At 43.1% G+C, this 576716-nt stretch overlaps 2 protein-coding genes across 3 annotated transcripts; one reads left to right on the forward strand and one right to left on the reverse strand.

The window, feature by feature from the left end:
- The first annotated feature begins 23647 nt into the window (after window positions 1–23647).
- LOC126481680 (uncharacterized) lies at window positions 23648–212055 on the forward strand. 2 transcript variants are annotated; one of them, XM_050105613.1, is made up of 16 exons: window positions 23648–23690; window positions 77026–77199; window positions 120879–121015; window positions 127527–127666; window positions 133861–134101; window positions 137792–138009; window positions 140884–141054; window positions 145028–145183; window positions 151918–152139; window positions 165126–165323; window positions 169536–169672; window positions 175079–175246; window positions 188168–188382; window positions 188473–188642; window positions 195079–196694; window positions 207919–212055. In XM_050105613.1, exons 2-16 carry the CDS (start codon window positions 77155–77157, stop codon window positions 210067–210069), a joined length of 5985 nt encoding a protein of 1994 aa, XP_049961570.1. In that variant the 5' UTR covers window positions 23648–23690; window positions 77026–77154; the 3' UTR covers window positions 210070–212055. The 2 variants fall into 2 exon arrangements, with proteins under 2 accessions (XP_049961570.1, XP_049961571.1); XM_050105614.1 differs by lacking the exon at window positions 175079–175246.
- Window positions 212056–223468: 11413 nt separating this feature from the next.
- LOC126482061 (A disintegrin and metalloproteinase with thrombospondin motifs adt-2-like) lies at window positions 223469–401584 on the reverse strand. The gene is made up of 17 exons (XM_050106037.1): window positions 401492–401584; window positions 381511–381683; window positions 358188–358371; window positions 348843–349038; window positions 345492–345544; window positions 341365–341514; window positions 336068–336279; window positions 325398–325447; window positions 300657–300798; window positions 290382–290510; window positions 268476–268635; window positions 265832–265927; window positions 254169–254289; window positions 251682–251785; window positions 240106–240229; window positions 232439–232614; window positions 223469–223699 (listed from the first exon to the last, which is right to left on the reverse strand). The coding sequence occupies exons 1-17, from the start codon at window positions 401582–401584 to the stop codon at window positions 223469–223471; spliced, it is 2394 nt and encodes a 797-aa protein (XP_049961994.1).
- Between the last annotated feature and the right edge of the window lie 175132 nt (window positions 401585–576716).

Below are 576716 nucleotides of genomic sequence, written 5' to 3' on the forward strand. Positions count from 1 at the left end.
TTAAGCAAATGCGGATGAGTTCTGAGGGGCTGTATGGGTTTGATTCTTATGTAACATGTCTTCGAAATATTTGACAAGACAGGAAAATCCAGATTGTTCGAAATGTTTCATCATTATGATGCTATGTTTTACTCGGTCTTGTGTGGCTTGAGACCAATATGCTGAGAGGAAGGCATGATAAAATTCTCCTTCACTGTGACAATCGTGAATGATTGATTGCATTCTTACAGCTGGTTCATTCTCTAAGTAGCCACACATAAGTTCTAACCTGTGCTCCAATGACCAGTTGGGAGGAAAACAATGAGAGAATTGATGGAGCCATGCTTGTGGATGAATGTCGTTGCCAGAATTCTTAAATGTTTCGAATTTACATGCAGTAATGAACAGCTTATAGTCAAAATCATCATGTCAGCGAGTCGCATATCGGTCATTGTTACTTCGTTTCGGCGGTTGCATCTCAAAATTCGGTGCACCTTGCCAATTTCTTTCATAATTTCCGAAATGCCCTGTGTTATTATTTTGTGGCTTTTCCGTATTTCTAAGTCCCTCTTCCCGTATTGGAGCGCGAGTGTCTTCTGAAATATGTAATTCTTGTATTACTTATGCCAACTGATCTTGTACTTCCCGGATTTCTCTTTTGTACTGTGTATTGATTTGATTTTGATTTTGGTTGAATTTTCTAATTTGTTCATACTCTTCTGTGTCAGTGAAGGCTAGAGGTATTGTGCCATTCAGATCATCATCTACCTTTGTAGATAAGTTAGTGAGCTGATCCGAAAGTTGGGCTACTTTATCTGATAGTGAACTTATTTCCTCAGTGTGTTTTTCTGAACCAAGTTTCAGAGTGTCCATTTGTGTTGAAATCGTATCTACTGTGTCCTTTAAGTTTTCCTGAGTTTTTGCAAGTAGCGTAACCGAATTGGTAGATGCAACTGAGTCAATTTTAGCTTGCAAGGTGTCGTGATTTTCATGAACAATAGTTTGCAGTTCTTTTATGGCTGCTTCGTGATTCTGTAATGCATTTTACATGACTTGAAAAAATAGGTTGAAAATGCTCACAAATTTGTGTATTTACGTCATTACAGACTTTTTGACATTTCGACTCGATTTTAAGTAACTCAGCAGTTAAACCTTCACGTGTTTGCTCAAGCGTTTGTGCCAATGAGTCTAACTTTTGAATCTGTTGCTGTGTTTGTCTCTGATTTTGTTCCATTGTGTCAAACTTTTGAAGATTTTGTCCCATTTGTTTCTGATTTTGTACAAGCGTTGTGTGTAACTTTTGTAGCCTATGTCCCATTTGTTGCATTAACTGTAATAACAATGCACTGGTGTCTGAAACATGTTCCTCAGTGCTATTCGGCAGTGCATTTGAACCGGCAATATTCGCATTTGAAAAGCAGAAAATGTGTCTTGACTTATTTGAGAAAACGGTGAGAACGCAAAACCGGAATCTATAGTATTTGCAAGATCGTGTACTGTCATTTCGGATTCCTGAGGCGAGCTGTTGCCGATCGATCGATCGATAATGCTTCCCTGTTCACTATTGTTTCACTGTCTACATTATTTGCAGCCCGTTCCATATGCACAATTACCAAATTACTACTTTGAACATTAGTTAATTCATTACACGGTGGCGCTAACACACTGCTTTCGTCTTCACTGTCATTTCTTAGTTTACTTTGAAGCATAGTATTACGTTTTTCACATGCCATTATTGTCACAATATTTCACACGATAACACAGAAAAGCACAATTTGAAGTGAAAAATAAGAAAAAACATTAGCATAGCACTGAAAATAAAATCTAGTTAATTGCAAGCGCAGCTGCGAAATACTAGGTGCAAATCTGCATGCATGCCACAACTGTTTTACAGTACAACAATGAAAAACTACAACCAAAAAGAAGATTCTCTCTACAATTACGCGCTAGCAATAAACAATAGCTACACTAATTACACAAACTACAAGAAAAAATCAGAAGATTCCAGTGAGGTATCCTCGGCTAAGGGTCGACATATGAAACGTCCCCTTAGAAAAATTATACATGACTGTGCTTAAGCTGACACACAATGTTTTTAGCGCAACGCAATCTGACTTTTAATAATCCCTACAAAAGAATGGCCTTGACTAAATTAACCTATACGTTTCACAAATCACTTACCTCACAAAAATCTTCGTTACTCGAACTACTCAATACAGCGAGCGCCACTACTGCCAGCTAAATAAAAGATTCAAACTACTGAAGGTACTAACTACTGATAGGCATAGTTAGCAAATGAAAGATTTTAAGAGAGAACAAACAATGTATTTACCTTAATAGTGTTCAAAAGTTATTATATATATATATATATATATATATATATATATATATATATATATATATATATATATATCAGTCCATGATATCCAATGTTACAAATTTACTCTTTCTGATGGACACACATCCAGATCGTCCGCTCTCAAAATTCCGCCATCTCTCTCCCCACATCCACCACTGCTGGGGGCTCACCTCCAACTGCGCAATGCTACGCGCTGTTAACAGCCAACTGCCCAACACTACAATAGCGATTATTGCAACAATGCCGACCAGCCTCAGACTGTACACAACACAGTCAGTGATTTTCATACAGAGCGCTACGTGGCGTTACCAACATAAAAACCTAAACAGCCTACTTACACTAGGTTAAGTAGTTCTAAGTCTAGGGGACTGATGACCTAGATTGTAAGTTCCGTAGTGCTTAGAGCCATTTTAACCATTTAGTTATTTTTCGACATAATCACCATTTCTGTCGATGCATTTTTGTAGAAGCTGGGCAGTTTTTGTATGCCCGTGTCATACCAGCTCGCCGCCATGCGATTCAGAATGTTATGAACCTCTTCTTTCACCTCGTCGTTGGAGCTGAATCTCTGGGACCACAATTAACGCTGACTGGTACTGTGAGACTCTGAAAAAACTCAAATGGGCAATTCAGAACCGGAGAAGAGGAATGTTGAGCAAGGGCGTACACATTCTCCATGACAACGCTCGCCCACACATCGCTCGGCTAACCGTTGCCTTCCTGCAACAGTTTGACAGGAACATTATCACCCACCCACCCTATAGTCCTTACTTGGCGCCCAGTGACTATCACCTGTTCCGTAGGTTAACAGAACATTTGACCTGAAAGCGATTCAGCTCCGACGACGAGATGAAAGAAGAGGTTCATAACTTTTTGAACAGCATGTTGGCGAGATGGTATGACATGGGCATACAAAAACTGCCACAAAAATGCATCGACAGAAATGGTGATTATGTCGAAAAATAGCGAAATGTTCAAACTGTAAACTGTTCTAAACCATTGTAGAAATAAAGAGGTCTATGTACTTATAAAACAATAGGAGACCTTACTTTTGGGATTACCCTATTATTACAAGATGTAAGATAATGAAATATGGAAGCCTTTCGTTTGGGATGTATGTTTAATTCCAGTTGCCACTTACGGTATCATTAATTCATTCTATACGATATAACCTGGAACCACTTTCATTTGTTCCGAAATCCGATTCTCTTTTCGAATTTTAAGATTAATGTAGCTGAAGACAAATCAACGCAGTCAGAGAATTAAACCAAGCGAATTGCTTCCGAGGAAACCGTGGCCCATTGCTATTCTGAAAGTAAATGCTGAGAGTTTTTTCAATATTTTATTAAAGAAAGAATTCAGTGAATAATTCAGAGGTAATTTTTTGGCCCCAGTTACTACGTTTACCGTTGCAGCAAATGGATTAAATAGTACGCAGTGGTATTTTACGTGCCAACTGAGATTTGTAATAATTGCATCACAGTTAAAGACAGAAAGTAAAACTTAAAAGCGGTGACAGTAAAGCTCCATTCCATTTTCACCTGTTCGCAAAATTTAAAGAACACCTTCAAGGGTTTTACTTTGATAGTGTTGAAGCGATGCAAGTAGAGGTGAGGCTACAGCTCCGTCAACAGAGTAAAATATTGTATAATGACGGTATCAACAAACTGAGCTCTAATTGGCAGACGTGTGCTCGTCGCTAGGGTGGCTATGCTGAGAAATAAATATGGGGACGTGAGGAATAAAGATTTAGACGTTTTAAGAATATTCACACAAAAAATTCGGATGAATTAGTTTTCAGCACGCCCTCGTAATTTTCATGCAGGATACACAACACCGTCCATTGGCTTACTCCGTGCTAGCGGGCCACGTGCCGGGAGCTTTTGATGGGGTTAGTCTCAACATTGCATGGAACTTGTTGTTCCAGAACTGGTGTACGAACGTCAGACGGCTGTTCAGGTTGTTCATTTTTCAGAAAGGACCATTGCTACCACAAACGCCGAAAAAACGGATGCGAAGCTTTCGTGAATAGGGTGATACTGTCTAACAAGGAAACATCACCAATTTTACCTCAAATTTTACGAAGAAAAAAGCGCACTTACAAGGCATGAGCCCCAGAAATCGATCTCCAGCTAAAATTTAGGCAGTAATTCTGACAGTTCGCAGCTATAACCTTCTGAAATCACAGTTTTTAAACTTCCGCTCGCGCCTATAGTTTGTCACTCGCCCCGCCCCACTGTGGCAGCCGAATTCCTAAGCGCAAAGTTACAGTGAAGTGAGCAGGAGGTTTATGTAATACTGTTTTGACACTCTTTTTCGATTGTGTCAAAGTACGCTGTTTCTAACCTGTTGCTAGTGCCAGAGATCTCTATGCTTTGAGTATTTTTATGTCGGGATTCACAAATGCAGTGTAAATGAATGAAGCCAATTATTGTGTCATTAAAGAGCTAGTGCAGTGCTAATTAATTTATTAATTTTGATCTTGGGGCGTATATGTAACTGCAGAATATCAATACGACAATACTGTTAAAGTAACATTGAACATATACGTGCATGAGTTTGATACATTTCGTAGTCACATTACTTACTGTAAGCGGCAGTGAAATGAAGTGCGGCTGGTCCCGGCGGAGGTTCGAGTCCTCCCTCGGGCATGGGTGGGTGTGTTTGTCCTTAGGACAATTTAGGTAGGACAATTTAGGTAATGATACCGTAAGTGGCAACTGGAATTAAACTGATGACCTTAGCAGTTAAGTCCCATAAGATTTGGCACACATTTGAACATTTTGAGTGAAATGGAAACGAGACAGATGGAAAAAGTAGCTAAAGTGGTTATTATTCCAAAAAATAATTGCCGTAACTGTTGATACATTTATCCCAGCGCGAGACAAGAAGGTCAATACTTTCATGTAAGAATGTTTGCGATTGCCTACGGAACTATGATTGTACCCAGGCATGTACATCTTCGTACGAAGCAAATCGACGGCTACGAATGTCTTTCATCAGGGCTCCAAAAATACGGAAAAAACGTGGAGAGCGCGAGGTAGCCGCGTGGTCGGGGACGTCTTGTCACGGTCCGCGCGGCTCCCTCTGTCGGAGGTTCGAGTCCTCCCTCGGGCATGGGTGTGTCTGTTGTCCTTAGCGTAAGTTAGTTTAAGTTAGATTAAGTAGTGTGTAAGCTTAAGGACCGATGACCTCAGTAGTTTGGTCCCATAAGATCTTACCTTACATGTGGAGAGATCGAGACTGTATATAGGGTATGTAAGGGTTTTTCAGCGAAACTTCTGCAGGGTACTCAAAAGAACCTTAGAAAGGTGTGGACAACTTTAGCAATACGTGGCCGGACATTATCGTGCAACATTCCTGGGCGTTCGGACTATGCTACAGAAGTTTCACTGGGATGCCGTTACAGAATCTCCATACGGTCCAGATCTCTCCCCAAAGATTCCATATTTTTGGGACTCAGAAGAAAGACGTTAAGGGTTCGTCGATTTGCTTCGGACGAAGATGTGCACGCCTGGGCACAACCACGGTTCTTTAGGCGACCGCAAACATTTTTTCGTGAAGGCATCGACCGCCTTATCTTACACTCGATAAATGTATTACCAGTTATGGCGATTTTACTTTTGAAACAATATGCAACTTTAATTTCTTCCATCTGTCTCGTTTCCGTTTGACTGTCCCGCACAGTTCTCGCGTGGAAATACGCTGAGTTCTTGAACAGGATTTCGGGAGACGTAGGGCAGATGAGTCAACCTTACCTCTGCTCGTCCGTCGCCTTCAGCAGCCCGCAAATAGGAGGGCACTGGTCGTTACTCCGCTAAGCAGTATTTGGTTCTCAGACATTATGCGGGTGCAGTGGCGCGGGGCGAGTGACGAACAGCCTGTGAGTGTGAACGTTTCAAAGTTGTACTGTACTTCCCGAAGGTCTTAACTGCATGTTATCAGAATTACGGCCCAAATTTTAGCACCGGATCGATAGCTGGGGCTGACATCTTGCAAGTGTGGTTCTTTTATCTTTAACTATGAAATGAAGTTGGTGATGTATCCTTGTAAGAGTCTAAGTCGCTCTTTAAATCCGTGCGGACTCTAGACCCTTTAATTCTGACTGATTGTAGACGAACATCATTGCGGCTTGATCTTGGATTGATTAACAGGCCATTGTGCTTCCACGTAGGTAAAATCATGTGATCTGCCGCAGAGGAAATAAAGTTCTTCCTCAGTGTGGTCCACCTAATCAAATACGATTTAAATAGTGTACTAATGCCACGTCATTTATAATGCAACCGAGCAGCACTAATTGTTTTATTGCAGGCTCATCGTAATATTCTCCCCCCCCCTCTCTATACACTTCCTTTTTCCGTCCTCCATTTCTTCGTGAGGCAAGTCCTGCTCAGTTCCCTTTTTGAAGCCTTTATCAATTACATCTTCAGTTATTGTCTGATCTTTCTTAGTGAGACCTAGAAGTGAGCCTACCATACCTCTCTGAGTTGATTGAATTTTTCTTTTTTTTTTTTAAAAAAACCTTGTTTAAAAACCAAATTTCACAGCCACGTGTTAGTACACCAGGAGCACACTGTTCGAATGCAACATTTTTAAAGTATGTTAGCTTATTAGGTTTAAAAACGATGGCTTTTCTTGCATAAGCCCCTAACTTAGCTTGATTCGACAAGAAATTTCAGGTTTTAAGTCTCCTTGGACATCAGTGAACTGTCCCAGATAAAGCTATTCGTTGACATTTTCTCGACGGCTGTTCTACATTATTCGTCTTGTAGTTACCCAATTGCACAAAATATTTCTTTTATACCGATTTGTCTTAGAGCCCACTTTCTCGCAACTATCAGATAAATTCTCTATGGAGCATAGCAATTCTGTCATACTGTTGGCAAGAAATACTGTATCATCTACAGATACATGTTAGTGAGTCTTTTCCCATTTATTGTAATTGAGCTTTCGGAATTAGCTGTCTCAAGGACTGCTATAAACAGTTTCGGGGACAAAGGGTCAACCTACCCTCTTCCAACCCTCTTCCAACGGAAAATTTCCTCGTGTGTTTTTCTATGATAGAAACCATCTATGTGTCATAGATGTTACAAAATATGATCATATACCTTGTTTGCATACCTGTTGTGGTCGGTGGCCGTATAACTGCAATGTAAACTTTTCAAATACTATTAAAACTATGCACAGTGGCATTTCATATTCATTGGTCAGACTAATCACTTCACGCTATAACCACTACTGAATACAGTTTGTAGCATAGGTTGTATTTCTTCAAATCATCACTGGTTTCATTTTTGCGTAGAAGGACTATATTTGATTTGTTCCAGGAGGAATTTTCTCGGCCCCACTAACATCTGAGAGGTTTTTCGCGATCCAGAACACCAACACGTGCAAGAACCTACGTCACAAGAAGATGGGATGCAATGACATACTACAATAAACTCACATACAGATTAGGTCATTATTATTGAAAAAACAGGCCATAAACAATGCCTACAAAACGAATAATTCAATATAGAATAGCATCCTAAAACTAACAGTCTGGTGTGACAAAATCTAGGCTGAGATGATTAGTGGGACATGTAACACTCGATATGAAGGGCATATCAGGGCATATAAATACAGTACATACCATTCACTACTTTAAACAGGAGTATCATATATAGGTGAAGCACAATAGAAAAAGATGTGAACATGACAAAAAAGATCAATAAAAACAGACACCATCTCACTTAAATATATATACAAACCACCAACACACCATTAAACAGCTACTTAATGACCAGCTGAATATTGTAAACCCACAAAATAAAAAATAGAAATAGAAAGGTTAAAAAAATCTTTTCCTTTCCCACCCTTCATACTGTCTCTCACACCTTTCCCTCCATTTTACGTCTAAACCCCTACTTTTTCTTCATTTCTTACTATCCCATCCCTTATTTTGTATTCAGTGTTCAATGCCCTCGATCATTACTTTTTCGATTTGTTGACCTGGCCTTGCCTCACCTGCACTTCTTGTTTATTTCATTCCTAAGAGATTTTTATTTCTGTATTCCTATCTCTCGCTGAATATTTTCCTTTGTCGATGAATTGAGGTATGTCTCCTGTTACTCAAGGTTTCTTCGCATTTACCTTCCCTGTACCTATATTTGTCTGCCCAACATCTGTGACTGCTCTGTTTAGAGACGCCTGTTCCTCTTCAACTAAACTGCCTTCTGAATTTATCCTTCTCTCAGTATCCACGTCTTCAGCGAACTTCATACGGCTCTTATCATTCTTTCCATTTCACTTCAGTGACATCCACGATGTGAAGATTGAGCCATTTCATTTTCCTTTGCAGATTTCCTAGCTTTCCTGCTACATTCAAACTTCTGATATTCTCTGCTGCGCCTCGCAGAATGTTATTTCTTCGTTGGTTGTTCTATATTTTCGTGATGGTCACCTCCCCCTTGACAGTCCACTACCAGAGATCTGAGTGGGGGAGTAATCCGGAATCTTTAGCCAAGGGAGAGAACATCACAGACTTTCTCAAGTACAGGCCACATGTCCTATGGATAGACATTTAGATTCTTTAATACAATGGTTTCTATTCCCTTCCGCATCCTCGTGCCGTTTATCGTTGCTGATTTATCGCCTTTTGGAGGCAGTTTCCTACCCCAAGTGCAATAGAGTGCCATGAACCTTTGTCCGCTCCTCCACTCTCTTTAAGAAGGCCTTTGGCAAACCAGGGTGACGCCACATACAGGCTGTCTACGGCTTGCATTGCTTGTGATTTTTATCCGCAAGTTATGCAGTGGCTGGTTTCAAACCAGGAACCCAGGACGTTTTAATCAAGACGCCATCCTATACAACAGGTTCTTATATATTTCTCGTGCACATCAGATAAATATATAGTAGCTTAATTAACCAATATAATACATATATGAGAAGACAATATTTTTAGAGAAAGATAAAACGAAAAGTAGCTGTTTAAGTTGACACCAGTACCGACACAGATGCACAGGGACACGTTTAGCCAGACGTATACGATCAAACAGCTGTGTCACTACATTATACCATGTTTAAAATCAAGAAATGTGTAGTGCTGCAAAGCAATATGAGATTAGGTGAAAAATTGCAGTGTCAAATGAGGAAATACCTCAAAAATATGCAGGCAGACTACAATAATTGACGTGAACGAAAACTGGACATAAAATATAATAAATAGAATCAACATCTTATCGTATGAATTGTTTTTAGATCGAGGAAGCAATCCAAAATGTAAATGTAAACGAAATGTGTTTGGTGATAAAAGTACTCATTCTTTTTTAATTGCACAGACAGATTTAAAATACCTGCAGCACTGATCCGTTTCGCTTTAGCAACTTGTTACAATATAATACCGATTAAGTTATGATATGTTTAGGTACGTTAATAGTAGACGCATTTCAATATTTAACCTGGATGAAGAAAAAGCGAAGCATATGTACAAACGGGAAGTGCATGTAATACGAATATGAGAAAACAGAACATCGATGAACTATAATCCAAAACACCAAAGAATGAAGATCGGCCGAAGAAAAGATGGCCAGAGGAAAAGGCATTAAAACGTTTTGCAGTCGATGGCAGTATATCCTTAGTGTGGAAATCTTCTTAAATTGAATGACCAGATTTCGTGTGCATTCCTAATTTCTTTCATGTAATTACTGCTAAAAATTAAAAAATGCTGTGTGGTTGCTTTTTTCTGAATTTGTTTATTATCTGTCACGACGCATTTCGAGTTCAGCCTATCATCTAATGACCTGTTATAAACGAAGGTTACAGATGTTATGTAACAAATTTTACGAAGAACAAAGCTCTAAAAGTCAGTTCTAAACGAACAGTACTAAAGAACAAACAGCTTGTTCAAGTATAGATACAAAGCAATTTAGATACAGATACATGAGACTGTGATGTAAACGTCAAATAATGTCATTGCTAATATGCAGAATAACAGGCAGCACCATTAGTTCCGCAGTTCGACCCTAACTATTGATGTACCATATAAGCAATGGCCAGCGCCACTACGTGTGTTGGGAAGAAGGCTAGGTCACGCTAGCAGGCGTAATCGTGGCGATACACGTTTGAAGAGAGCCACACACATTCGTGGTCAATGTAAATAAAACATTTAAATTTTTAAGATGCAACTGCTGAAACATTTAAAAATTGCTTGACCCCACATGGGCAAAAATCCTATCTTGTTTATAAAAATTCAAGTGACAGATTACATAAAACCAGCGTATAAAAATATTTACAAGACTTCTTGATTGTATACGTATGTAAAAATTGTCAAAAAACTGCCAACTAAAATCTTTTACAGTGCAGACCGACTACGTAACATGGTATACACACACATTTTCTTTTTTATTACAAGGTAAAAGTTCTTGGGTCGTTGCTCATCCGATTAATTGCAAATACGTACAATATTAGACAGAGTTAAAACCCCACAAATTAAATTAATTTTATCGTGTACTTAATAAAACAGTAAAAGTTGTGACTGAAAGCGATTTTTAATTCATATCTCCCGTGTATCTTAAGAAATTAATTTACAATTTCAGTTTCACAACAGAACAAAGATTCATGGGTCGTCACTGACTACCTTTTGCAAGATACGTCTAACATTAGATGAAGTTAAAGTTTCAGACAGTGGGATAAGAAGGAAGAGGATACTATATAATTTCATTTTATTTCGATGGAAGAACAGTTCGACGAAAGACTAAAGGACCATGCTCGTCGTCTGCTCAGCATTCAAAAGGGTTGAGTTCGACGGATTATTCATGTAAATTTCAGTTTCTTCGAGAATATCCAAAATACTATTCTTCTTTTCACTGTGAAATATTGATAAAAAATTTTCAATTGAAGCAAAATGGTGATGCTGCTGTCTTAGGTGGTATCAAGGGCACTACCATTACTACACGCTCCCTGAAGCGTATTTTGAACTCCCTTCCCGTTTGGCAGTTGTAATAACATTCACAGGACCCACTTTTGATCCTGTGCACACCTGCATCTTTTTTGGAGCTTCACAACTATGTGACAGAATCTGCCATAGTTCACTATTATTTCTGGAACCGAAATTGAAATTTAATTTAATAAATTGAACTTAATAAATAAATTCAGAAGGAACAGCGATGGTTTTTAAGTACCACACGGTCTTTTTAAGTCCTTTAAAACGCGCTGTTGTCCAAAATTAAAGCAACAAACCGAAATTTTGCAAGGCTGTGTTTATTTTGCCACAAAACAGTATAATCAGGTGATAGTAAGGTAGAAACAATATAAAGAATAGAGAACGTTAACATCTGCAGCATGCGTAACGGTAGACAAAAATTGTTCTTCGTTTATTCCAACTTAACGTATTCACACATACATTTCGACAACTGGTTAATGCGCTCCATATGGGGTGTGACGACCTCTGGCAGCAATACAGGCCTGACAAACTGGGCATGCTCTGAATGATGTTATCACTCTCATGTTGAGGCGATGACTCCCATTCTTCCTGCAGCGTTGCTGGCATGTCTTGGAGAGTGGTTGATAGATGCTGACGTGATGGAACCCGTGTCTCTAGTGCATCCCAGAAGTACTCTATAGGATTCAAGTAAGGAGAGAGAGAGAGAGAGAGAGAGAGAGAGAGAGAGAGAGAGAGAGAGAGAGGGAGAGAGAAGGCCACGCCATGCGTGCGATATCTTCCGTTTCCAAGAAAACATCAACCAAGAGTGCTCTATGAGGCAGAGCATTTCCGTCCAGCAATACGAAGTCTGGGTCCACAGCGCCTCGCAACAGCCGCACATGAGGTCCCAAGATCTCGGCACGATAACTGACAGCAGTTAAACCTTGCCGATTTAACCGTACAATTTCATGAAGAGGTGTTTTAGTGGTCAACATAATCCCTGCGCACACCATTAGGGATCCTGCTCGGTATCGGTCTCTTTCCAAAATGCTTGGGTCACGCAGTCGTGCTCCCCAGATGCGAATCCATCGACAATCACTGTCGAGACCAAGTCGGGGATCATCTGTGAAAAGAAAACTGGCCCACTGTTCGACTGTCCCGGTGGCATGTTGACGGCCCCACTCTAGACATTCTCCTCTGTGAAGGCGCGTCAAAGGGACACATACAGAAGGTCTTCGATAATAGAGGCCACTCTGCCGAAGCCTTCTGTACAACGTTTGCCTCGATACTACACGACCAGTGGATGCTGCGAGGTCAGATGCTAGTTGCCGCGCATGCTTCGATGCTCTTCTTTTCTAGTTTTCCCACTGTACATGATTCACTACCATGCAATGCTGTGCTCTGAACGCACATTCTCAGAAATTCTTTCTGAATTCAAGGCCGGTGATTGATACAGTATAAATCTCCTGGTCAAGAGTGTCCTCTTTTCTAGTTTGCTTTTTATGTTCTTCTTGGGTCGTCCGCCACGCATTACTTTGCTTCCGGGGAAGCAGAATCCGTTCTCTTCGTCCCCAACTTTGATTTCAAGTTTATCGCTAATCACATTTCTGCTAGTCCTCATTTATTCTCAATCCTTGGTGCTCATTAGCTCTTCAGTCTTTTCAACAGGTCCGTCAGTTCTTGTTTCACTGAGGACAGCAATCGCATCAGCCAATCTTATCAGTGATACCCTTTCACCCTCAATTTAATCCCACTCCCGAACCTTTCTTCTATTGCTATCATGGCATCTTTTATGAGTAGACTGAGCAATGGTAGCGAAAGACTGAAACCCAGTCTTAAACATTTTCTAATCGCTGCACTTCGTTCTTGGTCTTTCATTCTTGTTTTTACCTCTTGTTTCTTGTGTATACTGCATATTACGTTTTCCCTTGTACCTTACCCCTATTTTCATGAGAATTTCGAACGTCTTGTATCACTTTACACTGCGAAAGATTTGTTTAGGTCTACAAATCACACGAAAGTCTCTCGATATTTCAGTAGTCTTGCTTCCTGTATCAAGCACAACGTCAAAACTGCCTCTCTGTTGCCCTTAGCTTTCCTAAAGTGAAACTGATCGCCTTCTAACAGATGCTCAACTTTCTTTTCCATTCTTCTGTCTATTATTCTTTGCCACCAACTTCGATGCATCAGCTGCTAACCCCGTTGTGCAACAATTCTCGCACTTTTCTGCCTTGCTGTCTTCGGTATTGCATTGACTATATTTTTCCGAAAGCCTGACGGAATATTCACAGGACAGTCGTTCGATTACCATTTCTCCAAATGATTTTAGAAATTCCGAAGGAAGTTATACATGGTTTCCACCTTATTTGATCATAAGTTTTCCAAAGCTCTATTAGACTCTCTACGTCTTCCAGTTCGACTCTCCTTTCCTGTTCTGTCATGTTAAGAGACAGTTCCTCCCCTTCGTAAATGCCTTCAATGGATTCCTTCAACCTGCGTTTAATAGTGAGATTCCCATTGTGTTCTTAATATTGACGCCCTTACTTTTAATTTCGCAGAAAATTGTTTCGACTTTTCTATATATTTAATCTGTCCTTGCGACGACCATTTCTTTCATGATTTTTCACATTTTTCCCGCAGCCACTTCGGACTCGCTTCCTTGCACTTTCTATTGGTTTTATTCCAAAGTGGCACATGTTGCTGTATTCCTGTACCACTCTGAAAATTCCTTTTACTTTCTTCTCTCGTCGCTCGAATGAATACGTCTATTACGGAAGGTTTCTTCGTAATCACATCTGTCTGTCCAAATTCTGTATCTGCCCTTTTCTGAGAAATGTAGTCCTCTTAAACAGAACTGCCTATTGTGGTATTCACAATCGCAGTACATACAGCCTTACAAAACTTCCGATGTACCTGATCATTCCTCAATATTTCAGTACCTCACACTCATTGATTCTTTCGGGCGATTATCTTAACCTTCAGTCTACTGTTCATCACTACCAAATACTGATTTGAGTTTACGTGTGCTCCTCGTTTCACCTTACAATCCAATAAGTTATTTCGGAATCTCTGTCTGACCCTGATGTAATCCAACTGAAATTTTCCAGTGTCTCCAGGTATTTTCCAAAGAATACCTCTTCTTCTTGTAAGTTTCGAACTATGTATTCGCTGTCACTAGCTCCAATTTATTGCAGACCCCAATTAGTCTTTCTTTTGTTTCATTCGTTCTTCCGAACCGATGTCCTAGCGCCTCTAGCGTGATACGCTACTGTGGTGCGGATATTTTAATGTGTATGAGTGCTATAGACATTTGCCTGGAAACAAAAAATTACGTAGCTTTATTTTTTGAGGTGATGATTAACGGTTAATGACTACCTCTCGTACAGCCTGCACAGGATGTTGTAAAGCTACGTTGGCCATTTGATAGCATCTTGTCTGATACAACATTTAGTGTACTTGTTAATATTTTTGGTTGTATAACTCTTCACATTTCAATTAAGAAATAATGTATGCCATATAGTGTGTGAATTTTTGACTCGAGTCAGCTTCATAAAACGTCTATATCTACATCCGTGCGCAAGAACCCCGTTTAACAAGTCCTCATTAAACCGGATTTCCGGTTTAACCGGATTCACTTTTTCTTTCTTTTCCCTTTTTTTAACACGAAATCGGGCGCTATACAGCTGTATATGTACATTGTACATGTATGTTGGCACCGCGCGAAGTATAGAGATCGCTGATCTCACGTTTCCATTTGCCATTCCTACAGTTAGTGTAGATCTATCCGTTACAGAGATAAGAAGGTGTACTGATATCGTTCTTTTGTTTCCGTGTTTTGAGTGTGAGTGAAATGGCTTCGAAGCGATAAAAAGTGGTTGTTCGACGGACAAATTGTTGGAAGCACTACTAAAAACAGGCAAAACAGAAGTGCGTTGCAGAATATGATGTGGGGACTGAAAGAAGAACCGAAAAGAAATTGAAGATTTCTCCTTCAAAATGATGACTGAAGACAATTTGCTGAACCGCGATACAATGAAGAAAGCATAGAATGAAACACTGCATGGAGCTTGGTTCAGCGAGAAAAGAGCGTATGGTGTTCCGACATCCGGTCCAGTCCTGCAGGAAAAAGCACCAAACGTAAAGAGCAAGGTAAGTCTGGCGATGCTCATTTCCTAGCCAGCTCGTCATGGCATAATCTAGCTTTCAGTGACGAATAAAAGTTGCCAGAGTAAACAGTGACTACAGAAGACTTCAAAAATGAATTTGAAGAAGTTATTTCGTCCAAAAATTTAGCTCCACATCAGATATATAATACAGATGAATCTCGAGTTTTCGTCGGATCTTACACAGTAAATAGACGTCAGTAGCCTACATTAAGTATAGAGCTTAAGTCCCAGAAAAGTGTTTCTTGTTAGTGCCAACGTACTGTGTATTGTAGTACATACTATTGTTTTTGAGTTTAGTAGAATTTTCCCGGATTATAGGGATTTTCGGCGATCGCGATCACATCCGGTCCCATCTAGTGTGGGTAAGCGAGATTCTTGTGTTCCACTGGTAGCACTACCTTTTTTGCCTCTTCTCTGTTCCGTTTTGAGTGGGCGTGGGAAGGACAACTGTCTATAAGCTTCCGTGTGAACTCTAATTTCTCAGATTTTTGTGGTAGCGATGATTTCACGAGATGTGTGTAGTAGGAAGTACTATATTGCCAGACTATTCTTCAAACATACTCTCTCAGACTTTCAAGTGTAACTCTCTCCATGATACGAAACGCCTCTGCTGTCACGTCTAACACTACAGTTTGTTGCCGAGCGAGGTGGCGCAGTGGTTAGACACTGGACTCGCATTCGGAAGGACGACGGTTCAATCCCGCGTCCGGCCATCCTGATTTAGGTTTTCCGTGATTTCCCTAAATCACTCCAGGCAAATGCCGGGATGGTTCCTCTGAAAGGGCACGGCCGACTTCCTTCCCCATCCTTCCCTAATCCGGTGAGACCGATGACCATGCTGTCTGGTCTCCTTCCCCAAACCAACCAACCAACCAACTACAGTTTGTTGAGCGTCTCTGTAACTCTCTCGCGCCGACTAAACGATCCCTTGACGAAATGTTCCGCTCTTCCATCTCTATTGTTAAACCTTCTTGGGAAGAGTCCCAGAATGACGAACTTAACTGAAGAATAGGTGGAACAACTGTTTTGCAAGCCAGTTCTTTTGTGGATGAATGAAATTGCCTTTAGCTTCTTCCAGTGAATTTCAGCCTGGAATCCGTTCTTCCTAAAGTTAACTTCATGCGATCATTCGTCTTGAGATCGCTCTGGACGGTTATTCCCACAGTCGTTTAATGAACAAAGTAAGAGCATATGGACTGTCAAACCAGTTGTGTGATTGGACTGAAGAGTTCCTAAATGACAGAACGCAGCATGTCATTCTGAATGGAGAGAAGTCTTCCGAAGTAAGAGTGATTTCAGATGTGCCGCAGAGGAGTGTCGTAGGATCGTTGCTGTTCACAATATATATAAATGACCTTTTGGATAACATCGGAAGTTCACTGACGCTTTTTGGGGCTGATGCTGTGGTATATCGAGAGGTTGTAACAATGGAAAATTGTACTGAAATGCAGGAGGATCTGCAACGAATTGACGCATGGTGCAGGGAGTGTCAATTGAATCTCAATGTAGACAAGCGTACTGTGCAGCGAATACATAGAAAGAAAGATCCTTTATCATTTAGCTACAATATAGCAGGTCAGCAACTGGAAACAGTCAATTCGATAAATTATCTGGGAGTAGGCATTAGGAGTGATATAAAATGGAATGATCATATAAAGTTGATCGTCCGTAAAGCAGAAGCCACACAGATTCATTGGAAGAATCCTAAGGAAATGCAGTCCGAAAACAAAGGAAGTAGGTTACAGTACGCTTGTTCGCCCACTGCTTGAATACTGCTCAGCAGTGTGGGATCCGTACCAGATAGGGTTGATAGAAGAGATAGAGAAGATCCAACGGAGAGCAGAGCGCTTCGTTACAGGATCACTTCGTAATCGCGAAAGCGTTACGGAGATGATAGATAAACTCCAGTGGAAGACACTGCAGGAGAGACGCTCAGTAGCTCAGTACGGGCTTTTGTTGAAGTTTCGAGAACATACCTTCACCGAGAAGTCAAGCGGTATATTGCTCCCTCCTAAGTATATCTCGCGAAGAGACCATGAGGATAAAATCAGAGAGATTAGAGCCCACAACCGACAATATTTCTTTCCACGAACAATACGAGACAGGAATTGAAGGGAGAGCCGATTGAGGTACTCAAAGTACCATCCGCCACGCATCGTCAGGTGGCTTGGGGAGTATAGATTTTACTGTTTCCAGTAAGTTTTGACGAACAGCTTTTCGAACACTAGAGGCTCTCTTCGCCTGTTTACGTATAGTATCTTACATTTACTTACGTTCGCCAATTCACCAACCATCGATCCTCTGTAGGTTTTTCTGAATTGTGCCACAGTCATCTGGGTTTACCGTATTCTTGTACACATCAGGATCGTCTGCAAAAAGCCTTATTGTTATCCGGGTACATCATATAAATATACATTGTAGCCATTACTAACACTCCTGGAATTAGCTACTTTTACATCTGTCGCTTTCGTCCTGTTAAGAATAACGTTTTGGGTTCCAACTCCTGGAAAGTCCTGAATCCAGTCACTAACGTCGTCCGATACTCCGTCAGCTCGTATTTTGCTCAGTAAAGGAAAGTGAGGAGGCGAATCGAATGCCCTCCGGAAGCCAAGAAATACATCAACAATACTGATGCCTTTATCTACGGTGCTCTGTGTTTCATGGACGGGCAGAAGGAGTTGTGTTTCGCAAATCTTTGTTTACGGAATTCATTTTGGCTTTTATAGAGGAGAGTTACGTTCGCCATTAATTTTATAATGCGTGAGCATAGATCATGTTTCACAATTCTACAACAAATTAACATCAGCGATATAAAGCTTTAAATAAACTGCTGGAAAAAGAACGAGGCACTCTCAAGGGCAAGTTCGAAACTGTCCAGTGAGGTAATCATTGAAGGAATACAACAGATTTAGACCAAATGAAACACACGTCACAGTAAAGTGTGCCCAAATTCACTTGAATACCCTGTGTACCCCTCCCCTCAGCCCGCTCTCAGCAACACAGGTGTATATTTTCGCATGAAAACGATCATAAAGGTGGCGAATAGCATCCTGCGATAGACAGTCTCAAGCATCTTGCGCCTTTTGTTGCAGTTCGCCAACGTTTCTTGCAAGTCAAGAAGAACAAATAACTTCTCGCTTTACCATGTTCCACACGTTCTAGTTGGCAAGAGACCTGGTGATCATGCAGGCCATGGTAGTTGTCGTACACCACGAAGATGTTGCCTCGCAGAAGCCGTATATAGACGTGAACTGTCCTGCCGATAAAGCACATCACTTTCCTGTCGAAAAAATGGCAGTAGCACGGGATTAACAACCTATCCAATATAGCGGTACCCTGCAGAAACACCACATGTGGCCGCTAGCTTTAACTGAAGGCCGCCATATACCGGTACTATGAAGCCTGGGATGGGACATGTGTGTAGTGAGCGAATCCAGTCTGGAACAGGCAGCTCACCAGGTGTATGCCGCACACCAGGATGTCTATCACTCATATAGAGACAGAACCTACCCTGTAGACAAAAGAGCGCCATTCCACTCACCAGTCAACACTATCACGACACCAGAGTACCCATACATGGTGGTATCGTGGTATCAGTGGTAGCTTGGCCGGAGGTACACATGGTCCTAAACCTGCTGCAAGCAGACGGTTCGTAGTGATTACTGTTGATACAGCAGGTGCATCATGTCCCCGACTTTCTTCCCTGGATGAGTTCGGTCGACCACCGTTGTTCGCACAATGCGTCGGTGTTGATGCGCGTTTGTACTACTCGAACATCCAGAATCCCGTGTACAGGTGCGAGAATGTTCACAGATCACTATTCAAAGAAGCGATACAGTGTTCCCACCATATGCAGCACTCTATCAGTACTCTCATCCAGCTACCCACAAGCCCAAAGTGGGATCCCATTCAAATGACTAAAGCAGTTCAACAGGATTGCGTAGTCGCCGGTTGGGCATGGTTGTGCCTGGAAGGAATGTTGCATACACTATTCACTTCTGAACTCAGCACAGCTACTGACAGAAGAGTGAAAAAAAAACTTTGGTACCCTTCGTTGTTCTTTCGACCTATGGTAAACTCTTCCTGCAAGAGGAGCAAGTTCTTTCGTAAAATCCCTGTAGAATCTGCCAAGTATCTCTTCCGGCGCAAATAGTGCGGAATTACTATTTAATTTAGGGGCGACTAGACACTTCAACAAGAACAACAAACAACAGGATTAGCGTTGCCACAACTTAACAAATAGCCTCTAGTCACCTAATGTTACATCAATGCCAATTTCCAACTGGCCATGGTTGATTGGCTAATGAAGATGTGTGCCTTCAATAATTACTTACACAACATTACTGATTTACGTAATTTTATAATAATAGTTCACTGAAAGACAAGTCTTAAAACACTTCATAGAAAGGCTGGTGAAATAACTGTTCCTTTGATTAATCGGGTAATAAATTCTCAACCAATAACAGTAGGAAACAACATCACTTCCAAACAAAAAGTTACAGAATCGCAATAGTAGAAAGATACCTTACAGACTTCAAAATTCATTTTCATTTAACACGCAGATTTAAAAACATATCCAAAACTCACAGTTATCATATTTGTCAAATCCCGGTGTTTATAACCCGCTGAAATACAGCGCAGAACTGACAATTTCAAATCTGTCCAATGAGTAATCCTGATAACAGAAAATTATGTTCACGAATAAGAAATATAATAACTTTATGGCAACGCCCATCCGGCATTGACCACACTTTTACACAAGCGTAAATTTCGTTGAAAAGTGACAGTTACTGCTCAGTGTCCACACAGTTAAGTAAACTAACACCGCAGAAGTCACTGAAGGTTAATACACATACCGTATTCTACTGCTTTCTTCTCCAATATCATGACATCCTTATTGTGGGCGAACATGCTACAGCACAGCGTGTTCAGGTTGGGCTCACGCTGTCTTGTTCATCTGCCGTGGCAAAACACCCACAAACGACATCGGCCACAGCTCGCCGTAAATTGCGTCCATACAACTGCAGAGCCCACGGCTTATTGTTCGACAGCAGCGTTGAATTCCGAAGCGTCTCGGTTTCACCATCAGTTCAGTACCACAGAGGGCTAAAATTATTAATGCACAATTCGGACCATCCGGGCCCCAACACTCTGCCGTTCTGTCCTTCTCGCTCGGTACCCTCCAACCCTCCTCTTCTCGTCGTCAGAGGGCCACTTGCCGCCATCTCGGCGCCTCAGTATCTGTGGCGAGGCCAATATCGACCTTAACACTCGCGGCCGGAAAACAATCGTGCCGAAAATCGGCACAAGATGCGTTTCGACCCTTAACCGATTTTAACTCATTTTTATTCGCGAGCATTTATCTCAACTTAGTATTTAGTCGTGCGTTGTGCACTGACGTGACAGAAGCCACGGGATAACGATATGCAGATATACAAATAGAGGCAGTATCGTGTACGCAAGGTATAAAAGGGCAGGTCATTTTGCGGAGATGTCACTTGTGTTCAGGTGATTCATGTGATAAGGTGTCCGACGTGATTATAGTCGCACGATGCGAATTAACAGGCTTTGAAGTGAAGAGTGGTAGTTGGAGCTAGGCGCATGGGACATTACATTTTGGAAATCGTTAGGAGATTAAGTATTTCGAGACCCACAGTGTCAAGAGTGTGCCGAGAATACCAGATTTCAGGCATTACCTCTCACCACAGACAACGCAGTGGCCGACAGCCTTCACTTAACTACCGAGAGCAGTGGCGTTTTCGTTGAGTTGTCAGTGTTAACAGACAAGCGACACAGCGTGAAATAACCACAGAAATCAATGTGGAACGTACGACGAACGTATCCGTTAGGACAGCGCGGCAAAATCTGGCATTAATGGGCTATGGCAGCAGACTACCGAAGCGAGAGCCTTTGCTAACAGCACGACATTGCCCGCAGCGCCCCTCCTGGCCCCTTGAGTATATCGATTGGGCCCTAGACGACTCGGAAACCATGGCCTAGTCAGATGAGTCCAAGCTTCAGTTACTTAGAGCTGATGGTAAGGTTCGAGTGTGGAGGAGACACGATGCAGCTATGGACATAAGTTGTCACGAAGCCACTGTGCAAGCTGGCGGTGGCTCCATACTGAGGTAAGCTGTGTTTACATATAATAAATGGTTCAAATGGCTCAGAGCACTATAGGACTTAACTTCTGAGGTCATCAGTCCCCTAGAACTTAGAACTACTTAAACCTCACTAACCTAAGGACATCACACACATCCATGCCCGAGGCAGGATTCCAACCTGCGACCGTGGCGGTCCCGCGGTTCCAGAGTGTAGCGCCTAGAACTGCTCGGCCACTCCGGCCGGCTACATGTAATAGACTGGGTCCTCTGGCCCAACTGAACCGATCATGATTGGCTATTTGGAGATCATTTGCAGCCATTCATGGACTGCATGTTCCCAAACAACAATGTCATGACACAGGGCCACAACTGGTCGCAACTGGTCTGAAGAACATTCTGGACAGTTCGAGCTAAAGATTTGCCCACCCATGTCGCCAGACAGGAATCCCACCGAACATCTAAGGGACACAATCGAGGGGTCAGATCGTGCGCAAAATCCTACATCGGCAACACTTTCGCAATTATGGACGACCATAGAGGCAACATGCTTCAGTATTTCTGCAGGGAACTTCCAGCGATTTGTTATCTCCATGCCACGTCGAGTTGCTGTACTACACCGGGCAAAAGGAGGTCCGACATGATATTAGGAGGTATCCCATGACTTTTGTCACCTCTGTATATAAGTGACAGTAGCACGTGTTTTACGATCCTCCACGGTGGAACGATATCTGTGTATGAGCGAGGTTTCTACGGCTGCCGCCGCCTCTCGCATCCCAATCTCCATAGTTCACGGTCATTCCAGTCTCCTTCATTAAGACCTCTCGCCGCCATTGCTTCGTTGACGTCGTCTTTCCAGCATCTCGCAGGTCTACCGCGCTTTCTTCTTTGATGTGGAGTCCATTGGCATACCCGTTTTGGCCATCTTGTGTCTGGCATACTCTGTAAGTGACCATACCAGAGTAGGTGCTTCCTTTCTTTGTAGTCTAGGATTGTGCTTTTCGCATTCATAACCTCTCTGATCCTATTATTTCTAATATGGTCAAGTCTGGAGTATCCACAACTTCGTCTCCAGAAATCCATCTCGACAGCCAGCAGGCGATCTTTCTGCCTCTGAGTTAGTTCCCACAACTCTGCACCATACGTTGTGATACTTTCAATAATTGTGTGGTAGATAGTATGTTTTGTTCTGCGCGTTATGTTTTTGTTCCATAGAATACCATTTAGTTGTTTTATGGCTCGCTTGCCCTGGTCTATTTTGTTGTTTACATCATCCATACTTCTACCATTGGACGACAGTGTCACTCCCAAGTACTTAAAATTATGACGTCCTTTCACAGTATCAGAACCGAGCCGTAAGTCGTTAACAGTATTTTCTCCCACTTTCAGATATTCTGTTTTAGATACGTTTATGACAAGACCCCATTTTTCATATTCTTCTTTTAATTTGCGGAGCATGTAATTTGCATCTTCCTCATCTCCAGCTACTAACACTTGGTCGTCAGCAAAAAATAGAGTGAACAAGATCTCGTCGTCTGTAGGGACACCCATTCCTCCGCATTTCCTTTTCCATGATTTTAGTGCCTCCTCTAGGTAGATCTTAAAGAGTGTAGGGGCAAGTGTGCATCACTAGCGTAGTCCCTTTGTCACCTCAAACTCTTGAGATAGTTGATTTCTCACTTTAACTATTGCCGTACAACCTTGGTAGAGGAGTCTGACAGCTTTCACGATATCTGAATAATGAATTTACTATTTTGGCTTTCTGTCCGTTATGAGTCACTGACAGATGATTTCGATTTGTTTACTGACTCTGCCTAAGACAAGCGGTTTTTGGGATTTTTCTTAGGATCGTTTGTCCAGATGCTTAAGAGAAGTTTTCCTGAAGCGCAACATACACATGCCGAGGTTCATGCGACACTTTTTTTTTTTTTTTACCATAAACGGAGACGTGTAGCAGAGGATGCAGTTGCTTCGCGCACCTGGGTTTCCGCAGTTGCGCGTCCTTGAGCCGTCCTGCGCTGGGCCGATGACCAGCCGCCGTCGTGCCGCGGGCTTCTCGGTCGGTCGCTGGCTGCGTTACGTAAGCGGCCACCCGCTGCAGGAGCGAGCGAGTCGGCCAGGGGTGCAGCCGGCACAGTGCGGCCGCCCTCCACAGCTGCCGGACGTCCGCCAGCAAAGCACAGGTACGGTACGCTACACGCACCAGTCGCGCGTTTCGCAGTTTTTCCTCTTTTCCCGAAAATATCAAATTAATTACATTACATGCAGAATGCCTAGATTGACGAGAAAGGCGCCGTGTGACGTAAAGCGACGAAATCTATAATTTCATAGTAGAATTGGGCAGGGATTACAACCAGCTGGGGTCGGAAACTAGCAGGCGAACATTCTTTGATCATCGGAGTCTCAGACAGAGCTGCGGTGACGATTTGGTTACGCAACAGAGACCACAGCAGCCTGTTTTCCATGGATGGCGCGTGGTGTTGTCTTTCGCGGGGATTGTGTTTCCGAACCACCGAAAGCACTTGCCAGATCAAACCGTTGTGACAGTTGCCACGTTTTCTACGTCAGATGCAGCTGCTGTTTAGGCACGTACGTCTATCACATTTAACGCCACTCACAGGTCAAAGGCACGGGGTGTTGACAAACGGTTACTAGTCATACTCCATCTACATCTACGTGTATACTCCTCCATTGGATGACGGAGGGTACACACACCATATTATACATTTTCTTTTCTATCCCCCTTGCATATTAAACGAGGGATTAATATCTGTCTGCATGTCTCTGGACGAGCCCCTAGCACCCTTATTTTACTCTCGCCATCAATATGCGACATATCCCATGGTGTCAGCATGATGTTCGCACAGTCTTTTGTTATAGTTTACTGCCGGCCGCGGTGGCCGAGCGGTTCTAGGCGATTCAGCCCGGAACCGAGCGACTGCTACGGTCGCAGGTTCGCATCCTGCCTCGGGCATGGATGTGTGTGATGTCCTTAGGTTAGTTAGGTTTAAGTAGTTCTAAGTTCCAGGGGACTCATGACCTCCGATGTTAAGTCCCATAGTGCTCAGAGCCATCTGTTATAGTTTACTAAGGGGTACGCTGACCTATTACGAAACTAAAAGCGTGTCTTTGAATTTTGTCGATGTCTGCTGCCTTCCTTACGTAATAAAGATTCCCGATCACGGAAATAATGCTCTTGAACGTCTTATTTGCAGTTTATTTTACGGCTGCTTTGGATTTTCCCGGAACTTTTCCGACAAATCTAAATCTTCCATTCGCCTTCGCTGATACCGATTTTACCTGTTCGTCCCATTTCACATCATTTCTTACTATTACCCACAAAACCTTATATAGTGTGACTTGCTCAATAAGTTCCACACTAATCTTTTAATGAGGTACCACTAAGTTTCTTCTCTTCATTATGGCTATTATAACAATAACCCCCACCTCCACTCCGGGGTCCTTTTAACAGCAGAACTCCCGTTATAGAACGGCATAAAATTTCTGATTACTTTACAATCGCGTTAATGTTTTGAAAATATCGCTTAGTACTCTCATTACCGAACACTTTATCAGTATATTCTAGCCAATTTGAGCTGCGTTTTAAGAAAAGCTCGTTTTTCATGCACCTCAATGTTTATGACGTCATATCTCCTGAAGTATGTGCCCTACAATGATATAATTTTGCAGGTACATTCAGTGATATGTGTATATACTGTCTGCAGAACGTGTGACGAATACAAACAATAACAAAGAAGCAGTAAGTTAATGTGACAACTGATATTTGTAATTAGAGTTCGGATCGACCACCAATGTTAACTAATGTTCTTGTTTTAAAACATCATGTTCTACACTGAAGTTTTAGTGCATGAACACCGTGCGGTTCTAGGCGCTACAGTCTGGAACTTCGCGACCGCTACGGTCGCAGGTTCGAATCCTGCCTCGGGCATGGATGTGTGTGATGTCCTTAGGTTAGTTAGGTTTAATTAGTTCTAAGTTCTAGGCGACTGATGACCTTAGCAGTTAAGTCGCATAGTGCTCACAGCCATTTGAACCATTTGAAGTGCATGAACAGCGAAAATGTATAAGCGATGAACTTTTTTTTCCTTTCACTATTTTGTGTTTTTTTTTTCATCTAGAGAACGTTTCGGAAAGGATTCAGATTATGTGTAAAGTAAGCTGGATGTGGCTAACTGCTCTCATCCTCAAAAAAATGGATGAATATAGTAGGGGTAATTTGCGCGCCAAGAGTTATGCTGCAAGACATATACATTGTTTCTAATTTTGATACTTGACTTTTTGTTTTAAACCCTTATACAAGAATACAACTATCGTGAGTAGATTATGGCTGCATTTTAAATTTTTAAATTCCGTCAATAACTCAGTATGAAATACTGAGAATCAAATTTTTGTTGCCCGTGGAAGCCGTTATATAGGCAACCTGCAACTATAATAGGTGGCCAGGTGACCCTTTTAGCCGTTTAGTAACATAGGTTTACCGACATTTAAGTGCAAATCTTGTCCAAGTCTTTCTACGGTTGTACACGGCAGCATAGTCAATTCACAGATTTATAGTGCTGCTGACCCCATCTGTCACATAGTTTAAGTACTTACTATCAGAAAAACTCGGCCTGCCGAAGTATTTCCTTACAGCTGTGCGTCCACTCCTGTCTCACGCAGCGTCTGGCCTTGGGCTGAATGTTTATGACGTCGTACCTACTGATCTGTGAGTCGTACAGTGATACAATTTTTCTGCTAGATTCAGTGCTGTAAATCCATACCGTCTGAAAAACGTGTCGCGAATACAGCTGGTAGTAAAAAAGGAATAAATTATAACGTCATACCTCATACGGTACTTTTACCGCATGAACAACGGAAAAGTAGCAAGCGATAAACTTTTGTTTTCATCAATTTGCAGTGGCTGTCAGCGAGAAAAAAATTCGCAATTGTTTGAAATTATGTGTTAAGATGTTGCAAGTCGCTAGACGCTCTCATTCTGAAGCACTACGAGAATAAGCCTGGGAATTCACGCTACTCTCACCCCTTGGACAGATAGGTGGTTTTCACCCGTCCAGCAATTGTTGCCTGACAGTGAGCTCCATCTGTACCTCGTTTGTTTCAAATCGGTCCAGTCGTTTAGGAGGATATGTAGAACTTACATAAACACACACATACTCGCATACACACACCCATTATTATAATACGTGCGGATATTAAGAACACCTGAATTCCTAGTGCACTTCTTTGAAGAACTAACGATGTTATTTTCGATTCCACGGAACACTTGCTGTGCAATATAACGTACTGGATTCTACCAGTCAACAACTCCTCGAGCCAGTCAAATGTGTGGGAAGGTACGCAGTTTGATTTCTAGTGAACAATTCTCTGCCAAAGGTTCGTTAGTTCTCGGAATGGCGAGATATGTGGTCAGTAGGGACAGTTCTTCCGTCAGTTGCTGACAGTTTTAGAATCGGAGCCTCGACGGTTCCTTCAAGTAGCTTCTTATTTGGCGTCACGAGGCCAAGTTCGGAATCATTTACAGCACCGACAGTGGAACAGGGATCCTTTGTATGGTACGAGGATACACTGACCATTCAGTTACGAAGGCAGACTTTGTCTCCCTGTTTCTACTGTCTATCGAAGGATTCGATGTTACCTACATCTATTCTCCGCAACCCTCCTTACGGTATGTGGCAGAGGGTATTTCTATACCATTATAATCCCCCTCCGCCTACTCCATTTCCGAACCATTACGAAGACGAACCTCTTACTCACTACGTTGTACAGTACTTTCCTCAAGGGCCTTAGGCAGCTGCTTAGGCTTAAAATATCGGGTCGAGTTTGTGATGCTTCCTTGTTGGGTCTATTTTGAGTGTTATTGACAAGGTGCAACTATCACGTTTTCGTGGTGTAATATAGCTACACTATTAACGTTTATGTCTGATAAAAGTCAATTTTACTGTTCACGTGAGCAATAATTCTTCTTTTTATATAATTCAGCTCGACTACAAAAGGAAGTGCTAGTGAAAGAATCTACGACGTGCGATATTTATTCTTGGGCAGTGAATTCCATAATTGTGCATTCAGATAGTGTCGTGATCTGTCTTCTGCACTTAAGGTCGTGTTCTCTAGAGTATGCGAATAGTGTGTTCTGTTTTAGGTGCAATATAGTGGTGAGCGCTGCTTGAATGAGTGGCTCCTTTCTTCTTGATGATTTGTGAGAAAACGATTACGTGAAAGAAGAGAGCCACAATAATTCGTTTTGAGTAGTAGATTTCTTTTACTTTGCTTGTCGGCATCAACCGTTAATATATTACAAAACTAGTAACGATTGTACAGCATTGATTAACCATGTTCAACACTTTGTCGAACAAAATTTGTTGAATTATTTTATTTGCAATATTCGCGTTTCTCTCACACCTTTTACATCCTATCAGAAAAGTTAATTTCATCAGTATTTTTTACACGCACTCAGACGTCATTCTCCGGCGCTCCTTAAGCTGCTACCGGCGTCCAACGTGGGACGCGGCTACCTGCATTGCAAGCTGCGCTTACATAAACCGCCCCCAATGACTGAGAGCAACAAAACGTGCACCTTTTGTGGGGTCGGGACAGGAGCGAAGTATGCTTCTGGAGAAATCCTTTTCCCTACGGTACTTTTATAATTAACAGCTACACCTGAAGGGCCACTGAGTGAGACAGCGACTTTAAATATTCTCTTTAACAATCCTCACATTAACAAAAATGGAAGAGTATCTGAGGTGTCCGAGGATATAGCCATCTTACATTGGCTTGTGCTAAGAAATGATGTGTACTATTCTGCAGACACACATACATGTTTGTGTGGCAGATTTGGTACTTGCACGCCAAAGATTCGATTTCTGTTTTATGGGGAACATCACAGGTGTGAATATGACAAAAATTGTTTTCTGCTACTTCTTCTTTATTCACTGAACTGATATATTTTCAGTCTACATCTACATCTACATTGATACTCCGCAAGCCACCCAACGGTGTGTGGCGGAGGGCACTTTACGTGCCACTGTCATTACCTCCCTTTCCTGTTCCAGTCGCGTATGGTTCGCGGGAAGAACGACTGTCTAAAAGCCTCCGTGCGCGCTCTAATCTCTCTAATTTTGCATTCGTGATCTCCTCGGGAGGTATAAGTAGGGGGAAGCAATATATTCGATACCTCATTCAGAAACGCACCCTCTCGAAACCTGGCGAGCAAGCTACACCGCGATGCAGAGCGCCTCTCTTGCAGAGTCTGCCACTTGAGTTTATTAAACATCTCCGTAACGCTATCATGGTTACCAAATAACCCGGTGACGAAACGCGCCGCTCTTCTTTGGATCTTCTCTATCTCCTCCGTCACGAGTTATTCCTTTAGGCATTTGTGAAACATAGACCATAGGAAAACTGGTATATGTTCATAAATTAATTAAATTTATTTTGCTTTATTTATGCACTTATTACATCTAATTATGCATCTGTAGTCAGTTAAAATTAAAATATGCTTAGCATTTGAGCACTACATAAAGGTAATAATTATAGCAATACTACTGCTACTAATAGTAATAATGGATGTTATTGTTGTTGTTGTGGTCTTCAGTCCGAAGACTGGTTTGGTTCAAAAAATGGTTCAAATGGCTCTGAGCACTATGGGACTTATAATCTGAGGTCATCAGTCCCCTAGAACTTAGAACAACTTAAACCTAACTAACCTAAGGGCATCACACACATCCATGCCCGAGGCAGGAATCGAACCTGTGACCGTAGCGGTCGCGCGGTTCCAGACTGAAGCGCCTAGAACCGCTCGGCCACACTGGCAGGCACTGGTTTGGTGCACCTTTCCATGCTACTCTATCCTGTGCAAGTCTCTTCATCTCCGAGTAACTGCTGAAACATGCATCTTTCTGAATTTGCTTACTTTGTTAATCTCTTGGTCTCCCTTTACGATTTTTACCCTCCACGCTTTCCTCCAGTACTAAATTGGTGATCCCTTGATGTCTCAGAATGTCTCCTACCAACCGATCCCTTCTTCTAGTCAGGTTCTGTTACAAATTTCTCTTCTCACCAATTTTATTTGGGTTCTCCTCATTAGTTAAGTAATCTACCCATCTAATCTTCAGCGCTTTTCTGTAGCACCACACTTCAAAAGCTTTTATTATCTTCTTGTCTAAAGTGTTTATCGTCCATGTTTCACTTCCATACGCGGATGGCTACATCTCACACAAATAGTTTCAGAAAATACTTCCTGACATTTAAATCTACATTCTATGTTATCAAATTTCTCTTCTTCAGAAACGCTTTTCTTGCGATTGTCAGTTTACGTCTTATATCCTCTCTATTTCAACCATCATCACTTCTTTTGCTGCCCAAATAGCAAAACTCATCTACTAGGCCTATTTTAAGTTTCACATTTCCTAATCTAACCCTCACTTTGTTTTTGTTGATGTTCATCTTATATTCTCCTACCAAGACAATGTCCATTTCGTTCTAATTCTCTTCCAATCTTTTACTTTCTCTGATCGGATTACAATGTCATTGGCAAACCTCAAACTTTTTATTTCTTCTCTCTGTACTTTAATTACTACTCAAAATTTTTCTTTTGTTTCCTTTACTGCTTGTACAACATACAGATTGAATAACATTGGGAATAGGCTACAACCCTATCTCACTACTTTCTCAACCACTGCTTCTCTTTCTTTATAACTGCCATCTGGTTTCTGTACAAATTGTAAATAGCCAGTCGCTCCCTGTATTTTATACTTGCCACGTTTAGAATTTGAAAGAGAGTATTACAGTCAATGTGCTCGAAAGCTTTCTCTAAGTCTACAAATTCTATAAGTGTAGATTAGCCTTTCCTTACTCTATTTTGTAAGAGAAATCGTGAGGTCAGTATTACCTCGCGTGTTGTTACATTTCTCCTGAATCTAAACTTACCTGAGGTCGGCTTCTACCAGTTTTTCTATTCTTCTGTGAGAAATTCGTGTTAATATTTGGGAACCACGACTTATTAAACTGATAATTAGGTAATTTTCACACCTTTCAGCAACTGCATTCTTTCAAATTGGAATTATCATATTCTTCTGAGAGTCTGAGGGGATTTCGCCTGTCTCATATGTGTTGCTCAACAGATGGTAGAGTTTTATCACGGCTGGCTCTCTCGAGGGTGTCAGTAGTTCTAACGGAATGTTATCGCAGTATCATACCTCCCATCTCAACTACGTCCATTTCCCTTTCTGTAATATTGCTTTCAAGTTCATCTCCCTTATATAGATCTACCATATGCTCCTTCCACCTTTCATCTTTTCCTTCTTTGCTTAGGACTGGTTTACCATCTAAGCTCTTGATATTTATACAGCTGCTTCTCTTTTCCCCAAAGACCTCTCTAACTCATCTGTAGGCGGTATCAATCTTTCTCCTAGCGAAATATGCTTCTAAATCCTTACATTTGTCCTCTAGACATTCCTGCTTAGTAATTTTGCACTTCCTGTCAATCTCATTTTTTAAACTTTTGTATTCCCTTTCGCCTGCTACATTTACTGCATTTTTAAATTTTCTCCTTTCATTCGTTGTGTTATCCAAGGGTTTATACTAGGCGTTGCCTTTTTACCTATTTGATCCTCTGCTGATTTCATTATTTCGTCTTTTAAAGCTAACCTATCGTCTTCTACGGTATTCCTTTCTCCTGTTCTTGTCAATCGTTGTATAATGCTCCCTCTGAAGCTCTCAACCGCCTCTGATGCTTTCAACTTATTCAGGACCCATCTCCTCAAATTCCTTCCGTTTCCCTGTTTCCTTAGTTTAATCTACAGGTCGTACCCAATAAATTGTGTTCAGAGGCTACATCTGCACTTGGAAAGGTCTCACAATTTAAAATTTTGTTCCTAAATCTCTGTATTACCATTATATAACCAATCTGAAAGATGCTGGACCTATCCGATCTGGTATTGTGTTTGTGAATGGTGATCAATATTTGACACACGAGGTACAGAGGAAAACAATGCCAAAGAAACTGGCGAAGAAAACATAGCGAATAAAAGTCATATCACACATCCGCTGCCATCCACCCTAACTGAGCGTAACGGAGAATGAGATGATTAAAAAATCGAAAGTTACACACATATCTTACACAATCATTCATAGCTTAACATATTCATCATGACAGGACGCGACAAGAGAACCTGAACAATAAATAAATAGCCAAACAGTATGGTCGCGACTTACTTAATCAAATTTTCTTTATAGACTGTTCAAATACCTTTATTTCTCCACACTCACTGCAAGCAGCATTCACAGTAATGGTATCACATACACCAGTGTTCATGTAACGTTACTACTTTAGTCTCTGGTTAAATAAAATGGAAACCATATCATAAACCTCACCATCCAAGCCTTTTCTTTACAAAGAAATTTTAATACTCTTCTTTCCTCCATTGTTCTACCTGTTGCCTCTGATTAACTGTGAACTCCCATTTAATTTTTGGTTTACTTTTTCTTGCATCATTTTTCATTTGATAGTAGGTTTCTCCCCTGAGGTTTTCACACTTCATTGTTTTCGATTTTATAAAGTCCTCAATTTCAAATATAAGTTCTCTGTTAGGACAGATATCTCCTTTACATCGTGGTTGTGAAAATGGAGCGCAAGTTCAGACGTTATTAAGGAGACAATACCTGATTACGGAAACCATGGGAAAATTAAGTCAGGATAACCATATAGGTGTTTAAAAACTGCTCCTCCAAAATACAAGTATAATGCATCACCAGTGAGTCATCTCCCTCACTAACAAGGTATAGCGTAGTGCATTTGTCGCACTTATTTAAAAAAAAAAAAAACATACGTGTTATTAACGACGTACGCTTAGGCAACATTGTGAAACATTATTGCACAGCAGTCTTTCGATTGTGGTACTGTATCTGGACTAGGAGTCTGTTTCTTATCCCTGTAATTCTTCACGTCATTTTATTTTCAGACCTTTTGTTCTTAAACATAATTCTTTGTAAATGATTTACGGCTTGTACTTAGAGTTTGCTTAAAATTTTACTGCAGTGTGGTCAGAAGGGATATGTGGTTTTTTGGACTAATCAGTTTATAGGATATGTACGCATAGTTTGTGTTAACATTAATGAACACACTATTTATCAGTTCTGTTCTTGCAACCAGACTTAAAAACTAGTTTTTCCTATACAAGCTAGAAGATTTTAAATAAAAATTCGCCCATTGAATAGAAGGAATTGGCCAGAAGAAATAATTTAATGTTACATCTAAAACCTGCTTTGCTACCTCTCAGATATCTTGTGTTACTTGACAAATAACCAAAAATTTTTGTTGCTGCATATTGAACATCTTTCTGAGTAACCAACAACTTTAATAATGGGCAGTGAACGTCATTTTCCTCTATTATTGTAGGTGTGGACATAGCTGTTTGTTTGGAATTGGGGTGAGTTCGTTATGACGAATTTCATTAGCGAATATATGTACTGTGATGGCGCATTTAAAATGTCTAACTTCTTGAAGACATCTGTGGTAGAACACCACACTGTATTCTTACTGTTCTCGTTTGTGGCAGAGTACTTTCTGATGATGAGTTACCCCAAAAAATTATCACATAAGACAATATTGAGTGGAAATATGTAAAGTATGTCAGGAGGCAGATTAATTTGTTTCCAAGACTAGCAATTACACACAGAGAAAAAGTAGCTGAACTTGATTGTTTTAGAAGCTCAGTAAAATGTTTCTTCCACTTCAAGTTTTCTTCAGTATGCACACCCAAAAATTTGGAGGATTCTACTCTATTTACTGACTCCTGTTCAAGTGCTGCATCAGTTGCTGGTATGACAATTTGTTGTACAGAACTGAATATAGAGCGTTTTCTCAAATTAAAGGCTAGTCCATTTTCAAAGAAGAACTTAATAATTCTTTGAGAAACATCGTTAACAATTTCTTCTGTTGCTTCCTCGCTAATGGGATTTGTTACAACACTAATATACTGTGCAAAAAGTCCCAATTCTGCTTGTTGAATGTTAAGTGGAAAATCATTCATTTATGTAAGGAATCGGAGTAGACGGAGAATTAAACTCTATGGGATTCGCTTTGTAATTTCTCCCCGGTCACTAAAATTTTCTACCTTTCCAACATTTTCTGAATTACTCAACAGAAGGCTTTGCATTCTGTCTTTTAAGCATGATTCGAAGCAGCTGTGTTTAAAGCCATCAGTTCAATAAAACTTAAGTTGTGCTAAGAGTGTAATCAGATCTACACAATTATATGTTTAGGAAATATCACAGAAAATATCAGCTGGCGATATTTTATCATTTAAGGCTTGTAATATCTACTAGATGAACATATAAATAGCATTACTAGGCAAGCAACCCTTCTGAAATCCTAACTATGACATAAAAAGTAAATTGTTTGTGAGAGTACTCTTGGGCACATTAACTTTTCGAATATTTTCGAGAAAAGATGTCTCTAAGGGAACTGGATAATTATTACTGCAGCCTGCTTGCCACCTTTCTTATAAAACGATTTAGCAAATGTATATCTTAATTTGTCTGGAAAAATTCTCTGTGCCAATGATGCATTACATATATCATTGAGGACATTACTTATTAAGTTGGAAAAACTTCTCAGAATTATATTTGAAATTCCATTAACAGCTCATGAGCTTTTGTTTTCTAGAATTTTTAGATTTTTATTTTTTAAGAATTATTTTAATTTCAGTTCAGGATGTTTGTGCTACTTCTACTTGATTAAAGTTTTGTGTGATGACATTTTTAATTTATTCTCCCGCTGCTTCAGTTGAACCATTAATCCTATTTTAGCTGTTACATTCAGAAAGTGATTGTCAAAAGTACTTGTAATTTTTGAATATCAGTCACAACATTGTCATTTAGTTTAATTGTTATGATATCCTCTACACTAGCTGCCTACCCTGTCTCCCAACAGATAATATCCCATATAGTTTTATTATCTGCATTATTTGTTTCTCTTAGGATGTACATACATTTGGAGATTTAAATAAATTTCTTTAGAACAGGATCTTTACTTTCAGACCTTTGCACAAATTTCCTTCTTTTCTTCCTCTAATACGAGATTTTAATTGCCTTAGTCAGTCATAGCTTACTTGTTTTTTTTTCTTTTTTTAATGGAGTTTCTGGATAATCTACTTTCAAATATTGACACAAAATCACTATGGAATAAACTCTTTCTATATATACTTCATCCCATACCAAATCTTTTAAGTCACATTTAAAATAATGCATCCCGTGAGCCTTACTGCTTTGTACGAACTTACCTCAGGGCTGTAAGGTGCTATAGTGTTCATTTCAGTTAATTGTGCATCATGATCAGACAGTCCGTTAACAATTTGGTACACATTAATTGTTTCCATCCTGTGCTCCGACTATAAACATGTTATCAGTCAGGATCTTGTTATCTTGCAACACAAGGGTTGGAAAATTAACGACTGAAATTAGATTGAGACACCCAAATAATGATTCTGGTTCATTTTTCCTGCCTCTATCTTTTAAGGATTCTATGCTGAAATCTGCCAAACTTCTTACTGCTTCCTCTTGTCTAACAGGTAGCTCAATAATGCATCTAAATTTCTCATAAATAGCTGGAAGTTTCCTAGAGGGGATCTGTAGCCTGTTACAGTTATCAGAGAATTGTTCTGCACTAAAGACTCAGAAGGGCTCTGATCTACACAAAAACTGTTTGTCCCAATATTTCTGACTAAGTCTGACTCTTATATGTGTTGCAACTTCTCTTTTTCCCATGTTAACGCTACACGAAAGTGATGCTAGTCTATAATCCCTAATATTTAGCTTCTCAATCCCTGTGGTTACTTGGTGTTGTAAGAAGCGCAAACATCTGTAACTTCAGAATTTTCGCATCTTTTAGACATTCAAGAAAGTCAGTCTCATTTTTCAGCCTCCTAACGTTGTGATGAAACAAATCAATTGTACTTCTCTGGAAAGTTTTACATACACTATTGTCCTGTCCTTTTCTAATTTCTTTCATGAATCTCTGTCTACAACTTGAGTCTGACCTAAAAAATTTGCCTCTCTAATTCCAATAATCACAAGGATTCGGTCTTGTATGGTTGTGACTCCGTTACAATTTCTACAAGATGCTGCTCTGTCCCAATGGAAACCGTGATTAATGTATCTTCACTTCCCAATTGCAGCAACAGGTACAGCACAGATATTCGATTTTTCCAGCCAAAAGCAATTCACTAAGCTATTTGTTTACGCGAGTGACAGCTGTGTTAACCCTGGGCTGATCATATCGCTGCGAAACCTCCATAAGCCCCACATGAGTATGTCCTGTTGCTGAGCCTATTTCCTCCAGGTCACCTTTAATACTATACTCTACGTTGTTAGTGTTTTCTGCCCCTCTTACTATAAGCACCTGATCCTCTTCGTCAAGATCTATGCACAGAGCATTTATGTTCTTTGTCACCTGGTTAAGCTTAGCATTAGTTTTCACAATGCTGTGATCTAGTATTCTACACCTAGCTTTTGCTGTAGCATTTGGCCTGCATCCCTCCCGTTACTAATGCCGACCATGAGGACTACTTTCTTCCTATTCGACTTTACAGTCATCTTTGCCTTGAAGGTGTTCCTATGAGCCTGCTCCACTTTAATTTGCTCAAAAACTGGTTAAGGCTCTCCGCCTACTTCAAGTAACAAGTCAAACTGATTGATAACTGGAACCTGAAATGTGATTTCTAAGGTTTTCTCCTTTTGCTTAACACGAACTTGTCCTTGGTTTACCTCCGTTAACGTTGCTGCCTGTCTAGTATACTTCCGCTCGCTGAAAGGAATTGCTGCCACGCGCTTTACTTCATGGCCAACTGGTCAAGCTTCATGTTGTATCCTATTTTGAATATTTAAACATCCTCGTTAATCTCTTGTGACTGTATGATAATCTATGAGCTAAACGTCTGTGCGTCTCACATGTTTTCCTCATATTGTTTTGCAAAATCTGCCTGGGTGCAAACGGCTACTCACCTATTCTGTGTTGGAACAGTTATGCTATGAAATATTCATTCGTACGAAATCAGCCAAGATAACACCTGACCAAGAGCAAAATAGGTTCCGTAATAAGAGAATTAAATAAATTGTTGATGCCGGTCATTGGTTGAAATGGCTCTGAGCACTATGGGACTTAACATCTATGGTCATCAGTCCCCTGGAAATTAGAACTACTTAAACCTAACTAACCTAAGGACATCACACAACACCCAGTCATCACGAGGCAGAGAAAATCCCTGACCCCGCCGGGAATCGAACCCGGGAACCCGGGCGTGGGAAGCGAGAACGCTACTGCACGACCACGAGCTGCGGACGATGCCGGTCATTATCGCGGTAGTTAGTGGTCTAAATCGTGTTGCAGCTCTTTAGATCCTGTTATACCTAATTTTATACATATTACGCACAAAGCAACGCCAGGAATTCAATGAAACAGTGAATGTCGTGAAGAAACTACACAATTATTACCAAAGAATCAGCACAGGTCTGTCCAGAAGTTCTGTGGTCCATTGACTGCGTGCTATTTCCATTATATGTGATATCGATGTAAAGTGCAATTTGTGTAGCCATGTGCCTAGTTTTCTCAGAAGCTGTATCATGTGTCAGTGTCAAATTTTATTTTTTATTTACGTTTATCTGACAGTACTGTACTACACCAACAGTGAATCCTGCAATCATAAACCTGTACCAAAACAGTAGATTTCAAACTAAACGACATCTCTCGCCCTAGTCAATAAAGCACATGATAAACACTACTACGCCTAATAAGATGCAATGTGACATGTGACGGGAGCTTGTTACTGAAACCATTAGCTGATTTTCGTGCCTGTAGCTAAATTTTCTAAGGCTTACCATGAAAACCAAGAGCGGTAGTGGCCGAAGTTTCCGAGTTAATTCTTGTGTGAAAAATTTACATTGCCTCCCGGATTTGAGTTGTTGTTGCGGAGAAGACATTATTTAACTTTCAGTCGGTGTTAACATCTCTTTCTTTATTAAAATAAGTAGCGCAGGGAAGTCCATAAAGCCCCCTTCTGAAACGTAGTATCTACTGGTCCACGAAGTATTTGCTGGTCCAAGGGAAATCGCCAACAGTGTCTGCGATTGTTACTTCGTAATAGTGATAGCTGCCGCAGAACTTCATACTGTGGGCTTTAGAATTTTGCCTCTTTCTTTCGTTGTATAACGAGTTAGTTTCCATGCAACACCGAAACTTAATTTCTCTTGGCTCGTTACTTGTAAAGATCTTTAGCCGACAATCTATGCTACTTCTCACTACTTCATATTTCAGCGGATTGATATAACGACACTGGAAGCACTTCAACAACATAATGTTCTCGGATGAGGCGTCAGTGTTGACGATAGTTTCAACATATAGCGATGCGCAAAGTGGTACCCCGTGCGAGATACCGCAATGTTTCCTCGTTAAAAGAGCGGAGCAGGCTTCGAAATCCAATATGATTTTCCAGAGGAAGGTATTCCGTGATTTCACAACTCTTGAATTTCAAAATGGGTCTTTCGATAAGCGCACAGCTCATCCTTTCCTTCAATCTTTTTGAGCTACAACCTCCGACCTCCGTTTATTCAGAGTACTGGATTTTTATCACAGAGTAGGTCAGATATCGCGGCCACCCGGTGACTTACCTTAAATCTGATTTCTTGATCAAGTATATTGTTATCTGCCTCTGTTGTTCAGAGATTTCGGAACTATGTAGAAATTTTGCGAGAAGTCTCATTGACATCGGTAAGAGGTGGATTCAGACTCGCGCCCAACGTTATGTTATTGAGATTTCACATTTCCTTTAAATTATTTTAGGTGAATGTTGGAATTGTTTGTTGAACAAGAACCCGGCCCACAATCATCAGGCGTAACCAGAAAGACTATTGCTCAAACAGGTACGGAATATCAAACGATTGAGCCTTGTTACTTCTTAGGAGTTATGGAAGTCATCAGATAGGTTCATACGACAGTGTGCAAAGCGATCAATACAATTTTCCTGAATACAGAGCCTGTTTTTTTATGTATTGGGAAAGTGTTATTTGTGGCGAGTTAAAACTGTGTGCCGTACAACGTTTCGGAAGACTGGTGTTTGGTTTCAAGTACTGGTCTAAAATAAAACTTAAAGTTGTCACGGAAATTACAATTAAAAACTTTAAGTTGTCACGGAAATTATTATTATATTCCGGTAAAAGTAAAAAAAAAATCATAGCCCCAACAGTACAGTTCTTTAAAATTCACAGCTTCTTCAGAAGTGTAACGAAAACGAGTGGTCGGATTCTAGAGAACTGAAGGGAATCTTAATAGATCGTATACCCCATACGATAAGGTAGCAGTGATGCCCAGGAATAATTGCAGGAATGAAAATAGTGTTCTCACGAGACTCTGTTGTGCAGATATAGGGTACTGTCATTCGAGTTGTACAAAGGAGCAGCCATACAGCTTTTATTGTAGATTTGGTGTGGATATACTGAGAATAAACTAGCAGAAAGTATGGCGCTTTCGAAAGCACACAGGCGTTCGCGAATGGAATCCAATACAGAGCGCCTGACACAGCGACAGAATGCCTTACACCATGCATTATGCAGATGCAGTATGTATACTAATGCAGAAATTATTGAAAGATTTTCCGTTTAAGGAGAGCCAGAAAAACAGACATAATAGCCAACTGTTAAAACGCCTAAGCAGCAGTATTTTGTTTGTAATTAGTCACTCAAAAAGAGAGCTGTATCATAACACAGGAGAAATTAGAACAGACGCTCAAGTCATTCGACAACTGAGTAATGTGTAATGCCAATATATGAAAACATAGAAGCCTGTTGCTAAAATCAGAATATTTTGCAACAGTTTATGAATTTGTGACGAGATAAAAATATCTCCGCGTAAGCAACTGTAATTTCGTAGAAATGAACATGCAGTAGTAGCCTTCAAGTCCTAGATGTGCTATGAAGAATCTGTTATAACGTCAGAAACTGTAGGAAAATTTTATAAACTGATAACCACACACCTTTCAGACAGTAAACTATGATTAATGTCATATTATACTGCTACTTATTGGGTACAAAAGAGTGTGAATATGGCAGCTCTATTTTCTGTTCTTTGAAACGTACATAAATTTTGCAGCAATTGTAGCTGATATTATAAGGGGCGTTCAAAAAGAAACGAGCCGGAGTCTGGAATGCGCAAACTGGTGACAGGAGGGTAATATCGTGGCGTGTGTAACGAGGTGTGGTTCCGACCAGAGCGTGGAATTTCACAGCCCGTCGCTAGAGGGCATGCGTGCACGTCACGTGACTATACAGAGCTAGCAGCAGCAGCATGCATCAATCGTCCAACGCTGCCAATCGCCTTGCAAACAGTGACATGGAGGCGTCAAAAGAAGAGCAAAGAGGTGTTGTTCGTTTTCTGACAGCGGAAGGAGCAGGAGGAATGGACATTCATCGACGAATGTCACAAGTGTACGGCAAACACTGCATGTCCCTTGCAAGGGTCAAGGCGCGGCACAAGCGCTTCAGGGAAGGACGGGTGTCGTTAGCCGGTGATGCACGGTCTGGAGCACCACACTGCATTACCGATGACATCGTCCAGCTGGTGGATGCACTCATTACCCAGGACCGCCGAGTGACAGTGAAAGCCATAGCCGCCGTGGTCGGATTGAGCGTCTGAAGTGGCCACACCATCATGAAGGAACGACTGCATATGCGCGAAGTGTGTGCCCAAAGGGTGCCCCACAGTCTTCAACCACACCAGGAAACATGTCGAATGGCCCACTGTCTTGCTCATCTGCAGTGCTGTGCTCAGGAAAGGAATGCGTTCCTGGCACGAGTGGTGGCTGGAGATGAGTCATGGTGTCATCACTTCGAACCAGAATTAAAACGACAAAGTCTCCAGTGGAAGCATCCAGGGACACCACCACCAAAAAAAGCCAAGGCCATCCACACGAGTGCAAGAAAGGTTATGGTTCAAATGGCTCTGAGCCCTATGGGACTTAACAACTGAGATCATCAGTCCACTAGAGCTTATAACTACTTAAACCTAACTAAGGTAAGGACATCACACACATCCATACCCGAGGCAGGATTCGAACCTGCGACCGTAGCAGTTGCGCGGTTCCGGACTGAAGCGCCTAGAACCGCTCGGCCACCGTGACCGGCTGAAAGGTTAAGCTGACATTATTCTTTGACCGAGACAGCCCCCTTCTATTCACTTGCTGCAGCACGGGACAACAGTGAATGCCCAGTGTTACTCGCAAACTTGAACCCCCTTCGCCAAGCAATCAAATCAAAATGACCAGGCAATCTCACCCGTGGGGTAATTGTGCTCCATGACAATGCAAAGCCTCATACAGTCAACACAATCGCGGATCTCCTGGAGAAATTCAAATGAGAGGTTCTCGGCCACCCTCCGCACAGTCCAACTCTCTCCCTGAGATTACGCCATTTTTGGTCCCCTTAAAAAGGCTCTGAGGGGGAAACGATTCACCTCAGACGACGCTGACCAGCTGTACTTGCGGAACTGGTTAACATCGCAGCCCCGGGAATTTTATGAGACAACCATTCACCGCCTTGTGTCACAGTATGACAAGTGTCTCAACCGGCAGGGTCAATCCTTCTAACACACAGGTACTGGTTTCTGTAATTATGCCTCCGGCTTGTTTCTTTGTGAAAGCCCTTATGCGTATGCTTGGTTCTCTTGACTCGACGTGCAGGAAAAAACGATACGTAAGTTGGTACATTCACTCAACTTAAGTTTTCATGCTACTGAGCGCCAATTCATATTCTTGTACTTAGTCACACGTATTTCTGAGGCGGAAATTACATACAGTGTAATTAAGAACTGAATGGAAAACTGACTGAGATGTCAATCGCCAACCTGGTGGATACAGGGCTGTTTTTGCGCAAGATAGAAATATAAAAGTGTTTGTGCCACATCTATAAATGCGAAAATCTGAATAACAACAAGCAGAGTAAAAAGGCAGACGCAGCACCCAGTTTTCTGTCGATGTTTTAACGACGTACTTACTGAAGATTTAAATATGTTGAGCGCTAACTGAATATGCGTGGAAGCAAGAAACGAGTATTAGCTTGAACAAAAATACAAAAAAGTGGCTGTTTGCTGTATTTCTCATAATAATATTATCTACAGCCATGTAGCTCAACAATCAGTAAAATGGATAAATTGTTGAAGGTGTCATTTTCTTCCTTATTTAAGGAGATGTTGTCTTTAGTAGGCCTATTCCAGATATTTTACGGAAATTTGCCGTTTACTGCTCTGATCTTTTTTTTTTAATAACTGAATGGACTAATACGCATGTTTATTCTACACTTATGTTCAACCAATTTGTCGATTACTTTCCTAGTCGCTTACAGCGACTGCAACATTCTAATGTAGATTTCAGATTTCATCTACCTCCAAGTCAGGAGATCGATAAGTAATGCAACAATTTTTTGTGAAAGCGGGTGAGTTTTATTCAGGATTCGAATAAACTATAATATTCCCCGCTCTTTTGACCACAAAACAGCATTTTTCAACATAATCTCCGTTCAGTCCGACATCCTTACGCCCACTTGCTGGGAAGGCCTTTGAAAAATACCACTCTACTGTCGCCGTCAGAGCCAACATCTTACTGTATCAACAACCTCCCCACCATCCAGATACTGCTTCCCGCGGAGGCCGTCCTTGTTTGAGCCAAACAGATGGAAGTCGTAGGGTGTGACATTTTCGCTGGAAGTTGGGTGAGGAGTAACAGTTCAATAGAGTTTCGTGAGCTCCTCTCTGGTGCGCAGACTTGTGTTGTCGCGAGAAAGGGGAAGTTCGATTGCATTTTTGTGACAACGAACAAGCACGTTCCAAAACTGCAAGTCACAGCTGTGTGCGTCAGGTTGGCACGCGGGAGATCGGACAGGTTTGCGCGACCTTGTTGTGATGACGACAGGCGCCTCGCCCAACGACTCACCGTGCTTTTGTTCGCTGCCACGCCTCTGCACACATTCTGCAAGGGCCTGTGAATCTCTGCGATGGTCTGGTTTTCTGTCAACAGAAACTCAATGACTGCTTGGAACGCACCTCCGTTAGAACGTCATTTTGAAGGCCGCATGTAGCGCCGCCAACTTTCGGAATTCCGTAAAGCTATAGGAGCCAAAACGGGAATATTCCACACTATCCCACAGCAGATTCCGCATTTTTCAACAAAAAATGGCCGAGAAAAAAATGTATTCCGTTACTTTTTGAAATCCACTCGTATATGACTACTCTCCAATGAAGTGCTTAACAGAGGGTTCATTGAACCACTTTCAGGCTGCTGTGTTTCTCTACCGTTCCATTCTCGATCAGCACGTGGGAAAAACCAACACCTAAGTCTTCCCGTGTGAACCGTTATTTCCCTTATTTTATCACAAAAGTTGGTGTTTGAAATTTCGTGAAGAGATCTCGCCGCAATGGAAGAGTCTTTATTTTAACGATTGCCACCCTACACGACGTATCATATCATAGATATTCTCTCCCCTATTCCACGACAATACACAACGGGCTCTTCCTCTTTGTACTTTTTCGATGTTCTTCGTCAGTCCTATCTGAAACGGATCCCATGCCGCGCAGCAATATTCCAGAACATGACGTACAAGCATACTTTAGACCAGGACTGACCAGCCTTTTACCTTGTGTGGTTCACAATGAAAGAAGAGGAGAAATTTTTGCCGCACGTAATATACTTAACAGTAACAATAACAACTGGCAAAAAAGGCAAGTATTGAGATAACACTTAAGTAATTTAGATTTCTAACTTATACAGATGTGTGGTAATCAGAACTACAATGGGAAAGGTTCTTTACCACAACTATACAGAAATAATACGGGCGTAGACCAATGAGAGAATAGCATAGCATGCCTGGAGTTTCAAGCAGAATTCATTTATTTATTTGCCGATCGTGTGGTAGATGCTCACTTTTGTGCTGCATTGATATTTGCTTCAGGCTGCATGCGGCCCGCGGCCCGCGGGTTGGACATCCCTGCTGCAGCCAGTCTCTTTAGTACGACACCTGTTCCATATTCGAAGTGTTCTGCCGATGAAAGATAGTATTTGATTCTTTATGAAAGACATCATATTTACGCCAGTGACTGTAACACTTTCTTTGTTTCACGATTGCAATTTTGTGGCTTTAATCCACAAAAATGTGCACTTGATAATGACCTAAGGCCGAAATTGCAATCGTGAAATAAAGGAAGTGTTACAGTCACTGGCGTAAATATGATGTCTTTTATAAAGTTCTGCAAGACTGTGAATCGCACGTATAAAAAGTTAAGTATTGCCGGCCGGTGTGGTCAAGCGGTTCTAGGCGCTTCAGTCTCTAACCGCGCGACAGCTACGGTCGCAGCTTCGAATTCTGTCTCGGGCATGGATGTGTGTGATGTCCTTCGGTTAGTTAGGTTTAAGTAGTTCTGAGTTCTAGGGGACTGATGACCTCCGATGTTAAGTCCCATAGTGCTCAGAGCCACTTGAACCAAAGTTAAGTATTTGATTCGTTTCCCCATAACAATTTCTACGAGATGGTTCCTTTTCAAGTTTGTAACGGATATCTTTTGGTACTCATATGTGGGACCTGACATTTTTATCGGTTACATTTCATTTCCAGTTTTCTCATCTTATGGATGTCTATAGTATAGTGCAATTAGCTTTGATCTTCTGATGACTTTATTACATCGTACACAATGTAAGAGTCTTCTTCAGCCGACCGGAGTGCCCAAGCGGTTCTAGGCGCTACAGTACGGAACCGCGCGGCCGCTACGGTCGCAGGTTCGAATCCTACCTCGGGCACGGATGTGTGTGATGTCCTTAGGTTAGTTTGGTTTAAGTAGTTCTAAGTTCTAGGGGACTTATGGCCTCAGCAGTTGCGTCCCATAGTGCTCAAAGCCATTTGAACTATTTAGTCTTCTTCAGATTTTCACCTAAGTCTTTTTTTAGCTTAGGTACAGCAGAACGTGTATAACACTTCCGTGGGAACGCCAGATATACCTCTATTTCACTCGATTGCTTTCAGTCCCTTTCTACGAATAGTGATCTTTCTGACAGGAATCATGAATCCAGTCGCACAACTGCAATGGTACTCCACAGGCATGCAGTCGAGTAGAAGCTGCTTGTGAGGAACGGTGTCAGAAGCCAAATCTCCATTGTGTTTCCCACAAACAGCAGAGACAAAAGCCTTGTTAAGTGCCCTAAGAATTGTGAGGCCGATGAGCTCTAGCCTCTAACCTGACCGTTACCACTTCACTACTACTTGCAGAATAGTACACATCTGTAGAGAAACCAGCACAAGGGCGGCCACTGCAGCGGTCGCGGCTCGGAGGCTGCCGGGGAGCAACGCTTACATAACGCATTCCACGGCTGCTGGTTCAGACCTATTGCTGGTCAGCGGTCACATAGCGCGCATCCTCAGTGTCCGTTAATCCACCTCCACGTTGTCCTGACGGAAAACACTTGCTTCAAAAAGTAAGAAGTATTCAAATTGTAATTAGTCATCCAAGCGTTATCTAGCAAGAACGATGATTTGAAAATGCCGGCAGGTGTGGCCGAGCGGTTCTAGGCGCTTCAGTCTGGAATCGCGCGACCGCTACGATCGCAGGTTTTAATCCTTCCCCGGGCATGGATGTGTGTGATGTCCTTAGGTTAGTTAGGCTTAAGTAGTTCTATGTTCTAGGGGACTGATGACCTCAGGTGTTAAGTCCCATACTGCTGAGAGCCATTTGAACCATTTTTTTGATGATCTGAATATATTCGGAAACTAAAACTGAAAATGCTCTATTCGTTTCCGAGACGACGGAGTGCTGTTGTTGGTTAAATTTAATACCACAAAGCAACTGGATTCAGTAAGTAGGCCTAAATAACGCTGACGCGTAAAATGAACAACAGACACCAGCCTCGGCATTAAGCAAGAGGTGTTTAACGCACTTGCAAGGATTTTCTTGTGTATAATTTCAAGCGTCCTGGGAGTCCACATTCCCGGGCAGGCTGAATCGGGCTTTATCGTAATGTGTGAAAAACTGTGGCTGCAGTTTCCCAATACCACTTCATGCAGAAATGTGTGTGCCGAGGTGAGCTGGATGATTTATGCATACACTACAGAGAAGGATAATGGTGCAAGTCCATCTTGCTGTTGATCTGGCACGATAATCTTTCAGTTCCCATTGATAAAGCTAATCACTATTGCAATTTTTTCGGCTTTCAGAGCTTTTCTGCTGTTCTGCCTGGTTTCAGATATTTTTCTATTGATATCCTTGCAATCATTTATCAAGAAGCACTGAAAACAATGTTCTTGATAGTTTTGTTTTGGCTGGCCTGTGTAGTGTTGAGCTTTCACTCCTGCTGTGTAAGCGTGTCGCTCTAAACATTGTCTGTTAGTGGTAAATTACTGGCTATTTCCTTGGGGTATTGCCAGGATTTTCAGGACGTCAGGGTCTGAAATGTATTTCTATCCGTCGGCATCACGAAAAATGTGATACTTTGTGTGTTATGTAGAAAAGGTATTGAAGGAAATTCGAAAAAAAGAAAAAATTGAAGCGTCTTGTCCTTTACTCAAAGTTCTTTCGTTACGATAGGATCCTACCGTGGCCAATAAAATAATGAAAAGACTAAATCCTTTGAAAATATTACATGAAGAACTTTCAGTACACGTGTGAACGCGGGAAAGGATTTCGGAACTGACCTCTGTCGGCATCCTCCACACGTCGTGTTATATAACAGAGAGTCTGCTCCAGCGTGGTTACGTAACGATCTTCGTTCGCTCTGGGATCGATAAAGTCTTGTTAACCTATTAAGACGTCTGCCACCAGCCAATATATTTCAACTAAATACAATGACTTATTTTTAACCTCACAAGTCCCTATTGTTGAAGTATTACAATAACTCATTGTCTGATGATGAATATATTTTACAACTGTTCCTGGATAGTAGTGTCTTGACGGTGTTTGAATATGGATTCCGTAATCTGACTTGAAGAGGAAATATAGCTATGTTCACTTCATTTCTAAAATGATTAAGGGCAAATGCAAATACAAAGGCAGACGAATAAATTATGAACTTCAGTTAAAAAGCACAACGAGTTAGGTCTCAAGATATTTAACAGTAAACAGCCATTCGCTTCTGATCTACATCCACATCAGCAGTCCACAAGCCGTCTGACGGTGTGGGGCAGAGGGTACTTCTGATGCCACAACTGATACGTCCTTCCCTGTTCCATTCGCGAATGGCGCGTGGGAAGAATGACGGCTGGTAAACCTCTGTGTTATCTCTAATGCTTCGCATTTTCTCGTTGTGGTCATTTCACGAAACGTATGTGAGAGGAAGTAAAATGTTGACCGACTCTTCCCGGAACGCACACTCTCAGAATTTCAGTAGTAGACTGCGTACAACGCCTCTCTTCTAGCATCTGCCACTGGAGTTAGTTGAGTATCTCCTTAATGACGTGACGCCGACTATACGACTCTGTCACGAAACGCATTGCTCTTCATTCGATCGCAGTCCTACCTGGTAATAGTCCCATATCGTTGAGCAATACTCAAGAATAGGTCTAACAAGAGTTTTGAAGCCGAGTCTTTCATGGATGACTTACATTTCCTTAACACTCTTCCTATGAATCTCAATCTAGAATTTACTTTTTTCTACTCTTTGTTTTGTGCAGTCGTTCCACTTAACGTCGCTTCTGATTGTTAGGCCTACTCCTAGACATTTTACGCTGAATACTATTTTCAGCAATTTTTCGTGAATGGTGTAGCTGTACAGTAGTGTATTTCTTCTTACATTCTTACAGGGTCTCTGTTTGCGGAATCCGTATTTATTTGTGTGCCGGCCAGGGTGGCCGAACGGTTCTAGGCGCTACAGTCTGGAACCGCGCGACCGCTACGGTCGCAGGTTCGAATCCTGCCTCGGACATGGATGTGTGTGATGTCCTTAGGTTAGTTAGGTTTACGTAGTTCTAAGTTCTAGGGGTCTGATGACCTCAGAAGTTAAGTCCCATAGTGCTCAGAGCCATTTGAACCATTTTCTTTATTTTTGTGGTGAACATTTTCCTTCTCCAAAAACTTCATAATACCTGCGCATAAAACATGTTCCATAATTCTACAACAAATGACGTCAGCATATAGGCCTATAATTATGTGCATCTGTCCTACGACCCGTTCAGCTTTCTGAAAAGGGAGATGACCTGGCCTCTTTTCCAGTCGCTACATACTCTTCGTTGCTCTAGCGCCCTACTGTAAACTGCTCGTAGTCGGGTAGCAAATTCTTGCAAATAATCTCTGTGGATTTTACAAGCATCTAATCCGGTCCTGATATCTTTTCACTACTGGCCGATTATAGCTGCTTTCTATTCCCCGATCGGTTATCTCAACATCTGCTATTTAGATGTTCAGACGATGACTGAAAGGAAGGACCGTATTACGATCTTCCGCGGTGACACAATCTCGAAAGACAGAACTCAGCATTTCGGCCTTCTCTCTGTTATCCTCCGTTATGGTGCCTGAGTGGCTGAATAGATGATTTCGAACCACTTACTGATTTTACGTAAGATCAAAATCTCTTAGGCTTTTTAATCAAATCGGTTGGCAAAATTTTACTTTCGAAGTCACTGAACATTTTTCTCATTCCGCTGGTTATACTTCTTTTCGCTTCGTTCAGCTTTAGTTTGTCAGCAACGTTTCGACTTCTCTTGAATCTGTGATCAAGCTCTGTCTGTTTACGCAACAGTTCTCCATCGCAGTTATTATATCGAGGTGGGTCTTTTCCATCGCTTAAGACCTTGCTTGAGACATACTTGTCTAAGTGATATTCAAGATGCTTTTGATTTTTTTTTTTTCCATTTCTGCTCTACGTCTTTATCCTTGGCACTGAAGCCGGCGTGAGTGGCCGAGCGGTTCTGGGCACTACGGTCTGGATCCGCGCGACCGCTACGGTCGCAGGTTCGAATCCTGCCTCGGACATGTATGTGTGTGATGTCCTTAGGTTAGTTAGGTTTAAGTAGTTCTAAGTTCTAGGGGACTGATGACCACAGCAGTTAAGTTCCATAGTGGTCAGAGCCATTTTTTGGCACTGAATATTTGATGTTGAATACTCAGTGGCTCGACAATTTGTACCCTGACGCTCTTGCTAAGCAAAAATATTATCCTACATATCTTAACAATTCTTATAGTACACGCAGTCGTAGCTGGTATCACCGCCTTATGGTCACTGATACCTTCACTACGTGAACTGCTTCGAAAAGTTCAGGTCCATTTATTGCTAGCAGGCCTAATACGTTATCTTCACGTGTTGATCTCTATCTGCTCGAAGTAATTTTAGGACAAGGCTTTCAGAATAATGTCACACGAATCCAAGTCTCTGGCACTAATATTGATCGCGTGACTTTCCCATTCTATTCCTGGCAAGTTGAAGTCATTCCCTATTACAAAAGCATGATCATGATCGGGAAACTTATTCACGAAATTCCGTAAGTTCTCTCTGAAGCGCTCTATCACTACAGCTCCTGATTAATCGCAACTGATGCCCAAAGCCAAAAGTCCACTACAACGTTTTACAATTTGAAAGAACTATAGCGATGTTAAAAGTAAGAAACGGAAATGAGAACGCGAATACTGAAAAATTTGTACGAGATAAGCATAGGTACAGTGTGTGATACAGTCACATATTTCAAGCCCAAATACAAGTACACTGCCTCGAAACGAGCGCCATTATTTTGAAGGTAAAACCTGAGTCGATAGGCCGCATAATATTCCTTTGAAAACGTCTTCAGTACTCGATGTATCGAATCTTGTGCTGGGATTTTCTTCAGGGTTCCACTGACGTCCCTAGATGGCTGAACATTGTTGGGAGACAGTGTCACATTCTCACGCCAGAATGCTGTTTGGAAGTTGAAAATGAATGTGACGCAACCTAACGACTCATATTTTACTGTCAATGACAACGGCAAAGAAAAGCCTGCAGGCTTACAACTACTTTTATACTACTTCATTCCACCCGACCGAGATGTCGTACTGTTTAAAATAATGGACTCGCTTTCGCGAGGATTGAGATTATGGACCCCACCGACAGTCCAGATTAAGACTGCCGTGATTAAGGAGCAATCCTGAATGATTCCTTTGAAAAGAACGATCTTATCCATTTTTGTCATATCCAAGCTTGTACTTTGTCGCTAATGACCTCGTCATCGCTGTGTTGTTATATTCACTCTTCCTCCTTCCCTTTTCGTTTCAATCACTTGCTGTGCATTTACATCTTTCTTCCTGTTGACAAAGGTAGTTTATTTAGCACTATTGCTTTTTTTAGTAGCAGCAACAATGTAGCGGTGATAAGGAGCACTTTTAAGTAGATATTTGGCGATGAGACCGAACGCTGAAACTTGCTCGGTCGCATTTGGACCACAAGCAGCACTCGAAGCCATTACACTCGCGCCGGGAGGGGGAACGTTTCTCTTGACCTTTGCGTGCTTAAGTTCTCCGCCTGCACAGTTCAAATGGTTCAAATGGCTCTGATCACTATGCGACTTAACTTCTGAGGTCATCAGTCGCCTAGAACTTAGAACCTAACTAACCTAAGGACATCACACTCATCCATGCCCGAGGCAGGATTCGAACCTGCGACCGGAGCGGTCGCTTGGTTCCAGACTGTAGCGCCTCGAACCGCACGGCCACTCCGGCCGGCCGCTTGCACAGTAGGTCGACCTAGTGGAATACTGGTTGGTTCAAATGGCTCTGAGCACTATGGGACTTAACTTCTGAGGTTATCAGTCCCCTAGAACTTAGAACTACTTAAACCTAACTAACCTAAGGACATCACACACATCCATGCCCGAGGCATGGATGTGTGTGATGGACCACCGTTTGCGCGGCGCAGTGCAGCGACTCGACGTGGCATGAACTCAACGAGTCGCCGGAAGCCTCCTGCAGAAATATTGAGCCATCCTGCATCTATAGCCATCCAAAATTGCAGGATTTTGTCCACGAATTGACCTGTCGATTATATCCCATAAATTTTCCATGGGATTCATGTCGGGCAATTTGTGTGGCCAAATCATTTGCTCGAATTGTTCAGAATTTTCTTCAGACCGATTGCGAATTGTTGTGGCCCGGTGACAATTCCATCATTGTTTGGGAGCGTAAAGTCCATGAATGGATACATATTGGCTAGCTACCACTAGTCTGCACAGTGTCTTTGTGGTATCGATAGCTGCAATGCCACAACGTAGGTACGTTCTGCTAAGTTGGCACTACGACAGACACCGACGACAGCGCCCTCTAGCCGGTGCTGTGGAGGTCTACGAGCTCCGCTACAGATTCTGCCCATTTTGATCAAGAGCACACGGCCGGACACTTCGCTTGCTATTGAGACTAAGTACTACTTAGACGGGTCTAAGGCTTCGCGCCTCAGTGCTAAGTTACGTATTCAGTTAATATTGTGATATAGTAAAACCGTTTCTAAGGGCAGTACCGAGAGATTTTCACCTTTTCCTGCACCTACTCATATCCTACATTCGGCCTACCCTTCAGTTTACAGGAGCAGTCCCACGGGCCGCCTTTAAGGCGGGATACAAAAGTCTTGTTGGCAACGTAGGTCTATGGCCTCTCCACACTTGAACCCTACCACCAACTCTTACCAAACGTAATCGGGACTCGTCTAATCAGGCCACGGTTTTCCCCAAGAGTCCAACCGATATGGTCACGAGCCCAGGAGAAGCGCTGCAGACCATAGTCCATTAACGCCAAATTTTGCCGCACTGTCCAAAAGAATACGTTAGTCGTACGCCCCTGTTGACTGCTGCGGTTATTTCACGCAGTGCTGCTTGTCTGTTAGCACTGACAATTCTATGCAAACTCCGCTGCTCTCGATCGTCGAGAGGAGGCCGTCCATGGCTGCGTTGTCCGTGGTGACAGGTAACGCTTGAAATTTGGTATTCACGGCACATTCTTGGCACTGTGGGTCTCTGAATATTGAATTCCCTAACGATTTCGGAATTGGAATGTCCCATGCCTCTACCTCCAACTACCATTCTGCGTTCAAAGTCTGTAACTTCCGTCGTGCGGCCATAATTACGCCGAAACCACTTCATATGAATCACCTGAGCACAAATGACAGCTCCGCCAATGCACTGCTCTTCTGTACCTTGTGTACGCGATACTATCGCCATTTGTACAAGTGTACATCGCTATTCCACGACTTTGTCACCCCAGTGAGAACCGGTACAAGGCTGTCTTGTGACCTTTCACCATTGACGTATGTCACGGTAGTGAATTGGTGTTTACATGTCGGTCTGTTTTATGGAATCAGTGCAGTAATATAGGGGACGTGGACAGATGTTACTCAATGGCAAAAATCGTTGTGTTTGGATTAGCCTTTAACCACTTCGTAAATGAAGTTGGCCGATTAGTTACTTTCCACGTGTCTACAAGGAATGGTATACCACTCCAAGAACACTCGCAGAAGTTTCCTGACCGACAGTTTACGGAAATGTGAGGTCTTGTCATTGACAATAGGTTTAATATCTGATAGCAGTTTCTTCGGTCGCTGAACACAGTTCCATCTCAACCAGTCGCCGGGTGAAGATTGCGAACCCAGCTGCTTGCAATGGATATTTGGAATCAGTTATCTCGCAAGATACCATTGACAAGAAAGGTGTGAAAAGATCACTCGTTCAATGGTCTAAACTAAACTAGACAATAACTGGGCATAGCCGTGTAATGAGGCCCAACAAGTGGTAATTTTGCCCATTTTCAAATGATAAGGCACCGAATGCCCCGACGGCCCAATGAAGTGTTTCGATCGCATTGTGCGTCGGGTGTACTTCGGGTTGGAGGTGGTCCTGTTTTGCTTTGAGGGATATTCTTCGTACCACGACTTGATCCAAATAATTATCGTGATCGCGTTTATTTCAACATTCTCGGTGAGCGTATGTTCCCCTTTCTTCTGCCCATTAATGAGTATTCTGTCGTTATTCCCAACTTCAAAGATGGCAACAGCCGTGTTCACGTGGCTACAGGTACGTAGTCTGGTTTCACGGACACTCACGTGTATCCATCGCACCTCCACGTACCATCTAAATCACGCTGCCTTAATACCACAGAAAATGTCAAAGGCTGTTTCGAACAGGGGCTGAACCTTAGTAATCAAAATCTCCGAAATTTGATAGCTGTGCGGGATATGATCATAAATGAGTGGCCTACTTGAAGAAACTTGTGGACTCTGAAGCCTTTATCAAGGTTAGTGGCTGTACTGCAAGGAACTGGCTTGGTGTTTCCTGCGGGGAACTAATTTTCCGTCCAGTGTGCTCAGATAGCAGGCCTTTTTGTAATGACTTTCTCAATAAGACAGAGCAAGCGCACAAAAAGCGAATGAGAAATGGGGCAGTGGACAATAGTTGAAAACAGTTCTGTCTGAGTGAGTGTAAAACTTCTGTTTTCAATTTTTTCGAAGTGTAGAGATTATATTTTCGTCATGGGTTTTATTGTCGAAGTGCCTTAGAGATTGTTCGCTTGGAATGATCATTCTTATTTTCGCTAGTCGGTGGATATAGTTCAGCTTTTCAGATTTGTATCTTTCGATGTTTCCTCAAGTCCTTAAATGGGAATAACTGGATGTTTCCTGTATCGAGGCACATCAGTTCCTTCCCCGTCCTCTTTCAACCGGACGCTTGTAATAACTTGGGCGTCAATAGCACATATTAACCTCTGGCCTCTCTAAATTGCTTGTGGAATGCTCTTTCAATGGACCACAAGAAGAACATTCCCGATACCTCGGATGTATTCAGTTGTCTTTCGAGCTTGTACAAAGAACCACAGGAAATCCATGTTACGCCGTTTTCTGACAGTTAAATATCGAACCGGACCGGAAACGATGTTAAATGACGTTACACGTTACCCCTGTACAGCTTGACTCATATACATGACAATGATGAAGAAGTGTAAGCATATACTACTTCGGCCCTAAAGAAACAGGACTGCTCGCATTACTAAGGACTCATTTAAACGGCGTTTTAGTGTTAAATTTGGAACTTAAGCTGTGTTCATAACCTGTTAAAAACTTTATGGAAGATGTTAAACTCGGTGGTAATCAACTAACAGTTTTTGAAGATACTCCCTCTCTCTCTCTCTCTCTCTCTCTCTCTCTCTCTCTCTCTCACCCCTCCAACTCCTTTTCGAAGGATTTCTCTGAAAGCGTTAGCCTCACAGTGCTTCAACTTTATTCCTGAGATGATTATACAGTATATGTGTTCTGTGAATAGTCATTACTTTGGAAGACTTCCGAGGTTACATCAAATCGCTTCCTTAGTCCGAGGGTCTTTCCCTTATGTGGACCATTAGTGAAGCCTTCCTGCCTACAGTAAGCTCACGTTGTCTATTTTAGTGGCTGGATTTACACAAACTCTTACTCCAGAAGTTTGCTACGCAGAAGATACAGGGGAACTGCTTCACAAAAATGTTCACCAAACGTCTTGCAGTAATGTATTTGGATGACATGTAACTTTTCAGGGCTCATTTTGATGTCCATATTCGTCTTAGTTTGTTAAATACGATGCAAAGTCAAAAACAGTTTTGCATCAGCTTTTATCAATCACCTCAATCAAATTGCTCATTTTTGCATGATTAAATTTCTCCATTACACCAAACGAACAATGGCTTGCGTGAAATGATGATCGTTCTTCGTTCGCTGAAACGTTGATGTCACGTATTTGCAAAGCTTTCTGCAGCAAATAAAATTCATATTCGTCTAGTGACGTTAGGAGTGTTATATTACATACAGGTGGGGCTTCACGTGACATCTGCATGTCGAATACATGCAATGAGGAAGTGATACAGAGCCGCTTAGCCATTGTTCCCATAACATATTTGAGAATCCGATGGAGGCCATGGGACAATTAGGTCGTAGCTACCTCTAATGATCAACACAAAAGTGGTCCAGAAAATTCATGTTCACCAAATGTAAAGGTATTTACAAAAAGAAACGATCTGTTGTTTGAATTAAAAATACACATAATTTTATAATCATGTAACAAAAATGTTCACATTGCAGAAAAATAAAAATGAAAACCCACTGATGATGGCACAGTGGTGCCGAAACATGTTTGGGTACTGTTTTGCATAACTAGCGGACCTCAAATCCAAAAAAAAAAAAAAAAAAATTGTAGCTAGTATCACTTGAATCCTCCTCACGCCATGTCGCTTCAGCTGTTTCTGCTGTGCCAGAACACTCAACTTTTTTCGAAATTGTGACATTCTAATGTTGAAACTCATGCTATATTGCAAGTCGGTTACATGCTTTTTAGGCGCCGTTTACCCAACTAGATATAACTAAATGCCTCCCAAATGTTTCCTCATTAGTTACAAATAAATAACTTGTAAAGTCATATGGCAATATTATTGGGAAGGCCGAAAGGTTCTCCTCCTTCAAGGCGAATGACACCTTTCCTTCAGAAGTGTCTATTGTGCATTAAATATATGAGTTAAGCGTCTTCGTTCAAGCGTGGTGATTTACACTGTTTCATCCTTGTCATTGCATAAGATCGTGTTGTCCATGTCTCCTTTGATTTTATGATCGGTACCATCAAAATACGAGAGCGTAATGGAAAGTAATTCCTCCGAATTTTTTATGTGATAACTGGGAAAGCTTTTTAAATCAGAGAAACTTTGTTAACGTTCTACAGTTTCATTCTTCATGCCTACATATTTATATTTCAACATAGCCATCTTGGCGACGAACACATTTCACTCAATGAGAGGCCATTACAGAATGTTTTACTTCATTGACGGAGCCACAATGTCACCTCTGCTTGCAATGCCTCATCACTATGAAAGTGAAGTCCTCAAAGGTGTACTTCAAGTATTTGAAACACATGAAAGTCGGTGGAGGTCAAGTCGCGACTTTATGGGGAATGATTGGAGGCAGTGAACCCAAGGCGTGGGATTCTGGCAGTTGTCAAAAATGATTCAAATGGTTCTGAGCACTATGGGACTTAATTTCTGAGGTCATCAGTCCCCTAGTACTTAGAACTACTTATACCTAACTAATCTAAGGACATCACACACATCCATTCCCGAGGCAGGATTCGAACCTACGACCGTAGCCGTCGCACGGTTCCAGACTGTAGCGCCTAGAACCGCTCGGCCACCCCGGCAGTTGTCGCGGCGTTCGTTGTGGTCTGGCACTATCATGCTGAAGGACGAATACGCTTGAACGAAGACGCTTAACTCATATATTTAATGCACAACAGACACTTCGTGCAGGGAATGTGTCATTTGCCGTGAAGGGGATAAACCATGCTGACTTCTCGCAAATAACTTTACTTCTTATTTATTTGTAACTAATGAAGAAACATTTGCTCTACCAGCTGAGCCACCGAAGCACGACCCCGTCCTCGCAGCTTTACTTCCGCCGCTACCTCGTCTCCTACCTTCCAAACTTCACAGAAGCTCTACTGCGAAGTTTGGAAGGTAGGAAACGAGGTACTGGCGAAAGCTAAGCTGTGAGGACGGGGCGTGAGTCGTGCTTGGGTAGCTCAGCTGGTGGAGGACTTGCCCGCGAAAGGCAAAAGTCCCGAGTTCGATTCTCGGCCCCGCACACAGTTTTATTCTGCCAGTTCCACCGGGATGGCCGAGTGGTTCTAGGCGCTACGTTCTGGAACCGCGCGACCGCTACGGTCGCAGGTTCAAATCCTGCCTCGGGCATGGATGTGTGTAATGTCGTTAGGTTAGTTAGGTTTAAGTAGTTCCAAGTTCTAAGGAACTGATGACCTCAGAAGTTAAGTCCCATAGTGCTCAGAGCCATTTGAACCATATTCTGCCAGGAAGTTTCATATCTGTGCACACTCCGCTGCAGAGTGAAAATTTTATTCTTCAACAATTAATAAACTTTTCGAAAACCATATAATTACATTTAGTTGGCTAAACGGCGCCTTAAAAGCATGTAGCCGAATTGCAATACAGCATTCGATTGTCATAATTTCGAAAAATGCTAACAGTGGAAGAACTCAGCGAATTCGTGATTTCAGTTTCCTGTGGTTATAAACTGGATTGCAGCACTTTGTTCCTCACGCACCGATATAGTTACGTTACACGCCGCCGTGTTTCACTCTACCATTCGGAGCCCTGTTGAGGCAGAGGGCTGCAAATATGTAGACATGAAGAAAGATGTGGAATGTTAATATCGTTTGTGTCATTTAAAAAGCCATATGAGCTTTCACATAAATTCGGAGGTATTATTTTTCAGAACGATCCCGTACTTCTAATGATACGACAAAATGGAGCAGGTTTTTCAAAAACTGCTCATTAGTTTGCGTTTCTGGTACTCATGTATTTTTAATAACAGTTTTCAGTGTGGCACACAAAATTCCATTTATATTAGAACTAGTTCCTTCACAAACATCTCTTTTTATTAACCAAAGCAGAAATGAAAATGAGTTCCCCACGTCGTCGTATCAAACATTACACAGATTCTTCTTCAGGGCAGTACTTCATTTTTCCATTTCCATGGACTCAATAACTTCATCGATACTATTTCATACTGTATTTCATCAATAGCCAGTACTCCCTCCGTCTTATGCCAGCCGTCGGACAGCGGATGGGCGTTGCGTTTAAATGTGTTCAGGCCAAAGTGACCACGAAACGGCCCCAAAGCAACAGTCGCCGCACAGCCCTGCCACAAGAACCGCAAAAATAAATAAAACCAAACGAGTTCCACTACACTTTCGTTCCGGGAATCGGAACAATTTGAACCCTACTCATTTATAAGTTAAGACCTCAAAGATAATTAAAAACAAAGGCAGTATCAATACTAACATTCCTTTCACATGTGTAACTGAATTAATTTATAAGCATTCACACAACATCCCTCCTGTTTCTAAAATTCACTTCAAATTCCATGGTAATTTGCGAGTTTCTTACTCTAATATACTGCTAGTATCACCAAATGATGATAACTGACGAAACATGAAAGCGAATGCACAAAATAAAATTTTCGAACATAATTCGTAGCAGGCTTCTCTGTCTGCCTTTCCTGTGTTGTTCAAAACATGTAAAAATAAAATTATTAGAAATTACATAAAAAAGGCAAACTAAAATGACTCCAATGTTTTTTTTTTCGATTCTCTTCTAGCTTACCTAGAAACGTTATGAAATATACCTGTGTGCTGGCGACAAACACATTTAGCCGATTTATAAACAACCCTGATAATCTGATTAGAAAAAAAGTAACAGGAAGTGATTGAACATGGTTCGTTGTCGACGTCAGTTATAACCTTTAACAGTGGGAGTCGTATGACAGTATGGATGTTTTGGGACAGATCTCACTTTCCCAAACTGAGAAATCCACGTCCTGAATGCTCCTCATTAGTGTGTTTATGAAAGGCGAATCTCAGCACAGCATTTTAATCTGCAAGTACACTGTTGGCTCGCGGAGTGGTTATTCCGGTTTCCCAGCCCTTCACAGGTCTTGCGGTTGCAGCCTGTTCTGCACATACGGTGTGATCACTTTTGTCTGTTTTCTAGCTCATTTGCAATGAATTCCTTTCTTTAAAATGAAAAAACGGTGTTTGAAACTACAAACTGGTATCCACATACTTCGGATAACACTTTCTATATGTAGCAATAACATTCCATTAAATTGGAAACATTTCCTTCGCAAAAATCACATTTTTCATCGGAAACAGAAATGAAAATCTATTACACATGCCTTCGTATGGAAGATTACCCAATTCTGCATAAAATTTCTCTGTAACAGAAATAATTGGTATGTGACTCGCCTGAAGATGGCTGTAAGGTTGTCAGCCGAAATATCGTGGAAAGAAGTCGATGAGATCCGGCTGCAATCCCGAAATCTTGTGTAATAGGTTTAAGTAGTTCTAAGTTTTAAGGGACTGATGATCTCAGATGATAAGTCCCATAGTGCTCAGAGCCATTTGAAGCCTGTTCGCGTGTAAGTGAGATGTATCACATGTCGCGAGAAGGTTTCGAAAGCTGTATGACTTCTGTACCATTGCTTAGGTCTCCTTCTGTGATGGGGGAGTGATCTTGTGTGTGTGTGTGTGTGTGTGTGTGTGTGTGTGTGTGTGTGTTTTGCAGTAACGCATTCTTTACTGCATTGAAAGAACTGATACAGGTCAGAAATAACAAACACACACACACACACACACACACACACACACACGAGATCAGGCCGCTATCACGTGCATAGATCTAAGGAACAGAATTCGTCAAACGAAACTTCCGCCACAGCTTTCAAAACTTTTTTGCGATACACACAAACAACAAGATGGCATACTGTTCTAAATTGCTGCCAAGGTAACAGAGTATGTTTACCTGTGTTTTAGAGCAACTACAAGTCGACCAACCAACGTGAGTACATGACAGATTGCGTTACAACCTAGTGCCCATAAAAATTGTATACACAAGGCTACCGCAATTTCTCATAAGCGTAACACTGACGTATGTAAGTTGACATTTTCGTATTTGTTAATATTAGCCACAGTCCAAAAACACTGTGTTCCCAGAATTTTCTTCTTCAAAAATGGTTCAAATGGCTCTGAGCACTATGGGACTCAACTGCTGTGGTCATCAGTCCCCTAGAACTTAGAACTACTTAAACCTAACTAACCTAAGGACAGCACACACACCCATGGCCGAGGCAGGATTCGAACCTGCGACCGTAACAGCAGCGCGGTTCCGGACTGGAGCGCCTAGAATCGCACGACCACCGCGGCCGGCTTTCTTCTTCACATCAAGATTATAATCGGACACTTGTAGAAGTCTTTTAGCCAGCAGTGCCTTCTTTGCCTGTGCTGCTTTGCTTTTTATGTCTTCCTCACTTCCTCCGTCATAACGCTACTTTGCTTCCGAGGTAGCAGAATTCCTTTAGTTAGTCCACTTTAAGGTGAGCAATTTTGTTGTTAAATTAATCACAATCTCGTTTCTGCTACTTCTCATTACTTTCGTCTTTCTGCAGTTTACTCCTAGTTAATATTCTGTGCTCAGCAACTTGTTCATTTCTTTCAGTATATCCGGTAAGTTCTCCTGGCTTTCACTGAGGCAAACGATATCTTTCCTTTAGGAACGTTATTCCAACAAATTATGTCGAAGAGCTTATGAGCAGTTTATAAGGCAGAAGAGATAGTACTGGAAGATCTGACCTTTGAATTGTGCCTGAATAGTTTATTTAGTAATAACGTTCCTTGCGACTGCTATAGAGTGAATAATGCGTTCTCTGTCCTCATCTTCTGTGGAAGGTGACGCAATTGTTTCCATTGGGAGATAGTGACAGCTTTCTTGGGACAATGGTCAGAGATCTAGATATTTCGATTTTTTCTGTCATATTCTGGGAAATTTACCAACAGAAGATATCACGTACACGTACACGTACCACAGTACTGTTTTATAGAATAAATTAGACAGTGACTACGCACAAGAATGGGCACCTCGTTAGAAATTAATATCTCATTGTCGTGTAGTCTGTTAGTGGTTGCTTCCTAAATAGTGTCGTACGACTGTGTCACAATCTCTGTTCAACAAATGGCACCATTTACATACGAGTTCAGAGCAACAAATAATAGTGCAAACACGGGATAGTATCATCCGACTATCGTCACGCAGATGAACAACAGAACACTTGAATGGAGCGGGCGCGTGAGAGTTACTACTTTGCTTCTCATGAAAAATACCATGGGCGGTAACACATAAGCGTTAGAGCGCGCGGTGGTGCTGTCGTCAGATATATTTCTTTGACACATGTTCTTTTTCGTTTGCCCAGTGTGAAAACTTCATCCATAGCTACAGTTAATAATTTTGGTGACACTAAATCGACCTAGCTCTACTCCTCTCTCGATTCTGAATGTCTCAATGACCAGGTGAGACTAACGGAAGCTGTACAATTATAGCATAGAACGGATCGATGCCTTGTTTCAGAAAGGCTCTTAGCACAGATAGTTTTGAAGCGGAGTCAAACATTTTTCAGCTCTGCGGATCGCTAGAAAATGCTAATTAATTCTCACTTCCATGTCCTACAAAGTCTTTCGTGATGCAGAAGGCCCATAGTGCAATAACCGCTTGCCACATGCAGCTAATAATATTAGTGAATATCATGTAGATTACGATCGAGGATGCTCAAATGGCTCAAAGGACTATTGGACTTAACATCTGAGGTCATCAGTGCCCTACACTTTGAACTACTTGAACCTAACTAACCTAAGGGCACCACACACTTCCATGCCCGAGGCAGGATTCGAACCTACGACCGTAGCAGCAGCGTGGTTCCGGACTGAAGCGCTTAGAACCGCTCGGCCACAGCGGCCGGCTAAGATCGAGGAGGCTGACAGATATATCCACAGTTTGTCTGAATATAAGGATTACATTTTCTTCTTGTTATTTTTATTCTTTTTCCTTCTTTCTTCCTAGGCTGAAGCCTGTTTCATTCAGAACTCTTCAGTTTATTTTGAGGTTGTCACCCATATTTCATATTTTCGTTGGGCGACCTATATTTCTTTTCCCAGCTAGTCACTTATTACCTGAGATTTTCACAATTTTCCGTTCATTCATCCTGTCTATGTGTTCGTTGCATTCATGCTTTCTGTTACGTACCCGCTCATTAACTGAATTCAGTGTACATTCTTTTATAATTCTTTCACTACTCTCCTCATCTCAGAGTGTCCTTTTGCAGTCTTCTGCAGAATTTTCATTTCCGTGCTTTCGAAAAGTCTTCTCGTCCCAGCTTGTATGTCATTTATTGTTTTGTATGTTCTTGGCTTTGCAGCTTTTCATAGACGTTTTTCCAAATTGTATCATTTACACACCCTGCCACTTCGTTTGCTTTTGTTACTTGTCCTTTAATCTTTTCGACATTCCCTCTACTGGACAATTCAGTACCAAGGTATTTAAATGTCATTGCTCGTTGAATAATTTTTCCATCTGCTTCCAGTTTGCATTACTTTGTTTCATATATGCGGCAGTACCTATTATTTTTTGAGTAGATGAGACTGTATGAATGTTTCTGGCTGCCACTTTAGATATATGTTAAAGTTGCTGCAGGTTATCCTCACTTTTTGCTAGCAGGACTGCAAAGTGATCATAAAAAAGGACTTATTTTTATGCCCCCCCCCCCAAAAAAAACAGACAACACAAATATCCCTCAGTGAAGATGCACACCAAGCTCGAACACTTACGGGAATCGGCGAGATGCCGCGAGTAAAGAGGCTAATGAGCAGGGGCACTAAATCAGTAGTTACGTTGGTATTAGTTGAGAATCTGGTTCTGACGATTACAGTGACCACTGTGTCCTGATGATCAAGTGATCAAAGAATGTGCCTAGCAAGCAGGAGATCCAGGTTCAAGTCCTGGTCTGTCACAAATTTTCATCTTGCCCCATTGATATTAATCAATGCCCACTGACAGCTAATGTCTGTAATTCCTCTGCGTCTCAATCTTCTTCACCACCTCCTCCACGTGTGTCTTAAAAAAGTAAAGGGCTCAGAGAGTCACCTTGTCTGATACCACAGTTAAATAGTATACAGTTAGTTAACCTGGAATTGATTTCCGTCTGGATGTACTTATTGGCACAAACATCTTCAGCTGATTTTTATTGAGTTTGAAGGAATGCCCAGATTGCCGAGCAGGTTTGCCACATCTGTTACATAAGGATTACATAACACTTCCAGTGTAACAGACCTGAAGATGACCTCTGCGAAGTCGATCGAATTTATATTGGGAATTATATATTGTTTCGCATTAGGCTTAACCATTCCTATACAATTACATCATCTCGTAGCACCTTTCTCATCTTCACACCTTTAACCTACACAGGTAAATGGAGACTTTACACTGCCTATGGAAAAATCAGATGGCATATAGACGTCGATAAATTATGTACAATTTTTCACGCAGATCATTGTTTACAGAGGAATCGCTACTTTCCTCTAGCTCAAGAAGAGTCGGAAAACCATAAAGGGATTAATTCACACTAAAATGATCTCGTTATAAAGATTCCATGTAGCTGCTTCGTTTCAGCAGTAAACGAAGTAAATGAAGTTTGTAAAAAAACTCGACGTCTCTGGCAATGCTACATGGAACACTGACCTTAATTATTGACTAAATCCTAATCCAAACCGTAATTCATTGAAGAGACACTTTCGTCTGCAAATAATCTGTACTTTCTGCAATATAAACAGACTGAAAAGTCTGTAACAGTGTTAGGGCGTGGCAGGGTAGATTGTACTGAGAAACAATTGTTAAGAAAAAAATTTGATACGTTTTGCGCGCAAATTCAAGCGGCCCGTCAGAGACGGTGTCGCCAAACGTGTCTTCGTTTGGTTTGCTAAAACCAAACAAGGGAGCGATACAAAAATTAGACACGGGACTGTACTGAGGATCAAACCCGACACAAAGGATGAGCAGGCTCATGCGCTATCGTCTACGCTGTGGGGACAACGGACCAATTGTATCTGGCACACCACTTGAATTCGCACGCACAACGGCCTGATTGGCTAACTTCAATAGTAATTAATTCAGAAATGGTGCAACATATCTCCTTTCTTTCTTCGCAACTATTTTTCAGCGCAGCCCATCTTGCAACACCTTTACAAGCTTTTCAGACTGTTCCTGACCACCCTCTATGTATATAGGCTAGTAGTGATCAAGATGTCCCAAAAGTGGTTTTAACTGTATCTCCCTTCAGACTGTCATATTATAGACATGAGAGCAGTACATCACTTTGATCCAGAAAACGCATCCATGCGGAAGTCCTCTCGCGGAGGAGTTACATAATGATCATTTTCAATTATTCACCGCGTCGCCCAGTGAGACTACCTGCTCGTCATGCATCCCAAGCACTATGCAGCACGGACAGTCCTTGACATATGGATCGGAGAGCTACACTAACCTTGTGCAATTCCTTCCTTAAGGGAGGATAGCGTTTTCCATTCACTCGACGTTGCCGTTCTGCGGTCATTGCCATATCATTTCTTCGGACATCCCACAACGCGATAATATGTGGGCTCGTAAGTAATCGCGGTACAGTGTAAGAAATGTTGTCATATTCTTCTACACATCGTTAGTGCAACTCACTGTATATTCTTCATGAGTTCTACCGGATACTTTTTTCCTTTGTAAATAATCTGATCACAGCTTAATTCTGGTATTTACAGGTTATTTATCTTGTATCCAAGTCCTCAACTGACTAAGAGTTCCTAGAAATTTCATTTTACTGCTGTAATTTTTTTTATCTGCTTCTTCCGAGTTATTCGCGTGTAGCTACCGTACAGTGCCACTGCTAACACTACTGTCTTGTAAAACCTTATTTTAGTTCCCGACATCTGAAAGTTTAGTCCTACACAGCGGCCCAAAAATGAAATCACTCGAGCGCTCCGTCCCTTCTCCCCTCTCCTCTCTCCTTCGAAAACTGACTTAAAATATCAGTTTGCCAGCACCTCTCTTCTTTTGTGCTACTTGTATATTCCGTGAAAAACGGAAGTCCCTGTTGTTTCGTCTGTCTTCCACATGCTCTTAAATTGTAGGAAGTTCAATAACAATGTGCGCTCGGGAGTAGAATGAAGGATCCTATTTTCATTCCAGTTCTGTATTTTAAGGGTCCATCAACCGAGAGCAGTCTATCGTTTCCCAGGATTTTATTCGAAACTAAGGAAGAAAAATAAGTGTTGAATGCCCTACCAACAACGATGATGTGAGTGACAAAGAGCAAGCTGGAATTAGACAAGGGCAGTATAGGAAATTGACCGTGGGCTTTTTAAAGGAGCCGTTCCGAAGTGCGCCTTAAGAGACTTTGGGAAACCGGGAAAAAAGTTTGGCAGAGATTTCAGTTCATCTCCTCTCCAATAGGGATCTACTATGTTAACAATTGTGCTACCTATCTTGAATTTTTTTTTTTTGTCAGTTAAGTTTATTGTGGAATCCATTTGACACTCGGGAAAATTAGAACTTTGCAACTGCTCGAGAAATCGTAATTTGTCTGCATCTTAATTTTTACAGCGTTATTTCGATAATGATTTTTTTTATTCGTACTAGCAACCCAGCCTTAGTGGTAGTGTACTGTTTTGAGATGAGCTCATAAATTACAGGGTGCCTCAAGTCCACTAACATCTGAAAATTCAACACTTCACGGAATAACGTAGATAGAGAGGTAATAACTGGCCCAAATCCTTGAAACGGTATGGGGTTTTATTGAAACCAAAACGAAAGGCACAAAATGGCCTACAGGTGTCGCTTCATATTATACAAAAGCAATAATTAGCATAACAACTGATGCTTAGCAAAGACGATATTCTTCATAAGAAATGCTCAACATATCGGCAGGCATTCATCAATAATACCTGTAGCAGAGGAACAATGTTGTGCACAGCACTGCACAGCATGGCGGTAGATATGGTGAGAAATTACCGTCGGATTTTGTCTTTTAGCATATCTAATGAGATCGGACGATCGCGGTAGACTTGCGACTTCAGTTAACCCCACAACCGATAATCACCCGAAGTGAGATCTGGGGACCTGTGAGGCCAAGCATGAGGGAAGCGGCAGCTCAGCACGCAATCCTCACCACACGATGTGCGCAAGATGCTTTTCACACGGGTAGCAACATGTGATGGACCACCACCGTCCATGAAAGGCGTACCAAGCAGCAGGTGTTTATCAACCAGACTAGGGATGAAGTGATTCTGTAACATATCGATGTCACGCTGACATTTTATACACGATTCTCATGCGGCATCACCGACGTGATGCTGTCCAGCGCCTTATTTTGGCCGGTTTTTGCAGTTGTTTTCGCTTTCAGTCAGACCCCATGTCATTTCAGGTACGTATCCCAAGTTTTAGCTCTCTACCTACATTATTCCGTGAAGTAGTGCACTTTCAAATGTTAACGGAATTTTGAGTCACCCTGTACTTTCCCGCTCTTCTCGAGAGAGACTGACCTGATCACATATGGGGTGCCCTCTGGCTGGCGCAATTCTGCCACCGCAAGGCAGAGGAAAAATATTTAACAAAGCAGAGAGAAGCAGAGATCATATCTTACGACTAGCCAGTCTGCCCTTGTCTTCTTGGATGATGCTGGCTGGAGAGAACGAACTCTGTGAAAATGTGGTTTGAGCGAATACCTCTGCTTGTAAAATGGCGATTCATTCTGCACCAACCGGACCCGTGTCACGGTTCGTTATTCTGGCTTTTTAGGGAGGATTAGGACCCCGGCCACAATTTGCGAAAAACTTGCGGTGGCCGTCCGGCTGGCACCCCACCATGGCAATACGTCGATTGTAAATTGTGACTACAGGGCCACACGTTCCACCCCGGCTCCTCGCGGTCTGCCTTTTGAAAAAGGATTGCCGTTCACTCAGGTACCATACGGGTGCGAGGGTCACTGGCTTTCGCTTCGTTCTTTACGTGGTTGTTCATGATCCTCAAGCATACATACAATGAATACGTGAGACTCACGCAGTGTGCGCACATGTGGCCATGTATTCACGGGCACTTCAATTTCCATACCAATATTTGTGTCAAACTTGGAAGTGTAAACCTATGTAATCAAAACTACATGCCTTCGCCGAAACATCACACCAAAATGTTTGACTACTTATGACTAATGCGTTACCCGCAGGTCCCACACGGTTTCTGAGCATGCCTCAAAAAGGTGCAACGAGTCAATAAAGCTTACACTTTTTTTGCAGTTGAGACCGTTTTTTCCTACTGAAGCCATATCACGGTTCCTGCACCTTGGTCATAGAGTGGGAAGGAACAGCCGATAAGGACCTTTCCGAATCGAAATCCTACAGATTAATACGCCTTTTATATTCTCTATCTAAAGTGCAGGGACGGCTCCTATGCAACTGCTTACAGGCGCATAGATAGCTCTGCGGCCTTAGCCCACATCAGCATGGATTCAGAACAGGTAAGTCAATCGATGACGCAAAAACAAAGTTTTTCAAACTATGCGACACATCCCACTTAAATATGCAATGGTTGTTACTGTGGTCTTCAGTCCAGAGACGGGTTTGATGCAGCTCTCCAAGCACCTCTATCCTGTGCAAGCCTCTTCGTCTCCGAGTAATTAGTGCAACCTACATCCTTCTGCATCTGCTTAGTGCATTGATCTCTTTGTCACATCTACGATTTTTTCTCTCCACGCTTCCCTCCAGTACTAAATTGGTGATCCCTTGATGCTTCAAACGAGTCCTACCAACCGAACCCTTCTTCTAGTCAAGTTGCTCCACAAAGTCTTCTCCCCAATTCTATTCAGTACCTCCTCAATAGTTGCGTGACCTACCCATCTAATCTTCAGCATTCTTCTGTAGCACCACCTTTCAAAATACTACATTCTCTTCTTATCTAAACTATTTATCGTCTATTTTTCACTTCCGTATACAGCCATACTCCATACAAATACATTCAGAAAGGACTTCCTGAAACTTAAATCTATACTCAATGTAACAAATTTCTCTTCTTCAGAAACGCTTTCCTTGCCATAGCCAGTCTACATTCTATATCCTCTCTACTTCGGCCATTATCAGTTATTTTGCTCACCAAACAGCAAAACTCATCTACTACTTGAAGTGTCTGATTTCCTAATCTAATTCCTTCAGCATCACCTGATTTAATGCAATAGCAATTTTAATTGACATTTCAGGCGCCTTTGGTAATCTTTGGTGTCCTGCATTGTTTGCGCGATTCCGTGAACATCAGGAAAGCCAGCCCTGCACAATAGTTTCTTCGAATATTGTAAAAGCAAGGTAGCAGATTGGCAGGCGGGCATCCGCAGAGTAATCAAAAAGATTACAAAGACATATCCCCCCCCCCCCCAATGCTCGAACTGCAGTCCGGCCTTCTGGGATATCACTTTTGAACTCCTTCTGCAGTAACAGATGTGGACGATCGCGATGACGGAATCGTAGACTATATTGGTATCAGCATACAGATCGGCATAAGAGGGCAAACCCAGTGGTATCCTGAACGCTATACAACAGTGGCTCAGTACCAACAAACTAACAATCGTGGTACACAAAGCAGCTTATATGTTAATGAAAGACACACTACAAAGACACCCAACGGTAAAAATAAACAACATAAACATCAAAAGATAAACAATCACATCATGTATGCGAGTATATGTTGAAGACATACATACGAGGGGCGTTTAATAAGTAATGTAATACTTTTTTTCTGAAAGCAGGTTGGTCTTATTCAGGATTCCAAATACACCACTGCCCACTCTTTTGGCTACAAAACCCTATTTTCCAGCCGGCCGGGATGGCCGAACGGCTCTAGGCGCTACAGTCTGGAACCGCGCGACCGCTACAGTCGCAGGTTCGAATCCTGCCTCGGGCATGGATGTGTGTGATGTCCTTAAGTTAGTTAGATTAAAGTACACTCCTGGAAATGGAAAAAAGAACACATTGACACCGGTGTGTCAGACCCACCATACTTGCTCCGGACACTGCGAGAGGGCTGTACAAGCAATGATCACACGCACGGCACAGCGGACACACCAGGAACCGCGGTGTTGGCCGTCGAATGGCGCTAGCTGTGCAGCATTTGTGCATCGCCGCCGTCAGTGTCAGCCAGTTTGCCGTGGCATACGGAGCTCCATCGCAGTCTTTAACACTGGTAGCATGCCGCGACAGCGTGGACGTGAACCGTATGTGCAGTTGACGGACTTTGAGCGAGGGCGTATAGTGGGCATGCGGGAGGCCGGGTGGACGTACCGCCGAATTGCTCAACACGTGGGGCGTGAGGTCTCCACAGTACATCGATGTTGTCGCCAGTGGTCGGCGGAAGGTGCACGTGCCCGTCGACCTGGGACCGGACCGCAGCGACGCACGGATGCACGCCAAGACCGTAGGATCCTACGCAGTGCCGTAGGGGACCGCACCGCCACTTCCCAGCAAATTAGGGACACTGTTGCTCCTGGGGTATCGGCGAGGACCATTCGCAACCGTCTCCATGAAGCTGGGCTACGGTCCCGCACACCGTTAGGCCGTCTTCCGCTCACGCCCCAACATCGTGCAGCCCGCCTCCAGTGGTGTCGCGACAGGCGTGAATGGAGGGACGAATGGAGACGTATCGTCTTCAGCGATGAGAGTCGCTTCTGCCTTGGTGCCAATGATGGTCGTATGCGTGTTTGGCGCCGTGCAGGTGAGCGCCACAATCAGGAGTGCATACGACCGAGGCACACAGGGCCAACACCCGGCATCATGGTGTGGGGAGCGATCTCCTACACTGGCCGTACACCACTGGTGATCGTCGAGGGGACACTGAATAGTGCACGGTACATCCAAACCGTCATCGAACCCATCGTTCTACCATTCCTAGACCGGCAAGGGAACTTGCTGTTCCAACAGGACAATGCACGTCCGCATGTATCCCGTGCCACCCAACGTGCTCTAGAAGGTGTAAGTCAACTACCCTGGCCAGCAAGATCTCCGGATCTGTCCCCCATTGAGCATGTTTGGGACTGGATGAAGCGTCGTCTCACGCGGTCTGTACGTCCAGCACGAACGCTGGTCCAACTGAGGCGCCAGGTGGAAATGGCATGGCAAGCCGTTCCACGGGACTACATCCAGCATCTCTACGATCGTCTCCATGGGAGAATAGCAGCCTGCATTGCTGCGAAAGGTGGATATACACTGTACTAGTGCCGATATTGTGCATGCTCTGTTGCCTGTGTCTATGTGCCTGTGGTTCTGTCAGTGTGATCATGTGATGTATCTGACCCCAGGAATGTGTCAATAAAGTTTCCCCTTCCTGGGACAATGAATTCACGGTGTTCTTATTTCAATTTCCAGGAGTGTAGTTCTAAGTTCTAGGGGACTGATGACCTTAGAAGTTAAGTCCCATAGTGCTCAGAGCCATTTTGAACCTATTTTTCAACATAATTGACGTTCAATGCGTCGGCCTTACACCATCCTACTGGGAGGGTCTGTAGGTCCACATTGTGCCACTCTACTGCTCTACGTCGGAATCAACGTCGTGCTGCATCAGTAACCTCCCCATCATCCATGTACAGCTTCCCGCAGAGTCCATCCTTATTGGGCCAAAGAGCTGGAAGTCGGAGGTGCGAGTTCCGGGCTGAAGGGTGGATGAGGAAGAACAGTCCATTGAAGCGCTGACTTGTCATGGAGAAGGTGTCCTATTGTGATCCGTCGATCACCTCGAACGAGAGTGTCTGCACGTTCCAACACGGCAGCAGTTATAAATGCGTGCGGTGGGCCGATACGCTGGACTCCGACAGGTTTGCGCGACCTTGTTCCAATTATAACAGGCGCCTCGCCCAACGACTCACCGTGCTTTTGTTCTCTACCAGGTCTCCGTAGACACTCTGCAAGCGCCTATGATTATCTGCGACACTCTGGTTTTCAGCCGAAAGGAACTCAGTGACAGCTCTCTGCTTGGAACGCAACTCCGTTAGACCCACCATTTGAAGGCTACGTATAGCGCAGCCACCTACTGGAACTTCATGAAACTATAGGAGCTGAAGCGGAAATATTCCACTATGTTTCACGACAAATTCTACATTTTTGAACCGAAACTGGCCGAGAAAAAACTATGTGTTGCATTACATATTGAACGGCCCTCGTAACTTCAACAGTAAATAAAACTGCCTGCAAATAATGCCGAAAAAAGTTTGTACAAATTAGCACGTTTAAATATGATGACAGACTACCCGTCACGTACATCAGAGTATACCAATGCGTGGCAAGTGCTTGGGCACATATAGACTCGTTCTCGCGATGAACACGATAACTGTGAGCCGCCGCGGATAGAGAACTGCTTTCATTAGGTTGCCACGGGCATCCAGAGCCACCTACGTAGAGGCACTGCACGTGGTGTTGGGCGTATTTCTAGCAGTCAAATATCGAGCTGCATCATCCTACTGGCTGAAGAAGGGAAGATCCGACAACGTCAGGGAAATTACGGGAGAAAATATAGAGCAGATACGGCAACTGAACCCCTGGCGGATGGACATCAGGTAACGAGAGTGGAACAGCGGTGATAAGGGTCGTCGGCCGTACACCTTTTCCCCTAACATCAGGGAATGGTTACGAATGAAAAATGCCTATCTCAGCCGTGGCATGCTTCACTTCCTATCTATGTGCGACCCTTATTTGACGCATATGCAACGCGTTCCGCTTGCTGACAGCGGCGACTGCCAATGTGGAAAATATGGTTCTTCGGAACATTTAGCTCTGTATTGTGAGTGGTAGGGCCACTTACACAGAAACATACAAGGCATTACCACAGAGACGCTGCAAAAAATTCTCAGTTGCGCATACAAATGGGAACTATGAAACAAACACACAGGTCAAACCCCAAAATTGAACGCACTACCTGTAAAGAAACGAGACCATATAACCATCGAGTTAGACGACAGTGAGGCGTGTGGGTTAGCTAATATGAAGACTTCAGTACAACGGATTCCGCTGACATTACTACCAACGACTAGACAAATGAACAACAACATGTACATGACACAGACATTACACTAAATGAGGAAGTAGTAATACACAGACAAATCAGAATAGAAACCTGTTTATCTATTAAGTAGGCCAGTTCGTCGCTAGTAGTTGTACCAGGTATCACGTAAAACAGCTGATTACATAAACGTAGAAAAATCGTAAAACCAATGATCTAGATAATTAACACACATGTAAGGATGAAAGAAGAATAACACACAAACACGACACTAAATGTAGAAATAACAACACACAGATAGAATAGAACAGAAACCTGTCAATGGATTAAGTAGGGTAGATCGACCGGTTATTGTATCAGGCGCCATGTTACACCTGCACTTAAATTATATTAACATAGAAAAATTGGAACAAAGTAGTCTAAGGAATTAGCACAGACCGCCTCCCTGAGCAGCACCAGTGAGGGGACAACTATCTCCAACACTAATATTTCCCATCTTCTTTTCTATCTCTGTTGTTAAAAATTAATGTTTCATAATTTTCCATGTCGAAATTTCAGAAAAATGGTTCAAATGGCTCTGAGCACTATGGGACTTAACACCTGAGGTCGTAAGTCCCCCAGAATTTTAGAACTACTTAAACCTAACTAACATCACACAAATCCATGCGTGAGGCAAGATTCGAACCTGTGACCATAGCAGTCGCGCGGTTCCGGACTGCAGCGCGTAGAACCGCTCGGCCGCGGTGGTCGGCATCGAAATCTCATGTATCATAATTTCAAGAAGTAATCACAGCTATATCGTAGGATAAGACAGAAGACCTCTACGCAGTCCGACCTCCACGTGGTCCTGCATGGGCAACGGAGTCTGCGGCCTCGGCTGTTTAGTCAAATTACGTTGCACTGTGGGCCGTCTTGGATACCGGCTAAGTGGACTGACAGGGAACCCTTTGAGTGTGAGGTCACTAGTTCAATCTTTAGTAAGGATCATTTGAAAGTGTTTTGTTAACAGTTATGACAAAAGAAATATTAACTGTTAATGACTCACGATGTGCATGAGGTGTGAGGCAGAAAATGAGTGCCCGGAGCTGCAAAGTTTATCCTTCTATGGGATGTATGTGTTACAATTCACAATACGTACGCAGTAGCGTTCAAGAAGTGTTCAAAACAAATTATTAAATTGCTCCATGAACTCTTTCGTGAACACTCGTCGACACTTTTGTAAAAGCCTCGTCGCTACTGCTGTTGTTACGGTAGGCCGACTTTGTGAGTTTCTGAAAAGGCAGTGCAGTACACCGCTAAGACAATTTCTGCCTGCCACTATTACACAGCCATGCCCCACGGTCAGGTAAAGGGATATGAGAACGAAGGTTCTACAACACTCCAACAAATCAGTAACAAATGAGTTGAAAAAGTTTACTTATCTTTGTGACTAGTTGAATAAGGAAGTCTGCAACACTGCTTGTAATATAACACAATAAAGGCCCTCAGTGGCTAAGTGCAAATAATCGTAGTAACCTTCACACTACATAACAAATTCAATTTACAACTACTGTCTGTTCACTTCTAAGAGTTCACTAAACGACATTCCAAGTCAGCCGTGGACGATGATCTCGAACCAAGTGGACTAGAGCTGCTCTTCTATCTTCCGAGTAGGCTTCTGGACGTTGTCTTCCGGTCATTGACCGAGGCGAAGTCGATATCTTCATCCTCAGCACCGCCCGTAGTGCTGGTGGAACTCACGCAAGTCACGAGTCTCTACGGCACTGGCATCAAGTCGCATCTTTGCGCCTGAGGTGCTTTTGCCCTGGCTGTGTCATGTTCGGACGACGCAGCAAACACAGAATAGAAAATGGTGCGCCACAGTGATCACAGAGACTCACTCTCAAGGTCGAAGTCGATCTCCTTGGGAGTTGCAAACGGTGCAGGACGTTCAGCTAGGAATCCACTCTTAAAGAATGCTTATAGAGCAATGCTAGTGTAACAAGGTGATGAGAACTGATTGAATGTAATGGCATGCCACCGAAAGCCAAATAGCCTGTTGTCTGACTTATCGTGAAAATGGCTATCCTTTAAGGCTACACATTGTGCGGTAATATGTTTTATAGGCACGGAAAAAACAAACATTCAGAGGCTGAATTTGTCCAGTGGTTCCAGGTAATATGAACTATAAGATCACACACTTTTCAGAAGGGATAATTCGCCATGAATGAGTATGATTGTTATACGAGGACCACGAAACAAGCAAAAGTAAGTTATTTTGACCAGCTACTGGCCAGAAGCAGAGCCCGTACCGTAACTGTAGTTCTTTTACGCCCACGTTTCTACTCTTGCTTGCTGAGACGTAAATATTCTCTGCTGGCCTTGTAAGATCACGCACACGAGAATCTAGGGGCAAAGCGCCTCAAACTTCTCGCAGCACAATAAATAACTCTCCAGCTCAGATTAACAGTCGACATAATTGAATACAAATGCGTTAAGACATGTATGTTGGTTGATCTTGATGCAACTCACTTGGTACCTCTAATTTCCAGAGTTCCTTTCATATTGGTCGCAGTTGGAAGACAATTCCATACTGAACAATGGGATAAGTTTGTTTACCTCACCTACAAATTTTCGGGCCGTTTCCGCAGTTTGCTGTGCTACGTCAAGTTAACGTTTTGTTTGAAATTTCGTTACTTTACGTCTTCCAGTACTGTAGCACTCTTTGAAGTTATACAACCATCCACTGCTTCCCTTAAAATCAATGTCTCTCGCAGTTTGATGTCCTTCACGCAGTAGATCACAATCAAGCACATCCTGCAAATTTTATCGAGCATCCTTGAAACGCGCAAACAGCAGATTTGTAACATGTGAGCCTTGTGCGTCCTGGAATAAAGATAGTTTTTCTTATGCACAACACTGTCATGTTGCTATGGACTTATTCGGGATATGTTAAGAATAGTTTTTTTTTACTATGCTGCGGATATTCTTCCTTGTACGTAATTGTGTTCAGCACCCGCTCCTTGGACAACGATTACCCTTTACTACGTTTCACTGAAGGCGGGATCCGTGGCTCCCTGTCCGACAAGGATGATTAATTGCATGGCTCGACACCTGTCTCAGTGTCATTTTCACTTGTTAAGCTCGTATCGTTGTGATCTTTCCGCAGAGTCTAGCTACACATCACAGATACCATTGACCCATTTTGCAGGAACGCTAATATTTCATCCCTCACTCTGCGAAATTCCTTGGGTTCCTTTCTCACGAAATATCACCTTCGGCAACTGTTATTGTAAGTCGTGTCAGAACTGACATTGTTGTCTTCAGTCCGAAGATTGGTTTGATACTGCTGTCCATGCTACTCTATCCTGTGCGATTCTTTCCATCTGGATAACTATTGCTACCTACATCCTTCTCACTCTGCTTACGTATCCATTTCTTCGTCTCCCTCTAAGATTTTTACTCCCTCCCCCTCCCACTTCCCTTCAATACTAAATTGCTGATCTCTTGATGTGTTAGAATGTGTCCTATCAACTGATCCCTTCATTTGGTCTAGTTGTGCCACAAATTTCTTATCTCCACAATGCTATTCAGTAACTCCTCAATAGTTATGTGAACTATCCATCTAATCTTCAACATTCTTCTGTAGAACTAACTTTAGAAAGATTCTATTCGTTTTTGTTCAAACTGTTTATCATCCATGTTTCATTTCCGTACGTGGCTACACTCCAGGCAAATACCTTCAGTAAAGACTTCCAAACACTTAAATCTATATTCGATGTTAACAAATTTCTCTTCTTCAGAAATGTTTTTCTTGCCATTGCCAATCTACATTTTATAGCCTCTCTACTGCGGCTATCATCAGCTATTTTTCTGCCCAAATAGCAAAACTCATCTACTATTTTTAGTGTCTCAGTTCCTAATCTAATTCACTCACCATCATCTGATTTAATTCGACTACATTCCATTATCCTCGTTTTGCTTTTGTTGATGTTCATCTTATCCTTTCAAGACACTGTCCATTCCGTTCTTCTTTTCCAACTCCTTTGCTGTCTCTAACAGAATTACGATGTCATTGGCAAACCTCAAAGTTTTTATTTCTGCTCCCTGAACTTTAATCCCTACTACAAATTTTTCTTTGGTTTCCTTTACTGCTTGTTCAATGTACAGACTAAATAACATAGGAAATAGGGTACAACCCTTTCTCATTCCCTTCCCAACCGCTGATTCCCTTTCACGCCCGTAGGCTCTTATAATTGCCTGCTGGTTTCTGTACAAGTTGTAAATAGTCTTTCACGCCCTCTATTTTACCCCTGCTGGCTTCTGAATTTCAAAGACAGTATTCCAGTCAACATTATGAAAACGCTACGAACATAGGTTTGCCTTTCCTTAACCTGCTGTCTAATATAAGTCGTAGGGTCAGTATTACCTCACCTGTTCTTACATTTCTCCAGAATCCAAACTGATCTTGCCGAGGTCGGCTTCTACCAGTTTCTCCATTCATTTGAAAATAATTCGTGTTAGTATTTTGCAAAAATGACTCATTAAACTGCTAGTTCGGTAATTTTCTCACCTGTCAGCAACTGCTTTCTTTGAAATTAGAATTATTACATTTTTATTGAAATCTGAGGTGTATTTCGCTGGCCGGGGTGGCCGAGCGGTTCTAGGCGCTACAGTCTGAAACCGCGCGACCACTACGGTCGTTGGTTCGAATCCTGCCTCGGGCATGGTTGTGTGTGATGTCCTTAGGTTAGTTAGGTTTAAGTAGTTCTAAGTTCTAGGGGAGTGATGGCCTCAGATGTTAAGTCCCATAGTGCTCAGAGCCATTTGAACCATTTGAGGTGTATTTCGTCTGTCCTACACATCTTGCACACTAGACGGAAGAGTTTTCTCATGGATGGCTCTCGCAAGGTTATCAGTACTTCTGAACAGCGTCTACTCCCGGGGCTTTGTTTCAACTTAGATGTTTCAGAGTACTGTCAAATTCTTCTCGCAGTATCTCATCTTCATCTAGGTTTACTTCCCATTCTGTAATATTGCCTTCAAGTTGGTCTCCGTTGTATACACACTCCACATACTGCTTTTACGTTTAAGCTTCCCCTTCTTTGCTTAGGACTGGTTTTCCATCTCAGCTCTTAATAGTTGCACAGCTCCTTCTCTTTTCCCCAAAAGCCCCTAATTTTCTTGTAGGCGATTTCTATCTTTGCCCTAGTGAAATATGCTTCTAAATCGTAACATTTACCCTCTAGTCGTTTTGCTTAGCTGTCAGTCAGATTTTTTAATGGTTTGTATGCCCTTTCGTTGCTTCATTCGGTGCATTTTTTTTAGTTACCACGTAAGTCCTTGTATTATATAAGTGAACTCGTTTTGCTCGGTTGAATGAACGGACAGTAAAGTATAACTTAGATGTAACTTACCCAAGTAGGATCATTGACTGAGAAAAATTATAAGAGATCTTGATGAACCATCATGGTCACTTAGTTCCTCCCTAACATAGACGGCGGTCCTTGCTTCTGGTACTGGTGTTTCGTTTACCCTAGTTGTTAAGTCGTACAAGAACTAGCAAGTGCAGCACTAGATCTGGTTTTGTTACTGATCACGTAACTCCCTGTTTATATAAGTGTTCTCGTTCTGCTCGACTGAATGAGCGGACAGCAAAAGGCAACTTATTTCAATCAGATGCAACTTGAATGAAGGATAACTGACTCAGGAAAGTTGTAATCGATCTTCATGAACCATCATACGATCAGGGGCATTTGGTTCCTACCTAACGTAGATGGCCGTTCCTGGTTCTAGTAATGGTGTTTCGTGTACCCTAATTGTTAAGCCGTGCAAGAACTGACAAGTACGGCACTAGACACGTGCGACCGCAGCTCCCGAGTGCTTGTCCCCAAGGGGCTGTTTGCGGGTGTGCTGGACGGGCTAGTGCGCCGCTGCTGTGTGGTTAATTTGCGGAACTCAAGACGAGGGCTTGGTCAGCGCGAGAGGCTAGGCGAAGCGAGGCCACGGCAGGCCATTGCGAGCACGTGAGCGCGCCCGCCAGGTCTTGTGACTGACTCCGTTTATATAACCAACAGGTTCTCCAGCGGCGCGCCCGCTCCGCCATCTTCTTTCTGCGCCAGAGCAGCGGCGAGGCGCCCCCAAGACAGTACAGCGAGCAACAGCAGAGCATCCTTCCAGCAGCTCTAGGAGCACCGGACGCCGCCATGGGACGCGGCTACGGCACCTACGAGAACTTCATGACCAAGAAGGTACTGTCCTCCTCTTCCGGTGGTGGATCCGGCACTGTGCACGCAGACGGTGGAGTGGGTGATGGTAGTTGTGCTGCCGCTGCAGACTTGCGTGTTCACCAGTGCGGAAGAAATCACTTCCCTCAGCATGTGTTTTGCGTAACGGATAGCTTAACATCTGTGGATCACGCACATCAGTTTACTCATATTGTGTCCACATCGCACTCAGTGGAGCCCGGAAGGAAATCGCATCAGTTCGGTTGCTGGTAATAGCTGTTTGTCTGGAGTCGTGAAGTCGTGGCTAATTCGCAACTCCAATTCCGTCTTTCGGAACGAAATGAAACATCTATAGACGTTCATCATCGCTGAACTATATAATATAGTTACTATAAAAAAATTGACTCTTGAACTCGCTCACTGAGGTTTCCGTACATACTTAAATATGTGTATAGACATTCCATCCATTCCGGGAACCGAGGAGTTCGACTATTTTTGTGTTGTCGACGTTGATACTGGCAAGGTATCGGTCCCAGGAATTCAAAGGCTTTCTAGAATGTTTTAATTTCGAGTCAGAAACCGGATAACAAATGACAAAAGAAATGAAACTTCCTGGCAGATTAAAACTGTGTGCCAGACCGAGACTCGAACTCGGGACCTTTGCATTTCGCGAGCAAGGTGGTAGAGCACTTGCCCGCGAAAGGCAAAGGTCCCGAGTTCGAGTCTCCGTCCGACACACAGTTTTAATCCGCCAGGAAGTTTCATATCAGTGCACGCTCCGCTGCAGAGTGAAAATCTCATTCTGGACAATATAATGTTTTTTCGTGTGATATAATTACAAACTAACAATTTTCTGATGATTTTTTCCCTTTTCTTACACCACGGAACCTTCCGTCTCGCGAGATTTAATGATTCTACGTCTAGTGGAAGTAGCCTATAGGTTTTAATGAGTGTTCGCGAGTGTAATATGTGGTATAAATGGCCGTATCTTTTGACTGCGTCAATTTAGAAGATTAACATTTTTACTCCACCGAAGGACAATAGACCTTAATGTGTGACTTAAATTTCAACTTGATACGACAATCCGTGCCTGAGAACAATGGGGTCTTAATGGACGGACAGATAGACATTCATAACAAGCAAGAAAAAGTTTTTTCAGTTTGCTGTATTTACAAATTAACAGTTTCCGTGTTTTTTTTTTTTTTCCTTTACGTTTACAGTGAAATCTTGCTTCTTGCCAAATTTTATGACTCTAGGTCAAAGGCAAGTACCCTGTAGGTTTTGATAGTTCTCGAGCATCAAAATGTGATATAAAGATGTCTGAATCTTTTGAATGCTTTGACTTAGAATCTTCACTTTTTTGTGTCGCTAAGGGACCGTCGCACATTGCACGTGACGTAACTGTCGACTTGTGAGGCTTGAGCAGTGGGACAGATAGACAGACTAACGTCCGGGTACAAAGTGATCCTATAAGGGTTCCATTTTTACCGAGATGCGGCATCCTAAAAAGAAAGATTTAGTGTTTAACGCCTCGTCGACGGAGCGCAGCTAGGAATGGGAGAAGGAAACATCACGAGATTTGCCTTAAAGTTATTTAGGGAAGTTACGGAAAAGCTTTAGCCCGAAGACACGAACATACTTTCAGACTGAAATGTTATGTGTTGCTTAGGTGGTTATTTAAGATCTTAGTCGGTTCCAGTAACGTGATTAGCCGATACAAATAACTGCCATGCAAGTAAAAAATGTCGATGAGGTGAGCATTGTGACTGCGAAAAATGTTGAAAGACATTTTCCAATGCGGTTATAAGTTGATTTCTATTTCTTGGTTACGTAACTTGTTCCAGATTAAGAAGCCATTTTCTAGTGTTTACCCAGAGCAAGCTACCATCCACATGAAAATGGCAGCGAAATCAGACGATGGTTTACGAATTATTCTGTCCGCAACGGTTTGACGTATAGTCGGTGCACTTCAAGGCGGCAAAATATGTTGCAAGAACGACAGAATATCGTCTCATATCTCCGCCATATTTATATCTGTTTCATATTGCCCTGGGCAAAAATTTGAAAGCGTATTTTTCACGAAAAGAAGTAAACATAATCCTGCGTCAGTCACAACGGTTTTACTTTATCCACTCCACGTTTATACGGTTACACCATCACCAGGTGAAACGCTTCGTTTGCGTAGCTATTTTAGTGCGATTTCTTTCACCAGTGTTTGAGGTGGCCGAGAGATTACATCGCGAATTATGTCGATAATAACTAACTGAATCTGCCACATCATTTCCGATTTGATGTAGCATATAGAGAAAAACTTTTATATCTTTACACTATTTTCTACGTCACGTCAGACATGTTGTGGCGGATTCATTTCCTTATTAAAAGCGTAAGTCATGACCTCTTAGTCACCTGACATGCTGCAGCAAGAAATCGCTGATACTTCCAACTGAGAACAGCCATGTAAAAGATGTCTTCCCCAGAACGATGATGATGTAACCATAGACATTCGTAGCATATGAAATAAAACCTTTATTAATGAGGAAGATTTTTTCACTTTATCTGTCGCAGTTCTCGCAACATAGTCCATAATGAATGTAACGGTATTTTAAGCCTAAATAAGTGGTTCAATTAAAGTCTTAATAAATTTACAGCCTAGGTGGAAAAATATCGCCTTTATTCAACAAATTTGTGGTTATGGTGTCCAGTATTAAAAAGATGTGTATAATACTGGTGACAATGAGTTAGCACAATTGCTGAATATTTTCCCGTCAACTGTTAATTTGGAAAAAGTTTGAAAAAACTCCATTCATTTCCGTCAAATCGCGACAGATGAATATTTTAATAAACGTCGTGAATTCCTGCTCTGTTCTGTGTGTGTGTGTGTGTGTGTGTGTGTGTGTGTGTGTGTGTGTGCGTGTGTGTGAGTGAGTGAGAGAGAGAGAGAGAGAGAGAGAGAGAGAGAGAAAGACAGAGAGAGAAAGAGAAAGAGAAAGAGGTGGGGGGAGGGGGACGGGGGGGGGGGGGGAGGCGGCGGAGAGGCTTCAATACATGAATATAGCTTATTAGCAATGGAATGTTCTACAATTTGCACACACGCAGCCAGATGTTATACACACACTGCTACTTATCTAGTTTCTTTGCTTCATCGGATGTGGTGTATGCGATAATAGTCAGCTTCATACAGCGGGTGTTTCGGGAGTACTAGAACCGGCATACGACACTAACAGACAACTTATTTCATCATCCCTTTGTTTATACTGATACTCGACAATTGTTTAATTTGAAACAGTCATTTCGAAGAAACAAGGCTAAGGTTGTACGTCCTGTAGACGACGATGTGTCGAGAAACGGAACACTAGCTTTGTTTTAGGTCGTGGAAGCAAGTGGGCCTTTTATGTGTCGATGGAAACATCCTGGCTTTGCCTTATGAGGTTTGGGGAAAAAACGCAAAACCTAAATCTGAAAAGTCAGACTGGGATTTGAGCCCCGCTCCTGCCGAGAGCAAGTCCAAGTGAATTAGTCACTACCCCACGTCGCTCGGTACAAACCTTTCGTTTATATAACAAGGTTTCTAATAAATATCTTACGTCTCTTACATGGCGCGAGAGAAACAGGAATAACTGCTCAATTTTCGAATATCTGTAAGAAAGTTTTTAATCGTCTTCCCTCTAACTTACTGTCTTTCGACAAGATTTATGGATATGACGCTATCCTTTCATTATTTGTATATGAAAATGAATATGATTTTTTTTGGCTTCTGTGTGCGTGTCGTTCGGTAAACTAAAAATTACAGTGAAAAATATATTTTCGAGCTCTTAGCTGTGAAGCCAAATGTCACGAAGCTTCCTCTAGAGAAACAGAGGAATATTTTTGTTTCGAAAAAGTTTCTCTTCCGGCATAATAGTAGCCAGTTTCAATACGAAATCATCAGTTTCGGCCGTCATCAAATGATAATACAGACGCCCTGGTACACTCACTTCACCGCGGAAAATACATTGTCAACGTCTTTTCGCCGGCCGTTGTGACCGAGCGGTTCGAGGCGCTTTAGTCTTGAATGCCGGCCGCGGTGGTCTCGCGGTTCTAGGCGCGCAGGCCGGAACCGCGCGACTGCTACGGTTGCAGGTTCGAATCCTGCCTCGGGCATGGATGTGTGTGATGTCCTTAGGTTAGTTAGGTTTAAGTAGTTCTAAGTTCTAGGGGACTGATGACCACAGCTGTTAAGTCCCATAGTGCTCAGAGCCATTTGAATCATTTGAATCAGTCTTGAACCGCACGACCGCTACGGTCACAGGTTCGAATCCTGCCTCGGGCATGGATGTGTGTGATGTCCTTAGGTTAGTTAGGTTTAAGTAGTTCTAAGGGACTGATGACCTCAGATGTTAAGTCCCATAGTGCTCGGAGCCATTTGAAACATTTTTAAAAGTATTTTCCAGTTTTGAACGTCTTTTCTACGGCATATGTTTTTGATCTGATGACGCCCGAAACCAGTTATTTCATATTGCAATAGGTGGTGGTTGTGCTGGAAAATAAATGACGTTCAAATCAGACAGTTGAGTAATCACTGGTTTCTCCAGTACGTGTGAAATTTCATTCTTTCCAAAAAATATTCATTTCAGCTATGCACTTTTATTTACTGCAGTACTGCTATTGCAAATTCTTTACATGGTTTACAATAACGAACTATATTGGAAAATAATAGAAATCTATTACTATTCACAGTGCTTGGGAAATACAAAACTTAGTTTACGAAATAGAAAATAAATTCCTTTAAGGGAACGCTAGTTAACATTGACACAATCGTAAAAGTACTGAACATTATATACCACACGACGTGATTTTTGCTTTGTATCAGTGTTCTACGAAACCCTCATAGATATGTTCATAAAATTGTACGGTACTGTCTCGTGTAACTGTAGCTGAGCACTGTGCATCACTGAGATTGATGGGTAGGCGGCTTATACAATTTTACGTGCACTTTGTCTGAATGGAAACGAGAATTCTCGCACAAAGGGAATTTGTTACGAGCAATAGAAGACCCAAATCGTGTATCGCAAAGGTTAGGAAAAGTGGAACAGACGCTGTAATGAATTTGAAATGCACTTGTGACATAATTGTTGATTTTATGCTCTTTTAATAACAAAAAGAACGATAATAGCTATTTGAAGGGTGTTTAAATTATACACACATTACTTCATGAGGGAAAGAAATGTCTGAATGTTTGCGTTGTGGCAGTCAGAAATGATATCCGTCACCTGTGACGAACTAACTAGACTAGCTCGCAGAGTACTGCAGTCGAGTGGCAAAAGAAAGTATGGTCGGATTTAAACATTGATCATTAGAATAAAATCTGGCAACATTGTTGAAGCACGCAAAACTTCGAAGCTTAATCTGAATCCGGATTTATTGTTACTAGCGACGGCGTCGAAGTTTATCTGTTAATTTAGTGTGAGTAGTACCTACGGACAATATTGGCAGTAGTATTAGAAACAACTGTTGACAGTGTTGGTAGATAAGTGTAGAACGGCTACGAAGAATAAAGAAAGTACTACTTGACAATGAACATTATTTATTCACGTTTCCGCTTATTTGTATTCTGTAGGTATCCCGATAGTCACCATCAGTGCAATTTACGTGTGGACATTATCCTCCACGATGAATTACTCATTCAACAAGATATTACGTAAGTTTTATTGACTTCAATTAATGTTACGCAATTATTCAGTATTATCAGTACCACAGCAATAATGTAAGTGTGGATATCAGGCTTGCCATGAATTTTTCTTACATCAGCTTATTACGTAAATTTAATTGACTTCAGTTATGTTGTGTAATTATTCGTTTTGCCTGCAGAGCTACTGAACTAGTTCTAATCCACGACCTTTATTATTTCCTGGTAACCTGGTAATTTGCGTAATATGTTCACTAAGCAAATACCCCTTTCACTAAGAAGTACCGCTCTCGTGAAGTACTTGAATATTTTTAACCCGAGTCACTCTGGTATGACTTAGACAAATTAGTAACGGATGACTATTACTTGGGCTCCTTCAGCGTTTCAGGTTTTCTGTAATGATCTGGCATTGGTACTCATTTTCGCAATCTGCCTTCTACCAACAACAATGTAGCATTGCTTTGATAGATGACAGGGAAAAACTGACTCGTAGTTAGTGTAATGAAAATAACACACATCATACAGCTATTTTAAGTCATATTTGATCAGGTAACATCCTAAATGAAGTTTTATTATACTAAAATTTCCTACTGATTTCGATTTAGAAATAGGGGAACGTTAGTTATTGGTAGACTCTGTAAGGCACTGGTCTTGTATTCTAAAGGACCCGAGCTCTGACCCATACTTAACCATACAGACGAGGATTTGCGTCGTTTGTCTTGATTCATCTGAGATTGTGCTCCGTCTTCACAGACCTCATTGCCAACAGGATGTTAAACTCTAACCTTTCTCTGCATACGAGGATATCCGATCAAGACTGCTTCATATAATACCGTATTTAAAACAAATAGACGAGGTCAGCCTGTACGCTTTTGTGCTGTACATGTCCCTTCACGTTTCCGCTCCACTGTCACATCGGAAACAGTGAACCTAGGGATTTAGGAGTGTGGAAATCTCGCGTACAAGTGACACCCAGTCACCTGACCACATTCGAAGCCCGCGAGTTCCGCAGAGCGCCCCATTCTGCTCTCTCATGATGTCTACTGAGGTCGCTGACATGGAGTACCTGGTAGTAGGTGGCAGTACAATGCACCTAATTTTTGGGGGAGTCCCGATACTTTTTATCACATGGTGTATATGACCAGTGGTGCACCACTGTTGCCTTGGCGCCACTTTTGGATAGCACCATTTTGCCGCGCACAGCGTGCTTTAACCACGGAAACCCACGAGTGGATTACAAACTTAGCCGTGAAACGTCCCCTTAGAAAAATTAGTGAATTACTGTGCTGATAAACCTCTTACGTTATTTTATTTTCAAACAGCTGAGCAAAACTGAACGTACTCAGACATTACTCTCTTTACTTATTCTGATCAACACTAAACTGACACACAACATTTTTAGCGCAACGCAATCTGACTTTCAATAATCCCTACAAGAGAATGGCCCTGACTAACAATAACCGATACCTTTCATGAATCACTTACCTCACAAAAATCTTCGTTACTCAAACTACTGCAAATACAGCGAGCGTCAATACAGCCAGCTAAATAAAAGAGTCTAACTACTGAAGTGACTAACTACTGATAGGCATAGTTAGCAAATGAAAGATTTTGATAAAAAACAAAGAATGTATTTACCTTAATAGTGTTCAAAAGTCATAATATATGTATCAGTTCATGACATCCAGTCTTACAAATTTACTGTCTCTAATGGACACACGTCCAGATCATCCGCTCCCAAAACTCCACCATCTCTCTCCCCACATCCACCACTGCTGGCGGCTCACCTCCAACTGCGCAACGCTACGCGCTGTTAACAGCCAACTGCCCAACACTACAATAGCAAATTCCAACAATGCAAACCAGCCACATACTGCACACAGCACAGTCAGTGATTCTCATATAGAGCGCTACATGGCGTTACCAACATAAAAACCTAAACAGCCTACTTACAGCCGTTTTGGAAATGTTTTTACCTGTCGCCCGAAAGCCGATGATCCTGCCGTTTTGGACGTCAGATAAATCGCTCCATTTCCACATTACGACAATGAATGCACTGTTTTCCGCGACCCCCCAACACCCTCCATATACTCTCCACTGCTAGCGTTGCTACCTACCGGATATGAGTGGTCATTGCCCTACGATGTCGAACATAGGTGGTGGTCACTTTACTGTGACTGGGCTGTGTATTACTCGAGGTTTTCTTAATGTGTAGCGTTTGTTTGCCCGAAATATGGAATTGCCGAGTAACTGAAAGCTTATAATAGGAAAACTTATAGACTACGTCACGTATACGTAACTGAGCAACGTCTCGCTCAAAACTTCACACTGTACTGCTGACAAATTAAAACAGCTGCTTCGTTGGAAAAGTGGATACTGGAAGTCTTCGCGTCGCCATCTTTGGCAGATTCTGTGGTCTGACCCGATTCCCCAGACGCGGTGTCAAATTCACTACTCTTCGACGCGTTTTCTCTTGCCAGAAAAACAAATACCGCGGGTATCTGATTTCCTCGTTTCTGCAAATTTGGCATGGAGATTTCTACATTTAGAAAGAACGTCGATCGCGAACAATAAGACTATTTAATTTCAGTGAGCAGGAAGGTCTACCACAACCTGTCATTTTTTCCTCTCCATCGAAGTAAAATCAGATGCTACATGTTTTCTACCTGCCCGTAAAAACAGACTCTAGCGTGGGACTATAAACAATGCTGTTGCTCGAATACTTGCAATGCGCTGGAATTTATATAAACGCGAATGACTATGAAAAACGATTAAAATATCTGATTTGTACTATACAAAGTACAATTACATCAACAAATTATGTGTATCAAAGGAAACTACTACACGGTAGAGTGTTCTAGGATTTTGGAATCAGTATATTTGAGAGCTTAAAATGGATGAAATAATAAAATATTGTGGCTCTTCTGAAACAAATAGCTATGTTTGCACTTTTTATAGGAAAGTATCACAGCAGATTTATTTACTTCAGACTTACTTGCTACATACTTTCATCACTAATAAGCTATACTACTTTTTCTCATAAACTGATTTTTCGCAAAAAATAAGCGGTTACTTGCACATAGTTCCTGGTATCAAGTAGACAAGGATTCAACAGTCTCGAACTAAATTTACTTCCTGGTAATATTTGTGACTGGAAATGAGATTCACTTTCAGCTAACTATGAGAGTCATAAACTTAAGACTAAAAGCCAAAATGAAACACTGAACTTCGTACTGCACATACAGGGTGGTCAGAAACAATCTGAGAAGCTTGTAAGGGAGTTGCTTGGTAGGTTGTGCTGAGAAATAACTGTTAAGAAAAAAAATCGATACGCTGCGCCGTTTCGAAGTTAATTAGCGCTGAAGTTAGCCAGTCAGAGCGTTGCGCGCTCAAATTCAAGCGGCCAACCGAAGAAATCGTTTGGCAACACCGTCTCTGGCGGGTCGCTTGAATTTGTGTGCGCAACGCTCTGACTGGTTAACTTCAGCGCTAATTAACCCCGAAACCGTGCAATGTAATGAATTTTTTTCTTCACAGCTATTTCTCACCACAAACTAACCTGCAACACCCTTAAAAACTTTACAGACTTTCTGACCATCCCGTATATTTAGCACAGATGCTTGCTTTCGAACCATAGACTTCGAAAGTACGTCCTTTTAAAGCAAGAGCAAAATGAGGGAGAGATCGGAATCCCATCATATATATTATTATTATTATTATTATTTTCGATTATTCCCATTTAAGAGAGCGTTTGAACTTGAATTCCTTTATGATTGTTTTTCTTCTGAGCCCAAATTTTCTTCATGTGTTCACTGTGTTGTTTCTTTCGCTCCGCTGTCCATTTGCATCCTGGTCTCTTCCGTGTTATGGTGTCAAATTTATGTTTTTTGATGGTGTTCCTGAATTCAGTTCTATTTTCTGCATCGTTTACTGTTATGTGTGCTTGTCTGAGGTCCACTTCAACTTCTTTTATCCATTTTGTTTTTCCCCTGCCTGAGTTGATGACTTTAAGAATTCGCTTTGAAATTCTGTTTTCATTCATCCTGTGGATATGTCCGTAGAACTGCATTCTTCTTTTCCTTATTGTATCCGTAATCTTGTCTGTGTATTTATATAATTCTGATGTTGGTCTCTTCTTCCAGATTCCTTGCTCTTGTAACGGGCCAAAAATTTTCCTGAGAATTTTCCTTTCTTGTTTCTCTATTTCTTTGATTTTAGTTTGCCCACCTATTTGTGTTGATTCAGATGCATACAGTGCCTCCGGAAGTACGAAAGTGTTGTAGTGCCTCAATTTTGCGTTAATGGATATGGACTTTTTGTTATAATAGTTCCACGTGAGTTTATATGCTTTCTGGAGTTTTTTTATTCTTTCCTCATTGGCCTTTAGGTTGATCCCTGATGGCTGGATGATTCCTCCCAGGTACTTAAAATGTGGTACTTGTACGATTTTCCCATGGGTTGTCACAATAGGCAATTTATCTTGTGGCACTCTTTCTATGTACTGGGTTTTCTCATATGAGATTTGCAGGCCAGTTCTTTGTGCAATTTCGTGTAACTTCTCTATGGCGTTAGTGGCTTCTCTTCTATTATTTGTGAGGATTGCAAGGTCACCCGCAATATATATATATATATATCCAAAATTACTGTTCAATGTTGTACATGAACGCAGCAGTAAATGACCAGTATTCTGTACGTGTGTGACGGACTCATGAAGTATTCTACTCGGTAAGTGTTTTCGTCAATATATTCCATGACTAAGTAGCTGACTAACAGATTGTGGCTGGCAGAACCCATTGGAAATGCGGTTTCAAATTGTAATGGACGTCAGCCTAAATAAAGAATTTCACGTCTCGAGACTGTACTCGTTTTTATAACAGCAGTTGATAATGAAACATCTTCCTTATTTTTCTCTAAACCATTCGACTAACTTAACATGTCGCCTTTTTCCTAGTCAATTCCCTAGTTTGCTGTTCATCCACGAATGTCTGATCTCGTTAAGAATCTGTACTGTGGACTGTTAATGTCAGTTTGGGAGCTGATTCTTAACGTTTTCCACTAAACATAATGTTGCCTGAAGTTTCTTTTTAAAGAGCAAAGTTTGTTCATTTTATCTTTTATGTCTTTTACACTACGGGTGCTCTCTTCTATATTTATCATTATTATCGTATTTGTTACATTTGCCAATTAATCAAATTCGTCGTTGAAGAGTAAATTAACGGCATACAACTGTTTATACAGTTTCTTTCGTTTTAGCAGAATAACCTTTGCTGACGTGAAAGTGTGTTTATTACGGTATACAGGATGAAAGACCATTGAAATCAGCTATTTTTCGCAGTATGAATTTTTAAACTTGGGCTATAATAATGTATTTCGCAAGAGTCATCTACCTTTTTCCTACGAACAACAGAGATGAAGGTATTTAAACTCTGTGGCTCTAGGCAGAAATCAAATCTGCGGGTGGAATGCACTTCCTTGACTCTTGTGCAGAAAGGAGTGCAGCATTCTGCTGCATCCATTTTCAATAAGCTACCACAAGAACTCAAAAATCTTAGCAGTAGCCCAAACACTTTTAAGTCCAAACTGAAGAGTTTCCTCATGACTCACTCCTCCTATTCTGTCGAGGAGCTCCTGGAAGAGCTGAAAAATTAAGCAAATTCCAGTGTTACATTGTTGATTTTCTTTATTTAAACTTACGACTTGTCGCCTGAATATGTTTCTTATAATTCATTTTATCTGTTTCTACTATCGTGTTATCATGTATTGACTCGCTCCATGACCATGGAGACTTCTCCTTAATTTGGTCCCACGGAACAATAAATAAATAAATAAAAAATAAATAAAAATTAATACATTGAAAACTCACACTCGGATGTACAAGCGTGCAAAAATTCATAAAACATTGCCTATCTTAAAATACATGTTTGATCAAACCGGTTTTTCTCTACTAGAACAGGTAACATAATTCATGACAGTTTATGTTCATCAGAAACGAACAACAATTACAGGTAAGCCCATAAGAAGCGTAACAGGGCTGATGAAGATCCCAGTTCACAAATTATTGATTAGACATGGTCGGCAGCACTCTCAGATAATTTACTAACGGTTTGTTGTCTACATGGATGTATCGTAGCGGGACGATAGTAAGGAAGTGCAGAGCGATTTAGTATTTCCATCCAGTATATCGAATATTAGTTCTCTATGAATGTATGTACTTACAAGTTAATTTCAAAAAGAAAAAGAATGAAACTTCCAGCACCCAGCTATAAGATTAGTGACAATATTCTCTTAACTATGTGCGAGTAATACTAAAAAGCGGTAAGAAACGAGCTGTAGCGAGTGGGAATCGAAGATTTATATTTGTTGGGAGAACTTTGGAAAAGTGGAGTGCCTCTGTATAGTGAATGACGTAGAAGACGCTAGTGCGACCGATTCTAGAGCACTATTTCAGTGTTTGGACTTTTTATCAAATAGGTATCAGTGGAGGAATCAAGGGGTGACGAGATACGCTGCTGGGATAAAAAGAGGTTGATATAGGCCTCACAAAAATATAGCACACGTGCTCAGGCAACGTAAACCGCATTCTGTGGTAGAAAGGCAATGTCCTTTGGGCATCATGTTGCATAATTTGCAGAACCGATGTTCGAGGAAGCAGGTATAACAGCACGTCGCGTATGTAGCACGTGAAGTCTACGGGTGTAAAATAAGAATGATCGGAGTACATATAGAGGAATATGAGGTGTCACAAATGAGGAAAAATATTCCGAGAAATACTTATTGCTGTACAGGAGTCAAGAAACGTTGTTATTTGTTTTTCTGTTTCACTTACTGTTTAGAACATAAATAAAATTTTAGCTTTTAACGAGGCGCTTAAGAATCTCAAGGTCAGGGAGTTATTCTTGTACAGATGCATTGCATGACAAGTCCTGATTTTATCACCAAGCATTGCAGAGATACGAAAGAAAAACTAATTTCATTGTAGACTACGAGCAATCGTAGAATTTATGAACTCCACGTAGCCGACCGTGTCACGGCGTACAGTCTCATGTCTCGTAAAGGTTGAAATGTTAAGGGGAAGAGCCCTGTAACTCGTACAAGTTGTGCAATATTTCCATTCTTTCCTCCTGCCTTACGTAGGCGCACAAGAACACTCTAACGTTCACTTCACATTTTTCGATTGTACAACATTTATTTATACCCCCATCTGGTGATGTGGAAACATGGGAAAAAATATTCAGTACTTTCGCTCAATGTGTATCACTGTCCAGGAAGCGCAAGGTTTTACAAAATGATTCATTCGATTTCACAAGACTATTCCGTAGTGTAGTTGAATGAAGACAGAAGTTCGGGATGAATTTCAGCCAAACAATCGAGAATAAAGTTTGCCGGTTGTAAGTTTCCGGGTTCATGTTGTTTGCGCTAGAGGACTCTTTGGTCTCAGTGACTCGTTACTCGCTACTTCATCACCCAACGTTCGTCGCGTCGAGACAGAGATAAAACAGCAGAAAAGGCGTTTTGCGTCCTTTTCAGCAAGTGGAATTCATTTATAATTACAAAACACGCCGATACACATATGAAGAATGCCTAATTCTTATGAGCGGACTTCGGTGGACCAAGTGTAAAACTTCGTTGAATGAGCTCCATATCCCAGACGAGCTCACGGGGGAAAACTGCGGACTTCCCCTTGCATAAACAAGCAGTATTCTGGAGCTGCCGGTGTCATCATTGAATGCTTCGAGCTGTAGGAGGTGCAGTAGCGTACTGTGAAAAAAAAAGAAAACTGTCGCATAGTTGCAAATGAATTGTACCTGATGAAACGGAGAGCGGAAAGCGCCTTTTGTTGCTGCATTATTGGCATCTCGACTTGATGGACATTGAGTAGTAATGAGCAAGAGAGCAAGCTAGCGAGGCAGCAACATCAGACGGACCCCTGCCGGTCACCAAAAATGTCGGCAACTTGCAAATTTTGTTTTCTATGCGTAGAGTAAATTTCGCCGTAAATTTCTATCTTCATTTATCTACCAGATTCACTCTTGTGAAATCGGATGACTCTTTAAAATACCCTGTATTTTTCCTCATTTGTGACTCACCAGCCGGCCGTTGTGACCGAGCGGTTCTAGGCGTTTCAGTCTGGAACTGCGCGACCGCTACGGTCGCAGGTTCGAATCCTGCCTCGGGCATGGATGTGTGTGATGTCCATAGGTTAGTTAGGTTTAAGTAGTGCTAAGTTTAGGGGACTAATGACCTCAGATGTTAAGTCCCATAGTGCTTAGAGCCATTTGAACCATTTTTGAACCAGTACTACCTACAGTAGGGGAACAGTTTGGAGAGGATGACTGTTTATATCAGCGTGACGATGTACTCTGTCATCTGTGATTGCAATGGTTTGTGGACAATCGCTTTCCTGCAATGAACTGCCCTGTTCAGAGTCCCAAACTGAATCGAATGGAACATCTCTGGGATGAGTTAGAACATCGTTTTCATTCCACACCCCAGCGCCCTACATCACTACCTTCTGTGGTTTGGGCTCTTTTGAAAAAATGAGCTGCTGTTCCTCCACAGGCATTCAGACACGTCATTGAAAGTGTCCCCAGCAGAGTTCAAGCCCAGGAGAGTGTGACAGGATGGCTATTATTTTCTATATACATAAATTATGTGGCATATAGGGTGAGCAGCAATGTGCAGAGTCTGCTGATGATGCTATGGTGTAGGCGAAGGAGTCCAATATAAGTGACTGTAGGATGATACAAGACGACTTAGATAAAATTTGTAGTTGGTGTGATGAATGGCAGTTGGCTCTAAATGTGAAGAAATGTAAGTTCATGCAGATGAGTAGGGAAAATGAACCCGTGATGTTCGGATACAGCGTTAGTAATGTCCCACTTGACACAGTCACGTCCGTATAGGGATCTGGGTGCAACGTTGCAAAGCGATATGAACTGGGACGAGCATGTGAAGATTGTGGTAGGGAAGGAGAATAGTCAGCTGCGGTTTATTGTGAGAATTTTACGGAAGTGTGGTTCATCTATACAGGAGACCGCATATTGGATGCTAGTGCAACCTATTTTCGTTTGGGATCCGTACCAGATGGGATTGAACGAAGACATAGAGGCATTTCAGAGGTGGGCTGCTGGAGTTATTACTGGTAGGTTCGAACAACATGCAGGTGTTACGAAGATGGCTCAAAAACTCAAATGGGAAACGCTGGAGAGAAGGCAACTCGCTCTGTCTGCGAGAGTAAGAGGATAGGAAACGACTAGTAGTGGTACAACATATCCTCCTGCACTCACCATACGGAGGCTTGCAGAGAGTGTATGTAGAATTAGATGAATGCACAGGGTAGGCATACCGCATCTTAATGTCCACTAAGAGGTGTCAGCATACTTTGGGTCACACTGTTCAGAGGCTCTGCTCACATGCACAATAACCGTGCAGTTTATGCTAGTAGTGGGGCAAAGTTCGTACAAGTCCATTTGGTTAGTGCAGGTTGCCTACATCAGGGGCAGGTATGCACTCAAGGACAAACTTATAGTTCTCCTTTGATTGACAAGTACTTAACCAATTGTTCTGTTAAGTGCTTTTCCATATCACCGCCATTTCCTGTCAATCAAAAGGAAATGGCGGTGATATGGAAAAGCACTTAACAGAACAATAGGTTAAGTATATGTCCATCAAAGGAGAACAGTAGGTTTGCCCCTGAGTGCATACCTGCCCCTGATGTACGCAACCTGCACTAACCAAATGGACTCGTACGAACTTTGCCCCTCTACTTACGCTTAAACTTTACTAGCTGGAAAATTTGAACGTCCCTCTCTAAAATTACGCCGCTTATCTGTGAGGTCTACATAATAGGGAAACTTTAAAAAAGTGCTGTGTGGGGAGTCAGAGTGTGCACTGAGTACAGCTGGCTCACGGCAGAGAGCTACCTACGGTGCAGCGGGTGCGGCGGTCCCAAGGCCGCATCTCTCCTGGCTCAGCCTTCGGCGTGGCGCTGCGGAAGTGGCGGCGGGAAAGGACAGGCGAGGCGACTCGCCGAAGCCCCGCTGTCGCATCTGCCAGCACGTGTGCTCGCACGTGGGATGGGGTGTTCCGCTGGCAACACCCAGTGCGAGACTGAGTTTTCCAACGCGGACTTAACGGGATTCGGAACGCCCTATCTAACCAATGTTAAATTTGCTTACTTTATGTACCTTTTCTCTCTGGAACAGTTAAACCTGAAACACTAAAATTTTGACAGCTGTTTTCAGCATGTATATTTAGTTCACTGAAATAGAATTAATGGTTCAAATGGCTCTGAGCACTATGCGCCTTAACTTCTGAGGTCATCAGTCGCCTATAACTTAGAACTAATTAAACCTAAGTAACCTAAGGATATCACACACATCCATGCCCGAGGCAGGATTCGAACCTGCGACTGGAGCGGTCGCTCGGTTCCAGACTGTAGCGCCTAGAACCGCACGGCCACTTCGGCCGGCTAGAATTAATGTTTCTTTATTGTTGGTATAATATTTATGAATTTTTTACTCTTAAGCCATTTTTAATTGAGTAACATTCCATATAAATCTCCGTAATCCGGAGAATAAGTCAGTTCTTGACATGATTCCAGTTCAGTGGCACATTTTAACTGTTTTATAACATTTCTGAAAGTTTGAACGTCAGTAGGTCACTGATTTCGGGGGTAAAGGTACATATAGCACTGAAAACGTCGAGTGCTAGAAAACACGATTAAAGTAATTCACTGCCGGCCGGAGTGGCCGAGCGGTTAAAGGCGCTACAGTCTGGAACCGCACGACCGCTACGGTCGCAGGTTCGAATCCTGCCTCGGGCATGGCTGTGTGTGATGTCCTTAGGTTAGTTAGGTTTAAGTAGTTCTAAGTTCTAGGGGACTTATGACCACAGCAGTTGAGTCCCATAGTGCTCAGAGCCATTTGAAACATTTTTTTTTAAAGTAATTCACTATGAAAATTCACAATTTTATTGTCAAACGAGTCCAGCACAGTAATCAGAGTCAGCTACTGGTTCTTATGTTTCACTTATTACTTTCCTTTTGCTTGTTGCATTGCTTTCTTTGTATTATATTCAGCTGCAATAAAAAAAAATGTTCAAATGTGTGTGAATTTCTAAGGGACCAAACTGCTTAGATCATCGGTCCCTAGACTTACACACTACTTAAAGTAACTTAAACTAACTTACGCTAAGAATAATACACACACACACACACACACACACACACACACACACACACACACACACACACACACACACCGATGCCCCAGGGAGGACTCGAACCTCCGGCTGGAGGGGCCGTATATTCATCTGCATAGAGAGTCTCGCTTACTGGCACATCGTCCAAAAGCTGGAGACCTTTGATGGCGTTAACATCACGTACAATTTCAAGCCCTGTCATGACCTTTAATCTTGCCAGATCACCATCGTTCAATGAAATAACAGCATTGCTTACTCACTGTTTCACTTTATATTCCAGCAAGTACATTCTTTTCATGCACACGAGTCCATACGAGGTTTGAACGACAATTTTTGTTCTCAGTACAATCTATAATACATTTACAGAGATGATCAGTATGCCCCAAGTCTCTATATATTGGCTTAGTTGTTTCTGTAAGAACCACTGGGATAGAATTTTTATGTTGATAAGGGACTTCATTAGACTGTTATTATGGAGGGATGTCTATACTGCGAGAGTGATAAGAAATTCCAACAGAATCACCTCAAGCAGAAGTGGATCAGTGAAACATCTGAATTGAAACCGTTGTAGAACGGAAACAGTACGTTTCCGGACACGGGTTCCTATTCAGAATATTATGTACTCACTCCCCTCCACAGGTCCTAGAACTTTTTAATAGGACTTTGATAGCCCAAAGAAGTAGCTTGCTTGACTGCTACCTAGATAGATTGAGTTTGGGCGATGTGTCGTGGAGCAAAAACACGCTTGCCCGGCCACACTCACTTTTCATGAGATACTTCTAAGTTGCTCACAGTATTACCCATCTTGGCGAATGGCTACAACCCAGAAGACTTACATGTACATACTATTCGACCACCGTACTCGGAAAAATCCAACACGCAAATATTTCTTTAACACTGAAAATAAGATCTCAGATGGGAGCATACAGGGACTGAAGCCAAGTTCGATAGCCAAAAAAAGTAGCGAGTTTCACTGATCCCTACACAGAATGAACTTCGGCGTTGTGTCGTGGAGCAAAAACACTACTTCAGTGAGCTCCCAACAACCCATGACCTTGACAGCCTCCGTAGCCTCGTCAGGAGGTTTCGATTATTATGCTCCTGTCACTTTTTGCCCCTTACACGAATTATCTGTGAACATACCATAGTAATCACAAAAACACTCACCAACACATTGCCCAGTGATCGTAGGACCTTCGTCTTTTTCGGCAGTGGTGAGAATTATTCCCATGCTTCCGTTTCTTGCTTTTATCCTTTATTTCGGAATCAAAGTGATACATCCAGTACTAATCCAAGGTGAGATTATCTAAATTGATCCAACGCAACATTTCCGCTGCTGCCTCACTTAGGCCGGCTGTCTGATTTGGTATGAGCAGTCGCGCATTGTCGAACACTGTTCACGAAAGGAACGAAGCGAAATGGTTGTTTGTGTCCCCGTATGCCTTTAATCTCTCTTGTCATATTCTCCTGATCCCTATGTGAGCTATGTAATGAAGACTAGAATTCTCTATGTTTACTCAAGAACTGTTCGTGAGAATAACACCATCGTTCTTTCAAAGGTTTAAATTTAAATACTGTCAGTAACATTAATTAGAAATATGTATCAGAATAGCTGCTGACAATAATTAATCTTTTTTTAACGATAGACTGTTTCGGGATTTATCGCTACTGTCAACTATGTCTAGAATTATGTAATGTCCATATTACGTCGTTAGAGAACTGACTTATAACTGTCAGTGTATTGATTACATGGTAAATGACAAACATATTAAGAATAATACTTACTTATGATTCTACTCCTACGATGTAAGAGTAGAGTACTGTCAGATCATAATTAGCGTCTTATTCTCAATATATTTACATCATTTACCATCTAATAAAAACACTGACTGTTATAACACAGCTCATTATCGACGTAATATGGACGTCACTTTATCCTAGACGTGCTTAACAATGGCGATAAATGCCAAAACATTCTGTCGTTAATAAAGAGTAATTATTATAAGCAGCTATGCTGGTGCATCTTTCTAATTCTCATGACATTGTCCGACATATATCATGCTGCTGGCCCTAAAGAACAAAAAATATTATCTCCATGGTCTTCTACTTTCGTATGGGCTGGACTGTGCTGTTAATTCTAGCAGTACATATGTGAACTCATTTAATATCGCCGTCGTTTTGAACACGTTTACATACCAGAATCTCTTTTCTTTCCCGGAGTTTTCCTAACAAATCTTAGTGCCCCATTTCCATTTGTAATTTTGTATCGTTCATCTAATTTTATACGACGCTGTAAATATGTTATTATGCAATGAAACCGCCTCCAGAAGCTTGGCTCCAGCAGTCATCAGAACCATCAAATAGTTATTTAAATATCCAAACTCTAATTTTCATCAACGAGCTATAGTATTCGTACTATCTGAGTTGTCTTGTATTTACCCACAACGGACAATGTGCAATCATTGCTGGCGCTAATGTTTCCAGGAATATTGAGTTTAGTTAAAAATGATACTGAGTATGGTACGTATGTGAAGTTGAAAGGTCAACACAGTCTAGCAGACTCAGGATGAAGTCAAATCAGGAGACATACAGTTGACTTTTAGAGAAAGAGATCACATTTTAGAGGTTAAATTGATAAATACGAAGGCGTGCTAAGAAGCTATACCCCCGAATTTTTTAGATGAAAACTCTTAAATCTTTTAACGTAAATCACAAATTTGATTAACATTCTGCATCTCTATTCTTCATGTCTACAGATTTATTTCTCAGTTAAGTCACTCCTCCAACGAGAGTTAATATTGTTGACACAGACGCTCTACAATGTTTGACTCTGTTGACGGAGCCACAACCTCCCATCTGCTTGCACCTCTTCATCACTATCAAATTGAAATCCTCGAAAGTGGTCTTTAAGTTTTGGAAACAGATGAAAATTGGGTGTGGCAAAGTCGGGACTGTATGAAGAAGGATCGGTGACAGTAAACACAAGGCGTCGAATTGTTGCAGATGTCACAGTATTCCTGTGTGATTTGGCATTGTCATTCTGAGAAAGAGGATGTTCCGTGTGCGGACGAACTGCTCTGCGGTTAGAAAATCGATTACAGTGACTGTTTGTCATCCACCGACAGTTACATTACACACTACAGTTCGGAGCCCTCTAGGGTTGCATCTTGCGTCAGCGACGCAGGAAAGTTGACCGAGTGCGTGACATGTAGTACCTCAACCGATATAAGAACAGAATTTAAAAAAAATTCGGAAGCACTACTTTCAAGTACGCCTTCGTAACAGACGAGTTGAAATGAAGTGTTCTTAGGTTCTTAAGACACGTAACTACTGAATAGTTGCAAGATTGAGCTTACTGTCTTATTTAACACGACGGGGTACTTTGGAGACATGGTTCAACTGTGTGTCAGATTGAACAAAGAATTGTAGTGCAATCCTGTGACAGATTGGGTCTAGACCGGGTCAGAGGTGGTAAGGTACTGGGCGAGGGAATAGTTTTAGTTCATCATACATAATCTACACTGCGCGAACTCCGCAAAGTGTAGATGACTTCCATCTTATCGCTCAGTTCATCTAATTTTACTCGCCGGTCGCTGACAAATAGGGAGAAAAATTCCAGGGAACCGGCTCTACTGTGTGTTGCGTAAGCGTGCGCTGACTGGCTAATTTTAAAAATGTCAGTGTCGCTACAAATGGCGCTATCAAAACAGGTAAAATATGATGTGTGTCAGACCTAAAGCATGAACTTGTCGTAGAGCTTATGTAACTTAGAACTGTCCTGCAAAAAAATTGCGAGATGTAGCATGTATAAACAGACTTGGCAACTAGTTCAACTGATTTAGCAACATGTTCCTACCAGGTTCACATTAACCTGATTTTTTTTTAACTATTCTCGTTTCCAGTCAATGAGACTTTTGTTCTCTACAGAAAATATCATATTTTCCTACGCATGTGAATTTGTAACCCATTTTTCACCTGAAATCAGTTTTACCTTCCAATTTTCAACTGTCATCTTCGTCATTACGAAGGTACGTAAGCCACCAATTCTGTATTACGAGTTGTTTGGTTTCTCTAACTTAACCTGTGGTGCAGTGCTATCGAGCCCAATTAAATGTAACTTTATAACAGCGTGTGACTGTGGTTAGAGACGTAGTAACGTTCTACAGATCTTGTATACAATTGAGTATTGTGTAGTTTTTATTGTTTTCTGTTCATCGACCGTATTTCAATCAAATTTGTTGCTGGCTTCTAAACCGATAATTGCATTGGTGCTACACCTGACATCTGCCCATTCATGTCTCAGAACTGTTTCTGTATTTTTCACCATCTACCCACCAACCTCTTTTTTTATTCTGTTGATGCAAAAATTTTCGAAGATTTCCATCCTTGTTTCTTTAGTTAACAATACCCTTTCGTTTAGTACTCCGTACGCCTCCTCAGATTTCTAGTTCTCTGGTTTCTCTGCCGTCTATGTTTCTCTCTCATAGAAAGTTTTGCTCCCTTTTGTCTTAGTTTCTTCCTTCTCAGTTTGGTAATAGCATATTTCTTTTAGTGACGCTTTCTTCATATACGATAGTTTGCTCCCAATGTCTTCTTTGCTTCACCCGTTTTCTAACTAGGTGGAAAATTCTGTCACTTCTCCTACATCTTCTTCGATTTATATGCTACGTTAATAAACGCCCTTGTTCTAGCATATCCTGATAGATTTGGCCTTATTTTCTTTCATGTTAAGTCTAGTTACGCTTCAAGTATCCTGGCAACTCCGTTCAATAACAGTCAGAAAGATTGCGTGATCTGTGTTCCTTTACTCTTTTGGAATTGTTCTGACTTTTTTTATTCGCTTCGCTTTTACTCCTACATGCAAGATAATCACTTAGGAAATCCGATAAGGTGCAGCTTCGCTTACTTTTATGGATTCTGTACGTGTTCGTCCCACAGTCCTCACTTGGTTTCTAGAGATGCGGTATAGTCTATTATACACTGCCTCATTACTATATTCTCATTCCACTTGCAAGTGCTGACACTTTAGTCCAATTTTTGTTATCTAAGTGTCCGGGCATTTTTATTCTTTCTTCGCTTATTAAGCACAAGCTCTCAGATCCCTCCTGGGCTTTTTCCCCTTACTCCTTATGTTCATGCAGTACCTCCTCAATTTAGTGTAATAACATAGAGAGCGGACTGCACTCACCTTCCGAAAAATTCCTATAGTAAATTAGTTCCATCCACATCACACTAAAATATTATCGACTCTCTGCACTGGTTATTTCTCCACGTATCGACTGTAAACAATTAGGATAATATAAACAGCGAGAAGAATTTTCAGAACCAATGATGATGATTTGGTAGAGAAGTAGTTATTTAGCAGCGATGATGATTTTGTGAAATATTTCTCCCGTTGTGTGCTAAATGTTATTTTGAGGACTTCAATCAACGAAATAAAAAAGTGGTATGCTAACTTCGGCGGAAATAATAGTTTCCAAAAAAACTTTTTCTTGTTCTTTTGTCCCATATTGGTGCAGGCTCGGTATGGCTATTTACGGATTTGGTACGGTTAATTTAATGGGTGGCCGGATCGCCTTCCTGTTGGCATCCTGTTACCCCCGGGATGGAATATGTATACTCCAACTGTCTGCATGTAGTATTTATTCGTGTGAAAGCGAGCGAAAGGTTTCCAAATATTTTCAAATCGTGTAAGTGAGGCGGGACTTGTGTACCAGCCTGGAATTCACCCAGTGGGATGTGGGAAACCGCCTAAAAGCCACATTCAGGTTGGGTGGAACACTGATCGTCGCCGTTAATCCGCTGGGCGCATTCAATTCGGGGCCAGCGGACCTCCCTGTCCGTGAAGCAGCGCTTTAATGCGCACGTCTATCCAGGCAGATAGTTTTCAGAAAATTGTTAGGACCACATAAAAGTTATGGCTGAGCTGTTATATTTAGTTGGGTGCTAGAAGTTTGTCCTCTAGATCTTGAAGAGCAAAATGCAACGGAAGGCACCGCTGCTGAATTGTTTGACGCACAATAGAAAGTGCCCTTTTATATTACCTCTTGATAGAGGTTAACCTGTCCGCTCCCCAATAAGCTATTAATCTGTAGCAGTTTCATTAAGAACAGAGTGCGATACGTTCTGGAACTACTGCAGAAAGATTTTTTATTTATTTATAAGGTCAGTGGAGCATTGACGTTGGCCTCATTATGCATAAAATCGAAACGAAACTTCTCCCATTCAGTATCTCATCAGTACATTTTGTCAATTTGTACTGTAAAGTAGCCAACGGCCTCACCGCAGTGGTAGCAGCTGTTCCCTCAGATCACCGAAGTTAAGTGCTGTCGGTCTTGGCTAGCACTTGGATGGGTCACTGGCTGATCCGCCGAGGGCTGTTTTTAAGCGGGGTGCACTCTGCCCTATTGAGGCAAATTGAGGAGTCACTTCACTGAGAAATAGCGGCTCCGGTTTCTTACACTGATAACCGCCGGGAGTGCGATGTGCTGACCACATGCTCCCCATATCCGCATCGTGTGACGCCTATGGACTGAGGATGACACGGTGTTCGAGCGGTACCGTTGGGCCTTAAAGGCATTAAGTATTGTAAGGTATCGTTTCTGAATCTGTAGAGCAAATAGGGCGTTCCTGGCTAAAAGAAGTTTACAAGTATCAAATAAGGAACTTAATGTGAGGAAGAAATTTCTGAGAATGTACGTTTGGTTGGTTGGTTGGTTGGTTGGTGGTCATTGGTCCCATCGGATTAAGGAAGGATGGTGAAGGAAACCGGCCGTTCCTTTTCAAAGGAACCATCCCGTCATTTGCCTGAAGTGATTTAGGGAAGTCACGGAAAACCTAAATCAGAATGGCTGGGCGCGGGTTTGAACCGTCGTCCTCCCGAATGCAGTGTGCCAACCACTGCGCCACCTCTCTCGGTAATGTGTGTTTGAAGCAAAGCATTATGTGGAAGTGAATCATCGACTATGGGAAAACAAAAAGATGAGAATCTAAGCGTCTGACATGTGATACGACAAGATGTTGAACAATAGGTGGACTGGTAAGATACGAAATAAGGTTCTCCGCACAATCGGCGAGGAGAGAAGCACGTGGAAAACGTAGGCCAGGACGGTACAACTTGTGTTAAGATATCAAGGAAAAACTTCCATGCAACCTGAGAGACCTGTAGATAACAAAAACTGTAGGGGAAGACAGAGATTAGAATACATCCAAGAAATTATGATTTGCGTCAAAAGCCAGTTTGCCACATCTTGGTTAAAGCTATTCACACAGCCACAGCTATGTTTGAAAATATTCGAGACTTCTTCAGACTCAAAATTCTGAAAGTCAGTCATGAACCTGCTCGGAGATATGTTTTCTAGGCGTCCATTAGCTCAGAATGATGGATTCTTTGTGTGGAAATCGTGATCCGTAGGTTCAGCGCAGTTGCATCTCACAAGTGGACAGTTATTATGAAATCAACAACGTCTGAATTGGCGGGCACATACTTTTAACAGTGGTTACAATTTTCTAAGATTTGACCCGTATAGGTATCTAGTCTCGGATGATCGATCTCATAGCTAGTTGGAAGAGATTAATTTTATTGGATTTTTTTAATGATTAGTAAAGCAGAATTCAGTTGGATTTGTCCTCTAACTAAAGTGCGAATTTTAGAAGTTCCGAATTTTAGAAGTATAGTCTTGATTGAGTGGTCGGATCTTGGAATCTGTAAACAGTTACTACAAAATCGTATCATGTGCAGAAGATTAATGACCACTTGACGTTGCCTTCCGGCTCAGATCGAGACTGTCGACCCTTTTAGAACCTTTTCACTAGTCAAGGATGTTGCTACTCTGACTGAGGTTCTATTCACCGACGATGTTGTATCTACGTGGTGAACGCTGGGGAACTAGTTTGAGCAGTCGGGCAATGGGAATATCTAAGCGTCCTGTGGGACCTCGGAGTCCTGAAATTATTTGAACTACCCTGTTCCACACGAATGAAAATGGGCGAACATAGAACGAGAGATGTTCCGTAGGAGTAGTGCGTAACGGCCATTGGTGGCAACACAGCTAACACTGGAGGAGAGATCCCGTCAACGCAAGTACTCTATCACGATCACCATGGGCTACGCAGCACCCGGATAAATACCTGAGTGACGTGGGCTCAACCCTAGGTCCGTACTCACTGAATGGTCGCCACTTCAATGTGCACCCTGAGCACCGATCCACATCTACGTCTACGTGTATACTTCGTAGCTACCTTAATTTCTCTGATTTTCTCGTCTGATCTTTTTGCTAGTCTTGTAAGTACGTCAGAGGAAGTAACACGTTGCCCTACTCTTCTTAGAACGTACGCTGTCAAAATTTCAACACTAAACCTCATTGTGTTGCTCAACGTTCCTCTTGCAGCATCTATCCCTGGAGTTTGTTGCATATCTCTGTAACTGTTTTGTGCGAATCATGTGTCGAGGCGATGCACTCTTCATTGGATCTTCTCTACCGCTTCTATTAATCCTAGATGGTAAGTATTCAGCACTGATGAATAACACACAAGAATGGATGAATTACATTGCCTTGAGATTTTTAGTACGGCATCTGTGTATCCTAGTGTTTGTTTTATGCGCTCATTCCAGATTAACTCGCTCCCGTTGGTTACCGTTAGGTAATTTATGGTAGTTATAGTTTCCAGTGATTTCTTGCCATTAGAGTAACAGAACAGTAGTGGAGCTATTCGGCTATTTGTGTGCAGTACGATATATTTATTTACATTCAGGACCAATTTGCCAGTTCCCATATCAGTCGTCGATACTCTGCAGGTCTTGCTGCATTTTGCTACAGACTTCAGGTACTGCAGCCTGGCTATAGACAACAAGAATCGTTCGTGAACACCCCCATGGAGCCTCTAGTGTTAACCACCGGATCATTAATATAGGATATTAGCGGCCCATTCATACTCTGAACAAGGAAATCCTGTACCCAGTCACAAATCTGGTCCGATATTCGCTAAGACCTTCCGGAAGGTAAGAAACACTGCATCAACCCGAGCGACTTTGCGGTGCTCTAGAACTCGTGGACGAACAAAGGAAGATGCATTTCAGAAGATCACTGTTTGTGGAATCTATGTTGGTTTTCACAGAGGAGATTTTCATCATAATGAGCGAGCATAAAATATTTTCCGTAAGTCTACGACGAACTGATGTCAGTGACAGGGAACTGTAATTATGCGCGTCTGCCCTAAGACCCTTCATGAAAATGGTAAAGACCTGCACCCAACCGCTAGGTATCCTTCGTTGCTCTAGTGATCTACGAACCTGTTGCTAAAATGAGAGAAAGTTCTTTCCCATGATATCTGTAGAAACTCACAGTTACCTTGTACCGAGCGAGGCGGTGCAGTGGTTACCACAATGGACTCTCATTCGAAGGGCGACGTTTCAAATCAGCTTTCGGCCAACGAGTTATAGGTTTTCCGTGATTTCCCTTATTGCTCCAGGCAAATGCCTGCATGGTTCCAAAGGACACGACACATTTCTTTTCCCACCTTTGAACCAGTCCAAGTTTGCGCTGCGCCTCGAATGACCTCGATGTCTACCTGACGCTAAACCTTGACAAGTATTCCACCCTGTCCAGTTGCCTTTCCACTACTGAGCAGTGGTTCTCATTACTTTAAGACGGATGAATGAGATCCACTTTCGACTGACAAAACACTCTTTTTGTCAACAGACTGTTCAGCTTCTAGATCGAGTTCAGGACCAGCCATGTCCGTCTGAATATGATAAAATTAAGACGAATGTAATTATGTCATGTAGCGATTTCTCTTTCGTTTTTTTATCTCCGCAGGTCACGTGGATAAGTGTGGTGAACGTTCCTACGACCTCGTACGACAAGGAGGGGTACACAGCAGTATTTTACGGAACTCCCCCATTAAAAGGCGATTTATACAAGTGCCTGTATGTTGCCGGTACTTTTCGTTCTCTTACTCTTACTGAGTACACAATGTTTAATTGTAGACGTAAATTTACATTCCGTATGCAATTTTTTCCGTAGTTGTTGGCTAGTGTAGAGACGAGATCTTTATGGAACACAAGGAAAGTTCAATGGATGTCCAGAAGCAAAATAAGAACCTTAATGAACAAATTCAAATAGAGAATATAAGCAAAATTCTGTGGGAAATTTATTCTAAATTACTGTAAGGAAGTTACAAATCGGAAAATGAAACTAGACTGTAAAGCACTGAACCAAATAGACTTGTCGTTGGTGGTTGTATGCACTACAATAAAAATTAAAAAGGCGAATGAAAAAAGTATTCCAACTTCAGTATATAAAAAGGAGGAACAAATATTAGATAATTGCCCGTGAATTTCCCTGCTGGTTTCCACCTTAAAACTGTTAAAATCAGTAATTTGAGACAGAATACAGAATAGAACCCAAATAGCAGAAGAACAGCAAGGATTCATGACATTTTTGGAAATTTGTGGTAATTTCCTATGGGGCGAAACTGCTGAGGTCATCGATTGCTAGGCTTACACGCTTCTTAATCTAACTCAAACTAACTTATGCTAAGGACAACACACACACACACACACACACACACACACATACACACACACACACACACACACACCCGTGCCCGAGTGAGGACTCGGACCTCCGACGGGGTGAGGCGCCCTAGACTGAGCGGCTACCCGCGCGGCTGATTCATGAAAAACAGGAGCACTATAGATGGTATTTTCGCTCTGAAATAGATCCTGGAGAAATCCAGAGTTTAATTACCTAGCCTACTTGCTGAAAGCCTTAGTCCGATAGGATTAGAAAGAAGGATATTCCAGAATGAGATTTTCACTCTGCAGCGGAGTGTGCACTGATATGAAACTTCCTGGCAGATTAAAACTGTGTGCCTGACCGAGACTCGAGTTCGGGACCTCCCGAGTTCGAATCTCGATCCGGCATACAGTTTTAATCTGCCAAGAAGTTTCAAGAAGGATATTATTCAAACCTTATTCGACAATAGTGCCAACGAGCTTAGTGGAAATCACAGAAGACATACTCAGGCAATAAAACATGGATCAAAAAACACGAAGGACTCACAGATGAAACTATAACAGATAAAGGAATTAGACAAGGAGACTCATTTAGCCACCTGCTGTTCAACTTAGTAACGGACCACACCACTGATGGCGTGTGAAAGGAACCGGAATATAAAATGGGAAATAAATTCATGAACATTATACGTTATGCTGATCATGCTGTATTGATAGCCAATAAAAAAATTCATTTACAAAGGTTACTTCAACAATTTAATAAAACAGGTAAGCAGTGCAACATGGAAATATCAAAATCACCTGTAAGATGTAAATTAGAAGTAGATGGTGTGCCAACAGAACATGTGATGAGCTTCAGTTATCTAGAGACTGTTATCTCTAACTATAATGACTTAACAATGGAAGTGAATGGATGAGATTTAATTATCTAGGGATTGTTATCTCCAACTATAAAGAATTAACAATGGAAGTGAAAAACCAAATGACAAAAGCAGTAAGGGTAGCCCCATTCCTGCAGAATACTATGTAGAGAAACAAATCTACGGCAAAATAAAAATGTACTAAACAATGGCGCGTCCTTTTATGACGTGTGCAGTAGAAACTAGAGCGGAAACGAAAAAGATAAAATAAAAGTTAACGGCAATGAAAACGGAGATACTAAGATCCAACGAGTAACCATGTCGCGCAAGAAAACAAACATAGCCGGCCGCTGTGACCGAGCGGTTCTAGGCTCTTCAGTCCGGAACCGCGCTGCTGCTACTGTCGCAGGTTCGAATCCTGCCTCGGGCATAGATGTGTGTGATGTTAGGTTTAAGTAGTTATAAGTTCTAGGGGACTGATGACCTCAGAAGTTAAGTCCCATAGCGCTCAGAGCCAAAACAAACATATCGGTAAGAAAACAATGAGGAACACAAGATATAAATAAATGGATGAAGCCAAGGAAACGAAATTGGCAGGATCATGTGGAAAGGATGGATTTCACAAGACTAGTTAAAATTTGTATGTAAGGACGACCGCAAAGGAGACGATTATACGGACGTCCACCCAAGAAATGAGACAGCACTTAGTCCAGTACATCGACAGAATGAGGCCGACAAACGGGGGAACTCTAGCCAGTAGGAGAAGAAAAAAAAATGGTTCAAATGGCTTAGAGATCTACTTAAACCTAACTAACCTAAGGACATCACTTACATCCATGCTCCTAGGCAGAATTCGAACCTGCGACCGCAGCAGCAGCGCGGTTCCGGATTGAAGAGCCTAGAACGGCTCGGCCAGAGCGGCCGGCGAAGAAGAAGAATTATGGATTGTACACGACGAGGACCGCCGAACCGCGCGATGACAGAGCAGTAACACGGCCAGTGATGAGGTCACCAGCCCGTCCTGCTCTCCACCTGTCCTGCAAAGTCACGCGTCCAGTACTGCCGATGTGTGCTGACAGCTGGCTTGCAACACACTCCGCACGGCTTGTGGTGCAAACATAATAAGCAAATAACAGCAGCTACTGATACCCTCTACAACCTAGTGAAAGGTAAATTACGAAGACACCGAAATACTAAATAGAGAGCCGATACACCACAACGATAATCATAGCTAGATATTTCGGTGTGAATATGGATGACCGACTGCCTTTTAAGCAGCACAAACGAATGGCAGCTGATTGTGTCGATAGACTCTCTCACAAACTTGCACCAATAAACTCGACAGAATGCATCTTGCCTCTAGCTTAAATTTCAATATAGTGTTGCTCGATTGTTGAGTACGTTCTTGACTGAAAGAACACCGACTAAGCCTCTCAGCCATAATCATTGCGGTGAGGAGCATACAAGCGAAAATGTTTATGGGACTGGCAGGGGCTACATGAGTGGAGTCGCTTTACGTTGTGCTGGGATTCTAGATTTCAATATTAAATACAGGGCTCCAACCTACTGTATAAGAGAGAAATTGGTCAGTTCCAAGTAGCACCCGCGCACTGAAGGTTCCGCAAAAAGTTAATTATGTGTATAGACACTTCATCCATTTGGAAATCAACCATTCTTCCCTGTTGTGAGCACTGATACAGGCAAGGTATAGATCTCAGAGCTTCCAAGATATTAAAAAAATGTTTTAATTTCAATAGTATAAATGTGAAAAAGTCATGCAGGAGGCAGGTGACCATTATTATAATAATTAGTAGTTCTCCATTCAGTGAGTGGGTCGCAGTGGGAAACTCAAACACCAGGCAAGGGTTGAGTTTATTACTCATATTAGGCATTTCGGAATTTACCCATCATCAGATATCCAGGAGAGATTACTGCACGTAGAAGCAGTGTTTCAAGTTGTATGTGAATGCGGAACTATTGATTGTTTTAATTTCAAGTTCGATGCTGGGTAACAAATGACAAAAGAAATATTTTCTGCGTGTGACATAATTACAAATTAACAATTTTCGGATTTTTTCCTTTGGTTGTTCTGTGAATCCTTCCTTTTTACCAAATGTCTTAATTCTAGGCCAACGCGAGGTACCCTATAGATTTTGATCAGTGACTTTGTGAGTATTAAAATATGTGACATAAATGGTCGTATCTTTTGATTGCATTGACTTAGAAGCTTCAATGTTTCACACCGCCAAGGGACCATAGGCCTCAGTAAGTGGCATACATTTCAACGTGATAAGTGTACCCCTTCTTGAGAAAATGGGTTTTTTAACAGTTGAGGAGTGTATAGAAGTTCTGTTTTCACAGAATGGGGTACGGAACGCTAAAAATGGGCAAGGTATTGGCCATAAGAGGAAGGAATATACAGCATAAACGCACTCTTTTTTGACATTAAGGACCGGTTAGAGATGGGGCATGTGAACCTCAGCTGCGGCGTGGCCCGTTTCATGATCAGATATTATCCTTATCCAACACATTTAAGACGCGTAAATCTCATCCAAAGGCAATAATGAATTCACAGTACTACATGGAAGACTATTCCGACACATGAGACATCCCGCAAAAACGCAAGTCGCCGCGCGGGATTAGCCGAGCGGTCTAGGGCGCTGCAGTCATGGACTGTGCGGCTGGTCCCGGCGGAGGTTCGAGTCCTCCCTCGGGCATGGGTGTGTGTGTGTTTGTCCTTAGGATAGTTTAGGTTAAGTAGTGTGTAAACTGAGGGACTGATGACCTTAGCAGTTAAGCCCCATAAGATTTCACACACATTTGAACAAAAACGTAAGTCAACGTATACAACGCTGTCAGGGATCAAGTGCAGCGGGTACATTTAAATAATCTGACGAACGCATTCTTTATATTAAGTATAGGGAGGTTAGACCTTACAGGCAACGAAACAGAATAGTGAAAACTGAATGATGAAGACGGCCAATCTCATGAAACCAGAGACACAGTCCGGCACACGCATATTGACAACACTGAGAATATAAATTTGGTTTAGATAAACGCAGAAATACATTAGATTTTAGAGTATTGCGTTACAGTTTCACAACAGCCAAGTAGTATTAGATCGCCAGCTTTAGATATAGGATGGTATACTAAAAGCAGCAGCCGAGCAGCAGTGCAGGGCTGGAAGGTTTTCCAAGACCTCTGTGATATTCCTGAACACAGGTCGGGTTGGGAAAACAAGACTTGGAAGGGTAGGCCCACAACTGTCATCATTTGTGATTTACAAATTCATATATTTTTTTTAATAAACATAATACCTTATCTAAGAGCATGAACAATATGTGCCAGTTCAAATATGCTCTGAAATTCACCACTTAAGATTAACCAATAATTAAAATCAGTGGCACCACAATGGAATTTGATAAAAAAAATTTTGATACTTTAAAAAAATACCAAACTATCTCAGCCCTTAAGGCTGTAACTTTACAGTTAATATTTAATGACAGTTAAATAAAAGATTTCTGCAAAACATATTCCCCAAGTCATCAACACACAATCTTGGCATTAAGGTAAACAGGCCTCAATAGCGTTAAACGATCTAAATCTGGACAAGTGGAACAATACAAAAAAATTCTTTAAAAATGAAAATATTTCCATGACACAAAGTACCTTTTGTTCAAACATTAATTACTGAAGCTCAGGACGTTAAAAATAACATTCAGATTAAGGGAAAATTTGTATATGAGTCATTGTCAGTTTATACAATAAGGCTCACTAGCAACCAGACTGAAATAGATATAACTGACTGAATTTATTGCCCACAATAAAATGAAAACATGAGATCTACATATAGAGGAAGGTGTTAAAACAATAACCTTTAGGTGGGAAAGAGAAAGGCTGCTAAAACTCAACTCAATCTGCAGACATCCGACGTAAACAGACTTGCGCACCACGGTGCGACGCCGCCCCAGATACCAGCTGATACCGCAGATACCGCAGTGTCACGCCGGTAGGCCTGCCGCTCGCTATAATCACACCAAGGCCCGAGCTTCAGGAATGCAATTAGCAAAAGCTGCTGACAAGAATACCATAGTCTAAACACAAATAAATGAAGCCAATATAACTTAAGTCTCTTCTAAAGTTACTCGCCAAAAGGCTCCTTCAAAAACTAATGCTAAGAAGCCACAAAAATCATTCCGCCAGCTACGAATTTTGAAATGCCGTTACACTTTTTAACATAACAAGAAGTTTAAAACAAAAAATATTACTACACTACTCGCCAATGTATCTCAGAGACCAAAGCTAACTCGAACCAGACGAAACGAAGTGATCAAATTAATGTCCATAAAACATATTTTAAATGTAAGGCCTTATCAATACGGCAAAGGGCCTTTAATGCAATCAGTGTCTTCAAGGATGGATAAGCTTTACATCTATAATTGATGGAGTTTAGCATAACGTTTTAGCGACCAACAAATACATTAAAGCATTAAGCGTGCTCAATACGATCTAAAACAGTTCAAACACATATTAACAATGGCCTCTAAAACTAAAAAATTTCCTTTTAACAAAAACACATAGCTCTATTAAATAATAATTGAGATGCAACAAATTTTAAAATTATCTCTGAATGCTAATTAATCTTCCAATTTTAGACCACAACTAGGCCCATTAAACTTCATAATTCCCAAAATCACGCAAGGTAAACTATACAACCATGCACTCTCAGTAAGCCGTATGATAACTGGTCCATCAAATTAAACTGCAACAAATCTCAGAGAGCCACGCAAGTTAGGAGACGAGTGAGCAGACAGGTAAATAATACCGACCGTTGCACAAGAACTACGGTCCAATCCAAACATTTAAAATTTCATTCAACGACGGACGGCCAAATCCGCAATTACGGCAGTCCAATACAATCGGAGACGACTCCCAACACCAATAACGGCGACGACCCCTCCACGTCACACAACGGCTCTCTCAGCGCGCAAGACCTGTTCCTCATAGAGCTGACAGCGTCGTAAGCCAGGACTCGGCTCTTATTAACCCCCGGCGGGCGCGCAGGGTTTGTTTTTCACGTCGCCATGGCAACGATAAGTCGGAAGACACTACTCTACGACCACTCTACCTATTGAGATACCAGTGAACCAAACAAATAAACGAACCAAAGATTCGACACGGTACGGCTCAATCTATCCTGCTCGGCTTAGATGCTGCCAACTTATATTTTCTATCTTCTCTCCTTTTCTTCTCAAAAAATCTGTCGTCTTTCTTTTTTTGCTTCTTAAAGAATAACTTTCGCTAGAACAGGTAAATGTTAACTGTATTTTATTAACTGATGTTAACGTTGCAGAGCATAACCACAGTAAAATTCATATGAGTCACTGATACGATCGTTAACTTCTTATATGCAAATACCTAATAAATGTACAACTGCGGATAGATATAACTGGCCTCTCTTTGCTTCTAGAAGTCAGGTCATATGTCAGTAGCAACTAATAAATAATAAATAAAAGTATAACGTCTTACGTCAGCTACATATCCACGTTGAAAGTTCCTGGAGGTTAAAACTGGGCGTCAGGCCGGGACTCGAAACAGAGACCTTTCTCGGTCAAGTGTAGTTATTTTAAAATATTCATGTCTCTGTTCCTAAGCTGCGTTTTTAAACCGTGAAAATGAAAGAATGATTTCAGGCATTGTGTCAGCGCATGATATATCTATCACATTGCACTGTGAAATATGCAGTTGGTCCATAGAGTAGACGGCAAATAATCTGTCAAGCATACCAATATGCTTGTCGATGACTATGAAATCCTTCATGATATTCATTGCTTAACTGCATCACTTCGTAATTAACGCGGTTAGTACCTTGGAAAATAATTATCACAGTTGCGTGGCGAACACTTTTAATCTCGAATACGAGTCACTTGGAATTGTTACATAATCTTCGGATCTTTATCATATTTCCGTGGAATCCAGCTGCCGGCTCTTTCAGTACAGTTTGCAACATTTACTTCTAGCCCTCTGTCTTTCCATTCCAGCTTCTCCTACAGCTACACTGCTCAAAAGAATTAGTGGAACACGTGTATCAATGTCCGGCATGTTAGCTCTATTTTGGTACAGAAGGTATCTGTGGTCTTATTGTATAGCCTGAGATCTTCGTTTTCAGTGTGTGTAACAACTACAACCATTTGCCATCTATCACCTATATTATACATTAAAGTATGAGGTGACCCAAAAGAAGGGAGTAACTACCGGTGTCCCAGTGTTTTTTAGTGAGGTACACAGACGGCAGCAGTCATTTTCTGAAGGTATATTCAACGAAGCTAAAGCGAGGCGACATCTTAATGCTGTGCAAGTTGCAAGAGGAGTATGTTTGATCCAAGAAGAATGGACTTTCCGTCGTTTGGAGGCAGATGCCAGTGTCCCTCCATCTGTCATTTGTAGATTGTGGACACACAAGAAGACAGATCACTACACAAGGTGAGTTGGATAACGTCAGCGACGAATTAAAACCGCACCTGAAGACCGATTTCTGGCCATCTCTCCTTTGCGGCGTCGTACAGTTATCGCTAGAGCACCACAAGACGATCTCAGGAGGACCACTGGAGCCACTGTGTCCGATCAAATAATAAGGAACACGTTAAGAGAAAGTCCTTACGACCCATATATCTTCTTCGAGTACCTCTCTTGACAGGACAACATCTCTTAACTCGCCTTCACTTGTGTCGTTTCCATGTCAATTGTCAATGTTGTCTCTCGCAAAACGTGTTATTCACAGACGAGTCCTTCTTTCCTCTGAAGGTGATGGCCATGTTCATTTGTGAAGACCCGTGTTGAGCGATACCTAACAAATGTTTTCCAGGAAGTCGACAGATTCGGCCAGTGTTCTGTGGTGATGTGGGGAGGCATCAGTGCTGAAAGCCGCACGGATATTGCCGTTGTCCATTATCACCTTACCGCCAGGCACTACATCGAACAAATCCTTTTGTAGCATGTGGTGGCTGATGCATACGGTGGTGGCCCTGAAGCCCTTCTCATGCACGATAACGCCCAAATGTTGATAGTCGCCTTGTTCCATCTCAGACTCTCCAAGAAACCTCAGGGCTCTCACAGAAGTATGAGAATGGATACCACTGGATGGCCTCTGAGATTTATATAGAGCATTCCACTTAGGTGTCAGGCGATGATAAGCGCTCAGGGAAGGCATACACGTTACTGAAGCTCTCGAAGTCCAATAAAAAGCATCCAGGATGACGGACTGAGCGATTGTTTCCCCTTTGTTTTCGATATCTTCCGGGAATTTCAGTTCTTATTATGTAAATGAACGAGGATGTATTGATGTTTCCTTATGTACTTAATTTGTGAAAGATAAAGGTATAATTGGCAGCTTATCGAATCCTCAGTTATTGTTCAGTGGAGCATAGGAGACGTCCAATATCACGTTTCACAAATTCTTTCGAGCAGTGTTCATAGGATTTTTCCTAAGGTAAGTGTGAATAGGTAAATTTACACCACACACACACACACACACACACACACACACACACACACACACACACACACGCGCGCGCGCGCGCGCGAGCGCGCCCGCACGTACATACACAGTGAATAATGAAGCTACTACGTGCTCAATACAACAACAAAACAGACCTAGTTCGGCACTCTTCAATCAATGGTGACACACTGTTAAGTGTAGACCAAAAAAGACTAATATGCCGGTCTCAGTTATTCTGTCTGCAGCTGCACTACTTTATCTAGCTCTTCCATAATCTGATTCAGCTTACATAGAAGGGCCCTGAAATACCATTGAAAACTGTAATTCTTGTTTGCACTTTATCAAGACTTGCGCCATCTGTAATACATTCAGCAAACTAGAACGCTGTAGTAAATTTCCAGTCCCCCAGCGATGCAATGCAAACTGGGCGCTGCGTCCGCTGGTTGATCACGTGACGTAGAACGGCTGTAAACAGGACAGGTTCCTGCTTTAGCCTGTAAAACTGGATCGTGTGGGCAGAAGCCTTGGTGCACGTCCTCGATATCACTCGCTCACCAACAAACGGTCACGTCCCCTTCTGATCTTCACACCACAAAAGGATAAGCAAGCTGGCCGGCCGCGGTGGTCTCGCGGTTCCAGGCGCGCAGTCCGGAACCGCGCGACTGCTACGGCCGCAGGTTCGCATCCTGCCTCGGGCATGGATGTGTGTGATATCCTTAGGTTAGTTAGGTTTAAGTAGTTCTAAGTTCTAGGGGACTGATGACCACAGCTGTTAAATCCCATAGTGCTCAGAGCCATTTGAACCATTTTTGATAAGCAAGCTTCTCTACGCTTACCAAAACAGTAGCTCAGGCTATTTTTTTTTTCTTTCTTTTCAAGGTTGCTGTCAAAACTGCCTTGGCATGGTTCCTTCACACACTTTTATTGAAAGTGTTGTCTCTCATAAAACACCCTGTGAGGGCAGAAACACGTACACAACGGTGTGTGTGTGTGTGTGTGTGTGTGTGTGTGTGTGTGCGTATGTGTGTGTGTGCGCGCGTGTGTGAAATCTTATGGGACTTAACTGCTACGGCCATCAGTCCCCAAGCTTACACACTACTTAACCTAAATTATCCAAAGGGTAAACACACACACCCATGCCCGAGGGAGGAATCGAACCTCCGCCGGGACCAGCCGCACAGTCCATGACTGCAGCGGCCCTGACCGCTCGGCTAATCACGCGCGGCAGCTGAACGTTTGACGCACCACACATCAAATTAAATTGATTTATGGACATCCACTACAAAATGCCATCCATTCTTAAATGTTCTACCACTTTAAGACCCCTGTAATGAAGAAGGGCTACACTTAAACTCTGTAGGGGCAGAAATATCTGATCACTTATGCCAAACAGCAGAATAGTTATTTCAGCTGGGCTATGACCAGTTCTTTTTCGATAGCTCTGTTACATTGCATTCAGCTCTCCCGTCTTACTTGGACCCAACGAATTATGATAAAACAAAAAATTTTAAGGACTCATTGGAACATTCTTAATATAGAGCGCTTACACTGAAATTAAGAATGTGCGTGCGCGCGCGCGCGCGCGCGTGTGTGTGTGTGTGTGTGTGTGTGTGTATGTGTGTGTGTGTGTGTGTGAAACTGATCGAGAACGACCTTTGAAACCGCAGCTTCTTCATACCGGTTTCCTAGCCTTGTTACCTTAAGGCGTGGCGCGAAAGTTGGCACAGGTACAACGTCTCCGGTAGGGCGTGTCCTAGATAAGCACAGCTCAACATATAGTGAGCGATTACAAGGGAACACACTACCGTAAATTGCAAACCCTAGCTTTATATTATTCATCATCGAACTCCGTAACTTTAAATATGTTTCAGGACGTTCTAAAAAGTAATGGCAGTTATCCAAGATTTCGATTTATGCCTTTATTTATGTACATGTCACAATAAGTAAGTTCACATTCGTTGATCAGTATTACAATATGGACAGCGACGCTTTCGTTTGAGTACAGGTTCATAAAAACAAAGTGTGTTCAAACTAAGATACAAAACACGCCAAGTTTAGCTATTTCATTAAGGATAACAACATATTTTTATTTACTCATCCACAGGAAGCAGCATTGTTTCGAGTTATATTCCGTACTACTGATATCCTTAATTGTATGCGCATGTAGTACATTAATTTCGTGTGTCTCAACGGCCTAGAGCAGGTATTTCAATTGGACGCCACTTCAGTGGCTACGGTGCGCCACAATAGTCCTACTGCGACCTGAAGTTTAACGTGAAATACGAACAACTTGTCGTTCCTGGTGAATGTTTATATCACTGAGAGATGAAGGCTCGATTAAAGCCTATTGATATATTTCGCGGTGCGACCAGGATTCGATCCCGCGGTCTTTGTGTTCCAGACCCCCACTTTACCACTATACAACCATACCCGACTCATATGAACGGTACAGTGTTTTTACTAACACTATATACTGAAACCGACCGAAAGCCACATGCCATTATTGTTTTTATAATTATTACAATTTTGGGCCGAGAAGATTAGATGATCGAACTAAACATTCAAATAAGAAAAATATTTAAATTATACCGACAAAAGAAATTCACCTTGGCCGCCGGGACAAAAATTTCCTTAATTACATTTTCAATACCTTTCTGTAGGTCGACCACAACAGGGAATGGCGCAGCCTCGTGCAGGTATGTAAATGTGGTGGATCTTGGAGTTCTGCACAGTCACCGAATATTTTCCCAGTGATTAGTTTCTGCTGCTTCAGATTCTCTTTGAAGTTCGTCACTCCATCCTTTTGTCTTACAGGGCAAATCGTGAACGACGAGAAGTTCTTCATCCACTGCCTTATACTGAGCTACTCAGAGAGATGATGCAGCGGTTAAGACATGGGCGTGGAGTTCGGGAGAACGGTTGTTCAGATCCCCTTTCGCGGGAATTTTCAACGCATATAATATTGTTCAGACAACAGCAGCTGTCGTTCGAAAGTTTAGGGCAAAACGTGTTTGTTAGAAGATGTGGAACGCCACTTTTAAAAACCGTTGCGGATGTAGCCTGTTGTGAAAACTGTGCATTTACTTAATACCGTAACAAAAACGCATCTACTTTGATTTTTATAATTGGCAGCAAGCCAACGTAAGTTTCAGATTTTCTGTTATGGCTTTACAGACTAGTTTTCCTGTCTCATTTCTATTCGTTGGCTCCTTCACCATCTACAACAACGTACATGCTGCGGAAGCCATAATACGGTGCATGACGGAGTGTATCTTCTATCATTGCTAATCATTACCTTCCCTGTTCCACTCACAAATGGAGCAAGGGAAAGCGTCTATGTTGTACTACCGTACGGACCCTGATTTCCCTTATCTTGATATCGCGGTCCTTACGCCAAATGTACGTTGATAACAGTAGGGTCGTTCTGCAGCATGTCGCAAATGCCAATTTCTAAACTATCTCAATACTGTGTCGCGGAAAGAAAGTCGTCTTCCCTACAGGGATTCCCAGTCGAATTCACAGGGCATCTCTGTAGTACTCACGAGTTGATGGGATCTACCGATAACAAATATAGCAGCGCGCCTCTGAATTGCTTCGATGCCTTCCATTAATTCGACCTGCTGGGGATCCTAAACACTCGAGCAGAACTCAAGAATAGGTGACACTAGACTTCCGTACGCGGTCTCCTTTATAAATGACCTGCGCTTTCCTACAATACCCACAATAAACCAAAGTCGACATTTCATCTTCCCTACATATAACCTTAAGTGCTCGTTCCATTTCATGTCGCTTTACAACGTTACGTCTAGATATTTTATCAATATTACAGAAACACTCTTCGTGTATTTGATATGACTGTAATTGCATTTTAAGTGATTTTTCGACTAGTTGAAATTTAGTGCTTGTTCTTGGTTGCATAAATTTCGACTAGTTGAAATTTAGTGTTTGTTCTTAGTTGCATAAATTTTGTCTGAGAAATTGGTATTAAAGCTAACAATCGACTAAAATCAGTCGTAGAAATTATTTATTGCGTGATTCTCTTTAGCATAGCACATACTCGTATATCAGCGTGTGTGTGTGTGTGTGTGTGTGTGTGTGTGTGTGTGTGTGTGTGTGTGTGTGTGTGTGTGTGTGTGTACGCTTGTATCGGTAAGGCGTAAGCAGGAGATGTGTAGACATAAAATTTTAACTATCACAAGTAATAATTTGAAGACGTCAGCTGAAAAAAAAGGCAAGAGACAAGGTGTTTGTTTTGAGAAATTTCACAGTAAATTTTCAATAAAATCTCTTGAATAAGATGTTTCAAATAAAAGCTATGTGATTTTTCGTTTATTCAGACAATTCGTTCTTTTCAAATGTGTATACAGTAAGAAGCATATTTTTAAAATGCTTAATTCTGTCTAAAATCTTGACCTTAAAAATTCGTCAGTGGATAGTTAACATTGTTTACCTGCAAATTGAGCGCATTTAACATGAGTTATTGACTTACCACTGTTTACCTGCTGGGAGAATTAACGAAACATCACTGCGAAAATTCTCAAAAATACAGATTTAAAAGATCTGAATTGTTTCAGTTTTTTATATTAAGATTGGCATTAAAAATCTTTGCACTGCTGAAGTATAACAACCTCAAAAGTTAATCTTTGATTCAGCACAACATAAACTTAATTTTAACAAGCACCTTACAACAGCTCGTAAACAATGTTAAAGATGGCCCTTAACTTTCCTGCCAATCACCCCGTCGTGTGAATTCATGTAATCAATGTTGACGGGTACAGTACTGTATAGTTGGTTAAATAAATGTTCATATTTAACTGATTAGTCATACCTTTCGAAACGCTTTCGCGTTCGACAATATGTTAGGATGCTTTTCTAAGCAGTAGCTATCAAGATCATCTTCTGATTCGTAAAAATCGTCCCTGAAAACCATTTTCCTGGAACCAGCACCACACGCGTTATCACTACCGGCAGCTATCGTTCCTGGAACTTACCACTGTTTACATTCACACAGGCCGGCCGCGGTGGTCTCGCGGTTCTAGGCGCGCAGTCCGGAACCGTGCGACTGCTACGGTCGCAGGTTCGAATCCTGCCTCGGGCATGGCTGTGTGTGATGTCCTTAGGTTAGTTAGGTTTAAGTAGTTCTAAGTTCTAGGGGACTGATGACCACAGCAGTTGAGTCCCATAGTGCTCAGAGCCATTTTTTTTACATTCACACATCTTGACAATGTTGTCGTTAGCGAGAATCCGAAATTAGAGACAGAGCTGTCCTTTCTCTGCTTATCGTGGAAGTACTAACTGATATCAATAAAGCACATCGCTTACCATGTTTTGCATGCACCAGGTTTGTTTCTTATCGAATGTCCCTTACTACTGTTGACAGACGATGTCTTAATTTGTTTATTTTCCGATAGACGTAAACAGTCCTTGTATACATTGCAATCCCCGCAGCAAAGCGCTAGAGGAGCCAAAAGAAAAATAGCGCAGCCCATCTGTTCTTAAACAATGGAATGCGTCAATTTATTCCAGTTCATCCAGTATCGTATTACAGTATCGTGCTGCGGGAATTGCAGTGTGTGTCAGGACTGCAGACATGTACATGCAAACAAACAAAAATATAGTTACTTAATTGTATTTTTAGTGGTTATAATACGGCAAGATTTGCCGCTATATATTTAATATTCTGTAAATTCTTTTCTATTTATCTTTATATTAGATCACTGTTTACGATGCACGAACGGATTATTAATCACTTCATTGACTGATACTGGCTAACACCATGTACTAACAATTTCTGTAGTACGGCACATTTGGGAGCAAGAGCCGAGCACTGACAGAAAGGGCGACGTAGGCTATGTGTTGCTCAGCAGCCACTCTCGGCTAAAGAGGGACCGGAAAGAGAGTTGTGTTCTGCAGCGGCAGACATTTACTGTCCTTAGAGAGAGCAGGGCGAGGACACGGCGGTTTGTAATGCTGAAAGCCGCAGAACCCCCGTAGCGCATACAGTGTGGGTGGCAGGTTGCACTCTGGTGCGACGAAGATAATTTCGGAATAACGTACCTGGTGAAAGAGCATTAGGGGTGGAACAAGGCGCCGGACGCTGTGGCCGAGCGGTTCTAGGCACTTCAGTCCAGTAGCGCGCTGTTGCTATGGTCGCAGGTTCGAATCCTGTCTCCTTTTAGTGCGAAGGAGTGCAAGGTATCACAAACAACGGCCGCGAGCTGATCTCCAAGGTATCTTCTCATGGGAAGTGAAAGGCTATGCTTCCCACCGAAAAGCAGAGATATGTATTTGATTGGCAGAGCACTAAGGATATAGGAGGGGAAATGGAAACTTCTAGAAAATTTTCTGAAAATACGATGACCTTCAGGTGATTTTCTGGCAGATTCATGACCCAAGTAGTCATAGATATTGGCCTCTGAAATTTAGAGACTGACTGCAAACGTAGAAGCTCCGTGTCCGGGAGGGAGCGGGTTTAGAGTGTCAAGAGGCTCTTCCCTGTGGGCATCGATCGAAGCCAATTCCCTCCGGCGATCGATCGAAGACACTTGCCTACGAGGATCGACCTAGAAACCTCACTGCTGAGAGACACAGTGGAGAATCTGGCGGTTAGATTTTGAGAAGTCTTGCCTGCGACGTAAGGGGTGCGTGAAGTCGTTTCTCTGTGAACAGAGTTGTTATTTTCTTTACTCAAGAGAGACTTCTTTGCCGGCCGCTGTAGCCGAGCGGTTCTAGGCGCTTCAGTCCAGAACCGCGCTGCTGCTACCGTCGCAGGTTCGAATCCTGCCTCGGGCATGGTTGTGTATGATGTCCTTAGGTTAGTTAGGTTTACTTATTTCTGAGTCTAGGGGACTGATAACCTCAGTGCTTAGAGCCATCTGAAAGATTTTGAGAGAATTCTTTACACGTCTGTACAGTCTGACGTACACTGATGTGCCTCTTTATAGAAGAATACTTGTGCCGAATTTCTGTTCCTAGCTAGTGAGCAAAGAGAAATCTTGACTCGTGTTCTGCCTTGTACTGAGGTAATTGCAGCCCTAATAGTTTGCATACGGCATATTGTGTCCAGCATGTAGGCAGTGAACTGCAGCTACGCCGCAAACTGCACAGCAGCCAACGCCCCAACGAGGAGATCAATAGTTCAGTATAACTCTGTCCATACTACAACAGGTGATATGTGCACTCAAGTCAGACGGATAGGGGAACACTCCAATAAACGTGTTGAGACCCGTTTGCTTGTACACTGAGTTTTTTTCTGAAAGTGCCAGTCAGGCTGTAGGTCTTCTTTTTCTCACTACTAATCGGTAACAGCCACCTTTGTGTCCGTCTAATAAGGGGGAGGAGGGGGTGGAAATGTCTAAAGAAAATCAAATATATGCTCTGCTGATCTCGAAGTTACGTTTAGGGTAGAATCCGACATAGTGCGCTTGATTTTACAATTTTTTTACATATTTTATGTTTTTGAGAACAAATGATTTACGAAACTTCCTGGCAGATTAAAACTGTGTGCCGGATCGAGACTCGAACTCGGGACCTTTGCCTTTCGCGTGAAAGTGCTCTACCAACTGAGCTACCCAAGCACGACTCACGACCCGTCCTCACAGCTTTAATTCCGCCAGTACCTCGTCTCCCATCTTCCAAACTTCACAGAAGTTCTTCTGCGAACCTTACAGAAGTAGCACTCCTGGTAGAAAGGATATTGCGGAGACATGGCTTAGCCACAGCCTGGGGGATGTTTCCAGAATGAGGTTTTCACTCTGCAGCAGAGTGTGCGCTGATATGAAACTCTGCACTCGCCCGCGAAAGGCAAAGGTCCCGAGTTCGAGCCTCGGTCCGGCACACAGTTTTAATCTGCCAGGAGGTTTCATATAATTTCTTGTATGTTGTATCTGCAGGTGCTTTCTACTTAAGCTGTGCTTTGCTTTAGCGTTTGTTGCAACAGTTTTTGGTGTTGTGTTGCAGGCCGAGGCCATGGCGAACGAGCGCACGCCTCTGCGTGGCGCCGAAGCCGGGCCGCAGTACGTCTTCATGACGAACCCCAACAGGCTGTACCGCACCAGGATACGGCAGTTCCAGTGCTGCATCTGCGCCGGACTCCTGTGAGTAGCGCCGCCTCGCACGTCAAGCAGTGACCGCCATTTTCAGGCACTGGCAACGCTACCATCAGACAGCAACGTCTTTTTCCTTAAGTCATCAGTATTCTGACTGGTTCGATATGGGCTGTCGCGAGTTCTTCTCTTGTGCCAACCTCTTCATCGCAGAGCAGTATTTGCTCCCTGCTTACTCATTTGTTAGATGTATTCAAACCTCTAGCTTGACTTTCAATAATTACCCACTACAAATCGCTCTAGTACAGTGGTAGGTATTCCATGATGTCTTAACCCATGTCCTAACATCCTGTCTCTTCTTTTTCAATATGTTCGTTGCTTCGCCAACTCTGTAGAGAATATCCTAATTCCTTCTCTTATCAGCCCCCCAAAATTTCAGTATCCTTCTATAGAGCCGCATCTTAAACACTTCTGTCTTATACACTACTGGCCATTAAAATTGCTACACCAACAAGAAATGCAGATGATAAACGGGTATTCATTGGACAAATATATTATACTAGAACTGACATCTGATTCCATTTTCACGCAATTTGGCTGCATAGATCCTGAGAAATCAGTACCCAGAACAACCCCCTCTGGCCGTAATAACGGCCTTGATACGCCTGGGCATTGAGTCAAACAGAGCTTGGATGGCGTGTACAGGTACAGCTGCCCATGTAGCTTCAACTCGATACCAGAGTTCATCAAGAGTAGTGACTGGCGTATTGTGACGAGCCAGTTGCTCGGCCACCATTGACCAGACGTTTTCAATTGGTGAGAGGTCTGGAGAATGTGCTGGCCAGGGCAGCAGTCGAACATTTTCTGTATCCAGAAAGGCCCGTACAGGACCTACAACATGCGTTCGTCCATTATCCTGGTGAAATGTGGGGTTTCGCAGGGATCGAATGAAGCCACGGGTCGTAACACATCTGAAATGTAACGTCCGCTGTTCAAAGTGCCGTCAATGCGAACAAGAGGTGACCGAGACGTGTAACCAATGGCACCCCGTACCACCACGCCGGGTGATACGCCCGTATGGCGATGACGAATACACGCTTACAATGTGCGTTCACCGCGATGTCGCCAAACACGGATGCGACCGTCATGACGCTGTAAACAGAACCTGGATTCATCCGAAAAAATTTACGTTTTGCCATTCGTGCACCAAAGTTCGTCGTTGAATACACCATCGCAGGCGCTCCTGTCTGTGATGCAGCGTCAAGGGTAACCGCAGCCATGGTCTCCGAGATGATAGTCCATGCTGCTGCAAACGTCGTCGAACTGTTTGTGCAGGTGGTTGTTGTCTTGTAAACGTCCCCATCTGTTGACTCAGGGATCGAGACGTGGCTGCACGATCCGTTACAGCCATGCGGATAAGATGCCTGTCATCTCGCCTGCTAGTGATACGAGGCCGTTGGGATCCAGCACTGCGTTCCGTATTACCGTCCTGAACCCACCGATTCCACATTCTGCTAAGTCATTGGATCTCGACCAACGCGAGCAGCAATGTCGCGATACGATAAACCGCCATCGCCATAGGCTACAATCCGACCTTTATGAAAGTCGTAAACGTGATGGTACGCATTTCTCCTCCTTACACGAGGCATCACAACAACGTTTCACCAGGCAACGCCGGTCAACTGCTGTTTGTGTAGGAGAAATCGGTTGGAAACTTTCCTCATGTCGGCACGTTGTAGGTGTCGCCACCGCGCGCCAACCTTGTGTGAATGCTCCGAAAAGCTAATCATTTGCATATCACAGCATCTTCTGCCTGCCGGTTAAATTTCGCGTCTGTAGCACGCCATCTTCGTGGTGTAGCAATTTTAATGGCCAGTAGTGTATTTTCCGGTTTTCCTACAGTTCATTATTCATTAGCATACAGTGCTGTGCTCCAAACTTGCATTCTGAGAAATGTCTTCCTCAGATTAAAGTCGATGTTTGATACTAGCAGATTTATCTTGGCCAAAAGTGCCTTCTTTTCCTGTTCTAATCTGCTTTTTATGTGTTCCTTTCTTCGTATGTCGTGTGTTATTTTGCTTTCAAGGTACCAATATTACTTAACTTTGTGGTCCCCAATTTAGAGGCAGTTTTACTGCTAATCTTACTTCTGCTGCTCGTGATTCCTTTTGTCTTTCCTCCGTTTACGCTCAGTCTATGTTGTGTACTCATAAGACTCTTCATTGTATTCAGTAAGTCCTAAAATTCTTCACTTTCACTGAGGATAGCAATGTCGTCAGCTAATGCTGTGATCGATATACTTTCACCCTGAATTTTAGTTCTACTCTTGAACCTTTATTTCCGTCACGGCTTGTTCGGTGTATAGACTGAACAGTAGGGGTGAAAGACTGCTTCCTCAAATGCTTCAAATCTCTCTGAGCACCATGGGACTTAACTTCTAAGGTCATCAGTCTCCTAGAACCTAGAAGTACTTAAACCTAACTAACGTAAGGTCATCACACACATCCATGCCCGAGGCAGGATTCGAACCTGTGACCGTAGTGGTCGCCCGGCTCCAGGCTGTAGCGCCTAGAACCGCTCGGCCACACCGGCCGGCCCCTGTCTTACTCTTTCTAGTCCAAGTACTTCGTTCTTTGCCTTGCATTCTTATGTTCTCTCTTAGTTCTTGAAAATATTGTCTTCCATGTCACCCACCTTTCACCATAGTTCCCTATTATTTCTTTTCTAAGTACTTCTAATAACTTGCACCATTTTACGTTATCAAAAGCTTTTTTCCAGGTCTACAAATTCTCTGGACATGTCTTGGACTTTCTTGTTTCCGTTATAAATAACAAAATCGAAAACCAAACTGATCACCATCTAACAGATCCTCAATTTCCTTTTCCGTTACTCTGTGTATCACACTTAGCAGATTGGATGCAAGAAGCATTAAGCTAATTGCGATATAGTTCTCGTACTCATCTGCAACATGTTACTGGTTGGAATAATGCACATTACCACGCAAAATCCGCCTGCTTCTGACCTTCAACAACTTTATTCAAGAAGAACAATTAAAAAGAATTGTATTCAAAGGAACACAAACATAAATAGAAAATGATGTCAACGTAAAACAAATAACTCTATAAGCGACGAAAAACGCATCGACGAATGTGTTGCTTGATTACATTACCAATTACAGACTGGACTGAGTAACAACGATGCTAAAAAGTAACTATGATTTCTGAGGCCAAACTGTGGCTTCCACAGATAACTGCGACACCTGAGGGCAATTACTACATCTGCTGTTAGTGGTCTGGAGGTAAGTATGATCTCAGGGACAAGCTATGTACGGTTTGAACTGATACCTCCGTGATCCATTATGATTTCTGCAGTTGCATATGGTTTCCAAGACTAAATTGGTCAGAAAGACTATTATCTACGGTGACAAATGTGCTCTTCGGGCGTGAATGTTGTTTCTGGGCTATCTGTAGCTTCGCGGGCATGTTGTGACGTCTATAGTTAACATGTGTTTCTAGAGATACACTTCTTTCGACCAGAAATAATCCGTGACAGTTAACGTAGGCTTGTTGTTGCTGACAGGACAACTAGTCTCAAAGTCAGTTTTACTTACATTTGTGTGGCACCTCCGCAGCGTTTCCTCAGATGCAGGCGACTGTAGTTTTGAGTCACTGTTGCTAGGCGATTTGTTGGAATTGTTTGCGGTTGAGTCTAGATATAGATATTCCATGGATTCTGCAGGTCTCTTTCTTGAAATTTATCGTAATAACGACTTCCGGCAGCACAGAGAAGACAAAAAAAGGAGCTACGATGAAAGTCCAGACACTTTAATTTATGTACAGATTACGTACTTCCTTTGAAAGCGTAAGGGAGATGGAAGTCTTATGATAGTAGTCTGCAGTGTGATAATCAGAGTGGCCGAAGAGTTCAGTGTACACGGTGAGCATAAAGTATTTTTCTGATTATATATATAAAAAAAATCATCTAAGATGCTATGCAAGATACAGCGATGCGGTTTGTTGCAAATCGTAGTTTAAATCGTAGAATTAGCTATGGGTACATTTCCACATATGCTGCGTTGTTTTCCGTAGAATGTCTAGGCGATACTTAAATTCTCTCCATGCCTTTGCCAACATCTCTTACACCACCACTTCTACAGCATCTCGTGTTTTTCCTGTAAGAGTTTGCACATCAGGAGCTGGTGAGCTGAACGCTTTATTCTTAACGTAACCCCCATAAAAAATCAAGAAGGCGTACGTCTGGTGAACATGTGGGACTTGACTGCCAACCGTCTTCTAACTATCCACCCGCCCGCAAAGATTTCATCAAAGTACTTACGTACAAATAAGCTTCAGCGTAGCGCTGCACCATCTTGTTGAAACTCTACTAATGGTTGTAATTCCTGTAACTGAGTGAGGATCAAATATCTGGGTGAGCTGTCGCCCATAATGGTAGGCTCATTGAAAAAAGTCCAGTGACTGAGTTGCACATTAAGCTACACCATGGATTCACTTTCGGGCTGTCCCTTAGCTGCTGCAACACGATATGTGTATTCTCCGACTCCCAGATCCGAACATTAGGCTGGAAAACACGACCACACCATAACACCACCGCCTCCGAATTTTACAGTTGCTACTACACACGCTGGTAGACGACGTTTACCGGGCATTCGCCATAACCACACCCTGCCGTCGGATCGCCACATTGTGTACCGTGATTCATCATTCTACACAATGTTTTTCCACTGTTCAATCGCCCAATATTTACGGTCCTTACACCAGACGAGGCGTCGTTTGGCATTTACCGGCGTGATGTGTGGGTTATGAGCAGCCGGTCGACCATGAAATCCAAGCTTTCTCACCTCCCGCCTAATTGTCATAGTACTTGGAGTGGATCCTGTTGCAATCTGGAATTCCTGTGTGATGGTCTGGATAGATGTCTGCGTGTAAGCACTCAACAGACGAAGTCGGCCTGTACGCTTTTGTGCTGTACGCGTCCCTTCACGTTTCCACTTCCCTGTCACATCGGAAACAGTGGACCTAGGGATATTTAGGAGTGTGGAATCTCGAGTACAGACGTATGACACAAGTGACACCCAATCACCTGACGACGTTCGAAGTCCGTGAGTTCAGCGGAGCGCCCTGTTGTGCTCTCTCACGATGTCTAACGACTACTGAGGTCCCTGATACGGAGTACCAGGCAATAGGTGGCAGCACTATGCACCTAATACGAAAAACGTATTTTTTGGGGGTGTCCGGATACGTTTGATCACATAGTGTATGACTTTACCGAGTGCCATAAATATTTTTAGTCTGTGATTAATCGCAGATTTTGTTACTCTTGTCACATTCAGCCATAAGTCTAGTCCTTCAGGCAGAACACCGTGTAAGCCTCTACATCTCTGGATAATAATTCCAATCTACACCCACCTGAACCTAGGCCTTCCTCTGCAATTTTTACCACTAATGCGTCCCTCCGTAACCAAATTGACTGTTCCTTGATGCCTTAGGATGTTTACTATCAACCTATCCCTGCTTTTAGTAGATTGTGGCATAAACTTTTTGTCACCTCCATCCGATTCATTACGTATTAAACTTATTCTTGGGTGTCCTTCTATACTATCACAATTCTAATGTTTCCTTTCACTTCCACATCCATACAAGGCTACATTCCAGACAAATTCTTTCGGATAAGAATTCCTAGCTTTTAAATGTATGCTTATATTTCGTTTTATGTTTCTTGATATTCCAGACAAATTATTTCAGAAAAGAATTCCTAGCTTTTAAATTTATGCTTATATTTCGTTATTATGTTTCTTGACATTCCAGACAAATTATTTCAGAAAAGAATTCCTAGCTTTTAAATGTATGCTTATATTTCGTTGTTATGTTTCTTGACACTACAACTGACGCAGTCATCTGTGGCGTGTCAGAATTATCTGTCACTGTTTAAGCTAATAGTTGTGACTGATCGTTGAAATAACTGTGACTTCCTTATCTGAATGGGAGGGGAATATCCGTAAGATTTTCACTGAAAATCACTTATGCAGAACTAATGACACTGCTATTTATTGGTTCAAAATGTGCATCACAGTTAACATTACAAGTAACTATTAAAGTCACTGTTATGTACTTTCTTTTCCATACAGCTAGCGTAACTGTAATGAATGAATCTATGCTGCTTCATTACTATTTGGCATGTTTATAGCAGGTTGAAGGCAAGAAACTAATTTCTGTGACATATTTGAAAACTGTTCATTGTCGTCGGATCCGTAACTGTCACTATTCCGAAATATTTTGTTTGCACATTATAAAACATGTTACAGTGACTCTGTATGTTTTTACTCACTGAATGTGCTTAAAAAACAACAATAACAAAGCGTTTTAGCCACTGAGACAGTTTTATTTACCAGGATTTCATAATTTAGTATTGTGTTTGTCTTTCAGATTTCTGCTTTTTCCCCTGTATAAGAAACAGATCCTTGCAACATATTCACTTTCCTATTCGATTTACCTGAAATAGAAAGTTGAAGTGTAAAGTTTCGGTGTTGCCTGTTATGCCATAGGGCGATCTTCGTGGCTGCGGCGGTGATCACGGTCTCGTACTCGGTGAACCACGACGTGATGGACGAGGTGAACAACACCGACACGACGGTTCTGCCCGTGAACGTCGCCAAGCTGCTGCAGCTGACGTGGCCTCTGAAAGGTGAGCAGCGTCCACAGGCCTTCAGCCAGACTGTGTCGCGTGGGCTGACGAGAGGCAACTTTCGTGGCCTTGAAGGAACTCACGCGGTTCCTCTCTCGGGGTTGTGTATGTGTGAGTAGAACGCTAGTGTGACTTCTACGAAAGAAGCAATTCGTTGGACGGATACCGTACTACGACTCATCAGCCTACTACGTATATTCACTTGACGTGTTATTAATGGTGATCCCTACTTGAAGGTCCTGCACCAGGAATGAAGTGAATGAGGGTTGACAGAGATGAAAGGAGTGATTATTATGATACGATAATGCGTGACGCTGTAAGTGGGAAACGTATTATTTTTGGACAGATTTAAATGTTGCAGAAGTCGTTGGATTTTCTGAGAACTGCCAGAGGAGAAGTGAAAGACATACAGTTTAGATTTTGTAGAATTTCAAGGGAAGGTCGTTGAAGATTTGTTATATGGTTGGAGTATACGTTTCTGCGAGTCTTTTTTCTTTTTGTTATCGTTCTTCAGATTAGTTTTGTGTGGCACGTTACGACCTCCTTTCCTACTCCAACCACTTCAAGTCATATTAGCACTTACACCAAACATTCTCAATTATTTGTTGGATATATCCGAATCTACGATTTTCCCTCAATTTTTGTCTTCTATGCCTCCATCTAATACCATAAAAGTTTTTCCCTGATGTCTTAACATACGTGCTATCATCCTGTCCCTTTTTCTTGTCTTTGTTTTCCACATATTTCTTTTCCCGCCGATACTTCAAAAACATCCTCGTTTCTTGTCCGTCTACTTAATTTTCAGCGCACTTCGTCAACAACACAAAAAGAGAGCTTCGTTGAATTCTTTTCCAGTTTTTCCACTTCCATCATTCACTTGAAACAATGTTGAGATCCAAACGTACATTCTCAGAAATTTCTTCCTCATTTTATCACCTACGTTTCATACTAATAGACTTCGTTACCTCGATTCGTCTGTGATGCGTAGTTTTGTTTCCAGTTAAGGAGAATTTGTTCACTTTATGTACAATGTGATGCCCTTTCTTGATCTGAGGTTTAGCTCTCATCTCACTTCTGATACTCCTCACTGCCCTCGTCTTTTTTTGGTTTACTCTCAGTCTATATTCTTTGCTCTTTAGACTGTTCATTCCGTTCGAAAGGTACTGGTAATTCTTCCGCACTTTCACTGAGGACAGAAATGTCAACAACGCATCTTATCACTGATATCCTTTCAACCCGAATTTTAGTTCCACTTGTAAACTTTTATTTTTTTTTTTCGTCTTGGAGTATACCTTTTGTCACCCAAGTTTTTCGCAGTTACTTTCTCTATTCCTGTATTTCTTTGTCCAGGTTCAGTGATTACCCATTTTTAGGAACATCAATTTTTCTTCATCTAAATTGTGTACTGTGGTATTCATTATCTCTGTGCTTACAAGCTCAGAGAACTTCAAACACTCATCATCATTCATTCCTCACTATTTCAGTATTCTATTTCTTCATTCTTCCGGTCGTTCTCTTTATCTTCAGCCCACTCTTCATTACTAAATTTTGATCAGATTCTGTATCTGCATCCCGGTATACCTTACACTTCGGTGCAGTGGATCCACGCTTTGTCGGCGGTGACGGTGTCTGCACGAAATGCATCTTTTTCTTGTTTAATGAGCCACAGACGCTATTCACACGGGACAACATGTCGCTATTTCAGTACGGGAGTGATATGCCAGGGCACCCATCTCGCAATCAGTTGTTTGAAACCTCTCTGCTTATACATGACTAATGTCTCTCCTCGTCCACCACACGACAACGAAGAATTAGTGTTTTATATAGTTACAGTCCGATGCGCTTGGTCCACAGAAGTAGCATCGGCCACATAATTAATATCATTTCGCAACATCAGGCGTCATTTGTAGACTAGGTGCTGTGCAGAAAACATTTTCTACTGGTTCCATATTTCTATTAGCCAAACGAAGCAACTTAACGCTCTTCAACCCTCCTGGTAACTAATGAGCATCCTGCACACTTACACACTTATAGTGACGTGTTTCCCAGCCTACAGACATCTGGACCCAGAATCCGCATTACAGTTTTGATGCGACTCAGACTTCGTATTTTCTGACGGGATTCATAAGGACCAGTGTTAGGGGCAAAACAATGTGGTTCTCGATTCCCTGATTAGAGCATATGTAATGTGTAGTGAGGCATGAGAAAATTTCAATTAAGTTGTGCAAAATCGTGTTTGCGAAAGATAAGCTTGCATGCAAGGTGGAATGTACAGTTGTCTGGAATTAAATGGGGTGATAATGACTATCCAGGATACAAGGTAGGGAACGTACATTCAAGATCCTAGAGATCAGCTAGAGTATGGAAAATTTTCCACTCCAATATAGTAATTTTAATCTGCAGGGAAACTGCAAATTATTCAAAAAAAAAAAAAGCGTAAAGGCCGTGATTTTACGAATAGTGAAAATATTACCGCCACGAACAAGAAAGTTTAAAAATTCGTTTTTAGGTTAGTGCCTTGTTAGATGTAATTCATTTGGAAAAATATACTTCCATGTTTTGTCTGTTCATAGTTTTTTAAGCGGAACAGTAGTTGTTTCTATCATGCACTGGATTCAATAACACCAGCTGAGTATACATCAGTTTAAATTACATTCCTATCACTTTTAGTTTGGGAGCTACAACCCTTCAAAGTTTCAGCGTCCATTGATAGTAAAAGGGCCAAATATCTCACGAAATAAGCATCAAATGAAAAAACTACAAAGAACGAAACTCGTCTAGCTTGAAGGAGAAAACCAGATGGCGCTATCGTTGGCCCGCTAGATGGCGCTGCCATAGGTCAAAAGGATATGAACTGCGTTTTTTTAATTAGGAACCCCCATTTTTATTACATATTCGTGAAGTACGTAGAGAAATATGAATGTTTTAGTTGGACCATTTTTTTCGCTTTGTGATACAAGGCGCTGTAATAGTCACAAACGTATAAGTACGTGGTATCACGTAACATACTGCCAGTGCGGACGCTATTTGCTTCGTGATACATTATCCGTGTTAAAATGGACCGTTCACCAATTGCGGAAAAGGTCGATATCGTGTTGATCTATGGCTATTGTGATCAAAATGCCCAACGGGCGTGTGCTATGTATGCTGTTCGGTATCCTGGACGACATCATCCAAGTGTCCGGCCGGCCGAAGTGGCCGTGCGGTTAAAGGCGCTGCAGTCTGGAACCGCAAGACCGCTACGGTCGCAGGTTCGAATCCTGCCTCGGGCATGGATGTTTGTGATGTCCTTAGGTTAGTTAGGTTTAACTAGTTCTAAGTTCTAGGGGACTAATGACCTCAGCAGTTGAGTCCCATAGTGCTCAGAGCCATTTGAACCAAGTGTCCGGACCGTTCGCCGGATAATTAGGTTATTTAAGGAAACAGGAAGTGTTCAGCCACATGTGAAACGTCCACCACGACCTGCAACAAATGATGATACCCAAGTACGTGTTTTAGCTGCCGTCGCGGCTAATCCGCATATCAGTAGCAGACAAATTGCTCTAGAATCGGGAATCTCAAAAACTTCGGTGTTGAGAATGCTACATCAACATCGATCGCACCCGTAACATATTCCTATGAACCAGAAATTGCATGGCGACGACTTTAAACGTCGTGTACAGTTCTGCCACTGGCCACAAGAGAAATTACGGGACGATGACAGATTTTTTTCACGCGTTCGATTTAGCGACGAAGCGTCATTCACCAACAGCGGTAACGTAAACCGGCATAATATGCATTATTTGGCAACGGAAAATCCACGATGGCTGCGACAAGTGGAACATCAGCGAACTTGGCGGGTTAATATATGGTGCGGCATTATGGGAGGAAGGATAATTGGCCCCCATTTTATCGATGGCAATCTAAATGGTGCAATGTATGTTGATTTCCTACGTAATGTTTGACCGATGTTACTACAAGATGTTTCACAGCATGACAGAATGGCGATGTACTTGCAACATGATGGACGTCCGGCACCCAGCTCGCCTGCGGTTGAAGCGGTATTGAATATCATATTTCATGACAGGTCGTTTGGTCGTCGAAGCACCATACCTCGGCCCGCCGCACATTCACCGGACCTGACGTCCCCGGATTTATTTCTGTGGGGAAAGTTGAAGGATATTTGCCATCGTGATCCACCGACAACGCCTGACAACATGCGTCAGCGCATTGTCAATGCATGTGCGAACATTACGGTAGGCGAACTACTCGCTGTTGAGAGGAATGTCGTTACACGTACTGCCAAATGCATTGAGGTTGACGGACATCATTTTGAGCATTTATTGCATTAATGTGGTATTTACAGGTAATCACGCTGTAACAGCATACGTTCTCAGAAATGATAAGTTCACAAAGGTACATGTATCACATTGGAACAACCGAAATAAAATGTTCAAACGTGCCTACGTTTTGTATTTTAATTTAAAAAACCTACCTGTTACCAACTGTTCGTCTAAAATTGTGAGCCATATGTTTGTGACTGTTACAGCGGCATCTATCACAAAGCGAAAAAAGTGGTCCAACTAAAACATTCATGTTCCTTTACGTACTATACGAATATGTAATAAAAATTGGGGTTCCAATTTTTAAAAAAAGCATCTAGCGGGCCAACCATAGCATCATCTGGTTTCCCCTTCAAGCGAGACAAGTTTCGTTCTTTGCAGTGTTTTCGTTTGACGCTTATTTCGTGAGATATTTGGCCCGGTCACGATCAATGGACCACCCTATATATATATATATATATATATATATATATATATATATATATATATATATATAAGAAGGTATATTGATGAGGACAGAACTGATCCTTGAGGTACTCATGAACACAGGACGTTGATACACACTACGTGAGCAAAGGTATCCGGACACCTAGCTGAAGATGACTTACAAGTTCGTGGCGCCCTCCATCGGTAATGCTGGAATTCCGTATGGTGTTGGCCCACCTTTAGCCTTGATGACAGCTTCCACTCTCGCAGGCATACATTCAATCATGTGCTGGAAGGTTTCTTGGGGAGTGGCAGCCCATTCTTCACGGAGTGCTGCATTGAGGGGAAGTATCAATCGGTGAGGCCTGGCACGAAGCCGGCGTTCTAAAATATCCCAAAGGTGTTCTATAAGATTCAGGTCAGGACTCTGTAACGCCACTCCATTGCAGGGATATTATTATCGTGTAACCACTCCGCCAAAGGCCGTACATTACGAACAGGTGCTCGATCGTGTTGAGAGATGCAATTGCCATCCCCGAATTGTTCTTCAACAGAGGGAAGCAAGAAAGTGGTTAAAACATCAATGTAGGCCTGTGGTGTGATAGTGCCACGCAAAACAACAAGAGGTGCAAGCACTCTCCATGAAACACACGGCCACACTATAAAACCACCGCATCCAAATTTTACTGTTGGCGCTACATACTCTGGCAGATGGCCTTCACCGACCATTCGCCATACCCACAGCCGGCCATCGGATCGCCACATTGTGTACTGTGATTCGTCACTCCACAAAACCTTTTTCCACTATTCAATCGTCCAGTGTTTACGCTCCTTACACCAAGCGAGGCGTCGTTTGGCATTTACCTGCGTGGTGTGTGGCTTATGGGTAGCCGCTCGACTATGAAATCCAAGTTTTCTCACCTCCCGCCTAACTGTCATAATATTTGCAGTGGATCGTGAAGCAGTTTGGAATTCCTGGGTGATGGTCTGGATATATGTCTGCCTATTACACATTACGACTCTCTTCAACTGTCGGCGGTCTCTGTCAGTCAGCAGACGATGTCAGGAGTGTGGAAATCTCGCGTAGAGCCGTTTGACAGAAGTGACACCCAATCACCTGACCACTTTGGAAGTCCGTGAGTTCCGCGTAGCGTCCCATTCTGCTAATGACTACTGAGGTCGCTGGTATGGAGTGTCTGTCAGTAGGTGGCAGTGCAGTGCACCTAACATAAAAAACGTATGTTTTAGGGGTGTCCGGATACTATTGATCACATAGTATATATACGGCTCTGGGGGTGTGTCTGGCTGTGCAAAGAAGGTATGTGGACGAGGTCAGAACTGATCCTTGAGGTATTCACGAAGACAGGACGTTGGAGCCAAATGTTTCAGGCTGTCCGAAGTTGTGCATCTCGGGCAGCATCAGAGCGCACTGCCGGGTGTTCACAGATAAAGGAGAGCCGAAGTGGAGCGGCCCGCCTGAGGACGCGTCTGAGGTGGAGGCGGCGGTGTCGGCGGGCCGCGGCGCGCTCAGCGAGAGGGACGCCGTGGAGGCGAAGGCGCCGCCGCTGGCCGTCACGGCCCCCGCCTACCGCGCCCAGCAGGCGCTGCACACCACCGCCAAGGCGCGGGAGCTGGGCAGGGCCGGGTACGTGCTCGACGTCGCCTCCAAGCGCATCGCCGCCGACAGGTAAGCCGCCTCACCTGTGCGCTTCCAAACAACCGGCACGGTAAGTTCCGTGATGGAAGATTTCTGTTCACATAGGGTGTATCATCATTAATGGCGTAAGGTCAGACACATGAAAACACACGGTACTAGAACCAAAAAGCTCTCAGTAAACATGGCTCAGCAAAAGAATCGTTTCTCAAATAACTGCGACTTTCTAGTTAACAGTCACCACTGACTTAATTCTGTGTAAACGTCGTCCCAGCTAGGAAAAGGTGACAGTATTGTAGAACATTAAGAAAAGTCATTACAGATACTCCAAGCGTGAGTACTTTGATAATTGAACACACAATCACAAGTCAGCATTGCTTCATTGTCAGACGTAAGGATGCCTACAGTTTACTGTTGCGTCTACTGACAAAACAATAGTCTAGGACCAAAGTCCGCCTCTCTAAGACATTGAATTCGTTGGATGAACACGACAACAGCAAAATGAGGTGTTCAAAGTGCACCCGGATGCTGACCTGTACCCTCCGAAGCGATTTATTTCCAATACTTTCAAACACGTCTTGATCATTTCGAAATCGCTGACAAACGTTGACAGGTCTCTGCTCAAATTTTTCAACCTTGTTAAAAGGAGTAGCGTACACTACACCTTAACGTGGCCCCAAACACAGAAATAAATGGGGTTCGAAGCACGTGATCTTGGAGACCAAACTACAAGTCCTCCTGGACCACTCCATCTTTGCCCATATCGGCGCGAAGGTGTCACCTCACCATAGCAACAAAATGCGCAGCTCCTACATCAGGCACGTAACACATCATCTGCCGTTGCGCTGAGGGAACATCCACAAACATTCGCACAAGATGATGACGCAGAAACCGAAAGCTGATTTCGTTCATTGAGTTTTTTTGGTAACATGTACGGCACAATAAGACGATAGCCAAGTAGCTCGAACTACAGATCCGATGAGAAATGTTCCCGATGTAGAGACTCATGCACAGCATATATATTGGAGCCTACAAGTGTGAGTACTTTGATAATTGGACACACCATCACAAATGAACCTTGCTTCATTGTCAGAGGTAAGGATGCCTACAGCTTGCTGTTGCGTCGGCATTAGTATAGGACCAAAGTCCGCCTCTCTAAGACACTGAAGTCATTGTATTTGGTATGAGAACAGTGCATTGTGATGAATTATTTTCGAAACACTAGCGTGACTCATTCCAGGAATTTGTGAGTCAATTCTCCCTGTGGAGATTACTCTGAGTGTTCGACTGTTTCCAGCACCATATATTCAGGCACAGGTGTAGTTCGTACAGGCCTACCCACTCCCACAGCATGTGAAAAGTTCCCAATTTCTCGGTGGCCTTGATGCACCATTGTAAACATTCGACTCTTTGGATGCCTCCGGTAGGGTATGCTTATTGGTACAACCGTGCAGCCTGCTTTTCATTACCGTTAGCTCTGCCATACATGAAATGCATCTCAGCATATTCCTCGTTACTGTAATCTTCCAAGTTACCATCGACACTCGTACAACTCAGCTGATGCTCCACAGCCAACTGACACGAATGGCGCTCTGAGTGCGTACTGTACTGTCAGATCCACTCTACACCTAGATGGCAAAAGTCATGGAATACCTCTTAATATCCTGTCGGACCTGCTTCTGCACTGCGAAGTGCAGAAACTCGACGTGGCATAGACTCAACAGGTCTTTAGAGGTCTCCTGCAGAAATTGAGTCACGCCGCCTCGATAACTGTCCATATTCCAAAAGTGTTGCCGGTGCAGGGTTTCCTGCACGAACTGATCTCTCGATTATGTCCCATAAATGTTCGATGGCATTCATGTGAGCGATCTGGATGGACAAATCATTCGTTCGTACTGTTCAGAGTGTTCTTCAAGCCAATCGCGAGCAATTATGGGTCGGTGACTTGCCACACTGTCATCCATAAAACATCTGTCGTTGTTTGTGAACATGATGTCCAAAGATGGTTGTAAATGGACTCCAAGTAGCCGAACATGCGTTTACGACATTAATTATAATATACCTTGAATTCCAAACTTTTGGGATGTTCAACGCAACTTACACTACTGGCCATTAAAATTGCTACACCACGAAGATGACGTGCTACAGACGCGAAATTTAACCGACAGGGAGAAGATGCTGTGATATGCAAATGATTAGCTTTTCAGAGCATCCACACAAGGTTGGCGCCGGTGACGACAGCTACAACGTGCTGACATGAGGAAAGTTTCCAAACGATTTCTCATACACAAACAGCAGTTGACTGGCGTTGCCTGGTGAAACGTTGTTGTGATGCCTCGTGTAAGGAGGAGAAATGCGTACCATCACGTTTACGGCTTTCATAAAGGTAGGGTTGTAGCCTATCGCGATTGCGGTTTATCGTATCACGACATTGCTGCTCGCGTTGGTCGAGATCCAATGACTGTTAGCAGAATATGGAATCGGTGGGTTCAGGAGGGTAATACCGAACGCCGTGCTGGATCCCAACGGTCTCGTATCACTAGCAGTCGAGATGACAGGGATCTTATCCGCATGGCTGTAACGGATCGTGCAGCCACGTCTCGATCCATGAGTCAACAGATGGGGACGTTTGAAGACAACAAACATCTGCACGAACTGTTCGACGACGTTTGCAGCAGCATGGACCATCAGCTCGGAGACCATGGTTTCGGTTACCCATGACGTTGCATCACAGACAGGAGTGCCTTCGATGGTGTACTCAACGTCGAACCTGGGTGCATGAATGGCAAAACGTCATTTTTTCGGATGAATCCAGGTTCTGTTTACAGCATCATGATGGTCTCACCCGTGTTTGGCGACATCGCGGTGAACGCACATTGGAAGCGTGTATTCGTCATCGCCATACTGCCGTATCACCCGGCGTGATGGTATTGTGTGCCATTGGTTTCACGTCTCGGTCACCTCTTGTTCGCATTGACGGCACTTTGAACAGTGACCATTACGTTTCACATGTGTTACGACCCGTGGCTCTACCCTTCATTCGATCCCTGCGAAACCCTACATTTCAGCAAGATAATGCATGACCGCATGTTGCAGGTCCTGTACGGGCCTTTCTAGATACAGAAAATGTTCGACTGCTGCCCTGGCCCGCACATTCTCCCATATCTCTCACCAACTGAAAACGTCTGGTCAATGGTGGCCGAGCAACTGGCTCGTCACAATACGCCAGTCACTACTCTTGGTGAACTGTGGTATCGAGTTGAAGCTGCATGGACAGCTGTACCTGTACACGCCATCCAATCTCTGTTTGACTCAATGCCCAGGCGTATCAAGGCCGTTATTACGGCCCGAGGTTGCTGTTCTGGGTACTGATTTCTCAGGATCTATGCACCCAAATTGCGTGAAAGTGTAATCACATGTCAGTTCTAGTATAATATATTTGTCCCATGAATACCCGTTTATCGTATGCATTTCTTCTTGGTGTAGCAATTTTAGTGGCCAGTAGTGTATTAGACGGTTTGTGACGTATAGTTTTAATGCGCAGTAAACATTAACACAAAACAATAACAATATGAAACAACGCTAAAGAAAAAAGCGTCCTGTTCTTGTAAGTTATTCGCAACAGCAACAAGTATCAACGAAGAATAATACGGACACGGTGAGCGTGTAGACTGGTGAGCCCAGCGGCAGAAGGTGACAGGCGGCCCGCGGCTCGTGTTCCAGGGGCGTGAAGGCCGGCTCGCTGATGGCCCGCGGGCCCATCGTGGCGGCCGACTTCCTGCCGCCCGAGGCGTGCGCCGACGGCCTCTCCGACAGCTACTCGTGCGTCGCGACGCCGTTCCGCAGCCTGGACGGTACCTGCAACAACCTGCAGCACCCGCAGTCCTGGGGCGTCGCCTACCGGCCCTTCCGCAGGATCCTGCCCCCGGACTACGGAGACGGTACGTCTGCGGCCAGCCAGCGGCTGAAGTCTCTAAATGTGTTTATAGAGTGGGGAACCTGTCTGATCAAACAAGAGGACCTGCTCTGCCCTCTTCCGTTTCCTTCATGCTTATAGGACTTAAAGTTCAGCACCCACACATCAATTTCAGTTCTCACAATAAAATAAAAATAATTCTTTTCGAAGATTAGATGATTTCCAAGAGCTGAGATATCATTATAACCGCAGGAAGCTGAGTGAGTTGGATTGTAATCACGTAATCGTAAAGTCTCTGGTTTGATTATCACTAGCACAGTGAAAATGCAGATTTTGGTGTTTTTAGGTTATTAAGACATTGATGCATCGATGGGAACTAAAATGGAATTCACCGTTGCCTTGTTGCTTCTAGAGAGCGGATTTAAATACGTAATTGTTTGTAATAGGAGACAACCCCAGGAGCTGTCACGTATAAGAAATAGATGAGAAGCGGGCTTGTAATCGAATAAATTGGTGATTTTTTCTTATAATTTTTTATTAACTATTCCACAAGTAATATTAAAAGGAACAGCTCAGAGTTTTAAGTTTCAAATAAAGACGAAATAACAAGAAACTCTCAACAGTTAACCAAAGAATAAATAATCTCCTTAAATTCTTCCTGCCACACATTTTTCCCACTATCTTTCCGAAAAATTATTTTGGAACATAGACCAATTAGCTTTCCAGTTTACATTTATTTTCTTTTAATTTTATTTATTGTTGTTATTTACGGGAATTTAGAATTCCTTCTTGGTGTAACGACAAGATGATGATTGAGGCTCTTGGTAGATCTAGGAGGGGGGATTGTATAGAGGTGTGGGTTGGAAAGAGTACTATAGTAAAGATGTAGAATGTGTATATATCGGAAAAACTAACGTCTTCAGGGTTTGGGGGTCGGGTAGGATTGCAGTTAGACAGGGAATAATGTGGATGGAAGGTATGGGATTGGAAGAATCAATGTCGGGGATGATTTCATAGTCTGAGAGAGAAGGCAATTAAAATTACACTAGGAAGGATGTGAAGTATTTGGGAATGGACGAAAATTGAGGTGTGTGCATCGAGGATTCTCACATAAGGGAATTACAATGGATTTCTGGGACCTGACTTTATGGAAACGTACCACAACCGGAAGTTGTCTGGGTGTTTAAGGAAGTATGAGAACTTGCTGAACGTGTGGGAGACCTTAGCTGGACGTGGAAAGATATCCATTAAGAAATGCAATTACTGTTCAACTGAGGAGGCCATCTTGCCCATTACCATAGTGTATAACGTGCAACAAAGGAAGAACAAACCTACTACACAAAATTGTTGACTATGACTTTCATTGAATAGTCAAACAGAAAATCGTAATTTTTAATTCATTGTACATTGGAAAAGGGACATTTTGTTATGGTTTAAACTTCCTGCTTGTTTCGACTTTTTATTTGATTAGTTTATGGCGTAATTTTTACGAGGGTAATCCCAAAAGTAAAGTTTCCTATTTTTTTATAAGTACATAGACCTTTTTATTTCTACAATGGTTTATACCAGTTTACAGCTTGAACATTACCTATTTTTCGACATAATCACCATCTCTGTCGATGCATTTTTGTGGACGCTGTGGCAGTTTTTGTATGCCCATGTCATATCAGCTCTCCGCCATGCTGTTCAGAAAGTTATGAACCTCTTCTTTCACCTCGTCGGCGGAGCTGAATGGCTGGGACCACAATTAACGCTGACAGGTACTGTGAGACTCTGAAAAAACTCAAACGGGCGATTCAGAACCGGAGAAGAGGAATGTTGAGCAAGGGCGTACACATTCTTCATAACAACGCTCGCCCACACATCGCTCGGCAAAGCGTGGCTCTCCTGCAACAGTTTCAGTGGAACATTATCACCCACCCACCCTATAGTCTTGACTTGGCGCCCAGTGACTATCACCTGTTCCCTAGGTTAACAAAACATTTAGCCGGAAAGCGATTCAGCTCCGACGACGAGGTGAAAGAAGAGGTTCACAACTTTCTGAACAACATAGCGGCGAGCTGGTATGACATGGGCATACAAAACCTGCCGCACCGTCTACAAAAATGCATCGACAGAAATGGTGATTATGTCGAAAAATAGCTAAATGTTCAAGCTGTAAACTGGTGTAAACCATTTAGAAATAAACAGGTCCATGCACTTATAAAAAAATAGGAGACCTTACTTTTGGGATTACCCTCGTTACACTGAATCACAGGATGTTATGTTGTGTCTGCTCTACGGTCAGAAGTCAAGGTTGCTGACGGATAAGCAAAACGGCATGTAACGATGCTGGCAGCAGCGAGTGCTACGAGTGAACAGGAATGTTTTATTTAAGAATATTAGACACTTCCTATGATGCACTTATTAGTACTAGTGAGTGCACATTACAGTACTGTCTTCATTCCTTCACTATACTTTTTGTACTATTGTGATTTCGAAAGCTGAAAGTCAAACACAGGATAAACCGAGATACTGTAGCAATACATCCCTCATGTACTGTGACGCCAGGACACCCCATCACAAACCTTGAGTAACGCCGGGTAATCACCAGACATTTGAATGTACTTAAACTCCGATTATTGTCTATCTTTTTGAAACAAATCTACTTGAAGAAAAATTTCGAATCAATGTTCTTAAAGAATAGTTCCTGGAAAACTAAAATGTTTCTCAAATCAAAAATTTTCTTGAAACAGTTACTGAGGTGTATTACATGCTCTATAAATCCCGTGTTTCAAGATTTCCTGTATTGTTACCGACCTCCGCAGCCATAATCTCACAATTTATCAAAAGAAGGAAAAAAGTATGTGTTAATAAACGTGAAGTACAAAAGCCACACTGCTTGTTGTTGTTCTTGCAGGTGTGTCTTCTCCGCGCCGAGCCTCTGACGGCAGCGAGCTGCCCTCTGCGCGCGAGGTGAGCCTTAGCGTGCACCGGCCGCTGTACAAGGACGACCCGCGCTTCACCGTCATGTTCGCCGTCTGGGGACAGTTCATGGACCACGACATCACGGCCACCGCCATCAGCCAAAGTAAGTGCTGCCGCTTAACTGCTCCTTCCACGGCTCTCTCGCTTTGATGTGGAGCGTGTCACTTACTTTAAACTTCAAGTGCACGTGTTCAGTGAAAAATCTGACAGCAAGCCAATTATTCTCATAATTATCTGTTGTATTGATCTTTTATCTTTTCCTTTTATTTGCGGTGTTTTATACTCTGTCTCTTCTCTCTCTCTCTCTCTCTCTCTCTCTCTCTCTCTCCCTGCCTCAACCTCTTTCTAATATACACAAACTCAAATATAAATGTGCACACACACACTCACACACACACGCGCGCACACACACACACACACACACACACACATACACATACACACACAAACGCGCGCGCGCGCGCGCGCGCGCACGCGCACACAAAGATATACATTGTGTTTCAAAACCTTTGCATCAAATGTCTAGGGGTGGTACATTACATTACTGGCCATTAAAATAGCTACACCACGAAGATGACATGCTACAGACGCGAAATTTAACCTACAGGAAGAAGATGCAGTCATATGCAAATGATTAGCATTTCAGAGCATTCACATAAGGGTGGCTCCGGTGGCGACACCTACAACGTGCTGACATGTGCAAAGTTTCCAAACGATTTCTCATACACAAACAGCAGTTGACCGGCGTTGCCTGGTGAAACGTTGTTGTCATGCGTCGTGTAAGGAGGAGAAATGCGTACCAAAACGTTTCCGACTTTGATAAAAGTCGGATTGCAGCCTATCGCGATTGCGGTTTATCGTATCACGACATTGCTGCTCGCGTAGGTCGAGATCCAATGACTGTTAGCAGAATATGGAATCGGTGGGTTCAAGAGGATAATATGGAATGCCGTGCTGAATCCCAACGGCCTCGTATCACTAGCTGTCGAGATGACAGGCATCTTATCCGCATGGCTGTAACGGATCGTGCAGCCACGTCTCGATCCATGAGTCAACAGATGGGGACGCTTGCAAGACAACCATCTGCACGAACAGTTCGACGGCGTTTGCAGCAGCATGGACTATCAGCTCGGAGACCATGGCTGCAGTTACCCTTGACGCTGCATCACAGACAGGAGCGCCTACGATGGTGTACTCAACGACGAACCTGGGTGCACGAGTGGCAAAACGTCATTTTTTCGGATGAATACAAGTTCTGTTTACAGCATCATGATGGTCGCATCCGTATTTGGCGACATCGAGGTGAATGCACATTGGAAGCGTGTATTCGTCATCGCCATACTGGCGTATCACCCGACGTGATGATATGGGGTGCCATTGGTTAGACGTCTCGTTCACCTCTTGTTCGCATTGACGGCACTTTGAACAGTGGACGTTACATTTCAGATGTGTTACGACCCGTGGCTCTACCCTTCATTCGATCCCTGCGAATCCCTACATTTCAGCAGGATAATGCACGACTGCATGTTGCAGGTCCTGTACGAGCCTTTCTGGATACAGAAAATGTTCGACTGCTGCCCTGGCCAGCAGCTTCTCCAGATCTCTCACCAATTGAAAACGTCTGTTCAAAGGGGGTCGAGCAACTGGCTCGTCACAATACGCCAGTCACTACTCTTGATGAACTGTGGTATCTTGTTGAAGCTGCCTGGGCAGCTGTACCTGTAACACGCCATCCAAGCTCTGTTTGACTCAATGCCCAGGCATATCAAGGCCGTTATTACGGCCCGAAGTGGTTGTTCTGGGTACTGATTTCTCAGGATCTATGCAGCCAAATTGCGGGAAAATGTTATCACATGTCGGTTCTAGTATAATATATTTATCCAATGAATACCCATTTATCATCTGCATTTCTTGTTGGTGTAGCAATTTTAATGGCCAGTGGTGTATATCAACATCTACATACATGGGCCACAAGGCATCGTACAGTGCGTGGCGAAATACCACTAATAGTGATTTCCTTTCCAGTTTGATAAAATGACTATTAGCCATTTCCTTTCCTGTTCTACTCGCAAATGGAGCTAGGGAAAAACGGCTATCTATATGCATCCGTACTAGCCTCAAATGCCGGCTCTCAAAATTTTTTCATCCCGCCTCTGAATTGCTTCTATTGACTGTCAAGCAGCACACCACTAATACTATTTTCGATAAATACAGGGTTTTTTACTACTCATTTCAATTAACTAATATTTTCCACATTTAGAGCAAGCTACTAATCATCGCACCAAATAGAAATTCTATCAAAGTCATCCTGTATCCTGCTACTGTCACTCAGCGATGAAACTAGCACGTACACTAGAGCGCCATTCAAAGGGTTCAAATGGCTCTAAGCTCTGTGGGACTTAACATCTGAGGTCGTCAGTCCCCTAGACTTAGAACTACTTAAACCTAACTAACCTAAGGACATCAAACACATCCATGCCCGAGGCAGGATTCGAACCTGCGACCGTAGCAGCAACGCGATTCCGGACTGAAGCGCCTAGAACCGCTTGGTCACATGGGCCGGCAGAGCGTCATTACCAAACAGTTGCAAATTTTCCGTCCGGCACACAGTTTCATTCTGCCAGTAAGTTTCATAATCCTGCCAGGAAGTTTCCGATCGTTCTAGTAGCAGATTGTTACTCACCCTATCTGTCAGATCGTTTACATACCTACAGAAGAGCGCTCACTTCCCTGGTCACTCCTGACGATACCCTTGTCTATGATGACCTCTGGTTCCAGTACAATGCCACTCACCCAATTGGGAAACTGTACTGTTCGCTCGGACTTTCGTTAACATTCAGGAGTGGGTCGCCGTGTCAAACACTTGCCAGAAATATGGAATCCGCCTATCCACGTTTCACAGGTTATTGTGTGAGAAAAGAGCAATCGGAGTTTCACACTGGCGATACTTTTTAAATCTGCTCGCATTTGTGCACAGAATTTCTTCTTTCTCGTGTAAATTTATTATATTCCAACCTAGAATATGTTCAAGGACTCTGCAGCAAATCAATTTTATGGATATTAGCCTGCAACTTTGCGCGTCCGTTCTTTCGCCCTTCTTACATACAGAAATCATCAGCGCTTTTTTCCAGTCATTTGAGGTTGTGGGCTGGGTGAGAGATTTGCGATAAATGCGAGGTAAATAAGAGGCCAATGCCGAACTGGAATTCCACTCGGACATGACGACTTACTTGTTTTCAACTCTTTCAATTGCTTCTCTACGCCAGGGATACCTATGCCTGTGTCCTACATACAGAAGTCTGTACAACGCTCAAAGGAAGGTATGTCTATACGATCCTCCTTCATCGAACCACTTTTTGGGTGGATTATTACAACAACAATTACTGTATGAAACTTCCTGGGAGATTAAAACTGTGTGCCGCACCGTGACTCGAAGTCGGGACCTTTGCCTTTCGCGGGCAAGTCTGGAAGGTAGGAGACGAGATACTGGCAGAAGTAAAGCAGTGAGGACGGGGCGTGAGTCGTGCTTGGGTAGCTCAGTCGGTAGAGCACTTGCCCGCGAAAGGCAAAGGTCCCGAGTTCGAGTCTCGGTCCGGCACACAGTTTTAATCTGCCAGGAAGTTTCATATCAGCGCACACTCCGCTGCAGAGTGACAATCTCATTCTATAAACATCCCCCAGGTTGTAGCTAAGCCATGTCTCTGCAGTATCCTTTCTTTCAGGAGTGCTAGCTCTGCAAGGTTCCCAAGAGAGCTTCTGTAAAGTTTGGAAGGTAGGAGACGAGGTACTGGCAGATGTAAAGCTGTGAGGACGGGGCGTAAGTCGTGCTTGGGTAGCTCAGTGTAGAGCACTTGCCGCGAAAGGCAAAGGTCCCGAGTTCGAGTCTCGGTCCGGCACACAGTTTTAATCTGCCAGGAAGTTACATATCAGCGCACACTCCGCTGCAGAGTGACAATCTCATTCAACAATTACTATACATTTGCCCTTTGAGTCTAGCTTACAGGTCCAATACAGCAGTGTAAAATAGTCATTAATGTAAAATAACGGCTGACAGCTGGCATGTGTTGTGTTTGCAGGCGCCAACGGTTCGGCGCTGTCTTGCTGCCACCCGGGTGAGCTCAGCCCAGAGTGCTTCCCGGTGCCCCTGGCGGCCGGGGACCCGCAGTTCGACCAGTTCAACGTCACCTGCATGGAGTTCGTCCGGTCCGCGCCGGCGCCCACCTGCTCCTTCGGTAAGTACGCGCCTCGCTTCTTCTCCCACTCGACGTGCGCTGTTTCTAAAAAGTTGATACGGTAACTCAACAGCAGCTTTACCTGCATTTTCGACTGTCAGGAAGCGATAGGCATGTACTATAAGATTTAGTACAAGATGGCCAACACAAAAATGGTTCAGAGAATTTTACACGCACCTGAAGGTAGGCGATCAGACTTGCATCATCCGCAAAAGGGGTAGCTGATGCAATTTGGTTTTCCTATCTTAATATGCATGTAGAATTCTCTGGACTGCTTTCTTTTTCCCTCAATGTATCACCCCTCAACCATACCCTGTGTCAGTTCATTACATCTCCGTGATTGGAATACCTGCGCATTCCTATGTCCCCTCAATCTTGACTGCTTGCCTCCATCACCACATCCCACCTTCCTTACATCTCTCCACACACACACACACACACACACACACACACACACACACACACAGTATGTCATCTCCGAGGATACTTTTCACCATCTTCCCCTCCCAAACCATGAAATCATTCCTGAGACTTCCCATTCAACTATAACGCATTCTAGCTCATACATTCCAAAATGAAGTCTTCATCCTAAGGGCCCGGGTTCGATTCCCGGCTGGGTCGGAGATTTTCTCCGCTCAGGGACTGGGTGTTGTGTTGTCCTAACCATCATCATTTCATCCCCATCGACGCGCAGGTCGCCGAAGTGGCGTCAAATCGAAAGACCTGCACCAGGCGAACGGTCTACCCGACGGGAGGCCCTAGCCACACGACATTTCCATTTCCAATACCAATAAAGTCTTCAGTAAAACCTGTCGCTGGATAACTGCAATCTTACCACTTGTATCCCATCTTTTGACTGTTCCCAGTATTGATTCCACTTCTCACATCACCTCCCTTCTAATCCCACTAGCAGCCAAGCCCCTTGTTTAGAACATGTTACCAAGAGGCCACAAGTGCCAAGACCACAAACAACCAAATTTCATCAACCATAATATAACTGTTTCTATGCCCATCAATGTATTTCTGCCTACCAGCACTTTTCTTATTCAACAGTTAGAAGGTTGCAACACGAGCAATGTAACCCCAGTCCGTAACTTCTACATTTACGATAACCAGTCATAAAGTTTTGATTACCACCTGGAGAAAAAAAAATTGGCAATTAAGTTTTTATTTATTTGTGAGTACATGTCTGCAGTCCAAGTGCAATTTAAATCCTCTAAACCACAGCACTATAACATGTCGCTAGAGGATTCAAAAAGAAACTGCATTGCCTATCTCCATTTCATCAATGGCTCCCCCAGCGGAAGGTTCAAATGGTTCAAATGGCTCTGAGCACTATGGAACTTAACAGCTATGGTCATCAGTCCCCTAGAACTTAGAACTTAAACCTAACTAACCAAAGGACATCACACAACACCCTGTCATCACGAGGCAGAGAAAATCCCTGACCTCGCCGGGAACCGAACCCGGGAACCCGGGCGCGGGAAGCGAGAACGCTACCGCACGACCACGAGCTGCGGACGGAAGCTTTTGGGACAATTGAATGGAATTATTTACAGGTTTCCAATGACATTAGCCGCGCTTGGGCATCGAAATGAATCAATTTTAACAGGTGAAAATTTGTATCGGTCTTGGACTCAAACCCAGATGTTCTGCTTAACGGGAGCAGTCTCCTTAACCGCCTTAACTGTCTGAACACGCTTCCCTTCTCTCCCAGATTCCAGCTTGTTGCACACTACTACAGTAACGTCACCTATCCATGAACCCCTCACTTGCCATCTCCGATTCCCGCAAGAAACCGAGCTTGGTGTGTATCCGCGCCGAAAAAGTGGGTCTTTGGTCGTCGCACTTTATGAGAACTATCAATAGTTCTTCAATGGAAGAGATATGTTTCCCAGTAGCGAAGATGAGCAAGTGGTCATATTTCCTCAGATATACATTTTAGAGCCCATGCTTACTGGACGATTTTCCTTGTTTTAGTCCATACCTCTGAAAATTGCCACCCTACGATCTTAGCAACAACAGTACCTGTCCACGTATTTCACTGTCAGAAGTATCACAACGGTTTTCGCTTATAACTTTCGATTTGTTCGTTCCCGATACAGGGATGTTTACCTGAAATTGATACATTTATCCTTTTCCGCGACCTAGAAAGTTTTTAAGATCATCACGGCATCACCCTGAATACACATTCATTTACAGGTGCCGGCGCCTATAGCTTCTATGCTCTGTAACGTCGTTGGATCACGTTTCCGTACATAAGTTCGTGCTCAAAATATTATGTACTAACTCCCCTCCACAAGTCCTAGAAGTTTGTAACGGGAAATCCCGAACACCCTGTGTATACTATCCCATTCATTCTCACAAGTGAATTGTGTGGCTTCGAACGTTCAGAAATTCTAGAAAATGTAGTTAGAATACAAATCACTTACACCAAACAGGATGGTATGAGTCAGTGGCATGCGAAATTGCGGTTCTTACCAAGAGAGACTTTTGAATGATCAGCTATTCAAGGTCTAAAACAGGAATTGTGGTAACAAAATATCGATACAATAGGAAGTGAAAACATTTTAATGTCGTCACTTACTACTCTGTTTTCCTCTACTTCAAATACTTGTGCTATCTGAACCACAAACTTTTTCTACAGACCTGATCGTGCTGCACGGTTATTTAGTATTCAAAGTGGAGGTACGGGATTTCAATGAAGTGGGCAAAGCTAAATAGAACAGAACGATATGCACATCTGACTAAAGCCTCTTTTTCACATTTAACATCACTCCCGCATTCAACCGGACCAGCAGGAAACGTCACACTAATTATATTTTCGAAGGATCATATCGATATGTCAGTGGCCTAATCTGCCTTTTGCAAAGGCTTTTCCATTCCCGAGCAGGAAGTTGATCGGACAACACAAAGTGAAGTCTGAAGATGATAAACGCTAGTGTAACTTTGCTTCTACTTTTTTATGTTGTTGTCGTAAGAAAATCAAGGATCCTCCTCATGCAGAGCTTATATTGCCTAAAGAAGTAAACATCAAGAGGTTGACAATATTTAGTTGTCACGACACTGAAATATGTGTGTTTAAGACCACGTTCTATAGATTTTTTGTTTCTTCACATTACCGTAGTTCCTCCCTTAGACCTTGTTCCTTAGACCAAAGTTCCTCCCTTATCACGCGAAAAGACGAGTAGCTTTGCATGCGAGTTGCTCATACCACTATGTTCAGGATGAGCAATGTTTTCGTGAAGTTCTGAGTATTCGACGTCACACACATCCCTTGTGAGCAGGGAGGATAGGTAATATTATAAAGGGAAAGCAAATGGAGCGAGACGGATGGGGAAGAAGTAAGCTAACTGTTTAATGTTTCAAAAGTAATCGCCATAACAGTTAATGCATTTACCGCACTGCGAGACAAGCCGGCCAATGCCTTCACGGAAAAAATTTTCGCTTACGAAACATGATCGTACCCAGGCATACAACTCTACGTCACAGCCACTATCCAGGCATAAACCTCTACATCACACCAAGAATGTCTCATTTCAGGGCTCCTAAATATGGGAATGGGCTGGGGAAAGATCGGAACTTAATGAAGGGTGTTTAAGGGCGTCCCAGCGAAATTTCTGTAGCGTAGTCGAAACAACCTTGACAACATAAGGACGGGAGTTATCTTGCAACAGAATCATGACGTCCGCCAGCATTCCTGGGCGTTTATACTTGATGGCACGCTTCAGTTTTTGCAAAAGTCCCCCAACTGCTGTACTTTAATTGCGGAGTTGTGTTCCAGAATGCCAACGAGCAGCAGATCCTTGCAGTCAAAGAAAAAGGTCATCATGACTTTCCCAAAGCTGGTGTATTTGTTGTTTCGACTGTGCTACAGAAGTAGCTAGGAAGCCCTTACACAACCTTTGTGCAGTCACATGCGATTTCCATGTTTTTGGAGGCCTGAAGAAAGACATTCGTCGCCGCCGATTTGTCTCGGACGAAGAGATGCACGCGTGGGTGCAATCTCGGTTTCGTAGGCAACCGCAAACATTTTCCCTTGAGGGCAATGATCGTCTTGTCTCGCAGTGGGATAAATGTATTAAACGTTACGCCAATTACTTTAAAAAAAAGGATACCAACAGCCGTAATTCTTCCTACAAATTGTTATTATTTAAGCAACCGGTTTCGACGTTTCTTCAGAACCGCCCCAATGCGAAAAGCGGTTGGACACATCCAAACTTTGGCGCACGTAGAGCAGGTACTATATGTTGAACTGGATACCATGGACTTCTATTTGTTCGACGTGTACACACCAAATGACAGCTTTTGTCGTGCTTTTGGAGTGTGCATGTCGTATAAATGGAAGTCCACGGAGACCTGTCCAGTATGTGGTACCTGTTCTATGTGCGCCAAAGTTTGAATGTCTCGGTTCGTTTTTGGAATAGGAGCCTGAAGATGACGCTAATGAAGTGGTGAAACTGGTTGCTTAAATAATAAAAAAGTTTTGGAACAATTACGGTTGTTGGTATCCTTTTTCTACTAGTTATTAGTTAGTCACAGTCCAGCATCCAAATCTATATCACGGAACAACAATTTTTTTTTTGCCTTCTCTGTCTTGTTTTCATTTAAGTGACCCTTATAGTTATCCGAGAAATTCCTTTAAAAGAAAAATACAAATGTATTAAATATGTGGTCTTACTCATAATGTCAGGTTATAGCTGCAAAAAAGAAATGGTTCAAATGACTCTGAGCACTATGGGACTTAACATCTATGGCCATCAGTCCCCTAGAACTTAGAACTACTTAAACCCAACTAACCTAAGGACATCACACAAACACCCAGCCATCACGAGGCAGAGAAAATCCCTGACCCCGCCGGGAATCGAACCCGGGAACCCGGGCGTGGGAAGCGAGAACGCTACCGCACGACCACGAGATGCGGGCTTATAGCTGCATATTTTTATAAATATTAGAAGGTTGGACTTTTGAGAATGGCTGCAGCCCTTGTATACTATTCTTAAAAGACATAGTTTTACACACACACACACACACACACACACTGGTCATACCGGACACTCGATAGTCCATTACCGCACCAACGTATTTTCGCCATCTGTCCCTGTCTTGGGCTACTTCCTTCCCTTCACCTTCAATACCTAGGCTCCTCAAATCAGCCTTCACATTGTCCTCCCATCTACGCCTCGGTCTCCCCACAGGACGTTTTCCCCCTAAGTGCCCTACGAGTACTCTGCGCGCTGCCCTGCCCTCATCCATTCGAGCTACGTGACCCGCCCATCGCAGCCTACGTGATGTAATAATACCGATTATGTCAGGGCTTGAACAGAGTTCGTGAACCTTTTCGTTATGCAGTTTTCGCCACTCTCCGCTAATGTCAACCCTTTTTGCTCCGAAAAATTTTGTTTTCAAATACTCGAAACGGCTTTTCATTTTGCACAGTGAGAGACCAGGTCTCACACCCATACATCATAACTGGTAGAATAATAGTTTTGTATATTCTAATCTTTAAATTCCTAAACAATATCCGTGATGAAAGTAATCTATTAAGTGAGAAGTAACACGCATTTGCCGCCCGTAATCTCTCCTTCAGTTCGGATTCACTCTCATTTCTCGAAGTGATGTCCACGCCTAGATACTTAAATGTGTTCATTTTTTTTCAAACTGCATGTCTCCAACTCTTAACATTTCCTGATCTACTGCTGTTGGCATTCTAGTAGTAACCAGGTATTTAGTTTTGTCTTCACTTATCCTTAGATCTACATCTTCACTAGCCTTGATTAACGCATTCGCATTTGCTGTTACAGATTCTTTCCTATCGCTAATGATGTTTAGATCATCTGCATACCCTAATATCTTAATATTTCCATTTAACTCCACACCTTCTGAATTATCTGCTCCCATTCGTACAATATATTCTAGGACTAAATTAAAAAGTAGCGGAGACAGGGCATCTCCCCGTTCTTTATTACAAATTCTTCTGACTCCAATTTCCCCACGCGTACTCTACCTTTTGTGTTTTTCAAACTCGCTTCTATAAGTCTAACATACTTCTTTGGTATTCCAAGTTCCAAAAGAATTCTGTACAATTTTGATTGCAATACTGAATCATATGCTTTTGTAAAATCTATGAAAAGATTATGAACTGGTTTATTGTATTCCCATTTCTTTCCCAAAATTTGACGCAGGGTGAATATTTGGTCTATAGTTGATCTGTTCCTCCGAAAGCCAGCTTGGTAATCCCCCGCAATTTCATCTGCATATGGTGTAAGCCTGCTTAGCAGAATATTCGAGAAAATTTTGGAACATACTGGTAATAGCGACATCCCTCTATAATTACTACAATCCATTTTGTCGCCCTTCTTAAAAATTGGGATCACAATCGACTCCTGCCACTCTTCAGGTATCATCTCTGAGTTCCATACTTTAGTTATCACTTTGTGAACTACTTCCACCAACTTCTGTCCTCCATTTTTAACTAATTCTGCAGTTATGCATTCTGATCCTGGTGCTTTATGGTTTTTCAAGTTCGATAATTACAGAGTAAATACACGATGAACCTGTCGAAATGTATGTTTTATGAAACTACAAATAATATCACATACTGTGTTCCCAGTTACTCCTGAGGATGCCTCTGCTGGGATCCTCGACTGCTCGTTCCTTATCCACGACAACCTCCAGGTCGTGGAACGCTTTTGTTCCAAGTCGTGACTTCCATCCGCCACTTGTTCCCACAGGTCCGCGAGAGCAGATGACGCAGGTGAGCGCCTACCTGGACGGCTCCGTGGTGTACGGCAACCAGGCGGATCTGGCCAACAGCCTGCGCTCGTTCGTCGGGGGCCAGATGAGGGTCTCCTTCAGCCCTGACGGCCGCGAGCTGCTGCCCATCTCCACGGACCCCAACGACGGCTGCAACAGGGAGGTGGCCAATGCCAAGGGCCAGTACTGCTTCGCAGCCGGTGAGTCTCGTTCTCAGGCACGGCGCTTACAGTCCACGCAGCTTCCGCAAGAAGGCAACCGAATTACGATAGCCGTTTTGCGCTGTTGATGGGGTTACGTGTTACTTCTGAATCGATTTTGCTAGCCAGCGTCGGAGTGTCAGCTGTTGCAATTTATTCAGCACAATGAAATGAGGTCTTCAGTGCTCTCTTAATATCTACGCATATTATGAATTAAAGCTCTCGACCGCATTTTTCAGTCTGTAATTTCAGGAACTGCTGTAGGGATGTACACACAGGTTTCACTAATGTACAGGGTGAAGAAAAATTCGCTCCCTCGGACTTCATTGCATACTAGCAATACAAAAATGTCTCTCACAAAATTTCGTCCTGCGCATATTTCCTGCAGTAAATGGACGTTAAGGACTGGCGATCTGGGAACACTGTACTCACATGTACGGTAACTACCTCTGTCAGCGGACAGCACGAGTGCTTTGTAGATGGTGCAGTGGATAGCATTTTTGGTTAGCATGCAGGAGGTCGAGAATTCGATTCTGGGTCTAGGCGTATTTGTTTTTATTTGCCTGTTTCATTCCGCCGTATAGTACTATGGTATAAACCTTTTCTTAAGCCACATGTACCTGACATTTTCGTAGTACATCTTTGGAAATTATTTGCAGAGCACATTGCTAGCCCGACTGGTGACGTAAGGCTATAACGAAGTGTAATGGACCTGAACGTGACAAGGATAATAGTTGGGGCTAATCGATGGGACTATTGGACTAGGATACACAGAAAACAGGTTTAGAAACTAGTAGACGCAGTGGTGTGAAACAATTCGCGTCCACGACCTACATAAGGCTGACCAGTGAAAATTATCGTAGTTCCATTTCTATGTTCATCGTATGCAAATGAAACTGTTTTGTAGAGGACACACTGTAATTGCTATGCGACGATTAAGACACCAGACTACATTTAGGAAGTGAAACCAAACATGCCTCGACTCATGATCGAACCCTTGACCTCCTGCGTGCTAGCTGAAAACGCTAGCCGCTGCATCAACTGCACAGAACCATAGGTATAAGATGACGCAGGTTGTTACAGTACATATGAGTACAATGTTACCAGATTGTCGATCTACAAAGTCCATTTACCGTCGGAAATATGCGCAGGACGAAATTTTGTGAGAGACATTTTCGTATTGCTAGCATATGAAGAATTGTGCTCTGAAGTCCGAGTGCGCGAATTTTTCTTCACGACGAAGGTTTGTATATATGATTTGTTGCTGCTACGCCATACAATTTATCTAGCCACAGATACTTAGTGTTAACCACGCGAAGCCGTGACAGTCTGCTAGTTTTTAATGATCAGAATGTACGACTTCCGTACGTACGTCAGAAAATTTCTGCTTCATTGTGTCTGGCTGTGTTCTTTGAAGATTATGAGTAAACTAAGGTTACCGGCGTAGGAAACCACACCGTGGTCCGGCTAGACTTGTGGTGAGGCTGCCACCTTTTGACCTCATGACTTGACAGCAACTTTTGATGACGGTTTACTTCCTCTAGCCTTTGGTAAGCCAATCTAACTATAAGGCAGCAGCTGTTTAATTTTTCCTCTGTGTTATTATTCCCTAGGAAGACTAACTTCGCCATATCTAGGTGCCTTTCCTGCCTCATGTCTGAGCCTTCCTAAAGGCCGTCTAATATGATTAACTGACGTGAAGCCGTAATACAACTGTTATTCAAGCAATATCGAGGATATTCAGCCCAGTTGTCAATCATGTGATTATCGCCACGACTTGCTTCGGGACAGCATTATCCCATTTTCGGGTGCTAAAAACAAGGAAACCAAATAAAACAATCCACTTTATACCGACAGACATATAAGGAATACAAACTTCCTGACCGAGCGAGGTGGCGCAGTGGTTAGACACTGGACTCGCATTCGGGAGGACGACGGTTCAATCCCGCGTCCGGCCATCCTGATTTAGGTTTTCCGTGATTTCCCTAAATCGCTCCAGGCAAATGTCGGGATGGTTCCTTTCAAAGGGCACGGCCGAATTCCTTCCCCGTCCTTCCCTAATCCGATGAGACCGATGACTTCGCCGTCTGGTCTCCTTCCCCGAAACAACCAACCAACCAACAGACTTCCTGAGTTATAACCTACCTTAAAAAATGTGCTTCGGTGTCTTAAATGAGAGGATGGAAGTGTCTGAAGGGAATTTCTGGGCACACTTTAGCGATATCCTCCTTAAGAAGCAACCATCAATATATTTTACCTAGTGACATAGGATTTTCATATGCTATTTACGTTTAGGTTGCAGCGTAGAGGTAGTTTTATATTAGAATAGGTTAGGACTAGACAGGCGTTTCTCAAAGATTTTATGACAGAAAGTAGTATCGTTAGTACTGAGCATTAGGCTTTAAATAAATGTCATCGTTGGTAGGTGATGGCAGCAGCTTTCAGTTTGCAACAGTACCTCGGGAACTGTGAATACACGCAGCTGGTTTTTAAGTTGTGGTAAACCTCAGTAGCATAAATTTTTTTAAAGGAAGGTTATAACACAAGATGTCTGTGTTCTTTGTATGTCTGTCGGTATTAGGTGGACTGTTTTATATGGTTTCCTTGTTTTTAGCGCTAAAAATGTGATGATATTATTCCAAATCATTTCGTGGCAATAATCAAACGAATGGCAACTGGGCTGAATATCCTCATCATTGGGTCTAATATGAAGCCTTCAGGGGCCTTGTTGTGGATTGCCCTTCCTCTAGTCCCATCCCTTCGACCTGTCTGGCTTTGGTGACCCAGCCAGGAGCTTAAGGCATCCACCTGCATAGCTCTCAGGCTGAAAAGTGACTCGCAAGAATCCTCACTATAGTCCTCTAGGAGGAATCAAGGGGAAAAAATGAAATTTCTAAGAATAATGAAGGGTTGGACAAGATTAGGTAGACTACTAAACGAAGAGATAAAACCGGAGCTTGGGATATATGCTCTAAATGAGTACTGTTTTTCCAGGTGTTTAGACGAATTGAGTATATGTCAGAGCGCCATAAGCGTCTAAATAAAATCAAGAACTTTAAGCAGAACTATAGCTTATGTTGTGGTTGGCAGGAGAGCCAACACCGTGTTACTAGAGGAGGCCGAAAGGCACGCGTTTTAGCTCACGCAGGCTGGCGTGAGGTCTGGAACAGGGCAAGGAAATTGGAATTTAGAAAAACGGACGTAGCTGGTGGAATACTTAACTTTAATCCATTAATGATGAACGTCGGTCTTGACGGTACATGATTCACAATATCAATACTAACTGAATATGGCGCCTTGCTAGGTCGTAGCAAATAACGTAGCTGAAGGCTATGCTAAACTATCGTCTCGGCAAATGAGAGCGTATTTTGTCAGTGAACCATCTCCAGCAAAGTCGGCTGTACAACTGGGGCTAGTGCTAGGAAGTCTCTCTAGACCTGCCGTGTGGCGGCGCTCGGTCTGCAATCACTGATAGTGGCGACACGCGGGTCCGACGTACACTAACGGACCGCGGCCGATTTAAAGACTACCACCTAGCAAGTGTGATGTCTGGCGGTGACACCACAGCTAAAGTCAAAGAAACCATGGTTACTGTAATAATTCGACTGGAGGTGCGATCGCACTGCAAGGTCCTGCGATCTTCTAATAGAAAAACAGTCCGTACAGGGTTAGCCTGTCGCTCCGACAGTGATAGTACAAATTCGCACTACATTTGAAGTTGGCACGACTTGGACGTAAGTGCAGCAATGTGATAATACAGCTGCATCAATTGACACGATCTTCGAATAGAATGAATCTCACATCAAAAGGCATCTTGTAGAGTTTTATCCGCCGTTACTGAAATTCGTTTACTCACGTAGATAAAAGTAGTGAAGTGTGTAAGACAAGGAACAACACTACCCACCAATAGTGGTCAATACTGATCTGCTATAACCGGCCTAGACGATTTGTTCACTAGATTCTTGTGATACGAGCAGTGAATGTTACACCGCATTACGCACGGTAGGGGTGTTGTTTGACGATAATTCAATATACGAGATCTACCAGAATTCGATGTACCAGTGTATTATGATTGATTGCTAATTCACTAACACTGCAGCCATTGAAACAAAGGATAGCAGGTGTTCATAATGAATTGACAAGACCAGTGGTAGAAAGTTGTTGAAGTATATCTATTTGACGTTTGAGCGCAGTGTTAGTGGATGGCACGGATTTGTATATCCAAAAATGTCACAGTACAACCCCCTGGTCTAGCCCCGACCCCCTTCCCTACACACTATCGATGGGACCCCTTAATGGTAGTTACACCATGATTCACCACCAGTCACTAGTGTCTGCAAAACATCTGGATCTTCATTCTTCATTTCAAATACTCACCGACACTTCAACTCCGCCTTCCTTCTGGCTTGTGTCAGATCCCATGGAACCCACTGTGTATACACCTTTCTCATTATTTTGTCCCCTTCCTTCAACAAATTTAATCGACAGAGATGGCTAGAACATCCACTAAAAATTCCAGATACGAGAATTCCAAAATAAGCCTTAAATTTCAGACCTATAGGTACAGGATCCGTAGGAAGACCCAGAAAAATGTGGCTAGATACTTAGTGGGCGGAACAGGCGTGTGACCTAAACCATGATGAAAGAAGAAGAAACAGAAGGAGAAGAAAAAGAAGGAGAAGAAGAGGAGAAAGAAAACGTTGTACAATAAAAGATATTTAAAAATCTCATTCATATCAATGAGTCTGTCAGAAACTGTTTTTATCAACATAGAACACGCGTGCTGTGGAGAAGATGTGAAACGGTAACCTCGGAACGACCAGAAAACTTCCTAACGAGTAAAGACATATTCTAAATCATGAACGTACAATTATTGGATACTCTGACATCATCCATTGATTGTTTATGAGAGTCTTTCTAACTAAAAGCTATATTGGATATAGCAATTTACAAATTAACTTGCTAAGCAGGATACTGGGATTTTACTAAGCAGTCTGATTTTGCTTATTCAATTAATATTCTTGTATCTTTACATTTCAAAAGATGCTTCTCGTCAATTCAACAAAGGAAATGAAAAATAATAATATTAAGTAGGCAATTTTTCCTTATGTTTTGCAGAATGATATTTATTTTGGCACGAATCGATTTTTACCTTCTACAATAATTGTCACATATAGAGTGTTTACAAAGGGGAAGTACTGTATTACATTTTGTGTCACAATAGAAATAATTACATTCAGCTAAAAATAAAAAATAAACTTCTTTATGTGGTTAGTGTTACATTTAACAACAGATAAAAGTATGGTTGAATGAAGAGATGTAATCTAACTAAAACTTTATTTACTAGAGGGCAAAAAGGAAGTAATTTAGTCATTTAATAGTAAACTAGCAATCTGTGACTGATTTCAAGTGTTTCCAACAGGATCATCCTCCTGATTTTCTTAGCAGTGTGTAAAGTTTCACAATGTTGTGAACACTCCACATGTCATCACTTGTGTATCTTCTGTGTAAGTAGCATCAGCGTAATTCGCAAGTCATTTTATCTGCGTTTGCGACATTCGATTGTCACCTGATGTTGGCCTAAGAAACCGAAAGTCGTTTCGCGACCAGAATAATATAATTTTGCAACATGATAATCCGACCACGCCTCACAAGTTGTAAAGCATTTGTATAGAGCCATAAGCCGATTTGGAAGCAGAAATCCGGCAGCTAGAAGCCCAGATTGCAAACGATGCTGGACAGTTTACATCGTCAGTAGGAAGCGAAACTGTAAAATCGGTTTATAGATAACCATGTTTTGGAGGTAATGTAAACTTAATGAGAGTACCGTGTACATAACTCAGTGGGAGCGTCATGCCTTCTGACTCTCTCTCTCTCTCTCTGTCTATCTCTCTCTCTCTCTCTCTCTCTCTCCCTCTTTCTCTCGTGAGATAGGCATCCGCAGAATACTGTCGCTCTCGATCGGTTGTATAATATTTGTTTTCATTTTTTTTCTTTTCCTCTGTCATCGATGCAAATAGCACGGTACAGTATCACTGAATGGTCACATCGTATCCCAAGGCACTCGAGACAGAGAAAAGCGGTAGAATGACCCTTTTGCCTGGTGCATCACATGGTACAATTGCAGTACTCGGCGGTACTGTGCGCCTCGCCTACCTCTCACCTATTTTGTTACCTGTAAAGCACTCTAACAGTTGACTAGCTACCAGAGTCCTGATAACATTGAGAACGTCTACATACACTCTCATGATACGTAATATCTTTTGTGTGAAGCTGCTGCAGCAGTTGATGCAATGGGCTGCAGTGAGTAGTAGATATTACGGCGGAACAATTAACACCAGAATCCAAGATTTTTTAAGATTGTTTGTTGGTTCTATACAAAGAGGTAGAATGAGAAACGTGAACACACGACGGCAGTTGTACTTCTGGAGCTTAGAGTGAATGATTACAGATTACTGGAACGAATTGTAGGTAAAATGAATGGGATCTCCGCTAGCAAAACTGGAACTGCAACGAACCATAAGCTCTGTTGCTTGACAGACGAAGAGATGCCAAACATATCTTTTCAAACACAGACGTTAGACAATAACAGAGGAGGTAGTTTATTCCCCGTGGGGGATAAAATTCGAGTGTATATCCTTTATACGGCTATTAGTCCAGTTAAATGCGGCTTCAAAGATGTAATCTACGTAAGAGTTGTATGTTTGCATTTTCGCTCTCGCATGTCATCCTACTGTAAAATTTCGGCCGCATAGTCGCCGGTTTGGGATACGTGACTTGTATTACATAGGGCGTTCCCAGCAGTTCAGTTTTCTTCACATATCCCCTTCCGCACAGAAGCGTGTGAACACGTCTGGTCCGAAGGACGAGTAGCGGATCACTTGCCGGTAGCAGGTCTTTCGTTACTGGAAGGTGTTCTCTGACAATCTCTTAATATCGCATCCATGTCTTCCTTGAAGATGTTAATTTTTTATTCTCTGCGAAGAGACGTATTTTTCTTTTTAATTCCTATATAATATTCCGGTAGCAGTGACGTAATACCTCTCTTGAAGATACTGAAACGTAGATCCCTTAAATTAAATCATTTATATTATACTAGTATTTTATGAAGACTGTAATTTTCCGACAGCGCTTCTAACTGAACGTACCCTGAATTCTGTTGCGGACGTCTTGTCTGATGTATACATTGTGACTCATACTACAGCAGCGCGTATCAGCTTTAGCTTATCTCAATAGTTTGGTTTCCAGACTGGTTCTTGAAGAAAAGTAAGTAAACTATTTGTTATTGACAGCATTACACTCAGGTTATTACAGACTTGCAGCGAATAGGAAATAAATGCCAGTAAAATACTGACAGTGGCGACTGATGCAGGAACAAATATTGTTTAAGGAGTAGAAATATCGTTTGGAACAAAAAGTCACACATTGACGCACTGTACCCACATGTTCAGTTCGGTAGCAAAAAGTCTATTGTAGAGACTGACAAACTACCTGAGCTGGTTACTGCAGTAAAAAAGATTTAAGAACGGTTCAAACGAAGTGTAGTAGTAAATGATGAGCTAAGAAAATCATGGGACTTCAGACTAATTCTAGAATTACTCACTAGATGGTACTCAAAGTTTTATATGAGTGCAAGATTTTTGCTGTTGCGTGCAGAAACTAATAATATCATTAACTGCCATGCTAGTACACGACCCATCAACAGCTGCGGATATTGTAAATGTGGCAGATGTTGTGGCGTTGTGCGAGATATAGAAGTGGCTACTCATGAATTTGCGTAGAAATGCAGTAGAGTTATGCCAATAACTAGTATGTTCAATCTCAAAATATCTGGCATGATACCACATTTGAGCTAATCGAAGTAGTAACATCATAACGTAAATTAAACTCTTACTACCAACGGAACATGTTACTATATTAGCTGTACCAACGTTACCCGATCCTACAGTCATTTTAAAGATTAGGAAAACAGAAAAACTAAATTTCATATATGGGGTTAACATTACAAAATAGGGTAAGAAAACTATCATTTGTGGATTAGAGCAGAAACTGAACTACCATCACAGTTCAGTTATTATGTGAAAGACTGCCTTCTAGACCGTAAACAAGTTCGGTTAGATGTACGAGATGATGTCATTGGCACTACCTATTCAAAGCTACAAAAAACTACATTTAGATATTTGAGCTGTATAGCCTCACCGTCAGCTTCCGAGAAAGTGTTTTGAAAATCAGGACGTAGTAAATGTAAACAATGCAACAGACTGAATGAGAAACGTTGTAAGGCAGCAAGATTTTGTCACCACACAAGCAATATTCTTTTAAATTTTTTATTCATTTTCGATCACAGTTTACAGTGCACTGTCGGATTATTGGTCATTCCATTGACTGATACTGACTACCACCATGTACTAATAATTTATGTAGTACTGCATGTCTGGGAGTTAATTACAGCTAAGCACTGACGGAAAGGGCGAAGTGGCCCATGCGTTCCTGAAATCCTGCTAGCAGATAGAGAGGGGCTAGGAAGAGACTTGTCGTCTACTACAGGGGCGGACATTTACAGCCCTGAGGGAGAGCAGAGAGTGGAAGCAGTGGTTTGCATTGCTGGAGGCCGCAGAACCCATGTAGGGTGGACAGAGTGGGTGGAAGGTTGCTCTCTGGTGGGAGGAAAAGAATTTCCGAATAGTATACCTGGAGGCTGAACAAAGCGAAAAACGAAAAGACGTCCTTGCAGCGTGAAGGGATGCGGAGGGGCGAAAACGATGGTCGAGAGTTGTCCCCTGACAAATCTTCTCATGGAAAGTGCCAGGACAAGCTTCCACCGACAAGCAGAGACGCGTTTTTGATTGGCGGAGTGCTAAGGATATAGGAGGGGTAATGGAAACTTTCTGAAAGGAGTATGAGATTCAGGTGATTGTCTGACAGGACCCGTGTAGTGGGAGGCAATGTTTTTGTGACGGCCACTGGGATTCGTCGCGTGAGCGAGAACGTAGACGCATCGTGTCTAGGAGGGAGCGGGGTATGTTGTGGATAGGGCACATCACTCAGTGGATTGAACAAGGACACTTCCTTGTCTGGATCGATCGAAGACAGTTTCCTCCAGGGATCGACCTAGAGACTCCACTGACGAGAACCACAGTGGAGAATCTGGGACTTAAATTTTGCAAACAGTTGCTTTCGACACAGGCAGCGTGTGAAGTTTTTCTCTGACACAGTTGTTATTCTTTTTACTCAAGTGACGACCATTCACTTCTGTGTGTAGTTTTCTTTACAGAAAAATACTTGAGTCGAATTTCTGTATGTGGCTAGTGAACAAACATTAATACTGATTCGTTTCTTTCTTTTACTAAGGTGATTTGAGCCCTAAGAGTTTGTGGACGGCATATCGCATACATTTTGTAGGCAGAAAATTACAGGTACACCACGTACATTAATTTCACGCCCCAACGAGCAGATCATCGGTGTAATAGAACTGCTGTCTGTACTTCATTAGGCGATATGTGCACTTCGGTTCGGCAGATAGGGAAACATTAACAGTTAATGTCTGCAGTTCCATTTGCTTGTCTACTGAGCTTCTTCTGAAAGTGCCAGTCAGGGTGTAGGTCTTCTGATTCTCACCGCTAATCTGTATCAGTCAACTTTGTGTCCGCCTAATAGCAGGGAGCGGAAGGGGGTGAGGGTGGTCGACTTTCTTTAGAACACATGTGTTGTCAATATGGAAATTACAGATAGGGTAGAATCCGATATGTTAATATAAATTTGCACGTGTTTTTTGGAAAACTAGTTTACGGGACCCATATTATGATTCATTCTAGTAGTATCCCGATAGGAATGCCTGGTTTGATGTGCTAAACTGAAGTAAAGTAACACTACAACACGATACTTCGTTTTATGGAAATCCCTAGGTGTAGGCTGTCAACGGCAGGATCATATTAATCATTTGTAGGGGTGAAACAGCAGAAACAACATTAGGCAAGGACACGTACACATACTGTATGTTACAAACTGCACGGGGGCTTGAAAAGGCTCTCAAAAATGTAATTGTAATAGTCTGCAGACAAAGAGCTGTGGGATATGAAATAATCACTTTTGTATTTATTATTTAATAAATATGATATTGGATATACATGTATGTTACTTTTTACGCTAGTCTATAATTTCTTGATTTAACATAGATCTTCTGGTGTCAAGTATTATCGACCATCGATGTTTAGACGTCGATAATGAATCGGTATCGATGATTTGTCAATATCGCGCATCCCCAGTTGGGCCTAGATTCAGATTATCCTTTTGTTGTTGTGGAAAAAATATATCTTTTTACATTTTTTGCACAGTGTAACCTCAGTTTGAAAGTTGATTAACTTTTTCAGATTACCTGGGCGACAGCGGAAAAATACCAGTTTTATTTGCCAACATAATATATTTAATATTAACAACAACCGCTGAGCAAAAACAAAAAAAGGAAAAAAATGAGGGACGGCCAGTGAGAGAATAGCATCGAGTGAGATAGGGTTGTAGCCTCTCCCCAATGTTATGCAATCTGTATATTGAGCAAGCAGTAAAGGAAACAAAAGAAAAATTCGGAGTAGGTATTAAAATCCATGGAGAAGAAATAAAAACTTTGAGGTTCGCCGATGACACTGTAATTCTGTCAGAGACAACAAAGGACCTAGAAGAGCAGCCGAACGGAATGGACAGTGTCTTGAAAGGAGGATATAACATCAACAAAAGCAAAACGACGATAATGGAATGTAGTCGAATTAAATCGGGTGATGCTGAGAGTATTAGATTAGGAAATGAGACGCTTAAAGTAGTAAAGGAGTTTTGCTATTTGGGGAGCAAAATAACTGATGATGGTCGAAGCAGAGAGGATATAAAATGTAGACTGGCAATGGCAAGGAAAGCGTTTCTGAAGAAGAGAAATTTGATAACATCGAGTATAGATTTAAGTGTCAGGAAGTCGTTTCTGAAAGTATTTGTATGGAGTGTAGCCATGTATGGAAGTGAAACGTGGACGATAAATAGTTTAGACAAGAAGAGAATAGAAGCTTTCGAAATGTGGTGCTACAGAAGAATGCTGAAGATTAGATGGGTAGATCATATAACTAATGAAGAGGTATTGAATAGGATTGGTGAGAAGAGGGGCTTGTGGCACAACTTGACTAGAAGAAGGGATCGGTTGGTAGGACATGTTCTGAGGCATCAAGGGATTACCAATTTAGTATTGGAGGGCAGCGTGGAGGAAGACCAAGAGATGAATACACTAAGCAGATTCAGAAGGATGTAGGCTGCAGTATGTACTGGGAGATGAAGAAGCTTGTACAGGATAGAGTAGCATGGAGAGCTGCATCAAACCAGTCTCAGGGCTGAAGACCACAACAACAACAACCATAACTTTACCTAAAGGAATTTTCCATACCGACTGTCATGCAGACGCTCTCCTGTTGGGCCGCAATGTCACTTGCTGTAGACCGCATGCGACCCGCGGGTCGCGGGCTGGACACTCCTGGGTTACAGTCTGTTGTGTTTTAAATACGATGGCAGTTCAATAAGTAATGCAACACATTTTTTTCTGAAACAGGGGTTGTTTTATTCAGCATTGAAATACACCAGGTTATTCCCCAATCTTTTAGCTACACAACACTATTTTTCAACGTAATCTCCATTCAATGCTATGGCCTTACGCCACCTTGAAATGAAGGCCTGTATGCCTGCACGGTACCATTCCACTGGTCGATGTCGGAGCCAACGTCGTACTGCATCAATAACTTCTTCATCATCCGCGTAGTGCCTCCCACGGATTGCGTCCTTCATTGGGCCAAACATATGGAAATCCGACGGTGCGAGAACGGGTCTGTAGGGTGCATGAGGAAGAACAGTCCACTGAAGTTTTGTGAGCTCCTCTCGGGTGCGAAGACTTGTGTGAGGTCTTGCGTTGTCATGAAGAAGGAGAAGTTCGTTCAGATTTCTGTGCCTACGAACACGCTGAAGTCGTTTCATCAATTTCTGAAGAGTAGCACAATACACTTCAGAGTTGATCGTTTGACCATGGGGAAGGACATCGAACAGAATAACCCCTTCAGCGTCCCAGATGACTGTAACCATGACTTTACCAGCTGAGGGTACGGCTTTAAACTTTTTATTGGTAGGGGAGTGGGTGTGGCGCCACTTCATTGATTGCCGTTTTGTTTCAGGTTCGAAGTGATGAACCCATGTTTCATCACCTGTAACAATCTTTGACAAGAAATTGTTACCCTCAGCCACATGACGAGCAAGCAATTCCGCACAGATGGTTCTCCTTTGCTCTTTATGGTGTTCGGTTAGACAACGATGGACCCAGCGGGAACAAACCTTTGAATATCCCAACTGGTGAACAATTGTGACAGCACTACCAACAGAGATGTCAAGTTGAGCACTGAGTTGTTTGATGGTGATCCGTCGATCATCTCAAACGAGTGTGTTCGCACGCTCCGCCATTGCAGGAGTCACAGCTGTTCACGGCCGGCCCGCACGCGGGAGATCAGACAGTCTTGCTTGACCTTGCGGCGATGATGACGCACGCTTTGCCCAACGACTCACCGTGCTTTTGTCCACTGCCAGATCACCGTAGACATTCTGCAAGCGCCTTTGAATATCTGAGATGCCCTGGTTTTCCGCCGAAAGAAACTCGATCACTGCCAGTTGTTTGTAACGCACATCCGTTACAGACGCCATTTTAACTGCTCCGTACAGCGCTGCCACCTGTCGGAAGTCAATGAAACTATACGAAACGAAGCGGGAATGTTTGAATATATTCCACAAGAAATTTCCGGTTTTTTCAACCAAAATTGGCCGAGAAAAAAAATGTGTTGCATTACTTATTGAACTGCCCTCGTATGTTGTAGCTGAGACTTTCCTTGTTCTGTAAAACTGTTGTCGTCTTATTCTCGCAGCACACGTTCTTTTCTGGCCAGCTGTACCACTGTGTTGTCTGTTCCCGTGTACAGGGGACCCGCGGTCGAACGAGAACCTGCACCTGACCACGATGCACCTGGTGTGGGTGCGCCACCACAACGCGCTGGCGGCGCGCCTGCAGGAGCTGAACCCCACGTGGAGCGACGAGCGCCTCTACCAGGAGGCGCGCCGCATCATCGCCGCCCAGATGCAGCACATCACCTACAACGAGATGCTGCCGCTCATACTCGGTACGCCGGCCTCCGTTCACCGTCTCTGCCAGGCTGGCGTGGCGCGGGAAATAATGAAACGCAATAATATTAAAAACTTGATTACCTTCAGAAATATGAAATTAGGCGGTTTCAAAATTTTTCTTCACATATAAAGAAACTGTTGTATTCTCCAACAGTATATTGAACGTTACTTCTTCTAAAATACAATAGCTGGCTGTACAACAGATGTAGACGTCCGTCGATCCGACACCCCCGGGATAACAAGGCCGCCCAGCAGTGTTAGTGACGTCACAGTAAGCGGCCCATAGCCGACGCAGCAGTCCACGGACACCTCCGTACAGACGCGCCTGATTCTAACGATCTTCTGTCCGTCGTACAGAAAGGAGCGAACTATAATTCGAACCAAAGACCAAATTATATATATTCTTGTAAACAGCATAAAGGTTCATAACGAAATACCGATTACATATACGGGCAGGAATAAGTTTAATCGATTGAGGAACTTTGCCACTATTTGATAATTGTCAGAACACTATTTAGCTTTAAAACTCGCATACAGGTGGTGACAAATGCCAACTGACAGCAGGACTTAACATTTTCAAGCTATTACACTGAAAGTAAATTATCTTAAACACTGTCAGACATAGCAAAACCCTCACAACTTTCGTTTACAATAAGGTAACAAGAGTTCGCTTTATCTCATAAAACACATGACTACTGTGAATTTACTCGTATGTTCATGGTGACAGCTCTTTTCAAGAATTTTTACAAGTGTATCCCCAGTAATAAGGAATGGAAACAAAAGATAGATATCAAATATTCTCCTTTTAACATAGACATCACTGAACACGAGATTCTGTCTTGCACTGTGATACTAAGGGACTGCTCTTTCTTTTAAGAAAAGCCTGACAATTTGAAGTTCACTCTGCTATTGAAGATACACTTCTTGAAACAATATTAAAAACGTTATGAAAGGTAAGGAAATGAAAAACAACCAAGTGCAGTACATGTAAGAATGTGAGCAAAAGGCTGAGGCTCTCTTTACCTACCATTTTCAATCTCTCTACAGCTTATTTCCTTTTCCACATGGAAATCACCAACTGCAAGTCTCATTATTGCTGTCTGTTACTAACAAAGTGCTTTTCTATTTAGAAAACCTGACAATTTGATGTTCATTCTGGTACTGAAGATAAACACTTTTCAGAGGAGTTCTAGAACCTATTCCTGCCCCTATATGTAATCGGTATTTCGTTATGAACCTTTATGCTGTTTACAAGAATATATATAATTTGGTCGTTGGTTCGAATTATAGTTCGCTCCTTTCTGTACGACGGACAGAAGATAGTTAGCATCAGGCGCGTCTGTACGGAGGTGTCCGTGGACTGCTGCGTCGGCTATGGGCCGCTTACTGTGACGTCACTAACACTGCTGGGCGGCCTTGTTATCCCGGGGGTGTCGGTCGATCTAGCCGGAGATGTGGTTCCTCTCGGTCGGCTTCTACTTCGATCGGCGGTGCAGTACAGCGGCTTCGGTGATATCTTCTCGGAGACTCTGCAGCGGACGCAGACTGGTCTGCCTTCGACCGGCCGGGCCTATATAGTGAGCTGGAGCCAATAGAAACCCGGCGAAGGAATCCGTGGCCGGATATGTCGCGGAGACCTCTGCAAGGAGGTCTTCGCCTGTTTGGCTGTTGGTTTGTTTCCCTCATAGCGTGACTGTTATGCGATGCTGCCTGCCATTTAGGGGAGCCCGATGGCAGACAGTACAGAGACTATAGATGAAACTCAAAAAATTGTGGGTGTTCCACCTGTATTAACTTATATTGCTAACCAGTTTTCAGCTTATATGGGCATCTTCAGATCATATCGCCGTTTGAAAAAATATGTTACATGTGGACAGTGAGGTGCAAAAACAGAGTAAATATCTTCTTTGACAGTGTAGTACCCTGCCCGATAAAAAAAACTCAGAAGGGGACGAGAAAACGTAAGGAGACATCACGAGCTGATACGGTAGGTGATTTGGTTCAATGGCCACAAAATCGTGCCAAATTTTCAAACAAATTGGCAGTATGGACGACTTATCAGTATGACATTCACCCCTTGAGGCCTGTAGGCTTGTACTGATTCGGTTTATCCTCTGCTGAGACAGGGTCCCTCATAACAGAAAGAACCTTGATGACTATTACTTTAGGTCCGTCTAATTACAACTGAATAACGGAAACTTTTCGTCCTATACGCGTTTCGCTTTTAGGCTTTGAAAGGCTTCATCATCGGCCTTTAAAAAAAATATAGTTGTCTTTATACTATTTCGTGTTAGACATTGTGGATTCAGGTTAGAAACAATTCTGGCACCTTCGGATTTTCTCTGACGGAATAGTAGTTAGAATTTGTACTTATAGATTTGATACATGCTCAGCATGTGTTCTTGTTCCGCTTTTACACCTCTTTTTTCTGCGTACCGGTACTGCAATTCAAAATTTAATTTGAATAGCGCTAGGAAATCAATACTCATTTACGCCATGTTATGTTTTGATGTTGTGCCGAATTGTTGAATATTATGACCAACTTATGGAATGTCTGTTTGTGATATCTGTGTCTGTAAGTACGCGCGCGCGCTCGTCTGTGTGTGCGTGTAAGTGTGTGCGCGCTAATCACTGCATCAACAGGTATTTATTTTAGTGTTGTTAGGCGTGTGTATGTACACCGTTTCCTTTATATGTGTGTATGTGTGTGTCGGTGTGTGTGTGTGTGTGTGTGTGTGTGTGTGTGTGTGTGTGTGTGTGTGTGTGCGAATCTTTTTTTTGTTTAGACACATCAGGTATTAGAAGTATGAAACAAACAATGTTAAGTTGCAGAGTACTTCAAGGACCATCACCGTACCAATGTAGAACAAGACATAAGAATCATCAGGATCAATAATCACAACAAATGCTTTATCACAATGCAAGAAAACTACCACATACAGAAAGTCAATGTAGGGAAGAAAACGGTCATAAGCGACCAGACGCGGATCAATGCACACACTGTGATAAACCTAATAAAAGAAATCATAAGCTAAAAACGAAATTTATAAAAAGACATCTGTACACACATACAAAAATACTAAACTACTAAAAGAAACTGAAATTCACACACACACACAAAATGCAAATAAAGAACCGGATTCATACACAAACGTAACCATACTAACTAATACACGGACAGATCATAGGTATCACAAATACATTTTCGGTAGTTGGGAATAACATTCAACAGATGGCAAAAACATGCGAAACAAAACACGTAAATAAGTTTTCTTTTCCCAGTGCTGTGCAAATGAAATTTCTAACGTCTCTAAGAAGAAGAACAGTTGTAAAATCAGAACGAGAGTGGCATCTACGCAATCTATGCATACAAATTTATGAACTGTTATTACGTCACATAAAATCAGAAAGTGCCAGAACTGTTCATTGCGGCAGAAACTTTCTACTTCTCGTTCAGGTAGTGTTTGTCATATGTAAGGGTACAGTCCAGAGTTACTCCCAGATATTTCGGGGTCGGACACTGTTCAAGAGTAATTCCTTTCGAGATAACTCAAACTTACCGCCTGCTTATGCACGATGTGTTGGATTTATTTACGTTCAGCGTCAACTGCCAGTCAGGCAGCAACCATCGATCTTTCACAGGCCTCCCTACAGTTCACTACGGTCTAATGCCTCTGCAGCCTTGCTATAGACAACTGCTTCGAACAAAAATACTTCATGGAGGCTGCAACGTTACGCACTACATCATTTACACATATTGTAAACAAACGTCACTTAACAATGTCCTAATATGTAAAACAAAATATTGTAGTACAAACACAAGTACGTACTTATTTTGAACCACTGATGAAGCCTTTCAAATAATGAAAGCGAAAGACGTGAAACACGAAATTTTTTTATTCAGTTGTAATTATCTGACCTTAAGTGATAATTATCAATATAATATTACACGCAGCTGAGTGATAGGATAACAAATGTTAAAGAGGAACTCACTGATGCTGGTGTACAGTACCAAAACATGTTTGGAAACGGAACAACAAGAAACAGGGTGAATTACATGAATATCGTTTTTGTTAATACGAATAAAATCGCTAATTCTGACTCTTCGTCAGTCGCCGTGTTGTTAAATTCATCAACAGATGTCGGGAGAACAGTTTCACGTTAGTGCTGAGCCTGGTGCGTTATACACAGCTCGAGTCTGGTTGCAGGGGACGTGATTACTGACCGGCTGAGTCTGCGCCCGCAGGCGGCTGGCTATTACAACAAGTACGACGCAACCGTCGACGCGACCATCGCCAACAGCTTCGCGGCAGCCGCCTTCCGGTTCGCACACACGCTCATCCCGGTAAGTGGTCCTCACCGAACTGACCTCTGTTCGCTTATAGGGGCGACGAGCAATTTCTTCATACAAACTTCCATTAACATATTTTCGTGCTAAAAGAGTCAGAACAATCAGAGAAATAATAATACCTGTATTAGGTTAGGTTAGGTTAGTGTTGTTTAACGTCCCGTTGACAACGAGGTCATTAGAGACGGAGCGCAAGCTCGGGTTAGGGAAGGATGGGGAAGGAAATCGGCCGTGCCCTTTCAAAGGAACCATTCCGGCATTTGCCTGAAACGATTTAGGGAAATCACGGAAAACCTAAATCAGGATGGCTGGAGACGGGATTGAACCGTCGTCCTCCCGAATGCGAGTCCAGTGTGCTAACCACTGCGCCACCTCGCTCGGTAATAATACCTGTATTGTATCTCGTATAATGTACGTTAGAACACCAGATAAAAAACGGTATGGAACTTCCTGGAAAATTAAAAATGTGTGCCGGACTGGAACTCGAACCCAGGACCTGTCATTCGCAGGGAAGTACACTACCAACGGAGCTACCCGAGGTTCTGGGTTCGATCCACGAGCACGACTCACATCTCGTCCTCACAGTTTTACTTCCGTCAGCGCCTGATCTGCTACCTTCCAGACTTGACAGAAGTTCTGCTGCAGCACTACCACCCCTGCAAGAAAGGATATTCTGGAGACATGGCTTAGCCACAGCTTGGAGAATTGTTTCAGAATGAGTCTTTCGCTCTGCAGCGTAGTGTGAGCTGATATGAAACTTCCTGGCAGATTGAAACTGTGTGCCGGACCGAGACTCGAACCCGGAACGTTTGCCTTTTGCGGGCACGTGCTCTAGAAGCTGCCCGTGGTCCTGGGTTCGACTTCCAGTCCCGCACACAGTTTCATATCAGCTCACACTCCTCTTCAGAGCGAAAGATTCATTCTAGACATCACAATACAACTGTGTAACACCGCTTCTAGCCTTTTTTCCGATGAACTTATTATTTCCTATATCAGCTATAGAAAGAAGACTAGAACGATCGTTATCGTGCACCAGTCATTTGTTTCTGTGGCTGGATGGCTTTCCGGACTCAACAATACCAACTTAGTCTAAGGAGAACGTTACCTTGTGCCAAGTCCGTCAGCGTAAATTTATTTCTGCGTATTGTCTTCCTGACGCGAAGATGCTCAAACAATTTCAAAACAACAATCAGCCTGGCAGTTCTACCACACTCACATTGTTAAACTGAAGGGCGAATTTGATTCGTGTTGCGCCTCCCTGCCCCCAACCACCACCGCCTCACCCATTGTGAAGCTAGCTGGTGGTTTACGTCTTACGCTAAGGGAATAGTTATTTCGTATCTTGTATTTTATAGAGAACTATAAAAAATATTTCGCCCAACATTTAACAAAGGGGAACTGCAAACAGTGATGATCAGAAAGGTCTATCACGCTTATCACTGTTCTATAGCAATGAAGAGGAAACTGTTCGTGCTGAAACTTCCGAAACTTCATCTTTTTTTGTGAATTCACGGAACGTTTGACCACAAGATAGGGCGTTTCAAAATAACTATTACAGGCTTCTGGGGGTTGTAGAGTGGACTTGATAGATGAAGTTCTGATAAAAGGAACCTATGTCCAGAAGTGTACCGCTTGGATGTAAAATCAGTTTGAACTTAGGATCACTTTTAATGTTCGAAACTAGGAGGGTTTGCTGTGGTGCTCCACGAATGCGCTGCATTCTAAGCTTTGTAGAGGACGTCCTTCGCCACGTAGAAGAGAACCCGAGGACATGTACGCGAAACAATGTCCATGCCATACCTTCCTACAACACGCAAGTCAGAGCTCTTTGTCCCTGCTTTGTGCGTACTGTGAGGCGGGAGATTTGAAAGTGATCCGGTCCTCAAAGTGATTTTACTTCTGGACGTGGGTTCCTTATCAGAACTTCATTTACCAAGCCCCTCTACAAACTCTAGAAACATGCAACAGCAATTTTGAATCACGCTGTATAGTATACGTTCCCGGGTTTTCAGGTCTTATAGCATGATTAAATAAAAGTAAAAAACACATCATTATTTTTCAAGGGACGTAATATTTAGAGGCAGAAACCACTTGCCTTTTTCACAACAGCTCGCCTATGCAGTTGTAGGAGAGCTTATCTTTTAATGTGAATCCGATCACGGCGTTACTTGTTTCTTTCACACTCAGAAAGCACTGCTAGACATGAATACCTAGCAATCTAGCAGACAAAATTCTACATCTTTGATTTAATCGCGCAGTCATTTAACTATACTCTTAATGGACGGTGGAGATATTGCCTTTCATAGCTACTCCACATTGCAATTCATAGTATCTTGTCTATGTTCCCTGTCGATTTGGTCCAGACATAATAAAACTACTTATGCGCTATGCGACAAGTTTCTAATGCAAAGTAATCTAACTGTCGAGAAGCTCCAGCCTCATCTGTTGATCACGCCTGTGGCACCATAGAGTGTATATAATGGTAACTCCAGGGCCCGAATAGCTAGCTAGCTCTTACAGCTATGAGACTGAACACATGCAGATAGTGTGCCTTTGGAAAACCTCACTGTGTGCGATAATTTTCGACAGTAGTAGCAGTATTGTGACGATTTCTTACAGGGGGCGTCATCATGAGACTAATCTCCTTCTTAGGGCGTAGAAAAATATCTGCTACCAGTCTCAATAAAAGGTTATTTATTTGTCACACGACCGGTTTCGGGCTCGCGCCCATCCTCAGGTGTTTATACATTCATGTACATGTTTATACTGCTGGATATCACTGTATAAATACAAAAAAAAAATTATTTGCTGGTGACTGAACAGATACAAGTGGGATAATTGTAAGTCGCAGGACAGCATTTGACGAAAATATATCCGTACTTACAAAGATGGAGCACCATTATTATAGTTGTGCTGTGGTGACAGTTTTGCCTCTTAGTTACACACTTATTATCATTTACACGTCCATATTTCAGTTTTACCAAGTTTAGCTGTATGTTTCACTATTACGATGTGCACGCGTGAAATACACTATGTTTGCATACAAACATGAGGGCTGTCGTCAAAGAACTTAGACGTAGCAGATGTAAAGATGTTGCTCATACAGAAACATGTAGGTTTGCAAATAATTTTTTTGTATTTATACAGTGATCTCCGGCAGTATAAACATGTACATGAATGTATAGACACCTGAGGATGCGCGCGAGCCCTAAACCGGTCGTGTGACAAATAAATAACCTTTTATTGTGACTGGTAGCGGATATTTTTCTACACCCTATAAAAGAACAGTCACGGAGTTCGACAGCATCCGCTATGGATAAAATTCATTTAATCTCGTTCTCCTTTTGTGATAATAGAAGGAACCGTGTGAAGCTAACGTTATTTTATTTATTGTTATATGAAGAAATTTTAAACCTGCACGACTATATTGACTATTTTTTAAGCTCTGAATACCCAGTAAGTACTTCATTGTAGCTGGTTTTGTCTTGGTTTGGACCACAGTAATTCTGTGCTTCGATGAGAATGAAAAGTGTTGACATTATGAATACCTCAGCCGTCTCTAAGTGCATGAATAACCTGATTGCTTATTCTTCTAAGGAACTTACTGCCTCTTAGTTCTTGTTTATGACAATGAAGATCTTGGAAAAGTAAAGGTGTGAGGGCGAGTGTCGAGTCATGCTTGGAGAGCAAAGTCGGTAGAACACTTCCAACCAAAGGCGAAGATCGCAGGTTCGAGTCTCAGTGCTGCACATTCTTTTAATCTGCCCAGGAGTTCCGAACCTGAATAGTTCTTATTTGGACTGCGAATGCCTTATATTTGTTTCCCTCAGATGATCATGTATACAGGGCTACTATAAATGATTCATTCGTATATTTTCCAATGAACATGAACAGAACCGTAAACTCACCAGGTTTGCATTGTGCCTACTAGTAGGCGTTAGGAGAGCGGTGCCTTGACAAAAGAAAAAATATTTTGTGTATGGAAATACACCAGATGTTTATCTGTTACAAGTGTTCAGAGTGCGTAGGGAAGCAATTATGGAAAAGAACCGCCATGTAACACAGCGTTGTGCGTTCGTATCGGCAGTTTAGAGACACTGGTTGCCTGTATAAACAGAAAAGTACCGGTCGATCAAATGTGCTAGATGCAACCGTGTAGGGAGTGAGTTAAAAGTTCGTACACAATCCAAAGAAATCAACAGTCCACGCAAGCAACCAACTTGGAGTATTGCATCAAACTGAGTGGAAGAGTTTTCGGCGGCCGTTTACATTTCAGACAGTACCGTCTGCAGCTCATGCAACAGATAAATTCGGAAGAGTATGGTCGGCTCCTTTAATTTTGCATCGCAATGCAGCAAGCACTTGAGAGTGAACATTTCGCCTGCAAGCTGATACTCAGCTACCAATCCACCTTCCATTAATCGCCACAATGTGAGAGTATAGGACACTGGAAATCTTCATGAAATTGTCGGTCATGAATCAATTCGACGAAGGTTAACGTTTCCTGTGCAGTGTCACAGACGAAGCTCTGTAGGCCGTTTTTCTTCTGTGAGAAGACGGTGACAGGAACCTCTTACCTTGATGCGTTGCAGTTGTTGTTTGCAGAACTGAGTTCTGATTCCGAGTAATTCATCGTCCAACAAGACGGGGCAGCCCGTCACGGGAAAATCGATGTTCGTCGCTAGCTAAACGACGAACTTCCGCATCTCTGGATGGATGTTGCTACATAATGCACGGAACGAAGTTTACTGCCGATGGGACGTGTTTCACGTGACGAGAGGGGCGGTCGCAAAACATTTGTAGAGTGTAAAATGCAGACTTAGTGAGTTTACGATTCTGTTCACGCACCAGTCATAGTTGTACATGTAACACTTTGCAAAATATACAGCTTTGAAGATGAATGAATCATTTATAGCAGCCATGTACCATTGTGAGAAACATGCTGTTTGCATACTGACTTTACTTGTTCGACGTGGAGTACCTGTATCTACTAGCAAGCCAACGAGTTATTTCTCTAGCAGACTAAGGTCAAATGGGCATCTCAGAGTTTGTTATATTTGTCAATCACGTGTCTCCTTCGCAGTAGATAAGCTATGCCATTATGATGCTTCTATGAATGATGGGTCACTAAATGACTGGTCATTTTTACCGTGTAGACTGACAGATTCTTGAGTGACAGGAACCGCAGTTTTCTGTCTGTACACGAGTATTGCTAGCACTCAGTACTCGTCTGCCTGCTTCTAGATGCACAGCTCAGTTCTTCTATCTGCAGAGCAACTAGTGTGGCTGGAAGCGAGGAGAAGGACATGGTACAACCATCTGATTGCTTCATCTAACATTCGTGTAGTTTGTTGAACTAGTGCCTAGCAATGTGGCACCTGACGCTACTTTCCAATGATACAGGGACTCATGAAGATGTTGGCGAACGAGACGAACAGTGAGGAGTTTGTGGAGACGCACAAGATGCTCTTCAATCCGTACGGACTGTACCAGGCTGGCTACATGGACAAGACAGTCCGTGGAGCGCTCGCCACCAACATCGCCAAGGCCGATGCCTACTTCAGCAAAGAGGTACGCCTGCCTCTTTACATAACCGTATTTGCTGTTCAGCGACCCTGCATATGAAATATCCCTGACGACTTCTCACTTTTGCTTTCTCTTCTTTTTTCGGTCCTGTGTGAATAGCGCCATATTCTTCCGTCTCTGGGGAAAACACTCAGCTCTCTTTTCTCCACACATCTGTCATTCAGTATATTTAGGCGAACAGGCAGGTTACGTTTTCAAAGATTTCCTAAAGGGCTTAGACGCAGTGGTACGTTACGATCGACGATTGTTTCAAATTCTGCTGAAATTGTTGATTCACATTTTAATTTCCCAAGCCTCCTTGACGATTAGACTTCCAGAAGCTTGCAGTGCTGTAACAAGATTTTGTGCTTGTTTAAAAGTCTGTGTTGGGCAACAGCAGATTTTTCTACATTTTCCAATCACAGTAATGGGACCACGTGTCAAAAGCCCCGAATAACAGCCTTTTGCAGGGCGAGACGTGCAGAAAGAGAATCAGTGAGGTTCTTGAGATACTGATGTTGATGTGAAGCCATGGCGGCTCCATCGCCGTCACCAATTGCGTGAAGTTTATCGGTTGAGGATCCACGGTACGTACAGCTCAATGGAGGCAGTTCCACAGATTCTCTGTCGGCTTTCAATCTAGTGAGTTTGGTGGCCAGATGGGTACGGTGAAGTCATCCTGGTGCTCCTCGAACCACGGACGTGCACTGCAGGAGCTGTGTGTGTCGTTGCACTGTCGTGCTGGTAGATGCCATCGTGGCGAGGAGAAACAAACTGGATGTAGGAGTGAGCATGCAGTTTGTGTGACACGCATACTTGTCTTGACCCATTGTGCCTTCCAGAATGACGAGGACACCCATGGAAACCCGCTAAAACGTTTCCCAGACCATAACGCTCCCTTATCCAGCTTTTGTGTGGGCTGTCAGACGTTTCACGCCATACTCGCGAATGGAGCGTAAAACGTGATTCATCTGGATAGGCCATCGGTCGCCACCCAGTGGACGTCTGTTTACAGCACTGCTGTGCAAATTCGAGCCTTGGTCACTGATGAACAGCGGTCTGCGTAGATGCATTAACCAGCAACGTTCGCTGAACGGTCTTTGAGCAGACACTGCTTGCAGCCCCTTCGTTCATCTGGGTGGTCAGTTGCTCAACAGTTGTACTTCTGTTTGCCCGTACACATCTCCCCAGCCGTTGTCCACCCCTGTAGTTTGTGGCCCGTGGTGCCCACAGTTGCCTCGGTACCAGTTTTGGATAGCACCATTTTGCCATATTCCGTTATATTTTATCCACGGCGGTACGCGAGCAGTTTAAAAACTTAGCCATTTCTTGGACCAAAAGCCAACGAGCATATCCTTTCGGACGTCAGATAAATCGATCCCTTCCCACATTACGACAGCGACTACACAGTTTTCAGCGTCCTCCCGACACGCTTTATATTCCCTCCACTGCTAGTGCTGTCACCTACACCCATGCTCATAAATTAAGAATGATTGTAGATTGTGGTGCCACACAACGTGGCACTGCACAAACCTGGAGCTAATAGCATAGACACATAGGGGAAACACACGACACAGATCTGTAAGTCCATGGTATTCATGATAAGTTGAGAAAACCGTCCCGATCCCATGTGCTACAAAACGCCACTGTTTCCTGCACACGTACACAGGCCACACAACGGGTTGGCATACTATGGAGTAGGTGGTCGAGCAGCTGCTGGGGTATAGCCTCCCATTCTTGCACCAGTGCCTGTCGGAGCTCCTGAAATGTCCTAGGGGTGTGAAGACGTGCAGTGATACGTCGAGGAGAGCATCCCAGACGTGCTCGATTGGGTTTGGATCTGGATGAAAGGAAGGCCACTCCATTCGCCTGATATCTTCTGTTCCAAGGTACTCCTCCACGATGGCAGCTCGGTGGGGCTGTGCGTTGTCATCCACCAGGAGGAAGGTGGGACCCACTGCACCCATGAAAAGGCGGACATACTTGTGCAAAATGACGTCCCCATAAACCTGAACTGTCACAGTTTCTCTGTCAAAGACATGGAGTGTACGTGCACCCAATCATAATCCCACCACACACCATCAAACCACGACCTCCATACAGTTCCCTTTCGAGGACATTAAGGGGTTGGTATCTGGTTCCTGGTTCACGCCAGATGAAAACCCGGCGAGAATCACTGGTCAGACCATACCTGGGCTCGTCCGTGAAAATAACCTGGGACCATTGTTCCAGTGAGCATGTACTCTCTTCTTGACACCAGGCTTTACGGGCGCTCCTGTGACCAGGGGTCAATGGAATGCACCTTGCAGGTCTTTGGGCGAATAAACCATGTCTGTTCAGTCGTCTGTAGACTGTGTGTCTGGAGACAACTGTTCCAGTAGCTGTGGTAAGGTCCCGAGCAAGGCTACCTGCAGTACTCCGTGACAGTCTGCAGGCACTCATGGTGAGATATCGGTCTTCTTGTGGTGTTGTACACTGTGGACGTCCCGTACTGTAGCGCCTGGACACGTTTCCTGTCTGCTGGAATCGTTGCCATAATCTTGAGATGAGACTTTGTGGCACACGGAGGGCCCGTGTTACGATCTGGTGTGTTTGACGAGCCTCAAGTCGCCCTAGTATTCTACCCCTCATAACGTCATCAGTATGCCATTTTCAACACACAGTCACCATTAGCACGTCTGAAAACGTCTGTACACTTACTAGCTGCACCGTACTCTGACATGCACCAACACACCTTTGCGTATGTGGACTGCTGCCAGCGCCACCATGCGACGACCGCAGGTCAAATGCACCGCATGGTCATACCCCGCGGTGATTTAAACCCACAAACCGCCCACCAGAGCGTTGTTTCACCATGTATCAGCATTATCCTTAATTTATGAGCATGAGTGTACTTTCAGTGTGTGGTTGTTGCACGTCGACGTCGAACATAGGTCACTCACGTTAATGCTACTGGACAGCGTACATTTCTGTACTCGATGTGCCGCTAATGTTTAGTACAAAGATCGAATGGACTGCCTCATTTAGCTACTGCCATATCCTCACAAAATATTTTATACAGACGTGGAGCTCTGGAGCTATTACATCTTTCACAGATGGCTGTACCCCCTGCTTATATAGTGTGGCCCAAGAGAAATATGACTGTTTCAGTTAGTCACCCTGGCGAAATGTATGTGTGTTCGCACTATCTGCATCTAATCGGTCCCATACGTAAGTATACCGTTCAGTTCAGTATGGAACGTTGGCCAGCACAAGTGCACGCTGAGGCAGTGGAGAAGTTCGGTTGTGTCCAGAGCTTTGCAGTTGTCCAACGCTCAATGCAGAGTGAAAGAGACGGCCATTTCCATTTTCCGGGCTGAAGGACAATATTCAGGTGGATAAAACAATAACGTAAGACTGGTCGCTAACCAATGTGAATGATAAGGAGCCTGAATTGACACTACGAATGCCGGAAAATATCCGAGGAGTTCTTGCAGCTCTGCTAGCTACTCCAGAACATTACAAATCCGTCATACGTCTTTGCAGAGGATTCTGAAACAGGATTTAATGTTTCATCCTTATAAGCCGTAAGTACCTTAGCAGGGAGATAAAGTGAGTAGGTGCAGTTTCTGCGAAAAGTTACTGGACAGAACTGACCGGACGACGCGTTTCTGACACATCTTGTGATGTGTGATGAGGAAATGTGTTTGTCGATAAACAAAATTTTCGTAATTACTCGGACACAGACCCGCAACTTATTCATGAAAAGGCCCATTATAGCCTGTAGGCTGTCGTTTGGTGTGTCATTAGACAGAGACAGTCCGTTAAAATCGTTGGATCGAAGGCCTTTTTTTTTCCCCTTGCTCGGGACCTTACCGTAGCCACTGGAACAGTTGTCTCCAGACACACAGTCTACAGACGACTGAACAGACATGGTTTATTCGCCCAAAGACCTGGTGAGTGTCAGTTCCGAGTGGTATGCGGTCATGGATAACGATTCTTCAATCCACAGCTCAAGGGACATTGCCTTCTAAACGCAATGCAGTTTCAGCAAGAAGGCGCTACAACCTATCTTCTTCTTATTCTTGTTCTTCTTCTTCTGCACTTCAAGGTTCAGAAATTCGTGCGTGTTGCGTTTTCATTTTCCACTGCCACCTCGTTCTGGGTCTTCCTCATCCTTCTGACTGGTAAGGCATGGCCTGACTTGGGATTCTCTCTACACTCATTCTTTGTAACTGATTCATCACTCTTTTCATTAATATTGTAAATATCTAGTTGAGTAGTAATGTCTTCATTTCTTGTGTGATCTTACCTATTAACAGCTCTAACTTTCCTGAGAAACCTCATTAATGCTGGATATTTTACTTTTATCATGATTTTTAGGGATCCACGCCTCACTTACATATAGCAATACAGGTATAACCATGATTTTATAAAATTATAATTTTTGTTTCTTCCCAATTTGTTCTAAAATATTTTTTCATTCCGTGTATTAAATAATACCTGTTAATCTTATTTTATATATCCTTGCCTATACCATCGCTAGCGTCGCAACCTAAAAAATTAAAGTTATTACCTGATATTGTCAGAAGGAGAGCTACCTCTATATCAGTGTAAAAATTCCTGCAAAATGGAAGTACCCGATGATCTGAAGATGGCAATATAACTTTGCCGAAACCCTTGGAAAAACTGCGAGATGAGAAATAAAACTTATATTTTGGAAGCCTTATTACGTTAAAAAATTAAAGCTGGAGACATTCTCAAGTGTTGCATCGTTTATAATTTTTTTAGCTACAGACCATACGGCCCCTAATTCAGTGACCGCGCCGAGCTGCCGATTTCCATATTGACTACTCTCAGGATTCTGTGATATGCTATGGCCGGCGAGATCTTATCTTTCAGACAACGATTTTCTTTTTCTTTCGGATAATCTCAAAATCAAATGGCTATAAGCACTATGGTACTTAACATCTGAGATCATCAGTCCACTAGACTTAGAACGACTTAAACCTAACTAACCTAAGGACATCACACACATCCATGCCCGAGGCAGGATTCGAACCTGCTACCGTAGCAGCAGCGTGGTTCCGGACTGAAGGGCCTGGAAGCGCTCGGCCACAGCGGCCGGCGGATAATCTGAAGCAAAAGCTTTCCGACGGTGGCGCCACGATACTGATGAGCTGAAAATCGCAATCCGCGAAGAGCTGGAGGTCCTACCTGAGGAAATGACTGAGAATATAATGAAAGGCATCGGGACTGAAAGAAGCCATTCGTATTACGTTTAAGAAGTGAAGTTGTGCTTGGGTTTTCAAGCGGCAGTGTGTGTAAAACAGTTACCTATAAGCTATATCATAAAATTAATATTAATATGTGAACACAGAAAATTGAAGTACCAATTTTTAACGTGTGCAAGGACGCTGATGAATCTTAGATAAAGTACTTTTCTATAGATGCGCACAAGACAAAAATCATGTGTGTACGTAGCCGTTAAGAGAGGTAAAAGGAAGTACACACACACACACACACACACACACACACATGAAAAAAGTTTCCCTCTGTATCTTATACTGCCACCAACTTCTACACTACATACCGATCAGGTGCCATGATGGAAACGACACATGAAAGTAACGTTTCGTGAAATAGCATTCCAGGCACGCTTGCGTTTAAATGTTGCAGATTATTCATTAGCAGTAACATACGCTTACCATGCAGCTACAATGCTTCTAGGTCGTTGATGTTGTCATGTCATCAGTGGAAAATGGAATATCGTAGTAACGAAGCCTTCGGGGGCAGTAGAGACTGTACATAACGTTGTATATTGGCGTCGTTTTTTCGCTTACTTTCGGAGCCAAAATGCATCTTACATTTTTATATAATAATAATGTTACTGACTGCCAAGTGTTAACTAGAATCGCACAAAGTAGCGAATTTTCATTTCGCGTATAAATACGACTTATTATGGTACTATTTTACCTTTCCATTTTCAAAGACAACAGTTCCCAATTACTCCTGCATTTAGGGTTACCATTAATAAGTCACAGAGAAAAACATTCAAAGAAGTTGGGATTTTATTAAGGCATCGTGTTTTTATGCATGGTCAGTTATATGTTGCAAAAAGTAGAGTTCGACCTTCCGATGATTTGAAATTTTATAACTCTGAGCCTAACGAACGAGGTCTTTTAGCAAATGATGAAAGTACATTTACGAAAAATATCGTTTATACTGAAGTTTTCTGTCGTTAAATTTTAAAAAGACGTCATTATTTCTCCAATTTGTGTCTTTAATTCCCCGTGCTTATTTTACGTCCTTTCTTACTCTTTTCCTTAAAGCGCTCAGTTAAAAACTAATAATCTACATACGATTAAATTCCAGTTAATTATACAATAAATTTGACTTCCTTACTTTATAAACGCAGTTGATCAAATTTCGAGCACAGACATTATTACAGTAATGGAAATCAGTATAAAGGCACGGATAATTGTAGGAAAATTAGCACTGTCGGTTGAAACAGTTGCGGACAGTACATATGCAATTGTATGAGATTTGGTATACTTATAAATGCAGTGAAAGTGGTGTCACGTTTGATGTCTGTAGTACAGTATGTAACGAAACATCAACGATTCAGATGGAAGAGGGTGGAACTCGGTATAAAGGCAGTCGGCTCTGTACGGTGTTAGTGTGTGCGCATGTGGCTTTGCTGCATACAAGAAACAGACACCTTTACTGACAACGCGTGTTGAGAACATAACCCACGATTGTGACAATGCCTCACGGAAAACTGTTATCGTATAATGAAAAAGTAAAAGTCGGGGCGCACAAGGAATTAGTACTCTCTAACCGTCAAATCGCTAAAAGGGTGAACCGTTCAAGTACAGCGATTGATCATTTCATCAGATTGGACATAAGATGTGGACAGAACGGAAAATTCAGGCTAAGTAAAATATTATCTGAGACATCTAAACGGTTACTTTCGTGCAAGTAAAGGGCTACAGACCGTTTATTCTTCGCAACATGTTGCAGATTTACAGTTGCCAGTAACTGACAGACGTGTGCGACGAATTTTGTGACATCACAAACACGTACCCTTAACGAAACTACTGCATAAACCTGGACTAACATCAAAATACAAACAAGCTAGATTGGAAGGACTTGTGAATGCGATAAAGTGACATTCATTGGTGAGAAGAAATTGCATTTAGATAGCCCGGCTATTCAGTATTATTGGCATGATCTGAGAACACAGCAGGAGGCAAGAACGGGGAGAAATGTTGTTGGTGGAAACCATATTGTTCTTTGATTTGGACAGCCTTCTGCACTAAATGTAAATCACGAATTGCTTGGATGAGCACTAGAATGAACTTTAATATGTTCACTGGGATGCTAGAGACACAATGGATTAGCATGTACGAAGACCTATGGGACGCAATTTTGATGTTTCAACAAGATAATGCATCACTGTATGTTTCTGCTACAATCAAAAAGTGGTTTGAAGATAAAGATGTCGGTTTCTTGCCCTGGCCTGCACTTATCCCACCAACGAAACCCTTGGAAAACCTTTGGGAAATATTTCCAAGGTGTGTTTTTCGCAATAGAACGCAATCTGAAGTCCCAAGTGAGCTGAAATGGGCGATACGAGAAGAGTATGCAATAATTTCACTACAAGAACCACCGACCGTAACAAAATCAATGCCAAAGAGAATTTTTGAGCCGGCCGCTGTGCCCTAGAGGTCCTAGGCGCTTAATTCTGCTACGGTCGCAGGTTCGATTCCTGCCTCGGGCATGGATGTGTGTGACGTTCTTAGGTTACTTAGGTTTAAGTCGTTCTAAGTCTAGGGGACTGATGACCTCAGATGTTAAGTCTCGTAGTGCTTAGAGCCATTTGAACAATTTTTGAACAATTTTTGAGGTAATTAGGAAGAACTGAGGTTGGACAAAGTACTAACAATGCAATAACACCACAGGACAGTGAGTGCCCTAATACTAATTTCAATCCAGGACGTGCAAACGCCTTATTTTGTTACTCATGTTCTGAAAGATGCTACGTAATTCTGTCATGATTGTTTATGTCTTGCATATATCTACCAATTTCCTAATAAATTCGATAATGTGTGCTTCAGGCGTTGTACTCTCTTAGGAACCTTGCCTTTATACTGTTGTGCATTACTGCAGTAGTTGTAAACGTATGCTAAAGCTACGTTTCTCTAGCGGCGGAAAATTTTCCGCAACGCGCTGAGGAAAACACTCGACCGACCCTGCTCCCCACTCGCAGAATGCAAACATAGCAAACCCTTTCCCTTGCTTCCGGCCAACGAAGCGCCGCTGCGGGCTCTACCTGCGGGAAACGGTTGCGCAGTTCGGGAGGAGTCTATTCTGCACGTCGCAGCGACTTGCTTGATTGGAGAAGTGGGGGAGTCGAACTGAGCCGCAGCTAGTACTAGGAGACATCCGCAGTATTTGTTTTTCGCACTCGGGCAGCAAGAGAATATGTAATTCTTCAGATCTAATTATCGAAACATTCACCAAAAATGTCAGTATAAGCAACTTACCGAGCTGGTATCCGAGCAGCATATTTTGCGGTACATGGCTGACGGCGAGCTGAAAGACTAATAACAAAAGGAGCTGACTTGGGCAGATATCGGAAGAAAAATGAATGAAGCATGAAAGGAGAAATGTCTTTGATTATCTGAAATGTAATACATTTGTAAATATATTTGTACTGAACCTTTAATCACAGTTATTATGAGTTAGATGTTGTTGTTATTGTGATCAGAACTGTGAGTGACGATTAAAATTCTGCCCGTTGAAGTAAATCAGTGAATCCGCTCCTTTCTGTGAGTCCCTCAGCTTTGGTGTAACAGCCGACACCTACCAACTGTATCACATTGTTCTCGAGCAGTTCATTAATTTCTGATACGTCTGCGCTATAAGGCAGTTTGTACTGTCATATCCCCGCATTGTCAGCAACTTTCTTGTTATTAAAATCTTATATGCTCGTTCTCCTTCACGATGTAAGGAAGTTTTTTGCGCTTCCTGGGTACTGTTCCCCCTAATATGCAGTCTTCCTCCTGTTGCCTAACTTCCATGTACTTTTAGAGTACCAAAATTAACAGGTTCTTAGACCGATCACTGCGCTGCATGCTTGCCTTTACTGCCTCCGCTATTGCTGTTGCGCCGCACCGCACCGCACCGCGCTTGTAATAGCAAAACGTTCGCTGCAACTCACGTGGCGCCAATGAACTAGATAATACTGCTCCTGTCTAGGGGAAACTGCAACACCCACCGTCTTCCAACAAACTATAAAAATAAATTCAAACTTTTCCGAAACTTTTTCTCGCTTTGACGCCCCACCGAAAAGGTAAAGAGAAAAAGTTTGTCGTTTACAACATTTTGGATGTTGTTTTGCTAAAAATCCCGCATCGTAACTGACATTTTTATTTATTACTTCACTATTAGTGAGTCTATTAGTGAGAACGTTTGCATACGTTGTTGACATGCACTACTGAAGCCAACTATAAAATTATGTAACTGTTAATGTCAATGAAATCCAGCATTTCACTATCCTCCCGATATGCATCTCTCCAAATGAACGAAAATGTCGTATAGAGCCAATAATCTCTGGATGTCGTGAATTCAGTCGTTACACTAGCGCTTTATTCGAAGACTTGATAGCAACTCAAGCATGAAACTGGCATAGTAAAATATTGAAACTGGTAGCCTTCAAAATAAAATAAAATAACGCCTTAAGATACACGGCTGTTGGTGAATTTCATTGACATTGACAGTAACTTAACCAGCCCATGTCCCCTGTCCACCAAGGACCAGCAGAGACTGAATAAAATTATGTTCTTATACGACAAACCGTAGAGCGAAAAGTCACCTTTTCTTAAAAGCTTAAATATTTCTCTACTTCAATAGCACAAGATTTTGGTTGAATAAAAATGGTGTCAGAAGGTAGTTCTCGCATCACTCTATACTGTATAGGATCACTCCAAAAGAAATGCACACTTTTTTTTAATCCATCTTTTATTCTACATGTTTGAAAGTTTTATAGTGTGTAGATACATCCTTTAGGAACAATATTTTCATTCATGCACATAATTTCCATTCCTCTCAACTGCCTTACGCCATCTTGGAACCAGCACCTGTATACCCGCAAGGTAAAATTCTGGACCAACCTGTTGGAGCCACTGTTTGGCAGCGTGCACAAGGGAGCCATCATCTTCAAACCTTGTTCCACGAAGAGAGTCTTTCAGCTTTCCAAAGAGATGATTGTCACATGGAGCCAGGTCAGGACTGTACGGCGGCTGTTTCAGTGTTGTCCATCCGAGTTTCGTGAACGTTTCCATGGTTTTTTGACTGACATGTGGCCGTGCATTGCCGTGCAACAGCAAAACATCCTGCTTTTGCGGATGTGGTCGAACACGACTCAGTCGAACTTAAAGTTTCTTCAGTGTCGCCACATATGCATTAGAATTTATGGTGGTTCCACGTGGCATGATGTCCACAAGCAAGAGTCCTTCGGAATCGAAGAACACCGTAGCCATAACTTTTCCAGCAGAAGGTGTGGTTTTAAATTTCATTTTTTCTTGGGTGAATTTACATGATGCCACTCCACTGATTGCCTCTTCGTCTCTGGTGAAAAATGATGGAGCCATGTTTCATCACCTGTCACAATTCTTCCAAGAAATTCATCCCCACCATTCTCGTACTGTTCCAAAAGTTCGCTGAATACCGTTTTTCTTTTTTCTTTGTGAGCCACTGTCAACAACTTGGGAACCCACCTGGCACAAACCTTTTCTAACGCCAACACTTTTAGTATTCTGCAAACACTTCCTTCCCCTATCCCAACGTAGCGTGACAATTCACTGTGATGCGTCTGTCAGCAGTCACCAATTCGTTAACTCTCTGCACATTGTCTGGAGTGTGTGCTGTACAAGGCCTGCCTCTGCGAGGACAAGCCTCAATATTGCCGTGCCCGCTTTCATCACGTAACCTGCTTGCCTGTACTGCGAACGACAGCAGCATCTCCATACACCTTTTCAACCTCTTATGGATGTTTTCCACTGTCTCGTTTTCACAACACAGGAATTCTATGACAGCACTTTGCTTCTGACGAACGTCAAGTGTAGCAGCTATCTTGAAGACATGCTGTGACGGCGCCACTCACGGGGATAGGTTGAGCTAAGTTTCAATACAAGCGGGAAGGATGTATCTACACACTGTAAAACTTTCACACATGCAGAATGAAAACCGTATTTTTACAAAAATTGTGTGCATTTCTTTGGAGTGACCCTCGTAAAAAAACACCAGGTCCATTTTTTATGTTTTGACACATGCCGCCCCACGCCAAGGACAACGTAACACGCGGCGTCCTGCAGCCCGCATCGTACAGCGAAAGACGCAAACGTGATCCACAGCACGCTGCGATGAATTTCCGCAACTAGGAAAACGTAGCTTAAGCCTCATAATAAACTACTGGCCATTAAAATTGCTACACCACGAAGATGACGTGCTACAGACACGAAATTTAACCGACAAGAATAAGATGCAGTGATATGCAAATGATTTGTTTTTCAGAGCATTCACACAAGGTTTGTGCAGGTGATGACATCTACAATGTGCTGACATGAGGAAAGTTTCCAACCGATTTCTCATACACAAACAGCAGTTGACTGGCGTTGCCTGGTGAAACATCGTTGTGGTGCATCGTGTAAGGAGGAGAAATGCGTACCATCACGTTTCTGACTCTGATAAAGGTCGGATTGTAGCATATAGCGATTGCTGTTTATCGTATGGCGACATTGCTGCTCCCATTGGTCGAGATCCAATGACTGTTAGCAGAATATGGAATCGGTGGATTCGAGACGGTAATACGGAATGTCATGCTGGATCCCAACGGCCTCGTACAACTGGCAGTCGAGATGACCAGCATCTTATCCGCATGGCTGTAACGGATCGTGCAGCCCCATCTCGATCTCTGTGTCAACAGATGTGGACGTTTGCAAGACAACAACCATCTGCACGAACAGTTCGACGACGTTTGCAGCAGCATGGACTATCAGCTCGGAGACCATGGCTGCGGTTACCCTTGACGCTGCATCACAGACACGAGCGACTGCGATGGTGTACTCGACGACGAACCTGGGTGCACGAATGGCAAAACGTCATTTTTTCGGATGAATCCAGGTTCTTTTTACAGCATCATGACGATCTCACCCGTGTTTGGTGACACTGCGGTGAACGCATATTGGAAGCATGTATTCGTCATCACCATATTGGCGTATCACCTTGTTCGCATTGACGGCACTTTGAACAGTGGACGTTACATTTCAGATGTGTTACGACCCGTGGCTCTACCCTTCATTCGATCCCTGTGAAACCCTACATTTCAGCACGATAATTCACGACCGCATGTTGCAGGTCCTGTACAGGCCTTTCTGGATACAGAAAATGTTCGACTGCTGCCCTGGCCAGCACATTCTCCAGATCTCTCACCAACTGAAAACGTCTGGTCAATGGTGGCCGAGCAACTGGCTCGTCACAATATGCCAGTCACTACTCTTGATGGACTGTGGTATCGTGTTGAAGCTGCATAGGCAGCTGTACCTGTACACGCCATCCAAGCTCTGTGTGACTCAATGCCCAGGCGTATCAAGGCCGTTATTACGGCCAGAGGTGGTTGTTCTGGGTACTGATTTCTCAGGATTTATGCACCCAAATTGCGTGAAAATGTAGTCACACGTCAGTTTTAGCATAATATATTTGTGCAATGAATGCCCGTTCATCATCTGCATTTCTTCTTGGTGTAGCAATTTTAATGGCCAGTAGTGTAATAAACTAAAAGGGCACTGCTTCCCAGTATTAGCTACTGTCTTTAATTCATTACTGTATTTGGAATGTGATGGGAGAGGGTTAGCGTTGCGGATTGCCCCGTCGTGGTTGCAGCTGACGCAGAAGCTGTTCGCGCAAGGCAACGCGACGGCGCCGGCGCGCCACGGCCTGGACCTCGTGTCGCTCAACATCCAGCGCGGCCGCGACCACGGCCTGCCGGGCTACCCGGCGTGGCGCGAGTTCTGCGGCTTCCCGAAGCCCCTCGACTTCTCGGACCTGGCCGGCGTCATCGACCCGGACAGCGTCAGCAGGCTCTCCGCGCTGTACAAGTAGGGGCCCGCCACTGCTTCCAGCTTACTGCACTCGCCCTCACGTGCTGCCGATCTTAGTTTCACCGAGTGCCGCCGTTGTCGTTGCAGGACCGTGGCCGACGTGGACCTGTACACGGGCATGCTGTCCGAGATCCCGTTGGACGGCTCGCTGCTGGGGCCCACCGCCACCTGCCTCATCACGGACCAGTTCATTCGTCTCAAGCAGGGCGACCGCTACTGGTACGAGACTTCGCAGCAGCCGCAGGCCTTCACACCTGGTAAGCTCCTCCTGTCGCCAAGCGTGTAAGACGAGAGTTTTTGCTTCAGCGTAAATACTACCCAAAAAAATCTCTGCGGGGATTATTATACCGAAGAGCCAAAGATACTGGTATACCTGCCCAATAACGTGTAGGGCCGCCGCGAGCACGTGGAAGTGGCGCAGCACGACGTGCCAAGTGCTCAAGTAGTTCTGGAGGGAACTGACACCATGAATCTTGCAGGGCTAACCATAAATGCGTAAGAATACGAAGGGGTAAAGATCGCTTCTGAACAGCACGTGCAAGATAACCCAGATATGCTCAATACTGTCCATGTCTGGAGAGTGTGGTAGTCAGCAGAATGTTCCTGGAGTCAAGTGGTTCAAATGGCTCTGAGCACTATGGGTCTTAACGTCTGAGGTCATCAGTCCCCTAGACTTAGAACTACTTAAACCTAACTCACCTAAGGACATCACATACATTCATGCCCGAGGTAGGATTCGAACCTGCGATCGTAGCGTTCACGTGGTTCCAGACTGAAGGGCCTAGAACCGCTCGGCCAGATCGGCCGGCCTAGTGTCGTGTACTTTCACCCGTATGCGTTAAGGCCATTCATTATGAGACATACTATACAGGGTGAGTCACCTAACATTACCGCTGGATATATTTCGTAAACCACGTCAAATACTGACGTATCGATTCCACAGACCGAACGTGAGGAGAGGGGCTAGTGTAATTGGTTAATACAAACCATTAAAAATGCACGGAAGTATGTTTTTTAAAACAAACCTACGTTTTTTCAAATGGAAAGCCGTTAGTTTTGTTAGCACATCTGAACATATAAACAAATACGTAATCAGTGCCGCTTGTTGCATTGTAAAATGTTAATTACATCCGGGGATATCGTAACCTAAAGTTGACGCTTGAGTACCACTCCTCCGCTGTTCGATCGTGTGTATCGGAGAGCACCGAATTACGTAGGGATCCAAAGGGAACGGTGATGGACCTTAGGTACAGAAGAGACTGGAACAGCACATTACGTCCACATGCTAACACCTTTTTATTGGTCTTTTTCACTGACGCACATGTACATTACCATGAGGGGTGAGGTACACGTTCGACGGGCGTTTCATAGGACGTGGAGGACGCATAAATTGACCAGCCCGTTCTCCTGATCTCACAACTCTGGACTTCTTTCTGTGGGGTACGTTAAAGGAGAATGTGTACCGTGATGTGCCTACAACCCCAGAGGATATGAAACAACGTATTGTGGCAGCCTGCGGCGACATTACACCAGATGTACTGCGGCGTGTACGACATTCGTTACGCCAGAGATTGCAATTGTGTGCAGCAAATGAAGATCCCCACATGGAACATCTATTGGCCTGACATGTCGTGACACACTCTATTCTACTCCGTAATTGAAAACGGAAACCACGTGTGTACGTGTACCTCACCCCTCATGGTAATGTACATGTGCGCCAGTGAAAAAGACCAATAAAAAGGTGTTAGCATGTGGACGTAATGTACTGTTCCAGTCTCTTCTGTACCTAAGGTCCATCACCGTTCCCTTTGGATCCCTACGTAATTCGGTGCTCTCCGATACACAAGATCGAACAGCGGAGGAGTGGTACTCAAGCGTCAACTTTAGGTTACGATATCCCCGGATGTAATTAACATTTTACAATGCAACAAACGGCACTGATTACATATTTGTTTATATGTTCAGATGTGCTAACAAAACTAACGTGGTTCCATTTAAAAAAACGTAGGTCTGTGGTAAAAAACATACTTCCGTGCATTTTTTAATGGTTTGTATTAACCAATTACACTAGCCCATCTCCTCACGTTCGGTCTGTGGAATCGATTCGTCAGTATTTGATGTGGTTTACGAAATATATCCAGCGGTAACGTTAGGTGACTCACCCTGTATATGCTGATAACAGCTGGATAATAATTAGGCATCGCTTAAGAATGAGACATCGCCTCAAACCGGTAGCGGCACATAAAACTAAAAAATGCATTTTAATGTTTTATTGTTGTAAGGGTCCACAGCCTCAGTGTCTTTGAGAATGAAAATATGCAACAAGTAGGCTGTATAGTTTTTATTATCTGTGCGATTGGCCATTTTCAACCATGGGTCATTCTCAAGAACATATCTTAAGTTTCCAGTTTCATTTCACATTGGAACACATCGCTGGTACATGTGGACGATATTGCATCGTATTACATTGTGTACGTTGCACAGAAACAATGCAATAGTGTAGAGGATTACGTAATAATGTTAACTCTTGTACGGTTTTTGTGCCACATACACACAGAAATGTGATGTAATATTACGTAAGCATAAACACTTGTATTGTTTTGGTGCCACGCACAAAAAGAAATACGTTTTACAGGAGACAGGAAAAATCATGTAAACACCTCTACCTACTTGAGAATGGTTGGAGCCCCATTTACCCATAATAAAGCTGCGATTCTTCTTGGAATACTGGCATATAATGATTGTATAGTCTCCAGTGGAATTTTCTGCCATTCTTCTTCGTCAGAAATTGCTCCGGAGTCTGCGCTCCAATACCGTAGACAAGGGTTCGATAATGTCCAGGGACTGCTAGCGAGGAAAGGCGCTGCAGTTCAGTTGCATGCTGTGTGAATGGGTGCATTATCGCCCTGAAATATGGCATCATTGTTGGAGAACAGCACTTGAATCATGGGGTGCACTTGATCACCTAAGATGTTCACATAAGCGTTGGCTGTAACATGACCTTTGAACCTAATAGCCGGCCGCGGTGGTCTAGCGGTTCAGGCGCTCAGTCCGGAACCGCGCGACTGCTACGGTCGCAGGTTCGAATCCTGCGTCGGGCATGGATGTGTGTGACTTCCTTAGGTTAGTTAGGTTTAAGTAGTTCTAAGTTACAGGGGACTGATGACCACAGATGTTAAGTCCCATAGTGCTCAGAGCCATTTGAACCATTTTTTTTTAACCTAATGATGGCACCAGCAGAATACCATGATACCGCTGCCCACACCATCACACTTCCACCTCCATGCTTAACCTTTGGAATCAAGCAATCAGGATTGTGGGCTTCTATTGGTGTTCTCCGGACGTAAACCCGGCCCGATGTTGGAAATAACGAAAACGTTCACTCGTCGGACCATATGATGTGTTGCCACCGATCAGCCGTCCAGGATTCATGCTCCTGACACCATGTTTTACGCTTCTTTGCGTTAGCTGTCGTCACTAATTGTTTCTGTATAGCAGCTTGTCCATGAATATTGGCATTATGGAGATTTCGGCGGACGGCGTCGATAGATACGTGGTCTCGAAGATGGCTATTAAGCTCTGCAGTCACTTTAGCCACCGTAGTTTTGTGCTGTTTTGACACAATTCGTGTTAGCGTACGACGATCTCTGTCATTTAGTTTTGATTTGCGCCCACTATTTCGTCGACACGACGATGTCTTTCCATGTTTTGTGTAGGCTGTCATGACTGTTGAAACAGTTGCTCTTGAAACATTCAATAAGTTGGCTGTCTTTGTTCCTGATGCTCCAGCTAATCGGGCCACCACAAGCTGCCTTCTTTGGAACTCTATTAGTTCTTTCATTGCACGTCGTCCTCTGCCACTGAGTACAAATACGAAATGTGCGCAACTCGTAAACAACCTGCACTGATGCCTAGTCCGTACTGAACACACACAGTCCAGCGCGACACGTGCCTTACCTGCGTTAACATTATTTTGCAGTTTTGTATATCCGTCCACGTGTACCAGCGATGTATTACAATGTGAAATGAACTGGAATCTGAAGATACACACATCAAAAAAAGTTTTGAATCACCCCGGTTCCGAGAGTTCCGGAACGTGTACAGAAAATTGGAATAGAGATCAATATAAACATCATTTCCACCCTTTTCATTGCTCATGAAAAACACACATTGCATGTTGTACCACCATACAGCGAGACCTGCAGAGGTGGTGGTCCGGATTGCTTTACACCGGTACCTCCAATACCCAGTAGCACGACCTCTTGCATTGATGCATGCCTGTATTCGTCGTGGCATACTATCCACAAGTTTATCAAGGCACCGTTGGCCCATATTGTCCCACTCTACAACGGCGATTGTGCGTAGATCCCTCAGAGTGGTTGGTGGGTCATGTCGTCCATAAACAGCCCTTCTCAGTCTATCCCAGGCATGTTCGATAGGGTTCATGTCTGGAGAACATGAGGCCACTCTAGTCGAGCGATGTCGTTATCCTGAAAGAAGTCATTCACATCCAGTGCACGAAGGGGACGCGATTTGTCGACCATAAGACGAATGCCTCGTCAATATGCTGCCGACATGGTTGCACTATCGGTGGGAGGATGGCATTCACGTATCGTACAGCCGTTACGGCGCCTTCCATGACCACCAGCGGCGTACGCCGGCCTCACATAATGCCACCCCAAAACAGCAGGGAACCTCCACCTTGCTGCACTCGTTGGACAGTGTGTCTAAGGCGTTCAGCCTGACCGGGTTGCCTCTAACAACTTCTCCGACGATTGTCTGGTTGAAGTCATATGCGACACTTATTGGTGAAGAGAACGTGATGCTAATCCTGAGCGGTCCATTCTGCATGTTGTTGGACCCATCTGTACAGCGCTGCATGGTGCCGTGGACCTCGGCATGGAGAACGGGAGGGAAGTTGCGCATCATGCAGCCTATTGCGCAGAGTTTAAGTCGTAACTCGACGTCCTGTGGCTGCACGAAAAATATTATTCAACATGGTGGCTTTGCTGTCGGCGTTCCTCCGAGCCATAATCCGTAGGTAGCGGTCATCCACTGCAGTAGTAGCCCTTGACAGCCTGAGCGAGGCATGTCATCGACAGTTTGTGTCTCTCTGTATCTCCTCCCTGTCCGCACAATATCGCTTTGGTTCACTCCGAGACACCTGGACACTTCCCTTGTTGAGAGCCCTTCCTGGCACAAAGTAGCAATGAGGACGCGATCGAACCGAGGTATTGACCGTCTAGGCATGGTTGAACTAAGGACAACACGAGCCATGTACTTCCTTTCTGGTGGAATGACCGGAACTGATCGGCTGTCGGACCGTCTCCGTGTAATGGGCGCTGCTCTTTCATGGTTGTTTACGTCTTTGGGCGGGTCTGGCTCAAATGGCTCTGAGCACTATGGAACTAAATTTCGGAGGTCGTCAGTCCCCTAGCACTTAGAACTACTTAAACCTAACTAAGCTAAGGACACCACACACATCCATGCCCGAGGCAGGATTCGAACCTATGACCGTAGCGGTCCCGCGGTTCCAGGCTGAAGCGCCTACAACTGCGCCGCCACACCGGCCAGCTTGGCGGGCTTTGTGACATCTTTGCACAGTCAAAGGGACTATGTCTGTGATACAATATCCACAGTCAACGTCTGTCTCCAGGTGTTCTTGGAGCCGGGGTGACGCAAAACGTTTTTTGATATGTGTATGTGCTTGAAAATGACCCACAATTGAAACGTACCAATTGCACAGATAATAAAGAGAATGCTGTCTATTTGGGCCATGTTTTCTTCTCATAAAAAAAGACAACTTTGGTGAATCTCAGCATGTACTGGGTGATCAAAAAGTCAGTATAAATATGAAAACTTAATAAACCACGGAATAATGTAGATAGAGAGATAAAAATTGACACACATGCTTGGAATGACATGGGGTTTTATCAGAACAAAAAAAAAGTTCACAAAATTTCCGACAGATGTCGCTAACTGCTACCGTGACGGATGAGAGGTATGGCGATATGTTACAGAATCGCATCACCCCCAGCCTGGCTGATAAACACCTGCTGGAACGTACGATGTTTATGCAGGATGGCACTCCACCCCATATTGCTAGACGCGTGAAAGATCTCTTGCGCGCGCCGTTTGGTGATGATCGTGTGCTCAGCCGCCACTTTCGTCATGCTTGGCCTTCCAGGTCCCCAGACCTCAGTCCGTGCGATTATTGGCTTTGGGGTTACCTGAAGTCACAAGTGTATCGTGATCGACCGACATCTCTAGGGATGCTGAAAGACAACAATGCCTCACCATAACTCCGGACATGCTTTACAGTGCTGTTCACAACATTATTCCTCGACTACAGCTGTTGTTGAGGAATGACGGTGGACATATTGAGCATTTCCTGTAAAGAACGTCATCTTTGCTTTGTCCTACTTTGTTATGCTAATTATTGCTATTCTGATCAGATGAAGCGCCATCTGTCGGACATTTTTTGAACTTTTCTATTTTTTTTTTTTTTTGGTTCTAGTAAAACCCCAGGTCATTCCAATCATGTGTGTCAATTTGTACCTCTCTATCTACATTATTCGGTGATTTATTCAGTTTTCAAATTTATACTGACTTTTGATCACCCGGTGCTATATACAGCATGCGTTCAGGTTCGCCCGACTGAGTTTTGGCTAACGAAGCGTTTCCTGCAAACAGAGCAACTGGCGGAGCTGCGCAAGACGAGCCTGGCGGCTATCCTCTGCGACAACTCGGACAACCTGACGCGCTCGCAGCCGTGGGTGATGCGCGCCGCAGCCGGCGACAACGTGCGCCGCAACTGCAGCGAGCTGGCGCGCCCCGACTGGTCTCTGTGGAAGGCGGGGCCGAGCGGCGCCTTCGCGCGGCCCGGCATCGCGCGCGTCTCGCTGTTCGAGGGCGCCAGCGCCGTGCGCGCCGCCGCGCCCAGGACCAAGACGAAGATCCCGCACGTCGCCCTCGGCGGCACCGTCACCGGAGGCTCCATCACCGCCGCGGGCAGCACCGTCTGGAGCGGCGCGCTGCCGCTGCGGCTCCCCCTGCCGCTCTTCGACACCCTGGCCGCCACCGGCCCAGTCCCGGCCGGGTCGCCCTTCTTCGCCGGCCGCGGCATCTACTGGGACGGCCACTTCACAGCCGACGCGTCCTCAGCCAAGGCCCGCCTCCAGGGCACCTACACCGCGCCCAAATACCACGACGGCCCGCCGCTCAACTTCTCCGTAGAATGGTCCAGCGGCACTTTCTCTTTCGACGTCATGCTCGCGTGGAATTCGACCAAGAACGGAACTATCGACATGTCCGGCTCTTACTGGTCGCCGCTGAGGCTGGAGACGACAAAGCCCAAGTTCGTGCTGACTACGGCGAAACCGGAGGAGGTGCAGAAGTACGCCGAGCAGCTGCTGGTGGCCGGCGGTCTGGGACCCGGAGTACCCAGAGCCCCCTTGCTCATTCACGGTATATTCTCGCCGGACAAGACGTTTTTCACTTGGGACGGCAATGCGACGCTCATCCTACCTCTACCGCCCCCGCCGCCACTTCCGGCTCTGAACGTCTTGGCGGCCGTGGCCAAGCCGAAGGAGAAGCGCGTCATGGTACCGGTTTCAGTTCTCTCTGGTAGCGTGACCACGAGCAGCGGCGTGACGTGGTGGAGTGGAGAACTGCCCGCCGCACTTCCCGCCCATCCCTTCGACACGGTAGCGTTGGCTGCGGGTGCGAGCTTGACTCCCGGAGTGCCCGTCTTCAGCAGTGGTATCCAGTGGAGTGGCTCCCTGGTCAGCGACGGTGCGGGCGGCGCGTCGCTTAAGGGCAGCTTCTCCTTCCCGACCTTCACTCACGGTGCTCCCGCCAACTTCTCCATCAGCTGGTGGAGCGGCAAATTCGCGCTGCAGATGCGTTACTTGGGGAACACCACGTTAGACACCTATCTGCACGACGGACAGCAGTGTTCGTCACCACTCTTCTACGTCGCCAGCCCACAACCCGTTCTCGGCACCCCAGTTGACCTCGACGACACGGAGTCCCTTGCCAGCGTGCACGAGATGTCTTCTCTCCTGATCGCCGCCGAGGAGTCTCTCGCACCTGCGCTTCGAGTGCCGATCATCCTCATGGGCACCTACTCGCCCGACCGCACCACCTTCTGGTGGTCTGGCGCAGCCACCTTCAGTGTGCATGTGCCACCCGCGCCGCCTATGCCACCCATGCCACCAGTTGCTGCTTCCCAACTGACCATGCAACTGATGAAGAAGACATCACCCTCTTCCAACTCCAACAAAGCACCTGTGGCTCAACAAAATATGGTAAGACAATTTCTCACTCCGTTGCTATACGTTTTGTTTGACTACAGAACAACGGAACTCGGAAGGGAAAATCATGCCAGCAGGTCTGAAAATAAGGGTATCCATTAGCTCTGCAAACTTGCTTCTGCCATTTTTAAATAGACGGCAACAGTGGCATATGACGATGCAGGTGGTAGGTCATAAGTCTCATAAAGTAAGCTTAGACATTTCTAAACTTAATATTAGTCGATTAGTCAAATGGTTCAAATGGCTCTGAGCACTATGGGACGTCAGTCCCCTAGAACTTAGAACTACTTAAACCTAACTAACCTAAGGACATCACACACATCCACGCCCGAGGCAGGATTCGAACCTGCGACCGTAGCGGTCACGCGGTTCCAAACTGACGCGCTTAGAACCGCACGGCCACACCGGCCGGCGTCGATTTGTCATTGCATCATAAAATTATTCTCGATTGAGTAGGCCTATGTTAATTTAAGAACACAATTCTCGTCATTTGCTGGAAGTTTTACTTTTCCTCTTTAACGTGTAGAAATCTGCAGCTGAGGCTCTTAAAATGCTGGCTAAGACCTATAGTATGGCACCTATTAATGAACGAACGTTCAGAGAATGGTTTCAACGCTTCGAGAATGGGTATTCTGATGTGGTAGGGCGGCATGGTGGTGGCCAAAAAAGGTTTTTAAACCTACCGAAGCCAACAGGATCAATCACAGGAGCTGTCATCGAAAGCAACTGATGCGTTTGAGACTTACACTGAAAGACAAACGCCCACGATACAGCAATAGAATGAAAATGTGATTTTTCAGCATGACACTGCTAGACCCCATGTCTCAAAACCAGTCAAAACATTTTTGGTAGCGTTGAAATGGGAAGTTCTACCCCATCCGCCGTATTCGCCAGACATTGCTCCCTCTGATTACCACCTTTTTTGATCAATGGGCTGACCAGCACTTCCGGCCACACGAACACGTGCAAAATTGGATCAGTTCGTGGATCTCCTCAAAAGAGATCCAGTTCTTTCGCTGCGGGATTCGTATGTTTCCCGAAAGATGGGAGAAAGTAGAGGCCAGCGATGGTCAATACTTTGAAAAGTATTTTTTTTGTAAGTTCTTCATAATAATGCTTCGAACTTCGAGAAAAAAGGCCGGAAGCAAAGTTCTAGATATAATATGAAGTATTCGCCTCGAAAAAAGCTTCCGTCATTGCAACGCTCTGATTTTGTCTCCGCATTCACACTTCGATGCGACACATTTTTTCCGAACTATGGGTGGCTGAGTGAAGAGCTTGATTGTAGAATTCTATATTGTGACTTTTCAGTAAATGTTTCACCTCGGAAAACATCTCACAGTCAGTGTGGAAATGACTACCACGCAATGGTTTCCTCATATGAGTAAACAGGTAAAAGTCATTCAGAGAATATGGTTCTGGGGCGGAAAGGGGGGAGGGTGGAGGAGTGGAGGAAGAGGATGGGTGAATCCAATTTTGGTAGTACAAATAAGCAGCATGTATGAGTGTTTGGCCTTTGTCATCTTCAAGACGTCGTGCAAAATATCAAAAACTTGCCTGTGACTGATTTTTCCACTGATTCCTGACTCCTGTCTTCGAGCACTAGGGCCGCAATTTCTCTTACGACTGCTTTGTAGAGGGATGGTATACCAATTCGTTCTTTGTCATGCATATATTCGTTCTTTGTCAAGCATATCCGTCACCATCACATTGTTACCAAACTCTTCGACAAGCTCAACGTGGATTGTTGCACCCTTGTTCCCCTCCGAATGCAGAAAACGAATTACCTCACGGTATTACACATTATCAACAGGCTGCGTTATTTTGTTTTGGGCTCTCTAGAGGCGATCTGCAGTATATTGGCCCTCGGATTTCAATATGTACTAATACGGAAGACATGTACCTCAAAAAAGTAAAAAACAGGTAATTACGCAAATTTATTTTTTCGAGGTTTTAATTGAATTTTACCCCTCACACTGTAAGAGTAATTTGTATCGAGCTTAAACGGTGTTGACAACTTTGAGATAAGGAATTATTGGTTTTAGTGTATGTATAGTTTGTTTTGTTGGTATAAATATCACAAATCTTACAGTCACAACTTGTTACGAGGGGCGTTCAGAAAGTAAGCTCCGATCGGTCGCGAAATGGAAACGACTATGAAAATCCGATAAAGCTTTGCACAGATGTGTTGGGTAGTGTCTCTAGTATAACCCCAGTTAGCATCACGTTGCTCTTCTCATTTCTGAGCTCGCAGTGAGCAGTGAGTGCGTAAAGATGTCTAGAAAATAGTGTCTGCCGCCAAGTACGAGGGCCTGGTGAGAAATTTCGCCTGAAGCTATGCAGCTAACATTACATAACTGTCGTGCTGTTTCGTCTTCACGACAATTCTCAGCTGCATTCTGCAGGGGCAATGAAGATGCTCCTGCATCGTTTTCAAACGGAAATGTTAGATTACCCACAATACAGTCCGCAATTGTCTCCCCCTGAGTTTCATCTCTGGTCACATGAACCGCTGTCTTTGAAGACAACATTTTGACACAGACAACGAGGTGTAGGCCAGCGTGGAGAATTGGCGGAAAGCACTGGCGGCTGCCTTCTATGCTGAGGCTATTGAAAAGTTGGTACAACGCTATGACAAAAGTCTAAGTCAGAACGGCGACTACGTAGAGAAGTAGCTGAAAGGTGTAGCTAATTGTTACAAGTAAACATTTCGGATGTTCACTGTGGTTTCAATTTGTCAATCAATCGGAGCTTACTTTCTGAACAGGCCTCGTATTTATGTTTATGTGACGTCTGTTCTTTCGGACAGGAGGCGATAAGGCGAGGACGGCCAATGACCTTTTCATTGCAGATGCACACCAGGCTCGAACTATTACGAGAATCTGCGAAATGCCTCGAGTAATAAGAATAATGGTCAAGGGGCTCTACGTTAGTAGTGTGTGGATGAGATGAGATTTCGTTTTGACGGGAGGCGTGCTAGCCCGTGTAGTTTCGATGACCACTGTGTCTGGACGGCGCAGTGGACAGTGCCTGTGCCTAGTCAGCAGGAGATCCAGGTTCGAATCCGAATCAGGCACAAATTTTCAACTTTCCCCATTGAATTAAATCAATGCCTTCTTGCAAAAAAATTGTCCAAATGGCTCTGAGCACTATGGGACCTAACTTCTCAGGTCATAAGTCCCCTAGAACTTAGAACTACATAAACCTAACTAACCTAAGGACATCACACACATCCATGCCCGAGGCAGGATTCGAACCTGCGACCGCAGTAGTCACGCGGTTCCAGACTGTAGCGCCTAGAACCACTCGGCCACTCTGGCCGGCCCCCTCTTGCAGCCATTGTCTGTAATTCCTTCCTGTCTTAACTTATTATTTACTTTATTGAAAACTATTTCGAGAATTTTAATGTCTATTAGTCGTATTGACAATATTTTTTAATGCAAGTAAAAACTTAGGTTATGTATCTTGCTGTCATTAAAAATTATGCAACGAATGCCGTTTCTTACAAGAAAGCAGTCCTCCACTGATAATTTGTTTAGTCTCCCAAAATCGCAGGACTGATTACAATAATTTATGGAGACGAAGGGACATTGATATTGCAATATTTCTAATATTGTCTTTTATATTTTTCCAAAAATATATCGTAAACTACACAGGATATCCGAAATGTTTCGACTCGAAATTATATAGCCTACACAGGTCATAATCTGAGTACCCTGGGATCACGAACTGGTGGTAGGAAATAAATTTCTTGTTACTGACATGGGTAATTGTTCCTGTTAACAACAGCAGTAACAGCAGCTGCACAAATTAAGAAATGCTGATTTCAATGAATGCTCTGACAGAGCTGAACTTCGTGATCTAACTCATTTAGCCCTTTCGCTTGCACGTTTTTATTATTCGGGAGTCAACTATGGTTCAACCATTAAATTCCACAGCTTCCGTTGTTTGCCCTAGTGGTTAATACTCCATCATTGACAACCAATCACGCTGTGTAAACAGTACTTAACTGCTTTGTGGACATATCACGGATAACTGTGTACTGTTTATGAAAGTAGCGCTACCATAGTCGATATGGCAGGTAGCAGATCGTTATATAACATAAACCGTTTAAAAACACGTTCCCCACTTACCCTGCTCATTCAGTACTTTGTACTACTTGAAATACTAATTTACAGCCATCGGTTCTTTATCTCAAAATATTCAATTTACGATAATATACCTTGCGTAACAGTTACGGTCTAAATGTTTGAGATACCCTTTCTTTGTTATCTCCGACTCCATAACAGCTGCAAGCAAAATTGCGGAACTGCCAATTAATCCTCGTAAGAATAATTTGCATCTGCTTTCCTGATCTAGACCACTTTCATATTCCAGAGGCGCTCGACTAGCAGCAGCCAATTCGAAATTTCGTGGCAGGACAAATTTTTGTCACAAGTATTTGACAAGAAACGGTTGGAGAGTTGATAGCAGAAGGTATCTTATTACCAGTCGGTGCACCATCACCAGATGTAGTTCCAAGACCTTTTGAAGAGTTCGCTGGAAGTGACACCAAGTGACACTGCTGATGTGCTACGTCAGTCAGCTGGAGATGTTGATCTCAACTGCACAAGCAACCCTCTCGGTCATCGACACTACACACCCCACCATCTGACTGTTCGTAAATGGAACGTCAACGGCACAATCTCTCCGCTAGGAACTACACTATGTGATCAAATGTATCCGGACACCCACAAAAAAGTGCATTGTGCTGCCAGGTATCAATATTAGCGACTTCAGTAGTCATTAGACATTTTGAGAGAGCAGAATGGGGGCTCCGCAGAACTCACGGACTTCGAACGTTGTCAGGTGACTGGGTGTCACTTGTGTCATACGTCTGTACGCGAGATTTCCACACTCCTAAACATCCCTAGGTCCAATGTTTCCGACGTGATAGCGAAGTGGAAACGTGAAAGGACACGTATAGCACAAAATCGTACATGCCGACCTCGTCTGTTGACTGACAGACACCGCCGACAATTGAAGAGGGTCGTAATGTGTAATAGGAGACATCTATCCAGACCTTTCTTCTTTTCTTTCTTTTGCTTGTGCCGTTTGTCCCACCGATGCGCAAGGTCGGCATGGTTAATCGGATGTGGCAATGTTAATTGACGGGGTGGCCAGATGCCCTTCCTGCCGCCACCCTGTACCCCCCGGGAAGGAATTAGTGGACCCCAATTGCCTGCAGCTAGTGTAATCCATGGAATAGTGCGAAAGTGTTCAGATGTCTGCGAGCCGTGTAACTGAGGCGGGCGCCTGGGGACCAGCCCGGTATTCACCTACGGGGATGTGGAAAACCACCTAAAAACCACATCCAGGCTGGCCGGCACATCGGCCCTCGTCGTTAATCCGCCAGGCGGATTCGGTCCGGGTCCGGCGCGCCTACCCGAGTCCAGGAAGCAGCGCGTTAGCGCACTCGGCTATCCTGGCGGGTAGACTTCTATCCAGACCATCACACACGAATTCCAAACTGCATCAGGATCCATTGCAACCACTATGACAGTTAGGCGGGAGGTGAGAAAACTTGGATTTCATGGTCGAGCGGCCTTATACACGGCTACCCGATTCAGCTATATTTGATGAGATATTTTGGCTCAACAGCCGCTCCCCCCGTTTTTGAGAAAACTGCCCATGAAGTTCATGGCGTGCATTCGACTCAGAATTGACGGGATCAATAGATAATTGACAAATGGTTCAAATGTCTCTGAGCACTATGAGACTTAACTTCTGAGGTCATCAGTCTCCTAGAACTTAGAACTAATTAAACCTAACTAACCTAAGGACATCACACACATCCATACCCGAGGCAGGATTCGAACCTGCGACCGTAGCGGTCGCGCGTTTCCAGTCTGTAGCGCCTAGAACCGCTCGGCCACTCCGGCCGGCAGATAATTGAAAACTGAGCTATTTTCATAAACAGGTATGAGCCCCGAAAACGTATATTTTCCTAGAAATCGAGGACAGACGCTTTTGTGACTGCTGCTGATATGTCCGAAAGGTGTGCGATGCTAAACGAAAGCACCGCTGCTTTGCGACCAAGGCATCCTGCTGTAACTGAGAACCTGTGTTTAATTCCTACTCGCATTCTGCAGTTTCTTTTTTTTTCATTTGCATTTTTCCTCATCAAAACTCATAGGAATAGGAAGGTTAACAAGGTAAGTATATCAGTAAGGAATAGTAGCAAAATAGGCAAATCAATTTGTCAACTGACTTAGATCAGTAAAACATCAAAATTTAAGCCCCGTTGTATCAACAGAATACCTAGTAAGCTTAATCTAGTATTCGACGGACGTTGTCGCATAAGGGAGAAGAACTAACCCTTGCCGCAGTTGGCAATATACATACAATAACGCATTCGTACACGGCACAATATTCCATCACCGCGTCTGGCCTGTTGTCGCCTACATTTTTCCCGCGCTCATAAGAAACTAATGATTAACTAAGTCCGCTTTGAGTAGAAGAGGTCAATCGTTTAACCGACTCGTTAAGAAATGTTTACTCATTTGCTCCATATCGGGGAAATAGAAAAATTCAATTTATAAAATTTATCATGAGTACAATTTGTTAACTTTGGTTGCTGATAACAAGATTTGTCTGATACTGTATTCTTGAGATGGAGAAACTAACACCGTCGTGTATGATAGCTTGTTTGTAGATAAAGAACGTCAATTAAATTGCACGGTAGAAGTAATACCACCCAACTGCACATCTGTGTGGCAGCCATGTGATGTTTATTTTTATCGCCAAGTCAAAAACTTTTTTTCGAGGCTTCAAAACTACAGTCTACTTCGGAACCCCAGCTGAAAATGCACAAACCAGCGGTCGCAGTAACAATTAACACCATAATTCATGTCATCTTTCAGCATTGATTTTTCTGAACAATGTCATCTTCTGCCTGATATGCGCCAAAATTAGTTCCCGAAAAATAAATTTTTGTAAATGTAAATAAAGTTTGTTTTCCCCCGAATCTTGAGAAGGAACGACATAGTTGTGCGAATGTTGTATTCGCTAGACGTTTTCTGTGCCGAGTTTATATTTGCCTCGAATGTTTGTACGACAAACACCATCCATCTAGTTGTTGGAAGGAAATTGAGAACATGTAACAGGGTGAGTATAAGTGGCTGTAAATCGGCCAGGATTAAATTTTTAATTCTTTACAAATCCAAGAGATTTATTTGCTAACCATGTTATAATTTCATATTGATTTACTTACCTTGTTAATCCTCCTATTCCTACTTATGTAGAAACGTAAAAAATTAAAATTAAAGAAAACCTCAGAATGCAATTGCGAATCGAAAACAGGTTCTCTGATTTGCAGCTAAATGCCCTGGTCACTACGCCAGCGGGGCTTCCGTTTAACACCACATAAGTTGTGGGTACAAAACAGGCAATCATAAAGTTTCTTTCCTCGAATTCTAGCAAAATATCCATTTGTGGATGTTGGTGAATAATGCTCAGATTTCCGAATCGTTTGAGCATCATAGACTTTTCGAGTATTTTTCGCAAAACCGGGGAGTTATTGAGCCAAAATATCTTAGGGTCCCTCAGTTCAAGTTGTATACAGGCGATCTGCTAAACATGAACCGAATCGGTTGGTCGTGTCTGAGGCCTTTACCTTTTTAGATGGGTTGGAAGGGCTTAGGGAAAGTGCAGTGCGTCTGTGAAGGAAATCGCGTACAGGAAGCCAGCTCCAGAAATCCTAGACTATTGTTTCGGTATTTGGAATTCTTATAAAGTAAGCATGACAAAAGAGAACGAACGCATTTAGAGACCCGCAGCTTGCATCGCAATAGGTCGATGTAGCCCATGCGAAAGTCTATGACAAATGCTTGGGGAACTTGATCTGTAATCTTTGGAAGAGCGACCATGTTGCTCTGTATTTCATGCTGGGTAAATTCAGAGTATCTCAGGAGAAATGGAAAATATTATATGTGTTCTTAGTGTAGATTAATTCGAATAAAATCTTTCATACAACATTAGTCCAACTTTTTTTGTTGCAGAGATACAGCTGTAACAATATGACTCAAAGAAATACCTACATAGGGTGTTAAACAGAGTTACATGACTAAGTTCAAAGTTGATTTTCATAAATTCCACCTCCGACTGCAAAGCACTTTCGAATTCTCTGGAGGACAGACACCTCGTTAGCTCTTCTGAGCTTATCCGGCATTCTTTTATGATGGCAGCACTATTCATTACCCAGACGATCAAGTGGTTTCTTCTGTTCATTTTTTCATTGTAGACTTCGTCTTTCAACCATTTCCCACATGCAAAAATCTAAATTGGAAAGATACGTAGATCTTGGTGGCCAAGAAATGTGACGTAACCATTTCTGCAGATCCATCTTCCGGGGAATGTTACATTAAGATGGTATGTCATGTGACGGCTAGAACGTTTAGCAGCCACGTCATGGTGGTAAAATATAGCCATCGTTGTAGATCGAGGACTCCTTGAAATAAAGTTAGAAGCTTGCTTTCAAGAAAGTGTAGATAACGGGGTCCTGGAGTCAGTGCACTAAAACCACAAGTACAGTCAATTGATGTTTTGTCGTAGTTGAAGGATTCAGTTATGCAAAGTTAAGCACAATTTTACAACTTGAACTTCAAAACAAAAATGTCAGTCGATGAAGAAACCCAGATCAAGAGGGGTACCAACACGCGAAATAAAGACCTATCCCTGTAACCAGCTGTATGTCGTTAGTAAAAATTGGACTTCGATATTTGGAATGTTTTATTCGAATTAGTCTACAGCACTGTCTCATGAAATGCCCTGCATAGAGGCCCTGTATTCGAAGAAGACTGTGCCATCAACTTATATATCGAGTACCAATGATAAGAAAAAGAGAAAATATGAGTCGTAGATAATAAAACACGAATGGGTAAGGAACGAAAATTGATAGTATCGGTACTAATCAGAATATATCTTGAATTTTAGGAAAACATTACCTGCATTTTCTAAGCTACATTTTATCTCCGTGTCTCGTCTCCAGCCTTCACAGAGCCACATTCCATGTTACTTAAATTGCTTACTCTTTGTATTAAGGAGCCAATGGTCCGTCTATTTGCATTTGTAAACGAGACCAGCTCTCGTGTGACAGTCATAAAATGCGTCCTTTTGGCATTGATATTCAGACCTTGACCTTTGTTGTGATCTCCTACTGTGATGGAAAGTACTTGATCATTTAAGTTATCACCAATCGATTCTGTATCGTCAGCATAGCGAACGTTGTTGATGATGACTCGATTAATTTTCATGGCTTCTTCTACATCAACAATTGCTTCTTGAAAAATACTCTCTGAGTAAAAATTGAATAGCAGAGGTTACAAAACGCATTCTAGTCGGACTCTTCCACAGATATTAACCAAGTATGTGTCACCATTATGAAACTGTGCTGTCTCTATACAGCGGACGTCTTTATGATATAGACTACTGGCCATTAAAATTGCTACACCAAGAAGAAATGCAGATGACAAACGGGTATTCATTGGACAGATATATTATACTAGAGCTGACATGTGATTACATTTTCACGCAATTTGGGTGCATAGATCCTGAGAAATCAGTGCCCAGAACAACCACCTCTGGCCGTAATAATGGCCTTGATACGCCTGGGCATTGAGTCAAACAGAGCTTGGATGGCGTGTACAGGTACAGCTGCCCATGCAGCTTCAACACGATACCACAGGTCATCAAGAGTATTGACTGGCGTATTGTGACGAGCCAGTTGCTCGGCCACCATTGACCAGACGTTTTCAGTTGGTGAGAGATCTGGAGAATGTGCTGGCCAGGGCAGCAGTCGAACATTTTCTGTATCCAGAAAGGCCCGTACAGGACCTGCAACATGCGGTCGTGCATTATCCTGCTGAAATGTAGGGTTTCGCAGGGAACGAATGAAGGGTAGAGCCACGTGTCGTAACACATCTGAAATGTAACGTCCACTGTTCAAAGTGCCTTCAATGCGGACAAGAGGTGACAGAGACGTGTAACCAATGGCACTCCATACCATCACGTCGGGTGATACGCCAGTATGACGATAACGAATACACGCTTCCGATGTGCGTTCACCGCGGTGTCGACAAACACGCATGCGACCATCATGATGCTGTAAACAGAACCTGGATTCATCCGAAAAAAATGACGTTTTGCCATTCGTGCACCCAGGTTCGTCGTTGAGTACACCGTCGCAGGAGATCCTGTCTGTGATGCAGCGTCAAGGGTACCGCAGCCATGGTCTCCGAGCTGACAGTCCATGCTGCTGCCAACATCGTCGAACTGTTCGTGCAGACGGTTGTTGTCTTGCAAACGTCCCCATCTGTTGACTCAGGGATCGAGACGTGGCTGCACGATCCGTTACAGCCATGCGGATAAGACGCCTGTCATCTCGACTGCTAGTGATACGAGGCCGTTGGGATCCAGCACGGCGTTCCGTATTACCCTCCTGAAAATACTGATTCCATATTCTGCTAACAGTCATTCAATCTCGACCAACGCGAGCAGCAATGTCGCGATACGATAATCCGCGATCGCGATAGACTACAATCTGACTTTTATCAAAGTCGGAAGCGTTATGGTACGCATTTCTCCTCCTTACACGAGGCATCACAACAGCTTTTCACCAGGCAACGCCGGTCAACTGCTGTTTGTGTAGGATAAATCGTTTGGAAACTTTCCTCATGTCAGCACGTTGTAGGTGTCGCCATCGGCGCCAACCTTGTGTGAATACTCTGAAAAGCTAATCATTTGCATATCACAGCATCTTCTTCCTGTCGGTTAAATTTCGCGTCTGTAGCACGTCATCTTCGTGGTGTAGCAATTTTAATGGCCAGTAGTATATATTAGAATTTCCATAGGTTTATGATGTTGTACTCTTCAAAAGATTATTCATATCAACACGCAAATGGAGTGGGAAAGCAAATCGATAATATTGGAACGGTATTCCCCCCCCCCCTCCCCCCAATACACTGTACACTGGTTTTCGGAGTGTTTTGTACATGTTCTAGTTTTAGGGGGAGAAAATACAAAGTTCCTACAAACACTAGCCACTTGGTTGTGGAACTATGGTACATTTCACAAATACAAGAATCCTTCAAGCAGAAGTCTCCCTACGGTTGGTGACCCGACTATTGCGGGCCTGTAGCCTTGTGTGCAGTACGGTAATAGCTTTCCTCTTTTCCGGCAGGTGACGGCCGCTACAGGAGGCCTGGCTCGCCCTGGCGCCCTAGGGCTGGCGGTGACGTCAGGCTGGGTGGCGACCTCCAAGGCGACGCTGTGGACGGGCACCCTACCAGCCGCTATCCCACTACCTGCGTTCGATGCGCGCCCGGTCGTCACCGCGCCGACAGACCCCTTGGGAACGCCGCCCGTTTACGGAAGCGGCGTCGTCTGGCACGGCAGTGCCACAGTGCTGTCGCCTCTGGAGGTCTCCTTCGTGGGCTCCTTCTCTGCACCATCCTACACTCACGGACCTCCACTCAACTTCTCCATCAGCTGGACCCAAGGGCAGTTCTCCCTACGTTGTAAGCTCTTGTGGAACGCTACGATAGATGGCCTGGTCGACCCCAACCTCGTCTACTCTTCCCCAATATACTTCCAGCAGATCAAGGTTCCTCCAGTGAAAGAAAAGAAAGCGAAGGACAAAAAGGTCGACGGCGGTGACGACAAGCCAGCAATGACGGTCAGTGACGACGTGATGCTGCAGCTGGCCACCGCTGTCGATGCCGTAGGTGACTCTGGCTTGCGTGTACCTGTTATCTTGCAAGGCAACTTCTCTCCTGACAAGACGACCTTCTACTGGAATGGCAACGCTATCGTGATGTTCAAGAAGAAGGCCCCAATGATGGGTGAAAGCAGCAACGTGGCTCCTCGGGCGCCTGCTTCGCTCTTTCCAGTGAGTGGCTTCGGACCTTTCTCGTGGACGGCCCGACTCGGTGGCATGGTCACTTCTGGATACGTACGTGGAGCCAGCGACAGTGGCGGCGGGCGCGTCACCATGTGGGACGGTAGCCTGCCGGCGGCCATTCCCAGCCGTCCGTTCGATTCCTTCCAGTATCCGACGGCTGCACTTACGGAGACGGCTTTCACTCCGATGGTATTCGGCCACGGCGTGACTTGGCAAGGTTCCATGACGTCTGACCCAGTAGCGGGCACAGCAATGCTACAGGGCACCTTCTCAGTTCCCAGGTATGTCCACGGTGTCGGACCGTTCAACTTCTCCATCGATTGGTGGCGCGGCGACTTCCAGTTTAACGTACAGCTGCTCTGGAACGTGTCGATAGATGGTGTGGTGACTCCTGATCGTACTTTCACGTCGCCCATCTTCTTTAGCGGAGCTACCGTCCTCGACAATGGCAAATCGTTGCTGTCTGGAATCCAGATGACAGCCAGGGATGCCGCCATCGAGCTCGCTGAGGAGTCTGCCATTGCAGCTGGAGCTGTTCGTGCACCAGTCATCCTTCAGGGAACCTATTCGCCGGACAAAACTATGTTCCTCTGGTCTGGCAAAGTGGTTGCCTCAATACCAAGGATACCAACCACTCCACCGATGCAATTCCTATTTGAAGGCGCTGCTGCTGAGGATGGAAAGGATGGTAAAGGCGCTAAAGGAGGAAAAGGTGGTAAAGGAGGAAAAACAGACAAAAAAGATGATGCAGGAGGCAAGAAGGATGGCAAAGGCGGAAAGCCCGCGGGTGGCAAATCTGGTGGCGGTGGAGGTGGCGCCGTTGGCCTAACAGGCATCACAGGCTACATCAACGCCAACTTCACGCTAGACCCCGAAGATCTTTATTACAATGATACAGCAACAAACACGACAAAGATGCGCCCGACATACCTGAATGTGTGGTCTGGACAGGTGCCGGTAACACTGCCAGTGCCATTCTTCAACAGTAGTCTGGTCGATCCACAGCCCACTGATCCCACAACAGCAGCTGCACTGTCCATCACGTGGTCAGCTTCAATGGCTCCTGGTGGTGCTGCAGGAGCTATCAAGTTGAAGGGCACGTACAAACTTCCAGTATCAGTGATGGCCACTGTGGACCCCGATATCGACGTGGAGTGGTCGAGCGGTGAGTTCTCGCTGTCTGGCACACCCCTGTGGAAGGCACCCCCGCCTACCATGGTGCAACCAGGCGTCAACTTCACATCACCAGTCTTCTACCGCAGCGTCGCGCCCACGAAGAGCACGATGAAGGGGTTGTTCGAAGGCGACCCTGCAGACCCCACAGCGGCTACTAAGGTGCCCATTATCCTGCAGGGCACGTTCACGCCAGATAACAGCGGCTTCGTCTGGTCCGGGAACGCGCTCGTCATTTTCCCATATGCTGCAGCCTGAGCGAGCCACTCTGGAAGGAACGTCAGTGTCACATTATCTGACAGCACTTTTCTTGGCTAACTATTACCAAAGCATTCTTCTACGCAGCTCTTCTGTCCAATGTCTTGGCCTTCCACACATCTATTCCCTTCCTTACTATCGGTGCTGTTTTTTTCCCCTTTGGAGCCGTCCATATACCCTTTTTCAGTATTACTATAACACAGCTTATTCTCCAATCAGTTCTACATCCCTCACACATTACAGTCCATAGTATTTAATTCTGAGAAGCAATTTTATTACACGCGACGTTATACTTTTCAGTCAAGATTGAAACATTTACTTTTATATTTTTAAGCACTTATGTGGAAATGAAACAGCATTTCGTGGCTTTGAGCTAGTGGTAACACTATTTCAGCAGATGATATGGTGTTATTTGGCGTAATTTTCCGTACTGCAGTTACTTTCCCTGTACACTTTAATAGCCATATGAAAACAGATACAGTGAAGGTGGAAGCACAAGTGTTAAACGAAATGTGTACTTAAGTAGGTAGCTCCACTAAAGAGAAGTATCATTACATTTCTGTGTGAGCATCTACACAGCGAAGGTGACGAAGTTTACGTGAAAGTGTTGTGTCAAAGGTTGTATAACAAAGCTATTTGGTTTAGTTATCCGTGGCTCCAAACAAAACTCTAAGTCAAAGAAGTCTGATTTAGTATTGTACAGTTTTCTGAACTGGTGTATGATACCGCTATCGATTATTACCTTCACGTAACAATCAAGTTGAAGAATGACTGAAACATATGTGAGGTTTGTAGAACACTTGTTCTCTAAAGGAAACAGAAAATAATAATGTTCATACTGACGTTCTTACCACTCTAATTCAAGACTTTTAAACTTATTTCAGAATGGCACGCACATTTTACGTCGACTGCTATAGATCAATTGTGCCATTGGTAAGGGAATCTCAGTGATTAGCTGTAGAAAACAACATTTGCTTAGTCGTCTGTCACCAGGTCACTCGTTCTGAGGGACAAGATAACAGTAAATTCTTCAGGTGAGAGTTGAGCGCCATCTCTTCTTTCGCTGCGTTCTCTTTCACGATGGGTAATTTTAGTTTTAGTCTGTTAAAAAAACGCTATAGATTTAGCGAAAACAAGAATAGATAGTTGTACGTAAGTGACGAAATGACTGTAAACAATGTAATTTAATTACATATCTTATTTCATAAGTGATTACTTGAAACAGTTCACAAATTCGGTTATTGTAAACAAAATATAATGCAATACACAAGCGTCACTTCTGCTTCCTCCATCACTTTCACGAGAAACATCGAAGCATTTCAAATTGCTGAGAGAGACAATCCAATGCCATATCTGTTTATTAGTCAGAGTTTTCTCGAGATTGCTCAGTATTGCAGGCATTTCGTCTTTGATGTTACAAAGTGTAAACTGTGATGCAATTTATCGATAGTTTTTTTAACTCCTGTAAAAAAATTTTATACGTAGAACCTTTCTGCGAATTTCAGATTAATAACTGGCACGAGACATTTTCCTTTCAGTATCCACTGACGTTTTATGTAATTACTAGCTTTATTTTCGTTACGAATTTGTTATTAATTATTTGTATATCTTGTGATCCTTAGAATCATAATTACTTATTAGTGTAATCATATGGATATTTAAGTTGTTTTATATAAATTATACCCAACTAAGGGTATTAACACTAACAGACGATGGAAGAAAATATTTGTGGTGTTCATTTTGTATTTTATGTTGCGTTGTTGTATTTGAATCTATAATTTTGTGCTTAAACCATTAGTTAGTTTCGTATTTTTTAAAAGACTTTTTCCTTGAATAATAATCGAATTTGTTTTCAAAATTATTTAGTTTTTTAAAGTAAGCTATCCTGATTTTGTCAGTTGTGTTGCTGTTTTTAGAATACTATGTACTGGTGTATCTGAACTCCGTCAAGAAGACACATTTTTTCAATAAAAATATGAACATGTGTACATTCTTTTCTTGTGATCTAACCAACTGATGAAGCTGGAGCCTGCTCATCCTTCACATCGCTAGTTTTCCCAAACTCGTCACGCTGTACAATACTGCAAAGGATACTCCACCAAGTCGTCGCCAACGTATTTGTGTAGTTATCTACATCTGACAAGAACGAACTGGTCAAGGTATTGGTTGTGTGAACTATTCAGGGTTATGCTAACGTGATCTGGCAAAACCTTCTTTTTTACTAAATCTTTTCTTCAGCTGAAATGCAAGAATTAAAATATTTAAAGAATGTGAATTCATAGCTGAATCATCAGTATATCTTTCAAGTTAACATTAGACAAGGAATTAATAATAATCTAATAAATGATAAAAATACTGATTATATCAGTGAGCATTTTGTATCCGCTGGAAGATATATTTTTAACGACCTACATTATTTTTAGGTCTTCTTGCAGCAAATTTTCTATATTCTATGCTACAAATTGTTTGAAATACTTTCAGATGTAGACTAGAGAAACAAAACAACAGAAATGCAACGATTGCTGTAAGATATTTTTTCTTTAAACAAAAATTTCAAGTGGACTACGAGAAAATAAAGAAGCGATATTAACGTTAACGATTTATTCAAACTTTTTGAAGGTAATAGTGAATTGTCAAGTTGTTGTTAATTAAAACGTATACACAAGAGGTTACATTTAAAATACTAGTAATAAAAAATAAAATATAATAAAAAGCACTCACACACACCAAACAATGATCTGTCTCTGACGCACCCTGCTATGTGGTCTCAGAACCATCTGCGTTTTAAGTCTTTTGCTTTGTAACTTAAAATGATATTCCACCATCTTGTTCTATTAGGTGATTGTGTTACTAACTAATCCGTATTCTTCATCTTCATTTTCCTTTCTTAGCCAGTCTCGAAAATAACACGCAAATAAATGTCCCCTGACGTTCCATAACATTTAAATCAGCTGTGAAACTGTGTATTTGAACTCTGGTTCTCCTGGAAATGAATCTAGCGTTTTATCACTGTGCCTTCCTGCTTGACGGTCCCTTCCATGCCAAAATCTTTCCATTTTTTGTTCTCTTCGTCCTCTGAAAATTTTTCTACTCAGCCGATCCTTTTTATGAAAACTCACACGCCAACAGTAACTACACATACCTATCGGAACTAAAAATCCACCAAGCAACGCCATTTTTGCCGAAAGACTTTCAGAATTTTAGGTTTGTTGTTATATATAATTTTAGGTTTGTTTCAAAATGTTTTAACTTATAACTTATTTTCCATAACACTTCTTGGTATGTTGAATTCTCTAACCGATTATTGATATGTCGTAGAGTAATAAGGTAACAGATTTACTAAGAAACACAGTACTGACAAGATCTTCTCGATTACAACACTTTAAAAAGTTTCAATGAAATGTTTTTTTCCTAGACATATGAGCATTTTTTCACATTTAGAAAACCTTACCTTTCCGGAGAATTTTTTTTTTATTTCAGAACAGAGATATGTTACTTAGCTGGCTAGAGGTGGAAGAGTGGTTCGAGATACAACCCCCTCCCCAGATGTTCACGTAAAAAGTCAGTAGTTAATACACACTGGTGTTACGCAAACGCAATGGAATAAACGAGAAATTTGCGACTCGGTGAATTTTTGTCGATGTTGTTAAGTAAAACAGAGACTTTCACAATAGTACGTAGAAAAAGTAATCATCTCATTATTATTTAACCAAGCGATATACATTGTTTTGTTTGTGGTTTTCAGTTAGAAAACTGGTTTGATGAGACTGTCCACGCTAGCCTACCCTTGTAAATGTCTTCTTCATTACAGAGCTAGTGTTCACTATATCCGTTAGAACCTGCTTACAGTAGCCACGCCTCTCCTGGAATTTTTATTCCTTACTCTTCCCCTTGTTACCAAACTGACTATTCCTTGATGTCTCAGAACGTGTTCCAACAATGTATCTCTTATGTTAGTCAACTTGCTTCCTAAAGCGCTTCTCTCTCTAATTCGATTCAACTTATCCAGATAATCTTGAGCACTCTTCTTCGCGCAGCTTATGGTACACGTTACACTTCCATAACAGCTACACTTCAGACAAATACTTACAGAAAATACTTCCGAATATTCAGATTTATATCTTGTAATTCCTAATCAGTATTTTACATCCTTTTTGTTTCTGCCGTCGTCAGGTATTTTGCTGGGAAAATAGAAAAGACATATACTGCTTTTAGTATCTCCTTTCCTAATATAACTAGCTCTGCATTGCCTGATTCAATGCGACTACACGCGTGATTATGATTGTTTTAATTTTATTTGCGTTCCTCGTGTATCATCTTTTCAAGACGCTATCCATTCCGTACAAGCGATCATCCAATTCCTTTATTGTCTCTGGCAGAATTAGTGTTATCTGTTAACCTCAAACTTTTTATTTCTTCTCTTTGAAGTTCAGTTCCAGTAACAAATTTTTCCTCTTTTTCCTTTACTGCTTGCTCTCTCTCTCTCTCTCTCTCTCTCTCTCTCTCTATATATATATATATATATATATATATATATATATATATATATATATATATATATATATATATATATAGGGTGTTAAAAAAGTATTCCATACTTTGAGAGTTGATAGTATGGCGCAAGACAAGAAAAATGTCCATTAAATTGGCCTCTAAAACGCAGAGCTGAAGAGCTCATCTTCGCTACTATGAAACACATCGCTTCTACTACAAGCTCTCTGCTTCTACGAACGACCTACAGAATGCAGTAAACAAATGAGGACACATTCCTCCGTTGTTGTCCATGGATACAGCATGCAGTAAACATCTGCTAGTGTTGTTACTGTACACCCTATTCACAGATCTGGCTACGTGCAGCGCATACGTTAATTCTAACAGAACGTAAATCTGATGTTCGCTGTAAAAGACGGCTGAATAATGTGCAGATGGTACCCTGCGTTCTAGACATTTTTCAGCATGCAGGGAATGCGCTCGACGGTTGCTTCCATTTTGTTATACCATAACAGAAGATCATGTCCACCATTTCCAATAGGCATCCATTACCATGGTAAGTGCAAAGACAAAACTACAATGCAAAACCATTTTACAAATTTATCAAAACACAAACTGGTTGCATTAGAATTAACGTATGCGCTGCACTTTGTCAGAACTGTAAATACGACGTGCAGTAACAACACAACTGCATGCTACATCCATGTACAATAACGGAGGAATATGCCCTCATTTGTTTACTGTGTTATATAGGTCTTTTTTAATAGCAAAGAGCTTGCAGTAGAAGTGATGTGTTTCAGAGAATGGAAGATAAACAAGTGCTCACAGCTCTTCAGTTATGCATGTTGCATCCTGTCTGCTCGTCAAATATGGGGTACCTAGGAAATCTGCTTTCTCGGATCGCTAGACAACAATTCAAGTAAACAGTCTTAATGAATTTTATTACAAAAGGAAACGATTACAATACTAATCTTTCTGTTAAACAGGTGTGTCGCAAGCAAAGGGCGACACACAAAATAAAATCTCATCAGTATATACAATTCTTGGCAAACCTACGTTTCTAGCATTTGTAGACTTAGAGAAAGCTTTTGGCAATGTTGACTGGAATACTCTCTTTCAAATTCTAAAGGTGGCAGGGGTAAAATACAGGGAGCGAAAGGCTATTTACAGTTTGTACAGAAACCAGATGGCAGTTATAAGAGTCGAGGGGCATGAAAAGGAAGCAGTGGTTGGGAAGGGTGTGAGACAGGGTTGTAGCCTCTCCCCGATGTTATTCAATCTGTATATTGAGCAAGCAGTAAAGGAAACGAAAGAAGAATTTGGAGTAGGTATTAAAATCCATGGAGAAGAAATAAAAACCTTGAGGTTCGCCGATGGCATTGTAATTCTGTCAGAGACAGCAAAGGACTTGGAAGAGCAGTTGAACGGAATGGACAGTGTCTTGAAAGTTGGATATAAGGACATCAACAAAAGCAAAAGGAGGATAATGGAATGTAGTCGAATTAAGTCGGGTGATGCTGAGGGAATTAGATTAGGAAATGAGACACTTAAAGTAGTAAAGGAGTTTTGCTATTTGGGGAGCAAAATAACTGATGATGGTCGAAGTAGAGAGGATATAAAATGTAGACTGGCAATGGCAAGGAAAGCGTTTCTGAAGAGAAATTTGTTAACATAGAGTAAAGATTTAAGTGTCAGGAAGTCGTTTCTGAAAGTATTTGTATGGAGTGTAGCCATGTATGGAAGTGAAAATTGGACGATAAATAGTTTGGACAAGAAGAGAATAGAAGCTTTCGAAATGTGGTGCTACAGGAGAATGCTGAAGATTAGATGGGTAGATCACATAACTAATGAGGAGGTGTTGAATAGAAATGGGGAGAAGAGAAGTTTGTGGCACAACTTGACAAGAAGAAGGGACCGGTTGGTAGGACATGTTCTGAGACATCAGGGGATTACAAATTTAGCATTGGAGGACAGCGTGGAGGTTAAAAATCGTAGAGGGAGACCAAGAGATGAATACACGAAGCAGGTTCAGAGGGATGTAGGTTGCAGTAAGTACTGGGAAATGAAGAAGCTTGCACAGGATAGAGTAACATGGAGAGCTGCATCAAACCAGTCTCGGGACTGAAGACCACAACAATACATACAATTCCTAAGTCGCTGATCTCGAAGTGTCTAATCTCCATGTTGCTGTTGACGTCGGTGAACTGGGCCACGGCCAGTCGGCGCGGCGCTTATGTCGTCTTCGCGCAGAGGGCGCTGCCGTCGTATTGTCGTCTTGGAGAGGGTTGGGTCATCGTGCAAATCCCTGACGTCTTATTCGCAGCCCCTTCTGCTCTCTCGTTTCGGACTGGCGTTCCGGCGCTTGACCTTACGCTGTAACAATGTATTTTAGACCCCATGTTTACTGGATATGTTTCTATAGTTTTGGTCCATACTACCACATCTCAAGTCCGCCTCCGTAACTGACTGATGTGCATGTGATCCAGCTTCTATTCCCGGTACTGCTAGGGATCTTCCCTTAGTGAGAGGATTGCTGCAGGATGCTCTAAGCCTCGTGAGGCCAACTGAGGAGATACTCCACTGATTAGTAGCTGTTCCATAGTCAAGAAACCCGACAACGACCAGGAGAGTGGTGTGCTGACCACACGCTCCTGTTTGTTCATTCAATGACGCCGTTCATAGAGGATGTAGATTGCAAGTGCTACTCTGAGATGAAGAGGATGGCACAGGAGAGGAATTCATGGCGGGCCGCATCAAATCAGGCAGAAGACTGATGACTCAAAAAAGGTGGTATAGAACTGCCTTGTATAATGTCACCCTTCGTGATGTCAGGTATTGAAAATGGATCAACAGGATTAAAAATTAATTGTGCAACAATAAAAAAGTATTTTAGTAAACTAAAGTATCGTTTATTTATTACTTAATACATATTTCTCATTGATATGAAAAAGTAATACACATATCGTAGAACGTAACTGAAAATAGTATTTTTCCCTACCATTTATTTACTTGGTTCGCCAACACATTACCAAGAAGTTAGCACTAATGTAATCAATATTAGTATAAAATTTATTTCTCTAAAATAGATGATTATACTATACTTAAAAAGAGGTAAGTGGAAAATTACGCTAAAAGTCCTAAAAACGCATTATTTAAACACAGAATCCATAGCCTAGATATAAATGTCTCTGTGGCTACATCTATGCATATGACCTGAGCTTGAGGAACGAATGTAACTCTTCGAATCACATGTCTGAATGTTAAAGCCCACATTTACACAGAACTGGAGAGATTATTATCAAGAAAGTAATAATCAAAAATGAACAGGCTAATACGTGTATGACTAGAATTAAATTTTATCACGTCTATTAATGGTTGCTGCAATGCGAGACTAGCCACAAATTTTTTCAGCAGCCTCTACTTGTCCTGATGTGGATCATCGTACACAGTTAGGAACATAATGAAGAGAATGATGCCAAATGTTCTTGGTTACTAGTTCCGCGTCATTCTTGTTGAATCCTCGGACTCGACGTTTTGGCATTCTTGTTGTTGTGTGAACTGACTTCAGAGTGAGGCGCACTGTCATTAATTTAAGGATAATACTGCACGTGTTTACCACCTCATATATTGATGAGAAGCTGTTGAACGACGTTGCCGTGACTGGAGCAATCGCTCCCTGGATTACGAGAGGTTGGAGGGCGGGCTATGATCGCCACCTTGTTTGTGTTAATGCTGATCTCTGCAAACGCCTCTAGTGCTTTCGTAGCACTGGAGCTAGGCAGCCATGCTCCCGTTATTTAAAAGTCGTCATCGTTACAACTGGAACTGTTCGTACGTTTACGTATTTCAACGGACCGTCTAGCTTTTCGTTTACACTGATATTGTGCTTACATGAATATTAGCAAAGCCTATATACCGACCACACATTTCTCTATACACTGCTGCAGTCGACATGCTAATTTGCTTGAGGGCCACCTGTCATTCACGCTATTTTAAGTATTCTTTTACTTTTTAAGTATTCTCTTACAGTGTGAATTTTGTTACACTTGCACCTAATTTCGTACGCTCCAGTCGTCCGTAAAGGATCTGGTTGACCATTCGTCGCCGCGTGGAGTGGCAGCGCGGTTAAGAGGCGCCATTTCACGGACTGAGCGGCCCCTCCCGCCGGAGGTTTGAGTCCTCCCTCGGGCATGGGTGTGTGTGTTGTCCTTAGCATAAGTTAGTTCAAGTTAGTGTAAGTATTGTGTAAGTCTAGGGACCGATGAGCTCAGCAGTTTGGTCCTTCAGGAATTCACACACATTTGAACATTTTTGACCTTTAGTCGATCTTCAAATATATTTAGTGATTGCTGGAAAATATGAATGGCTTAAAACCTTTATGTCAGATGATCTTCCCAATACTCAAAAACAAGGCGTCACGAACAAACACATCCCAGACACTGTACTTGCGTGCGTGTAAGAAGGCAGGTACATAACACGTTTTGCACAGATCGAGATAGCGAATACAGGGTTACTCTAAGGAATCTCTGTGGTTTCAGAAGACTTCTGAGCGAAAACTACAAGACACACAGAAAATGAACACGTATCAGTGGATACAGAATCTCCACAAGTTTGTAGCTCACTTGTGAGCACAGATTGTGACGCAGCAAAAGTCAGTAGTCCTATGCAAATATTGACAGCAGCCCGCTTTGAAGATCTGTTCGTTTTGCATCCCATCTACAGGCGTGAACTAATTCTATGCGACATTACAGAGCGGATGACTTGCCTGCACGTTCTGACGCCCTTATCCCCTAGTGTAACTACGCCACAGCACATGTTACAAATCTAAACTTGAAGAGATGCTCTATCCACTGATTTGTGCAATTTTTCTGTACGCCTGTAATTTTCAGGCATTCGTGTTCTGAGACGATAAAGATATTTATGAAAAGCCCTGTGTTTTGTGGTGCCACCAGTGTGTTCTCTATCTCTGTTCCAGACCACACACTCCAGCCGTTGGCAATCCTACGCTGAGGTGACCCACTGGGCAACTGTTTCTGTTTCTCATGCTCTCCCGAAAATTGTATGTACTCGGAGAATTGTCGCCATTGTTTGGCACCGCAGTACTTGTCATGTTTTCTTTACGTCGTCCATAACGAAGACAACAGTGGCTAAACATCCTCACCGTACCTAAACAGACAAGAACACCAGTGCACAGCCGGCCGGAGTGGCCGTGCGGTTCTAGGCGCTACAGTCTGGAACCGTGCTGCTGCTACGGTCGCAGGTTCGAATCCTACCTAGGGCATGCATGTGTGTGATGTCCTTAGGTTAGTTAGGTTTAATAAGTTCTGAGTTCTAGGCGACTGATGACCTCAGAAGTTAAGTCGCATAGTGCTCGGAGCCATTTGAACCATTTGAACCAGTGCACAATGTTCAAAGCACGCAGCGATGGGAACACTAGCAGTTGAAACAGAATGAGGCTATTGGCTTTAGTGTCACGTGGTACATCGCTTCTTGCTAATGCACATTGCCTTACGACCCACCTTCTTATCTGCACACCACTCTATAGTTCGGTTTAAACAATTTGGAATCTGACAGCTAGCGGGCTTGACTGTGCTGTTAGCAATACATCAATGGGTGTCTGGCATCGTCCGTTCTCACTGTGTAGGCACTTCCTGTGCGCACAGAACTGTTCCTGCAGTCCGTTCCACTACGAGATTCGTGTAATGTTTAGTTTCACATACCTTACGATGTACGATGAGAGTAGTGGAACAGGAGGGGCGCGGCATATTGGAGACACTACAGAGGTCCGTACCATACTCGAAAATTAGGACTTCATACTTGTTACGAATCAAGTATTTGTTACGAAAATGAGAAAAAAGTCTTGTAAGGCCTGCGCGTAGCAAATGCAATACAATATGTAATTTTGGAAAGATTCGTTGCAGCTAAAGGAACCCGGTAACCTTCAAAACCAAAATATTGCTGTAAGTTCAACAGTTTCCGAGATCTGGCGTGGTAGGTTTGAAGATGTTGCCGAAGGAAAAAATTTCACCCATTTCCAAAAAATTAACATAACTCTGGTCGTAATTAAAATTAAGAATAGATTTTTGACATGCTTAGAGACGCTATGAGGTGTACCAGACGTGAATTTGGGATTTTTTATCTGTATTTTTGTGGGGGGTACAGGCTTGAAAGTAACTTTCTATCGCCTTCGAGATTGAAGTCCTGTTGTGCGTGACTACAGAAGGTACCTGTTGAAGCAACGTTGCGGCTTTCTACAGTAACCAGTCCATAGTACGCGGGTGAATGCTTCCATCACTCATAGCAATGGCACTGAATAGCGAATAATCTATACGGCAACAAACGTGTACTCAGATAACGGATTATTCATGGTACGGCACGATGTGCAGTCAGTGTCTGCAAATGGAACGTTCATCAGAGACAAGGTTATCGTCGCAGTGTTCCACTGAAGTATGATAGGACCGTTCTTGGACTCTATATAAGAGGGTTGGAACTTTAATAGTGGCAACTGTTTATTTACAGCACGTACAAAATAGATACGTGTTTCAAAATTTTACTGACCTTCAGAGTAGTCGCCTGCATTGTGTATAACCCGTTGCCAGCGATGTGGAAGTCGTAGGATACTCTTAGCAGTGCCAGTTGTGTTGACAAAGCGAGCGGCGCGGTCTATTGCACGACGAGTTCATAGCAGTTCTGAAGCGAGTGCCGTGAAGTGTTTCCTTCAGTTCAGAAATCGAGTTGAACTCACTAGGGTTCACGCCAGGGGAGTGCAGTAGGTGGTATAGCACCTAGCAGCCCCATCAGTGAAACAAATCAGTAACAGCTTACATTGTACGTGCTTGAGCATTGTTCTGCAAAATGATGGTCAGGTCCTGCAGAAACTGTCATCACTTCTGTCTCTTAAGCTGGTCGAAGGTTGTGTTCCAAAAATGAACAGCATAAAGACAGAAGTGATGACACTTTCTGCAGGACCTGACCATCATTTTGCAGGACAATGCTCAAGCACGTACAGTGCAAGCTGTTACTGATTTGTTTGACTGATGGCGCTGCCAAGTGCTATACCACCTACTGCACTCCCCTGACTTAAGCTCTCGTGAGCTCCCCTTGATTCCTAAACTGACGGAAATACTTCACGTCATTCGCTTCTGAACTGCTACAAATTCGTCGGGCAATAGACCGCGCCGCTCGAACTGTCAACACTCCTGGCACTGCTAAGAGTATCCTACGACTTCCACATCGCTGGCAACCGGCTATACACATTGCTGGTGAGTACTCTGAAGGTCAGTAAAACTTTGAAACACGTATCTATTTTGTACGAGCTGTAAATAAGTAGTTGCCACTGTTTAAGTCCCAACCCTCGTACATAAGCGATCTGGCAGGGCGAGGGGCAATCTGTGACTGTTCCGTAACGACGCTATAGTGTACGGCAAAGTGTCGTGGCTGGCTGCAGGAGGATTCATGATGATTTGGACAGAGTTATTACATGTGATAAATGGAAGCATGCTCTTAATGTGGGAAAATACCTAGTACTGCTGACGAGGTGGAAAAGTGATCATGTTATCTTCGAATACAATATCAGGGGTTTACTGCTTGACAGTCACATCGATTGAATATCTAGGAGTCACGTTGCAAAGCGATATGAAATGGAACAAGCACGTAAGGTCGGCTGCACTGAAGGCCAATACTCGAATTCGGTTTTTGAGAGGATATTAGGAAAGTGTAGCTTATCCATAAAGGAGACCGCGTATGAGACACTTGTGTAACCCGTTCTTAAGTACGCCTACTGCTCTCAGTCTTGGAACCGAGCAGGTCGGACTACAGGAATACATCCAAGCAATTCAGGGGCATGTTGCAACATTTGTTACCAAATCAATGGGCGAGTATTGCGGAAGTGCCCCTTGAAGTCAAAAGTCAGTTGTCAGAGGGAGGACGACATGATTTTTTCCGCTTGGGTTCAAATGGTTCAAATGGCTCTGAGCACTATGGGCCTTAACATCTGAGGTCATCAGTCCCCTAGAACTTAGAACTACTCAAACGTAACTAACCTACGGACATCTCACACATCCATGCCCGAAACAGGATTCGAACCTGCAACCGTAGCGGTCGCCCGGTTCCAGACTGAAGTGCCTAGAACCGCTCGGCCATACCGGCCGGCCTCCGCTTGGGGACTGGGAGTTGTGTTGTCCTTACATTTGTATCGTCATAATTGACATTACTATTGGACTTCATGAATGGACACGGCTCGAAAGCTAATAAATTGAAAAAAAATTGTTATTGTTATTAGCGAGTTGAACAGGAACTGGAATGAGTAGCAGTGCTACAAGGCACCCTCCGCCATGCACCTTAAGGTGGCTTGTTGAGTATGTATGTAGCGGCGTATATAGAGAAACGCCCCAGCAAGGGGGACTGATGATTGCAGATGGTAAGTCCCATAGTGCTTCGAGCCATTTGAACCATTTGAGCCTCAGCAAGAAGGCCAAAACATCTCAACTGAAAAAAAAAAAACAGTAATGAAATGATTGTATACGTTATCGGCCGCAAGACGCCATCTGGGGATGTTCGGCTTCCTGGTGCGAGTGTATATCTGTCTGACACAATTTTGACGGCTTGCGTGTCATTGAAGGCGAGATGAAATGAGTGGGCCAACACAAACTCGAAGTGCTCGAGGGAATATAATCTTCGACCGGGTCAAGAAACGAACGTGGGAGCTCGCACTCTAGATACAGCGATGCTGACCAGTAGACCACGAGCTGTGGATTGTTCAAAGTGAATATTCTACAAGAATGACGCGATACTAATGCGCAAGAAGCTCTGTCATCGTCGACAATGGCTGCGAAAGCCTCCTTTCTTGACTGACAGAGAGCAGCGCGCCCGGCCGTTGAGTGGCGAGGTGGATGCCACGTGATGCCAGTCAGCGCCCCGTGGCGCCGGCGGGCAGCTCGCGGTAGTCGTGGTCGGCCCAGTCCTCGTCGGGCGGCGGCTTGGTGGAGCCGGGCGACAGCGTGGTGAGCAGCGGCTTGCCGTCCGGCCCCACGCTCAGGTAGCGCAGCAGCTCGTCCGGGATGGGCCCCGGCTTGGGCGGCGCGTTCTGCGGCAGCGGCACGTCCTCGCTGGGCGGCAGGCTCTTCCCCATGCGACCCGTCTGCAACACCGAGGCCACACACTTTTTTGTTTTTTGCTTTTATTTTCTTTATTGTATTTCAATTCCCCATCGGGGCGGGCTGGCAGCAGCATATGCGCTGCTCTTCAGCAGAAAGACATAGAACAAACAAGAGAAGACATTTAAAAATATACGAAGGAGAAAATATGGTGAACATAGATATAAAAAAGAGGGAACATCATGGAAGGCAGTAGACAAAAACAGGGGCGACTGTAAAATGGAGATAAAAAACTGTTTAAAAGTAGCGCACACAAAAATCCACACACTGCGACAGTTAAAAGAACACAAGGCACAGTAGGACTGGAGCATAAAAAGTATCCACGGATGGCGTAGCACATAACAAACACTGACAGCGAGCCTCAAGGCAGTACACAATTAAAATCACACCTCTTGACGCACAGGAGAAACAGCACTAAACACAACACTGACGTGGCACACTGACGATGATCAAAACGGAGGATCTGCCAGGTGCAAGGAGATGAGGGAGACCGGAAGAAGGGAGGGAGGGGATAGAGAAGGGGGAGATGGCTTGGGGGGGGGGCGCGCTGAAGAGGGCCAGGTAGGAGGGACGTGGGAAGGAAAGAGGCAATTATGGGGTGCATGGTCCCAGGAGGGGGGGGGGGGGTTACAGTAGGAAGGAAGGGTAGATGTCACGGCGAAGTTCGTCATCCGGGAGGGAGAGGCGCTGGAAATTGCCCTGATGAAGGAGATGGAGGGTGTGGAGGTGGAGAGAGGGAGGGATACAGCGATAGAGGTGCGGCAACGGGCGGGGGGTGGAGAGGAAGGAGGAAACCAGAGGGTGGGGGGCATCAAGCCTGCAGACAATGTAAACGATGTGGAGATGTTGGAGGAACAGGAGGAGGTGGGGGAAGGGGATCAGTTCATACAAGAGCCGTGTGGGGGGAGGAAGATGGATATGGAAGGCAAGGCGGAGCGCATGGCATTCGAGGATTTGGAGGGCCTTGTAAAAGCGGGTGGGGGCAGAGATCCAGGCAACGCTGGCATAACGAAGGATAGGACGGATGAGGGATTTGTAGGTGTGGAGGATGGTAGAAGGATGCAATCCCCATGTCCGGCCAGACAGTAGTTTCAGAAGGCGGAGGCGGGAATGGGCTTTCTGCTGGATGGTCTGGAGATGAGGGGTGCAGGTGAGGTGTCGGTCGAGTGTGAGGCCAAGGTATCTCAGGGTGGGGGTGAGCTGGATGGGATGACCATAAAGGGTGAGGTAGAAATCATGGAGGCGAAAGGAGCGAGTGGTGCGGCCTATGATGATTGCCTGACCACACACTTTCACCACTCTGGCTAAATTCATCAGCTGCGTGTGCTTCTAGGCGACAGTCTCCAACTTTTCACCGAAGGAGGAATGTAAAGATGCAAAAATTTATACAGAAGGTGAACATTACAAATACGACAAACTGCAGGGACGGGTTCCTAATTGGAAATGTAGGATAACACGCCCTGTGCACCAGTGTCCGGAAGTGTACTGCAACGACAACAAATCGTCCCGGAACACATTATACAGGGTAGTCTATTAATAGCGACCGGGTCAAATATCTCTCGAAATAAGCATCAAACGAAAAAACTACAAAGAACGAAACTCGTCTGGCTTGTAGGGGGAAACCAGATGGCGCTATGGTTGGCCCACTAGATGGCGCTGCCATAGATCAAACGGATATCAACTGCGTTTTTTAAAAATAGGGACCCCCATTTTTCATTACACATTCGTGTCGTACGTAAAGAAATAGGAATGTTTCAGTTGGACCACTTTTGTCGCTTTGAGATAGATGGCGCTGTAATAGTCACAAACATATAACTACGTGGTATCACGTAACATTCCGCCAGTGCGGAAGATATTTGCTTCGTGATACAGTACCCGTGTTAATTTATCAATTGCGGAAAAGGTCGATATCGCGTTGATGTTTGGCTATTGTGATCAAAATGCCCAACGAGCGCGTGCTATGTCTACCGCTCGGTATCCCGGACGACATCATCCAAGTGTCCGGACAGTTCGCAGGATAGTTACTTTATTTAAGGAAACAGGAACTGTTCAGCCACATGTGAAACGTCAACCATGACCTGCAACAAATGATGATGCCCAAGTAGGTGTTTTAGCTGCTGTCGCGGCTAATCCGCACATCAGTAGCAGACAAACTGCGCAAGAAGCGGGAATCTCAAAAACGTCGGTGTTGAGAATGCTACATCAACATCGATTGCACCCGTACCATCTTTCTATGCACCACGAATTGCATGGCGACGACTTTGAACGTCTTGTACAGTTCTGCCACAGGGCACAAGAGAAATTACGGGACGATGACAGATTTTTTGCACGCGTTCTATTTAGCGACGAAGCGTGATTCACCAACAGCGGTAACGTAAACCGGCATAATATGCACTATTGGGCAACGGAAAATCCCCGATGGCTGCGGCAAGTGGAACATCAGCAACCTTGGCGGGTTAATGTATGGTGCGGAATTATGGGAGGAAGGGCAATTGGCCCCCATTTTATCGATGGCAATCTAAATGGTGCAATGTATGCTGATTTCCTACGTAATGTTCTACCAATGTTACTACAAGATGTTTCACTGCATGACAGAATGGCGATGTACTTCCAACATGATGGATGTCCGGCACATAGCTCGCGTGCCGTTGAAGCGGTATTGAATAGCATATTTCATGACAGGTGGATTGGTCGTCGAAGCACCATACCATAGCCCGCACGTTCACCGAATCAGACGCCCCCGGATTTCTCTCTGTGGGGGAAGCTGAAGGATATTTGCTATCGTGATCCACCGACAACGCCTGACAACATGCGTCAGCGTATTGTCAATGCATGTGCGAACATTACGGAAGGCGAACTACTCGCTGTTGAGAGGAATGTCGTTACACGTATTGCCAAATGCATTGAGATTGATGAACATTATTTTGAGCATTTATTGCATTAATGTGGTTTTTACCGGTAATCACGCTGTAACAACATGCGTTCTCAGAAATGATAAGTTCACAAAGGTACATGTATCACATTGGAACAACCGAAATAAAATGTTCAAACGTACCTACGTTCTGTATTTTAATAAGAAAACCTACCTGTTACCAACTGTTCCTCTTAAATTGTGAGCCATATGTTTGTGCCTATTACAGCGCCATCTATCACAAAGCGAAAAAAGTGGTCCAAGTAAAACATTCATATTTCTTTACGTACTACACAAATATGCAATAAAAATGGGGGTTCCTATTTTAAAAAACGTAGTTCATATCCATTTGACCTATGGCAGCGCCATCTAGCGGGGAAACCATAGCGCCATATGGTTTCCCCCTTCAAGCTAGACAAGTTTCGTTCTTTGTAGTTTTTTCGTTTGACGCTTATTTCGTGAGATATTTGGCCCGGTCACGATCAATGGACGACCCTGTATAGCTGCATCGCATCCACATCTCAACAGATGTTCAAAGTAGCCTCCATGGGATGCAATACACGCGTTCACAGGTCCCATCATGGGTTGCTGCAGTCTTTCGCTCGTTCTGGGCTCTCTCCGAATAGCGTCACAGGCGTCGTCAACACTCTACCGAAGGATCTGCGCATCACGATCTGATCCAGCATGCACAACGCTTTTCAGTTGCCGCCAGAGGTAAAAATCCAGGGTGTTTAAGTCTGGTGATCGAGCAGACCATGCTACAGGGCCTCCGAGTTCTGTCCAGTGTCGGGGGAAGATCTTATCGAGATGTCGGCGAACGGTAATGTGGAAATGTGGTGGTGCTCCATCGTACGGAAACCACATAACCTGTCGTATTGCCAAAGGCGCATTTTCAAGCAGCCCAGGCATAGTATTTCGCAGGAAGTTCAGGTACGCTCCTCCGTCGAGGCGTAGTGGAACAATAACCGTTCCAAGTATGTGGTCGCCACGAATACCTGACCACCACACTGACATTGAATCGAATCTGACTAGACACCTCAACCACTCCTCGAGGATTGGCTGTAGCCCACAGATGAAGATTATGCAGATTGATGGTGTTAGTTCTGGTAAGGTTGCTTCGTCAGTAAAGAGGACTGATGACTGTGATGGTCTGGTTCAAAACCCATTCACAAAATCCTTCCGGTAGGTGTATATCCGCCGCTGATAATCGTTACACTAGTTGCAGGTGATAGGGATAGTAGCGGTTTTCATGCAAAATACACATAAGCGTTCTTTGGCTTGTACCATGTTGGCGGTCCTCTTGCCTGGGTTCGTCGCAATATCCTGCGGAATCCGTTCCTCCAAATCCGCCCGCCGCCCCCCTAACGGTACTTCTGTCTGAAAGGACCCATTACCACACAAACGCCCAAAAAGTGCTTGAAACGTTGTGTGATGTAATTGGTGTTCGTTAGGATACTTTTTTTTGTATAGCCGTTGTTGCCTCTCAACCGTTTCCATTTGCTTGGCCACACACCAACACCAACTCAGCTTGTCATGTTCTGACGGTTATTCGCGTCTTTCCTTCACTATATTCCAACTGCGTGACTCGCAGTCTTCTTCAGGTGCTGTCCGATACTGATTCCAGTGTGGAACGAGTCCGGTATTTATGTCTACGTTGTGCTAGGCGTTCCCTCTGCGGTCCGCGCCGCGTCTGGAGCTCTGTCCGTGGTATGCGCCGACCAGTAGCAACGGCTGCAGCGTTTTCTTCTAGATACGGCTGTTCCGAACGCTGTGCGCGTACTTTGTGGTTATTATCCGTTCTCACGATAGCTGAATTGAGTTCTGAATGGCGTCCAAGCTGTGCTAGACATTTTATCTTCCGACTGTCGTCATTTGAATCCTTCTGAGACATAGGACGTTCTGTTACCGTGTTGTGTCGTGTTAGGCGTTCCGTCCGAATTCTTGCCCGCGAGGAGCGGTTGCAGTGTTATGTTCAGGCCGGTTGTGTTCAAATTGTCGCTCGAGACTCAGAAGAGCGTTAATGAGATTCTTCGCAACCTTAATCTCAATATATTCTTTGATAACGCTGTCCCAGTATCTCGATGTTTGTGTTAAAATCTTGGTGTCATTATACTTCATTCAATGATTGTGTTCTAAACAATGCTCGGCAATCGCTGACTTGGTTGCCTGTCACAGTCTGGTCTGCCTTTGGTGCTCGTTTCACCTGATGCCAACAGTCCTGGTCGTCTGGTCGATGTATGCCATACCACATTCACATGGTACGTGGTAAACTCCCGGTTTCTGTAGACGCAGGTCATCCTTCACACTCCCTAGCAGAGCCTTAATTTTGGTGGGTCGACGGAAAACGCTTTTAATGTTATGTTTGCGGAGAAGTCTGCTGATTTTGGGAGATATCGGCCCAACATATGGCAAATGTGCAACCTTTTGCGTTTCTTCTTGTACCTCTTCAGGAACCTCTAGTGGGGAAACAGAGCGCAGCGCCTTTTGAAGATCTCGAGAAGAGTACCCATTTTTGTAGAACACGGATTGTAGATGTCCTATCTCCGTCGCCAAATTGTCCGGATCTGACAGAGTTCGTGCCCGGTGAACCAGTGTTCTGAGTACATCATTTTTTTGTGCCGGCTGATGGCAACTGCCGGCCTGCAGGTACAAGTCGGTGTGAGTAGGTTTGCGGTACACAACAGAAGGACTCAAATGACGACAATCGGAAGATAAAATGTCTATCACAGCTTGGTCGTCATTCAGAACTTAGTTCAGCTATCTTGACAACGGATAATAACCACAAAGTACGCGCACAGCGTTCGGAACAGCCGCGGCTATAAGAAAACGCTGCAGCCGTTGCTATTGGTCGGCGCACACCACGGACGGAGCGCCAGACGCGGAGGGGACCGCAGTGGGAGCGCCTAGCACAACGTAGACATAAATACCGGACTCGTTCCACACCGGAATCAGTATCGGACAGCACCTGAAGAAGACTGCGAGTCACGCAGTTGAAATATCGTGCAGGAAAGACGCGAATAACCGGCAGAAACGCGATTAATCAACATGACAACGCCTCGCCGGGAAAGCTTGAAGAATTACCAACCCAGCTTGTTCCCGGCATGAATATCTGATCATTATGCTACTTACAGTATGCTGCGTCAATCCCACAGCCTATAGCACAAAAGGAACATACGATACGAAGTCAGAGGAACTTCCATTCGTCAGCGCCATCTACTGTGGCAACGATGCATTTCCAGACACATGATCATAGACCCTTTCTTCCTCTATTTCGCCGGCCGCGGCGGTCTCGCGGTTCTAGGCGCGAAGTCCGGAACCGCGCGACTGCTACGGTCGCAGGTTCGAACCCTGCCTCGGGCATGGATGTGTGTGATGTCCTTAGGTTAGTTAGGTTTAATTAGTTCTAAGTTCTAGGGGACTGATGACCACAGCTGTTAAGTCCCATAGTGCTCAGAGCCATTTGAACTTCCTCTATTTCCTGTCATAAATCCATCCCTGCAGTTCGTCGGTTTCATTAATGTCCATCCTGAATAGAAATTAAATTCACTAGAGCGTTAGTTGTAACGAGGGAATCAACAGTCTGTAGTAATGAAAATTTAATTTTAACCGCCGGCCGTTGTGGCCGTGCGTTTCTAGGTGCTTCAGTCTGGCACCGCGTGACCGCTACGGTCGCAGGTTCGAATCCTGCCTCGTGCATAGATGTGTGTGATGTCCTTAGGTTAGTTAGGTTTAATTAGTTCTAAGTTCTAGGCGACTGATGACCTCAGAAATTAAGTCGCATAGTGCTCAGAGCCATTTAATTTTAACTAATAGGGAGCTGTTTCCATGTTATTTGTTTCACATCGTGCGAGTGTTGATGTAAGCGTCTCGGCATATGACGAGGCTGGTTTGAGCTTCAGTGTTATGCACTGCTCACCACAGTGACATCGCAGAGGTGAGCTACATATGTGGTCCCATTATGGGAGACAACACTGTAGTAGAATGGCGTAAATTAATTGTTGAGCCGTGCTGCGGCTCGCGTTGGTGCAGTTGCTAGGTTGGCATCGTTTAGTTGGTATAGTTATGGTTGTCGTCTTCTTCTTGTGTTCATTGGCGCCACTCCGTTTCCAAGCGTTGTCTGTCCGCTAAAGGCAGCAGCGGCGGTTATCGATATTTAGTAATGGTTGTACTACGTTTGGGGAGACGTTGTGGTGTTTCCGTGCCGTGTGAGTCGGAGTTCGGGTGGAGACGGACCAACAACCAGGTCCGCGTAGCCCGAGAACACGCCGGGACCACTGGTGGCACGCATACACTAGGCTCTAGTCGCAAGGGGTACAACCTCGTTGTCAACCGGACCCATGAAGTTTAAGTTGAGTGGGCCTTAATGCAAGTAGTGAAACCTCCACCATTGTGAGATCTCACCATTGCTCGTGTGTTGCTGCTCGCAGTGTCGCCGAGACGAAGAGCAGCGAGTGGAGCGTTTGGGGAAGGCGGACCTAATTAGCCTTCCTCCGTTTCTTGTTATTAATTGTTGCGATCTATATGTTATTATTTGTGAAGTTTGAGCAGTGGTATTTTTCCTGCCTAGTGGCCACTAGCTCCCCAGTTACCTGCCCTGGAGCTTAGTGTATGTTACAGAATTGTACTTTTCCTCGCCTTGCCGCTGCTGTCCAGTAAGGCGTGTAGTTCGACAGCTTCCTTGATTTGTAGGCCGAGTGGTGTTTTTTGTTTTCTTCTACTGTGGTAGTAGTGGTTCCCTTCTGCTTCCGGATTCTCTAAACACCGGAGTCTGAAGACATAGTACGTAGTGCTGACCGCCAGTTCTGTGATATTCCGTCGTTGCATTGGTCATCGCACGTTAGGTAGACCACTAGTCTGAGTTACAATCTCGTGAAGTGAATGCAACTCTTAGCTGCCTGTCTCATCGCTTACGAAGTTATGAGGAACTTTCCCGGGTCGATCCTTGGAGCAACGTCTACCCCTGGATTTGGTCAGATTGATGTTTCGTTTTTTAAAAAAATATTTTATGACTGTAATTACAAGTTTGAAGATGTTTAACTGGTTCTTAAAAGGATTGCTAGTCAGACCTTCAGCCGTGAAACAGTTTTAAAATATTACTATTGGAGCCTTCAGCCGAGAAGTAGTTTGAATTTGTTGTCATTAAAGTTTTCAGCCGTAAGTGTTACTTGTCTTAAAATTTTAATCAGACAATTGTATTCTAGCAGTGAGATTTTGATGATTGTTCTTTTAAAAATATTTTAATAACTATAATTGCTGGTTGAAGTAGTTTAACTGGTTTTTAAGACTACTATTCAGACTTTCAGCTGTGAAACAGTTTTAAATTACCACTATTGGGCCCGCACCTCGTGGTCGTGCGGTAGCGTTCTCGCTTCCCACGCCCGGGTTCCCGGGTTCGATTCCCGGCGGGGTCAGGGATTTTCTTTGCCTCGTGATGGCTGGGTGTTGTGTGCTGTCCTTAGGTTAGTTAGGTTTAAGTAGTTCTAAGTTCTAGGGGACTGATGACCATAGATGTTAAGTCCCATAGTGCGCAGAGCCATTTGAACCACTATTGGGGCATTCAGCCGAGGAATAGTTTGAATTTGTTGTCATTAAGGCATTCAGCTGTGGAACACTTATTAATTTATTGTCACCTTTTATTTGTTGTTGTTTCCAAATAAAGTGTACGTGATTGAAAAATAAACTACCAACAGTAATTGATTACGGCTCCATCCACAATCGCAACCCTATCCGGCCTTCCTTGGTACCACGTCTCAGTTGTACCAGAGGGTAGACTTATTGTAGAGGGAAACAGGGCGGGCAACGTGCGGCTTACCTCTGGCAGGCAGTGGTGCTGCTGGCAGTAGTAGTTGACACCCGCCTCGTTGTGGCACCAGGTGCCGTCCGGGAAGTACGGATCCACGCCCATGTCGTTCAGGTCCAGCCGCGGCGTGTAGAACGAGCCCGTGTCCTTGCGCCGGCAGAAGATGGCGCACCCCATCCACAGGCGAGCTGCGCAGACACGTAATTGTAATCGACAAGTTTTCCTCACTCCGATGCATTTCATTACGTATGTTTGTAACTTCCTCACATTTCTAGTCACCTAGAGCCGTGTGTGTGTGTGTGTGTGTGTGTGTGTGTGTGTGTGTGTGTGTGTGTGTGTGGAGTGCAACGTTTGTGTTATATGATAATGATGATAGAATAATAATAATAATAATAATGAGGGAAGGGAGAGTGCGAAACCCGCTGACGACACATAGCCTATTCCTCGCGAATAGCACCAAGGTGGCCCCCGAGCTTACGTCCCCATACGATGGACGGATCACCATCAACAGAGTCACACGCCCTCACTTCATGAGACACTGCGAAGAGGTTTGGTATTTAAACAAAGACATTGGTGCGAAGTCTGGCGATCAGAAACTTTACGCCACATCTCTCCTCCCCTTGCCGGCCAAACACTGACAGCGAAAATTTTTTCCACAACCAGGATTCGAACCGGCTTACCACCCGGGTCGAGGGCGTACGGGAGAAGCTTACGTTAGCGACTTTTTTTTTTTTTTGGGGGGGGGGGGGGTCAGTAAGTTACAGGCAGGAGGAAACAAGGTGGGTAGGGGTCAAATCCCCAAATCCTGAGACCGGGCCACGATCTCTCCCCACTCCCACCGCTATGTTGCACCCTCAAACTGCTCTTTTTTATATTATTTGTTTATTTATTTGCAAATATATACATTGGAAAAACAAATGAAAACTAGCTCACCCATTCGGAACCCTGAAAACCGCGCAAGGCGATAGAGCATGGTAGGCGGGCCTAGTCCAAGGTGTACATGTGTCACGTTTCGTTCCGAATCGCGAACGTATCTCCCACGATCGGTTGGGGCGTGGTAAATCGCTGTAATTGGCAAAATACGCGCGATAACGGGAACAGCGCGCAACCTCCGCATGTTCAGTCTACAAGTACAGTCAAAAATCAGGGTGCGAGTAATGAGCATCTCCATATACAGGGTGTTTAAAAAATGACCGATATATTTGAAACGGCAATAAAAACTAAACGAGCAGCGATAGAAATACACTGTTTGTTGCAATATGCTTGGGACAACAGTACATTTTCAGGCGGACAAACTTTCGAAATTACAGTAGTTACAATTTTCAACAACAGATGGCGCTGCGAGTGATGTGAAAGATATAGAAGACAACGCAGTCTGTGGGTGCGCCATTCTGTACGTCGTCTTTCTGCTGTAAGCGTGTGCTGTTCACAACGTGCAAGTGTGCTGTAGACAACATGGTTTATTCCTTAGAACAGAGGATTTTTCTGCTGTTGGAATTCCACCGCCTAGAACACAGCGTTGTTGCAACAAGACGAAGTTTTCAACGGAGGTTTAATGTAACCAAAGGACCGAAAAGCGACACAATAAAGGATCTGTTTGAAAAATTTCAACGGACTGGGAACGTGACGGATGAACGTGCTGGAAAGGTAGGGCGACCGCGTACGGCAACCACAGAGGGCAACGCACAGCTAGTACAGCAGGTGATCCAACAGCGGCCTCGGGTTTCCGTTCGCCGTGTTGCAGCTGCGGTCCAAATGACGCCAACGTCCACGTATCGTCTCATGCGCCAGAGTTTACACCTCTATCCATACAAAATTCAAACGCGGCAACCCCTCAGCGCCGCTACCATTGCTGCACGAGAGACATTCGCTAACGATATAGTGCACAGGATTGATGACGGCGATATGCATGTGGGCAGCATTTGGTTTACGGACGAAGCTTATTTTTACCTGGACGGCTTCGTCAATAAACAGAACTGGCGCATATGGGGAACCGAAAAGCCCCATGTTGCAGTCCCATCGTCCCTGCATCCTCAAAAAGTACTGGTCTGGGCCGCCATTTCTTCCAAAGGAATCATTGGCCCATTTTTCAGATCCGAAACGATTACTGCATCACGCTATCTGGAAATTCTTCGTGAATTTGTGGCGGTACAAACTGCCTTAGACGACACTGCGAACACCTCGTGATTTATGCAAGATGGTGCCCGGCCACATCGCACGGCCGACGTCTTTAATTTCCTGAATGAATATTTCGATGATCGTGTGATTGCTTTGGGCTATCCGAAACATACAGGAGGCGGCGTGGATTGGCCTCCCTATTCGCCAGATATGAACCCCTGTGACTTCTTTCTGTGGGGACACTTGAAAGACCAGGTGTACCGCCAGAATCCAGAAACAATTGAACAGCTGAAGCAGTACATCTCATCTGCATGTGAAGCCATTCCGCCAGACACGTTGTCAAAGGTTTCGGGTAATTTCATTCAGAGACTACGCCATATTATTGCTACGCATGGTGGATATAGGGAAAATATCGTACTATAGAGTTTCCCAGACCGCAGCGCCATCTGTTGTTGAAAATTGTAACTACTGTAATTTCGAAAGTTTGTCTGCCTGAAAATGTACTGTTGTCCCAAGCATATTGCAACAAACGGTGTATTTCTATCGCTGCTCGTTTAGTTTTTATTGCCGTTTCAAATATACCGGTCATTTTTGAAACACCCTGTAGATGTGCCAAGGTCCAGCCCTATATTCAGAGAACAGCCCGAGACTGTGAGGCAGGAAAATATTCCACTGCTGGATAAAGAAAATACTCTGGGTCAATAACGTGCGGCGGCACTAGCAGGAAAGACGCGACCGTTCGTCGCCCCAACAACCAGACATCCGCAACGGCTGTACAGTGGAATCGGGGACCTCGGCCTCCAAGCCTGGTACGAAGTGGCCGTGCGGTTAAAGGCGCTGCAGTCTGGAACCGCAAGACCGCTACGGTCGCAGGTTTGAATCCTGCCTCGGGCATGGATGTTTGTGATGTCCTTAGGTTAGTTAGGTTTAACTAGTTCTAAGTTCTAGGGGACTGATGACCTCAGATATTATGTCCCATAGTGCTCAGAGCCATTTGAACCATTTTGTAGCCTGGTAAAGCGTACAGTCTACCCAGTTTTTTTTTTTTGGTCATCATCAGTCTACCGACTGGTTTGATGCGGCCCGCTACGAATTCCTTTCCTGTGCTAACCTCTTCATCTCAGAGTAGCACTTGCAACCTACGTCCTCAATTATTTGCTTGACGTATTCCAATCTCTGTCTTCCTCTACAGTTTTTGCCCTCTACAGCTCCCTCCAGTACCATGGAAGTCATTCCCTCATGTCTTAGCAGATGTCCTATCATCCTGTCCCTTCTCCTTATCAGTGTTTTCCACATATTCCTTTCCTCTCCGATTCTGCGTAGAACCTCCTCATTCCTTACCTTATCAGTCCACCTAATTTTCAACATTCGTCTATAGCACCACATCTCAAATGCTTCGATTCTCTTCTGTTCCGGTTTTCCCACAGTCCATGTTTCACTACCATACGATGCTGTACTCCAGACGTACATCCTCAGAAATTTCTTCCTCAAATTAAGGCCGATATTTGATATTAGTAGGCTTCTCTTAGCCAGAAATGCCTTTTTTGCCATAGCGAGTCTGCTTTTGATGTCCTCCTTGCTCCGTCCGGCATTGGTTATTTTACTGCCTAGGTAGCAGAATTCCTTAACTTCATTGACTTTGTGACCATCAATCCTGATGTTAAGTTTCTCGCTGTTCTCATTTCTACTACTTCTCATTACCTTCGTCTTTCTCCGATTTACTCTCAAACCATACTTTATACTCATTAGACTGTTCATTCCGTTCAGCAGATCATTTACTTCTTCTTCACTTTCACTCAGGATAGCAATGTCATCAGCGAATCGTATCATTGATATCCTTTCACCTTGTATTTTAATTCCACTCCTGAACCTTTCTTTTATTTCCATCATTGCTTCCTCGATGTACAGATTGAAGAGTAGGGGCGAAAGGCTACAGCCTTGTCTTACACCCTTCTTAATACGAGCACTTCATTCTTGATCGTCCACTCTTATTATTCCCTCTTGGTTGTTGTACATATTGTATATGGCCCGTCTCTCCCTATAGCTTACCCCTACATTTTTCAGAATCTCGAACAGCTTGCACCATTTTATATTGTCGAACGCTTTTTCCAGGTCGACAAATTCTATGAAAGTGTCTTGATTTTTCTTTAGCCTTGCTTCCATTATTAGCCGTAACGTCAGAATTGCCTCTCTCGTCCCTTTACTTTTCCTGAAGCCAAACTGATCGTCACCTAGCGCATTCTCAATCTTCTTTTCCATTCTTCTGTATATTATTCTTGTAAGCAGCTTCAATGCATGAGCTGTTAAGCTGATTGTGCGATAATTCTCGCACTTGTCAGCTCTTGCCGTCTTCGGAATTGTGTGGATGATGCTTTTCCGAAAGTCAGATGGTATATCGCCAGACTCATATATTCTACACACCAACGTGAATAGTCGTTTTGTTGCCACTTCCCCCAATGATTTTAGAAATTCTGATGGAATGTTATCTATCCCTTCTGCGTTATTTGACCGTAAGTCTACATCTACATCTACATCTACATTTATACTCCGCAAGTCACCCAACGGTGTGTGGCGGAGGGCACTTTACGTGCCACTGTCATTACCTCCCTTTCCTGTTCCAGTCGCGTATGGTTCGGGGGAAGAACGACTGTCTGAAAGCCTCCGTGCGCGCTCTAATCTCTCTAATTTTACATTCGTGATCTCCTCGGGAGGTACAAGTAGGGGGCAGCAATATATTCGATACCTCATCCAGAAACGCACCCTCTCGAAACCTGGCGAACAATCTACACCGCGATGCAGAGCGCCTCTCTTGCAGAGTCTGCCACTGGAGTTTATGAAACATCTCCGTAACGCTATCTCGGTTACCAAATAACCCTGTGACGAAACGCGCCGCTCTTCTTTCGATCTTCTCTATCTCCTCCGTCAAACCGATCTGGTACGGATCCCACACTGATGAGCAATACTCAAGTATAGGTCGAACGAGTGTTTTGTAAGCCACCTCCTTTGTTGATGGACTACATTTTCTAAGCACTCTCCCAATGAATCTCAACCTGGTAACCGCCTTACCAACAATTAATTTTATATGATCATTCCACTTCAAATCGTTCCGCACGCATACTCCCAGATATTTTACAGAAGTAACTGCTACCAGTGTTTGTTCCGCTATCATATAATCATACAATAAAGGATCCTTCTTTCTATGTATTCGCAATACATTACATTTGTCTATGTTAAGGGACAGTTGCCACTCCCTGCACCAAGTGCCTATCCGCTGCAGATCTTCCTGCATTTCGCTACAATTTTCTAATGCTGCAACTTCTCTGTATACTACAGCATCATCCGCGAAAAGCTCCTCCAAAGCTCTTTTAAATTTCGATTCTAATACTGGATCCCCTATCTCTGTATTGGGAACTAACTCGACCACGTAACAATGTACAACCAAAATAGTGCACATAGTTACCGCGCAATGTAGTCAGTGTTAGTGACAATAGAAAATATCTCTGCAGGCAGGCGTGAGTGTTCGCTTTCACGTCGCTAGTTTTATTGATGACTAGCAGAGAAACCCGGCGATGCTCGGGTATTTATGTATAGTTGTGCGTCTGCGCTGGTACCGTGCAGAGTCTGGCCTTGTTCTCAATCTTTGTGATGTCATACCTTCTTAATTATGTGCGCACAATGATATAATTCTGTAGGTACATTCAGATCAATATATGGAGACTGTCTGCAAAATGAGTTGCGAATGTAGTAATAGCAGCGAAGTAATAAATTTGAAAGTAATGCATGATGGGGCAGTTTTTCACAGATACCACTCTTTACGATGTCACATCTCCTCTACGTGTCGTACAATGACATATTAGGTACGTTCAGCGACATGAGTGGGTACTGTCTGCGAAACTTATTGCGAATAGGTTATCAAAGAGATAATAAACTACGCCGAAGAGCCAAAGAGTCTGGTACACCTGCCTAATATCGTGTAGCGACCCCGCGAGTACGCAGAAGTGCCGCAACGTGACATCGCATGGACTCAACTAATGTCTGAAGTAGTGCTGGAAGGAACTGACACCATGATTGCTGCAGGCCCGTCCATAAATCCGTAAGAGTACGAGGGGTTGGAGCTCTCTTCTGAACAGCACGTTGTAAAGCCTCCAAGATATGATCAATAATGTTCATGTCTGGGGAGTCTGGTGGCCAGCGAAAGTGTTTAAATTCATAAAAGTGTTCCTGGAGCCACTCTATAGCAATTCTGGACATGTGGGGTCTCGTATTGTCCTGCTGGAATTGCCCTATCCCGTCGGAATGCACAATGGACATGAATCGATGTAGGTGCTCAGACAGGATGCTTACGTACGTTTCACCTGTCAGAGCCGTATCTAGACGTATCAGGGGTCCCATATCACTCCAAGTGCACACGCCCCAAACCATTACAGAGCCTCCACCAGCTTGAACAGTCCCTTGCTGGTATGCAGGGTCCTTGAATTCATGAGGTTGTCTCCGTATCCATATATATCCATCCGCTTGATACAATTTGAAACGAGAATCGTGCGACCAGCCAACATGTTTTCATTTGTCAACAGTCCAATGTCGGTGTTGACGGGCCCAGGCAAGGCGTAAAGCTTTGTGTCGTGCAGTTATCAAGGGTACACGAGTGGGCCTTCGGCTCCGAAAGCCCATATCGATGATGCTTCGCTGAATGGTTCGCACTATGACACTTGTTGATTGCCCAGCATTGAAATCTACAGCAATTTGCGGAAGGGTTGCACTTCTGTCTCGTTGAACGATTCTCTTCAGTCGTTGTTGTTCCCGTTCATGCAGGACCTTTTTCCAGCCGCAGCGATGTCGGAGATATGTTTTACCGAATTCCGGATATTCACGGTACACTCGTGAAATAGTCGTACTGGAAAATCCCCGCTTCATCAGCACCTGGGAATGCTGTGTCCTATCGCTCGTGCACCGTCTATAACACCACGTTCAAACTCACTTAAATCTTGATAGCCTGCCATTCAAGCAAAAGTAACCGATCTAATAACAGCGCCAGACACTTGTTGTCTTATATAGGCGTTGCCGACCGCCGTATTCTGCCTGTTTACATATCTCTATATTTGAATAAGCATACCTATGCCATTTTTTTTTTTTTGAGGTATAACGTCATGATTCAGTGATTCATACGGTACTGCAAGAACATCGGATAAGTAGTAAGCGGATAAGTAGATGCTTCACAGCAACTGGCAGTTGTTCCTTTGTCAAGCAATGTAGCAGCAAAGGTTGCGGAATTAAGAGAGATGACACCGTAGGAGTAGAGGAATCAGTCTGATTGGGTAGCTTACAGATTAAAGTTCAAAAGCACTTTCACTTGCAATAAACGTATAAATCAGTAGCTTCCGACGTCAGCACTATTGGCTCTGTTTCCTTGCCGTACTATAAGGGTACGTATCAAGGGATTTCTGTCACGTTGATTATACTCTGCCAGCCGGCAAGAACATGTTTCAGAGGTGTGTAAGATACTTCTCCCAGCGACTGGCCCACTAGCTTTCGAATTTGTGTGGAACGCAGAGGTAACTCACCGGTTTCGTGCGGCGCCTGCAGTCCAGCCGCTTTCGGGTCCAGTTCTGGCAGCAGCTTGGCGAACTGTCCACAGGCCGACGTCGCGTACGCCGCCGCCGTCTGCCGCTTACTCTTCTTGCACAGCTGCACAGGGATGAATACAAGGCGTTAACAGGAGAAACAAAAATTAATAAACTATTGTAGCAAGGAACTTTCATTTGAAAATGCACAATTAACAAAGGCCGTCGGTTTGAAAACGCAACGTTAATAAGAGGTATCCATTTAAAAACCAGCGTTAACAGGGGACATTGGTTTAAAAATACAGCGTTAACATGGGACACAAGTATGAAAACACTGCTTTAACAAAGCACACGGGTATGGAAACACTGCGTTAATAAGAGGCATGGGTAAGAATACGCAGCGTTAACCATAGATACTGGTATGAATACGCAGCATAAGTAAGAAAAAAGAAGGAAGGAAAATTAGGGTTTAATGGCCCTCGCCAATGAAGTCAGCTTTGACATTTCAAAGGAACCATCCCAGCATTTGCATTAATCGATTTAGGATAATCACAGAAAACTTAAATGTTGCAGACTGGACTCGAATTCGACCCATGATTCTCTCGAATGCGAGTCCACTCTGCTAACCACAGCATCTCCTCGCTCAGTCGCATTAGTAAGGCCACAGATATGAATAAACTGCAATAACAAGCAATAAAGGTATGAATACATTCCATTGATAAGGGACGTAAATATGAATACAAGGCGTTAAGGGACATCGATTTCTAAACACTGCCCTAAACACGAGAAACAGGTATGAATAGTCTGTTTTAACAAGGGACACAGCTATGGAAAGATAGTGTAAAGAGAGAGACACGCTACTATGAGCCGTCTTTTGTCGGCATGGTATGATCCTACGACCACCTTGTCCGTCCCATGACCTTCCGGAACGGTATGAAAATCCTGAATTGCTATAATGAACGGCCTTTCAATGGAAATGATTTGACACTGTTTTCCTCTTGTTTATTTATGACAAAGCATCCAGCTCATATCTGTATTGTGTGGGCGATTTCGATGATTGTTTGATAAGTACACTGATCAGCCAGAGCATTACGCCCACCTACCAAATAGCCCGCATGTCCACCTTCGGCACGGATAACACTGGCGACGCATCATGAAATGGAGCAATGAGGCCTTGCTAGGTCATGGAGCGGGTTAGCACAACATCAGAACACACGAGTCACCTAGTTACCGTAAATTCAGGGGAGGGAGGCGACGAGGCCAGATGCCACGTTCAATCACATCCCAGATCGCGTTCAGATCTGGCAAGATGGTGGCCAGCACATCAACTGAAACTCGCCACTGTGTTTTTCGTCACACGTATGGCCTTGTGACATGGCGCATTGAAAAATGCCACAGCCGTCGGGAAACATGATCGTCATGAAGGGGAGTACGTGGTCTACAACCAGTGTATAATACTCTTTGGCCGTCATTGCATATTGCACGAGTCCCACAGGAACCATGGATGCCCACGTGAATGTTCCCTCGAACACAATGGAGCCGCCGCCAGCTTGCCTCCCTCTCGCAGTGCAGCAAGACGACCCCAGAAAGACGATGGAGTCGTGCTCTCCAGTCGGCACAATGGAGAACGTATCGCGATTCATCAGACCATACAACGCTCTGCCACTGCGCTAACGTCCAGTGCCGATGGTCACGTGCCCATTTCAGTCGTGATTGCCGATGTCATGGTGTTAACATAGCCACGAGCATGGGTTGTCGGCTGCGGAGGCCCATCGTTAGGAGTGTTCGGTGTACTGTGTGTGCTGACACCCTTGTACTCTGCTCAGCATTTAAGTCTGATGTTAATTTCGCCACAGTTCGGCGCCAGTCATGGCTCTGAGCACTATGGGACTTAACATCTGTGGTCATCAGTCCCCTAGAACTTAGAACTACTTAAACCTAACTAACCTAAGGACATCACACACATCCATGCCCGAGGAAGGATTCGAACCTGCGACCGTAGCGGTCACGCGGTTCCAGACTGAAGCGCCTAGAACCGCACGGCCACACCGGGCGGCTGCCAGTCATGTTTCACCAGTCTGCACAGTCTACGACGTCCGACATCTGTAATGAGGGGCGACGGCCCAACCCCACGACGTCTGGAGGCGGTTTCTCCTTTGTTTCGCCACATCTTTAAGACACTCACCACAGCACTCCTCGAACACCCGAAAAGTCGTGCAGTTTCCGCAATGCTCGTGCCGAGCCTCTGGGTCATCACAATCAGCCCTCAGTCAAGCTCAGATAGATCGCATGCCTTCCCCATTCTACACACGGACAGCACGCTCACTGATGCTACATGCACCGTGCGAGTGTGACTAGTAGTCGCCGGTGTGGCCGAGCGGTTCTAGGAGCTTCAGTGCGGAACCGCGCGACCGCTACGGTCGCAGGTTCAAATCCTGCCTTGGGCATGGATGTGTGTGATGTCCTTAGGTTAGTTAGGTTTAAGTAGTTCTAAGTTCTAGGGGACTGATGTCCTCAGATGTTAAGTCCTACAGTGCTCAGAACCATTTGAACCATTTTTGAACTAGCTGTCGTTTCTCGCTTGGTGACGCTGCTATCGCTGGACGGGTTTATATCGATAGTAGGCCGGTGGTCATGATGTTCTGGCTGATCAGTGGATGTGTTGCTAATTTTGAATATGCATTGGGAAATGGAAGAGGAAGCAATCCGATGGTAGCTCATTCCATTAGAACAGCAACAAGGAGACGTCGATCCTATGACGTATACAATGCACCCGGCATCAACTACAGTGTCACATGTTTCCATTCACTGAGACAGTGCCGTGAGGTTTGAGATGAAACTAAGAACTTACTACACGGTCTGGAGATCATAAATCGAACGCAGTCATCTTTCATCTTTCTAGCTGATAGCTACTGGAGATTAAAATTTTTCCCTTCCCTCTGTCTCTCTCGCAGTACCAGTAAGAGAAAATTTCGAGTTTCTGCAGGAAAAAGTGCTGGCAAACTTTCAATCATTGTGATGAACTCTGCTTAACTGCATTAATATGACATTGTTTAGGAGCAAGACTAGCATTTTCGGCAGGCTTACTCTCATTATGCAATGTCAAAATGATGGGAAATGAAGGCTGTAATGAAAGATAAGACTGATATACCTTGTAAAATAGAAGTAAGCAGACTGTAAAACGAGCTAAACAATAAGACTGACTGTTATCAAACTATGAATGCTGATATAGACTCCAGGTAAAAAGTTATTGCTAGTTCCGAAAACGACTGCTACAGACGTGTACTCCTGTACAAACAAATAATTGTGAATACTGAACAATCACTGAAGACGATAAGATAAATACTCAACACACTTCGCCGTTACTTACACATAATGAGAAGTGACACAATCAATTACTCAAAAATATTTTTAATGTGAGATTTATTACCAATTTCTTTTATTATTTTATTGACTTATATTATTTTTTTCATACTGGATCGGGTAATTTCCATGAATGTTTGGCTATCGAAGCTGCGGGTTCCAAACAATAGATATCGAACAAGCGATTCTAAATCGATCACGTAACTGTAGTGGCGTGCTATAAGCAGTGTTTACAGTGGTCACTACAGCAACGACAAACGAAGAGCGTTGACTTAAATACTTGCAGTTGCAAAGGAAATGACTTACCTCACTCGTCGTCGACATCGTCGTCATGAGAAAGTCCATTTGACGTATAGGGAAGCATTCCCTTGTTACCATAACCTTGGTTAGACTGAGTATGTCAGGCATAGGTATGTGTAGAGTGTCACATGCGTCGACTTTTCCTTGCAACAGCAAGTTATGGAAATACAGATACTGAAACAAGTGGAGTTGGTCTCTTCCTCCTGGACGCCCTGCTCTTTTAATGGAACATTTCACTAATTTCCTCAGCCGCTCGATGTTCTGAGTGTACACATTGGGAACACCGGTGGACACGAACTCTACGCAATGGTTCACGAACTCGTGGTTGAATCCTTGTGCTTTCAATGTGTTGTAGGATTGAAAGTCGTCTATAATCACTTTGCTACCGGGCAGTATAAAGTGCTTTATCAAACTGACTAAAGTCACCTTGTCTCAGGAGAACGCACTTACCACAAAGCACTTCCGGGACTCTCCTACTATGCCCCCGAATACCCAAATATATTCGACTTCATTCTTTAAAGGTCCTCTCTAATTTTTCCGTCTTGCTATGTGCGGCTCGTCCACTTCTACAACTTTATTTGGTTCACCGATCGATACGCTGTCGTTCTTCACTATTACATAACGCGCATCTGTGCAGAATCTGAAATAGTCGTACACGGTATTGGTAGATAATCCAGTTTCCGATGCTATTGCTTGCAGCGTATAGTCCCTACTCTAGCAAGACACAAGAATTATGCTGCTCTGGATCGATAATTTCGAATAGTCAAACCATGTATTCTTCCAGATAGTCATTCGTGAACCACAGTTTCCAGAATGAAACTGTAAAGGAATTTCACTATTAGTACTCTTCGTACGAACTTTTATAGACTTCGCCCCACCACAGTCTCCACAGTCCCTCCTTTCGTCATCCGGTATGAGTCCATATTTCCGACAAAAATTCAAGCAATTTTCTACATTACATAATGAGAATGATTTTTCCACGTGAGGCAATCGACCGAAGAAACGTCTACTACAGCAGACATCCCGAGTCACTACTGACATAAATCGTGTATGTTTCCTTAGCAACTCACAAATAATTTACCATAACGCCCGCACCGATTTAGAATCTCACGTTCGATATCTATCGTTTGGAGCCCCCGGCTTCTGTAGGCAAACATTCTGGGAAATTAACCTGGATCCTATAATGTGCCCATTGAGAATTGTTTAACACCCCACATCTATGACTAAACTATTATGTGACACACATGCAGTTACAAACAGTTCTCATTTGCAAGGTTGTTCATTCCCACTTTTAGAAATAATTTTTATACTGCCACTTATTTGTGGTGTTCCATAACTGTTTGTTTTATTTTTACTTCGCAAATTCTTTTCACGACACTAGCATTCGCTGGACTGGCTAGCGATCAAGTCATCTTCACATGGCAGCGTTTTTCATCTGTGAACCCTGTTTCAGTGCAACGAACTTCAACACTTGCGTGGTAGAATCAAGGCACACGTGGCCTACTGCCTTAAAAAAACAGGTCTTCACCTAGGCAACATGAATGAAACGATTTTTATGCTCACTTCTATATTAGACGATTGAGTGATCGAAAATTAATATATTCTGAAATGTATATTTTTTAATATTATAAGTAATATTATTCTACCACATAAAGAGCTATGACACATTTTATCAACTACGAGTATTGTTAATTAATGTCTTTTTTTAAAACATGACTGACCTCACCTACCTGAGACGTGAAGATGAAGAAAGGAAAGTTTATATTATTTGTTTAAATTTCTTGAACGTTCATTACGATGTAACGTACACTACAAAAGTAAAGTAAATGTATTGTTTGGTCTTATGAAATATGTATTGCCATAAATTTACAGATTTACATACACATATTTATGAATTGTAAATTATAGATTGCAGCGATCAGTCGTCTTTTTAAATTTTATTGTGCAGATCTAGATTTCAGCTAGAAGCTAGCCACTCTCAGCGCATTGTTATTTTCGCTCAATGCATGTAACTGTATTCAGTGAATTGTGGATGAAGCCCGACCAACAGGGAATTACAGACACTGAGCGAAAATAATAGTTCATTGAGAATGGCTAGCTTCTAGTCGAAATCTAGATCTGCACAATAAAATTTAAAAAGGACGACTGATCACTGCAATCTATAATGTACAAGTCAAATAACAGTCGCTGAGTGCAACAGCTGTCTGAATGGAAGGTAACCTTACGGATATTCATGAATTATTAAGAATTCGTATCTGTTTGAATTAGTTCTCGAAGTGAGTTGTATTGACCTGTTGAAATTCTGATTATAAATACAAATGAAAGTGATGTTCTAAAATAAGCAAAGGCTGGCGTGCATTTACTGTAAGTGCAGCTTAGGTTGACACACCGTGCGAGGGATGCTGGGAACGATCTCAAGGGAGTCTGGCTATCCCATCACTCCCAGCATTCCCCACACGAATTGTGGATCTAGACTGCGACTATAATAAGAACTCTGAGCCCTTCGAAGCCTACTGCCTCACTCATTTTCTTACAATGCGATATCCCACAGAGAATGTTATTTATCAAGGTATTTTCTACAAACAAAAATATTAGTATATTAAATACGCATTGATATTTATAATCTCTCTGAAGATCTATATATTACACTGAGGAAAAAAATTCGAAACACCAAAAAATAAGCAATGTAGAGCAATGAAATATCGGTAATAGATTTGTCTAGGTAACATACTTAAGTGATTAAAATTGCAAGACCACAGCAATTGAAAATGTGAAATGCTGGTACAATAACAGCCAATGTATCCACAGGAATGTTGAGCGCAAGAATGCAAACTTGCATGCATTGTGTTGTACAGTTGACGGAAGTCAGTTCCATGCTTGTTGCACGTGGTCGGTCAGTGCAGGGACTGTTAATGCTGTCTGTGGATGACACTGAAGTTATCGTCCGATAATGTCTCACGTGTGGAGGCAGATCAGGTGACAAAGAAGGCCAAAGGAAAAATGTCGGCACTCTGCGAGCACCTTGGCTCACAACAGCGGTATGCGGGCGAACGTTACCATTTTGGAAAGCACCCCCTGGAATACTGTTAAAGAATGGCAGCACAACAGGTCGAATCACCAGATTGACGTACTAATTTGCATGTAGGGTTCGTTAGTTAACCACGATAGAGATAGATTATAACTCTAGGTTTAGGTGTCTAGCACGCAGACAGGTTGACCTCATCCTAAGCAACGCACGGCCATCACTGGTACCGAGGCAGAACCAGCTTTTGTCAGGAAACATAGCAGACCTCTACCCTACAATCCAAAGAGTCCTCACTTGACACCACTGAAGTCGCAAATGATGGTGGTTTGGGGTCAGTGGAATGCACGCTACAAGGCGTCTGGCTCGGAGCTGTCCTTGAAGTAACCGATTTTTAATAGTTTTTGCGTTAGTATGGTGCCAACTGCTGCTCAAATGGCTGCTGTAGATACAGTACGATGCACCAGAGCCATACGAGGAACACGATGGTCCTCCCTCTCGGCAGTGGCACGTGGCCGTCCGGAGACTGGGCTTCATGCGATGCTACTCTCTTGTGACCATCGCTGCCTGCAAACAAGTGCAGTGGATACGTTCCAGTCAAGTCTTTTTGCAATATCACTGAAGGAATATCCAGCTTCCCTTAGCCCTATTACACGACCTCAGTGAGGTGTTTATAGCGGTGTCCCCCTTAGCCATGCGGTCTAACGCACAGCTTTCCGGATTGGGAAGGAGCGCCTGGTCCCTGGCACCAATCCGCCTGGCGGATTTGTGTCGAGGTCCGCTGAGCCGGCCAGTCTGTGGATGCTTTTTAGGCGGTTTTCCATCTGCCACGGCGAATGCGGGCTTGTTCCCCTTATTCCGTCTCGGCTACGCCATGTCAGCGATTGCTGCGCAAACAAGTTCTCCACATACACGTACACCACCATTACTTTACCACCAAACATAGGGCTTACACTCATCTGGTGTGAGACGTTCCCTGGAAGTGGGGCTGGGGGAGGGGGGGGGGGGAGGCCACTGGGGGCCGAACCGCACAATGACCCTGGGTTCGGAGTGGGGCGTCGGAGGGGTGAAGTGGACTGCGGTAGTCGTCGTGGGGTTGTGGACCACTGCGGCTGCGTCGGGGACGGAGCCTCTCCGTCGTTTCTAGGTCCCCGGTTAACATACAATAGAATACAGCATCAACTTACCACGTACAGTCCAAAAGATAACTTGCGCTCAATACCGTTACAACGTGTATTTAGAGCAAACATGATTTGCTTTCTCATAGTGACGCTACTAGCGCCATTCTTATGCGACCAGCGTGAAATTTGAATGGACATCATCGTTCATGTGTATAAACACGCCTACCAACCTTCGTCTATGCCGCACAACTCCTTCTTGGTGTTCCGATTTCTTTCCGTCAGTGTATTTGGTATTTTATTTTAGAAATGAAAGCAATTACAATGTTTAATACGAGGGCTATCCACAAAGTACATTACGTTTTGGAATTAAAAATAAATAAAGTATTGGAAAATTTTTTTATTATATACAGATGAAAGCCACACTTCAATACTACTTTTCTGCATAGTTGCCATTTAAATTAAGGCACTTATCGTAGCGATGGACGAGCTTGGAAATTCCTTCGTCGTAAAATTCGGCCGCCTGCGCCTTCAACCAAGTGGTTACCTCTTCTTGAAGCTGTGCGTCGTAATCAAAACGCTGCATAGCCAACCACTTATTCATTGCTGGGAATAAGTGGAAGTCGCTCGGTGCCAGGTCGGGACTGTACGGTGGATGAGGAAACAACTTCCACTTAAAAGATTCGAGAACTTCACGAGTGGCATTTGCCGTGTGGGCCCGGGCGTTGTCGTGAATCAGCAAGATCTTTGAGCCCAACTTTCCCCTGCGCTTGTTTTGTATTGCTCTTCTGAGGTTGTGCAGAGTTTAGCAATACCTTTGAGAATTTATTGTAGTGCCTCTTTACAGGAAATCTACAAAAATCGTATTTCTACTGGGTTACTGATTAACCACGTGGTTGAAGGCGCAGGCGGCCGAATTTTACGACGAAGGAATTTCCAAGCTCGTCCATCGCTGCGATAAGTGCCTTAATTTAAATGGCAACTATGTGGAAAAGTAGTATTGAAGTGTGGCTTTCATCTGTATATAATTAAAAAAATTCCAATACTTTATTTATTTTTAATTCCAAAACGTAATGTACTTTGTGGATAGCCCACGTATTTTGTTGGTGATCCATTGGCAAAAATGCCAGCTGATCGAGTTTGACCTGAGGCAGTTGATCCATTAGGAGTTTCAAAATTAGAAATAATGTAACAAGTATGAGCAAAATTTGAGTGAAAGGATTCGCGATTGGACCCTCTGACACCATTCTCTCCGTTGTGTTACCGTTTTAATGTTGGGTAAGTTCATGGAGTTGTGCATTGCCTCCATTGGGATTTCACGTCAAGTAAACTAATTCATTCGAAGCTGGAGTTGGCATTCCATTTACATACAGCAAACACTATGTCAGTGTTTCTGGAAGAAGGTTTTTTTTAATTTCTTTTTTTAAAGCTGCAGCAGGAACGAAATAAACTTGACAAACAGAAAAAAAAATTGCTTAAAACTTTATTACAAGCAACAATGTATAGAGCAATAAGATTATAAGTACAGCGTCCTGTACTTTGTTTCCCTGTAAGTGTGCACAAAATCCGGTGCAGTGGCGGAAAAATTATTCTGTGCCAGACATCCGTAGCTTCTGGGCTCCTCCAGAGCACGAAGCTTGAGTTGGCAAGGATACCTAGGCGGTGGAAATGGGTGCAGAGGCAAAAATGTCGAAATGTGCTTCACAAACGCTTCTCTTCTGGACTAATTTGAGGGTGCAAATTGCACAACACCTTTCTAAACTTTGTCCTCCATGGGCTACTACAGATTAGCTTGGAATGATTCTCTCACTCGTTAGGCATTTGACAGCTGCTGTGGATTACTGGATATCTTTGCAGACTCGTTTCTCACATCAAAATGCTCTAATGCACTATTGAAGTGCTTCTCGAGTATTCTCGAGAGTCATTCATGGTGTACAATATTATTCCGATAAACCTAGTTTACTCCTGTGAAAAGTACTTGAGGGAAATACAGGATGTTACAAAAGGTACGGCCAAACTTTCAGGAAACATTCCTCACACTCAAAGAAAGAAAATATGTTATGTGGACATGTGTCCGGAAACGCTTACTTTCCGTGTTAGAGCTCATTTTATTACTTCTCTTCAAATCACATTAATCATGGAATGGAAACACACAGCAACAGAACGTACCAGCGTGACTTCAAACACTTTGTTACAGGAAATGTTCAAAATGTCCTCCGTTAGCGAGGATACATGCATCCACCCTCCGTCGCATGGAATCCCTGATGCGCTGATGCAGCCCTGGAGAATGGCGTATTGTATCACAGCCGTCCACAATACGAGCACGAAGAGTCTCTATATTTGGTACCGCGGTTGCGTAGACAAGAACTTTCAAATGCCCCCATAAATGAAAGTCAAGAGGGTTGAGGTCAGGAGAGCGTGGAGGCCATGGAAATGGTCCGCCTCTACCAATCCATCGGTCACCGAATCTGTTATTGAGAAGCGTACGAACACTTCGACTGAAATGGGCAGGAGCTCCATCGTGCATGAACCACATGTTGTGTCGTACTTGTAAAGGCACATGTTCTAGCAGCACAGGTAGAGTATCCCGTATGAAATCATGATAACGCGCTCCATTGAGCGTAGGTGGAAGAACATGGGGCCCAATCGAGACATCACCAACAATGCCTGCCCAGAAGTTCACAGAAAATCTGTGCTGATGACGTGATTGCACAATTGCGTGCGGATTCTCGTCAGCCCACACATGTTGATTGTGAAAATTTACAATTTGATCACGTTGGAATGAAGCCTCATCCGTAAAGAGAACATTTGCACTGAAATGAGGATTGACAAATTGTTGGATGAACCATTCGCAGAAGTATACCCGTGGAGGCCAATCAACTGCTGATAGTGCCTGCACACGCTGTATATGGTACGGAAACAACTGGTTCTCCTGTAGCACTCTCCATACAGTGACGTGGTCAACGTTACCTTGTACAGCAGCAACTTCTCTGACGCTGACATTAGGGTTATCGTCAACTGCACGAAGAATTGCCTCGTCCATTGCAGGTGTCCTCGTCGTTCTAGGTCTTCCCCAGTCGCGAGTCATAGGCTGTAATGTTCCGTGCTCCATAAGACGCCGATCAATTGCTTCGAACGTCTTCCTGTCGGGACACCTTCGTTCTGGAAATCTGACTCGATACAAACGTACCGCGCCACGTCTATTGCCCAGTGCTAATCCATACATCAAATGGGCATCTGCAAACTCCGCATTTGTAAACATTGCACTGACTGCAAAACCACGTTCGTGATGAACACTAACCTGTCGATGCTACGTACTGATGTGCTTGATGCTAGTACTGTAGAGCAATGAGTCGCATGTCAACACAAGCACCGAAGTCAACATTACCTTCCTTCAATTGGGCCAGCTGGCGGTGAATCGAGGCAGTAAAGTACATACTGACGAAACTAAAATGAGCTCCAACATGGAAATTAAGCGATTCCGGACACATGTCCACATAACATCTTTTCTTTATTTGTGTGGGAGGAATGTTTCCTGAAAGTTTGGCCGTACCTTTTTGTAACACCCTGTACAATAGAGAATCGTCCACTAAACGTGGTAAGGAATTAGCATATTAGAAACGCAGAATCTGTTGAGAGGTTTTAGGAAAGACCCTATAGCAGTATCACTGTTCCGGGATTAGAAAACCGTTGGTGTTTGCAGAAGGACGGAAAAATGAGGCCGAACTGCGAAATAAATAAGAATTTTTGGTTGCGACAGCTCAGCTACGAACCTTATCGTCCTTGCAGAGCACGACGTCGAAGCTGGGTCCGGGACAGCCTTCTTCCGTGTTAACGGGTTTCGGGTTGTCGCAGCTGCGCCGCCGCCGTTGGAAACCTGTCAGCCAGAAGTATTCCGTTACCCAACTTTCATTGCATGCAACGGCTGTTGCTATAGCAGAAATTTGCTGACACTACAAATTTTTCGTGGTATTACAAAAGATAGGACACGCAGTCTATTATGTATATTACGAAATATGAAGAATACTAGGTGAATGTAAATTTTATATTTGTCAGGAGAATCAAAAAACAACTTATCTGTTTTTGTGCATAATTTGTTTGTTTCCAAAAAATATAGAAGATATTCTGATACCAAAGAAATATGCTGCTGACCTCTCACTCCAAAAAATAATTTACAAAAAAAATAATTTATTAAGTACATTCTAAATATCATGCAAGGGGAGTGACTGGTTCTAAGAGCCAGAAAGGAAGTTTTTGTTTCAAGTACGATTAATACTGAGGCACTACGTTTTACGTGTGATAATACAAGTACCAAAATACAGCAGTAATGTTTCAAATAGTTGCACTATAGTCAACAAACACCATTTCTCATATCATTCAAATTTGTTACAAGAGAGTAACAAAATTAATTTCAAGAATCAATGTCTTTCAGTATTGACTTCTCTTTCTTATACAACTGCGTTCTTGGGATCAGCTGTTCCGAAGTTTAGTATAGAGCTCCCTGCGCAGCTGAGGACGGAATGGCAACATCGTCAACAGACCTATGTGTTTTGGAATTGATGAACATGAGCGGTCAGTCAGATGAAGTATGGTGTGACATACATCACCTGTGGTCTTTCCTTTTTTGGAGACACTGACATTTTTTCAGTCTTCTGTTTCAAAGTACGATTTTTTAATAACTATTGGAGATGGGTAAATATGAGAGACTTTGATCATACCGTATTTGGAGATCTTACACGCCTGCATTGACAACAACACTTCAGCAACAAAATCAAAGAAGTCAGTTGTATGCAGTGGAAGTTCATGTAGTTGGTTCATAGTTTTAGCTGACTCAACGGTCTTCTGCAGATCTTGTGGAACAAAGACCTTGTTTACTTATCATCTACCATGCGCCATCTAGTAACGAACGTTTGAAACGTTTCCTCCCTCATTTGCCGCCTTGAGGGACTGCAGCATAATACCGAGAAAAATAACACTGAAAACGTGTTACGTGAAAAATATAGCACTTAGAACATCATTTGACATTTCCACGTTTCATATGTTGGCCAAGCAACTAGTAATTCGTGTTCCGTGCACTGCTTACTTGAATTTATTTCCAATTTAAATGCTGTGTGCACACATGAGAGCGTTGTGTGTGTGTGTGTGTGTGTGTGTGTGTGTGTGTGTGTGCAATCCGTCAGTAAATCCAAGACGCATCGCATTATGAAAGCCAAACACTGGACTAGAAACAGCTGAGGAGGGAAACAAGCACGAGTTCAGCAGTAATTTGAGCCCTAGACGAGTAGTGACAGGTCGGAGTGATGTATTGGTACATTCGTGGCCCACTTAGTAAAGTAAGCTTCCCGACATTAGACTCGTATTTGAGAGGCCTGGTTGAAATCCTCCTCTGGGCACCCAAACTGAGACTTTCGATGGCCGCCCTAAATAGATTAAAGTCAATGATTCTTTCGAAGAGGACACGACTTGATCCTCTGTGTGCGAATGCTTGTTGCTCAGAGCTTGTCATTGGGGCGTTGAAACACCATCGTCCGACATCTGAATATCTCGTGAGCGTTTGTATGTACAAGTAGTGTGGTTGATGTAAATGTCAATTATTCAAAATGACAGTCAGAATCGCATTATTTATTTTGCTGTCAACCGGTTTCAACCCGCGATGGGGTCATCTTCAGGGCAATTTACACCAACCGTGCACAGGCAGGGTGACGACTCCAGCGAGCGACCAAATGGTGTAAATTGCCCTGAGGATGACCCCATCGCGGGTTGAAACCGGTTGGCGGCAAGATAAATAATGCGATTGTGACTCATTTTGAATAATTTTTTATAAGTAAATTAATCGCTGTTTATCTCCATACAACTATGTTGTCTAAAAATTAATGTAAATGTCCTGTCCATTACCAGGCAAAGAGCGCGATGACGTAAAACGCAATGACTTAGACTCGAATTCTCGTTCACTAGGCTTCAAATCACTGTATAGCACTCAGTACTTAGGTTTTCTGTTCTTTCTCGGCGTTCCTGTGATTAATGTCTCTTTAACAAGGCCACATTCAGCACCCATTTCGGTCCCCCTCGTAGTTAGTGCTCTATCTCTAAAGATGTTGACGTTGGCAGGAAGATAAAGTCGAATCATCCTCCATAAACCCGGCTCCGCCCTTGTGAATTATCCATTCAGGTTATGAAAGTTATGGCCTTTCTGTGATGAAAGTGGTGCCTTAAAGAGAAGCAAATTGAATGTCATCCACTGGTTAACAATACGAACTCACCTTTGGATTTGATGATGCAGCCCGAGGTGCAAGCTTCCGGTTTCCAGGCGCTCCAGCCCCCCTTCACGACTTTGGGTGGCTTCTTGCGTTTGGCTGGCACGCACGACCCTCCCTGGCACCACTGCAACAGCACGCACCAACAGCTCGTCACGGGGAGGCACGACGGAAAAAGCTCCTCAGCATCGTTACTGTGGCCTATACAAGGCAAACGTCACTCAAATCTAACAGCAACGTGCCGACTCGTTTTTCTTAAAACAGATTGAGTTCAAGAGCGCGCATACCGGCTTCCACTTAACAAAATTCTCAGAAGACTCTTCCTGAAGTGACACGTCTCAAACTGTGGGAAGAACACGCACAGGGGCAAGGGTTCGGCACCTGGGCTTTATAATGGAAATTACGCCATCCTTCCCATTACAAACGCTAAACCTACTATGCTGCATACACACTGAAAATATGGGATAGCCATGCAGATATTCGTTAGTGGAAAATAACGAGACTCGATTCAGTCAAGTAACAAACGAAAAATCTCTATGATCAGGCTAATTACAGGCCATAACATCGCTATGTCGTGCACTGGACGAATATTATAAAATAAAGTTGAGTGGTGCATTCTTTATAATGAGCTTTCCTTCGTGGGGGATCACAGTCAGAGGATTTTTTGAAAGAAGTTTTTATATATAGTGTGGTTTAGTGTAGCGTATTTAGCAGTTAATATATTCTTATGACCTGCATTGATCACTTGCGCTCATCTGATGAACAGAAGTGATGGATGCAGGTCACAAGCATATATTAGCTAGTAAATACTCCACACTGTATGTTACTGATCTCTCAGCCATATTTTATACACTTGTATTCTCTACAACGAGAACTGGTTTCTAAGACCAGAAAAATACTTTTTCAACGATGACATGTCACAGACACGTCAGACAGATTTTAACACGTCAATATGCACTTGAAAACGGCTACAAATCCGAAATCATGACTATGTACAATAAAAAGGAGTCAAAATGAGTAAATTTCTTTCAAAAAAATTTCTTTATACTTATCACCAATATAATTTTTTTTTCAGTAGAAATTCTGAGAACAATTCTTCTGGAATTTCATTACAGATGATTTATTTAAGCAACTGCTCCTGTCAGGTTTTTATTGAAGAAACCATACCGCATAAAGGAGTAGAAAAATCTGGCTTGGATGAGAATGAATAAAGTGGAAAGAGACTATTGTTTGGTTGCAAATATTTACAAGCCGTGAATATCAAGAAACACAAAACTAAAATACTATGCCATACAAGTCCATGCAGAAAAGTAATACCTCTGAAATTTTTATGTGAGAACTATTTAAACTTCTTAAATAAAACAAACGTTATTGACGTTCTACATCTTTATTTTCTGTAGCTCAAAAAGTAGCGCTCTGCCGCTAGAGGGCTACGACTTGTAGCATGTAACGTGGCGGAGTGAAACGTAACTATGTCGGTGCGTGAGAAACAGCGTTCTGTAATCGAGATTCTTATTGGAAGAGTTCGTTCACACATGGTGGACCCTCTCCTTGAGCATTACAATGCTAGGCGACACACGAGCGCTGCGACGTCTGTAAGGACCAGACGCCTTGCGTCCACAATAGTCCATACAGTCCCGACTTGGCCCATCCCATTTTCACCTGTTTCCGAAACTTAAAGAACCCCTTCGAGGACTTCTCTTGGATAGTGACGAATCAGTGCAAGCAGAACCGAGGCTGTGACTCCATCAACGAAGTCAAACATTCTAAAGTGACGGTATCAACACTCTGCCCTCTCTATGGAAGAAATTTGGTCGTAGCCATGCTGACTAAGTTGAAAAATAAATATGAGGACATGAAGATCAAAGATATGGAATATTAATGAAGTTCGTTTTATTTCAACATCTTTAAGGACTTTCACTTAAAAAATTCGGATGCATTACTTTCCAGCACGTCCTTGTAGTTGCTTTGATGCGTGTGTAGAGGAGAGATGTTCCTTGGTACACTTTTCAGCGTTCCTCCTCTAACCAGCCTTATAATAGAAGTTTAATATGTTTTCCTATCAGATTTTTAAATCACGGCATTTACTTTTGAAGTGATGCAGGCTTTCCTTGACATTACAGAAATTACTTCAAAAAATTAAGGTTTGCTAAAATGAGAAAACATTTTCCAAGGTACAATATGGTCGTTCACCTATGAACAAATATTCCAGTGAAATTTAAAAGCGTTGCAATCGTCTTTCTGTTACATTATTACTGTACTACACTCCTACAACCAGTAAGTGAAGTCAAATTAATCAGAAGTGATATCAAAAACCAGTTACAAGTTAAAACAGGTTTTGAAGTAGAAGCTTACAGAAATTAACACAAATTTCTACTTTAAAGGCAGGTGAAATTGTTAAGGCATTAAAGAAACTCAGTTCATTTTCATGCATTATGTGTTCGATGGAAAATACCTTCTACTTCAAAGTACAAGACGGTCTATGAACGGTGAAATATGACTTACCTATCCACATGGCATATAAATAGTTCTAAAAATATATAGCGTTTTATTCATCATAAAATTCTGTAGCTCAAAAAGTAATTTCAGATCAGTTGCAAATAAATTTTTATTCCGTTTTACCAGTCTCAATAAATTAATTTGTCATCTTTAGAAGTCTACGAAATTAGGTATATTACAAATCTTTAGACCCTGGCTATACATTTATGTAAAGTATACGAAGTATACCACAGAAACTTACTTAGTTAAGCAGACGTCAGTATCTTCTTCATGGGAGCTTAATGTCATGATAAGCGCAAAAATGTGATAATTGTAAACACAGACTGACAATTTACAGTAAGCCAAATAAAAGTATATTTCCCAGCAGATGGCTGAATTTTATTTTGAGATATATGCTACAGTTACTGAAAACTACGGAGGTGAATAAAACTGAAAAAGGAACAATATATTAAAAATAGCTTCAATATATTAAACGGCACTGAAATGTGCCGAACGCGAAATATTTGCCAACGCTGCACAAAACAGAGCGTTATGTCTAACATCAGCAAAAACTATAAAAATGGCAGAAGCTGCTTATGGCCATCTCTAGTGCGCATTCCTTCATGTGAGTTTAAAATCAAACACCAGACTGAAGTACAGAGCAAATACCATCATGTTATCCTAGGTACACTATGCTCATCGTACAACACTCTTCCGTATGCTTAACAAAGAACTATAAACTAGGTAGAGCTACTTGAAGCACAGATTATTGGAGAAATGATGGGTGAAATACAAACTGCAGTTGGTTGGAAAATGAAAGTAAATGAGAGGATCTATCAAAGTATACGACAAAATCAGGAATTGTGGCGAAGCGATAGTTATTCTTTTTTGGACGCATCTGCAGAATGAATCAAGACAGGCTAATGAAACGAAAGTTTGCTGTATTTCTGGAAAAAGAAGTTTTAAATGGTGTGTTGTGTAATAAAAATTAGCTACTATCATGAACAATTAACTAAAGCCCCCAACTATGAAGCTATGCAGTTGTCGATGAACATTTATGTCGCAGAAAACAAATTAGAAGCACTCAGTGTAACGATGTAATAACAGACACACACAGTTACTTAGAGTACGCGCAATGGAAATGTACTTTGCATAGCTAGTTATTTAAACATCAAGCAGTGGGTAATAATTCTTCAAAATTCTGCCCAAAAATTATATAGTATGTTATGCTTTCAACTTACAGCCAAAAGTCTTGCAATGAGGATGATCCCTCCTATCCGTAATCTTTGCATATACGCTTAGAAAGAAAACTCATTGAAATACTTAATTAAACCACATAGACCACACTGTAGTTTAAGAAAAAATTCTCCACTTACTACCGTAAGCAGAAAGCCCCTTGCTATTATGTGTTCCACAAGTCATCTCATTAATATACCAGAGCACGGTGTATTGTCTTCAGAAATCATCAGTCTTACAGAACAGCATCTGATGACTTTCCTTTCTTCACCTGTAACCTGAATCCATGCGAAGAACAGAATGTTTACTGCTAATGGTTTGCGACAGTAGCGTACGATTATTTCAGTTAATAACTGTTCATGTCACATCTGAGCAGAGATGTGGAGAGACTTGAAGCAATAAGCGCGGACGGATGGCAGCATGTTGCTATTTTACGTGCAGACATTCACAAAGCCCGCGTGGATTCTCAGTGCAGTTAATACAAGTAAGTTTATCAAAGTAGCGAAACTCCATATTCTCAATACACGACTTCTTGTATGCAAAAATTAATCATTTCTAATGCTGGAGAGAATGATAATTCTGAATCTACAACATGAGGGATTGAAAGGCATTACTCGATAGTAGATAAGGCTCCATTTCACTAAAAGTGTCCGAGCTATGCATCTTCGTTCCACTATCCAGAAGGATACCTTCGCAACTTCTGTACACAGCATGATCGCAAAATAACTGTGCAGATAATTAGAAAGCTCGACTGAAATAACCGCTACATCACGTGCTAGACTCTTTAACCAATAACTGAAAAGATCTCACCCATAATCTTTAACACTGTAAAAACTCCGAATCAGCTCGCACTGACATCAAACTGTTGCAGCACATGTCACTACCCCTGCCGGGTAGTCCACCATTCTGTCACAATGGCGTATCAATGAGCCTGCATCTAGGCGAGGCCAGTAAGAATTTCGGCAGTTGTCGCTGGATTCCTGGCGACCATGCTATTTTGCCACTACTCATCACGTCTCATCACGTGCGCCAATCGTACATAACGATGACATTACCCTGCATGAGGAGACAACGAGTTGGGCATCCGTTTACCACCCATAATATCAGCCAGTAGCGCGGAATCGTTGTCGTAATCCATGACGCTTTATAACTCGCAGTTCAGAGTCAAAACACAGTTTAGTGGGAGCTCACTAGAGTTCATCATCTGCGGAGCCAAGAGTTCAGGGTTCCGCGACTACTTAAGGTTTATCGCCGGCGGCCCGGAGTCTGTCTTCGCCAGTTCAATGTCAGAGAACATCATCTAAGCAGGCTGGAGCTTGCTTTAGCACTAGTGGGGAGGAAGCCGCTACTGGTCCAGAATCTGCCGGCCACAAGTCAACAGCTCACGAGGGTAGGGACCATCACAGTCTTTCCAGCAACTTGGTAACTGATTTTTGTCTCTGTACGGGTGTTTAGTACTGGAAGCGACCGTTTATGGAGCTTAGTACTCAGGACATGTTCCTGTACTTGTAGTAATTATTTGTGTGTAGCGGTGTTGCACAAAACATACAAACCGGATAAGACAAGAAGGAGAACTGACCCACTTGCCTCCCGAATCGGACACCAGGAACAGACTCCGACACCGAATCCAGACGCAGAAGGGTGGAAACGCAATGAAAACTACACACATCAAAAAAATTTTCCATCATGCCGTTTTCCAGAACTGAAGATAGACATTGACTGTGGATATTGTATCATAGACACAGTCCCTTTGACTGTTCAGAGATGTCACTAAACCCGCCCAAAGATGTAAACAACCATGCATGAGCAGCGCCTATTAGACGGAGGGGTCCGACAGCCGATCAGTTCCAGTCATTCCACCAGGAAGGAGAGACACGGCTCGTGTTGTCTGTAGTTCAACCATGCCTAGGCGGTCAACACTACGGTTCGATCCCGTCCGCATGTTTACTTTGTGCCGGGAAGGGCTCTCAAGAAGGGAAGAGTCCAGGATTCTCGCGGTGAACTTAAGCGAAGTTATTCGGACATGGAGAAGACACAGAGAGATAGGTACTGTCGATGACATTCCTTGCTCAGGCCGACCAAGGGCTACTACTGCAATGGATGACCGCTATCAACGGATTATGGCTCCGAGGAACCCTGACAGCAACGCCACCCTGTTGAATAATGCTTTTTGTGCAGTCGCAGGACGTCGTGTTACGACGCAGACTGTGCGCAATAGGCTGCATTATGCGCAACTTCACTCCCGACGACCATGGCGAAGTCCATCTTTGTAGTCACGAGACCATGCAGCGCGGTACAGATAGGCACAACAATATGCCGAATGCAACGCTCAGGATTAGCATCACGTTCCCTTCACCGATGAGTGTCGCACATGCCTTCAACCAGACAATCGTCGGAGACGTGTTTGGAGGCAACCCGGTCAGGCTGAATGCCTTAAACACACTGTCCAGCGAGTGCAGCAAGATGGGGGTTCCCTGCTGTTTTGGGGTGGCATTGTGCGGGGCCGACGTACGCCGCTGGTGGTCATGGAAGGCGCCGTAACAGCTGTACGATAAGTGAAAGCCATCCTCCGACCTACAGTGCAACCATATCGGTAGCATATTGGCGAGGCGTTCGTCTTCATGGATGAAAATTCGCGCCCCCATCGTGTACATCTTGCGAATGAATTCCTTCAGGATAACGACATCGCTCGACTACAGTCGCCAGCATGTTCTCCAGTCATGAACCCTATCGAACATGCCTGGGATAGATTGAAAAGGGCTGTTTATGGACGACGTGACTCGCCAACCGCTCTGAGGGATCTACGTCGAATCGCTGTTGAGGAATAGGAAAATCTGGACCAACAGTGCCTTGATGAACTTGTGGGTAGTATGCCACGACAAATACAGACATGCATCAATACAAGAGGACGTGCTCCTGGGTACTAGAGGTACCGGTGTGTACAGCAAGCAATCTGGACCACCATCTCTGAAGGTCTCGCTGTATGGTGTTACAACATGCAATGTGTGATTTTAATGAGCAATAAAAAGGGAGGATATGATGTTTAGGCTGATCTCTATTCTAATTTTCTGTACAGGTTCCGGAACTCTCGGAACCGAGGTGATGCATAACTTTCCTTAATGTGTGTATATCGGGTTATGGTTCCATCCCTGCGGACGTTTTCCATTGCCTGACAGCCCAACAGGCCTCCAAAGATACAAAAACCATCATTGGTGTCACACAGAGAGCGCTCAAAGAACTTGCTTCTACTAATTTAAGCTGATCATACCACAAAAACATACAAATATTGCAAAGTTAAACGCGCGATTAAGAAAAGCTGAAATATTAGGCACAACATAGTGAAAGTGCATATTATAATCAAGAAATATATTAGAAAGAAACAACGTCAAAGAATCGTAAAAAAACTTAATTAAGAATAAAATAACGAATTTAGAACACTTGCAAGACATCTATATCTATATCCGAATCCCGCTCCAGCTACTGTCGGGTCTGGGTGCTCATGAGTCCTCTCCATTTGGCTCGGTCCTCCCACCACTTTTCTTCCTCCACTTGCTGCCAGGTCACACCTCTCCTTTCTACAGATATTCTCACTCCCATTTTCCACCGTGTTCTTGGGCGCCCTCTAGGTCTTTTCCCATCCATCTTTAGTTCTTCCATAATTTTGGGGAGTCTCTGCCCATGCATCCTCTTAACATGCCCATGCCATCTTAATCTCTTTCTTTCAATTTCCTCTCTCATACTTTCTTGTTTGAGGTCCTTTCTAATCTCTACATTCCTTACTCTGTCCATTCGTGTTTTTCTCTTAACTGCTCTGAGAAATTTCATTTCCCCTACTTGCAGTCTGCTCCAGTCCCTTTCTGTCATTGTCCATGTTTCTCCACCATAGGTGACAATAGGGACGTAATAATTCTTATACATAAGGAGTTTTGCTCTTTCTGAAACTTCATTACTCCAAATCAGGTGTTTTATTGTTTGGTAGAAATTGCCTCCCTTCCGTAACCTCCTATTAATTCCGTTAGTTATTCTTCCATCCCTAGATATTTCACTCCCTAAATAAGTAAAACTTTCTACCACTTTGAGGGGTTCTCCATTCAAGGCAATATTTCCGTTGATTCCTTTCTCTGTTCCAAATACCATTACTTCATTCTTATCTTTATTTGTTTTTAATCCATACCTTTCCATTATTTCCTTCCACGCATCAAGCTGTAACTGTACATCTACCTCTTTATCACCCCATATTACCATATCATCTGCAAAAATCATATTTTTTGTCTTTTTCTTTTACTATATCTTTAACTGCCCTATTCATTCCCTCCATCACAACATTAAAAAGTGCAGGAGATAGAATACTTCCTTGCTTAAGTCCTTGTCTTATTTCGAAGTATTCAGAGTTCCCCAATGGTGTTCTAATTCTACAATTGTGTCCTCTGTACATCATTGGCTCTTACTTGCAAGACATAAGACATAATAAATTGGAAACAACGTGGACAGAAGCAATAAAAAGACAACATGGGGAAGACGAAGGAGTATACTTGCAAGACATAAGACATAATAAATTGCAAACAACATGGGCAGAAGAAAGAAAAAGACAACGTGGGGAAGATGAAGGAGTAGGGGAAAAATAAGAACCAAAGAAAGAAGAGGAACAAGTTATTACGTGATCCCATTTCGTCAATATTCCCTGAAAGTACGATCAGGACCGACTAACTGCCGTGTCGTCCTGTGAAAATGCTGTCAATGGATGCCGTATGGAGGGGCATGGCATCAACACAGCGCTCTTACGGACGTTGCAGGCTTTCTTGACCTTGGAGCCACAGCTCCTCATTCAAGTATCTCCTGAATTGGCATCACGAGGCTGAGTGCACCCTGTTTTAGTCCTCCCACAAAGGAAAAATCCCTGCCAGTACCAGCATGAGAACCAGCGCCATCCGCATAGCAGTCAGACACGCTGCCCATTGAGCTACGGACAGTTAGTCAACACGAAGGTTTAAAATACACTCCTGGAAATGGAAAAAAGAACACATTGACACCGGTGTGTCAGACCCACCATACTTGCTCCGGACACTGCGAGAGGGCTGTACAAGCAATGATCACACGCACGGCACAGCGGACACACCAGGAACCGCGGTGTTGGCCGTCGAATGGCGCTAGCTGCGCAGCATTTGTGCACCGCTGCCGTCAGTGTCAGCCTGTTTGCCGTGGCATACGGAGCTCCATCGCAGTCTTTAACAATGGTAGCATGCCGCGACAGCGTGGACGTGAACCGTATGTGCAGTTGACGGACTTTGAGCGAGGGCGTATAGTGGGCATGCGGGAGGCCGGGTGGACGTACAGCCGAATTGCTCAACACGTGGGGCGTGAGGTCTCCACAGTACATCGATGTTGTCGCCAGTGGTCGGCGGAAGGTGCACGTGCCCGTCGACCTGGGGCCGGACCGCAGCGACGCACGGATGCGCGCCAATACCGTAGGATCCCACGCAGTGCCGTAGGGGACCGCACCGCCACTTCCCAGCAAATTAGGGACACTGTTGCTCCTGGGGTATCGGCGAGGACCATTCGCAACCGTCTCCATGAAGCTGGGCTACGGTCCCGCTCACCGTTAGGCCGTCTTCCGCTCACGCCCCAACATCGTGCAGCCCGCCTCCAGTGGTGTCGCGACAGGCGTGAATGGAGGGACGAATGGAGACGTGTCGTCTTCAGCGATGAGAGTCGCTTCTGCCTTGGTACCAATGATGGTCGTATGCGTGTTTGGCGCCGTGCAGGTGAGCGCCACAATCAGGACTGCATACGACCGAGGCACACAGGGCCAACACCCGGCATCATGGTGTGGGGAGCGATCTACTACACTGGCCGTACACCACTGGTGATCGTCGAGGGGACACTGAATAGTGCACGGTACATCCAAACCGTCATCGAACCCATCGTTCTACCATTCCTAGACCGGCAAGGGAACTTGCTGTTCCAACAGGAAAATGCACGTCCGCATGTATCCCGTGCTCTAGAATGTGTAAGTCAACTACCCTGGCCAGCAAGATCTCCGGATCTGTCCCCCATTGAGCATGTTTGGGACTGGATGAAGCGTCGTCTCACTCGGTCTGCACGTCCAGCACGAACGCTGGTCCAACTGAGGCGCCAGGTGGAAATGGCATGGCAAGCCGTTCCACAGGACTACATCCAGCATATCTACGATCGTCTCCATGGGAGGATAGCAGCCTGCATTGCTGCGAAAGGTGGATATACACTGTACTAGTGGCGACATTGTGCATGCTCTGTTGGCTGTGTCTATGTGCCTGTGGTTCTGTCAGTGTGATCATGTGATGTATCTGACCCCAGGAATGTGTCAATAAAGTTTCCCCTTCCTGGGACAATGAATTCACGGTGTTCTTATTTCAGTTTCCAGGAGTGTAGTTGGGTGGTTGTACGAGCACCTTTTTCCCAGGATGACTAAGTTTTCAGCTGCTAGAAACTGTGATACAGAAGTAGTTTCATATCTTACATTACAAGCGTAAATATTCTTATTTTTAGAAAAATACGTTAAAAGCTTAAAGTTTCACAGCGCACAGTTACATCAGCTTCCATGTTGCTGGCAGTCCTCAGAGCTTACTAAGTGCTTGTGGAGTGATTACTTACAGTATTATACTGTATATAACGATACAATATCTGGAAGAGAAGGGAATGGATTAATCAGGCTACCTGTACCAACACACGTACTGCTCATTCAGTCTTGTCAGTTAAATTATTGCACAATGCTAATGTAAGGATTGGTGTGAAAGAAGGAAGGACCTGTCCTGTCTTACCAATAGTTTAAAGTCACACCAAATCCAGTGATTAATCATGCATGTCCTGATCTGTCTATTTTCTCTAGATAATCTGCGGTCACATATCCTGTTTATGATTAGCCTTGATGGTTCTAGAACTTTAAAAAATCGCGAAGTTATCACATGCACTCTTCTCAGATGAACAAGCAATGTGTCTGGGAAGTGTCACCCAAGTTCTTATACCTCGAGTCAATGACGCCTTATGGCAGAGAATGTTGCAGCAAGCGACCATCATCGCATGGTCTCATATTCCCAATCGTAAAACTAGACTTTCTCCCCGAGAGTAATTGTAATTATCTTTTAAGAGCAAGCAGTTGAATAAAAACGTGGTCAATGACAAATAATTTGTTTCATGATTAGCAATTAAGCATTGGTGGAGAATAGGATTAACTATCGACAGAGACGTGAAGATAACGTTACATAATTTTTAGTGACTTTCGGTAAGCTCATCATTTTGTTGTTTATATCCGGTCAACTTTATTTCGAAACATCACCATTCATGAATCGCGTATTCCACTTAGGAAGTTTATATTATTCCGAATAAGATTTCTACTACTCAGGGAAGTCAACACATAGCTGTATGAGTAAAATACTCTGCATTTTATCATGTATCTCTACAGATTCAGACAGTAAACTTCGATATGGAAAAAACAAGCAAATTGAATTGTGACTGAAATGTGTGTTGAAACACTTAACACACTGTCCTATGAAAGACATCGTGTCTTTACGATCATTGGCTTCAGTATGTCGCATGAAAAACAAATTTTGATAAAAATAAAATTTCTAAAATTTATATCGGGTAAAGTGAAGCAAGATCTAATTATGAAGTTTGCAAAATATTTGGTCCAAATACTAAGTCACTGATTCACAAGTAATTATGTATCATACTTTATTTTAACCCATCATTAGACACTAATAATTTTCAGGAGTAACAATTACAGTCTGAAACAGAGGATCAGAAAATGAATTACTTAATCAAAATGGCTGCCAACTGATCACCGTACATGAGCCATTAAGACGACTACTAAGGCAACTTTGATAAGGAGTTGGGAATAATTTCCAACAGGTTTTCTGCCGCGGATTACCAAGATGTTGTGAACAATGGAAGATACTAAGCGGTTCCAGGCTGTAACTCACCTTGTCTTTCCCACAGGTGGTGCCTTCCAGGGCAGGGCCGGCGAAGTAAAACCCAGACCTATGAGGCGTCCTACACTTCAGGTTCTGGCAGATATCCTGTAAGTAAACACACAAAAGTGTTCTCCTACCTTGTTATGGATAAATGCGAACACCGTAGAAGAATTTGCAAGTTACGCTTATCAACTGCTGACTAAAATAACATACAGAACATTCAAGGAAATGTTGAAAACTTATAGGTGCATATGAGTTTGGTTTAAGAAAGATAGAATTTAACAGAGAAGCTATTCTGAAGTCTCGCTTATTAATGGAAGGCATTTGTGCACGCATAAAGAAGCTTCGACACAGTGCAAGGTGGAATAATATATTCACAATCCTGAGAAGTCTGGGTCTAAGGTACATAGACAAGCAGTTAATCTACAATAGCTAAAAAATCCACGTGAGAGTAATTAAAGTGTAGGGAAAAGAAAGGCAAGTTCGTGTTAAAAAAGTTGTAAGGCAGTGGTATCGTAATCAACACTGTTATTGAATTTGCATGCCAAAAAGACAATGGAAGATGTCAAAGAAAATTTTTTGAACAGGAATAAGAGCACAAGGAGAGCAGATTCCAGCGCGACGATTCACGTACGACATACTGTCCGGCCGGAGGAGTAAGGAAGGCTTAGAAGATCTGCTGAAAGGAAGGGACAGAATAAGTAGCACAAAATATAATATAAAGGCTACTTTGACGAAGAGTAACAGAAGGCAGGGTAATGACTTGCTTTTTAACCAAACTTCTGAACTATGCAATAACGGAAGAACTGAAATATTTCTCCTGGTTTAAGCTGGCAAAAAGTCACACAGGAGACGTGCGACCATTTTGTCACCCCTAAGAAAGTATTATTTCATGGCTTTTTTGGCTGCTCTTAATACTCCAGTTGTTAAAACCTCATTCGTTTAGGTGTTCCTGGTGTAGCCCATCACCAGAACACCATAAAATGGGTCTCGCTCAGCTCCAATGTTAAGATAGTAATTATGTTACTCGATACGTTGTGTTAAATCTTTTTATCAGATGCTGGGCTATATTCGAGACATGTAAACAAATAAGTGTTAATAAAAAGTGAACTGTTGTCTTGTTATATCGTGTGTCGTCGTCGTGTCCGTAGGAGGATACAGGACGACTTGGACACAGTTTCTATTTGGTGTAAGAAACGGCAGCTTGCGCCAAATGTAGAAAAATGTAAGTTAAGAGGGGTATGACGTCAAACGGGCCGACTTGGTGAAGGAGAGGCACCACAGGACAGTTTAATTTGCACTGTCTATACTTTTACAAATAAATTCATAAAACTTTGTCAGCATGACCAGGAAGGATTCAGGATTCACACGCATGGCAGTGGAAGTTCAAAAACACGAAAAAATAATATTTTTTAAATGTGAAATTTCATGATTTTTTTTTCACTTACTGTTGGCTGCATTTGTTGCTATAGGTACACTTTTCTTCATAAGTAAGAGAGATTCTTCGATGAATTTTGCACAGCTTAGAAACCATACTCTCTAGAATTTATTTAATGTATGGAAAAATGAATGGCCTGTTACGTTTTAAACTTTGTGTTTAGAGAAAACTCGAGTTTTATAGTTAATTATAGCAATTTTTACCACAGTTTTCAACAGATTTGGGAAATTCTAGAGTTTCATACACCTGTAAGTATGGTTTGTATGTTGTGCAAAATTCATCGAAGAATCTCTCTTACTTATGAAGAAAAGTGTACCTACAGCAACAAATGCAGCCAATAACAAGTGAAAAAATGATGAAATTTTACATGTAAAGAAAATTTGTTTTGTTATGTTTTTGAACTTCCTCTGCTATGATTGTGAATCCTGAATCCTTCCTGGTGATGCTAGCAAAGTTTTATGAATTTATTTGTAAAAGTATAGACAGTGTAAATTAAAATGTCCTGTGGTGCCTCTCCTGCTCCAAGCCGGCCCGTTTCACGTCCTACCCCCTTTAACGTGGATACGTGAATGAGTGGGAAAAACAATCGTCTAATGTTAGAACACAGTATTAGTGATGTGCTGCTTGACGCAGTCACGTAACGTTACAATGTGACGAGAAATGAAACGAGCACGTAAGGTCGGTAATAGAGAAAGTGAATAGTCAACGTCGGTTTATTGGGAGAATTATAGGATAGTGTAGGTAGCCCATAAAGGTGACCGTGTATAAAACACTAAAACTGATCAGATAAAGAATGAGGAGGTTTCCGGCAGAATCGACAGAAAAGGGAATATATAGAAACCATTGACAGTAACTAGGGACGGCGTGATGGGACATGTGTTAACCATCGGGGTATAAGTTCCATGGTGCTTGAGGGAGCCGTAAAGGGTAAAAACTGTAAAGGAGTAGAGAAAGATAGAGAGTGGAAGATACTCAACGGATAGGAACGGTGCAAGTGCTGCTCTGAGGTGAAATGGATAACAGCACGGTTGGATACATCTAAACATATGGACACAGACGCGCACACACACACACACGCACACACACAAACGCGCGCGCGCGCACGCACGCACGCACGCATGTATACACACACACGCATCTATACTTTGATTGATTAATACGATTTCGGCTTGGGAGACGATGAGTGAGTTAGAGAGAGAGCCAGGGCGACCGTACCTCCTGGTTCTGCTGGGCGTGTGTGACTGCGTCTGGGTCCCTGAGCAGTACCTCGCACTGGCGCTTGGCTCCCCACAGCGTGCCCGGCAGGTCGTCGAAGCGCGCGTGGTCGCGCTCCTTGGGCGTTGGACCTGGCGCGTCCAACAGGCACTTGGCACTCCTGTCAACACGCCGGTCACAGCTGTTTACACCCGACCGCTAACGACAGGACAGCGGCGGCAGTCACTGCTCAGGACATTGCGGTGTAAAAAGGTGAAACAAACACACACTCTCCTATTGTCTACCGCGACGGTGCCTGAAGCGTCGAATTCACCTCCTACAACAGGAATGATGAAACTATGCCTTCATAATCACTGTGGAGTGTAACGGGGTCCGCCGGTCGGAGTGGCCGAGCGGTTCTAGGCGCTACAGTCTAGAACCGCGCGACCACTACGGTCGCAGGTTCGAATCCTGCCACGGGCATGGATGTGTGTAATGTCCTTAGGTCAGTTAGGTTTAAGTAGCGACTGAGGACCTCAGAAGTTAAGTCCCACAGCGCTCAGAGCCATTTGAACCATTTTTGTAGAGGGGTCCAGAAAAAATGTAGACACTCTTTGATAGTCAATATCTTTGGAAAACACCTACATCTACATCTACATGGTTACGCTGCAATTCGCACTTAAGTGCCTGGCAGAGGGTTCATCGAACCATTTTCATACTACTTCTCCACCATTCCACTCTCGAATGGCGCGTGGGAAAAAGGTACACCTCAATCTTTTCGTTCGAGCCCTGATTTCTCTTATTTTATTACGATGATCATTTCTCCCTACTTAGATGGGTGTCAACAAAATATTTTCGCATTCGGAAGAGAAAGTTGGTGATTGAAATTTCGTAAATAGATCTCGAAGCAAAGAAAACCACCTTTGTTTCAGTGACTGTCACCCCATCTCGCGTATCATATCAGTGACACTATCACACCTATTGCGCGATAACACGAAACGAACTGCCCTTTTTTGCACTTTTTCGGTGTCCTCCGTCAATCCTACCTGGTAAGGAAATTAGAATTATATTAATACCTTCAGCTGCTGACGGGCGTTGATATACACTCCTGGAAATGGAAAAAAGAACACATTGACACCGGTGTGTCAGACCCACCGTACTTGCTCCGGACACTGCGAGAGGGCTGTACAGGCAATGATCACACGCACGGCACAGTGGACACACCAGGAACCGCGGTGTTGGCCGTCGAATGGCGCTAGCTGCGCAGCATTTGTGCACCGCCGCCGTCAGTGTCAGCCAGTTTGCCGTGGCATACGGAGCTCCATCGAAGTCTTTAACACTGGTAGCATGCCGCGACAGCGTGGACGTGAACCGTATGTGCAGTTGACGGACTTTGAGCGAGGGCGTATAGTGGGCATGCGGGAGGCCGGGTGGACGTACCGCCGAATTGCTCAACACGTGGGGCGTGAGGTCTCCACAGTACATCGATGTTGTCGCCAGTGGTCGGCGGAAGGTGCACGTGCCCGTCGACCTGGGACCGGACCGCAGCGACGCACGGATGCACGCCAAGACCGTAGGATCCTACGCAGTGCCGTAGGGGACCGCACCGCCACTTCCCAGCAAATTAGGGACACTGTTGCTCCTGGGGTATCGGCGAGGACCATTCGCAACCGTCTCCATGAAGCTGGGCTACGGTCCCGCACACCGTTAGGCCGTCTTCCGCTCACGCCCCAACAACGTGCAGCCCGCCTCCAGTGGTGTCGCGACAGGCGTGAATGGAGGGACGAATGGAGACGTGTCGTCTTCAGCGATGAGAGTCGCTTCTGCCTTGGTGACAATGATGGTCGTATGCGTGTTTGGCGCCGTGCAGGTGAGCGCCACAATCAGGACTGCATACGACCGAGGCACACAGGGCCAACACCCGGCATCATGGTGTGGGGAGCGATCTCCTACACTGGCCGTACACCACTGGTGATCGTCGAGAGGACACTGAATAGTACACGGTACAGCCAAACCGTCATCGAACCCATTGTTCTACCATTCCTAGACCGGCAAGGGAACTTGCTGTTCCAACAGGACAATGCACGTCCGCATGTATCCCGTGCCACCCAACGTGCTCTAGAAGGTGTAAGTCAACTACCCTGGCCAGCAAGATCTCCGGATCTGTCCCCCATTGAGCATGTTTGGGACTGGATGAAGCGTCGTCTCACGCGGTCTGCACGTCCAGCACGAACGCTGGTCCAACTGAGGCGCCAGGTGGAAATGGCATGGCAAGCCGTTCCACAGGACTACATCCAGCATCTCTACGATCGTCTCCATGGGAGAATAGCAGCCTGCATTGCTGCGAAAGGTGGATATACACTGTACTAGTGCCGACATTGTGGATGCTCTGTTGCCTGTGTCTATGTGCCTGTGCTTCTGTCAGTGTGATCATGTGATGTATCTGACCCCAGGAATGTGTCAATAAAGTTTCCTCTTCCTGGGACAATGAATTCACGGTGTTCTTATTTCAATTTCCAGGAGTGTAGATCAACGGGGACAGGTGAAAATTTGTGCCCCGATCGGTACTCGAACCCGGGATCTCCTGCTTACGTGGCAGACACTCTATCCATCCGAGCCACCGAGGGCATAGAGGATAGCGCGACTGCAGGGACTATCTCGCGCACGCCTCCCGCGCCACCCACATTCTCACCTTGTATGTCCACACACTACATTCGTAGTGTCCCACCCCAACACACTCATTACTCGTGGAAGACCAAGTCCCGTAAGAGTTCGGACAATATGTGTGCATCCGCACAGAAGAAGAAAGTCATGGCCTGTATTGCCAGACCTATATACTTATATGGATACGGTTCTGTTCTTTCGGACATGTCACTCACGCTAACAGCTGTTCTGGTTTCGAATGAGGATTGGTTTGGCCGACCAAAAACATCACCAAATCCAGCAAAATTTTACTAGGTCACCTCAGAAATCTGTGCACCTGAAAGCGGGCTAAGCCGATCAAGCGTACGACATATTCTGAAGGCTGCAAAGTGGAAAGTGTACACTCCAAGATCGTTGCACGCTATGAACAAGGACGACCCGGATCAAGGGATTGAGTACTGTATGTGGTTTGAAGGTATGCTTCCCGAGAATGAACGGTTTTCAGGTATGGTTATGTGGTCTGACGATGCGCACTTAAAACTGAACTGTACCGTAAACCCCTCCCGCCGGAGGTTCGATTCTTCCCTCGGGCATCGGTATGTGTCTTGTTCTTAGCATAAGTTACTTTAAGTAGTGTGTAAGTCTAGGGACCGATGACCTCAGCAGTTTGGTCCCATGAGAATTCACACACATTGGAACATTTTGGTACCGTAAACAGCCAGAGCTGCGTTTACTGGGCTCCTAAAAATCCTCTTATTCATGTGGATAATCATATTAATTTACTAGGTGTTAATGTGTGGTGTGGTCTGTCATAACGCGGTTTGATTGGCCCGTTTTTCTTTGAAGGTACCGTAACTGGTGAGATGTATCTTCATATGCTGCGAACATCGATTTTACCTGCCATCCGAGAGGTGTTTGGACATGAAAGATTCTACTTACAACAAGGTGGTGCATCTCCTCACCACCACAGAGATGTCAGAGCCTATTTGGATCAAAATCTACCTGCACGATGGGTAGGTCGACCTTTTGCTCTAATACAGCAGTCAGCCTAGTTTGAGTTTTGAGCAATTTCGGACGATCGTTTAGGTACATTTTGGTTTGGTTCACATCTTCCGCCTCAGAAACTACGATACACAAACAGATAAAATACTGTAAGGCGCATAACAAAGTTCACACGAGTCACCAACAAACGGCGCACACGATCTGTGCGCTTTGTACATAGTCACAGTGTGTCTGAGATTACCTCACACTCAAGATGAATCATACCTATAGGTGCTTGCTTCTTTCTCGATAAGTGGCTATGTGTTTCTAAAATCACTGTAAAAATGAAAGGGCTGGTATAGTGGATCATACCAAGCAACTTTCACATAAGAACGTAAGCCCGCATCTCTTACCGTTCGGCGCCACCGGGAGGTAGACATACAACCCAACATCCGAGTCGAAATGGTGTCAGATATTCCAGGAGGGACATCGCCGCGGAGTTGCTTCCGGCATTTGCTGCGACACGAACTCGATGCGTTTTGCAGTGCAAATGTCTGTTTGATACGATGTCGCACAGAGGACGGGACCTGCGCGCACTGCAGAGTGTGGATCGCCCTTGGTCAGCGTGTCAACAAACGGCGATACTCTAGTGTTCAGTACTGTATGGAGCCTTACGGGAAACGGAGCGATTTTATTGTAAGGAAATGGTAGGTATGCACTGTGCTTACGAGACGGCTGTGCTTACGGGGCGGCACAATGGTTGTACGTTCAGTAGTTTCCGAATCATCGGGTGCCTGATTCATACATGGTCACCGCCATCCACAGGTACACTTGAGGTGAGTTATCCACTCACAAGGAACCGTAGTGGGGCATGTACATTTAAGGCCTACACCGAAACCTGATTCATTCCTTTTGTGATACATGTGCGAAAGGCCGAACGGACGCGGTCGTCAATACAGAGTGCGTAGTTCGAAGAGGAGACGTTAGCACTGCTCCAAAACACGCCCTCAACAAGCTCGCAAGAAGTGGATGTAAGCCATTCCACAGTCTGGTGTGTTTGGAAGGAAGATGATTTGCATTCTTAGCGCCTCCAAGAAGTACAAGCCCTTAACACAGAAGTATTTCCGCATCGCATTGACTTCTGCCATTGGTTTTTGAAATTGTGTACCATTCAACCTGAATTCAAACACTTCGTAGTTTTTATCGCTGAAGCATCCTCTTTACAAGGGAAGTTGTTTTCAACAGCTACGATCAACACATGTGGGTACGCGAAAGTCCGGACATTTTCTCTGTTCACCGAGACCACTCCGCCGTCAACGTTCGGGCTGGTTTGGTAGGTGACAGTCTGACTGGTCCATACATGCTCCCCCCGATGACAGAATGCAAACAGGTAGTTCGCGTTTTTGAACCTTGTCTTGAACAAGAGGCATACAGATCATCATAACCTCTTCTTGATGGTTAATATTAGGTTTAATAACTTCTGGAAACTAGTTCCTGCGTTTCACCTAACTGTCTGCTCCGGTAAAACATCAGTACGAAAAACTATCTGTGACAGAGTAGAACATGATGAGAGTGAGGATGAAATCCGAGGAAATATAGGGTTTCCATAATTAAAGGATGACTGCTCAGACCGGCCGGGGAGGCCGAGCGGTTCTAGGCGCTTCAGTCTGGAATCGCGCGACCGCTACGGTCGCAGGTTCCAATCCTGCCTCGGGTATGGATGTGTGTGATGTCCTTGGGTTAGTTAGGTTTAAGTAGTTCTAACTTCTATGGGACTGATGACCTCGGAAGTTAAGTCCCATAGTGCTCAGAGCCATTTGAACCATTTGACTGCTCAGAAGACTGCTCAGAATGACGTCAAATTTGAACAGCATATTACTGACGCAGGGGGAAACGTCATAGAAAAAAAATAACAATCATTTGATCACCAGCTAGCGCTGTTTGCATCAGAATATGCGTACCAATGGACACGTGACACACGGCTGTTCCTCAGTTTGCGTCCGAGACGTCCAGCACGAACGTCTCCATGAAGGATCTCGCGCTGCTGGTGAAGCCCTTTTACAAGAACATGGAGTGTGCGCCATTAGCCCTGTAGAAGTTCCGTACACTCAGACGCATGAAAAAAGACATTGGTCCGACGTCAGTTAAAGGTATGCAAAAAATGACTACAAAATTCGCAAAGACAGGTTCTTTTGAAGTGCAGTGTTGCAGAGGGAGGAAAACAGTTTATCAGACGTCTGACGATGATGTGTCCATAGCAATTCAGCCTTTTTGTACTTTGTGTACACGATACTACCGCTATCTGTATACACTGATGAGCCAAAATATTATGATCACCTGCTTAATACACGTTTTGTCCTTCTTTGGAATGAAATACATAGCAGATTCTGTGTATCAGACACCCGACAGCTTATTGGTAGGTTTGTGGAGGTATGTGGCGTTAGATGCCTAAGCATAGGTCATGTAATTCTCGTAAATAACGGGCCGCTGATTTACGTATGCCGTGATGGCGCCCGATAGCGACCAAGATGGGTCCCATAGGATTTACATTAGGCGATCTTGGTCGCCGACACCTCAACGTGAGTTAATCATAATGTCACTCAAACACTGCAGCACGGTTCTGGCTCCGAGATACGGACAAGCGTCCGAACCCCAAGGACATCAAGCACGAAGGGATGCAGGTGGATAGCAGTTGTCAGCGTGTCCTCGATTACTACCACAGGTCCCATACAAACTCAGGAGAACGTCTCCAACACCACAATACTGCTCCTACCAGCCTGCGCCCGTGGGACGCTGCACGTTTCAAAAAAATGGTTCAAATGGCTCTGAGCACTATGGGACTTAACATCTATGGTCATCAGTCTCCTAGAACTTAGAACTACTTAAACCTAACTAACCTAAGGACATCACACAGCACCCAGTCATCACGAGGCAGAGAAAATCCCTGATCCCGCCGGGAATCGAACCCGGGAACCCGGGCGCGGGAAGCGAGAACGCTAGCTGCACGTTTCGAGCTGCCGTTCATCTCGATGACGGCGTTTATGGAGACGACCAGCGATCTAGTGCAGCAAAAATGTGATTCGCCCGAAAAGCCGAAAGGTTTCCACTGATTAACTGTCGAATCCCGATGGTCCTGTGTCCATTGCAATCGTAACTGGCGATGTCGTTCGGTCAACATGTGAACACTTAGGGGTTGATCTCCGTGATCAACAATGAACGATGAACGGTGTGCTCCGAAACACCTGTGCGTGCACCAGCATTGTGCTGTTTTGGCTGAGATGCCACAGATTACTGTCGATGCTACTTTACAGAGCATACAAGCCTCAGAACACCAATTTCCGTGAAGAGTCTCGGGCGTTTAACTTTTAGCGCCTAATGGTGGTTTCACTGTCCTTGTACCTCTTTCGGTAGATGCTCACGACAGTAGAACGTGAACATTCGCCGTTTTGGAGATACTGCTTCACAGACTCCGCGTAATAATAAGCTGCCCTTTGTTGAAGTGAATTATCTCAATGGATTTACACATTTGCAGCTCATATATTGGCTAGAGTGATCCCCTGTCCGTGTCCGCTCCGATCACATACTTTTTCTGCCTTGTCACGCCACCAGCTTGCAACCAACGCCGAGGTGGACAGTGGTCACAATGTTTTGGCTCCTCAGTGTATGTGCATACTGCTATCCTATGAGTTTTGTCATGTGAGCGACGGCCCACCCGCCTCCAACTGGTGGGCGTGCTGTTGCGCTTGGCGCGCTGCCACGTCCAGGGTCCAGACCTTGGGGCCCAGTTCCCGTAGTTAGCCGCCTCCGACCGGCGAGGCGTGGGCGGGGTCGACGACACCGCGGAACATCTGCCGCTCGAGAACTTGCCGCTTTATCACCCACTCGCCCTCCCACAACTTAGGTGCCGCTACATTAGCAAGTATTCTCGCAAGCTACCATCATTATTGTCGTCATCATCATCATCGTCGTCAATACTCAGTCATCATCTTCGTCAGATACAGATCTGTCAAGAGACACGTAACAGCTGGATTTTGCTGTCGAATATGTCTATTCCTTCCTGTTTCCTTCAGTTCATTGCAAAATATTGTTCCGCTCCGGTATATTAGTATAAAATACAAAGAGCGAAAGGTTATTTACAACTTGCAGAGAAGGCAAGCTGCAGTTATAAGATCTGATGAACATGAAAGGGAAGCGGTGGTTGAGGAGAGTGTGAGGCAGGGATGTAGCCTTTCCCCGACATTTTTCAATCTGTTCATTCTGAAAGCAGTTCAGGAAACCAAAAGCAATTTGGAGATATGATTAAAGTTCAGCAAAACGTAATAATAATTTGGAGGTTTGCCACAGACACTGTCATTCTGTCATAGATGGTAAAAGACTTACAAGACCAGTTGAATGAAATTTATATTGTCATGAAAAGACTTCATAAGATGAAAGTCAACAGAAGTATAAGAAGGGTAATGGAATGTAACCGACTCAAATAAGCTGATGTTGAAGGACTTAGATTAGGAAACAAGACATTGTAAGTAGCAGATCAGTTTAGCTATTCGGGCAGAAAGATAACTGATGATGGCCAAAGTGGAGAAGATGTAAAATGCAGGCTGGCAATAGGAAGAAAAAGAGGAAGTTTTTTAAAGCGTAATACAAATTTAAGTCTTAGGAAGTCTTTCCTGAAGGTTTTTGTTTGGAATGCAGCCTTGTACAGTAGTAAAACATAGACGATAAAAAAAAACAGAATAGAGACTTTTGAAATTTTGTACTGCAGAAGAATGCTGAAGACCGAGTAACTAATGAGGGCATACTAATTGTAACTGGAGAAAGAAATTTATGGCTCAACTTGTCTAAAAGAAGGGATCAGTTGATTAGACATGGAGGAGTTATGAAGAAATCGTCAAGACCTAGGAATGGAGGTTCAAATGGATGCAGACTGCTGCAGTTATTCGGAGATTGTGAATAGAGTACCGTAGAGAGCTGTGTCAAACCAGTCTTCTGACTGAATATCACAACAACAGCGTAGTTCTACACAATGAATCCAAAATTATGAAGTTTCAGGGGCGATAAAATACTGTTCTTGTGGTCTTCAATCAGAAGCCCTCCACGTTACTCTATCTTGTATGAGCATCCTCATCTTTGCACCCCTACAGATAACTATATCTATTTGAACCCGCTCACTGTAGTCAACGTCAGGTCTCCCTCTACACTGCTTATTCCGCGCATTTCCCTTCGTTATTAAATTTACGTTTCCTGTTCCCTTCACTCCAGCTCACAAAGTTACCCATTCCTCTTCTATTGTAATCCCTCTCCCTATTTCAATAAGTCATTGCTTGATGTTCCCTTTAACTCTCAACGACGTCTGATACTTTCAATTTATCTGCATTACCTTTACTTAATTTTCTATCTTTCTGTAGTTTCTTCAGTTTTAATCTCTAGTTCATAACTAGTAAATTTTGATCAAAGTCTCCATCGCGCCCTGGAAATTTTTGCAGTTTTTAATCTAGCTTAAAATTATTTGTCTGAAGCCTTCCCTTGTCTGCAACTCTCTTCCACTCATACAGCCTTCTGCAGTGATTCTTAGACTAAATATTAGCGGTGATTAAATTATGCTCTGCGCAAAATTGAACAGGCAGCTTACCCTTGCATTTATTTTCCCCAGTTCATGTTCTGCTACTGTTTTTCCTTCTCTTCATTTTCGTACAACCAGTCAGGTCCTCATCGCATTTAAATTTGACTCGCTTAGTTATAAGAACCATTTTTTTAATCCCATCATATGTTCTTTCAATTCTTTAGTATCTGCGGTGCTGGTCGGCGTGTAAATTTGCACTAGTGCGGTAGATGTTGCCTCCGTATCTGTCTTGCCCACGATTATGTATTTATAATAATTTAACCAAATTCCTTTTCTCGTATTCATTATTACACGTACCCCTGCCTTACCCCTATTTCATTTCGTATTTATAGCCCTTTTCTCTGCTGGCGAGAGATTTTCTTCTTCCTGTCACTACATTTCACTAATTCCCACTACACCCAACTTCAAACTGTCCTTTTTTCTTTTTGAAGGCTATAATCTACGTACTCTAATAAAGGATCTAAGAGTCCACACTCTGACCAGTAGAAAGTTAGTCTTGTTCTTTCCGAAAACGACATCGTTATGAGTAGTTCCCAACCGGACATCTGAATGTGAGACTATTTCTCCTCCGGAATATATTACGCAAGAGGGTGCCATCATCATTAATTCACACTTTAAATCTGCGTACCCTGTGAAAAAATAAGAACTTTCAGCTGATCGCATTACTAGCAGTACTAAGCTAAAGTTAAAGAGACCAAATTAGTCGGTCATCCACACTGTTGCTCCTGCATATGTTGAAAAGACTTCTGCCCATCTTCTGGAACTGCATGTTCATCTGACCTCTCCACAGATGCCACTCTGTTATGGTTGCGCCCGCGGTAAGACAATCTGTATCGCTGAGGCTCGCAAGCCTGCCCACCTCGGTAAGATACATGGTTCTCGGACGGTGCCGAACATTGTCCAATAGCAAATCTTGTGCTTCATCACCATAAAACTGTATCAGGTGTAAAAACACAGAAACCTCGTGTTTTTTTTTTTTTTTTTTTTTTTCCCTTTCTATCGAGGAAGGACCATCTCAGACATCTATTAATTCAGAAATGCGTTTACGGTTTTGAGGAATACGATCCTTTCTTAGTGGCTAAGATGGCTGATAAGATGTAACTTGTAATTACCCTGTGATTCTATTTATTAAAATTCGTTTATTTATGTCTTACATTTTTGTACAAGCGGTATTCATTGTTGAGTACTGTAGTTAATAATGAGTAAACAGATCGATTGCTTGAAATTTGGAACTATTTGAGCAAACATTACCACGAAGTATATGTGTCTCGTGAATAATTACTAAATTAAATTGTATAATGCGGCAGTTTCAATAGAAATACGTTTAAAAACGAACGATAACAATGAAAGGAGCATTAGAGTGTGGTTCATCATCATTAAAGTAAATGTAGAAATTAATATGTGCAGATACATAATAATACTTAAATATTGCTAAAAGTTATTAAATTGCCACGTTCACCTCCAATGTCTTCTCATTCGCAAAGAGGTCATTTAACAGTAAGCGGTAGACGAAGACAGTAGTAAAAGGAACTTTCATAAGAAAATTTGCAGTGTATAGTAACTAACACTCTGCAAAACATTTCTGATCTTCGCGTTTCCTGCATACTTCTCTTCTCCCTAGTCAATCATTCAACTCTGCAGCAGACATTCTTCGTGGTAGTATGATTTGATTACTTCATATCTTTGTTACACCATATCTGTAAATCGTCAGTTCTCTTAGTTACTCTTAGAAACATAATAGATGTTCAAGGGATCTTTGACATGTCTTTCTGTGAGACTAATCCGGCCTCGAAAATTCATCTCCCACATAAATACGAAATAACGAAGTTTTCTTCGTGTCAGAAGAGATATAGCTTAGTCTTTGCTCTGTATTGTCGACTTTTGGATTCGAATGACTCACATTTTCCCAGCAGCCTCTCCCTTAATGCCTTTCAGGAATTAGGCAGTTCATCGTAATTACTGTGGCCTCGCTTCGCAATTGCCGTACTGGTAATATACCAGCTACAAACGCCGCTATAAAATGAGGAACCGCACTTAATGTCAACTAGGGGGAAAATGGCTTATCCAGCCGTCGAACTGGAGAGTTTATCACTCAACTAACATCTCCTACTCGCTGATGAGTGCTCTGATGTGAGATGGACAAAATGTTTCCGATGATGGCGTAGACTACAGTCTTACTCAGTTACTTATTTTATGGTGAGTACAAGAACTGGAAGTATATACCGTTGATAATACGTGCCTCAAGGAAGTATCACTTAACCAAAACCGAGCGAGGTAGCGCAGTGGTTAGACACTGGACTCGCATTCGGGAGGACGACGGTTCAATCCCGCGTCCGGCCATCCTGATTTAGGTTTTCCGTGATTTCCCTAAATCGCTGCAGGCAAATGCCGGGATGGTTCCTTTCAAAGGGCACGGCCGGCTTCCTTCCCCGTCCTTCCCTAATCTGATGAGACCGATGACCTCGCTGTCTGGTCTCCTTCCCCAAAACAACCCCCCCCCCCCCCAACTTAACCAAAAGATTTCCATCACTCTTTCTCACTAAGTTGAGGGAGATATGGGACACTTCAGCCTGAAATATACGGAAAATAAATTAGTGAACGAAAGACATTATTACCGTTAATGTTCATTATGTTCAAACTTGCCAATAATCGCACAAAATAAGAATGAAAATATACTATGAGATTAACATCCCATCAACTTTGAGGTACTTACAGGAGAGTTATGGGAAGAAATGCGTGCTTAATCCTCAGTTTACATGCGGGGAGTATTTCTAGTAACAGTGTCTCATTACTGGTTCTTCCATCATTTATTTCGAGTTTTAACACATAGAGGTAGTCCAAAATCCTTTGAGCAGAAATATAATCAGCACAGAACATAATTTCAAGCTGTCAACAATGAAAATTTCTTCCATGACCAGGATCTGAACCGGGTACCTATAGGTTGGGCTTAGGTGCAACATTATCCTAGGAAATGGCAAAGTGGTTGACTCTGGACTCTCATTTCCGTAAAGGAAGCTTCAAATTCACGAAAAGCCAACTATATCTTCCCATGGTTTCCGTAAACTGATTAAAGATAGTTATTGAGAAACCGACATGGTTGATGTGCTTCCTCAAATTTATTTCCAGCTTCGTTTCTAATCACATCGACACCGACGGGGAGTTAAATCTTAATATTGATTTTTCGCTAGAGTTTAGCACCTTTTGGCTCGAGAGATGTCGTGTCTCTCTCAACTCATCTCACACTCTTAAAAAAATGCCAGTAAGCACCCCTCTCATCAATTCTTTAAATAATAGAAGTCCCATGAACAAAACATTTTCAGACGTCTCATTACTTTACAAATAAGTTATCGTTCTAGATATTTCACATTACGCATTCAAAACCTTTATGGTCGAAGACAAAAAATTCTTGTTTTTTTTCACGAATCTCGATGTTTATCGCACCATATTACCTCATTTATAATACGTACAATGATACACACTGAAGCGCCAAAGGAACTGGTATAGGCATGCGCATTCAGATACGGAGATGTGTAAAGAGGCACAAAACGGCGCTACGGTCGGCAACGCCTGCCAAAAACTATCAGTGTCTGGCGCAGTTGTTAGATCGGTTACTACTGCTACAATGGCAGGTTATCAAGATTAAAGTGAGTTTGAAAGTGGTGTTATAGTCGGCGCACGAGCAATGGGACACAGCATCTCCGAGGAAGAGATGAAGTGGGGACCATTTCACAAATGTACCGTGAATATCAGGAATCCGGTAAAACATCAATTCTCTGACATCGCTGCCGCTGGAAAAATATACTGCAAAAACGCAGCCAACGACGACTGAAGAGAATCGTTCAACGTGACAGGAGTGCAACTCTTCCGCAAATTGTTGCAGATTTCAATGCTGGGCCACCAACAAGTGTCAGCGTGCCAACCAATCAATGAAACATTATCGATATGACCTTTCGGAACCAAAGGCCCACTCGAGTACCCTTGATGACTGCACGACACAAAGCTTTACGCCTCGTCTTGGTCCGTCAACACCGAGATTAGACTGTTGATGACTGGAAACATGTTGCCTGTCGGACGATTCCCGTTTCAAATTGTATCGAACGGATGGAAGTGTGCGGGTATGGAGACAACCTCATGAATCCATGGACCCTCCATGTCAGCAGGGGACTGTTCAAGCTGGTGGAGGCGCTGTAATGGTGTAGAGCGTGTGCAGTTGGAGTGATATGGGACCCCTGAGACGTCTAGATACGACTCTGACAGGTGACAAGTATGTAAGCATCCTGTGTGATCATCTGCGTCCATTCATGTCCACTGTGCATCCCGACAGTCTTGGGAAATTCCAGCAGGACAGTGCAAGACCTCACACGTCCAGAATTTTTACAGAGTGGCTCCATGAACACTCTTCTGAGTGTAAGCACTTCCGCTGGCCACCAAACGCCCTAGACATGAACATTACTAAGCATATCTGCGATGCCTCACAACGCGTTGTTCAGAAGACATTTCCACTCCCTCGTACTCTTACGGATTTATGGACGACAGCAGGTAAGTGTACCAGTTTCTTTCGCTCTTCAGTGTAGTTTTCCAGGTATATTCAGTGATGTATGTGGACAGTGTCTGCACAGTGTGTTGCCAATGGAGTTAATAGTAAAGAAGTAATAAATTAAAACGTAATGCCTGATGTTGAAGCTTTACAGCACGAACAGCGAAAATTTAATAAGCGGTAAACTTTTTTGTTTCATAATTTTGCGGGGATGTTAACGAGAAACAGTTTCGAAATTGTTTGAAATAATGTGTGAAGTTTTTTGGAAGTCGCGAAGTGCTGCCATTCTCTATTACCGGTTTAATATAGTCCGAGTAATTTGTGCATCGTAAGTAATGCTGCCTCTAGGCATATACACGGTTTCCAGGTTTAATAGTTGACTTATTGTCTTAAATCTTTAATGTAAGGTTATACATCCTAAGGAGTAGATTACGATAACATTTAAAATTTTAAATTTGCTTAAGTATCATGAGAAATAATGAAATTTTGTTGCCCCTGGTAGCCGTTAGATGGGCAACCTGCAAATAGGACTAGATCACCGGGTAACCACTTTAGCCATTTAGTAATATACTAGGATTTTTTTCCGACCTCCAATCAGCCTAAAATGAAAAGCACAGTGAAAATTAAAAATGTTTTATTTGCGGTATATAGCTACACCTTCCAACTACTTCTCTCCATAGTCGCTTAGACATTTGTCATAGTGTGGCCCCAGCTTTTCATTACCCTCATCACAGAAGACAGTCGCCCACGATTTCAACCAATTCCCTACACTGGTCTGCAGCTCGTTGTCTATGCCTCAACGACGGTCTCGTAGCCAACGGTTCATGTGAACGGGGGGATGAAAATCAGAGGGAGACATTTCCGCACCGAACGGTGGGTGAGCGAAGACTTTCCATTGAAATCGCTGCAGGAGCGTCTGCATTGCAGTTGCAGTATGCCACCGAGAATTGCCATGGAGGAGACAACGAGTGAGAGTTACGTTATTCGGGCTGCATGAAATCAGGCGAAATCCCTCTGCAGGACTTCACACTTGGCTGGAGACACTATTTTCTAGGTATCTTTATGCGCTCAGTGTGCGTCAGAACTGAAAATTGCAATGTGAGGAGCTAGACAGGCTTACAAGAGACACTGCAAAATGCACCTGTGCAAAGCTTCAACGGATTTTCACTGTGGTTTTTATTTAGCAACCGATCGGAAGCTGGAAAAAAAAAATAGCCCTCGTATATTAGGTATTAGGTAGATCGCGGTGACCCCTTAAAGCTACTGGCTTTGTGCAAATAATGCGGTTTCATGTGTTGGAAGTTTAATTATTGTTTCATCACTACAAACTAGATCTGATTGACATCCAACGTTTATCATCCACTGCTTGTTAAAGGTCTCTCCCAGGCGTTCCCACTACAATTACATAGTCTCCTAACCGAGTTAGTCCTAATACTTTCTTTATGTCGTGAATCATCCGTTAGGACGTTCCCGGTCTTTTCTTATCCCAAGGAAACAATGCAGAATTCGCTTAGTCTATGTGCCATAATTTACTAACGCTAAGTGCTCACTTAGTTCCACTTCAGTTTTACAACAGTCGCTAACTTACGGCTGCTCAGCTCCGCTCGAGTGAGAGGTAGCTGATTCGGATCCTGGTGGGTAAACATTTTCTTCGTTACTACACTGACCGGCTCGAAAAATGCAACACATAATAAATAGTGTGCAAGTATACAGTCAATCAAAGTGTAGCAGTTTATCCCTTTTTTTTAGACGGGGTATGTTATTGGCGTTGATTTTCCAGAAAACAATGAAGCGGCGATTGTTTATAGCACTAACTTTAATTGTTTTTCTCCCGTACAACATGAAACTCACATCATTGAACGTGAGACAATGATTTGTTTCCTCGCTAGTACAATCTAATGTAGTACCTTGTATTGCTCCTCTTTCCATCACGTTACGTGTGTCTGTAGGAACTTTGTGACTATCATAATCAGCGTCCTGGAGTAAACACGCCGTGAAGCCACGAAATGCTACACCTTCCACGATTTCAAGGTACAGGGAAACTGGAGGGTGCGCAAGAAACCAGGATCAGGCGCTAGAAGAGCAATATTCGAAAGAGGTTGCCAGTTCTCCCAACTACAAATACTTCACAACGGCATCAACACTGCCGTTGAAGTACGAAAAGGCAATCAAGATCTACAGGTCAATATTAGAGAGAGAATCGTCCGAAGAAGACTGGGAGAAGTCAATCTTCAGTCCAGAATACCTGCAAGTTGCTCAGAACACGCCAGAGAGGATCCCAGCTCGACTACGTTTCGGAAGGAAATATCCCGGCAGGAGAGTACAATAATGGGAGCAAGTGATGTTCACCGATGAGTTGCGATTTGATCTGAGATCACCTGACGGTATACGGCGGGTGTGGGGCAAGATTGCTCAAGAGAAGACGATTGCTCAAGAGGACAATGCGGCATTAATCTCGAACATACCCAAAGACTGGATGCCGTGACATGAATAATGAAGAGCAGAAAGCCAAAAGAGAGATGCATTACCATTCGTAAGCTTTCTCAAAGTTTTCTTGAAGTGTTAATCCATTCGTGTTACTTCCGCATTTTTTTATTTATAATCACCTTTCTTCATTGTTTGACACCTAGGTGGGATCGTACCACGTTATTTTACCATAAAATAGTAGATTAGTGTCATAAAAGACGCTAGGATTTAAAATTAAAAATTTAAAATATATATTTTTAAGACACTGAAGTGTTGCGTTTCTCTTGCGGTAAGAAGAGGAGAGGTGATGGTGCACAGATACTGGTAACCAAAATTCGTGCATATTCTCGGAACAATTCAAATCTTCTCAGTAGCTTCTCGTGAACTAAGCACAGAGGACATGTGACATTGTCGATGGTAATACTTTCTTTGGATGGGGACGTGAAGCTCGGAGGTTTCCTTGTATGCTTAAAAGGCGGTCGAAAGAAAGCAACACCACATCACCTCCTCTAGCACAGTTTCGATCAACAATTGAGAAATCCTGGGTCTGCCCCAAAAACTCATTCTCAGAATCTGGGACAGAATTAGTTTTATACAGGGTACATCATAATTAATAGCTGAAACTGACTGATATAGGTGAAAGTATACGATAACAGAAAAAAAAAACATTCCCGTAGTAAACATGGGTCCGCATACGAGCTGTTTGCAAAATAAAGAGTCGAATGTGAGGTTACAGACCACGACTGACTTCTGTATCAAATATTGCCTTAGTTAGCACAAACGTGATTTGAAATTAAACTTTGCGATTAGGTCACCGTATAAATGGGATAAAATTTCGCCCGTGGTCTACGTTAGCAAGAAATACAATACTACTTCAGCACGTTACGCGTTACAATTTACTGTACACTAGTATCTGTATAGATCGTGTTTTACAAGTCTTCGTTCCATTTGAAACCAATACTGCAGTCGTATCTGGGATGAATTACGAAATTTTTCAAGCGCCCTAGGATCATATCGTAAGTATTGACAAGATTGTACATCTCGACACTCCATTTCTTCAACTGTATCAACGGGAATGCTGTAGACTTCACTATTTGGACGGTCCCGCACAGAAGAATTCAGATAATTGAAGTGAGGTGATCTCGAAGGCCAAGGGACAAGCCCTGCTGGACCTATCCATCTTGATGCGTTAGATGTTGTCTTACGTCAGCAGCGAAATATACAGGTTAGGGATGGTAGTTATCGCTGAAACACCGGTTTTCGATTACACCAGTTCTTTTCGTCTCCAGATTTACCTGACTGTTAAAACCGCTCAAAATAACCCGTATGTGAAATAACCCATTTTCGGTTTTTAAATGTTATTACTTCCAGTAACAAAAGTAAGCTTGCGACAAAGACTTTAAATTCTAGCGGAGTGAAGGAGTAGGAGATCCCGAACGATACTGGGTGAAGCCTGCGACAGATATCGGTTTTATTGTCTCCCGCAAAAATTGCGAAGATGAAGGAGATGGGCGTGGCGGCAGCGGCAGCGACAGCGAAAGGTCGTAGGCTGACGACTTCCCTGCATCGTCTCTTTTGCTTGATGCTAATTTTTCACCCTGAAGCAAGCACAAAATTAAGGGTTCAGTTATTATCCCAAGTTTATATAATAGATATATCAACCAAGTTTACCTTCCCATCCAAGGAACATTGTGGATGATATCGCCTTATATGACGTTACTAATTCGTTGTGCCTCCTCTCGTTTTCAGTCTTTTAAGGCAAATGTAGCACTGTACTTCATCGCTACCAGAGTTCACAAAATACTTCCAAACTAGGGATGGTACCATTCTCCATCCAAGGACGACAGCGAAAACTACCAAATGGGTGCAAAGCTTCCACACTGCACGTACACACTTACAACAAAACTTTTAAAATGAGGTATAGAGAACACCAGCCCTTCAAAATTTGCAGAACACCTTCGGCAAGGAAACCACCACCCTATGACAACTGAAAAGGTCGTGAAAATAGTCAGATTCAGTAACAAGAAACATCTCCTTACCTTACAAGAGAACATCCAAATCCAATAGGCAGAAATAGGGAATAAATACATAATAAAAGACCAAACATAAGCAACCAAACATTATTTATGCTGATACAATACGTTGCAGCTAAAGAACAATCCCCTAGATACCACAAAATAATATCACAAACTAGGCGTCATTCCCACCTTAGATCGCCTGTCACACTATCAAAGAAAAGCAATAATTTACATACACAGAAGTTGGGATGTGTTAGCTCCACACACACACACACACACACTTGTCGAAAAAAATAAAAAATAAACACACACACACACACACACACACACACAGAGAGAGAGAGAGAGAGAGAGAGAGAGAGAGAGAGAGAGAGAGAGAGAGCTAAAACCTACCACATTCCCGTACCGTTCATGATCCCAGAAAACTAAGTTGTAAGAGAAAAATCAGATTCTCACAGTGACTACTGGAGATGCTTTACAAGAAAGCGAACCGCGTTTGGTCTTCAAAAGGTTCAAATGGCTCTGAGCACATCTGATATCAATCCCTTAGAACTACTTAAACCTGCCCGATGCAGGATTCGAGCCTGCGACCGTAGCGGTCGCGCGGTTCCAGACTGAAGCGCCTAGAACCGCTCGGTCACAGCGGCCGGCGTTTGGTCTTCATAAGACTTTGCCGGCCGAAGTGGCCGAGCGGTTCTAGATGCTACAGTCTGGAACCGCGCGACCACTACGGTCGCAGGTTCGATTCCTGCCTCGGGCATGGATGTTTGTGATGTCCTTAGGTTAGTTAGGTTTAAGTAGTTCTAAGAACTAGGGGACTGATGACCTGAGAAGTTAAGTCCCATAGTGCTCAGAGCCATTTGAACCATTTGAATCATAAGACTTTCATTACAGTTGAAAAAGACTGTATTTAACATGTATAACTTGTTAATTGAAAAGTTTACGATTGAAACATATTTCCTCTAACTACGACAATGCTTGTTAATGAAGCCGGTGGCGGCTCATAACCACATATTGACCACTATTTCACAAAGTGCTCCTTTACTGGCACTGTCGAATACTTTCACCCACGTCAATAAGTATTGCTATTAATTTTGATATCCAGTATACATTTCATGGGATCTCTTAGACTAAGAAACCAAAGCTGACATCAGAATGATAAATGCATTGGTGTTACGCGAAATTTCAAAGCTGAAATATGATTGCCAGTCGCTGGCTGTTAGTTACGACTTCTTCCGACGAACGGCGCTGGTGCTGTATTGGACTTCCGGCGGCGCCCGAAGTGCCTCACAGCATGCATATTGGAGTTAACAGCGTCCACAGTGAATGAGTCAGCCGGCATACCCGAATAAAGGTAATCTACGGCCGTGAGTCAGACGGAAAAACGCCGAGGACACGTTCCTAGGCGGCTGCCGCTGTGTGGACACAATGATAACGCGCCGGGAACGTTTGGAGGAAGAGACGCCAGGAAGCTGTGACCCGTGACAGCTGCCTGCACTGTTCAGACTGCCAGGCAGACGTGCGAAGGAGAGTATGATATGCCTTGGAATTCACCTTCAGGCAACATTCTGCATTCTGTAAGACTGAGCCTTATTTTGAATTATTTGTAACGTATTTCTCAGCCTCGTGTCATACAGACATTATTACGTTTCGGCTCCTTAGCAAGTCATCATCAGACGATCTGCTTAAAAAGAATTAGAAAGGGAGAAAGTAAAATACTAGGAAATTAGATACCACATCAAACTAACTTCGGTACGCAAGATCATGCAATGGAGGATGAAGCAGCGGGCGAGCTGTTGGCGGGGAGGAGGGGAGGAGCGTGCAAGCAGAGAGAAATCCCTGTGTCCTAACACAGTGCAGCCAACATACCTGAGCTCTGACATCGTATAAAGCGTAGTAAGGCGCTCATTTATTCAGCATTTTCATCTCCTCAAGTATATTCAGCCTTTTGTGAATTGCTACGCTTATTTACTTTTTAGAGAATTTATTCTAACCATTTTCAGCCTATCGATACAACCTACTTAGCAAACTGAAACTTCCTATCAGATTAAAACTGTGTGCCAGACCGAAACTCGAACTCGGGACCTTTGCCTTTCGCGGGCAAGTGCTCTACCAACTGAGCTACCCAAGCACGACTCACGCCCCGTCCTCACAGCTTTACTTCTGCCTGTACATCTCCTACCTTCCAAACTTAACAGAAGCTCTCCTGCGATACCTTGCAGAACTAGAACTCCTGAAAGAAAGGAGTGCTAGTTCTGCAAGCTATCGCAGGAGGTGTGAGTGTGAGGACAAGGGGGGATGGTCTGTAATCTGCAGTCCAGTCATATGAGTCCATTTGTTCGGCTACAGAACGCTGCTGACGACCATTTGCTCTGAAGGGATCATAGACCGTCAACAGTAAGAAACAGAACTCATTGCCTGCTCGAAAAAGGGCCCGCCATCCTCTTCAGGGATGGGACGAAAATTTAAAAAAATAATTATGATTTTGTGAGCCATTAATTGACCCTATTTTGTGTCCGTTCAGGTTACCTGATCTCGAACCTGTTGAACACATCTGTGACCCCATCTTGTGAGGCGTGCGGGCGTTCTACTCTGCTCTGATCAATTCCCACGAGCTGTGAGCGACAGTGGAGCCATTATTGGTCTTAATGCTTCCTCAATGCCTCCGATGTCTCGTGTAGTCCATGCCACGCATCGTCGCCCCCCTCAGAAAGGTGAAAGGGACTACTTGATCGCTACTAGGTGGGTGTTTCTAATTCATCTTCGTGAGTGTCATGTCGAATGGTGAACAAGTCGGCCGGCCACGGTGGTCTCGCGGTTCTAGGCGCGCAGTCCGGAACCGTGCGACTGCTGCGGTCGCAGGTTCGAATCCTGCCTCGGGCATGGATGTGTGTGATGTCCTTAGGTTAGTTAGGTTTAAGTAGTTCTAAGTTCTAGGGGACTGATGACCACAGCAGTTGAGTCCCATAGTGCTCAGAGCCATTTGAACCATCTTTTTGAACAAGTCGAACTCATTTCCAATAGGCTCTGACTGTCTACACTATTTGCCTCTACATTTGTTTCGATCTAATACTGAATCACTACTCTCTTCGAACGAGGTGATGGGAAAAATTCTCATCATTCATGATTGGACATCAAAGTGATAAAAGTAATGCTCCGTAGTTCCTAGTCACAACGCTGTGTGGTACATTGACCAAACAAAACTGTCTCAAACATCGCAAATCACTATTCACCTCTTCAGTGGTCCGCAGAGGTGAAAATTAAGCAGCTGTATGGGGGCCAATGTTGCGACGCTACCTCCGTCGTAGAGCCTCAACTGGCTCCAAGGTACTTCCATATCACTGAATTACTGGAGAAGTGTCGTAAACTGTCCGCAGGCAGCACTAATGTGCATCACATCCGCATTGCGTGGTTTGCAGGAGCTTCAAGTTCATTTCTTCTACGCAGGGACCAGTGCCTTGGAGTGACTATGATGAAAAGTAATTAGAGCCAGTACCATAATACGAATCATCCGTCATGTAATAACGAATGTCTTTTAGCATTCTTGGTACCGTATTCCCTTGATTGTCTCTCCACGGGCGGAAAGACTGGGTAATCGTCTGTGCTATAAAGCAATTTAGACTAGATAAATTAGAATGAACCTGACAGAGTGTCCTACTTACCCAAGGCCGCGTATGACGTCGGCGCTGCAGGTGGACCACTGGGTCTCGCCGGTGGTGCCGCGGGACGGCGACATGATGAACCCCTCCTTGGGACAGCTGTTGCTGGTGCCGTCGTGGTGCATGCCCAGGCTGTCCGACACAGTGAAGCCAAACACTTCAGAAACAAATGAGTTACTGTTGATGACACATGTGTCAGATTCACAAGAGAATTTCAAAGGATTAAATAGGTAAAATGTCATATCTTCGCCGAAATTCATACCTACTGCAAAGGCTGTTTGTAACGTGGTATAATACAAGAAATTTGTCAAGTAAAAGACTGCCAACTACTAATGCTTGGTTGTCCACAGCGAAAAACACCTGTACAGAGGGTGATGATTCTATTCAGACAGATGGTCAGAAGATAAGGTAAGCAACATTTTGACTGACAAAAGATTCGTGATGTTGCAGTTTTAATAGGCAGCAGTGTATATTGCACGAAAAACAGAGAGCGACAGTGTTCCGTGTGTATAATTTGTAAGGAGAGCACCAGAACTAGAAATAATGACAGAATTTGTAGGATGCCCATCACTGGCAGCTTCTGGGAGAGAGAACTTGTTGCATGTTTTGTTGAATGGAGACAGATAACAAGTAGGCAACACTGTAAAACATTCTGTCTGTTCACAAAACGTATTCGTCTTATTACTTCCTTACCACTTTAAGATGTGGACCACTCTAACGATGAGAAAATGAAATAAATTTTGGAATAAGATATTTGCTGTCCTAACGTCATAGCATGATTAGTTAGGCATGTGAAGATGAGGAATGTTTTGACAAGTATAGTTCTATGTGGGCTAAAAGAACTTGGGTTTTCGACAAGATGACTGAAATTTAGGAGGAATCTTGAGTCAGTGGTTAATTCGATAAAACGCAGAATGTTGGGGCCATGCAGAGACGCAGATGTCATGTACGTGAATGATTACAAAGCAGTTAACGTCGAGAGCAGAAATGGTTAAGGTGAAGGGGAGAATAAGTGGCATAGAAAATACATTCAATGCAGGCTTATAATGTTAATGCAATACATAAGCATTAAATTTAAGTGGAATCGATGACGCAAAATCCATGGTCAGTTGAAACAAAATCACCAGTAATTCATTACTTCTATTCCTCACTGTGCAAAGCGGCTGATATTTGTTTCTTGATTCGCCATTCTCTTATAACTAACGCTAATGTTCCGAATGCTTCTTACTCTCTGCTCCTTCAAGTCTAATGTCTTTCAGTATAACCGCTCCAGCCACGCAAGCTTATTGCAGCAAGTTTCGGCTGACCAATGAGCTCAGTGCTAAGGCCCTCATGAACATGAATATGGGCATCATTTTCATATTATTTTTTTGCATTTATTATCAAGTTCTGTGAGGCCATGCGAACCAAAGCTGCTTGATCTCTGAAAGGGTCAGTACATAGTTTACATAATGCTGATTAGAAAATTTATAAACAAAGTAACTAAAAAATTAATGAAACAGGAAAGAAATCGTGAGAGTGTTCACGAACAAATAAAAGTTATCAGCTACTGAGAGGACCTCCTGTACAGAACAGGAGTGTACGACAAGGAATCCCTTCGGCTTAGGTTTTATCATTCAATTTTTTTCACTTCTATTGGAACACTGTTGAACATTAAACCTGTTGAATAGCGCACACCCTTCTGTACAATGCTTAAGGAACTGTTACCCAGATGAAAATCATTTAATGCGTAGGGTTTGCTGAACGAATATTTCAGTTTCTTCTCAGTGACTCAATATTGTCAGCAAGAAATCTCATGATGCAGTGTATCTGTATAGGGATGGCAGGGTCAGAACAATGGCCTACATGAAGCTCAAAAACTAATACAGCAGATCGGTCTGATTGGCCTTTTCTAGATTAAGAATATGGCTGGTGGGTGCAGAGTGTAATATTTATGTGAAATTAGTGTTAATACAAATGTAGTACTGTGCAATAGGTAACAGGCCCTATTGCTGGGAGATTCTTTTACAAGCTGGTGACGTTCAGGTGCCCAGTTGCGGTGTCAAAACAAACCTGGAGACAATGAAGTCGCTTCCCATTGGCTGAAAGAAGCCGAACCTTATTTGGTAGCAAGGAAACTCCTGGCCCCTGATTCTCCGAAAAGTTTGAGATCAGAACATGGCGTGGGCAAGGGGGGGAGGGGAGGCGAGTTTTGGCGGCCACAGTAAGCGGTCGTGAACCAAAGCTCCTGGTAGAGAAGTTCGGTAAATATGTTGGTTACCTCTTGCGAAGTGTTAACTGCGTCACGACACGATGGTGCGTTACTGAAGTCTGGTGGTGCTGGCCAAAGTGAACGGTTTCGTATGAGATGGCTGTAGACGACTTTTAAGAAATGTTGTGTTATTAGAGTCGAGTGCGATCGTAGTAACAAGTACAGCGCTATTGTAAGCGTAGTGAAGCACCACTGGATCTGTGTAGTGGCAAGCTACAGAAATGACAGATTGTGTAATCATTAGTGTAATCATTTTGTGTGCTGTCGCAAGGCATCCCTAAGATAACGCTGAAGTGCCCTTTACTGCAAAACAGCTCCTCCTATTATTATAGCTTAACTTAGCAGCGTCACATTGAAAACCGAGCAATTGCCAGGAGCTCTCTTCTGCAGAGAAGAGGACGTCCACATCTACTGTCTCTAAGATACGCCAGCTGAGAAATATTTCTATATGTGCCTGATGTTGTACACCAAAAACTACAGCCCTCGTGTGCACAGTCAGTCTGTTACAACGCATTTACCTGGGTTACGTCTTAACGGAGGAGGTGTAACAGGTTTGCCTCAAAATGTGATACCAAGTAAGCAAAGGAAACAAGACTTCCTCCAAATATGTGTGTCAGAGACAGTGGGGTTACAGTGAGGTGACACGAGTCCTAGGACAGCAGTACACACATGGAGATGGCGGTAGTATCGCCTATACAAGGTATAAAGGGCAGTGCATTTGTGGAGCTGTCATTTGTACTCAGGTAATTCATGTCAAAAAGTTTCCGACGTGATTATAGCCGCACGACGGGAATTAGCAGGCTTGGACGCGGAATGGTAGTTTGAAATCGTTACGGAGTTCAATATTCCGATATCCACAGTGTCAAGAGTGTGCTGAGTATACTAGATTACAGGCACGGACAACGCAGTGGCCAACGGCCGTCGCTTGAAGACAGAGATCAGTGGCGTTTGCTTAACACTAACAGACAAGCAGTAGTGGGTTAAGTAGCCAAAGAAATCACTGTGGAGCGTAAGACGATCGTATTCATTAGGACAGTGCGATGAAATTTAGCGTTAACGAGCTGTGGCAGCGGACCACCGAAGCGAGTGCCTTTGCTAGATCACATTACCTGCAGCACCTCTCTTGGGTTCGTGACCATATGGGTTGTACCCTGGACGACTGGAAAACAGTAGGCTGGTCAAATGAGTCCCGATTTCAGTTGGTAAGAGCTGATGGTAGCGTTCAAGTATGGCGCAGACCCCACGAAATCATGGACCAAAGTTGTCGGAAAGGCACTGTACAAGCTGGTGGTGGCTCCATGATGATATGAGCTGTGTTTACATAGTATGGACTGGATACTTTGGTCCAATTGAACTGATCATTCACTGCAAATGGTTATGTTCGACTACTTCGAGACCATTTGCATCCATTCACGGACTTCATGTTCCCAATGCCGAAAATTTTATGGATGACAATGCACCATGTCACTGGGCCAGACGATTGGTTTGAAGAACATTCTGGACAATTCGAGCGAATGATTTGAGCACCCAGATCGCCCGACATGAACCCCACCTAACATTTACAGGACACAATCGAGAGGTTAGTTCGTGCACAAAATCCTGCTCCGGCAACACTTTCAAATTATGGATGGCTTCAGAGACAGCATAGCTCAATATTTCTGCAGGGATCTTCCAGCGAATTGTTGAGTCCATACCACATCAAGATGCTACCCTACGTCGGACAAAAGGAAATCTGACACGATAATAGGAGGTATCCCATGATTTTTGTTACCTCGGTGTATTCTTATAATGAAAACAGCAGCATTCAGTTTCTGCAAAAGATCTTGAACATATTTCTTTCTTGAACATACGTCTTTCCTCTGTGTGGATTCACGCGCTGCGTTTTTCAGAGGGCTGGATGTAAAACTGACCATAATGGTGTGCTGTTTGTGTTAGAGGCAACGCTCAAGCTACCCAGGCAGAGACAGGGAAAGTAGTCAATCATCTCGCTGGACAACTTACCTGCAGGCGCCTTTCAGAGGTCAGTTGCCGATGTAGGTCCGAAGCAGTCAATGCAAGAGTGTTGTTTATCAGCATCAATACAGTGGTGGCACACTCGACTGTCGAAGAGATCCGACAAACTGATAACAGCATACGAAATTTTGCTGATATTGGAGTCACTAAACAGCAGTTAATATTAAGCAAGAATGCCTCTATAGGGGAACATTTTTTGGAGATTGTGTGTTTCTCGTAGCATGCGAAAAGAGATCAGTATGCAACAGCAACAAAAGTTGCTGGAAGATAAATTCGATTGACAAACAAGGTCTATGGATACACCCATGGTAAATGTAACGGAGTTCAGCACTGCCTAGAGGTGGCTCAAGACAGTGTTACTGAACACAATGGCAGTCAGTTGGAGTTCGTGCCACGAACGGCAGAGTTGCAGTCTAGCCAGATTTGAAAACCCGTAGTCTGGCTGGTGCCTTCACATTTACGACACAAAAACTGGAGTAAGTGCCACAATTGTCACTGTGTCAACTCGCCACCATGCATCGGCTGGTAATGAAGTGCTCTGAAGCAGCAGGATAATAGTCTGACTGACAATATATCACTTGTCTCAAAGTAATAACTAAAGGCCTGTAAATTGATTTGAGATACTTGTTGACGTTATACACTCCTGGAAATGGAAAAAAGAACACATTGACACCGGTGTGTCAGACCCACCATACTTGCTCCGGACACTGCGAGAGGGCTGTACAAGCAATGATCACACGCACGGCACAGCGGACACGCCAGGAACCGCGGTGTTGGCCGTCGAATGGCGCTAGCTGCGCAGCATTTGTGCACCGCCGCCGTCAGTGTCAGCCAGTTTGCCGTGGCATACGGAGCTCCATCGCAGTCTTTAACATTGGTAGCATGCCGCGACAGCGTGGACGTGAACCGTATGTGCAGCTGACGGACTTTGAGCGAGGGCGTATAGTGGGCATGCGGGAGGCCGGGTGGACGTACCGCCGAATTGCTCAACACGTGGGGCGTGAGGTCTCCACAGTACATCGATGTTGTCGCCAGTGGTCGGCAGAAGGTGCACGTGCCCGTCGACCTGGGATCGGACCGCAGCGACGCACGGATGCACGCCAAGACCGTAGGATCCCACGCAGTGCCGTAGGGGACCGCACCGCCACTTCCCAGCAAATTAGGGACACTGTTGCTCCTGGGGTATCGGCGAGGACCATTCGCAACCGTCTCCATGAAGCTGGGCTACGGTGCCGCACACCGTTAGGCCGTCTTCCGCTCAGGCCCCAACATCGTGCAGCCCGCCTCCAGTGGTGTCGCGACAGGCGTGAATGGAGGGACGAATGGAGACGTGTCGTCTTCAGCGATGAGAGTCGCTTCTGCCTTGGTGCCAATGATGGTCGTATGCGTGTTTGGCGCCGTGCAGGTGAGCGCCACAATCAGGACTGCATATGACCGAGGCACACAGGGCCAACACCCGGCATCAAGGTGTGGGGAGCGATCTCCTACACTGGCCGTACACCACTGGTGATCGTCGAGGGGACACTGAATAGTGCACGGTACATCCAAACCGTCATCGAACCCATCGTTCTACCATTCCTAGACCGGAAAGGGAACTTGCTGTTCCAACAGGACAATGCACGTCCGCATGTATCCCGTGCCACCCAACGTGCTCTAGAAGGTGTAAGTCAACTACCCTGGCCAGCAAGACCCACGGATCTGTCCCCCATTGAGCATGTTTGGGACTGGATGAAGCGTCGTCTCACGCGGTCTGCACGTCCAGCACGAACGCTGGTCCAACTGTGGCGCCAGGTGGAAATGGCATGGCAAGCCGTTCCACAGGACTACATCCAGCATCTCTACGATCGTCTCCATGGGAGAATAGCAGCCTGCATTGCTGCGAAAGGTGGATATACACTGTACTAGTGCCGACATTGTGCATGCTCTGTTGCCTGTGTCTATGTGCCTGTGGTTCTGTCAGTGTGATCATGTGATGTATCTGACCTCAGGAATGTGTCAATAAAGTTTCCCCTTCCTGGGACAATGAATTCACGGTGTTCTTATTTCAATTTCCAGGAGTGAAGATACAATACTGCTTGTTTAATTCTATTGTGTGATGAAAAATTATTAACTAATTCAGAATGACACTTATAAAGTACAACTGCAATTGATGTAACTATGGGCCAAACGAAGTACAGGGACTCCATAGTTAAAGTTCCAGCTTCAAAACGCTGGAGAAAGAGAACCACTGCTCAAAAAGACGTCAAATTTGAACAGCATCTTATTGACGCAGTTGGAAACGTCATGAAGCCAGAAAATTTTAACGGAAAGTCGACCAATAGGTTGCGCTGTAAGCATCAGAGTATACACACCAACAGACGCGCGGAACACAGTTGTTCCTCTGTTTGCGTCCGAGAGCCCAACTTGACAGTCTCCGTGAAGGATCGCTCGCTGCTGGCAAAGCTGTTTTAGAAGAATGATGACTGTGCGCCAGTAGCCCTTCAGAAGTTCCTGACACTCGAGGGTGTGAAAAAACACACTAGTCCGATGTGTCTACGGGTCTGGAGAAAATGATTACAAAATTCGAAAAAAAGTTCTTTTGAAGTGCAATGTGTCAGGGGGAAGAATCAATTGATCCGACTTCTGCCGAAGATGTGGCCACAGCGTTGCAGGGGGGTCGAGCGGTGGTGTGCAAAAGCATGCAACGCAGGGGAATTATTAGAACGTTGGATATGCCTGTGAGCGTGGTCATAAAACTCTACGACACATCTTACATTGCAATCCACACAAAATCAGCCATATACAGATGTTGCTTCCTGCTGACCTGCCAGCAAGAAAAACGTTCGCTCTGGAATTTCTTGCTTGCTTGGAAGTGGACGATAAATGACCGTGCAACATTATGTGGACAGACGAAGCCCGTTTCTGTCTCTAAGGACATGTCCATACGCAGAATTCCAGAATATGTCCAACGGAAAATCCGAACGCAAACATACCGATACAGCTTCTTTCTGCAGAGGTGACTGTGTGGTGCATGTTGACGCCATCGTTTGTACATCTACATCAACATTTATACTCCGCAAGCCACCAAACGGTGTGTGGCGGAGAGCACTTTACGTGCCACTGTCATTACCTCTTTATCCTGTTCCAGTCGCGTATGGTTCGCGGGATGAACGACTGTCGTATTTTTTCCGTGGAAATGAGTCCTGCTGGTCCTGTTACTTTCACCCTCATCGGTAAATGCTACGAGAATCTTTTGCACGCCAACGTCATTCCAGTCTTCCAACAGCGTGGTTGTGTGAGTAGGATCATTGCGTAACCAGTGAAATGCCTGCTCCAGAAGCAATTCGGCAATGCAAGAATTATCAGTCGCGATTTCTCAGCAACCTGGCCGTCCGGTTCACCTGATCTTAATCCGTATGACTTCTGACTGTGTGGTTATCTGAAAAATGTTGTTTTCAGTGCTCCAGTTACGAACGTAGCTGACTTGAAGGCAAACATTGACCAACGCATTCTGAAAGTTACCGCCGAAGCAACCCGATCTATTGTGGAACATGCTGTTTGTCGATTTCAATCTGTGGCACAAAACGGTGGACAGCGTATTGTACATGTCTTGCGCCAGTCTCACAACAATTAGAAACCGATGTCACTTTTCTTCTTATGCGGCTTTGACCCCAGGACAATTGAAAACCGATGTCACTTTGCTTTACAGACTATTTTTGGCCTCAGAACAATTAAAAATCGTTGTCAGTTTGCTTTTTATCAGGTTTCTAGCCTCACAACAATTAAAAACCGCATTTTCCCATCCGATGTGGTACAGCCTTGCCGTGGTTGGTGGACTTACCTAACTAGCAGTGCCGCAACTGTTGAGTGCCGAACTTGTGCAGTGATCAACGTTGAGAAGTACGCATGTTGTAAAGTGAATCTTAAACCATAGTCATCGTATTGCGATTTACCTGTCATCTGTAGCCGTCCCCATTTACACTTCCGTTTGCGAAAAGTGCAACACCGAGAAGGAATTACCCGAATAGCGCCACACTTGTTGGAAGTGGCGACGATGTGCAGGCAATATGTGATACGTTTTGTAGTGAGATGGCGTACACGTAGGCCGAGGAGAGCCCTCTCGTGTCGGTCCGACAGGGTCGGTGTTACGCCTAGTGTAGTCGGTGCAGAGCTGTCACACAGGTGGAAACAATACAGTGCCAGCATGCCTTGTTGACGTCAAAGGAAGCCATACCTGCATGTGTGCGAGTTCGAACGGGGCAGAATGATCGGTCTCCGGGAAACGGGGTTGTCATACCGTGCCGGCCGTGGTGGCCATGCGGTTCTAGACGCTGTAGTCCGGAACCGCGCGACTGCTACGGTCGCAGGTTCGAATCCTGCCTCGGGCATGGATATGTGTGATGTCCTTAGGTTAGTTAGGTTTAAGTAGTTCTAAGTTCTAGGGGACTGATGACCTCAGATGTTAAGTCTCATAGTGCTCAGAGCCATTTGAACCATTTGTCATACCGTGACCTTTTGGCTCACCCAGGGGATGCTGCTCCGACGGTGATGCGGGTGTGGAGGCAGTGGATGGAGGAAGGGCGTACGCAGCGACGAGCGGGAACCGGACCACGGGATATGACCATAGCACGAGATGACCGTCATCTTGTCCAGACCGTACAGCGTCATCCACAGTGTTGGCTCGTCGCTGGAGAACTACAACAGGTGTGAATTTGTCTTCATCGACGGTTCGTCGCCGTCTGCTGCAGGTTGGACTGTTTGCACGCATGGCATTACGTCGGCTTCCATTGTCCAGAAACTGTAAGCTCCTCCGACTGCAATGAGCACGTGAACACCGTCACTGGGGTGCTGAGCGGCAACATCTAATCTTTTCGGATGAGTCCCGCTTCAATGTGTCCTACAGTGATGGCCGCATACGTGTCCGGCGGTACCGTGATGAGCGCAGTCTGGAGGGCTGCATTGTCGAGCGGCATAGCGGACGAAAACCAGATGTGATGGTTTGGGGCGCCATTGGTTACAACAACCGATCTCACCTCGTACGTATTGCGTGCACTTTGAACAGCAACAGGTACCTAACGGAGGTTTTGGAGCCTGAGGTACGCCCCCTGCTTCAGGCCTCTCCACAGGTCACAATTCAACAGGACAATGCCCGGCCACATATTGCGGGGAATGTACAGACCTTCTTCGAAGAGCGACAGTGACAGTACCATTGCTTCCCTGGTCTGCACGTTCGCCAGACATTCCGCCCATCGAACATGTCTGGGATATGGTTGGTCGGCACCTGGTGCGTCACGGTCCTCCAATAACTGATGTCACGAATATGTGGGCTCGGATACAAATTGCGTGAAGGAAAATCCCTCAGGAACGTATTCAGAACCTTATTGATTCAACGCCACGGCGTATAGCAGCTCTAACTGCAGCGCATGGTGGCCACTCGACTTACTGAATAGTAGGGCTCAAAAGATATGTACAGATTTGAAAAGGTAATCATTTGTTACTTGTCATTACCTAACCTGTGGCATTAACTTAATTGAATTCATGCATTTCCTTCTTCGTGTACCAATTTCCAACAACGGTAGTGTACACTACGACGCTTACAGCGCTATCTATTGGAAAAATTCTCGTTAATTTTTTTGTTACGTGACATTTCTCCCTGCGACAATAATAGCCTGTTCAGTTTTGACGTCATTCTGAGCAAGAATTCTCTTTCCACATCGTTTCGAAACTGGAACTTGATTTATGGACACCCTGTATATTTTGTGGAAATAAAACTATTGTTAAGTACGCTATTTATATTTCTGAAAAGAGATCAACTATTCCTTTTGTTATTTATTTGTTTAATGCAAGCACTGCACGCAGTTAATGAATGCAATTAAGTAATTACAGATTAAAACGTCTACAAATGCCGTTGGGTCCCATAAATTTTTTTCTTTTAAAAATGAAGGAACTTGATGCCATGGAGTACAAGACGAACAATTATAAAAGTTATACTGGGCACTATGGAAAGTGTAATCGGCTACAGTTGTAGGTCTTACTTGTGTCCGATCTCGTGTGCCAGCACGTAGACGGACGTGAAGCCGGCCGACGGGTAGGGCTTGCCGAACACGTTGGTGGTGCCCAGCTCAGCGATCACGCAGTTGTACTTCTCCAGGCACACGCCGCCCACTGTTGCCAGACCTGAAAACACGCCAGTACATCTCTAACTTTCGCCTAAAATATCACGCAGCACTTTGTATATGTCTGTTCTACACCACTCCGATCTCAGATCCAGTTTCATAGTCATACTACACTCTAACAGAATATAAACGACACACAACGAAGGGATAATCAGAATGAGAAAGATATGGGTAGATGTCTTGTACATGAACAGACAAACAAATAATTACAATTTCAGAAAAACGGGATATTCAAGAGAAACAGCTTCACAAATTTAGCAAGTCAATAACATGTTGGGCCACCTCTGTCCCTCATGCAAGAAATTGATCGGCTTGGCATTGAATTGTTGGTGTCAAATTCTGTCCGGCTGGTGCGCTAGGCCGTCAAAGTTCCGAGCTGGTTGGAGGGGTTGGGCTGTTCGGTGGAGGAGACCAGACAGCGAGGTCATCGGTCTCATCGAATTAGGGAAGGACGGGGAATGAAGTCGGCCGTGCCCTTTCAAAGGAACCACGCCGGCATTTGCCTGGAGCGATTTAGGGAAATCACGGAAAACCTAAATCAGGATGGCCGTACGCGTGACTGAACCGTCGTCCTCCCGGATGCGAGTCCAGTGTGCTAGCCACTGAGTCACCTCGCTCGGTCTGGTAAGAGGGTCCTGCCCATAATGCTCCAAACGTTCTCAATTGGGAAGATATGTGGCGATCTTGCTGGCCAAGGTAAGGGTTTGACGAGCACAAAGACAAGCAGTAGAAACTTTCGCTGTGTGCGGGCGAGCATTATCTTGCTGTAACGTAAGCCCAGGGTGGCTTGCTATGAAGGGCAACAAAACGAGGCGAAGAATATCTTCGACGTACTGCAGTGCTATAAGGGTTCCGCGGATGACGAACAAAGGGTCGTGCTATGAAATGTAACACCCCCGACCATCACTCCTGGTTGTCGCGCCATATGACCAGCGACAGACAGGTAGATATCCCACCGCTATCCAGGACGTCACCATACACGTTTATGGCCTGCATTTTCACTGACTGGAGTAGAATTGTCTTCAGTGATGAGTCTCTCTTTGAACTCCGCCCCGATGACCAACGAGGACATGTCTGGAGACACCCCATACATCAGTGGGATACCAGTCTCAATGTCGCCCGTCATACGACCCCATAACCAAGAGTGATGGTCTGGAGTGTAATTTCATTTCGTAGCAGAACCTCTTTGGCTGTCACCCGTGGCACCCTTATAGCGCATTGGTACGTCGACGATATTCTAGCCCCCGTTTTGTTGTCCTTCATGGAAAGCTGCCCTGGCCATACATTTCAGCAAGATAATGCCCGTCCGCACACGGTGAGAGTTTTTAGTGCTTGTCTTCGTGCTTACCAAACCATACCTTGGCCGGCAAGGTTGCTGGATCTCTCACCGATTGAAAACATTTGGAACATTATGGGCAGGATCCTCCAACTATCTCGAGATTTTGGCGATTTAACGCGTTAGTTGTGAAACGTCCCCTTAGAAAAATTATTGAATTACTATGCTGGTTATCCCCTTAGGTTATTTGAACGTACTCAGACATTTCGCTCTTTACTTATTCTGTTCAACACTAAACTGACACACAATATTTTTAGCGCAACACAATCTGACTTTCAATAATCCCTACAAAAGAATGGCCCTGACTAACATTAAACTATACCTTTCACAAATCACTTACCTCACAAAAATCTTCGTTACTCGAACTACTGCAATACAGCGAGCGCCACTACTGCCAGCTAAATAAAATATTCAAACTACTGAAGGCACTAACTACTGATAGGCATAGTTAGCAAAAGAAAGATTTTGATAGAGAACAAACAATGTATTTACCTTAATAGTGTTCAAAAGTCATAATATATATAGCAGTTCATGACATCCAGTCTTACAAATGTACTGTTTCTGATGGACACACGTCCAGATCATCCGCTCTCAAAATTCCGCCATTGCTGGCGGCTCACCTCCAACTTCGCAACGCTACGCGCTGTTAACAGCCAACTGCCCAACACTACAATGACGAATATTACTCCAACAACGCAAACTAACCACAGCCTTCACACAGCACAGTCAGTGATTTTCATATAGAGCGCTACATGGCGTTACCAACATAAAAACCTAAACAGCCTACTTACAGTTGGACCGAATTTGGCGCGATCTTCTTCAGGAGGACATCCAATAACTTTATTAATCAGTGCCAAGAGGAACAACTGCTTCCATAAGGGTCAACGCGTTACTGACTTGCTCAATGCATGAAGCTCGTTCTCTTGCATAAATCATCCAATTTTTCTGTAATTGTCCACATTTGTTTGTCTGTACATGTATATCACATCTACTGATTTCCGTCCCATTCCATATTTATTTTGACAAATTTGTAGCCTAACCTCTCAAGGATATCATCCTTTCTGAGATTTGCATATCTGACTAAATGATATGGTTGGTTAGCTTGTGGGGGTTGAAGGGACCAGACAACAAAGGCCATCGGTCGCGACTAAATGATACCAGAACAGCAATATTTTCATTTTTAGTCATTTAACCGAATGTGTTTCCTATCCCAAGAATTGTGAAGGAGTGAGTCAATGAAGAGTGAAGACTACATTTTTAATTATAATTAAAGTAAATTGTAGATTAAAGTGAGCTCTCCCCTTATGTATTTTCCGAAGTCCACGAGCAATCTGAACTATTACGACCGGATGTGGAATTGAAGCTTGGTCCTCAAACAACGCACTTAAGGTAAAACTTAGAAAAACTTTACGCAAGTATATTTCAGCATTTGTAGGATAATTTTGCTCCAGCAATTCGGTTGTTGAAGCGTCGTGGGACTTCGTCGATTTTCAGTCACTTTTAATTGTGCAAGAACACAAACAAGTACATGACTGAGGGCGGAAGTTGCGAGACAGTCTTCGTAGGGGGACATAAAGGGAGATTTCGAAGAAATCAACCGCGAATCACTGGACTGCAGATCACACCTGGTTTTTCGTAAAACCACTTTCAGACTCACCCTCGAAACAACACTTGGGAAAAATTAACACAATTTTCCCATGCGATCTCTGAGTTTTCTTATTTTATTACGATGATCATTTCTTCCTATGACTGAAATCTGGTGAAAAGATCTCGCCGCAAGAAAGAACATCTTTGATTTAATGATTGCCAACCCAAATCGCTTGTCGTATCTGTGACACACACTCTCTCTCTTGTTTCACGACAACAGAAAACGAGCTGTCCTTCTTTGAACTTTTTCGATGTCTTACGTCAGTCCTATGCGGTTGGATCATATATCTGTGCAGCAGTATTCCATAAAAGAACTGACAAACGTAGCGCAGGCAGTATCCGTATATTTGTTGTATATTTGTTATATCTTGTCTTTGGTTCGCGTTTCCCACGATATTTTGTATGTGATAGTTCTACTGTAAGTTGTTTGTAACTGTAATCCCTAGGTATTTACTTATAGTTGAATAGACAACCGTTGCAATTGTATGATTTAAAGTGTAACAGAAATGTAATAGACTTTTTTAGTGCTCATGTGGAGGACTTCACTTTTTTTTTATTCTTGCACGCCATGTGGATATCTTGTTTAAACCATTTTGTAATTCGTATTAATTTTCTGATGAAAGAATCGTCTGGTAACAGTATAAGAGGGCTGCTCAAATTGTCTCATAGATCGTATACGTAGATTACGAACAGCATAGGGCCTGAAGCATTTCTTCGGGGAACACCAACTATCACTCCGGTTTCACTCGATGACTTCCCGTCAGTTACTACGAACTGTGATCTTTCTGACAAGAAATCATGAATCCAATCGCACGTATGAGGTGATACTCCATAGGCACGCAATATGATTAGAAGCCGCTTGTGACAAAAGACTTCTGGAAATCTACGAAGATAGAATAAACTTGAGAGCCCCTGTCGATAGCACTCATTACTTAACGTGAAAAAAGGACCACTTGTGTCTCACAAGAACGATGTTTTCTAAATCCGTCCTATTTGTTTTTCTTAGAGACATTTCATCATGTTCTAACACAGTTTATGTTCCAAAATCCTACTATATAGGTCTGTAATTGAACTTAAATGGTATATAAATTATCGTAAGACCTGCCTTTATTAAATAAATTGCTTCACTATACAGAAGGTAGCTACTCTCATATTCGCCGCGCGGTCTTGGGCGTCTTGTCACGGTCCGTGCGGCTCCCCCCGTCGGAGGTTCGAGTCCTCCCTCGGGCATGGGTACGTGTGTGTTGTACTTAGCGCAAGTTAGTTTAAGTTAGATTAAGTAGTGTGTAAGTTTGGGGACCGACGACCTCAGCAGTTTGGTCCCATAAGATCTTACCATAAATTTCCAAATTTTACTCCCAAATTCCTCATGTTGGCATCAGTTCTTGATCCGAATTCTGGAATATTGACTGCATCTTCTTTGGTGAGCGAATTTCGGAACACTAAAGAGAAAGCCGATCACGATAATGTGAAGAGGGGTGATGGTGTATTCTGTCTGGTGTTATCAAAACATGGGAGCAGCTGACGATGTTGCAGACAGAGATGTCGTTATCAAAAAGGTAAATTCCTTGATGACCGACTACATGTTGAAAAAGAAAGGAAAACTGTTAAGTAACCATAAATGCCACGCTACTAATCAACTATATCCGGGCCGCTGAAACATGTCACTTGAAAGCGCGCTTGTAGTTGGTTATATTGCGATTGCGAGGTTGCAGTACCTGCCACCGCACACAACCACAGCTGACATCTCCGAATTACGTTTTGTAAACGTAAGCTACGTGTATATAAGCCGTTGCACAATAATGTATACGTAAATACAACAAAGAACGTTTTTCTAAGAATGGAGAGAATAGCGACGGAGAAAAAGTGTTTGACGTTACAGTATATGAAATCCGGAAACAAACAACACCCGAAGTTAATGACAATGTCTATTAGAAGTCATTACGATTTGTTATAGTAATAGCTGCATATAAAACGTGGCATAATAATGTAAACCTAAGAATGCCAAAGAGCATGCTATCCACAATCGCAGAACGGAATAAAGAGAAAGCTGCAGCCTACTCGGTTGCAGAGAGAAAGAATTAACTCGGTATACATTTACACTCAACAATTTCCGATGTCAGTGGCGCAGTTCCATCCAGTTCTGCTTCACTGTCATCGGAATCTGGGGCAGAACCATCGTCACCATCATCATCAAGAGAAATCACTAACTGTACATTCTCGTTTATAATTCCGTCTCTGGTTCGTGCTTCTCTAACACGCTTACAACATGGTCTACTTTCTTCCTGGATGAGTTGACGTCTACAGTAGCAAGACCTTCGCGTAGCAGCCGTTCCACTTCTCTATTGTAAAAGAATTGTTATTATTTCAAATGTAAGCCTCGACATCACTTCAGACCAATTCAAATGGGTTAAAATGGCAGCGATAAGGCAGTGGCCTAATTGGCATATGACTCTCTTCCCTTGCAGTTTCCTCTGCAACATATGTAGGCGTCAAAGGGTTATTTTGTTTTGCAAGTGAATGTAGCAGCGGCTTTGCCATGCTCATGTCTGCAGCAATATCTCTCGCCTACAACCACTGCGCCACCGTTTCATTACAGTCACTAGTTGTTGGAGTTTTGTTTAATATCACAGATTGGTAATGTATAACGCTATACATTACAAACACTGTCCTAACACTTAACTGCGACAGCAAATTTTTAATCCTCTGCAAAAATCGTGGGTGTCCATATCCTAGTAGTAGTCACAAGTTTTTCTCGATCGAAAAAATGAAAAATCCTTCAAGCACAAAACCGTTTGAAGAACCTGCATGAGCCACAATTATCGTGGTCTTCTTCCCGTTGGCTGATGATCACCGCTTTTCGGAGTATCATCTGTCCAGCATTTAGCAGCTGCTTCTCCAGCGCTTCCCTAGGTTTCATCTAGCCATATAAATGAGTGTAGGCCTATATCCTTTCCTACAATTTCATGTAAGAAATGAGTCGAGCTTTTTCGAGCAACAATTTTCGCCCGACTAACCTTTTAGAGCGGAAGTCCATACTTATTAACACCATTTGAAGTGACGTGTGCCCCCCCCCCCCCCCCCCCCCGCCTTTTCCCTGAGGAAAGTTCACATTCTTTCAAAGAAATTAGCAACTTCGCTGTTGTGGGTTATTCTTTCCTGCTATAATATCCGCAATGTGCCGACGAACTACATCGATTTGGAACGTGTCAAGATCTGTAACCGGACGTTGCCGCTTTTTTTCTTTCCAGGTGTACTTAAAAATACACTGTTTTCGCCACAGGGGCTTTGTTTCACACGGTTTACTACACTATATTGCAAGGTTTGAAGTAGCATCCCTTTCCTTGTAACAGTTCTTTGAGTGAGTCCTAGAGTTTTCGAGGTGCGTTGTAATACTTTATCAGCAGCAACAGACGCAAGCTCATGAAAAGAAACAAATTCTGTTTCTTGCTCGTAAAACTCACTCGTCCTTCGTAGCACACCAAAGCCTGACTATTTAAAGGCGCTCCAAGACGAAACGGATTGTCACTTGGTGAACAATGTCGTTTTGTTGACATTCTTTAATAAACAGGAACTGTACTCGAAGCGGTAAAAACTGTAGAGAAGCACACGGCCGCTCACAAACACACAACAATTACACAGAAGCCGGCAACGTTGTACCGCCGACGCTGGAACCGTCTGTCGTTGCTGTGATTTAATTGGTTCATTAGACGCAGCATCTAGCATTCCACGTTTGTTTGTCACTCATACTGCCAACTTTTCTGCACATGTGGAATGACCTTGAAATGACGTGTTTCAGTGGCCCGGGTATAAATATGTAAGGTGATATTTCAAAGTTTCCTTGAAATTGTTGCATTCCAAGAAGAATGAGGGTACACGAAAAGTTTCTTTACGTCGAGCCTGCCGTATAAGAATCTATCGAGCGTACATAAAGTACAAAGAAACTGTTGTTGGTATGAACAGAAAACGTCTGAGACAATACCAAATAAATCAAGTAAAACGTGATATATCACGGTTGATGCGGAAGTGTTTCTGTGTTTGAGATAGTGCTCAACATCTACTGAATTGGATTGGTGTTGTGGAATACGATAAAAATGTTACCACATTCAATTTTTTTTATTAAGGAACAGTAATTGAATCGAAACAGTTAATATACATAATTGCGTAGGCTCCCGCGGCCAGAGTCAGTCGACGAAAAAGTTTTCTGAATATTTTATCGTGCCATAAGATAAAAAAACTATACTGGACAAGCCAACGTATCGGCCACTCTTACCGTGACCGAAATGTCTGTTTCTCCGGTGTTTTCTTTTTACATTATGACGCGGTACGATACCCAGAAACTATCAGTGTCAGTTAAAACATACTTCAACACCATTGTGACTCTCGTGTGTTAGTAAAAGACATTAATTTTATTGTCAGGAACTACATGATGATAAAAAAATTCTATACCCGGTACTTAGGATTGCGTTTAAAAAAATGGTTCATATGGCTCTGAGCACTATGGGACTTAACTTCTGAGGTCATCAGTCCCTTAGAACTTAGAACTACATAAACCTAACTAACCTAAGGACGTCACACACATACACGCCCGAGGCAGGATTCGAACCTGCGACCGTAGCGGTCGTGCGGTTTCAGACTGTAGCGCGTAGAACCGCTCGGCCACCACGGTCGGCGATTGCGTTTAAAATTTTACTATATCGGACTGGTATTGTGCCACAAGCCCATCTTCGGAGACACACTATAAAAATGGGGACTTGGTTCTATATCAGTCGAGTATAATAAAATTTCAGTATTCATTCTATGCGGCCGACGTTGGCTTTTTTGTCATCATTAAGTTCCTGACATTAGCACGAACTGCTGAGAATAGTGTGTAGAAAAGGAACATATTGTCTTTTGATAAATTAAAATAACAGTACAATCGGTATTTCTGGTATGAATCTTTCTAGGTTTACTTCCTGTGTCAAAACTGGATAAAATCTCAAAATTGTCGACAATGTCATCCATTGTGTTCCTCAGGAACAAGTGAGTGTCGTGGCCGTTGTCGTGATGCCATTTAAAGCCCATTTAAGGCTTGTGACTGGTCAGTTTACGTCGTCATTACGTCATACAACCAAACAATCTCAAGATGTATATGGTCACCACGGCAGCAATCACGACAGTCACCTGTTCCTGACGAAGGCGAAAGTTTGAGATTTCACCCAGATTAGACGCGGCAAATAAATCAATAACGCTTTATGAAAGGATGTCGCCGCAAGAAGGTACGATCCCATTCTGTTTTCCGGCATATCAGTGGGATACCTGAGTGCACATCGCAACAACCCGCTCCCTCATAATGTGCTCAAGGCTTGATTCGATATTTCGCAGTTCAGCTGTTCCTCGTCAAGGTACGTTTAGTACGTATGCTATTGTTAGTCTAGTAGAAATGTTGCGACAAAGTTCTCCGGCTAAAATTTGTAATCGCTTTTTCAAAAGTTATTCATTTTTCTCAGTACAAAGGAGGAGACTAAAAGGATGCATTGTCTCCAGGTGTAAGTAGTTCTTTCCCAGTTACTGTCATGCACATGACTTTAAATGGGAAATAATTGTAAGAGGAAAAATATATCAAGGCTTTTTGTACTATTTAAGACGAGGGTGAAAGATTTTGATAACCACGGTCATTTGAGAAATACTGGTCATGTCCTTAACCTCTGGCATGGTTATTTTATTTTCTGTTACACTCTGACAGCTGTAATGCAATTTTAAATGCAGACAGTGAGTTTGATTGTGTCACTGATAAACAGGCACAGTGCACGCTGAGTGTATAAACGGAAAGCCCATGCCGTACGGTTGGACCGACGTCAGGCAGCTGGATACGTGGGCAGGATTTTAGTGGCGTGAATTGGCCCGACCTGTTTCACAACGTCCGTCCTCCATTCCACTCCCTCGCTTCGATCGAGCGTCGAGTGCGTTCGTACTCCAGGTGCACCGTTCTTGAAGCACAGTAACTATAGCGGCAAGAGCATTTGGATGTCAACAGCTTTCTGTCGATAAAGTTATCAGTGTGACACGTGAATTAGTTTTCCTTACATTGGCACTTGACCTGCAGAATAGTTTTCTTTCTAAGCCATCTCAAAATAGGCGCATTATCCATGTTTACGTCAAATGGATATAGTGAAAAGTCTTGAAGTCGGTAAACTGTTTGCTTTTTACGGTCTATCGCCAACTGAAGTTCGTACTATTTGGCAATATTCTACGCCCTCATTTGCATCAGTTAAAAAATTGACAGTATAATTCAAATATCGTATTACATATCTTGAAAATCATCCACTGCACCACAGAAGAAAGCCTCAAGATAATGCACGGTATGAACATTCGAATAACCAATGGGAATGCAGCTAGGTAACGTCCTCGACAAACCGGTTGGCGAATAGTTTACCCGGTTACACTCTTCATGTCAGAGTAGCAAATAAACCAATACTCAGTTATTGGTGCGACATGTTTCAATCTCGATTTTCCCTTAAATTTTACCCCCTACTGCTCCCTCTAATACTGGGGAGTGTTGTACCTGGAGAATAGTGTACCTAGAAATACAAAATGTTTCTTTCTGTTTCCATGCAGTGACTTAATTTAGAATCACATGAAGGAATGCTCAGTAGAAACCACCATAAACAATTTCCGATGTTTTTCAACTGTATGTTTTTTGTGAGACATGTGGTTGTGTTTTGTGCGTTTGTAAAACATAGGAGTTCTACTTATCTAAGCGCTGTATAATACAGGGTGAGTCATAAAGGACTTTACAAGTTTGGAATGATAGAGAAATTTATTGAGATAGCTTACATAATCGATAGAGGTGTTATTTTGTAGCAAACAACGTTAACACATAAAAGTGCCAAGTGTCTTTTTGGTTCGATGTGATGCGGTAAACATTCCACCGGTAACCAATTTCTTCTCACATTAGGGGTTGCACCAAATCGGGCGTAACTTTTGCAACGGCAGCGTAGATTCGATTTTTAAGGTCGACTAGACTGTTTCGTAAGGGAGAAACATACACACGATCTTTAATGAAACCCTAGAGAAAGAAGTCTTTCATGAACCAAAACACACAGCAAGCACGCTCTGCACCAATGAATGAAGCCATTTTAACTGTGTACTATGCTGGCACTCCTGGTGGCAGAATGGGGTACTGAATGCACTACGTGAAACTTGACGTTGTTTGCTACAGAAAGACACGTCTACTGATTCTATAAGTTATCTCAATAAATTCCAAAATTGTAAAGTCTTTTTTAACTCACCCTGTATGTGAAATTTGTTTCGAAAATTTTTTTAATTCTCCTGTTACAGAGTCTTATGTTAAGTAAATTCTGTCTTCTTCTCTCGTCATGCGTCAGGCTTTCCCTCAACCTGTTGCAGCTACACCTGGTCCTTCCATCGTTTTGAATGCATCTTTTACCTTGCGGAGTATATCGCCAAAAATGTAGTAGTAATCTTGATTTGTCCCTCCTAGGGGACACCGCCTTAACGGGGCGCGAGGGTTTGCGTGCTTCGGTGAAGTCAAGGGCTATGCCGACGGAAGCGTAGGTACCAGCAGGGCCACCCAAATCGGACAGGCCGTGACAGAGGAGCCAGACGAAGTGTGTCCCACAACAGGGGGCAGGGAGGGCTCTAGAGGCGTAGAGTAGCCAGCTTTCCTAGGGGAGTAAACCCTACAAGAAAATCATTCACGTTGGAAGGCCTTGATGTGGCAGCCCCACTATCCAACTATACCTGCGCAGCCTCCGTAAGGCGGCCAGCCGAAATAAAAAGTTACTGGCAAGCTACGTGGGGAAAGCCGGACAGAAAACCATACGACTAACCGGAAAAGAAAAAAGGTTACAGTAAATTCTGTATATTTTTAAAATTGGTTAGTAGTATGTGGGTAGTTAAACCATACTTCGTCGGTCGACTACCATCTTGTACCTTGAAACGGAAGAAGGTCTCCTACCATGGAATCCGTGATATTTGCAAATGAACTGAATTCCTTTAATGTCTTAACAATTTTACTTTGTCTCGAGGTTGGAAACTTGTGACTGTTGCAAACAGCTCGTGTTTCAAATTGCTTTAACCTGTAACTGGTTTCTCATAATACTTTTTTTAAAATCTGATTTCACTTCCTAGTTATTGGTGTGTAGTAGAGTGGATTAAATACGGTATTGACAAGATTTCCTCGATTGCGCCATTTTTAAATCCGAATATAATAATTGTTCCTAGGCACCTGGCCATGTAGTAGCCCAGAACAGTTTTTCAGATTTGGAGAAACCTTAATTTTCCGGAGTAATTTTTCTAATTTCAGGAAAAGACTGCAACACACATAAAAACGAATGCTATCATTTCAAAACGGAATTAGAAAATACATTAAACTGGTTAGAGAAGAGAGTCAAAAAAAATTCCAAGGTACGTCAGTCTCCCCTACCATGGAGGGTACTTCCAAAAGTCTTAACGCATGTCCTGTTAACCTGTCCCTTCTTGTTGTTAGTGTTTACCATACTTGTTCCTTTCTTTTCCCACACTAAGGAGAATCTCCTCATGTCTAGCCATTCCTCTTAATTTTCGGCAACCTTCTGTAACAGCACAATTCAAACGTTTCGATTCTCTTCTTTTTCAGCTTTACGACAGCCAGTGATTCACTTGCACAGAATTCTGAGCTCTAAACTTACGTTCTCAGAAATTTCTACCTCATATTGTATTTTGTACACTCCTGGAAATTGAAATAAGAACACCGTGAATTCATTGTCCCAGGAAGGGGAAACTTTATTGACACATTCCTGAGGTCAGATACATCACATGATCACACTGACAGAACCACAGGCACATAGACACAGGCAACAGAGCATGCACAATGTCGGCACTAGTACAGTGTATATCCACCTTTCGCAGCAATGCAGGCTGCTATTCTCCCATGGAGACGATCGTAGAGATGCTGGATGTAGTCCTGTGGAACGGCTTGCCATGCCATTTCCACCTGGCGCCTCAGTTGGACCAGCGTTCGTGCTGGACGTGCAGACCGCGTGAGACGACGCTTCATCCAGTCCCAAACATGCTCAATGGGGGACAGATCCGGAGATCTTGCTGGCCAGGGTAGTAGACTTACACCTTCTAGAGCGCGTTGGGTGGCACGGGATACATGCGGACGTGCATTGTCCTGTTAGAACAGCAAGTTCCCTTGCCGGTCTAGGAATGGTAGAACGATGGGTTCGATGACAGTTTGGATGTACCGTGCACTATTCAGTGTCCCCTCGACGATCATCAGTGGTGTACGGCCAGTGTAGGAGATCGCTCCCCACACCATGATGCCGGGTGTTGGCCCTGTGTGCCTCAGTCATATGCAGTCCTGATTGTGGCGCTCACCTGCACGGCGCCAAACACGCATACGACCATCATTGGCACCAAGGCAGAAGCGACTCTCATCGCTGAAGACGACACGTCTCCATTCGTCCCTCCATTCACCCCTGTCGCGACACCACTGGAGGCGGTCTGCACGATGTTGGGGCGTGAGCGGAAGACGGCCTAACGGTGTGCGGCACCGTAGCCCAGCTTCATGGAGACGGTTGCGAATGGTCCTCGCCGATACCCCAGGAGCAACAGTGTCCCTAATTTGCTGGGAAATGGCGGTGCGGTCCCCTACGGCACTGTGTAGGATCCTACGGTCTTGGCGTGCATCAGTGCGTCGCTGCGGTCCGGTCCCACGTCGACGGGCACGTGCACCTTCCGCCGACCACTGGCGACAACATCGATGTACTGTGGAGACCTCACGCCCCACGTGTTGAGCAATTCGGCGGTACGTCCACCCGGCCTCCCGCATGCCCACTATACGCCCTCGCTCAAAGTCCGTCAACTGCACATACGGTTCACGTATACGCTGTCGCGGCATGCTACCAGTGTTAGAGACTGCGATGGAGCTCCGTATGCCACGGCAAACTGGCTGACACTGATGGCGGCGGTGCACAAATGCTGCGCTGCTAGCCCCAACCGACGGCCAACACCGCGGTTCCTGGTGTGTCCGCTGTGCCGTGCGTGTGATCATTGCTTGTACAGCCCTCTCGCAGTGTCCGGAGCAAGTATGGTGGGTCTGAAACACCGGTGTCAATGTGTTCTTTTTTCCATTTCCAGGAGTGTATTATTAGACTTTTGTTTTAGCGAACAATGCCCTCTTTGCCTGTTCGCTTTGCTTCGCCCGTCGTGTGTTATTTTGCTTCCACTGTTGCAGAATTTCTTCAGTTCGTCTATTACGTGGTCCCTTCGGACTGTTTGGTTTACTCTGAATGCTGCAGACAATTTCATTCAACATGTCCTGTACATCCTCCTCAGTTTTCTGACGTTAGCCATAAGCTTTCTCAATTTTTGATCAGCAGTTGTTGATACACCAAACATCTGACACCACAAGTATCTCGGAAGAGGTTGTGAAGCACATTTTACTGGAATAATTTCTGAACAATACTTGGCAGTTTTAAAAAAAGAGACATAATGGACTTCGTGCCCCAATCCGTCGCAATGGAAGACACGATTCTTGACTACAATATGCAGAAATAAAACACCATCCAAAGCAGTGTGCGTAATCCAGTGACCCTATACAGTGCTGGAAAAGATGCTATTTTGTCGAAAACTGACATTCTCAGCCCGTGGCTGTGTACAAGACGCAGGTTGGCTCTTACAGAGAAGACAACAGCAACCAGACATTTTTTAAATGCTATTTATTTTTTTAAATAACCGGTTTAGAACCGAAAGGTTTATCTCCAGACAGCTAGTTCACGTTACGATACATTTTACATTAACTTTCACTTTTTGTTTTCCCAAATGATGGAATTTAGATGGGGTGGTGGTGTCCAACAAACAAAACAAGATATGAGACAATGTCTTTTTAATTGTAATTGTGGCTCACAACGATTTTAGATGATGTAAACAAATGATTCTAATGAACCAAAACATGTTAAATGTGTCGTGACGTGAACTAGCCGTTTGTAGATGAACGTTTCGGCTCGAAACCGGTAACAGCGCTATTTTATAAATAAATAGCAATGTAAAAAGTGGCTGGTTGCTGTTGTTTTCTCTGTAAGAGTCAACCTGTATTATGCTGGAAAAGATATTAGCGGTGATTTTTGGTATCCAACATGATTCCTTCTTATTAAGCCATACAATGGCAATATTCGGTTTATAAAGAAATGCAACGTAAACTCACTAGACGAAATATTAGTTATACTTTTAAAAGAGCAAGAAAGAAAATCACTACACCAAACGCTTTCAAATATGTATAACCACTTTATGTATACTTCATGATACAGTGTAAAGTTAATGTTAACGTAAAAAGACTTCGTTCAATCATGTTCCTATCTGTTACAACCTGACAGTCCCGCACTGTCGCCTGATAAACAAAGTAAGAGTCTACGGAATATCAGGCCAGCTGTGTGGCTGGATTGAAGAGTTTTTAGCAAACAGAACACAGCATGTTGTTCTCAATGGAAAGACGTCTACAGACGTTAAAGTAACCTATGGCGTGCCACAGGGAAGTGTTATGGGACCATTGCTTTTCACAATATATATAAATGACGGAAGTTCCATGCGGCTTTTCGCGGATGATGTTGTAGTATACAGAGAAGTTACAGCATTAGAAAATTGCAGCGAAATGCAGAAAGATCTGCAGCAGATAGGCACTTGGTGCAGGGAGTGGCAACTGACGCTTAACATAGACAAATGTAATGTATTGCAAATACATAGAAAGAAGGATGATTATATGATAGCGGAACAAACACTGGTAGCAGTTACTTCTGTAAAATATTTGGGAGTATGCGAACGGAACAATCTGAAGTGGAATGATCATATAAAATTAATTGTTGGTAAGGCGGGTGCCAGGATGAGATTCATTGGGAGAGTCCTTAGAAAATGTAGTCCATCAACAAAGGAGGTGGCTTACAAAACACTCGTTCGACTTATACTTGAGTATTGCTCACCGGTGTGGGATCCGTACCAGGTCGGGTTGACAGAGGAGATAGAGAAGATTCAAAGAAGAGCGGCGCGTTTCGTCACAGGGTCATCTGGTACGCGTAAGAGCGTTTCGGAGATGTTTAGCAAACTCAAGTGACAGACTCTGTAAGAGAGGCGCTCTGCATCGCGGTGTAGCTTGCTGTCCAGGTTTCGAGAGGGTGCGTTTCTGGATTAGGTATCGAATATATTGCTTCCCCCTACTTATACCTCCCGAGGAGATCACGAATGTAAAATTAGAGGGATTCGAGCGCGCACGGATTCTTTCCGGCAGTCGTTCTTCCCGCGAACCATACGCGACTGGAACAGGAAAGGGAGGTTATGACAGTGGCACGTAAAGTGCCCTCCGCCATACACTGTTGGGTGGCTTGCGGAGTATAAATGTAGATGTCGATGTAGATGTAGAATTACACGATCATCGTCTCGTCATTCAAAATTATAAGGATCAGTCAAATGAAAACGAGACTGATGGAAAAAAGGAAGTATACTGTTTATTATTTCAAAAGTAAGCGCAATAACTGTTAATACATTTATCCTACTTAAGACAAGATCGTCAACGTCTTCATAGAAAAATGTTAGCGGTTGTCTGCGAAACTATCATTGTAGCCAGGCGTGCACCTCGTCCGAAACATATCGATGGCCACGAATGTCTTTCTTCAGGGCACCAAAAAAATGGAAATCGCATGGGGAGACATGGACACTGCATGGCGGATGTGTAACGGCTTCCCGGCGAGACCTCTGCAGCGTAGTCGCAACAACCATGGTGATATGTGCGTGGGCAGTGTCCTGCAGCAGAATGATGCCGTCCGTCAACATTCTTGGGCGTTCGGACTTGATGACGCGCTTCATTTTTTTGCAAAGTGTCCACGTACCGCTGTCCCTTAATTGTGGATCCGTGTTCTGGAAAGTCAATGAGCAACAGCCTTTGGTCGTCACGACTTTCCTGGAACTGGCGTGCATAGCTTTGGACTTTTTTTTTTTTTTTTAGAGTGAATCCATGTGATTCCCTTGTTGGCGCTGACGCTTGCTCTACGTCTCAGAATGATGACACCGTGTTTCCTGTCGCACAACAGCGCGGGGCACGAAACGACCTTCTTCACCGGAATACCGTTTCAGGAGCTGCAGTGATGTCGACGTTTTGTTGAACTTTGCTTCTCCTTTACAGGTAGGCTTTGTGTAACCCTCTGCGTACAGATTTTGCCAAACTCTGATGATCTGTGATGATGGCATGAGCGGTACTGCGACTGACGCCCAACGTGGGCCGAATGTCTTCCACCGTCCGCTGCCGGTCATTTCTGAAAGCAGCATCCACTGCAGCAATGACAGAAGGTGTAATGACACTACGAGCCTTTCCTGGTCGACTGCTGTCTTCCATTGACACCTGACCTTCTCGAAATCGTGCGAACACATGCGCAGGTGACATACTGCGTTCGCCATATATAGCAGACACTCGGGCATGAATTTCATTTCCTAACATTCTTTCCGCAGACAAAAACCGCACTTCACTTCACTGCCCCTTTCACCCGGCGTCCATAGGGAAGTCGGACGCCCACAAAACTCGCTGACCTCACATCGAGCACCTCTTAAAAAGCAAATGACTCAGCGGTGAACGTTCGCGCTCTTCCTTCCAGATTCCCAATAGAGGGCATTTCTGTACACACATCCTCTAACCTTCCCACTATATTTGTTTCAGTATGAAATTTAGCTCAACGGTACCACCATATAAAAAATCTACCTATTACCAAAACTATGTCCCCAAACCCGTTATCCAACTTAAACTCATATGCTAACCTTTCATCAAACAAAATCTAATTTGGACTGAAGTGTAACTAACCTGAATCCAACTTGTCTTATGTTAAAGACGCAACTGAAGTAAAACAATTATCTAGCCCTAATAAAAATTTCCACTTACCTCGCATCTTGACAACATTGTTGCAGATTTCTCGAAAACAACAGCAAATACAAAGCAGGCAGCGGCTAAGCTAAATTTCTATTTTTAAATAAAATTTCCAAACTGTATTCAAACTGTAAGTTGTGACAAAGGCGTTATGATAAACAGTGGGATGGGAGAGTAACTATTCCTATGAAATGATATTCATAGACAACGATTTTAGAACGAAGTATATTTTAAAACAGACAGAGTGAAACTTGCATGATCTTCACATATAACATACATCCGAACAATACTATGTTTAACAAAGTGGACAATGATCGAAAGAGGTTACAATGTTAACACATAAATTTCTGTAAAAAACAAACAGCTTAATCACTTAATATGTTAATGCATGACTCAGGAAAGTGGGGTGTACTAGTTCACTATCCATCTATCTATCTATCGCTTGCGTCTTTGTCCCGCATTTCGCGCGCGGTTGGCGTGGTTAAATCGGATTTGGCATGTTAATTTGAAGGGGTGTCCGGATGCCCTTCCTGTCGCCACCCTGTACCCCCTGGGATGGAATCAGAGTACCCCATATGTCTGTATCTAGTGTAAATCATGGAAAAGTGCGGATGTGTTTCAAATGTCTGTGAGTCGTGTAACTGAGGCGGGAAGTGGGTACTAGCCCGGTATTCACCTAGAGGAATGTGGAAAACTGCCTAAAAACCACATCCAGGCTTGCCGGCACACCAGCCCTCGTCGTTAATCCGGCGGGCGGATTCGATCCGGGGCCGGCGCGCCTAACCGAGTCCAGGAAGCAGCGCATTAGCTCTCTCGGCTAACCTGGTGGGTCTGGGGTGTACAAGTTCACTAGCTGACAATAACTATTCTGACAAACTACGAGGGTCGCAAAATGGAAAATACAGTGAAAATCTGATGAAGGTTTGCACAGATGCGTCGGGCACTGTGTCTATTACGCCCGTCGATCGCATCATGTCGCTTTTTTCAGTTCTGAGCTCACAGCGAGAACGTAAAGGTGGCTAGAAATTAGCGTCTCCCGCCAAGTATGAGGGCCTGGCCATAGATTTCGCCTGAAGCTATGCAATCCACATAACATAACTGTCATGCGGTTCGTTCTACACGACAATTCTCGGCCGCACTCTGCAGGCGCAATGAAGATGCTCCTGCAGCTTTTCGATGGGAAGTGTTTGATCACCCACAAAGAGCCCATAATTGCCTACCCCTGAGGTTCATCTCTGCTCAAATGAACCGCTGGCTATGAAGACAATATTTTGACACAGACAACGAGCTGCAGTCCAGAGTAGAAAATTGTCGAAAAGCACTCACGGCTGTCTTCTATAACGAGGGAATTGAAAAGTTGGTACAACGCTACGACAGATGTCTAAATCTGGTCGTCGACTGTGTAGAGAAGTAGCTGGAAGATGTAGCTAACCGTTGCAAATAAAACAGTTTTTATTTTCACTTTGGTTTCCATTTCGCGACCTATCGTTCCCTACCTTCCGACTAGCCCTCCTAGCTACGCAGTGCTGCAGTCTTACCTCAAGCTTCTTCTCTTCAGGAAATAATAACATTATTCAAAATTTATATTCTCTTCGCTTTCTAATATATACTTCTTCTTCGTTCTTGCTGTCCTTTACAATCAATATTTCTTCATCTAACAGATACAATCACATGTCAACACAGCACTGCAAAATACGTACACCACCTACCACACTTCACTAAGAACGTATCAGATTGTGCAGAGGCAAAGATTGTGCCACGACAAGACCAAAGATTGGTTAATTCTAATGTAATTTGCTCTCTCTCCCTCTGACGTGCACATCGGTAACATATAAACACCAAAATGATATGACCGCCTTACAATCTTCCCTGCGTTACCGACGTTCGCGCCATGCTCGTTATATATAACTAGTCTGTCTAGTTTCAATCTGGCTGCCCCCTTTTAATTATCAGCAGATATCTACAGTATGGACTGATACTTCCTTACACACGGCAGAAAGCTGACTTCTGTACCGATAAACCTGTGGACCATTTCACACCGCTTGTTCTAACTAATGTACCTGTGAGGTAGTGTTTACCTCAGCTAGCCCTTGTGTTTGATACATTCTGCTATTATACGTAACAGTTACACTCTAGCAGGAAAGCCGCCGCTTATAAGCCTCTGCAACCCGTTACCACGAGCGTAAGACAAACATCCCAAACAGAAACTGTTTCTTGTGACAGACAGCGCGTTGTTTCTACAAACAAATGAGCAGCTTCGTGAGAGAGCTGATGCGGGAGATGAAAGAAAAAAGTTCCGTGCATCAGCAGACGTTTTTCGTTGTGGCATGAGGCTCAGCCATGCTAATGCACTTGTGTTTTTCGTCCCCTCACAACAAATATGGTTGCTTATTTTTAAGGGCTGGAAATAGAAACGGTGTTACGCCGAAGATAGGTGCCGTCTTTACTTCTTCTCTCAGCGACAGTCTAGAGGGCATTTCATATGTTTTGTTGTTTTTGGTGACAGTCACTGCGATGGAAATTTCCATTTCTTCTCAATGAGATAGTTTGGGCGAGGAGCGAAGAGCAGGCTTATTTTCTGCAGGTCGATAAATTATCTTTTGTGGCTGGTTCAAATTACGTTCCGTACACATGTCTTATGAACTGAGATATCCGATTATGCTCCACGATTAGGCTCAAAGCTTCCACTTCCCATTGACTGCCTCCTGTTAATGATAATATTATGATAATGTTGAGAGCTAAAGTATACTGTCTGGGTCACTCACGTTATTACTTGTCTTGTAGTATTAGTAGTTTCATCAAAATCCATCAACCCAGTGGGAGCGGACTAACAGATTACTACAGGCGCGTTCTTGTGCTTTGTCGCAAAGTAAACACATAGAAAAGTTTCAAGCAGTGTAAGAAACGAATGTAGCATGGCGTATAAACAACACCTTAGATGGCATGGAGTGGATCGACTTCCATCAAATTTGTCACAGTGTAAAGCCACAGTTGAAGTTCGAAGAAAGTCTGGCAATAATAAGCATCGTCAGACAGTTCCTACTGATTTTGCCATCCTATTCCTTATTATTATGAGGCAGTAAACACCTAACGCTTCCAAGATCTCCATGAAAATCGAAAGAAAGATTAGACTTTGTGTGTCATCGAGGTCGAACTTATTATAGAACTAGCTTAATGCCCGCTGCTTTGCTAGCGTACACTGGATGGTCTGCACATATTTTTGGTTTTTTGGTTTTCTTTAATCGAATTTTTATGTTATTCACAAATTGCAATACCTTCTAAGCGCTTCACGCTAATTAAGGCCATTTAAGCATGTTTTTTTCAAATATACTTCTGACCAAAACACTATTCTGGTAGCTGGAGTCCAACGTTTCTGTTAATCATGCCTTTTGCGTTCTTGTGGTGATATTTCCACAGAAACTTTCACCCCCTAACACATATTTCTTTATTTCTAACCGAGAAGTAAAACACCAGCTTTCATTAATTAAGTTTCAAAATTTGTTTAATATAACGAAATATTTTCTTAAAAATTTTTATCACAATTTTACCCCCTCAAGGGATGAATTTCCAAAACCGTGAAACACGTATTTTTCTGTATCTAACAGAGAAGCCAAACACCAATTTTCGTAGATGTAGCTACAAAAATGCTTTAGCAGTTCTTTAATAATGATTTATTTTCAAAAACTTTCATTGACTATATTATCCTTTTAGTAGGTGAATTTCCAAAACTGCTGAAACACATTTCTTTTCAATTTCTGACTGAGTGACCAAATAGCAAATTTAGTTCTTGTAGCTCCAGAACTGCCTTACTAGCGACATATTTTCAAAAATCTTTTGTCCCCTATTACACCCCTTTAGATGTGGAATTTCGAGCAATTCCTTCTTAAACAATGCCTGCAGTATAAGATACAAAAAAAAATGGTTCAAATGGCTCTGAGCACTATGGGACTTAAACACCTGAGGTCACCAGTCCCGTAGAACTTAGAACTACTTAAACCTAACCAACCTAAGGACATCACACACATCCATGCCCGAGGCAAGATTCGAACCTGCGACAGTAGCGGTCGCGCGTTTACAGACTGAAGCGTCTAGGGCCGTTCGGCCACTCCAACCGGCTTATAAGATACATACCCTCTCAAAATTTCAATTTTGTATCTGTAATGGTTCGGGCTGGACGATGATAAGTCAGTGAATCAGTGTGGACCCGTTTCACCCCCTCATGGATTGAATTTCCAAAAAACAGTGATACGTGTGTTTTTAATTTCTAGCCGAGAAGCCAAATACGAATTTTCATAGATTTAGCTTTAAAAATGCTTCCATAATCAAATATTTACATAAAAATTTTCATCCCCTATATCACCATGGATTCCCAAAAAACGTATGTTTTTATTTGTGACTGAGAAGTCAGATGCCATATTTCATAGATGTAACTTAAAAAATACCTCAGTAGTTCTTTACTAATGATTTATTTTCAAAAAAATTTCACCCACTATTTAACCCCCATGGAGATTAAGTTTCCAAAAATGCTGAAATGAGTATCTTTATTTCTGACCGAGTGATCAAATACCACTTTTCGTAGATCTAGCCTCAACACTGCCTTAATAGTGACGTATTTTCAGAAACACTTCATCCCCTATTTCAACCCTTAGGTATGGAAGTTCCTTCTTAGACGACGCCTACAGGATAAATCAACACCCTCTCCAAATTGCAATTTTTTGTCCTTAGGGGTTTGGGCTGGGCAGTCAGTCAAGGTATTCTCTTTATATATGCATAGATAAATCAACCTGAGTTGAAGAAAAGGAGAATAACATGAATTTATTCTTCGGTAGTGATTAAAGGAAAGCATGGTAAACCCAAATCTCGGTGGCTCAACGGAGACAAAACGCCTTCGTAGTGATTACTGCTGTCAGCAAATACTCTTTCGCTGAAGCTCGGACGTAGGATCCAGATTTTGCATCAGCATATCAGTAAGGTACACGGTATCAGGTCTAGTGGAAAGCACACTGCACAAAAAATTTGTCACTCAAAGTAGTCACCACGCTGATACCGCGTAACGTCGCCTGTCCCCATAGACAATGGCATCCATTCGGAGAGGAAGAGAGTATACAAGCTTCTTCACATATACCATATCCAGCTGTAGCCACTTACTGATGACTAGATACCGTAGAGATAGCAGATTGGGAGGATATTGATTGCTACATTCACACGCTCTCCCAAAGAGCCCCAACCTATTCTGTAGGATGAATGTCAGGTGATTTCGGGGACAAGTCGAGGTGTGACAGGGTCTCTTTGTCAGACCAGGAGCCTATGCTTGCAGCGCCGTTAACACGTCTGTTGTCATAATGGGAAACGGGAATGTCCACAGCATACTCATCACCGAGATCGTTAACTGAGATTAGGTTAAATTGTGAATCGTAAGTCGTCACTATAGGCTTCTAGTCAACTTCTGCGCAGTTTTATGAGTTGTTTGGTCCACTGAAGAGGTGCATCGTTATGTGATAGTGTGAGCAATAGCCTTTTGTGAGATACCAGAGTCCACTGAAGGCAGTCCCACTGCAATGTTCTCCCGAAAACTGCTTGTGGTAGATTTGCATTCTGTTGCGTTGGCAGAAGAACCAACACCGTGTTACGAATGGAGGCCGAAATGCGCGCGTTTTAGCTCACGCAGGCTGGTGTGAGGAGGGAAGAACTATACTGACGTGAGGTCTGGAACATGACAAGGAATTAGAATTCAGAAAGCTGACGTAATTAGTTTGATACTTAACTTTAATCCATTAATGATGAACGTCGCTCTTGACGGTACATGATTCACAATATTATCTGTTCAGAATACATTCGTAGTAACTTAATATGGCGCCTTGCTAGGTCGTAGCAAATGACGTAGCTGAAGGCTATGCTAAATTGTAGTCTCTGGAAATGAGAGCGTATCTAGACAGTGAACCATCGCTAGCAAAGTCGGCTGTCCAACTGGGGCGAGTGCTAGGGAGTCTCTCTAGACTAGACCTGCCGTGTGGCGGCGCTCGGTCTGCTATCACTGATAGTGGCGACACGCGGGTCCGACGTATACTAACGGACAGCGGCCGATTTAAAGGCTACCACCTAACAAGTGTGGTGTCTGGCGGTGACACCACACATTCACTGACAGCACACGTCTTGTAGCATTTTAAGTCGACTGTCTTTGACAACGCGTGACTCTCGTCTCTGTTCCTGTCGTTTTAGAGCCAGAACTCTTACGCAGTGCTACGTGCATGTGAATGGTACGCCATTCCTTATAGACACGTTGAATAGTCTGTGTTGATACACCACGAAACGGACAACTACATTCACAACTTAGTCATGAGCACACAGACGACAGCTTCGTTCTCCCATCATGTACACATCACTTACGTCTGCGATGGAGTGTCACATGGCCTCCTGGTACAAATTCTACGTAATCTACAGCGCTCCTAAACGGCTAGTGTGTGATTTTATTTAAGGGATGACTAATATCTGGACCGGTGAGCTCACAGTCACATTAAACAAAATACAGGGTTTCCGGGTTAAACATATAACAATGTAAAACATAATAACAGCAGAAGTAACTGAGATACTTATCGATGATATGTTTCTGCAAGTATTTATTTTTTTATTTTCTTTATCTTTTTATCTCTATTTCTTTTACACTTCTAATACCCCTCGATATGCTCACCATTAGTGGCGCGACAGGCATCTAATTTGCATTCCACTCCTCTCCAAGTGTTTCCCAGTATTGCAGGCGTAATATTTCCTATAGCTACATCAATTCGATGTCGCAGATCTGGAAAATCATGAAATTGTGTGTGGTGCACTTTATTCTTCTAAACCTCCACAGAAAAACATCAGGTAGCGTAATGTCTAGGCTTCTACGGGGTCAAGCAATCGCTGGACTACCTCTGCCAATCCAGCGATCTGGAAACTCATAATGCAAGAAATCCCTCACAATGTTCGCAAAATGTCTTTTATGGACGAAATCGTGTAGTGTCGAACGAGGTAACTGTAACTTCTTTGTCGAATTTATTTACATGAGTTCCGTTGGAACGACGTACAGGCTAATTCATCCGTAGCCTCTATAACTGCGTGCTTGGTGTGGTGGCCCGACGTCAAAAGAAACTTCCCAGTTTCCCGAAGCCGCTTCTCCCAATTCTTTATGATTACATCGCTACGTGGGGGGCAGTCCATACTCAAGCCGAAAACGACGTTGTACCAGTTGTAACAGACTTTAGCTCCTCTGAATAAAGCACACATAATATCTTCTGCTGTGCAGGACACATGGCTACTGGCTGGCATTAACACAAGCAAAGCAGTTACGTGCATCGCACATGGTACAGATTGCCGCATGCAAACACAGAAAACATTTCAAGTTACCGTACTTGTGGAAGCAAACCACCAATAAATATCTCAATTACGTGTCAAATTGTTCAATTGTATGTTACAATATGTTTAACCCGCACACCCTAAAGAACTAAATATTTATTGTCGTAATTACGGAATGTCCTCAGTTTTTTATAAACTTGTACATAATTCTCAAGGTAATCTACAGAAACATTTAATGGTTCTTCAGTATGATCGACTCTATCATTTGTAGTAAATACAGAATACGGAATCATCCTAAATAATAACGATAAATTTAATTTAACGAAGCGCTACGTCAAAAGTAATTGACTGATTATGTGTGCCGAGGCGCTAAAATGTGCGCGGCGTTTGTACTCACCCATTGTAACACCGCTTTTGCGTCCATTCTCGTATGCGAAGAAGTCCAGCCTGAAACAGGAAAGACGCAACGATTTCAAAACAGCAGTAAATGCAGCGGTAATATAGAAGGTTCACACATTTAGGAAAAATAAATACTATAAGTAGAATTTGGCTTACAGTTAGCACTTTACGCGGGGATGCTGGGAGCGGAGAAATACGCTGACTCCGAGCGATGTGTCAAGTTACATTACGTGTAAGGTACAGTACAAACTTTCTCTTCAGTTGCCTAGAGAAATCTTTACTTTTTGGAATCTTCACCTCTTGTCAGTCTAATCTCGCGTGAGGAATTCTTCTGTAATCTTTATTACTAAACCGTTATCCGGCAAAAGTCGACCAATAGAAGATTGCCTACCTAACGGCTTCCTTGGGGATCATTTTCTCTATTTAGCGAGTTTACTGACTGAATTTAAAATTTAAAACGCTGCCATCATCTACTCATTAATCTCGTGTTAAAAGTTTAGCACAGTAAAACAAGTGTTAGAATCAGAAGCTGTGTTTGTACCGAGACAGCGTAACTAACGGCGCGCAAATACCCGAAGTTCATTCCTCCATTGTTTGAAAATGAGAGCACTTAACGTCTTCCAACCAACTTTACGCATAATTTCTCGCTCGAATTATTCACAATATGAAGAAAGGAAAAAAGTTTATCGCTTACTACATTTTCGTATAAGCTTCGCTCTGATCTTCGCACCAAAATAACTTCACACGCATGACGTTCAAATTTATTACTTCTTTATTACCGACTCTACTCACAACACAGTTTTCAGACAGTATTCACATATGCCAGAGAATGTACCTGCTACGTTATTTTATGACACATAGTTCAGGAAATATGATGTCATAAACATTTAGATGCGTGAATAACTAGCTTCTACTTACAATGGCATGCAGTAAAGATTCAGCATCATACATGACGGTTTAATTTATTACTTCTTTCCTATGAACTGTTTTCGCAACACACTTTACAGAGAGTATCTATATACATCAGTGAATCTACATGCAAAATAATATCATTGTGCGACCCATAGTACAGGAGATATGATGCCATAAAAATTGAACTGCGTGGAAAAATAGCTTTCGCTTAAAATGGAGCACAAATTACCCACTTTATGTTGTTCATCAGTATCAGGTAGAAGTGATAGAAGAGATAGAGAACGTCCATCGAAGAGCGGCCCTTTTCGTCACGGGATCGTTTAGTCGGGGCTAGAGCGTTACGAAGATGGTCATCAAACTCCATCGGAACTCGTTACAAGAGAGGTGTTGTACATCACGGAGAGGTTTACTACTGAAATCCCGAGAGAGCACTTTCCAGAAAGATTCAGACGACGCATTGCATCCTCCCAAATATATCTCACGCAATAACCATGACGAGAAAATTCGAGAAATTAGAGCCAATACAGAGGCTCACCGACAATCTTCTTCCCACGCGCCATTCGCGAATGGAACAGGGTAGGAGGGATCAGTTTGTGGTACGAGAAGTAACCTCCGCCACACGACATTAGGTGGCTTGTGGAGTATTATGTAGATGCAAATGTATATGTATTCATCCAATGTCTCATAATGAGAACACTTACTGATTCCCAACAAACTTAAAACATAGTTTCAAACCTTTAAGGAACACTTTCTCACTTATATGCTTAAAGGCAAGTATGTAACACATTAACTCATTGTAATCAGACGTTTGAAGCCATTATATACAGGGTGACTTTTTCTACCGTGTGAAAACTCTAGGGATTGATCGATGAGAGGATATGGAACAAAAAAGGTGTAATGAACTTATGTCAGCAAATGTACAGTTTCCATGCTAGAGACCATTTATTCAGTCATTCATTGTTACAGTGACTGCGGTCTAATACGCCCTGTACCATGCAGCCACAGTTGCAGTATGTGTTGAAAATTGTTTCCATGTGACTCAACGCATGTGTGCACGCGTTGTAGCATGTTCCGTCTCACACGTACACATCGGCCAGGCTGCATCCGGAGAGTGTCAAAGTTAGCATGAGTACGCTGCTCCCCTGTCTCCTTATCTAGACTGAGCTCTGCAAAATAATACTTTTGAAATGGATCCATAACCATAAACCGCTCGAGTTGAGATCAGGTGAATGAGCAGACCATGCAACTGCACTTCCTCGTCCGACCCATCGACAAGGGAAGAGATGTTCCCGACATTAACGGTGATGTGAGCTGGAGTACCATCACATAGAAGCCACATAACCCTTCGAATCATCAATGGCACTTATTGCAGCAGGGCAGGCGAAGTCACCTGCAAGAAATGCCGGCAGTTCCGGCCTGTTAGGCAACATGGCAGGAAGACTGGTCCCAAAATACGATCGCCAACTATCCTGGCCCATGCATTCTGGCTGCACCGATGCTCATGATTCGCTGTCAGCATACCATGACGCTTTGCATACTATCCCAAAGATGACTGTTAAGAAAGCTGATGCTCACGATGTGAAAATTCTATGCCTAGTGAGCCCTGCACACGCTGTAAGTGATAAGGGTGGTAACAGTTGTTATGACGAATGTTCCTCACGGTCGTCTGGCTTACCCTGTACTGGTGGGCCAACAGCCTGGTACTGATGCGGCGGCCGCCTTCCACAAGTCTTGTATACCAACATATCGGGACGTCTTTCATGATTTCCTGCTTCCTAAAACGAAACTGCCTTTCCGTAAGTAAATGCCATGTCGACAAGCTTTCGATTCGAATAAGAAACTATTGTGTACAACGCTGTATCACATCCACTACATGGTGAGTCAGCAAGAGACATGAATCGGACACAATATTACCAGTTACTATGGCAGGAGACGTCGCTAGGGCATGAGGTATGAGAAACAGTACCACCCTGCATGGTACATCGCGTATTAGTCCAAAGTCTCTGAAAAAAGTATGATTGAATAAATGGTCTTTAGCATAGGAACCATGCATTTCCGGACATAAGTTCATTAGACCTTCATTGTTCCGTATCTTCTCATCAGTCAGTCCCTAAGGTGTGTACACGGTGGAAAAAATCACCCTGTATATGCGAGTTGATTCTGTAAAGAATCAGGGTTTACTGATGTGTGTATAGTATCATTTCTTTGGACCATGTGGAGTGATTCATGTTAAAAACAAACTATGCATTTTGAAAGACAATGACTGAAGTTCAAATTGATGTAGTTCTTCAGATTGGTAACTATTGCAATTTGGACTGTCAGTCAAAGTATATTTCAAATAATGAACCAGTAGGAAATTTGTGATGTGATAATTTCAGTGTCATGTAATCTGTGATAACAAAGCTTTCAACAAACTCAGTTCACTCTGAATATCACAGTGAGTATGGATGGAAGGCTGATTCTGCGTTTCGTCAAACGACAAACTCATTATAGGCAGGGTGACAAATCTGAGAAGTAGTTGACATTGCTACAGGACTGTCCGAACCATTTGGCAAATCCACGGCAAACCTAAATTAGGGCGCATGGATGAGAAAATTTCCGGTTACTGATCTAGGGCAATAGTTACTGCGGCGAATATCAAAATGTTTCATAAAACGTTATCCCGCTAAAATATCGTTTGCTGAGCAGCGACGGTTGACTCTTAATACCAATCTTCCAGTTAGTTCCGACGCCATAATTGTCAAGAGTAAAACCTAACAGCCTAAACACACAGGGTGAGTCAAACTTTTGGGACAAAATAATACTAATTGTAGAAAATCCTAAACTGAGATACGGAAACAGTGGTCCCAAAAGAATATTTGGTGCTATAATGACGTAAACAACTTACATCTGACAGCAATCACTTAAGCTCATACCAGCTTTTAATACTGACGACGGCCAATACCCCCCTTCTGCGTACAAATGTTTTCAGTTTACTTGTCGCGTCAAATCTGGGTAAAATCTCGAGCTTTCGAGGAAATCTTGCACCGTCTTCGTCGGGGACAGTGAATTGTCGTGGTTCCCGTTGTGGTGACCATTCATAGTCTATAGACGTCTTGTGATCGGTCGGGGTTTATCATCATTACGTCATCCTGCCATAAATTGGTCCAATGTCTGAACGGTGGTAACAGCGCTCTCGTAGGAACATAAACAATTCAGAGCGTTTCTCTGTGTCTCCTCAGTGTCAAGAGCCTGCTTCCAAGCGCTACTAACGTTATAGCCTCTGATCCCGTTGAAACTGTTCTCGCAGATTCTAATTTATACTATTCCTTCAATAACAGGATCCAAGTAAGTCGAAGCATGGGACAAGATTTTAGTTTCGCCAAACATATTATCCTGACGGACGAAACATCTTGCAGGAGCACAGTTTAACGCAAGATCTAGAAAAGCCATTGCAAATGCGAAATTTTGGTACAATAATAACCGGTGTAAGAGTCAGAATGTTGAAGTCAAGCATGCAAACGTGCATGGATTGTGATGTACAGGTGCCAGATGTCAGTTTGTGGGATGGAGTTTCATGCCTGTTGCACTTCATCGGTCAATACAGGGACCGTTAATGCTGTTTGTCGACGACGCTGGAGTTCTCGTCCGATGATGTACCATTTGTGCTCTACTGCAGACAGATCTGGTGATCGAGCAGGTCAAGGCAACCTGTCCACTCTCTGTAGAGTATGGTGGGTTACAACAGCTGGTTGTGGTTGAGCTTTATCCTCTTGGAAAACACCTCCTGGACGGCTGTTCATGCATGACAGCACATGTCGAATCATCAGACTGACGTACAAATTTGCAGTCAGAATGCGTGGGATAACCACAAGAGTGCTCCTGCTGTCATACAAAGTCGCACCGCAGACCGTAACTCCAGGTGTAGGTCCAGTGTGTTTAGCACACAGACAGGTTTGTTACAGGCGTTCAACTGGCTTCTTTTTAACCAACACGCGATCATCAATGGCACCACGGAAGAACCAGCTTTTATCACAAAAAACAACAGACCTCTACCCCTGTCCTTGAAATAACCGATTTGTAATAATTAATTGTGTCAGTGTGGTGCCAACTGCTGCTCAAATTGCAGCTGAATATGCAGCACAATGTGCCAGAGACATACGTCGAACATGACGGTAGTGCCACGTGATAGTCCAGAGCCCGGTCTTCTTGCAACCGTACATTATCGTACCGACCGGTGCCAGCAATCATGCACAGTGGGTACATCTCCGCCACGCACTCATGGTAAATAACACTGAAGTGGTGCTGTGCACGGGCATGTCATAAGCACATTCGCCGACTGACAAGAAGAGTTACACTGTGCGACAACAGTGTCACCACATAGCGAATGAACATCAGGTAGAGTGCACCATTCAAAGTGGGTGACCGCAAATAACGTCGCATTAGTTGCTCTTGGACAACCGTAGCTCCCAAGAGGATAAAGAATCGCTGCTGGTGATCTGAGACGAGCTTGGAAGACGAAATTTTGTCGCTTAGATACGGCTGCAGCGGCACTTATAAACCCCATCACGGTTGAATGAGACCTCATCTTTGAACTATACAGATTGCAAAACGTTCATCTCTGCGTTGCTGCGTTCGCTACTATATCGACAGTACTAAATGTTAAAATAATTTTTCCCCACTGCTTGCACACGCTGCGACACTTTCATCTGTTCATACTTCCTGCTTTTCGGAAACTAATCATAACGGCAAAAGAATTAGTAAGCCCCAGCAGACATCACGGTAATACCCCGCAACACCAGCTCCGGCCTTAACAACGGTTTCATCTCGGCAAGGAAGAGGGTATGCCATACCCATTTCTGATTATATATCGCAAAACTACAGAATTACTGGGGATTCTCCTTGCTACTTTTCATCCGTTGTTCCGAGCAGCCTTAAACATTTCTATGGGACTAAGGTCAGTGCTTTCGGAGGTCCAATACAAGTGGAATAGGTGCAGTCCTGGGATTACACTTATTGTTATCTTGTATCACGCGAGTGTCCACTCATGCTCATCGTGAAGATGTGGGAGAAAGAGCGATACTTGGTTAACGAGAATGTTTCCTGAAAATCCTGGTTCATGCAATTAATAGTGTGCTTCCAGGTGTTCGACCGCTTTGTTGTTTCCATTTTCTGCACAGTATTTCGACGAATTAGACGGTCGTCTTCTTCAGATACTGCGACTTGTGCTGTTACGTGTACACACTGCTTGGGGTGTAAACACACTGTAAACTAACGTTGGTCTCTCGCCGCCAATTATAGAAAATTTCGATTCAGGACGCTCACTACGCCCTTTGATTTCGCCAGCCAACACATCCACCAGAGTTTGAAAACGCTGGGAGGCTACGTGTTTCACGGAATACCAGTGACACCTCTGAGAAAGAAGAGCGTCAAAGGGCGTAAGGAGCTTCGGGAATCGAACTCGGCTATAATAGCGGCGTGAGACCAACAACAGTTCGCAGTCTGGTTGGTACCCAGGCAGTGAGTACACATAACAGCACAACTCGTAGCACCTGAATAAGTTATCTGGGTCGGTCGTCGAAACATTGTGCAGAAAATTTAAACAACAACTCAACAGAAATCTCGGAAGCACACTGTTAATCAATCGGGTAATACTCATTTCACAAGACACCCTGCAAACACGACGTCATTTTGACGTCACACGCAATATCGACAATCGCAGGAACTGCTGCCGACTTCCGTTAGCTCTCGATGCGGCCCCCCTCTCACGCAAGTAGCTGCTCGCAGGACTTGATGCACACATGACGTCTTTTTAACGCCACACGCAGTATCGTAGATTTATTAAAACACAACGTTCTTCGTACATTTTATTAGAATTATCATTATAATTAAACGTCGCTTAACGGCCTAGCAGCCTGCTTTCCACCTGTAGGTAATTCTTTCTTACTCGCCACGATAGTCGTCTATATTTCTGCTTAAGAGAGCGAATTCGTTATCCTAACTGCAGCGTTCAAACACATTATTAAACAAACAAAATATACAGCGTCCAAAATAAGAGGAATTTCACAGTGATACTAAAACCACCACCAAAACACCATAGAATCGCCTCCGGCTTGAATTACACTCTCCACACACAGACGATCAAACGACTCATTGGTTCGTCGGTGCACTCAACATCTTGCATCATTTAGAAATTTTTCGTGTCGTTAGACAGCACTACGCGTCTCCACTCATCTACTGACCCGTTTGGCCCAACGCAGATTTGCTTTATATTCCACTGTGAGCAATGGCCTTCTACAAGGTGTCCGATTAGAAATCTCCATTGCAGGCAATTCCCTTCGCAATGTTCTGTTGGAAACTAGTTGACGTGTAGCTATGGTCACTCACAGCAGAAATTCCTGTCAGGTTGAAAAGCGATTATCATTAATAAGGCCATGATGCAAAACACTTTTTGTTATTTATTTACTTCTTTATTCCCCAAACTAGTTTCAGCGCAAATATCGTCTTCATCAGTAGGTTCTTTAAATCTAAAACATGCAGAAAATAGCATAGCTATACAAACACTGTAACACATCACATTTGTAGTGTTTGTTTTTTGAATATAGTTTTCTGTGGGTACTTTCACACTTCCCTATTTATTATTATCATTATAGCATTATAGCATGTTTTTGAGCATTGTTGTCGTTGTTTGCGGCATATTTTTTGTGCTTTTTCTGTTGCCGTTTTTCTCGCCATACGTCATGTCATCCACAGAAAACTATATTCAAAAAACATGGTCACGTACCCATTTGAACCGTAGTTTCCGATGGCGTGTTGATAACATTGGCACATACATGGGTCGTTGGCTACAGAGGCCCATCATTAGGAGTGTTCGGTTCACTGTGTTTTCAGACACACTTCTACACTGCCCAGCATTAAAGTCTGATGTTAGTTCCGCCACAGCTCGCTGCCTGTCCTGTTTTACCAGTCTGTCCAGCCTACGACGCCCGACATCTGCAATGAGGGGTAGCCGCCCAACCTCACGACATCTGGTTGTGGTTTTACCTTGGTTTCTGGTAAACCTTCCGAGATGTAAGGTCGTGGTCCATGAAACTCTTCAGCTCCTAACGTTTCGTCCAGAGCTGCGCTGGACATCTTCAGAGGGGTGTTTCTCCTCCGGTGAGTCTTGCCGGCAAGACACACCGGAGGAGAAACACCCCTCTGAAGATGTCCAGCGCAGCTCTGGACGAAACGTTAGGAGCTAAAGAGTTTCATGGACCACGACCTTACATCCCGGAAGGTTTACCAGAAGATATGTCATCCGGTCGTAAAAGCCTTCATACTTTACCTTGGTTTCGCCACGTGTTGAAAACAATCACCACAGGACTCATCAACACCCGACAAGTCGTGCAGTTTTAGAAATGGTCGTGCCGAGCCTCCGGGCCATCACAATCTGCCCTCGGTCAAACTCACAAAGACGGCGCCTTCCCCGTTCTACACATGGACACCATGCTCACTGATACTACATGCACTGTGCTTGTGTCTGACTAGCAGTCATTCCTCGGCAGGTGACTCTGCTATCACCTAGACGGGTTTGTGTCGATAGCAGGTTGGTGGTCATAATGGTCTGCCTGATCGGTGCATATACAGAGGGGTCCAAAAAAGTGTATCCACTGTTTAAAAGTCCATAACTTGCAAACTAATTGACGGAGTTGTCTCATTTTTGGTGAAAGTGTAGCTTAAAGTCCAACTTAAAGATATCACTGTAGGTGTTCGAAATGGTAAGACAACCCACACCACACATTTACTCCTGGAAAATTCGCGGCTTTGTCCACATGGACGTTCGGATTTTCGGCGGCCCAGTAGATGCAACTGTGGCGATTTGCTGTACCATTTAGTTTGAACTGTGCCTCATCAGACCACACAATCATCTCTGCAAACTCTTCATCGTTGCGCACCACGTTAGTAAACCACTCGCAGTACTCCATTCTACTATATGGATCGTCATCGTTCATTGCGTGTAGCAATCGTAGGATGTACAACGCTTGTGTGGCGATTGCCGGAGCTACAAACTATTACACTACCAAAGTACTAAAATTATAAACAGCCGACCAGTTGCAATGGATAAAGAAACTCTTCACCTAGGTTTCGACAAATACAAATTTGTCTTCTTCAGAAGGTAACCTAAGGACAATGAACATCATAGCTTACATTAGAAAAGTATGAAAATTATAAGCCAAGAATAAATTTTAAGACAATTTAGAGAACTCTTTCATTACAGAAGTATGATAACGACGAGCGGTACTTACAATTTTACGTTAGTAAGGACTAATGTACCATCGCAGTTTTTACAACTGTCGGCATAGATCCATGTGTCAAAAATAAAATGTAGCCCTAGAATTAGGGTTTGTTTCGTTAATATAAAATAGCTCATGGATCTTGCAGAGCTCACAGCCGACTGAGTGTAATCGGCGAGCGTAGTTACTCTGAAAACAGGGCAGGTGGCGCTCGTGCCGAGAAACTTGTGCCAACTGGCGTACAAAGGCAACGTGTAAATTATCAGTATTAATAACGTCCTTAGGTAGAGTAACAATAAAAAAGGAAGGAAATTAACACTCCCGTTATAACAATATGGGAGCATTGGTACAAATAATGTAGTTATACATAAAAAAGGCCGGTGGCGCTTACGCCGAGAAACTTACGCCCAGTGGCAAATACAGCCAAAACATAAAAAAATTATGTTACTATATCAGTGAAGACCACAAACGGTATATATGTCAGAAGTTCAAATTGACAATAATGGCTCTTCTCAAGAGGGAATTACAAATATTGGTTCACGATCCTGTTAATACACATTCACAGGAAAAACAAAATTTTAGAGCCAGGCAAAATCACATAAGGGCCGATGTAGTAGCAAACATACATTGTGACAAAACCACCATTACATAAGGGGTAGTGAGCTTAAAGCACTGAAGGTGCATCATAGCTTCCTGAGGAAATAAACCACTAAGGTTACAAGCATTAATGTTATACCGTAAACAGTACAGGTTTAAAGCCTTCGAAAAAAAAATGGCTCTGAGCACTATGCGACTTAACTTCTGAGGTCATCAGTCGCCTAGAACTTAGAACTAATTAAACCTAACTAACCTAAGGACATCACACATATCCATGCCCGAGGCAGGATTCGAACCTGCGACCGTAGCGGTCGCTCGGCTCCAGACTGTAGCGCCTAGAACCGCACGGCCATTCCGGCCGGCTAAAGCATTCGAAAAATTGTCTTCAAGCAAGGTTCAACTGGTCGTTCAGTATATTACCGTCCTTGAGCTCAATATGTTTGGAAATTTGTAACTCTTCCCACAGATCTAATCTACGCCCTTTGTCTTCTCTGTGTAGGATAACAGTGTCTTCTAAAGATGAAACAACTCCGTCAATTAGTTGGCCAGTTATGTACTCTTAAACAGTGGATACGTTTTTTTGGACCCCTCTGTATTTTTCCTCGACAAGCTACGTGAATAGTATATGTTGGAAGTGTGTTTGTATTAAGAAGCGAACTTCCACAAAGAACTAACGCAATCTGTTTTCGCCTATGCAGCGTATTTCAATGCTGAGAGCATGTAAAACTGGCGAACGTGCGAAAACTCATACTAGAAATTATGGACGCACTTAAATAAAGGAGAGAGGGACTATTTCTCTGCACCTGCTCAGTGTAATTAAACAGTCACCTGTCGCCTTTGCGTCGCAGAAGAGGCGTCCGTAGCAAGAGGACAAGTAGCTAGAAGCCAGCCAGCGTGTACTCACCCTGAAACGTAGAGCGCCATGTCCCAGTGGTTGGGGTCGCTGTCGCCCTTGGGGTTGTGCTTCTCGCTGAAGGCGCAGAAGGAGTCCAGCAGGGCGCCGCGCTCGCCGTCGTGGTGCGGCAGGTCGGCGGGCTGGCTGCTCATCAGCTCCAGCCGCACCAGCGAGATCTCCACCCGACCGCCCAGGCTGGGGTGGTGGTACAGCGCCTGCACCTGCGCACCAATCGAGTCTCATGTTGGTTCCTCTGCACCATCCGGTCAAGGCTCGCACCACGTGCCACTTGAGGATTTCCAGCAAAAGCCCCTTTCCAGCTTCAAGTATGTGACTCCCATTTGAAGAGAGCGCTACACATATGAGGACACACGGAAAACTTCTCGACCTAGCAATGAGATGCCAGTGATATTAATGGGTACATGTGGTGGGGCTACAAGGCCTGTGCGTGTAAGCTTATAATTGTTTGCTTATAGGACTGAAGGACTACTCCTTCAGTGCCGATATTTTCCTATCATCTCGACCTAACGGCGACTCAGGTTCCGAGTCAGACACACATATGGAGACCGCAGAGTCGCTGACAGACACTGCAGCCAGCGCTACGAGACGCTCGGAAAGACTCCACGGCCACCGCCAGGGAGCGTTCGCAACGCGTCCAATAGTGCTCTTAATTACTGCTCGTGGCCAGTATTTGGGAACCAACTACGTCCGTACAGTTTCACTTCGAATCGTTTAGCAGCTTTCGGCGTCTCTTGAGTGACCACGACTATTTGCCATGGCCAGTGCAGTTCGATTCTTAACGCATTGCTGCTTTGGGAGACTTCACTGCGTACGACTATTCGGCTTCCGATTCTTGGGGTTCCTGGTTAAAGGACCTTGTTCAGTTGTGGTTTTTATCGAGTTTGTCATAACACCGACAGCTTACGAATTATTTCATTTATTGTACCGTGACTGTGTTTCAGTTTAAGAAAAAAAGCAGAGTAATCTGTGTTTCTTTTTTTTAAAATATATTGATCAAATTATTATTCTCTTGTGAAGATTCAAAAATCTGTTGTGAGTTTTGTACCAATTCTTGGCGGGAAGAGCAAAGACTTTTCAAAAGACTTAAGTATTGTAAGTTATAGTTTATCTATATTTCACCTGAAACCGTTTGCAGAAGGCGTAGCGTTCTCAGGATCAAGAACAGAGTTCGCATTCCCACTCAATTTATTTGTGTCGTGATCATGTTCGATCACGACCGGATATGAGACATAGCAACTACGAACAGAGAAACCTAAGGGACCAGACAGAGCTGGAAATTTTCTTTGTTATACTACACCACACATTAAAAGAAGTTGGATTTAAATCACAAACAAGGTAAACAGCAATGCGCCTTCTGCCTTAACTACGACGTTTGCCGACATGCAGTCGGTCCCTGGTAGCTGTATGAAAACTATAAAAACACCGTGATTTCTGTTGCCATTAATAGGATGTGGATAGTATAGAAATACTTTAAGTAATAAGTAGGCACTACAGCATCTGAGAGCACAATAATGAATTTAATTACCTTAGTCAGTATTTCTAACAATAGGATCCGTACATTTCAATTTTATACCTTGCCGGCTGTTTCTTTAAATAAAGTCCTTTAGAATTTTCGACATTTCATCTTAGCTGCACACATAAATTCTTACATAGCACTGCACAATAGTAATATTTTATAATAATTAATTAGTGATTGCGGACCACGCCATATACGCGTCCGCCGTCTTTAAAAAATATCACGACTGTAATAACAGAAGAAGATTACAGTTCTTCAGCTGTCAAAAAAATAAAAAACACAAAATATCTCTATCGATACAAATTATGAACAATTCGTATTCCGCACCGTGGCACGTAAGGTATTCTTTGAAATATCAGGTGGTCGCTGCTCAGCGACGATCTAAGAAATTTTTTTACACAGATGGGTTTTTTGAACCTACATGGTTAGATTATCGAAAGTAAGATTTTTTAAGCTATCTAAACAGATACTAATATTACAAATCGTGAAAGCAGTGTCAAATACTTCAGACTACATTACTTCCGAGCTGACAGCACAGGCATAAAAGTCCATTTAGAGCTTCCACTACCTGGCTCTCTTTTTGGGAGTCTACTGCTAGAACTTACTCAATGTTTATTCACAGCCACAGAATGCTGATGAACTAAAGACATGTTTTCGTAGAGGCTGTAACTAGAAGTGACATTTTTATTTGCTGTTAGACACTTTGAACCTCATAGTCATTATCAAGTATTTCCTTGGAAGTGTTCGTAATTCTGCTGTTTGTAGACAATCCCTTGGCATTGTTTTATTTCATTTATAGGTTCAAAATGGTTCAAATGGCTCTGAGCACTATGAGACAGCTTCTAAGGTCATCAGTCCCCTAGAATTTAGAACTACTTAAACCTAACTAACCTAAGGACACCACACACATCCATGCTCGAGGCAGGATTCGAACCTGCGACTGTAGCAGTAGCGCGGTTCCAGACTGTAGCGCCTAGAACTGCTCGGCCACCCCGACCGGCTCATTTACAGGTCACAATTAGACATATGATCATTTACACACAAATGCTTGATAATGACTATGAAGCTGAAACTGGCCAATTAAAAAAAATGTTGCGTTACAGCATCAGCAAAAACGTATCTTAACTTGGCTACGTGAAAAGTTTTCGGCCTGCTATAGCAACGGCGTATCCATTTTTTCATGCTGGTACAGTTTGCACAATAAACTAGACAAGTATTAATTCGGTCTACGTAATAGATTTTTGTACAGCTTTTTAAAGAAGGCATTCGGACTAAGTTTCGTTCAAGCAGAAAAACTCGAGTATTGGGTCGTCAAAAAATTATTCTGTTTGACCGATGTATATTAATCAATATAGGTACTTTAGAACGAGCGATGCTTTATTTTCCACCTTTCGAGAAACTAGAGTGTGAACTAAGTGCGTAGTAATACCCCTGACGATGAACGTGAAGAACTTCCCAAAACAACGACCACACGTGTGAACAACAGGATGATCGACTGTTAACGGTACTAAATACTTGAATCCACTGGCATACTAGAAGAAAGAGCGCGGTACGCTTTTCTCGTCAATAATTATAACCAAAAACGAATACAAAAAACTAAATGTCAAAATAGACTAATCAGACAGATTTTATATAACAATTTTTTACTATGGACAAGACGCAAGTCCACCACTTCAGAGTAGGAACAAAACAGCAATGAAATCATTGAGTGAAAGGAACTCAGTGGCCCTGCTAAAAGAAAAAGATTTGTCCATTTCATCCACCGGAACGGTTATAACCCGTGTTATCCTTGGTGCATCGATTTTCTAGCAAAGGGTAAAGCGATATCTGGGGAACACTATTTAGGTCATCTACAACAACTACGTGAAAAATTTCAAAGAAGAGGTCCGGAAAGCAAAAGAAACTAATTCGTGTTTCACGAGCACCATTTATTTATCCACAAATATTTGACAATGACAGAACTGTGGGATTTGCATTATTAACTGTTGGAGCATTTCCTCTATTCATTATATTTAGTACGTTATTACGCCCTACTCAGAAATGGTAAGAAATTGTGGGTGGAAAACGCTCTGCCTCCAACGGAGAGCTTTTGGCAGGTGTGGGAGGAGATATTTGTACTTTGGAGACGATAAAAGACCAAGCGGTGACATGGTGCGAATACAAGGCAAGTTTCCAGAATGAGATATTCACTCTGCATCGGAGTGTGCTCTGATATGAAACTTCCTGGCAGAGTAAAACTGTGTGCCGGACCGAGACTCGAACTCGGGATCTTTGCGTTTGCGGACAAGTGCTCTACCATCTGAGCTACCCGAGCACGACTCACGACCCATTCTCACAGCTTCAGTTCTGCCAACACCTCGTCTCCAAACTTCACAGAAGCTCTTCTGCGAACCTTGCAGAACTAGCACTCCTGGAAGAAAGGATATTGCGAAGACATGGATTAGCCACAGCCTGGGGGATGTTTCCAGAATGAGTTTTTCACTCTGCAGGGGAGTGTGCGCTGATATGAAACTTCCTGGTAGATTAAAACATGTGCCGAGCCGAGACTCGAACTCGGGACCTTCGCCTTTTGCGGGATCTTGCCCGCGGAAGGCAAAGACCCAGAGTTCGAGTCTCGGCCCGGCACACAGTGTTAATCTGCCAGGAAGTTTTACAAGACGAGTTGTATGCGAATTTGCGACTACATCTGAAGTTTTCAGTCGTAGACAATGTATTTATTCAGTTTGTTCAAACGGAGACAATAAGACACTGATCGACTGAACGAGATGGTAGCGCCCCCTGTGTTTACGTCATTCCACATCTACATCTACATGACTACTCTGCAATTCACATTTAAGTGCTTGGCAGAGGGTTCATCGAACCACAATCATACTATCTCTCTACCATCCCACTCCTGAACAGCGCGCGGGAAAAAGGAACACCTAAACCTTTCTGTTCGAGCTCTGATTTCTCTTATTTTATTTTGATTATCATTCCTACCTATGTAGGTTGGGCTCAACAAAATATTTTCGCATTCGGAAGAGAAAGTTGGTGACTGAAATTTCGTAAATAGATCTCGCCGCGACGAAAAACGTCTTTGCTTTAATGACTTCCATCCCAACTCGCGTATCATATCTGCCACACTCTCTCCTCTATTACGTGACAATACAAAACGAGCTGCCCTTTTTTGCACCCTTTCGATGTCCTCCGTCAATTCCACACCGCGCAGTAATATTCTAACAGAGGACGAACGAGTGTAGTGTAAGCTGTCTCTTTAGTGAACTTGTTGCATCTTCTAAGTGTCCTACCAATGAAACGCAACCTTTGGCTGGCCTTCCCCACAATATTATCTACGTGGTCGTTCCAACTGAAGTTATTCGTAATTTTAACACCAAGGTACTTAGTTGAATTGACAGCCTTGAGAATTGTACTATTTATCGAGTAATCGAATTCCAACGGATTTCTTTTGGAACTCACGTGGATCACCTCACACTTTTCGTTATTTAGCGTCAACTGCCACCTGCCACACCATACAGCAATCTTTTCTAAATCGCTTTAGAACTGATACTGGTCTTCGGATGACCTTACTAGACGGTAAATTCCAGCACCATCTGCGAATAACCTAAGAGAACTGCTCAGATTGTCTCCGGGGTCATTTATATAGATCAGGAAGAGCAGAGGTCCTAGGACGCTTCCCTGGGGAACACCTGATATCACTTCAGTTTTACTCGATGATTTACCGTCTATTACTACGAACTGCTACCTTCCTGACAGGAAGGCTGGTACGTACCCCGTTGACGTAGGCGAGCAACATATCGCGTAGCCTCTCGTCGCTGTTGTGGAAGAAGGGCGCGAACAGCTTGTAGGCGGCCTCGTCGAAGAACAGCGCCGCCTCCACCGTGTAGCCGGAGGCCTTGCCCCGCCGCTGCCGCTCCGGTTCCTGCCAACAAGTAACCGTATCTGTGCTGATCTACATCTAAGTCTGCATATACACACCTACTGCACAAGACAACTTCTGGTTTGCTGTGAAGGATACTTCTGATTCCGCTGTCAGTTTCCTCCTCTCCCGTTCCAATCGACAAATGGAAGAACGTTTGTAGGTTGACCTCCGACCTTCAGCTCTCCTGTTCTCCGCCTTTCTATGGCGTGGTTGCATCCTGTACACGTGAGCAAAAATTGCGGTCGCGCTGCACTCCAAATGAGTTCGATCACGTTCCGTGGAGATGTACCCCACATTATGGTTAGAGAAGGGTTGAAACGCCCGAAGGTGTCACAGGCGTCGAAGACTGTCTAGAACATCTTTCTATTGCTCATCGTAATGAGAGATGTTGGTTTTCGATCGCGAAATGTGTGGAATCAGCGCCCCAAGGAAAGGGGTGGTTTTTTAACTCCCGTTGTGCTACCACCTGAGGCCTTTTCCTGTCAATTCTGAGCGGCGGTGTGTTTGGTATGTTTTCCTCGGTCACTCATAACAAAACCGCGTGATTTCAACTCAGTGTGTCGCGGTTCTGACCTCCACTGCAGAGACGTCAAAACAAGGGGCGAACTGTAGGTAAGAGGACTGTAGCTACCTCCTCATCGTGTGGCACATCCAAGGTGGCGTTGGGCAGACCTGCGGTGAAATTTGGTACCAGTGTGACTTCATTAACCTACTTTACAGCTAACATTAACTTCCAAACTGTGGGCGTTTTTTCACCTGTGTCGAGACCTCGCTGTCTGATGCGTCAATGAGCCTGAGGGTGATGACGCACGGCGCCACGCTTCTGCACTGTTGCAGAGGCGCCTTGGAGCCAGATTTCTAAGTTATGGGTCGCAATGGGAGACAATTATGGGGCTTCGAAAAAGTGATCCTTTAATTATGTTGCGCAGTGCACTTCTAAGTTACTCATGTTGGGCAGCTGTTTTTGATTTGAACTCTAGAATATTTACATCATGTCACTTGGTGAATAAATCTCAAAGAACTGCGTTTAGTACCCAATGAGTTGTATCATTATCGTTGCTGTCACGCTGTCGATTGAATCTTGTCGCTGATTTACTTTACATACGATCAGAATCTGTTTGGACTTTCAGCCAGATCTAGAGACAGAATTTCGTTGTGAAAACTATTAAAAGCGTCTCGCATTCAAGTGCGCATTAAATTTCGGGGTTATGCATATCTTAGAGGTTTTCCAATCTTGTGAATTTAGCATGTTTTCCCCGTTGTTTTTGCAACAGTGTCCTGACCACACTCGTGTGACCTGGGAGATGTGTTGAGTCTCTTATCAATTTATTTGGTATCAAGCTCTCAGGTGCCGTCAGTACCATTTCTTTGAATGTGACCCAGGTCGGGTCTGTGCTTGCATAGCTAGAAATAAGGACTGTCTCATGAAAACATCAGGAAATCTTTTATCTGCTTTTTTAAATACAGTGATTATCCGTTTATTTATGGTGAATTTGGTTCTTAAGCTAAGCATTCTCGCTACAATGATCTTGCAGTCACTAAACTTAGTATCCTTCACAACGCTCTCTGTATTCTCGCAGGATTATTTGTTGCGAAAGAAATGTAGTATTTTATCGCTATCACTTGCACTAGGTGTGGACTCCTGAATTAATTTCTCAAAACCTTTTGCAGTAGTAGTGTGGGAGGCTGAAGTTAACTGACGATCCCTACCCTGAAAATATGAGCGTGATCACACGAGTCATGTGAGGTTTTCACTTACGAAATATAATTTAAGAATTACTAGAGCCCGGATTATATGTAATTACATATTCCGTTTCTTTACATGTAGTTACAAGAAAAACTAAAATGTCGATGAATTACACTGAAAAGATCCTTATTTCGAAGTGCAAATTACATATTTTGAGGTATAACGCACATGACACACCTTACTGCATAATTTTATATATTTCGATATTATTTCTATTGTCAGTGTTATAACCAATGATGGTAAAATCGTCCTCTGTCACACTTGTGATAAACGTATACGATGTACGATGGAATCTCAAAGAACAAAATTTACGATGCAATCTACGTGTTAGGAATAAACAACGGATTTCTTCTAAGAAACAGGCTCTACTTATATAGTTGCAGGCACATCCTACATCATCTGATAGTGAATTTTACAAAGAGCAATGTTTTGTATTGGTTGCAGGGAACATATCCTGGAAAAAACTTCATGTACGTGAATCTAAACATTTCTTACAAAAGTACTGCAACAACAGCAACATTCCCGACGAGCCCACTCTCAGAAAAAATTACCTGAACTTTCTATGTTGACATAGTAGAAGAAAATCGGGGATGACATTTGAAAATCACCTACAAGGATTTCTAATGATGGGACTACGGATGCTGTAGGTCTTTTCATCGCTAATCTAACTGTGGGAAAGTTGGACTCTGAAGAAGCATCTAAACCCTATTTAATTTATTGTAAACCTTTCGCGGTAACAGATAGTTCGACAGTTACTAGATTCATTAAAGATGGACTTAGATACTATGCCCAGATGGCGTAAAAGAAGAGAGGGTCCTATTGATGTACAAAGACGCTACTCCATACGTATTGAAAGCGGGGAAATCACTTAATGAGTTTTATCCTAATTTAGTGCATGTTACATTTAAGGCTCGTCTATTGCAACGAGGTGTTAAGACAGACATCAATTCTCAAAAGTAAATACACTGACCAGCAACGAAGAAGGTTTTCTTGAAATGTCCGCATCGTGTACAACGCTGGAAGCAACAGCTGCCTGATGTACCTCTGCCTCCAGAGCCAGTGATCACAAGATGGGCAGCATAGATTGAAGCTGTGATTTTCTACAGTAAGAACTTTGAATCCGTAAGTCGGTGATGGAGAACTTTGCTTCTGATCCTACACCATCTAGGAGTGATTCATTACCAGTATTCAACAATTCTAAAGTGCTCATTTCAATTTCATACAGTCCCTACAGCTGGCGGACCGAAAGTATCAAGAAACTGGAGACTTCACGTATACCTGTGGGAATAATGAAACATGCAGTTCGCAAGGACTGTGTTGTACCACTTGAAGTGGGTGGTGTAGTTTCCAGTGAACTGCAATCTATGCTGCATAAGAACCCTGGATACTCAGATTTTATTTCGCTTATTTAGTAGTGAAATTGTCGAACCCCCTGGGAATATTATTCCAGTACACTCCCTCACCGTTGATTTCTTGAAAATTGCGCGAGCTTTCTCTATTTATAAAAAACTTATTGCCAGACAGAAGGCTGTGCATAGCGAAAGAACATTTGGAAAAGTATATTATAATGGTTCATATGGCTCTGAGCACTGAGGTCATCAGTCCCCTAGAACATAGAACTACTTAAACCTAACTAACCTAAGAACATCACACACATCCATGCCCGAGGCAGGATTCGAACCTGCAACCGTAGCAGCAGCGCGGTTCCAGACTGAAGCGCCTGGAACCGCTCGGCTACTCCGGCTGGCCTATATTATAATTAATTGTGCATCCCGTTCCAGTGTAACTTAAATGATTGAATAAGAGACATTTGTATTTGAATACTTCGTAGCAAAAGTGAACTGATTAAGAATTGACATAGGTATTAGACTAGACTCTATGTAAACTTATATTTTCTAAAAAAAAATAATAAATTTTGAATTTAACATGTGATTGCTTCATTACAAATTTACATATTTCACCAGTTTCGGTTAAATATTTATGTACATATTTCTTAATTTGGTATTACATAATTTCCAAGCCCTAATAATTAATTTTCATTTGCTATATTGTTTCTCTAAATTCCATTTTCTAAGACTTAAGATTTCTTATTGTGTTCCACATATAGACTAAACAATCCAGCGTGGTACGATAGCTACATGTTTCCATTTCTCTGACCCGACTTGTGACAAAAAAACACACGTTTAGATAATTTTATTGAATTTCCTTAACGTAGGAGAGAGATACTCACAAAAATGTCAGATACTTCGTTGACTAGAGCCTCTCTGTCAGCCACAAGCGGAACTGAAACCGTAAAAACAAAAACATTAATTTCACAGCAACATTTAATTTTATATCAATACCATTTTTGCTTTTATATGCCTCACTATAGTTATGTTGTTAAAATGTGAGTGAGACTGATCAGGAATGACGCCTCAACAAGTCAGTCATTCTGTTCCATGATAATCAAGGCCAATGTTCGGTATTATGATTATAACAGCAAATTAAGTTTAATTGAAGTAAGATCGGAAAATTAGAATTCAAGTTAAAGCTACAAAACTTTTGCATATTTTTACTCCATGCTGTTTATCAGATTGTTATTTTCTGACGGCTTAACAACTTCTCATTCCGACACTGAAATTTTGCAGCAAACTAGTTCTTATTTATTCAAATGGCTCTGTGCACTATGGGACTCAACTGCTGTGGTCATAAGTCCCCTAGAACTTAGAACTACTTAAACCTAACTAATCTAAGGACATCACACACATCCATGCCCGAGGCAGGATTCGAACCTGCGACCGTCGCGGTCGTGCGGTTCCAGACTGTAGCGCCTTTAACCGCTCGGCCACTTCGGCCGGCTTCTTATTTATTCACTCATGTACCTTACCAATTATTTAAGATAGAACATTTCAATGAACTTCATTTGCAAATTTCATGAGGTATGTACATGCAAGTAAACGTTACTGTAAGGCAACGCAATTTTTGCTGTAATAGGAAGTTTTCTCCAGTCAGTTATTTACTTCAGTTTATCATTTATCACTTATTCCACGTTATTACTTTTGGTTTTAATAACGAACAATAACTAATGTTTTATCGCTGTTATTTGTACCGTGTTGTTGTCTTGGTTATGTGTACGTAAATACACTACTGGCCATTAAAATTGGTACACCACGAAAATGACGTGCTATAGGCGCGAAATTTAACCGACAGGAAGAAGATGCTGTGATACGCAAATGATTAGCTTTTCCGATCTTTCACACAAGGTTGGCGCCGGTGGCGACACATACAACGTGCTGACATCAGGAAAGTTTCCAACCGATTTCTCATACACAAACAGCAGTTGACCGGCGTTGCCTGGTGAAACCTTGTTGTGATGCCTCGTGTAAGGAGGAGAAATGCGTACCATCACGTTTCCGACTTTTGATAAAGGTCGGATTGTAGCCTATGGCGATTGCGGTTTATCGTATCGCGACATTGCTGCTCGCGTTGGTCTAGATCCAATAACTGTTAGCATAAAATGGAATCGGTGGGTTCAGGAGGGTAATACCGAACGCCGTGTTGGATTCCAACGGCCTCGCATCACTAGCAGTCGAGATGACAGGAATCTTATCTGCGTGGCTGCAATGGATCGTGCAGCCACGTCTCGATCCCTGAGTCAACAGATGGGGACTTTTGCAAGACAACAACCATATGCACGAACAGTTCGACGACGTTTGCAGCAGCATGGACCATAAGCTCCGACACCATGGTTACCCTTGACGCTGCATCACAGACAGGAGCGCCTGCGATGGTGTACTCAACGACGAACCTGGGTGCACGAATGGCAAAACGTCATTTTTTCGGATGAATGCAGGTTCTGTTTACAGCATCATGATGGTCGCATCCGTGTTTGGCGACATCGCGGTGAACGCACATTGGAAGCGTGTATTCGTCAACGCCATACTGGCGTATTACCCGGCGTGATGGTATGAGGTGCCATTGGTTACACGTGTTCGCATTGACGGCGCTTTGAACAGTGGACCTTACATTTCAGGTGTGTTACGACCCGTGGCTCTACCCTTCATTCGATCCCTGCGAAACCCTACATTTCAGCAGGATAATGCACGACCGCATGTTGCAGAAAATCTTCGACTGCTGCCCTGGCCAGCACATTCTCCAGATCTCTCACCAAATGGAACCGTCTGGTCAATGGTGGCCGAGCAACTGGCTCGTCACAATACGCCAGTCACTACTCTTGATGAACTGTGGTATCGTGTTGAAGCTGCATGGGCAGCTGTACCTGTACACGCGATCCAAGCTCTGTTTGACTCAATGCCCAGGCGTATCAAGGCCGTTATTACGGCCAGATGTGGTTGTTCTGTGTACTGGTTTCTCAGGATCTATGAACCCAAATTGCTCGAAAAATGCCGACCGCGGTGGTCTAGCGGTTCTAGGCGCGCAGTCCGGAACCGCGCGGCTGCTACGGTCGCAGGTTCGAATCCTGCCTAGGGCATGGATGTGTGTGATGTCCTTAGGTTAGTTAGGTTTAAGTAGTTCTAAGTTCTAGGGGACTGATGACCACAGACGTTAAGTCCCATAGTACTCAGAGCCATTTGAACCATTTTTGCTCGAAAATGTAATCACATGTCAGTTGTAGTATAATACGAGGGGCGTTCAGAAAGTAAGCTCCGATCGGTCGCGAAATGGAAACGACTATGAAAATCCGATAAAGCTTTGCACAGATGTGTTGGGTAGTGTCTCTAGTATAACCCCAGTTAGCATCACGTCGCTCTTCTCATTTCTGATCTCGCAGTGAGTGCGTAAAGATGTCTAGAAAATAGTGTCTGCCGCCAAGTACGAGGGCCTGGTGAGAAATTTCGCCTGAAGCTATGCAGGTAACATTACATAACTGTCGTGTTGTTTCTTCTTCAAGACAATTCTCAGCCGCATTCTGCAGGGGCAATTAAGATGCTCCTGCATCGTTTTCAAATGGAAATGTTAGATTACCCACAATACAGTCCGCAATTGTCTCCCCCTGAGTTTCACCTCTGGTCACATGAACCGCTGTCTTTGAAGACAACATTTTGACACAGACAACGAGGTGTAGGCCAGCGTGGAGAATTGGCGGAAAGCACTGGCGGCTGCCTTCTATGATGAGGCTATTGAAAAGTTGGTACAACGCTATGACAAAAGTCTAAGTCAGAACGGCGACTACGTAGAGAAGTAGCTGAAAGGTGTAGCTAATTGTTAGAAGTAAAACATTTCTGATGTTCACTGTGGTTTCAATTTGGCAATCAATCGGAGCTTACTTTCTGAACAGGCCTCGTATATTTGTCCAATGAATACCCGTTTATCATCTGCATTTCTTGTTGGTGCAGCAATTTTAATGGCCAGTCATGTAATTGTGAGAACTCTTCTTCTGGTTTTGACCAATACTACCTCCTGTAGGAATGAGTTACACTTTTAAACATCCTGTATTTGAAGGAGCCTCGTGTATTAGCTGCAAACGGTTTTGACAGTCTTTTACTCTTTTGTACTTTGTTATATAGTGCTTAGTATCACTTCCGACATTGTGTGGAACTACACGAGTGCTTGAGACGGGTAAATATAATAGAGCACTTACGCGCGTCTCCGGCGAAGGAAGGTGCGATGAAGGGCGCTCGGCGAACGATGTGCGGCACGCCGGCGGGGGCGGCTGCGCCATCGCCCACGCCTGCTGAGGCTTCGTCTGCGGAGGCGGCCTGCCGCAGCAGCGCGTGCAGCCTCTCGCTCAGCGGCGTGATCTCCAGCGTGTCGTTGTCCAGCACCACGAACCCTTGCTGCGTCCAGACACACACAAACGACACTGCAGTCCGCAACGGCTTCAGCTATAGGTTTGTGAGCATGTGGACCTAAGCTATGTGGTACTATTTTCCCTTTTCGTTCTTGTTTACTGGATTATCCCTCATCTTTTCTGTGTGTCGTTCGAAGTTGGTATTCAGTACACAAGCAAGACAACATGCTAAGTACACTACACATGAATAACTTTTTCTTTCAATATTGGGTGCCACAACTGCAAATTTATTAAAATATAATTCTATTTTCCACCCTGACTGTTACATAGCTACTGTCTTTTTACACCATGATCATCTGATTTTGGCCGTTTGCCATTTTCACGTGCGTCCTCGTAACCTCGTTAATTTGCACTGTCATCCCTTATGAGCGTACTCAAATGTACATATGTCATTTTAATGTGTGATAACTGTCGTAAGAAACATGAGCGAGGAGAGCACTCCATATTCATCATCGCTTTAAGATAACATTAAGGCTGTAGTGGCGTATGTACAGACCTAAAAACTCTTAATACAACGCACAGAATGTTTACCTACTCAAGTTGATTCGTCGCTGTTCAATTTACAGTAAACAGCTGTTAAGAGACTTCGGAGCTTGACGGCAATCGGTAGATATCATGTATATTTGCAGTTAAACAAATATTTACAGTTTCAGAAAAATGGACGATTTTCTGAAGAGAAAGAGCCACACAAACTGAGCAGGTCAATAACGCTTTGGTCCATCTCTGGCCCTTATGAAAGCAGTTACTCTCCTTGCCACTAATTGTTAGAGTTGTTGGATGTCCTCCTGAGAGACATCGTACCAAATTCTGTCCAATTGGCACATTAGATCGCCAAAATCCCAAGATGGTTGGAGGGTCCTGCCCATAATGTTCCAAACGTTCTCAATTGCGGAGATATCCAGCTACCTTGGTCGCCAGTGTATGGTTTGAGAAGCACTTAGACAAGCAGTAGAAACTCTCACCGTGTGCGGGCGGGAATTATCTTGCTGATACCTAAGACCAGGATGGCTTGCCATGAAGTGTAACAAGACGGGACATAGAATACTGTCGACGTACCCCTATGCTGTAAGGGTGCCCCGGATGTCAACCAGTAGGGTCCTGGTATGAAAAGAAATTGCACCCCAAACCATTTCTCCTGGTTGTCAGTCCATATGGCGGACGGTAGTCAGGTTCGTATCACACCGCCGTCCGTGGCGTCACCAGACACTGGAGCAGAATTGTCTTCGGTACTGAATCCCGCTTCGAATGGAGCAACTTTAACCAGCGAAGGTCACCCATCTACATCGACATACATACTCCGCAATCCACCATACGGTGCGTGGCGGAGGGTACCTCGTACCACAACTAGCATCTTCTCTCCCTGTTCCACTCCCAAACAGAACGAGGGAAAAATGACTGCCTATATGCCTCTGTACGAGCCCTAATCTCTCTTATCTTTGTGGTCTTTCCGCGAAATGTAGGTTGGCCCCAATAAAATTGTACTGCAGTCAGCCTCAAATGCTGGTTCTCTAAATTTCCTCAGTAGCGATTCACGAAAAGAACGCCTCCTTTCCTCTAGAGACTCCCACCCCTGTTCCTGAAGCATTTCCGTAACACTCGCGTGATGATCAAACCTACCAGTAACAAATCTAGCAGCCCGCCTCTGAATTGCTTCTATGTCCTCCCTCAATTCGACCTGATAGGGATCCCAAACGCTCGAGCAGTACTCAAGAATAGATCGTATTAGTGTTTTATAAGCGGTCTCCTTTACAGATGAACCACATCTTCCCAAAATTCAACGAATGAACCGAAGACGAGTATCCGCCTTCCCCACAACTGCCATTACATACTTGTCCCACTTCATATCGCTCTGCAATGTTACGCCCAAATATTTCATCGACGTGACTGTGTCAAGCGCTACACTACTAATGGAGTATTCAAACATTACGGGATTCTTTTTCCTATTCCTCTGCATTAATTTACATTTATCTATATTTAGAGTTAGCTGCCATTCTTTACAAATGGTTCAAATGGCTCTGAGCACTATGGGACTTAACATCTGTGGTCATCAGTCCCCTTCAACTTAGAACTACTTAAACCTAACTAACCTAAGGACATCACAAACATCCATGCCCGAGGCAGGATTCGAACCTGCGACCGTAGCAGTCGCGCGGTTCCGGACTGAGCGCCTAGAACCGCTAGACCACCGCGGCCGGCATCCATTCTTTACACCAATCACAAATCCTCCTACAGTCACTCAACGACGACCCTTCCCGTACACCACAGCATCATCAGCAAACAGCCGCACATTGCTATCCAACCTATCCAAAAGATCATTTATGTAGATAGAAAACAACAGCGGACCCACCACACTTCCCTGGGGCACTCCAGATGATACCCTCACCTCCGATGAACACTCACCATCGAGGACAACGTACTGGGTTCTATTACTTAAGAAGTCTTCGAGCCACTCACATATTTGGGAACCAATCCCATACGCTCATACCTTAAGTAGTAGTCTGCACCCAGACAGCGGTGCTACACTAACCGAACTGTCGCTCGCTACACGGTCCGACAGCCATGAGTGATGGTCTGGGATGTAATTTCATTTCATTGCATGACCCCTTTGGTTGTCACCGGCGGCAACCTTACAGCACAGCGGCACCTAGACGATTTTCCAAGCTCCATTTTGTTACGCTTCATGGCAAGCCATCCTGGGCTTACGTATCAGTAAGGATAATGCCCACCCGCACACGGCGAGATTTTCTACTGCTTGTCTTCCTGCTTGTCAAACCCAACATTGGCCAGCGAGGTAGCCGGATCTCTCGGCAACTGAGAAAGTTCGAAACATTATGGGCACGACCCTCCAACCAGCTTGGGATTTTGACTATCTAACGCACCAGTTGGACAGAATTTGTCACGATATCGCTCAGGAGGGCATCCAACAACTCTGTCAGTCAATGCCAAGCTGAGTAATTGCTTGCATAAGGGCCAGAGACGGACCAAAGGATTACTGACGTGCTTCGTTTGTGAGGCTCCTTCTCTTGAGTAAATCGTCCACTTTCCTGAAATTGTAATTATTTTTTTGTCTGTACATGTACAAGATGTCTACCGATTTGCGTCACGTTCCGATAATTCCTTCGCGGTGCATCGCTTTCATTTTCTTTCCTTTTTTCCGTTAGAGAACATAATTGCGGGGTGCCTTCTTTTTTTTCTTAGAGAGTATCATTGCGAGGTGCCATGTCCCCGGCACATACCGATAAGTGAAATCAGATGGGTACTGGTGACTGGTTGTCGTATGTCTTTGAACAGCTGTTTATTGTAAATTGGACGGCCACGAATCAAGAGACCACTCCTAGCATTCCTTATTTGCCAGATATGATTGTCGACTGAAGGTGCTAGGTAGGTCCAGCGATGGATGTCAAAACATAAATGGTTGCCGAGACAGAAAGCAGGATAATTAGAATCACACATAATACGTATGTAACGTCATTTATTTTACTTTTTTCTGGAAGTCCAAATAGTACTCCACACTAGTCCGTTACACGTTCGTCATACGCAGTGGTTCGACACTGGACTCGCATTCGGGAGGACGACGGTTCAATCCCGCGTCCGGCCATCCTGATTTAGGTTTTCCGTGATTTGCCTAAATCGCTCCAGGCAAATGCCGGAATGGTTCCTTTCAAAGGGCACGGCCGAATTCCCTACCTGTCCTTCCCTAATCCGATGAGACCGATGACCTCGCTGTCTGGTCTTCCCCAAAACAACCAACCAACCAACCACGTTTGTCATAAACCAGCACAATAATGTCTCAGGAAGACGCCGCACCGACGCCATCCTGTCTAATCGTTGAGTTAACTCTGAGCCTTCGCAGCGTTTAAGACGAACGTACAACGGACTACTGTGGAATACTATTTGGACTTGCAGAAAAAATGTTGAGTAAATGACATGACATACACATTACGTGTGCTTATAATTATATTGCTCTCTGTCTCGACAAGCACATATGTTCTGTTTATTGTATTAAGAGTTTTTAGCTACACACGCTACGGCGCACTGTTACGTTATGGGTTTGATGAATATGGAATGTTGTCCTTACGCGTGTTGCTTAAGATAGTTGTTACGTATTAAAATGGGTGATGTACGGTAATAAACACCCACAAAGGGTGACAGTCGATATTTACGAGTACATGAGAAGGATCGTACTATAAATGAAAATGAATGTATAACAGCCAGGGCGGAATAAATTTCAACTCTCACACACAAATATGTTGATGCTTATGTTATGTCATATAATAAGTCATTCTACAAACTGAAGTCAAGACTTAAAAAACAATCATTTTAAACCATTGAAATTTCAAACTTTCACAAATTTGGAAGGTTGTAAGTTATCATACAATAACATACACATAATTGAAGACTGTCCGCGCATTTACTTACAGCATTTATACGGTACCATTTCATCAAGTACTTGGTTAATATTCTTTAAAAACCGTATGATAAGTGATTCTGTTTGGTCGTTCAATATGTTTTGGTGCTCCCTTGCAGCATGCGCGTACATTTCCTGGAGTGTTTCCATAACTTTTCCTTTCTTGGTTGTATGTAGTATTTGCAGGACTTTGGTGGACCCTGAAATGGTGTGAGTGGTCTCCTTGGTATGAGTTCCCACTGTGTAATTATTGCTCTCAGTCAACTATGTGTGCTTTTTACGCGTGGCGTTGAAATTATATCCCGTTTGACCTATTTAAGTTATTATTACATGAAATGACGCAAACATGAACGTATTTATCTGTGCAAGGTAGAGTGTAGGTGCACCAATTATAATCCCACCCCATACCACACCACAAAACCTCCATACAGGTCCCTTTCAAGGACATTAAGGGGTTGGTAGCCCGCCCGGTTGGCCGTGCGGTCTAACGCACGGCTTTCCGGGTGGGAAGGAGCGCCTGGTCCCCGGCACGAATCCGCCCGGCGGATTTGTGTCGAGGTCCGGTGAGCCGGCCAGTCTGTGGGTGGTTTTTAGGCGGTTTTCCATCTGCCTCGGCAAATATGGGCTGGTTTCCCTTATTCCGCCTCAGCTACACTATGTCGGCGATTGCTGCGCAAACAAGTTCTCCACACAAGCGTACACCACCCATGCAAACATAGGGGTTACACTCGTCTGGTGTGAGACGTTCCCTGGGAGGTCCACCGGGGGCCGAACCGCACAATAACCCCGTGTTCGGTGTGGGGCGGCGGAGGGGTGAAGTCGACTGCGGTAGTCGTCGTGGGGCTGCGGCTGCGCCAGGGACAGAGCTTCTGCGTCGTTTCTAGGTCCCCGGTTAACATAACATAACATAACATAACATAACATAAGGGGTTGGTATCTGGTTCCTGGTTCACGACAGATGAAAACCCGGTGAGAATCACTGTTCAGACTTTACCTGGACTCGTCTGTGAACACATCCTGAAACCACTGTTCCAATGACCATGTACTGTGTTCTTGACAACAGCTTTACGGGCTCTCCTGTAAACAGAGGTCAGTGGAATTGCACCTTGTAGGTCTCCGGGCTAATAAACCATGTCTTTTCAGTCATCTGCAGGCTGTGTGTCTGGATACAACAGTTCCAGTGGCTGCAGTAAGGTCCCGAGCAAGGCTTACCTGTAGTACTCCGTGGCCGTCTGCGGGCACTGATGGTGAGATATCGGTCTTCTTGTGGCGTTGTACACTGTGGAAGTCCCGTACTCATGCGCCTGGACACGTTTCCTGTCTGCTGGAGTCGCTGCCATCGTTTCCATAATCGTGAGATCACACTTTGTGGCACACAGAGGGCCCGTGTAACGACCTGCTGTGTTTCACCAGCCTCCAGTCACCCTAGTATTCTACCCCTCATAACGTCATAAATATGTCTTCTTTGAGCCATTTTCAACACACAGTCACCATTGGCACGTCTGGAAACGTCTGCACACTTACTCGCTGCACCGTACTCTGACATGCACCAACACACCTCTGCGTACGTGGACTGCTGCCAGCGCCACAGTGCGACGACCGGAGGTCACATGCACCGCATAGTCATACCCCGAGACGATTTAAGCCCGCAAACCGGCCACCAAAGCGTTGTTTTACCATGTATCAGCATTATCCTTAATATATTAGCATGAGAGTAGTTTGCCTCTGTTATTGTGCTGGTTTATGACGAACGTGTAACGGACTAGTGTGGAATACTATTTGGACTTGCAGAAAAAATGTTAAGTAAATGACATGACATACACATTACGTGTGCTTCTAATTATATTGCTCTCTGTCTCGACAAGCACTTATTCTTTGACATCCATCCCTGGCCCTACCCAGCACCTTCAGTCAACAATCATATTTGGCAAATAAGGAATGCTAGGAATGGCCTCTTTCGGTACTTTCCTGCACACAGCCGACGAGCTGCACTAGCATTTTCCCGATAACTGAAATGCATATCATGAAATTCTCCAGATCATTAAGTAACGTCCATGAAGTCAGAACATAAGTATGTAAAGCACAACAAGGGGACAACTGCCCTCTGACTCAGGTTGATGAGCCGTGTGTTTATAGCACAGTGCCAATGTGTGTCAGGGGTCAACTGAAGGAGGGCAAGCAATACTAAACGACTCCCTGTTCACAAGCTCAGGTAGATACTGTGGTTGTGTGTTTTCAGCCTTGAGCTCCTCAGCAATAACATAACGTAAGTAGATGAATGCTTAGCTACCCACGTGGTAGGAGGTCAAAAACTTCCCATAGAAGTGGAAACTTTATTTTACGTTTCCGGCTTGCTGCAAAATTTTCCGAATTTCATCTTCTACAATCTCCGAAAATTTTAGAACGTCATACGCAAGCACGATGTATAAATGCCAAAGTGGGAAATAGAACCACACTGACGAGCCAAAGAAACTGGTATGCCTGCCTAATATCGTGTAGGGCCCACGCGAGCACGCAGAACTGCAGCAACACGACGTGGCATGGACTCGACTAACGTCTGAAGTAGTGCTGGAGGGAATTGACACCAAGAACCCTGCAGGGCTGTGCATAAATCGGTAAGTGTACGAGGGGGTGGAGATCTCTTCTAAACAGCACGTAGTAAGGCATCCCAGATACGCTCAATAACGTCCATGTCTGGTTAGTTTGGTGGCCAGCGGAAGTTTTTAAACTCAGAAGAGTGTTCTTGGAGCCACTCTGTAGTAATTCTGGACTTGTGGAGTGTCCCATTGTCCTATTGGAATTGCCTAAGTCCGTCGGAACGCACAATGAATATGAATGGATGCAGGTGATCAGATAGAATGCTTACGTACGTGTCATCTGCCAAGATTCGTATCTAGACGTATCAGAGGTCCCACATCACCATATCACGCCAACTGCACACGCCCCACACAGTTATAGAGCCTCCACCAGTATGAACAGTCGCCCGCTGACAAGCAGGGTCCGTGGGTTCAGGAGGTTGTCACCATACCCGTACACGACCATCTCGGTACAATCAGAAAAGAGACTCGTCTGATCAGACAACATGTTTCCAGTCCAATGTCAGTGTTGACGGGCCCAGGCGAGACGTAAAGCTTTGTGTCGTGCAGTCATGAAGGGTACACGAGTGGGTCTTCAGCTCACAAAGTTAATATCGATGATATTTAGTTGAATGGTTCGCACGTTGATGACCCAGCACTCAAATCTGCAGCAGTTTGCAGAAGGGTTGCACTTCTGTCGCGTTAAACAATTCACTTCAGTCGTTGGCCCCGTTCTTGCAGGTTCTTTCTCTGGCCGCGGCGAAGTCGGAGATTTGATGTTATACCGGATCCCTGATATTCATGGTACACTCGTGAAATGGTCGTACGGGAAAATCCGCACTTCATCGCTACTTCGTAAATGCTTTGTCCAATCGCTCATACTCCGACTTTCTACTTCCGCGTTCAGTCTCATTTAAATCTTGATAACCTGCAATTGCAGCAGCGGTAACCGATCTAAAAACTAGGCCAGGCACTTGTTGTCTTATGTAGGCGTTGCCGACCGCAGCGCCGTATTCTGCCTGTTTACATATCTCTGTATTTGAATATGCATGGCTATACCAAATTCTGAAGATGGCATACGTAAAATAAATACAGGGAGCGAAAGGCCATTTACAATTTGTACAGAAACCAGATGGCAGTTATAAGAGTCGAGGGGCATGAAAGGGAAGCAGTGATTGGGAAGGGAGTGAGACAGGGTTGTAGCCTCTCCCCGATGTTATTCAGTCTGTATATTGAGCAAGCAACAAAGGAAACAAATGAAAAATTCGGAGTAGGAATTAAAATCCATGGAGAAGAAATAAAAACTTTGAGGTTCGCCTATGACACTGTAATTCTGTCAGAGGCAGCAAAGCACCTGGAAGAGCAGTTGAACGGAATGGACAGTGATTTGAAAGGAGGATGTAAGATGAACATCAACAAAATCAAAATGAGGATAATGGAATGTAGTCGAATTAAATCGGGTGATGGTGAGGGTATTAGATTAGGAAATGAGACACTTAAAGTAGTAAATGAGTTTTGCTATTTGGGGAGCAAAATAACTAATGATGGTCGAAGTAGATAGGATATAAAATGTAGACTGGCAATGGGTAGGGAAGCGTTTCTGAAGAAGAGAAATTTGGTAACATGAGTATAGCGTTAAGTGTCAGGAAGTCTTTTCTGAAAGTATTTGTATGGACGTGAAACGTGGGCGGTAAATGGTTTAGACAAAAAGGGAATAGAAGCTTTCGAAATGTGGAGCTACAGAAGGATGCTGAAGATTAGATGGGTAGATCACATAACTAATGAGGAGGTACTGAATAGAATTGGGGAGAAGAGAAATTTGTGGCACAACTTGAGTAGAAGAAGGGATCGATTGGTAGGACATATTCTGAGGCATCAAGGTATTACCAATTTAGTATTGGAGGGCAGCGTGGAGGGTAAAAGTCGTAGAAGGAGAGCAAGAGATGAATACACTAAACAGATTCAGAAGGATGTAGGTTGCAGTACGTACTGGGAGATGAAGAAACTTGCACAGCGTAGAGTAGCATGGAGAGCTGCATCAAACCAGTCTCAGGACTGAAGACCACAACAACAACATACCAGCGATTTGGTGTATATTTGAGGACACATGACTTTCGCCGTGCGTCACATGCTGCTGGCATAACGACTCACCACGGCCCTGCTGTGGCAGAGGGAGACGGCGGCGACGGCGGCGCTGTCGGCGTGCAGGTAGTGGCAGGGCGGCGGCGGCCCGGCCTCCAGCTGCTGGGGCGGCGCGCCAGGGCGCTCGCGTCTCAGCACGCGCAGCCACGGCGGCGCCAGCACTGTATTCGGTCGCAGCCGGAGCTCCACGGGCCTGTCCGCAGCCAACAAGTACAGCAATATTCCACTGCCGTGTCCCTCTGTGATACATGTACTCTCTAACGCACTCAGGACCAATCTAACCACACTAAACAAAACATCGATCACCCTTTCCAAAATACACTCCTGGCCATTAAAATTTGCTACACCAAGAAGAAATGCAGATAATTAACGGGTATTCATTGGGCAAATATACTATACTAGAACTGACAGGTGATTACATTTTCACGCAATTTGGGAGCATAGATCCTGAGGAATCAGTACCCAGAACAACCACCTCTGGCCGTAATAACGGCCTTGTTACGCCTGGGCATTGAGTCAAACAGAGCTTGGATGGCGTGTACAGGTACAGCTGCCCCTGCAGCTTCAACACGATACTACAGTTCATCAAGAGTAGTGACTGGCGTATTGTGACGAGCCAGTTGCTCTGCCACCATTGACCAGACGTTTTCAATTGGTGAGAGATCTGGAGAATGTGCTGGCCAGGGCAGCAGTCGAACATTTTCTGTATCCAGGAAGGCCCGTACAGGACCTGCATCACGCCCGTCGTGCATTATCCTGCTGAAATGAAGGGTTTCGCAAGGATCGAATGAAGGAAAGAGCCACAGGTCGTAACACATCTCAAATGTAGCGTCCACTGTTCAAAGTGCCGTCAATGCGAACAAGAGGTGACCGAGACCTGTAACCAATGGTACCCCATATCTTCACGCCGGGTGATACGCCAGTATGGTGATGACGAATACACGCTTCGAATGTGCGTTCACCGTGATGTCGCCAAACACGGATGCGACCATCATGATGCTGTAAACAGAACCTGGATTCATACGAAAAAATGACGTTTTGCCATTCGTGCACCCAGGTTCGTCGTTGAGTACACCATCGCAGGCGCTCCTGTCTGTGATGCAGCGTCAAGGGTAACCACAGCCATGGTCTCCGAGCTGATAGTCCATGCTGCCGCAAACGTCGTCGAACTGTTCGCGCATATGGTTGTTCTCTTGCAAACGTCCCCATCTATTGACTCAGGGATCGAGACGTGGCTGCACGTTACAGCCATGCTGATAAGATGCCTGTCATCTCGACTGCTAGTGATAAGAGGCCGTTGGGATCCAGCACGGCGTTCCGTATTACCCTCCTGAACCCATCGATTCCATATTCTGCTGGCAGTTATTGGATCTTGACCAACGCGAGCAGCAATGTCGCGATACGATAAAACGCAATCGCGATAGGCTACAATCCGACCTTTATCAAAAGTCGGAAACGTGATGGTAGGCATTTCTCCTCCTTACACGAGGCATCACAACAACGTTTCACCAGGCAACGCCAGTCAACAGCTGTTTGAGTATGAGAAATCGATTGGAAACTTTCCTGATGTCAGCACGTTGTAGGTATCGGCACCGGCGCCAACCTTGTGTGAATGCTCTGAAAAGCTAATAATTTGCGTATCACAGCATCTCCTTCCTGTCGGTTAAATTTCGCGTCTGTAGCACGTCACCTTCGTGGTGCAGCAATTTTAATGGCCAGTAGTGTAAATCAGGAGCTACAGATCAATGGAAATAAATATGTTAATATTCGTACGTATATAGGTAATGGAACAATTTTGGAATAAAGTGAAGCTGAACTACAAAAACCAATCTATAAGCTACAATCAAGGAAAAAAAATATTACTTTCATACCTCAATGAAGAAAACTGAAATCACGGCTCATCATGCGGAATACCGAGCGAGGTGCCGCAGTGGTTAGCAAACTGGACTCGCATTTGGGAGGACGACAGTTAAGTCCCGCGTCCGGCCATCCTGACTTAGGTTTTCCATGATTTCCCTACATGTCCTCAGACAAATGTCGGGATGGTTCTTTTGGAAAGGGCACGGCCGACTTCGTTACCCATTCTTCCCTAATCCGATGAGTCCGATGACCTCGCAGTTTGGTCTCCTCCTCCAAAACAACCCATAACCCATGCAGAAAATCCAAATAATCAAAAATAATAAAAGATAGAACCCCACTTGAGCAGGTATACAGCTCACACTTTTAGTGTGTGATATTAACAATGATATACAGGATAATTCCGTGGACCCGTCAGGTTAGCCGAGCACGCTAACGCGCTCGTTCCTAGACTCGAGTAGGTGCGCCGGCTCCGGATCGAACCCGCCCGGCGGATTAATTACATGGGCCGGTGTGCCAGCCAGCCTGGATGTGGTTTTTAGTCAGTTTTCTACATCCCCCTAGGTGAATACCGGGCTGGTCCCGACGTCCCGCCTCAGTTACACGGCTCGCAGACATCTGAACACTTTCGCACTATTCCATGGATTACACTAGTCGCAGACAGTTGAGGTACACTAATTCCTTCCTGGGGGGGTACGGGGTGGCGGCAGGAATGGCACCGGCCATCCCTTCAACTAACATTGCCACATCCGATTAACCATGCCGACCCTGGGTATCCGCAGGAAAACAGCACAAGCAAAAGAAAGAAAAAAAAGATATAGGATAATTCCGTGATGATGTTACAGACTTTAAGGGAAGATGGAAAGTGCTAATGTACAGTTCCACATAAGCCAGAATCGTTCTATACCCCTGACAGTGGACCTCTTCTACTGCAAGGTCTTTGCTTTCTACATTTTGAGTGGTGGTAATATGGACCAAAATAACAATAAAATTACCATTCAACACCGGCTCCAAAATCCATACCTTAAGGGCTATGGGCATTTGTTCATGATTGATAGTATGAAACACATGTCTTCTACTGAACAAATGCTCATAACTCCTAACGTAAGTAATTGAGAGCCGTAGTGTACAAGACAAATTTTTCATGCTGTGGTCCATACTACCTCCTCTCAAAATGTGCAAAGAAGAGGTCCACAGGTCCACTATCAGAGGTATCAGAACAATATTCACTTGTAACTTTCGAATCGACCGTGGTCCCTTGCCTCAAGTTCGTACAATTACCCTTCTCCATCATTCCTGAAAGTTTGTGACATTATCATGGAAGCACTCTGTAAAAAATAAGATTACCAAATATCAATCAATAGGCGAACTAAAACAATTTAGAAATACAGGTGGAAATAAAACTAAAATTTTATAAATTGTGGCTACACCCATATTGCTGTACTGAAGTGAGTCATGGCTCACTAAAAAACGTGATAGAAGTAAACCATAAGGAGGAAAAATGAAATTTCTCATGAAAGTTTGAGGTGTTACCAAGGAAGGACAAGCAATAAATCGAGATATTAGGAAGCAAGTAGATATTTATAAAATCAATGCAAAAGACTGAAGACAATAAAACTTCAAGGAAACATCACCTACAAAGAAGGAGTACCAGCCAAGAGGAAGAAGAGACGAAAGGAGACCCAGCACAAAGCGGCAGTAAAAAGTGAAAACGGAACAGCTGCTTGTGTGCCCGACACATCTAAGAACAAAGTTATGGAACATGTTTTATGCTCACACATTATATAAAGTTTGAAACCGATGGTCACTGGTAAGGCGTTACACTCGTCTGTGGCCCCGCCGATTATCAGTTTAATGACCACTGCTTTACGCATTTGTTAGATGGGTGTGAGTCTGACACCATTCGCTGTAGACACATTAGACATTTGGCGTTGAAATGCCGACATATCTGCACATTTAAATACGTAGCTCCTTTCTGCTAAAGCGTCACTTCTCCATATTGACCGTTCCTCCTGCACACACACACACACACACACACACACACACACACACACACACACACACACACACACCACTTCACACAAGTCAGGGTGGAAGGTCACAAGACTGTGTGGTACCAATTCTACACCATCCACAGAGCTCTAAAGCGACCCATGTGCCCTTTTAAGTGGGTGACACATTTTGTTCGGTGAGGTTAGTAACATGTGTATGAGGAGCGTCCAATAAGTAATGCAATACATATTTTTATCGGCCACTTTCGGTTGAAAAAAAAAATGCGGAATTTGTTGCGAGACATCGTCAAATAATCCTGCTTCAGACCCCATAGTCTCATGAACCTCCGATAGGTGGCAGCGCTGTACGTAACTTATAAAATGGCGTCTGTAACGGAGGTGATTCCAAGCAGAAAGCTTTCATTGAATTCCTTTTGGCGGAAAAACAAAGCATCGCAGATACTCGTAGGCACTTGTAGAATGCCTGTAGAGATCTGGCGGTGAATAAAACCACCGTGAATCGTTGACCGAGGCGTCTGTCACCATCGCAACAAGGTCGTCCAAACCTACACGATCCCTGGCCTCACGGCCGTTAGAATACAACTGTGAAACTCAAGAAACGAAAGAGCTTGTTCGTCCCCACAAAAATGAAGAACGAACTTCTCTTTCTCCATGAGAACGCAAGGCCACACTCAAGTCTGCTCACCTGAGAGGAGCTCGCAAAACTTCATTGGACTGTTCTTCCTCATCCACTCAACAGGCCGGATCTCACACCTTTCGTCTTCCATCTGCTTGGCCCACTGAATGATGCATTCCGCGGGAAGCAGTACGTGGATGCTGGGGAGGTTATTGATGCAGTAAAACGTTATCTCCGACATCAACCAACAGAGTGGAACCATTCCCACATTCAGGCCCTCCCAGTAAGATGGCGTAAGGCCGTCGCATTGGTCGGATATTATGTTGAAAAATAGGTTTTTGTAGACAAAAGTGTGGGGCATAATATAGTGTACTATAATTCTGAGTAAAGCCAACTTGCATTCAGAAAAAATTACTAACTGAACGTCCCTTGTATTTTCGCCAAGAAGAGTCAACAATGCACGTGGAACGGTCTCCACTAGACAACGAAATCGTTGGGGAGAAATCGCATGACCACTCAACTCCCGCCCTAAACTGACAGAAACTGGTTTTATCAGGGCCCAAGGAACACATATCTGGCGGAAGAGCTGAGGAGGAGAGGGTTGGGAGGGGAGGAGAGAGGTGGATCCAAGCATCCACATAGCTACACGTTTTGAAACTGTTACATTTCCTTGGTCAAGACGTTGGCCATGTTAGATATCCTTGGAATCGTAGTTAAGGGTGAGGTGGGGGGTGGGGGGGGATATGTTAGTACGAAGGCACCATTTTTAGTCAGCGTAATGATACGTGACAGGAATGGTGGTGTTGTTCACGAGCCAATTGATGACGAGCAAGCAGAGATGTACATATGGCCGTCCGCTGAATTTTGTGATTTTGGCTTAGAGCATGCCGAACCCATACACTCATTTTCTGAACCTTCCCACTGCATACAAAAGTCGCACGATGGTGGAATGCTCACAGTTCATCACACATGCCAGTTCTAGAGTACACTCACGTGGATCATTGTAGATTAATGGATTTAAACCATCTTCAACATACCTCGAAGATCTTGAATGCGGAGTGTCACTAATGTCAAAATGATTATCTTTAAAACGAGAAAACCATTTTATCGCCGTGCTCTTTTCAGCGGCATTGTCCCCATGCACAGCGCGAATGTGTATGGATGCTGTCATCCCTCTGTTTAACTCGAACAGAAGAAAATGTCAGAAATGTTCCGATTTTTCTACTTGGCACTCCATTTTATAGCATCCACTCTCTATCTCCAAATGGCAAAATGAGAATATATAACTCAAATAGCAACAGCAACCTACAAATAAAAAAATGACACTTTGTAATTGTGGTGTGCGTACTGTAAGACTTTCGGTACACACACCATCAGGTTATTTGACTTTCGCTCTAGCGAAGTAGGCGAGTGTCAGCAATATGTCTCGTGGTCTTATCGTGGCGTGTTTATCTTCTGCTGTTAGGTCAAACGATAGAAATGCCTATTGCTCGCTTAGAGTTGCAGATTGACGGTGACCAACTTTAAACAGAACTTGATTAATTTTCACACACATTTATTAAAATAATAACAATCATAAACCTTACTTAACTTGATTCTGGATGCTATTTACAATTGACAATCTGAAGTTCCTTTGGTCTTGGTTGGTTGGTTGTTTTGGGGAAGGAGACCAGACAGCGTGGTCATCGGTCTCATCGGATTAGGGAAGGATGGGGAAGGAAGTCGGCCGTGCCCTTTCAGAGGAACCATCCCGGCATTTGCCTGGAGTGATTTAGGGAAATCACGGAAAACCTAAATCAGAATGGCCGGACCCGGGATTGAACCGTCGTCCTCCCGAATGCGAGTCCAGTGTCTAACCACTGCGCCACCTCGCTCGGTTTTGGTCTTGGTATGTTAATCTTATTCTCACATATCTCTGATACTTGACAAAGTGTCTATACATTTCTCTTCATGGCTATGTACAGGAATATGGTAATCTTATTAGGCGCAGACTGAAACTTGACTATAGACTGGTACAGACAAATGCAGGCCAATGCAGACTGAAGCAGACTAATGCAGACTGACTAATCAGAGGTCTGTACACTCGTTATAATACCTCGCACGTTCAGGTATCACTGCGCGAGTGTGATCCGTGAGGAGAAAAGGTTCTACGGTTGCAGCAATCTCATTGGCTGCGTTACATATTAATACGCGCATCGGCGGAAGCAGAATCTGGTCCTTCTCTATGGCAGCGCCATCTCGTAGTGCGGAGACGGACGAGCGCTGCGCCTGCGCTGTTGTGCTTAGTGGGGCGCGCTCTAGTGGGAAAGTTGTGTACGCGCTGACTACGCGGAACTATGTACACAACAGTAATGTACTCGTAGCAACCGAAATAAAACACCCTGCAAGACAAAAACAAACTTCCGCACCAGCCTAATACACGCCGCCTACTTCGGGAGACACTGCATGTGGCGTACGGGCCCCTCGTCCGACGGATCTGCAATCCCTCTTCCACCTGTGGTATGCAAGCGGCCTAACGCGGAAGGGGTTACATCATCAGACAGAATTTCAATCACACACGCTGACTAGGTCAACAGATGGCAGCGCGGGCGCCGCTGGAGGTCGCCAGCCTCGCGGACTCGTTTGCTTCCTCGGGGCACGTGGATACAAATAGTTGCTCTGGTATCTCTACGTGGCATCGATACTTATGGAGGCGAAACGCCGATCCAAGCCAAGCAGTCTTCTGTCGAGCTCTGGGCCAGGCGCCAACTGCATCCGCAGTCCTTCCATCAGAGTCTCGTTTGGAATCTTCGCTACGTACGACGCCGTGCCGCTCGCCAGCCACCGTTCACCAATGGAGCTGCCGGTGTCTGCCTGATTATCGCAAGGACTTGGCCTGTGCACTACAGAGGAGCAGGAACCTGGTATCGGCCGTCGACCTTCACTACGTTATTTCGTTCTACTTCATAGTGAATATTAAACTTTGAATGTTTCATCATCATAGTCGCCAGCCTAATTTCGAACTTATGCTGATCACGAACTTACAGAAACTATTGTAGTGATTAACTTTCCTTCAAAGAGGAACTTTTGATTAATACATATACACTACTGGCCATTAAAATTGCTACACCACGAAGGTGACGTGCTACAGACGCGAAATTTATCCGACAGGAAGAGGATGCTGCGATATGCAAATTATTAGCTTTTCAGAGCATTCACACAAGGGTGGCGCCGGTGGCGATACCTACAACGTGCTGACATGAGGAAAGTTTCCAACTGATTTCTCATACATAAATAGCAGTTGACCGGCGTTGCCTGGTGAAACGTTGTTGTGATGCCTCGTGTAAGGAGGAGAAATGCGTACCATCACGTTTCCGAATTTGATAAAGGTCGGGTTGTAGCCTATCGCTATTGCGGTTTGTCGTATCGTGACATTGCTGCTCGCGTTGGTCGAGATCCAATGACTGTCAGCAGAATATGGAATCGGTGGGTTCAGGAGAGTAATACGGAACGCCGTGCTGGATCCCAACTGCCTCGTATCACTAGCAGTCGAGATGACAGGCGTCTTATCTGCATGGCTGTAACCGATCGTGCAGCCACGTCTCGATCCCTGAGCCAACAGATGGGTACCAATGGCTGCATCACAGCCATCACAGACAGGAGCGCCTGCGATGGTGTACTCAACGACGAACCTGGGTGCACGAATGGCAAAACGTCATTTTTTCGTATGAATCCGGGTTCTGTTTACAGCATCATGATAGTTGCATCCGTGTTTGGCGACATCGCGGTGAACGCACATTCGAAGCGTGTATTCGTCATCGCCATACTGGCATATCACCCGGCGTGATGGTATGGGGTGCCATTGGTTACACGTCTCGGTCACCTCTTGTTCGCATTGACGCTACTTTGAACAGTGGACGTTACATTTCAGATGTGTTACGACTCGTGGCTCTATCCTTCATTCGATCCCTGCGAAACCCTACATTTCAGCAGGATAATGCACGACCTCATGTTGCAGGTCCTGTACGGGCCTTTCTGGATACAGAAAATGTTGGACTGCTGCCTTGCCCAGCACATTCTCCAGATCTCTCACCAATTGAAAACATCTCGTCAATGGTGGCCGAGCAACTGGCTCGTCACAATATGCCAGTCACTACTCTTGATGAACTGTGGTATCGTGTCGAAGCTGCATGGGCAGCTGTACATGTACACGCCATCGGAGCTCTGTTTGACTCAATGCCCAGGCGTATCAAGGCCGTTATTACGGCCAGAGGTGGTTGTTCTGGGTACTGATTTCTCAGGATCTGTGAACCCAAATTGCGTGAAAATGTAATCACATGTCAGTTCTAGTATAATATATTTGTCCAATGAATACCCGTTTATCATCTGCATTTCTTCTTGGTGTAACAATTTTAATGGCCAGTAGTGTATTTGTCCATTATCTAGGCTATTTTCTCATCGCGTCTCAACTGGCGCTACACGTATCAATGGCCAAGTAGCAACATTGGTATCTGACTGTAACTTTTCGTTTGTGACCTTGCCTCACAAATTTCTGCATCATCTTACGGTTTGAGTACATTAAATGATTATGTTGATGATTTTTCGTCTACACTACGACCTTTATTGTGATGGGGTATGTGTGACCATCACGATGTGTTGTGAATCACGGTAATGAGCAGCGATTAGCAGTCTACCCCAACTCTTCATTTGCAAGTCACAGAACATATGCATAAAAAAAGAGTTTGCAACATGTTATGTCTTAGAAAGAATATCAATAATCAGAAATGCAAAGGTCCCGACGAATTCAATTCCCAACATCCTCCCTACACTTGTCAACCTCCAGGGTGATGACCAGCTGAACCGGTCGTGCTATGTGCTGTCCTTCTGGTGTCCGCAGTATTATATTGTCTCTTCCCTGTACACATCTTTCTATTTTCCCTTTCTTCCACATGTATCTTGGCCGTCCATCCTCTTGAATCAAAGCCAGAGCACCAGGTCGAAGTCAATACATCTTTCACATGCGTCTATAACTTCGTGGAAGTTCCTAAGCTCCTTGAGATATTCCTTGGTCCATCGGTTCCAACATTCATCTGCTATTTCTGCTGTAGTGTAAATTCTTTGGTCACACTATGTGTGACGGTAGGTTCTGATCCTGGTGGCACATTTAACAGGTCTTCACCAACCAGAAAGTGTGCTGGTGTCAGAGGTTCTGCGTCTTCTCCTGGAGAGATTGGCCTTAAGTATACTGCAGCTTCGATGCTGATCAAGATGGTATAGAGTTGCTCTGCAGTTAGACTTGATCGTCCCAACACCTTCCGTAAGCATCGCTTGACGGTGCCCACCATCCTCTCCCACCATTTTCCCCAGCAAGATGCCCGTAGCGCAATAAACTTCCAAGTGATTCCGTTTTTGACGAGAAAATTATGGGACTCTGAGATGGATAGTGAGTTCCATAGCTGCGATAATTCTTGAATTCTTTATCAGCGGCTTGAAAGGTCTTTGCGTTGTCGGTGTAGATGGTATGCGGCAATCCACGTAATCCACGACAACTAGCAAATCGCTGTAAAGGCATAAAAAATGTGTTGGTATTCTTATTGGAGCAGAGCTATAAATGTACTGCAAGTGTCGTTGCGCAAGTGAAGAGTGTTATGTAGGCCTTTCCCATGGCCATGAGTGTCTTGATGTAAAGAGGACCAGCAAAGTCTAAGCCACTGACAGTAAAAGGCTTAGATGGTCTGTTGGTGGGCGAGCTTCAATTTGTTTTCCTCTTGAAGTCTTTATGATCTTGCATAGTAGGAATCTTTTAATAGTGGAATTCCGGCGTGAAGCACTGGCGTTGGACTTTTTTGATCCAGTAAGTGCTTGCATTTGCGAGCTCGACTGCTACCAACTCTTCAGCAACTTTATCTTTGTGACGAATCTTACGTATGAAGCGAAGGATCCAGCCAGTTGTGCAAATTAGTCTCCAGTAGGAACTGAATTTGGAAATGTCTATGATACTGGCAGGTACAGTAACTGTCATCACTTTTTTAAAATTCTTTCTTTCTTTCGAGAGCTCATGATACATGTTTGGAGTACCAGATGCCCAACAGTCTTCTGGGTGTGCAAGCCATGGCGGTCCTTCCCAAGAAACACGCCCAAATTGGATTTGGTTGCCAAGAAAACTCCGTGTTAGGTGATCCACTGGGTTAATATTTCCAGGACAATGCCTCCATTGAATAAGGGACGTAAATCTAGAATTTCTGTCACTCTATTACACATGAAAGTCTTCCATCGATTCGCATTACTACGTGTCCAGCATAAAGTCACTGCAGCGTCCGCCCACAACATTGTATATGTAATGACGTACCATGTAGCTTGGTTGGTTGGTTTGTGGGATTAAAGGGACCAGTACCCTGTAGCTCTGCAAAAATATTTTAGTAATCGTGCTCCCACAAGTGCACCTATAAGTTCGAGACGAGGCAGTGTCATCCTTTTGACAGTTGACAGGTGCAAGTCTGTTCTTGCTGCAGGCCAAATGAACCATTGTGTTGCCGTGTACAACTATGCAGATGCACAGAGCTGCACCATACGGTCGTTCCGAAGCATCACAAAATACGTGTATCTGAACATCACGATCTTTGGTAGTTAATATCCATCGTGGGATAGTAATGCAAGAGAATGGAGGTAAATTAGACTCCCAAGAATTCCAGTATGTTGTCAGATGGTTGGGTAGCAATTCTTCAAGTCAACTCCCCTACACCAGGTTTTTCGGCATAATAGTTTTGCCATGACTGACACAGGAGAGAATAATCCTAGTAGATCGTAAAATTTAGCTACAATCCGTAATATTTTCCGTTTGGTAGCAGGTTTGTGAGATAATATTTCTGTGACATCATCCGTTTTAAAATAAAAGCTTCCGTTATTGTGATCCAATTTTCGCCTAAAACTTGAATAGATGTTGTAATCTCTCGTTCTTCGGTTCTCCATATATCCTGTAACTGATCTGGAGCAGTGACCCACTTCGTTAATTAAAATCAGTAGTTTCATAAGGGCCGTTAGTTCGTAATACATAGCGATAGCTTCATAGTCGCCATCTGCACAAAACACGAAGTCATCCATCGTTGCCTAGTACCTATGCGGCAACGGGAAATGAGGTCTCATGTCTAGAAACATGTTCTTTCAGCGTTGCCGAAAACAAGAACGGACAGCATGTTAGGTCGAATGGAAGTCAAGTGAAACGGTCGTTACTTCATTTGTCGTATGGTAGTTACCGCGACTGTCTTCAAAAACTTTGTGCCATAGTCAAGTCCCTGTCGTCTTCGTGCAAGATTAGTTGCAGCAATGCTTACGTAATATCGCTAATAATAGCCACGGGGCGTATTCGAAACTGTATCAGAGCAGCAAGTATTTCTGGCAGAAGATTTGGTCTCGTCTCTAAAGTGTTGTTGAGAGAGGGTGCGTCGATCACGTGAGAAGACGCATCAAAAACGATCCTCCACTTCATTTCGCAAGTTTCTCCTTCCTAACTGCACGATGTGGAAGGTAAAACATGATAGTACCTGGCTCTTCAGGAGCAGCAACTTCTACACGATTCTTTGTAATACACTCCAACATAAGACGGTGGTAAGTGTCCTTTGAGGATTCGTTGCTAAGAAGTCTTTTATGTAAACTTCGAAATCTACTTTCTGCCTTCAGTCGGTTAGTAGAATATAAAATAATATTTTGTTTCTTTGGAAGACGAGCAACTCTTCGACGATCCTGCACAAGATAGCATGCCTGAAATTCTTGGAGGAGGGAGAATACCTATTAGTGTTTACCGCATCATTATGCGCAGTTATGTAGAAGCCGACCTCGGTGAAGATCAGTTTGGATCTTAGAAAATAAATGAAGGAAAGGAAAACCTAGCATTTGTGGACTTAGAGAAAGCTTTTGACAATGTTGACTGAAATACTCTCTTTCAAATTATAAAGGTGGCAGGGGTAAAATACAGGAAGCGAAAGGCTATTCACAAAAGGACCTGGAAGGGCAGCTGAACGGAATGGACAGTGTCTTGAAAGGAGGATATAATATGAACATCAACACAGCAAAACGAAGATAATGGAATGTAGTCGAATTAAATCGGGTGATGCTGAGGGAATTAGATTAGGAAATGAGACGCTTAAAGTAGTAAATGAATTTTGCTATTTGGGGAGCAAAATGACTGATGATGGTCGAAGTAGAGAGGATATAAAATGTGGACTGGCAATGGCAAGGAAAGCGTTTCTGAAGAAGAGAAATTTGTTAACATCGAGTATAGATTTAAGTGTCAGGAAGTCGTTTCTGAAAGTATTTGTATGGAGTGTAGCCACGTATGGGAGTGAAACATGGACGATAAATAGTTTGGACAAGAAGAGAATAGAAGCTTTTGAAATGTGGTGCTACAGAAGAATGCTGAAGATTAGATGGGTAGATCACATAACTAATGAGGAGGTATTGAATAGAATTGGGGAGAAGAGGAGTTTGTGGCACAACTTGAGTAGAAGAAGGGATCGGTTGGCAGGACATATTTTGACGCATCAAGGGATTACCAATTTAGCATTGGAGGGCAGCGTGGAGGGTAAAAATCGTTGAGGGGGACCAAGAGATGAATACACTAAACAAATTCAGGAGGATGTAGGTTGCAGTAGGTACTGGAAGACGATGAAGCTTGCACCGGATAAAGCGGCATGGAGAGCTGCATCAAACCAGTCTCTGGACTGAAGACCACAACAACAACAACATGCCAATAGTATCTAGATCCCAGAGTCATCTCAACTGGTCATCTGTGGACATCTGAGTCTGAAGTACAAAGTTAACAACAGCTAAATTCGCAGAGACAGCAGATTTCTAGCCACTGAGGATCCAACCGAGCATGGTGGGAAACAGAGGAATGGATTTAGAAATGCGGATTGGTAAATCATCGGTAACAGTCTTTCACTAATGATCACCACCAATGGAAAGCTCGATGGGCATATCTTCTTGGGAATCTGTCTGTGGATCAGACATGTGTTGCATTCCTAGTATATTGTGGAACTCTTGGTTGAGGCGTGAAGTAGTGTTGACTTTCATACGCGTTTATGTAAGTCGCAGAATTAGTCCAGACTCCTCTAATTTAGAAATTTACAAGGTTACGCCATAGTGACGAGCTAGTATGAGATTCGATCGTGTAAATACAAAGTCGCCGTTGGTCCAGGGCACACAGTTTCAAATCTTCTTAATGACTTTGCTATGAAGGATGCTTGGCTTCCATTGTCTAGCACGGATCGAGTGAGTTTACTTAATCCTGTTGGTCCTATGATGCGCACCTGAGCAGTTTGCAGGAAGATAAATGAGGCTGTAGTTGCGTCTATTTTGCCAGCAGAAGTGACGTTGCTCTCTGCTGCTTTCTTACACGTCGTACCTTCCATGCATATCGACTTGTGATATGTTTTTTTACAGTTAGCACAAAATGCCCTACCCTTCTTCCCGCAATCTCACATTTTATGTCCTCTGTTTAGGTATAGAAAACATCAGTTAGTACTTTTCTATTTATGTTTTCTTTCAGTGAGATCGGTAACTTTATTACGTTCTTGGGCGCAATGTCCTCATTCTTCGCAAAAGACGCAGTATGGAGCGTAGTTTTCAATGCCCTTGGGTAATGATTGTTTCTGATTAGCGCGGACATGACGGGCTGCAGCTGTAGGAGTGTAAGTCAACGTTTAATTGTCACAGCGGATCTTCTGCGGTGAAGGCGCTGCGTCTATTTCCGTTCCTACAAATTCCATCAACCGAAGTATGTTCCCTTCTGAAAGACCGGTTTGCTTGACGCGGATGAGCCTGCGTCGGCAATTATCACCAGGAAAAAAAAAGTTCTGCGAATTTTTTGGAGCTAGCAGGCAGCTATAAGTATTTCCGTCTTCACCGAGAGTACAAGCTTGGACGCGGCGGTTGTGCTCGATAAATGTAGAATTAAGGGATTCTGGATTCGGAAACTGAGTGGGTTTAATGATTTCTAAATAATCAAGGTGAGCTTGTGCAATTTTGTTTTAATCGCCATAGAGGGCTCTGAGGATTCTCTTTGTTTCTTTATAGGTGTCAGAGATCACACCAATACCGTTAACTAAATGCTTTGGTTCCCCTTCTAAGCAGCCACGGTGACAAATATGTTTGTGAATGGTGGATATCGTGAGATTTTGATCAATCGATTGCTAGAACTGTTCCCAAAAACGAGCCCAGCTCTCAACATTTCCAGAAAACGTCTCAACTTTTATAGTGGGCAGTCTCGTACTAGACGATGAAACAATTGAAGTAACTGTCGTGGCAGGTTGTTTATAACTGATGGTAGTGTGAGCCTTAGAATTCGTAAGTTTCTCCTCTATTTCCAGTGACGTGCGTACGATAGCTCGCTTAGCTGCGTCTATGTATTCGTCACATTTGAGCACATCAGCAGCGTAATCAGCGTCATCGAGAACATTGTGTATTTTGTTATTAAGACCTGTTAGTGAACACAACAGTTCCTGCAATCGATTTTCGAAATATTCATAATCTTCAATGGTAGTTGCGTCATTAAATATATGTACTTCGTTCAAAATATGTGTGATATTAGCTCTTTTCAAGCGTTGTAACTGATGGTTGCTATCAGCGTTTTCCATGTCAGACATCGTGATGTGATTGCACTCGTTTAAGCGGATCAAGATAGTACGTAGTTTGGAAAACAACTAACAGATGGCAGCGCCAGTCATAAACAATCTACAGGCGTAGCGTAACTTCTGATAATCCGTCAAAGCTACAATAGCACTACCGGGTATAGAGGAGCAATAATGTAATCAATTCCCTTAACAAATGACGCTACAAAATATGAGGCTTGATAATCCAGTTGAACTTAGCTGTGTATGCAGGCGGTTGTCGTCGGAGAATTTCTTGCGTGGAGTGACAAATCACTGCAGTGAGCTTCTCGTAGTAACATTTTACGTCACCCTTTTATCATCTGTTTTTATTGTTTCTTATCTTCTTATGTTTTAAAAATTCTGTAGGCTGAAGAGCGGCGTACTAAGCTGTTGCCAGCCCGCCCTACGTTAAAAATCTACAATCCTGGAAATCTCCCGCTTTTCAGCGCCAATTCTTATGTTGTGAATCACAGTAGTAAGCATCGATTGGCAGCCCAACACACCACTTTATTTAGAAGCCACAGAACATACATTTAACGACGAATTTACAACATATTACGTTTTACAAAGAGTATAATTAATCACAGATATAAATGTCCCGACGACTTCAATTCAAAATGGTTCAAATGGCTCTGAGCACTATGGGACTTGACAGCTGAGGTCATCAGTCTCTTAGATCTTAGAACTACTTAAACCTAACTAACCTAAGGACATCACACACATCTATCCCTTGACAGGATTCGAACCTCCGACCGTAGCGGTCGCGCGATTCCAGACTGAAGCGCCTAGAACCGCTCGGCCACAAGGCCGGCCGACTTCAGTTCCCAACACCATGAAAGCTCTGAAGGCTACTACCCAGGTGGTGCCTTCACTGATGTACAGAGTGCCTTGGTAAGGCAACGTCACTGCCCTGATGACCAGAGGAAACCAGTTAAAAGGAGAAGTCAGACTGAGGAACACTGTGTCCGTGTTCGCAAAACCTCTCTTGCTTATTATGCCTGTGAATGCATTGCATTTCTGGTATACGTTTTGGATTTATCTCAGAATTGTTTCTCGCTTTAATGCATACACACACAGTTACTTCCTAAAAACTTATGGGATATCTCATTTTCTTCCAAGAACAGCTGAACAGTTGATCAGGCATTCCACTTTGTGCTATTTATGACACGTGCTGGCGTAAATCAAATTATGTAATGGCGAAGTCGAGGTCTGTACCTATTTTGATCCAAATACTGCAGAATAATTACACAGAGCCATTCCCCTCAGCACTATTGCTTTATATTTGCTTTATTCTTATGGAAAAACGCTAAACGACTCTGTTGTCGCTTTGTAATAGATGTAGAGTGTAGACTGTCTGGTACCATCTTTCCGCATTACTTCCTTAAGTTTCATCCCAGCTTAAAGGACTACATTCGCAAAAAAATGTGAAATCTGAAAAATAATCGCTACAGTGAACAATGACCAAAGTTCCTATGTTTCTGAGGTTGGTCATTTGTCCGAAAGAGTTCTGAACTACTAATTAATCAATTTCATTATAAATGTCTCCCATTTCCAGATTTAGTTTCGAAACCATTTTATGCTTCTTATCTTTATTTGCCTCTTCCACCCATCCAGTGCTCCTCCTTTCCCTCAGTCAACTTCAACTGAATCCACACCTTATACGCATTTAGTTACCATCTCGCATGTAGTATTCAATGAAAACTTACAGCGACTTTACATTGGGATTGCAAGATACGTTAGGCTACTTTTACTGTCATGTCATTACAATTCCATTTACCCCTACTTTTGGTATTACGATCTTGACTCATAACTTGTACCTTAGTGCAAGATGACAATTTCTTACATCAGTGTCTAGCCGCTCCAAGTTATTTAGTTCGATATGAGTCACTTAAAGTTTAGGTCAACTAGAACGAGTTCCTGCTCCGAGCAGGTGTTTAGTGAAATGCTGATGATACTAACGTCAATACTCTTAACTCAATCACGTTGTCAACACTGCAGTACATCACGGACTTGTACTCGTGTCTGTGTGCTGTTCACACCATGCTGAACCTGTATCAGCAGCTCACGCCGCTATATTTTTAGGTGAGTTCATGCTTACATTACTGTCCCTTGTACTCATGGCTGCACAACTCAGAACCATGCCTCATTCTGCAGGATGGGGCAAATAAAAGTGGCCCAGAGAGCAGAGTTCCGTAACGCAAAGAAACACAGCAGGGGAAAGGATGTACGGTAATAACCGGACTACAGCAGATGTTGAAAGTGACCACCATTCACCTTCTGGCAGTTATGGGTTCTGGTCACCAAGTTGCTGAAGGCGGATCGAAGCTGGACTGCGGAATTTCTGCAGCCTAATCCGAAATGTTCTGCTGTTGTTCTCGAAGACTATGAGGGGTTGCGATGCACCTTAGATTTGAGGGCTCCCACTCCGAGTTAGAAAACTGCTGCGGAAGCAAAGGGAACTTCACAGCAAACATAAACATAGCCAAAGCCTTGCATACAATCAAAAATTACACGAAGCGAAATGTAGTGTGAGGAGGACTATGCGAGAGGCGTTCAACGAATTCGAAAGTAAAGTTCTATGTACTGACTTGGCAGAAAATCCTAAGAAATTTTGGTCTTATGTCAAAGCGGTAGGTGGATCAAAACAAAATGTCCAGACACTCTGTGACCAAAATGGTACTGAAACAGAGAATGACAGACTAAAGGCCGAAATACTAAATGTTTTTTCCAAACCTGTTTCACAGAGTAAGACCGCACTGTAGTTCAAATGGTTCAAATGGCTCTAAGCACATAGGACTTAACATCTGATGTCACCAGTCCCCGCACTGTAGTTCCTTCTCTAGATTGTAGCACAGATGACAAAATGGTAGATATCGAAATAGATGACAGATGGATAGAAAAACAATTAAAATCGCTCAAAAGAAGAAAGGCTGCTGGACCTGATGAGATACCAGTTCGATTTTACACAGAGCACGCGAAGGAACTTGCGCGCCTTCTTGCAGCGGTGAACCGTAGGTCTCTAGAAGAGCGTAGCATTCCAAAAGATTGGAAAAGGGCACAGGTCATCCCCGTTTTCAAGAAGGGACGTCGAACAGGTGTGCAGAACTGTAGACCTATAACCTTGATCAGTTGTAGAATTTTGGAACACGTATTATGTTCGAGTATAATGACTTTTCTGGAAACTAGAAATCTACTCTGTAGGAATCAGCATGGGTTTCGAAAAAGACGATCGTTGGAAACCCAGCTCGTGCTATTCGTCCACGAGACTCAGAGGGCCATAGACACGGATTCCCAGGTAGATGCCGTGTTTTTTGACTTCCGCAAGGCGTTTGATACAATTCCCCACAGTCGTTTAATGAACAAAGTAAGAGCATATGGACTATCAGACCAATTGTGTGATTGGATTGAAGAGTTCCTAGATAACAGAACGCAGCATGTCATTCTCAATGGAGAGAAGTCTTCCGAAGTAAGAGTGATTTCAGGTGTGCCGCAGGGGAGTGTCGTAGGACCGTTGCTATTCACAATGTATATAAATGACCTTGTTGATAACATCGGAAGTTCACTGAGGCTTTTTGCGGATGATGCTGTAGTATATCGAGAGGTAGTAACAATGGAAAATTGTACTGAAATGCAGGAGGATCTGCAACGAATTGACGCATGGTGCAGGGAATGGCAAGTGAATCTCAATGTAGAGAAGTGGAATGTGCTGCAAATACATAGAAAGAAAGATCATTTATCATGTAGCTACAATATAGCAGGTCAGCAACTGCAAGGAGTTAATTCCATAAATTATCTGGGAGTAGGCATTAGGAATGATTTAAAATGGAATGACGATATAAAATTAATCGTCGGTAAAGCAGATGCGCCGGCCAATGTGGCCGAGGGATTCTAGGCGCTTCAGTCTGGAACCGCGAGACAGCTACGGTCGCAGGTTCGAATCTTGCCTCGGGGATGGATATGTGTGATGTCCTTAGGTTAGTTTGGTTTAAGTAGTTCTGTTCTAGGGGACTGATGACCTGAGATGTTAAGTCCCATAGCGCTCATAGCCATCTGAACCATTTTAAAGCAGATGCCAGAATGAGGTTCATTGGAATAATCCTAAGGAAATTCAGTCCGAAAACAAAGGAAGTTGGTTACAGTACACTAGTTCGCCCACTGCTTGAATACTGCTCACCGATGTGGGATCCGTACCAGTCAGGGTTGATAGAAGAGATGGAGAAGATCCAACAGAGAGCAGCGCGCTTCGTTACAGGATCATTTAGTAATCGCGAAAGCGTTACGGAAATGATAGATTAACTCCAGTGGAAGACTCTGCAAGAGAAACGCTCAGTAGCTCGGTACGGGCTTTTGTTGAAGTTTCGAGAACATACCTTCACCGAGGAGTCAAGCAGTATATTTCTCCTTCCTACGTATATCTCGAGAAGAGACCATGAGGATAAAATCAGAGAAATTAGAGCCCACACAGAGGCATACCGACAATCTTTCATTCCACGAACAATACGAGAGCGGAATAGAAGGGAGAACCGATAGAGGTACTCAAAGTACCGTCCGCCACACACTGTCAGGTGTCTTGCGGAGTATGGATGTAGATGTAGATGAAAGTAATCGCACACTGACAGGTCAGGTGATCTGGTTCGTCATCTAGTGTTGCAACCAGGCTGACCTCTGCTTACAACTCCGTCAGGCGTGAAGATTGTGTAAGTCTGCTCCAAGGTTCGGCTGCCTTTAGTGGGCAGTTGCTCCATCCTGTTGCAAGTAACTGTAGGTCTTTTCCTCCTTCGTTAATGCTGCCACATATGGTTTAAAATGTTCAAAATGTAACGCGCGGAAATCAGCGTCTTATGAACGAAGATGGGACTAATAATGCGGCGTGCAGACGCTGCACACCAATCACCAATTTCCTGATCATGTAGTAGTGTTTCGTGAAGTTATGTGAATTTTCGCTGCCCAGAACCTGCGGTTCTATGACTTGAGATAACCACTCAGATGAAACCAGGCTTCATCAGACATAAAGAACAGATCTATGTCAAAGCCATTCATTGTTATCTCAGTGAACAGCCGCTCACAAAACTAGAGGCGCTGAGGAGCATCTGCTGGTGTTAATGCGTGAACATCAGACCCTCGGCAGGGATGCATGTGCTGGTCCAGGTGGACTGTGCGTCCGCATGATCGACTTGATATGCCGCTCTCCTGTCGGGTTGATTTGGTAGGATTCTGAAGTATTTTCTGCTGAACTGCAACCACGTTTTCTGGTGTGCCGGCACGTTTCAGATTGTTTCTTGACTTGTTCAAAACAGATCCTGCGTGAAGCCATTTTCGGACTAAGTCTTGCATGGTACTCTTTGCTGGCACTTTGACACCACTAAATGTCTCGGCAAACAACTGACCACACCGTTTCCACCACTTTGTTGTCACGAAACTTTCCACAACGAACAATCCAATGTCGATGTTGACAGGTCCAGATGAAGTGTAAAGCTTTGTGTAGTGCAATCATCAAGGGTACACGAGTGGGCCTTCGGCTCCGAAAGTCCATATAGATGATGTTTCGTTGAATTGTTCGCACGCTGTTGATGGCCCAGCATTGAAATCTGTAGCAGTTTCGGAAGGGTTGCACTTCTGTCACGTTGAACGATTCTCTTCATTGTCCTCAATCGTCGTTGGTCCCGTTGTTGCAGGATTTTTTTCCGGGCACAGTGATGTCGGGGATTTGATGTTTTACCGGATTCCTGGTATTTAAGGCACAGTCATGAAATGGTCGTACAGGAAAATTCCCACTACCTCGAAAATGCTGTGTCCCATTGCTTGTGCGCCGACTTTAATACTATTTTTAAACTCACTTAAATGTTGATAACCTGACATTATAGCAGCAGTAACCGACCTAATAACTGCGCCAGACAGTTGTTGTCTTATATAGGCGTTGCCGACCGCAGAGCAGTATTCTGCCTGTTTACATATCTCTGTATTGTAATGTCCGAACCCGTTCGCTGAGTGGTCAGCGCGGTGGGATGCCACGCCAAGGGGCCCGGGTTTGGTTCCCGGCTGTGGCAGGAGATTTTCTCCGCTCAGGGACTGGGTGTTGTGTTGTTCTCATCGTCATTTCATACCCATTTCCGACGCACAAATCGCCCAATGTGGCGTCGAATGCAATAAGTACTTGCCCTCGGCGGCCACACTTCCCCGAATGGGGGACTCCCGGCTCACAGTGCCGTACACTCATTTATATTTTGTATTTGAATACGCATGCGTACACCAGTTACGTTGGCGCTTCAGCGTATAATCAAATCTGCGAACTTTATTCTCGGTTTCGTCATGTGAATGTCATGCTATTCTGTCACGCCTGCTGCCGACCTGTCTTACTGCGCTGATTCCGTACAACCGACAACCACATACACGCCACTTCATTGCCATGATTTAAGTCAGCGACTGAAGGACACCTGACCGCCTCCAACCAATCCTACACCATCTAAAACTCTCCGAAGTGCCCTTGAAAGGGTTGAGCTAAATCTTGATACTAAACTCTGGTCTCGAATACCATCCTTAACAGCGCGGGGGAGTGTCTACCAACCAACCAGCACCTGCCGTCTTCACAGTCCAACGATGCTTTGACCCGAAGTTCAGCAGTCGCTTTTAACGTCAGCGTCTTACATGGAGATGGATCGAGGCGCGGCATCTATGGATGCAGGCCAATTACAGTTTGCGTTGGCGCATCGCTCTGGTCGACACTAGTGCTTTCATCCTCGGTGTCGAACGTAGACTCGTCACTCGCGATCTTTGGCGTTAAGAGGAAAGGGCAGAGGCTGTCTAACAGTTTCACGGCATGCTGCGATTCCTGCACTCGCTGCAACAACTTTCACTGTTCATCCTATGAGCTAAACATACTCTAGAATCTGAACTTTTTGTATCACCAGTACTGATATCACTTGTGCCTTTTTTGACAATTTGGCTTAAATTTACGTCGAGTAAAGGAACACAGCATTCTGTGTCTGGTCTCTTGATCAAAGTCCGTATTTCTAGATTTCCGGAAAGCTTTTGACACCGTTCCTCACAAGCAACTTCTAATCAAGCTGCGGGCCTGTGGGGTATCGTCTAAGTTGTGCGACTGGATTCGTGATTTCCTGTCAGGAAGGTCGCCAGACGGCAAATCGTCGAGTAAAACTGAAGTGATATCAGGTATTCCCCAGGGAAGCGTCCTGGGACCTCTGCTGTTCCTGATCTATATAAATGACCTGGGTGACAATCTGAGCAGTTCTCTTAGATTGTTCTAGTAAGGTCGTCCGAAGACCAGTATCAGTTGCAAAGCAATTTAGAAAAGATTGCTGAATGGCGTGGCAGGCGGCAGTTGACGCTAAATAACGAAAAGTGAGAGGTGATCCACATGAGTTCCAAAAGAAATACGCAAGGCTGTCAATTCAACTAAGTACCTGGGTGTTAAAATTACGAACAACTTCAGTTGGAAAGACCACATACATAATATTGTGGGGAAGGCGAGCCAAAGGTTGCGTTTCATTGGCAGGACATTTAGAAGATGCAACAAGTCCACTAAAGAGACAGCTTACACTGCACTCGTTCGTCCTCTGTTAGAATATTGCTGCGCGGTGTGGGATCCTTACCAGGTGGGATTGACGGAGGACATCGAAAGGGCGCAAAAAAGGGCAGCTCGTTTTGTATTATCACGTAATAGGGGAGAGAGTGTGGCAGATATGATACGCGAGTTGGGATGGAAGTCATTAAAGCAAAGACGTTTTTCGTCGCGGCGAGATCTATTTACGAAATTTCAGTCACCAGCTCACTATTCCGAATGCGAAAATATTTTGTTGAGCCCAACCTACATAGGTAGGAATGATCATCAAAATAAAATAAGAGAAATCAGAGCTCGAACAGAAAGGTTTAGGTGTTCGTTTTTCCCGCGCGCTGTTCGGGAGTGGAATGGTAGAGAGATAGTATGAATGTGGTTCGATGAACAATCTGCCAAGCACTTAAATGTGAATTGCATAGTAATCATGTAGATGTAGATGTAGATGTAGAAGTCCATCTTTTAACCTGTAATGTTTGCCTCCTGTGTTACGTGTTTCTCTAGCACCACTGGGATGCAATATACTGGTTAATGATACTTCTCCACTTTGGCATCTGGTCACGTGAGGCTGTGAACTGTTCACGGCAGTACTGTATTCAGGGCTTGCAGCTGCGCTGTACCACATTGCTCGCAAGGTGATCTCACTGACCTGCCGAAGGCGCTGAAGCTGTAGCGGAGGTGGCCCTCGCCGGGCCCGCCGTCGTCGCTGAGCTCTGGCTCGGCGGGCAGCAGGAAGACGACCTGGTAGTCGGGCACCGAGACGCGCGCCCCGCCGCCGAAGTACCACGCCAGCTCGTCCGCCGTCATGTGCTCGTGCAGCGCCTGCCGACAAACGCGTCACACCCAGCTGCAGCATGGCATCAGCGTATTTCAAACGAACATTAACGGCCTGGTAGTGAACGTGATAACGGCCAAAGGCCCAGTGAAATGTGGTTACTGTCGTCACAGGAATGCTTGCATGCCTCGTCGTTACTTTTAACGAACCATTGGGCTTCAGGAAAGGTAACGACGTCAGTGAGGCAGTTCTGACGTCGAGCTTGATAACAGAAGCAACATACATTCATAGAAACTTCCTGGCAGATTAAAACTGTGTGCCCGACCGAGACTCGAACTCGGGACCTTTGCCTTTCGCGGGCAAGTGCTCTACCAACTGAGCTACCGAAGCACGACTCACGCCCGCTACTCACAGCTTTACTTCTGCCAGTACCTCGTCTCCTACCTTCCAAACGTTACAGAAGCTCTCCTGCGAACCTTGCAGGTTGTGGGTAAGCCATGTCTCCGCAATATCCTTTCTTTCAGGAGTGCTAGTTCTGCAAGGTTCGCAGGAGAGCTTCTGTATAAAGTTAGGAAGGTAGGAGACGAGGCACTGGCAGAAGTAAAGCTGTGAGTACCGGGCGTTAGTAGTGCTTGGGTAGCTCATTTGGTAGAGCACTTGCCCGCGAAAGGCAAAGGTCCCGAGTTCGAGTCTCGGTCGGGCACACAGTTTTAATCTGCCAGGAACTTTCATATCAGCGCACACTCCGCTGCAGAGTGAAAATCTCATTCTGGATACATTCATCGGATTTGTCTACTTAGAAAAAGCATTCGCCACTGTAAAACGGTACAAGGTTTTTGAAAATTCTCCGTAATTCATAAGCTAAAGCTACAATACGGGTAATATAAAACACATACAAGGAACAAAAGGGAAAAATAAGAATGGAAGACCAACAACGAAATACGCCGATTATAAATGGCATAAGACAAGGACTGAGGAAAAGAGAAAAATAGAATAAAGTAAACAGGAGTAGCAGGAATGAGATTAACAATAAACTTAACATCAAAATTGGGGACAACGAAGTAGACAAAGTTAATGAATTCCTCTAGCCTGGAAGCAAAATAACACGGGACGGCCGGCCGCGGTGGTCTAGCGGTTCTAGGCGCTCAGTCCGGAACCGCGCGACTGCTACGGTCGCAGGTTCGAATCCTGCCTCGGGCATGGATGTGTGTGATGTCCTTAGGTTAGTTAGGTTTAAGTAGTTCTAAGTTCTAGGGGACTGATGACCACAGATGTTAAGTCCCATAGTGATCAGAGCCATTTGAACACGGGACGATGAAGCAAAAAGGAATGTTTTGTTTTCAACTTCTTATTGGTTTAACGCGGCCCGCCACGAATTCCTCTCCTGTGCCAATCTTTTCATCTCAGAGTGGCACTCGCAACTTATGTACTCAATTATTTGCTGGTTCTGCTCCAGTCTCTGTCTTCCTCTACAGTTTCTACTCTCTACAGCAGTGATTCCCAACCTTTCTTGGACCATTACCCTTGATGAACGCAGTCACACATCAGCTAGTACCCCCCCCCCCCCCCCAGGCGTCTGTTTTCCTTACCCCATCTCCACATTATCGCCAACTTTAGCACCTAACTAAATTCTAGAATAAACGACTTTTCTTAGCACACTTTTATTTTTAAATTGATAAAAAATGAATTATATTTACTTCGTGTGGGGGAGGAGGGGGGTGTTATAATGAATGACGAAGGAATTTGTGGTGCAACGCAAGTGCTATCCACAAGTTCTTTTCAGATAAGATAGCTAAACATCCACAGTGAGGGTAGACACGTGTTACAAAACATATTTCCCCTCCATTACTCACTTCCATTGCAGCACTTGCTTGACTTGCACACGGCAACCCCACTTAAAATCAAACAAGTTCAGATGTGTCCAGTATATTTACCATTCGTAAATCACTTGATAGCTGCACTCCTTACATTGGAACTGGCAGAAATTGGAAGACTACAGGCTGTTAATGCTTTGTCTCTCAACACTCTAATAATAATCTTTTTCTTTATTCTGGATTTACAATGTGAGTACATTTTTCCAGCACCTATTCTAGATTACAGTAAGTCACTAATTATTGTTCTCCACTCTTCTCTATTTGTCCATAAATCTTCAGGAATGTTGTTCTTCCTCATTGCTGACTGAACTCCCTGTATCCATGTATCAGGTGGTCGTCCCCTTTTTCTTCTTCCAATTGGTACCCAGTCGATTATGCATTTTGGTAGCCTTTACTGTTCCATTCGTCTGATGTGTCCATACCATTTAAGTTGTTTGTGCTCGATGAAATCAATAATTGAATTTTCACATAATAATAATAATAATAATAATAATAATAATACTGTGTACAGCACTATAGTAGCCCTTTATAGGTACTAAGGTGCTGTGTTGTCAAGTAATTCATTTATCTGTTTGGAAGCGAGTAATAAACCAATTTATGGATTACTGCGGGCACCATCTACAACTTGGAGAAGACATTTTCTTGAGATATTTAACATTTGTTACGTATATGTCTCACTTTTATCATAAGTGATTTGCGGGGCAAAGCGCAACATATGAGTGTAGTGCGTGGACTATGTAAGGAACCTGTAATCTCCACCGCATTAATGCTATTAATTGAGAAAAAGTAATTAGTAATGACTTACATAATCAGTATTACAGTCTTACAAAACTGTGATACTAGTAACGATATTTTGAAAATAATTTACTTTCCTGACTGAAACAAAATCGAATCCTTTAGTTTTTACCCCTCATAAAATTTCATTTTACCCGTCAGGGGGTAATTTCCCCCAAGTTGGGAACCACTGCTCAACATATTCTTCTAGGACCGTGGAAGTCATTCCCCCATGAGTTAACAGATGCCCTATCATCCTGTCCCTTCTTCTAGTCAGTGTTTTCCATATATTCCTTTCCTCGCCGATTCTTCGTCAAATTAAGGCTTATGTTTGATACTAGTAGACTCCTGTTGACCAGTGCTGGTCTGCTTTTATGTCCTCCTTAGTCCGTCTGTCATGGGTTATTTTCCTGCCTAGGTAGCAAAATTCCTTAACTTCTTTTACCTCGTCGACACACATTTCTCGGTATTCTCATTTCTACTACTTGTCATTACTTTTGTCCTTCTTCGATTTACTCTCAGTCCATATTCTGTACTCATTAGACTGTCATTCCATTCAGCAGATCCTTTAATTCTTCCTCACTTTCACTCAAGATATCAATGACATCAGCGAATCTTACCACTGATATCCTTTTACCTTGTATTTTAATTCCACTATCGAAACTACATTTTCCCTCAGACATTGATTCTTCGACCTATAGAGTGAATAGTATGGGTGAAAAACTGCATCCCTGTCTTACAACCTTTTTAATCCGAGCACTTCGTTCTTGGTCTTACTGTGTTATTATTCCCGCTTGGTTCTCGTACGTATTGTATATTACCCGTCTCTCCCTATAGCTACCTCAGAATTTCGAACACCTTGTATTATTCTACATTATCGAACGTTTTTTCCAGGACGACAAATTCTATGAACGTTTCTAGATTTTTCTTCAGTCTTGCTTCCGTTATCAACCGCAACGTTAGAACTGCCTGGTGCCTTTACCGTTCTTAATGCCAAAGAGATCGCCATCTATTAAATCCTCAGTTTTCTTTTCCATTTTTCAGGATATCGTGTCAACCACTTGGGTGCCTGTGCTTTTAAGTTGACCTTGCGATAATTCTCGCTTTGCTATCTTCAGAATTGTGTGGGTTATGTTTTCCCACTGTCCAATGATACGAGGTGCGACACTAAAATAATGAGACTGATGTGAAAAAAAATGTTGCTTACCGTGTTAGGCAAGTTTAGTGTTGTCTCCTTCAAAGTAGTTTCCTTCTGATTGCACACACTTTTTCGAGCGCTTCTGCCATTGATGGTAACATTTCTGGAACTCATCTTCTGTAATATCCTCCAAGACCCGCGTCACAGCTTTTTGGACATCTTGTGTTGTTTGAAAATGGTGTCCTTTGACCGCCGTTTTGACTCTTGGAAATAAAAACAAGTCGCACGGAGCGATATCTGGTGAATAAGGTGGCTGTGGTAGTACTGAAATTTGTTTTGTGGTTAAAAATTTCTGTACTGACAGAGCAGTATGGGATGGCGCATTATCGTGATGCAGAATCCAAGTATCAACAATGTTTGCACGGACACGAAGAACTCTTTTACGAAGTCTTTCTAAAATTTCTCTGTAGTAATATTGCTTAACTGTCTGTCCAGGAGGCACCCACTTTTTATGAATAATTCCGTTGGAATTAAAGAAGCACACAAGCATGAATTTCACTTTTGACTTTGACATGCGAGCTTTTTTTTTGTCTGGGTGATCCCTTTGAGCACCATTGCGAACTTTGGCGTTTTGTCTCTGGATCGTACTGAAAAAACCAACTTTCATCACCAGTGATAACACAGCTCAACAATTCTGGATTGATTTCCGTTTGCTCTTACAGATCGGCTGCCACATTTTTCCGTGTTTCTCGCTGTTGTGGTGTGAGATTTTTGTGGACCATTTTTTCACAAATCTTTCTCATACCAAGATCTTCAGTTATTACTAGACCAACCGTTTCTCGATTGATGTTCAGTTCTTCTGCAGTCATTTTCACGGGTAATCTTCGATCAGATCATGCGAGTTCACGCACCCTGGCCAAGTTGACATCCGTCCGTGAGGTTTATGGTCGTCCACTGCGGTCTTCATCTTCAACATTCGTTCTGCCTACACTAAACATTTTATGCCAACGAAAAGCTTGAGCTCTTGACATAACCTCCTCTCCAAAAGCCTTCTGAAGTTGTCGTCGCCTTTTCACCCAATTTAATGCAAAAAGAAATCGCAATAGTATGCGGTTCCATTTCCGTGACGAGAGACACAAACACGTGCTAACTTATTACAGCACAACTCACGACTGAGCAGTTGCATCGATGTGCCGCTTGGACTAGAAGCAGCTTATAGAACAAGGTCAAAGATATTGTGCCTACGCAAGCCTGGAGGGTTGCCACATCTCGCAAAGAAAATCAGTCTCATCACTTTATTGTCGCACCTTGTATATCACCAGTCTCACATTCTACACACCTACGTGATAGTTGTTCTGTTGCTACTTCCCCAATGATTTTAAAAATTCTGTTGAAATGTTATCCATCCCTTCTGCCTTATTTGATCTTAAGTCTTCCAAACCTATTTTAATTCCAGTTGTAATACTGGATCCCCTATCTATTCCCTATCAATTCCTGTCTCTTCGTCTCTCACGTCATCAGGTAAGTCCTCCCCAACATAGAGAGGGACATAGAATGCAGATTAGCTCATGCGAAGAGGTCACTCTTGAGCAAGAGAACTCAGCTAGTAGGGCAAGCAAATGAAAAGGTTCTCCGCAGAATCGGCGAAGAAATGAACATGTGGTAATCTCTGACAAGAAGGGACAGTATGATAGGATATGTGTTGCGACATCAGGGAGTAATTTCCATGAAACTAGAGGGAGCTGTAGAAGGTAAAATCTTTAAGGGAAGACAGAGATTGGAATACATGTAACAAATAAGTGAGGATGTAGCGTGCACTCCGTGAAGAGATTAGTACAGAAGAGGAATTCGTGGAGGGTATCATCGAAGCAGGCAGAAGACTGATCGAGGAAACATGCAACTACGTCGAACGAGTATCTGTGGAGAGGCCAGACTAACATATGATTCCAGAAGAGAGGGAGCAGCGTTTTCAATAGTCACAGGTTGTAACAGTCTAGAAGATTAATCGGGCTTTTTCAAATTAACTAACATGGCTTTGCTACTTCGATACTGCTGAACAACTTAACCAAAGTGGACATTGCAGCTACTATATTTCTCGATTACATGTCGCTCTACCGCATGATTTAATAATGACTAAATCTTCACAGGTAAAAAGCTCTAATCAAAGTAATCTCCCATTAGGATTCCATGGAGCGACTGCGCAAAGATTAAATCTGTGTGGAATATTGTGGAATAGGAAATAGGTGAGTCGCTCTCTGCACAAGAAATTATCACTATTGAAATGAACGAAAATGTTGCGACTGATAATTCACAAACTGACATTATTTTTAGTAATACGTTTCTAAACGTAGCACCTAAAGCAGGATTATATGGTCCAGATGAAGAACCAAGAGAATATATTAATGTCAGTCTACAAAACTTTAAGGAGCTGTAAGTAGCATCAATATCCTTCACTGAAATTAATAGAATTATAAAAATTGTAAAAAAAAAAAGCTCGTAAGGTGATGATGGAATTTCAAAAAAAAAAAAATTCGGAAGAGCTTTTGTAGCTTTGTATGTCATTTCTTAGTGGTGTATATATTGCATCAATGGTACAGGACATTTTTCCAGACAGATCTTTATAAGAAAGGTGACAAGATTGACTTAAATAACTGCTGTCCAGTTTACGTACTAACATCCTTTTCCAAAATATTATAATAAGCAGTGTACTCAAGACCAGTCTCATATTTAAGTACAAAATATTTTACTTAGACCATCACAGTTAGGATTCCAGAGGCGTTGGTCAACTTTTTACATAATCACCCACCAGATATTACAAGACTTAAATAATAACGTATCACCAACGGTTTTTTTTATCTTACCAAGATGTTTTAGTGTGTGTATCATGTTATCCTCTTAGAAAAACTTTTGTTTTGTAGAAATGATGGCTTTACTAACAACTGGTTTCAGGCATTCATATCAGAGTGCAAAAAGGTTGTGATCAATAATTCAAACAATGTGAGAAGGAGTGGAAATAATAGTGACTGTGGAGAAATCCCACAGGGTTCCATTTTAAGTCCATTCCTATTCCTTACACGAATATATGTGAATCAACTTCCACGCATCAATCATTAAGCAGTATTAGTACTTTTCCTGACGATACCAGTCTTATAATAAATCTCATTTGATATAAGACAACAAAATGAATTGGTGATGACGTTCTTCAAAGAATTATGAAGTGGTTATCAGAAAAGAGGCTTCCTCTAAATTTTCATAAAACTGTAGTCATACCAACAATTGATGTAGAACATGGCCATGAGTCAGTAAACAGGGTAGAATCTCCAAATTTTTAGGTGTACATATTGTTGGAAACTTCAACTGGAAGAAACATACTACTAAACTGATCAAACAGGTAGGTTCAGCTACTTTTTCTCTTCGTGTAATTGTTACTCTGGGAAGCAAAATGGATCAGCCTCCAAACATATGTTGCTCATTTCCAGTTAACAATGTCTCGTGGAATAATTTTCTTTGATACCCTATCTCTTAGAAAGTAAATACTGATTGCTCAAAAGCGTGCAGTAAGAATAATATGTGGTGTCCACCCGCAGTCAAACTGTAGGCACCTCTTCAAGGAATTAGCCGTTTTTACTGCCCCTTCACAATACATATACTAGCCCATAAAATTCGTTATAAATGATAAATCACAGTTTGTGAAGTATAGCGATGTCTATACGTATAAAACTAAAAGAAACAATTCCCTTTATTATTAGATCTGTCATTGGTTCAGAAAGGAGTTCATTATGTATCAACAAAAATTTTTGATCGTATTCCTAACACTACAAAATATATAACAGACAGCAAAGCGAGTTGTAAGTCTAATCTAAAACGGCTTATTCTAGACAAGTCTTCCTATTTCATAGGAGAATTTTTATTTAAAAATGGCAGCCTTTAAAAAAAACCTCGTTTTTAAGTGTAGTTGCATGGGTCGGACTCAAAAATGCATACGTTCATTAGTGCTGGAACTAATAATGTATACGTGTAATGTAAACTGTCCTGTTCCATACCATTCTGATGGCAAAAATCTTTCAGATGATCTATGGGACACGTAATTAAATATTCAACAAATGGGATGTTGTCAGAAGAATTAAAAACTTAAGCGTTTTGTCGGTGACATAATAATCCTATTAGGAGCGGAAATTGACTCGAAGATCATATGAACAGAAAGAAAGAGCTTATAAAATGAGCAAGAATAGAAGTACCAAAAAACTTCAACACCTTTTAGTATGTTCTGAGTCGGCAGACAGGTCTTTTTCCGGAGCAAATCCCTGTCCGGAAATGCCTAGATTCGGCGCTGAAAGGCGTCGTAATTTGAGGACGGTAGCGTCACGTCTTCTTGGAGGTGCATTTGGTAGCCCATAAAGTTATGAAAGCCATTAGCCATCAGTGTAAAGTGGCCGCAATGACAGCGTGTGCCGAACGCTTTATATGGTGAGCGCAACAGCAAACTGGTAATTTTTCGTTTCGGGACCAATGTTCGGTAGTTCATGGTTTGGACACTGTAGGTTGTCAAAGTTAGAGGTAATTTCATTATAGTTATGGGACAATATTCCACATTTCGTTCCAAAAATCCAACAAGAGTATCACACCATGCAGTAGGTTACTAAATGGTTTAACCGCTTTAACACCCACCCTGACTGCAGAGCGCACTTAGACGGTTTAGAGACTGACGCACACTGTGAAATGTGTGTGGCTTTGTGCTCGTTGCGACTGCAACGTAGGTCAGTACGTTAGAGTCCTCGTCCAACGTCATAGGAGTAACATATACCATAGTATTCCCAGTAGGCCTACCACACACAAAATAAACACGTGCAACATTTGGTGAGCGTGGAGGAGGTAGAACAGTTACCAGGTAGAACAGTTCTCTCTCTAGCAGTCCATTGATCTAGCGACCATGTCGTTTCACCATTTGCATAAAAATGAGTTGGAGCTCCGTCATTTTGCAGCCAAGATACATGGCGAATGCGTGCTGGCACCTAATCTACTACTGCAGAAGAACATTTCTCAGAAAAATTGGGTGTTTCATTCTTACTATTCTTGGTTGGCAATAGATGCGCCCAGTGATCTTCTTCTTCTTTCTTCTTCTTCTACATTTAAAGATTTGGCCATTCGTCCCTGTTCCCTCTTCCCCTTTCACTGCCATCTCGTTCAGGAACTTCCTCTTGGTTGGTAAGGCATGACTTGACTTGGTATGCGGTCCACATTCATTCTTTGTAGATGATGTTTCTATAACGTTTTCCTTATTTCATCATATCAATATTATAAATATCTAGTAGATTTCTAATATCCTCGCTTCTTATATTGCCTCCCCTGGTAACATCTCTCACTTATCTGAGGTATCTCATTTCCGCTGCTTGTAGTTTACTTTTGTCACGTTTTACGGAGTTCATGATTCACTTCCATACAACAATACAGTTGTAGCCACGATTTTATAAAATTTTAATTTTGTTCTGGAATGCTTTTTTGATTCCTTATATTGACTGATATTTGTTAGTCTTATGTTCTATATCCTTGTTCATACAATAGCTTACATCGTATTCCACAAAATTATAGCTGGAGACCTGCACAAGGGGGTTTATCTATCACTATTTTTTAGGGAATTAGGTATTTCCCATTATGAGCCATAATATTAGTTTCGTTTATCTGATAGACGAAGGTTATATTCTCTTCTCACTGATTGATGTGGTTTATTCTGTGATTTTTGTTGTTCATTTCACTTGCTTCCAAAATTCTTACGTTATCTATGTGCATGAAGATATTAACAAATTTATTTCTATTAATCTGTACCTGTGGATGTACCCCCTGTCTTCAGTTCTCGATCCAATCATTTATACACACATGAAATAATGTTGGTGAAAGGCTATAGCCTTTAAGTCCGTTATTGGTACTGATTCCTTCAGTTTTATTATCGCAATTTTTTATTATTTTTGTACCATTGTACAAGCTTTTTAAAGCTTCAGTAAGATGTATAGGCTATCCACCTTCAGTCATTATCTCCCACAGTTTCTTTCTATTCGCACTGTCATTGGAATGAAAGTAAATCTAATCTAATTTCTAATTCAATCTAATCAAACGCATTTTGGAAATCAATGACAACGACATATGTCTCTATATTGACATCTCTAAAATACTTTTTGTGGTTAGCATAAAAATTTCACTGCATGAATGACCTTTTTCGAATTCACTTTGTTCTTATATTAGGGGAGTGTCTCTTATGGTTTTTATAAGACTATTAATTATTTTTATAGGCTGAGATTTGGAGGCTAATTGCGGTAACTTCCACAATTCTTTCTTTGACCTTGTTTAGAAATTCATATCACTTCTGAAGTTTTCCAAGAGCTCGATATTTTACATCCGTGCCAACATTCATTAAATAAATATAATAATTTAAAATCACAAAAGGGACCAGCAACTGTTCCAATTTCCGTGTTAATACCATCTGGTCCACGTGATTTCCTGTTATCATACATTTTAAAACTACTTGCAGTTCTTATTTTGCGAAGAAATTCACGGTACTGTTAAATACTGTCATGTCCTCCTCCTTTAATTCTCATCACAAATTATCCCATGCAGTGCGGTGCTATAAATACCACTGAGCAAGTTGTATTCATTGTGGATAGTTCAACCACTATTGTTACCTGGTTTTCTGTAGCTGATTCTTCATTTATGTGGCCATACTGTTCGTAATTCCTCTACAATCACTACAGGATTTTAAAACCATTTGTGCAACTACGAGAAAGTGGGTATTATATCATCATACGCCTTCCGTTTTATTGATGTGAAACATCGTCGGTGGGGGTATTCTATGTCTGTTTTTCGCTTACTTCAGGAAGAGTAGTCTGCTACCACAGTTACGGGGTATTCCTTCGTTTAGCGTCGCTGTTATTTGCATGACCTCAAGTCTGTTTGAATCACTACACACTTCTTCATGTGAAATACTACTCGATATAGCACCACTCGTGCTATAGTATATGGTTTCTATACATGCATGTACATGGTGTTTCATAATTCCTTTTGCAAGTTTCTAGAGGCTGTAGAGGGTACTTGGTAGACAAATATCTGTAAAGGAACGTATTTCCCTAAGTGTACCATTTAGATACATAATAAGTTAGAAGATAGAATTTCTTCTGCACATAGCGGAGACAATGAAGTCCGACCAGCGTGCTCTACAGGAGCCCATGATAGGGTCAGTGTTGTGAGTAATCGTCGTGGGGTTCTCTTCTACGTGACAAAGGATGTCATCTCCAAATTTGAGAGTGCGGGGTGCCCTTGAAGAACCACAGTTGACCCTTCCAGTTGCGATATCACCAACTGCTCGCAGCCGTTGCTGTAGTACGCAAAAAGTGGTATTTGACATAATTTCAATTATTACCTTAGAAAATTGGCAAATGAGAGGCAAACCTACGTTTTTAGTTTTTGTTAATTCGGCGACAGCTTTTGACAATGTCTACCGGAATACATTCTTGAACATTCAGTAGACAGCAGACATAAAATACTGGGAGTGAAAGGTTATTTACAACTTGTACAGAAACCAGACACCAGTCGAGAGGCGTGAAAGGCAAGCAGTAGTTGAGAAGGCAGTGAGACAGGGTTGTAGCCTATCTCTGATGTTATTCAGTCAGTGCACTGAGCAAGCAGTAAAGGAAAACAAGTAGAAATTTGGAAAGTGAATTTAAGTTCAAGGAAAAGAAACAGAAACTTAGAGGTTTGGCGATGACATCATAATTCTGTCAGAGACAGAAAATGACTCGGAAGAACAGTTCAGGGGAACAGTTGTCTTGAAAGAGGGGCTTAAGATGAACATTAATAAGAGCGAAACAAGGGTAATGGAATTTCAGTCAAATTGAATGAGATTATGTTTGAAAAATTAGATTGATAAATGAGTCACTAAAAGCAGTAGATGAGTTTTGCTGTTTGGTCAGCAAAATACCTGATGATAGCCGAAGTAGAGAGGATATAAAATATAGGGTGGAAATGGCAAGAAAATCGTTTCTGAAGAAGAGAAACATGTTACAACAAAGTGCTGCGGCAAGAAGGCGCAGTTTTCAGATACGATTTAATGTTTCAAAAGGACCCAGTGCGAAAACCATTCGCAAGCTCTTCGGCAAATTTCAACGGACAGGCAGCGGGGTTGATGACCCAATGGGGAATTTTGATCCCAGACAATGTGTAGTTATTTCTGTAAAAGTTACTGCGGTTTCTGAAAATATTCAGCAGACTCCAAGGGAATCCGTCCGAAAAACTGCACCAGGGAATGGTTTGAAGCGTTCCAGCACGCAGGAAATACCGAGACAGAGCCTACAGATGTTTCCATTCAAAATCAAAGCCACCAGGCCATGCCTCTACGAGCAGTGCAAAAGAGTGTCGACTTTGCGAACCAGACCATCACAATGATAAATATTGAATGATTTGGTGCTGGCTGCATCTAGCTCACAGATGAAGCACACTTCCTCTTGAATGAAGTAGTGAATAAACAAAACGGTGATTCTGAGGTTCCGAAAATCGCTATTTGTGTGAAGCTAAACCTCTGTGTTGTCCCAAAGTTACTGTTTGGGCTGAGGTATGCAACAAAGGCATTGTTGGCACATTTTTCAAATGATAACCGCTAACTGAATGTTACTTTGCAATTTTGTAACAGTTTGTTGCCACACAGCTACCGTTGGAGAATCGACCATACACCCAGTGGCTCATGCAATATTGGGCCAGACCACATCGCACCGAACATGTGTTTCGGTTTCTTGATGAATACTTCGGGAACAGAATCATTGCGTTGGATCATTGAAAATTTACTGATACTCGGATGGACTAGCCTCAATATTCACGAGTAGTGGGCATTTCGCAAATATTCCGATGTGACTGCAAAGGCTATACGCAAAGGACAAGTTCAATTATGCAACATGATACTGTACGAGCTGAACAACGCACAGCCTCGCCTGTAACCAGCTTTTTGAACTATTTCGAAATTCTGTATAACTTCAGTACAAAATTCTTACAGCTTTACAATAAACACACCTTTGGTTACACTCGCCTGTCAAGCGTAGTTTTCGAAATGTTTAATTTTGAAATCAGGAACTCCTTCGCTGGCAATTCTGACACACCTGGACATGGACCGCGACTTGTGATGGTCCCTGGACATTAAAAAGGCGAGACATGGTCCTTAATACGGTGTGTAATTACCACGGACAGCAATGCACGCTCTACAACATTTTCCCTTGCTGGACACGAGGTTGGTAAGGATCTTTTTCGAAACAAGGCCCCGGAAGTAGACAACATTCCATTGGAACTACTGACAGCCTTGGGAGAGACAGTCCTGACAAAACTCTACCATCTGGTGAGCAAGATGTATGACACAGGTGAAATACCCACAGACTTCAAGAAGAATATAACAATTACAATCCCAAAGAAAGCAGGTGTTGACAAATGTGAAAATTACCGAACTATCAGTTTAATAAGTCACGGCTGCAAAACACTAACGCGAATTCATTACAGACGTATAGAAAAACTGGTAGAAGCCGTCCTCGGGGAAGATCAGTTTGGATTCCGTAGAAATATTGGAACACGTGAGGCAATACTGACCCTACGACTTATCTTATAAGATACACTACTGGCCATTAAAATTGCTACACCACGAAGATGACGTACTACTTACGCGAAATTCGCAAAATTTAACCGACAGGAAGAAGATGCTGTTATATGCAAATGAATAGCTTTTCAGAGCATTCACACAAGGTTGACGCCGGTGGTGACACCTGCAACGTGCTGACACGAGGAAAGTTTACAACCGGTTTCTCATACACAAACAGCAGTTGATCGGCGTTGCCTGGTGAAACGTTCCTGTGATGCCTCGTGTAAGGAGAAGAAATGCGTACCATCACGTTTCCGACTTTGATAAAGGTCGGATTGTAGCCTATCGCGATTGCGGTTTATCGTATCGCGACATTGCTGCTAGCGTTGCTCGAGATCCAATGACTGTCAGCAGAATATGGAATCAGTGTTTTCAGGACGGTAATACGAAACGCTGTGCTGGATCCCAAAGGCCTCGTATCACTAGCAGTCGAGATGACAGGCATCTTATCCGCATGGCTGTAACGGATCGTGCAGACACGTCTCGATCCCTGAGTCAAAAGATGGGGACGTTTGCGAGACAACAACCAACTGCACGAACAATTCTACGACGTTTGCGGCAGCATGGACTATCATGTCGGAGACCTTGGCTGTGGTTACCGTTGACGCTGCATCACAGACAGGAGCGCCTGCGAGGGTGTACTCAACGACGAACCTGGGTGCACGAATGGCAAAACGTCATTTTTTCGTATGAATCCAGGTTCTGTTTACAGCATCATGATGGTCGCATCCGTGTTTGGCGGCATCGCGGTGAGCGCACATTGGAAGTGTGTATTCGTCATCGCCATACTGGCGTATCACCCGACGTGATGGTATGGGGTGCCATTGCTTACACGTCTCGGTCACCTCTTGTTCGCATTGATGGCACTTTGAACAGTGGACCTTACATTTCAGATGTGTTACGACCCGTGGCTCTACCCTTGATTCGATCCCTGCGGAACCCTACATTTCAGCAGGATAATGCACGACCGCATGTTGTAGGTCCTGTACGGGAGTTTCTGGATACAGAAATGTTCGGCTGCTGCCCTGACCAGCACATTCTCCAGATCTCTCACCAATTGAAAACGTCTGGTCAATGGTGGCCAAGCAACTGGCTCGTCACCATATGCCAGTCGCTACTCTTGATGAACTGTGGTATCGTGTTGAAGCTGCATGGACAGCTGTACCTGTACACGCCATCCAAGCTCTGTTTGACTCAATACCCAGGCGTATCAAGGCCGTTATTACGGCCAGAGGTGGTTGTTCTGGGTACTGATTTCTCAGGATCTATGCACCCAAATTGCGTGAAAATGTAATCACATGTCAGTTCTAGTATAATGTATTTGTCGAATGAATACCCGTTTATCATCTGCATTTCTTCTTGGTGTAGCAACTTAAATGGCCAGTGGTGTAGATTAAGGAAAGGCAAACCTATGTTTCTAACATTTGTAGACTTAGAGAAAGCTTTTAACAATGTTGACTGGAATACTCTCTTTCAAATTCTGAAGGTGGCAGGAGTAAAATACAGGGAGCGAAACGCTATTTACAATTTGTACAGAAACCAGATGGCAGTTATAAGAGTCGAGGGGCATGAAAGGGAAGCAGTGGTTGAGAAGGGAGTGAGACAGGTTTGTAGCCTCTCCCTGACCCTGATGTTATTCAATCTGTATATTGAGCAAGCAGTAAAGGAAACAATAGAAAAATTCGGAGTAGGTATTAAAATCCATGGAGAAAAAATAAAAACTTTGAGGTTCGCCGACAACATTGTAATTCTGTCAGAGACATAAAGGACTTGGAAGAGCAGTTGAACGGAATGGACATTGTCTTAAAAGAGGATATAAGATGAACATCAACAAAAGTAAAACGAGGATAATGGAATGTAGTCGAATTAAATCGGGTGATGCTGAGGGAATTAGATTATGAAATGAGACACTTAAAGTAGTAAATGAGTTTTGCTATTTGGGGAGCAAAATAACTGATGATGGTCGAAGTCGAGAGGATAGAAAATGTGGACTGACAATGGCAAGGGAAGCGTTTCTGAAGAAGAGAAATTTGTTAACATCGAGTATAGATTTAAGTGTCAGGAAGTCGTTTCTGAAGGTATTTGTATGGAGAAGCTTTCGAAATGTGGTGATACAGAATAATGCTGAAGATTAGATGGGTAGATCACGTAACTAATGAGGATATATTGAATAGAATTGGGGAGAAGAGGAGTTTGTGGCACAACTTGACTAGAAGAAAGGATCGGTTGGTAGGACATGTTCTGAGGCATCAAGGGATCACCAATTTAGTATTGGAGGGCAGCGTGGAGGGTAAAAATCGTAAAGGGAGACCAAGAGATGAATACACTAAACAGATTCAGAAGGATGTAGGTTGCAGTAGGTACTGGGAGATGAAGAAGCTTGCACAGGATAGAGTAGCATGGAGAGCTGCATCAAACAAGTCTCAGGACTGAAGACCACAACAAACAACACTTCCATCAGCGCAGTTTTCAACTGCTGGATCGTCGTTGGTGCAAGTGGACGAGCGGCAAAACGTCCCCTCCACGCATCCCACATCTGCTTGTTGGTATTTAAGTCGGGAAAACAGACAGTGAGTCCATTCGCCGAATATCCTCTCTTTCCAAGAGCTCCTTCAACCACGCTCTGACCACTCGACCTACTATGAGACTGTACTCCTTTCCCTTGCGCGTCTTTTCAGGGTTGCATTCGACCCTGACATTATTTTTACGCATGACAATGCACGACCTCACCGAACAGTATCTAGCGAAAGTGGGTCAATGTGTGCGAAATTGATTAGATAATACGCGATAAGACGTTGGAAGTGCCTGACACATTCTACAGAGTAACATGATTTCCTGATCTCTTAAGCAGACTGAATTATAATCCATGCTACAGTTGACAGAGGCGTATAGTTCTCAGGGAGCCAAAAGTACCGGCTGGAATGGCCGAGTGGTTCTAGGCGCTACAGTCTGGAACCGCGCAACCGCTACGGTCGCAGGTTCGAATCCTGCCTCGGGCATGGATGTGTGTGATGTCCTTAGGTTAGTTACGTTTAAGTAGTTCTAAGTTCTAGGGAACTGATTACCTCAGCATTTAAGTCCCGTAGTACTCAGAGCCATTTAAACCATTTTTTAGCCAAAAGTGCAAGCGGATACTCTATTCTCCGCACAGCGCTGCAATTGAAATTCCTGAACGACGACTCTTATATGCACCTGTTAGTCTAAAGACATTCTCAGTTACAACGACAATGGACATGGGTTCATGCTGACTTAAAAAAGTAACGTTCAAGTCATGCACAGTTGCTGTTAAATCCTGTTAGTGGCTGTGTTAGGATATGTCGTCTTCCAGCTGATTACATTCTCAGCAAATACCATGTGTGACTGGGAGGAGCTAGGGGTGGCAGTATTAAGAAACAAAACTTCTGCAACAAAACATAAACGGAAAATTAGAAGTAAACATAATTAACCAACGTTTCCGCATGAAAATTTTTAGGATTGTGATTCTGAATTTTAGTCTATGATATTATGAGAATATGGATAAACTGTCTTCCACAACAATTTCAATTTTCTGTAGAGTATGTACGCTGGAACTTAGTTGCTAAAAAACCTATAATGTTGATCAGCAATAACGTCACTTGAAGTTATACTGCAAACATTAATGAATACATCAAATGTGACGGCATATTTGGCCGTTAGAAATTTTCATAACAGTAAGCTAAAATCGTTCATTTTCTTTTAAATGCCTTCTTTGGAATCATGAAGCCAGCGCCTGAACTTTTACAAGAATCAAAGACTTATAAGCGAACGCCTAGCATGCATAGTTTCTACATTTATCCCGCGATTAAAATTAGTTGCCACGTGCGCATTTACGCCTAAAACAAAAGCGAATTATTGAATTCTGAACCAGCGGAAAAAGTGAAAAACATCTTTACAGTAGCACAAGAAATACATGTACCAATGTTAATGCAATAGCAGGCAAATGATTATATAACACGTCTAATACACAGTAAAGACGACAGCAGGAGAAACGGTAAGTAACACGCTAAAACGCGATGTGGTAGCGATTTTCAGACTGAAGAGAAAGAAAGACGGAAAAACAGAAAACGTGTTGTTACTTGCAGTCGACATTTTGTATAAACTACGGTACATAAAACTCTACCAGAACTAAATACCTATATGTGAGGTAAATTATAAGTAGCTATCTAAATTTATAACATATCACTGGATGCCTAACTTTTATTACAGCATAGCCCATGGCTCAACTATTGGCTTCGGCCGAATGCGTAACTAAAAGTCAAGTTGTCATCCTTTTCTACACAGGAATACTTTCGATCTGAATTTCGTATCCAAAAGTCGTTATTATGTCACAATAACTTTTCAGACAGATTAACAGAAAAACTCATTGAAGATAACCGATAAACTGCTGAAACATGTATGGTTAAATGAAAAATAAATAAACTGTGTCTTCCGTAAGACGGAATTCACATTTCTGATTTTCAAAAATGGTTCAAATGGCTATGAGCACTATGGGACTCAACATCTTAGGTCATAAGTCCCCTAGAACTTAGAACTACTTAAACCTAACTAACCTAAGGACATCACACACACCCATGCCCGAGGCAGGATTCGAACCTGCGACCGTAGCAGTCCCGCGGTTCCGGACTGCAGCGCCAGAACCGCACGGCCACCACGGCCGGCTTTTTGATTTTCGTTTCCAAACACGGAAAGTAAGAAGAACTACGATATCCAAAAGATCATTAAAGTATCACACAGACAAACTTCGCTGAGTGCAAGAGGAACCAAAATAAGCGAACTCGTGTCTCGACCGTTTCTAAGAAAACAAAGTTTTCGACGTAATTTAGATGCCATTTAGTGAGCGGTAAGTTAATCATAATCGCTGGAATAGTTTATGGCGTCGTGGCTTCCAACTTTTGCGTCCTGCGTTCGAAAGTCGATTATTATTTTTATTTCATTTTTCATTCATTTTTCCATGCCAGTAGAAGCTTCCTAAACGAATATCCCTTATCAGTTTAGGGCATATAAGGGCGTCATATAAATTGTAAAATTACAACTGGGTTTCAAAATATGTACCATACATTTATTATATATGTGTGTGGTAGTATTTCCTGGTATTTTCATTGGTTACAATCTTTTCAGATTCTCATATTCTTGTATTTAATTCTTATATCAATGCATTATTCTTTTATTTTATTGTTACATTTATTCTTCATGAAGATGTGCTGCATTCCCTCGGATGATGCAGAAACATTCGAAACACACAAATTCTGAACGCCACGAGCATCGGTCGAAGCCACGTTTGCATCACCGACATTTCTTCGTATGTAACTCACTTGGGAAAAGAACGTCATAAGAATTGCGGAAGATTTCATTCATTGGCAGTAATTTCGTATGAAACCACGTGTAACGGATCGTTTTGCCGAAAACCGGCGCATGCAGTTGACTATGAATCAAGATACACCATAGGAATTTTCCCGAAAAAACTTCAACAATTTTTCGATTCATTTATTTTTTCCTTTCTTTTAAAATTAATTCAAATGACATACAGTTAGTAGACGAATAAGGACAACGTTACTTCAATATACAATGGAAAATATTCGTGCAGTAATCTTCTACGGACGAGGATAGATAAATGAAAAGCAAAAATAAAAATAAAAATAGTGGTCGGATTTCGAACACGGGACGGAAGAGTTAAAAGTCGCGAAGCTAGCCACTATACCACCGCTTCGGTTGGTCTGAATCACTTTGATCGTTATTTTGTCAGTAAAGGTAATCTAGCTGTGCGGCTGGTCCCGGCGGAGATTCGAGTCCTCCCTCGGGCGTGCGTGTGTGTGTTTGTCCTTAGGATAATTTAGGTTAAGTAGTGTGTAAGCTTAGGGACTGATGACCTTAGCAGTTAAGTCCCATAAGATTTCACACACATTTGAACATTTTTTTGGTAATCTAAGGATACCTCGAGACACGTGTTGCATATTTTGAACTCTCTTCTACTGAGTGAAGTTTCTGGCAAAACGGGTTATGGAACTTGCCGTGTTCTCATGAGATTGGTCGGCTGATTTGGGTGAGGCGACCAAGCAGCTAGGTCATCTCTCCCATCGGATTAAGGGAGGGTGGGGAAGAAAGACTGCCGTGTCCTTTCAGAGTAACCATCCCGGTATTTGCCTGAAGCGATTTAGGGAAATCCTAAATCAGTATGGCCGGACGCCGATTTGAACCGTCGTCCTCCTCGTGAGATGCTCCTGCCATCCGTACAACAGCAGAACTGCGGGCCGAGGAAACGTGGACCATACTGACAACTTGCTACTCTTGTAACGCAATGATCCTAGTGTGGGACGACATGTGTAGCTGCTACACGAGCGCCACAGAAAAGAATGGTATCGCCTACTTGCGTTAACTAAGGGCAATGCTTACCTCGACAACAGGTGTGAACGAAGCATCCGTGGTGACGCCGGCGGCTGCCAGCAACAGAAGAGGCAGCAGCAGCAATCGCCTGCAGGCGGGCATGGTGCAAAATGCGAGCCCCGGGCCGGCCCCCAGCTATATAGCCGTCATTACCTTGACAGTGGGGCGGCAGCGCTGGCGGTGGTGAGCTATCGTTACAGTGCAGCACCGCTCCTCGCCGAACACCTGCCGGGGCAACGACCTGCGGTGGTCGTACAAACGGCGCGGCACCTCAGGAGACCACCGTCACCACTGCGGCCTGCTCTCGTCACACCTATTTGCCTGAGGTCGCAAACACCGGCCCCTTACACTAGTAGTAGGCAAATACACTGCTGGCCATTGCAACTGTAATAGGGATGGCGGTAATCACCGAAACAACCGATAACTGTTTAATCGGACGGTTAAAACTGGTCAGAATAACCGGTTTGTGAAATAACCGATTTTCGGTTATTTATTTCTGTTACAGAAGAATGGAAAGCCGGTAGAAGTTGACCTCGGAGAAGATCAGTTTTTTTGAAATGGCTCTGAGCACTATGGGACTTAACATCTGAGTTCATCAGTTCCCTAGAACTTAGAACTACTTAAACCTAACTAACCTAAGGACATCACACACATCTATGCCCGAGGCAGGATTCCAACCTGCGATGGTAACGGTCGCGCGGTTCCAGACTGAAGCGCCTAGAACCACTCGGCCACGACGGCCGGCAGATCAGTTTAGATTCCGGAGAAATGTAGGAACACGCGAGGCAATACTGAGCCTGCGACTTCTCAAAGATGATAGGTTAACGAACGGCCGACCAACATTTATAACGGTTGCAGACTTTTAGAGAAGTCTTTTGACAATGTTGACTGCAATACCGTCTTTGAAATTCTGAAGACAGCGGGGGTAAAATACAAGACGTGAAAGGATATTTACAACTTGAACAGGAACGAGGTGGCAGTTATAAGAGGAAAGCAGTGGCAGAGAAGGAAGCTAGACAGAGTTGTAGCCTATCCTCGATGTTATACAATCTATACATTGAGCAAGCTGTACAGGAAACAAAAGAAAAATATGGAGTAGGCATTAATGTCCGGGGAGGAGAAAGGAGGTTTGCCGATGACATTATAAATCTCTCAGACACAGCAAAAGACTTGGAAGAGGGAGAACGTCAAGAAAAGCAAACACGGGTATTGGAATATAGTCGAATTAAATCAGGTGACGCGAAGGGAATTAGATTAGGAAACGAGACACTTAAAGTAGTAGATGAGTTTTGCTATTTGTGCAGCAAAATAACTGATGATGGCCAAAGTAAAGAGGATATAAAGTGTCAACCGGCAATGGCGAGGAAGGAAATTCTGAAGAAGAAAAATTTTTTAAGGCTGAGTACAGATTTAACTGTCAGGAAGGCTTTTCAGAAAGTATTTGTACGGAGTGTAACTGTCTATAAAAGTAAACATGGACGATAAACAGTTTAAAAAAGAAGATAACAGACGCTTTTAAAATGTGGTGCTACAGAAGAATGCTGAAGATTAGATGGGTAGATCATATAACGAATGAGGAAGTAATGAATAGAATTGGGGAGCAAAGAAATCTGTGGTACAACTTAACTAGAAGAAGGAATCGGTCGATAGGATATGCTCTGAGACATCAAGGGATCGCCGGCCAGTGTGGCCGAGCGGTTCTAGGCGCTTCAGTTTGGAACCGCGAGACCGCTACGGTCGCAGGTTCGAATCCTGCCTGGGGCATGGATGTGTGTGATGTCCTTAGGTTAGTAAGGTTTAAGTAGTTCTAAGTTCTAGGGGACTGATGACCTCAGATGTTAAGTCCCATAGTGCTCAGAGCCATTTGAACCATTTGAACCATCAAGTGATCCCCAATTCAATACTGCAGGGAAGTGGAGAGGGAAGGGGGGAGCGGTTAAAATCGTAGAGGGAGACCAAGAGGTGAATATAGTAAGCAGATTGAGAAGGATATACGTTGCAGTAGTTACTCGGAGATGAAAAGTCTTGCACAGGATCGAGTAGCATGGAGAGCTACATCAAACCAGCCATCAGACCACAATAACTACATCAACAACAACATTCCCGTTATTTCCTGTAATACATTTAGATATCAAACAAAGATTGAAACATTTTAACTCCTTCAGTTTCAACGTACGTAGAATCAAAATATTAAATGAAATAGGCAAATAAAAGAAAATTTAGGCCATCCATTGTTCCACTGCTTTTCTCGAAAAGTGATAAGTGGTTGACTACTACAAAAAATCACCAGTATTTTGCTACTGATTCCAATTTTTTGAAACTGTTCAAAAATTATGTAGTAATCGGAGATCATACCACTATTTGGACGTTACGAATATTCACTGCTAATGAGTGGAAACCGAAGTAGAAGAATTTTATTTTTGGCGCTAATTTGTTCGTTTTAAAGGGCTACAGGCGTGTTATGTAGACACAGGCAGCAGATCAGCTGCTGTCTATTTTTATTGTAAATATGAATTAACCGTTAAGTTTTATGTTTTATCCTTATATTATGTCACACGTTTGTTGTGGCTTCTGCCGTTGTTAATCTTTAAAAGCAAATGGAGCATTGCACTTCACTGATAGAGCACTTCGTAACATACTTCCAGCCTAAGGACGGTCTCATTCTGTACTACAACTGGTGTCCGAGGACGACAGTGAGAAACTACCACATAGACCAGATGGAGCAAGTCCTGCACACACCATCTAATAGGCCGCGCAACATGATAACACTTACATTATTCTCTCTGCAGTGCTGTGCTAATTCTAATGCCTTGCGTTTGTTGCTCGTTTCTGTTGGCATTGTTTGCAAAATAGTGCTGATCGCTTTCCCATTTTCTATAATAACTCAATGCAAATATTACGAATAAAAATTAGACTTTCTTTAAAAAAGATTTATTTAAAGCCGCGCGGTCTGAGGCGGCTTTAGTTTAAAGTAGATTAAAACTAGTGTGTAAGCTTAGGGACCGATGACCTCAGCAGTTTGGTCCCATAAGCCCTTACCACAAATTTTCAAAATTTCCAAATTCCCAATTTATTTAAAACCGAAAAATTTCACCCCTGCTGCTGTAACTGATTGATATTTCTGTTTTGTACCCGGTTATTAGTAAAAAATAAAAACATCTGTTATAACCGAGACCAAATATATACCGAAAAATACCGGTTATTCGGTACTAAAACACTGGTACCGGTTTTAACCGGTCGGTTTTTCCCATTCCTAAACTGAAAGGGAAGATACCAAATAATGAGATTTTACTTACTGTGCGCATACAGTGTACTGCGAACAACACTCGTGTCGCTGTGATAGTCCCACCACATGTGATGAGTAACTGCCCAAGACATTTCGCGTACTCTACCGCTCATCTCATACTGACTTCAACGCCCGTTGTTCTGTAACATCTTAAAACAAGAGATGACGTACAATCCAGACACCTCGTGGGTAACTGTGATACGGTCTGCCAAGGGGCTCATCGTATCTCTTAAAGAGAAGTTGGATACTACACTGACGGAAAAAAATTGCAACACTAAAACATAATTTATGTAGAGTAATGAAATAACGGGAATATAGTTTTCTAGGTAACATACTGTATTTAAGTGATTAACAGTGCGAGATCACATGTAACCGCGAGATAAGCCATTGAAAATGTGAAATGCTGGTACATTCATGACAGGTGACCGAGCGAGGTGGCGCAGTGGTTAGCACACTGGACTCGCATTCGGGAGGACGACGGTTCAATCCCGTCTCCGGCCATCCTGATTTAGGTTTTCCGTGATTTCCCTGAATCGTTTCAGGCGAATGCCGAGATGGTTTCTTTGAAAGGGCACGGCCGATTTCCTTCCCAATCCTTCCCTAACCCGAGCTTGCGCTCCGTGTCTAATGACCTCGTTGTCGACGGGACGTTAAACACTAACCACCACCACCATGACAGGTGTAACCGCCAGGCTGTTGAACGAAAACATGCAAACGTGCATGCATTGTGTTGCGGTGGATGATGCTGGAGTTGTAGTCCGATGATGTCCCATATGTGCTCAACTGGAGACAGATCTCGTGATCCAGCAAGCCAAGCAACAACATGTCGACACTCCGTAGGGTATGTTGGCTTACAAGAACGGTATGTGTTTAAAGCGTTATCCTGTTGGGAAACACCAACAGGAATGTCATTCATGAATGGCAGCACAACAAGTCGAATCATCAGAATGCCGTACAATTTTGTAGGCACCAGTGTGTCTAGCACGCAGACAGTTTGGTTGCACGCCCTCAAATGGCCTCCTTCTAACCAACAAACGGCTATCACTGGCACCGCGACAGAACCGGCTCTCATCACAAGACGCAACAGACCTCCACTCTGTCCTCCAACGAGTTCTCCCTTGACACCACTGAAATCGCAAATGGTGGTTGTTTGCAGTCAGTGGAAAGCGCGATACAGGGCGTCTGGCTCGGAACTGTCCTTGATGTAACCGATTTGTAATAAGCTCGTTGTGTCAGTATGCTTCCACCTGCTGCTCAAATTACTGCTGCAGATGCAGTACGATGTGCTAGATCCATACGCCGAACACGATGGTCTTGTCTCTGGGTAGTGCTATGTGACCGTTCGGAGCCCAGTCTTCTTGCGACTACACAGTCCCGTGACCGCTGCTGCCAGCCATCATGTACAGTGGCTACATTCCTGTCAAGTCTTCCTGCAATATCGCAGAAGGAACATCCAGCTTCTCGTATCTCTTTTACACGACCTCGTTCAAACTCAGTGAGATGTTGATAATGGCGTCTTTGTCGCCGCAGAGGCGTTCTTGCCTAGCATGCACTCACCGCGTCCAATCTCAAACGTAACTAATGCTCACCACCTTTACACCTCGTATTTAAATCAAATCTGATTTGCATCCTCATAGTGGCGCTACTATCGCCACTCTTACACGACTGGTGGGAAATACGAATAAACATCAACTTTCAGACGTAGAAACACAAATGGTTCAAATGGCTCTCAGCACTATGGGACTTAACATCTGTGGTCATCAGTCCCCTAGAACTTAGAACTACTTAAACCTAACTAACCCAAGGACATCACACACATCCATGCCCGAGGCAGGATTCGAACCTGCGACCGTAGCAGTCGCGCGGTTCCGGACTGAAGCGCCTAGAACCGCTAGACCACCGCGGCCGGCGTAGAAACACATCTGCCAACTTTCGTTTATGTCGCACAACTCCTTGTTGTTGTGATATTTTCCCGTCCGCGCAGTTCACCGGTAAACCAATATCGCCGAGACTACTCGGGGTTCGGTTTCTAGTCCAGGCCACCGCGTAGGCCGAATTCTCTAACAGTTATCCCAGCGTTTGCCACTTGTTAATGTGGTATTTACCCACGACACTAGCCGGCCGCGGTGGCCGTGCGGTTCTAGGCGCTGCAGTCCGGAACTGCTGGACTGCTACGGTCGCAGGTTCGAATCCTGCCTCGGGCATGGATGTGTGTGATGTCCTTAGGTTAGTTAGGTTTAAGTAGTTCTAAGTTCTAGGGGACTGATGACCTAAGATGTTAAGTCCCATAGTGCTCAGAGCCATTTGAACCCACGACACTAATCGTATTTTTGAGACTCCCTCTCCCAACGTATGACCAGTAATCGCCGAGGTCAGTGACACGACTGCAAAGAAGTTTCTGTAAGAATCGCCCTTTACCCTACTTAGTCTCATCGCAAAGGGGTTGGATAGAACTAGGGTAGCTTTCAATGGTAATCGCCGAGCAGATGACAGGGTTGTATCGTTTCCATAAGTGATCTGTCCAGAACTACTTGCACAGTACATTCAGTAGCAATCTCCATTACGGGAGGTCCCCATGCCCGTCACTTAGAAACACGGTGCTGCCTGTTCAGTATACGAGGTTTATCCGGAAAATGCGTATAAAAGTTGAATAATGTCTTTATGTTACATGTTGCAGTCACCGCCAGGTGGTACTACTGCTGTAATCAATCCCATCAACGCTCAGTTCGAGTCAGAGCACTCTGCGTGAAGGTGGGAGTGTGCGGCAGCTTGTTGACAGTTACCCTTTTTCACCTGCCGTCGGCATGGAGCTCTCTCTGACTGAGGAACAGCGCGCCAACATCAAGTTTCTTGCAAAGATAGGCAAGAATGGCCGTGAGATTTTTGAGTGTTTGAAACAGGTTTACGGAGACAGTTCTCTGAAGGAACCAACCGTGAACAAGTGGTTAAAAAGGTTCCGGGATGGCCGAGAAGAAGTGAACGATTACCCTCGCCCAGGACGCCCGTCGACATCGAGTTCCGATGCAAATGTTGAACGAATTCGGGCTTGTGTGCTTAAAGACCGTAGATTGACAGTCAGAATGATTGCTGACGAGCTATCAATTCCCAAAACAATCGTTCACGAAATCCTGACACAAAAACTTGAGATGATGAAATTGTGTGCGAAAATCGTACCGAAGCTCTTGACGCCAGAACAGAAAGCAAAGAGGATTGAGTGCTGTGAGGATTGGTTGGAAGCAGAGGAACGAGGTGACTCTCTCAACCGAGTCGTCACTGGAGACGAGTCCCGATTTTACGAATTCGATGTGGAGCTAAAAATCTCAAAGCAAGGAATGGAAACTAGCAGGAGAACCGAGAGCAAAAAAGTCGCGAAAATCAAGGTCCCATATGAAGACAATGTTGATTGTTTTCTTTGAGTCTAGCGGCATTGTTCACAAGGAATTTGTCCCTCCCGGCCGGAGAGTGAACGGAAATTTTTACGTTTAAGTTCTGACACGTCTCAGAGCTCGTGTGGCCCGAGTTCGACCGGAGTTGGCAAAAGGGGGCCGGTGGATTCTTCATCACGACAATGCGCCCGCTCACACGTTGCTCGTTGTGCGCGAGTTTTTAGCCCGAAGCTCAATCTCCGTGGCAGACCACCCGCCTTATTCACCCGATTTAGCCCCGCGTGACTTCTTCATGTTCCCGAAATGCAAAATGGTGATTCGGGGGCGGCACTTGGAAGATGTGGAAGCCATCAAGGCGGAAACGACACGGCAACTGAACAACATCATAACTGAAGATTTTCAGCAATGTTATCAACAGTGGAAACGGCGTTGCCAGAAGTGTATCGCGTCTCAGGGCGAGTACTTTGAAGGAGACCATATTGTAATACCTGAATAATTGTAAAATAAAGTTATTATTCAACTTTTATACGTATTTTCCGGATAAACCTCGTATTCAGCAGCAGCCCCAAATTACAGAGGCACTAACATGATGGCACTCGGTTACTAGTGATTCTCACGTTACGAAACGCGGGCTGAGTCTTCGAAGACAGGGTGTGAAATTTAGTATGGTATACTCTGTCTGATCAAAAGTAGCATAACCCTCTATGTAATGCGGAATTGACTATTAGATGCCACGAGAGGCGGACCTGCCGGTATAAATGGAGGCGTGGAGCGTTCTGTTGGCAGTAGAGCAGCAGTAACGACAGAATGGGTCGGTCAAGAGATCTCAGTGACTTCGAACGTGGATTAGTCACTGGATGTCACCGAGTAACAAATCCCTCAGTGATATTTCATCACTTCGAAAGCTGTCCCAGTCGTCAGTCGACGACATTATTGTGAAGTGGAAGCGCAAAAGAACAACCATAGCTAAACGAAGACCAGGCACATCTCATGTACTGACAAACAGGTACCGTTGAGCCTGAAATAAAGGTAAGGAATCCCTCGTGAGTTCCAAAGTGCTACCGACTTTGTAGCTAACACAACGACTGTGCATAGTGAGTTAAAAATAGTGGTCTACAGTGGCCGAGCAGCTCCTCGCAAGCCATACATTTCTGTTGTCAGTGCTGGTGTAAAGAGCTACGCCACTCCACAGTGGATGACTAGAAACTAGTGATTTGGAGTGATGAATCACGCTATACTCTGCGGCAATCTGCTGGAACAGCTTGGGTTTGGCAAACGCCTGCGAAACGTTACCTGCCATGATGTGTAGTACCAACACTGAAATACGGAGGAGGTGGTGTTACGGAACGGAGGTGATTTTGGTGGTTAGATTGTTGCCCTCTCTTTGAGTTTAAGGAAACACTAAATGCGGGAGGATACGAACACATTTTACACCGTTGTGTACTGCATACAGTAGCGGAACAATTCGAAGACGACGATTTCGGCTCCTGGGGATGAATTGGCGCCATTCCTACACAGATACCGAGACACCTCATTGAAAAAGTTCCCAGCAGAGGTCAACTCGTTATAAAAGCGACGGGTGGACGCACCCCATCCAATATTCTACTCCAGGCGGGTGTAAAATGAATGTGCGCAACGGAAAATACTGAACGCTGAATGAAGATTTGACCCTGTCTGACTACCCCCTGAAGCAGATCTTAGGATCTCTTAATGACGATATCTCCTCCTTCTTGCTCCTTAACATATAAATTACAACATAAACATAAATGAATGATTAAGTGAACTTGTAACTACAAAATGATAAATGCTGTTCCTGCTTACTGTAGATTAAAACCCCTTTATATTACAACTGTTTATATATTAATGTCCAATGGACAACAAGAGATACAGATGAATTTCCTAACTAATACGATTTTTATGGCTACGCGATCTAATATAAATAACGCCAAATGACTGATATCATCTACGTACCAAACACTAGAAGACACTACTTTCAAAGATGATCTACAGTGGTGTGCAACCTCAGTGGAAATAAAACTTACGTGATCATTGCTGTTTAGCTTTATATCCCTAATAAGCCGAAGCAATTATCAATATCACTGTATATACTGCTTCCGGTGCTTCGAAGTGATGGTTCTCGTACACGTCTCCGACGATGAAGAACTCCAGCATCAAATGAAAACACTGTCAAACACTAGGACGGCAAAAGGCTGTCCTCTGACAAATATGATCTAATACTGTCTTCTCCTCTTTGTGCTCTACAGACAAGAAACGCGAGTTCCCAGCCACAAGGACGGAATTCAGATAACGTCTTTACATGAGTACGGACAGTAGAAGTGCCTTCAGTCACTGCATGCTGCGTACTCAACGACGACTCCCTACCTGGAAGCGAAGTTAGGAATCGTATAAGTTCGCAACAGTACAGTGCCTAACCGTTTTAACTACAAAATCTCCTGAGAGCAAAGACAGTGAGTCCGTCTGTACCAACAAAAGCTGATACTGAGCGACTGTCAAACCCAGGTGCTCAAAACGGAAGTACCAACAAAAGCTGATACTGAGCGACTGTCAAACCCAGGTGCTCAAAACGGAAAACCTCTCCACAACTGGCTTCCCAGCAAAACTCTACTCTTCTCCCTCGTAACTGCAGAAGGCCAATCGTATTCTCGAAACCACGGAATATTCTCCCTCTCTACAGATTCTTACGATCGCCGACCAACCATATTTTAGTCTTTTGTTGTCCAGAGCGGTAAGTTTACGAGGAAATACCTATACTCATATAATGGGACACTTCTCAGAATAAAAATTCTAGGAAATAACCCAGTCTACGATTTCCGAGGTAACGCTTCCTCGTTCCTCTCTGCTGCGGCCAAGATTTTCAGAGATTACGAAGTATTTTCCGGTTATCCTTCCGGCCCCGCTACAAACAGGCCGGCCGCCACTGTATGTGCTTCCGCGCTCAGGTGCCCAGACCGTCTGTCTTGGCACTTCCTCTGTGAAGCAGGACCAATACACCTGTGCGGGCTTTTCCATCCAGGGCTTGAGTTACGCCTGCTGTTTCATTTCCACTAGCGTTCCAACCTCTACTAGTATAGGCAATCATAATAAACACACTCCATCACCTTTCATGCAATAAGCGTTAACATTTGTTTACAAGGCGTACGTGACAATAATTCCAATCCAGAAGAAAGCAGGTGTTGACAGATGTGAAAACTACCGAACTATGAGTTTAATAAGTCACAGCTGCAAAGAACTAACACGAAGACTTTACAGACAAATGAAAAAACCGGTAGAAGCCGACCTCGGGGAAGATCAGATTGGACTCTATAGAAATGTTGGAATACGTGAGGCAATACTTGTACTACGACTTATCTTAGAATATAGATTAAGAAAAGACAAACCTATGTTTCTAGCATTTGTAGACTTAGAGAAAGCTTTTGACAATGTTGACTGCAATACTCTCTTTCAAATTCTGAAGGCGGAAGGGGTAAAATACAGAAAGCGAAAGGCTATTTACAATTTGTACAGAAACCAAAAGGCAGTTATAAGAGTCGAGGGGCATGAAAGGGAAGCAGTGGTTGGGAAGGGAGAGAGACAGGATTGTAGCCTATCCCCAGTGTTATTCAATCTGTATATTGAGCAAGCAGTAAAGGAAACAAAAGAAAAATTCGATGTAGGTATTAAAATCCATGGAGAAGAAATAAAAACTTTGAGGTTCGCCGATGACATTGTAATTATATCAGCGACAGCAAGTTGAAAGGAATGGACAGTGTCTTGAAAGGAGGATATAAGATGAACATCAACAAAAATCGAGAATAATGGAACGTAGTCGAATTAAATCGGGTTATGCTGAGGGAATTAGATTATGAAATGAGACACTTAAAGTAGTAAATGAGTTTGGCTATTTGGGGAGCAAAATAACTGATGATGGTCGAAGTAGAGGGGATACAATATGTAGACTGGCAATGGCAAGGAAAGCTTTTCTGAAGAAGAGAAATTTGTTAACATCAAGTATAGATTTAAGTGTCAGGAAGTCGTTTCTGAAAGTATTTGTATGGAGTGTAGCCATGTATGGACGTGAAACGTGGACGATAAATAGTTTAGACAAGAAGAGAATAGAAGCTTTCGAAATGTGGTGCTACAGAAGAATGCTGAAGATTAGATGGGTAGATCACATAACTAATGAGGAGGTATTGAATAGAATTGGGGAGAAGTGGAGTTTTTGGCACAACTTGACTAGAAGAAGGGATCGGTTGGTAGGACATGTTCTGAGGCATCAAGGGGTCACCAATTTAGTATTGGAGGGCAGCGTGGAGAGTAAAAATCGTAGAGGGAGACCAAGAGATGAATACACTAAGTAGATTCAGAAGGATGTAGGTTGCAGTAGGTACTGGGAGATGAAGAGGCTTGCACGGGATAGAGTGGAATGGAGAGCTGCAGCAAATCAGTCTCTGAACTGAAGACCACAACAACAACAACAACGTGATAATGTCAGTCTTCTTTAAATATTCATATGTACGGTATACAACCTATCAAATGATACCTAATTGCGGTTGTAAATCACGGCAAAGTATGTAGAAGAGTGCTTGTAAGGTGCGAAATTATAGTCACCTTACACCCCTATTAATGGCCACTGTGTCCAGATACTTTTGATCAGATTGTGAAGAGTTGTCACCTCTGGCAGCAACAACGAATTCAACTCAGCTGGGTATCGACTTGAACTGATCTTGTATGACGGGAAGGGGTACTTAATTCCACGGGGCTTCACCTCAGTGCCAGAGTTCACCAATGGCCGGCGAGTGGTGGCGTGTTAGCCTCCCAGCAACCTATGACTAGATGTCACAGGTAAGAGACATGAAGAACGTGCTGGCCAGACCAACAGTCGAACACCCTCTGTATCGAAGTAGGTCAGAGCGGCACGGAGAACACGGGGTCTTGTTGCAATAATAATAACGGTTCCCAGATTGGTACCATGCTCCTTCACTTTCGGAAGCAACTGGCAAAGTTTCGCATGAGATTTATGAATAAAATACGAAATTACCGATTACCAAAAATCGGGTTCAACTTGTAACTGGATTGACTTCTTTGCATATGGAATTTAAGATGTCATTCTTAAAGGAGGTGGGGGGAGGGGGAGGGGGAACTCACATATTTAAATGGAATGTATATATAGAGTAGTGGATATCGTCGGAAGATCCATGAAGCTGTTCCCACACGACGCTGTCTTTTGTAGGAAGATTGCAGCGCCAGAAGGCGGGAGTCATATGCAGGAAGACCTGCAGAGGGTAAATGAATAGTATAGCGAATGGCAGTCGATCCTGAAAGTAAATAAATGTACCGTACTGCGCATGATGGGCGAAGAGATTCAGTATCGTTCGATTACGTTATTTTGTACACTATACCTCCATATAAATTCAAAAAAAAATTATCACACATTCATAATTTATAACAAAACGAGACACACATATTTAAGTTTTTTTTTGCGCTAACTGGTACACTGCCATATGTGCACCATTAGTTAATGAAGCTCATGAAGACGACTTTAGATTTCTTGCCATGTTCGCTGTATCAGTCCCTGGTGGCAATGGCATCACTAAGACTCTTCTTGAGCTCAGTGATCTCCTTTACTTATATTCGATTCGTAACGTCTTCAGCACAACACCATAGAAAGAAGCCGAAGGGAATGATATCTGGCGGACGAGTTTGCCGGGAAACTGGACCAGCCCCTTCCAATCCACCGGCCTGGAAAATTTTCATTTAGGAACACATGGACATGTAGTACCCAATGCGATGGAGTATCATCTTGCTGGTTAATGATGGTTTGTTGAAAGTCGTGTAGTTGCGATGCCACGTATTCAGCCAAAAGGTGCAATTAAACTCTATTGATGCCTCGCCGAAGAAAAAACGGACGAGTGATGAGGCTACGCATGGTGCCACACAATCACTTTTGGAGTATCTCGCTGGAGTTCGCCAGTCACATAGACGTTTTATGATCACCAGATTCCCGCACTGTGTGTCCTCATTTTTCATGGAAGATGAATGGTTGCCTCGACACTGAAATAAATTCGGTTGAGGAATGTTTCAACCGCATGGATCCGGTTCAAGCATGTTAAATGAAACACTTTTCTTATCGTTTAACTTCCGTACCTGTAACAATTGCAGTTTGTACGTGTGCAATCACAAATTTTATACTCACATATTTTTGTGTGCGTCTTTGTACACTTTGGAATTAAGAGCTTGAACTGTCTGTTGTGTGCGTCTTTGTACACTTTGCAATTAAGAGCTTGAACTGTCTGACAGCAGTAAGGGCTATGAACAAATTTTCTGAAAGAACAATCGATATCTTTTACACTATCAATATTTTCTTCATACTATCTCAGTCGTTCATTCCTCGCTTTATCGATTACTCCCCCTGTCTCCACAAATTTCTTGCGCCATGCATTATTTGATGGACATGTCGATGAATGTCTTCGATACTAAGTTCTAAAGTTTAGTTGAGGCTACAGTAAACCAAAATACACACTGTATCCTTTCTTGAGGAGCTGCCATTTTGTATGGAGATTGTCTCACAGTTTCTCACCCATCAACAGGGCACGTGAAACACATAAATGTAATGCGATTAAAAGCTTTGATAACCTTTGAGTGTATAGAATGAATCTGATAAAGGTATCTCATCAGCTGCCTTTGTAAATTTGTGTTAATATCTGAAGTACCGTGAGGCTGTTCGTGACCGATGCTGTTGTCTACAGAAAGGTTACAACGCTGGATGAACGTAGCGAAATACAGGAAGATCTGTAGGAGCTCGGCGATTGGTGCAGGAATTGGCATTCGACCCTGACAGTAAATAAGTATGACGTAATGTTAGGGCAAGTGAGCTGTTAATGTTCTTTAACACTACTAGCGATATATCGCTGGAAACCTTAACACGTAGGAGTAACCGTTAGGACCATACTTTTCACATGAACTTGAAATCCGAGCACACGAGATTCATTGAAAGGACTTCAGTTTTACTTTTTCTGTTAAAAAGAATCATGCGGCCCCACTAAGAATTCTTCTCCTGTGCCAACCTTTTCATCTCAGAGCAGCACTTGGAACCTATGTCCTCAATTGTTTGCTGGATGTATTTCAATATCTGGCTTCCTCTACAGTTTTTACCTTCTACATATCCCTCCAGTACCGTGGAACTTGTTCCCTGATGTCTTAACAGTTGTTATATTATCCTGTCCCTTATTCTTCTCAGTGTTTTCATACATTTCTTTTTGCACCAATTCTACAGAGAACTTACCAATTCATTACATTTTCAGTGCACCTAATTTTCGACGTTGGTCTGCAGCGCCACACTTCAAATGCTTCGATTCTCTTCTGTTCCGGTTTTCCCACAGACCATGTTTCACTACCATACAATGCTGTACTCCAAACGTACATTCTCAGAAATTTCTTCCTCAAATCAAGGACTACGTTAGATACTGCGGACATTTCTTGACCAGGAATGTCTTTTCTTCCTGTGCTAGTGTACTTTTTATGTCCACCTTGCTTCTTCCGTCATTGGTTATTTTGCTGTCTAGGTAGCAGACTTCCTAAACTTCATCTACTTCGTGATCAACAATTCTGATGTTAAATTTCTTAGCATTCTCTTTTCTGCTACTTCTCATTACTGTCGACTTTCTTCGATTTGCTCTCAATCCATATTATGTACTCATTAGACTGTTCATTCCATTCAAAATATCGTGCAATTCTTCTTCACATTCAGTGAGGATAGCAATGTCATAAGCGAATATTATCACTGATATACTTTCACCCTGAATTTCTATCCCACCTTACAACCTTTTTTCTATTTCCTTCGCTGCTTATTTGATGTATAGATTGAACCGTAACGGCGAAAGACGATATCCGTGTCTTACATCCTTTTTAATTCCAGCACTTCGTTCTTGGTCTCCCACTCTTATTTTTCCCCTCTTGGTTCTTGTACATACTGTATATTACCGCATTTCTGTAAAGCTTACCCCTATTTTTCTCAGAATTTCGAACGTCTTGCACCATTTTACATAGTCGAACGCTTTTTCCATGTTGACAAATCCTATGAACGTTTCTTGATTTTTCTTTATTCTTGCTTCCATTGTCAATCGCAACGTCAGTGTTGTCTCTCTCGTGCCTTTACCTTTCCTAAATCCAGACTGATCGTTATCTAACAGGTGCTCAGTTTTCTTTTCCATTTTTATTTATATTATTCTTGTCAGCAATTTGGATCCATGAGCTAGCTTATGTGCAATGATTCTCCCACTTGTCAGCTCTTGAAATCTTGCGAACTGTTTTGATGATGTTTTACCGAAAGTCGGATGGTATACCGCCAAACTCATACATTCTACACACCAATGTGAATGGTCGTTTTGTTGCCAGTTCCCCCCAACGATTTTAGAAATTCCGTTGGAATGTTACCGATCCCTTCTGCCTTATTTGATCTTAAGTCTCCCGAAGCTCTTTTACACTCTGATTCTAATACTTGATTCCATATCTCTTCTCTGTCAACTCCTGTTTCTTCTTCTACCAGATCAGCAGACAAGTCCTCCCGCTCATAGAGGCGTTCAATGTACTCTTTCCACGGATCCGCTCTCTTCTCTGCATTTAAAGGTACTCCTAATGTTAACGTCCTTGCTTTTAAAGATAGAAATGACAACGTTCTACGTGTCGGGGCATGGAATATCAGAAGTTTTAAAGTGGTATTGAAGATAGAAAATATGAAAAGGGAAATGCTATGCCTCAATATAGATAGAATAATGATGTAGTCAGAGTAGTAAAACCAAGAGAAGACAAGGATTTCGGATCAGATGAGTATAGGGTAATATCAAGAGTAACAGAAATTAATATAAGGGGGCGGCCGTTGTGACCGAGCGGTTATAGGCGCTTCAGTCTGGAACCGCGCGACCTCTACGGTCGCAGGTTCGAATCCTGCCCCGGGCATGGATGTGTGTGATGTCCTTAGGTTAGTTAGGTTTAAGTAGTTCTACTTTCTAGGGGACTGATGACCTCAGATGTTAAGTCCCATAGTGCTCAGAGCCATTTCAATAAAGCGGGAGTAGAATTCCTTATGAATAGGAAAGTGGGGCAAAGAGTGATTTACTGTGAACAGTTCAGCGATAAAGTTGTTCTCGTCGAAATCGGCAGCAAACGAACACCGACAACAACAGTTCTATTATACTTGCCAACACCGGAACAGAAGACGGATAGGTAGTGAAAGTATAAGAAATATTGAGGGCAATTCAGTGCGTAAGGGGAATTGAAAATCTAACAGTCAAGAGGAATTGGAATGTGGTTGTAGGCGAAGAAGTAGAAGAAAGGGTTACAGGAGAATAAGGGCTTGGTAGTAGGAATGCGAGAGGAGAAAGACTAATTGAGCTCTGCAAAATATTTCAGCTCGTAATAATGAATTTTCTGTACAATAACCACAAAAGAAGTAGGTGTACTTGGAAAAGGCCGGGAGATACAAAAAGATTCAGTCAGATTACATCATGGACAGGGGAATTCCAGAATCAGATTTTAGACTTCAAGGCGTGCCCGAAATCAGATACTGGACGTAAGACGTACGCAGGGATAGATATAGACTCAGATCGCAATTCAGTAATTATTAAGAGTAGGCTAAAGTTCAAGAGACTAGTGAGGAAGAATCAATCCGCGAATAAGTGGGATGCGGAAATGCTGAGGAATTAAGGGATACGCTTGAAGTTCTCTGAGGCTATATTGCGATGATGAATAGCTCAGTAGGCAGTTCAGTTCAACAAGAACGGAAATCTCTAAAAAGGGCAATCACTGAAGCTGGAAAGTAAAATATAGGTATAAGTATGTTAACAGCAAGGAACCCATGGTAACAGAATAAATTATTCAGTTGATCGACGGAGGAAGAAAGTACAAAAATATTGAGGGAAACTCAGGAATAGAGAAATACAAGTAAATTAGGAATGAAATTAATAGGAAGTGCAGGGAAGCTAAGTCGAAATATGTGCATGAAAAACGTAAAGAAAGCGAAAAAGAAAAGATTGTCGGAAGGACCGACTCAACGAATAGAAAAGTGAAAACAGACTTCTGTGAAATTAAAAGCAATGGTGGTAACATTAAGAGTACAATGGGTATTCCACTTTTAAATGGAAGATATAATTCATTCACGAGAGAAGTAACTTCTAAAACGCTTATAAGGCCGATTCTTGAGCATACCCTATCAATTTGGGACTCTTATCAGTTTTAATTAACAGAATAGGTAGAGAAGAAATTAGAGCTGACACGTAGACTTACAGACAGCCATTCTTCCCGTGCACCATTAGCGAATTGAACAAGGTATCATACACTGCACACAGTAAGGTGACCAGCGGAGTATAGATGTAGCTGCAGATTCGTCTCTTCCTGCAACGACTTATGAAATGCGGGGGGCGGGGGAGGGGGGGGGGGGACAAAAATATGGAAACATCACAAATCACAAAGTTAACACATACGGTAGGAAACCCACTGGAATTCAAAACAGCTTACAGTCGTCTCGGGATAGGTAAATTCAGATCCTGTATGATTTTCTCCGGAATCTTATACCATTCTTCTTCCTAAATAGCGTTGAGTTCAGGTAGCGACGACGGAGGTGAGAAGCAATCATGCACTCTTGTCTCCAAAGAAGAACACAAAGGCTCAGTAATATTTAGGACTGGTGGCTGTGTTGGCCAATGGAGATGCAACAATTCTTCCCCAGTTCGGTACTATGCGAGCTGTATGAACGGGAGCTCTGTTGTCTTGGAACACTGCATCACCGTTGGGGAACAAGCATTGTACATGGGGTTAACAAGATCAGGGTAAATAGTCATGTAATCCTTGGTAGGAATGCAGAGTAACCATGGTTGGCCATGTCATCATCGAACCTCTGACATGTTTCACTCTTGAAACGTAAATGCGGCCAAAGGTTGCAAACGGTGTGAAACAAGACACATCCAACGAAATGACTTTGTTGCATTGTCCCATAGCCCAGGTTTTATTCCTTCAGCATCACTTTTCCCTGTTACGTTTGCATCACTGATGTATGGCTTTGGAACTCCAGCACGCCGTGCAATTCCCAGCTTTTAGCCCTCTCTTCGTGTTTTTTTTTTTTTTTTTTTCTTTTGCTGAGAGTGTAAAATTCAGTTCTGAAGGACTTTTGCAGCTGTCGTTCCCTTATTTTTCGTCACAATCCACTTCAGCAGCCGTCTGTGACGATCACTCAGCACACACTTTTTTCCACGTTGTGACTTACTGGATGTTTTTCTGCTTTCCCTGCACGCGGTGTAAATCTTCGACACGGTGCCTCTTGAAACACCAAATCGGCAGGCTACGTTGGCTACGGAAGCACCCGGCACACAAGCACCAGCAATTTGTCCGCGATCGAATGCACTTAGCACGACATAATGCACTCACAACTCCATAGAACACTGGTCTGACAACAGTTGACGCCTTCTACGTGTTGGGGACATTCCACAGGTGGTGTTCGTAGTCAAATACAACATTGCACCCTGCAGGATTCGCTAGCATCTGCATTTACAGAATGAGATTTTCACTCTGCGGCGGAGTGTGCGCTGATATGAAACTTCCTGGTAGATTAAAACTGTGAGCCGGACCGAGACTCGAACTCGGTCCGGCACACAGTTTTAATCTGCCAGAAAGTTTCATATGCATTTACGTTCAAGCATGCATTCCTGATGGAGTTCCTACTTTTTGGCCAACCTTTTTATGATCCAGCGTCACTTGGTCCTGAGCCGGAATAGTAAAGCCTTTAAAATTGTGTCATCGTGACGCCGGCGGCATCTAGTCTGAAGTGTGGCATTAATAGGTTGCTGTTGAGCAAACTACTGAATTGACCATGTCTTTTCCTCTGCCTATACGATCTCAACTTTTTCATTTTGCTCTTGGACCTCACAAACACAGATGCATAATTGAAAATGCGAGCCGGCTGGAGTGGCCGAGCGGTTCTAGGCACTACAGTCTGGAACCGCGCGACCGCTGCGGTCGCAGGTTCGAATCCTGCCTCGGGCATGGCTGTGTGTGATGTCCTTAGGTTAGTTAGGTTTAAGTAGTTCTAAGTTCTAGGGGACTGATGACCTCAGAAGTTACCGTAAGTCCCATAGTGCTCAGAGCCATTTGAACCATTTGAAAATGCGACGTTAGTACAATGGCCCGTATTACACGGTCAAATATGTTCGACAAATCTTTTATAAAAGATTGGCCAAAGGTCTTTGACACATCTTTTATAAAAGACGCAACAGGGCTCCAAATTTTATAAAAGATATCCCAAAAGTACTTTTGAGCAATTTTGCTAAGAGGTTCTACGCAGCTGATGAGTACTGTGTATAACTAGTTATGTATAGATACATTACCAGCTTCTAGGCGAACTGTTTTTATTTTTCAGCCAGTTTCCATCTTTCAGGTCCTCTTCAAATATACAAACATCACCATAGTGAATACAAGCTCACATTATGATTGTAAAACATGTTTATGAAGCCAGTTTGTATCAAAACTTCCTTAACAACAGTTGAAAAATGTTAGGAAATCATAATGAGAACATGTGTTTATTGTGGTACAAAAGACGAAACCGGGTGTAAAATAGAAACAGCTGTCGGCGTTTCTATACATTTTGAGTTTCGTGGGGTTCGTTTTTAGTGTCGCTTTAAGTCATTTCACGTGGGAATATTGTTACTTCTGAGTTTTCCTCATCCATTAAAGTCAATCGAATGCTCATGATACCACAAACAGCAACAGTGGTGAGACTAGCGAAGGGGACTGGGACTTCGTGCGCCTGCTTATAGACTCACAAGCGTACTGAGCCACAAGAAAATAAAAAGCCTCCAAGTCAATTAACGCCTCATCAAGCAGTGTACGGCTGCCATCTGCCTGGTACTAGGTACTCCGTTCAAAAGGAAGGAAGCAAGAAATTTTAATGTTCAGCGTGCTCGGATTTGAGCAAATACATAGACGGCACGTGGGGAAAAGGGGGTCGTAAGTGCTCGTGTTCTTTTCAAAAGGACCATCCCAGCATTTAGAGAAACCATGTGGAATCTAAATCTAGATGCCTTGACAGGGAATTAAAAAACGGTAATCATTCACAGAACGATTTTTACTTGATACTCATAGTTCACGCTCAATTTCAAAAATTTTAAAAATCACATTGATTTCTTTCCATTTTCTTGTAACTTCGTAAATACAGACAAATTTCCTGGCCCACAAAAAGTGAAAAAGAATTTCGATTATGAGTATACATGCTGGACTGGATGTATAGGAACATTATAAATTGCATTTATATAGCTAAGTAACAAAGGAGAGCACACTTCCTGATCCCGCAGTGTACTGCCTTCTGTACATTAAAAAAAGCAAAATTTTGGTAATGAGAACGAGTGAGACTGCCGTCGACTACTGATTATGCAACAAGAACCCAGTGTCCCTTGATAACATGGTTGTAAACCTTTATAACGTTGCCACGCATGCGTTTCATAATGAGGAAGAAAACAGTAATACGCTCTGAAGGCTTAAAGGGCCTGTAGATGAAAGAATGTCTATTAGGAGACCTGTGGATGAAAAAAAAACTATTAGTCAAGCTTGCACCCTTTCTTAAAAATCCTACCATGTCCCACATCGTGTGTAAAACAGTGTTCTACAATGAACAATAGCGATGCCTCCTTGGTAAAAGGATAGAATGTAGTACCATAGCATTTAAAAGGAGGTCGCTGATACACAACATAATGAAACAATCTTCCTCTTACTGGAAAATTACTAAACTGCCAGTTTCCTTCACGCTTGCAGCTGTATGTAGGTGAATAACAGAACTCCTTACGTTCCGATCCAGCTCGTTTACGTTGCAAGCCTTTTACAGCTTTCAACGTCGTCAACATGTGACAGCTGGCTATCGCCGTAAAAGAGATAATATACAGGAAAACATCAAAAGCTACTTTGAAACGACAGCGACTGCAATAAAAACAATCTTTCACAGTACGATAGCAGCAGTAACTGTGAAATGAAACTCGTGTCGCACAAACACAAGCGTAATGTTGCAGTTATACTGTCAAAGACTGCATTTTCTGTTCCTAATATACTTACGTTAACAGCCTATGACAGTCACTCCTCAAAGATGTTTGTTACAATATTTTCCTCCATACCAGTATCTTGAAGGCTATCGACCGTGCTGTGAAATAACAACAAATATCTTTCTCTCAAGATGAATAAACTGAAGTGAAGCGTTCAGATTTATAGTTTCATTCTTGAATATAAAGTTGTTCTACCAGTAAGCATCACAAGAATTGCCTCAGATTTTACAGTTAGGCATATTTACGTAGTAGTAGCACAGAAGACACTTTCATAGTTGCCGTTTGCATAAAATGGGATAATTAACAAATAAAAATTCGTATCAAAAGAACAGAAAACTTGATTTCATCACATCGCACTTTTTATTAGCTTTAACGTGAAAGACACAATGAAAGGCTTGCAAAGGCGCATTAGGAAAGCACAACGCTAACATAAAATAACCATTATAAGAAGCAACATGGAACGAGCGAGGTTCAAACGCGATTCCGGCCGTCCAGATTTAGGTTTTCCGTGATTTTCATAAATCGCTTCAGGCAAATGCCGCGATGGATCCTTTGAAAGTGCACGGCCGATTTCGTTTCCCACCCTTCCCTAATTAGAGCTTGTGCTCCATCTCTAATGGACTTGTTGTTGACCGGAGGTTAAACGTTAATCTGCTCCTCACCCTCCTTCTTATAAGAAATATGGAAGATTTAAGTTGCTCACTCGTGCAAATAAATTCTGAAAAACAAAGCAAACTTGATTGTATCAGCGTTTGTTTGTGCTTCGAATGTGCTGAGTTCAAATAAGAAACACTCGTTGTTTTCTTGTAACGTGAGAAAACTATAGGTTATGCGCTAAGTGGAATATACACTGAAGAGAAAAAGAAACTGGTACGCCTACCTAATATCGTGTAGGGCGCCCGCGAGTACGCAGAAGTGCCGCAACACGTGGCATGGACTAGACTAATGTCTGAAGTAGTGCTAGAGGGAACTGATACAGTGAATCCTTCAGGACTGTCCGCAAATCCGTAAGAGTACGAGGTGGTGGAGATCTCTCCTTAATACCACATTGAAAGGCATCCCAGATATGCTCAATAATGTTCATGTCTGGGGAGTCTGGTGTTTAAACTCAGAAGGGTGTTTCTGGAGCCACGCTGTAGCAATTCTGGACGTGTGGAGTGTCTCATTGTCCTGCTGGAATTGCCCAAGTCCGTCGGAATGCACAATGGACATGAATGGATGCGGGTGATCAGACAGGAGGCTTACGTACGTGTCTCCTAATAGACTCCTATCTAGACGTATCAGGAGTTCCATATCACTTCAACTGCACACGCCCCACACCATTACAGGGCCTCCACCAGCTTGAACAGTTCTCTGCTGACACGCAGGTTCCATTGATTCATGAGATTGCCTCCATACCCGTTTTTATCAACATGACAACGCCCACTCTCATAAAGCAGTAGCTATGAGGCAATGGGTTGTGGACATTCCTATTCCTGCAAGTCGGATGGCCTACCCATAGTTCCACACTGAATCCGATGGAACACCTCTGGTTGAGTTAGAAGGTAAAATTCCCTAGAGACCCCAGAGCACATCGTCGCTACATCCCTCTGGTTTCGGCTCTTCGGGAATAATAGGCTGCTATTCGTCCACAGATATTTACATACCTGTTTGTTCCAAGGAGGGGTGAAACCATCATAAAGGGGAATGGTGGACACAACCCATAAACTGTCCACTAAGATCTTTTGATCAGATCGTGCATCGGCGTCTGTAGTACCTACACACCTAACCAGTAGTACCCTCAATTAAGGAATTAGCAGCTAGGTTTGCACTTTCCCATCTGTAGTTGGACCTCAAGGAACTTACATTTTTATTAATTAAAGTTATCTATGTGGTAAGGTAAACTGGCACATATTAATTCACGTCGTAAGTAGCATCCCTCTTTTCCTTGTCGTAGTGAACTTCCGATAAAGCACTACAGAGACAAGGTTGTTTTTCCTAAGCGCTAATAAATTCTCCCAATTGCTTGCGATAGCTTTCTCCAGATCACTCAATAAAATACCGCTAACATAGACCGAATCTCAACCGACGTTTTCCAATACAAACTTGCAGGAAGTCGCTAGCCACGCTGGAACGTGTAGTTGTTGGTATGCTTGCATAACTGAAAGTGTATCAAGCGTGAATGAGATGGCACGGCTGCAATGCTTGCGTTAAATTACACTACAAGTGCTATAAATTATTTACTTGCATAAACAATTCATTTAAAGACAACCGCTGTGTTGGAAACTAATTCCGTGACAGAAAATCAGTTAGCCTGCTGTGCCACGTGACGGAGATGTCGGAGCTTGTATTTAGGGCTGTGAAAGTAACGACTAAATTCTGTATCGTATGCATTCGGTGTTGCCGCAAAACATACTCGTTTCTCACTCGTTACTTTTGTTGCTGGACAAAGCCTCTAGAATATAACTTTCCCTTTGAAAAATGAACGCGCTGATTTTTATATATATATTCAAAGATTTTTTTGTCAGATTTGGTTTCATAGTTGAGAAGGCAAAATGTCAAATGGGATAGTTTTTATCATAATTTGTTGGCGACGAAAATAATTCTACTCCTATTCTTTGGCGGATTTCGGCACGATTTGTTGAAATAAATTGGCAGAAAAGGGCATGTCGACATAAAACGAGTATTAGATAAATCAGCACTCAGCAAATGTCGCGATGAAGTTGCATAATTTGTTTCCATGTAAGGGAGTAGTTCAGTAAACAACCTCCCTGATAGCCGCGGGCACTAGCATGCAGCTTCCGGGATTCGGGGAGGTGTGCCACCTCGGGTCGAATCCGACCGGTGGACTAACGACGAAGGCCGGTATTCTGTCCTGCCAGGAAGCGGGTTTTCAGGCGGTTTCCCACCTCCGACTAGGTGAATACAGGGATGATACTCGAGTCCTGCCCCAGTTACACGATTCACGATCGTTTAGAAACGGTTCACATACTTTCAGATTGGATAACACTAGACCTCAGACAAGTTTGATAAACAAATTTCGATCCGGGGAAGGGGACTGGAGGCTGGAGGAGGGAGGGGGAGTTGGAAGTGTAGCGTCAGGAAAGTCATCCGGTCATCCTTTACTGCTAACATTGCCAAATCCATACCCTGCGAAGCTACGGAATAAGACCAGGAAAAAGAAGAAGATGAGTAGTTCAGTAAAGTCTGAATCTTCTACGGGAGCCGGCCGTGGTGGCCGAGCGGTTCTAGGCGCTTCAGTCCGGGACCACGCGACTGCTACGGTCGCAGGTTCGAATCCTGCCTCGGGCATGGATGCGTGTGATATCCTTAGGTTAGTTAGGTTTAACTAGTTCTAAGTTCTAGGGGACTGATGACCTCAGATGTTAAGTCCCATAGTGCTCAGAGCCATTTTTTCTTCTACGGGACTATGTCAACATCTATTTCGACCATACTAATATGTTCTTTAACAAAACCTGAGCCGTTGGTATGTCTCGAATTTTTCACAGAAGGAGACTGAAATTGAACAACATATAGACTCTTATGACTTTCCTGAGCATTTTTTCACTGTTTACATGGGAAATGGAAGTGCAGAAACATCTTATTGCAGTTCTGATGGAAATAAAAGTCATCGATGTTTCGTTACCAAGTAATTTTTCATGGAGCCTCCTCTGACTAAACATAAATTTCACATTGCTTTGTTTCCTTCCTCTTCTCTGAAAAAAAAGCTCACAATTTGTTTTTTTTCCGCTTCATGGCGATTGTATTATACGATGAGGAAGTGTACTAATTACCATTAATATGAACTCATACGAAGAGTATAAATTTCCCGAAATTGTTGTAAATAGTTTCTCCAAAAATTATTTGTGATAACGTACCAGATCTCTTAGAGATATAAAATCCTGAGCAAATAGAGAGCATCATGATGTATACAGGGATCAGTAACTATAAGATCGTTATAGCGAGACTAATCATCAAACATCCAAATCCACCAAAAATGAACTCCAAGTAAATATACCCAAAAAATTAAAATTTGCTTAACGCCTTCCTAAGAGGCAGTCTCCAGTCCTTTCAGACTGTATAAGTGTCGACCAGATGTGGCTCCAATTCAAAGAAACAGCATTGATACCAATTGAAAGTTTCACATCAAGTGAGTTAATACGAAGTGGAACAGATACCCCACGGTACACAAAACGCGTCAGCGCCCTGTCGCATAGGCAAGAAAAAAGCATGTCGCATTTAAAAGAATGCAGAAATCTCCAAGATTGGAAGCGTTTTTCAAAATCCCGAAATTCACGCGGATTTCAGTGCGAGATGCTTTTAATAGTTCCTCCAATGCAGCTCTGTCGCAAAATTTTGCAGCACATTCAAAGAGATTCCGCTGGTATACAAAGAATACCAGCGACAAGACACAATCAATAGCCTCACTGCGCATCTACAGTGCTAATGTTGCCGGTGAAAGTCCTACTAACGCCGATGTTCTAAACATGTTTTTCCGCAATTGCTTCACCAAAGAAGATGAAGTGAATAATTCAGATTTCGAATCAAGTACAACCGGCAACATGAATAATTAATTAAAATTAGATACATTCGGTGTAGCGAAGCATCTTAAGTCATTCAGTAAAGGCAAGACTCCCGGTCCGATTGTATGAGTATATTAAATGGGTTTCTTTCGGAGTATATTGAGAAATAGCTCCATTTCTAGCAGTCGTATACAATAGCTCGCTCGACGAAAAACCCGTACCTTGTGACTGGAAAGTCGAACAAGAAACACCAATACACAAGAAAGAATATAGAAATAATCCGCTGAATTATAGATCCATGTCACTGACATCTGTTTGCTCTTTTTTCACACGAAGCCATTAGAATTGTCGACAAGGGATTTCAGACTGATTCCAAATTTTTAATTTCTAGAAGGCTTTTGACACCGGTCCTCACAAGCGTCTGCTAATGAAACTGAGGATTACAATCACAAACTATTTAACGGGGATAGGACGTCAAAGGGTCGCCTTGGAGCAGGAGAGTTACCACAGGACATTTTAACTTCCACTGCCTATAATTTTACAAATAAATTCATAAAACTTTATTAGAATGACCAGGAAGAATTCAATATTCACACTCACAGCAATGAAAGTTCAAAAACATAGCAAAATAATTTGTTTTTACATGTGAAATTTCACCACTTTTTCACTTACTATTGGTTGCATTTGTTGCTATTGTTACACTTTTCTTCATAAGTAAGAGAGATTTTTCGATGAATTTTGCACAGCACACAAACCGTATTTACAGGTGTATGAAACTCTAGAATTTATTGAATTTATGAAAAAATGAATGAGCTGTTACATTTTAAACTTCATGTTTAGAAAAAAATCAAATTTTATAGTTAATTATCTCAATTTTTACCAAAGTTTTTAATAGATTTGGAAAATTCTAGAGTTTTTCACTAAGGAGTTTGTGATTTAGTAAGCATACCAAGTTTTAAAGTAATACGATATTTATTTTGGATGTTACATGTACCTAAGTACAGAAATTTGTGTTTTGCGGAAAATGGCTGTTAAAGTTCCTGTTTGTATTTGGTATTATTTTAGAACTGCCAAGCTCCATAAGCAGGTTATTTTTAATTTTACAAATCAGTTTTCTTCCTTTTCACATTCCTATGATGCACTCTTCTTGATTTTATCACCTCCACAAATGATTTATCTGCTTACACTACACGCTCTCTGTCTATCGCATACAAAGCTCTGATGCAGTTCACTCCGGGCTTAATTCCCATTTTCTGTATAACGTATTTCTTACTTTGCACACCATCATTAAAACACGAAGCTGCTTAATGAACACCAATAGCAAGTGCATTTCGTCCCACAAAAATTGTTTTTGGCAATCATTCCCATGATGATGATGAGGTCCCATACTCCGAGGAGCGTAGGGGACGATGCGGGAGACCCGCACTACCGTACTAGGCAAGGTTCTAGCGGAGGTGGTCCCGCAGGGAATCGAACCTGGGACCCCGTGCGCGGGAAGCGAGAACGCTACCACAAGACCACGAGCTATGCACAATCTTTCCCATACAAACTGGTTAAAACTTTCATCTGGGTTTTGGGTACCGCCATGAAGACATTTGCGAATAAGTTTTCATTTCATTAGCAAGGTCCGTGAGTATAGGTTTGATGGCTTCCATTACAGCGGTTGGTAGAGAATCTCTGGCGAAAATATAAACATTCGAATTCTACAGAGCGAAATACACTTACGTATGACAGAAGAATGCTATGGAAAGGGATGTGGAGCTGCGCCTTGGTACACTTAAGACCAAGTAACGTGCTTCATAATTTCTCCAATATACATGTTTTAGACATCAAACTATTCAGGAGGACATGCGCTACAAAACAGGCATATTTTTGAAAAAACTATTTTTTAAACCTCATATCCCCATTACACTTGATCAACCACACAGGTAATGCAATGGGGGAGGCGAACCAAAGATGCGCTTTATTGGTGGCATATTTATAAGATGTAACAACTAACTAAAGAGATTGTTAACCCTACGCTTATCCATTCTCTTCTAGACTACTACTGCGTTGTAAACGGTCTTTACCAAATACTATTAATGGTGGACTTTGAAATAGTGGAGAGAGTGTTACAGGTATGATACGCGAGTTGGGGAGGCAATAATTGAAACAAACATATTTTTCGTAGCGGCTAGAACGTTTCTCGAAATTTGAGTTAACAACTTTTCTGTCCCGAATGTGAAAATGTTTTGTTAACTCCTACCTACATAGGAAAATAAGACCTTCGTGGGAAAGTAAAAGAAATCGGAGCTGTCACGGAAATGTATAAGTGTTCATTTCTCCCATGTGCTATTTGCGAGTGGAACGGTCGGTAAATAGTCTTAAAGTGGTTCTATGAACCCTCTGTCAACCACTTAAGTGTGAGTGCTCATGTAGACGCAGATGTGTAACGAGTGTTTGTAAAATTGAATTAATCTCACCATTCGCCTCAGGCCACAGTTTTACACGGTCCAGTCGCATTAACGTGACCATCTGTCTGAAGCCTTAATAACCGTCTTCGGCAGGGCGGACATTCAGGAAGAGAGTCAGTGAGGTTGTGAAAGGTAACGACAGAGATGTGGAGCCGCGCCGACCCCAGTGTCGCGGTCAGCTGCGTTAGGTTTCTCTGTTGAGGATCCATAGCGCGAATGGCACGATCGAGGTGGCCCCACAGTTTCTGGATTGGGTTTAAATCTAGGGTGTCCGGTGGCTAGGGAAATACAGTAAGCTCATCCTGGTGCTCTTCCACGTACACTGCGAGCTGTGTGACATGTTGCATTGTCCTACTGGTAGATGCCATCGTGAAGAGGAAAAAACAAACTGCATTTATGGGTGGACATGGTCCCCAAGGATAGATCCGTACTTGTATTGTTCCACTGTGCCTTACTGAATGACGAGATCACCCAGGGAATGCCACGAAAACATTCAGTAAAAAATAACCCTTCCAGCGACGGCCTGGACCCTTCCGACGATTGTTGCAAGGTGTTTGCTGTGAGTCGTTTCACGCCGTACACGTGTTACGTAATCCCCACCGCACACCCTTTTTACTTTATACGCAGTTTATAAGTCATAATATTTTAATTAATTTTATATTGCTTATTGTTGTGAGCAAGACAGATAAAATACGATTCTCACTATTAGTTTCTGAAGTTGAAAGTATTTTAACTTATGCACGTTTACCTATTATGTAAGGATACGCACAACACTGAAAGATTTCCTGCTGTCGACGTACGATCTTTAATTTGCAAACTATTATTATATAATACTGATCTAGCTTGTTAGATATGGAACATGGTATCATTACTGTAACTTGCTATGAAAAACAAATGCCCTTCGCTACTTTCTTTCATCTCTAGAATGCACTGAAAATTACTCTTATTACCTGTACGGAAGTTACAGTATGTTATGTTCGCTAAACGTAAAAGCTGCAGTGGATTTTTTTAAAAATATATGAACACTATTAACAGCCACGACTAACATGAGAGCATGAAACTAAAAAAAATGAAATTTGATTTTTATGTTGGTAGCCAGAACAGATTTTGCACAGTAGTCTTTGATCACAAGTAAAATTTTATCACTCATGAATTATTTACGTAATTGATAACATAATAGCAGCTGCCCATGTCCACCTGAAAATGACATAATAAAATCCACAATTTCTCTCTGAAGTCTCCAGGAAGCTGAAAGAGATAATTTTAATGTACCGTTACCTGCCCGCTATATTGCGGCAAAACTGCTTTCTTTCAGTTTGATTTGAATTTGCGGCGGCAGAGGTTCCCGCGATCACTGCACGGCTCTGCGTCATGAAAAATACCTGATATGCTGAAAACGGCTAAGAATGTGGAATGAAATCTTGGGCAACATAGCAATAAACTATTACAGGTAATAATTTTAACAATTTCTATGTTCAAAAAATCAACATAAATTGAAAGTACACACCTTTTGCAAACATCAGCCTCCAACGGCGTCTTTCTCGATCAAAGGACAAACGAAGGCTACCTAAGCATTCGAGCGAGCGTCACAGGCTCTTACAAATTTAACGGCTACAAGAAGGCAGAGACAGTAATGTTTTAACCTCCACTATTTATAGGCAATTTAATAAGCATCTTTGTACATATTTCTAATTATCACTGTCTGCTTCGATATATACATTCGCCGACCCCACACGTTATTTGTGAAATATAAAACATAAATATTGCAGAAACATAAAAATGAAAAATTGATATTTCCTTTTATACATAATCCACAACCAATTATACAGTAATGAAATAATAATAATACACATAAATGTTTATTATTTTTTTATACAGTACTGGCCATGAAAATTGCTACACCAAGAAGAAATGCAGATGATAAACGGGTATTCATTCGACAAATATATTATACTAGAACTGACATGTGATTACATTTTCACGCAATTTGGGCGCGTAGATCCTGAGAAATCAGTACCCAGAACAACCACCTCTGGCCGTAAAACGGCCTTGATACGCCTGGGCATTGAGTCAAACAGAGCTTGGATGGCGTGTACAGTTACAGCTGCCCATGCAGCTTCAACACGATACCACAGTTCATCAAGAGTAGTGACTGGAGTATTGTGACGAACCAGTTGCTCGACCCCCATTGACCAGACGTTTTCAATTGGTGAGAGATCTGGAGAAGGTGCTGGCCAGGGCAGCAGTCGAACATTTTCTGTATCCAGAAAGGCTCGTACAGGACCTGCAACATGCAGTCGTGCATTATCCAGCTGAAATGTAGGGTTTCGCAGGGATCGAATGAAGGATAGAGCCACGGGTTGTAACACACCTGAAATGTAACGTTCACTGTTCAAAGTGCCGTCAATGCGAACAAGAGGTGACCGAGACGTGTAACCGATGGCACCCTATACCATCACACGGTGTGATACGTCAGTACGGCGATGACAAATACACGCTTCCAATGTGCGTTCACCGCGATGTCGCCAAACACGGATGCGACGATTATGATGCTGTAAACAGAACCTGGATTCATCCGAAAAAATGACGTTTTGCCATTCGTGCACCCTGGTTCGTCGTCGAGTACACCATCGCAGGCGCTCCTGTCTGTGATGCAGCGTGAAGGGTAATCGCAGCCATGGTCTCCCAGCTGATAGTCCATGCTGCTGCAAACGTCGTCGAACTGTTCGTGAAGATGGTTGTTGTCTTGCAAACGTCCCCATCTGTTGACTCAGGGACCGAGACGTGGCTTCACGATCCGTTACACCCATGCGGATAAGATGCCTGTCACCTCGACTGCTAGTGATACGAGGCCGTTGGGATCCAGCACGGCATTCCGTATTACCCTCCTACACCCACGGATTCCACATTCTGCTAACAGTCATTGGATCTCGACCAATGCGAGCAGCAATGTCCCGATACGATAAACCGCAATCGCGATAGGCTACAATCCGACCTGTATCAAAGTCGGAAACGTGATGGTACGTATTTCTCCTCCTTACACCAGGCATCACAACAACGTTTCACCAGGCAACACCGGTCAACTGCTGTTTATGTATGAGAAATCGGTTGGAAACTTTCCTCATGTCAGCACGTTGTAGGTGTCGCCACCGGCGCCAATCTTGTGGGAATGCTCTGAAAAGCTAATCATTTGCACATCACAGCATCTTCTTCCTGTCGGTTACATTTCGCGTCTGTAGCACGTCATCTTCGTGGTGTAGCAATTTTAATGGCCAGTAGTGTATATTATGACGATTTTGTAAATGTCTTGCCAGGAGACGTCACACACGCCAAGGCTTTCTGTCTGATGAATCATAAAAGACGATTCATCTTTTAAAAAATCACCTGTTGCCATTCAGTGGAGGTCCATTTACGGTTTTAGTATGTAAATTCCAGCCTGCGCGGGCACAGGAACTAGGTGCCAACCGCGGAGCTCAGGACGCAATGTTCGTTGAACCGTCTTTAAGGAGGCAACGTTGGTTCATCTGGAACTCAGTTGCTCAACAGCTGCACGTCTATTCGTCCGAACACATCCCAGCAGCCGTCGTCCACTCCCGTCATCTATGGTCCGTGGTGCACCAGTTTCGGGTTGCGCCATTTTGCCATGCATGGTATATTTTAGCCACAAAACCACACCAACAGATTACAAACATAGCTGTCATGGAAATGCTTCCACTCTTAGCCCGAAAACCAATGACCATGCCATTTTGGACGTCAGATAAATGACTCCGTTTCCGCAGTGCAGTGTTTTCCACATCCCCCTGACAAGCTTAATACATCCTCCACTGTTAGTGCTGTCACCTGCGGTCTGTGAGTGGTTATTGCACATTGACGTCGAACATAAGTGATGGCCACATTAATGTGACTGGACCGTGTATAATCGATGTGAATAATTTGTAAAAAAAAAAAAAAAAAAAAAAAAAAAAAAAAAAAAAAAAAAAAAAAACCAGGCACCGCACTTGTGATCTGGGAGTTGGAGGACTACGTGCACTAATTCCACGCGAGAAAGAAAACATGGCGACTGAGAATGTATTCGGTACTCTGTGTCGCTAACGATTTGCTCCACTGAGAATGAGATACTGGACAAATATGAAAACTTCTAAGCCGGAAAGAAACAAGTGAGTACCGAAATGCTTCAGTTATTTTGGGTCCACTGAGAGTATCGAATTGGTGGAATACAAAACTTTTCATCTCTGTCTGAGTCGCACATGAACCGCATGCGGATAAGAAAACTTAGAATAACGATATGCTTATATGGATATGGTGTCTGTTCTTTCGGACTTGTCCGAAAGAACAGACACCATTGATGACCTGCAGCCGCCTAGAACTAAATTAGAATTATATATTAATACCTTCAGCTGCTGACGGGCGTTGGTATATATCAACGGGTACAGAAGAAAATGTGTGCCCCGACCGCGACTCGAACCCGCGATCTCTTGGTTGCGTGGCAAACGCTCTGTCCATCTGAACCACCGAGGGCATAGAGGATAGCGCGACTGCAGGGACTATCTCGCGCACGCCTCCCGCGACATCCACGTTCTCACCTTATATGTCGACACACTACATTCGTAGTGTCCCTCCCCAACACACTCATTACTCGTGGAAGACATTCTTACTAAGTCCCGTAAGAGTTCGGGTAATATGTGTGCATCCGCACAGAAGAGGAAGGTCATAGCGTGTATTGCCAGAACTATATGCTTATATGGATATGGTGTCTGTTCTTTCGGACATGTCTGAAAGAACAGACACCATTGATGACCTGCAGACGGCTAGAACGAAATTAGATTTATATATTAATACCTTCAGCTGCTGACGGGCGTTGATATACACTCCTGGAAATGGAAAAAAGAACACATTGACACCGGTGTGTCAGACCCACCATACTTGCTCCGGACACTGCGAGAGGGCTGTATAAGCAATGATCACACGCACGGCACAGCGGACACACCAGGAACCGCGGTGTTGGCCGTCGAATGGCGCTAGCTGCGCAGCATTTGTGCACCGCCGCCGTCAGTGTCAGCCAGTTTGCCGTGGCATACGGAGCTCCATCGCAGTCTTTAACACTGGTAGCATGCCGCGACAGCGTGGACGTGAACCGTATGTGCAGTTGACGGACTTTGAGCGAGGGCGTATAGTGGGCATGCGGGAGGCCGGGTGGACGTACCGCCGAATTGCTCAACACGTGGGGCGTGAGGTCTCCACAGTACATCGATGTTGTCGCCAGTGGTCGGTGGAAGGTGCACGTGCCCGTCGACCTGGGACCGGACCGCAGCGACGCACGGGTGCACGCCAAGACCGTAGGATCCTACGCAGTGCCGTAGGGGACCGCACCGCCACTTCCCAGCAAATTAGGGACACTGTTGCTCCTGGGGTATCGGCGAGGACCATTCGCAACCGTCTCCATGAAGCTGGGCTACGGTCCCGCACACCGTTAGGCCGTCTTCCGCTCACGCCCCAACATCGTGCAGCCCGCCTCCAGTGGTGTCGCGACAGGCGTGAATGGAGGGACGAATGGAGACGTGTCGTCTTCAGCGATGAGAGTCGCTTCTGCCTTGGTGCCAATGGTGGTCGTATGCGTGTTTGGCGCCGTGCAGGTGAGCGCCACAATCAGGACTGCATACGACCGAGGCACACAGGGCCAACACCCGGCATCATGGTGTGGGGAGCGATCTCCTACACTGGCCGTACACCACTGGTGATCGTCGAGGGAACACTGAATAGTGCACGGTACATCCAAACCGTCATCGAACCCATCGTTCTACCATTCCTAGACCGGCAAGGGAACTTGCTGTTCCAACAGGACAATGCACGTCCACATGTATCCCGTGCCACCCAACGTGCTCTAGAAGGTGTAAGTCAACTACCCTGGCCAGCAAGATCTCCGGATCTGTCCCCCATTGAGCATGTTTGGCACTGGATGAAGCGTCGTCTCACGCGGTCTGCACGTCCAGCACGAACGCTGGTCCAACTGAGGCGCCAGGTGGAAATGGCATGGCAAGCCGTTCCACAGGACTACATTCAGCATCTCTACGATCGTCTCCATGGGAGAATAGCAGCCTGCATTGCTGCGAAAGGTGGATATACGCTGTACTAGTGCCGACATTGTGCATGCTCTGTTGCCTGTGTCTATGTGCCTGTGGTTCTGTCAGTGTGATCATGTGATGTATCTGACCCCAGGAATGTGTCAATAAAGTTTCCCCTTCCTGGGACAATGAATTCACGGTGTTCTTATTTCAATTTCCAGGAGTGTATATCAACGAGGACAGGTGAAAATGCACACATATTCCCCGAACTCTTACGGGGCTTGGTAAGAATGTCTTCCACGAGCAATGAGTGTGTTGGGTAAGGACACTACGGTTGTAGTGTGTGGACATATAAGGTGAGAATGTGAGTCTCGCGGGAGGCGTACGCGAGACAGTCCCTGCAGTCGCACTATCCTCTGTGCCCTCGGTGGCTCAGATGAATGTAGCACCTGCCATGCAAGCAGAAGGTCCTGGGTTCGAGTCCCGGTCGGAGCACGCATTTTCACCTGTCCCCGTTGATATATATCAACGTCTGTCAGCAGCTGGAGGTATTTATAGATAATTCTAATGAGAATAACGAGTCTTTTCAGGCACTAACGAAACAGCGCTTGGAGTCGCGTGGAATGTCTGTTACTCAGAAGCGATTTCATACGATACGCCTGCTTGTACTGGCTACCGATGTGATTGAGAGACCCTGGAAAAGAGAAGCAAGACACATCACACCAGTGATGGGACTTAACTGCTGAGGTCATCAGTCCCCTAGAACTTAGAACTACTTAAACCTAACTAACCTAAGGACATCACACACATCCATGCCCGAGGCAGGATTCGAACCTGCGACCGTAGCGGTCGCGCAGTTCCAGACTGTAGCGCCTAGAACCGCTCGGCCACCTCGGCCGGCTTATTTATATAACTGATCACATCTGCTGTGGTGTCCAAGAAGTTCAAGAATATTCCAGGGTACCAATTTCAATGGCACTCATCGACAATAAGCGTCAGCGTGTTTTGCAGAGCCAAAGGTGAACTCCGCAGTGGTTGCTTTTCGCTACCTCAACAACAGGACTGCATTTTCCGTAGTTAGTTCGGATCTTGTTGAATGTACTTCGTGTCCTATAGGGCAGACCAAGTACCCATGGTTTGTTGTCGACTTGGAGGTATTGTGGAGCTATAGTGTAGTGTTGTACCATTCTTACGTCCAAGTTTCTTAGAATAGAAGTTATGGTCCAGCAGGTTGGTAGCTGTTATGAATGGGGGATATCTGGAGTGGAGTCTGTTGATTCAGGTAGTTGCTATGTCCTCACGAATAGGAAGCTGCTCGTTGTTGATGATTTTCGTATATTCCCTCAGGAGGCTGTTCTTTCTTCTCATGCTAGGTGGTGTAATACGGCCCTCGACAGGTGGTCAGAGAACTGGAGTGGACTTAATTGTATCTGCAACAATCTGTGCCGTCTGATATTATTGCGTATCTACCAGCTTTGTGTGGGTGCTATTTATGCAGACACGACTGGAATATTCTTTCTATGACTAGACAAGCCCAAGTCAGGTGATAATAAGCTCCTAAGTGCAAACCCCACATTGTACCACACTTTTTTTGCAGATTATTAATTTTTGACTTCAGTTTAGCTGCTGTCTTTGTTAGATGCTGTTTAACTGACAGCGTTCTGTCAGTTATAGCTCCAAGGTACTGTGGATGTTTGTTAAGGGCCAAACGTTTTATGAAATTTTTTGTCTTTGAATGATGCTCGAAAGCATTTAGATTTTTTTGTTAGGAAAAATAAGTGAGCAAGAGCAACGATGACGACAGAATTTGTAAGGGACACATTACTTCTCGCGCCACGCTTACTCTCTTTTCTGGTATTTGAAATATTATTGAGACATTTTTGAGACTTAAAGTTATTGTCACTTTTTTCCAGCTTCTGTCATAGATGATAAAATCATTTTTACACCTTCCGACGTAGATGATAAAATTATATCAAGAAGACACAACAGCGGACTGCACTGTCTACATAATCCACCATACAGATATTCCAAACACTCTTTAAAATTCTAAGACTGCAAATCCAATATTGAAATTCAAATTCTCAATTAGCACCTCAACTGTTGTAATGCTGTAAATGATGATTTCATCATTCAAAGGCACGTCAAATGTTTCTCTAACCTAGTTTATTTCTTACGTTTAGACAACTGATTTCATGACACATTTGACAGTTTTTTTTCAAATTTTTTATTTTCAAGTTTTGTTCATAAAGCATGATATACAATATATTTAAACATAAAAGGTATTTTATTATTATTATTAAAAGAGAAAGAAGAGAAGTTTCAATTAATGCTGTGATTTTTTTTTATTTTTTTTTTTTGCAACACGAAAGGAAAAAATACACAGTCTCTAACGCTGCTGGAATGTCTCTCAACGATCCTGGGAAGTGCCCAAAGACCGTTTTTTGCTTTGTTTGGATTAATCAGTAATTGTTTTGGATGTTGAGAAAAGTGTGAATTAACGAAGAGGACTCTTTTCTGCGAATGACATCAACCATGAATGAAAATACAGGTGGTAGGACATCGAACACAACCTGCAATAAAGCTGGCAATGAGAATCAAAGCATCGAATCACTGGAGCTGATATCAGACGGTTAAAAAACGGGAGTTCTTCATGAAGATCAAAAAATCTACCTGAAAACAATTCGCGGTGAGTAACGTGCCTACGCAAATGCAAGGTCTTAAGGACAGAGCAGGATTTTCATAAAAGCAATACCCGAAATATCTACAAGACTTTCTGCGATGATTTATGTGGGTATAAACCGCCAACATTGTGTTTGCGTCAAATTAATGAAAATCTGAGTACAGACAATAAAGGGGACTGCATGATATTGGCTGATTACTTTCAAAATTTACTGAACTGTGATCCTCCATTGTATGACTATATTTTGAAGAACCTGTAACAAACCCACACTCTCATCCTGAAACGGTTCCTGAAATAAAAGAGAGCGTTGAATCATTCAAAAGCGCCGGGAAAGGATGTCATAACTGCAGAAATGTTGAAAATAGGAGTGTACGATGAGATAAGAAAAAATTATGCACTCTTAACATATATATGGAAAACGACTGACGGCTGTGGGAGAGCCAGTCCTGACAAAACTCTACCATCTGGTGAGCAAGATGTATGAAACGGGCGAAATACCCTCAGACTTCAAGAAGAATATAATAATTCCAATCCCAAAGAAAGCAGGTGTTGACAGATGTGAAAATTACCGAACTATCAGCTTAATAAGTCACAGCTGCAAAATACTAACACGAATTCTTTACAGACGAATGGAAAAACTAGTAGAAGCCAACCTCGGGGAAGATCAGTTTGGATTCCGTAGAAATACTGGAACACGTGAGGCAATACTGACCTTACGACTTATCTTAGAAGAAAGATTAAGGAAAGGCAAACCTACGTTTCTAGCATTTGTAGACTTAGAGAAAGCTTTTTACAATGTTGACTGGAATACTCTCTTTCAAATTCTAAAGGTGGCAGGGGTAAAATACAGGGAGCGAAAGGCTATTTACAATTTGTACAGAAACCAGATGGCAGTTATAAGAGTCGAGGGACATGAAAGGGAAGCAGTGGTTGGGAAGGGAGTAAGACAGGGTTGTAGCCTCTCCCAGATGTTGTTCAATCTGTATATTGAGCAAGCAATAAAGGAAACAAAAGAAAAATTCGGAGTAGGTATTAAAATCCATGGAGAAGAAATAAAAACTTTGAGGTTCGCCGATGACATTGTAATTCTGTCAGAGACAGCAAAGGACTTGGAAGAGCAGTTGAATGGAATGGACAGTGTCTTGAAAGGAGGATATAAGATGAACATCAACAAAAGCAAAACAAGGATAATGGAATGTAGTCTAATTAAGTCGGGTGATGCTGAGGGAATTAGATTAGGAAATGAGGCACTTAAAGTAGTAAAGGAGTTTTGCTATTTGGGGAGCAAAATAACTGATGATGGTCGAAGTAGAGAGGATACAAAATGCAGGCTGGCAATGGCAAGGAAAGCGTTTCTGAAGGAGAGAAATTTGTTAACATCCAGTATTGATTTGGGTGTCAGGAAGTCATTTCTGAAAGTATTCGTATGGAGTGTAGCCATGTATGGAAGTGAAACATGGACGATAAATAGTTTGGACAAGAAGAGAATAGAAGCTTTCGAAATGTGGTGCTACAGAAGAATGCTGAAGATTAGATGGGTAGATCACATAACTAATGAGGAAGTATTGAATAGGATTGGGGAGAAGAGAAGTTTGTGGCACAACTTGACCAGAAGAAGGGATCGGTTGGTAGGACATGTTCTGAGGCATCAAGGGATCACCAATTTAGTATTGGAGGGCAGCGTGGAGGGTAAAAATCGTAGAGGGAGACCAAGAGATGAATACACTAAGCAGATTCAGAAGGATGTAGGTTGCAGTAGGTACTGGGAGATGAAAAAGCTTGCACAGGATAGAGTAGCATGGAGAGCTGCATCAAACCAGTCTCAGGACTGAAGACCACAACAACAACAATGGAAAACGAAAATGACTCCAAAAGGACTGGAAGAAAGTTGTTTTAGAACCTTTGCATAAAAAAGGTAATATAGAAGACACTAGCAACTACAGAAGTCTGTCTCTTCCGCCACTTATGTACAAGGTTTTATCCAGATCTCTCTTAAACAGAGTTGGACAGTAAACAGAACATTTGATTGGTGAGTATCTAATAGGCTTCAGGAAAGGTAGCTAGTGTGCTGAGCAGATTTGATGTCTGAAGACAATAAGCATATGTCGAAGTACCAACGAATATTATGAAGTTGATAAACAACATTATAAATATATAATAGGGAAGGCCGCTTACTTATTTTTATTTTGGCTGGACCGGTGTCTTCAGCTGTCGTGCAATTTATTATTTTACCTTCCTAGGACTTCTGCAGGTGTTTCTGGAGATAATACTTTATTTTTTAGGTGGTTGTCAGCATGACCTGTTGTGTGTTACAAAGCACGCAGCGTGCGATTCCTCAAGAGTTCCACAGAGAACTGCACTGTCGTCCGTATCAGGCACGCACAGTCTATCACCGAAAGCCAAGACAAGACTCACAAACTATCTCTTCGAAATTTCTATACTGCAATAACTGTGTAATCTATGTTTCAGCATGTGTTATCTTCCATCTTCAACCTCGTAACACACACTTGTGTAAGTCATGGCCCGATAAATTACAGCTGTTTTGAGTGCATAGGAGGATCATTATGGCCTCGATGAATTCAGGTGTGGATTCGGGGCTCGGTTTTGAAAGGGGCAAAGTTATTCGCTATCCTCACCCCCTCCCCCCTACAACCCACCCCCCAACCTCCCCACCCCCCCGCTTCACAAAACATAATTTTCGGTCACCCACATATTTAACGTGGCACAGGGATCGTTTACATCAGTAGTTGACACAGCCGTTTGGTTTGCAGGGGGGGGGGGGGGGGGCGAGGTATCATGATCTAAGTGATCTCCTCCGGCTCCTCCCCATGGATCCGCACCTGTCAGGCTGATCATTGTAGAAACTATCTTTCCGTTCCGTTACGGAAGTTCTAAAATTCTCAGAACTATCTAGACACTCTCCCTCCTGAAATGTGGGCATCGTAAGATGGCGGTTTACGCCAAGTAAGGTCGCACCCCGTGGATAATTTTTCATTTAGTGATGGGGGCTCTCGGGGCCGCCCCCGCGGTATTAATTCAAATGACCCTGATATGTGAACGACCGCGGGGCAGCTGCTCGCGCGCTGCCGCTCTATTCGCGGCCTTATCGGCTGCGCAGTCATCGTTCACTGTCCCAGCGGCGGTGATTAATGAATTCGCAGAAAGCTGCGCGGCTACCGCAATAAACACTCACCGGGAGCATGCTGGCTGTCGTAAAAGCTGAGAGCGCCCTTATTCCGGCGACTCGGGCCTAGTCACGTCCGCAAGATAACGGCCCAAAAGATCCGCCGCGGCAGGTGTGCCGGAGCTACGGGTGGCCCTGGCGGTCGAAGCCCCCATGGAGGTGTCAAGTTTAGCATGTTCCACTAACTGCTCTTGCAGGCGGTTGTGGATCACCTGAGTGAAACACATACAATAACAACTCATCACTGTACAGCCCGATCAAGTGAAATTCGTGCCTGGTGATGAGAATGTGTTGTGTTTTAGATGGAAACAGATGCAGTTACTGCTGCACTCAGGACAAATTGAAACGTCCCCTTTGAAAAATTATACATGACTGTGCTTAAACAGATACACAATATTTTTAGCGCAACGGAATCTGACTTTCAATAATCCCTACAAAAGAATGGCCCTAACTAACATTAACCTATACCTTTCACAAATCATTTACCTGACAAAAATCTTCGTTACTCGAACTACTGCAATACAGCGAGCGCCACTACTGCCACCTAAATAAAAGATTTAAACTGCTGAAGGCATTAACTACTGATAGGCATAGTTAGCAAATGAAAGATTTTGATAGAGAACAAACAATGTATTTACCTTAATAGTGTTCAAAAGTCATAATATATATATCAGTTCATGACGTCTAGTCTTACAAATTTACTGTCTCTGTCCAGATCATCCGCTCTCAAAACTCCGCCATCTCTCTCCCCACATCCACCACTGCTGGCGGCTCACCTCCAACTGCGCATTGCGCAACGCTACGCGCTGTTAACATCCAGCTGCCCAACACTACAATAGCGAACAACAATGCAAACCAGCCACAGACTGCACACAGCACAGCCAGTGATTTTCATACCGAGCGCTACGTGGCGTTACTAATATAAAAACCTAAACAGCCTACTTACAAAATAAAGAGTGGAATGACAAGCAGAAAATTTTTCAGTTCATGAAATCTTCCAGTTCTGAGGAAGAGGAGACCAGAACAAAAGAGACAGACGCTCTGAGGATATTGCACCTTAAGTGATTGCAGAAGGACTTTTTTTCTTTCTTTACGGGAACAAATTTCGCTTACGTTGGGGCACCGACATCATGTGACGCAGCCAACGCTCTTCAACCAATCAAATATCGTATTTACGGACTATAAAACGATATGGACTATAAGAAGCACATTAATTTTAAGCAGTTTTTTTAAACATTTTTCACATTTTTATTACTAGACTGCAAAGCCAAACAAAAAAAACTTGTAAAACAGTAAACTGGTAGCCAAGATCGCAGGAATTCTTTTTATTCCATGATTACCGGTTTCGGCGAAACTAAAGCCGCCATCATCGGATCTAGGGAGGACAGAAAACACTATAAAAGTGGGCTTGGATTCCACTTAAATAACATGTATACATATAAATTTAGGTACATACCTTAGGACACATACAGGTTACAATATTAAGGCAAACAATGGTAATATTAATAGTTGCCTATAACACGCTGGCATTACAAAATTGTCGTAAGTAGCACATAGGCGTCCAAGAGAGATGAAATTATAAATGTTAAGTGTCTCCATCACATACAAGCGCAAGCTAGGTACTACCGCAACTCCAGCTCTGTTCTTACACTACAGGCCGCGTCGCGAGATGGCGCTAGCAGAAAAGGCGCCAATGACTGTCACAGCTCGCGTCATAACAGGCTCTGCATGTGTCACTACGTCATTAGGGCTTGTACATAATTCTGAGACTGCCGAGTTACACAAGTACACATCTGTCTGGTCATATGACTAGTTACACAAGTACACATCTGGAATCCAAACCCACTTTTATAGTGTTTTCTGTCCTCCCTAGATCCGATGATGCCGGCTATAGTTTCGCCGATCATGGAGTAAAAAGAATTCCTGCGATCTTGGCTACCAGTTTATTGTTTACAATCATCTAGGTCGCTCCCACATGAGCACAATGTGCTCCCTACAAAACATAAAAAAACTTGGTTTATGAAACCGAACTGACCTTTAAAATCCCTGAAAATCGTCATCTCATCTTTCTTATATTCATTCTTCCTCTTCGTTGTCATCGATGACCTCTTCATATATAAGACGGTCGTCACTGTCATCGAGAGCGTTACTTACGCGGCACTTCTTGAATGATTTAACAGTAATGTCTACTCTCACTCTAGACTACGACTGTTTTATCCACTGACAAATTTGCATGATTGTAGGTCGTTTTAAAGCTCCATTCGGCGTGAATTCATTCTGGGTTTCCTGCATCATCCATTTGCTTCAATCCCCTCTCATATATACTTTAAATGGTTTATTTGTCGAGACATCAAGACGTTGCAATTGTGAAGTAAGTCCTCCTGGAATAACAGCAAGCTCTGTATTTCCCTGTCACAATTTCTCTTTCACGGAAATTTTCAAACGACTTCTAAACTGACCTAGCACAAAAAGAGAACTGCTTTTCAATAAAGCGCTTTTCCTTCTCTCCAACACTCTGTTAATTCATGATTTCACACCAGCCTCGTCCGTACAATCCTTGGTATGTATGTGAGAGGTATTTTAGAAAGTTTTGGCGTTGTTTTGCGCCTGAAAATGATCATTGCATTAAGTTTAGTACCGTCAGCACAACACGAAAGGACAACTGTGTAGTGCATTTTTCATGACCACTAGTTTTTATAGTTACAACTTTAGCACCTTTAATGGCAACAGTTCCATTGCAACAGTTCCATTACTCGGCACATCAAATATCAGAGGAGTTTCGTCAACATTCGCTATTTGGCTTAGGTCCACACTAGTTTTCTTTCGATATCGAAAAATAAAGCGATGGAAAGATAATTCATATACCTATAGCACCATCCAACTCCACCTTTAAAGTCTGGTAAGTTCCACTGTAGCGCTAGCTCACGAGCGTGAAATGGTTCAAATGGCTCTCAGCACTATGGGACTTAACATCTGAGGTTATCAGTCCCATAGAACTTAGAACTACTTAAACCTAACTAACCTAAGGACATCACACACATTCATGCCCAAGGCAGGATTCGAACCTGCGACCGTAGCAGTCTCGCGGTTCCGGACTGAAGCGCCTAGAACCGCTCGGCCACCGCAGCCGGCTACGAGCGTGAATTTGAATCATGTTTGTATTAATTCCAATGCCATTTTGAGGGTGTCATTGAACCATTTCAATACGTCATCTTTCAGTTTTGGCCAGTGTGCTTTCAGTCCTCTATTTGCACATTTAGTCTTCCCTATTTTTTTCAGTTCTTCTTTACTACCCCGCCAATCACGGAAAGTTTTTTCTGCTGATTGAGGGCCTAAAAGGCGCTCAGCGGCTCTGTTTCTACGTTCTTCGGTATGTGTTCTTACTTTAAATTTATAGCTCCTCGCATCATATGAATACTTTTTATTTTTTTCCATTATGAAACTAGCTACAAACAAAAATATTGTACTGTTACCGATAGCAAAATTCACTTCCAGTTTCGCTGGCACCGTAGACTGCAATCAGGCGTTATAGCCTAGACAGTGTTCTGGGTTTGTCGTGGTAAGGCGGGAGGGAAACTGTGTTAGCAAGTTTGTGAATCCCCGCAACTCATATTCGTCGCATAGGTGCGCTATTATTGCCATTTGAATACATTGTCGCCAGACACAGATGGGTCTCCCGTGGCATCGAATAAATGTCCATTTTTAAGACTGACAGGATTTTTAAAACAACACTGGACTTATTATATTAATTTCGAGTATAAGACGCACCTGAGTTTTAGAGGCAGTTTTTCGAAGAAAAATTGCATCATGTAGTCCGTAAAATACTGCATGGGTGTAGCCACAACTTTCATTTATTCTGTATCAGAACGGGTTTATTTCCCTATAAACTCGCTGTCTCTCTTGCACACACGATAGTGGCACTTGATATGATGGCTTCCGGTTCGAATCCTGGTGGTGGCAGTGTTTCTCGTCGCCACCATTTTCAGTGATAAATTGGTAACTGCCTGTTCGTGAGTGACCGTAAATCACTCGTGATGTAACTTGGGCCCACACCTGATAAACTTAAGTATAAGCTCTGGGTCATCTCACTTGTCTTTTGTTTTATTTCTCCATAAATAACTTTTTTATGTCACAAAAATCCACGATAGTTTTGAGCCAGAGAGGTTCAGAGACTGTGTTCAAACTGCCATGTGATGAATATTCTTTTAGAGATGTTGCTGAAAATATCGCCCGCTTACAATAATACGTGCTAATTTATCATATGGCAGCATGCTAATAATTATCTGACGAGCTCAAAACACTATTGTGCTCCATGAATAACATAAACGGTATATACAGGAGAGTCAGAAACAGTGTGAAAAACTTGTAAGGGTGTTGCAGAGTAGGTTGTGCTGAGAAATAATTGTTAAGAAAAAGTTCAATACTTTCCGCCGTTTCCGAGTTAATTAATACTGAAGTTAGTCAATCAGGACGTAGCACGTGCATATTCAAGCGGTCCGCCGGCTACAATAAGTGTCAGTTTTCCTCAGAGCGTAGATGATAGTGCACGAGAGTGCTCACCTTTGGCTCGGGTTCGATCTTTACTACCTTCCAATTTTTACATGCTCTCTTGTTCGGTTTTAGAAAACTAAACGAAGAACGCGTTTGCCGACACCGTCTCTGGAGGACCGCTTGAATTTGAGCGCGCAAAGGCCTGATTGGAAAACTTCAACGCTAATTAACTCGGAGAAGGCGCAACGTATCGAACATCTTCTTAACAATTCTTTCTCAGCACAATCTAGCCTGCAACACGCTTACAAGGTTTACAGATTGTCTCTATAAAGATAATACTACATGCAATTTATTTACTCTCGGTACTGATGGAGCAACCGCTCAGCGTTAAGAATTGTGCTTGACTCGATTACTGTATTCAGAAAGGGACATTCGTGTGGTGGTAATATATTTATAAAAGGCAAATTATTGAAAAACCTCGGGAATTTGGCTTAGAAACACATTTAGCATTTATTGATTTTGAGAAAGGCTTTGATTAGGTGAATAGATCCCTTTTGCGGAAAATATCGGAAATAAAGGGTTTTCCAAAACATCTTATTAATACCATAAAGAGTCTATACGTAAATACAAAGATAGTTATCAGTTCAGGTCCGAAAATTTAAGATGAATTTTAACAAATCAAGGTGTTAGGCAAGGGCGCACCCTACCACCCACTTTATTCGATTTATATATTGACGACCTAGTTATCAAGTGAAAAGATGAAATACACTTAGGAATTAAAAGATGATCTAGCGCACCATTTAATACTCTGTTATATGCTGAAGACCAGATAATTATACAGCAAACAGAAGATAACTTACAAAGAGCAGTAAGTAGCTTGAACCAAAATCAAATATATGACAACTCAATATATTTCCAAATAAGACAAAGACAATGACTTTCGAAGGAAATACTCCAGGAAGACCGAAAATAAAAATAAATGAGAACATTTTAGGATAAGTATTCCACTTCAATTATCTATGATTAGTGATATTAGTTTTAACTGTGACAAAGACATTGAGAAGAAGGTTGATAAATGTAAAGCTATCTGTCGAACAATTGGAAGAATTTTAGGAAGAAAAACAAGAAATGAAACACAAATTAAATTCGCTGAAATTACAGGTGTATCTACTCTTGTATTTGGTTCCGAATCATGGATAGTAACAAAAAGAAAAAAATTACGTACACAAACAGCAGAGATGAAGTTCATGAGATATGTAAGAGGCTATAATAGAATGGATGAAGTAAAGAATGAAACAGATTTAAAAATATTTCCAGTTAATGCCAATATAGAAGAGAATAGAAAGAAATGAAAGGATCATGTTGATAGAATGGCAGGAAATAGATCGTCAAAAAAGATACTGAATTATCAGCCAACTGGAAATAGATAACTAGACAAACCTCCTTACATACGGATGGATGGATGATGGAGACCAGAACAGGTGATTACAACACCTAGTCCTTGGAAGGAGATGATGAAATTACGCTAGGCTATTTGGAAAGCTTTCTTTCGTTTAATTGCGTTGATTTACGAAATTTATACTTAATTTCTTGACCGATTCTGATTCTAGTGGTGCGGACGTGGACCCGTTATTCATATGCTTGAATAACCAGCATATGCAGCCTGAACCAGAACTCCACCGATGAAGTCCCGTAAGTTGTTCAGGGATATCTTGGTAGTATTTTGGCATATGGGACCTATGGTCACCGGCAGCTCGATGCTTTATTGCACTGAAAATAGTACACAGCAGTGCGAATATTGACAGTATGCGGTATGCACATTGTTTGGAGACAAACTTTTTCCGTTCACTCATTGTTTTTACTGTTGACAGCAGAATGCCCACTTTACACCTCACCTTCAAAGTTCCATTCAGAACTGCTTACGTTTGTTTCTCCAGGAATCTTAACTGCAGGTTAGCTGTGTCACACACGGTATGAATACAAGGTTTACTGGTGAAGAGTTGACTGGTGTTTGCTTGTTGTACGGCTTCACTAGATACAATGAGAGAATGACACACTGACACTATGCTGAGATGTTTCCGCAGTAATTCTAACAACCTCAAAGTACTTTTGAATCTCTACATGCGCACATACGAGAAAATATGTGCTTCCATATTTAAAAAGATGGCATACTACCGGGTTTTTCACTATTTTGCAGGCATTTTTAGTGAAATGAATTTACGGAGGTGAAAAGCCAAATAAATCGTAATTATAGCACAGTGATGTGACAAGTCATGGTATACCTCCTAATAGCGTGTCGGACCTCCTTTTGGTCGGCGTAGTGCAGCAACACGACGTGGTATGTACTCAAAAAGTCGTTGGAAGTCCCGTGCAGAAATACTGAGACGTTCTGCCTCTTTATCCGTCCATAACGGCTAAGATATTGCCGGTGTACTCTCGATTACGTCCCATAAGTCCTGGATGGCATTCGTGTCGGGCGATCAGAGAGATAAAATCATTCGCTCGTATTGTGCAGACTGTCCTTCAAACAAATCGCGAACAACTCTGACTTCGCGCATTGTCATCTATAAAAATTCCATCTTTGTGTCGAACATGTAGTCCATGAAAGCTGCAAATGGTCTCCAAGCAGGCGAACATAATCATCCCCAGTCAATGATCGGTACAGTCGGACTAGAGCACCCAGTCCATTCCATATAAACATAACCCACACCGTTATGGGTCTACGTCACACTCGATCCCTACAGTCAGCTCTTATCAACCGAAATCGGGATTCATCTGACCAGGCGATGGTTTCCCAGTCACCTAGGGTCAAACCGTCATAGTCAGGAGCCCAGGAGAGTCGCTGCAGGCGATGTCATGCTGTTAGCAAATGGCACTCGCGTCGGTCTACCGTATCCATAGCCCGTCAACGCCAAATTTCGCCATACTGTCCTAACGGATAAGTTCGGCATACGTTCACCATTGATTTATGCGGTTATTTCACACATTGTTGTTTGTCTGTTAACACTGGCAACTCTGTCCAAACGCTGCTGCTCTCGGTCGTTAAGTGAAGGGCGTTGGCCACTGCATTGTCCGCGGCGAGAGATAATGCCTGAAATTTGGTATTGTGCGCACACTCTTGACGCTGTGGAACTCGGAATATTGAATTCCTAAAATTTCCGAAATGGAATGTCTCATGCGTCTAGCTCCAACTACCATTCCCCGTTCAAAATCTGTTTATTCCCGTCGTGTGGCCATAATCACGTCTGAAACTTTTTTAGATGAACCACCTGAGTACAAATGACAGCTTCGCCAACGCACCGCCCTTTTATGCCTCGTGTACGCTATACTACCGCCATCTGTATATGTTCATATCACTATGACATGACTTTTTTTCACCTCAGTGTATTACTCTGTAATGAGCCGCTGGAGGCCGTGGGTTCGTTGTACCAAAACACTCAGAATGTATCAATGAAAAGTTTCTGAATTCATGTCGGTGGAGTAGTAGTTCACACTGAATAAGTGGGTAGGTCTACTTTGTGTTTAACAGCGTGCATTCCGCTATGTACGATTATCCCAGGGGATCTCCGTACTCGGATCTCCGTACTCATGGGGTCAGCCTTTCTCCTGTTTCATCTTGTATAAACGTAGAGTTTCACCAGTAAATGAGTTTGATCCCCGTTCCTTTCATAAAATGTCATGTAGATTACAGAAACTTCCGCAAGTTAGTTGTTCAGGTTAATAGTAAGGACACTGTTTCACTGGTGCCAATAAATAGTAGTTTCAACAAATTAATGAGATACATATACCAGGACGAGCATAACAAAAGGATTGCCAGAATTTCTGGGAAATAACTAGATACACATTTACTCGAAGAACAACATGATTCAAAAATAGTTCAAATGGCTCTGAGCACTATGGGACTTAACATCTGAGGTCAGCAGTCCCCTAGAACTTAGAACTACCTAAACCTAATTAACCTAAGGTCATCACACACATCCATGCCCGAGGCAGGATTCGAACCTGCGACCGTAGCGGTCGCGCGGTTCCAGACTGAAGCGCCTAGTACTGGAACAACATGATTATTACCATCCGGGAACCACGACGTTGCGGAGAACCGGAAACAGCGATTAACGAAACAGATGGATCTGAAACAGGTGCGTGGATTCTGCTCCTCACACATGTGTGAGTATAATTACCCAATCGCATCGCAACATAGCAGACGACTCTTCAGCAAAAAAAATGGCTCTGAGCACTATGGGACTCAACTGCTGAGGTCATTAGTCCCCTAGAACTTAGAACTAGTTAAACCTAACTAACCTAAGGACATCACAAACATCCATGCCCGAGGCAGGATTCGAACCTGCGACCGTAGCGGTCTTGCGGTTCCAGACTGCAGCGCCTTTAACCGCACGGCCACTTCGGCCGGCCGACTCTTCAGCAGAACATGATCGAGCAGGTAATAACACATTTACGGAATATGTCGATCATTTCAGCAGTTCACACTACGAATTATTTGTGCTTATAAATACACAATATCAAAAGTATTAGAGGAATTCCACTGTTAAACGCAGAGGAAAGAGTTGATAACCGTACAAAGAGTCCACTGAAGGCCTCTGCAAGGGGAGAATCTGGAGTAGCAAAAGAAGAAGTTAGGGTCGGTGTGGAAGACACGGGTGACCCGGTATTAGAGTTTAAGAAAGCTTAGGAAGATTTGCGATCAAATAAGGCGGAAGGCATAGGTAAAATTCGTTTGGAATGTCTGAAATTATTGGGAAAAATAACAATCAGTCCACTATTCAAGTTGGATTATAGAATCTGTGAGAGTGGAGAATGCCAGCAGACTTTCGGAAAAATGTCATCCATACAATCCCGAGGACAGCAAGTACAGATAAGTGGACTATTTTACAATCAGCTGAAAATCCCATGCTACAGATCTGCCATCAAGAATAAATACAAAAGAACGGAAAGGAAAATCACGATCAGTATCGCTTCAGGAAAGTTAAAAGAGACCAGAGAGGAAGTTCTGACGTCGTGCTTGATAATGGATACTGGACTTAAGCAGAATCAGAATAAGGTCATAGGATTTGTTGACCTAGAAAATGTATCTGATAATGTAAAATGATACAAGATTCTCAAGAAAAATCATATCTAAGCTATGCGGAAAGACATGTAATATGTTAATATGTAATGCGACGTATAATACGATAAAATGGATGTAGTAGCCACATTGATGACTTTTTGGAAATCGAGAAGCGGATAAGAGAAGTACAAAGTATACCAAGCAGTTTGGAAATCAGTGTTAATTTAAAAATACAAGTGTAATGCAATGAAGGAAAGATAATTACTATTGCTGGTGTGAGTAGCAATTATAAAAATGTTGTGGGGGCGTGGTTTCGTAATTCAGTGGTCTTTTGAGAACCAAACGTGCAGGCACATGTTAAGAAATTTCAGTTTCTGTGCATATATCAGAAATTTAAATACCTGAGTCTTCAGTCCCGTAAAGAAAAATTACCTCCCACATCCCGAATCGTGTTTCTGTCAGGCCGGTTTTCAGTTTTCAGCAAGTTATCTGAAGGAGGATTTGTACACGACAGATAAATTGAAAGAGCAATTGGTATTTTCGCATACTGGAATTAAAGGTACAAAATAACATTGTCAAACAGCGCATCGGCTGTCAAAGATAATTATGAACAGATAATAGAACAGCGAGTAAGGCAATCACCGGAGAACGTAATACCCTTGATTTTGTAGTCGTTCAAACAAAACTGCCACTCCCTCTACCTCTGTATACATCAGTAACAATGATTAAACAAGTAGGACTGCAAAACTGAACGGTAATCAATTATTTAAAAGTTTAGTGAATACTTGCAATATATATTATCGAATAAAAACAGCGTGATCTCAGGGACGCGTTGTCACTCTTCCATTCTGTGTAACTAATTCTCGCAGTTGCGACTGCATGAGCGATTTGTTAGATAACACCGACGTCACACATTCACAACCAGCCACGTTTGTAACGGAGGCAGTCCTTGGCCGGAAGGGATATGCCGGATCTTCCGTCCGCCCCCACTCTCCACCCACCCTTGCAAATCTGTCAGTAAATTGAGTGAAATCATAAAACAGAAGTTAATACAAGTCACGAAGGAATAAACTTCTCAAAGTGCCCGCCTTTTCCCTGTTCCGGGGAAGGAGTGAAAAATAGCAAACACACAAGAACACATACATTAGCTTGCAAATTTTTTGTGTGGGACGAACCGTCTGAGAATTAAATTAATAAGTAGTTCCCATCCCATGATTCCGGACATTGTTCTCAGGAGGTTTCCTCCGGCTTTAAAGAAAATGCCAGAAATGGAAATCCACTCCCTACATTGATTGTAAGACGAATGCTGGTACTTGTAATTCCCTCCCATTATCTACTCATCTCGTATTTGAATGAAAAGAACTGAGATTCTATAATGGATCTGATATACTTAGAGTACGCTGAGTGCAAAAAAAGTAGCTTAATCTGTGGGGTAATACTCTGTAACAAGAATTTTCTCGTGCTAGTTCACTTAATTTTGAGAAATTTGTTACGTTTGTTCAGATGTAATTTACTATCTTTATAGCAAACTACAGGCAACATATTTAAATAAATTTCTTTGACTGACAGGTTGGAAACGAACTTAAACACAGTGAGAAACAACCTTGTCCTCTCTGATAAGAATTGATATGACTTTTTTTGTTTTGTTTGTTGCCCGATTTAGGTAATTTATATACATGGTTGCAAAGAAATGTTGCGTAAAACGTCAATGAGCTGTAGAGGGAGTCTTGAGGAAGAAATCAAGGACAGGAACCAGTGTTCAGAAACATCATCCAACCACCCTGCAGAGCGTCCAAGTTACAGGTTTCCTGGAACCCCCTAAAATCTCCATTGTCTTTCGGTATACAAGAGAAAAATAAATTGCAGGTAGAAACCCATGTCAGAAACCGTCATCAAGAGGGGCAACAGAGCATTCACAGGGGACAAAGCCTCTCTACGCAGCTCCTGGCCATCGTGCCAGTCAATTGCGATCATTTAATAACAAGGAACAATGCATCAGCGTACAGCGCACGTTTGGTGCCGAAGAGGTGACCTAGCGGTAGGCTCCCGCGCCTGTAACTTCGACGCTCTGTAGCGTCGCTGCATGTCGTTTTCAGACACGAGTTCCTATCCTCAATATGCACCTCAAGCCGCACTCTGCAGCCCTTCGAAGATTGTTGCAGTATTTCTAGGATATCTTGTACAATTTCTTGATCACTTGTGATGCTGGTGGTGCACACGTAGGTCCATTACGCATGTGCTTAAAAGTAAGCAGCTTATATAACTAGTGCATATTGTATATATTTAAGACTACAGTTTTTTGGATTGTGCTGTTTCCATGTTGTCCAAGTCTTGCTGTAACCCCATAGTTTTGGCGACCGATTATCTGCTGACAGTGCGTGTGAGACCATTTTGCTGTAAACTGCACATCTATGCAGAAATAAGGTTCCGTCTTGGGGTGTTAGTAGTTCGGGTACGAAGACCGAATTTGGAGTGAACAAATTATTAATCATTGTGAGGAAGACACCGCATACGATGATTGGACTTACATTCGAAATGATATCGTTTTAAAGCCGCGTCCGGCTATCCAGATTTGGGTTTTCCATGATTTCTCTAAACCACTTAATGTAAATAACGGGCTGATTCTATCGAAAAGGACACAGTCGGTGACGTTCCCCAACCTTCCTCTTGAGAACTTTTACTCCATCTGTAATGATTTAGCTGGCGATGGGACATTAAACGTAAATCCGCAATCCTTCCTTCTTCTCTGTTTCACTGCAATCTAAGGGGTTACTCTCGTGGTCAATTGGCTGAACTTGTGGTGTGAAGAGGCGGCCCCAATTCCCGTCCGAACATCCAGATCATGACTGCACACGGTTTTCCTAAACGTCTTCAGGCGTACTCTGGGATAAAGTTTCGTTCACGTTTCTTCAGTCCACCCGGCAATTGGTCATGAATTATTAGCTCACTGCCGAGGGAACGTTTCCATTCGTCTCCTGACAATAGGCAACTGCCGTTAAATGCTAACAATTACACGGCGTTCTCCTGACAATAGGCTACTGCCGTTAAATGCTAGCAGTTACGCGGAGTTGCAGAACATATCTTGTTGTCGATCCGTAATTAAATGTTCTTAAAATAAAGAACAACCTTCTTCAGTCACAATCATGGTTTTATATCAATGCACGACGCATTTCGAGACCCGGGGGCTCATCTTCAGGTGCTTCACTGTCAAATCGTCCTAAGACGGGCCTCCGGAGCTCCAAATGCATCGTGCATTGGAATAAAATCACGATTGAAACTGAAGAAGGTTGCTCTTTATTTTACGGAAGTAATACACGGACGGAAGAAACACTGACAGAAATGGATAAAGTTAAATTATATGTCCTTCTTTTTCTGTTCATAAAGTCACTGTGGCAACAAGAATGTTGACTTACTAGTTACCGTAAAGCCATATCAAAGTTAAAAATTGACCGAAATCCCGATATAAATAATATATTGTTAGCTATGAGTTATTCCTAAGTTTCTCAGAAAAAAATTAATTCCTCAAATATTTAAAGCACATTTTTTATATCTATCACCTCTGTGTAGACGTACTATCAGTGAAGCCTTGGTACCATACAAGCTGCTTATACAGTTACTTATATTATGCTTTACACCCCTCTGCTCGGAGAAAAATCCAAGAAAAATTTCAGGTATGAACTACACGTTTCATGTCATCAGTAAATTTTAAATAAAAAGAACTGTCAGATCGTTTAACGCACATAGCCAATACGCTTTAGAGAAAGCATGGCCGGACGAATTCTTAAAATAATCGCGTACAGTTCTTGTGTGAGTGGTACTGTGTTCCTGATACTTCACTGCTTGTCCCTGGACTTGTTGCAAGTGTCAAATCACGGACAGACTGTCGCAAACATTCACAAATGGACGGTGCTCGTATTTGTGCCAAGCAGGTTTCTCCCAGGAGTTCCAAGTGCCTTGCGTCACCGTCTCTGCGTCTCTGTTTTATACAACATTTTTGAGTCATTTATAGCTATGAAACCATTCCATGTAATTCTAATGCATACAAATGACTTCCTTGATTTTAAAAATGCTGTTAAAACATTGTCGTCAATACCGATGTGTGAGAACTTCAAATGCAGTACGATCAAAGTGCCTCGTACTCCTCCATCTCAAATAGCTATCAAGAATTCTTATTGTGAAACAGAAGAATGGGAAAATGAATGTGTATACAAAGGAGGAGGTGTAACCTCCTCCTTAGTTATCGACCTTAATGACAGTGAAAAATTAAACCGCGTATACCTAATGGAAATATGGGAAAAGCAATCGTCACCGAAGTTAATCTGTCGGTAAAGAGGGAGGAAATGGTTACATCTAAATGAAAGGAAAAAATGCAAATGAAACTGGTGGAAATTAATTTTGAAAAGGGGTAAAGTTAATAAAGAAAGTAAATGTGCGGCCGTTACGTTAACAATTAACTAGCGGTAATTAGATATTTGAGATTTGGGGGAAATTACGGTCGCCAGTCCTATGGACAATTACTATAGTAACTGAAAAAGAAAGGTTATTACACATATAATTAGCACTAGAAGCGTGGCAACTGAAGGTTGACACGTGTAGTGTGAAAACTGAAAGTTTGTCAGAAGTAATAAATTTCGCTACACTCTGACTTAATTTAGCAAAAGAATTAATAAACCCGGAAAACTGAAAGTTAACTTAGTGACTGAAATTAATAGTGAGCTTTGTTTCTGAAGCACATAGAAATTAAATTAAATAATGTTAGTCTTGGGCTACCTCAACAATCACTTCAAAAGCTACTTGAATCTACGCAATTTTGAAATAAGAGATTTAACTTTGAACTTGAAATAAATGATTCTGAACAATTAACAATAGTAACATTTAGTACGTACCAAGCTGAGCTGCATTCACAGGTAAGCTAAAATATGCTAACAAAACTCGCACTCTTGTGCTTGTGTAATCTAAATATTGTAGCCAGCTATGAATACCTTAACTGAACTTTGAAATTAAAGCAGTGAAATGGAATGATATTACTTTAATGCTGGCGTCTGAATTTCAACAACACTCGGGTTCATTTCGGAAAAGGAAGGGACCCTGCTTGGTAATGCAATTGGAACAATGAGCAACAAAGGTTCATACTCAGTTGCTGTAATTTTGTGATGCAACAATTTTAAAAGCTGAGGTCTGCCATACAGTTCTAAAACTTTACGGGCTTCCAGTCTTCCTTGTTGGTTGATTGAAGGTTCGAAGCCGTCGATCGAGAAGGTGGCGACAGTCACTCATTGTCGGCAGTCGCTGTTGCAGAAGCTGGATGTTGGCGCGCCTTCTCGACACGGTCTCCAGCCGAAAACGGGCTCTTGATGTGTGCCAGCTAACGCTTCCCGTCCGCGACACCGTGTCAGAAACTAACACAGTAAGTCGAGCGCAAATACGTGCTGCCAACCCCGAGAGCGCGGCAACTCGCGGGAGCGTCACACAACACACCTGCTCCACTGCACTACTCCAGCCAGACTCTCTCTGCCCGTGCTCCACGCCACAGAGTTAACATTCTCAAATATCGTAAACACTTTGGTTCTCCACACGACCTATCGATGTAATCGTTCGATCGCATAGTTTTCCCTAGGCAAGACCCAGCGTAAAAATACAAATAATATTTACAAAACAACCAATTATACTTCGACATATATATATATATATATATATATATATATATATATATATACAAATAGTAAAACAATTACAACATATAAAGACACAGAAATGTCATATCTTGAGGTAACAAAACAAGGAAAAAAATTATAGTACAATAGATGGAAATAGGAGGATATGCATTTCCGGCGTTACAAATGTGTGAGAACTCCAAATGTAGTACGATCAAAGTGCTTCGTACTTCTCCATCTCCAATAGCTATCAAGAATTCTTATTGTAAAACAGAAGAATGGGAAAATGAATGTGTATACAAAGGAGGAGGGATCATGACAGATGTATGCCATGCCGCATTGCACCTGAAAGATTATTCATGTTTGTGGGTTCAAAACAGAGAGAGACCTGTTAACAACGTTACCATTTCTTCCTCAACAGCACAGGGAGTTTTTCAGTAAACTTTGCAACGTCTGATACCAAGCATCCAGTCGTGTAACAAACAGTAAATACTGAGAACTTTTAAGTAATTTTGTTTTTTTATTCTCTTGCGAGAGGTATGAAATAAATGAGAAATTGTTTTTGTTGGCCACAGCTCTACTAGTTAAAATATTACTGCTGTATTTCAGTACAAATAAAACGAAGTGCCACTACATTAATCGCACTTCCTTATTGGCACTTAGTATCAGTCAGTTTCCTGTGTGTGGCACAGGAATATATATATGACATGATAGGTGGACAAATTAATTCTTTAGTATCAGAATAACATCTCAATGCTATGCTTTCAATACAGATAAGTTACGAACAAAAAACATAATTTTTTTACTTATGATCATGACAAATGTGAGGTTTGACTCTTAGAACGTTTTGCACATCCACTCTTCAAATACGGGGTGTAACGGGTATAACTGCAGATAATTTAATATGTGATACCTTAATATGTATGCACATCATTGTGTTTGTTGGTTTTTCTCTGCATCGAACAATCTTCCCACAAACTCGTCACAAACTTAAGGACGTGATGTTTTCTGCATGGTCGTGAACTGCACCACTTGTAAGCGACTACGTCTGTCAGTGTAGGTTAACCGTTTTGCGTCCACGTGTCCGCACTTCTACATCTGACCTACTGCCAGGTGGAAAACAAGCATTAATGGCTTGCTCTTATCACATGTACTTGGAGGTGCTACCCAACCTAACAACATACGACTTGTAATAGCGATAATGATTAGTCTGCACATAACGTAAACATTGATGTAATGTTGTCCAGTACATCGTCCTCAGTCACCAATAGAAATATCTGCACTTATACCCGTTACATCTTGTACATTCTACGACTTTGCTTCATACCAAAGTATTGGAACAAGCAATATGAAATCTGCTACGTGAACAACTGTCATTTTTCACCCGTTTGTGACAGTGTTAAATGTATGAAAAAGGATGCTACTTTTATATCCATTTCTATCAGAGAGGAGGTCTGTTCCTGGAGCATCCCAGTATTCAAAGAACATAGTTATGTTATACATTTTTTCCTTATTATCGTTCAAAATATTCCTTAAGTTCCATACTTTTAGTCAAAATGCACTTCCGCAGTGACAGCTACTCATTCCTTTACAAGTTTCAAAGTTAGTTTCACTTACCTTCAACGACTTTCAAATTCATCTCTTATAGAAGACAATTAAGGGCGATTGAATCATTAATTACGGAATGTTTTGAAAGGCTCAACACAGAAAGAAACCAGTTTTAGGTACGGTAATGAACCGCTACAAGCTAATTCCTGTAGCGAAGGCACGTTTTATTAATTTACGTCCTCTTCGCGTGTTTCTCCTGCTATGCTTAATGACTGAGAGCAGTAAATACAAGTAATTTGTACCTGTTACTCAGATCAGATATGTGTTGTGCCCAGAGACAGACTACGCACTGTATCTTTCTACACAAAGAGGCTCACACATGGTCGCCCCCGCGCTGGTATCAACAGTCGGTCGTTGCACTCACATAAAAACGATTTATAATATAGAGCTGATCGATAGGGACGACCTGTGGTTCATGTCGATGCTGGAGTACTTCACATGAATGTTGACTTCCTCGGCTTTGTTTTCTGATTGGAGTTTGCCGGCGCCTAGGTGAGTGGTGGCGGTCTCTGAAGAGTTACCGTGGTTTCCATTAACGGAGGAAAACAATATCTGCTCTGAGGGCTAATATGGATGACACATAAATCGTATATTACGTGTTTCTGTCGGAGACATTTTAGTTTGTGAGAAAGTTCCGTGAATTACAAATCTTCTTAAGCTCGACTTGGACTGAAAATCAAGAAAATACTAGAGCGATTTTGATGAGATAAAGGAAGTCAACTCTTGTGTAAGAAACCAATCAGTGCGCTGGTTCAATCCTCTGTTTCCAATGATCTATTTGACATCTACAACGTAGTACCTCAGCATGTTACTCTAAACTACGGCCGTTTTTCCTACATCAACATCTGCACTCGCAAGCCACTATAGTATAGTCGCTTGCCGATTGCAGATGTTGTAGGAAAAACGGTGTGTTGTAGAGCGTACGTCGTGTACCAAAATCATCCACCTCCCTGTCTCAAATCTCATTCGTGACTGCTGCGCTATTAGAAAAATTTTCCATACCCCTTGAGTTCACCTCAGTTTTTCTAAGTTTACTTTCGTGGTGATTGCATGAGAGATCATTTGAAAGAGGTAATGTACTGTGTTTCTGAAATGTCGTTTCGGCCATTGACTATTATGAACCTCTTTGTTCACTGCGATAGTAATCAGTGATGATCTTTTACTTAACCACTTCTCGCCTTTATGACGTCAGTCTTCGTATTAGACACAGATCAGAGCAAAGCTTGAAAGTGTAGTCAGTTACTAATGTTTTTGCGTTTTACGATCTTCGGTGCTATGACCATTTATTTTATTACAGTTGACCCGTACTGCACACTGTTCTAGTGTTCCCATTTACGCTACTGCTTTTAAACTGTTTTCTACTGATATAATACATGACTACTTGTTGCAAATTTTATGCTTGTCTGCCATAGGTCAGTGGCTAAATAGCCCGGTGTTCAGTCCTCATGCACATGAAGCAAGTTTTTACATATTCGTTGTAGTGGTAAGCCACCACCCTTTGTAATTTCGCCATTTTTGTCCGTTTTGAACGTGAATACTGTCCGTTCATTGCAGCTACCTCCTGGAAACAGCATATTGGGCTAAATAGGACGAAAATAAAAATAAATAATGATTATGGTCGAATACATAAGACTTCAAAGACCTAAAAATGACATCGAAATTTCTTTCTTTCTTGTAGACGATCTGGTAATACTAGCAGACGACGAGACGACAGAGAACATATAGATAAAAACTGTCTAGGAAGGCTTTGAAAGACTTGGCCTCGAAATATCCTTCCAAAAAATTAAGTACATCTAATCAAAATGTCCTACTTAAAAAGTGATTACAAAATATGGGAAAATCCTACGGAACCATAACTATACCTTTATGAGCACCTCTCCGTACGAAATAAATTGACGGCTTGAGAGCTTGAAACATATAGAAATCTTGTGCGGAGAGATCGGGATTCGACTGAGGATGTATAAGGGCTCCCCAGCGAAACGCAGATTAGTCGAAGCAACCTTGGCACCTTATTCGCAGGGGTGGCACTAAGTACCTACGGCCAGACCACTTGTCTGGCGTAGCGCCAGTAAACTGTATGCACAAACCTACACGTGAATCACTCTGTCCGTTAGTGAGAACCCCATCAATATCATTGCAGCAGTTCCTCAGATTCGCCTTCACGTACAGACAGAAAAACGCGCTAGGAGTCTTTAATACGCAATAGGTGGTGTTACGTAAAGATTTTGAAACACAGTGAATACAAACAAGCTGAATGAAGCTACATGCTACTTAGGTATATTAAATAACTACATCAACAAGCCTTACGTTTTGGTTTCATCAGTATTAATAAAACCAACGTGTAGCTTGCAGTTCTTTATTGTCTCGCTGTTTCCTCGTATTTAACCTTTCAAAGCGCAGTTTTTTATATCAAGAATCTTTTGATTACCCATAAATGTCAGGAGACATGAAAACTCCAACTTTTTTAACGCAAAACATTCGGTTGTTAAGTCCCATAGTGCTCAGAGCCATTTGAACCATAAAATGGTATAACGGGAGTAGGATTCGTTATGAATAGGAAGGTAGGGCAGAGAGTATGTTACTGTGAACAGTTAAGTGACAGAGTTGTTCTTATCAGAATCGACAGCAAATCAACACCGACCACGATAATTCAGATATACTTGCCGACGTCACAAGCTGAAGATGAAGAGATAGAGTGTATGAGAATATTGAAAGGGTAATACAGTATGTAAAGGTGGATGAAAATCTAATAGTCATGGGGGATTAGGATACGGTTGTAGGGGAAGGAGTAGAAGAGAAGGTTACAGAAGAATATGGGCTTGGAACAAGGAATGAGAGAGGAGGAAGATTAATTGAGTTCTGTAACAAGTTTCAGCTAGTAATAGCGAATACTCTGTTGAAGAATCACAAGAGGAGGAGGTATACTTGGAAAAGATTTCAGTTAGATTACATCATAGTCAGATAGAGATTCCGAAATCAGATACTGGATTGTAAGGCGTACCCAGGAGCAGATATAGACTCAGATCACAATATAGTAGTGATGAAGAGTAGTCAGGAAGAATCAATACGCAAAGAAGTGGGATAATGAAAGTACTGAGGAACGACGAAATAGGTTGAAGTTCTCTGGGACTATAGGTACAGCAATAAGGAATAGCTCAGTAGGCATTACAGATGAAGAGGAACGGACATGCCTAAAGACGGCCATCACAGAGGTTTCTGAAGGAAAACATAGGTACAAAGAAGGTACTGCGAAGAAACCATGGGTAATAGAAGAAATACTTCAACTGATCGATGAATGGAGGAAGTACAAAAATGTTCCGGGAAACTCAGGAATACAAAAATACAAGTTGCTGAGGAATGAAATAAATAGGAAGTGCAGGGAAGCTAAGACGAAATGGCTGCAGGAAAAATGTGAAGACATCGAAAAAGATTTGACTGTCGGAAGGACAGACTCAGCATACAGGAAAGTCAAAACAACCTTTGGTGACATTAAAAGCAACGGTGGTAACATTAAGAGTGCAACGGGAATTCCACTGTTAAATGCAGAGGAGAGAGCAGATAGGTGGAAAGAATACATTGAAAGCCTCTATGAGGGTGAAGATTTGTCTGATGTGATAGAAGAAGAAACAGGAGTCGATTTAGAAGAGATAGGGGATCCAGTATTAGAATCGGAATTTAAAAGATCTTTGGAGGACTTACGGTCAAATAAGGCAGAAGGGATAGATAACATTCCATCTGAATTTCTAAAATCATTGGGGAAAGTGGCAACAAAACGACTTTTCACGTTGGTGTGTAGAATGTATGTCTGGCGACATACCACCTGACTTTCAGAAAAGCATCATCCACACAATTCCGAAGATGGTAAGAGCTGACAAGAGCGAGAATTATCGCACAATCAGCTTAACAGCTCATGCATCCAAGTTGCTTTCAAGAATAATATACAGAAAAATGAAAAAGAAAATTGAGGATGTGCTAGATGACGATCAGTTTGGCTTTAGGAAAGGTAAAGGCACCGGAGAGGCAATTCTGACGTTGCGGTTGATAATGGAAGCAAGACTGAAGAAAAATCGAGACACATTTATAAGATTTGTCGGCCTGGAAAAAGTGTTCGACCATGTAAAATGATGCAAGATGGTCGAAATTCTGAAAAAAAGTAGGGTACGCTATAGGGACAGACGGGTCATATGCAATATGTAGAGCAGCCAAGAAGGAATAATAAGAGTGGGCGACCAAGAACGAAGTGCTCTTATTAAAAAGGGTGTAAGACAAGGATGTAGCCCTTCGCCCCCACTGTTCAATCTCTACATCGGGGAAGCAATGATTGAAATGAAAGAAAGGTTCATGAGTGGAATTAAAATTAAAGGTAAAAGGATATCAATGATACGATTTGCGGATGGCATTGTTATCCTGAGTGATCTGCTGAACGGAATGAACAGTCTAATGAGTACAGAGTATGGATTGACAGTAAATCGAAGAAAGACGAAGGTAATGAGTAGTAGAAATGAGAACAGCGAGAAACTTAACATCAGGATTGATGGTCACATAGTAGATGAAGTTAAGAAATTCTGCTACGTAGGCAGTAAAATAATCAATGACGGACGGAGCAAGGAGGACATGAAAAGCAGACTAGCAATCGCAAAAAGGGCATTCCTGTCCAAGAGAAGTGTACTAATATGAAATATCGGCCTTAATTTGAAGAAGAAATTTCTGAGAATGTACGTCTGGAGTACACCATTGGATGGCAGTAAAACTGTGGCAAAAACGGAACAGAAGAGAATCGAAGCATTCGAGATGTGGTGCTACAGACGAAGTTGAAAATTAGGTGGACTGATAAGGTGAGGAACGAGGAGGTTCTGCGCAGAATCGGAGAGGAAAGGAATATGTGGAAAACACTGATAAGGGGAAGTGACAGGATGGTAGGACATTTGTTAAGATATGAGAGAATGACTTCTGTGGTACTAGAGGGAGCTGTAGAGGGCAAACACTGTAGAGGAAGACAGAGATTGGAATACATCCAGCAAATAATTGAGGACGTATGTTGCAAGTGCTACTATGAGGTGAAGAGGTTAGCACAGGAGAGGAATTCGTGGCGAGCCGCATCAAACCAGTCAGAAGATTGATGGCCACAAAGAAAAAATGAAAAAAAGAGAAAAACAGCGGTCTTATCACACTTCCCTGGGCACTCCTGACGATACTCGTGTCTCTGATGAACACTCGCCGTCGAGGACAACATACTGGGTCGCTTAACACAATGTGACACCATTCATCAGCAGACACTGCATCCCGGTCACGGCACCACTGCTAACACAGGAGTTTGTGTTGTTTGATGACAGCCTTTTCCCGGGACAGAAGTTCCCTAGTCGCTGACCAACGGTGCAGGATGATACGGAATGTTGCAGGGAGTCCGTTGTTTCTTGCCTGTCCTCACATTCCCATGCATTCCAGTATCGAGTCAGTGTCAGATGCGAATGCCTTACATTACAATCGTGGCTATTGCACTATTCGAGTAGTCGGCCAAATGGAGACCCACAAACAAGCCGGTGCTGATAACCCTGTCTCACACGAGAACGTGGCATCTCCGTGTTCACTTAATATCTGACACTGTTCACGTTCCTTGTATACCATACTAGGTCTGGAAAAGGTACTAAACGTAAACAACACTAATGCCTCTGGTGGCCTCTCTTCGTGTCACAAAGAACTGCATCTTTGATCACTTACTACCCGTCGATGGTATGTATGTGTATGAAGTTACACTGACATCCAATCATGTCTTCCAGGGTGCTTCACTTTTTCTGTCAGGCAGTGAGATTATCGTGGGCCAAGAAAGCTTTGCAAGTACTCAATGCGCCGTACTGGATGGTCAAAATAGTTTTATGGCATTTGTTTGAGTTATGACAAAAATTTTCACATTTGAAACTGTAAGGAGATCCTATCTTTTGGCTGTAACTGTAGCTGTAGCAGTGTACCACCTTTCTTCATGATATACGTAATTTATCTAACGATTTAAAACTTACGTTTCTTTTTCTCCCTCTTTTTTCATGTCCCAACGTTTAATTCCTTGATCTACAAATTTATTAATCCACCAGACCATAAGAGCCGATTATCTGCAAATTGGATCTGACAACACTGGATCATTAGGAAAAAATCTAAGCTGTTAAGATCAAGTAACACCTCCTCGACCGACCATTTTTTATGGAATGGGGCGTTGAGGACCTCCTTCGGCATATTTTCGATTGTACGGTTGTCGATTAAGCCACTGACTAAATGATATACCAAGCCTGCCATTCCAGTGTAAAATAAGACTATTTCACTACAAAGTTGTGTACTGTCCAAGAAATCACTAATCTTGTTCTGATGTCAGCTCAACCTCTAAATGATACGTATGGGATGGCCAGTTATATGTGATATGTTTGCTAACAGCTTCACAATCTGGAAATTAAGTAGAGAGGCAAAAAAAAACGTCGACCAATAAAAGTGGACAAATGAAGATTGATAGAAAGAAAGTTCCCAACAAGCATTTCTTTCCCGCTCTTTTTTCTACTTTTGATCAATTAGATCTACGAATATGGGACATTTTTTGAAACACCCTCTATCTGTTCATTCGCTTTGGAATGTGTGTCCTCGGAATTTTGCCTCTAATTCGGTGCACAATGCCTACATTAAACATTAAACACGAACACCACTAATGGTGACAAAGCAGTCAGCTCTGTAAACAAGTAATTGAGAGGATGGATTTTGGCTGAAACAAAGTCTGTGCACTACCTTTTGCTGCAGTTGGAAGATGGTAATATACAAGACGTGGCCTTCACCAGAATAGGAAGGGGAGAACAGATTACCTGTGAATTTTGCAGAAAATGTAGGAGGGGCTGGGACAAGCACATAAGGCAAAATCCCGTTGACTACTGGAGTCAGAGGGGCATATTTTTTAGATTAGAATCAAGTTGTAGACAGACAGACTTGGAAAATTAGAAAAGAAAAGGACCTGACATACAGCATGTAACAGTCGCCAGAAAAGAAAAAAAAAATGTATATTTCATCAGAAAGTTAGGGGGCTGAAAAACAACATATTTTAGTTTCTTGTGTATATAGAAGATGTGGGAAATTCTGAAGTGACGGATGTTCTGCGCCACTAAGAACATCAGGTAACCACTTACATATTGACAGGGAAGTTAAACGTCAGGATTATAGACTTACATTATTTTCGTGCAAAGCTAACATTGAAAAAGGAGGAGTTGAAACTCTGTAAAATCTGGAGACAGAATCAAAAATGTTGAAACACGCAGTTTTTATGTAGCTCAGAACCTAGAAGAATGTGTCTGTGAGTTGTTACTGCAGAATACTTCTCTTGCAGCTGGAACAGTCTACGGATCACATCCAGGACACTTTCACCTATTTATGAGAAATCTAGGTGCGTTACTAAGCTATCTGTCAGAAAGGAGCAACAGTTAGTAGTTTGTGGGGATTTAATGTAGATTTCTTAGAAGGGTCTTACAAGCAAAATAAACTGGAATGATTATTTGGCTGTTTAAATCTGATATCAAAAGTGGATTTTACAACTCGCGTGCAGTAAGATAGCAGGACCCTGAATGACAACGATTTACAGACAGTGCTGTGGCTGAAACTATTAAAATGCAACCAACTGTTAATGTGCTTTCTAATCATGATGTATAGTTAATGGAAATAAGCAATGTAGCACCTTATAGGTCTGAGGCGTATTTATATAAAGTGGCGAGGTTTGTTAACGAGAACAGGGTACCGTGTTTTTAAGAATAAGTTAAATGTGGTTGTATGGGATCCACTTAAAATTTAGTGTTTATCCACTTAACATTTAGAAAAAATTTCGTATGTGCAATTCAGCATATCCCATAGTAAAATTGTGCCCACATTTAAAAGTAACTCTCCTAAAAATTTATTAGAAAGTCCATTAAAAAAACATTAAACAACTAAGCCGTGGAGAACTAAATGGATTAAAATTCCGTGTAAGGGGAAAAGGGAAATACATATACAAGCCATAATAAGTCAAGATCCGGCTTTAGTTACGTTCTACAAAAAATACTGCAATAGTTTAAGGAAAGTCATTAAAATGTCCAGATATATGCTTTTCCTGACATAAATTAATAACCCATATAATAAAATTAAAACTGTTCGGCATATTGTGAAACAGGAGATAGGACAACAAGTCAATGTACAAGATATCATAACAATTAAACTAAATGATAATGTCTTGACAGATACTCCTCAGGTTGAGAGTATTTTTAAAAATCAGTTCACAAACATAGCAGCAAAAATAGGATTGAACGATTCATTTATAGAAGCAAGGAATTTTATTAAAAGCATCATTCCAAAAAACTTTAAGTGACTAGAAAAAGCACCAGCAACTTTCAACGAAATTAATAGAATTACAACAAAAAGACTTAGTTGGTCTCAACAGAATTTCAAACAGAATTCTGGGAAGTTGTTCGAACTTCATAAGTAATGTCCTTAGGCATATATATGTAATGCATCACTCGTGCAGGGAATTGTTCCAGACAGATTAAAATATGCAGTCGTTAAACCTGTTTATCAGAAAGCTGAGGATGAAGATTTAAGTAATCATCGTCATGTTACGTTACCAAAGTCTTTTTATTTAGCACGACACAGTTTGGATGCCAGAAGGTTTCCTCGACTAAGAATACTATTTACAATTACACTTACGAAATATTACAAGCATTAAATAATAAAATATCTCCAGTTGGTATGTTTGTGAATTTTTTCTCGCCGTTTGATTGTGTGGATCACGTTACCCTCTCAGAAAAACTTAAAATCTTATGAAATTGATTACTGGCAGCGAGGTTGATGGCTACTGGCGAGAGCGATTGGTGACAGTGAGATCAATGGCTGGCTTCGAAGGAAATTACTGGCAGCGACAGCTGATGGCAATGGTGATTGCAAATGCAGTGATGATGCAGCGAGGAAATTTTTCCTTAGCAATATTCCTCTACTGAGAGTAGCCTAGAGTAGTAGACAATGTCGTTGTATTTGTGAGTGCAAATTTCTTGCTTGCCATAATAGTAGTGTCATTAGCACTGTTAATACAACTTCATGTCACAAATTTATAATTACAGTAGCTGAGAACCTGCCATTGCCTGGGTATGTATTTATTCCATAATTCTATTAGTCCATTTCCTCCTCCACCCTTTCTCTGCCCTCTCCCACCATCTCCCATTGTCTGCCCCTCCCTTCTCAGCCTTCTCTGTCCATCTGCTCCATCCCTTTTCCCTGCCCATCTCGTCCTCCCCCTTTCTCTGTCCATATCTTCTTACCCCTTTTCTCTGTCCACCTCCTTCTTCCCCCTCTGTCTGTCCACTTCGATCTCCCCCCTTTCTCTGTCCTACTCCTCCTCTTCCCGTTCTCTGTCTATTTCCCCCTCCTCATCTTTCTTTCCACCCCTTCCTCCCCCTGTATGTGTCAATCTCCTCATTCCCCCTCCTCCTTCGCCCACCTCCTTCACCATCCTCTCTCCGTCGCCACGTTCTCATCCCTATCCCAATAGGAAGTTGGGGGGGGGGGGGGGGGGTTCTCACCTACACAGTAATACAACTAAGTTTGGTAGAAATCGATCAAGTGTTTTAAGAGGAGATATGGAACACATACATACATACATAAATTTTTAAATTATGTATGGATGTATTTACCCTCACGTTATGCGTGTACAGTAGTTAATGCAGGCATAACCCTATGGAAAACATTGTTATAGAGAATTCTACGCTAGAGCACACAGCAGACATACAGAGGCGATGTACTCGACAGTAGAGATGATATACACACGTGTACTGAATAGTCTGGTTATCATTACCTTCATACAGGGTTATGAGTTTGAAAAATGTCGTATTACCGCCTAGAAATGCTGGTAAAATTATTTGTTTCCTGAACCAGTTTCAATTGTCTGACCACCATCAAGTTTATAAAAGTATTCACAGCATCATATAAGGGGAATGTAAAATCATTATCGTCAAATGATAAAATCATGAATTGTACACTGTTATCATATCTAATATAAATTACACCCTCATTCCATAAGAACTATACTAGGTAGCGTACTCGTTTATGATCCTGATGATGGTCAGATTACTGAAACTGGTTCTGTAAATAAAAAATTTTATCAGCAGAGACGATAATATGACGCATTTCAAATATAAAGAGTTGTGAGTCACAATCTCCTGAAAATAAAGAGTCAGAAAATATGGGAGAGGTTTAAATAAAATGACCAAGGTGTACGATTTATCATTCAACAAGAATAATATGCAATAAATGATTACCCTGACTGCTATATAATAAAATAGAGCCACCACAACTTATGATGGTCGTCTGAAGTAGTGGGCACGTATGTGATCGAAGTGATAACTGCGCTGCTTGCCGTCATGCAACCCATTCAGGCAGAATAGGAGCAAAATTGTCCAGAAATTTTCCATCTCGCGTTTTAGCCCTTTCGAAACTCTTAGCAGATATGTCCCTTAGATGGGTATACATTTCTGTCACCTCGATGACGTCCATTACTTTACCATTGGGTGGCTTAAGTAAAGCCGGAAGTGGTTCACTAATACTAAGCAATTCGTGTTTGGAGGGCTTTAAATGTGCATTATTTAGTTTTAAGAGGAGCTGTAATCTGAGTTGTTCAAAGTTTTAAATTTCAATTTTAAAGCTATAGCATGCCAATACTTTCAGGGTATCGAATTTGTTTAAAATAGTATACTTATTTTTTTCACGGTATCATTCGGCATGTAACCTTTAAATCCGCCATATTTCTACATTTTTTGTCATTTGACACGGCTTCACAACAAATCATTGTAAGATATACATTCTTTCTGTACCTGTACTGTACATGTGTATGTTTCGTTTTTTGTAACTTACTATGCAAAGTGATTATATATCCATCATATTAGGTGAGAAGGAGCAATCAGGTAGGTTTACATGGTAAGACGATGAATGAGATAGGATATTTGCACAACAGTTTCATTAGGCTGGCCTTCGGCGGAAATGACAAAATTTAAATTGGCTTTCAGGAATAATAATAAATTTTTTCGACACAGAATTTTTTGAAAAAGTAGATCTCAACATTTAATAAGACAAGAACATTCACCCAGTTGATTTATAATACAGTACTTGTGAAATTAATAAGCAGTGAAGGTCTTTGAATGACTTTTAAACTCATTAAATAACTTTGACTTCAGCACGGTTAAAGCAATATACTTCTGAAATAGTTAGGTTCACAGACAGTAACATAAAAAGCCCACTAGAGCTTCGGAATAGTGATAACAATTAGTATAAAAAATAATGCAGAATCATTAACAGACAGAGAGAAACACAATTGTTTTTAAAAAGCATTTGCATCTCCAAAACAAGATTTGACTATATAAAAAGCAAAAGAAATATCAATTATACTTGAATAAATAATCAAGGTTTAATATGTCAATATGCTCTGAGAAATTAAAAAAGCTATAACAGAATGTAAATAAAAGGCAGTTGCTGTCAAATGCTGCTAAAACTATGTTCTGCTTAGTTATCCTTTATTGTCACAATAATTTAAAAATTCGATAGTTATAAAAAGCCCCCAGTTACCAACCGACGCAGAAAAAGATAAAACGTATTCTTCAAAAATCGTTAACTGCCGTCACTTACACTAACGTTCAAATAACTTTGACGAATACACAACTAAAGCATTAATCATGACAACCAAAACATGTAAAAGTTCAGGTCAATTTTCTGGTGAGATCTGGAGCGATGACAGCAAGAAGCTTAACATAAAGTTCTCACCGACTGATTAGCCTCTTTGATTGTCCTGGAGTAAAGGATTGGTAGTCCTCGATATCATGTTCCACGCTTATTATTTGGACTAACTTTCTTCTCACGGCACTTCACCCAGCTGACAATGAGCTCTGTACAGTAGGAAAAGCACAGGAAGAAGAAACGCACGAAAAACAACTTTCTCATCCCGTCACAACATAGAATAACGTGGCAATGTTCCACGCCTACACCATCACCGGTCATAGTATCACAGCTAACTCCACCACACCACTCACAAGACGAGCTCTTAATTCAGCGTTGTGCCGGCTGCCCTCTGTGGGGGTACAAAGCAAGCACGCTCACGGCAGTTAAGTAAAAATACACTGACATATTCTATCGATCCTGCGCTGTCGCACGGTTCCTTATGGATCAACAATGACACTTTCACATCCATTTGAAAATAATCTAAATGTGAAGGCCAAAATCGGTCGAGGGACTTAAATAAATCACACATCAGCAACATAAACTATCTGGACCGGCTTTTCGTTAAAACTTAATAGCAGCATTTACCGAACACAAAGAAACTAATCATTGTGAAACAGTTAGTTTTCTCATTATACATTGAAGAGCCAAAGAAACTGGTACACCTGCCTAATATCGTGTAGGACCCCGCGAGCATGCAGAAGTGCTGCAACACGATGTTGTATGGTCTCGACTAATGTCAAGTTGTGGGGGAGGGAATTGGCACCATGAATCCTGCAGGGCTGTCCATAAATCCGTAGGAGTGCGACGGGGTGAAGATCTCTTCTGAACAGCTCGTTGCAACGCATCCCAGAAAAGCTCAATAATGTTCATCTCAGGAGAGTCTGATGACCAGCCGAAGTATTTAAACTCAGAAAAGTGTTCCTGGAGCTACTCTGTAGCAATCTGGACATGTGGGGTGTCGCACTGTCCTGCTGGAATTGCCTAAGTCCCTCGGAATGCACAATGGACATAAATGGATGCATGTGATCATACAGGATGCTTACGTACGTGTCACCTGTCAGAGTCGCATCTAGACGTATCAGGGATCCCATATCACTCCATCTGCACACGCCCCACACCATTACAGGGCCTCCACCAGCTTGTACAGTCCGCTGCTGATATCCAGGATCCATGCATTCATGACCCGTACACGTCCATCCGCTCGATACGATTTGAAACGAGGTTAGTCCGACCAGGCAACATGTTTCGAGTCATCAACGGTTAATTGTCGGTGTTGACGAGTCCAGACAAGGCGTAAAGCTTAGTGTTGTGCAGTCATCAAAGGAACACGAGAGGGCCTTCGGCTTCGAAAGCCCTTATTGATAATTCGTTGAATGGTTCGCATGCTGACACTTGTTGAAGGCCCAGCATTGAAATCTGCAGCAATTGAGGGAAGACTGCACTTCTGTCACGCTGAACGATTCTCTTCAGTCGTCGTTGGTCCCATTCTTGCAGGCTCTTTTTCCGGCCGCAGTGATGTCGGAGATTTGTTTTACTGGATTCCTAATATTCATGGTACACTCGTGAAATGGTCGTACGGGAAAATCACTTCATCGCTACCTCGGAGAAACTGTGTCCCATCGCTCGTGCGTCGACTATAACACCACATTCAAACTCACTTAAATGTTGATAACCTGCCATTGCAGCAGCAGAAACAGATCTAACAACTGCGCCAGACACTTGTTTTGACCGCAGCGCAGTATTCTGCCTGTTTACATATCTCTGTAATCGAATACGCATGCCGAAACCAGTTTCTTTGGCCCTTCGGTGGGGTGCTGTTTGGCAAAAGTCCAAAACAGAATTATTGCACCCCAGTTGCGAAGAGCCGAAGAGACGATGATAACCATCATCTGACGACACCAAAACCAAGAACTTAACAATTTGTAGTGCCATCGCATGAGTGGTTAAATAATAAAACAGTTGTCTTATTTTAATTGCAGTTTTGTAGCTACTCCACAGCGGGGGGGGGGGGGGGGGGGGCACTGCCCCCTCCTGGAATCTAGGGTACAGACCTTTTATTCTTGAGGGAATTCTTGTATATTTCTAGAAATGTTTGTCTCTAATTCTGCTGAATTGCAGAATTAGTATTGCCAAATGCTGTGGTTTCAGTAAACACTACAGTCTTTGGTTGTCAGATTGTTTACGAGAAATTATGTCTTTTTTTTCTCATGGTCGCAGTCTCGGCATGTTGTTTTGCTATCTCGAGGGATGCGGGCCTTTACTGAACATTATCGAAACAAAGTAGCCTATCTTTTACGCTGTCGCTTCCATCCACAGCCAATAACGAATTAGAGAGACAATCAGTTCCAGCACCCAGCACAGTACAAACGTGATTGCATTGTACTTGGCGACACGAAAGTCCTCAATTCCCCTTCCGCCTTCTGCACATCTTAATGTCGACAGTCCATTCGCATTTGATACGTCAAGGCTTGCTGAGACTCCATTCAGCTTTACACGGTAGACTGATTGTACTAGAGTATGAAGAACACGATCATACTGTAAGTGCAGGTGCATTCACCTATTCTTTGTCTGTAGACTCAAATGCACAAGAAATACCAATTTCTGCGCTGGAAGAGAGGAAAAAATGGTGAAATATCAAGGAGGAAAAGCTGTTTAGACGTTCCTAAAATACGCGTTTCTTGAATTATACGGAGTGCAGCCCAGCATGACTTCCAGCCAGAGTGACAAATTCTATAGCGCAGTTGCCATGGCTACACAATCAAGTGCCAAAGCAGGGAGGCGAGGATGATTTTGACTCAGACCGAGGTTGTTAAGAGTTGATTCTGCGGACCAATTTTAAGGTTATTTTCGAATTTTTCCTACAGCCATATTCATATTAATGATACAAATGCTATACTTCGGATACCGCTACGCTAAGTTAAACAGTAATCTACCTTCAAAGAAATGTTTACAGGGTAACTATTAAACGTTTTAAGATACAGTAAGCTTTGTATATTTCCTAACAAATTGATTTCTTTGGGCACTTTGGTTCTTAAAATGTCAGAGTCTTGCCTCCTCTTGGATAAATTTCTGCGGATGCCCATATCCGTCCTTAGGCTCAGGTCATTATCAGCTGCGATATGATCCCATATTCTTCCCATTCATAACATAGTTTATTTGGGTGTTTGAAATAACTCGCATATCTGTGATGAAACTGAGCAGTAGGAATTCAGTCTAAAAATGAAAGTAGTTTATTAATCTGTGTGCTAATAGTTATTCTTGTCCAAGATTTTCACACTTGCTGATTATTACTGTATATGTATCTGTGATTTTACTCAGTCCATCTCATTGTGGCCTGGCATGCAGGATTCTGACGTCGAATCATCGCTCAGAGTGCAATATTATTTCGTGTGTTATTCAATAAATTTATTTCAATAGTTTTGGCCAGATTATTGAGTGCAAATCCGTGCCAGTAAACGCTGTTGTGGCGCGGCACCTTTGTATTCTCGTGTTCGTATTATTAGAGTCTCAGTAATTACGCTAGAAATTATGTAATACTAACTTTTCTTAAAACTTGGCAAGAAGTGTGTTTTCTCAAATCAGAGTAATTATGTTTTGAATCGGACAAGCAAATTTTCGATTTGTAATCGCAGCGCGATCACATAATAATGAAACGTCTAAATTATATGAACCACTGTTTTTAAGTGGAACTGTCCGTTGTGGACTGGCGACCAGAGCGCTTTGTAGTAATTATTGCTTTTTTTTCATTTTCTGCAAATACAGAGTTTTTTCTGCCGTTTTAGTCTCACAGCGATTTACATTCTATTTTCTCAAAATCAGCACGCATTGAAAAGAGTAGAGTAGACGCTCACTTTTAGCAGTATACGTAGATTTCTCCATCTCGTGTTATTTATATTTCGAAACCGATTGCCTTAGTTTTAAAATGCTTTGCTCACTAATATACAGTCACTACGATTTAAGGAATCAGAGTATGACAACGATACAATCTGTCTACCTTCTTCCATCTATCTTCTGTTTATCGATACATATATAAACTGCTTCACTACCATCCCTGTCTGTATGTTCAGGTTAATCTGAGGATTTTCGGTAACAAATAGGCTGATTCATTAGGAAAGTTTGTGTATGTTATTGATAAATATTTCATGCAAATTATTACGAATTAAAATCCTGTATCACTGTGAAAACAATGTCATTGTCATCTAGTGGAGAATAGCAGAACTCCATGGAATCATCCATAGGTATTATAAATTAAAGTCTCCTGCCAATTTTTTCTGCCTGTATGTGAAAGCTATTCTCAGGAACTGCTGCAGCAATTCCGATACGGTTTTCACTATTAAGAGTGACTGATTCACGAGGAATGTTTATGAACACCAGGCAGTAGGTGTAAGGCTGCAGAGGCTGGCCGGTGCAAGCTACTACTACCTGGAGTCTGGTGCGAGCTACCGCAGACTTCCGCAGCTGCCAAGTGACCAAATCTTTTAAAGTTATATGAAAGTGACAATGTTCAGTTTCGTAATGTCCTTCTCTGAATTTTACCAATAACTCTTCACAATGACCTATAAACTAAATTACCGTCACACCTGACAAGTAGTGTGGTCGTAGATGCTTGGTGTCACATGTGGAAAGCTGGGACGATTCGCTAGCTTACGTAATAATAAAAAAATTACACAATTATCTTCAACAGTAATTCACGTAGTACAACGCTTGTGAACAAAAATCCACAGACTATGACTGTGCAGGTTTGTAAATGGTGGGAATGCCGTTTCTTTCAGTCATTCCTACTTTTGGGACTGTCTGTTTTTTCATAAGGCAACGGCCTTACCGCAATGGATACACCGGTTCTCGTGAGATCACCGAAGTTAAGCGCTGTCGGGCATGGTCGCACTTGGATGGGTGACCATCCAGGCCGCCAAGCACTGTTGCCATTTTTTGGGGTGCACTCAGCCTCGTGATGCCAATTGAGAAGCTATTCGACAGAGAAGTAGCGGCTTCGGTCAAGAATACCATCATAACGACCAGGAGAGCAGTGTGCTGATCCCACGCCCCTCCTATCTGCATCCTCCATGAGGACGACACGGCGGTCGGATGGTCCCGGCAGGCCATCCGCGGCCTGAAGGCGGAGTGAGTGCTATGTTTTCATAGCGGAGTATCTTTCCATTTCTGTCTTCCCATACTCAGTTTTCAACGGTTTGCAGGTTCTTCCTGTGCCCTCCCGGACTATATCGGGCCGAGCGGTTCTAGGCGCTTCAGTCTGGAATAGCGCGACCCCTACGGCCCCAGGTTCGAATCCTGCCTCGGGCATCGATGTGTGTGATGTCCTTAGGTTAGTTAGGATTAAGTAGTTTTAAGTTCTAGGGGGCTGATGACCTCAGATGTTAAGTCCGATAGTGCCCAGAGCCATTTGAACCATTTGACTGTATCGGATTTGTTACTGAAAGCAAGCGTTATCAGCCTGTGAATAGGCACCTATTCCACTCTAGAATGTTCAGCGTGGGAAGCAGTCAGACAAACAATTAAAAAGAAACCTGTGTTGCACAAAGTTTTTTTTTTTTTTCCTAGAATGCCATTCCGTTTTTCAAACTCTTAGTTTTCATGCTCTTTGGTTGCTACATTTGACCGAGTCATTGGACAGATCAATTCCCCCTAGAACTATTTGTACTGTAGGGACAATGACCAGCAGGCTACATCTTTAGTGGGGTCTAGTGGCCGACACGAGGGTAGAACAGTGGTGAATGGATACTCGGTTAATAGGTTGTAATAGCTCTTTGCCCGCGCACCCTGTGCGCCAAACGGCAAACACACACTAAATAAAAAAAGACACACAACGAAGGAATTATTGGAATGGAATAAGTTGGATGATTTATTCAAGAGAAAGACGATCACAAATGGAGCAAGTCAGTAACGCGCTGGGCCACCTCTGGCTCTTATGCAAGCAGTTACTCTGCTTGGCGTTGATTGATAGAGTTGTTGGATGTCCTCCTGGCAAATTCTATCCAATTCGTACGTTAGATCGTAGGGCCTTGCCTGTATTGCTCCAAACATTCACAATTAGAGAGAGATCAGGTGACACTGTCGGACAAGCTATGGTTTGACAAGCACGAAGATGAGAACTAGAAATTCTCGCAGCGTGAGGACGGGCATTATCTTGCTGAAGTGTAAGTCTGGGTGGCTTGTCATGAAGGGCAACAAAACGGAGCGTAATCGTCGACATACGGCTGTGCTGCGTGGGTGCTGCGAATGACAACCAAAGCAAAGGGGTCCTGCTATGAAAAGAAACGACACCGCAGACGGTGACTCCTGGTTGTCATGTCATACGGCGACCGACAGTCAGGTTGGTATCCCACCGTTGTCTGGGGCGCCTCCAGGTACCTCATCGCTTGTCATCGGGGCTCAGTTCGAAGCTGGACTCGTCACTGAAGACCATTCTACTCCGTGGGGTTCGAGGCCGAATACGCCACTGGAGACGCTCCGAATAGCGTTGGTATACCAACCCGACGAACGTGTCAGTTGGACAGAATTTGGCGCGATATCCCTCAGGAGGACGTCCGACAACTCTATCAATCAACGCCAAACCGGATAAGTGCTTGCTTAAGAGCCAGAGTTGGACATACGCGTTATTGGCTTGGTCAATTTGTGAATGTCTTTCTCTTGAATAAGCCATCTACTTTTTCTGAAATTGTAATCATTTGTTTGTCTGTGTGAGCACCTCACATCTATTGATTTCTGTCCCAGTCGGATAATTTCTTCGTTTCGTATCTCTTTTTTTCTTACAGTGTATTTTCAAAAATGGTTCAAATGGCTCTGAGCACTATGGGACTTAACATCTGAGGTCATCAGTCCCATAGAACTTAGAACTACTTAAACCTAACTAACCTAAGGACATCACACACATTCCCGAGGCAAGATTTGAACCTGCGACCGTAGCAGTCGCGCGATTCCAGACTGAAGCCGGCCGATGTGGCCTTGCGGTTCTAGGCGCTTCAGTCTGGAACCGCGTGACCGCTACGGTCGCAGGTTCGAATCCTGCCTCGGGCATAGGTGTGTGTGACGTCCTTAGGTTAGTTAGATTTAAGTAGTTCTAAGTTCTAGGGGACTGATGACCACCGATGTTAAGTCCCATAGTGCTCAGAGCCATTTGAACCATTTGAACCAGACTGAAGCGCCTAGAACCGCTCGGCCACACCGGCCGGCAATGTATTTTCAATTATGGATGTTAGCTTAATTGTAAATAATGAGTGATTAACTTAGATTTGTCAGCATTCATTACAATCTGAATAAAACCGAACCATTACGCAGTTCTTTTACATTCCTGCTCCTCCGGTAACTTGTTTACATTACCCTCTACGGATTCAAATACATGCTACGAGGGTGAGTCAAATGAAAAGCTTAAATATTTTTATAAAATATTACTTATTTTGCAGAAGTGGTATAACTTTTCAACATAATCTCCACCACGTTCAATGCAAGTCCTCCAGCGCTTACAAGTGCATAAATTCCTTTAGAAAAAATTCTTTTGGTAGTCTGCGCAACCACTCATGCACCGCGTGGCGTACCTCTTCATCAGAACGGAACTTTTTTCCTCCCATTGCGTCTTTGAGTGGTCCTAACATATGGAAATCACTTGGGGCAAGGTCTGGTATGGTGGATGAGGAAGACACTCAAAATGAAGGTCTGTGGTTGTTGCAACTGTTGTACGGCCAGTGTGGGGCCTTGCACCGTCATGTTGCAAAAGGACACCTGCTGACAGCAATCCATGTCGCTTTGATTTGATGGCAGGCCGCAGATGATTTTTTAGGAGATCTGTGTATGATGCACTAGTGACAGTGGTCCCTCTAGGCATTTAAATCTCCAAAGTGACGCCTTTTTCGTCCCAAAAGATAGTCAGCACAACCTTCCCTGCTGATAGTTCTGTTCGAAACTTATTTGGTTTTGGTGATGAGGAATGGCGCCATTCCCTGCTCGTTCTCTTCGTTTCCGGTTGGTGGAAGTGAACCCAGGTTTCGTCCCCAGAAACGATTTTTGCAAGGAAGGCATCACCTTCTCGTTCAAAGCGCCGAAGAAGTTCTTCACAAGCATCAACACGTCGTTCTCTCATTTCAGGAGTCAGCTGCCCTGGCACCCATCTTGCAGACACTTTGTGAAACTGGAGCACATCATGCACAATGTGGTGTGCTGACCCATAACTAATCTGTAAACATGCTGCAATGTCATTCAGTGCAGTGTCACTCGGCGGTTTTCCTTCATTATGTCTTCAACTGCTGCAATGTTCTGTGGAGTCACAACTCGTTGTGCCTGACCTGGACAAGGAGCATCTTCCACTGAAGTCACACCATTTGCGAACTTCCTACTCCATTCGTAAACTTGCTGCTCTGACAAACATGCATCACCGTACTGAACCTTCATTCGTCGATGAATTTCAATAGCTTTCACACCTTCACTACGGAAAGACCGAATAACAGAACGCTGTTCTTCCCTGGTGCAAGTCGCAAGTGGGGCGGCCATCTTTATACTGATACTGCGACGGTATGTGTGCAACTGCACTATGCTGCCACCTACAGGCCATTCTGCACGCTGTTTGTAGCACGCTTACAAACTTACAGGATAACGGCGGGAAATTTCGATTTGTTACTACAAATTTAAGGTTTTCATTTGACTCACCCTCGTACTTAATTTTCCAAATGTTATACGAAGAATTTGTTTCGAAAATTGATATATGTGCAAATGCAAATTCAAATGTTTTTTGGCTGAGGGGGAACCTGTAGGAATTGAGATCCCCGTCCGTACATCCGAATTCCAGTTTTTCCTGTTTCTCTGAATAGATTAAGGGGATTGCTGAATGGTCCCTGTAAAAAGATCAGGTCTAATTTCCTTTCCCATCCTTTTCTGTCCCAACTTGTGCTTTAGTTCTGATGACATCACCGTCGAGGGTATGCTACACCAAAATCTTCCGTCCTACATTTCTTTCGTGACACAAGTGCATGACCCGTCTATCATGAACTTTGCTCCAGCACATCCGTTTTTCCTGTCAAATTCATATCACGATAATCGTGATCACAACTACGGTTTGAAATACCTATTGCGAGGTCGTCTATGATTGTTACACCTTTATTACGTCATTTCAGCTGTGGAGATTGGTCAAAGAAATGAGCAATCTTCACTATAACCAACATATTCGTCACGAGAGATTTAACAAGCGTTTTGACAATTGAAATTGTCGTTAATTTTGTCGTCTCAGTTGCAGTTTTTTTGGTATGACTATTTTCGATCAAAGTTGATCATCTTCAGTTTATGTAGTTGTTTATGCAGCCCATCGCGTTCAGTATAATTATGTGTAGTTCCAAATGGACATGACGTGTTGCTTCCATAGCTACATAGATTTTTACGTAATCAACTTTGATCGAAACTTATCATTCTGAAACATTACATTTGCAACTGAGCTGGCAAAATGAACGATAAATTTTAAAACTTAGCCTTTCTTTTAGTTTAACAGCGGTTAACATTGATACTGTACTTCCAGCACAGTAACTCAGATATTAAAATAATTTCAAAGTTTTCTAGGTTATTGTTTAGTCTGTGTGATAATAACCGAGTATAACTGGATTCCGCGAATAATAGTATTTGCATGACTGAGGGTAAATTCTTTCCTACAAATGTCAGAGAGCAGAAGGTTGTACTACCACCAGTAAGTTCAAGACTAAATGTGCACATGATCTCGACATCAAAAGCTATCTGATTACTGAAACCATGTTCTTGAATTTACCAGAGTAATGCTTTAGATACAAATAATACATCGCGTAAAAATTCCTTGCCCAGTTGATGTAACTTAAATGAAAGACCAGTTGATACAGCTTAAATGAAAGAAATGGCTGGTCCTAGTATTTAGCGAGATGCATCAATATAGTTCAGAATCAAAACCGAAATATAATTGAGCGGCTGTGTTCACTGATAAAACTTACGAACTGGACCATGGCGGGAGACGAAAGGTAGGAACAGCAACAGCAGTAGTGAAGACGGGGGCCAGCAGATCTAAGATGCATCATATGTGACAACGGAATGAGTAAATGAAATCTAATCGCACAATGTAGTGAGATACTGTAATATGCTAACATAGTAAAATGTTATCGTAAGACTTGTTGTTGTAACGTCGTAACGCGTTAACATGGTTGGTAGCCTCACATTGCGCTGCATTGAGGTACAGTCAGTTGAAAATTGTACTACTCGTAATAGCTGTAATACGACCTACTAGAGTACCTAGGGTGCAGGTCACAAACTAATACCAACAAATAAATAAAATAAGGATGTGTGTTGTCATTAGTATACTATTCGTACGTAACAGCGTATTACACTGAGAACAAAGCACTAGTGCAAAGGTATTTGTAATCATAAGGAAAGCCGTTCGCACACACTCACTGTCCCTCTCCCTCTCTCTCTCATACACACACACACAGACATTTTATCTCTCTCCCCACTGTGTCTATCGTTGTCGTTCAGCGTTGTGGGGGCGTACTTAGTGGAGACGCTACACGCGTGCGAGATCACTGCCCCATGTCACGTGCTGTCTGCCCGGTGTCTGCGTCTCTCATCAGCAGTTCTCAAGACTCACGCGACTGCGTCAACAGCTACAAGATTTCCAGGCCGATAATACACCAACAGACAAAAAAGTGGAGCATTTACATCGAGAGGAGGAAGCGAAGTTTTATCGCGTCGAAGAGGCTGTATTGCGAACACCACTGTAATAAAACGATTAATGTGGGATCTGTGCAGTAGCTCTTGTGTTCACAATACCGAATATAAAATTCGGAAAGGTGTTACAATTTTCAGCACTAGACAATAAAATTCAGATCGAGGTCGTAATCATTTTATTTTTCATTTTTTTCTTATGACGTGTTACAGCATCGTGATCATAGAACACGTGTGACGAGTGAATAGCAGGATTCACAAGCCTGGCTACCAAATGACATCGGAAGGAGATCAATAAATTCAAATAGAGGAGAGCCGTAAAAAATACTAGTTAAGAGAAAAAAGAATGGCGCACCACGAAGGAATTACTCGAATGGGATGGAAACCGGAAGATATGATGCACATGTACAGAAAAACAAATGATTGCATTTACAGAAGAAGAATTGGGTGAGTTATTCACGATAAAGAGCTTCACAAGCTGAGCAAGTCAGTAACGCGTTGGTCCAGCTCTGGCCCCTACGCAAGCAATTGTTCGGCTTGATACCGATTGATAGATGGTCCTGAAGAATACCATGCCAAATCGTGTCCAATTGGCGCGAGCTAGTTGGAGAGCCCTTCCCGTAATGTTCCAAACGTTCTCAACCTGGGAAGAGATCTGGCGACCTTGCTCGCCAAGAAAGAGTTTGGCAAGTACGAAGTTAAGCAGCAGATACTCCCGTCATGTGAGGCAGGGCGTTATCTTGTTAAAACGTAAGCCCATTACGGCTTGCCACGGAGAGCAACAAAACACGTCATAGAATATTGTCGACGGACCGCTGTGCTGTAAGCGTGCCGCGGATGACAACCAAACAGCTCATGCTACGAAACGAAATGGCACCCGAGATCATCACTCCTGATCCTCGGGCCATACGGCAGGCGACAGTCGACTGGTATCCCACCACTGTTTGAGGCGTCTCTAGATACGTCTTCGCTTGTTATCGGGACTCAGTTCGATCCAGGACTCATCGCTGAAGACAATTCTACACTAGTCAATGAGATTCCAAGCCGAGAACGTGTCTGGAGACGCCCCGGACGGCAGTGTGATCCCAACCTGACTATCGGCTGCCATACGGCCCGACAACCAAGAGTGCTGCTCTGGGGTGCCATTTCATTTCCTAGCAGGCAGCTTTAGTTCTTATCCGCGGCACTCTTATAGCATAGCGGTACGTCGACGATATGCCACGCCCCGTTTTGTTGCCCTTCATGCCAACCCACCAAATGGTTCAAATGGTTCTGAGCACTATGGGACTTAACATATGAGGTCATCAGTCCCCTAGAACTTAGAACTACTTAAACCTAACTAAACTAAGGACATCACACACATCCATGCCCGAGGCAGGATTCGAACCTGCGACCGTAGCGGTCGCGCGGTTCAAGACTGTAGCGCCCAGAACCGCTCGGCCACCCTGGCCGGCAAAATGTAGTGAGCTACAATCTTTTTTTCCTTTCGTCGTTTTGTGTGAGATAGGGTGTCGGTGAGAAACAGTTACACAAAGGTTTGAATTACCTACAAAGTTTGTTGAAAGTCGCTGAGTGCTCTCATTCCGAAATACACTGGTGTCCAGAACTAAAGCAACAAATGGAAATTTGCAATGTTACGTTTATTTTACCACAAAACAGTATAGACAGGTGATAGTAAAGTAGAAACAACGTAAAGAATACAACTGAAAATGAATAGAGGTAGACAATCATGTTCTTCGTTTTTTCCAACTTGTCGGATTTGCACACGCATTCCGGCAACTGGTTCATGTGCTCAGTATTAGGTGTGACCACCTCTGGCAAGCATACATTCCTGACAGTGACGGGGCGTGCTGTAAATGATGTCATATGTCTCACGTTGAGGCAATTGCGCCCGTTCTTCCTGCAGAGCTCCTCGCATGTGTTGGAGAGTGGTTGGTGGAAGCTGACGTGATGCACCGCGTCTCCCTAGTGCATCCCAGACGTGCTCTATGGGATTCAAATCAGGAGAGCGAGCAGGCCGCACTGTGCGTGTAATATCTTCCGTTTCCAAGGAAACATAAACCACCAAGGTCGAGCATTGTCCTCCATCAGTACGAAGTCTGCACCCACAGCTTCTCGCAACAACCGCACACGAGGTCCCAAGATCTCGTCACGTTACCTGACAGCAGATAAACCTTGATGATTCACCAATGCTATGTCATGAAGTGCTGTTCGACTGGTCAACATAATATCTGCCCACGCCATTAGAAATCCTCTTCGATATCGGTCTGTTTCCACAATATTTGGGCCTTGAAATCATGTTACACGTTCACTCCAGATGCGAATTCGTCGGGAATTACTCTCCAGTCAGAATCGGGACTCATCTGTGACAAGAATGTTGGCCCACTGTTCGACTGTGCAGATGGCATGTTGACGACTCCGCTCTAGACGTTCTCTTCAGTGAAGACGCGTCACAGGTACACATACAACAGGTCTCCGACAACAAAGGCCACTCTGCCGAAGCCTTCCGTACAGCATTTACCTCGACACAACACGTCCAGTGGATGTTGCGAGGTCAGATGCCAGTTGCCGTGCAGTACTAAGGCGGTACAGTCGTGCCCTTACAGCCGAAAACGGTCCTCTTCTTTCTGATGTCACATGTCGTCGGCCCTGCCCTGGTCTTTGGGATACAGTTTCGCCACGTCCGAGAATCAACAGAACGATGCACGTTAAGCCATCGGGACACATCAGTCTGCCGCCGTCCTGCTTCGATTCTTACTATGGTCCTCCGCCACATGAGGTACGGTAGGCGTCTTCTCTGTGCCATACTGCACCGTCTGTGACTGTGTACACGGCGATTGTGGATGATTGTGGATATGGACTACCCGGCAAACACTACCCGCTTTAACAGGTGTCCTGACGCCACCGTTGGCGTGGTTGTCCGTTGACCGGAACGCCATCTTCCATGCAAAACACAATTCTACTTGAATCTGTTCACAGTCTGATTGATTATATCGTGAATTAAACGCAGGACGGGGAGAAAGAGCTTTGTTACTTTAATTCTGGACATCAGTGCACTTGATGAATATTTAATAGTCTGGGTAATTTCCGCCTTGAGTTATGCTACCTCAAGACATTTCACGGTTTATGACTGTAACACTGGTCTTACTATGCTAAACTTTTAATTATACCTCTTAATGAGTAGATTATGACAGCAATCGTAATTTTTAAAATCGGTCAGTAACTATACGAAATACAGAAAATCAAATTTTTGTTTTCCCAGGAAGCAGTTAGATGGGCAACCTGCAAATGATACCGGATTGTTTTTTGTTTCTGGATTAATCAGTTAGTAATATAGATAACCCAACCGAATCAGATATTAGAAATTATGTCATAAATCGTACATCATTCATGAGAGAGGGTAAAAGGATAAAGAGATTGCTTTTAATTTATTTATTCATGAGATATACTGTCCCTCAAGCTCAAAATCCTTCCTTCTTAACTACTTCCTCAATTTCTTTTTTAATTCTAGTTGCATTTAAATTTACTTTTATATCCAAATATCATATAATTTAGTCTTAACTTTCACAAATAAACGAAACAAACGTAACCGCCCTATCTTTTTACGCTTTCCGCGAATGCGTTTTCATAAAACTCTTTACATAAAGTAAAATCAGGAAATGTTATTTCACTTCAGTTGGTATCCGGTCTTACGACTAATACGAATATTTTGATCCGTCAACATTAAGATCAGTTTCGAATGCGGAGAAATGTGGGAAAACGCGAAGAAATACTGACACAACGACTCCTCTTAGAAGATAGGTTAAGGAAAGATAAACCTGTGTTTACAGCAATTATAGACTAAGAAAAGGTTTAGAACAATGTACATTGGAATACACTCTTTGAAATTCTGAAGGTAGCAGGGATAAAGTACAGGGAGTGAAAGGCTATTTACAACTTGTACAGAAACCAGACGGCAGTTTTAAGAGTCGAGGGTATGAAGGGGAAGCAGTGGTTGAGAAGGCAGAGACAGGGTTGTAGCAAATCCCTAATATTATTCAATCAGTACATTGAGCAAGCTGTGAAGGAAAGCAAAAAGAATTTGAAGTAGGAATTAAGGTCCAGGGAGGAGAAATAAAAACTTTGAGGTTTGACGATGACATTGTAATTTCTGTCAGAGACAGAAAGGGACTTGTAAGAGCAGCTGAACAAATAGACAGTGTGTTTAAAGGAGGATATAAGAGGAGGAGGAGGAGATTAGTGTTTAACGTCCCGTCGACAACGAGGTCATTAGAGACGGAGCGCAAGCTCGGGTGAGGGAAGGATGGGGAAGGAAATCGGCCGTGCCCTTTCAAAGGAACCATCCCGGCATTTGCCTGAAGCGATTTAGGGAAATCACGGAAAACCTAACTCAGGATGGCCCGAGACGGGATTGAACCGTCGTCCTCCCGAATGCGAGGAGGATATAAGATTAACATTAACAACAGAAACACAAGTGTAAAGCAACATAGCCCAATTAAATAAAGCAATGCTCAGGGAATTAGATTAGGAAACGAGACAGTAAAAGTAATAGATGAGCTTTGTTTTTAGGACAGTAAAATAAAAGATAATGGCCGAAGTAGAGAGGATATAAAATGTAGACTGACTATGGCAAGAAAAGCGTTAATGAAGAAGAGAAATTTGTTGACATCGAATACAGATTTAAGTATTAGGAAGCCTTTTCTGATGGTATTTGGAAGTGGAGCCTTTCATGAAATTGAAGCGTGGACGATAAATAGTTCAGAAAAGAAGGGAGTGGAAGCTTTTGAAATGTGGTGCTGAAGAAGAATACTGAAGATTAGATGGGTAGATCGAGTAACTGGTCAGGAGACACTGCACTGAAGTGGGGAGAAAAGAAATTTGTGGCATAACTTGGCTAAAAGAAGGATTCAGTTGATAGGACACGTTCTAAGATATGAAAGGATCACCAGATAGTGTTGGAGGGAAGTGGTGAGGGTTTAAATTGTAAAGGGAGACAAAGAGATGAATACAGGAAGCAGTTTCAAACGGACGTATGTTGCAATAGTTACGTGGAGATGAATTTGCTTGCAAAGGATTGAGTACCATGGAGAGCTGTATCAAACCAGTTTTCGGACTGAAGACAACAACAATAAGGAGCTAGCGGTGCACTGCCGAAGCAGTTTAGGTATGTATAGAAATTTAAAACAACGATCAATGACACGTGCGAGAGAGATGACAGACGAACAGCATGGCTCAGATTATTGTCAGTCTCAGGCTTCGTGCAAGATCTGCTTTTCTGGTAAACTTAAATGGGACATGTTGTTCTGCGTTCTTGTGGGTGGAGCGTACCTGCAACACCAATTAGGTTAGCAGTCTGGGAGAAGCCAACATCCCATGTCCTCTGGAGCAATACCCTGGAAAAGGTCACGATTTTTGGAGCGGTGCAAGACTCCACTTGGTGACGACAGTGTCAGAGCGGAGACGTACCGTGTGGCCACCTCCATGATGGATGAACCCCTGCTTCCGATGCCCGGTGTGTGTGCTATTGAGGTCACTGTCGCCGCAGCAGCTCATGTTGCAGAGTGTAGGTAAACTTTCCATCTGTAGGAAAGCCATGGCGTAATTGTCCCTCTGTTTTCTCCCAGGCTCGAAGGATTTCTCTCCCTTTATATCATCATAGCTTGTGCATTGAAATGAATTAGTGACATACGCAGTTTTCAGCAGAATTCCCGTTTTTATAAACTCTTTTACATGACCACCCCAAAACAAACAGATTTTACAGCCCTGGAATCGGTTCACGGCATTATTACTGTCCAACTCTGAAAGTAATGTCAAGATCATTATAAATTACGGTACATAAATCAGGCGACTGTATTTCATGCAATCATTTCAGCTAGCCGTCCGTATAGGTGCAGTTGGTTCCATCAGCACCATCATCATATCTAATTTTGGCTTAGGCACTGTTCCCTGTTCCAGTTTCAAGGTGACTGCTACTAATCTTTCCATTTCTTCTTAACACACACATTTTATTTCCCTTGAAGTGTATATTTGCTTAGTAAAACAGTTATTCGTTCATCTGATATCCACTGAATGTCAAAATCTTAAACATGGCTGCGAAACAGCAACTGTATAAATCTGAAGAGATTGAAAAATCAGTCAAACAGTTGCGAACAAAGTTTTACTAGCCCATGACCTAGGTTTCGATATTTGTAAAAATATCTTCTCCAGAAGTAGTGGGCCTTGTTACTTCACATGATGGTACATTAGATTAAATGAACCAGAACGGCTGTTATCAAATACAAAATTGACAAAACAAAAGTTATCCCAAGCCATGGCTTTAGAATAGCAGCCAGATTACATATATCATACAACAGAAGAATTCTCACTAGTAAATGCCCACAGGTAGAAGCTCTTGTCGACATAAAATTGTAATAGGCCTCGGGGGATAAAGTATTAGCATAAGTTACGTGTACATAATGTCAGAGACAAAAGCCAACTGTTAGCAAGAACCTTACCTGGGGGCATTTACTAGTGAGCATTCATCCTGAAGTACAATGTATGTAATCTGGTCGCTATTCTAAAGCCATGGCTTGGGATAATTCTTGTTTTGTCAATTTTGTGTATGACAAGAGCCGCTCGGTTTCATCTAATCTAATGCACCATCATGTGATGTAATAAGGCCCACTACTTCTGAAGAAGATAATTTTACAAATGTCGAAACGTAGGTCAAGGGCTAATAATCGTTTGTTTGCAACTGGTCGGCAAATTTTTCAATCTCTCCTCTGAATGTGTCCATGTCATTTCCTTCTGTATCCTTCTGTTTTCTGACGTAGGCTTTTGGTGCCCAGTTCATACCCAATTATTTTTACGATACATGAGCTGGTAACCAATCAGTGATCTTACAAGGGAACCTCCCCATTGCACCCACCTCAGATTTAGTTATAAGTTGGCACAGTGGATAGGCCTTGAAAAACTGATCACAGATCAATCGAGAAAACGGGAAGAAGTTGTGTGGAACTATGAAAAAAATAATCAAAATATACAAACTGAGTAGTCCATGCTCAAGATAGGCAACATCAAGGAGAGTGTGAGCTCAGGAGCGCCGTAGTCTCGTGGTTAGCGTGAGCAGCTGCGGAACGAGAGGTCCTTGGTTCAAGTCTTTCCACGAGTGAAAGTTTACCTTCTTTATTTTCGCAAAGTTATGATCTCTCCGTTCGTTCATTGACGTCTCTGTTCACTGTAATAAGTTTAGTGTCTGTGTTTTGCGACCGCACCGCAAAACCATGCGATTAGCAGACGAAAGGACGTGCCTCTTCCATGGGAACATCCCACGTATTTAATGCACTCTCGTCCAAAGTAGCGAACAGTCAACTGCCCGCCAGGGAGCCTCGTTAGCAGGAATACTCTCTCTTCCGTGCGCTGTAGTCGACTGACGTCGTGTGTTTCGATGTTTGTTTTGGTGTAGCGTCCCCATACTACGGCGCAGTAATCTTGCATCGGACGGACGGACGGACGGACAGATAATAATTGTCTGAAAATAAAAATTCAAACTTTTTACTCGAGGGAAGACTTGAACTAAGGATCTCCCATTCCGCAGATGCTCACGCTAACCACGAGACCTCGGCGCTCCTGAGCTTACAGTATCCTTGATGTTGCCTATCTTGCGCATGGACTACTCAGTTTGTGTATTTTGCTTATTTTTATCATAGTTCCACACAACTTCTTCCTGTTTTCTCGATTGATCTGTGTTCAGTTTTTCAAAGCCTATACACTGTGTCAACTTATAACTAAATCTGAGGGAGGTGCGATGGGGAGGTTCCCTTGTTAGGAGTCACATCTTTGCTGCTTTTTAATACTACCTCTTTTTTAACTTTTTTGTGGAGACTGCAATTTTGTAGTACCTATTAACTGTCGAAATTTCCGCATTTTGTATTCTTGATCATTGGATGTAATATATGAAATCTTACATCCCAGGTATTTAAAACTACTTATTTGTTGGTTGGTTGCTTGGTTGGTTTGGGGAAGGAGACCAGACAGCGCGGTCATCGGTCTCATCGGATTAGGGAAGGACGGGGAAGGAAGTCGGCCGTGCCCTTTGAAAGGAACCATCCCGGCATTTGCCTGGAGCGATTTAGGGAAATCACGGAAAACCTAAATCAGGATGGCCGGACGCGGGATTGAACCGTCGTCCTCCCGAATGCGAGTCCAGTGTCTAACCACTGCGCCACCTCGCTCGGTATACTTATTTGTTCTATCAGTTTATCATGAATTACGATTTTCGCTCTTAAATGCTCATTATCAGAGGCTGTTATTATCTGACGAGGGCGCGCCGGAAAGTAATGCCTCCGAATTTTTACTCGAAAACTCAAGCTTTTTAAATAAAGCAAACTTTATTAACATTCTACATCTTTATTCTTCTTGTCTACGTATTTGTTTCTCGATATAGTCACCCTAGCGACGACCATATTTCTCTCTAGGAGAGACCGGTGTGTTGACACCGCCGTCGTAGAACAGGGTATCACAGGCAAGTGGGTACAGGCAGAGGGGTGCATCCACAGTAGGACCCCCTTTATACTGAATCGATTATGGCTATGCCCAAACATGTCGTTAGGAAAACTGCAATATAAAACGTGACGAAGAGAATAATTCTGTAAGAAAATGCTCGTGTGTTAGTCTCTTGACTCTGACAGTGTGTTGGTCGTTCACGTGCGACTTTGCAACACACCCGCAACAGGAGCTGGCCTACTGAAGCGCGCCGAAGCGAGGCGGAACACTTGTTCCAGGACAGCGGGGTCACCGCAGCCGCCTCGACCGGCGCGCGTAGCGTTGTCTCCGAGCTGGCGTTCTACTTTACGGCCGGGAACGGGGCGAGGGAGCCGGCGGCGGTGTTTTTTGCACTGCTCTGCCACTGCCTTCCGGAACGAAAGGCGACACCGGCGGGGCGGACGCGGAAAGCTCGGGACTCGGGGTCCGCCGCGAGGGTCGAGCCTGCCGTCTGCACACACGTGGCGGCCGCTGGCGCCCACTGCGTCCACACACGACCCAGCACCTCTCAACCGAACCATCCCCAGCGCCTCATTCCAGGATGGGCGAGAAGTCCCCGTACCTCCTGCTGTTGTGGTCTTCAGTCCAGAGACTGGTTTGATGCAGCTCTCCATGCTACTCTATCCTGTGCAAGCTTTTTCATCTCCCAGTACCTACTGCAACCTACATCCTTCTGAATCTGTTTAGTGTATTCATCTCTTGGTCTCCCTCTACGATTTTTCCCCTCCACACTGCCCTCCAATACCAAATTGGTGACCCCTTGATGCCTCAGAATATGTCCTAACAACCGATCCCTTCTTCTAGTCAAGTTGTGCCACAAATTTCTCTTCTCCCCAATTCTATTCAATACCTCCTCATTGGTTATGTGATCTACCCATCTAGTCTTCAGCATTCTTCTGTAGCACCACATTTCGAAAGCTTCTATTCTCTTCTTGCCTAAACTATTTATCGTCCACGTTTCACTTCCATACATGGCTACACTCCATACCAATACTTTCAGAAACGACTTCCTGACATTTAAATCTATACTCGATGTTAACAAATTTTTCTTCTTCAGAAACACTTTCCTTGTCATTACCAGTCTACATTTTATATCCTCTCTACTTCGACCATCATCAGTTATTTTGCTCCCCAAATAGCAAAACTCATTTACTACTTTAAGCGTCTCATTTCCTAATCTAATTCCCTCAGCATCACCCGATTTAATTCGACTATATTCCATTATCCTCGTTTTGCTTTTGTTGATGTTCATCTTATATCCTGCTTTCAAGACACTTTCCATTCCATTCAGCTGCTCTTCCAGGTCCTTTGCTGTCTCTGACAGAATTACGATGTCAGCTGTGAACCTCAAAGTTTTTATTTCTTCTCCATGGATTTTAATTCCTACTCCGAATTTTTCTTTTGTTCCCTTTACTGCTTGCTCAATATACAGATTGAATAAATTCGGGGATAGGCTACAATCCTGTCTCACTCCCTTCCCAACCACTGCTTCCCTTTCATGCCCCTCGACTCTGCCATCTGCCTTCTGCACAAATTGTAAATAGCATTTCGCTCCCTGTATTTTACTCCTGCCACATTCAGAATTTGAATGCTAACTGATTGGATTGTTTTAGCATAAGTACTTACTTACGTGTAAACTGTCCAGTATATCGGTATTTTCCTCATCATGCTGTAAACACATTTCCATACTCCTCTGTATTCTTCAAAATGGCTCTGAGCACTATGGGACTTAACATCTGAGGTCATCAGTCCCCTAGAACTTAGAACTGCTTAAACCTAACTAGCCTAAGGACATCGCACACATCAATGCCCGAGGCAGGATTCGAACCTGCAACCGTAGCGGTCGCGCGGTTCCAAACTGAAGCGCCTAGAACCGCTCGGCCACACCGGCCGGCCCGTATTCTCCTTGACATATTTTTGAGTACATCCAGCGTTACAGTGAGAAAGACATCCTCAAGAGCATTGCGCAGTTCTTCATTTGTAGCATAGCGATGTGCAGACACATCCGACTTAATGGCTTCCCATAACGACTCGTCAGGTGTGGACAGTCCAGGACTTCTTGGCGGCCATGTCAAGGGAGCTGTTGTTCCTAATGAACCACGACCTATCCAACATCATTTAGGAAGATGCGCCTTACAAGTGCATTATGACCACCTACCTAATAGCCGGTGTGTCCACCTTTGGCACGGATAACAGCGGTGACGCTTCGTGTCATACAAGCAATGAGGCCTTGGTAGGTTGCTGGAGGGAGTTGGCACCACATCTGCACACACAAGTCACCTAATTCCCGTAAATTCTGGCGAGGTGGGCGATGAGCTCTGACGCCAAGATCAGGTCCAGATCTGGCGAGTTGCGGGGGAGGGGGGAGCACATCAGTTGGAATTCGAACCACTCCATCACATTCCTGGGCTTGTGACATGGCGCATTATCTTGTGGACAAATGTCGCTGCCCGCGGGAAACATGATTGTCATGATGGGGTATACGTGGTCTGCAACCAGTATACGATACTCATAGTGCCTTGTACAAGCTCCACTGAACCCACTGAGTGCCCACGTGAATGTTCCCCAGAGCCTAATGTAGCCGCCGCCAGTTTTTCTCCGTCCCACAGTGCAGATGTCAAAAAACTGTTTCCCTGGAAGACGGCAGATTCGCGCCCTCCCATCAGTATATAACGCTCTGTCACTGTGCCCACATCCAGTGCCGAAGGCGCCCATTTCAGTCATAGTTGCCGATGTCGTGCTGTTAACATTGGCACATGCATGGGTTGTCAGCTGTGGAGGCCATCGGTAGGAATCTACATCTTCATCTACATGGATACTCTGCAAATCACATTTAAGTGCCTGGCAGAGGGTTCATCGAATCACCTTCTCAATTCTCTATTATTCCAATCTCGTACAGCGCGCGGAAAGAATGAACAGCCGGCCGAAGTGGCCGAGCGGTTCTAGGCGCTACAGTCGGAAACCGCGCGACTGCTACGGTCGCAGGTTCGAATTCTGACTCGGGCATGGATGTGTGTGATGCCCTTAGGTTAGTTAGGTTTAAGTAGTTCTAAGCTCTAGGGGACTGATGACCTCAGAAGTTAAGTCCCATAGTGCTTAGAGCCATTTGAACCATTTTTGAATCTTCGAGGTAATTCATTACGATCGAAAAAAATATATGTTCTAAAATCCTGCTGCATATCGACGTTAACAATATGGGCCTTTAATCTAGTGGATTACTCCTACTACCTTTCGTGAATATTGGTGTGACCTGCGCAACTTTCCAGTCTTTGGATACGGATCTTTCGTCGAGCGAACGGTTGTATATGATTGTTAAGTATGGAGCTAATGCATCAGCATACTCCGAAAGGAACTAATTGGTATACAGTCTGGACCAGAAGACTTGCTTTTATTAAGTGATTTAAGTTGCTTCTCTACTCCGAGGATATTTACTTCTACGTTACTCATGTTGGCAGCTGTTCTCGATTCGAATTGTGGAATATTTACTCCGTGTTCTTTTTGTGAAGGCATTTCGGAAGGCTGTGTTTGATGCACTATGGGTTCAGACACACATACAATCTGTCCAACATCAAAGTCTGATGTTAGCTCCGCCACACGTCGTTGTCTTTCCTACTTTGCAAGTCTGCCCAGTCTACGACGTCCGACATCGTATGAGGAGTGCCCCCCCCCCCCCCCCCCTCAATCCCACGATGTCTGGACATGGTTTCCCCTTGGTTTCGCCACGTTTTGAAGAAACTCACCACAGCACTCCTCGAACACCGGACAAGTCGTGCAGTTTCCGAAATGCTCATGCCGAGCCTCTAGGCCATCGCAACCTGCCGTCGGACGTTTGTCTGACTAGCAGTGACTCCTCGTCAGGTGACGGCACTATAGCCTGGACGGGTTTATATCGGTAATAGTTCGGTGGACATAATGTTCTGGCTTATCAATGTATGCGTTCTATGAGGTCCCTTTCCAGAAGCTCAGGTAGTAATCATGTTTATAATATGTGTAAATAATTTGTGCCATTCACAGTCCCTCCAGAAAAGTACAGCCAAAGCAGATGTTGGATATCATAGCTACCCATATCTTTACGTGAGGCAGGTTCCCTCCTACACGAATGTATAATGAGGATTCCTTTTGGCCAGAAGTCCATATATCTAGCACGTGACCTGCAATAAATAGCACATTCATCTGAAAACACAATCTTGGCGCGGTTTACTGCATCTGGAAATTGAGTTAACAAAGCACGGCATGCTAAAACGCGCTCATTTCGGTCTGCGTCGTTTACGAATGTCTGTCGAAAAGGTCTGACCTTAAGGTCTTTTTTCATGTGAAATCACACTGTAGTTCTCGGTGTACCGAATTCCGACCCACGTTTATGTGTCTACTTGATAGAAGATTGTTTAACCAAAGCAGAGACTACGGACAATGTTTCTCTCGTGTCTTCTTCCTTCTACTCCGCAGCCTGTCTGTAACACTGCCAAGAAAGTACCGGTATATCTTTCTTAGTCCAGAAGCGTTGCCTTTCGCGGTGGAGTCGTTTCCTGGAATGCATCCATAATCTGTCTCACTTTGTGCCCTGTTTGTTGTCGTTCTTGAAGCCACACTCCTGGACTAAGAGCTCCTCAACAGCGTAATTACAACCACTCACATCTACCGTGGCTGCAAATTAAAACTCGACTTCGACTGCGACTGTCAAAACATGTAAACATGAATTACAACAATTCATTCTAACAACTGGTAAGAAGTAAGATAATTACCAAGCTGCATAATAACATTTGTTACTAAACAATGATTACAGTTACAGGTGCATGGGGACTTCTCCCTCACCCTGTACGTCGCGATACAGCCAGTTTCTGGAAATTTCTCTCGTAAAATATACCACCTGACAAAAAAAAGTGGAGAACTCAAAGCGGAGGAGGGAGCGAATTGAAACTTCACAGCTCCAGTGGCTATATGCTGTTATATCAGTGATTACAAAATCTAGTCAAATTTACGAAGAACTAGGTAGTAGGAGTCCATTAACGAGTTAGAAGTTGCATCCCCTCCAGCATCAAAGCCCGCATCGATTCGGTTGGGAAATTTGTCATAAAGCCTGAGGCGAGCTGGTTCACAGATACTGTAAGTTGTCCTTGATATCCCGAATACTGGCACTGAGACAGAGCTCAAGTCCAAGTAGGTACCACACATATTCTATCTGCGACAGATCTGGGAATATTGCTGGTCAAGGGATCACCTCAGTATCACGCAGGCACTTCATCGCGACAAATGCCACCCACGAACGAAAAGAAGGAAGCAGGATTGGGTTTAACGTCCAATCACCTCCTGGAGCGTCTCGTGCCGAGCCCAGCGTTCAGAGAACGAATACACAGAATTGAAATACTTTGCGCAATTGATTTACTAATTTAATAGTTATAGTGTAAGTTTGTGCAGCTGAAGACTGATAATACATAAGATGTAGTAAACTGGAAATGAAACAGACAAAAAAAGTAAGTGAACTATTTATTATTTCAAAAGCAATTGCCAGAACTGTTAATAGATTTAGCCTAGTCTGAGTCAAGGCGGCTAATGCCTTCATGGAAAAACATTTGCGATTACTTACGGAACAATAATTGTGCCCCGAAGTGCACCTCTTCATCTGATGTAAATCGACGACCACGATGGCCTATCTTCAGTGGTCTAAAAGTATGGAAAACGCTTAGGGAGAGATCGTGATTGTATATAGGATGTGTCAAGGCCTTCCAGCGAAACTTCTGGCGCATGGTCGAAACAACCTTCGCAATATGTCTGCCCTCACGTACCCATTCAGTCCAAAATGAGGCCACTGTCATGTCTGAATGCCCCCTAAGTCTGGATTTGCACGGCCACGGCTTCACAAGCTAGCCAAATGGAGGCTAACAGTCAGGCTCATTCTAACGACACTGAAGAGCCAAAGAAACTGGAACACCTGCCTAATATCGTGTAGGGTTCCCGCGAGCACGCAGAAGTACCGCAACACGACGTGGCATGGACTTGACTAATGTCTGAAGTAGTGCTGGAGGGAACTGACACCATGAATCCTGCAGGGCCGTCCATAAATCCGTAAGAGTGTGAAGGGGTGGAGATTTCTTCTGAACAGCACGTTGCAAGGCATCCCAGATATGTTCTATAATGTTCGTGTCTGGGGAGTTTGGTGGCCAGCGGAAGTGTTTAAACTCAGAAGAGTTTTCCTGGAGACACTCTATAGCAATTCTGGACGTGAGGTGCGTCGCATTGTTCTGCTGTAATTCCAAGTCCGTCGGAATGCACCATGGACATGAATGGATCCAGGTGATCAGACAGGATGCTTACGTACGTGTCACCCGTCAGTCGTATCTAGAAGTATCAGGTCTCCCGTATCACTCCAACTGCAAACGCCCCACACCATTACAGACCCTCCACCACCTTCAATAGTCCCCTGCTGACATGCAGGGTCCTTGGGTTCACGAGGTTGTCTCCATAGCCGTACACGTACATCCGCTCGATATAATTTGAGAGACTCGTCCGACCAGGCAACATGTTCCCAGTTATCAACAGGCCAATGCCAATGTTGGCAGGCCCAGGCGAGGGGTAAAGCTTTGTATCGTGCTGTCATCAAGGATACACGAGTGGGCCTTTGGCTCCGAATGCCCATATCGATGATGTTTCGTTGAATGGTTCGCACGCTGACACCTTTTGATGGCCCAGCATTGAAAACTGTAGCACTTCTGCCACGCTGAACGATTCACTTCAGTCCTCGTTGGTCCCGGTCTTGCAGGATCTTTTTGCGACCGCAGCGATGTCGGAGATTTGATGTTTTACCGGATTCCGGATATTCACGATACACTCGTGAAACTGTCTTACGGGAAAATCCGCACTTGATCGCTACCTCGGAGATGCAGTGTTCCATCGCTCGTGCGCCGACTATAACATCACGTACAGACCGAGTTAAATCTTGACAACCGATCAAACAACTGCACCAGACGCTTGTTGTCTTATGTAGGCAATGCCGACCGCTAGCCCGTGTTCTGCCTGTTTGTATATCTCTGTACTTGAATACGCATGCCTATACCAGCTTCTTTGGCGCTTCAGTGTAGTATAACTGGTACTGATAACAATGTTTCAGACGAATGTCTTCGTATGCATCACTTAATATCTGACGCTGTTCACTCGCGTATATACCCTACCATGCCTGTTAACAACGGTAAATTGGAACAGCGCCAATGCATTGTGGTGGCCGTTCCATCATTTACATACTCGTCGATGGTACGTACATGTAGAAATTACACTCACATCCAACCATGTCTTTTGGGTGACATATTTTTGTCAGGAAATATATTTCCTTAGGAGAGTTACTAACAGTATCCAATACTTTGCAAGCATGACTTATGAAACTGACAGTTCGGCAATATGGATAATATTGATTTCTGTCTGCACGTGCCTTTTTTGGAATTGGACTTGTTTGTTACCTAAATAAAGACAATCTACTCTGGTAGTTACGTCTGCCGCTTGAGTAAATATGCACATATTTATGTCGGCTTCTGTATGCAACAGCCGGCCGGGGTGGCCAAGCGGTTCTAGGCGCTACAGTCTGGAACCGCGCGACCGCTACGGTAGTAGGTTCGAATCCTGCCTCTGGCATAGGTGTGTGTGATGTCCTTAGGTTAGTTAGGTTTAAGTAGTTCTAAGTTCTAGGGGATGATGACCTCAGAAATTAAGTCCCATAGTGCTCAGAACCATTTGAACCATTTTTTTTCTGTTTGCAACAGCTGAGTAGCAACGAGAAGACGTTAGCTAAAAATACGGTAATTACATTAATCTTCATGTGCTTGCACGGGTTGCGATGTGCGTGAACATCCCAGTAATGACCAAGTCATTAATAAATTCATTATTGTTGCTTTTACCATAACACTCGAACTGTGTTATAAATTTTTGCAAGTTTAATACACTTCAGATAATAGTACCGTACTGAATTGAAAATATCTCCTCTATGATACGAAATGACTTTGTTGTTGTTGTTGTGGTCTTCAGTCCTGAGACTGGTTTGATGCAGCTCTCCATGCTACTCTATCCTGTGCAAGCTTCTTCATCTCCCAGTACCTACTGCAACCTATATTCTTCTGAATCTGCTTAGTGTATTCGTCTCTTGGTCTCCCTCTACGATTTTTACCCTCCACGCTGCCCTCCAATGCTAAATTTGTGATCCCTTGATGCCTCAAAACATGTCCTACCAACCATTCCCTTCTTCTAGTCAAGTTGTGCCACAAACTTCTCTTCTCACCAATCCTATTCAATACCTCCTCATTAGTTACGTGATCTACCCACCTTATCTTCAGCATTCTTCTGTAGCACGGCATTTCGAAAGCTTCTATTCTCTTCTTGTCCAAACTAGTTATCGTCCACGTTTCACTTCCATACATGGCTACACTCCATACAAATACTTTCAGAAACGACTTCCTGACACTTAAATCTATACTCGATGTTAACAAATTTCTCTTCTTCAGAAACGATTTCCTTGCCATTGCCAGTCTACATTTTATATCCTCTCTATTTCGACCATCATCAGTTATTTTACTCACTAAATAGCAAAACTCCTTTACTACTTTAAGTGTCTCATTTCCTAATCTAATTCCCTCAGCATCACCCGATTTAATTTGACTACATTCCATTATCCTTGTTTTGCTTTTGTTGATGTTCATCTTATATCCTCCTTTCAAGACACTGTTCATTCCGTTCAACTGCTCTTCCAAGTCCTTTGCTGTCTCTGACAGAATTACAATGTCATCGGCGAGCCTCAAACTTTTTACTTCTTCTCCATGAATTTTAATACCTACTCCAAATTTTTCTTTTGTTTCCTTTACTGCTTGCTCAATATACAGATTGAATAACATCGGGGAGAGGCTGCAACCCTGTCTTACTCCTTTCCGAACCACTGCTTCCCTTTCATGCCCCTCGACTCTTATAACTGCCCTCTGGTTTCTGTACAAATTGTAAATAGCCTTTCGCTCCCTGTATTTTACCCCTGCCACCTTCAGAATTTGAAAGAGAGTATTCCAGTTAACATTGTCAAAAGCTTTCTCTAAGTCTACAAATGCCAGAAACGTAGGTTTGCCTTTTCTTAATCTTTCTTCTAAGATAAGTCGTAAGGTTAGTATTGCCTCACGTGTCCCAACATTTCTACGGAATCCAAACTGATCTTCCCCGAGGTCCGCTTCTACCAGTTTTTCCATTCGTCTGTAAAGAATTCGCGTTAGTATTTTGCAGCTGTGACTTATTAAACTGATAGTTCGGTAATTTTCACATCTGTCAACACCTGCTTTCTTTGGGATTGGAATTATTATATTCTTCTTGAAGTCTGAGGGTATTTCGCCTGTCTCATACATCTTGCTCACCAGATGGTAGAGTTTTGTCATGACTGGCTCTCCCAAGGCCATCAGTAGTTCTAATGGAATGTTGTCTACTCCCGGGGCCTTGTTTCGACTCTGGTCTTTCAGTGCTCTGTCAAACTCTTCACGCAGTATCTTATCTCCCATTTCGTCTTCATCTACATCCTCTTCCATTTCCATAATATTGTCCTCACGCACATCGCCCTCGTATAAACCCTCTATATACTCCTTCCACCTTTCTGCCTTCCCTTCTTTGCTTAGAACTGGGTTGCCATCTGAGCTCTTGATATTCGTACAAATGGTTCTCTTCTCTCCAAAGGTCTCTTTAATTTTCCTGTAGGCAGTATCTATCTTACCCCTAGTGAGACAAGCCTCTACATCCTTACATTTGTCCTCTAGCCACCCCTGCTTAGCCATTTTGCACTTCCTGTCGATCTCATTTTTGAGACGTTTGTATTCCTTTTTGCCTGCTTCATTTACTGCATTTTTATATTTTCTCCTTTCATCAATTAAATTCAATTTTTCTTCTGTTACCCAAGGATTTCTATTAGCCCTCGTCTTTTTACCTACTTGATCGTCTGCTGCCTTCACTACTTCATCCCTCAGAGCTACCCAATCTTCTTCTACTGTATTTCTTTCTCCCATTCCTGTCAATTGTTCCCTTATGCTCTCCCTCAAACTTCCTACAACCTCTCGTTCTTTCAGTTTATCCAGGTCCCACCTCCATAAATTCCCACCTTTTTGCAGTTTCTTCAGTTTCAATCTGCAGTTCATAACCAATAGATTGTGGTCAGAATCCACATCTGCCCCTGGAAATGTCTTACAATTTAAAACCTGGTTCCTAAATCTCTGTCTTACCATTATATAATCTATCTGATACCTTTTAGTATCTCCAGGATTCTTCCAGGTATACAACCTTCTTTTATGATTCTTGAACCAAGTGTTAGCCATGATTAAATTATGCTCTGTGCAAAATTCTACAAGGCGGCTTCCTCTTTCATTTCTTCCCCCCAATCCATATTCACCTACTATGTTTCCTTCTCTCCCTTTTCCTACTGACGAATTCCAGTCACCCATGACTATTAAATTTTCGTCTCCCTTCACTACCTGAATAATTTCTTTTATCTCGTCATCATTTCATCAATTTCTTCATCATCTGCAGAGCTAGTTGGCATATAAACTTGTACTACTGTAGTAGGCATGAGCTTTGTGTCTATCTTGGCCCCAATAATGACTTAAGATAAGTAATGAGATAGCCCGACTTTGGGCGGCAAAATGTTGGGAAGCAAGACTTCTTTATATCACACAGCATGCAAATCAGCTCACATTGGGTATCAAAAATGTAATGAATTGGGAATTCTTTGATCTCTTGCGTAAACTGACATACAGATTACTAATTATATTGCCCCGGATTGGGAACCAATAATTAAGCGACATAAATGATTAAGGGGGGTAGGACGTCAAACGGGATGACTTGGAGCAGGAAAGACGCCATTGGAATTTTTAATTTCCACTGTCTATAATTTTAAAAATAAATACATAAAACTTTGTCAGAATGAACAGTTAGGATTCAGGATTTACACTTATAGTGGTGAAAGTTCAAAAATATAAGAAAATAATTTATTTTTTTGCATTTGTATTTCACCTTTTTTTCACTTACCATGGCTGCATTTATTGCTATAGGTACACTTTTCTTCATAAGTAAGGGAGATTCTTCGATGAATTTTGCACAACATACAAACCATACAGCTGTATGAAACTCTAGAATTTTCGAAATCTATTAAAAACTGTGGTAAAAATTGAGATAATTAACTATAAAATTTGAGTTTTTTCTAAACATGAAGTTTAAAATATAACAGCACATTCATTTTTTCATAAATTAAATAATTTCTAGAGTTTCATAGACCTGAAAGTATGGTTTGTATGCTCTGCAAAATTCATCGAAGAATCTCTCTTACTTATGAAGAAACGTGTACCTATAGCAACAAACGCAGCCAATAGAAGTGAAAAAATGATGAACTTTCACTTGTAAAAAAAATTATTTTGTTATTTTTTTGAACTTTCACTGCTATGCTGACATAGTTTTATGAATTTATTCGTAAAAGTATAGACAGTGGAAATTAAAATGTCCTGTGGTGTCTCTCCTGCTCCAGGACGGCCCGTTTGACGTCCTACCCCCCTTAAGTGAAGAAAAGTTTATGTGGTTAAGGGATTGATGAGCGAATTGAACAGACTGTTCAGGTGAATAAAACATGAAATGACTGCATTTATTTCAGTAACTTTTACACACAAAACGAAACAAACAAAAAAATACAAATCTCAGGGCCAATTTGATTGGGCATGGACACGAGTCAGTTATTAACGAGAACTGGAGGGGAGGGTAAACCATATCACCATTCTCGGTTGTTATTCGTCTTGTGGTGATGTCGGCAGCAGCGCTGGTTCAGTAAGGTGCGTCGCCTCGGAGCTGTGCGGCGCGAGCAGACTGCTCTCCTCGGTAGCTCTCGGCGAGGGCCCGAACCGGTTGAAACGTCCCCTTCGAACATTTATACAAGACTGTGCTTAAACTGACACAATATTTTTAGCGCAACGCAATCTGACTTTCAGAAATCCCTACAAAAGAATGGCCCTGACTAACATTAACCTATGCATTTCACAAATCGCTTACCTCACAAAAATATTGGTTACTCGAACTACTGCAATACAGCAAGCGCCACTACTGCCAGCTAAATAAAAGATTCAAACTACGGAAGGCACTAACTACTGATAGGCATAGTTAGCAAATGAAAGATTTTAATAGAGAACAAACAATGTATTTACCTTAATAGTCATAATATATATGTCAGTTCATAACATCCATTCTTACAAATATCAAAACTCCGCCATTTCTCTCTCCACATCCATCACTGCTGGCGGCTCACCTCCAACTGCGCAACGCTATGCGCTGTTCACATCCAGCTGCCGCTGCCCAACACTACAATGGCAGACAACAATGCAAACTAGACACAGACTGCACACAGCACAGCCAGTGATTTTTATACAGAGGTGGCGTTACCAATAAAAAAACCTAAACAGCCTACTTACACGGTCTCCACGTTGAAAGGTTGCCGTATATTGCCGTAGCCGAAGCAGCGTTACTACGGTGTCGGAAGGCGGATGTTGGCTGAAAGAGCCCTCATGTCCTCTTGCTTCCGCGCAGTCTCACTGACTTTCCTCTTCACTCCTCATCCATCTCTCAGCTCTTCTAAATTTTCTTCCTTTACACATTCTCATTGGCGGATTAAATCTGTAGTGCCTCCCAGTGACTGATTGCCGTTTCATGACCACACCTCCGACTCCAGTGTGGAAATTCTCAGTCTTGAGTGGGCTCGTGTGTGACTCGGGAATTGGCGTCTTTCTCACGATTTCACTGCCAAGGCTGTTCTCAGCGTTGATCGCACATTATTTTGATGTTCTCCTGCATTCCTAAGTTGCTGTGAAGCCAGCCGCACAACACTTCTTTGTAACGGTTCTCTCTGTGTGAGGCTTGGACAGTCTCATGTTTGTGTTTCGTCTAAGAATCTGTTGGCATTCGTGGTTTATAAGCAATGTCCTTCCAGGCCAGAAAACATCTTTTTGGGCAGGGCTACTTGTTACACACTTCTTTAGTCTCATACGCCACCATGTGCGAATTCTTGGCGCTTTGTGTCTACGCTGCCTCCCAGAACCTGTGGGGTGCGTGAATTCTCGACACGTTCTCACTTTTTAAGGCAGATAAGACTGCTCTCTTCCAGAAGAATTTACACACCTTCACATGTGCAGCAGATAAACGCATTAGGAAAATTTTCTAGGTTGTTCAAGATCGGGATACTTGGAAGCCATCGTAAAAATAACACCAGTCTGCTGTGCGTAGTCGCCTTGGAATCTGCGGCTCGGTTCTGGAATCCAAAGACCATGTTTTTAGGGTTTTCTTAATAACGAATAAAGATTTTTGGCAACGGAAAGATAGAACTTCTAGATAAATGCCTTGAGAAGATAACGTTAAAATCTGAACAGTTTAATGCGGTTATTCATTATTTGGTTTTTGCCTCACACTGGAATTTACGTGCATATTTTACGTGTACATGATAGGTAACTACGCTAAAGAAAGGAAGAAACTGGAACACCTGCCTAATATCGTGTAGGGCCCCCGAGAGCACGCAGAAGTGCCGCAACACGACATGGCATGGACTCGACTAATGTCTGAAGCAGTGCTGGAGACAAATGACACCACGAACCCAGCAGGGCGGTCCGTAAATCCGTAATAGTATGAGGGGCGTGGGGGATATCTTCTGAACAGCACGTTGCAAGGTATCCCAGATATGCTCAATAATGATCATGTCTGGGGACTTTGGTGGCCAGCGGAAGTGTTCAAACTCAGAAGAGTGTTGAAATAATTCAAAAGCCAAGATCGCTTAAATACAGTTTACTGAATAACCGGTTTCAACACACTAAAGGTGCCATCGTCGGATGTGTGAGCCCGAACGTTGTTAGTCGAGCAGCAGCCATGTACTAAATAGTTTTATCTTGTGACTTCGGTTTTACATATCTTATGAAAAAGAATGACCATGAGAGCAGTTATTTTTATTTTTGTTTCTGACAATGATTCTATATCAGCTGGTTTGCCTCATGTATCGTTATATCCAAATGGTTTATAAATGTTAATCTACATTCAGATACGATGATGGCACCTTTAATGTGTTGCAACCGGTTATCCAGTAAACAGTATTTAAGCGATCTTGACTTTTGAATTATTTCCACAACAGAGTGATCGCTCCACTACGCATTATGTGTTCACTGCGAAAAAGTCAAAAAATGGTTCAAATGGCTCTGAGCACTATGGGACTCAACTGCTGAGGTAATTAGTCCCCTAGAACTTAGAACTAGTTAAACCTAACTAACCTAAGGACATCACAAACATCCATGCCCGGGGCAGGATTCGAACCTGCGACCGTAGCGGTCTTACGGTTCCAGACTGCAGCGCCTTTAACCGCACGGCCACTTCGGCCGGCGCGAGAAAGTCAGAAGAGTGTTCCTGGAGCCACTCTGCAGCAATTCTGAACGTGTGAGGTGTCGCGTTGTTATGCTTGAATTGCCCAAGTCCGTCGAAATGCACAATGTACATGAATTGGTGCATGTGATCAGACAAGATGCTTACGTACGTGTCACCTGTCACAGTCGTACCTAGACGTATCGGGGTTCCCATATCACCCCAATTGCAGACGCCTCTCACCATTATAGAGCTTCCATCAGCTTCAACAGTCCCCTGCTGACGTGCAGGGTTCATGGATTCATGAGGTTGTCCCCATACCCGTAAACGTCCATCAGCTCGATACAATTTGAAACGAGACTTGTCCGACCAGGCAGTATGCTTCCAGTCATGAATAGTCCAATGTCGGTGTTGACAGGGCCAGGCGAGGCGTAAAGCTTTGTGTCGTGCAGACATCAAGGGTACACGAGTGGGCCTTCGTCCCCGAAAGCGCATATCGATGATGTTTCGTTGAATGGTTCGCACGCTGACACTTGTTGATGGACCAACATTGAAATCTGCAGCAGTTTGCTGAAGGGTTGCACCTCTGTCACGTTTAACGATTTTCTTCAGTCGTCGTTGGTCTTTTCCTCACTAGCGATGTGGAGATTTGACATTTTTCCGGATACCTAACATTCACGATACACTCGTGAAACGATCTTACGGCAAAATCCCCACTTCATCGCTACCTCGGAGGTACAGTGCCCCATCGCTCGTGCGCCGACTATAACACCACGTTGAGATTCACTTAAATCTTGATAACCTAGCATTGTAGCAACAGTAAACGACGTAACAACTGCGCCAGACACTTGTCTTATACAGGCGTTGCCGACCGCGACACAGTAGTCTGCCTGTTTACGAATCTCTGTATTTGAATACGCATGCCTATACACGTTTCTTTGGCGCTTCAGTGTATGAACCTCCGTATCTCGGAAACGGATAAAGGCATCAACACAATTTTCAACGTTGTCGAGGTCGGGGTCTTAGGAATACATCGAAATAATTTCAGACATTTGCTATGCATAGTCGTCTTGGAATCTGCGGCTCTGGTTTGGTACGAAAATACGACAAAACTATATTTTTGGGGTTTTTCCAAGGAACAAATGGTGCATCGATGAGCCCTTTAAGGCCTACTGTAGACCATGTCAAATATAAAGAGAATCAACCGATTTGCTCCATTTCCCTTAGCTCGAGGAAGCGGTTAATATTCACTCTTTGACCCTGTACTGTAGGATACTGACACTATGACGATCCTTTTGTTGAGTATGCAAATGTTCCCCACACAAGGGCTATCCGAAAGACTTGGTCCTACCTATCTATCACAAACAGAACCCGAAGTATGGATCCCGGAAGAATCCCATGTTTATGAGCGGCGTTTTCGAATGCTTTAAGGCAGTGCTTGCTGTCGCAAACCTACCGATAAAATTTGAACCACAAAAATGCATTTGCAAATTGCATTAGTTAATACAGTTTTGTTAAAACTATGACTTTTCATAAGGGAGGGCAGGCTCAAAAGGAAAGGTTTGAGATCTTTTGCTTTAATATGACAAAAATATGTAGATATGAAAACTACCTTCGATTATGCAATATGACATATCGGGGACTGCGGTACAAATTTTAAGCTCAAGCAATTCCCATTTACATTTAATTTTTATTATTAATTTCCTGCTGCCACTCTATAAAAAACACTGAGGCACGAACGGAAAAATGAAATGTAATAGAAAATTCCTTATTTCAGCAATCTTAAAAGAGAGAGTCATGTATACATTTATCTAACCTGTGATTGCGTGGCTACAAGATATTGAAATAATTTTCATATGGGCGTATTGTGGCCATACATCCGTGGTCCATGTTTAAGAGATATCTCCACAAAATCACAAAATACCTCAAAGCAAAGAAATATTCGTTAATTTACATTCGGGTTCGCATCCCTGTCTTGAAAAATGAGTGAAATTCTTATTAGAGTAAATAAAATTAACGACCTATCACTGTCTTAGGCTTTCAGAATAAACTAAAATCATAGTTATTCTTCGTATTGATGAAGTGAATGTTGTAAATACCTTTAATACTGTAGGATAAACTGTTCACAACAAATAAGCGACATCCACACAGTGCGGAATTAATCAATACACTCATAGAACCGTTAACATTATACAAGTACAGTTTAAGTAGGAAAAAAAAGGGGAAGTTTTCTCGGAAGCAGCGATTTAGTTATGCAATACATAAGCATGCAGCCTGTATAACTGTAGAGCATGTCACCACAGGTATGTCTTGACTGCTTTACCATGACAGTTACTTTTGAACACCTGTTAGAGAAGCAGTTCACTACCGCTGCGTGCCTGTGGTTCACGTCCCACAAACTTGACATTCCTCCGTCAGGAAGCACAGTATGGATTACGATGTGTGAATGAATCAGCTCGATGCCACGGGCGTCGTAACCTCAGGAGGAAGTTGTGCGAGGCTGTGCGTCATTCCGCGGCGTGCAAAGCGGGGAAGCACAATGAGGCTGAATTCATGCGATCGACGATCCGCAGAAAGGTAGGCAGCTTCGTCGAGACTGCGACAGTTTCACTGGCGGCGGCTGCAGCGGCGGCGGCGTTCTATGCAGCAGGAAAAGCAGGACTGTCACTGGCCTTGGTGCCTACAGAGGCGTGGCTGTCCCGAGAATCTGCAACACTTTGTGATCCTTTCTGGACAGAGAGATATAATACACTGATGAGCAAAAACGTTATGACTACTAACCCCACCGAGCGAGGTGGCGCAGTGGTTAGACACTGGACTCGCATTCGGGAGGACGACGGTTCAATCCCGGGTCCGGCCATCCTGATTTAGGTTTTCCGTGATTTCCCTAAATCACTCCAGGCAAATGCCGGGATGGTTCCTCTGAAAGGGCACGGCCGACATCCTTCCCCATCCTTCCCTAATCCGATGAGACCGATGACCACGCTGTCTGGTCTCCTTCCCCAAACAACCAAACCAAACCAACTACTAACCCCCGCGAGAGTGAGATGCGAGCACGTCACGCCGTAAGGAGAGTGTATGGAAGGCCAGCAGAGACCGAAAAGCGGCGGTCAGTCCACCTTCCACAAAATTTTATGATTTTATAATTCCGTGGTTTCATTAGTTTCTTCAGAGTGTCCTGTCTCTCTCTCTCTCTCTCTCTACGTCTTCTCATAGTTTTCCCATGCCAGGGAGGATCAAGCTGGAAACCGTAACTGAGTGTGTTTTAATGATCGAAGCACACGAAATGAATTAAAATATGTGCTGCGGCCAGACCTCGAACGCGGGACTTCTTGCTTTCTAGGCAGAAATGCTAACCATTACAATACCACAGCACGATCGTCAACAGTCCTGCACGAACTAGCTAAGCTGCGAGCCCTCCCCAACACAAACTTCAATTCATTTTTCCCTTATATATTGTCACTTAAATCTCTCAGGGAAACATTTAATTATAAGATCTGTAAGATCACCAATGTTACAAGGACGACCCATTACGTCCAATGCTGGGGTGGTTGCCAATATCGGAGAGCCCTGGCAGTAGTGACAATGTATAAGGAAAAAATGAATTGAAGATTGTGTTGGGAAGGCAGTCAGCTTAGGTTGTTCGTGCTGGAATGCTGACCATCGTGCTGTGGTAGTGTAATGGTTAGCATTTCTGCCTAGCAAGCAAAAAGACCCAGGTTGGAGTCCCGGCCGCAGCACAAATTGTAATTCATTTCGTCTGCTTCATCATTATCGTAGATAATAAAAAGAGACTTGAATGTCTCAAGGAAACATTTAATTATAAAATCTATACGAGTGTGTTTTACTTTCTTCTTTATTCTTGTGGTTGTGGTCTTTAGTTCGAAGACTGGTTTGATGCGGCTCTCCATGCTGCTCTATCCGTGCCTCTTCATCTCCCAATAAGTACTGCAACCTACATCTATCTAAATCTGCTTACGGCATTCGTCTCTTGGTATACCTCTATGAGTTTTATCCCCCAAACTTCCCTCCAATACTAAATTGGTGGTCCCTTGATGTTTCCTAATGTGTTCTATCAACCAACCCCTTCTTCTAGACAGGTTGTGCCAAAAATTTCTTTTGTATCCAATTCTATTCAGTACCTCCTCATTAGTTATCTGATCTACCCATCTAACCTTCAGCATTCTTCTGTAGCACTGCATTTCATAAGCCTCTGTTTCCTTTTGGTCTAAGCTGTTTACCGTCCATGTTTCACTTCCATACATGGCTGCGCTCCGTATATACACTTTCAGAAAACACACTTCCTGACACTTAAATCTATACTCGATGTTAAGAAATTTATCTTCTTCTGAAACGCTTTTCTCGCCATTGCAAGCCGACATTTTACGTCCTCTATACTTCGACCATCATCGGTTTTTTGCTACTCAAATAGAAAAACTCATCTATTACTTTAAGTGTCTCGTTTGATTATCTCTATCAGCATCATCTGATTTCATTCGACTACATTCCGTTATCCTCGTTTAACTTTTGTTTGTGTTCATGTTATACCTTCCTTTCAAGACACTGTCCATTCCGTTCAATTGCTCCTCCAAGTCCTTTGCTGTCTCTGACAGAATTACAATTTCATTGGCGAACCTCGAACATTTTATTTTCCTCTCCCTACCCTTTAATTCCTACCCAAATTTTTTCTTTGATTTCCTTTACTGCTTGCTCAATGTACAGATTAAATAACACTGGCGAAAGGCTATAACCTTGTCTCACTCCCTTCTTAATCACTGCTTTCCTTTCATACCCCTCGACTCTTATAACTGTCATCTGGTTTTTGTACACGTTGTTAATAATCTTTCGCTATCTGTATTTTAGGCCTGCTACCTTCAAAATTTCAAATAGACTATTCCAGTCAACACTGACGAAAGCCATCCTAAGTCTACAAATGCTATAAATGTAGGTTTTTCTTCTCCTTAACTTATCTTCTAAGAGCAGTCGTAGCGTCAATATTGCCTCGCATGTTCCTACATTTCTCCGGAATCCAAACTGATCTTCTGCGAGGGCGGCTTCTGCCAGTTTTTTTCTGATACTTCGGCAATATTCACGACTCTCAGTACATAATTTCTTTGGGATTGTTGGATGTCCACGCCTCATTACAGAACATGGAGACCGGAGTCTTGCCCGCTCAGTAAAGTAATGTGGGCAGTGATCTGTCGATGATCTGATAACAGATTAGAATGCCAGCACATTGTTTAACTTGGGTTTCCGCAACATACGACCCCTACGTGCTCGTATGCCGACCCAACTACATCGTCAATTACGACTGCGTAGGCACAAGATCATCGAGAGTGGAATGTGGACAGTGGATCAATGGAAACGCGTTGGATGAATCACGTTTCTTGTTATACCAGTTCAACAGTTGTCTAGATGAACGCCTGCTCGTAACATTCACTGCATCAGGACTCAGGCTGACTGAGTCATCAGTCTCCTGACTGGTTTGATGCGGCCCGCCACGAATTCCTTTCCTATGCCAAACTCTTCATCTCAAAGTAGCTCTTGCAAACTACGTCCTCAGTTATTTGCTGGATGTATTCCAATCTCTGTCTTCCTCTACAGTTTTTACGCTCTACAGCTCCGTCTAGAACCATGGAAGTTATTCCCTGATGTCTTAACGGATGTCCCTTCTTCTCCGATTCTCCGCAGAACTTCCTCATTCCTTACATTATCAGTCCACCTAATTTTCAATACTCGTCTGTAGCACTACATCTCAAACACTTCCATTCTCTTCTGTTCCGGTTTCTCCTCAGTCCATGTTTGCTACCACACAATGCTATGTTCCAAACGCCCTTTCTCAGAAATTTCATCCTCAAATTACGGTCTATGTTTGACACACGTAGTTATCTCTTGGCCAGGAATGCCCTTTTTATCATATCTAGTCTGCTTCTGATGTCCTCCTTGCTCCGTCCGTTATTGGTTATTTTGCTGCCTAGGTAGTACAATTCCTCAACTTCATCTACTTTGTCACCAACAATCCTGATGTTAAGTTTCTCGCTGTTCTCATTTCTGCTACTTCTCATTATTTCGTCTGTCTCAGTCCACATTCTGTTCTCTTTAGACTGTTCATTTCATTCAGAACATCGTGCAATTCCTCTTCACATTCACTCAGGACATCAATGTCATCCGCGAATCGTATCATTGATATCCTTTCACCTTGAATTTCAATTGCACTCCTGATCTTTTCTTTTACTATCATCATTGCTTCTTCGATGAATAGATTGACCGGTAGGAACGAATGACTACATCCCTGTCTTACGCCCTTTTTAATCCGAGCACTTCCTTCTTGGTCATCCCCTCTTATTATTCCTTCTTGGCTCTTGTACATATTGGATATTACCCGACTCTCCCTATAGCTTACCCCTACTTTTTTCAGAATGTCGAACATCTTGCACCATTTGACACTGTGGAATGGTTTAGTCAGGTCAATAAAAACTATAAACGTGTCTTGATTTATCTGTGGTCTTGCTTACATTATCAACCACTACGTCAGAATTGCCTCTTTGGTGCCTTTACCTTTTCTAAAGCCAAACCAGTCGTCATCTATTACATTCTCAGTTTTCTTTTCTATGCTATTGGAGACATTAATGCGTAGTTAATGCGCCATGACTGCTATGGACTACATGAGTATTATTGCAGACCATCACTCCTGGTTATCGGGCTGTATGGTGGGCGACAGTGAGGTTCATCTCCCACCGTTGACTGGGGAGTCTCCAAACAAGTTTTCGGCCTGGAATCTCATTGTCTGGAGAAGAATTGTTTTCATTGTTGAGTCCCTCTTCAAACTGAGCCCCGAGACCATCGATGACGTGTCTGGAGACGCCCTCAACAGCGGTGGGAAATCAGGCTGACTGTTGCTCACCATCATTTCATTTCATAGCAGGACCTCTTTGGTTGTAATCCACAGCACCCTTACAGCACAGCATCCGCCGACGTTATTCTATGCCCCGTTTCGTTGCCCTTCATTGCACGCTTGCATTTCAACAAGACAATGCCCGCCCGCACACGGCGAGTGTTTCTACTGCTATTTTTCGTGCATGCAAAACCCTACCTTGGTCAAAAAGGTCTCCGTATCTTTCCCCAATTGAGAGCGTTTATAGCATTATGAACAACGCCCTCCAAACATCTCGGGACTTTGACGATCCAACGCACCAATTGGACAGAATGTGACACGATGTCCCTCAGGAGAACATCCAAAAACTCTGTCAATCAATGCCAAGCCTAATAACTACTCGCATAAGGGCCAGAGGTGGACCATCACGTTATTGACTTATTCAATTTGTGAAGCTCCTTCTCTTGATCAAATCATCCAATTTTCTTAAATTGTAATCATTTGTTTCTCTGGGCACGTACATCACATCTACCGATTGCCGTCCCATTCGTATGATTGCTTCGTGTTGCGTCTTTTTTTGTCTTACAGTATATATTGAGCAAATTTCCGGCAAATCGTGTAAACTGTGCTGCACAGACACTGATAGCTTAAATTATCGTTTTAAAACCCCTAACATTTATGAGGATATCAATAATGATGTTTTCATACAAGGTTTGATAGTTCAGGTTTCCCTGTAAATAACAAATACAGTATCCACTGGTAAATGAAAAAGATGTTGGATTAATGAAAGATGAATTGAATGGTGAAACTGTTACAGAATTTGTCTGTCTACGAGCAAAAACGTGTGCACTTGAGACCGAGCCTGAACACACAATGCACAGAGAAAAGGGTGTTAAACAGTCTTCTGTTAGTAGGGTAACTATATATGATTACAGGCAGTGTGAATTTGATTCGAAGGTTAAAGTACCTGTGCAATGCATAATTCAGCGAAAGCTCCTCGATGTTTCTGCTACTAAACAACACAACCTAGATTTATCTACAAAGATAATAAACATTTTTTACTTTTGGATAAAGTAAGTACATTGACGTGGAGTCACAACCGCCTGAAAAGACATGAATATGTCGATGATAATTAGACAAAAGACAAACAATTCGAACAGACCACACGAGCGGGGGGAAAAAGAGTAGAAGAACAGGCAGTGGGGGCGCCACAGTGGACCACCGAGCTCAGACATTCTGCGGCCCACTCTGGACAGAGGAGGCAGCAGAGTGTTGTTGCAAACCCTCAGTGGGGTTAAGTGGCCCTCCCATTAAAACAGTGGTAAAAGCCCTCTTCATGTATAAAATGTAAAAGTAAGTCAGCCGATGGGGCATCATCTCCAAACACCATGGATAGAGAATCGGGTAGAGATTAAGATTCCGCAGGAGGATGGCTAGGTTGGGAAAGTTGAGCAAAATGTGGACCACCATCATAGAGGACCCACAAAGACAGTGGGATGTGTTCTCGTGATGGAGAAGATGACCTTAGTCAGCCAAGTATGGGAGATGCAGAACCAGGAAAGGATGATAGACTCCTTGCGAGAGGCCTGTATGGAGGACCACCACAGATTTGTAGTCTCCTTTACCTCCTGCATTTCTTGGTGAAGTCAGAGTAAGCCACTCCATATTCCAGATATCTAAAACTTGATGTCGTAATATCGACGGAAGCTCTATTCTAGGAATACCGATTTCAAGAGTCAGTTTACAGGTAGCCAGTTTGAGAAGGCTATCAGCGAGCTCATTCTCTGGGATGCCAATGTAGCCCAGGGTCCAGACGAAGATAACTGAGCGTCCACATTGTTAAGGGCGTAGAGGGAACCCTGGATAGCCACGTCCAAGGGATGGCGAAGATAACACCGTTAGAGAGTTTGCAAACTACTCAAAGTGCTCAAACTGCAGAGAAGAGAGGAACAGATATGCTCAAGAGCATGAGAGATGGCTACCAACTCCTCAGTGAAAACACTACAGCCATGTGGCAAGGAGCACAGTTCAGTATGTCCTGCGAGAGTATAAGCAAAGCCTACATAACCAGCAACCATCGAGCCATCAGTATAGGCTAAATTTGAACCCCAGGATGCACCAAAGATGGAGAAAAATTGGTGGTGGAGGGCCTTGGGATGAACCAAGGAGCAAAGAGTTCAAGGAAGGATGAGAACATGTGGAAAATCAGAAACACTATCGACGTCTTCAGACCAGCATTACAGACAAAAATATTCGTGCACTTAAAGACATTCTTGAAGGTAATCGACGGGCGAGAGACTCATAAATTGCAGAACCCGTCGGAATAAGTTATGGGAGCTGCCAAGCGATCATCACAAATGACCTACTCTTCTATAAAGTGTGTTCCAGAAGGGTCCGTCAACTTTTGTCCGCGAAAGTCTGAAGCTGAGACGTTTGGAGGCCTGTCAGAGACTTACTGCAATGTTTGCGATAGAAGGTGATGCATTTCCGAGTCGAATCGTAACCTGCGACGAAATGTGGGTCCAACACTACACTCCGGAATACAAACAAGCCATTAAGGAGTGACGGAGGAAAGGGCAGGGAGCCCCAGTGAAACCCAAGACTCGTCTGTCAGCGGGCAATGTTCATTCAACAGTTTTTTTCGGCCAGCGGTTCATTAATGTATTTTGCTCATTAATTTTTTGTATGAGCGACGCAAAATTAATAAGACGTACTACTGTGAACTGTTGAAGAAGGTGAGGGATGCATATCGCTGCAAAAGAGGAGACCAGCCGATTCGACAGGTCATCCGCCTCCACGACAATGCCAGGCTCCATACTGCAGCTCCAGCGGTCCCCAAATTACAGGAAACGAGCTGTATTCTACTTCATCGTCCTTCTTACAGCTCGGATATATCGCCCTTCGATTTCGTATGGACCGCTTAATGAACCTCTAGAAGGGCACCGATTTGAAGATGACGAGCGCGTGGGGGAATCCTAGAGTAATTGATTGGTTCCTGACCAACCAGCTTCCTTCTACTACGCTGCGATAAAAATATCTTCCTTCTCGCTAGGAAAAATGTTTTTCTAAAGCGGGAAACTTTGTGGATAAATAAACTGTAACTGTCTTTTGTTTTCCAATAAATGATTTTTTTTTTTAAATTCTCGTTAGTATTTGATTTGCCCTCATAATTTGTGAGCCAAGGTGCTTGACACAACATATCAACAAGATTCGATATCCCTGGCAGTCATTACAATCACACTTGTTCCATAGCTCATGAATACCACATTTCGTAATGATGTGGAATGTGTCAGTTTAACATATTTTCTTTACATTATATATATATATATATATATATATATATATATATATATATATATATATATATATATATATATCTGTGTGTGTGTGTGTTTTACTACATCATACTTACCAATTCATCTGTTGAGTAGGATTTGTCATTAGAAATTCTTTTAATTTGTTTTTATATATGTTGGTTGGGTATCTGTTAGACTTTTGATGCTATTTGACAAATGATCAAAGCTTTTTGTGGCAGCATAATTTACCCCTTTCTGTGCAAAAGACATATTTAGCCCAGAATAGTGTAGATCATCCTTTCTTCTAGTGTTGTAGGTAAGCACTACGCTATAATTTTTGAATTGGGCTGGATTATTAATAAAATTTCATAAGTGAATACATGTATTCCAAAGGTACTGTGAATATCCCGAGTTCCTTAAATAAATGTCTGCAAGGTGATCTCAGGTGGGCTCCAGCTATTATTCTGGTTGCACGTTTTTCTGCAATAAATACTTTTTCTCTTAGTGATGAATTACCCCAAAATGTGATGCCATATGAATGCAGAGAATGAAAATACACATAGTAACCTAATTTACTGATACGTTTATCACCAAAATTTGCAATAACCTTAATAGCTTAAGTAGCCGTACGTAATTGTTTTAGCAGATCATCAATCTGTTTCTTCCAGCTCTGTTTCTCACCAGTCCACACACTAAGAAATTTCGAATATTCTCCTCTAGCAACAAATCTCTGCTCAAAATCTATATTTATCAATCGTGTTATGTCATTTACTGTATAGAATTGTATGTAATGTGTTTTCTCAAAATTTAGTGAGAGTCCATTTGTGGAAGACCACTTAATAATTTTCTGAAAGACATTATATACGATTTCCTCAGTTGATTCTTGTCTTTGTGTGTCATTTGTATACTTGAATCATGAGCAAAAAGATCTAGCTTTGTATTTTCATGCATATAGAGTGGCAAGTCATTAATATTTATCACGAACAATAAAGGACCCAAGACTGAACCCTGTAGGACACCATTTTTGATACCTTCCCAGTTTGAGGACATTGCTGATTTTTTCAGTCTATCTGTACTGTTAATTACAACCTTCTGCATTCTTCCAGTTAAATATGAATTAAACAATTTGTGCACTGTTCCACTCATACCACAATACGTAAGCTTACCTAGAAGAATTTCATAACTCACACAGTTAACGGCCTTTGAGAGACATCAAAATATCCCAGTGGGTGATTTTTGGTTATTTGGAGCATTTAATATTTTATCAGTGACATCATACACATCATTTTCTGTTGAGAAGCCTATATTAAAACCAAACTGACATTCTGTCAGTACTTCATGTTTACAAATATGTGATGCTGCTCTTGAACACATTATTTTTTCAATAATTTCTATAAAGCTGTCAGAAGTGAGACTGGGTGGCAGTTGTTAGCATCATTTGCAATAATGAAGTCGTTAATTAAACGCACTGTCATACAGTGTAACTAGCTGGTCAGTCTTACAGCAGTAACTAACTTACCTTGCCAGCCAGTCACATAGCCACAATACCAAGTCCCAGCAGGTGCCGGGAGGTCAGCATTAATCTAGCTTTTTCTATAGAAGGTCTACCTCATTGTCCTATACACAGAAAGAGTGCAAACTGTTGAATATTCCTGGAGTGCTGCATAAAAGAAATATGAATGCGCCATTGGTTCAACGCTATTATAGAAAAAAATTGGTCAAGTTTTAGCAGGATTCGAGCTCTGTGGATTCCATACAAACTTAATTATGTATTTAGATGGTTAATCCATCCCAGGAACCGAGATTCTCCACCATTTTTGCCTAGTTCTGATATCGACATCTCGTCAGATATGAGTCCCGAAAATTCCATGACTTTTCGAGAGTGTTTTAATTGTAAGTTTTTAGTTTAAATTTTCTCTGTAATTTCGCATTTTCTATTGTAATTACTGAGAGAAAGGGCTATCTTTTGATTGCATCTGTTTATAAGCTTAATTTTTTTACACCGCCAAGTGACCATAGATTTTAGTTTATGTCTTAAATGTCAACTTTATATGTCTATCCATTCCAGAGAAAGAATGGGGTCTTAGCAGACGGGCTGATGGACAGATAACAAATCACAAAAAAAAATTTTTTTCGTATGATATAATCACAAATTGACAATTTTCGGATTTCTTTCCTTAACTTGTACTTTGGAACCTTGTTTCATGTCAAATTTTTTGATTCTAGGTCAAGAGCCGGCCGGTGTGGTCCAGCGGTTCTAGGCGCTTCAGTCTGGAACCGCGCGACCGCTACGGTCGCAGGTTCAAATCCTGCCTCGGGCATGGGTGTGTGATGTCGTTAGTTTAGTTAGGTTTAAGTAGTTCTAAGTTCTAGGGAACTGATGAACTCAGAAGTTAAGTCCCATAGTGCTCAGAGCCATTTGAAGCTAGGTCAAGAGGGAGTATCCCATAGATTTTGATGAGCGAGAGCGATTATCAAAATATGTGACATAAATGGCCGTATCTTGATGACATACTTAAATTTCTTACAACGCCAAGGTACCATATACCATAGTATGTGACACTGATTTGAACTTGATACGTCAACCTGTTTCGGAAAATAGGGGGTACTTAAAAGTCGGACAGACATACACGGACAACAAAGTGACCCTATATGGATTCCGCTTTTACCGGTTGTTTTACGGAGCCCTAAAAAGCGCGATACTGCAGGATGACACGTACTTTTACTAGCTAAAGAGCACTAAAATCGAAAAATGTTCATGGTTTGACAATGTCATTTAGTTTCACTCTGTAAAGTTCTAGATATAATTCCTACACCCTACTGGAATAGCCAACTATTCTATGAAAATTATACTAGACACAGAGACATATTCGAAACCTCCAAATACCCATCTTGAAATGCCCTCGACCGATGTTACTAATGTCCGACACTCTACCTCGTGTCTTTGTAGCCGTTCACACCCGGTGTGGTTACTGTTTTGTTTCGTTAAAGTAAGTCAAAAAACATTAATAAATAAATGTCGTTTCCCTCGGTATCTGTCCAACGAGTGGCGACGCTTCTCACGTCGCTACACCAGTTCCGCCTTACTCATCGCCAGCTGCCATTCTGAATCATCGATGCCTAGAAACGCTGTGCCAACATCGTACAACTTCTCATCTAGCTCATCTATCTTGATTCATCTGATGTGATAGAAGAAGAAACAGGAGTCGATTTAGAAGTAAAAGGGGATGCAGTATTAGAATCAGAATTTAAGAGAGCTTTGGAGGACCAAATAAGACAGAAGGGTTTTCTAAAATCACTGGGGGAAGTGGCAACAAAAAGGCTACTCAAGTTGGTGTGTAGAACGTATAAGTCTGGTGACATACCATCTGACTTTCGGAAATACATCATCCACACAATGCCGAAGATTGCAAAAGCTGACAAGTGCGAGAATTAGCGTACAATCAGCTTTACAGCTCATGCATCCAAGTTGCTGACAAGAATAATATACAGAAGAATTGAAAAGAAAATTGAGGATGTGTTAGATGACGATCAATTAAGCTTTAGGAAAGATTAAAGCATCACAGAGGCAATTCTGATGTTGCGTTGATAATGGAAGCAAGACTAAAGAAAAATCAAGACATGTTCATTTGATTTGTCGACCTGGAAAAAGCGTTCGACGATGTAAACTGGTTGTCGATGTTCGAAATTGTGAGATAAATATGGGTAAGCTATAGGGAGAGACAGGTAATATACAGTACAATATGTACAAGAACCAGGAGGGATAATAAGAGTGAATGACCAAGAACGAAGTGGTTGGATTAAAAAGGGTGTAACACAGCGATGTAGTCATTCGGCCCTACTGTTCAATCTGTACATCGAAGAAACAGTGATGGAAATAAAGGAAAGTTTCAGGAGTGTAACTGAAATTTAGTGTGTAAAGATATCAACCGCGTGACATCCCAAAGAGATCCTAAAATGTCACCCAATCAGAGGCCAACACCAAGCCACAATCCATCTAGTACCATCTAAGAAAACGCAACAGAAACCAGCACCAACACATAGATGAAAAATTGAATTTCCACGAACACATAAGGCTAACAATAGACAAAGCAGAAAAAATACTACACAAACTGGTGAGGCTAAGGTCAAAACCGTACAGATTACCTCTACCAGTCATACGGACATACCACTGTGCGCTCTTCGAATCAGTAACCAGCTTCGCAGCTAGCACGTGGGCACATAGACTGAATCTGGTCACCAACAAAGCATGGATCAGACGCGGGCAGAGAAGTATCCTACTTAGACTATCTGGAGCCTTCGGCAGCACCTCAGCGGATGCACTACGTGTGGTGCTCGGAATATGCCCCATAGGTATCACGACCAAATACAGAGCTGCAAGGTACTGGTTAAAGATGGGGAGACCTATCTGGTACACACAATAATTAGTGTGCCGATAGAGACGATACGTCACCTTGGCAAGGTGAGTGGGATGTAAGTGATAAGGGACGTAGACAGCACGACTTCCTCCCTGACATAAGGGAGTGGTTGAAAATGAAACATATCGATCCCAGGCGCCGTATAGTACATTTATTAACCGGACACGGACCTTATCCCACGCACTTAATCCACGTGAGTCAGACAGACACCTACACGCACATGCGGGGAAGAAGGTTCCCCAGAACACACTGTCTTTTTCCGCAGGCAATGCGCGAACAGAGATATACCCTACACCTAGACTACACAGAAACAGACAAAGGAATATACACAGCAATAAGAGACGAAGAACAATGGGCACAATTAAACGTATTGACAAATAGTATTTCAAAAACAACATATGACGAGTACATGCAGACACGACATAACAGACATGCCTATTGCGAAACGTAACAACAATCTCAGTGACAATGAGGAGGAAGCCGAGATGTGACAGTAAATAAGCATAAGCTGCTGGCGATATAGCCAAGAAATCACCAAATGCTCTACACGGCTGGGCACCTAAAGTTGGAGGTGAATCACCAGCAGTGATGGAAGTTGGTGTGAATAGTCAGCAGTGATGGAGGTTAGAGGTTAATAATTAGCAGTGTTGGAGGTTTGCAGTATTAGCGCGAGCGGACGATGTGGACGTGTCCGACTTAGAGATAGAATGTTATTCATGATTATATAATTTTTTGGGACTGGATGTCACGGAAGATTATATTTTTTTGTACTGAATGTCACATTATTAAGGTAAAAATAAATTGTTTGCTTTGTAACAAAATCTTTCCTTTGCTAACCACATGCCTATTAGTAGTCAGAGCCTTCAGTAGTTCTTTTATTTAGCTGGCTGTATTGGCGCTTGCTGTATTGCAGTAGTTCGTGTAATGAAGATTTTTGCGGGGTAAGTGACTTATGTAATGTATAGGTTATTGTTAGGATTTCGTCTATTTCAGGGCCATTCTTTTGTATTAATTATTTGAAGTCAGTTTATATTATTTTATTAAGAAGTTTCAATGGTACTAACAAATGTCCCCTCTATCCTATCGTCTTTTTAAAAAAAAAAATGGTTCAAATGGCTCTGAGCACTATGGGACTTAACATCTATGGTCATCAGTCCCCTAGAACTTAGAACTACTTAAACCTAACTAACCTAAGGACATCACACAACACCCAGTCATCACGAGGCAGAGAAAATCCCTGACCCCGCCGGGAATCGAACCCGGGAACCCGGGCGTGCGAAGCGAGAACGCTACCGCACGACCACGAGCTGCGGACTATCGTCTTTTTATATTCTTCTTAAAAAACAACAAAATTTTATTTATATTTCAACCTTAAGTTATTGTTAATTCGAAAAGTATTTTTCTTTGTAAATAAAACAAAAATCGTAAGATGTACGTCCTGTTTTAAAACATCAGGTAACAGGTCTATAATTTGGCAGTAAATAAATAAATATCAATGATACGATTCACTGATGACATTGCTGCCCTCAGTGAAAATGAAGAAGAATTACATAATGTGCTGCATGGCGTGAAGAGTCTAATGAGCACAGAATATGGATTGATGATGGTTGGTTGGTTGGTTGTTTAGGGGAAGAGACCAAACTGCGAGGTCATCGGTCTCATCGGATTAGGGAAGGATGGGCAAGGAAGTCGGCCGTGCCCTTTCAAAGGAACCATACCGGCATTTGCCTGGAGTGATTTAGGGAAATCACGGAAAACATAAGTCAGGATGGCCGGACGCGGGATTGAACCGTCGTCCTCCCGCATGCGAGTCCAGTGTGCTAACCACTGCGCCACCTCGCAATTGATGATGATGATGAGAAGTAGTAGAAATGAGAACATCGAGAAACTTAACATCAGGATTGATGTTAAGGAATTCTGCTACCTAGGCAGTAAAATAATGAATGATAGACGGAGCAAGCAGGGCATCAAAAGCGGACTAGTTCTGGAAAAAAGGGCATTTCTGGCCAAGAGAAGTCTACTAGTATCCAACATAGGCCTTACTTTAAGGAAGAAATTTCTGAGAATGTACGTTTGGTGCACAGTATTATATGGTAGTGAAACATGGACTTTGGGAAAACCGGAACAGAAGAGAAGCGAAGCATTTGAGATGTGGTGCTATAGACGAATGTGGAAAATTCAGTGGACTGATAAGGAATGATGTGGTTCTGCGTAGAATCGGAGAGGAAAGGAATATGTGGAAAACACTGACAAGGGGAAGGAATAGGATGATAGAACATCTGTTAAAACTTCAGGGACTGACTTCCAAGGTGCTAGATGGAGTTGTAGAGGGCAAAAACTGTAGAGGAAGACAGAGATTGGAATACATCCAGCAAATAACTGAGCACGGAGGTTGGAAGTGCTACTCTGAGATGAAGAGATTGACACAGGAGAGGAATTCGTGGCGGGCCGCGTCAAACCAGTCAGAAGACTGGCGACACAATTAAAAAAAAAAAATCCCATGATACCCTTCTACGTCCACTCATCTCTTCACTCATCTGTTTATCTATTTTGGTCAGTCAACCCTTTATGCAACTGTCTATCTTTTTTTTATATATTCTTGTGCTACATTCATTTTCCATTGATCTCTATCTATATTTTAATTAATCACCGAATCAATCTTTTATGTTTTAACTTATGCAGCTGACGATCTGCCTTTTTACTGTACAAAACGTTTATTTTTGTCAACCACCATGTGTAGATTTTACGTTATGTTATTAAAATTTTCCTCTCGTGTCGTTGAAGAGCGGCAGTTGTATCCGCTGACAGCCCAGCCCCTGCCCATCAGGGGCTGTGGGGATGAAATAACAATAAAAAAAAAATCAGCTTCAAGCAGCTAAAGACGGTAGCAGGCAGACTGGAAGATGTCGGTGGAAAAAAGATTAGTTTCGGCTACTCAGCGCAGAATAAGCGCAGCAGCAGCTTGCGACCGAACGTTCCCACGGGAGTGTGAGAAGCCGGACCTCCTAGCTGGTTGTACCGACGTGAGACACCAGCTGTTTCGCAGTGTATCCCGCATCAGTGGGTGCTCTAGCCAACGCAGGCTACAGTGGAACTGATTTTCTTGCTTCCTGTAGCGAAGATTACGTAACACGCTCCTTAGTAGTGTGCAGTTGTTCGCAAACTACTGCACACAACACGATAAGCCGAACGACAATTCTCTTCTCGAAAAGAGGCGAATAATGAAATGAATGTTTCTGGCACTTAAAATCTTTACGCAATATCTGTACTGAAATCAATGCTCTGATTCTCAGATATTGCCTTCATAATCAAAATTGATTGTGGAGGATACTGAAGCGATTACCTTGAGATAAGGAAATGGATATATAGTTTTGTAATGACATAAATCACTTAATACTTATACTAAAAACTTAAGCTCACAGCAAGTGATATTTGGCGGTCACGTGGATGTATTACATGGCATATGTCCGGCGTTGCATATGTCGGGCCTGGCGGCCTTTTGGTAAAGTGCGTGCCTGGAAATTGAGAAGTCACGGGGTTGAGTCCCGGTCGGACCGCGGAAATTTTCAGTCTGCCATGAGTCTAGCTTTCACCTCTCAACGATGTGAGGAGTTTGCAGAGAATGACATGTGGTTTGGATTAGACGTTAAAATGTGAGTCTCCTTTCCCCTGATAGATAACTGGGGTAGATTAGGAACACGCAAGTCACTGATTGGCGTCCAACTGAAAGAGTTGCACCCGACCATAGAGCTACACCAAATTATTATTATTATTATTATTATTGTTACTGTTATTATTAATGTCGCACAAAATGTTGCGTCAAACATTCACATATCCCTGTTGTTTGTTGTAGAATGAGAGGGTTTACTGTTCATCGCCAGGAGTCCTCCAGGGAAACGAGACAGGACTGCTCTTGATATCTATATACACAAATGATCTGAGGGACAGAGTGAGCAGCAGTCGGGGACTGCTGATGAAGCTGTAGTGTACGGGAGAGAGTCACCGTTGAGTGACTATAGGAGTACAGAGGATGACTTGGACAGATTTCTGTTTGGTTATTTTAAATATGGAAAATGTAAATTAATGCAGATGAGTAGGAAAAACCATCCTGTAATGTTCGTATGCAGCATTAGAGGTGTTCTGCTTGACAGTCACGTCGATTAAATATCTAGGAACAACGTTGCAAGGTGAAATGAAATGGAACGAGCACGTATCTACACCTATATGAACAAGGTGTACAACTTTGGGCCTCGGACAACGTAACCTCACTCAGACATTAGCCGATTTGTGTCTGCATCATAAAGTCGTTCTTGATAGAAAATGTTAGTTTACGAACATAATTCTCGTCATTTGAGGGAGGTGTTACTGTTTTGTTTCAATATGAAGAAAACAGCAGCTGAGTCTCATCGAATACTCTCAGGAACGTATGGTAAGGACGCTATTAGTGAAAGAACGTGTCCTGAGTGCTTTCAAAGCTTCAAGGACGGTGATTTTAACGTCGGAGGCCGGCATAGTGGTCGAGGAGAGAATGTTTCCGAAGATGCAGAGCCGGCCGCGGTGGTCTAGCGGTTCTAGGCGCTCAGTCCGGAACCGCGCGACTGCTACGGTCGTAGGTTCGAATCCTGCCTCGGGCATGAGTGTGTTGATGTTCTTAGGTTAGTTAGGTTTAAGTAGTTCTAAGTTCTAGGGGACTGATGACCACAGATGTTAAGTCCCATAGTGCTCAGAGCCATTTGAACCATTTTTTGAAGATGCAGAACTGGAGACATTGCTGAGTGAAGACTCTCGTCAAACTCAAGAAGAATTGTCACGTTTAGTGGGAGTGACACAGCAAGCCATTTCAAAATGTCTCAAGGCTATGAGCATGATTCAGAAAGAAGGAAATTTGGCCCCGTGTGAGCTGAAACCAAGAGACGTTGAACGGCGTTTGTGTGTTTGTGAACAGTTGCTTCAGAGGTAACACCGGAAGGGATTTCTGCATCGCATTGTGACCGGCGACGAAAAATGGGTTCATTACGATAACCCTAAATGCAAAAAATCATGGGGCTATCCCGGCCATACTTCCACGTCGACGGTCAAACGAATATTCACGGCCCCAAGAATCATGCTCTGCATTTGATGGGACCAACTCGGCGTTAGTGTACTATGAGATGTTAAAACCAAGTGAAACAATCACACGTGCTCGTTATCGAGCGCAATTAATGCGTTTGAGAAGAGCATTAAAAGACAAACGGCCGCAATACAGCGAGAGACACGATAAAGTGATTTTGCAGCATGACAACGCTCGACCCCACGTTCCAAAAGAGGTCAAAACGTACTTGGAAACGTTAAAATGGGAAGTCCTACCCCACCCGCCGTATTCTCCAGACACTGCTCCCTCTGTCTATCACCTGTTTAGATCAGTAGCGCATGGCCTGTCTGACCAACACTTCCGATCTCATAAAAGAGTCACAAATTGGATCGATTCGTGGATCGCTTCAAAAGATGAACAATTTTTTCTACGCGGGATTCGTACACTGCCCGAAAGATGGGAGAAAGTAGTGGCCAGCGATGGAAAATACTTTGAATGATACATGTGTAACAATTTGTTCCTCTAAAGCCTCAAATGTTGGAGAAAAAACGGTGGAAGCAAAGATGTACACCTTGTACATTTACAGATATACTCTATAAATCACACTTAAGTGCCTGGCAAAGGGTTCATCGAACCGCCTTCACAATAATTATCTATTATTTCAATCCCGAATAGCGCAGAAAAAAACGAACACCTATATCTTTACGTGAGAGCTCTGATTCCCTTTATTATATTATGATGCACGTTCTTCCTATGTAGGTCGGCGTCAACAAAATATTTTCGGATTTAGAGGAGAAAGTCGTGATTGAAATTTCGTGAGAAGATTCCGCCGCAACGCAAAACGTCTTTGTATTAATGAGCCCACCTCAAACCCTGTATCATGTCAGTGACACTCTCTCCCCTATTTCACGATCATACAAAACGTGCTGCTCTTCTCTGAACTCTCTCAATGTACTCCGTCAGTCCTATCTAGTAAGGATCCCACATTGCGCAGCAGTACTCAAAAAGAGGACGGACAAGCGTAGTGTAGGCAGTCTAGTAGATCTGTTTCATTTTCTAACAGTTCTTTCAATAAAACGCAGCCTTTTGTTTGCCTTTCCCGCAACATTTTCTATGTGTTCTTTCAAATTTAAGTTGTTCGTAGTTGTAATTCCTATGTAGTTTGTTGAATTTACGGGCTTTAGATTTGACTGATTTATCGTGTAACCGAAGTTTAACGGATTCCTTTTAGCCCTTATGTGGATGACCTCACACTTTTCGTTATTTAGGATCAGCTGCCAATTTTCGCACCACACAGATATCTTATGTAAATCGTTCTGCAATTTGTTTTGATCTTCTGTTGACTTTACTAGACGACAAACGACAGCATCATCTCCAAACAACCTAACTCGGCTGCCCTGATTGTCTCCTAATTCGTTCATGTAGATAAGAAACAGCAGAGGGCCTACAACACTACCTTGGGGAACGCCAGAAATTACTTCTGTTTTACTCCATGACATTCCGTCAGTTCCTACGAACTATGACCTCTCTGAGAGCAAATTACGAATCCAGTCGCATAACAGACGACAATCCACAAGCACGCAATTTCAGTACAAGCCGTTTGTGTGGTACAGTGTAAAAGCCTTCTGGAAATCTAGAAACACAAAATCAATTTGAAATACCCTGTCAATAGCACTCAACACTTCGTGTGAGTAAAGAGCTAGTAGCGTTTCACAAGAACGATGATTTCTAAATCGGTGTGGACTGTGTGTCAATGGACCGTTCCCTTCGATGTGATTCATAATGTTCGAGCACAATATTCCAAAATCTTACTGGATAACGACGGTAATGATATTGTCGATAGTTGTGAAGGAGAATGGTCGACTTCGGTTTGTTGGGAGCTTTCTAGAAAAATGTAACTCATCTACAAAGAAGACAGGCAATAGAATACTACTGTTCGAGTGCTTTTGATCGCCACCATGTCGGATTAAAAGAAGACATCAAAGCAATTCAGAGACAAGTTGCTCGCTTTGTTACCTGTGCATTTTGATCAACATGCGAGTATTACCAAAATGCTTCGTGAACTCAAATGGAAATCCCCAGAGGGATGACAACATCATTTTTCGCGAAACACCACTGAGGAAGTTAAGAGAACCGATATGTCTGACAAACTTCAGAACCGTTCTACTGCCATCAACGTCCATCACACCTAAGGGCCGTGAGGAGGAGATAAATCAGGGTTCGTACAGAAGCACGTAGACTCGTTTGCCTTTCGCTCCATTTGCAAGTGGAAAAGGAAAGGGCATGACTAGCAGGGATACAAAGCACCCTCAGCCGCGCACCGTATGGTGGATTGCGGGGAGTTCATGTACTTACAGAATCAGTTCCTCTTCAGTCTTTGATGAGGTTTCATACACCAAATACTCCGTGCAAGTGTGCAGAAAAAAATGCACTGTGGACGCATGACAGACGATTATTGTTTTTCAAAGGAGTGCGTCCTGTGTGAGCGCGGAAATGCGGAAAACACAACCAATTTGCATAATTTATTATGCGTCTCGCAAGCAATACCCGTTCAGGACCTCGTACTACCTGATATATTCATTTCTGGTCACTGATTTTCTATCTCAAAATAAACTGAGGACCAGTAACACACATCTATGCGGCCTTGTTCAAATTGTTGGCACCACTTCACCATGGCTGGATGCAACATTGCATTTGTTGCATATACCACTATAATTTCACTGTGAGTCCGTAAGCAATTTAGACATTTATCGTCCCGCGCACTTCGACTTTGGAGTACGTTTCGATTTCATTCCCACACTGTGATGCACCTATTATCCCGCAGCACAACTGTGTCCACAGGAGACCTAGAACATTTACCCTCTTCTGACAACGCGCTGCTCTTGTGGCGCAGTGGTCTTAGCAATGGACGACATGCGCAACAAACATTTTGAAGTCCCCTCTTATAAACGTAAGCGACAGTGGACATGAGAGGAGGAATGGGAGAAAGAGAGAGAAGAAGGAGCGTAATAAAATACAACTAATAAAGATAGGCTGAATGAAAGTGATTGAGAAATGGAAAGAAACGGTATCATTTGCTTTACTGTTTGACAAAAGAAAAAGAGGCTATGTAAATCAGTTTTGAAAGAGACATTATGAGGGTGACAGAACGGAAAGCTTCAGCTTCTTGTTAAATGCTAGAGGGCATTAAATTGTGCGAAAAGTGCAGGATAGCTTGTACCAGCGGAGGACGACAGCAAAAGAGATGGTGTTCGTGAATGTTTGTGTTTTATGAGTGGGCATAGATAGGATACTGAACAAGTGAGGCCTTGCGTTTCATTTATGAGGTGGCATTAAGCATGGATCGGTTGGAGGGGGTTATCCTCTTTACTTCCTCGCACCTTTCGAACTGATGTGCGCAGCCTTTTTCACGCATGCAATAGAACGGGGGATCCGCACCACTGTGGAACTGAGTATTTTTCACATATACAAATGATTGCCACGGTCACACCTGTTTCAGTACCTCAGAAGATACAAAACCGTATTCTAAAATGAAGACCTCTGCTGCAAAATGGTTAGGGATAGTCGATGGGAAACAGAGTTATTGCACGTAAAACATGGTACGTGATATCCTTTATTAACATTACCTGATAGTTCCACGTTAACCCGAGAAATGGTAGCTCTACCTACCTCTAATTTCAGATTCTCACGAATGGCAACAGTGGATAGTGCCAAGAACACGGCTACCAGTAGTAGTTACACGTGCAGCGTTCGTGGAAGGAAAATGCTTTTCAAGAACGATTTGTTCAAATCCGAGGATGATGTGGCTAGCCACGAGTGAAATAAAGATCCCGAATATGTTCCTGATATCAAATGAGCTTCAGATGTTGTTATTAATCATGTAGATGCGAATAATTCTTTAAGCAAGTAATGCTGCGTTCCTTACCACTGTTTACATGAATGTTTTTAACATTGCTCGAACAGTCCACGGGTATACTGCCGGTTGATAGTGTCCAACGGGCACAGTATTTCGGCGATCAGACATGTCGCCAGCGTCAGGTGCGCTGACGAACTCTGTGGCACTGGAGGCTTTTGTCCTGGGACTCCTTCCCCTCATCAGCGCACCTGACGAAGGCGACATGTCTGCTCGCCGAAATACTGTGCCCGTTGGACTCTATGAACCGGCAGTATACCCGTGGACTGTTCGAGCAACAAATACGCCGGGAGAAACTGAATAATCACGTTTTTAACATTGTTTACGTTTTGTAGAAAGCTGAAAGTAAAATTAATTTTATATCGTGCTAAATCACAGCCGGCCGGGGTGGCCGAGCGGTTCTAGGCGCTACAGTCTGGAACCGCGCGACCGCTACGGTAGCAGATTCGAATCCTGCTTCGGGCATGGACCTGTGTGATGTCCTTAGGTTAGTTAGGTTTAAGTAGTTCTAAGTTCTAGTGGACTGATGACCTCAGAAGTTAAGTCGCATAGTGCTCAGAGCCATTTGAACCATTTTTGCTAAATCATAGATTAATTTTTCAGGTTGTTTTACTTCATTATCTTAAAAATTGGTAATGAAGAACTTAGTATCATAAACTGAAACAATTTGGACCCTTTAAATTTCTGTTTTTCAGAGATTTTGCAGTAATGTTTAACACGCCCAGAAAGTAAACAGTGGCAAGTCAATGGTAACTCATTTTTAAGTGCACCCAGTTTGCAATTAAACAACGTTAAGAACCCATCGACGTGTCTTTAAGAAGAAAATATTGGACAGAATTTATGATTTTATAAGTATGCCTTTACATCAGTATTATTTGAAAACATCTAAATAAAAAAATAAAAATTGATGTGCGTGAAATAAGTTTTGAGATTTTGCTGGAACTTTACTGTGCAATTTTACAAAACAACCAAGTTGTCCTTTATCACTGCTTCCCTGAGAAGTAAACCTTATCAAAGACCTAGTCACTCAGCCAGTATGCTTAACGACGATGATAAGCATAGTGTCTTTTTTTCCCTTCGTCTTCAGGACAATAGTTACGCAATTAAAGCTACTTGATTACGCGGATTTAAACTGACAAATAGCGTTGCCGAGTATTTTTACGCTGAGGACGTGTGATCGTTTCCGCCGGTGCATCTGGACCAGTGGTTCCGCCGAGTGCAGTCACAAGTAGGCCGCATGTCCCCCTTAACTCTGGCCACAGGCGGCGCTACTCGGCCACTGTTTCCCTCCGCAGTCGCGCCTCATCGCTGGGACCGCGCTGATAGCGGCCGCTCCTTACCAGATGTTTCCAATCTGGCTGCAGACGAGCCGAGCCATTGTTGCCAGCTCCCGGCACGGCGTCTGTGACGGGAGCCAACAGCTGCTCGCTTTTCATCCTCTCCTCCTGTAGTCGGACTGCACAGCGTTCCCAGTATAATGTTACCGCACTACGCCATAGATCCCTAGGCTGACAACCTGCGGTGCGAGCCCCGCCAGAGGAAAATTTGTGACAACTAAACTTAAAAAACAGCATTTTAGAAGAATTTTCGAATTAAAACCCTGCATTGTAGAATTTAAGATTCATTATTAATTTCTAGAAAATAATACTGTATAATTTACGAGCTAATGAACCGATGAGATTAAAAAATAAAAACTGCAATCATTAAGCTATTCATCTCGATGTTTTTACACTACTGGCCATTAAAATTGCTACACCACGAAGATGACGTGCTACAGACGCGAAATTTAACCGACAGGAAGAAGATGCTGTGATATGCAAATGATTAGCTTTTCAGAGCGTTCACACAAGGTTGGCGCCGATGGCGACTCCTACAACGTGCTGACATGAGGAAAGTTTCCAACCGATTTCTCATACACAAACAGCAGTTGATCGGCGTTGCCTGGTGAAACGTTGTTGTGATGCCTCGTGTAAGGAGGAGAAATGCGTACCATCACGTTGCCGACTTTGATAAAGGTCGGATTGTAGCCTATCGCGATTGCGGTTTATCGTATCGCTACATTGCTGCTCGCGTTGGTCGAGATCCAATGACTGTTAGCAGAATATGGAATGGTGGGTTCAGGAGGGTAATACGGAACGCCATGCTGGATCCCAACGGCATCGTATCACTAGCAGTCGAGATGACAGGCATCTTATCCGCATGGCTGTAACGGATCGTGCAGCCACGTCTCGATCCCTGAGTCAACAGATGGGGACGTTTGCAAGACAATAACCATCTGCACGAACAGTTCGACGACGTTTGCAGCAGCATGGACTATCAGCTCGGAGACCATGGCTGCGGTCACCCTTGACGCTGCATCACAGACAGGATCGCCTGCGATAGTGTACTCCACGACGAACCTGAGTGCACGAATGGCAAAACGTCATTTTTTCGGATGAATCCAGGTTCTGTTTACAGCATCATGATGGTCGCATCCGTGTTTGCCGTCATCGCGGTGAACGCACATTGGGAGCGTGTATTCGTCATCGCCATACTGGCGTATCACCCGACGTGATGATATGGGGTACCATTGGTTACACGTCTCGGTCACCTCTTGTTCGCATTGACGACACTTTGAACAGTGGACGTTACATTTCAGATGTGTTTCGACCCGTGGCTCTACCCTTCAATTGATCCCTGCGAAACCCTACATTTCAGCAGGATAATGCACGACCGCACGTTACAGGTGATGTACAGGCCTTTCTGGATACAGAAAATGTTCTACTGCTGCCCTGGCCAGCACACTCTCCAGATCTCTCAATAATTGAAAATGTCTGGTTAATGGTGGCCGAGCAACTGGCTCGTCACATTACGCCAGACACTACTCTTGATGAACTGTGGTATCGTGTTGAAACTGCATGGGCATCTGTACCTGTACACGCCATCCAAGCTCTGTTTGACTCAATGCCCAGGCGTATCAAGGCCATTATTACGGCCAAAGGTGGTTGTTCTGGGTACTGATTTCTCAGAGTCTATGCACCCAAATTGCGTGAAAATGTAATCACATGTCAGTTCAAGTATAATCTATTTGTCCAATGAATATCCATTTATCAACTGCATTTCTTCTTAGTGTAGCAATTGTAATGGCCAGTAATGTACAACGCTATTAGGAACTATACACACTGCCTGACAGAAAATGGGCCGGCCGGAGTGGCCGAGCGGTTAAAGGCGCTACAGTCTGGAACCGCACCACCGCTACGGTCGCAGGTTCGAATCCTGCCTCGGGCATGGATGTGTGTGATGTCCTTAGGTTAGTTAGGTTTAAGTAGTTCTATCTTCTAGGTGACTTATGACCACAGCAGTTGAGTCCCATAGTGCTCAGAGCCATTTGAACCATTTGACAGAAAATGTGAGGCACACGGGAGACACGATCGGATGTCAATGTAACTTGCAATACGGACACACCGTCAGCCGGCATGTGAATATTGCAGCTGCAGTTGTATGTGACAGGTAGGACGGCCACCAGAGTACATTAGTGTTGTTCCTGCTTAGTGTTGTTACGAGCCAGGTAGGGTACATAAGAGGCGTGGACAATGACAGATGTTGAGTGATCACTGTGAACCACACTAAGATGACGTGTACACGTGTGAGACAGCGTTGTAAGCACCTGATGGTGTTTTAAAGAGGACTCATTGTGGTCTCCATTTTGCCTGCTGGGCGAATCGTGCAATATTCAAATTTGTGGGCATTCGGATGTGAGACTGTATGGGAAAATGAGTGCAAGCAAACTAGGTGTCAAGTGTTCGGTCGACCTGTCTGGCCACCACAAGGAAAGATCGCAGTATTGTGCAGCAAGCACGTCCTAAACTGTTCATACCTGCATCTACCATCCGAGAACAAGTGATGAACACCTCGTAACATTGTGTGTCATCCCACATCATTCGTCGGTGAATAGCAACAGCCGGACTGGGGAGTTACCGTTCCATGCGTAGGCTGCTGTTAACACTAGAACACGAAGCAGTTCATAGGGGCACCGCCAAGTTTGTTATCGATACGTTCGAACAACAAGCGAGTATAAGAGAGATTGTTCGTGAATTCAAATGGGAATCCCTTGAGGCAAGATCTTTTCTAAACACTATGGATAAAATTTAGAGAAAATCGTTTGCAGCTAACTGGAAAAACGGTTCTACTGCCACCAAAGTACATCTCGCTTGTGTTGTTGTTGTTGTTGTTGTGGTCTTCAGTCCAGAGACTGGTTTGATGTAGCTCTCGATGCTACTCTGTCCTATGCAACCTATCTCCCTCTACGATTTTTACCCCCCTTCCTCCCCCCCCCCCCCCGCCAGTACTACATTGGTGATCTGTTGATGCCTCGGAATGTATCCTACCAGTCGTCCTTCTTTTAATCGGGTTGAACCACAAATTTATCTTCCCCCCAGTTCTGATCAGTACTTCCTCATTAGTTACGTGATCTACCCATCTAATCTTCAGCATTCTTCTGTAGAACCACATTTCGAACGCTTCTATTCTCTTCTTGTCTAAACTATTTATCGTCCATGTTTCAGTTCCATACATGGCTACAGTCTATACAAATACTTTCAGAAAGGGCTTCCTGACGCTTTATACTCGATGTTAACAACTTTCTCTTCCTCAGAAATGCTTTTCTTTCTATTGCTAGTCTACATCTTATATCTTCAAAATGGTTCAAATGGCTCTGAGCACTATGGGACTTAACATCTGAGGTCATCAGTCCCCTAAAACTTAGAACTACTTAAACCTAACTAACCTAAGGACATCACATACATCCATGCCCGAGGCAGGATTCGAACCTGCGACCGTAGCGGTCGCGCAGTTCCACACTGAAGCGCCTAGAACCGTTCGGCCACGGAGGCCGGCTTTCATGTCTTCTCTACTTCGACCATCATTAGTTATTTTGCTTCTCATTTCCTAATCTAATTCCCTCAGCAACACCCGATTTAATTCGACTACAGTCCATTATCCTCGTTTTGCTTTTGTTGATGTTCATCTTATATCCTCCTTTCAAGACACTGTACATTCCGTTCAGTTGCTCTTCCAAGTCCTTTGCTGTCTCTGACAGAATTACAGTGTCATCGGTGAACCTCAAAGTTTTTATTTCTTCTCCGTGGATTTTAATACCTGCTCCGAATTTTTCTTTTGTTTCCCTTACTGCTTGCTCACTATACAGATTGAATAACATCGGGGATAGGCTACAACCCTGTCTCACTCCCTTCCCAACCACTGCTTCCCTTTCGTGCCCCTCGACTCTGCAAACTGCCATCTTCTTTCTGTACAAATTGTAATTACATTTCACTCCCTTTATTGTACCCATGCCACTCTTACAATCTCAAAGAGAGTATTCCAGTTAACATTCTCAAAAGCTTTCTCTAAGTCTACAAATGCTACATACGTAGCTTTGCCTTTCCGTAACATATCATCTGTGAGAAGTCGTAGGGTCATTATAGCCTCGCGTGTTCCTACGTTTCTCCAGAATCCAAACTGATACTCCCCGAGGTCAGCCTCTGCCAGTTTCTCCATCCTCTGTAAAGGATTCGTGTTAGTATTTGGCAGCCGTGACTTATCAAACTGATAGTTCGGTAATTTTCACACCTGTCAGCACCTGCTTTCTTTGGAATTGGGAGTATTATATTCTCCTTGAAGTCCGAGGGTATTTCGCCTGTCTCATTTATTTTGCCCACCAGATGGAAGAGCTTTATCAAAAAAATGGTGTTGAGCACTATGGGACTTAACATCTTAGGTCATCAGTCCCCTAAAACTTAGAACTACTTAAACCTAACTAACCTAAGGACATCACACACATCCATGCTCGAGGCAGGATTCGAACCTGCGGCCGTAGCAGTCCTGCGGTTCCGGACTGAAGCGCCTAGAACCTCACGGCCACCGCGGCCGGCGAAAAGTTTTGACATGGCTGGCTCTCCCAAGGCTATCAGTAGCTCTAACGGACTGTTGTATACTTCCGGGACCTTGTTTCGACTTAAGTCTTTCAGTGCTTTGTCAAACTTTTCACGCAGTACCGTATATCTCTTCTCATGGTCCTCTATGTCCTGTTACCTTTCCGTAATACTACCCTAAAGTACATCTCCCTTGTACAGACCCTCTCACATAAGGACCGCGAAGACAAGCTGAGAGAGGAGGCATAAAGACAGCCGTTATTCCCTCGTTCCATTTGCTAATGGCATAGTAAAGGAAATGACTGGTAGCGGTACATGGTACCCTCCGCCATGCACCACACGGTTAATTGCGGAGTATGCATGTCGACGTAGATGTATATGTGTTGAATATCGGTTCTGCACTACCCTGGATGACTGTCGTCGGTGAGTATGGCGGCAACTTGGGGAGAGGTTCCATTCTTCCAATGTTTTGGAGAGGCACAGGGGTGTTTTCCTGGTGTCGTGGTGTGCGGAGCCATCGTTTAGGACTTCAGGACACGGCTTACAGTGATTCAGGAAACTCAGACGGCACAACGATGTGTCGCAAAAGTCCTGCGGTCCTCAAGTGTTGCTTCGCACACGACAGTGTCACAGTGCCATTTTTCAGCAGAAAAGTGCTGGTTCACGCATTTCACGTGTATCTATAAATTATCAGCCCCAAGTTGACGTACTGTCGTGGGCAACAGGATCCCCAAATCTGTTTCAGATAGACCTTGAGTTGGACCGTTGCGGACATCTTCAAAATGTTCAAATGTGTGTGAAATGTTATGGGACTTAACTGACAAGGTCATCAGTCCCTAAGCTTACGCACTGCTTAACCTAATTTTTCCTAAGGACAAACACACAAACACAGCTCCTCAGTTGGCATCACGAGACTGAGTGCATCCCGAAAAATGGCAACAGCGCAGGCCGGCCCTGATGGCCACCCATCCAAATGCTGGCCACTCCCGACAGCGCTTAACTTCGATGATCTGACGGTAACCGGTGTCACCACTGCGGCAAGGCCGTTGCCATAGAGGGTACAACGCCATAATAATAAGTGGGCTCATGTTACGAAGTTCTCTGTAAATTTCACTAGATTCTGTAATCACTAAAATAACAACACGTTCATTCTCAATCCATGAACATCCACTTCGTTCCTCTTCCTCTTCCGAGTGCTTCACTTTTTTTAATCATACAATGCATTAAAAAAATAGATGAGATTCCTATTCACAATAAAATCAGCAGAAAAGTGCTGGTTCAAGCATTTCACGTGTATCTATAAATTATCAGCCCCAAGTTGACGTACTGTCGTGGGCAACAGGATCCCCAAATCTGTTTCAGATAGACCTTGAGTTGGACCGTTGCGGACATCTTCAAAATGTTCAAATGTGTGTGAAATGTTATGGGACTTAACTGACAAGGTCATCAGTCCCTAAGCTTACGCACTGCTTAACCTAATTTTTCCTAAGGACAAACACACACGGGCAACGGCCTTGCCGCAGCGGATACACCGGTTCCCGTGAGATCACCGAAGTTAAACGCTGTCGGTAGTGGTCGGCACTTGGATGGCTGACCATCCAGGCCGCCTTGCGCTATTGCCATTTTTCGGGGTGCACTCAGCCTCGTGATGCCAATTGAGGAGCTACTCGACCGAATAGTAGCGGCTTCGGTCAAGAATACCATCATAACGACCGGGAGAGTGATGTGCTGACCCCACGCCCCTCCTATCCGCATCCTCTATGAGGATGACACGGCGGTTGGATGGTCCCGGTAGGCCACTCAGAGTACAAACTCACACACCCATCCCCGAGGGAGGACTCGAACCTCCGCCGGGACCAGCCACACAGTCCATGACTGCAGCGCATCAGGCCGCTCGGCTAATACCGCGCGGCAGACATCTTCAGGATACCAAAGACCAGTTAAATAGTTGTGAACCATCTTGCCTAGGAGAGCATACAACGGCTTCATGACACCCTTCCCAGTAGAATCAGTGCATTCATCATACAGACCATAGAGGGTACAGGCAGGCAGGGCAGGCAGGCACCCCGTCTTCAGGCCACAAGTTGCCCGTCGGGACCATCCGACCGCCGAATCATCGTCAGCTGAGGATGCGGATTGGAGGGGTGTGTGGTCAGCACACCGCTCTCCCAGTCGTTATGATGGTTTTTGGAGCCGCTACTATTCGGTCGAGTAGCTCCTTAGTTGGCATCACGAGACTGAGTGCATCCCGAAAAATGGCAACAGCGCAGGCCGGCCCTGATGGACACCCATCCAAATGCTGGCCACTCCCGACAGCACTTAACTTCGATGATCTGACGGTAACCGGTGTCACCACTGCGGCAAGGCCGTTGCCATAGAGGGTACAACGCCATAATAATAAGTGGGCTCATGTTACGAAGTTCTCTGTAAATTTCACTAGATTCTGTAATCACTAAAATAACAACACGTTCATTCTCAATCCGTGAACATCCACTTCGTTCCTCTTCCTCTTCCGAGTGCTTCACTTTTTTTAATCATACAATGCATTAAAAAAATAGATGAGATTCCTATTCACAATAAAATCAGCGTTACAGTTTTAAAAGTAATTCATGCATTGTCACTACAGTGGGACCTCTTTGATCTGAAGTACGTGCGACAGTAGACCATTCAGATTATCGAAAATCCGGAGAGTCTAGAACTTCGTAAAAAGTTAGAATGACATGGGTTAAATGCCATAAGTACTTATGTTAAGATAATTTTCATTTACACACAAAATGTATCCATTATTTCACAAAATTTTGACGAGATACTGGAAGAAATACACATTAATTTTTATTCGCTGAAATAATCCGTAAATGTCTTTCGAGCCAGATTCGCAAGTCGTTTACGTGCAACAGGATCACACGGGCGTTTCCCCAGCCTTAGTTGAGCTGACACTATTTCCTCCTGGCATTCCAAACAAACCGTTTTTGGTTCAGCTACAGTGTTGTTTCTGTGTATGCCGTAATGTCTTCATAATGAGCGCCAGCTTAGTCAGTTTCATTATTGTCTGTACTGAACAAATGGCAACAATTTCGTCATCAGAAACCATCATTTTGAAACAAAAGGTTTTAATTCCCTTCCGGCTATTCTTCGTATCTGACACCGATGAAGGTCCAACACCAAATTGAGCAACAATTTATTTCGATAATTCTCTTTCAACCATTGTATGCAGTGCGTCTTACCCTTCGCCCTTGGGGACTACATCTTTCCTTTTCTTTGACGTCATTTTACACTCTCAATAAAGGGGGCAATGTAGTACTGTATAATTCAGTCTTAAGCTATTGACTGACAACATCTCTGGACCTATGACAGTTGGATGAATTTAAATTTAATGAACATCGTCGTAGATTGTTGCTGATGTTACTTCTGGATTATCAAATACTGTGCAGTTACTGTTCTTAGAAGAACTATCTAGATGAAACGGAGACTCAGATTAATAAGGACCAAATACAAGAGGTTTCCGACAAAGGAAATTTTACTCATATTTATTCCATAAACAGTACTTTTCCAAACATTCAGTCTTCAAAAGGGAGTGCAATTAATCTCATAGGCTGATTGTTTGGCGCCTACATTTTATGCTAATGAAGGTACTCTAATGTCTTGGTAGCCTCGTTGTCTTGTTACATAAATTTCAATACCGAGCGAAGTCAGAATTTCCCACTAAGTCTCCCACTGTATCCCTTGAACTCCCTAGGTAAGCTGTCTGACAGGCGCTATGATTCTTACGGTCTTGTATGTTCTCCACAATACCTCCTCAACGAATGAAGTTATTTTGTTTTTCCCTAGCTCCAAGAGTTCAGTTGCCCAGTAGAAATGTTCGCACGTCTGATAAAAGTGGTTCACCTCGCCTTGTAACAAAGACTTTGAGTAGCTGAGCGGTAACTGTGCGCAAACACTGCGATTAACATTATTTATTCGAACCTGAGTGTCAATCTGTCTGAAGTTAGATGAGAGAGGAGAGAGCAGATAGGTGGAAAGAATACATTGAAAGCCTCTATGAGGGTGAAGATTGGTCTGATGTGATAGAAGAAGAAACAGGAATCGATTTAGAAGAGATAGGGGATCCAGTATTAGAATCGGAATTTAAAAGAGGTTTGGAGGACTTACGGTCAAATAAGGCAGAAGGGATAGATAACATTCCATCAGAATTTCTAAAATCGTTGGGGGAAGTGGCAACAAAACGACTATTCACGTTGGTGTGAAGAACATATGAGTCTGGCGACATACCATCTGACTTTCGGAAAAGCATCATCCACACAATTCCGAAGACGGCAAGAGCTGACAAGTGCGAGAATTATCGCACAATCAGCTTAACAGCTCATGCATCGAAGCTGCTTACAAGAATAATATACAGAAGAATGGAAAAGAAAATTGAGAATGCGCTAGGTGACGATCAGTTTGGTTTAGGAAAGTAAAGGGACGAGAGAGGCTATTCTGACGTTACGGCTAATAATGGAAGCAAGGCTAAAGAAAAATCAAGACACTTTCATAGGATTTGTCGACCTGGAAAACGCGTTCGACAATATAAAATGGTGCAAGCTGTTCGAGATTCTGAAAAAAGTAGGGGTAAGCTATAGGGAGAGACAGGTCATATACAATATGTACAACAACCAAGAGGGAATAATAAGAGTGGACGATCAAGAACGAAGTGCTCGTATTAAGAAGGGTGTAAGACAAGGCTGTAGCCTTTCGCCCCTACTCTTCAATCTGTACATCGAGGAAGCAATGATGGAAATAAAAGAAAGGCTCAGGAGTGGAATTAAAATACAAGGTGAAAGGATATCAATGATACGATTCGCTGATGACATTGCTATCCTGAGTGAAAGTGAAGAAGAATTAAATGATCTGCTGAACGGAATGAACAGTCTAATGAGTACACAGTATGGTTTGAGAGTAAATCGGAGAAAGACGAAGGTAATGAGAAGTAGTAGAAATGAGAACAGCGAGAAACTTAACATCAGAATTGATGGTCACGAAGTCAATGAGGTTAAGGAATTCTGCTACCTAGGCAGTAAAATAACCAATGACGGACGGAGCAAGGAGGATATCAAAAGCAGACTCGCTATGGCAATGAAGGCATTTCTGGCCAAGAGAAGTCTACTAATATCAAATACCGGCCTTAATTTGAGGAAGAAATTTCTGAGGATGTACGTCTGAAGTACAGCATTGTAAGGTAGTGAAACATGGACTGTGGGAAAACCGGGACAGAAGAGAATCGAAGCATTTGAGATGTGGTGCTATAGACGAATGTTGAAAATTAGGTGGACTGATAAGGTAAGGAATGAGGAGGTTCTACGCAAAATCGGAGAGGAAAGGAATATGTGGAAAACACTGATAAGGAGAAGGGACAGGATGATAGGACATCTGCTAAGACATGAGGGAATGACTGCCATGGTTCTAGAGGGAGCTGTAGACGGCAAAAACTGTAGAGGAAGACAGAGGTTGGAATACTTCAAGCAAATAATTGAGGACGTAGGTTGCAAGTGCTACTCTGAGATGAAGAGGTTAGCACAGGAAAGGAATTCGTGGCGGGCCACATCAAACCAGTCAGTAGACTGATGACCAAAAAAAAAAAAAAAGGTAATTTTCTCTCACAGTGTACGGGACGCTAAGGAATACAGGGCATGGGGCCATGTGCTGGGGTGCACTCTGGGGAGAACTGCAACGAAGCACGTAGCTGCGAAACTATTTATTTAACAAATGGAGCGTATTCCTGAGACTGAATTTACATGGAAAGCATATAAAAATACTAAACCCTACATTCCATACAAACAAGCAGTACTAACGCACCGATGATTTGTTAGTAAAAGAACGAGTGGAATAAGGGAACGCAAAAAGGACGCACATTTACTCACACACAAAAATTTGCAAGCAAAATTCAGCACTTTCCTTTACTAATTGAATAATCAAAGCCAGGTCATGGGTCACAGCGGAATGAAACTTGATAATTCCCATCAAGCACCCAATTCGGTACCATCTGAATTTACCAAAAAGTGAAACTCAAATCGTCACTCATGAGAATTTCGCACTGCTCCAAACAACTGAGTTTCGTCGTTATAGAGAAACCAAACTCAGAATCGAAACTACCTTCCATCCAGGATGATTACTTACGTTATCACAGAGCTACGACTGCTTGCTCTGACTGCATCACAGGGGATGTCAAATTGATTCCATATTTTTAGATTTCCAGAAGGCTTTCGACACCGTTCCTCACAAGCGTCTTCTAATCACACTGCGTGCCTACGGAGTATCGCCTCAGTTGTGCGACTGGATTCGTGATTTCCTGTCAGAATGGTCACAGTTCGTAGTAATAGACGGAGAGTCATCGAGTAGAACAGAAGTAATATCCGGCGTCCCCCAAGGAAGTGTTATAGGCCCTCTGTTGTTCCTGATCTATATTAACAACATAGGAGACAATCTGAGTAGCCGTCTTAGATTGTTTGCAGATGATGCTGTCATTTGCCGTCTTGTAAAGTCATCAGATAATCAAAACGACTTGCAAAATGATTTAGATAAGATATCTGTATGGTGCAAAAAGTGGCAGTTGACCCTGAATAAAGAAAATTGCGAAGTTATTCACATGAGTACTAAAAGAAATCAGCTAAATTTCGATTACGTGATAAGTCACACAAATCTGAGGACTGTAAATTCAATTAAATACTTAGGGATTACAATTAAAAATAACCTAAATTGGAGCGATCACATAGATAATATTGTGGGTAGAGCAAAGCAAAGACTGCGATTCATTGGCAGAACACTTTGAAGGTGCAACAGGTCTACCAAAGAGACTGCTTACACTACGCTTGTCCACCCTATTCTGGAGTACTACTGTGCGGTGTGGGATCCGCATCAAGTTGGAGTGACGGATGACATGGAAAAAGTACAAAGAAGGGCAGCTCGTTTTGTATTATCGCAAAATAGGGGAAATATTGTCACAGACATGATACGTGAATTGGAGTGGCAATCATTAAAACAAAGGCGTTTTTCGTTGCGACGGGATCTTCTCATCAAATTATAATCACCAGTTTCCTCCTCCGATTGCGAAAACATCCTGTTGGCACCCACCTACATAGGGCGAAATGATCATCACGATAACATAAGAGAGATCAGGGCTAGCACGGAAAAATTTAAGTGCTCGTTTTTCCCGCGTGCCGTTCGAGAGTGGAACGGTAGAGAGACAGCATGAAGGTGGTTCATTGAACCCTCTGCCAGGCACTTTATTGTAAATAGCAGAGTAATCACGTAGAGATAGATGTAGATGTAGATGCCATTTCCAGAAACTTCTCTCTAAGACTTCAACTACCTCGCCTCTGGATACAGAGAGCGGCAAAACTTGGTGGGGGCGTATTGACCAGTCTCCGGACTGCTGCTTCCAGAAAGAGCAAGCGTTTCTTCCAATAAGAAGACGGGGAACGAAGCGCCCGCGTCTTTCGGCCCAAAACTTTCCATTCCGTTCAACAGCTGAAATTTTGAAGACGGTCCCAACACTCGGATTCAAAACGACTGACCATGCAGCCACACGCCTAGATACGCACGCCCACATCTGGCGACGCAGTGTCGTGCCAACTTGACGCTATTGGAAATGGCTTTGAAAACATCATTCAGCTGCCTTCCCAGGCGCCTGCTGCAATACTAAACCAAGAACGTCCACCTGAATTTTCCCAGATGCATGCGCTTGTTGTGACGTCCACAGTCATTCACAATGTACGTGCATCCATGTTTGGGACAGGCAATTATACGAGTATGTATATGTTGTGCAGACTGTCAGCTGCCATTAAGGTGAGAATAAAGTGACACAAATTCAGGTTCCCAGAGTGATCTTTCTCTCTGGCGTGGAAAATACTAGCAGTGTTTTCCAGCTGGGGTGAGTTAGCCCCTGAGAGGTAAAATGAAATTTTCTGAGGCGTAGAAACTTAACGATTCGATTCTGCTTCAGTCACGACAATAAATTATATTCAAAATATCATTATTGTTATCACAATTTTGTAAGACTCTAATACTCATCATATAAGTTACCAATAATTACTTTCTCTCAATTAGTAGCATTAATGCAATGGAGGTTACAGGTTTCTCACATAGCCCAACCAGTACATACAAATGTTGTGTTTTGTCCCGTACATAGCTGATGATAAAAGCGAGCTATATACATGGCAAAAGCTAAATATCTCAACAATATGTATTCTCCAAGTTGTAGATAGTACCTGCAGTAGTCCAGAAATTGTTTCATTACTCGCTTGAAACAGATAATTGACTTAATTGACAACACGACACACCAGTAACCACATAAGGGCTACTATAGTACTGTACACAGTATTATAATTATTACTATTACTGTGAGTGGTTGTGGACAGGCACAAGGCCTTAACAGCCTGAATAATTAGAATTTTTGCCAGTTCAGAAGTAAGGAGTGCAGCAATTTAGTGCTTTACGAACAGTAAGTATAGTGCACACATTTTAACTTGGTAGATTTTAAATGGGATTGCAGTGTCAGGCCAAGCAAGTGCCTCAATGGAGAGGAGTAATGTAGGGGAAGAATGTTTTATAACAAGTGTCCATCTTCACTGTGTATAGTTAGCTTTCTTATCTGAGAAGGAGGTGCGGATAGTCCTTGCGATGCACCACTGATTCCTTCGTCATTCATTCTAACACACACTCAAACTAAATATCATTCATCTTTTATCATTTTAAAAATAAAAGTGTTCCAAGAAAAGTCTTTCATTCTATAGTTCAGTAAGATACTAAAGTTAGTGATAATTTGGCGGAGGCGGGGGGAGGGACAACAGACGGCAGAGAGGGAGGAGTTGGGTTCAAAATGTTTCAAATGGCTCTAAGCACTATGGGACTTAACATCTGACGTCATCAGTCCCCTAGACTTAAAACTACATAAACCAAGCAGGATTCGAACCTGCGACGGTAGCAGCAGCGCGGTTCCGGACTGAAGCGCCTAGAACCGCTCGGCCACAGTGGTCAGCGAGGAGTTGGGAATTTGACGTATGGTTTCAGAAGTGCATGCTGACCACTGAAAAACTGACCTTTATGTGCCCATGCAAAATAATTATGTCTGTCTTTTACGATTATAAGAGAACCTGCACCACGTTTAAAACTAAAGACTTTTATTATTTTAAACGTTTGTGGTGCTTGCTTCTTTGAGGTACAGGCTTTTAGCCTGCAGCTTAAGAGTCTGGGCACAAAATATCTTGGCGAAGGAATTAGGCTTCTCGCACTGTACACTTGACAGACGTGTCACTTTCTTCGAACGACTTCCCTCAGTATATTCACGCGAGTTTCGACAGTTAGTTTTCATCACAAAGACCTGCAGGCACCTATCTGTATGCTTGCGCGGTATATCTCTAGGTAAGAACTGCAAAGCATACCTTGGACGGCACGAGAGAGATGCGTCAGGCTTTGGGCAGTCACAGTGCTGAGCGGTATATTTTGGTTTCGAAGTATCGTGACCACGGCACAGAGGGACATACCGAAGTCGATCTTGGTGTCGTGACGACTCTCTCGTAGTGCAGATGATTGTTCTTGTGACTGTGTAATGAGCACATTCAGTCAACGTTGTCTGGATTATAGTGAGCTCATTGCTGGCTTTGCACATCTCCTCATCATTTATGTGCTTGTAATTATTTGCTCTTTCAGATCATGGAATAAACTAAAGTAATATTTGGCAACTAATAATGACTACTTTTACAAATGTAAGTGGCCGGCCGGTGTGGCAGTGCGGTTCTAGGCGTTTCAGTCTGGAACCGCGTGACCGCTACGGTCGCAGGATCGAATCCTGCCTCGGGCATGGATGTGTGTGATGTCCTCAGGTTAGTTATGTTTAAGTAGTTCTAAGTTCTATGGGACTGATGACCACAGATGTTAAGTCCCATAGTGCTCAGAGACATTTGAACCATTTGAACAAATGTAAGTACTTTATGTCAAAAATTCATGTAACTTATCAAGAGGTTAACATGTAACAATAATTTTTCAGAAAGAAAATAAAGAAAAATCCCGCTCAAGATAGCAGACAAAGTGCTGAAACGTAACTGGGTAATAACAAAACTGTAAAACAGTGTCTCATATAAGGTAAAATAGATCTATAGCTTTGTCTTAGGAAGCATGGAAACAAGAAGAGCTACGGCTGCCAAAAGATGATTATTCTTTCGCTAGGACGGATATTTTCCTTGCAGCTCTTCAAAAATTTCCGGAACACAACCATCAAACTTCAAAAACCCGTACGTAATATAATATTTAACAAAATACATTTGGCTTATAACTTAATTCCCAGCTATTTAATTATAGTTGTAAGCAACATGTCATCTACAACACAACAGAAAAAATGTAACGCTCAAATCATGTGGATAAAGAAAGAAATCCTTTCTCTGTATTTCAAAAACCTAAATTGAATACTGAATTATACATAAAGTATATATAAGTAGCAAATCATGTTAAATATACGCCATTTTTGATGAATTAACGCACAGGGTTATAACATACACAGATGCTATAATCGAAAGAAAACAGAAAATTCAGCTAAAGAAACTCAACAAGAAGATAAACTACACAAAGGCTAGCCACCATAACATCAATATGATAAACATTCCTTTCACAAATGAGTGATTAAACTAACAGAGATAAATTTATCTGAACAACAAAGCAGCGTGTTTGAAATGGGCCCTAAGCATACCATAAATAGAATGGTGTCCCAAATAACAATATAGAACATTATAATGGGAACAGAATACATCGTAAAGCAACAAGGAAGGCTGAACACACCTCTATTCAACTAGTCGCTAAAAAAATAAAACACATAATTAAAGAAAACAAAACCACCACAGCTGAAAACCCAAACACAACTAAAAAAGACATACAGAGGGCTACAGAGAAAACTACAGCAGCAAAATACCATGATCAGAAAAGCTGACAAGGGAAATACAATTATAATCATGAAAGGGAAGGAATACATTGACAAAACATTAGAATTCATACAAACCAAGAAATATCACAGAACTAACAAGTTATCCAACAAACAGATATCAAAGAAACTTACAGAAGTCTGAAAAAGTATGGAATCCATCTTCACACTGATTCAGATTAAAAGAATTATACAGAAAAAATTTCAAAGTCCCATCCTGAAATCATTACCTCGAATTCCCAACCAAATGTCATAGTAATACCTGTGACAAGCTTTACCAATGTCACAACATAACACTTAGCCAAAATGACACACACACGTTCCTACAGACAATACATAAATATACAGAAAGCTGAACCTGAGGTGCCGGCCAGTGTGGCCGAGCGGTTCTAGGCGCTTCAGTCTGGAACCGCGCGACCGCTGCGGTTGCAGGTTCGAAACCTGCCTCGGGCATGGATGTGTGTGATGTCCTTAGGTTAGTTAGGTTTAGGTAGTTTTATGTTGTAGGGGACTAATGACCTCAGATGTTAAGCCCCATAGTGCTCAGAGCCTGAGGTACTCAAGTGACCTAACGGAAAAAATTAAAGAAATGAAAACATAGCGAAGTACTAATTTCATTTTACATAATTTTCGTGTACATCCATTCCAACAGAAGAAGCTCTGAATACTGTAGAAAGAAGCCTGAGACCAAAAGAAACACACCTGTAGCAAACATACAAGAAATATCAACCATACTCAAGCTCATCACAGAAAAACTGCTTTAGATTCAACAAACATTTTTACCCTCGAAAGTAAGGACCACATACGAGATAGTGGCCTCTTAGCTGACAAAATGGTTCAAATGGCTCTGAGTACTATGGGACTTAACATCTGAGGTCATCAGTCCTCTAGAACTTAGAACTACTTAAGCCTAACTAACCTATGGACGTCACACACATCCATGCCCGAGACAGGATTCGAACCTGCGGCCGTCTTAGCTGATATATTCATGAACAGGAAATCAAATCTTAGGCAAAATTGTGAAACGAAAGCAGTATGGTACAAAATAAAATATTGGTGCTTATATGTAGACGATATAGTTTGCCTAATAGATGAACCACACACTTGTATAAAAGGATTTCAGGTTAATGTAAACACCACCTACCCACAGATACAGTTTACCACAAACATAAGAAAAACTTAGCTTCTTAGATTTCACCATACACAAGAGAAACGACAAACATGAGATCAGAATGTACAGGGGGACTATTATTACCACCAAAATTACACACAACCAATAGAATCATCCTGCAACTCATACATAATCCAATTTAAGATACCTACTACACAGACCAAACAGAACACTCATGAACAAATATGACTATGTAGAAGAACTACACACAAGAAAGCAAATTACACAGGAGAATGGTTCTGATGGAAAGGCAGTAGATGAAATAAACAATAAAATACAGAAACAGAGAACACATAATCAAGAAACGTACACACAGACAGACACAATACAACCTAAAACAAATCTGTAGGCAGTTAGCAACAAATAGCATGACTTACAACAACAGAGATACACACAAGATCAGCAACGTACAGAAGAGATAAGGACTCAACATAACACACTGAACCATCAGCACAACACGGAACAGTTTTGGAAGACAAGCCCCCAACACTATTAAACACAGCTGTAAGAGTCTACGGGTTTGCACGTAACCGTACAGTACATAACAGGCGCTCGCCAGCCGACCTATCTTGGAATGCTGACAATTTGCTTGGTCAGTAGAAGTGCATCTGGCTGCAGTGTGCCACAGGAGTAAGCGACTGGCCGCCGTCCGTATAACTAGTGCGGCTTCGGGCGCGAATACGTCTCTTTTCTTAGCGCACCATGGATGTCACACACAGCGATGATGGGTACGCGCAGTGTGCGTGTTTTATAATCAGTCTTTTGTTAATACACTGTTTAAACTTACTTCTTGTTGTTCGCGTATTCTGTACCTCAAGGACGCACCGCTTACGAATCCTGACAAATATTCCGTGTAATTGTTATCCAGGGACAACAACACAAACAACCCCCGTTATAGAAGTGATGTCAGCATGGGGATAATTATCGAAAACCTACAGTCCTGAAGAGGTGCATCACAATGTGAACTTCGAGTAGCAGCAGCATGAACATCTTCTGACTACACGGGGACATCCAGCGCTGGAATTCATATTGGTCTACTCCACTTTGATTAGAATACGAAAGGCAGTGATGGGTTTTTATTTTACTCTTGAGTGACTCATTGGCGTTAAATTAGACGAAATGCCGAAATCCAGTCAGAGTAACGTTGTCGACCTACAAACAGTTATTAATGAAATGCAAGAAGAGATTCGGCAGTTAAAAGCAGAAAGAATCAAGCGTAACATTCCGAAATACTTTTCAAATGATAGTTCGTGAAGTACAAGTACAACTACAATGAAAAGTTTCTCATTAATGCCACCAGTACCAGTGTTTATTGGGAAACTCGAAGATGATCTGAAAGTGTTTTTTCGTAAACTTGAAGGTGCCGCCCTGTTAGGAACATGGACAAACTCCGATAAGTTAGTGGTTGCCAAATTAAGAATTCAGGGAGCAGCACAAGATTTCATTAGCGCGGAGCCTACTTGCGTGAAAACAGAGGATTACAATGAGTTTAGAACGGTTGCTGTTCAGATACTTAAACGTAAAAACGGGATCACATTTTACAGAGAGCAGCTTTAGACTTTGCGAATGCGACGAGGCGAAACTAACAAGCAGTTTGCCGACAGAATTCAAAACATCAACGCTCAAACGTACGAGTTAGTAGAAGATGAAAATGTAAATCACTTTCAGTTCTTCGAAGCCGAACAGAGAGCCTCGGACACATTTATTCATGGGTTGGAGAGAGAGGAAGAAAGCAAAGCTGTTAGATTGGCACAATGCAAAACGTTTCGGGAAGCAGTAGAATCAGCTGTCAGTTTCGTTGAAGACTAAAACGACCAAATGTGATGCAGAAACAAGAACGCAGAGTTTTCGACATAACAGTACAATGCTACAGAACCAATAATCTGGGTCACAAGCGTAAGGATTGTAAAGAGAATCGAATCTGCTATCACTGCAGGATGCAGGGTTATATTTCGAGAGATTGTCGCAACAAGAAGAGAGGTAATGCGAACAACAGATGATCTGCCAGATCTTTAAATGAGTATGGGGACATATGGGCCGCCACTTAGTTGCACTTTTGTGTTGATTGCCGATCTTTGAATGCTGTGACCACACCTGACATTTACCCCTTACCAAATTTAGTGGAAACCTTCGATTACTTGGACAGATGTAGATTTTTTTCGGCATGTGATTTAAAAAGTGGTTACCACCAGTTAACAGTGCATCAAGATGATCAAGCAAAAACTTCATTTGTAAGAGCAACAGGAGTATACAAGTATCATTGAATGCCATTTGGACTTCGTAATGCTCCAGCTACGTTTCAACGCCTGATGGATTCAGTTTTACAAGGGCTCATCCCCACACAAGGACTTGTTTACCTTAATTATGTAATAATTTTTGGTGAAAAAAAGAAGCAGCATACTGAGAGACTACAAGCTGTTTTTGAGTGTGTAAGAGGTGCAAACCTGTCCTTATCAATAGATAAATGTCATTTTGCACAAAGTGAAGTTAAATACCTTGGTCATGTTATAACCAGTGAAGGTGTTCGATCTGATCCAAAATTAACTGAAAATATAAAGAACTTTCCTGAACCACAGAATTTGAAAGAACTACAATCATTCTTGGGATTGTCAAATTTCTATGGACAATTTATAGGCGGTTATGCGAATATAGCACCTCCAATGACACAGCTACTGACGAAAGGAGCCACATTTAATTGGTCAACAGAATGCAAAAAGGCAATGGAAGACCTTAAAACTGCTCTAACTACAGCCCCAGTGTTAGCCTATATGGGTTTTAGTAAACCTTTTATTCTTTGAACAGATACATCCAATTTTGCCGTAGGTGCAATCTTGCCTCAAGAATTTGATGGTCATGAACATTCAATCTCATTTGTTTTCAGAAAATTAAATAAAGCAGAATGAAATTATACTACTACTGAGAAGGAGCTTTGTGGTTTGGTTTTTGGTATAACACATAACAGATGTATCTTAACAGGAAGAGAATTTACAGTTATTACAGATCATGCCACACTTAAATGGTTATTGAGCTTAAAGGATCCAAGTTCCAGATTAACAAGATGGGCTTATACTGAATGAGTACCAATTTAAGGTTATTCACTGACCTTGTAAACAACATGTGAATGCTGATGCAGTGAGTCGAAAAGTCAATGTTTGTGTTGCAATAAGTCGAGAAGAAGAGTTAAAGGCAGCTCAAGAAGAAGATCAACAATGCAAATTATGGAAAAATGATCAACATTTGTCAAAATAGATGGATTATTGTACCAAATCACTAGTAAAGGAAACTGCCTACTCATTCCAGAAAGTATGAAAGAGCAAATCATGAGAGAACAAAAAACAATTCTTTATTATCAGGATATTGCAGTTGAAAATCAAAAAACGTTAAAATAGCTCAAATGTTTTGGTGGCCAAGCCACAAAGCTAACGTTTTCGAGTTTGTTTCACAATGTGATTCTTGTAACAGACGGAATAATGTGGGAAAAGGTAGAGCAGCAGTGCAACAACTGCCAGAGACAAGTGAACCATTTGAAATAGTAGGACTAGATGTTGTAGGGCCGTTGCCTAAGACTAAAGGTGGAAACAAATACATATTGACAATGTTAGATCACTTCTCTGGATTCCTTTTCATGATACTAATACCTGATCAGAGTGCTGAGACTATAGTTAAAATTTTTGTAAAAGAATGGATTCTTAAATTTGGCACACCATTAAGTATAATTAGTGATCAAGGAACGAATTTTATGAGTGAATTACTTAAACAGACTTGTAAGCTCATGCAAATAACTCAGTTAAGGACTACACCAGCACACCCTGAAAGTAGTAGAAGAGTCAAGCGAGTCCATAGAACAATTATTAAAATGGCTAGTCATTATGTGGGCAGCAAACACGACAATTGGGATATCTGTTTACCATACTTGGTAAGTTTTTACAAGGCCAAAATGTGCAGCTCAAATGGCCTAAGTCCATATGAGATTGTCTATGGAAGAAGAATGTATTCACCCTTGGACTTTGCATGATCGACTGCAGGAATCAGCAGTGAACACGTAAGGGATCTAGCACGCAAACTAAAGGAAGCATGGAGGAGGGTCAAACAGCGAAATCATCAATCCTTTCTTCAGCAAGCATGACAACACGACCGCCAAGCAGCAGTGCCACAGTATCGAATTGGAGATCTTGTGTATCTGAGCAAGATGGTGTTAAAGAAGAGTCAAGTCAAAAAGTTTAAGAAGTTTTGGAAAGGACCATATCCAATCTTGAAGTGTTGTTGCCAGTCATTCTTAATCTCCAACTGTTCTTTTGTTCGATTGTCGTTCATGTCAATTGTGTAAATAGATTTCCTGTAGCATCGCACTACGATGAGGACCGACCAAGACGCAGACCTGCTGTTCTCAAACCCAGGAAGCAAGAATCGCGAGGTCGCAGTCCAGACTTCGAGGCGGAGGCATCACCACGTTCTGAGTGATCCTGTTCCAGAGACTCCTACAATCTACGTAAATGTGTGTAATGTGTGAGAGTGCAATGCGTGTGTTTATTTCAACCATGTGCTTTTGTGACTGTGTTCTGAAAATTTACTATTGAAGCTATTACATGAGTGCACAAGTGAAACTAAACCTTTTATTCCACAGTTTACTACAAGAAATTCATTTATTTTATGTTCATTGCTAACTCTAGTATTTAGAACGAATTAACCATGTCATTTTTATTCTAATGTTAGCTATGACTGCGTATTCTACCAGTGCTGTAGTAGCAGTATCAAAGAGTACAGGTGTTTTTTTTGAACCACGATCTGACATGGCAGTTTCAACAAGTAATGCAAAGCTTGTACTCAAGTACAATCTGAGTGAAATCCAGCAACAGTTCAATTCTGTAAAGAAGCAAATTGATCCAATTTGTGCTGTTAAAGGGTAATGATACAATTTTGGAACTGGGTACATCTTGGTATAGTAACTGGATCACAGTCAAAATGCAGGTAGAGTCTACATTTGCTAATTATGAACAAGAGATTTACTGTTTTTTAAAGCTTTTACCGCACAAAACTTTAATTAGGCATAATTATGCCTGGTTTGATTTTGGAAGGAGTATCCTTCGTGCTGTATTTCGTACTTTAACTAGTCGAGATCTACTGGAAGTTAAAGACAAAATATTAGCTCTTGAACAACAGCCCAGTACAAATTCAAATAACCTCTCTAATGAAATAATCGTATTAAAGAATATGCAAAGGACCATTCTAAACACACAGTTTTCATTGAAAAGATTGTAAACCAATTTATCTCACATTTCCATATAAATTGTAATGAAACGAACGCAAATATCCAAGAACTATTCCAAGGATTAAATACTGTGAGAGCACACTTAGATTTAGACACTCTTTTGTTAAGGATTACTGATAGTTTACCAAATGCTAGAATTGATGCCCTTAACTTATGAAAAGCCTTAGAAAGTAGTTCAAATGATTGTTTGAGCATTGTACTACTACATCCAGAACAACTTTTACAGATCCTACTATCAATTGAACAAAAGCTAGATGCAACATATACTATGATTTACCCTGTTAACTCTTACAATTTATATGCTTACTATAAGTTAACCACCACACACTCTTTAATGATTGAAGATGAATTAACTGTTATTGTTTCTATACCCATTGCTAGATCAAAGCATAATTTTGAAATGTGTAAGATTTATACTTACCATGTGAAATGGAGACAGGCAGGTATTCACAAAAAGTACTTACTAAATGATTATCTACTGATCAGCAAGGATCGAAGATATTTCGTATCTCTAAATGAAAATGATTTGCACATGTGTAAACGTAGTCATAAGTTAATTTGCCATGAATTGGCAGTATTCTTAGATAGTAGAGTGTACAGCTGTGAGAAAGAATTATGAATCATCCCCCAACAGATGATTGCCCTAGAATTTTAAGATATCTTTGTCATCTGTTTCTTAAACGATGTTCTGAAGGTATAATTATCTCATTTAACTCCACCCTTGATGTAACATTTGCATGTAAAAATTATGATACACCTGAGCTACCCTTTACACTCAATTTGAATAATAGTGGATTAATCTTGAATGACACACATTGTGATTTATCATGTGAACTATTTGATATGCCTAGTGTATTGCCAAATACATTTCATGCAACTGGAAATTTTCCATTAATGAGAATGTTATCTGTTTATTACAATGATTCATACATATTAACATATGGAAAGCATTCCATATCAAGTTTTTCTGAAGACAATGATTTAGTTAAGGATATCCATGAAAATTTATTTTCTTCCAATAATGAGTTAAACTTTATTGAAGCAGTAAATAGAATTAAGTCCTTCGATTCATCCAGCAATGTTAATGCATATTTGATTGTCAGTATAGTGTTTTTATTGCATTTATTAATTTGTCTTTTGTCAACAGCATTTGTCATGTATGAAATTGTCATCCTGAAAGCTTGCTTCTCTGTACTGAATGTTACTGTGTCTGCAAATAAAATACATATTGCTATGCCTTCTAATGTCACAAATGGCGAATTAGGTTCATAACGGCCAGGAGGTCGTTTTCAGCCCACTATGATTGCCCTTTTTCTCTGGAGAGAGTGATGTAGAGGTCTACGGGTTTGCACGTAGCCGTACAGTACGTAACACGCGCTCGTCAGCCGACCTATCTTGGAATGCTGACAAGTTGCTTGGTCAGTAGATGTGCGTCAGGCCGCAGTGCGCCACAGGAGAGCAGCGCACCGTATAACTAGCACGGCCTCAGGCGTGAATATGTCTCTTTTCTTAGCTCACCATGGAGCCTTTCGATAAGACCGTAATTAGCCGGTGTTAGAAAGTCAGACACAGTGATGCTGGGTGCGCGTAGCGTGCGTGTTTTATGGTTGAAATGGCTCTAAGCAGTATGGGACTTAACATCTGAAGTCATCAGTCCCCTAGAACTTAGAACTACGTAAACCTAACTAACCTAAGGACATCACACACATCCATGCCCGAGGCAGGAGTCGAACCTGCGACTGTAGCGGTCCCGCGGTTCCAGACTGAAGCGCCTAGAATCGCTCGGCCACCCCGGCCGGCAGCATGTTTTATAATCAGTGTTTTGTTCATAACCGCTCACAAATCCTGACAAATATTTCGTGTAATTATCACCCGGGAGCAACAACACAAACAACCTCCATTGTACAGCAATTCTTGTATATATCAGTTAACTTGTAATTGTTGTCAGTCTGCATACATTGGCCACACCTGTAGGAATTTTCGAAGTAGATGCGCAGGACATCTCAAAGCTTTGAAATATGATAGCTTCACTTAGTGTTTGCTGATCAACTTGTAGCACAGAATGACCATCTCGTGGATATACACTGAAGAGCCAAAAATATTGGTATGACTGCCTAATATCGTGCAGGGCGCCCGTGAGCATGCAGAAATGACGCAACGCGATGAGGCATGGAATCAGCTAATGTTGAAGTTGTGCTTGAGGCAACAGACACCATGAATCCTGCAGAGCTGCCCACAAATCCGTAAGAGTACGAGGGGTGGAGATCTCTTCTGAAGAGCACCTTACAAGGCATGCAAGATAAGCTCAATAATGTTTATGTCTGGGGAGTTTGGTGCGCAGCGAAAGTGTTTAACCTCAGGAGAGTGTTCCTGGAGCTACTCTGTAGCAATTGTGGACGTGAAGGTTGTTGCATCGTACTGCTGGAATTGACCAAGTCCGTAGGAATCCACAATGGACATGAATGGATGCAGGTGATCAGACAAGATGCTTATATACGTGTCACCTGTCAGAGTTGTATATACACGTTTGATGGGTCCCATAACACTTCAACTGCTCACGCCCCACATCATAACAGAGCACCCACCAACTTGAACAGTCCCATGCTGACATGCACGGTCCATGGATTCATCAGGATGCCTCCATACCCGTACACGTCCATCCGCTCGATACGATTTGAAATGAGTCACGTCCAACCAGGCTACTTGTTTCCAGTTATCAACAGTCCAACGTCGATGTTGACAGGCCCAGGCGAGGGGTAAAGCTTTGTGTAGTGCAGCCATCAAGGGTACAAGAGTGGACCCTCGGCTTCGAAAGCCCATATCGATGGTGTTTCGTTGAATGGTTCACACGCTGACACTTGTTGATGGCCCAGCATTGAAATCTGCAGCAATTTGCGGAAGGGTTGCACTTCTGTCACGCTGAACAATTCTCTTCAGTCGTCCGTGTCCCGCTCTTGCAGGATCTTTTACCGACCGTAGCGATGTCGGAGATTTGATGTTTTGCCGGATCGCTAATATTCACGGTATACTCGTGAAAAACTCGTGGGGGAAGTCCCCACTTCATCGCTACCTCGGAGATATATGTCCCATCGCTCGTGCGCCGACTATAACACCACGTTCAAACTCATTTAAATCTTGATAACCTGCCACTCTAGCAGCATTAACCGATCTAACAACTGCGTCAGACGCTTGTTGTCTTATACAGGTGTTGCCGACCGCTGCGCCGTATTCTGCCTGTTTGCATTGCTCTATTTGAACACGCATGCCTATACCAGTTTCTTTGGCGTTTAAGGGTACAAAGTGATATAAAATTTCGTAAAACTAGTAATAGCTTATACTACAATTTGACAACGGAAGAGAATTTGCATATACAAAAATCATTAGCTCAAGGATAGAAAGCACCAAATGAATACATTTAGCTGTGCTATAAAATACCATTTGTCACAGTAGAAGAACTGTATAAACAATCTCCACGCCCATATATAGCATATGGATACCATCTAAATTAAGTTCTCCTCGCCGTCATCCACACCATTCACTCTATGTGTCTCTCAGTCTTTCCATGACTCTCTCTCTTTCTCTCTCTCTCTCTCTCTCTCTCTCTCTCTCTCTCTCTCAAACACACACACACACACACACACACACACACACACACACAGACAATACACACACACACACACACACACACACACACACACACACACACACACACACAAAAGAGCTAAATATCTTAAACGTCACAAAACTCTGAAAGGGCGCTCCTCAACCAAAACAAACATGAGACGAAATAAATGAACACCACATAGCTATAACAATCCATGAAATGTCGGCAGAAACCTTGTGGTTAGCTGATAAATTGTACAAAATGCATATGTAATAGCAAGAAACGACAATAGCAAAAGAGATAAGTGTTTTAACACGTAATAAGCAAGGGAAGCAAGATCATCACATTAAAACAACCGCAAGTAACAGGCCGAATAACGCAATGTATGATGATTCTCCTTCGAAAGCGAACAATAAACAGAAAAGCAGAAAACGTGTCTCTGTTTTCAGGTAACAAGCTGCAGATCATATGATAAATATAAAGCTAGCAGCTTACGCAACCAATAGCGTCATATGAGCTACGAAAACAAATATAGTTCCGTATTATTTTGAAATTTAATATGAGACCAAAACCTCTCAGCATAGCGTAAAAGAACAACATACACTGAAGCGATAAAGAAACTGGTATAGGCATGCGTATTCAAATACAAAGATATGAAAATAGGCAGAATACGGCTCTGCAGTCGGCAACGCCTATATAAGAATACAAGTATCTGGCGCAGTTGATAGATCGGTTACTGCTGGTACAAAGGAAGGTTATGAAGATTTAAGTGTAAACGTCGTGTCACAGACGGCTCATGAGCGATGGGGCACAGCATCTCCGAGGCAGCAATGAAAAGGGGACTTTCCCGTACCACCATTTCACGAGTGTACAGTGAGTATTACGGATCTGGTTGAACATCAAATCTCTGACATCGCTGCCTCCGGAAAAAGATCCTGCAAGAAGGGGACCGACGGCTACTGAAGACAATCGTTCAGCGTGACAGAAGTGCAACTCTTCCCCAGATTGCTGCATATTTTAATGCTGAGCCATCAACAATTGTCAGTGTGCGAACCATTCAACGAAATATCATCGATAAGGCTTTCGGAGCCGAAGGCCCACTCGTGTACTCTTGATGCCTGCACGACGCAAAACTTAACGCCTTGCCTGGGCTCGTCAACACCGCTATTGGACTGCGGATGACTGGAAACATGTTGCCTGGTCGGACGAGTCTCGTTTCATTTTGTACCGAGTGGATGACCGTGTATGGGTGTGGAGGCAACATCATGAATCCATGGACCCTGCATGTCAACAGGGGACTGTTTATGCTGGTGGATCCTCTGTAATGGTGCGGAGCGTGAGCCTTTGGAGTGATATGGGACCCTTGATACGTCTAGAGACGACTCTGATAGGCGACACGTACGTAAGCATCCTGTCTGATCACCTACATCCATTCATGTTCACTGTGCTTTCGATGGACTCGGGCAATTCCAGAAGGGCAATGCAACACCCGACACGTCCAGAATTGTTAGAGTGGCTCCAGGAACACTCTTTGAATTTAAACACTTCCGCTGGCAGCCAAACTCCCCAGACATGAACATTATTGAGCATATCTGGGATGCATTGTAACGTAGTGTTCAGAAGAGATCTAAACCCCCTCGTACTCTTACGGATTTAGGGACAGCCCTCCAAGATTCATGGTGTCAGTTCCCTCCAGCACTTCCTCAGACATTAGTTGAGTCCATGCCACGTCGAGCTGCGGCACTTGTGCGTGCTCGCGGGGGCCCTACACGATATTAGGCAGGTGTACCAGTTTCTTTAGCCCTTCTTAGCCTGAATTCAGTGATACAGATCTTAACTGTAAACCGTATGTAAATTACTGTAAAATGTTTGACACCTAATAATCGCTTTTTTTTGATAATGCAAATGCTTTTTAGCCAAAAATTCCTATAACGTACACAAGAGCTTAACATGTAACAATAACTTATCAGAAGGAAAATGAACAAAGATCCCGCTGAGGCTAGTGTATGAAGTGCTGAAATATATATGAGTAATAACAAGACCATAAAGCTGTGATCTGCATAATACAGAATTCTTTTCCAGTTTTTCCTTAAGAAGCATAGAAATAAGAAATGCTGCAACAACCAGACAAGGCTATAGAGAATTAGGTTTGTTTCAGCAATACATTTTGCTGTCATTTATGGTATGGAAATGTTAGAACACGTGGAGATCAATATCGATTTCTGTTTAAGCATACAAATTAAATATCTCAATTCTCTTCTACTAACAAGACCATGCCCCAGGAATTAATAACAATATTTGGTAGTTTCCTTTTGTCGAGTGTACATAGCGTGCTGAATTTTATTTATCCGTGAAGGATGTTAATATGTACTTGAATATTGATCATTACATTACATTTGAGTACATACATATTTACTATTCTCCTCCCTGATGTTTGTTTACTGAATTTTTCCACGTGTTCCATGTATCCACAGGTATTCACTCAATAATTACGTTATCGAAGCGTAATACAATCGTTATTAATTGTATTTAAAGATGGGGTGAAGTAACCTACCTTAAATAATGATCAGGATTGTATCAAAATGTTCAGCTGTATAGATAAAACTATGTCGCTGTGGAACTTCGACATACGTGCCGGTAGAGACGGAATGATCGAGATACGTTCTGCTATCACACAAGGTCAAGGTTTTTTTTCACATTGTTAGGTATCGTACGGCATAGACATCAAAGACATATGCTTTGCACAGATTTTATCTACAAGATACCATTTATTTACATACACAGTCAGTGTGTGTATAAGATCTATCGTGTGGATTCGAATTGCAGTAAAGTAACTCTGATTAACCCCCCTTCATTTTTCTTACGTTGCGCTTTGCGAAGTCTTAGCTACTGTGAAACTTTAGTCGTGACAGATTGCGTTAACTTACATTTGCACATACATGTACGTACTCCGCAAACCACTGTATAATTTATGGTGAAAGGTACTTTGTACCACCATTAGTCATATCTCTTCTAGTCCCACTCGCAAATAGAGTGATGGAGAAACGACTGTCTATGTGGCTCCGTAGATGCCCTAATTTCTCTTATCTTATCCTCGTGGTCCTAACGCGACATGTACGATGGCGGTTGCAGATTGGTTCTAAAGTCAACTTCAAATGCCGGTTCTCATTTTCTCAACAATGTTTCGCGACAGAAACGTTGTCTTCCCTCCAGGGATTACTATTTGAGTTCACGGAGCATCTTCGCAGTACTCATGTGCTGACTGAACCTACCGGTAAGAAATCTACCAATACTCTTCTGAATTGTTTCGATGTTATCCTTTAATCTGACCTCGTGGGGTTTCCAAACACTCAGGCAGCTCAGAAATGGCTCTGAGCACTATGGGACTCAACTGCTGAGGTCATTAGTCCCCTAGAACTTAGAACTAGTTAAACCTAACTAACCTAAGGACATCACAAACATCCATGCCCGAGGCAGGATTCGAACCTGCGACCGTAGCGGTCTTGCGGTTCCAGACTGCAGCGCCTTTAACCGCACGGCCACTTCGGCCGGCACTCAAGCAGTACACAAGAATGGGTCACACTGGTGTTCTATTCCCGGTCTCCTTTAAAGATGAACCACACTTTCCTAAAAGTCTCCCGATAAACCAACACCAACCACTCGCCTTCCCTACTATCATCCTACAGTGCTCGTTCGATTTCGCATCGCTTTGCAACGTTACGCCTAGATTTTTAATCCAGGACACTGTGTCAAGCGGGACACTACTAATGCTGAATCCGAATATTACAGGTTTGTTCTTCCTACTCATCCGCATTAACTTACATTTTTCCACATTTAGAGCTAGCTTCCATTCATCACAGCAACTAGAAAATTTGTCTACGCCGTCTTCTGTCTTCCTACACTCATTCAACTTCGACATCTTACCGTACACCACAGCATCATCAGGAAACAACCGCAGACTGCTACCCACCCTGTCCGACAGATCATTTATATATAGAGAGAGAATAAGAGCGATCATATCACGCTTGCCTGGGGCACGCCCGACGACATCCTCGTCTCTGATGACCACTCGTGATGGTTTCTACTACTTAAGAAGCCTTCGAGCCACTCACATATCTGGGAACCTATTCCGTGTGCTCGTACCATCGTTAACAGTCTGTTGTGGGACACTGTCTCAAACGCCTTCTGGAAATCTAGAAATATGAAATACACCTCTTGCTGTTCATCCATGGTTGGTACGATATCGTACGAGGAAAGAGCGAGGCGAGTTTCGCAAGTGCGATGTTCTCTAAATCCATGCTGATTTGTGGACAGAAGCTTTGCCGTCTCAAGGACACTTGTTAAATTCGTACTGAGAATATATTCAAGAATTCTACAGCAAACCGATGTTAAAGATATTGGTCTGGAGTTTTGCAAGTTCGTTCTTATACTTTTCTTATATAGAGAAGTCACCTGCGCCATTTTTCCAGTCTCTTGAGACTTTGCATTGGCTGAGAGATCCAACATAAATGAAAGCTACGTAAGTGTCTAATGCCTCTCCGTAAAACAGAACTGGGTTTCCATCTGGACCTGGTGACTTATTCGTTTCCAACTCTTTCACTTGCTTCCCTACTCCAGAGGTGCCTAATACTACAAACGATGACAAGGGCGCCCATACCCAGGGACAAGGGGAACCTGACTCCCCACCCCCCCCCTCCCTCTCTCTCTCTCTCCAAAAAAATGGTTCAAATGGCTCTGAGCACTATGGGACTTAAAATCTATGGTCATCAGTCCCCTAGAACTTAGAACTACTTAAACCTAACTAACCTAAGGACAGCACACAACACCCAGTCATCGCGAGGCAGAGAAAATCCCTGACCTCGCCGGGAATCGAACCCGGGCGTGTCTCTCTCTCCACCCATCTCTCAGGGAAAGGGAAAAATATAGTGTGACAAGTATTTTTCTTTCAAGAAAATGGTTTAAAGATCGGTATTGAGTAGGTTTTTAACAGGATCGGAACTGAAACTTTTTTATGCCTACTTAAAGCCGCCATTTGTCTTCCAAAAAAGTAAACATACTCCTCCCCAACTTCCTCTTCCCACATACAAACCATTGGACGGGCGCTCTTGAACGATTGTAAGTTTTTAGCGATCCACCTGTGTTAATGATCTCTTAACCCTTTCATGGTTAAAATTTAGTTTACATATATCTGAAAAATAAAAGGTCAAAAACTTTCTTCCTTTGCGTAAATAATATGCCTGTGTCTCACGAACCTGACCAGATACATTTTCTTCTTGTGAACCTTGGGTTTTCAGAGGTAATTTTTTAATTTTGTAACGATATTATCGGGATGGCAATTACGCAAAAGAGTATAAGGAAACAGTACCAAAACACATTTATTCCCCTGAGAATGAAAAATGTGAAATATCGAACTCAAGTTTTCAACATAAAATTTGAAGATGGCTTTGACATGCCACGCACTAATGTTTTCTATATCTTCAGTTTTCTGGAGTATATACGTCCCACTACGTACAAACCAACAGAATTACGGAGGAGCGTAAAATGTTTCAAACTAATGTCTATGATGTATAAGAAAACACAGATAGTTACTTCAGACGTTCTTGGAATTGAGAAGACGGTGATTTCATCTGATTTTTGTGAAACAAACACACTAGAACATATGCCACCGCATTCGACCGCTCACGGTGTTCTACATGTCCAACCCATGGATGGCATTGTACTTTTCCAGTTCCGAAAGCATCTCGCTACATGCTAGCATTAGAGAGAGGTGAGATACAGAAGTCCCAGCACTGAAAACTGCGTTTTACTTTAGTGGGCCATATGTGTCCCGTTAACCACGAAAGTGTTAAAAAAGAAATTTATAACTCCGGCTTTCCTTTTGCTTTCTTCTATTGCCACACCAAATTGGTCAATGAGAGACTGGATAGAAGCCCTCGATTCGCTTAGCGATTTTACGTAGAAACAGAATTTTCTCGTCGCTGTTGACCTATTGTGGCTGTGGGACAGCGGCTTGTCAAATATTTAACAAAGAAATTCGCCAAACAGCCGTGCAAATTGAGAAGTTATTTTGTTTTCGCTTCCAGGTTCGGCAATTCAGTATGCCATTTTCAGGTCCCATATGCACCTCTCAAAAATTGTCGATTTTGGCATACTGGGGCCATCTGTTTCCGTATGTCGTGAATTCGTACCTCAAGTGCCTTCCCTCGAAGAGTTGATTGCTACTCGATGAGTTGCAGTGCGAACATCCAGGAATATATAGCCTCAGTATGCCAATAACGATAATTTTTAGAGGTACATATGGGGTCTGAAGATGGCATATTGAATTGCCGAAACTGCAAGCGAAAATAAAATAAATTAACTTCTCAATTTGCACAGCTGTTTGGCGAATTTCTATGTTAAAAAAAGAATTTTCTCGGGTCCTAGGCAAGATATGTTGCTAAGGTGTGATAGTGATTGTTTCTGTATGCTTCACGCACCGATCTTTTTACACTACTGGCCATTAAAATTGCTACACCAAGAAGAAATGCAGATGATAAACGGGTATTCATTGTACAAATATATTGTACTAGAACTGATTTGTGATTACATTTTCACGCAATTCGGGTGCATAGATCCTGAGAAATCAGTACCCAGAACAACCACCTCTGGCCGTAACAACGGCCTTGATACGTCTGGGCATTGAGTCAAACAGACCTTGGATGGAGTGTACAGGTACAGCTCCCCATGCAGCTTCAATACGATACCACAGTTCATCAAGAGTAGTGACTGGGTTATTGTGACGAGCCAGTAGCTCGGCAACCATTGACCAGACGTTTTCAATTGGTGAGAGATCTGGAGAATTTGCTGGCCAGGCAGCAGTCGAAAATTTTTTACGTCCAGAGAGGCCCGTACAGGACTTGCAACATGCGGTCGTGCATTATCCAGCTGAAATGTAGGGTTTCGCAGGGATCGAATGAAGGGTAGAACCAAGGGTCGTAACACATCTGAAATGTAACGTCCTCTGTTCAAAGTGCCATCAATGCGAACAAGAGGAGACGTGTAACCAATGGCACCCCGTACCATCACGCCGGATGATACGCCAGTATGGCGATGACGAATACACGCTTCCAATGTGCGTTCACCGCGATGTCGCGAAACATGGATGCGACCATCACGATGCTGTAAACAGAACCTGGAATCATCCGAAAATATGACGTTTTGCCATTCGTGTACTCAGGTTCGTAGTTGAGTAGACCATCGCAGGCGCTCCTGATCTGTGATGCAGCGCCAAGGGTAACCGCAGCCATGGTCTCCGAGCTGATGGTCCATGCTCCTGTAAACGTCGTCGAACTGTTCGTCAGATGGTTGTTGTCTTGCAAACGTCCCCATCTGTTGACTCAGGGATCGAGACGTGGCTGCATGATCCGTTACGGCCATGCGGATAAGATGCCTTTCAGCTCGACTGCTAGTGATACGAGGCCGTTGGGATCCAACAAGGCGTTCCGTATTACCCTCCTGAACCAACCGATTCCATATTCTGCTAACAGTCATTGGATCTCGGCCAACGCGAACAGCAATGTCGCGATACGATAAACCGCAATCGCGATAGGCTACAATCCGACCTTTATCAAAGTCGGAAACGTGATGGTACACATTTGTCCTCCTTACACGAGGTATCACAATAACGTTTCAGCAGGCAACGCCGGTGGACTGCTGTTTGTGTATGAAAAATCGGTTGGAAACTTTCCTCATGTCAGCACGTTGTAGGTGTCGCCACGGGCGCAAACGTTGTGTGAATGCTCCGTATAGCTAATCATTTACATATCACAGCATCTTCTTCCTGTCGGCTAAATTTCGCGTCTGTAGCACGTCATCTTCGTGGTGTAGCAATGTTAATGGACAGTAGTGTACAAATGGGTCAGAGATGATATGAAAGATTAACATTTCAGGGTATAAAAACGAGTGTCAGAATCGTATTTGAATCTGCAGATGAATGCAATTAAAGGAGGGCATGCTTTGATACTCTCGTTGCAGTAATACGTTTGGCGCTCAGACGAATTGAATTACCAACGGCCGGCGCCCGCCTGGCTGTTCAGTATTCACGCTGAGCGGCAGGCAGGCAGCAGACACGTTGGGAGAATGCCAAAGGCGGCTGCCTGGCGCGCCTCACTGGCCCGCACTGATTGTGAGAAATGTTAGCGGACCGAGTTCGGGGTACGCACCAAGCCGCATTTAAGTGCACGATGTCTGTCTGCAGTCTGCGGAGCCCGCACCACAAGAGTTTGGAAAAAAGAAAGTTTCTCTGTCTTATTACTGTGGCGTGAGCCCGCTGTCGATGGAAAAGACGTGGGGGTAATTACGAGGGCTATTCGGAAAGTAAGTTCCGGTTGTGCGCGAAATGGAAACCACAGTTAACATCCAATGAAGCTTTTCACAGATTTGTTGCGGAGTGTCTCTAGTATGCCCGTCAATCGTGTCACGCCGCTCTTATCAATCCTGAGTGCACAGTAGAACGTAAAGATATCGAGAAAATAGTGTCTTCCGCCACGTATGGGGGCCTGCTGAGTGATTTCGCCTGATGTCATGCATCCCACATAACATTACTGTCACGCTTTTCCTCCTTCATGACAATTCTCGACAGCACTCTGCAGGAGCAATGAAGATGCTCCTGCAGCATTTTCGATGGCAAGTGTTTGATCATCCACAGCTCATTACGTAATTGGCTACCCCTGAATGTCATTTCTGCTCACGTGAACCCTTTGTTATGAAGACAACATTGTGGCACAGGCAACGAGCTGTAGACCGGCATAGAGAATTGGCAGAAAACACAGGCGGCAGCCTTTTATGACGAGGGTATTGGAAAGTTGGTACAGCGTTACTTCAAAAGTCGGAGCGGTGACTATGTAGACAAGTAGCTGGAAGGTGTAGCTGACTATTGCCAGTAAAACATTTTTGGTTATCACAGTGGTTTCCACTTCGCGACCGATCGAACCTTACTTTCCGAATAGCTCTCGTATTGTTTACGGACTTATTCAGCTGAATTTTTAGTGGACAGTTAATACAAATTAAGATAGAATTCGCTTCTCAAATTCCGCGCTCCTTCGCGTCAAACTCCCAATGGCACCAGATCAAACGCGTAGCACTTCAGTTGGCAAAATCGCCAAAACTTTCTAAAGAACTGCTACCGGAATCCCTCAGTTCGAAGTTAGTTTGATTTTATGAAAATCCGAGTTCTTCCATTCATCATTTAATCTAACCAGGACCCATAACTTTTTTTGTTGCTTTCCATTGGATGCGAGTTCATTATCTCTTTAATTGCAGGAAAACCATTTGCAAATGTTCAAATACGTGTGAATTCCTAAGGGACCAAACTGCTGAGGTCATCGGTCTCTAGACTAAACTAAATTATGCTAAGAATAACACACACACCCATGCCCGAGGGAGGACTCGAACCTCCGGCGGGAGGGGCCGCGCAATCCGTGACATGGCCCCTCAAACCGCACTTCCACTCAACGCGGCAAACGATTTGCAGATAGGCTAATTTTACTCGTTAACAGGATAGTGCGAAAAATGTACAAGGTATCTTAATGCCGCATGTATTTTTTTAAAAATTAGTACTGTACTGCTACTCATTGTAGACAACTCTACACATTTGTCAACATCCCTATTCCAGCATCGTGGCTCCTGAACCGTCTGCAGCGCAATATGTAGAACTACTGTGGCGTGTCGACAGATTACTATAATGTAATAGCAAAATGAAGCTATGAATTTAATAAGACCATATCTGTATTTCCTCTGTAATCTATTACCAACAACTGTTATAAAGTACGAACTAATCACCATGAAAAGAAGAAGTTTATTTTAAATTTCAAATATACGTTAAATCATAAATTATGTAGTAGAATTATATACATTTAAATGATAGCCTTAAATACTACGTTAAAGGCTTTTAAATTTGAAAATTGCTCTAAATCATTGTTTTGCACTTATCATAACGTTTTGACGTTATAGGGCCCACACCACAGGTTCAGTCTACAGTCTATAGATCCAAAACACATGGGTTGGACAAAAACTTTGAAACACCAGGCGGAATTCTTGCTTGAATATAAATGCAGATGATAGCAAAGCCATCAGGTGGCGCTGCTGTATCTGACTATGAAAGGTACCTGTGAATCGCCCTCAATACACTGCAAGTATCAATCGTGGTCAGAACAGTGTTCTGTATAATTGTGTCGGAGACAAGTGGATTCGAAAGTAGAAAAATTGTTGGTGCTCGTATGATGGATGTTTCCAACACCAATGTAGCCGAGCTGTTGTGGGAGAGGAGACCAGTCAGTGAGGTCATCGGCTTCATAGGATTACAGAAGGATGGGGAAGAAAGTCGGCCGTGCCCTTTTCAAAGGAACCAAAGTACCTGAAGAGATTTAGGGAAATCACGGAAAACCTAAATCAGGATGACCCGACGCGGAATTGAATCGTCATCCTTCGGAATGTGAGTCCAGTGTGCTAACCACTGCGCCACCTCGCTCGGTCCCATGTAGCCGGGGTGGCCGAGCGGTTCTAGGCGCTACAGTCTGGAACCGTGCGACCGCTACGATCGCAGTTTCGAATCCTGCCTCGGGCATGGATGTGTGTGATGTCCTTAAGTTAGTTAGCTTCAAGTAGTTCTAAGTTCTAGGGGACTGATGACCTCAGAAGTTAAGTCCCATAGTGCTCAGAGCCATTTGAACCATTTGAACCCATGTAGCCGAATTGTTTGGTGTTTCAAGAGATACTGTATCGAAGATTTATGCTGCATACAGCGGAAGCGGAAAAACACTGTCCGCTAAGTCACGACGGGGACGAAATGATGTACTGAGTGATCGTGACAGATAGTCATTGGAGAGGATTGTGACGAAAAATAAGAGGACGACAGCTGCAAAAGTCTCTGCAGAGCTGAAAGTCGCACTGCCGAATCCTGTCAGCATCAAAACAACACGAAAGGAGCTCCATAAGCAGTTAATTGCAGGGTAATCAGGAATTCCAAAACCACTCATCAGTGATAAAGTGCCCGTAACACGAAAAGGAGTTGCCGAAGCCGTAAAACGTGGACTGTGGAGCAATCGAAGAATGTCATTTGGTCGGATGAATCTCGTTTAATATTGTATCTAACTTCTGGTCGACTTCACGTCCCAAGAGTGAAACACGGCGGGGATTCGGTGATGGTTTGGGAAGCCATATCGTGGTATTCCACGGGCCCCGTGGGTACACTGAAAGACGCATTACTGCCAAGGATTATGTGGCTATTCTGGCTGATCAAGTCCACCTCATGGTACAATATTTGTTCCCCAATGGCGATGCTGTTGTCCAAGAAGACAGGGCCCCTGTTCATACAGCGTACATCTCTCAGGACTGGTTCTGTGAACATTGCGATGAATTTTCGCATCTCTCCTGGCCACCACAGTCAATAGCTCTCACTATTATTGAGCCTCTGTAGTCTGCTTTTGGGACAAGTGTGCCTAGTCCTTATCCAGCTCCGTCGTCGTTGCCTGTACTTGTCACTGTTATGCAGAAAGAAAAGTATAAGAATCACTTGAAAACCTGCCTTTATCCATAGCGAGACGACGGGAAGCAGTTTGTAATGCCAACGGTGTTCCTACATAGTTTGTACACTGCTAATGTGATGTGTTGCTTTTTGTGTTTCCATATTTTTATTCACCCCCTGTACAACGCTGGGACGCGGACGTACGAAGTCGATATGTGACAGTCTTGCCTTTATCCAGTTCCCTCACCTATCCCGTTATCCCTTCACACTACTTAACTTTTTTTTCCCTTCTCTTAGCTATCTGCAACTTGTAAAGAAACCAGACTGCAGTTATGGGCCGAAGGACCCGGAAGGGAGGTAGTAGTTTGGAAGTGTCCCCAAGCTGTTCGATCTGCACGTTGAGTAGGCAGTGTCATGAACACGAAAAATTTTGGAAAGCGAATTAAACTTCAGCGAGAAAAAATAAAAACTTCGAGATTTGTCAATGTCAGAAACAACAAACGACTTGGAAGATCAGTGGAACTAAATATATATGTCTTTGAAATGTACCTATGTATCTGATACCTCTGAAATGTGGCTGACTCAGCTGGAGATTATTGCAGAATACGATACTTTGAGCTTGTGAGGTACTCGATACTTTCCTGTTTCACTTCATGCTTGAGTTTTCGGGAATTTGACACTTTAACGAGCTTTTGGGTGGTGGTGTAACATTTTTGGCTCGTAATAAGCAGTGTTTGCTGTATTTTGGATTTCTTTTTCGTAAATTTGAAGAATAATGAGAAGTAAAAGTACGCAGGTACTGGACATTCAAGGGCTTAGGCGACATAAATTTTCAGTTCCGGTACAAAATAAAAACTGCACAAAGACAACACAAATTGTGCAAAACTGTCTGTAATTAAAAACTTCTGAAAATATATGAGCGAGTGTTAGAGTCTTTTAAACGTGGAAAAAGACTGTGGTAAAAATGACGACAGCTAGGAAATAAGAAATTGTGTTTTATAAAATAAGAAAGAAGATTTCATAATAGATTACAATGTTATTACTTTTAGGTGAAAATATTAAATACTTTTTCTAATGAAAATCAATTATAACGGATGTCATAACAAAGATGCATAATGTATGAACTGTTAGAAAATGTTTCGCAGCTGTGGTTGAGAGGTACTTTGTGTCTGTCATTGTCACAGAAAGTTTGGTTTTGAAGTTTAATCATGTTCTTTATTGGAATTATGGTTGATTGGATATCGTCAAATAAAGCAATTGTGTCAACACACAGGTATTTCATTTATGAATGAAAAACTGAAACTAACATCCGCGTAATTTTAAGACAAACATTTTCATTTTGAATATGTTTTTTGCAGTAATGAGATACACTGTGAAATAATCACGTAGCGCAATCAACTTTTAATTGTAGCCAAACGATAAAAATCTAGCAAAATATTTTATTTTCGCTAAATTATTGCATATATTAATTATGGTTGATAATTGGAAGAACATTTCATCTTGAAAAATGTATAAAATGGAGATCGATTAACGTAGAACAAGGGCATAGGAATGGAGTCGAATTAAATAAGATAATGAAGAGAGAACTAGATTATAAAATAAGAAATAGTATACGAGTTTTCATATTTGAGTAGAAAAATAAGTGACAATCACCTTAGCAAAGAGGGTAGAAAATGCAGAGTGGCAATAACAATCACAGCTTTTCAGAAAAAGATAAATATGTTAACATCTCACATAAATCTAGGTGTTAGGAAGTCTTTTCTGAAAGTATTCGTCTGGAGTGTAGCTATGTACGCAAATGAAATGTGGATGCTAAATAGTACAGGTGAAGAATAGAACAGAAGCTTTCAAAATGTAGTGCTATAGTCCAAAGCTGAAGATTATATGGACAGATCGAATAACTAATGGAGAGGTATTATATGGAATCGTGGAGTAAAAGAAATTTATGGTTACAAGAATGTATCGTTTGGTAGGACACATCCTGAGGACTGGTAACGGAAGGAACTCCTTTGGGCTAAGTTGTAGAGAGAGTGCAAGCTTTGACTACAGCAAGCACGTACAAATGGATGTAGGTTGCAGTGGTTATGCAGACATGAAGAGGCTTGCATAGGACAGACTAACGTGTAGAGCTGCATCAAACCAGTCCTCAGAGTGGAGACCATAACAACAGGTTCCTAAGTTTAAGTCGAACTCACTTGTGCATGGAACTGGACACCAAGTACATTGTTCGCTCGTGATAACACATACGAAGTCAAGGTGAAACGCACTTGCCCTTGCACAAGTATGAGCCTGATATCAATGAAATTTTGATTTTGCTATTGAGCGAGGTAGTGGAGTGGTTAAATAACTGAATTACTGTGTACATGCATATTCCCTTAATACCTTTTCTCTCTTTAAGTAATTACATAGAATCAACACCGCTTTGCGAAGTTTGGATGACCGTGTACATAATAAAGTTGGCCAACATGACCTGCAGCGAGCACAAGAACGTGAAACAATTTCTATTTGACCTTAGACATTTTTAATACCTTATTTATGTTCTTTATTTTCTTAAATTGATATACTTAGCCGTTATGTTCGTAACGGAAAAGAGAAAACTTCCACGATAGACTGACTTTTTCATTAGTAGTATTATCTACTAAGAGACCATCCCGAAACGCGAAACCCAATACCAGTTGCAGGCAGCCTATCCGGCAGTGTCCAGACACAACAAAAATTTGATTTTCAATATATCACGTAATCACTGACCGAATCAAAAAATAAATAAAATGCAGTCATAATCTACTTATTAAGAGGAATAATCTTATGTTAAAAGAATGACAGTTACAAACTGTGTGTATGGAAACGCACTGTGCAACACCGGAGGATCGACGCTACAGCCTGCAGCGCATCGAAATTCTGTAATTAGGGAAATGACGTCGTCTCACCATTACAAGAACAAGAAAACTTGATTCGTCACCGGCTGCATCTTCCTGCCTGGGGGAGGACATAAATGAGCTCATCTCGCTGAATTAGTGTATCCCGCGTGGACGCATAAGGGTTTGCGAATCCTCAGCGAAAGGGTGACGTTGGTAATTTCCTCCGCGAGAGCAGGACTCTGATTTAATAAGGAATAATTTCCGAGGGTAACGACTTGCTAGTTCTGCTGTAACACATGTCGCTAGAAGCGAAATTTCGTGGTAGTTACTGTGGAACTAATTCCATTTCTAACTTGTAATTAGCGATACAAATACATCTGCGATTTTTTATCGACTCGTTGGAAATTTGTAATCAAACGTCATAGCGCTCAGACTATATGAACGACACACAAAACCAAAAACAGTGTTCATACAGAAAGCCGTAACACTGAAAAGGGAAGACAGAAACAAAACCAGACCAGAATATATACCAACAACATGCTTTGGCAACATACTGAACAAATTGAACGAACTGTTAAAGAAAGCGAACGTAAGACTAGCACTTCACACAAACAATAATTTAGGAACAAAATTTAGATCAGGAGAAACAAAAGATCACGTTCATCCCAACACAGGCACCTATAAAATTTTATGTTACGACGTCACTAACTTTTACATTGCACAGACAGGAAGATTTACAATTCGAGTTGAAGAACGTACGAGAAGAAACTTGCTGGCAGATTCTGGAAAATACGAGAAACTGTGAAACCAACTAGTCACGTTTCTAATTGCACCTGAAGAATTAAAATCACACAGCAGAACACATCGAAATGAGTTAAAAATTCTACATATAATGTCTAAAGGCACTATCATAAACATTTTGGAAGAATTGAAAAGTTATTCGTGTACGAACAAGTATCCCAACGACATCCCCAACGAACAAACTGACCTGAAGCATAAAAATTATTTAGAAATATTTACTGAAAAATTTAGGAAAAGAAAACGAAAAAACGTATGACACACAAAAAACAATATACAAGCTTCAACTATAGTGAACAACAATATTCTAATTTCTATGATATTCAACGGTATCTCTGACATTCAGAGATACGATTTACTCTGTTAATATAAAGCATAGTAGAAGCAAGAACTGCCATTTTATATGTCAAAAATATTATTCTACACAAACGAAATTACTCTATTCTTACAACTTGTCACCACACAAATATCCTCTCCAAGATGAATTATGAACGTCACTCCATCCAGACGTAAGGAGAATTGTAAAACAACTTTATGTAAAACACGGTCATACATAAAAGTAAGTATTGTTGTCTTACATCAACAGGTACAGTTGAAATGGGATACTAGACGAAACAAGCTTGTAATGTAAAAATACGACCAGCACGAGCTAAATAAAGTATTTTACAGCTAACTGGGAATCAAATTATATAAAAATGTCAAATTTTGATGTTTTGTAGGCTGCGAGCTCTTGTCGTCGGCTAGGGATGTGTTTCCAACACACACCCTTTCGACACTAATGTCAGTGAACAGGTGAACAATAGATATTCTCATTGCTGGACTGTATGGGGTGGTCCTGATGGCCAGCATGGTAGCCGGATCTCATTAACATTGGATTTATTTTCTCTTACGGGCTTGCATGTAGTCGTCGTTGTAAAAACTGAAGCCAAGCAGAACCCTAACAGAAACTGAAGAGAAACTTTTCCATAGGTTCATTGCTTTCTGAATCGTTGTACAGTACAATGAACAGTAACGATATTAGAGTGAGTGCCACAAAAACGCATGCTGCGTTGCGGTGCATGCATTGAACCCAGAATTAGTCACTTTGAACAGTTGCTATTAACCAAATGTAAGTTGTGTATGTCAGTAAAAAGCATCCTGTCAGTTGCAGATCCAAGGGGAGCGTCTTATGGAGGAGCGCGGGGGGTGGGGGGTAGGGGTGGGGTGTTGGAACGGGAGGGGGGTGGAGGAGCATCATGATTCATGTCCCACCTCCCATCTGGCTCCTTAAAGGAGAATCCCTGTACTAACTACTTATGTAAACAAATTTTTGTGATCATATTAAAGCATTTTCTTCATTTTATTGTTATTATTCTTAAGATCCTAGGAATCTGTGGCTCGTTAAATGTGAAGGTGATCGCAAATATGTGCATCATTTTTTGGGGGGAAAGTGAGAAAGGAAGGGGGTGCATCTATGGAATACGAATAAGGATACTGTAAAAACGTAATGTAAAACTTGAACTTTCATTTCCAACCTTCAGTCTTTTATCTCGAAGTAGTGAATTAGGATCCTTCACAATTTACACTGATAAGCCAAAAAGTTAATAATCTATTGGTGCAACTCTGAAACGCAGTACAGCAGCGATTCTGCGTGGTTTGGATTCGAGAAGTCCTTGGTAGGTTTCTGAGACATGGGGCAGCAGATGTCAACGCGCAGATCCCGCAAGTACATCCACCTCTACATCTACAAGGATACTCTGCAAATCACATTTAAGTGCCTGGCAGAGGGTTCACAATTCTGTATTATTCCAATCTCGTAAAGCGCGAGGAAAGAATAAACACCTATATCTTTCCGTACGAGCTCTGATTTCCCTTATTTTATCGTGGTGATCGTTTCTCCCTATGTAGGTCAGTGTCAACAAAATATTTTCGCATTCGGAGGAGAAAGTTGGTAATTGAAATTTCGTGAGAAGAATCCGTCGCAAAGAAAAACACCTTTCTTTTAATGATGTCCAGCCCAAATCCTGTATCATTTCAGTGACACTCTCCCCCTTATTTCGCGATAATACAAAACGTGCGGCCCTTCTTTCAACTTTTTCGATGTACTCCGTCAGTCATATCTGGTAAGGATCCCACACCGCGTAGTATTCTAGTATTCTAAAAAAGGATGGACAAGCGTAGTGTAGGCAGTCTCCTTAGTGGATCTGTTACATTTTCTAAGTGTCCTGTCTGAAAAACGCAGTCTTTGGTTAGCCATCTCCACAACATTTTCTATGTGTTCCATCCAATTTAAGTTGTTCGTAATTGTAATTCCTAGGTATTTAGTTGAATTTACGGCCTTTATATTTGACTGATTTATCGTGTAACCGAAGTTAACGAATTCCTTTTAGCACTCATGCGGATGACCTCACACTTCTCGTTATTTAGGGTCAACTGCCAATTTTCGCACCATTGAGATATCTTTTCGTAAACTGCGGGCCGGCACCTTGTAGGATCCGATCTGGCACCCAGTAGCGTCCTAGATGTGCTTCACTAGCGAATTTGTTGGCCAAGACGTCAACATATGTTCACTATCATGCTTCTCAAATAACCGTGGCCTTCTGACACGTACAGTTATCCTGTTGGAAGATGCCACGCCCTCGGCGAAGACACCAAATATGAGGGGATGCAGGCGATCCGCAGTGATGTTCACGTAGTCCACAGCCGTCATGGTGCCTTCTGTTACTACCATAGTTCCCAATGAAGCCCAAAATAATGTCCCCCACAGCATAATACTGCCTCCGCTTGCCTGCTTCCGTGGCGCATGTTTCGAATAACCCGTTACCTGGAGGCGGCATATCGGTACACATTAATCGACCTGGTATAACAAGAAACGAGATTAATCGTACTAGGCGACAAGTTTCCATTGGTTCACGGTCCACTCTCGAATATACAGTGTCACAGCAATCGTAACTGACGATGTGTTTGTGTCAACGTGGGACAACACCGGGTCGTCTCCTGCGGAATCTCAAGTTCAACAATGTGCTCCGAAACACTTGTGACTGCCCTATATTGTATTTTGTTGTTACATATACACACATCAAAAAAAAGTTTTGCATCACTCCGGTTCCCAGAACTCCTGAAGACAGACGCTGACTGTAGATATTGTATCACAGACACAGTCCCTTTGATTGTTCAGAGATCTCACGAAACCCGCCCAAACATGTAAACAACAATGCATGAACAGCACCTAGTAGACGGAGGGTGTCCGACAGCCGATCACTTCCAGTCATTCCACCGGGAAGAAGTACACGGCTCGTGTTGTCTGTAGTTCGACCATGCCTAGACGGTCACTACCGCTGTTCAATCGTGTCCGCATTGTTACTTTGTGTCAGGAAGGGCTCTCAACAAGTGAAGTGTCCAGGCGTCTCGGAGTACCAATGTTATTTTTTTCGAACATGGAGGAGATACAGAGACAAACGAACTGTCGATGACATGCCTCGCTCAGGCCGCCCAAGGGCTACTACTGCAGTGGATGACCGCTGCCTACGGATTATGGCTCGGAGGAACCCTGACAGCAACACCACAATGTTGGATAATGCTTTTCATGCAGCCCAAGGATGTCGTGTTACGAATCAATGCGCAATAGGCTGCATGATGCGCAGCTTCACTCCCGACGTCCATGGCGGGGTCCATCTTTGCAACCAAGACACCATGCAGCGCGGTACAGTTGGGCCAAACAACATTCCGAATGGACCGCTCAGGAGTGGCATCACATTCTCTTCACCGATGAGTATCGCGTATGCTTTCAATCAGACAATTGTCGGAGACGTGTCTGGAGGCAACCCGGTCAGGCTGAACGCCTTAAACACACTGTCCACTGCTGTTTTGGGGTGGCATTATGTGGGGCCGACGTACGCCGCTGGTGGTCATGGAAGGAGTCGTAACGGCTGTACGACACGTGAATGCCATCCTCCGACCGATAGTGCAAGCATATCAGCAGCATATTGGCGAGGCATCCGTCTTCATGGACGACAATCCGCACCCCCTTCGGGCACATCTTGTGCATGACTTCCTTCGGGATAACATCGCCGCTCGACTAGAGTGGCCAGCATGTTCTCCAGACATAAACCATATTGAACATGCCTGGGATGGATTGAAAAGGGCTGTATATGGACGACGTGACCCACCAACCACTCCGAGAGATCTACGCCGAATCACCGTTGAGGACAATCTGGACCAACAGTGCCTTGATGAACTTGTGGATAGTATGCCACGACGTATACAGGCATGCATCAATGCAAGAGGACGTGTTACTGGGTATTAGAGATACCGGTGTGTACAGCAATCTGGACCACCGTCTCTAAATGTCTCGCTGTGTGGTGGTACAACATGCAATGTGTGGTTCTCATGAGCAATAAAAAAGGGGAGAAATGATGTTTATGTTGATCTCTATTCCAATTCTCTGTACAGGTTACGGAACTCACGGAACCGAGGTGATGCAAAACTTTTTTCGGTGTGTGTATAACAGACGGGTCGCCTGCCGTTCTGTACGTTCTGGATGAGACGTGGACGTCCAACACCTCCACTACTTTCCGTAGATGCTCGCGCCGCGCGGAGTGGCCGCTCGGTTAGAGGCGCCATGTCACTGATTGTGCGGCCGCTCCCGCCGAAGATTCGAGTCCTCCATCGGGCATGAGTGTATGTGCTGTTCTTAGCATAAGTTAGTTTAAGTAGTGTGTAAGTCTAGGGAGCGATGATCTCAGCAGTTTGGTCCCTTAGCAATTCACACACATTTGGACGTTTAGACGCTCGCGACAGTAGCACTTGAACGGCCGACCAGCTTCGCCGTTTCCGAGGTGTTCGTTCCCAGGCGCCGGGTCACAGCAATCTGTCCTTTGTCTGCTACGGTCGCAGATTCGAATCTTGCCTCGGGCATGGATGTGTGTGATGTCCTTAGGTTAGTTAGGTTTAAGTAGTTCTAAGTTCTAGGGGACTGATGACCATAGATGTTAAGTCCCATAGTGCTCAGAGCCATTTGACCCATTTTTTGTCCTTTGTCAAAGTCGATTCTGTCAGTGGATTTCCCCATTTGCGGCCCACATCGTCGCTCAAATAATTTCTATAGAGACATGATAGTACATTTTCTTTACTTTGTTGATTGGATTACATTTATTTCTTTTTAGAGCACATAATAATCTGACAATAGAATATGTTCTCTATAATAAGAAGAGAACTTTCAGGTTTGATATGTAAAATCATAAAAATTCTACCAGTTAAATTCTGAGGAATAGATTGTGTGACAGGACCATGTTTGTAAAATTATATTCGCCTTTTGTCTGACGTCCATCACCTGTCGCTTCCCTCTTCACCTCTCCTCCTCCTGGGCTTCGTGTGTTAAGGTGTACGTACCGTTGTAAATACACTCCTGGAAATGGAAAAAAGAACACATTGACACCGGTGTGTCAGACCCACCATACTTGCTCTGGACACTGCGAGAGGGCTGTACAAGCAATGATCACACGCACGGCACAGCGGACACACCAGGAACCGCGGTGTTGGCCGTCGAATGGCGCTAGCTGCGCAGCATTTGTGCACCGCCGCCGTCAGTGTCAGCCAGTTTGCCGTGGCATACGGAGCTCCATCGCAGTCTTTAACACTGGTAGCATGCCGCGACAGCGTGGACGTGAACCGTATGTGCAGTTGACGGACTTTGAGCGAGGGCGTATAGTGGGCATGCGGGAGGCCGGGTGGACGTACCGCCGAATTGCTCAACACGTGGGGCGTGAGGTCTCCACAGTACATCGATGTTGTCGCCAGTGGTCGGCGGAAGGTGCACGTGCCCGTCGACCTGGGACCGGACCGCAGCGACGCACGGATGCACGCCAAGACCGTAGGATCCTACGCAGTGCCGTAGGGGACCGCACCGCCACTTCCCAGCAAATTAGGGACACTGTTGCTCCTGGGGTATCGGCGAGGACCACTCGCAACCGTCTCCATGAAGCTGGGCTACGGTCCCGCACACCGTTAGGCCGTCTTCCGCTCACGCCCCAACATCGTGCAGCCCGCCTCCAGTGGTGTCGCGACAGGCGTGAATGGAGGGACGAATGGAGACGTGTCGTCTTCAGCGATGAGAGTCGCTTCTGCCTTGGTGCCAATGATGGTCGTATGCGTGTTTGGCGCCGTGCAGGTGAGCGCCACAATCAGGACTGCATACGACCGAGGCACACAGGGCCAACACCCGGCATCATGGTGTGGGGAGCGATCTCCTACACTGGCCGTACACCACTGGTGATCGTCGAGGGGACACTGAATAGTGCACGGTACATCCAAACCGTCATCGAACCCATCGTTCTACCATTCCTAGACCGGCAAGGGAACTTGCTGTTCCAACAGGACAATGCACGTCCGCATGTATCCCGTGCCACCCAACGTGCTCTAGAAGGTGTAAGTCAACTACCCTGGCCAGCAAGATCTCCGGATCTGTCCCCCATTGAGCATGTTTGGGACTGGATGAAGCGTCGTCTCACGCGGTCTGCACGTCCAGCACGAACGCTGGTCCAACTGAGGCGCCAGGTGGAAATGGCATGGCAAGCCGTTCCACAGGACTACATCCAGCATCTCTACGATCGTCTCCATGGGAGAATAGCAGCCTGCATTGCTGCGAAACGTGGATATACACTGTACTAGTGCCGACATTGTGCATGCTCTGTTGCCTGTGTCTATGTGCCTGTGGTTCTGTCAGTGTGATCATGTGATGTATCTGACCCCAGGAATGTGTCAATAAAGTTTCCCCTTCCTGGGACAATGAATTCACGGTGTTCTTATTTCAATTTCCAGGAGTGTATATTGATGGGAATAATTATGTATTTTATACCAGTAATGACTTTCGTTGTATTATTTCTTAACATTAACCTCTCTTTTATGTTATTAACAGATTACCAAGTGCAAAAGTAGGTGAGTGGTCTACAAGCCGCAATAAACGGCTTGGGGGAAGTTTGCACAGCCGTCATTGCGACCATCTCACCGAGATAGGTACGAACTGTAGTAATGGTTTAGAGTCTGCTCCTCATTTAACTAAAAAGTTCGATTGCCCAGAGCAAATTAAATTATCGCACTTGAAATGTTTCAAACTTTCACCGTCGCGAAAATAGGAAGCGAAGCCAGTTATTCCCGAAACATAAAATATTTCCTGCAGTTTGAAGATTTTCAATCCATCGTCATTTTAACTTTCCATTGGAGTTAAATTCCCCATACGTCTCTGCTCCGCTGACGTTGTTTCGTTACCGCGTCACGTGCCCGCACCGCCACTAGCCAGCAATAAGATTCTCAGTGAGCAACGGTCATTATATTTTGGCTCATTAGTGTATATAATTCTATGTCTGAAGGTAACCCAAGATCTGTCACATTATGACCATGCCGAAAAGTTATACACGCTTTATACGAATCTGGGTCATATCGACAATCGTTCTTCGCGCGCGGGTGAAATAGCAATGGATGGGGGATATTAGCGGTACACTAAAAACCCATCACTGCTTACCGTGTATTGGCTAATATAATATACATGTGTTTTAATACTAACAATTTATAGTCAAAGTTTTATTTTGGTATCAATATTTCGTTCTACAGCCGAGCACACGCTATAACGAAACTTCATACACGTGAGAACTGTACCTTGGTCTTCGGTGGACGATACTTCCAGGAACAGAAGTATCCAAGTATGTGAAGCACATTGCCCTATTCAAACATTTATGTCTTTACTGCTTCTCACATTGTCTTTTCGCTTCAACCACTAAGTATCCGACAACAATCACTTACACCGATGTTTAATCTTATATTCTGAGAGACGCATTTCTTCCTCAGAACATTTATTGATTCAC

The sequence above is a fragment of the Schistocerca serialis genome, chromosome 5 (genome assembly GCF_023864345.2).
Source record: "Schistocerca serialis cubense isolate TAMUIC-IGC-003099 chromosome 5, iqSchSeri2.2, whole genome shotgun sequence".
In the NCBI taxonomy this organism is placed as follows: domain Eukaryota; kingdom Metazoa; phylum Arthropoda; class Insecta; order Orthoptera; family Acrididae; genus Schistocerca; species Schistocerca serialis.

Coding starts and splice junctions, on each gene's coding strand:
- LOC126481680 (XM_050105613.1), top strand. CDS start 77,155: ATGGGACGCGGCTACGGCACCTACGAGAACTTCATGACCAAGAAG. Junction 127,667..133,860: donor GCTGACGTGGCCTCTGAAAG/GTGAGCAGCGTC, acceptor GGGTGTTCACAG/ATAAAGGAGAGCCGAAGTGG. Junction 188,643..195,078: donor GCCGCAGGCCTTCACACCTG/GTAAGCTCCTCC, acceptor TCCTGCAAACAG/AGCAACTGGCGGAGCTGCGC.
- LOC126482061 (XM_050106037.1), bottom strand. CDS start 401,584: ATGCCCGCCTGCAGGCGATTGCTGCTGCTGCCTCTTCTGTTGCTGGCA. Junction 336,280..341,364: donor TGCTCGCCTACGTCAACGGG/GTACGTACCAGC, acceptor ATTGGTGCGCAG/GTGCAGGCGCTGTACCACCA. Junction 325,448..336,067: donor ATGGCGCTCTACGTTTCAGG/GTGAGTACACGC, acceptor TTCCTGTTTCAG/GCTGGACTTCTTCGCATACG.